The sequence below is a fragment of the Mastigoproctus giganteus genome, chromosome 11, assembly GCF_048544385.1.
Source record: "Mastigoproctus giganteus isolate SK-2022 chromosome 11, ASM4854438v1, whole genome shotgun sequence".
Lineage (NCBI taxonomy): Eukaryota > Metazoa > Arthropoda > Arachnida > Uropygi > Thelyphonidae > Mastigoproctus > Mastigoproctus giganteus.
In genome coordinates, this window is record NC_143585.1 from 79,423,504 (window position 1) to 79,976,477 (window position 552,974).

General features: G+C 37.3%; 2 protein-coding genes across 7 annotated transcripts in view; both read right to left on the bottom strand.

Annotated features, from left to right (window-relative positions):
* The window catches only part of LOC150078177 (mitochondrial inner membrane protease ATP23 homolog), a 23,133-nt gene extending 8,209 nt beyond the window's left edge, over positions 1–14,924 (bottom strand). Inside the window, exons 1-3 of the mRNA XM_090384837.1 lie at positions 14,662–14,924; positions 6,239–6,284; positions 199–415 (exon numbers count right to left, since the gene is read on the bottom strand). Of these exons, the coding sequence (XP_090240963.1) occupies positions 199–415; positions 6,239–6,284; positions 14,662–14,878 (480 nt within the window). The 5' untranslated portion in view covers positions 14,879–14,924. The remainder of the gene's footprint in view (positions 1–198; positions 416–6,238; positions 6,285–14,661) is intronic.
* A 26,260-nt stretch (positions 14,925–41,184) lies between these two features.
* LOC150078178 (FERM domain-containing protein 4A-like) lies at positions 41,185–459,781 on the bottom strand. 6 transcript variants are annotated; one of them, XM_090384903.1, is made up of 23 exons: positions 459,226–459,781; positions 285,695–285,760; positions 268,534–268,628; positions 237,194–237,292; positions 229,313–229,397; positions 169,156–169,235; positions 148,754–148,837; positions 146,406–146,471; positions 145,147–145,204; positions 134,875–134,961; positions 127,889–127,965; positions 116,756–116,897; positions 106,905–107,043; positions 105,252–105,382; positions 102,374–102,496; positions 97,390–97,533; positions 90,118–90,205; positions 89,918–89,959; positions 83,809–83,918; positions 79,562–79,926; positions 64,260–65,633; positions 57,115–57,281; positions 41,185–43,700 (listed from the first exon to the last, which is right to left on the bottom strand). In XM_090384903.1, the coding sequence occupies exons 1-22, from the start codon at positions 459,298–459,300 to the stop codon at positions 57,137–57,139; spliced, it is 3,675 nt and encodes a 1,224-aa protein (XP_090241029.1). In that variant the 5' UTR covers positions 459,301–459,781; the 3' UTR covers positions 41,185–43,700; positions 57,115–57,136. The 6 variants fall into 6 exon arrangements, with proteins under 6 accessions (XP_090241029.1, XP_090241028.1, XP_090241030.1 ...); XM_090384902.1 differs by having other exon boundaries at positions 57,115–57,284; XM_090384904.1 differs by lacking the exon at positions 459,226–459,781 and adding an exon at positions 328,247–328,344 and having other exon boundaries at positions 57,115–57,284.
* Positions 459,782–552,974: the final 93,193 nt, after the last annotated feature.

Here is a 552,974-nt window from a genome sequence, read left to right on the forward strand (position 1 = left end):
AGAATTAATTCCATGTTATTGTACTTAATTTAAAATTAGTTTCTGAATTAAAATTTCTCAATGTTTAATTCAGAAACTAAAGAAGAAAACACTTTGTCAATGGTTCAGCAAGTTAAGATATTTATGTTGTAAATACTCTCCTATGCATTAATCTTCTGTCATATGAATTACATCTAAATTAAATGGATATATACTCACCTCAGTGCAGGCAAGATGATCAAGATTTTTCAAATCCAATTTTGCACGACAGAAATCAAACATGTGAAGCATTTCATGAGCCAATACACCCTGAGTTATTCCACGGGATCTTACTCGGTTTTGACAGACAATAACCTGGTTTAGTTCTGGATCATAACCACCGGTAACGTGTTCTCCACACATCTCACAAGATATGTGACGTCGATAGTCTAGTTCACTGATGGAATTAAAAAAAAAATACAAATAATTTGCAACATACCATAATACAAACACACAATCATCAATTCCAATAAAGATCACATAAAGATTATAGAACAACTTCTAAGTAATACACTAAACTGTAATGAAAAATTAATTATCTGTCAACTTATTATTAATGCTAACTTCATTTTTCTGTAAATTTATTGTGTAACTTTCTAGATTTTATCAATACTAAATGAAAATGCCACATCTGATAACCAAATATCTTTCTTGAAAAACTATACTGTGCAACTTTACTATAAAGTGTAAAGTGTTTTCGAGTCAAACAGCACCAAGGGTTTTCCCCATCTCCACATAGTATACATTGTCGTGTGATACAGTACACTATAAGGCCAGAGATTTAAAAGTGTATGGATATTGTGATGTGTAATGTTTTGTACCATTGTTCATCTGGCCTTTTAGCCGTTGGGGCCCTAATGGGATCCACCGTTGCCCACACTTGGCCCTGTGGAGACAGACCAGATACACTCAGTATAGTTATATTTACTTTGGCAGGTTCTGCCACCTAATTTCCTGAGATTTCAGTGGCTAGGACCTAAAAAAAAAAAAAGTTACTATAATTTATGCTGAAAGAGGGTATGCATAATGGTAATAGGGTTGTTGCATGGTTGACTTAAGTTTTTGAGTGTGGGTCTGGAATAATTTTGGTTTCATTAGATGTGGTCGCAAAGTTAGAGAGAGAGGGTGGGGAAATTGAAGACTGGGGGGTAAGACAGAGGTTGGTTCAATAGAGAAGGTGACCCCCAGATGGTCAGTGAGGCATGCCCATGCCCAAACTTTACTATACTGTACAACTTTTACAAAGAGCTGTGAATGATCGCAAGAGAAATTATAATGTCGTGCCATTGCATCTCTTAGCAGGAATACACCAGCCAAGATATAGCAAGAATTCAAAGTATCATGTTAAGGTCAGAAGGGTGATTCATGGAGCTCATGCTGTACACTTGTAAACTTTTAAAGGACTTTTATTTTTTTCCAGAGGTTTTTTTTTTTATGCTACAAAAAAATTTTATAGCATATTTTGTATTGTGGGATTACAAGTATCATGTATATTTTCGTTTCCAAAAATTTTTACATGTATATCATTTGTTTAACCCTGTATAATTAGTGCTAGAAAACATATTCAATGCTTTCCAGCCATAAACAAAGTTGTGGGAGTCTTCACAGAAAAGGGTTGTTGTTGTTGTTGTTATTTGGTTTCTAGAAGCATTAGCAACTAGGGCCATATTACTCTGGGGATATGCGGTGGTCATTCCCTGACCTTTCCACATCCTCCGTATTTGGTGGTCACGGGCTCGAACCTCACAGAAAAGGAAAAGAAAAATTAATTATACAGGGTGTCTCAAAAATATTGGTATAAACATTCAGGGGAGGTAGGTAACATCTAAAGGAATGTGAATCGCATAGGAATCCAGAAACATCACGGGAAAGTAGTAGCAGAGGCACAAGAAGCAGAAATGACACGTAATTAGTGGCAAACATTTATTTGACATAATATTAACAATGGAGTACGAGATGGGTGCATTTCATGATGTTACAACAGATGCCCGAAGGTTCCACCATGAGACACGATGCATGTGTGACACCGACGCAGCATAGATTGGCGGACACGGTTGAACACACCTGGAGTTTCTTTGACAGTAGCAGCAGCGCAGATGAGTCTCGCCACGAGATCCATTTCCGTCTCCACAGGTGATTCATGCACGATAGATTTGAGGGCCCCACAGAAAAAAATCAAGGCTCGATAAATCAGGTGGGGGCCAGGCAACGGGTCCACCACAGCCAATCCATCAACGTCCAAAATGCCTGTTCAAATGGTCACGAACACACTTTCCATAATGGGCAGGCACCCCGTCATGTTGGAACCAAATATTGCATCTCACATTTGCTAGAACATCGTCAAATAACCCTGGTAAAACTTGTTCAAGAAAGATCCGATATTTAGCGAAGTTTATGCGGGATGGTAACAGGTATGGGCTGACTAAGCAGTCACCGACCATACTTGTTGTTGTTGTTGTTTTGGTTTTCAAGAGCATTAGCAACTAAGGCCATATTGCTCCGGATATGCGGTGGTCATTCCTTGACCTTTCCGCATCCTCCGTATTTGGTGGTGACGGGCTCGAACCCCGGTCTAATCAAGAAGCGTGTGCTACGCACTGCTGCTCCTTCCCACCTGGCTACGGAGGCGTCTCCGACCATACTTGCCCACACATTTATTGCGAAGCGATGTTGTGCCACATGGGGATGCACACCATGTGGGCCCTCTGCTAATCCATACACTAGGTGCATGTCTGCCAGCTCACAGTTCATATATCAATGCATGCTCTTCGTGCGGCGACTACTGCTTGAACGAGTAAACCAGAAATTTTCCCTCTCGTGAACTGATGAACAGCACCATGTACCGACTTACGGTGACGTTTCCGGTTATGGGTTCCTATGCGATTCACATTCCTTTAGATGTTACCTATCTCCCCTAAACGTTTGTACCAATATTTTTGAGACACCCTGTATTTTTTGAAAAAGTATTATAAAATGAACTGTTGGTAAGAAAAACAATAAAATTTCATGGTGTCCTGTGAAAGAAAACTTAAAAATAAGTAATTTAAAAGTCAGATGAAAAATTATCTGTTTGGATTATCTGTTTTATGTGCAATGAAATCAGAAATGAGAACTACAAAGAAATGAATTTTTCACTTCACATAAATCCTTTATTTGTAGAAACAGTAGCAGATGAATCAATCCTTTCAAATACTTTTGTTTTGAAATTCAAATGAATCTTAGGCACATTTTGTTCTCTTCTTTTCTGGTCCTTGAAACCTTAATAGGAGTTCACATCTGTCAGAAATTATGAAGTAGGGCTAATTATGATTATTATCTTTTGATTCCAAGGTTCAGAAGGGTAGTTAGTGGCAATTTTTGTTATCAATCGAAAAACAGGAAAAACAGCATTCCTTTCCTATTCTTGAATAAAATTACCATTCTTTGGTCTTTTGTGGTCTTGAAGTTCTAATGCTAATTAATCAAAACAATTTCATTAGGATCCACTTAGTCTACTTACCTGCTGTTACATAAAACAAAAATCCAGAAGAAAAAAGGTTTTTCGAGAATCTACTTTCCTCTTTATCGAGCATTTTTGAATACCGCTCAGTAACAAATAAGCGTGATCACAGACCACTTTCTTAGCAATTACCTAACTGATTCTTTTAGTATCTGCCAACATTCATCCATGGTATACAACAGGAGTGGCCAACTTAATTTGTGATGCGATCTGATTTTTTTCTTCAAAATGTGTGGCAATCTACCATCTCAAGAATTTCATTGCACTTGGTTAAAAAAGTTAATCAACACATATTGAAAAATGTTGCTTATAAATTTTAAAATTAAATACAATTCAGCATTCTTATTTTAAATTCATATGTATTTAAAATTTTAATTTATGCAAAGTTTGTGTCTTCATGTTATCTGCCAAGCTTTCAAAATAGGGAATATACTGTGATAAGGACAACCTTAAAGAATCTTTTGTATGCAAGTCCATAAGAGTAGAGCGATTCTTCGACCATTCACTTCAACAGAATGACCTACCAACCACGGGATAACTGGTATCAACTCATGATATTACCACCACTACCATATCAACCGTATGCAGTCAATTTTTATGCGTAGATTTTAAAAATAATTCTTAAAATTTCACATTATATCATAATTTCTACACATACAAGTGTAGAAATTGTATGTTTTTACACATATGTGTTTACCCATAATACATATATCTTACTACAATTTAGGGAAGTAAATTATAACACTGATCTGTTGTATTACCTGCAAATAATAATGTTTGCATGTGCTATAGACTTAGGCAGTAATATTGGGAAGGATTAACACATTCATCCTTATCTGCCTGACTCCCACCTCTCTCCTTCAGTAACAGAAACAGTTGTAGTGTGAATACAGTATCTTTATCTACATATACACTCAGTGATCACTGAATTATGATCACCCATTTAATACTATGCTGGGCCACCATAAGTGATGGGTCAGACATTTCTAGTCCTGTTACAGAGTTCAGCCAGACTTGTTTCTCCTGTTGCCAGTTCTGTCTCTTACTGACTAGAGGAATTCTTATAAGTCTCTTCAAACAAGACTGTAGTTAGATGATCTTAAGCCAAGTAGGGTGACTCCCCATAAAACTTTTAAGTTATTTGGTCTTTTCAGCTCACACAACATGCAAATCAACTCATGAACACACTTGTGCAGTTATCATAAATGATAAAATCATATACACAAGAATACCATAAGAACTGAAAAAAATCATACGCACCAGAATCCCATAAGAACTGAAAAAAATCACATACCAGTATGCAAACATTCCCAAGGACACAAGACAAAACAAGAATAAAGCTAGATACTGTTTGCACTCATACATGAGTGAAATCTTCAACTACCCGGAGGTCCATTTGGTCCCTGAAGGTTATCCTCTCAAGTATAACAGGTTAAGGCTTGCTGGGTGTCTAAAACACTGAAAAACTGATATTCAGTCACACTTGTGAATCAAGTAAACTAAATCTGTGTGAAGTCCAGTCATTTCACAACAAACAAATCCTCTATTCGTACCATTAAAATGGTGGAAATGTTAGTAACACTGGGTATACTCCCTCATGGGCAAGTCCCAAAAAACTTCACCTAGCATACTGAAGGTGACCACACAGGTGAGAACCAACATAACCAGGAGTCAAGGTGTCCACATCACACAGAAGAATGCTGCTATCCCCCTCTGTGTCACTAGGCAATACTAGGTGCCAGATGACACTCATAATCTGGTGCAATACCACCAATTTGCTTACTAGAAGCTTGAGGTGGTGAAACTCATGTTTAGTCTCTAGAGTAAAGATCCAACAACACCCATCTCTTACAACATGCAGAATAATGATGCATAATGATGCATTTTAATAGTACAGCTCTAAAACGGTATTTGCAGGCTAGCCACTAGATAATCCACCAGAGCAAACATATTGGTGTTCCTCTATAGGAGGCATCTGGGTCAGCTAGCATATAATCTTGCTGCTTCCACTCTGCCAACTAATGACTAGACGGAGTCTGAGTAGTGTGTTTGTATGCAGGGAACATTGTTGAGGCATTATGTCAAGGAGCTGGGTATATTCATATTGTGTGTATACCATATCCAAAAATTTTATAACTTCATTTCACAAAAATTTCATCACATACATGTCACCTCCTCTCCCCTCTATTTTTATTTTATTTACTGAATAATCATGAATAATCACATAAATGGAAAAAACTTATCTGCAAAAAGATTTAAACCTCCCATAAACTTCCTCATTCATTTCATAACATACATGGGTCTCAGTTACAATCTCATTGATGTCTATTTCCACATACAGTCTGCCACAGCCCAGTTACTTTTTTTCTGACAGAATCTCAATTATCAGCTCTCACCACCATTGCTCATCTCAGTTTCTCTAATTATTTGATGTAATTCCTTTCACTTCAAAGGTGGTATTTGTGCATATGTCCATTCTGATATTCTGTCAGAAATATTTGTGCATTCTCCAGTATCATAATAAAATTTCAGAATGTATACAAACAGTATCAGCAAATAAACTAAAAGTTGGTGGGTTTGATAATATATGTACATAAGGTATATCTCTTCTAAGAGTCAAAAGAAACACCTATAATGACATGAATTATTAACTGCAAAAATGTAGACAAAGGAAATGTTAATTTCAGTTCTATACAACACAGATAACTTTATATCACTTACCATCCTGCAGATTTTAGTGCACTTAGCATCAGTTTCACAAGGGGACCTAGAAGAAGAGAGAGAGAAAAAAGAAAAGAAAAAAAAAAGATTAATACTCATATATACACTATCATTTTATAATAACGCAGGAAAATCTCATTATATACCATTTTTAAAATAATTTAACTATAGCAAAAATATTTCTAGGTCCTCGCTACCTTCCCTTGATATTAATGCTTTGCAAGTCTTGCAGTTAAATGAAAGTTTAAAAATTTAGTAGGATGAATTATTTTCAAAGTCTGACCTATGCCAAAAATGTACTACTGTAGTTTACAATGAAAGAAAAACTACTGGAAAATTATGAATGGCACTGTGTAGCTCATATTGTAAATACAGCTGCAGAAGCATTCAGCTGAAAAAAAAAAATGGAATTTTTTTTTTTAGATGCAATAAAATAATTCATTATGGCAGCCTTTTTAAAATTCAGATTTTCACACTTTTTTTCAGTGTTTTTTTTTTTTCCCCCCCTGCAGTACTCATGCTTTCAATTGCAATGAATTTTCAAATTAATGCAGGGAGAAAAAAAGTAAGCATTAAAAACAAAATTGAGGTATTAATATGTGAAAAGTAACAAGAAATTGTATCCACTGTACCATATTTCTGAACATGTGGTATTTTTCATAAATAAAATGTTTCTAAAACAACACACTAGAAAAGTATTTTTACTTTTGTAGTACATGTGCTTTATCAATTTATTTATTATTTATTTTAACTGAAGGCCAGATAAGCAGGGCCTTCTAGACCACATGTGACCTTCAGCAATGCTGTAATCTTCATTTACTCAGTCCACATAGCTGAGACTCTCAATATCTTTTAACAAAGGTGTTTTCATTGCTTCTGCCACTGAAAATTCCAGAAATCTTTATTAGTAGTTATCAATGCAAAAATTAAAAATGCAGGACCAAGATGTGGATTCTTGATAATTATATGCAGATGCAGAAAAACATGAATTCAAAATTGGTGTATGCATCTCATGTACAATTATTGAAGTGCACACTCTTTACACTTTATGATAGTGCATCCAATCATTACATTATTACACTCTTCTGCTTTGCATCATGAAATAGTCTGGCTAGTGTACAATTGTTGAAGCATGCGGGTTTTTTTTATTAACATTTTGGCTCTCAGTCAAAGATAATATGGAAGAAAAAGCATTCAAATAAGAAAATAAAAACATGCCTAAGTGCAGCAGGTGTTTTATTTCCCAAAAATAATTAAAGATATGTTTTTAACATAACAAAATGGATTTTTCACATTGGTTATGATCACAGTTGTGTTCATAACCAATTGAAATAAAGATGGCATTAAAAAGTGAACAATTTTGAATTATTTCTTTCCAATTTTTAATTGTTACAAATAGAGTAACTTTTAATTCAATTAAGTTAGTGTGTGTGTGAGGAAAAGATAATCACTGGAGTGTTTTTGTTGGTTTATTGTTTAATGGCAACAAGGGCTGCTACGACCATATTGTGCCTTCACTGGAGTGTCTGGTTACGGGTTAAAGTAAACCAAAGCAGAAGTTACTACTTACCTAAATATTGAAAAAAATGTAGCAGAATTTATTTATACAAATAATGATTCTTTTAAATAAATGATTTAAATGATTCTAAATAATTTTCAGTGATATTATTCATTTATTCCAAAGACAATTGTTATGATGAAATTTTTCTGTATTACATTTTTATTATTAAACAAACTATTTTACAAGGAAATAAACTTCTTTTATTTAGAACTCTTTGCCATTCTGGAATCTACTTTTCATTCTACTTCTAAGTTACATAGAGAGAATGAAATCCTCAGTAGGTTATCCTGCAATTTTCCTGTTTAGGGAAGGGGAACAAAACAATTTGACTATTTTTATTTACTAGAAGATTACTAATTCATCAGAACATTAGACTGATTTGATGAATCTAATCATTGGAATAATAATTAAAATCTAAGTTTTATGTTTACTTACAAAAGTCCATAATTACTACATATAAAATTTATAATAAAAAAAGAATAAATGCACGAGGCATAATAGGCTACAGATTGGTAATTCACTAGTCTTCTCCATTGGTTTTGATTTGATTTGGTAGTTGTTGGCGCATCGGCTTCTGTGGCCATATTGCACCTCCCAAGGTTTTTGCAGTACTTTGATCCAAGCCCGAGGCGGGAATCGAACCCGCGACCTTTGGGTTGCCGGGCAGGTACTTTACCCACTCGGCTAGCCCGGTCGGCGTTCTCCATTGGTGTAGCATTACTTATTCAAGGTAGTGCAATACATGGTAACTCGTGAAGGAAGTCACAATATGTAAAAAAAAAAAGTAAAGTGCAGCCATTATCAACCCACTGCAGGATGGAAGCCTCCTCAACAATTCATGCTGAGGGAAATGGACCATAATCTGCCACGCTGGTCCAGTGCGGGTTGGCAGATCGACCGTATTCAGCAGTCAGGGGCTTGAACCCCGGTCTACTCAAAGAGCGTGTGCTACTGCACTCCCGCTCCTGCCCACTCGGCTACGGAGGCCTTCTCAATATGAGATACAATTAAATCAATGCCATTTACGCTACTTCTGTCGTTTTTTACTACAATGAAAAAATATGGTGATATATCACTTATATTCTTATATAAAATTTATGTAAAATTTAAATGAAAAAAAAATTGAATACTGTACTTGGGCAAGCTAGGAGCATAATGTCCCAACCTCTTAGAGAGGGCCATGGCTAAGTAAGTATTAGTAGAAAAAGAAAATTCTTTTTTTTTCTACTTGCTTAGCCAGGGGCCCTAAGAGGTTGGGACATTATGTTCCCAGCTTGCCCGAATATTCTTAAATTCTTTTCTTTATATCTGTTTTGCTTTCTAGACTGTTTTTTCTATCCACTCAGCTATTAGTGTAACAAAATTTCTTTACTTTCTTTACCATGATTTATTTTCCTTTCCTAATACCATTTGCCTTTACCTATTTCTGTTTCTCCTTATATCTAATTTTTTACATGCAATATTAATTCTAATTCTACAACCTCCCCTTTCTTCAGATTCAACTTTTTCTGTGCACATTGATTCATTTCAGTTTTATTTAATTACCTTAATTTTGTCACAAACTGGGACTACCCTCCCTATTTTTATGGGAGATTTTACTGCTCTTACCCTCCTTATTAAATTTTTTTTTAATAGCATTATTTTCACTCCATTGGAGTTTCCTTTTTAATATTTTTTCTTGTCATTATATGCAGGCATAGAAATGCAGTTTATTGATACATAATCAGGTTTAGTCCCCTAAAGTATGATCATTATGTATCAATCTTTCATAGCATGCATCAAATAATTTAATATTTTAATTTAGTCATTTCCCATATTTTTACATTACATAAATTTTTTTTTCACCTCTTTATTTGATGATTGCTATTTATTTGAAATCATTTATTTTTCTTTTATAGCTTCATTCTTACTAACTGGCTTTCTACTTCAGCTTTTAATTTCTTATAATTCAATATATCATTTAAGTTTTTTCACATTCTTTACCTGTCATCTACCTTTAATACTCCTCTTTCTCTCTATCCTTTCCCTACTAGTTTTGGCACCTTGTGCTTTTTACACTTCCATCTGTCAGCTCTTTCTCTCACTTAATTATTATAATCTTGCATATATACTTTTGTATCCTTTGTTGCTGCTTTGCACACTTAGGTACATCTGCCATATAGCTTTAATAATATAACTGAACACTTATTTCACTCTCTCCATATCTTATGCTTTACTTTAACTTAAAATCTATACTATATATATATATATATAAAAGAGGTATAAAAAGTGCAGCCATTATCAACCCACTGCAGGATGGAAGCCTCCTCAACAATTCATGCTGAGGGAAATGGACCATAATCTGCCACGCTGGTCCAGTGCGGGTTGGCAGATCGACCGTATTCAGCAGTCAGGGGCTTGAACACCGGTCTACTCAAGGAGCGTGTGCTACTGCACTCTCGCTCCTGCCCACTCGGCTATGGAGGCCGGTATAAAAGAGGTATACAGTTGATGAAATGGTTTCAGTAAATGCAAGGTTAATAAATCAGGTATGACAGATGCACCTAAAAGCACAAAGCAGAATTAAAGGATGCATGAGTATATATAAGTTGTATTAATATTAAATTAAGTATGCATAAATGGATGTGAAAGTTACACCAGGTGCCAGTAACTATAAGGGTGAGGAAAGTAGAAAAAGAAGAGTAGTAGATTTGTAAAAGGTGAAAGAATGTTAATATCCCAGAGGTGATGAATTAAGTAAATTATGGGCTGAATTATCAAGCCAATATAAAGTGGGGGAACTGTAAAGTAAAATTAGTACAATAAAATACTAATAAAATTGCTGCTATAGATAAAGGGATGGTTGAGTGGGAGAAGACAGAGAGTGGTAATCAATGGACACTGCTCATCGTGGACTAATGTTATTAGTGGAGTCCCTCATGGTTCAAGTATTGGGTCCAATGTTGTTTTCTGTATTTATAAATGATATTGATGGTGGTATATCAAGCTTAATGTCCAAGTCTGCAGATGATACAAAGGTTGACAGGGTTGTTAAGGACACTAATGACAGTACGCTGCTGCAACAGGATCTAGAAAAGTTGAGCAGATGGGCTGAGAGATGGCAAATGAAGTTTAACATTGACAAACGTAAAGTACTACATATGGGAAGCAGCAACCCCAGAGTGATGTATCAACTCTGTGGTACTACACTGACAGTGGTAGAGAACGAAAAGGACCTGGGGTAATTGTGCAGGCAGATATGAAGTTCTCTGAGCAGTGCAGACGGTCTGCAAGAGTGGCTCATAGTGTCTCGTCAATGATATACAGGAATTTTTCTAGCAAGGATAAGGAGGTGATTGTCCCCTTATATAAGGCAATGGTCAGGCCACACCTTGAGTACTGTATTCAGGTCTGGAGACCTCATTTTAAGAAGGATGTAGAGCTGTTGGAACGAGTACAGAGAAGGGCAACAAGATTAGTAAATGGAACAAAGGCTTAAATTGTGAATACGAAGAAAGGCTTAAATTTTGCAAATTATAGTGTCTGGAGACTAGGCACCTGCGAAGTGATCTGATTGAGGTGTATAAAGCCTTGAATGGTTTGAGTATGCTCAATGCTGATGGGATTCTTCCTCTTGCTCAGAATAATCATTTGAGAGGGCATAAATTCAAATTGAGGAAAGACAGATGTAGGATAGATGTGCAGAAGTTTGCCTTTAGCCAGCGGGTGGTTGGTTGGTGGAACAGACTTCCATCCTTTATTGTGGAAGTTGATAGCCTAAATAAATTTAATGCTGAGCTGGACAGGTACTTGGAACGAACGGAGGGGTGAAATGGGAGCATTTTTTTTTTTTTTGGCTGATGCTGCATAAGCTTGCTTTCTTGCATCATATGCTTCTACTACTAATGCTAAAAAAAAAAAAAAAAGCAAATAAAAATGAAAATAAAAATAAAAATGAAATAGCTGTCATCAGATATGGGGGGGGGAGGAACATTTTTAGTAAATGGTCTAATATAGGTAATGCAAAAATGCTTGATCTGATGTCACCTGAAATAAAGATTGATACATGATCAGGTATTTCATCAGGGGACTACATCTGACCATGTATCAGGAATTGCATTTCTATACTTGTCCATAGTAGTAGCAGAAAAGTGAAAGGTCAAAAAGGAATGTAAATGAAATTAGCACTTTCTAATACAATATGGACAAGATAGTCCCAAAACAGTGTAATTTATTTAGTAAAAATAAGTATCAAGTTGGGATAAAAGTGATTAATATCAATATGTTTAATATAAATATGTAGAATTTAGTGTAGGATTTAATTTTGTATAGATGGGAAATCAATGTATTTTAAAAATAGATCTGGAACAAGCAAATGATATAAGGGTGAGGTATTAAATTGAGAATCAGGAAGGAAAAAAGGTGCATTTTAAGTAAATAAAGATGAAAAATAGCAAAAGAAGTAAGATAGTAGGAATGTTCATTTCACCCTTGTATTACACTAATAGTTTAACGAACAGGAAGAACTTTAGAATTAGGCAGCAGAAAGATAAAAAAGCATAGAAAAACTTATTAAATAACACTAAGCTTGCTGGGGTTGTGAAGCCCAACCTTGTAGTAAGGGCTCTGGTATTTGTACAAGTTAGTATAAAAGGGAGCTAATACCAAATGCTTGTATTGAAAGGAAATATGTCAAAACATGCTGAGAAACAAATCTAAAATGAAACCAAAAGGATGATAAGACAGTGAAAGTGCACGATACCTGGAGTATTTCAAGAAATGCATAGCGAAAATGAGCTGGCGGGAAAAATAATAGACCATTTACTAAAAATGTTCTCCCCCCCCCCAATATCTGATGAGAGCTATACCATTTTCATTTTATTTTTATTTGCATTTTATTAGTATTTTATTGTACTAATTTTACTTTACAGTTCCCCCACTTTATATTGGCTTGGCAATTCAGCCCATAATTTACTTAATTTATCATAACCTCTAGGATATCTTTTTCAACTTTCCTCACCCTTCGCATCCATTTAATACTTAATTTAATTTAATATTAATACAACTTATATATATAATCCCAGGGGCTCACATCTTGTGAGTATGGGCTTGGCAAACCCAGGGTCCTGAGCTGGATATCATTATTCTTCTCTTTCTTGCTTTTTTGGTGATTCTCTGACTTTATCTGACTCTCTCTCTCTCTCTCTGGGTAATGCAGGATTTTTTTTTTTTTTTGGCTGGTGCAGCATAAGCCTCAGACTTCCTTGCACCATTAGCATTAATCAAGAACATTAGCATATATGCATAATTAGCATTAGCATTAGTAGAGGCATTTGATGCAAGAAAGCAAGTTTATGCAGCATCAGCCCAAAAAAAAAAATAAATAAATAAATAAATAAATAAAAAATAACCACTTCCACTTCACCCCTCTGTTCGTTCGAAATACCTGTCCAGCTGAGCCTTAAACTTATTTAGGCTATCAACTTCCACGACAAGGGATGGAAGTCTATTCCACCAACCAACCACCCGCTGGCTAAAGGCAAATTTCCTCACGTCTATCCTACATCTGTCTTTTCTCAATTTGAATTTATGCCCTCTCAGGTGATTATTCTGAGCAAGAGGAAGAATCCTATCAGCACTGAGCATGCTCAAACCATTCAAGGCTTTATACACCTCTATCAGATCACCTTGCCGGTGCCTATATGGCTAATAATAATAATATGTGGCGTGGCTGAAGTTGCTCACTACCCATATTCGAAAGGAATGGAGCTTCACAGATAAATTAAAATATTTTACAATTTAACCTCAGGAGCTCACATCTAGTGAGTATGGGCTTGGCATACCCAGGGTCCTGAGGTGGATATCATCATTCTTCTCTTTCTTGGTGATTCCCTTCTGCTCTCTCTCTCTCTCAGAATAATTCAGAATTTTTTTTGGCTGGTGCAGCATAAGCCTCAGGCTTCCTTGCACCATATGGCTAATAATAATAATAACAACAGGAAATATCAAAAAGCAAATTTCATGTGCAATCAAAAAGTCAGGACTACAGCAAATGTAGCATAAGCCATGGAAACCTATAAATAAGTCAACTACTATTTAAAATGTATACAAATATCATGGAATGCAATATATCAATATTTCATTCCATGTGATTCCCAAACCAGGAAGTGCAAAACTACAAATTTCACCCCCCCCTTCCAAATAGATTCCTTAAAAAGCAAAACTATTTTGTTTGTAATTTTGGCCATATAGAATATTTCTTTCAAAACTATCACTGCGAAGAAATATTGCAATTCGAGTATTTTTAGTTCCAGCAATATACAGCTCATAACCAGGCAGTGGCAAAACTAGAAATTCTGGGTGCCTGCAAGGGTCTTGAATACGCTTTCTTTGTAAATTATCTAGAAATTATTTCGTTACTTTGGAAGTTCTCCAGAATTTTCTCGGGGCTCACTATCTTATGGAAATACAAATTAACCATAGTTGTTATTATTATTATTAGCCATATGGTGCAAGGAAACCTGAGGCTTTTGCTGCACCAGCAAAAAAAAAAAAAAATAAAAATTCTGGGTTACCCCTGAGAGAGAGAGAGAGAGGGGGGGGGTCAGAAATAGAAGGGAATCACCAAGAAAGAGAAGAATGATGATATCCAGCTCAGGACGCTGGGTGTGCCAAGCCCATACTCACCAGATGTGAGCCCCTGTAGTTAATGCAGAGTTGAACAATTATTACACAAAAGTAATGTTTGAAAACTGGCGAGGGCCCAAGAGGGGTTAAGTGATAAACCTGTAATGTAACAGTTAATGTAACAAGTAAACGTCCCCTCTGAATTTCAGAAAAAATACGGAAGTCTCAAAATGTAACAAAAAAAAAAAAAACATACTATTTTTAATACAATAGTAAACATTTCTTTCGCATTTCTGTTTCTGGGCTTCATCGCGTCCTTCTCCCAAGGCTTTATCAAACCAGCCAGTACGATATCGATCCCCTCTTCGTTCAGGGAAAAATTCACGTGTTTCTTCGTCGATAGGTGTATATTCGACATTGCTTGTCGTACTTTCTTCTTTCCCACGACCACGTGAATCACCGTCTTCACTCATTGCTAGCTGCAACCAAATTTCCTTCGCAAGCACTGATGAAACTCACTTCGATAAGTACCGCCAGTCGACTACTCATATAAATCTATAAATATATTTTAATTATCAAAAGAAGTTGATATTAATCTTTTGACGCTAATTACATTAAAATTAAAAATTTTGATATTAATCTGCCAAAATATTTTTGACGAGTCGTGCATTAAGCACGTGCACCATTTGAGGTTGAGATTATGAAAATCAAAAAAAAAAAAAAAAAAAAAAAAGAGTTGAGTAATGTTTACTAAAATATGTAATATATGAATTCTGTCATAGATTCTCCCATTTATTTTATTGATTTCAGTAATGTCAAAAATTTAAAATTTTTGGAAACATGGATGAATTTTGCATTCGTCAATAATATTTATTAACATTGGAGGTAAGCGTAATTAATTCAGTATGTCACCAAGGCCAGTGACGTCTTTTGGTGTTCGTAAACGCTAAGTACCCTTCATTACTAGGCCTGACTATACATACTTGCGTTAAATCTAATTTTGTATTTTTAGAGAAATTCGAAACGTTTCTATAATGGTTTTAAAGTTATTTCCAACACGCAATACGAATCTTGATTATTATTATTATTATTATTATTAGCCATATGGTGCAAGGAAGCCTGAGGCTTATGCTGCACCAGCCAAAAAAAAAAAAGAAAAAAATTCCCGAGTAACCCTGAGAGAAAGTAGAAAGGAATCACCAAGAAAGAAGAATGGTGATATCCAGCTCAGGACCCTGGGTGCGCCAATCCCATACTCACCAGATGTGAGCCCCTGGGGATGACGTCGTTAATGTTTTTTCTAGCAGAAAAAGCCGAAGAATGAATTTATCTTGTAGATTTTATGTTTAAAAATTTGTAGAATTTTATTGTTGGTGGAATAAAGTCGTTGAATTTTATTTTTTCGGGCAGTTGTTTTTTCGTAGGCCCTAGGCACCGTGGGCCCCTGACAAATGCTAGATTTATTTGGATACAGTGTTGCAATTTAATTTTACTGTAATTATTGCTCCTTTCGTTTATTGCGCTTAAATCTATTTCTATTTATTATTATTATTATTATTATTATTAGCCTTATGGTGCAAGGAAGCCTGAAGCTTAGGCTGTACCAGCCAAAAAAAAAAAAAAAATTCCCGAGTTGTCCTGAGAGAGAGAGAGAGAGTCAGAAGTAAAGGAGTCACCAAAAAAGAGAAGAATTATGATATCCAGCTCAGGATCCTGGGTGTGCCAAGCCCATACTCACCAGATGTGAGCCCCTGGGGCTGAATTAATTTTTTATCCCTGTTCTTTCATGTCCCATTCATCATGTCCCATCCCAGTAATCCGAGAGACCATGCACATAGCAAACATTATAAAATGGCCGCTAAAGATGTGCGCGTTAGGCAAGATAGATTTACTGAGGTGCAGTATGGTTGTTCCAAGGAAACCCCCAGTCATGGTGATCACAGAACAATTCAGTCATTGTAATAAGTGAACTTTTTTTCTTTTTTTATTAATTTATGGTAATTATTCTTTTGGTTTGTTGTCTAAATCTGGTTATTTCTGTCCTCATTCTTTCATTTCCCATTCGTGTTAAAATGCATTATGTGCTGCAAGTTTGTTAGCAAGGAGCTTGAACTAGAAGAATCATTTCTGGTTTTCTTAATAGTCTGAATTTCCTCACTTTTATTTTCTTTTAAATAAGGGTTGCGCATAATTCCCAAAAATTTAACAAAGGGCCATGCGATCCCCCTCCAGACAGTAAGTTTATGCAAAGGAAAATATTAGAAAAATTCCAAAATAATTGACACCAGGGGAACCAGCTACCTAAATCTGGTTTTCTATGCCACACGAGTGGTCAAACTATTTTAAAAAGGTGGTTTAGGCACTGCAAAAATCAAGAGTTGAAATTAGTGATGAAGACTGCAAAAAAATAATAAAATAAAATAATAATAATAAAATTGTAGCTATAATTAAACAGCCCAGAAGAGGCTAACAAACAGGCAGTAATGGGGCGCTTGCAATAACTGTAACGTGACAGAAATATAACATATACATTACTTAATTGCTATAGCCCAGAAATTACATATCTTTTATACCTTGTACCCCTTAAAATATCATAAAATATAATTATGAGTACTTTTAAAAATTAATATATAGCTGAATACAAAGTCAAAGATTGAAATGAAATACATTTGTCACCTCAGTATGGCAGTTTTTTTTCATATTTCCTTAAAAAAAAAAAAAAAAAAAAAAAAAAACGCTTCAGGAAAGTAACAACACTTGCCCTCTCCAGGGTGCACGCTTCCTACTTTGAGATTCTCTGCTATAGCCTAATTAAAATGATTGACGTAACCTTAACGTAATAATTTAAAATTATTCATACACATTGTTTTATTAGCCACCAATCAAGATAATAATGATAAACTTCAATGCTGATTGGTAAATATCCGCACAGTTATTATACTTAGAAAAACTATAAATATTATACAATATACGCTCAGTAATCACTAAATTATCCCATCCCTAATGGACTATGCCCAATAGCTAGCAGTATTAAAAAGCTGAACGCCAGAGCAGTGGTAATTTTCGTCTGGTCGCGCAAATTAGAGTGATGAAGTAGCAGTTATGAGACGTAGTGAAGATATCTCGGATTTCAAAAGGGCATGATTGTGGGAGCTTGTGCGTCGGGTCCTTCCATATCGGAAACGACACGTCTTGTTTGCTTACGACCCACTGTGATTGTGTAAAAAGAATGGGGTTAAACCAGCTACCGCCAACAGAACTGAAAAGGATTACGCTAGGTGGATGTGCATGGTGAGCGAATGGCCACATTGTTTGGACTGAATGGCAGTTCACTGTGCGAAAGTTGACCCAAATGACGATGCCCTGCACACTCAGGAGTATGCGGTTCCACAGCAGACGACCAAAGAGACACCTCCTCACGGCTGATCATCGTCAACGGCGAATGCTGTGGTATGAGCCACACGCTCACTGGACACTGAAAGACTAGAAACGAGTACACTGGTCACTTGAGTCCAAATACCTGGTGCAACACGTGGACAAACGCCTTCATGTGTGGCCCAAGCAACTTAACTTCATGGATCCATCGTACATGGTGCCCAATATCCAGGCAGGTGGTGGCTTAACATGGGGAATGTTTTGCTGGCAAGAACTAGGATCCCTGGTGCGTACGGACCAACGTTTCACTGGTGAGTTCTACCGGCAGCTCTTAGGAGAACACGTTGAGCCTGCCATGTTGCATGTTTTCTGTGATAGAAATGGGATCTTCCAGATTCGCCGTGCCATCGGGTCCGCACTGTGCACGAGTGGTTCGGTGAACACAGTCAAGATATCACCCACCTTGATTGGTCTCTAAATTCTCCTGATCTCCATCCAATTAAACATCTGTGCTATGTATCAGGACTGGGAAAAAAAATTATATTAGGGTTTCCGTAAATGATTACATATACCCGTTTATGTATTATGTCTGTAAATTATGTGTATTCTCTGGTCGATTTGCCTATTTTGCTGGACGAAAAAAATCACAGTTCCTGGTGGGGAAAACTTTGCTATCTACGCCTGAGACCGACTAACTCAGCCACGGAGTGAAAAAAGCCCATTAAAGTTCCTCGCGTCGTCGACGGGATTCGAAAAAGGGCCTTTTCCACCCGGTGTGGAGAGGACGGTGACGACACCACTGTGCTATCCGCACAGACGTCAGAACGGGAAGTGAACGTATGGACATCAACCGTCATCTACAGTGGCGGAACTAGGATCCCTAATCCTAAAAAAAAAAAATGCGTCACTTGTGAATTTTGCAAATACAGTAATATGTTTTGCGCTACATTGTAGATTGCAGAAATGTATTTGCTAAATGGGATATATATCTCTGTGAATGAAATTCAATAAAAAAACTCCACCTGATATACCTAATTACCATAAATATCTTCCCAAAGGGTAAAACGTGTAATTAATGGAAATTTGAGAAATTATGCAAATGGCAATCATCACAACCAAATATACATATTTTTATTGCATTTACGTGTACAAACTGAAATGACAAGTTAGCGTAATCATGTTATGTACTGTAAATCAGCAAAATAAGTCCTCAATATTTTGTTGTTGTTCTTCGAGCTGCCTTGCATAGAGTTACCAACAATCTGGCATAGAGTTAACAACTTCTGAATAAACGGTTGCCCAATTTCGTGGTACCACACGAAATTACAATGCACTCCTGCGGCTGAATCTTACTAGTTGGCTTCTTCTGAGCAATTTAAGACATTATATACCAGTAATTTTCAATAGGGTTCGAATCTGCTCTGTTTCCGCGTCAGTTCATGACTGTAATGCCAGAATTTCTGAAGTATGACTGCACTGTAAGGGACAAAATGAGGGAAAACATTGGTGTAACTATGATTTAAGTCTTGTGAGACAAGAAGCCAAACTAATCATTAAATCTAAATAGCATAAACCTTACCAATTTTGCTGTGTGGCAAGGTGCTGAATCCTGTTGAAAAATGCAGTTTTGGACGCCTGCGTGGTGATCCCTAATAACGAGTTTCAGACACTCCTCCAAGATAGCAGTGTAGGTTTCTGCATTCACCGTTCCGTTAATACACTTTGATTTGCCCAGCCCTTTGCTTGTTATGCATCCCCAGACCATCTGACTGGATTTTCGTCTTCTGATATATCGCTTCCCATCCCAGCCATGCATGTTGAATTTCGATTCGTCAGAAAAGATGACGGTATCCCATTGTCCATGAAACATGCGTTTTAGCCCAAGCAACTCGCTTCTTCCTCATTTGTTGGGTGAACAAAGGCTTCTTCTTGAAGCCGATAGGCATGCAGACCACATTCCGAAAGCCGTCTTTGGATAGTTCGTGCACTTGTTTCAACACCAGAGCCCATCTAAAAGTCCAGTTTTAGATCGGGAGCATTAGCATGGCGATTACGAAGGCCTAGCCGTTTAAAATATCGATCTTGGGAAGGCGTAGTCATTCTCTTACGGCCTGATCCAGGTCTTCTTTTCACATCACTGGTTTCACGCTTTAATTTCAACACCCGGGATACTGTTGACTGGTGGAAGCCTATTTTATCAGCGATAGCACACGTAGAGAGCTCTTCCAGGGACAGAGCAACAGCTACATTTTTCTTCTTGGTGTTAACTGAACATATGGAGCCGTGCTTACACCTCCCCAAAACAGGATACTAATGAGCGTGTATACACTTCCAACGCCGTATTTATAGAGACCGCTAATGCAATAAATTTAAAATTAATGTCTGATGCAATTGAGGATTATCTGACGCAATACCTTTGCTTTGCGACAAAAAAAAAAAAAACCAAACTATTATATTAGGCCACCCGAATAATTAAATTCATCTGCCGTGCATTATGTCTGTCTGTGAATTGCGTGTGTTCTATGGTGGATTTGCCTGTTTTGCTGGACGAACCCTCCCCCCAGTTTCTGAGGAGAAAACTTTGCTATCTACGCCTGAGACCGACTAACTCAGCCACGGAATAAAAAATCCCATTAAAATTCCTCGCGTCATCGACGGGATTCGAACCCGGGCCTTTTCCACCCGGTGTGGTGACGATACCACTGTGCTACACACGCAGATTTTGCGACAAAAAAATGACACTAAATCAAACAATCTTATACGTTTCACTACAAATGTTACCTTTTTTAAGGTGATGCATTGTTTTTTTTTTTTTTTTTTGTCCACCACTGTATTCCGACGTTGCGGAAAGCCTTGCCAGCAGCATTGCTGCAGATCCCTACGGACTGCTCCAGACATTTTGTGGAGTCAATGCCTGGGCTAATACCGGCTGTAATCCGTGCGAAAGGTGGCCCAACAAGGTAATAGGTAGGCGGTCATCATTCAGTGATCACCGAGTCAGCGGCACGTTATTCTGTAGGCAAAAAAAAGTCATTTGCCTAAGGGGCCCAAAAATCACTGTTTCAAAACTCATTGCTGTTTTTAACTAATATTTTTAAATGATTTTTATCGGAAACTGAACTTTCTACCTGCCAAGGTCAATGAACTTTACTTGAAGATTAATTTAAAAATTAGGTGTTTTTTTGTTTTGTTTTTTTTTAAATATGGTTTTTACCGATTTTGAAGAAATTTATATTTAGTTCTTACGTCATATAATTTGTTTGTTTTGTTGTCACAATAAAATGAAAGTGAAAGTGTTCATGTTTTTTCTTTAGATGGGGCTCCAAATTCCATTTTGCCTCGGGCCCTAGGAAGGTATAACGCGCCACTGCGCCGAATGTATGTTTAAAATCGCTGACCCGTACAATTGCGCATATCTCCAGTTATACTTAGGGAACAAAATATTTTATTTGAGTTGAGTGTAGATGAGAAGCTTGACGAAATATAACAGAAAGCATCAGGCGCATGCGAAATTACTTTGCTCAAAAACGTCATTCACTTTCTGAATAAGCTACAGCATTAACAATATAAAAGAGATGCATTACTGTGATAGAACGATATTTCCCACTCAATTCCTCTTCAGAAGTTAAACAGGAACATAGAGAATATTTCAATACACAAGAGTTGCTAAGTACACTGGTGTGCAAAACTTAAGGACCAGTCAGGTTTTCACCTGTAGCTTCTCATAGGAGTGATCTGGATATGGAAAAAGCATACCAACGGAACCTCGTGAGGTACAGGAATGATGAAGGAAACAACACCGACACAGCAACGGAAATAAAATAGTACAGAGAGACTTTATTAAAAAATGGCAACATAGCACTGGATGCATCACTACCAAAGGTAGAACAAAGGGAAGAGGTGGTCCTCGGTATGAAATATGGCCACCCTTAATGTCGATACAGGCTTTGCACCGCCTGTTTATACTTAAAACAATGTTGTTGATAAGTTCTTGTGGTAACATCGTCCATTCCTCTGTCAGCACCATCTTCAGCTGGTGAACATTTTCTGATGGGTGTGGACGTGCCACTAGGCATCTGCCCAGAGCGCTCCATATGTGTTCGAGACGGGATTTAGATCGATGGAATGGGCGGGCCAATCCATACGAGCAATGTCCTCACTTTCCAAAAGCATATCAACAAGTTCAGTGCGATGGGGTGTGACGTTATCATCCATAAACACGAACTCGGGGCCAATGGCACCTCGGAACAGATGCATATGGGGAAGGATTACCTCAGTACAATTGCGTGCACCGGTTACAGTAACGCCTTCCAGTATCTGGAGTTTTGTAATCCATCCAAGATGACGCCTCCCCAGACGAGAACACCTCGACCGCAATATCGATCCTTTCAGTGATGTTTGCGGGGTGATGCCGTGTGCCAACCTTTCGCCAGATTAGGTGACGTACAGAATCGCTGCCGAGACTAAATCTACTCTCATTAGTAAAGAGCACCTTACCCCATTGCACTGCTGTCCAGTCCTTGAGTTCGATGCACCACTGTAAACGGTGTCTCGGATGGACAGATGTTAAAGGGACACAAAGGGACTGGCCGTCGGGCAAACAATCCCCCTTTTTGGAGTCGCCTGGCCACAGTAAACCGCTATATCCTGAGTCCTGTGCAGCTGTTTTGCAATGAATCCCGTTGTCTGGTGTCGGTTCCTCTTGGCCTATAGGAGTATATTGCAGTCATCATTGGGCGTTGTTTTTCGTGGACGACCACCACTGGTCCTTCGAACAGCTGTGCCTGTCGTTCTGAAGGCCGACCACGCACGTGAGACGATGCTATGGGCGTTACCGAACTCTGCAGCCCCACTCCTCGCACTTCGACCTTCTCAATTATTTAACCCCGAGTAAAGTCATCCAGATGTCTATTGGCCATTTTGTTGTCTATAGCGCTGTATGAAACTAATCGAACGTCTATAACAATCGTGCTCACCATTCGGTAATTTACACCCAACTGCTGCTTTTCTGTTTATGTGAGCCCTCTCATCATGATTCAAATTTTTGCATGTGCACCAGCTTTCTACTGAACGGCTACATTTATGCAAATCGCGACAGGCTGTTTCGTTTGATTTTGTGGTTGTAACCGTTATAAATAGTGTTGGTCCTTAAGTTTTGCACACCAGTGTAATATCACCCTATCGGAGTTGATTAAAAAACGTTGTGTGGTAGTTGTGTAACTGATAAACTGTAATTACGAGCCTGAAATGTTGGATCTCGTGATGCTAGACATCCGAGAGCAAATCACAGCTTTAATATTTGTGTTATTAAAGAATTGAGAGAACTAAAGCTGTGGAGCGTTTTTACTCAGTGTCGTAGCTAGAATTTTTGGGCCCCGTGTGCTTTAGTGATTATGCGCTTCTATTTCTACTTTTGATTTCGTTAAACACTTTCACTTCATTCAACATGTCCAACGATATCAGAGACCACCATGGCCCCTACTTCTCTTTATTTTTATTAATACGAAATTATTATTATTATTAGCCATATTGTGCAAGGAAGCCTGAGGCTTATGCTGCACCAGCCAAAAAAAAAAAAAAAAAAAATTCCCCGAGTTACTCTGAGAGTGAGAGAAAGGAATCACCAAGAAAGAGAAAGAGAAGAATAATGATATCCAGCTCATGACCCTGGGTTTGCTAAGCCCATACTCACCAGATGTGAACCCCTGGGGTTAATTACCTACCTTTCTCGTAAAAGTGTCATTTATATTGTATATTTTAATTACTGTCCAAGAAATATAAACTATTAAACTGTAAAAAAATTTAGTACATCAAAATAAGCAATTTAATTATCCGGTTCTTATTGAAAAATTAATGTTTCTTCGCCCTTGTTTGCAAAGTTACTAAGTAGTTCTTTAAAGTATAGAAATCATTTAATGTGTTTTGCCCCATAGAATTTCTTTTAGTCTTTTCTTATTAAATTACCTTCCAGCACTAGCTACCGTTATGGAAAACGCCAAAAATAACGTATGGCAGCTCTCTACTATTATATAGCATTTTCTACTTTGTTATATATTAATTAAACTACTATTATATAATATTATTATAATTTGATATAGTTTTATTTCTTTAATATTTATATTAAAAAAATTATCGGGACTAGGTCCGTGGTCTTCCCCATCTTGCAGGTCCCTTATGCTTTGCTAATTCTTGAATCGTGGTAGTTATTCTTCTGTGTTCTTTAAAGTACATAATGTGCATGAACAAAATGCCCTTGATGGCCACACTGCACTGCAGACAGCAAGAAAGGAAACTACTGCATCATTTCTCCCTAGAATATTCACCATGGTGAAACATGGAGTGGCGCCCAGTTCTCATCACCTCTTAAATGGGACAGGGATAATAAGAATCACTGAAAAACCAACAAAAATAGGATAGAAGGAAAATTGAGACATGTTATAAATAAGAGGGTGACGAAGAGACTTAGAATCTTGGCTATTTGAAAAAAAAAATAATAATAATAAGTCTTATTAAGGGCACCCAAGAATTACCTCATCTAGCTATGTGTATTATGTCTATAAATTGCGTTCTCTGGTTAGTTTTCAGTTTTGCTGTACTAAAAACCCCAAGTTTCCTCTGGGAAACTCGGGGTTTTCAGTACAGGTTAGGTCAGATCTTGGATAAATGATTACATCTGGTGAGTATGGGCTTGATTGATTTGATTTGGTAGTTGTTGGCGCATCGGCTTCTGTGGCCATATTGCACCTCCCAAGGTTTTTGCAGTACTTTGATCCAAGCCCGAGGCGGGAATCGAACCCGCGACCTTTGGGTTGCCGGGCAGGTACTTTACCCACTCGGCTAGCCCGGTCGGCGTGAGTATGGGCTTGGCACACTCAGGGTCCTGAGCTGGATTTCATCATTCTTCTCTTTCTTGGTGATTCCCTTCTACTTTTGACTCTCTCACTCTCTCAGGGTAACTCAGATTTTTTTTTTTTTTTTTTGGCTGGTACAGCACAAGCCTCAGACTTCCTTGCACCATATGCTAATAATAATAATAATAATAATAAGATGGCCAGAATCCCGCAAATGTCAGTTGTTGCTGCTGCTGCTGAATTTTAGGCTCATCAACAACTTAGGCCGTATTGCTCTATGTCTATAAATTGTGACGTGTTCTGCGGTTGATTTGCTGTTTTACGGATGAAAAACCCGAATTTCTGGGAGAAAAAACGCTACCCCTCGCCTCAGACCAACTAACTGAGCCAGTTGTGAAAAAATGCCCATGAAAATATCTGGCTAACTGATGGGATGCGAACTCCCATTTTTTTCACCTGTTGTGCGGGGGGCGGTGATTTTAGACCCGATTTCGGATCCCGTCAATGACACGCGGAATATTTATGGATATTTTCACAAAGTGGCTGACTTAGCCACCTTGTGAAGACCTCGCTGAATAAGGTGGCTAACTCCGCAAAGTCTCAGGCAGCACAGTTTTTCTCCCGGAAACTTGGGTTTTTCATCCAGTAAGTTACAAATCAATAGCAGAACGCATGCAATCGCAATTTACAGACATATATGGCACGATATGGCAAAGTCGCTGATGGGCCTAAATCCCTACAACAAACAATCACCTTGTACTCATAATTGCCAACACATAATTTAAACTCTAAAATAGAAAATTATAAATGAATATCATTTAAAGCTATTATTATAGTTTATCACGCAATAATTTTAACTTCCCTGAATAAAAGAAACATCAGGCATGTAAAAGAAAAGCATCCTACTTCACTTAAAAATGCTAACAGTGAAATGAGATGGAATATTCAGAAAGAGTTGAAGTATAGACTAAATAGCAGGATGTTTCAGAACTACCTGGAAAAAAAAATGTAGGAGCATATTCTATAAGTAATAATAAGAAAAACAATATAAACATTACATAAAATGCCTTTAATTTCCAAGATGTTAATAAATAAAACATTAACAATGAATTACAAATCACAAAAAGGAACAAAAATAAACTTCTAGAAGAAAAACATCTAATGCAACTGTTTAAAATGACCTCCATATTGTTCAATGCAGTATTCAGTGTGAAGAATCCATGATTCCCAGGCTTATCTTGTAATTTCCTGCTATTCCTAAAAGGTTTCAGCAGCTCCCAAAATGTGATTTTTCAGTTCGTTTTGAGTGTAAAGTGCATAGAGAAACCATGGCTTTCATAGGACCCCACACAAAGTAATCTGAGTACATGAGGTTGGGTGATCATGTAGCATTATATGAAGCTGTTCCAAACAATCAATTTGCATTGTTGTACACCATATTTAAAAAGTCAAAACATCACAGAAACGGCAGCTGGTGCACCATAATGCAAAAACCACATTCTCTGCTGATTTTAAAGAGGTATACTTCCTTTGTTTCCCACAAACTTGGAAGACATTACTGGTATGAAATATGGAACAATAAGATTAACTCCAAGAACACCAAACATCAAAGGAAAGGAACTAAAAACACTCAGCCAGGTAAGAGTGTTTCGAGAGCTGGGAATTCCATTTCTTGTAAAACATGATTCATCTGTGACCAGAATATGTCTGAAAAATTTAAGGCCATGTGTATATTGCAAAGTGGGCCATTGATGACAGTTTCTATGTTTATTCATGTTTTGTGGCAACAATTCAGATATAAACATACTGCAAAATGTTTGCAATTCCTGTTCATATAATTGTCTTCTATATGCTTGAAGATGAAGCATTTACACCAACTGACAGTTTCTGATATTTGTGATAGAAGTACAATATATCTGCTCTCCAACATTTGAAGTCTGTCAAAACTGTCTAGCAGCACATACTTGTAATGGTTTTAGCAACAGCTATTTCTCTAAGTCATCAAAATTTCCTTTCTTGATTGATCAGATTTGAGCTGCCTTTTCCACTTAATGTGGGAGGGATAGAGATTATAACCAATGCTACCCATGAGGACCACAATAATGGCTACTGTCAAAAGAATCTATTCACAGTCCTGTTTACTGACCTCGTTTCACATGAACATTCAAAATGGGGGCATTGCCTTTTGAAGAGAGAGTACTACTACTACTATTGAACTGATGGATTCAAAATTTGGTGAGATATGGTTGATTTTTTTTTTTTTTTTTTTGTGGACTTTCCCTAAAATCTTGTTTTAGGATTTACACATTTATATTGAGAACATCTGCAGAGCTCAGGAACAAAGAACTATTACAGGCACTGTACAGTAACAGTTTTCAAAACCCAGCACAAATAGTCCCTTTGAAGGCTGATCACAATTGCTTTAGCCTGCAGTTGTGTGGAAGAAGACTGCATTCAAACCTTATCAAGGCAGGGGAATATATTTTATGAAATTTTTTCACATCAGTCAAGTTAGTCAGCTTAGCATTTGACAAGCACAACAGGCAAATCACACTCAATTTACAGACACAATACATATCTTATAACTTCAGTTGTTTTGGTGGCACAAACACCTAAATGTTTTATTTTTATTATTTTTACTATCAAATATCTACCCCTATGAAATAGGTTCTTGGAATGAACTACCCATAGATGGCAGCAAAAATTGGTGCAAGTAGTTCAGATTCAGCCATGAACTCATAAATTAAGTCAATATCTCACTCATATCATCATAGCAAGACAGTTCATGATGCCATTAACTTACATCTCCAAAGGAAAGCATGAACATATTCATTTGGCACTTATTTGGGTGCATCTTCAAGAAATGGAGCCCTATGGCAACAACATCAAGTATCAATACTACACAATAAGCAGCAAGTGGGCAGATACTTAGGGATATTGGTGCATAATTCAGTGAGGGAATGAACAATAAAGAAGATATGCGACTTAGATCATGGTATGGTAGTCTGTGCCACTCTGAGTATCTCAAAAACTGCAACCCTGGTGGGGTGCTCACAGCTGTGTCTCTAGATTACCAGAGAGACAGCTGACAAATAACTAACAAAAAGAGATCCTTAGTTCAGAAATAGATTCTTGATGTGAGAGACCAATGGAAGCTAAGGCCTATGCAAGGTACTAGTTAGTCATAACCAAGTACAACAGATGTGGTAACCAGTCATTTCAGAATGCAGAGCTTGTCATACTTTAACAAATAGGGCATTGCAGACAAACTGAAAATTCCAAAATCTGGCAAGAATCAAATGCTGAGGTTGCCGGATTTGGAGGTTCAACTACTAATTTTATTTTCTGTTTTGTGGTACCATTCATGGTTTCAGCATAATGTAAACACATTTCTTGCCAGGCACATATTGCTACTGCTACAGAAATTATAGTAATAGTAGTCACCATATAGTGCAAAGAAGCCACCACCTTTTGTTACACTGGCAAAAAAATAAATCCAGGTAGATGAGAAAATACAAATTGTATGCTTCCCGCTTCATATAGGTAACTACCCAGTTGACCTATGAATTTATTCAAACTGTCAGCCTCAACTACCTGCGAGGGAAACTTGTAGTGGCATTCAATGACTTGCAGGCTCAAAAAAACTTCCTACAATCTAATCTATACCTCAACCACTGTAATCTGAATTTATGGCCCCTAGTTCAAGAATTCTTTATAACAGTGAAAATTCCACCTTCATTCATTTTGAAAACCTCTCAGAGCCTTATAAACCTCAATCAGGTCTCCTCTGAAGTGCCTGATTGCCAAGCTCTCTAGCCTACACAATCAGAGGCTTTCCTCGTAGTCATCCTTTTGCCAATCTCACCATTTAAGATGCCCATCTCTGGACCCTTTTGAGAAGACCAATGTCTTTTTTTTTTAGATGAGGTCTCCATGCTTGAACATTGTATTCCAAATGTCTTTAATTGCCTTATACAATGGGATTACAACCTCCCTCTCTCTCTACATGATAGTGTTCAATGAATCATCAATAGAACACCATGGGCTTTTCCAGCTGCCTGTTTACACTGTTCATAAAATTTCATATCTTCTTGCATCCCAACTTCTATATCCCTTTCTTCCTTCACTGTCTTTAATTCAACCCCACCAAGTGTAAAATTTTTTTGGGGGTTACTATTCCCCAAGTGTAATACCATGCATTTAGCTGCATAAAAACATAGCTGCCACTTCCTTGACCATCTTTGATGTTTGCTGAAGCCATTATGAAGGAGCGCTGCTCGGCACTGATCATTAACAACTCTACCAATATTTATGTCATCTGCAAATTGTGACATCACACCTTCTATCTCTTCATCAATGTCATTTATGAAAATGAGAAACAACAGTGGTCCAAGAACCAATCCTCCTTGGGGTTCCCCACTGCTGATGTTACATCAATCTGAAGAATATTCATTAATCACAACCCTCTGCCTTCTGTTCTGCAGCCACTCAGCAATTTATCTTAGAATCTTTCCAGTAATCTCAACATGTTCCAGCTTATACAGTAACCTCTCATGAGGGACTGAGTCAAATGCTTTGCTAAAATCCAAATAAACTATATCAAAATTGTTCCCTCATGAGTCCAGCCCATGAGTAACTGTGTAAGAATAGCCTACTAAGTTAGTTAAACACGATTTCCCTTAACAAAACTTTGTTGTGTGTTATTAAAAATGCCATATCTATTTAAATGTCCTTGGACACTCTTAGTCATTGCCGCTAAGATTTTCCCAACTACTGAAGTCTGTAGTTACCAGCTTCGCTCTTAGAACCACCTTTAGCTATCGGCGATACATTGGCACTTCTCCAATCAAAAGTAATCTCCCCGAGTCCAAAGATGATCTCATAATTAACCTCAATGGTTTAATACACTCCCTGGTTGTTTCCCTCAAAACTAATTTCATATGGCTCAGCCTTACTCACACAGCCTCTTCTCAGTATGAAAGGTCTTTCATCGGTAAAGACAAATGCAAAGTACCTGTTCAATTCATCAGGTAAATTGTCTGCGACTTTCCCACAACTTTGGTTTGCTTTTTTCTTCCTTGTATTCACATACATGAAAAATTCCTTGTCCCCATTCTTTGCTCCCTTGGCCAATGCTTTCCCATATGCAGCTTTGGCTTCTCTAACTTGATTTCTGGTACTATTACATATAAACTTGTACCTGTCGCAGGCTTCAGTACTTTTCATCGCTCTGTATCTATCCCATGCTATCTTTTTCTGTTCTATTTGACCAGCCAACTCTGCAATCATCTATTTCAGTATCCTCCTCCTACAATATTTTCTTAATAGTATGTATCCTTTTATGGCTTCTGTGATTTTTGCTTTAAAGTATTCCATAATTCAAATGTATTGGCCCTCACTTGGCAATCAGCCCAATTAATAGATGCCATATAGTGCCTTAAACTGACAAAGTCCCCTCTGCTGAAATTAAAACCTGTGCCTTTATCTTTAACTACTGCAACACCTTTCTTCCTCTTCCAACTGATGATTGAGTGATCACTTCCTGACAATGGTTCCTGTACTTTAAACCCTGTGATGTCACCTGATTCGTTAATAATTATGAGGTCAAGAATATTCTCACTCCTAGCACTTTCTCTGACATGCTGATAGACATAATAATCATCTAGTTTATTTAAAAAAAAAAATTCCCCATGGTGAGTTTCCCTCCCACTTATTCCAATCAGTCTGGGGCCGATTAAAGTCACCATAATAAGACATTCACACTTCCATCCGCATGTAGAGACTCTCATCATTCTCTTCACAATCTTCTGTTCTGAAGATTACTCCCACTTTCATTATACCTTTGTTTCCAACAAACTTACACAACACAGATTCTATACTGGCAGATGTAACTTTAGACTCAGCAAGAGCTCTTTTCACACTCTGGCTGCTTTTGATAAAAACATGATCCCTCAACCTCTTCTATCTTCCCTAAACACATTATACATACCATAGCAGAACTTGTGTTCCCTAATTTAGGTGGCACCATGTTTCTGTTAATCCTATTATGTTGGCATTAGTTGTCCTAACTAGGAGTTCAAATTCAGCCTTTTTATTGACAACATCCTTGACATTACTGTAGATACAGTTAAGACTAAGCAATTTTCTGTAGTTTACTACCCTGACACACCTCTTGAAGCTATTTAGGTTGGTTTCCCCTTGCTTTATCTTCCCCCTCATTTGAAATGTTACTAATCACAGAACACCTTACAAACATCAGCTGTTGCAATAACCCAGTTTAACAACCTTTCAAAATCAGGTCATGAAACCCCTGACTGGGTCAACCTGGCAAACATTTAAACATTTCATTAATTGAAAACAAATACTGTTTATTTTCAAATAATGAAATCTGAAAATAAACTTTGTTTATTTTCAAATAATTTCAAATTGTGCTTAACCATGGCCAGGTTAAGGTGAGGGGTACATGGGTTTTTCCTCCCAGAAACTCAAGTTTTTCAACCAGCAAAAACAACTAGGAATAAAATAACACTAATTTACAGACATGATATACTAATGCTGTTAATTACACATTATATTGAAAAGAATACCAGCTATAAATGTTATTGAAATCTTACAGAAAGTCAAGTTATAACTCTGACAAACTTTGCTGCCTATATCATCCAGAACTTGTCTAAAAAAGCTCAATGGATGAAACATGGTGCCAGTCATTAGCCTTTCACTTTGGGAGGGACTAAGCATCAGAACAGCACCTTTGACCTAGAGAAATATTACTTTTTTTTTTTTTTTTGATCAAGTTACTGAGGGCACTAAAGCTTGGCAGCCACCCTGTCTGGGTGCATGGCATGCAATCCTGTTGCAGATGAACTGAAGGGAAACTGACACACAGACTATAATAAGAATACTGTACTCATCACAGCCAATATAATTGAAATTTTGACAGACTTACAATGATCATACTTTATGCTGCTCTTTCTTTGGCCAGTCCCATTCCCACATATAAGTCTAGGGTATCAGCCAAAAAAAAAAAAAAAAAAAAAAAAAAAAATTCCACAGAACTTGTCCATTCCAATAGTTTGCCTTGTCCTCTGAATTTATTCAAATTATCCACTTCCACAGAAACACATGCAAATTTGTTCAAACAAAACAACTGCCTGCTGGCTAAAGGCAAACTTTCATACAGGAAATATAAAAAATCATCTTTCCTCAGCTTCAATTTATGCTCCTTCATGTGCATAGTCTGAGCAAGAGGAAGAATTCTATCAGCATTCAGCTTGTTCAATCGATTTGAAGCCTTAAACACTTCAACCAGATCACCTTGTAGGTGCCTAGTCTCTAGCTGCAGTTTTCAGAACTGAAGCCTTTCTTGGTAAGAGCACCTTTGTTCCCCTCACAAATCTCAATGCCCTTCTTTGCACCTGTTCTCCAGCAGCTCTACATCCTAAATAAGGCCTCCAAACATATGCAATAATCAAGATGTGGCCTAACCACTGCCTTGTACAATGAAATAATCATCTCCTTATCTCTGTTAGCAAAATTCCTGTATATCATTAACAAAACCCCATAAGCTGCTTGTCTGCACTGCTCAGAGAAATTCATATCTGATGGCACAGTTACCCTAGGTCTTTTTCATTTTCCACTACCCTGACTGTAGTACCACACAGTATGTTAATCTGGGATCTGCTATCTATATGGAATAGCTTGCATTTTTAAATGTTAAACTTCAATTACCATTTCTCACCCTATCTGCCTAATTTTTCTATATTTTGTTGCAGTGGTATAACTTGATTGATATCATTAACCACTCTGTCAACTTTGTATCATTTGCAAACTTAGGCATTAAGCCCCTGTTTTAACCCCATTTAGCCATACATATCTTCTTCAATCTCATTAATAAATACAGAAAACAACAAAATGGGCCAAGCATCAAACTCTGGAGAACTCTACTAATAGCATTAATAGCACTATTCCATAAGAGCAGTGTCCACTGATAATCACTCTCTGCCTTCTTCCACTGAACTCAACCATCCCTTTACCCATAGCAGTAACTTCTTAATGGTGCATTGCTCCAATTTGTACAGCAGTCTTTTATGTGCAACAGAATCAAAATCTTTCCTGAAATCCAAATATATGATATTAAAATTATTTTTTGCATACAGTTCCTTTGTTACTGCATCATAGTATCCATTCAAATTGGTCAGACAGAATCCATACTGTGGTGGAAGTATAACTGCACTCTTGTCTTGATGGTCCATCACTTTTGTAACCAGTACTTCATTATTTTCCCTGGAACAGAATTAAGCTAATTGGTCGGTAATCACTCATATCACCCTTTGACTCCCTTTTGTGAATTGGGGATACATTTATATATCGAGTCCACAGGGACTCAATATGTAAATGTATCCACCTCCTCAGAATCCAAAGGTGCTTTCATAATTATGACTAAGGTTTACTTACCTCCTTTATTGCCTCCCTTAATATAACTCCATGGATCTCATCCACCCAAGTGTCTTTTTATTTTTAGCTTCAACAATTTCTCTTCCACTTTCCTCTCAGTAATCAAAAAAATTATTTAGCTCCCTGTTAAATTGGAGCTAAATGATTTTTATAAACTTAGAGTTTAATAAACTTCTTGCATCCACAAGCCTCTACAGAATTCCTCATGTTTGAATGTAGATGCAAAATACCTATTCAGTTTGTCAGCAACCTGAGCAGGATCATCAACAGTTAAGTCATGAATGTCAAGTGGATCAATGCGATTCATCCAATTCCTTCTAGTGGTTACATAAGTAAAGAAGTCTTTGCTATTTTTTTCTTGCATCCTTTGCCAAAGACTTCTCACAATCTGCCTTAGTCTTCTGTACACTTGATAATTTGACATCCATTTAGGTCTGTCTTGAAGTATTTCTTAGTTGGTATGAAAACCCTAGAAGTTTCTACGATTACTTCCCTGAATGCTTCCCATTTAGAATTTGCTGTTGGTAACATCATCAGTTGGTACACTGTATAGAATTTAAAAACTGTCTGAGATCACTGTTGTCACCTTTATGAAAGCAAAAGACCTTCCTATCGCCAACAAGGGCAAAAAGTGGTTTAAATTTTATTCCTCTTGGAATAAAGACTTGTTTAATTATTTTCGATTTTCATAGTTAATGCACCTGCTACTCGATGGTCACTTCCATCTTATGGGTGATTTGTGAAACATCTACCAATATCTAGCAACTGACTGATGATCTGTAATTTTGTAAGAAATTTCCAAAATTTTCAATCACAAAAAAAAAGCTAAAGAGCATAACAGTTCTGTTCACCATTATGTATAACTGACAATAATACATTATAGTGAGCAAAGCATATATAATTTGTAAATAAGGCATATGCTAAAGCTATTTTAGTACACTACGTGCATATTGTGAAAGCAGCCTAAATACTGAATCTCCATTTGCATTTTAATGATATTTATTTATTAAAATGTCTGGACGATGTAAGTATTGTAAAAAAAAAATGAAGCCATCTTGTATGAAGCCTGTTTCTGTAGTTTTATATTAATATTCATGACATTAAGATTTGCAGTACAAGATGTGCAGAAAATTGATATTCAATTTTTTCAAAAGTTTCAGAAACAACTGCAAATACTGAATTAGTAGCATAGCACATTAAACTGTAGCCATGAGTGTGATCAAGAAACATGTATATAATGAAAATATTTAAGAATTTTGAAAGTACTACGAAGGCCACATTCATGATGGGTTCTCCCCCCTCAGGTTCTGTGGACTGGAGGGGGGAGATGAATTATAGTACTTACATGGGACTTAAAATCGGTAACAATTGCTCTTTTGTTTCATTTTTTAATGATAAAAAAAAAATGGAAAGCAGAACTGAGTGAAAGATGACAAAAAAAAAAAAAATTTCAATCAATGGTTGGTTGCTTATCTTTTCTTAGGCAGTGTACGATATAAATGTGCTATATTGATATTGTCAGCGAGAGAGCTCTATAGTGTGTAACTTCTGTTAGAGGCAATAAATGTTACCACCCTGTTTAAGGTACTTGAGCATCACATTTTTTAAAAACAACGCTTAAAGAACAAATTAAGAGGTGTAGGTCCTTTGCCACAACATCTACACACTTTTCTATCCCAGGTGGGGAGTGCAGTTGAACTACTTTTGTTTTTTTCTGGTTCCAGTGCAGTTCTTTTTTCTAACAAAACAGTATTTCCTTTGTAAAGTTGTAAACTAGTTCCAGCTTAAAGTTCACCAGAAGGAACCGGTTCACATGAACTTCTTTCTTCCAAGCTCTGATTTCATTAGGTTATCCACTGGCATCCATAAACTCAATTTCTCTTCAGTGTCCCAGCATTTGTTTTCCTTTTGCATGAAAAACAAAGCTCTTATAAATGTTTGCAGCTGTGAAGCTATTTTTTAAATTACCCTGTATACAGGTAACCCCTGTATAACACGGTAGTTAGGTTCCTATAAAATTTTGTGTAGTGCGAAACAGTGTTATACAGGAATAAGAACCAGTACAAAAAGGAGGGTTATGTTCCAAAAGCTAGCAAAAATACATCATTTGTTATAAAATGATTGTTATATCAGAAAATTAATTTTCTGATAATTACAATTTTTAATTTTTATTAAAAATAGCAATAACTGAACAAACATCTTACAAACTGTGATACATTCAGATAATGTACATTCGTTTAATTTTCAGCCTCTTCACCGCTGCTAAGCACAATCAAACGAGAATGTTTTCTCTGTTGCAGAATATCTTCACTTATGAACTTTCTTCTGCAGCATCTAGATTTCTTGTATCTTCTGCTCTCTTCGAAAAGTCAGTAATCTGGGTTTGTTTGCTTTTGTTGATAGAGCTTTGTAAATTGCATGGTATGGAACTAAGCATTTTTGAAGCTCCCTTTTGAAATTTGTGTTCCTCTCAGTCAAAGGATCTCCATTCAGAAAATAAAATTGTAATTGCTGGGCTACGTTTATGCCTTGCCATATGCTTTTTAGTGTAAAATTTTGAACTTCAGAATTGTAATCTGCACCATAGTACTTATGAATTGATTTGGTTTACCTCTGATGCCATTTCTACCAAATCCGCTTCTCCAGCCTCTTTTCTACCAGTAATTCTTAAACATCTTCAGTAGTCATATCATCAAAACCCTCCACTCTTACTGACTTAGCAATATCTACTATTGCACCAATTCCATTTTCTGCCAGTTATTTATTTGTTATTTTATTATTATTTTTTTTTTCAGGAGCATTAGCAACTAAGGCTATATTGCTCCGGGGATATGCGGTGGTCATTCCCTGACCTTTCCTCATCCTCTGTATTTGGTGGTCACGGGCTCGAATCCCAGTCTAATCAAGAAGCATGTGATACACACTGCTGCTCCTGCCCATCTGGCTACAGAGGCACCTTTCTCTGCCGGTTCAACCATATTTCCTGAATGAACTGACTCTGGCCATACATTTTTCCAACACAGTTTTAATGTTGACAGTTTTATTTCTTTGAGTGATAAAGTTATGATTCCAACACAGTCCACAATTGAGAAATGTTTCCATGCCTCCATCACTTCAATAGATTTGGAATCAATTTTTTCCAAAACCCATTGTAAATTTTCTGATGTAATGAATTTTAACAGTATATATAATGCTTTGATCTAATGGCTGAATTAAAAGAAGTCGTATAGGTGGTAGGAACAGTGCTTCAACATTTTCGATGACAAATCTTTTGGATGGCCTGGAGCGTTATCCAATAGTAATAAAACTTTTACTAGATTTTTCCACTTTAAATAGTTTTCCACAGGTGACAAAAACAATTTAGAAACCATTCTTTAATAAATTGGCAGTTACCCAAATTATGCCTTAGTTCCTTAGGCATAATTTAGGGCTGGAATTTGATTCACAACAAAGAAATTATACCAATACAGTTCTTAAGAACAAAGTTTAGTAATGCTTCAAAGTCACAATTTTTTTTTTTTTTTTTTTAAGTCCCAAACAAAGTTCAATAGCACATAAAAAAATAAAATATGAATAATTTTTTTTTTTTTCATAATGATTAGCAAGTCAACAGCGGGGATTCACAAAAAAAAAAAAGAACGAAAATGTTGAAAAATTTCATCCAACATAATAATAGTAGGGTTTCCTCTGCACAAGTGCTCAAAAATACCGTGTTATCAGAGGTTTGCTGAAATTCTCTAACCATATTAGAGTGAAACCGTGTTATGTAAGGGTTGCCGCAATTTATCAATCGTGTTAGAGCGAAACCAACTGTGTTGTAGAAGTACTGTGTTATAGTACAGGGGTTGCCTGTATTATAATTTTTAAATATTATATTTGCATTTTAATATACTGAAAAAAATACTAAAAATATCTCCAGTAGTAATGACAAATGAAAAAAAATAATTTTTTTTCATCTACCATTGCTCAAGTCATTAATTATCTAATGATTCATCAGGAACATTTATCCTGATGAATCATTAGATTTATACAGTCATTTATCAGGAACATAGCCACCTAGCTGTCACTGTAATGATACTGACAACCAATATACATTGCTACAGTTATAGCAAAATGACCAGATCCAACTACACACATCAGCTGAAGTTTCAAAATATACACACACATCCAACCAGTGTATCAAACCATCTGATTTTCAGCGAGAAAGTCTTGTTTTCAACCACAATTTCTGCGACAAGCAGGCCTTCGTACACACTCAAGCAACTATACATCCTTCCTAAAATGAGGCTTCCAGACCTGTATGCAGTACTCAAGGTGTGGCCTGACCATTGCCTTATACAGAAGGACAATCACCTCCTTTTCCCCGCTAGCAAAATTCATGTATGTCATTGACAAAACCCCATGACCTGCTCTTGCAACCTGTCTGCATTGCTCAGAAAACTTTATATCTGACTGCATAATTACTTGCAGGTCTTTTTTCATTTTCTACCACCCTAAGTGTAGTACCACAGAGTTGGTACATTCCTCTGGGTTTACTTCTACACATATGCAGTACTTTGCATTTGTCAATGTTAAACTTCAGTTGCCACTTCTCAGCCCATCTGCCCAACGTTTCTAGATCATGTCGCAGTAGCCTCTTTACTATCATTAACAACCCTGCCAACCTTTGTATCATCTGCAAACTTCAACACTAAGCCTGATATACCTTCATCAATATCATTGATAAATATACAAAACAAGTGGGCCCAACACCAAACCCTGTGAGACTCACTAATAACATTAGTCCATGAAGAGCAGCATCCATTGATTACCATCCCTGTCTTCTCCCACTCAACCACCCTTTTATCCATTGAGCAACTTACCCTTAAAACCATTCTGCTCCAATCTGTACAGTAGTCTCCCATGCGTTTCTTGGATTTCTGGAAAAGCTTTCCAGAAATCCAAGAAATCCAATTCCAGAAACCCACTTTAAAATGTGATAAAATTGCTTTAAACTTTTAGAAATAGGATTGATATCAATTACGTCAAAGATCTGGTTTGAAATAATTGATATGAATATGAGAAACTGATGTTGCAAGTATATGAAACCAATAGCAGTTTGGTTATCATGAGGAGTTTACCCAGAAACAATAAATCCAACTTGATCTGGCAGGAATTTGATTCTATTGTAGACCATTTTAGCACATCTTCAAATGGAAAATTTCACAGCATCCAGCACTGTTGAAGTTGAAATGTATTTCAATGTTATCTCCTTTTTCTTTTTGGAGAAAAGAAAATTGTTTATTCCCAGGCATTTTGAATTAGTCTAAAGTAGATTTTGCAAGGTTGCAAGCTTCAGTTCCAAGTGAGAAAATTTTCTGGAAAGTGTTAAAACCTGCAATCAATACACTAAATGAACAGGGGCTGATCCATGGGAGGAGAGGATATAATGGCAAATTATGTGCTATTCCGATTTATAATAATATTATATTAAAAGTATATGTGAAGATATTTTCAGTGTTTACCCTCTCCACCATAATTGTAAATCAGGTCAATAAGAAACCACTATCAACATTATAACAGCACAACGATATTGTAATTTTCCTGAGTTTTTCAATTTCCACCCATGAAAATATGCCTTCATTCAAGAAATAAATGAGCATAAAATAAGTAATAAGAAACTTATCCTACATTGTAATTAATACATTAATTACATGACAGCTTACTAAAGTATTAATTGACATGCAATTAATTCTTTAGATTCTTCACATGGAATTAATTCTTGAAGCCTTAAGTTATGTTGTGGAGTTTTCTTTCCATATAACAAAGACAAGGACTTCATTAACTGATGTGGTGGCACCTCATGAGAAGCAGAATGTACTAGTGAATCTGCTGTCCCAACATTGGGTGAAAATAGCTTGGGTTCTGTTTGTTTTGCAAACTGGAACTGAGAGATGCTTTCCTTATAGAACAGGAGAAATTTTTATGCTATTTTTATTAGGTGGTAGAGTTAGTTGGTCTTTGCCAAGATGTGGCATGGTTTTTCCTCCCCCAAACTCGGGTTTTTCTTCCAGCATAACAGGCAAACCAACCATAGCGCACACAGATGAGTATGAGCAAAGAAGGCATTGCTATGATTTAGGGTCAAATATAAATAACATAGTTCTTCAATTAATGTTTTTATATGTAGGTTTGAAAAGGACATTAAGCTATTTTGTTTTGTTCACAATACAGTTAGTTTTGTTGTGTAGCTAAATTCTTATTTTATTTTTAATTTCACTACATGCTTATCTCTGATAGGATTTTGCATTAATAAAGGCCAATATAATTTCCAGCTTTCTAACTTTGTTGATACTGTCTATTTGAATATGAAATGCATAAGTCTAACCAGAATTTTCACAGCATCCAGCACTGTTGAAGTTGAAATGTATTTCAATATTATCCCCTTTTTCTTTTTGGAGAAAAGAAAGTTGTTTATTCCCATGCATTTTGAACTAGTCTAAAGTAGATATTGCAAGGTTGCAAGCTTCAGTTCCAAGTGAGAAAATTTTCTGGAAAGTGGTACAACCTGCAATCAATACACTAAATGAACAGGGGGCTGATCCATGGGAGGCTTCACAATACCAGAAAATGTATAATTCTTAACCAAGGCAATTATATGGTTGAGGAGACTTGCAAGTCTCCTCAACTAGAATTGCTAAAAATATGCAACTCTTATCTGCATGTTTTAAAGCTGATTTTGTCTGTTTGTATGAGTGAAAAACAGGGAGGCTTTCCAGCTCTTCTAAGACAACCTCATTTCGAAAGTTGTTCAAATCCTATCAGAGATGATAGGAGCTCAGGTACTTATGAAATGGATGTTGTGAGAATTCCTAACAAAATTGGTAAGACATTTGACAGCTTCCCATGATATGTTATGCAGGGGCACAGTATTATTTTATAGCATATCTCCAGTGTTACCCAAACTTTTGTCACTTGGATCACAGTTGAAGTGTAAGGATACTATATTCGTGGCACACCTAAAGTGATTACCATTGAACTAAATGAAGTTTGTTCTAATCTTGTGGCGTACAGTTTGGGAACCACTAGTATACCCAGTTATCCAGCTCTATAAATCACACAACTGCTCAGTCACATGAATAATATGCCTGCCCTAGTCCTCAGCTGTTCTCATCCCTCATGAGAACACCACATAGTGGTAGATGTTTTAAAAGTAATCCTCACTCACATTGCAATGGAGAGTTTCCTTTGTTATCAAAATATGCAATTGTCCAGTTCTAGATGTTTACATTATCAGCTATTGCTACCATTAACAGTTACTCCTATCAGCTAACACTAATCACAAATATATCCCTTAGATAAAACAAAGATGAAACCCTACCCAGTCAATTCTCAGTTTATATGAACTGGGCAATTTTCTGAGGGTAAACTCTAATGCCAGATTTAAGCAGTCTTGGTGCATTAAAATATTAAAAGATAAAAAATTTTATTTTTATAGTAGCAGCATTATTCTATGTCCCCAGGGCCCTAGTAAATCTGGCCTTGGCAAGGTCAGAACTGTTTTTACTGTTATTGTCATCGGAACTGTTATGAAAGAATAATTTATCAAGCCACCAAGAAATTGAATATTTCTGACAAAAATTATTAAATTTTTGTTGTTGCTGTATCCAACCCATATTTCATCTGTTAAAAAGTGAGCCTATTTGTAAGAAATTTACCAGTTCATAATTGTTTGATCCAAAGACACTGGCCAACCGATCTTCTTTTGTGTGTATCCATTTAGGAATCCATATATCTAGTATATATCCATAGAAAATATAAGAGTAAAATATATAATTAAACTATAATTATTCCTACATGTAAATGGTAGAAAAGAAGACATTTTTACTGATATTAGATTTTGTATTTCTATTCTTTTTTTACATGGGAACTTTATTCCCAACTAGTACAATAAAACACAATACATAAAAAAAAAAAAAAAAAAACAGTAAGTGTACACAGATCAATAAAATCTCAATAAATATAATCTATGATGTGACTATTTACAAATCTACAGTGACTTCAACCCCCCCAGACCATTAATAAAATAATTTCTACATTATCTAACTTATTTAGATAAAGTAACTGCCATTACAGGATTCAAATTATATTAACCAAATTAATATTTAACAAGTCAACATTTTGAATTATTCACAGAATATCTTAAGATTTTTTTTAACAGGAGTATAATGATGAATACAAATAGCAAGATAACAAAAAATTTTCCACAAGGTAAACATTTAAGCTGCTCTGGCATTAGTTGGTCAATCAAGAGTCAAATAATTTTGATACTCGGAAATTTTCTAAAAATAAATTGTGACTATGGTTTAACACTAAATGCATGATCATATCTGAAGGACCTTATCTGATTAATGACATAAATAAAGATTACATGTATGTGTATACCCACATACACTAAATGAATACATACTTGCGTGTGTCAGTTAAAGTAATTTTAACTATATACAATTACAAAATATATCACATTTGCCGTTCATGTTTAATTCTTTCATATACATGTGGGGATTTGACAGAGCCATGTGTATTTTAAGAAAAAGTTGTGTATTTCACAACCATTTCTTGCAAAGAAATAATAATTCTGGCCTGCTGAAATCTTCAGCATCTTGAATTTAAACTATTTTCTTTGTTTTAGAAATAATAATCTGTTTATATGGAGAAGAATACTGTCAAAAATCATTACACTGTTTCTGGCTTCTTTCAGGGATTTCGCTGTCACAACAGCTTCTTTCAAGGATTTCACTGTTTTAGCAGCCATTCAAGAAAGAAACTGTCAGAAACCACGTGTTCAAGTAAGTCAGATCAGCTATTTATACACTGCACAGTGTTCTCCCCAGAAAATTTTGCCAGCTGGGTGGCATTATGAAGTATATGAGGTGGGGAAGTGTAATACTTCGCAATATTATAAAATTTTCTGTTATTTATAAATGTGACTTAAGTGATCCAGAGCAAAAATTAATTGCATAATTTAACATTATATGCTCCCGTCACATTGATCTCAATTTCATAGTATGTTCAAATTAATACTGATTCAGATCAGCGAGCAGTACCATATGGTACTGCAAGAATCGCTTAAATTTTAGCTGAGCAGTCAGTTAAATTCGCCAGGTGGTGCACCCATTAGATAGGTCCTGGAGAGAACACTGCTACAGAAGTTCTATCTTGCACTAAACAGTCTCATGCTGTGTTCATGCTGGTGTAATGTCCTCATGCCAATGTTTATTGGCATGAGGACATTACACCATATTATATTACACTATTATTATATTTTCCAAAAAAGAAAGTAGTGTAAAGTGAAAACCCAGGAAAAGGGTTTTTCTCACTTGTTTGTTATTTTAGATTATTTTTTTTGTAAGGGTTGTTCTTAAGCAGTGATAAAACTACAAATTTTGCCCCCCCATGAGATTCGTAAATGGGATTCCTCCATGCCAAGCCAACCCATGAAAAGTACATGCCCCTTAACCAACCCACATTATTAGGATGGTGATATGGTAGTTTTGCCAATGTTCTTAAGAGATAAACTTAAAAGTTAAAAAAATTTTAATAATGACTGCAGTCATGAACATGACATTTTATCTTCTTAGTGCACATGCTACTGTTCACCAGTCAATAAAAAATTAGTTGCTGTGTAGAACATACCTACACAGTCATTTCGGTTTGCATTTTTTTTTTCCACTTTTTTTTTTTTTATAATGCCCACTAAAACGAAAATGATATTTTATTTTTAAAGTCCATATAGCATGAATGATTAAAAATAAAACATTTAGTAAGATGTATTTAAAAATGGCTGCAATATAAGTGTTTATATCCTTGAGGCTTTGTCAGAATCCCACATGCCTACTTACATAACTTAAAACTTAATAAAATTTACTTTACAGAAAAAAAAAATTAAAAATCTAAATAAATAAGTAATTCAATTGTAATACATAAATATGCTTAAAATAAATGGGTCAATGTACATGGAGTAGTTAGGCATTTGTCTGACTAGTTTGTAAAATTTTAGGAAGTAAGTCTGTCCACTTCTGCAATCATACAAGTTGTACAACTATACAAATATAAAGGCCTATCCAAATCTTACATTTGTCTGAATACACTATTATGTTTAAAATGTGCTCGAGAAACCTACATACTAAAATAAGACTGAATTTAATAGAGATAAATTTTCTTAATTTCTAAGGTGCTCTCTCTATGGAAGAGAAGATTTCATGTATAAGAGCTAAGCATCTCAAATTCTATCCAATAACCAAAAAATTTAACTATATTCACTAAAAATCCATGCTAATTATATAATCAGAGAAATAGTGATATGAAGGGAAACTACTAAACCTTATGCAATAATAAATTTTGTGGCAGTTGCAAGCATTTCTTTCTGATTGTAGTAAGGATCTTTTTCACTCCTGGAGAGAGAGAGAGAGAGAGAGAGAGAGAGAGAGAGAGAGAGAGAGAGAGAGAGAGAGAGAGAGCAAATCTTTTACAAAATCCATTATCTGAAACTCAAATGAAATGGCTGCACCCTTGAGCTCTTCAATTATGTATGCAATTGATCAGTTTACCCACTGTATTTTTATAGAAACACCTCCTGCAAACAAACAAAAAAAAGAAAGAAAAAAGATGTTAAAATATCTATACAAAGATAAAATAAAACTTTGTATGTGTATACATCCACACACAAGGTGTTTCAATCAAAAGGCACCTAGGTCTATTTTGCTTACTTTTAGATTTAGCCATTGTCTGTACTGTTTTTGTCATAATTGGGTGATACCATTTAGATTTTACAAGTTCTGAATTTAAAATTTACCTATCAATGTCTTTTTTCTCAATGGGTGAGTTAGTTATTCCAAATCATTGGTTTAGTCTAAAAATGTCCTGAATGTACTTCTTAAATGAATGTAAACATATTTTATCTGAAGGAAAAAAGAGAAAAAAAAAAAAAAAAATTCAAAGGACCCCAAAGTTTGTATGGGATGTTTGCTCTTCAGTATGTGTTCAGCTGCACCAGCTATATGAAATAGTAGTAGTAGTGGCATGTGATGCAAGAAAGCAAGTGTATGAGCTTATGCAGCATCAGCCAAAAAAAAAACACACCATTCCCTCCAAATGCCTGTCCAGTTTCTCCTTAAATTTATTCAACCTATCAACTTCCACAACAACAGATGGAAGTTTGTTCCAGCAATTACCCACCAGCTGGATAAAGGCAAATTTCCGCACATCTATTCTACATCTGTCTTTTCTTAATTTGAATTTATACCCCCTTAGGTTCGTAATCTGAACAAGTGGAAGGATCCCATCAGAATTCAGCATGCTCAACCCATTCAAGGCCTTATACACCTCAAACAGATCACCGCGCAAGTGCCTAGTTTCCAGCCACTGCAATTTGCAGAACTTAAGCCTCTCTTGGTAAGAGGATCCCTTCATTCCCCTCACCAATCTTGTTGCCCTTCTCTGTACACACTCAAGCAAATCTACATCCTTCCTAAAATGAGGCCTCCAGACCTGTATGCAGTACTCAAGGAGTGGCCTGACCATTGCCTTATACAGAGGGACAATCACCTCCTTCTCCCTGATAGCAAAATTCCCATATATCATTGACAAAACCGCATGACCTGCCCTGGCAGCCTGTCTGCATTGCTCAGAAAACTTCATATCTGACTGCACAATTACTCCCAGGACTTTTTCATTTTCTACCACCTTAAGTGTAGCACCACACAGTTGGTACGTTTCTCTGGGGTTACTTCTACCCATATGCAGTACTTTGCATTTGTCAAGGTTAAACTTCAGTTGCCACTTCTTAGCCCATCTGCCCAAATTATCTAGATCCTGTTGCAGTAGCACACTGCCATTACTGTCATTAACAACCCTGCCAACCTTTGTATCATCTGCAAACTTCGACATTAAGCCTGATATACTTTCATCAATATCATTGATAAATATACAAAACAACATTGGACCCAACACCGAACCCTGTGGGACTCCACTAATAACATCAGTCCACAAAGAGCAGCACCCACTGATTACCACCCTCTGTCTTCTCCCACTTAACCATCCTTTAATCCATTGTAGCAACTTACCCTTAATACCATTCTGCTCCGATTTGTACAATAGGCTTCCATGCGCAACAGCGTCAAAAGCTTTCCTGAAATCCAAATATATGATATCAAAATTATTTTTTGCATCCAGTTCCTTTGTAACCACATCATAATATCCTATCAAATTTGTCAGACAAGACTTTCCCTTAACAAAACCATGCTATGTCTGAATTATTGCTGCAGTCTTGTCTAGATGATCCTGCAATGCATCTTTAACCAGTGACTCCATTATTTTACCCGGAACAGAAGTTCAACTAACTGGTCTGTAATTACTCGTGTCACCACCCTTTGATCCCCTTTGTGAATTGGGGATACATTTGCACATCTCCAGTCCATGAGAACCTCCCCTGAGTCCAATGATGCTCTCATAATTATGGCTAAGGGTTTGCTTAGTTGCTTTGCCGTCTCCTTTAATATAACTGGATAGATCTCATCCACTCCAGGTCTCTTTCTTATGTTTAACTTCAACAATTTCTCCTCCACTTTGCTCTCAGTTATTACAAAGTCATTAAGTATCCTGCTACAATTTGATAACCTTCTGCCATTTTCAAACCTTACTAATTCCTCATGTGTGAATGTAGATGCAAAATACTCATTCAGTTTGTTTGCTATCTGAGCAGGATCATCAACAGTCGAACCATCAATGTCAAGTGGACCAATCAGATTCATCCCCTTCCTTTTAGAGTTTATATAAGTAAAGAAATCCTTGCTGTTTTTCTTAGCATCTTTTGCCAAGGATTTCTCGTAATCTGCCTTCACCTGCCTAACCTCCTTTGTGACCTGATTACAGACTAGCTTATATCTGCCATAGGCTTCTGAGTCGCTGGATAATTCATATGCATCCCATGCATTTTTCTTCTCTGCCACGAGTCTCATTAGTTCATTTGACAAGCATTTACGCCTAAACCTTGAACAATATTTCTTAATAGGTATGAAACTTTTAGTAGCTTCCACGATTAATTCCTTGAATGCTTCCCATTTAGAATTTACTGTTGGTAACATCGTCAGTTGATCCCACTGTACAGAATTTAAAAACTGTCGGAGACCACTGTACTCACCCTTATAGAAGCAAAAACCCTTTCCTTTACTCCTGATGGTAATTAAATCTTTAAGTAAATCCCACATCAGTACACTGTGATCACTGCCACCTAGTGGTTCATTTATCTGCAAATTCTTAATACACGAATGATCACTGCTGATAACCAGATCAAGAGTATTACTCTCTCTGGTTGCCTCTTTAACATGCTGCTGCAGAAAACAATCATCCAATAAATCCACAAAAGTCTGACTAGTGTGTGAGTGACCAACCCACAAGTTCCAGTCAATATCTGAGAAGTTAAAATCCCCCATTATAAGACATTCCGATTTACTAGCCCAATATTTCTCTGTACAATTGTTCATTGTACTCATTCGAGTCATTAGGCCTATAACACATTCCTACTCTTATTTTTGCTTTCACAGTGCTTATGTCACACCAAACTGACTCAACAGTGCACTATTCATCTATATCAACTGGATGCACTTTTGATTTTATGTTTTTCTTAATTAACAGCATAACCCCTCCTCCCTGTCTATCCTTTCTGTACACATTGTACTTCCCAAATTCCAGTTCAGCATTCCTTATATCTGTGTGACACCAAGTCTCTGCTATCCCAACAATATCCGCCTTTGATGTCTTGACCAACACTTCAAATTCATCAAATTTATTTACTATACTTCTAGCATTGGTATAAATGCAAGCATACATGCTTATATTTACATACATACATGTAAATAAATATAACTAAAACTGTGCCATAATAAAGGTTCTGCATCTCTTTGCGCAACAACTATTATTGTATTATTATTTACATTCATTTCAGAAATACACTGATGACATTTTTAGATTAAACTTTAGATGGGATACAATTTTCCCACTGAAAAGAAAAAAAAAAAGCAGTTGATTAGGCAAAATTAAATTAAGCAATCATAAAATCAAAATGGTAACAGAGTCCAATTTTAACATCAAATTCAAAAATCTGATATTAAGATAGATGTAAAATATGACAAAAAAAAAAGTCCATACAACAAATAATAGCCTGAAAACACAGGCCCCAGAGTGCCTTTTAATGATACCCACCCACCCCAGTTAGAAAGCAACTAATGCAAGCTTATGAAATACATGAAATACCATTCTATTAACTGAAGACATAATTTAAAGAATTTATACCAAGTTCCAACCAACAACAGCCAATACATAATTATATAAATAAATATAACTAAAACTGTGCCATAATAAAGGTTCTGCATCTCTTTGCGCAACAACTACTATTGTATTATTATTTACATGCAAGTGAGATTAGGATATAAATTTCTACATTTTAATAGCAATAATAATAATAATGAAAAACCACTGAAGATTCTATTTTTTCAAGAAGCCACAGGATGTCCATAGTGTAAGAAAGCACAAACTATTCTGTCGGCCAAAGAATTCAGTGAAGTATACAAAAATATTACTTTCTAACACATTTGCCTTAGCGATCCAATTATTTTACCTATATGCTCCAAATCTGTTATATATTACCAAATACTATTCTTGAATATAGGTTCATTCAAAGCACTGGTGCATCAGATTTTGCATCTACAGAGATAAACTGAATTGAATTTATAATATTAACCAGAATTCAATGACACTGTAAATTAGAATATGGAATAAGCACTAAAATAACAGTTGAACCAGCAGTATAACGAACAAAAGAGTTGTGTGTTTTTATCACTTCAGGTATATGTGATCAAATCCAGACATAGGGCATTCCCCCTCCAATTATTCCTTGATACGTTTGACAAAAATTTAACAAAGTGATATACTTAAGAAAGGTATAAAAAAAAAAAAAAAGAAGAAGAAAAAGAAGAAAAAAAACAGGGAAAAAAAAGCAGCATTTGATTGGGAAGGGAATTTACTGATTAAATAAACTAATCATTGGATGTTAAACTGGAATTAAAATTTAACTCCACAGCATTCTGTGATCCATCTGGATCAAAAATATCACAGATAAGTCAATCACAGAATTCAGTATACCTCTGGATTAGGCAAAATTAAATTAAGCAATTACACATGTAAAGCAGTCATTTTACGTGTTGAGGTATAAATGTGTAATCGTAGTAATAATTCTTAACGTTTATAACATGTACTCTCAAATATCTTTGAATATAATTGACTTTTCAGAAAGATTATTACCAAATTAAAGATATGAGCAAATATTATCAACCAATTAAAGAATATGAACAGATAATTTACAAATATATATTACAATGCAATACTTTAAATCTTAAGATTGTCAACTTGTATCTCATATTTTCGAAGCAGCAGTAGAATAAACTAACCATTCGATATGCTATTTCAAAAATGAGATATTTGGGGTGTATAAGTAAATTAATGGGTTTCAGGGTTAATGGGTTAGAAATTAAAAAAAAAAAAAACTTTGTGGATACTGCACCAAATTGTTTGGCCATTGGAATACTTTGTGCTTACACAAACCATTACCATTCTGTGGCTTCTTAAAAAGATACGATGTATAGCAGTTTATGCATTATTATTGTCATTACTATTAAAATGCATAAAAATTTACAACCTAATGGTCAAATTATTTATTACATATATACAAGGCACGATATAAAATTTCAGGGACTGACCTTTTATCTTGAAATTGTGGCATAATAGTGAGTCGTGACTTGTCACAACGTGGTAACTCACTTAGACATAGTAGTGCTTGAATCGTCCATTTATCTGAAGTCAGTCTGGTGAGATTTACATTAAGACTGACAAGGTTTAAACTGTTTAAACTAACAGTATGGAGTGCTGATGTCACACTGCTTTAGTTGTCTTACTGCTTGACTTAAAATCCAACCACTAGGAGAATTATATTGGGGAACAAGCTTATTGCCTTGCCATCGTGAAAGTCTTACAATACCATAGGCATTAAAACTTCAAAATAATAAAACAGCTAATGATATTCTGGAATCTTCAAAATTATAGGATGTTTTTCCCTCCCTTGCATTTTTTTGGCTTATAGATGGTACTTTGCTCATACTTTAGTAGCATATGGCTATTGAGGTGGCAAGCAATAAGTATTATTGCTCACTATAATCATTCCCAATTGCTGGATCTTTTAAGTCAAGTATTGAGATGAATAAGGTCATGAAGTATCATCAATAATACTGTTCTCCATAGCCTGTGTCTGTAAAGTGAATGTATGCTAGGTTAATTACATGTATGACAGAAAAAAACCCAGTATTTCCAGTATAAAAATCCTATGCTTTAACTGAAATTAGCTATAATCTCAGGTGAAAGCCCTTTATAAAGTCTTCCTATAATGGAGCAGGTATCAAATTTCAGCTCCTTTGCAAAGAAGCAACAAGTTGTATCATAATTACAGAAATGGGATTCTTTCATATATGAAACTTTTAACAATTATTTCATCTTATCCCCCCCCTGCAAAGTTCTGCCTACAAAAGAATATTACTTCAGTTTTAACTATGCATAACTTTTAACATTTATTTCATTGAAACAAAATTTCCTTGCTGCATTCAAATATTTTTTCTGACCTGCTAAAGTCATTGTTTCAATCATTCAGGTGACTTTTTGATGTTGTATTCCCTTTCACTGAATATTTACTTTACCCTACAAGCCTATATAGCTGGGATTTTCAAATCTTTTGGAATATCGAAAAAAGATTTATGGGATCTGAAATTTGGTCATCATATATTTCAAGCCACAGTGTCTTGAAAAGTTTTGAAGAATGACACGAGTAACATGCTCTGATGATAAAACTATTCATTAAACATAAGAAAGACTGAAAATGTTGACTGAGTCAGAGAACTTTGGGATAAACAGAAGTTCTACCTAAATTATACTCTCCAGGTGAAAATGTTAGTTAATGAGCAGTTGCTGGTTTTAGAGAATAATGGCTCTTAAAGCTGTTGTTGTTTCTTTGGGTTTAATGGTGCAAGAGCAGCTAGGCCATAATGCACCTAACCTCAGGTTAGAAGTGACATACAGTTTACTGAAAGCTTTTATGTAATATTTACAGCATGTTATAATATCGAATGTGTTTGAGATAGGTAAAAATTTTGGCTACATTAGCATAGGCATATGATGCAGGAAAGCAAGCTTATAACAGCATCAGCCAATAAAAAAAAAAAAAAAAACCTTTCCAATTTCACCCATCCAGTCACTCCAAATGTTTGTCTACTTCAGCCTTAAATTTATTTAAGCTATCAACTTCCACAACAACAGATGGAAATCTGTTCCAGCAATCAGCTACCCGCTGGCTAAAGGCAAACTTCCGCACATTATTCTACAACTGTCTTTCCTCAATTTGAATCTATGCCCCCTCGGGTTATTAATCGGAGCAAGTGGAAGTATCCCATCAGCACTGAGCCTGCTCAAATCATTCAGGCCTTATACAGCCAGTCCCCGACTTACATAGGGGTTGCGTTCCATGAAATTCCAAGTAAGTCCAATTTTACGTGTCAGAATTTCCCTAAATGCTTATGCAGCACTGCAACTATGCGTGCTGAATTTGATTGAAGCAAAAAAGAAATGTTCGACGAACATGTAAATAGAATTATTTATTCAGTTTTTTTATCTCATGCACAGGAAAAATTACAAAAAGATAAAGGAGACAGGCACAACGCCAGCAAGTTTTACCTTTCGAGCATCATTGCCGGAATTAACTCTCAGCTGATAAGCGTGGCGCTGCGGAAGTTGAGGGATGTGGAGATTTAGAAGGGGTTTTTTCTAACACATCACAAAATTTCTCTGCAGCTGCAGAATTGGCACTGGCGATTTCACCGCATACTTTAAGTTTTGGAAACCAGCACGATGCTTGAACCTATTAAACCACCCATTGCTTGTCACGCACTTGGCTTGGGGTTTGCCATACTTATCCTTAATATCTTCATAAATACTTCTTGCTTTTGCTTGAATGGCCATTGGACTCAGCGGCACTTGCTTCTGAATCTGATTTTCCACCCATATTATTAATAGCTTTGCCATCTTCGATATAGCACCTGAATGCTGTTTTGTTAAAGGATCAACAGTTTGGACTTTCTGCAAGATCAGTGGCTTTAAGTAGATGCATATGAGCCAAACTGTAATACACAGCTCACAGTTCAACATTACTTATATATTCTCCCTTACACAACAGAGACAGACAAGCTGCCTCTGACCTGTTTTTTTACTATAAGCATACCTCTTACGTTAGCCCAACTATTAGCAGATATACCAGATGCGGACGTGTTCTGTCCATAGTCTAGCAAGTATAACTTCTTGTCTGTTATCTGGATACTGTATTTCCATGCTTTCATGTCTTTCTTTATATGGAATTACTTGTTAGTTTGGTTTTCCCAGATTTGTTGCCATTTTTTTTGCACATTTCTGCTTAATAATTAACTTGTAACCTGAGAATGTCACTTTGAAGGAAGGATCAAAAATGTTACTTGCAGCTCTGGCAGCTAAATCTGCACGCTTGTTTCCCAAGATACCACTATGACCAGGAATCTAGCAGATGATGCTCTGCTTATTTCCATTTAATTTGATTAAAATCTCTCAGATCTCTACAAGTAGTGGATTGTCATGCTTTTTCTTTCACTGAGGAATCACTAGGTGGCAGTGATCACAGTGTACTGCTGTGGGATTTACTTAAAGATATAACTACCATCAGGGGTAAAGAGAAGGATTTTTGTTTTCGTAAAGGTGACTACAGCCATAATTATGAGAGCATCCTTGGACTCTGGGGAGGTCCCCATGGACTGGAGATTAACAGTTTAACTTCTGTTCCGGGTAAAATAATGGAGTCACAGGTTAAAGATGCATTGCAGGATCATCTAGACAAGACTTCAGCAATAATACAGACACAGCATGGGTTTGTTAAGGGAAAGTCTTGTCTGACAAATTTGACAGATGTACCAACCGTATGATGTTACACTCAGTGTAGTATAGAATGAAAAAGACATGGAAGTAATTGTTTTTTTTTTTTAGGAAACCCCAAACACGAGAGGTATAGTACCCAAACCTATAGTACTTATTACCGTGCTTTGGTTGGAGGTTGAGAGGACGAAAGGAGTTATTGGTTGACATTGGACTTGAACTTTTGTAGACTGCAATTTTCAGGAAATACGTATTAAGGAAGGTTGTTCCAGAAAATGGCAGTCGAATGAATAAACGAGGAAGATGAAAAGTTGGTTCTGTAAGTTTGAAGTTGGACAGTAAATGGATGTTGGCTGGTGGCAGCACGTGTTCAGACTGTTTTGAAAGAGAGCAGGAATTATAGAAGCCGATTCAGAAGAACAGTACCCATGGAAGTATCTGTAGAAGAGGCATACAGCAGAAACAGTACGTCTATGAGACAGCTAGTGGAGAGACTCTGTTAGAGATGAATCATTAATTAACCTAACTGTCCTCCTCTGAATGGAATCAAGAAGCCTGAGAGAGGTTTTGGGGGCACCACCCCAGATGTGGAACAATATTCCATGGTAGGGCGGATTTGCGATTTGTAAAGAGTGAACAGCTGTTTGGAAGAAAAGTAACGGCGAGAGCGAAAGAGAAAACCAAGTTTTTTAGATGCAGATGCAGAGGAAGCAATATTTGTAATGTGCTTGTGCCAAGAGAGATTCGAAATCAGGGTAATCCCCAAAAGAGAGATATCATTTTGCCTAGAAATCGGAGTATCACCAAAGATAAGCAAAGGAGCAGAAGAATCCTTTTTGTGAGATATAAGACTAGACTGAGTTTTAGAAGGATTGAAATCAACTAAGTTGTCTTTGCCCAACTGGAAAATTACTTGGAGATCGGCATTTAAGGAACTGGTAGCAGAATTTTGAGAAGTTGAAGCTCATTGAGCAGGACAAGGTTTCTCAAAATGGAAAGTGGAATGCAATGTGCTATCATCGGCAAAATTATGGATAGGATTTCCAGTCAATGGAAGAAGGTCATTAATATACAAGAGGAAAAGAGTGGGGGAAAGAACTGAACCTTGGGGGACACCAGCATTAGTGGAAAAGTTAGAAGACAGAGAGCCATCTACCATCACCCTCAGTGAGTGATCACAGAGAAAACTGGATAACCAATTACAAAAAACAGTTGGCAAACCATAAGATGGAAGCTTGTTTAGAAGACCTTTATGCCAAACATGATCGAAAGCCTTTGAGATGTCAAGAGCAACTGCTTGTGTTTCACCAAACTTTTCCATTGAATTAGTCCATAAATGGATAACATAAGCCAGAATATCACTAGTGGATCAACACTGTCGGAATCCACACCGATGATCGTTGATCAGACGGAAGGTTTCTAGGTAGTTTAAGAGTTGGCGGTTAATTGATTTCTTCATTATTTTAGAAAGAGTAGAAGTAATTGCAATGGGAAGATAATTGGATGGGACGGATCTGCCACCCTTTTTAGGAACTGGCTGGATATGAGCAAATTTCCAAGAAGGGGAAAAACCTTTGGAATAAGAAAGTAAAAAAAGGCGGCAAAGAACAGGAGTAAGTTCAGGAGCACAAGTGGAGAAATACCATCAGGACCTGGAGCTTTCTTAACGTCAAAATTCTTCTGACATCCTTTTGACAGAAGACCACAGGAGGCATTGAATGGAGCATGTTGGGAATGGCGGGAGGTGTTTTACTAAGATCATTAATACATGAGTTGGAAGAAAAATGGGTCAGCTTTATCCTTGGCTGAAGTGATAACAGAACCATCTGGTTTGGACAGAGGTGGGAGCAGAGATGGGCAAAAGTTGCAGCCAATAGCTTTGGCAAGAGACCAGAATGCTTGACTACCATTACGGCAAGAAGCAAGTTTTCTACTCTTAGCCTGTTCAAACTCTAGTTTGGACTGATTAATAACTGCTTTACAATTGTTGCAAGTTTTGGTGTAGGCAGAAAATGAAACTGAAGAATTAGAAACAAGCCAATTACGATATGCAACGTTCTTCTCTTGAACAGCCTTAGCACATTTATTGGAAAACCAAGGTTTAGATAAAATAAAAACAGATTTTAAAGTGGAGTGTGGGATAAAGGATTCCATTCCTGCAAGAATAATTTCACTGAAACGATCTGAGCAAACAGTGACATCAAGTTTTGAAACAGTAATCCGACCATGGAAAAGAAGAAAAGAAATCTCGCAGGTCATCCCATTTTGCAATCTTGTAATTCCAAACAATACGAGGTTGGGAACAGCCATGAGATAAAAGCTCAATTTGGAGAAAAGCCAACCACCAAGTTGTGATCTGAGGTGCCTAAAGAACCTCTCACTTTGACTGTATACTTAGAAGGGTTGTTTGTCAGAAAAAGATCAAGTGCGTTGGCTGTATGGTTAGGATTGTTCGTTATTATTGTAGGTAAATGAACAATCTGTGCAAGGTCATTAATAATTGCAAAAGCCTCAGCATCTCGACCAGCTGGGTCAATGTGACTAGAAAACGGAAGCCAGCTGGAGTTGTGAACATTAAAATCACCAAGGAAGATTACCTCACCGTTAGGAAAGTTGGACTGGAGAAAGTCAAGTTGCATAGAGAGTAAATCAAAGAGCTCGAAGTGATTAGGGGAGTTGGGAGAACGGTAGAGACAACAGATGAATTTGACACAATGAGGTAGAGAGATTTTAGGACAGAGAAGATCGAAAAGAGGAGATTCCAAATTACCAAGTCTCTGACGGGGAATATCGGAATGGACATATGCACAAGTACCATCTTTGAGGCAAAATGAATCATACAGCAAATAATTAGGGCAACTGAGATGAGCAATAGTTGAATCAACCGATAACTGGGATTCTGTCATAAAAAAATACATGGGGTTTGGCACACTGCAAGTGGAAATGCACATCATTGAGACCACGTATATTTATGAAATGAATTAGGAAGTGTTTTGGAGGTTTAGATCTTTTCACAGATAAGCTTACTCTATTAGTTTGACAATTCGTGGTGGATTCAATAGTAAGAAAAAGTCTACCACATGATGTATGAAGTAATGAAATTTTTGGATATGGCGTACACATGGTAAGAATATACTCAGATCCTTGACATAACGTGGCCTCGACAAGCACAAATACAAATTGAGGATGGTCGGTTCCAGAATAAATGTTTGCCTTTAGACAATGGGTGGTTGATTGTTGGAACAAACATCCGTCTGTTGTTGTGGAAGTTGAGAATTTAAATAAATTCAAAGAAGGACTAGACAAATTATTGGAGGGAATGAATAGGTGAAATGGAAGGTGTCAGGTTTTTCTCTTTTTTTTTTTTGTTGATGCTGTATAAGCTTGCTTTCTTGCAGCTTTGCCACTGCTAATGGCAATGAACAAATTTGTACCAAAAGTAAGTAACTAAAATTGCTTTTCATTAGCTGTTGTTTAATTAAAAAACTAATATTACTAAATTATTCACTAATATATCTAAAATGCAACAGAAGTTAATAAAAGTTACTACATTGATTTATTTCAATTTATTATTATTAAACCACCTACTTTTAAACACACACACTGGCAAAAAATATGAATCTTTATTCAGTATTGAATCAAGTTGGTCTTTGTTTCAAATAACAGCTTTTGGTCTAATTGTAACTATTCTTCCAGCAGAATATCACATAGCTGCGACAAAGTTGAAGGAAGAGGACTTTGTTACCAAATAGCTCTCTCTCTCTCTCTCTCTCTCTCTCTCTCTCTCTCTCTCTCTCTCTAGCATATCCCACACACTCTCAATAGCATTGAGATCAGGTGAATGTGGGGGGAAGGGGGGGGGGAAGATGGTGGAAACCCATGTTCTACAAAACATTCTTGCATGATGTGCTATTGAATTGTCATCCATAAAATGGCCATCAACTTTGGGACAAAAGTGTAACATTGCATGGTGCAGTAGATCTGATACAAAATTCAGGTATTCCATGGATGACATTCGATTTTACACGGTATCAATGGACTGAGTCCATGCCAACAAAACATTCCCCATACAACAATACTATCCAGATGCTTGGGTTGTCTTAATAAGGAAAGCAGGGTCCAGTGCTTCGCGAGTTTCTTGCCACTGTGCTCTTTGCCTACCATCAGTGACAAAACAAAAGTGTATCATTATTTGTCTGATCACATGACTTTCTTCCATTGTTCCACTGCCCAATCATGAAGCGGAGTTTGGGGGGACCCCAGGAGCTGCATTACAAATAACACTGTGTCCAATCATGACATTCTAAGTGCACTGCAAGCAGATTTTTCTGGTTTTTCTCTGAAACAGGTGATGTTCAAATAGGCAGGTGACTGCCAATACCCAATTTCTTCAATTCCCTACACATGGTATGGGTTAAAATAGGTCAGTTCTGAGCTTGGCTGAATTCAGATGTTATTGGCTGCACACTGGATGTCTTATTTTTCCATACAGTCCTCCTTGGAGTGCAATGGCTTTGCTCTTGAAGTATTTTTTTTCTGCCACATTTAAGCCCTTGAGGATACTTTTGAGAAACCAGTTATGCCTTTTGTTTCTTGAATCGTGGTTCTGCTAAACATACACCCGTGATAAGATCTTTTTCAAAGTCTGATAGATAGATCGCATGTTTCCCCCCATCAGATTACTGCAGTCAAACAGCCTGTGCATTCTTCGTACTCAACAAGGCAACATGTCATCACCTCACATCAGTTTTCTTTGCATCTATTTTCATTTATTTGCATTTCTTCAGTCTGTGACTGTCTTAATACAAAGGTTTGTATTTTTTTGGCCAGTGTGTGTAATGAGTCATATTGATCCAAAGAGTGCAAGCATATAGTAATTTTGAACAGAATAATGGGTTAATATAAATTTATATTAATCACATAGAAGGGCCAAGAAAAACAAATATATATTTATGAAGCTTATATATATATATATATATATATAAATATATACATACTTGACTTGTTCCTGTATAAATATCACACTAGAGTGGCTTTCTTTGATTTTTCTTGATTGGCATACCACGCAAACATTTCTTCGTGAAAAGCATCAGCAACAGACATACGAGGAGAATTCTCTTCGAAGGAGAAGTTGTTTGATGTGATATGAGTATCTGTTTCTGACCTACTAAATAAACAAAAAATCTCAAATGCAAAAACAAAACTAATTTTTCTAAAATTTATCAGGATTTTAATTCTCTTTTTATAATACTACAAAACAAATACAATCCATATATATATACAGGGTGTCCAGGCTAGAGGTATCCAAAAATACACACATATCTCAGCATCTATAAGGTGTATTAAAATAATTTTTTGTTATTATACAGAGTACTCACCAAGTTTTTATGAAGGTTAGTAAAGTTCAATGTGGCACCTTTTGTAGCACGACAGATGTTAAAGTGATACTCAAGTTCTTGCTAAGTGTTTTCCAGCATCTGAGGCGTTATTAGAGCAACTGCTTCAACGATACGCTGTTTCAAATCATCTAAATCTCAAACTTTTCTCTGGTACACACAGCCTTTAATAAAGGCATCTATGCAAAAAAGTGCAATGGAGTCATACCCGGAGATCTAGGCGGCCAGGCAGTTGGGCCTCCTCTTCCGATCCAAGGTCCAGGAAAAGTGCTGTTCAAAAACGTGGTAACATCTCGATGGAAGTGTGGTGGAGCACCATCTTGCTGAAACTTGGGGGAATTTGTGGAACAGCAAAGATCTGCAGCATGTCAAGGCAAGTGTGTCCCGTCACTGTGGGCTCTATGAAAAAAAAAAAAAAAAAAAAATGGACTGATGATATTTTTGTGCATTCCTAACCTGAGGACTGAGGCAATAGCCATTCTTATGCCGTTTTTGTGCGTGCACAAAAACGGCATAAGAATGGCTATTGCCTCAGTGCATGCACAACAACGGCATAAGTACTGGCAACGCACCTGTGCTTAGTGACCTTGACAGTGTGATAAAACAAATCTTGGAGAGATTTCCTATTAACTGCGCTTTCATTTGAGAAAATATAATGAATGGTTCTTTCATAAGCCGTTATTTTTGGATACCTCTAGCCCAGACACCCTGTATATGTGTGTATGTGTAACACACACACACACCTGGACCAATGCTCTGTAACAATAGGAATTTATTTGGTACTTTCTCATGCTGGTCTTTCACAGCATAAACATGATATTACTATGACATCATGGAAAGAAACATTCAAAGAGTACCCAAGGTAGGTAAGCACTCAATCATGGCATGCAATATTGGTCAGTACAGTGGTTCCAAAATACATTTTATTGTGAGTATAAATCTGACTAATGAGTTTTTTATATAATTATTTCAAAAGATTAACAATAAAATACAAGTTTGAGATGTGGTCCAAAAAAAGTTCGAGAAATGACTTTGTATCTTGAAATTTAAGTATCATAGTAAGTTGCAACATGCTTGGTGACTCATCTAGACATAGTAACACACAAATCACCTACTTATTTGCAGTCAGTCTGAATTAGTAAATAGGTGTTTCATGTTGTTTCATCGCATTTTAAAATGAATTATTTTACCGAGTAGTGAATTTTTTAAAATTTTGTCTTAAATTAAGAAGTGAAACAGAACAAAAATATTAAAAACAATTTTTGGAGAAGATTGTGTTGTTTGAAAATTTTACGGTGGTTTTAAAAGTTTAAATGGACCACTTATCTGTCAAAGATGAGCTTCACTCTGGAAGCCCTTGAACTTCAATGTACAATGCATCACTCCTGATCAGATAATAATAATAAATTTTCTGTTTATACTCCGGGACGACCAAACGGTCAGAGGAGTTAGGTTATTATCTATTATAACTACTTAGATTTTACGAACATAACATTTTAACTTAATACATATAACTTAAACTTGGTAGGAGGTAAAACTCATGTTTGTGATCTGCTCAGGAGTGATAGATGTTTAAATATCTGCAAAGTTGCTCATGAAACTGATTTTTCTTATGAACATATCAACTTTAATGAGAGATTTGAGAATGTGATGTGTTTCATCCAAGTTTGTGCCTCACATTCTTACTGATAAGAAAGCAGCAAGTTCTTGGAAGTAAGGATCTTCCTCAATTTGCTGCTGACAACCAATACTTTTTTTGGTGTTGAATTGTGGGTGTATGGCTGTGAAGTACTGATTAAGTAAGCATGTGAAGATCATGTTTATTGTATTTTTTTTTGACTCACAGGGCATTGTTCATTATGAAGCATAATGAACAATTCTTAATGATTTTGTAATAATTGAGAAAAAAGTGGAGGAGAAATTGTTGTTAAAGTTAAACATAAGAAAGGCACCTGGGATGGATGGGATCTATCCAGTTATATTAAAGGAGGCGGCAAAGCAACTAAGCAAACCCTTAGCCATAATTATGAGAGCATCCTTGGACTCAGGGGAGATCCCCATGGAATAGAGATGTGCAAATGTGTCCCCAATTCACAAAGGGGATCGAAGGGTGACACGAGTAATTACAGACCAGTTAGTTTAACTTCTGTTCCGGGTAAAATAATGGAGTCATTGGTTAAAGATGCATTGCAGGATCATCTAGACAAGACTGCAGCAATAATTCAGACACAGCATGGGTTTGTTAAGGGAAAGTCTTGTCTGACAAATTTGATTGGTTATTATGATGTGGTTACAAAGGAACTGGATGCAAAAAATAATTTTGATGTCATATACTTGGATTTCAGGAAAGCTTTTGACACTGTTGCACATGGAAGACTACTGTACAAATTGGAGCAGAATGGTATTAAGGGCAAGTTGCTACAATGGATAAAAGGATGGTTGAGTGGGAGAAGACAGAGGGTGGTAATTAATGGGTACTACTCTTTGTGGACTAATGTTATTAGTGGAGTCCCACAGGGTTCGATGTTGGGTGCATTGTTGTTTTGTATATTTATCAATGATATTGATGAAGGTATATCAGGCTTAGTATCAAAGTTTGCAGATAACACAAAGGTTGGCAGGGTTGTTAATGACAGTAATGGCAGTGTGTTACTGCAACAGGATCTAGAAAATTTGGGCAGATGGGCTGAGAAGTAGCAACTGAAGTTTCAACATTGAAAAATGCAAAGTACTGCATATGGGTAGAAGTAACCCCAGAAACGTACCAACTGTGTGGTACTACACTTAAGGTGGTAGAAAATGAAAAAGACCTGGGAGTAATTGTGCAGTCAGATATGAAGTTTTCTGAGCAATGCAGACAGGCTGCCAGGGCAGGTCATGGGGTGTTGTCAATGATATACATGAATTTTGCTAGCAGGGAAAAGGAGGTGATTGTCCCTCTGTATAAGGCAATGGTCAGGCCACGCCTTGAGTACTGCGTGCAGGTCTGAAGGCCTCAATATAGGAAGGATGTAGATTTGCTTGAGCGTGTACAGAGAAGGGCAACAAGATTGGTGAAGGGAATGAAGGGATCCTCTTACCAGGAGAGGCTTAAGTTCTGCAAATTGCAGCAGCTGGAGACTAGGCACCTGCAAGGTGATCTGATTGAGGCGTATAAGGCCTTGAATGGGTTGAGCACTGATTTCTGATGGGATTCTTCCACTTGTTCCGATTATGAACCTAAGGGGGCATAAATTCAAATTGAGGAAGGACAGATGTAGAAAAGATGTGCGGAAATTTGCCTTTAGCCAGCGGGTGGTTAATTGCTGGAACAAACTTCCATCTGTCGTTGTGGAAGTTGATAGGTTAAATAAATTTAAGGAGGAACTGGACAAATATTTAGAGGGGATTGTTTTGTAATTTTTTTTTTTTTTTTTGGCTGATGCTTCAAACTCATACACTTGCTTTCTTGCATCACATGCCACTACTATACCACATATGGCTAAATAGTGAATATTTCATAATGAACAACATAATGTTCATTATGAAACATATGGTCGAATACTACAAAATAGGGTTCCTGTTTGGAAAAAATGGCCAGTAAACTGAACTTCAAGCAACTGGAGCTTGCATCATGACAATACCCATGAATATTCTGTGCTTTCCATTCCAGAAATTCGTGCAAAGCACTGCAAAACTGTGAGTCCTCCATCTGCTATACTTATTAGATTTAGCTCCTTGTGATTCCCCCCCCCCCCTTTTTGTTTCATAAACCAGAGATTTGCAATGATGGAGGAGATTATTCATAGCACAGGAACTATTAGCAATTCCAAAAAAAGCATATCAGGAATGCTTTCAATTTCCCAAATTGTTTAATTTATTTTTCTTTTCAGTACAACTGATTTCAAAACATAAGTTGAAATATCAATTACTTAAACAAAACATTTCAATTTCATATTATACCCATTTCCAACTGAACTATGCAACAGGGGTTGAAGAATTCTGGGATTCAGTAGTTGTTCAGCTATACAAAAGTAAATTCTTTCTTTAAAAGAATCAAGATTCGATTGAGGTCACCAACACCAAAACTGGACTGTGGAATAGTGGAAAAAGATCATGTGGCCTGACAATTTTTTACATCAATGGTACGGTAAAAGTGTGGCACGAGCCTCATGAGACAGTATATCCACAGTCTTGTGTCTACCACTCAAGCAGCTGGAGGTGGCATCATGTTCTGTTGGTATGGACTGAGTCTGCTCATATCATAAGGGTGTTACCTCCAATGAATATCTTTCTGTTGTATCGGACTAAGACTTCATCTTGCAATGCTTCATTTTTACCCAGATTGTGATGATTCTTTAAAAAAAAACAATGTAATTACCTACCAAGCAAAAATTATATCTGAATGGTTCAAGGAACATTCCCAAGGTTTTCAAAATCAACCCTGGCCACCTAATTCTCAATATCGGAAATATGTTGGAAAAGGCAGTTTGGCTTCACGGTTCTCTACCGACCACAATACAGCAGCTGACAGCTATCACGATGGAAGAATGACAAAAATCTATAGGGGGATTACACAGACATACATTAACTAGAGAAGCAGATAGAGGTGACATGCAGCAACCTGGAAAGCAAGGTGTCGGGGATTTTGAGCCGTGCTGTGGGTCATCATGGGTAAAATACATGGGCTGTTAAGGTAACTAAGGGTAAGAACATGTGCATGTACATTAACACTAGGAGCACTGTATATAAATTTGATGAATTTGAAGTACTGATTAATCAGTACTTCAAATTCAAACAAATGCAGACTGTGGTGATATCAGAGATGTGGTATCACTCAGACATCAAGAGATGCAGAATTTGAATATGGGAAGCACAGTGTGTACAGAAAAGACACAGTGTATAGTGTTGATTGTCAAGTGGCACTGGAAGTCCCCCGAACTCTGCTCAAAAAAGGACAGAAGGGGGATCATGCTTTTAGTTAGGAAGCATATTCAAAGGCAGTCAGCATCCAGTTGATATGGGTAGCCAGTGCAATGTTAAGTTGGTTTGGTGTGACATAAGCACTGGGAAAACAAAAATGAGAGTAGAAGTGTGTTATAGGACCAATGACATTGATGAATATAACAAAAAGATATACAAAGAAATAGAGCAGGCCAGTAAATCAGAATGTCTTATAATGGGGAATTTTAACTTTCCAGATTTTGACTGGAACTTGTGGGTTGGTCACTAGCAAGACTTTTTGTGGATTTATTGGATGCCTGTTTTCTACAGCAGCATGTTAGGGAAGCAACAAAAGGAAGCAATACTCTTGATCTGATTATCAGCATTGACTGCATGCATGTAAGATCCTGCAAGTGAAGGACCTCTGAGTGGGAGTAATCACAGTGTGCTGATCTGGGACTTACTTAAAGCCATAACTAGGGTAAAGGGAAAGGCTTTTGCTTCCATAAGGGTGACTACATTGGTCTCAGACAGGTTTTAAATTCTATACAGTGAGACCATCTGATGTTGCCAGCAGAAAATGCTAAATGGGAAGTATTCAGAGAAGTAACTGCAGAAGATACTGGGCTTTCCATACCAACTAAGAAATACCATTCCAGGCTTAGACCTAAATGGATGCCATGTGACCTGATGAGAATTGTGGCTGAGAAGGAAAATGTGTGGGATGATGAATATAAATTATCTGGTGACACAGAAGCCTATGGTATACAAAAATTAGTCTGTAATCAAGTCACAAAGGAGGTTAGGCAAGCTAAGGCAGGTTACGAGAAATCTCTGGCAAAGAATGCCAAGAAATGAATCTTTACTTATATTAACAGTAAAAGGAAGGCGTTGAGATGATCCTACCCAGGTTTCTAACAAACTCAATATGTATTTAGCATCTATATTTATGCATGAGTGCTTTATTGAGGGGAATTTCAGAAGTTCATCAGAATCTAACAGGAAGCTAAATGATTTTGTGATAACTGAGAGGAAAGTGGAAGAGGAATTGTTGAAGCTCAACATAAAAAATGCACCTAAGGTGGATGGAATCTATCCAGTTATATTAAGGGATGCAACAAAGGAGTTAAGTAAACCCTCAGCTGTTGTTGTTGTTATATGGTTTTTAGGAGCATTAGCAACTAAGGCCATATTGCTCCGGGAATATGCGGTGGTCATTCCCTGACCTTTCCGCATCCTCCATATTTGGTGGTGACGGGCTCGAACCCCAGTCTAATCAAGAAGCATGTGCTACGAACTACTGCTCCTTCCCACCTGGCTACGGAGGCGCCTAAACCCTCAGCTAATTATGAGAGCATCTTTGGATTCAAGAGAGGTCCCTATGAACTGGAGATGTTCAAATGTATCCCCAATTCACAAAGGAGGACCAAAGGGTGACATGAGTAGTAGTAGTAGTAGAGGCGTGTAATGCATGGTCATCCTAGAGTACTGAGATGAAATGCTATATCGGGTGGAAAGCAGTACTGCCCAATTGAAAACTGCAATGGAGTGAAGATATGTGGACGTAACATGTTTATAGTTTACCAGTCTGTGATGTTAATTTTACTATGATTACAGTATTTTAAGCTACTTAACTATTTTTAAATATTTCAAATAAAAGTGCACAGGTTTATCATCTGAACTCATTTGATTTAATTTTTTTCCATATTTTATGTCAGGCATTTTTAGCTTTTTAGTGAAACTACAATAAATGTGTTAAAAATAATATTTAATAATGCATCACATTTATTTAATAAAAAAGCAACCAAAATATCAATACTTACTCAAGGCCATCGCACTGTTTCTCTGCACTGCTTTCAACCTTTTTTCTTTCACGTTTAGTTTTATAACAAACTGATTTATGATCTGTGGGAAGACAAGAAGAAACACTGTTTGTTTGGTAAGAATTTGTAGTGGTTTCTAATAATGGATAAGATTCTTTTGTTGGTGATGTCAATTTGGAAACATCCACTGTACAAATTTGTGGATTATGATTACCTTCCAGAGAATTTTGTGCTGAAGATACATGCAAAGACTGGCACTGTTTTCGATGTTTTGTGCTATACTTATAAAAGTCTGACAACACATAAGGCTTTGTTTCTTCCCAGTATGGCTGCATATGTCCTACACTTATAACATTTACTCCTATCCTAGTCTGCTGATTGGAATTCCTTCCATCAGGAAGCAATGGGACACTTTCCTGAGTTAAAACCCTAGAGGGGCAAAATGGCATAGATCTGTTCTCATTAAAACCTAACATTCTGCTGTTTTGTAGAAAGTTGGTTTCTAAGTAAGGATTTGAACAACTTTTCTCATCTGACATATCCTTAGGACTATTCTTTCTTTGTAGGCTAGGAGAATCAAGTGATGTTTCAGTCCATTCTTTGGTTCTTCTGAAGGGTGACACTGATGACCTCTTAGTATATGTATTCTCACACTGTTTACTTGGAGGACGTGGTGAAGAAACTAGAGAACTATGAGGAGGTATATGGACATGGCTTGTAGAATGAGTTTGTGAATTCAGGAAAGCATCCCTTGCAGTTTCAAAATGAATAGCCTGAACAGCAGTTCTGACACTGTCATTTCCAAAGGTTTCAGTGGAATTGAAATGATGAATAGGGCTTAAATCTGAAGGATGAGGAATTACTGTTTGATGAATGAAATGTTCACCATGGAAATTACTTGGTCTATCATGAGATGAATATACCTTTGAGCTGTGTTCTACATGATCACTATTAGTAATAACATCCTCCACTGTGTTGGCATAACTAGGAGTATGGTGATGGTGCCTGTGGTGATGGAAATGATGTGGATGGTAAGGAGTATACTGATGAAATCCGGGATTAATATGGTGAGGTAGACTTCCTTCCACAAGAAAACGATAGGAAAGATGCTCATCATATGACACAGACGATGGGAAAGTATGGCTACCAGAAGAATCTAACGGTGGGTGGGTATTGACAAAATGGTGATGATAACGCTGGTAACTATGCCGTCGGTTTCTATCCAAACTATTATGACGAGACAGTAATCCAAGGTCTTGAGGATCAGAAGGCAAGGCAGCAAGAATATCATCTTGACTGTCAAAAGCCTGACTAGTCCTTTGAGTAGGAACACTGTACAAATTAGAGCCTTCAAGATTTAATGTGGATTCAAACCTGAAATAAAGAAAATTTTAAAATACTTTAGTAGCTTGCTTCATATGAATATATTATTTATCTTATAATTATTTTTGCATAACAATTTCTTACTATGCAGCCTGTGATGCAAACAAGGACATAAATGCTTAAGTGATCTCCCTCCCAAAGATTATAAATAATAGCAAAATAATTTTTTGTTATATATTTAATTATTTCTTAAGTGATTACAGTCATCAAACCTCAGCCCAGCATGTCGGAAGTGAATGTCCACCAAAATTACTTTAATTTGTAAATAAAAGTATCAATTAAAAGTGACATCAATGTGAATTTTAGTTTTCGTTCAATACTGATTTGACTTTCTCTCTATCATTAATTGTTTTGTTAAAAAAGATGTTTGGCCATAAAAACATAAAAGAAAATGTTTCTTTAGTCTTTTTTAAGCCTCTCCTTGCATATAACTATCAAGTGCTCTAAAACATGAATTAGGTTGTTTTAATGTCCAATTATTGAGTGCACTGCCTTCACATTTGATCAGTGTCTCATAATGCAACGCTTCACTTGTGTAAGGTCTTGTTTACATTTATCACCCTTATATCCAACCACTGAAGCATGTAGGTTTTTCAATTCTTGTTTATTTCAAGTTTTGTTTGCTGACAGTGAAGGTAACATCCACGTGTGGGTGTTAATAAACAAGTTATGAAAACACGAGTAAAGCATGTCAGATGAGAGTTTTATATTAAAAAAAAACTAATTAAAATTATATTTTCAATATAAAAATTTGATTTTTCAGTTTTGTTCAAATTAGATTGAAAATAAAGTTGTCTTCAAAAAGTGAACAATTTTGAATTATCTCATGCCTTTATTACAAGCATAACAATGGTGGAAAAAACCCACCAATGAGCCTGCTGATATTATATTTTTATCATGCCTGGTAGAGGGTTAACATTGGTGTTAGGCCTAGCCAGTACACATGACATTTTTGAGAAAGAAACATGCACTTTGCTTTTTAATTTTGCACTAGCAAAACTAAAATACAAAGTACATGTGCTATTATTTAAAGTAGATAATTATTTTGTTATTATTTACAGCAGCCCAGCAGATAATGTACAGATAGAGAAAGAATTCCACAAACTGGTTCTATTAGTTCAGCATATGCCACCATTCTTAAAATTCTTTGCCATTGTAAACCAACCCTCTGTTGTTGTAGGGTTTTGGGCACATCAGCAACTTAGGCCATATTGCATCATATGTAATATGTAAATGCACAATTTATATTATGTAAATGCACCATAATAATATGTAATCTTTATAAACTATAAATTTTAGCACTACTTAACGTGTTTAATAATTTAACTTGTCACGTAGACAGTAACGTATAGCAGTAATATTCGTAGAGCTTTTAGAATCTGTGATTTGGCATGGATATAATATCACAAATAACTAGCGCGAGAGTTCGAACCTCAAAGATGGCAATAGATAGTTAAATTTATTATCTATTATAACTACTTAGATTTTACGAACATAACATTTTAACTTAATACATATAACTTAAACTCGGTAGGAGGTAAAACTCAACACTGAAATATATAGTCTTATTACTGCATTGAGATATAAGTTTAGTGTAATATTTTTAATTGTATTGAAATTGAATCAAAATCATGCTTCAGACCAGAGCAGCAAAGCAAAAGGTAGTAGGAGTGCGTGGCTCAGTCAAGAACTAGGAACTTGATGTTTGTAGAACTATCAAGAACGAGACATGATATTGCCAAAGGGAGGTAGTAGTAGTGGCATGCGATGCAAGAAAGCAAGTGTATGAGCTTATGCAGCATCAACCAAAAAAAAAAAAATCACACCATTCCCTCCAAATGCCTGTTGAGTTCCTCCTTAAATTTATTTAACCTATCAACTTCCACAACGACAGATGGAAGTTTGTTCCAGCAATTAACCACCCGCTTGCTAAAGGCAAATTTCCCCACATCTGTTCTACATCTGTCTTTCCTTAATTTGAATTTATGGCCCCTCAGGTTCATAATCTGAACAAGTGGAAGGATCCCATCAGCATTCAGCATGCTCAACCCATTCAAGGCCTTATACACCTCAATCAGATCACCGCGCAGGTGCCTAGTCTCCAGCCACTGCAATTTGCAGAAGTTAAGCCTCTCTTGGTAAGAGGATCCCTTCATTCCCCTCACCATACCCCTTGCCCTTCTCTTTACACACTCAAGCAAATCTACATCCTTTCTAAAATGAGGCCTCCAGACCTGTACGCAGTACTCAAGGCGTGGCCTGACCATTGCCTTATACAGAGGGATAATCACCTCCTTTTCCCTGCTAGCAAAATTTCTGTATATCATTGACAAAACCACATGACCTGCCCTGGCATCCTGTCTACATTGCTCAGAAAACTTCATATCTGACTGTACAATTACTCCCAGGTCTTTTTCATTTTCTACCACCTTAAGTGTAGTACCACAGAGTTGGTACGTTTCTCTGGGGTTACTTCTACCCATATGCAGTACTTTGCATTTGTCAAGGTTAAACTTCAGTTGCCACTTCTTAGCCCATCTACCCAAATTTTCTAGATTCTGTTGCACACTGCCATTACTGTCATTAACAACCCTGCCAACCTTTGTATCATCTGCAAATTTCGACACTAAGCCTGATATACCTTCATCAATATCATTGATAAATATACAAAACAACAGTGGATCCAACACCGAACCCTGTGGGACTCCACTAATAACATTAGTCCACGAAGAGCAGCACCCATTGATTACCACCCTCTGTCTTCTCCCACTCAACCATCCTTTTATCCATTGTAGCAACTTACCCTTAATACCATTCTGCTCCAATTTGACAATAGTCTTCCATGTGCAACAGTGTCAAAAGCTTTCCTGAAATCCAAATATATGATATCAAAATTATTTTTTGCATCCAGTTCCTTTGTAACCACATCATAATATCCTATCAAATTTGTCAGACAAGACTTTCCCTTAACAAACCAATGCTGTGTCTGAATTATTGCTGCAGTCTTGTCTAGATGATCCTGCAATGCATCTTTAACCAGTGACTCCATTATTTTACCCGGAACAGAAGTTAAACTAACTGGTCTGTAATTACTCGTGTCACCACCCTTCGATCTCCCTTTGTGAATTGGGGATACATTTGCACATTCCAGTCCGTGGGGACCTCCCCTGAGTCCAAGGATGCTCTCATAATTATGGCTAAGGGTTTGCTTAGTTGCTTTGACACCTCCTTTAATATAACTGGATAGATCCCATCCACCCCAAGTGTCTTTCTTTTGTTTAACTTCAACAATTTCTCCTCCAATTTGCTCTCAGTTATTACAAAATCATTAAGCACCCTGCTACAATTTGATAACCTTCTGCCATTTTCAAACCTTAACTCCTCATGTGTGAATGCAGATGCAACATACTTGTTTGTTTGTTTGCTATCTGAGTAGGATCATCAACAGTCGAACCATCAATATCAAGTGGACCAATCAGATTCATCCCCTTCCTTTTAGAGTTTATATAAGTAAAGAAATCCTTGCTGTTTTTCTTAGCATCCTATGCCAAAGATTTCTCGTAATCTGCCTTCGCCTGCCTAACCTCCCTTGTGACCTGATTACAGACAAGCTTATATCTGCCATAGGCTTCTGAGTCGCTTGATAATTTATATGCATCCCATGCATTTTTCTTCTCTGTCACGAAGTCTCATTAGTTCATTTGATAACCAAATTAGGCCTAAACCTTGAACAATATTTCTTATGAAACTTTTAGTAGCTTCCACGATTAATTCCTTGAATGCTTCCCACTTAGAATTATATCTTTAAGTAAATTCCACATCAGTACACTGTGATCACTGCCACCTAGTGGTTCCTTTATCTGCAAATTCTTAATACACAAATGATCACTGCTGATAACCAGATCAAGAGTGCTGCAGAAAACAATCATCCAATAAATCCACAAACGTCTTACTAGTGTGTGAGTGACCACCCACAAGTTCCAGTCAATATCTGGGAAGTTAAAATCCCCTATTATAAGACATTCTGATTTACTAGCCCGCTCTATTTCTCTGTACAATTGTTCATTGTACTCATTCGAGTCATTAGGCCTATAACACACTCCTACTCTTATTTTTGCTTTCGCAGTGCTTATGTCACACCAAACTGACTCAACAGTGCACTGTTCATCTATATCAACTGGATGCACTTCTTTTGATTTTATGTTTTTCTTAATTAACAGCATGACATCTCCTCCCTTCCTATCCTATCTATCCTTTCTGTACACATTGTACTTCCCAAATTCCAATTCTGCATTCCTAATATCAGTGTGACACCATGTCCCTGATATCCCAACAATATCCGCCTTTGATGTCTTGACCAACACTTCAAATTCATCAAATTTATTTATTATACTTCTAGCATTGGTATACATGCACCTATTCCTAGTTACCCTGACACATCCCATATACCCACCTGTTTCACGATGACTGCCATCAGTCCCTGAAACCCCCAGCACCCCTCGCTCCAGGTCGCTACTTATTCTAATAGAAGTTGTGCAAGAATCACCTCTGCCTGTGGCTAATTTTAACCTTTTATTCTGTGAATCCCCCCAAGCTAGCAGTTTTCTGACCCACCTAACACTGCCTCGATAGCATCAGCAAATATTCTTGCACCCTTTCTGTTTAAGTGTATCCCATCCCTGTAGAAGCAGTCTCTCCTGTTAACAAGCACAGACCACGCTGAAAAAAATTCTACCCCTTGAGCCTTGCACATTCCCTCCAGGGCCGAATTGATTGACAAGGCTCTCATCATGTACCCCCTCCTATCGTGTCTGGGCAGAATTGCAGACGCTTTCAAATTTAACTCTGACTCACGACTTTTTTTGCAACATTGGCCTGTACTTGTTAAGTAAATCTGCAGATCTCCTACTCTTAATGTCATTGGTGCCAACATGTACAATATCATCTTTTGTGCCCTTAAAAGATGATATATGCTTTACAACGTCATCAACAATATATTCCCCATCTCCCTGACAATAGAGTCACCAACAATAACTAGTTCTTTTGGGACCAGCGCATTCTGCCTTGGAGATTGCCACTGTGTTGCCTGGTGCCCAGGAGTGAGCTCTGGTGTTGAGTTGGGCAGCTGAGAGCTTGACGGGCCCCTCATTAACTTCTTTGAGGGCATCTACCCTACACCTCAAGCTCTCATAGATGCCTAGTAGAACACCGAATTGATGACTAATTTCTAGATACTCTCTCTGCACCTGGCACACACAAAAACATCCTCCTTGGCTAGATCATGTTATGTTCCAGAGAGTTCGGCAAACATTTCACAAGTTGCACATTTTTTTAGGCTGTGATGCATTGGAGAATCGCCCCCCCTCAGTTCTTCCCCGAGTCACAGCACTCCTGCCACTTTGTGCCTGTTGCTTTGCTGCTATAGTCTGGGACATGATATTTTAAATTAATAAGATCAATAAATTTAATTAATTAATTGTCACTACGCTATCTAATAGAATCCTAAATGCAGTGATGCGTATTATGCTATATAATTATACGTTAGAGCTACCTAGTTATCACAATTAAAAATTTGAATTTCCTACTACTCTATACAAAAAACAATGGCTGCAAGATTCGAACGAAATAACGGTTTTACGTATATTAAGTAGTAATCTACAAAAACTCTTTATCTAAATTAAAAATAACCAGCGTAACTATAACTATAAGACTACGTATAAAGTACAATTTAAATAACAATTAGGTAAATAAAAAGGCAAACACTTCTTTTTGTGTGTGCTCGATGTCAGGAGTGTGAAGATGTTAAGTGCAAACTCAGTGCTGTTATGGGCCTTTATGAGAGCTTGAAAAACAGGGTAGATGCCCACGAACAACTTAAATTGAGGGATCCATTAAGCTCTCATCTGCCCACATCAATGCCAAAACTTGCACTTGATCATCAGGCAGCACAGTGTTCACCCCCGAAGCAGAATGTGATGGTCCCACAGGAACTAGTTGTTGTTGGTGACTTTGTCAGGTAAAGGGGGAATATATTTGCAAAAAAGGATAGGTGGAACAGAACCAGGATATGTCTGCCAGGTGCAAAAGTTAATGACGTAGAACAGATACCATCTGTTCTACGTCATTAAGGGCACAAAAAGTGATATTGTTGTACATGTTGGAACTAATGACATTAAGAGTAGGAGAACGGCGGAGTAGCTTAACAAGTACAGATCAATGTTGAAAAAAAAAAAAAAAAAAAAAATGCAGAGAGTTAGGGTTGAATTTGAAAGTGGCTGCAATTCTGCACAAACACGATAGGAGGGATTATCTAATGAGAGCCTTGTCAATCAATTCGGCTCTGGAAATATTGTGCAAGGCTCTGGGGTAGAATTTTTTTCAGAGTGGTCTGTGCTTGTTAACAGGAGAGATTGCTTCTACAGGGATGGGATACATTTAAACAGAAAGGGTGCAAGAATATTTGCTGATGCTATTGAGGGAATGTGTTAAGTGGGTTGGAAAACTGCTAGCTTGGGGGAATACACGGACAGATGAGTTAACAGTAGCTGCTGGCAGAGGTGCAAGTGATTCTTGCACTGCTTTTATTGGAATGAGCAGCAGCCAGGAAAACAAGTTTCTGAGGATTTCTGAGACTGCTGGGAGTCGTCGAGGAATGAGTACATACATGGGCTGTGTTAGGGTAGCTAGGAATAAGAATAGGCACATGTATACTTGGGTGTACACCAATACTAGGAGTTAGGTAAATAAATTTGATGAATTTGAGGTGCTGGTCTAAACATCAAAGACAGATATTGTTGGAATATCAGAGACATGGTGTCACACAGATATAAGGAATACAGAATTGGAATTTGGGGAGTACAACGTGTACAGGAAGGATAGCCAGGATAGGAGGGGAGGAGGGGTTATGCTGTTAATTAAGAAACACAAAATCTAGGGAAGTGCATACAGTTGACATGTGTTGGACAGTGCAACGTTGAGTCAGTTTGGTGTGACATAAGCACTGGAAAAGTGAAATTGAGAGTAGGAGTGTGTTATTGGCCTAATGAATCTGATAAGCACAATGAGCAATTGTGCAGAGAAATAGAGGGGAGTAGGGGTTATGTGTACAGGTTATGATGTAGCCAATATATCAGATTGTCTTATAATGGGGATTTTAACTTCCCAAATATTGACTGGAACTTCTGGGTTGGTCACTCGCACACCAGCAAGGTTTTTTTGATTGTTTTCTACAGCAGCATGTTCGAGAGGCAACCAGAGAGAGATACTCTTGATCTGATTATCAGTAGTAATTGTTCATGCATTAAGAATTTGCAGATAAAGGAACCACTAGGTGGTAGTGATCACAGTGTGCTGATGTGGGATTTACTCAAAGATGTAACTACCGTCAGGGATAAAGGGAAGGATTTTTGCTTTCATAAAGGTGACTACGATGGTCTGAGACAGTTTTTAAAGTCTACACAGTGGGACCAACTGATGATGTTACCAACAGCAAATTCTAAATGGGAAGCATTCAAGAAAGTAATCTTGGAAGCTACTAGGCTTTTTGTCCCAACTAAGAAATACTGTTCAAGGTTTAGGCCTAAATCGATGTCAGATTAACTAATGAGACTTGTGGCAGAGAAGAAATATGCATGGGATGCATATAAATAATCAGATGACACAGAAGCCTATTGTATATATAAGCTGGTGTGTAATCATGTCACAAAGAAGGTTAGGCAGGTGAAGGCAAATTATGAGAATCATTGGCAAAGGATGAAAAGAAAAACAGCAAAGAGTTCTTTACTTATGTAAACTCTAGAAGGAAGGGGATGAATCAGATTGGTCCACTTGATATTGATGACTCTGTTGAGGACCATGCTCAGGTACCTGACCTGACAAACTGAATGAGTATTTTGCATCTTCATTCACATGTTAGGAGTTATTCAGGGAGGGGGATGCTAGAAGTTTATCAAACTCTGGCAGGGAGTTAAGTGATTTTGTAATAGGTAACAGCAAAGTGGAGGAGAAATTGTTGAAGTTAAACGTAAGAAATGCACTTTCTTATGTTTAACTTCAACAATTAAAAAAGCAAGTTCTTTTTCTAACCTGAGGTCGATGCGATCTATCCAGTTATATTGAAGGAGGTGGCAAAGGAGGTAAGCAAACCCTTAACCATAATTATGACAGCTTCCTTGGACTCAGGGGAGGTCCCTTTGGACTGGAGATGTTCAAATGTGACCCCAACTCACAAAGGAGGATCAAAGGGCAACAAGTAATTACAGATCTGTTAGTTTAACTTCTGTTCTGGGGAAATTAATGGAGGCACTGGTTAAAGAAGCACTATAGGATCATCTAGACAAGACTGCAGTTACAGTTTGGACACAGAATGGGTTTGTTATGGGGACGTCTTGTCTGACCAATTTGATTGGATGCTACAATGAGGTCACAAAGAAACTGGATGCAAAAAAATAATTTTGATATATACAGTAAACCCCCACTATTCACGGTATCTGTATTCAGTTTCACAGTCGCTGATTTAATATAAAATGAAACCTAAAAAATGTGAATTTTAAAGTTGCACGAACATTTTCTGCCATAAAAAACATGGGCGTGACTAAAATCATCTTTTCCTGTCAAAACAACGCTCAGTGGGTGGGGTGGAGAGTGGTGGCAAAAATCGCGAGCGTGGATATTTCCCGCTAATCCTTGTTCAGTATGTGTTATGCGCTTGTCATGGAAGGTTTCGTCGTTTGCTTTTAATTTATATGCTTATAAATTTATCAATTTATAAATTGATATGCTTACAAAAGTGAAAAATCTACCATTTTGCAGTGTGGTAACAGTTAAAAGAAAGTGATTTTATTGTGGACAAGTTCTTTTTCTAACCCCTACAAAAATATGGCTACAAAAAGATCAAAGAAGGTGATGACATTAGCGAGTAAAATTGAGTTATTAGACAAAATTTCTAATGGTGAAAGTGTCTCGTCAGTGGCAAAACATAAATCAAGAAATCAGAAGAAAAAATCCGCCATAGTGTCCATGAAAATGCGTTAATTGCTTCAAAAATTTGCTCTGTAACTCGTAATGTTAAATTAGAAAAATGGAAAAAGCTTTAAATCTGTGGATAGAAGACCGAACTAAAAATAAAATTCCGTTAAGTTCATTCATCATTCGTGAAAAGGCAAAACACCTTTATCAACACTTTAGCGAACTGGTGATAGCACTGGCGGGATAAGTTTTTTAGCTAGCAAAGGTGCTGGTTTGAAATTTCTAATAAATATTACATTTAATATTAAATTGTTTCTTATTTTGAAGTATGAAGGTACATATAATACATATATAAACAAAATTTTAGACCAGTTTTTCTTATATATTTCATACTTTGGAACGGAACCCTTTTATTACTATGGGAGCCATAACTCAGTATTTGCGTTTTCGGTATTCGTGGCATTTCTCAGGAACGTAACCCCCGCAAATAGCGGGGGTTTACTGTACTTGGATTTCAGGAAAGCTATTGATACTGTTATACATGGAAAACTACTGTACAAGTTGGAGTAGTACGGCATTAAATTCAAGTTGGAGTAGTATGGCATTAAAGACAAGTTGCTGCTATGAGTAAAGGGATGGTTGAGTGGGAGAAAACAGAGTGGTAGTCAATGGACACTGCTCTTTGCGGACTTATGTTATTAGTGGTGTCCCCCAGGGGTCCATGTTCGGCCCATTGTTGTTTTCTGTGTTTATCAATGATATTGATGAAAGTATATCAGGCGTAATCTCCAAGTTTGCAGACGATGCAAAGGTTGGCAGGGTTGTTAGTGGCAGTAATGGCAGTGCGCTACTGCAACAGGATCTAGAAAAGTTGAGATGGGCTGAGAGGTGGCAACTGAAGTTTAACATTGACATTGAGTTTAACATTAACAAATGCAGAGCAAAGTATCAACTGTATGGTACTACACTGATAGTGGTAGAGAATGAAAAAGAGCTGGGGATAATTATTGTGCAGTCAGATATGAAGTTTTCTGAGCAGTGCAGGCAGTCTGCAAGAATAGCTCATGGTATCTTGTCTTGTCAATGATATACAGGAGTTTTTCTAGTGGGGATAAGGAGGTGATTATCCCCTTGTATAAGCCAATGGTCAGGCAACACCTTGAATACTGTATACAGATCTGGAGACCTCCTTTTAGGAAGGATGTAGAGCTTCTCAAACGTTTTTGAAATATATGGTGGAGAAGGGCAATGAGACTGGTGAACAGAACAAAGGGTTGCTCTTAAAAAAAGGACTTAAGTTCTGCAAATTGCAGTGTTTGGAGACGAGGCACCTGCGAAGTGATCTGATTGAGGTGTATAAGGTCTTGAATGGTTTGAGCAAGCTCGATGCTGATTGGATTCTTCCTCTTGTCCAGATTAGTGACCTGAGGGGACATAAATTCGAATTGACGAAAGACAGTTGTAGAATAGATATGCGGAAATTTGCCTTTAGCCAGCGGGTGCTTGATTGCTGGAACAAACTTCCATCTGTCGTGGAAGTTGACAGCTTAAATAAATTCAAGGCAGAATTAGAGAAATGTTTGGAGTTAATGGATGGGTGAAATGGAAAGTTTTGGTTTTTTTTGGTGGATGCTGTATACGCTTGCTTTGTTGCATCATATGCTTCTACTAATGTTAATTTTGTGTGTTCTATGGTCGACTTGCTGTTTGCTGAATAAAAAAAAACAAGTTTCTGTGAGAAAAAAAACCATGCTACCCTCACATCATTGATGGGACTAACTCAGGTCTTTTCCACCTGGTGTGAAATGCCACCATACAGGTTAGAATGATATACAAAATACAGATATATATAATCCTATGCAAATTCAGCAGCAAACACATTTTTTAATGCACTCCAATTTAATTTTAACAATGGAAATTGATAACATTAGTTATAAATTAGTTACAAAGTTCTAAATATAGTCACCTGAGATATATAAGGCCAGATGTTTTTTAGCCTTTTGGATCTGCTTAGCCTTTTGGATCCCTTATTGAAAGTGCAAAAATAGGAATTAAGTACAGCATAATCAAAGAAAACACATATATGGAGGACTTCCTTAGGTAACAATTCAATTTAAATACCAACTGTGTCTGGAGACAAGAATACAGGCATGTTGCAGCAATTAAGTGCAATAATGTACCTTGACTTTCTAGTATAGGCTGCAATGACACATGTATATGGTTTAAGCTGAGGTATCTGACTTTAAACCACTGAGGGGGTTGCAATGCATCTTTGGTACTAATATAGCTATCTGATCAGCAATGGTTAATTAGACCTATATGGTTTGAAACAATTTATTGTAATGTGACATTTCAAAATTATAAAAAATTAAATTCTGTCAAAAAATTATTTACTAAATATCATGTAAAACCAAATGAAAAAGTATGTTCAATATTTAATAAGCTCTTTTCAATAAAGTGCTTTTAACAAATTTTCAACTTTTTTTTTTAAAGATGAGAAAAGCATTAACACTGTGAAATGGAAGACTACTCTTGTACGCTCCAGTTGGACAGCTCTTCTTCAATTGAAGCCATATGGTAGTTTTGCTGGTAGCAATTACTATGTACCAGGAAACATTGTTATTCTGGAATAATTGCTGAAACAAGCCCCAAAAGCCAGGAGCTCCAGTGAGACGACACTTTATTTCATATAACAAACGGTGTCTCCATGATACGTGAATATTGTTAAAATTATTCATTTAAACCATGTATCTTTAACAGTGAATGTGTAAGGAAGCTAAAAATTGCTGTGCTTGTAAACATCTAGACAAGACTGCAGTAACAATTCAGACACAGCATGGGTTTGTTAAGGGAAAGTTTTGTCTGACAAATTTGATTGGATACTATGATGTGGTTACAAAGGAACTGGATGCCAAAAATAATTTTGATATCATATACATGTACTTGGATTTCAGGAAAGCTTTTGATACTGTTGCACATGGAAGACTTCTGTACAAATTGGTAGTAAGGGTAAGTTGCTACAATGGATAAAAGGGTGGTTGAGTGGGAGAAGACAGAGTCGTAATCAATGGATGCTGCTCTTTGTGAACTAATGTTATTAATAGGGCTGTGTGTTGGGCCCACTGTTCTTTTGTAAATTTATCAATGATATTGATGAAGGTATATCAGGCTTAATGTCTCAGTTTGCAGATGACACAAAGGTTAGCAGGGTTGTTAAGACAGTAATGGCAGTGTGCTACTGCAACAGGATCTAAAAAGTTGGGCAGATGGGCTGAGAAGTGGCAACTGAAGTTTAACATTGACAAATGCAAATTAATGCATATGGGTAGAAGTAACCCCAGAGAAACATACCAACTGTGTGGTACTACATATAGGGCAGTAGGAAATGAAAAAGACCTGGAAGTAATTGTGCAGCAGTTAGGTATGAAGTTTTCTAAGCAGTGCAGACAGGCTGCCACAGCAGGTCATGGGGTATTGTCAATGATCAGGCCATGCCTTGAGTACTGCATACAGGTCTGGAGGCTCCATTTCAGGAAGGATGTAGAGTTGCTTGAGTGAGTACAGAGAAGGGCAACAAGATTGGTGAGGGGAACGAAGGGGTCCTCTTACTGAGAAAGGGTTAAGCTCTGTAAATTGCAGCGGTTGGAGACTAGCCATCTGCGAGTTGATCTGATTGAGATGTATAAGGCCTTGAATGGGTTGAGCAGGCTCAATTCTGATGGGATTCTTCCTCTTGCTCAGATTACGAACCTAAGGGACATAAATTCAAATTGAGGAAAGACAGTTGTAGAATAGAAATGTGGAAATTTTCCTTTAGCCAGAAGGTAGTTGATTGCTGGAACAAACTTCCATCTGTTGTTGTGGAAGTTAATAGTTTAAATAAATTCAAGGAGGATCTGAACAAACTTTTAGAGGGAATGGATGTAAATGGATACAGTATTTATCATGTATCATACCTGCATAAATGTATGTTCAGAGGAGGCCAATCTGCTGAAAAACCACAACAATTCATGGGGGGGGGGGAGGAATTCTCACTGAGATCAACTAACAGCAGTCTTGATTGGGCAGTCCTTATGGAATGCTCCATTCCATTCTCTGCAGGATTTAAATCTGGATCTTTCCAAAAAGGAAAGTAACAAGAACCCACTATATTGTCAGAGAAATCTCTGTATTAATAAGTCTGTCAGTATATGTGAGAATTTTCAATAAGAAACACTCTGCATTCATGTGATGACAATCATCTGATCCCAAACCATGAATATTAGAAATTTAACCCTCTAATTAATTGATATCCAAGGAAGGCTGCTACAAATAGTTAAATATCATGAATGCAAAAGCTATAAACATGGAACTTTTAACCATATAAGAACAAAAACTGCAAATGTCTCCATTTCACAGTCACAATACTGATCTACTTGAATAAGTATAAAGATCTGAATTTTGACAAAAATCTTATGACTACCAAAAGTCACTAAATTTTAAAAATTCCTAAAATGTTAGCAAAAAGTTATCCAAAAAAAAAAAACCATTCACTATATCTAGTGAAAATCACTGAATTGGCATCATTAATTTTGTTTAAAATTGAAAAGAGAAAGCAAACAACATTAAGCTCAAACTTGTATAATTTTGAATCAAAGTGAACTGGAATGCCTATACTCCTAAACTAGCCTTATTTCCTTTTACATGCTGCCATGTGTGAATGCAGTTAACTTCAGATATGTGTGTAATTATGCATGAATGCAGGAAGGATGGGGAGAGGGTGGGAGTGTGGCCTACTAATTTAAATGCACCAAGATGCAAATGCACCTGTATGCAATGTTTTCCACTACTTAGTTTCACAATAGTACCTTAGTCTTCATTCTAACAAAATTTATAGTCTATTGTATTGAAGTTTCACTACATGTGGCTCAAGTATGATGACAGGCATTATATAAGAACTAACACATACTCACTTGTTTTGATAGGGTGACCGCAATGTGACATCAATAATGTCAGCATTGCTACCAGTTTCACAATCTGATGATGTAGAGTAATTAGATGGCAATTTTGTTGAAAGTGTTGGATACTGCTGACTACGATAGGATGTTTTGGTCTGATATACAGAACTTGGCTTATAACCCTGTCCTTCAAAACTCTGGCTTGTCCTACTTGGACATGAACGAGGTGTGGTGGGCTGAGAAGTGGATTTTTGTGGTTGAAGCTGGTGACGAACCTTTGTTGGGCTAGGAGGGGCAGAACTTGAGCCAGGAATCATTGAATTTGTAGAATAGTAACATGATGATGAGGATGAAGAGGCAGGAGCAGGAGAAGATGAACACTAGGAAAAAATATTTAAATATATAAAATGCAATGAAAAAAAAAATAGACATTACATTTCCCATAATCATTTTTGCTGTCACATATAAGTGTCCTTATCAACAGAGCTGGGAGAAGGTATTTCTGTACCCAAGGTGACTATTTGAAAGTGCATCCTCCAACAACCTAACATACAATTTTTAGACTTTTAGACCCTTTAATCTTTGCACCCCTTCTAGCTTTGGGCCTATGACAGATAACTCAGTTGCCATACCCATATCCCAGCTCTGTTTATCATATCCAAAGAGATATAACAATAATCATAACCTGTCATATAAAATTATCCTTGTGAAGGAAACATAACCAAATGCATTCATTACAAACTAGTTCTTAATTCAACATTTCATTTTAAGACTTGTTTCAGAATTCTGATATTACAGATACTACTATTAAAAAATTTAAACTTCTTGCAGGTCACTGACAGCACACAACTTACTTTTCATACTGAATAATGATTAATATTAAATGTAAGTAATATCTGTAACTCTTTTGACTTGTAGCTTGATGGATGTTGAGAAAATCTTGCTGTAATCACTGCTAAATTCCATGGATGTCAAAAAAAACATGCAAACAACTGATTGAAAATCCCTTGAGAAGGCATGTGATATTAAAAGTATATCTCAAGGATTAAAATATCCTTTTGATATACTTAGCATGAAAATTTGTGAAGATTTTATATACTTAGTGTGAAACAAAATTTTTTTATATCGTCAAGTATTACTTACTTTCAACCCGGATTGTTGATTAAAACATTTTAGAATTGGAGATCAAATAAGGCTATAGAAAATCAGAAAATCACACAGCAAGTATTCTTTTATTGTGGCTTACTATAAATACTGTTTAATAAATACTATAAAGCCTGTGTCACAAAGACAGCTAACTTCCAATTTTGTTAAAAAGAAAGTAACAAAATTTGTCTCTAAAGTATGTATATATTGATTATAACTGATGTTAATTTTCCTTTAAAAACAAATACATTAGTGAAGCATATACTTATTGTTAAGAAAAGGTATAATTAGTTAATAACTGTATTTTTTTTGATATATGCATTCATAATAATTTCATAAACATGTTACTATCTTTATAATAATTGCACATCATTATAAAGATATTAACATGTTTACCTCACTCATAAGTTTTGTTAATTTGCTCCATGCTGAAAATTAACATAGCTAAGTTTTGTTTTCCCACTGCTTTTATTGCTAGTGCTGATGTCTGTGAGAGTACTTGCCATTACAACAATATTCAGAGAAGAGAAGCAGAAATTAGGAATACAAAGTATGGATTAGAATACAATGTACTGGTTTAGTTTCTTAGGACATTTACTGAAATTTATCTCAATGGTAATATTTCTTCTCAACTCTGAAAGAACAAGTCCTAATTCCCATGTTAAGTTTTTTTTCTCCAACAGTAAGTATTATAAATTCTTTGATTTTCTCAGAATTAGAGTTGCTTAATCACAGTGTTTATGAAATAATATTAAGCATGAAATAAGAAGGCAACCACAGAGATTGTGTGGCTTCATCTAAAAAACTACTATACAGATAATTATCATATTGGAATTATTTAATATGGTCATAAAGGAATATTTCTTTTTTAATTTGTATCCAAGATAGTCACAAAGTAAGAGCTTTTCATATTGAATTGTCTTAAAGCAACACATTTCTTTCAATGTTGGAAAAATTAATCTTTGCTGGTGACTAACCTAAAAAGCTTGGAACTCTGTTTGAATATGGATGTTATTTAAACCTAAAGAATCATTAGGACTAAATCAAACTTTTAATGCTCAGCAAGCCTTTATTTATTTTCTGGATGAAAGTAAAACTGCTCAAATGATTTTTTACTTTCAATATATTATTTAAGGTTTATTTATATCATCAGACCTACTCTTATTTGCTTTAAACATGTTAAGAAAGGTACTAATTTTAAGATGGTGGCCACCTCAATCTTAGTAGAATGTTACTTGTGAGAAATGTGTTAACTTGTAAAATTATAATTATCAGTACCTGTGCTGTTGAATTTCTTCACAGCACAGGTACTGATAATTATAAATGTCTAGTTTAAAATGCAAATCATGAAAATTCTTCAGTGTTAAGTGTCACTAAAAATTTCTCTTGATTAATTAATACCAACATGTATAATTCAAACATGTTTAAACTGAAACAGACATATTTTGCTCCCTGCAACTTTCAATTAACAAGGTTTTACTGTACTGTGTAATTAAAGTGAGCAGATTTTCTGGAGTCCAGTGCAGGACACCTAGAAATTTCATAAAACGGTCACATTGTGCATGTGGGACATTCATTGTAAAGCGCTGAGGTATGAGAAAAGTGCAAAAGAAAACACCAACAGAGAAAATTTTCTCACCATTGCTCATTCTAGCAGGGAGGCCAGGATTGACTAAAAGTGGTGGAGCTGCTGTTCTGATGTATGTAGCCATTGGTAATAATAAAAAGGCATATCTGAAATTCCATTAGCTTACACATTCTTAAAGATAAAAATGTCATTCTAACTCTATTCATTTGCAATTGTCATTTGGAAACAACTTTCTCATCAAGAGAGAGTTGTTAGCCAAAATTTAAAATTAAACATGTACAATCCTAATAAAAATCTATAGATAAACCTTGATATTATGAGAAGAGTGCCCTTTTATCTTAGGACAATAAAGATTCTTATATATATATATATATATATATATATATAAATCTAATATCTGGTGCAAATAAAACAGATGCATGATATAGCACCCTATACACAGTAGATATACATGCTTATTAACTTCTAGAAATCAAAAAAATGAAAGACTTAATGATTTGGTTTTAGCTGGAACCTCTGGCATGGCCTAAAGACCTGGGAGTAATTGTGCAGTCATATATGAAGTTTTCTGAGCAATGCAGACAGGCTGCCAGAGCAAGTCATGAGGTATTGTCAATGATAGACAGGTATTTTGCTAGCAGGGTAAAGGAGGTTATTATCCCTTTGTATAAGGTAATGGTCAGGCCATGCCTTGAGTACTGCATATAGTTCTGGAGGCCTTATTTTAGGAGGGATGTAGAGTTGCTTGAGCATGTACAGAGAAGGGCAACAAGCTTGGTGGGGGAATGAGGGATCCTCTTATTAAGAAAGGCTTAAATTCTGCAAATTGCAGTGGCTGCAGACTAGGCACCTGTGAGGTGATCTGATTGAGGTGTATAAGGCCTTGAATGGGTTGAGCACGCTGAATTCTAACGGGATTCTTCCGCTTGCTCAGATTACAAACCTGAGGGGGGCATAAATTCAGATTGAGGAAAGACAGCTGCAGAATAGATGTGCGGAAATTTGGTTAATTTCTGGAACAAACTCCATCTGTTGTTGTGGAAGTTCATAGCTTAAATAAATTCAAGGAGGAACTGGACAAACTTTTAGAGGAAATGATTGTTTTTTTTTTTGTTTTTTTTGCTGATGCGACATAAGCTCATACGCTTGCTTTCTTGCATCACATGCATCTATTACTAAACTTAGGCTAAACATGAGCAAGGTCACCTAATATCAACTTTTATATTCATTAAAATCTATATGCCTGTAACTGAAAAATATAATGTATCTGTTTGTTTGAAAAATAATACAAACTTAACTAAATATTGGGAGAAAACTAAACTTACTGGGAAATCAGAAGAGACAAGCCTGATTATCAGAAAGTTTCCAATTAAACCAGAAGAGTTATCTCTTAAATAATAAATAAAAATGTTATTTCCTTAGGCTATTTTCTATTCCAAACTATATTAAACATTCACATATACTTTTTATTTTTTAATTATGATTAAGCTATGCTATTCATTTTTATGTATGACTTCAAAGTACTTACAGAAAGGTGGTGATTAATTGAGTTGTTAGCAGCTTCAGTTTTGGCAATTTGTGGCGATAAAGCAATGTTAAGATCAGACAGATTAACTCCTGGTTCATGAAATAATGGATCTAAAACAACAACAAAAAATGAAGAATACATTTATATATTTGCATCACTACTGCAATAAATTTTGCAAATTATTATATAAAAACAGAACAAAGAACAATTAATTATATGTAAATAAAGTTTCAGTTAATTACAGTTCTAAACCAAATTTCTCCTTGGCTAATTTATCATCAAAATGTTTGTAAACTGGACTGTAACTGTACAGCTAAAATGAATTCTATCAGTGGTAATGATGCATTAGCATTAGTAGAGGCATATGATGCAAGAAAGCAAGCTTATGCAGCATCAGCCAAAAAAAAAAAAAAAAAAAACACTTCCATTTCACCCCTCCATTCGTTTGAAATAAATGTTCAGCTGAGCCTTAAATTTATTTAAGCTATCAACTTCCACAACAAGGGATGGAAGTCTGTTCCACCAACCAACCACCCGCTGGCTAAAGGCAAATTTCGCTCATCTATCCTACATCTGTCTTTCACGTTGGTGTGAAAGTGTTGGCATATGCAGATGACTTGCTAATTCTGGTATATGGCAATGCAAGGTCCCAACTAGAGTTATGTGCCTCTCAGATCATGGAAGAATTAATAGAGTGGTCCACTCTATTTAAATTACAGATTTCAAAAACGAAAACCGTGCAGATGCTGGCTTCCTTTGCTGCCTCCTTTAATATAACTGGATAGATCCCATCTACCACAGGTGCCTTTCTTGTGTTTATCTTCACTAATAACATTAGTGAAGGTTACAATTTCTCTACTTTACTCTCAGTTATTACAAGATTATCTAGCTTACTGCCAGAGTTGAATACATCTCTGGCATTCCCCTCCCTGAATAACTCCTCATGTATGAATGTTGATGCAAAATATTCATTTAGTTTGTTAGCTACCTGAGCAGGATCATCGATATCAAGTGGACCAATCTGATTCATCCTCTTCCTTCTAGAGTTTCCATAAGTAAAGAACTCTTTGCTGTTTTTCTTTGCATCCTTTGCCAAAGATTTCTCGTAATCTGCCTTCGCCTGCCTAACCTCCTTTGTAACTTGGTTACAGATTAGCTTATATCTATCATAGGCTTCTGTGACACAGAAGCCTATGATAGATATAAGCATAAGTCCCATGCATTTTTCTTCTCTGCCATATGTCTCATTGGTTCATCTGACATCCATTTAGACCTAAAGCTTGAACAATATTTCTTAGTTGGTATGTAAAGCCTAGTAGCTACCAAGATAAGTTCTTTGAATGCTTCCCATTTTGAATTTGCTGTTGATAACATCATCAGTTGTTCCCACTGTATAAAATTTAAATACTGTCTCAGACCATCATAGTCGCCTTTATGAAAGCAAAAACCCTTCCCTTTACCCTTGATGGTAGTTACCTCTTTGAGTAAATCCCACTTCAGCACACTGTGATCACTGCCACCTAGTGGTCCCTTTATCTGCAGATTCTTAATGCATGAAGAATCACTACTGATAATCAGATCAAGAGTATTACTCCCTCTAGTTACCTCCCGAACATGCTGATATAGAAAACAATCATCAAATAAATCCACAAAAGCCTTGCTAGTGTGTGAGTGACCAGCCCACAAATTCCAGTCAATATCTGGGAAATTAAAATCCCCCATTATAAGACTCTCTGATTTACTGGCCCACTCTATTTCCCTGTACAGTCTCTAATTATACTCATCAGAGTCATTAGGCCTATAGCCCACTCCTATTCTCAATTTTGATCTCCCAATGCTTACGTCACACCAAACTGACTCCACACTGCACTGTCCAGCAATGTAGACTGGCTTCACTTCCTTGGATTTTATGTGTTTCTTAACTAATAGCATAACCCCTCCTCCCTTCCTATCCTGTCTAACCTTTCTGTACACATTGTACTCAACAAATTCTGCATTCCTTATATCTGTGTGACATCACGTCTCTGAAATCCCCACAATATCTGCCTTTGATGTTTTGAGCAATACCTCAAATTCATCAAATTTATTTACCAAACTCCTAGCATTGGTGCACACAAGTATACATGCACCTGTTCCTATTCTTAGCTACCCTAACACAACCCATGTGTTTACTTGTAACGCAATGACTCCCAGCAGTCTCTGAAATATCCTGCATCTTGTTTTCCAGGCTGCTGCTCATTCCAATAGAAGCAGTGCAAGAATCACTTTCACCTCTGCCAGTGGCTACTGTTAATCTATTAGTCCTTGTATCCCCCCCCCAAGCTTGCAGTTTTCCGACCCACCTAACACTGCTGCGATAGCATCAGCAAATATTCTTGCACCTTTTCTATTTAAGTGTATCCCATCCCTGTAGAAGCAGTCTCTCCTGTTAACAAGTACAGACCAGGCTGAAAAAAAATTCTACCCCTTGAGCCTTGCACAATCTTTCCAGGGCCAAATTGATCAACAAGGCTCTCATCAAATACTCCCTCCTATTGTGTCTGGGCAGAATTGCAGACACTTTCAAATTCAACCCTAATTCACGGCTTTTTTTCAACAGTGACGTGTACTTGTTAAGTAATTCTGCCGGTCTCCTACTCTTAATATCATAAGTGCCAACGTGTACAACTATATCACCTTTTGTGCCCTTAAAAGATGATATCCGCTCTACAACATCATCAACATTTGCCCCTGGCAGACATACCCTGGTCCTGTTCCACCTATCCTTTTTACAAAGCTGTGCACATACGTGTGTTTTGTACACTGTGCACATAAGTGTGTTTTAATTTTCTTAATTTCTTTTTTATGACAGAGAACAGTAATGTGCTACAAGTTAAATGCCCTTCTGAAGTTAATAGAGCATATAGAGAGATCTTTATAGAGAGAATAATACAATATTATGCTCTCTATAAAGGAAATCCTAAATCCTACCAAGTTCTTCATTCAATAAATATAAACCGTTACAGTTAACATCATGCAATAAACTTAAATGCACAAAGATCAATAAACATTTAAAATTTTACAAAACAAAAACCAGTTTATGCAAAGTTATCATTACAGTATTTATCTACTTAAAACAGATGATCAAAAAATTATCAAAACTGAGTCCATAACAACTAAGATACTGCATTTGGGATGGCTGTGGCCAATTTCTTTCCAAGTAAGCTCTTTCAGCATGTATACAATAATTCTGTCATTCATGTTAGTGTTGGAAACACCTCCCAAATACAATATTTGAAAATTTCCAAAGCTTCTTTGTTACATTTTGTTTTAACTGTTTCCATATCTACAAATCTTTTGCCTTCCAAGGTTTTTTTTATAAAGTTTGAAGAACAGAAAAAATCTCACAGGGAATCATACTCGTTAGTATACAAGTTATCTATATATGTAGCATTAAGGGCAAGTTACTGCTATGGATGAAGGGATGGCTAAGTGGAAGAAGATAGTCTTCTGTGCTGGGTCCATTGTTGTTTGCAATATTTATCAATGATATTGATGAAGGTATATCGGGCTTAATGACAAAGTTCACAGATGATGCAAAGATTAGCAGGGTTCTTAATGACAGTCATCAGGGTGAGCTACTGCAACATAATCTAGGAAAATCGGGTCAATGGGCTGAGAAATGACAGTTGAAGTTTAACACAGACAAATGCAAGATATTGCAGTAACCCCAGAGTAACTTATCAACTGTGTAGTACTACATATAGCATAGTGGGAATGAAAAAACTTGGGGGTAATTGTGCAGTACATCAGTAATTGTTTTTTTTGTTTTGTTGTTTGGTTTTTAGGAGCACTAGCAACTAAGGCCATATTGCTCCGGGAACATGTGGTGGTCATTCCCTGACCTTTCTGCATCCTCCGTATTTGGTGGTCACAGGCTCGAACCCCAGTCTAATCAAGAAGCGTGTGCTATGCACTGCTGCTCCTTCCCACCTGGCTATGGAGGCGCCTATCAGTAATTGTGTGCAATAAGCTGTCAGGTGGCCTGCTATTGTCTTTGCAACTATTTGACTTTTTATTTGAAGAATGGCATGGTACCAGACAAGCACCAACACCATTTGTTTATAGTTTAAGGTTACTTGTTTTTCTTTTCCTACTAGTTCACAAAACATCTACAGTCTAACATCAGTTGATTTTGAAAGATTTGTTTTCACATAGTAAAGATGAGGAACACAAAAACCAATATTCTTTCAAGACAGCCACTACACTAGCAAGATATGTAGTTTCAAATTTCATGCACTTTGAAGCATACCAAATTTGAAATTTTTTTTGAAATTTTCAGCTTAAATTTTTTTTTTTTTTTTTTGAAAATATGGCTTTTGCTACTTAAAACACACAGCATGAAATAAAATATACAAAATATTTTAAAATTTTAGACTTTTTATCTCCTTGACAGGTATTGCTGATGGACAACCAAGATATTAAATAATTCCACCTTGGATCACATTTCTGGAATTGATCCATCATTAACAATGTTACCAAATCATTAAAAAGAGAAACTATTTGAAATGTACAACTACAAGTCCCAGGAGTTTATATTACATTTCATCCCATCTTCTTGAAAAATTTTGTTGGTCATAATTTACAGTCCAACCCCTACCAAATTACAAATTATGAGTTATCAAGACTCAAATTAATGAAGTATTTTTTGCATTAAATTGGCATTTTCAGTTTTAAAATATTTTAAAAATTCAAATTATGCTGAATTTTGAAATATTCAGATTTGAATTTGCAAGTTTTTGGTGGAAAATATTGTAATATATTTCAATTATAATAGTAAAAATAATTATAATATATTTATTATTATTTTTTTTTTCCTTTTAATCAGTTTTTAGCCTTATATGACTTTTCCATCAATTTCTCTATCTTCAACTATTTAAAATAGTTTGCTGTCTATTTCTGAGTAAATTCCAGGTTGTAAATTCTTAAGGTGGATTATGATTTTCAGCTTTTTTATGACAAAAATCAATTTATTAGGGTTACAGGATGATTTGCCTTTATTAGGGCAATTTTGGTGTTCTCAATTTGCTATTACAACTCCAACCTTGCAATATTTTGGCAAAAAGTCCTCGAATGACAGGTTATTATTATATTATATTTTATAGTAAAATAAATATATTATAATTATTTTTACTATTATAATTAAAATATAAATTTAATTATAATTATTAGGCCGCCGTAGCCTAGTGGTCAGGCGTGGGGGTGCATAAGTACATGTGCCTCGAGTTACCGTGGTTCAAGCCCATGACTGCTGAATATGGTGCTGTTTTTTGTATTCTGTGTATCTTGTAAACCCCTCTGACCGTTTGGTCGTCCCGGAGTATAAACAGAAAATTTATTTTATTTTAGTCTATGAATACTTTGTTTTAAATATTTGGCATGTCCCCCCGATCCATAAAGTAGAGGTCACAGTTAAGGGCATTCTTTGGTAGGAATTTACTCAGAGAAAAAAAAATAGGCAGGGACGGTTTATTGCCCATTTAGATCTTTCAGCAACTATGAGTTGTTCAGTTTCACCCCACCACATAGTTCTAGTTTATTTTATTTTTAATTTGGCCCAGCAACTTTACCTTGTTTAATCTTATAAGATAGTAGAACACCAAATAGAGAGGATTACCACATGCAGCAACCTTGTTTTCTTCAGAAAAATAGTACTTAGCCATGCAGTGACCTGTTTATAAGTTTTCCTGAATAATTCTCCCACCATCAAATATCATAAAAGGAAATGGCATCAGTATAGTTTACCCACTCCCATTGTTTCATCTGTAGATAAATAGGCAGAAACCAACCCCAAGTAATGGTCTGTTTTTGATGCTTTAACATATTTTATGATGTGTAACATTAAAAATTTCTCTGTCGATATCTTAATCTCAATTTTAAGGCATTAAAAGTGTTTTTATTATACTGCTGTTTCTGTAGCATGACTGACTTATGTGCCCAACTCTCAAAAGTCAAATTCTGACATTTCTATTCAATTAGTATGTGACTGCTACTGCACTCAGCCATAGCTTTAATCACTTTTACTCTCGTAATATATACCTAATGACAATTGTGTTAGAAAGACACTTACCATTTTCATCAGTTGAATAACTGACATTGTCTTCACTTGGTTCTGTAAAAGGGAAAAATACCTTTTAGCAATAATAATAGTTTGAAATTTTGTATTTTCATAACAAGGAACTTCATTATGCTGTATCATAAATTTCAGTTCTACACTCACAAAATTCATGCAATTTATTATAAATTACAGGATCTGAACAAATAATATACCTTCATCAGAATGCTGCCTAAAATGTTTCTGCTTTGAGCTTTCAGTCTGCTTCCTTATAGAAGTTATCTTGAGCTCCAAGTCATTTAGCTAAAAATTAGAAATTATCAATTTACTTTCTCTTTACTTCTAAAGCAAAAAAAAATATTCCACAAATCTACATGCAAGCAAGTATACATTAATGTGTATTCAAAATTTTCAATTTCTAAATTAAAAACAATGTAAAACACTTTTTCTTCTTTTTTTTTTTTCACATAAAAATGAGAGGAACTGATATGGGATGTAATTAAAAATTTGGAGGAGTTCTCAAGACTGCAAAATGGGCTCTCTCCTCTTTATTTCACCAGCAAAGGAAGTGGATGAACAATACTGAATTAAAAAAAAAAAAAGAGACCCGAGGAGAGCATGTGAATTGAATGATAAATGGCTAGATGCTGAGTTGCAAAGAGTAGCATTTCTACCTTTAAAGTTTCAAGTTAAACAAAAAATAAACAAATTTGACCTACATCTGAAACAATTCCTATAAGATTCTTAACAATAATCAAGAGGAAGAAGAGTTATAGCTGGATTTATTCCTTCTTGGGAACTTTAAAAAAAATAAGTGTGTGTGTGTGCGCGCGCGCGCTTTGAAAAAGATAACAAGAAAGTGGAAATAAGAATGCAAAAAAAATGGAAATAAGAAGATAGAAATTTATAGTTTTATTTAAATAATTTTATTTAAATAAAACTATAAGGTGTTATTGTTCAGTTTTGTATCTATATTTCAATTTTTTTTGAAAGCTGTTGCCTTAGTGTTGTTATCTTCAGTCTCTTGCTCTCTTTAAAGGCTACTTCCTTTTGCTATGTTTTGAAACCCTTCAGACATCTAGTGGAGTCAATGCCCAGGTCAATAGTAGCTATTATCCATGCAAATGGGGGCCCAACACAGTATTAGGTGGTTACAATTCAGTGATCACTGAATATATAAGCAGGAAAGCATTTTAAATGAAGCAAAAAAGAAATGTTCGACGAACATGTAAATAGAATTATTTATTCAATTTTTTTTATCCCATGCACAGGAAAAATTACAAAAAGAGAAAGAGGAGACAGGCATAATGTCAGCAAGTTTTACCTTTCAAGCATAGTTGCCAGAATTAACTCTCCAGTTGATAGGCATGCCACTGCAGAAGTTGAGGGCTGTGGAGATTTAGAAGAGGTTTTTCCAACACATCACAAAATTTCTCTGTAGCTGCAGAATTGACACTGGCAACTCCACCGTATACTTTAATGTTTTGGAAACCAGCAATGATGCTTGAACCAATTAAACCACCCACTGTTTGCAATGAACATGGCTTGTGGTTTGCCATACTTATCCTTAATATCTTCATAAATACTTCTTCCTTTTGATTGAATGGCCATTGGACTCAGGAGCACTTGCTTCTGAATCTGATTTTCCATCCATATTATTAATAGCTTTTCCATCTTCAATATAGCACCTGAACACTGTTTTGTGATCACTGTTGATCTTAAATGCATTGATCCTTTAACAAGTTCTTTTATACGTGCACTGTCCCTTAAAATAGAATTCACTGTTGAAGCAGCGAGACCTAATTCCATGCAATAGATGACAAACTTTGTCCTGCTTCTTACTTCTTAAACGTTTTCATCTTCATTTCTAAATCAATTTTGTTTCGTTTCCTAGCACTGCCAGCACTTGCACTTTCCGTTGGTCCCTTTACCATTGTAATAAGTAAATAGGAATGAAGAGAAGATTCTGAAAATTTATGTTTTTTATACGACTGAAGATTTCAGTGAAGGAAAAACACATTGCACCATAATACCATAACATAAAAATCCACAGAATTCCAGTTATTGGTATTATTGCAAATGCAATAAGATAGAGTTTACTACCCTTTTATAATAGATTGTGCTAACAGAAAAGCCCACTAAACTGGAAAGTGCAAATTGTTTTTATTGTTTTGTGGTAGCGACTTCCAGAAATGTGTTTTAGAAAAATATCACAAAGGTGTTCAAAATTGATTCTTATAACAGAATATATGATGACAATGAAAGTGTAGTGCAATTTCCATTATGAAAATGACCTTTTAGAGAGATAAATAGGTTAGTTTTATAGCAAAAATTTCAACTTTCAACGTCTTGGAATGAATTACCAAAAAAACAAACAAACAATGTGTTATTGGCTTCACATTACAATATTTTCATACCTCCATTTATTCCTACAGGATGCAAAATAAGTTTCCATGATTTTTTTAAGTTCGCACAGGCCGGCAAAAACTTACATGACATCCAATTTCTGTAAGTCGAGTATTACGTAAGCTGGGGAGTGCCTGTATATTTGAATGCATAAATTTTATCCAAGATATTAAATTTAAGATTAAAATGTAATCTTCACAATTTCTTCAAATACATATAGTATTATGTAATGGCCACATGGTGCAAGGAAGCGTATGGCTTATGCTGCACCAGCCAAAAAATAAATAAATAAATAAAAAAATAATAATAAAATAAAATAACAAAAAATACATAAAATAAAATAATAAGATGTTGTTTGTTTATGGGCTTTACAGCGTAAGGACAGCAAGGCCATAACGCACTTAACTATGGTGACGTTAAATACACAGTTTATGGACATAAATGTTGTTGAAGTTCACACTGCGTTGTACAGTTGTATCTGTTTAAGGAATGAAAAAATTTTGACCACATGTGGGGTATCTGCCAGGAGGTGAGCAATACTGAAAGGAATGTTCGTCCTGGAAAAAGAGGTAAACATAGCTTGTCGGTCACTATTGTATTTGGAGCAATCAATGAGTACATGTTGGACAGTGAGCTGAGTGTTGCAATTTGTACACAGTGGTGGATCAGTGCCTGCAAGAAGATAAAGATGTGTTAGATGCGTACGGCTTATTAGTAGTCAGGCTAATATGACTTCTTCATGCCTGTTTTGTGTATACTGGATTTCCAAGTTTGAAGATGTTTCTTTATACAGAGTAGTTTGTTTCCAACTTGATTTTGCCAGATGTGTTGCCATTTTTCAAGACACCATTTCTTTATAAATGGATTGTAGTCTGTGATCAGTATACTAAACGGTTCATCTATAGAATCTGTAGCATTTTTTGCAGTTAGATCAGCACATTTCATTTCCAGAAATTCCAACATGACCAGGGATCCAACAAAAGATGACTTCTTGTTTCTTCCTATTTAGCTTAGTCGTGCTATTCCAAATCTGAATGAGTAAGTGGTTATCACGATTTTTATTCTGCTGTATAGCTTCAATAACACTAATGGAGTCTGTATAGATAACACTGTTCAATATATTTGTTGATAAGGTGAAATTTAATGCTATGAAGATAGCACAGAGTTCTGCAGTGTAGCTGCTGCATTAAATGGGGAGTTTCTTGGCTATGGTAAGATTGGGAAAAACTGCTGCTGCACCAACACAGGCATCAGTTTTAGACCCATCCATGTAGATTGGTGTGTACTCTGCATGCTAGGTTCTCAATGTGGCATGAATTTGCAGTATGTTCTGTTGGGGTAAGGTGTGTTTCCCCAACAATGTGAGTGAAAGGTCGCACAACGGTGTGTGTGCGATACATCCAGGGTGGAGCTGTACGAGTAGTAGACTGTATCATGCTAAGGTCAATTTGCCAGTCACTGAGCAGAGAATGCAGGCGTATCCATGTTGATGGGTTTTTAGATGGATAGGCTCTGTAAAAGTTCTCCCATTTGGACAAGAAAAGTCCATTCCGAGTAGGGTTGTCTAGTTGCCCTTTAACTTTTGCTGCATAGTTTAACAGAAGCATTTGTCTGCTTAGATCTTAAGAAGTTCCAGTTGCTTCAGCATATAAGTTCTGAACTGCCGATGTATGGAATGCCCCTAGTGCAAGCCGAAGAGAATTGTAGTGTACGGGATCAAGCCAACGTAAGGCACTTGGTTTAGTACAGCTGTAGACCACAGAGCCGTAGTCTAGTCGCGACTGTATTAATGAATGATACAAATGCAATAGCATGTAACGGTTGGCTCCCCATGTTCAGGGGCAAGTAATCCAGAGTTCTTTTATATGTTTGAGGAAGGTAAGTTTTTGGTCTAGAACCACACCAAGAAAGCGGATGCTACGAACCACTAGAATGATTTGCTTTTCTAGGTGACGTTTTGGGTCTGGTTGTAGGTTACGCTTGCCTACAGAAGTGTATCCTGACAGTCTTTTGTGGCAAGAGGCGGAAACCATTGTTTTGGGACCATTTCACAACTTTCTTAATGGCACCTTGCAACTATCTTTCTATCATTTGCATATTAGGCGAATGGAAGGAGATATTGAAATCATCGGCATTCTAGTCCAAAACCACCTTAATGAAGGTGGTTTTGGACTAGAAACCAGGATAGGCAGGCATTGATCATTTTTTCCAGAACCTTGCTCATACAACTGGTGAGTGCAATAGGTCGGTAGTGTTGCGGATTTGTAGGACCTTTTGGTTTACTGGTACGGTGGCCAGTACTGACCTTGCCCACTGAGATAGCAATTCGCTTGGTGGTATGGTTACCACCAAGCAATTGATATGTCTTTTGGATGCTTGAGCATAGGTTGGTTTATTATTATTCAGGGCTGGTAAAGATTTTTTGGCCTCTTGATAGGTGACATTGTGTTCAGTTTTGTATTTTTGTTTTTTTCACGTTTCCAAAGGGGGACAACTCCTTAGAAAATGATGGATGCTTCTCTGCAGTTGGGACAACTAGGTGTCCCAACTGCAGTGCATTCAGTGTCCTAAACAAGTTTCCAAGATCTGCAGTTGGGATATGTGGGACAGTCAACCCACATATTCGAAGTCTTTCTTCATATCGACACCCTTTTGGCGATCTCACCAGGCAAGTTACCCGTCTTTGGACCCTTTCAAGAACAATGTCTTTCTTTACGTGCGGTCTCCGTACTTGAACACAGTATTCCAAGTGTGGTCTAACAATAGCCTTATATAATGGGATTATGATGTCCTTATCTCTACTTGAGATTGTTCGATAAATCATTGATAGGACACCATGGGCCCTCCTTGCAACCAGTCTACAATGCTTGAAGAACTTCATATCTGACCATATCGTACTACCCAAGTCCCTTTCCTCCATTACCGGCGTTAGTTCAAGTCTGCCAAGCATATAAGTTATTTTGGGGTTACTGTTCCCCAGGTGCAATACCTTACACTTTGCTGGATTAAAGTATAGCTGCCATTTTTCTGACCATCTCTGAAGTCTATCTAGGTCATTCTGAAGAAGCTCTGCTTGGTGGCAATCATTAACTACTTTACTAATCTTTACATCATCTGCAAATTTAGACATCACGCCCTCTATCCCTTCATCGATGTCATTTATGAAAATCAAAAACAACAGTGGTCCTAATACTGATCCTTGGGGAACCCCACTTCTTACATCAACCTAATCTGAGGAATAACTATTTATCACAACCCTCTGCCTCCTGCCCTGAAGCCACCTGGCTATCCATCTAAGGATTTTCCTTGTGATTCCAACCTGTTCCGGCTTATAAAGTAACCGCTCATGTGGGACTGAGTCATATGTTTTGCTGAAATACAAATAAACAACATCGAAATTATTCCCCAAGTCCAGCTCTTGAGTGACCCTGTCAAAATAGCTAACCGGATTAGTTAAACATGATTTTCCCTTTACAAAACCATGCTGAGTATCCTTCAGAATTCCATTTCTATCTAAGTGATCCTAAATTCCACCCTTGATCATAGTCTCCATGATTTTCCCTACTACTGAAGTTAGACTAACTGGCCAGTAATTTCCCACTTCACTCTTGGAACCGCCCTTATGTACTGGAGATACGTTGGCACTTTTCCAATCCAACGGAATCACTCCGGAGTCCAGTGATGCTCTCATAATTAGCCTCAATGGTTCAATGCACTCACTTGCAACCTCCCTTAAGATTAAAGGGTAAATGTTATCAACCCCAGGAGCCTTACTGGCCTGTAGGCTCAAAAGTTTTTTCATTATATCATTAATTACATTTTTTTCAACTTCACTCCCAGAATTTCTCATTGATGTGAAGGGTTTTTCATCTGTAAATATCGATGCAAAGTAACTGTTGAGTTCATCTTCAACTTCAGCTGGGGTATCTAATAATATCCCATGTCCATTATATAAGGGTCCAATCTGATTTGTCCTTCTCTTCTTTACATTTATATATATTAAGAATTCCTTATCTCCCCCCCCCTCTTTGCCAGCGATTTCTCATAATCTGCCTTTGCTAGCCTAACCTTTTCAGTGGCATTATTACAGATCAATTTGTAGCTGTTATAGGCTTCAGTACTTTTTTATTGTTCTGTAATAACTTTTCCATGCCATCTTTTTCTGCTCAAGTAATTTGGCAACTTCATTATTCATCCAATTTGGAATCCTCCTCATGGAGTATTTAAGGACACAGACTTGTTATCTCCAGTTTCATTGAGCTTGTTACATTTTTATTTTATTTCTTTGTCAAAGCTATATATACCTATTTTATATGTTATTATTATCACTTAATTTATGTAAACTTCTCTATCTTGGCTGTATTGAGCTACTCCCCTAACTTCATTGGATGGCAATAAATGACATATATATATATATATATATATATATATATATAATGAATAAGGCAAATAAATTAACAATTATTATAGCAAGATAAACAATTATTATAGCAAATTATACAATAAAAGACTAAAAACTGAAAGGAGGAAAAGAACTGATTAATGCCATCAATGAATACTAGATAGAACATTACATCAGTCTTATTATGTTTGAGCAGTTATTAAACGTGCGGTGTATTAAAGGCGAGTATATATAGGCTGGTGGCAACTAATCGCTATAATAATTATACCTAGTCCATGGTTCTAGCTTGGTAGGGTTACACATGAATAATGGAAATAACAAATATTGAAAGAACAAAATAATTAATAAAGCATAAAAGTAGAGAAAATAGCGTAGAAAATAGTAACTAAATACATATGTCAAGCCAATTATAGGAAGAAGGTGACACACTGAAAGAGACTTTATCGAGGGCTAACCCCTTCAATCCTCCTGCAATTAGCGAGCTATCAGTTTCTGATATCATCTGCCTGTTAATCCATGCCGAATGGTGATAAAAGATATCAAAAAGAAGAATAGCTATAATAATAGTAACTAAGTTAAAGTTAGACGAATTTTGTGGTAGTTAGACGAATTTGAGGTGGTTAACAGGCTGGATGATATATATATATATATTTTTTTTTTTTTTTAATCATTATCTTACCTTAGTCAGTGCTTGCTGATGAGACAACCTCCTCTGCCTGCGAACATTTTTCTTGGCACTGACATCATTAGCAAGTTTTAAGGCAGCATTGGTGATTTTGCTCTGAATTTGATATTCTAGTTCAAGTTTAGAAAGTTCTTCTTCCTGAAATAAACATTAGGATTTGAATTAGTCCATCTTAACGGCTGGAGTGGAAAATGGAAATTAAATTACATTAAACAGCAAAACTCAGTCTATTATTTATCATTTTATTCCACAAAAAAAAAAAAAAAAAAAAAAACCACACACCACTTTTATCATTTAGTGAACATAAGTTAAAAATTGCTTGGCACCCAAGGCCACTTCACATGGGATGCCATTCCTGCAAGAATATCTCTCTGATACAAAGTGATTGTGTTATAATCAAATCATGCACACACAGAAATAAATACCACAAAACTATTGAGAGAGTGTCTATTAAAAGATACTATTAAATAAAAAATATGGCAAGCAAATCTGCAGCAGCAGTCTGGGTAATTCACTGGGATTTGGAAATTTATATATTTTTGTTGCTGTATCATACCACCTGGCCACTTTTTTAGGACAATGAGCTAAAAGCATATTGGGCTGCCTTGGCCAGAAACATTCCTCCAAAATTACACAGCGTTAATACGGAATTGAAAAATGGCATGAGGAATACTGGACTGTTCATGCAACAAAATGATTCTTAGTTTCAAGAGTGAAGTGAGCAGAGGATTGTGCTAACAAATACACCTTTACAGTTCTTCCTACAGATGATAATGACATTAAGATCCAAAGATTGGGCTAACCAGTGCAGATGCTTAAAATCTTCCTTTTGTTCCTCAAATCACATGCTTGTTACAATGGATCTGGTTGCACCATCATCTGAAAAGCACTCCTGTCTGTGAGAGTAAATATGCAACATTGATAGATGTATACCTAGTCTACAACAACATTCAGATATTCTTTAGCATTCACAGTGCCTTCAAGTAAATCAGGGAACCAAGGATATGTCATGAAAACAGGGCCTACACCTACTACAGCAGCCCGAACTATTACTACACAATAGGATGATTCCAATGACCCACATGGATTTATCTATATGTATTCTCTTCCATCACTGCTGAAAAGTGTAAACTGAGACTCATTGGTTTACCTCCAGTTATCCTGCAAATTCAGTTAACTGTTTGTTGTACTAATGCAGCCATATTTTCCTCTCTCATTTAATATGGAAACATCACAAACTGATGCTTGAGATGTTCCCCCCCCCTAAATTCAGAGGTTAATTGCTCTATTGTTTGGTACAGATTATGTTTGATAGCAGTTGAGTCTGTTTGTAGATGTTTTACAGGCATTTCTGCATTTGTTAGACTCAAATGATAATAGTCTTTGTGGGTAACTGTCCTCTCTACTGTAGCATCTACTAAATGCACACTGAGAAAAGAAAAAAAATATATATATAATATTCCTCATGTCACAATAGGGAACAGACAGGATTTTGTGGACTTCTAAAGTGGTACAATACCACTTTAGAAGTCCACAAAATCCTGTCTGTTTCCCATTGTAACATGAGGAATATTGGGCCATTTGTGCAACAAAAATATCGCCAACTGATATGAACATTAGTCAGATTACACAGCTTTACAGAACTTTTCTGTATGTCCCATATCATGTGACCTCTTCAATTTACATAGATTGCTGCAAGTAACCTACACCTCCATGGTCATAATGAAGTAGATAACTTCAGGTAAGTGTATAAGATTCAGCTTATACCCACCTTATAACACAATGTAAAGGTAGCAGTTGAAAATGCACATGCATGCACACATACTCTAAAAATGTTTGTTTGTTTGTTATTTGGTTTTTAGGAGCATTAGCAACTAAGGCCATATTGCACTGCTCTAAAAATGTATACAGATATATATACTTAGATGATAAAATAATTAACCAATTAGTGAAAATGGATAGAACTTAGCGAAATCATTAGTTAGTTAGTGTATATTCTGTCTTTTTATAGTTTTACTATGCATGGTTTTCTGCCATGTTTATTTGTTTTGAATTCTATACAGTGGGTCAACTGATGATGTTAAAAACAGTGAATTCTAAATGGGAGACCTTCAGGGAATTAATCTTGGAAGCCTACAGCAGATATAAGCTAGTCTCTAATCAAGTCAAAGGAGGGCAAGCAAAGGCTGATTAGAAGAAATCCTAGGCAAAGGATGCAAAGAAAAACAACAAAGACTTCTTTACTTATGTAAACTCTAGAACAAAGGGGATGAATCAGATTGATGTTGGTGGTTCAACTGTTGATGATCCTGCTCAGATAGCTGACAAACTGAATTAGTATTTTGCAACTACATTCAACTCTAAACTGGTGCCTCCATAGCCAGGCGGGCAGGAGCAGCAGTGCGTAGCACACGCTTCTTGATTAGACCGGGGTTCGAGCCCGTGACCACCAAATACGGAGGATGCGGAAAGGGCAGGGAATGAGCACCGCATATCTCCAGAGCAATATGGCCTTAGTTGCTAATTATCCTAAAAAAAAACAAAAAAAAAAAAAAAACCAAAATATCAACTCTAAACTAAACTCTAACAAGGAGCTAAATGATTTTGTAATAACAGAGAGCAAAGTGGAGGAGATATTATTGTTGAAGTTAAACATAAAAAGGGCACCTGGGGCAGATGGAATCTATCCAGTTATATTGAAGGAGTCAGCAAGGGAAGTAAGCAAACCCTTAGCCATAATTATGAGAGCATCCTTAGGTTCAGGGGAGGTCCCCATGGATTAGAGATGTGCAAATGTAACCCCAATTCACAAAGGGGGTTCAAAGGGTGATGCAAATAATTATAGACCTGTTAGTTTAACTTCTGTTCCGGGGGAAAATTATGGAGTCATTGGTTAAAGAAGTGATGCAGGATCACCTAGATAAGACTGCAGTAATAGTTCAGACACAGCATGGGTTTGTTAAGGGGAAGTCTTGTCTGACCAATTTGATTGGATACTATGATGTGGTCACAAAGGAACTGGATGCAAAAAATAATTTTGATATCATATACTTGGATTTCAAGAAAGGTTTTGATATTGTTGCGCATGGAAGACTGCTGTACAAATTATAGTGGTATGGAATTAAGGGCAAGCTGCTGCAATGGATAAAGGGATGGTTAAGTGGGAGATGGCAGAGAGTGGTAATAAACGGACAATGCTTTACGTGGACTAATGTTATTAGTGAATTCCCCCAGGGTTCGGTGCTGAGCCCATCATTGTTTTGTGTATTTATTAATGATATCGATGAAGGTATATCAGGCTTAATGTCCAAGTCTGCAGATGATACAAAAGTTGGCAGGATTGTTAATGATAGTAAAGACAGTATGTTACTGCAACAGGATCTAGAAAAAAAGACCTGGGAGTAATTGTGCAGTCAGATATGAAGTTCTCTGAGTGGTGCAGACTGGCTTCCAGAGCAGGTCATGGAGTTTTGTCAATGATATATACGAATTTTGTTATCATAGACAAGGAGGTGATTATACCTTTGTATAAGGCAATGTTCAAGCCAAACCTTGAGTACTGCATGCAGGTCTGGAAGCATCATTTTAGGAAGGATGTAGTGTTGCTAGAATGAGTACAGAGAAAGGCAACAAGATTGGTGAGAGGAACAAAGGGATTCTCTTACCAGGAGAGGCTTAAATTCTGTAAGTTGCAGCATCTGGAGACTAGGCACCTGTGAAGTGATGTGATTGAGATGTACAAGCCTTGTATGGTTTGAGCAGGCTCAATGCTGGTGAGATACTTCAACTTGCTGAGATTAAGAACCTGAGGGAGTACAGATTCAAACTGAGGAAAGACAGTTGTAGAATAGATGTGCAGAAGTTTGCCTTTAGCCAGCAGGTAGTTGATTGCTGGAACAGACTTCCATCTGTTGTTGTGGCAGTTGATAGTTTAAATAAAAAGGCTGAACTAGACAAACATTTGGAGTGACCGGATGGGTGAAATGGGAAGGTTTTTTTTTTTTTTGGCTGATGCTATATAAGCTTGCTTTCTTGAATCATATGACTGAACTAATGCTAATGCTATTCAGGGCTATAGAAATTACAAAAAAAAAAAAGTACAGTGGGCACTGCTTATTTATTCTCACTTTTTATTTTTGTCTAACTTAACAAAATGAGGATTTCTAAAACAAAATTTACTTTATATGTTTTCTGCCATTTACTGTGTTAAAATATTATAACACTACAAATAAATCCAATTAATTCTTGAAAATCATCTAGATTCTGAAACAAATGGACAAGCACTTTGCATTTAGCCAAAGTCAGTAATTGCAATACTTGTGTTGTAAAATCCATACAGAACTGACAATTTTTTAAAAAATTGTATAGTTGATTCATTTAATGAGATATAATTTAATATTTTTAGATAATGAAATTGGAAAAACGGTGGATCTAACAAAAAAAAAAAAAAAAAACTTTTCTACAAAAATGAAGGGCAGCTGGCAACCTTAGTGAAGTCTACTTAGTGTTCATAGTTTTGTATATGCACAACTTCCTGCATTTTGCAGAAAAGATTTTCTATAGTTGGCTCTACTTGCAAAGTTTACTTGTGGAAATTTTCCTCTTTTTTAAATCTACTTTAGTGTTTTAAACAAATAAATCACAGAAATAAAATAAATTTGATTCTACATGATGAGTTTATTCAGAATTAAATTTACACATTTGAATGTGTTTCAACAGTTATGATTTATTTCTGAGCTATATATAGGAACACTAGCAGTAATTTTCAATTTTGTGTGGATCAGCAGAACTAGGTAATTTTCAGGGCTAGAAGGAAAGAAAAATGGGTCAGTTGATCCACTGCAGCTTATGTTAATAATTATGGGAATTTTACTAACACTTGTAGTACATTATTATCAACCACAGAACTCAAAGTAATCATATTAAGAGGAACCTACATACTATATAGGAAAAAAATATCAAATACAAATAATCTCACTTCTTTTGTCTTTGAGCGCCATATCCTATCATTTAAAGAAAGTTTTCCCACTCTTCTCTTCACTTGAGGCACCTGTTCTCCAGGATAAATGGGTGTTTCTGGTGGGAGTACACCAGTAAGTTCCTATACGTAAAAATGTAAATGCAAAAAATATTTGACACTGTTAATTTTATAATGTAGTCATAAATCATGACTTTTAAACATTATTATTATAGAAGTATAAAAATCATGGTGGAACATTAAAAACAACAAATCACTTTGCACTATCTCTAACATTCACTGCAAAAAAAAAAAAAAAAAAAAGGTTACATAAAAATTATCTTCAACTCTTTTACTCTTCTTTTTTTAAGAAATAGATTTTTTTAAAAGTTAAATGATTATTAAAATAATTAGCAAACTTTTATATTAGACTTAAACAAAAAAGTAGTACTTGGTAGTTTAACCAGCTAACTAGATTACATCAAAAGATCAATTAAGCGATGGCCTTATGCAATTAATGCATAAGGCTATAACTCAGTATATAATAAATTTCAAAAAACTTCAAAGAAATACACTCTTAATTCCAAAAATTAGCAACTTAAAAGTGTGCAGACTAATCCAAAGTGTGTGGATAGTAGTATATGATTTATCGAACATTTGCTAGTAAAGATAAAGACATCATAATCCCATTATATAAGGCTATTATTAGACCACGCTTGAAATACTGTGTTCAAGCGTGGAGCTGCACCTAAAGAAAGACATTGAGCTTCTTGATAGGGTCCACAGATGGGTAACTCACCTGGTGAGATCGGCAAAAGGAAGTCCATATGAGAAAAGACTTTGAATATGTGGGTTGCAGAGCTTAGAAACTAGGCACCTTAGAGGAGACTTGATTCAGGCTCTGAGAGGCAAAAGTAAAATGAATGAGGACGAAATTTTTTGGTTATAAATGATTCTAGAACTAGGGGCCATAAATTCAAGTTATGGGGGGGGGATATTTAGATTGGATTACAGAAAGTTTTATTTTATAAATTACTGGAATAAGTGACCTACATAGGTGGTAGAGGCTGACAGTTAAGAGAAATTCAAAGGTCAACTGGATAATTATTTAAGGGAGGAGGGAAACGCATAGGTTGTCCATTTTCTTTATTAATTATTTAAGTTTTCTTCTTATTATTTGATTCTCTTTTTTTTCCTAGCTGGTGTAGCATAAGCCATAGGCTTCATTGCACCATGTGACCATTGCTAATACTAATATAACCCTAGGTATGGAAAAACTTTCTCATTTTGGGGTACCCAATTCATTCAAAATTTAATTTCTACATTTGTCTTTTCATGTAATTTTTTAAGAAAATGTAAAGGCTGTTGGTAGAATCCTGATGCCATTAAATAATTTTCCATGTCTGAACAAACTCTGTCACCCGGCCATAACTTAGTACCTTTCAAGGATATTAGCAAGAGCAGTTAGCTCTGAAGTATCATTACTTCAATTTCTTATCAAGAGGCAGTGCTATATGACTGTTGGTGTTTATATAAAAATTTCTTATGATTTTAAAAACCTACTTTCCTCAAGTAATAATAATAAAAAAAAAATAAACTTTTCTTTTTTCAAATTAAGGCTTCAAGAAGCTATTTTAAAACAGTTCTAGAAGAAAACTGGCCAGAAAAAAAATATACTTGTACAAACCTCAATGAATTGAGTTTAATTATATAAAATGCTTAAATGTTTAGAATATGAATATGGATCCAAAAGAAATGCCTACAATGCTATTGTTAACACAATAAATTTTTATTTGTTATTACAATCCTTCAAAATACAATAAAAACCCAATTATCTGACATCTATTGAGAAGGTAGGGGTGCCATGAAAGCCTGAAAAAAAGAATGAAATGCTGCAATGTGAAGTTATACATTTTTATAAGTAAATTTTTTAATATAAATTGTCATTTTGTTAAACGTTGTTGTTTTTATTTAACACATTTCTGTAAACATTTAATTATTTTATTCTTAGTCTCTTTGCTAATGTGTAGACACGTGGTACAACTGTCCTTTTTTTACTATATGTAGATGCTTTTGAATATTATCTAATAAACTATTTTGGTTATATTGTCAGATCCAGCGGGTCATAGCTTCGTAAATTTAAAATGAAAACTGAATTCCGTGGAGGGATACCTTCAATTTTGGAAGGGGCCAAAGTTTGGGGACTCTTATCAAGACTACATGCAAGGAGTGGTAGAATTTCTCAATTTATATTTGTCCAATAAAGAGGTCACTTGTAGAAATACATCTATCAGAAATCTTTCAGTTCTACAGTATCTAAGAATATTTCACTCCTGCCAGTATCAAATAAATTCTATTATAATTTTTTGGTCTTTGTCCAAAATTGTGGCAACAACAGCAGCTCAAGTGTCATAATCTGCAGTTACTGGTCTTCTCAATATCTTGGAACATACAAAATGTTTCTACAACCTCCTCAAAAACATTGTACTGTTAATTTATTTTACCATACTCCACCTTTAACTGATTATGAATTTAAGTTTGGTTTTGTCACATCATATTTCCATTTTAATATACAGACATTGGCTTCTTGTGTTACTTGACCCAACATCTACGACTCATCCATTGTAAAAAAACTATGGCACAAAAACAGGCTGTAACAGAAACAAGAAACTGGTACCTCCATTTTTGGCAAGAATTGAATTACATCTGATACTAGCCCCACAGAAAGATCAATTATTCCATGGGCTATGTAGGCACAGTGTACAATACTCCTGGAATCACCCTCATAATTTTAAAACTTCATTTTGAAGGAATTTTATATATTAGACTACAATTTCTGGTACTGGATATTAGATTACATTATAAGATGATTAAAAGTTTTAAAAAAAACTGTTCATACCCCTTCCTGCAAGCAGAGTATTTTTAGCTCTTCTGTCTTTTTTCTAAGAAGTTCCTCAAGTGTTTCTTTACGAGCCTTTAATGCTACCAACATTTCTAGTTTTGCTGCCTTACTTTCCTCATTTACATCATCTAAATAAAATTTAAAACAAAAGTTAAAATTTTCACTTTTTTAGAAAACATTTAAAATATAAATATAATTACTGCACAAATTATCAAAGTAAAATATACAATAATGAAATATTACAAAAGAAACAGCATACACAGCTCAGAAAAGAAGTGGCTATATGCTGATTTTAGTTTGGTTAACAATTTGTGGTACTTGTTAATTATCCTCCCATAAGACAACTGGCTGGCACCAACTGTGATAATGATATCACCATTGGAAACCGTCTATTATCCTAACCTAAGTAAGTCTAACCTAATTTAACTTAACCAGTGTATTGTTAGAGTGATGATGTCATACCTACAAGTACCCAATTTGTTTTATTGCAGGCAGAGGAATTCATAATTTCAAAGTAACAAAGTGCATACTGCGAACAAGATTTAGGGATATGCATTGTGAAACAAAATCACACTGTTAAGCTAAATTAAGTTTATATCTTAATTTTAGCTTTCCAGTAGGGTTTTGTTAATTTGTTACTTGGTGTAGGTGATGCACAATGTGGTGTAAACAAGACTGTCTGATCGCCAATTACTAATCATTATAGCACAGCTATTATAATCTTTAATATATTTCAAGTTTTCATCAAATGCTGAAATCTGAAGGGATTATAAACTTTATTGAAGTTTGCTACATTAGCATGTTTTGAAAAGTGCTCTAACACTTCTAACGTAAGCTATTTATGAGTATAAAAGTTTTTTTTTTCAAAATAAAATAAAATTCTTTTTGATTACTTATATTACTTTCACGATCTTATTCTATTAGAATATAAGTAATCAGAAAGAAGCTGATTTTATTTTGTTACAAAAGCTTTTCACTTATGCAATATTATAAAATATTATAATTCTCGTTATAACAATTAGTATGTGTTTATTATGAACTAATTGCTAACTCCAAGAAAATGAATATCAAAAATAATGTCTGGGAAGTGGGGGGAGAGGAAGGAAGGAAATATTTACTCCTTTATTTTCAATTAACATGAAATTAACCTTTGCATTTTACAACCCACAGCAGCCAAATTCAAACATGTTTGAAAACTACCAAATTCAAGAATCCACTGCATTATAATTAATGTTCCAATATGTTGAAAAATTTTTATAGTTTTACCATTACTTTAGAAATGCATTATATATTTTAGCTCAGTTGAGATGGCAGTCATGGAACATTTGTTGGCACCTAATAAAATTAACAATACCTATGATTTTTATGGTATATAGAGATTTATTATTTGATCTATTCAAAAATTTTCTTAATATAAACTTTTACTGATTTATAATTCCCATTTGATAAAGAACCTGCAAAAATAGTTAACTCATGGTTATGCCTCGAAATATTGATGGAAAATAATGGTCTGCAACTTTGGGCAGTGAGAGTGTATTTGAAAATATCAGTTATATTTATAAATTTTAAGCATTATACAGTAAGTGCCATGAAAATAATTAGATTGAGTTTTTAAAGAAAAAATAATTTAAATTTAGTATCTGTACTTACATTCTATTTTGATTGTTGGCAAACTCTGTGAACTATCACTTCTACTTAATGCAGGATTGGAGTCAGTGGAAGAGAGGGAATGTGCACTCTGTGTTAATTCAGCTGCTATCTCCCCTAAGCTGCGTGATATTGATTGACTCTGTGCAGAAAAACTCCTCCATTAACTAGGCTAATCAAATTATGTCATTGAATTTAGAAAATTTTTGATTTCTATATGTTAAAACATCAAAATTCATTAAGCTTAAATAATATTCATAAAAAGTGACAAAAATTCTATAAGCTACAAGTTATAACATAAGAAGCTATAACTTTAACTAGCAACTTTTAATCAATGTACATGGCACACCACATAATACAATTCACTGTACCTGAGCCTATATTAAGATTATCAATCTGCATAATTAAATAATGTTAAGACTTACGAACTTATTACAAATTTTCACCAACACGTCTCAACTCTTCACAACATACTTGTGTTGTCACAACACAGTTGAGAACCATTAGCCCAAACCATTTACTGAAACCTAGAGACCTACCACTTTTACCAATGCTAATTCAATGTTAAACAATCATTTATTATGTCAGTGGGGTATAATTAAGGTAAGCACAAAGTCTGCATTACACAGGAAAAACATGATTTGAAGACTCAAGACTGAAAACATTTTCCTTTTATGCTAGACAACTAATAACACATTTTAATACTATACAATCAAACTTTTTTTTTTCCCTTTATAAGTGGTTCCCAAACATGAATGATATTAGAATATACAATACTTCAGCCATGCATGGATTGAAGGTGGTGAGAAGACAGAAGATACTTGTTGACATACAACTAATTTCTAATTTCAGGAAATACATTTGAAGGAAGGTTGTTCCAAGGAATAGCATGGATAAATGAAGAAGAGGGAAAGTTAGTTATGTGAGTCTGGAGTCAGTTGAATAGTAAATGGATGCTAACTAAGTAGAGGAGTGTGTTTAGAATGGTTTGGAAGGAAGTGAGAGAGAAGTGGAATTACAGATGCAAATTCAGAAGAGGAGTGCCCAAGAAAATATCTATACAAAAAGGTATGCAGCAAAAAGTGAATATCTGTGTGATGGAATGGAGAGAATTTGTAAGAGAAGGAGCATCAATTAACCTTACTATCTTCTTCTGGACAAAGTCTAGGAATTCAACCCTTTCCCAAGCAATTTTCCAGACAATATTGTAAACCACCTGGAGTGAGTTTTTTGGAAGAATTTGGAAGTTTATAAATCTGAAAAAGTGTACATAAATCATTTTAAATATTAATATTTTCCTATTTTGGCTTCATAGATAAATAGCCGAGTGAGATTATTATCAAAAATAAAATTAAAATCAAAATTCAAAATAACACTTTTTTTTCCCCTGATTTTTCTTCAACTTCTGGTTCAAAGAATTTCTTCCATTTCAGCTTTTGCAAGCCCACATTGTCTCCAATCTTGTTGATTATTACAACTATCCTAAACATAAAAATGACTATTACACTTGTAAACACAAGAGATGGCAAGACATATGGATGTAATTTATTGATATTGTATTAAAACAATCTATAAAAAAGTGTGTACAATGGAGCCTTCCAAGTCCAACAACCTCTGGACTTCCTGGCTGGATCTTGGAGTTTTATGGATTTTGAGTAGACACAGTATTGTCATAAAAAAAAAAAAAAAAAAAAATGCAAAGAATATCGTGCTTCTGTACTGCATTTGGAAAAGTACAGTTAAAATAAAATTAACTATTTCCTCTTACAAAATATATCACACCATACAATATATTTTGGAATTAAAAGAGTGAGAAGTTACACATAGTCACTTCAACAAAGTCTCAGTGTCAAGTGTCCTTAACGATACAACTTTTTCCACCATAGTTAAGGACCTATGGATGTTATTTATTTGGTTTTTTTTTTTTTTTTTTTTAGGAGCATTAGCAACTAAGGCCATATTGCTCCGGGGATGTGCGGTGGTCATTCGCTGACCTTTCGCATCCTCCGTATTTGGTGGTCACAGGCTCGAACCCCGGTCTAATCAAGAAGCGCGTGCCACGCACTACTGCTCCTGCCCACATGGCTATGAAGGTGCCACGTATGGATGTGTTTTGAAAGGCCACAATCCTCTGGGCTACTTAATATTCTTGCAGGCAGCATACAGACAGATAAATCATTACTGTGACAATGTTTACAAATTACAATCTAAAAAATTCTAAAGCTTTTACTAAACAGTAAATATATTTAGGAAATCATGGTCTCATCCTTCATGTGTATGTGAAACTCTGAAACTGAGTAATTTATCAATTATTATCAAGTTGCTAATCTTATTCATGAATAGCAATTAGATAATTCCATGGACTAAAAATATTTTTCCATGTAGTTTGAGTACACTAAAAAATTATGGCTCTGAAGTGAAATCTCCACCCTACACTAGCAGCTCTAATACACTGTTTTGGAAAATAGCTAATTCAGGAATTAAATTTGTCACAGCCTTTGATTTTGCTTCTCAGATGGTTTTCCAGATTTGTCCATTTTGTGAAAGGGTTATGCAAGATTGTGATGCACTATCTCAATGTAGGAAGCCTATTCTATTGTAGGACAGATTTAATATTTGTAGAGTTGGAAGCTGTTTAGAAGAAAAATAATAACAAGACTGAAAAAGAAAACTTAGTTTTTTTTTGTTTTTTTTTTAAAGCCTTTCCATAATTTTATTTTCAGTCTCATAGTAAAATATATTTGTAATATGCCTGTGCAAAGAGAGGTTAGAAATCAAGGTTATCCCCCAATAAAATTATGTGATCTTATTATTCAGTGTTGTCAAAGACGAGGATGACAACAGCACAATTTCTTGGGTTAAATAATACGGAAGTGAGTTTCAGAATGACTCAGGTTAACCAAGTTTACTCTGCAGTGCTTGAGAATTGCCTGGAGATCAACATTTAAGCAAATAGTGATGGATATTTAATTTTCTAACACTGCAACCTGAATTTTATGTTATTTTTATTATACAAAATACCGATATTGGTGGCATAAGTTTCAGTTACTCAACATTTTTCTTATAACAACAAACCATATCAATTGACGTCTGAGAAACACAAAGTAGCTGAAGTATGCACTTCTTCTAGTAAGTTAATTTTGATTTCGGCAAAGAGTTATTTGAAAAAAGATAAAAAGATATTAGTGGTTTCTGAATGGTCTTGGGCATATCATCTTATCAAGCACAATTAGTCATTTGACCATCCTTTTCAGCTTGAATCTAGTATTAAAGTGTTTTTAATAACTTTTTCCTGTACTTTGATCAAAGTAAGTTTAATTTCTAATATGTTTCTGCTGGACACTAAAGGTTGGCCATGTTTTTAGTGGATTTATAAAATCATAGTAACATGAAAATAAGTCAAATATTAGTGGGACATTTTTATAACACAAGGTGTCAAGATTAAAATTTTGGAAGTAAAGTTTAACCTGATGAAACTACTGAAGTAATTTCTTAGTTTATTCTTCACAGCAGAAAAGAGAAGAGAAAAAATAGACAAAGGAGCAAAGAAAAAAATTCAGAATCGCAATTCACTGTTAATTTTAACATTATGTACCAATAATAATAAATTGCAATTCTGAAATTCAGGGGAGGCACTAATAATATACAGGGTGTCTAAATTATTCACCTGATTACAAAGCTCAATTAAAATTTTATTGCAATAGTTATTGCAAAATGGTTTTGCTGCACTTAATAAAGCAACTCAAAGAATTTTTTATTGCACAACCATAGTTCAGCAAACCTCCACATGGGCATCTTTGGTAGCATATAGAATGTCAAGACAATGGCTGATTTCATTCTAAGTGTTTTGAAGAATCTCTTGACAAATGGAATTCACTGTCTGTCCAATCTGGTCTTTTAACTCTGATGTTTTTACCTTTTTTGCATGCTTGTTTGTTTGTTTTAGGATTTTATGGCACATTAGCATCTAAGGCGATAATGCACCAAGTCAAAAAGGTGTAAAATATAAAACTATAATATTATAATTGTTTATATATTATTGTGAAAGAGTATAAGATATAAAAAGTTAGTAAAGCATAAAACAATAAAAACATTCTAGATAGAGTTATTTAGATTAATAAGTTGTAAAAACTTAAATATAGCTGACACACTGTCATTGTCCAATAAAATCTGAGCGTATAAGGCTCAGACAGATGGCTAAAACATAAACGACAATCATTATAAAAAGACGGACATTCAATTAAAATATGATGGACTGTTAAAATGGTGTCACAATTTCTACACATAGGACGATTTGTAATTTGGTTTTTAGGAGCATTAGCAACTAAGGCCATATTGCTCCGGGATATGCGGTGGTCATTCCCTGACCTTTCTGCATCCTCCGTATTTGGTACACATAGGACGATCGTCTACCCTCAGCAAAGAGCAATGTGTCAAGTGACAATGTCCTATGCGGAGCCGAGATAGAACAACTTCCACTTTCTGGTTCCTACGCAGACTAGACTGCCAATGTTCAATTACAGGCTTAATCTCATATAACTTGTCCATTCCATGAGTATTGCCATTGGAATACAAGTTTCTTTCGAATTACTTGCCTGTAGTCTTTATAGGGGACTAACAGGCAAGAGTTAAGAGGTTCGCAGATTTGGCTGCAGTGTCTGCCAAATCATTTCCTGAGATCCCAATGTGACCTGGGATCCAACAGAAATGAACAAATTCAGATTGTGCAAGGAAGTGCAGCTTTTTTGCATGCATCCTTTACATAGCCCCATACAAAGAAATCCACAGATGTAATATCCATAGAACAAGGAGGACATGGAATGGGACCACCCTGGCCAATCCATCACTTAGGAAATTTTTTATTTTGGAAATCGTGCATGTGAAAGCTCCAGTGGAAGAAAACACTACGTGAGCATGAAGTGGGACTATTACGCTTGTGTTCACAAACTGAGTACGGATTTTCAGATCCCTATATGCGAAAATTGTGTCAGTTAACTTTACCAGACTGGTGAAATGTTGGTTCATCCCTGAAAACATTCTCCAGAAAGGACTCATCTTTGTCTATACGGTTGAAATGGGAACAGCCAATTCCTCTTATTGTGGTTTGTCATGAGGCTTTCTGGATGATCTGCATTTTGTAAGCATAAAGTTTCAATATCTTGTAAACCACCCTGTGCAGTGTTGTCCATTATATTTGCAGCTGCAGTCTTGCCCAGAGGATAAATTTTGTAGGACTTTGGGAAACACTTCTCGAATTTCCAAAACTTTATCTGCAGACACATTAGATCTACCTGCTCCTTTCCGGTGCAGCACATTGCTGGTTTCTTTAAGCTGTTTCAACCGTCGCCTTATTGATTGTTTCATAGATGGATCTTTCTGGAATTCCTGTTGAAAACGTCTCTTTATCTGTGGAATACCAAATCTCCAATCATTGGAGGTTGGGTATCCCACAGCCACAACATGCACATTACTTTCTCTTGCACTATTGCCATTTTAATGCTGTATTGTTGCTATGCTTTCTGGGATCAAGGTTGCCAACCACAGAAGAAAAAAACTGAGTTGCTTTGATAATTGCAGCAAACCAATTTAAGCACCTATTAAAATAATTTTTTTAACTGAGATTCATAATCAGGTGAATAATTTATAGACAGCCCATATTTTATAAAATACAGCAACTCCCTAACTTACATAAGGGTTGCATTCTGCGGAACAGAACTCTACATAAGTTGGAATTTCCCCAAATGCTAATGCAGCACTCACAAATTTGATTGAATTTGATTGAAGCAAAAAAGAAATGTCCGACGAACATGTAAATAGAATTATTTATTCAATTTTTTTTTTTTAATCTCATGTGCAGAACAATTACAAAAGTGCACCAAATTACAAAAATTTCAAAGTTATAAAATTACAAAAATAGAGAGGAGACAGGCATAATGTCAGCAAGTTTTACCTTTTGAGCATCATTGCCAGAATTAACTCTCCAGCTCATAAGAATGCCACTGCAGAAGTTGGAGATTTAGAAGGGGTTTTTTCCAACACATCACAAAATTTCTCTGCAGCTGCAGAGAAATTTTGTGATGTGTGAAGCCGCCAGTGCAGAATAGGCACTGGCGGCTTCACTGCATACTTGAATGTTTTGGAAACCAGCGTGATGCTTGAACCTATTAAACCACCCGTTGCTTGGCATGAACTTGGCTTGGGGTTTGCCGCACTTACCCTTAATATCTTCATAAATACTTCTTGCTTTTGCTTCAATGGCCATTGGACTCAGGAGCACTTGCTTCTGAATCTGATTTTCCATCCATATTATTAATAGCTTTTCCATCTTCGATATAGCACCTGAACACTGTTTCGTGATCACTGTTGATCTTAAATGCGTTGATTCTTTAACATGTTCTTTTATACGCACACTGTACCTTAAAATAGTATTCACTGTTGAAGCAGCAAGACCTAATTCCATGCAATAGATGACAAACTTTGTCCTGCTTCTTACACATTTTCATCTTCATTTCTAAATCAATTTTGTTTCATTTCCTAGCACTGTCAGCACTTGCACTTTCCGCTGGTCCTTTCCCTTCAATCATTGTAATAAGTAAATAGGAATGAAGAGAAGATTATGAAAATTTATTTATAATTTTTAGGAATATTCCTAAAAAACAAAAATTTTCAGAATATTCACCTTTTTGACAATCTTATGATTAAAGAGGAACTAATTTCACCATAATACCGTAACGTAAAAACCCACAGAATTCCAGTTATCGGTATTATCGCTAATAGATTGCACTAACAGAAAAGCCCAATAAATCGGAAAGTGCAAATTGTTTTATGGTAGTGACCTGCAGAAATGTGTTTTAGAAAAATATTTCAAAGGTGTTCAAAATTGATTCTTATAACGGAACATATGATAACAATGAAAGTGTAGTGCAATTTCCATCATAAAAATGACCTTTTAGAGAGATAAATAGCTTAGTTACATAGAGAAAATTTCAACTTCTGAGGTCTTGGAACGAACTACCAAAAAACAATGTGTTATTAGGTTCACATTATATTTTCACAATACCTCCATTTATTCCTACGGGATGCAAAATACGTATCCACGATTTTTTTTAAGTTTTCACCAGCCAGCATAAACTTATGCAAAGTCAAATTTCTGTGAATCAAGTATTACATTAGCCGGGGAGTGGCTGTACAGTATAAATTTGGGAAGAAAATTAATAGGTTAAATTGTGGCGCATGTATTGCTCCCATTTGCTGTAGACTTGGAATTTTGTTTCAGTCTAAATAATTGCTCAAGACAGTTTTGGTCCTGTTTCCAGGAAAGACTGTCATATGTAGTACTGACTTCTCTAACTAATGTTCATCTCAATGAGCTTAACTTTCTAATAGACTTATTTAGACAGCAGAGTGGTCAGGCATGAGGGTACACAGGTACATGTGCTTTGAGTGACCAAAGTTCAAGCCCGTGACTGCTAAATACAGTGCTGTTTCTTGTATTCTTTCGATCTTGTGAACTCTTCTGACTGTGTGGCCATCCCAGAGAATAAATAGAGAATTTATTTATTTAAGTAAGACTCAACAAATAAGGTCATAGTTTTATGGCTGACATTTTCATGCAGCCATGAAAATTATCAAATGAAAGCAATACTTGCGCTGATGTCAAGTGAACAAATTGTTTGTCCCAGCTTTCATAACAAATGCTTTTAAAAATATTTTGATGCAACTCTGAAAAAAAAAAAATAATTAACAATCTTTCACCTTGACATAAACAAAAATTAACTAATCATCCTATGATTCACATTTATATTTGAAACAAAAAATAAATGTCAAACTTTGTAACATTGCATCACAAAAAACAGCCAATCACAATCAAACAGTATTCTCACTGAATCAATATTACACATATGAAACCTGAAGACATTAAGAAACATTTTGCTCCTTCATCTCCCCCCTCTTTCCAAATGTACCAGAAGTAAATATCATCCTAATGTAATCTTCTACTCCTGGAGCCCTTTTTTTTGTGCAAACCAAAAATTAATGATTGATCAACCCCCACTCAACTTGTCATGGCAAATTTAGTTCATTATGTTTTTAATTTATTGTGGTAGGTCAGGAACTCACCCATGATATTCTTTAAAGCCCTCCCTGGGAGATCAACAATCCACTGACTGAGAACTACTTCCCCAAAATGTTTTACTTTAAAGATGACTTATGTCATCGCAATCAGATACACAATGCTTTACAAGGTAAAGGTCTGCATACAATTTATATATTACACCAAAATAAACTGAATAAGGCTAAAGGGTTTTAATTGCTACTTGCAAACAAGCACCAAAAAAAAAAAAAAAAACTAATTTTTATTATGTAGTTTTAATGTTTTTTTTTTTTTTTTTTTTTTTTTCTTTTATGCTTGTATACAAATTGAACAAGTATACATACCTTAATTAGCAACCTGTGTTGAATGGTAAGCAACATATAGGGTTTTTCTTTCACATGCCACTTAACCAAATAGCATGTGAAAGAAAAACTTCCAATTGAAATACAACAAAGGTTGCATAAATATGAAATCTCTTAGCACTGAGCTGTGCTGGCCTTTGCAGAAATTAAGTAGATGGTTATATTTCAATGAATATGTTGAAATAATTGATAATAAATGCTTCACAGCATTATATTTTTCTGTCTTGGAGACATTTTGTTCCCTCAAGTACAGCAACAGCTTTTACAGGAGGGAACAAAATGGTTTGGATTTATGCACCTTTTAGAAATAATATCATTATCAATGAGTTGATAATAGTGGTTCAATTAGCAACCTTGTGTCGAACAATGTATTAAGATAACCTGTATAAAATACAGGGTGTCTCAATACATTGAAGTTTTTTCTTCCAAACTTCACTTGTCTGATCATTTAGACTGAAAACATTGTTCACCATTCAAAGCAAGGTTACTTAACTATATGGTGGGGAGTCAGTGGGTCTGAAACTAGTCATAGTAGTGCCTTCAAGTTGTTAATTAATAACAGATTCACCCTTTTGACAATGTTATTCAATTAAAAATGATATTACAGTAGAGCGTCAATAATCTGAATAAATTGGGACCGGGGGTAGTTCAGACTTACGATTTGTTCGCATTTTAAAATTTACCAAAATACTGTTCTGGAGACTAAAAAAAAAAAAAATTTGTTTATAAATAAAAACACCACGTTGCACTTACGTATTTTCATTCATAGGTACAAATGGAACTTTTCAGCCACAATAACACATATATAAGGCCGTGTATATCAGCCACAATAACACGTGTATTTTTTGCTGCACCATTTTCGAACTTCATTTCTTTGCTGCCAGATCTCCCACTCTTTTCATCAGGAGTAGTTGGGTTGGATAGCATCCAGTTTATTGATTGTTTGTCGATTCAGCAGTCAGTTGGTTTGGAGATTTTCCTATATCATTTAATTTTATCAATTGGTAAGGTAATAAAAGTGTAAATTTGTGCCATATATCTTCATTTTTATAGCCTATGGATAATATTCCTCTGATTTTCGCTTATTAGAATTGATGTTTAATAGAATCAAAATTCAATTTATGCAAACATGATCACAATAACCGGCACTTACTGTAATTATTTAATGGCACCAGCATAAAAAAAATAAATAAATGCTGGCTTGTTCGGATTTTCGACACTCTACTGCAGTAATTTTAGATCAACTGATGTTGACCTAAAATTTTCCCAGGCCTGTTGCTCTCACTTAAAAAAACAAGGCATTTTTTCCAAAAGAGAAAAATATAATGCAGAGGAGCATTTATTATTAAAAATGCCATATTGACTTAAGATTTAGGTATCCATATCAATAATTAACTCACCTTACTATGCTTACGGTCTAAATAAAACTGGTGTTGAGCAATAGCCATAGACCAAATACATTTTGTCAGAGAAGGAACGGCAGCAAACCAAACATAGACAGTCACATTCCCAGCCCCAAATGTTCTTCGATTTATGCAAGCTCTAAATAAATGAATAATTTGTGTGAATAATGTGTTACACCTTGATTGCTTATTTTATATTTAGTTAAATGAGTTAGGAATATTCCTTTAACTTATATCAATTCATATTTAGCATCTAATGCATTTTTTTCCTTTTATACTCCCAGGGCTACCTTTCCAAACAAAATTTAAAAAATTTACATAACCAAAACTCCATCCTTCAGCCTCTTGAGAGGGAAAAAAAAAACATTTTTGACAGTCCATTGAAGTGTGTCTTCTTTCATTAGGTGGAAACAAAGGGGAGAGAGAGAGAGAGAGAGAGATGGGCTTTTAATAATACTGCTAAAAAGAAACAAGTTAAGTAATGTATGCATTTCAGGTGCATTTGATTATCAAATAATGTACATCTTTGCAGTATCCCAAGCTGTTTTTCCATTCTGGATATGACCCGATGAAAGTGTTCCTCTTGCTCATCACCCAAATTTGAGGAATAAAACTGAGATGGCAATGAAGAAAATTCATTTTCATGGAAGATTTGGCATCCCATATAAAATTGCAGTAAAGTTGACACCAGTGATTTGTAATTATCTTCTTTCTTTCTGTCAAGAAATCCATTGAATCCAAGAAATCCCCTAAAACCAAGTATTAGTTTCAATAGCTGTAGCTTTGTTTCAAAAACATCATCTTTGAGCAGTTTATTTGAAACCCAGTGAAAAATCAACTTTCAGTTTTGCATCACTTAAATTCAGAAAAATTATCCTTAGCTAGCAGAATCCACTTCCTTCTTTATCCAGAGCCTTAACAAAATTCTTCATTAATCCAAGCTTTATATGCAGAGCTGAAAGAATAATAATTTTTGGTTAAACCAGTAGAACATATTTTATATTAATTTTTCCTTGTAAAAATGCCTCTTTTTTTCCCTTACTGATACACAATATGTTTTTTATTGCATAGTTGTCCCACAAACGTAGAAAACAACATTATTTTGTGAAAGCGTCCTCTAAACCAATGAGTAACCCAATTACCTTAAGATCACCGCATATTCCAAGCAGCAATCATGGTATTTTACTGCATTCAGGAACTTGAACATATTTACATATGTTTCTTTCTCATCAACAGCAAGAAGTAGAGGAACTGATGGGAATGCATTTCCACTGTGCAGCAAAACCATTTTTAAACTTCATTTTGAGGCATCAAAATTATAACCATTCAATAAAATTGTGTTCAATGCCCAGTTCATTGAGAATACCACAAATATTTTTACAGAAAATGTGACATTATACAACAGGATAATCACCTCCTTATCCTTTCTGGTAAAATTCCTGTATATCATTGAAAAAACCTTATGAGCTGTCCTGGAAGCTGTCTGCACTGCTCAGGGAACTTCAATTCTGACTGCATAATTACTTCAGCTTTTTTTCACCACTACCACAAGTGTGGTATCATACAGCTGATATATTATTCTGGAATTACTGCTACTATATTGACAAATGCAGTAACTTGCATTTTTCAATGTTCAACTTCAATTGCCACTTCCCAGCCCATCTGCCTTTTCTAGATCTTGTTGCAGTAAAATACTGTGATTACTGCCATTAACCACCATGTCAACCTTTGTCTTGTCCATAAATTGGACATTAAGCGTGATATGCCTTCATTAATATCGATAATAAATACTGAAAACAACAATGAGCCCAGCACAGAACCCTATGGAACTCCACTAATAACAGTCCAAGGAGGACAGTGCCCAATGATAACCTCTATCTGCTACCAATCAACCTTCCCTTTATCCATAGCAATAACTTGCTCTTGGCATTCTTTTATGTAGAACAGTATCAAATTGGTCCTTGAGATTGTCACAGACATTCTCTCAGATATGCCAGACAAGCTGTACTTGCTACCTGGGAGTCTAAAACGCTGATGGAACTGATATTTGGGTGACACTCAAGTCAAGTGGACCCAATTTCGGCGAAGTCCGGACGGTCTGTGACAGCCAAATCCTCTGCTTGCACTTTCACGATGGTGGGACTGTTAGTAATCCTGGGTATAACCTCCATGCACAAGTACATGGTGGGTGACCACCCAGGTGTGAACCAATGTAAGCAGGGGTCGAGGTGTGGCACCCACACCACATGGAGGAACGCCGGCTCTCTATGTTACCAGGCAGTACTAGGTAGTAGATGACTCTCATCAACCAGTGAAATACCACCACTTTGCTTATTGGAGGCTTGAAGTGGTGGAACCAATGTTCATTCTCTAGAGCTCAGTTCCGGTCACCCTTCCCTATCTCTTCCATCATGCAGTATGATTGATGACTTTTGAGGTTATGATGAACATCGTGGCGAGATCCAATATTGCTTACATTTCGAGGGTACAGCTCTAAAACAGTGTTCGCAGGCTGGCTGCTAGTTAGTACACCGGACCGAACCTATTGGTAACTCTCTAGGAGGCTTCCGGATCAGCTAGTGTATAATCTTGCCACCTCTACTCTTCCAGATAGTGACTGGAGGGAGTCCGAGTAGTGTATATGCGGGGAGCATTGTCGAGGCCACGTTATGTCAAGGGTCTGGGTACATTCTTACCACGTGTACGCCACATCCAAAAATTTCATTACTTCATACAGCATGTCCCACCCACTTTTTCTTACTATTGAATACACCATGAATTGTCAAACTAATAGAGCAAGCTTATCTGCGAAAAGATCTAAACCTCCCAAGCACTTCCTAATTCATTTCACAAATATACGTGGTCTCAATTCTAATCTCAACGATGTCCATTTCCACTTGCAGTCTGCCAAACCTCATGTACTTTTTCTGACAGAATCTCAGTTATCGGTTGATTCAACTACTGCTCATCTCAGATGCCCAAATTATTCGTTGTATGATTCCTTACCCCTCAAAGGTGGTACATGTGCATATGTCCGTTCTGATATTCCCTGACAGTGACTTGGCGATTTGGAATCTCCTCTCTTTGATCTTCTCTGGCTTAAAATCTCTCTACCTCATTGTGTCAAATTCATTTGTTGTCTCTACCGTTCTCGAAAATTTCAATAATCACTTGGAGCTCTTTGACTTCCTCTGTTTGCAACTTGACTTTCTCCAGTCCAACTTTCCTAACAGTGAGGTAATTTTCCTTGGTGATTTTAATCTTCACAACTCAAGCTGGCTTCCGTTTTCTAGTCACACCGACCCAGCAGGTCGAGATGCCAAGGCTTTTGCAATTACTAATGATCTAGCACAGATTGTTCATTTACCTACAAGAATACCAGACAATCCTAATCATACAGCCGATACGCTTGATCTTTTTCTCACAAACAACCCTTCTAAGTACACGGTCGAAGTGAGAGGTCCTTTAGGCACTTCAGATCACAACTTGGTGATTGTCTCTTCTCCAATGGAACCTTTATCTCATGGCTATTCCCAACCTCGTGTTGTTTGGCATTACAAGAATGCAAAATGGGACGACCTGCAAGACTTCTTTTCCATGGTCGGATTACTGTTTCAAAATTTCTGATGTCAATGTTTGCTCAGATCGTGTCAGTGAAATTATTCTTGCAGGAATGGAATCCTTTATCCCACACCACTTTAAAATCTCGTCCTTTATCTAAACCTTGGTTTTCCAATAAATGAAAGAGAAGAAAAGAGAAGAAGAAAGAGAAGCTGGTCAAGAGAAGAATGTTGCATATCGTAATTGGCTTGTTTCTAATTCTTCAGTTTCATTTTCTGCCTACACCAAAGCTCGCAACAATTGTAAAGCAGTTATTAATCAGTCCAAACTAGAGTTTGAACAGGCTAAGAGTAGAAAACTTTCTTTTTGCCCTAATGGTAGCCGAGCATTCTGGTCTCTTGCCAAAGCTATTGGCTGCAACTCTTGCCCATCTCTGCTCCCGCCTCTGACCAAACCAGATGGTTCTGTTGTCACTTCAGCCAAGGATAAAGCTGACCTGCTAGCATCCCATTTTTCTTCCAGCTCATATATTAATGATCTTGGTAAAACACCTCCCACCATTCCCAACACGCTCCATTCAATGCCTCCTGTGGTCTTCCATCAAAAGGATATCAGAAGGATTTTGATGAATCTTGATGCTAAGAAAGCTCCAGGTCCCGATGCTATTTCTCCACTTGTTCTAAAAACCTGTGCTCCTGAACTTACTCCTATTCTTTGCCACCTTTTTTCACTTTCTTATTCCAAAGGTGTTTTTCCTTCTGCTTGGAAATTTGCTCATATCCAGCCAGTTCCTAAAAAGGGTGACAAATCTCTCCCATCCAATTATCGTCCCATTGCAATTACTTCTACTCTTTCTAAAGTAATGGAGAAATCAATTAACCGGCAACTCTTAAACTACCTAGAAACCTTCCGTCTGATCAACGATCACCAGTATGGATTCCGTCAGTGTCGATCCACTGGTGATATTCTGGCTTATGTTATGCACTTATGGACTAATTCAATGGAAAGGTTCGGTGAAACACAAGTAGTTGCTCTTGACATCTCAAAGGCTTTCGATCGTGTTTAGCATAACGGTCTTCTAAACAAGCTTCCATCTTATGGTTTGCCAACTGTTTTTAGTAATTGATTATCCAGTTTTCTCTCTGATCGCTCACTGAGGGTGATGGTAGATGGCTCTCTGTCTTCTAACTTCTCCACTAATGTTGGTGTCCCCCAAGGTTCAGTTCTTTCCCCCACTCTTTTCCTCTTGTATATTAATGACCTTCTTCCATTGACTGGAAATTCTATCCATAGTTTTGCCGATGATGGCACATTGCATTCCACTTTCTGTTTTGAGAAACCTTGTACTGCTCAATCAGCTTCAACTTCTCGAAAATCTGCTACCAATTCCTTAAATGCCGATCTTCAGGTAATTCTCCAGTGAGGCAAAGACAACTTAGTTGATTTCAACCCTTCTAAAACTCAGTCTTGTCTTATGTCTCACAAAAAGGATTCTTCTGCTCCTATGCTTATCTTTGGTGACACTCCGATTTCTAGGCAAAATGATATATCTCTTTTGGGGATTACCCTGACTTCTAATCTCTCTTGGCACAAGCACATTACAAATATTGCTTCCTCTTTTAAAAAAAACTTGGTTTTCTCTTTCGCTCTCGCCGTTACTTTTCTTCCAAACAGCTGCTCACTCTGTATAAATCGCAAATCCGCCCTGCCATGGAATATTATTCCCACATCTGGGGTGGTGCCCCCAACCTCTCTCAGGCTTCTTGATTCCATTCAGAAGAGGGCAGTTAGGTTAATTAATGATTCATCTCTAACAGAGTCTCTCCACTCGCTTTCTCATAGACGTATACTTCCATGGGCACTGTTCTTCTGAATTGGTTTCTATAATTCCCGCTCTCTCTTTCAAAACAGTCCAAACACGTGCCGCCACCAGCCAACATCCATTTACTGTCCAACTTCAAACCCACAGAACCAACTTTTCATCTTCCTCATTTATTCATTCAACTGCCGTTTCCTGGAACAGCCTTCCTTCATACGTATTTCCTGAAAATTACAATCTACAGAAGTTCAAGTCCAATGTCAACAAATATCTTCTTTAGTCTTCTCAACCTCCAACCCAAGCACGGTACTAAGTACTATAGGTTCTAATACCTCTCGTGTTTGGGGTTCACATAAAAAAAAAAAAAATGCTTTTCTGAAATCTAAGTATATGATGTAAAAATTATTTTTTGCATCCAGTTCCTTTGTTAATGCATCACAGTATCCAATTAGATTAGTCAGACAAGATCACCTTTTAATACATCCATGCTGTGACTACCATATAATTGCATTGCTATCTAGATGATCTTGCCTTACTTCTTTAACCAGTCACTACATTATTTTTCCTGGAACAGACATCAATTTACACGTCTGTTAAATTACTGTAATGCAGGACCACCTACCTTGAAAGCAATGCAATTATAGTAACCACAGCATGGATTTATTAGAAGAGAATTGAAAAATGGCACATTTTTCAATTCTTTTCTAACAAATCCATGTTGTGGCTACTATAATTGCATTGCTATCGTATATAACAGTAGGTACTAATCCATACAGTTATACAAAGTGTACTTGAAATTGATGTTGATATTTATTGAGGGAATGGTTTATTAAAATTCAAGAAGAAAAGTCTACACTCAGTTTGAAGTAGGAACAACAGATTTTGAGTTAGAGCATTAAACAGACTAGTGATGTCATTTCCACTACTAGCATTTTGCAAACATCATGAAGTGGGTATGCAAATCAGATTTTTGGAAAAAAAATGTTATGTAAATTGTCATACTATATTTTTTATAAAAATATAGAAAAATAGAGAAATATGACAACATGATGAAACAAATGGCCCTCAGTCACCAGCAGCTTTCACTCTTCCTTACGGCAGCAAGAGGATTAGAGTAGAAGCAGATGGTGCAAAGAATCTCTGGGTATGACCAGGCAGTCATGCATGGAAACCGACTTGGCCCATTACAACGTAAGATCGCTCATCGGTGAAGATAGGATATTAGAGCTGGAAAAGGAATTAGAAAATGTGAATCGGAATATCATCTGCAGAGAAACAAGAAGAAGAAAAAAAGAAATGAATCACAAGCTTATCAAGTGGAAATCTGCTGTACACCAATGGAAAAAGTGAAGAGAGTGAAGGTGGAGTTGGCTTTCTGGTCCATAAAGATACTAAAAATAACATTTTGGAATTCAAAAGTACATCACCAAGGATGTCATGACTAGTGCTCAGGATTTCTAAGAGGTACAAACTAAAGGTTATAATGCTATATGCACCAACATCGAACTATGATGAAGAGGTTAAAGAAATGTACACCAAAATTGAGAGACTTCTAGATGAACAGAAAACTCACTACACCATCACTATGGGTGACTTCGATACTAAGGTTGGTAAGAGACAAAAAGCACAGAAATGGAAAACATAAGAAATTTTGGAATCGGTGAAAAAAAAGAAAAAGGAATGTCAGTAACGAACACTCTTTTCAAGAGAAGGGTGAACAGAAAGTTGACATGACATGGAAGAGCCCAAATGGATTAAAGACTAATGAAATTGACTTCATCCTCACTAACAGAAGATATATTGTGAGCATTGTTACCATCCTGAACAAGGTAAACGTTGAAAGTGATCACAGAATGGTAAATGCACGCTTGATACAGACATAAGAAAAGAAAGGAAAAAACTGCCTTGAACAAATAATACGAAGGACTTGGAGATAACAGATAAGAAAAAGCAGTATGTACTAAACTTAGGAACAAGTTTGAGCTTCTGCAGACCTACCTTTCAGGACCAAGATATTGATGAGGAATACAGCAACTTTCTGAAAGTAATAAAGCCCAAGAAACCTATGGTAAAAAGAAATCCAAAGGAGAAAAAAATTAGTCAGGACACAAACACACTTGTCATGATGAACCAAAGATGACAAATGAAGATAAGCAAGACAAACACTGACAAGGACAAAATTGAGTATATTGAGTTATGCAAAGCCATTAAAAAGAGACTCAGAGGACATAAGAAGATTTAACAGAAAAAAAGTAGAACAAGCTTTAAGGAAAAACAAAGGACTTAAATCAGCAGTAACACAGAAAGACGATACTGAATCTGAAGAATAGTGGTGTACTTATAAATAGCAGAGAAGGCATCATAATTCAAATAGCAGAAGACTACTATAAAGTATTAAATAAGGAGCAAGGGAAGGATGCCAGCAGTGAGGAAGATGGATCACAAATTAGCAAAACACACAACATATCCGATATCCTTCCAGATGAGGTAGAACATGAATTGAAGAAAATGAAGATTCAAAAAGCCCCAGGTTGGAAGATGAAGCTACTGTAGAGTTGTTAAAATTAGGAGGAAGAGACATGATACAGAAACTGGCAAGCCTCTTCACAAAATACATTAGGAAAGGTGTTAATGCCTATAATTTTGCTGCATAAGAAAGGAGATAAATCAGAAATTGTCCCACAACTTGTAGATGTGGGACAACAATTAGCTTGTTGTTGTTCCACATCTACAAGTTTTTCCCAAGAGTCATTACTAACAGATTAGAAAGAAAACTTGATGAGTATCAACCAACAGTGCAAGCTGGCTTAAGAACAGGATTCTTAACTATGGATCACCTTCACATAATATCATAGCTAATGGAGAAAGCAAATGAATATAAAACACCATGTTACTGCACAAAGCATAAGGCAATGTTTCGTGTGTAAGCATAAGGCAATGTGTCTTGTCGGTGCTGGAAAGACAAGACATCCCACGTAGTGGGATTTTGAAGAAAATATATGAGAATGCTACCTCCTTTATTAGACTAGACAAAAAGAGTAGCAAATTTAAAATTGAGAAAAGAGTTCGACAAGCAGACACAATATCACTGAAGTTGTTTACTGCTGCCCTTGAAGCTTTCGGAAGATTGGACTGGTCACAGAAAGAAGTCAATGTGAATGGAGAGTACCTAAACCATTTACAATTTGCAGATAATAAGCCATGATCACAAAGAATTAGAGGAAAATCTTAATCAGTTATGCAGGGTTAGTAAGGATTTCAGACCGAAGATGAATATGGTTAAAACAAAAGTGTATGTGAAGTATGGTGTATGTGAAGGAGCAGAAATTGAAAACATGGATTCAAATACTTATCTTGGACAAGTCATTAGCTGTAATAATGATAAATGGCTGGAAGTGAAGAGAAGAATAAATTTCAGATGGATTTCAGGAAATATAGTCACATATTGAGGAGCAATATTCCAATTTGTCTGAAATGTAAAATAACGAACCAATGTATACTCCTCACATGACTTATGGAAGTGAAACTTGAGCACTCACCAAAACAACCAAAGAGAAGCTGAAACTACACAGCAAAGAAATTATATTAGGAATCAGACTGTTGGATAAAAAGGATAACACATGGATTAGCAAACTCAAGTAAAGGACATTCTCATCAAAACTAAAGAACTGAAATGGATGCAGGGCACACAACTTGAAGACATGGCGACAGATGGACTAGGAAAATAACAGAATGATACAGAGCTAAAAGAAAACCACAAAGACAACAACAGAGATGGACAGATGAAATTCAAGAGTTCGTGGGCAGTAAACAGATGGCCATTACAAAAAACAAAAGGAACTGGAAAGTTGCTGGAGAGGCCTTCATCCTGCAGCAGATTGAAAATGGCTGAGGATGATTTTTTATAAACCACGTGATGAAAATGTAAGGCTGCAATGAATGGGTTGTTGCTGTTGTACAATAACTTCATTACTTGTATGGCGAGTAAAAGAGCATTAACATTAGCAGAATATGCAGACATTCACTTTGTATGTGAATGTCTGCATATTCACATATGGTGTATGTGAAGGAAATGCAAACTGCAGCCACTAGTGTCATTTTCCAACAAGGCAACGCCTAATTGGCATTTGTTTGTCAATATCCACCATAATTTGAGGGAATGGGGTACAGTGAAAAGACAGCACAGCCTAGATCATATTCTACACAAGCAGAGGAAGAGGCGCTGGATATCACAACATTTGGTCCCCCATCAGCAACACAAAGAGTTGCTGCAAAAACTGGTCATCCCAAAACCTTTGTTTGGTACACACTGCATGAACATGGGCTGTATGCATACCATATACAGAGAGTTCAGGCACTGTAAGCAGGAGATTCACTCGCGCAGAAGCAGTTTTGTTTATGGAGACTTAATTGTATCAACAACAGCCTTGACTTCCTTTCGATATCTGTGTGGACTGATGAGGCAACATTTACACGAGATAGGATATTCAACATGCAAAACCTTCACACATGGTCAGTGGAAAATAATCACACCATTTGGCACTACTGTTTCCAAGTGGGGGGTAGCATCAATATGTAGGTCAGCATTGTAGGAGATAACTTTATTCATCACAAATTACTTACAGTTTTTGCTGAGGACATTGATGACAACATTTGTGAAAGACGTTCCTTTAAGCGTAAGTGCCACCAATATGCAGTTTCAGCATGATGGAGCACCTCCACATTTTGGGCAACAAATAAGAACATTCTTAAATGATTGTTACCAGAATCACTAGATTGGTCGTGGAGGTCCCATTTCTTGGCTGCCACACTCTCCTGACCTTAACCCATTGAATTTTTATGTGTGGTCACATGAAACAAATTGTTTACACCACAGAGGTTAACAACTGAGATGACTTGTTGAATCACATCCATGAAACAACACACTGCTCCTCCCACGTGTACAGGATTCCTTCTCACACTGTGTTAAAGCCTGAATCCTGTCACACATTTCAAGCATCTTTTGTGATATTCCTTTTGATCACGCTTCAGTCTGATTGCAGTACTACTAAAATTCATTTACTCCTGCTGTACAACATTGAGTTTCTGATTCTGAGTGCTCTTCAATTTGTAGCTAAATTTTATAATCAATGAACATTTATTGTTCTGGATTTATTGATAATGATGTACAGTACAAGTAACATTATTCAGATATTTAGTAATAATTAAAATAAAATGTTTTTACATAAATAAAATGTTTTTAATTAAAGTCCTTTATAAGCAAAATGCTAGAAGCAGAAATGATGTCACTAATCTGTTTAACACTTAACTCAAAGCCCATTGCTCCTAATCTACCTCAAACTAAGTTTGAGGTAGATTAGGAGCAATGGGAGTTCATTTATTTAAATGAACGATTCCCTCGATAAATATCGAGGTTGATTTCAAGGACATCCTGTATGGAGATACATGTACCAAAATACCACTATAACAAAAATTTGTATAAATAGCATGAACCAAAATACCACTAAAAATTTGTATAATAATATAAAATATATAACTATGTTCAACATTCCATTACAAAAATAATATATAAAATGAGAACAGCTGGTAAAGTTATTAGCATTTTGTGCTCAGGACTCAGTTTCTAAAATTTTCTTTAATATAGATAACATTAAAACATCAAACTAGGATGATGGTTCAGTAGTCTCAGAGTATTTATACACCACTCACATGATTACTTAAAAGTATGCTAGCACAATTTTTTCACCTACCGTCTTGGCTCATGAACTTCTATAGAAAACTTCCTATCCCTGAAGTACAGATTTTCCAAATGTTTCCATGGGAAAACCTTATAAAAAAAATTATTTTAAAAAAAATAAATTTTAATTTCATAGAAGTTAATTCTTTAAAAAAAAAGCAGAAAAATATATAATTTTACTATCTTAATTAAACATGTTTTAACAGAAAATAGATATGTAACAAAAATTTAAATCTGAATGTGTGTCAATATATATATACACACACATATATATTAATATGAATGGAAACTTGCACCCCTGGATTACCTGAGCACCAAGCTTTATATTCTTTTCACTTTCCTACCCCTAAAATTCTTCAACACTCTGAGCTATTAGTGCAATACGAGGGATAGGAGTGTCTATTACTATCCTAAGTACCTTCCTAACTTTGTCTCCCATTAGCTAAATAGCCAGACATTGACTGCTATTGTAACAACATACATTTAAATGAATACAAAGAAAAAAAAAATACACACACACAACAAAATTATTTCAGAAAACCAAACTATTGCTGCATGACATTTAAAAAAAATCAAAAAATATTTTACAACACATATCAATATAAAGCCAATTAATTAAAAAATAATTCCAAAGATTTATGAAGGATATTTCAAGTAACAATGCCAGCTATTTTACTATGAAACAAGTAATACATATATATAGAAACTATAACTTAACATTATTAAAGTTTTGGACTAAATTTATACCATTTTCAAAAAAAAGTGATTAATACTTTAACCTATGAATTCACTTACCTCAAAAATGAGTAATTTAACTAATCATCTGAAATTAGAACTCCTCTACAAGAGAGTTAACTGCTTCAGGCTTTAAATACCACCAACTTGCTTATGTAAAAAGCAGTCTTATTGTCGTATTTAATAAAATAAATATTTTTAACTATAACTTCCTTGAAAAATACCTTTTTCTTAGAAAAAATTAAAAAAGCATTACTTTTTGAATGTCTGCATACATTCACTCTACAACAAGGGAGGTTATAGTTCCACTATAAAAGGCAACTGGGAGATTGCACCTAGAATACTATGTTTTTAGTTGTGGTTTCCAGCTATAGAGACCATAACTAAAAAAACAACACTGAGCTTTTTGAAAGAGTTCAGAGACAGATAACAAGCCTGGTGAGCTGGGCAAAAAACTGCGAGATATATGGACTACAAAGTTTGGTAACTAGATACCATAGAGGAGGATTTGATTGAGGTTTATTAAGGTTCTGAAAGAGGTGAAATTTTCATGAAATAAAATGAAGGTGAAATTTTCATGGTATTAAATTTTACCAGAAAAATCAGGAAACATAAATTGAAACTGAGAGGAAAGAGGTTGATTGAATTATAGGAAAGTTACCTTTCACTAGTGAGTTGTTAATCATGGGAAAAGGTTGCCATTATGGGTATTTGAGGATAACAGCTTGGGGAAACAATGGCCAGCTGGATTAGTATTTATAGAAGGGTTGAAATAAGTGGGGTTTTTTTTTTTTTGGCTGATGTAGCAAAAGTTGGGCCTCCTTGCACCATATGACCAATACTAATATTAAATATGAAACATTAAAAAAACGAAATGGTAACTTTACTTAATTACAGTAACGAAAAATTAATAATAAATATTTTGTTAAATTTACCTTGCTATTAAAAATGTAAATTGTGCATTTAAATTTCTATTAAATGAAAGTAATAATTTATAATAAAAGTCTTTAATATTTATATGGCTTTGCACAGAGCCATCTTAAAAGTATGAGGACAAAATTTATTTACTATATATTTTAAATAATGAATATTAGAAAATTAATCAAAAACATTTTGGCCATTGCTACTATTATGGTTCCACAAATCTTTGTTAATAAGAGATCAATGATAATGGTGTATTTGCGATGGGTTGGTTTATATAACATTCGTCCTAATCTATTTAACTGGCCAATGCATATTCTACACATGGAAGATATAAGTTTCTTATGTTGCTGTTATTTTGTTGTTATTTGTTATTTGGTTTTTAGGAGCATTAGCAACTAAGGCCATATTGCTCCGGGATATGCGGTGGTCATTCCCTGACCTTTCCGCATCCTCCGTATTTGGTGGTGATGGGCTCGAACCCCGGTCTAATCAAGAAGCGTGTGCTACGCACTGCTGCTGCTGCTGCTCCTTCCCACCTGGCTACGGAGGCACCTTCTTATGTTGCAAAGTTGCATTAATAGGTTTTCATGGAAGCTTATACTTATCAGTTGATGAATGACCAAAGAGGTTCAAAAATATTTTTCACTGAAGACTCCACTTTTTTGGTAATATTACCTGCTTATCAGGAGTAATTAGTGTGTCTAATAATGGACTTAGCAAACCATTCAAGACTTAAACAATGCCTATGCAGCTCCAACAAGTCTATGGGAAGATATTCCTGGATTGTGGATATAGTTAAATTTCTAGCAATGTGGAAACAATTTTATGTCATATCCTAAAATGTCACATAATTTTCTGGCCGTGTAATTCATTTTTACATGAATCTGGAGTGAAACATCCAGATGCAAATTGTAAAAATCTACTCTCTACAATCCAGATTCTCAACTACTGTATTTCAAAAACAACTAAAAGTAAACTTGAGCAAAGACTTCAGCCATATAAAAAAAATATAAAAAATTAATGTACCCAAGTTGGCAAAAGCCTAATTTGTGTATAATAAATACAAAGTTTGCTACAAAAATGTATTGCTCATATCGTGAAGAAAGTCACCATGAGCCTCATCAGTCCTGCACTTAAAATAAACAGAACTGCTCTTTATTTATTTGTAATATATGCCATTACCCAATCATTTCAGAAATTACTGTCCCTTCATCAGTAGATTTACTTGGTGCCATCAGTGTAGATCCTGGCAACCCAGTGATAAAATATTTCAAAGCTCATGTAAATTTAGAACATAGGCTTCAGGTTAACTCATGTATATTAATGTTTTACTCCTCTTGCATATTTAAAGCATTGGCTTTAAATATGCATGTTTTCCTCTAGCCAAACTACAAATTTTCTCAGTAAAAAAATTAGTGGTTGGCCCTGGTGGCTGCAGCATCATGAAATTTATATTTAAGCTCCTTTTTCTAAGGATTCTCTATTTTATTATATTCTTTACCTGTAACACAGAGAAATTAATGCACTCACTCTCACTCTCTCGCTCTCTCGTAAATGACTATAGGACTATTTCAATGGGCCCTTGATGTTTGCTGCTTTCTCTTTACTGTGCTCTTTAAAATAAATTTAGAGCTAAATGAAGTTATCATACTGTTTTTTGTACGTTATATGATATAATGTGTGAGTTAACTGTGAAATAACATGTGAATCACTTGTATTAATTAAAACTATTATGTGGAGGTGAGTTCATGTATATTAAAATTCATTTATGATAGTTATTATCTGTCTATTCAGTGGGTAGTTTCGTAATCTGTGCATTTATGTGTACTCATACTGTCATATAAAGCAAAATTCAGTTTTATTAATGCCATTAGGCAATTTGAAAGTTAAGTTTACTTATGTGTAGTAACAAACCTACATAGCAAAAGTAAATCCAACAGGAATCTTTCAAATGTGAAATCCTCCATATATATAATGAAATAGCATCCAAACATGGTCGCATCAAACACTTGAAGGTGGTAGGATGAAACCCCACCCACATTTTTCCTCTTTGAGAGAGAGTGACTGTTCTAACTAATCATACCTGAAGCTGAAATATGTTATACAAATTTACAAGTACAACTCAGCTAGATTATTTGATTATAAAAATAACTACAGGTGAATGAAAAAGTTTTATTTATGATTCTTAAAATTTTATGAGATCACAGCATAAAGCTGTCATTAGTATTGGCAGCTAATAACTGTGATTAAGTGAATCAGTAATGCTGAGAAATAGTTTTTAGAATGATATCACTACACATCCTTGGACTCAGGGGAGGTTCCCACGGACTGGAGATGTGCAAATATATCCCCAATTCACAAAGGGGGATCGAAGGGTGACACGAGTAATTACAGACCAGTTAGTTTAACTTCTGTTCTGGGTAAAATAATGAAGTCACTGGTTAAAGATGCATTGCAGGATCATCTAGACAAGACTGCAGCAATAATTCAGACAGCATGGGTTTGTTAAGGGAAAGTCTTGTCTGACAAATTTGATAGGATATTATGATGTGGTTACAAAGGAACTGGATGCAAAAAATAATTTTGATATCATATATTTGGATTTCAGGAAAGCTTTTGACATTGTTGCACATGGAAGACTATTGTACAAATTGGAGTACAATGGTATTAAGGGTAAGTTGCTACAATGGATAAAAGGATGGTTAAGTGGGAGAAGACAGAGGGTGGTAATCAATGGGTGCTGCTCTTTGTGGACTGATGTTATTAGTGGAGTCCCACAGGGTTCGGTGTTGGGTCCACTGTTGTTTTGTATATTTATCAATGATATTGATGAAGATATATTAGGCTTAGTGTCGAAGTTTGCAGATGATACAAAAGTTGGCAGGGTTGTTAATGACAGTAATGGCAGTGTGCTACTGCAACAGGATCTAGATAATTTGGGCAGATGGGCTAAGAAGTGGCAACTGAAGTTTAACCTTGACAAATGCAAAGTACTGCATATGGGTAGAAGTAACCCCAGAGAAACGTACCAACTGTGTGGTACTATACTTAACGTGGTAGAAAATGAAAAAGACCTGGGAGTAATTGTGCAGTCAGATATGAAGTTTTCTGAGCAATGCAGACAGGCTGCCAGGGCAGGTCATGGGGTTTTGTCAATGATATATAGGAATTTTGCTAGCAGGGAAAAGGGAGGTGATTGTCCCTCTGTATAAGGCAATGGTCAGGCTGTGCCTTGAGTACTGCGTACAGGTCTGGAGGCCTCATTTTAGGAAGGATGTAGATTTACTTGAGTGTGTACAGAGAAGGGCAACAAGATTGGTGAGGGGAATGAAGGGATCCTCTTACCAAGAGAGGCTTAAGTTCTGCAAATTTCAGTGGCTGGAGACTAGGCACCTGTACTGTGATCTGATTGAGGTGTATAAGGTCTTGAATGGGTTGAGCATGCTGAATTCTGATGGGATCCTTCCACTTGTTCAGATTACAAACTTAAGGGGTCATAAATTCAAATTAAGAAAGGACAGATGTAGAATAGATGTGCGGAAATTTGCCTTTAGCCAGTGGGTGGTTAATTGCTGGAACAAACTTCCATCTGTCATTGTGGAAGTTGATAGGTTGAATAAATTAAGGAGGAACTGGACAGGCATTTGGAGGGAATGGTATGATTTTTTTTTTTTTTTTTTTTTTGGGCTGATGCTGCATAAGCTCAAACACTTGCTTTCTTGCATCACATGCCACTACTACATCTGTGTAGTGGTATCTACACAGATGTGTAGATTTGGTTTCACTTATTTCACTGAAATAAGTGAAAACAAATCCAATCATTTAGAAACACTGTTATGTGCTACATTGTTACACATTACAATGATCCTAAAATTCAATATCAATTAACATAATAATAACATGAACTACTCATGAAAAATAATAATATACTGATATTTATCCAATATTTTTTTCTTATTTCAATTCAAGGTTTCACTTAGGCAGTTTGCTATTTGCTCAGATTCTTCAATTCCTAGATAATTTTCTCAAACAGGGAATATATCTTTGCTTTATCTTGTGTTTTGTTTCTTCTGCATTATAATGGATTGGTCACCTGTCACTAGTTACATGAAGCAAACAACAATATCAAGGTTCAAATCTCAGTGTTTAAATGCAATGGGAATTTTTTAAAATAATTTTTAAGAGAATTGGTCTCAGATAGAAATTGGATTGTTTTCACCCAGAAACTTAGATTCTCTTGCCAAAGTACCAGAGGTCGTAAATTCAAATCATAGAGAAAGAGATTTTGACTGGATTGTGGCAAGTTTTCTTTTAGCCAGTGAGTTATTGCTTAATAAGTTACCTCTATGGGTAGCTGAGGCTAAAAGCTTGAGGAAAGTCAAAAGTTCAAGTTGGACAGTTACATGAGGAGGTGAGAAGGAAAAAAACTGAGGTTGTTGATTCTTTCTATTTTTTTTATATAATTATTAAAATTTTTTTTAATTATATATTTTATTTTATTTATTTTTTGGTCAGTACAACAAGAGTCTATGGCTTCCTTGCACTATACTACTAATATTTCCTAATAGTAATACCCAAGTTTCTGGGTGAAAACAGATAGGCACACCAACTGCAAAAATCACCAATTCTTATAAACCATAATATGTTCATAAAGTATATCCCTTGAAGTTCACTCATGTAAAGCTCTTATATGCGAGTATCTCAGGAATATAAGATGAAATAAATAAACTTGATGCTGCTGTGTAGTTCACAGGTCATCAAAATAAATGAAATGAGACTACTACACTTTGTTCTATGGTACAAGACAATACAATAATTTATTTTATTAAAAATAAATTATTTTAAATAAAATAATTACTTGAAAACTACAATTTTTTGCATTTAATTTCTGTTATTAAGATTGTTCATAGGGTCACCTGTCATCTGGAGACAGACCAGGCCTTGAGATTTAAATAAATAGTGGATTTGCCTTTGTGGTGATGCTATTTACATTAAAATGATATTAGAAATTTAGGTTGACTAAATTTCGTGACTTCATGACCAGAAGTTGGACTCTCTGTTACTGGAGGGCCTAAATTAAGCCCTGCTCTTCCCAAAGAGATAGAAATTGAATGCCAAAATGCATACAATTTTCAAATTATTTCAATGCCTTTGTTGAAATATAACCTTGCAACTTTTACTATTATTCAGGTAATTTCTTCACAAAATAAAATTTAGTAACCACCTTAAAAAAAAAAAAAAAAATATATATATATATATATAGCAGACAATATATTCAATTCAGGCTGAGAGATGAACTATTTCAAGATATATACATATATTATTCTTTATACAACTTACTTTTCTGGGTATTTTTCTATCTGTATGATCATATTGACTTATTCCTTTAAAGCTAATTCCTAACCACCATGGGATGCCACCTTTATCCTAATAAATAAACAGAAAATACTGAAGAAAAAATGTGCAAAGAAAATATGTTTCAGCAAGGTTATGCCCCCATCCCTTTTTTTTTTTTTTTTTGCCATTTTTGGTAAGATATATATATATTTTTATCACAACTATCTACTTATATCTTAACACTAATTGTTAAGTTTAGGTTTATGGTTTTATTGGTGCATTAGCAACAAAGGCTATTATGTGCCAAGACAAGATTATAAGATGTTAAAAATAACTTATAACCTTTGAAAGGGATTACCTCATCAAAATATTATATAAAGTAAAAAGGCAGTAGATGGATTAAAAATATATGTATATAAATTAATAAGTAATAAGAATTTAAAAACAGCTGGTATGTCATTGTTGAATAAAATCTGACAGACTGTGTAAGGTTCCGTCAGATGGTTAAAACCAATAAAAAGTGTATCATTAAAATCTGTACAGTCAATAAAAATATGTCTCAGGGATAAAACAGGTGCCATGGGACTCACACATAGGAGGGCCACTGGTCCTCAGCAAAAAGAATGTCAGATGGCTGTGTCCTATGCTAAGCTAAGCAAGAGTGACTTCCTCTTTATGAATCTTGTGCAGACTAGACTGCCATGGGTCAATTATAGGCTTTATCTGATGTAATTTATTTCTAGTCTGTCTATTCCATGAATCTTGCTATTGGGAGTTTATCTTGTGTATTATTCACCTGTAGCCTGTATAGGGGAACTGACAAGCCATGATATCAGTAGGAATTGCTAATTTGGCTGCAGTATCAGCCAAATAATTTCCCCTGATCTCAATGTGGCTAGGAATCTAGCAGAAGCAGATAATAAATTTATGCTCATAGAGAGAACGTATCTTCTGCCAAACTCGAGACAGGACTGGGCGAGAATTGTATCTCAATGCTAGTAAAGCATGTAATATTCTCAAAGAAGCTGAATGTATAATAAACCATTGGTATTGGCAAGTTCTGAGGTGATTCAAGGCTAACTCTACAGCATGCAGCTCCATGGTGTATATACTGCATTCAGGGAGAATCTGCTCAAATACAGAAGTGTCTGGAAAGGCAGCAGCAGAATCAACACATGATTCTGACTTCACACCGTCTGTGTAAACTGGAAAGAAGTTATAATGTTCAGCTCGGTGTGCCAAGAGCTGCAGGAAAACAGATGGAGTATCAGACTTCACGCAGCTCTTAAAGGAAAAGTTACAAGCTAGAACATGCAAAGGAAGGTTTGCTTTGGCGTTTGGGCAACCTTGTCTACCATGATATGTAAATCCTGGAGTAGCACTTGGATATGAATACCGAAAGGATGATTGGCAGTATGATGGGCATTGTACAAGCATTCCCATCGTGGCTCAAAAACTGTGTCCACATAGGATGGTCGGGCAGGGATTTCATTTGCTTCCAAGTATAGGCTCTGGACAGGAAATGTTTGAAATGCTCCAGTAGTAATATAGATAGCCTGATGATGAATGGGGTCCAGCCATCAAAGTACACTGTTTCTGGCTAATGCATATAACTGAGAACTGTAATCTAGTTTATACTGCACAAGTGTATGTTAGATATGTAATAAGGTACATCGGCCAGTATCCCAAGAAGTAGAGGAGAGAGCACAGAGAATATTCAAGCCTTTTGTGTACTTCATGCAGAATTGATGTATAGGTCCAAGAAAGGTCAACTTTTTTTATTAAATACAAATTCCAAGGATTTTGCACTTAGCACTACTAGAATAGCATTTTTTCTATGACTCGATTAAGGTTCCAGATGAAGATTACACGTACGACAAAATGTAAACAGTCCTTTTCTGAACAAGAACCTGAATCCATTATCCAATGCCCAAGAGTTAAGGCAACAATCAGTGGCTTGTTGCAGTAAGTATCATGGGAGTAAACGACTCTTTAGGTGGGGCAGTCATTTCAGCTTAGTTATGATGGAACATCCATCTCTCTGCTATCTTCTGAGCATATGAAAGTGTGCTGGTGTTTACTGTTTTCACTGCTTTTCTTGTCTCCTGGTATGACATTTTCAGCTCTGCCTTAAGTCTCTGTATTTCTTTTTCTTCCTTCCACCTCCAGCATATGCTTGTGAGTGTGTAGGGTGCTCCCCTTGCTGAGCATGATGGTTCTTTCCAGCACATTGAGTGCATGAAAGGGCTCCATGACATGCCATTTGAAAGGTGTCCATATTTCTGGTACTTAAAGCACCTTAAAGGATTTGGAACACATGGATATACTTGATAGTTAATATAGCTAGCTTTGATCTCATTAGGAGACATTGGTGAATAAACATAAGGACGATGTTTTTACTGAGAATAAGGTTTTCATCCCTACACACAAATATTCATTTTGTAGCTGTCACTGCTTCAGATTTTAAATTCTGAATTCTTCTTCAGATATTTCAGGTTGAAGTATCTGAAGAAGGTGGAGGGCCCAGCTTCACCTGATCGTTGAAGCTGGGCCCTCCACCTCAAACACCAGGATCCCCCTTTCTGAGTTTTCATGGGTTTCAGCACATAGCAAACACACTAGATTCCTATGGTGGTAGCCTGGAACCTAGGCTGTGGATGTTGGATCCCAGTGATGCTAATCTGTAGGACAAGCAGCATCAGTGGGAGTCCCCCTCACCATGTACAGGTGTCCACATTGAGGGGCAGACTATTTAAGATATAAGTAGGTAGTTCAAATTTCTAATTTATAGAAGTCTAGATTTTTGAAATATTTGTAAAATCTGTCTACAAATATATATATATATATATATATATATAATTATTATGAATAATAAAAATTAAAAATAAATAGATAGATAGAGAAGTCGGATTTGCCAGGATACACGGTATTTTCATTATTAGCACTAGTTAAATTCTATATTTAAATTCTACACATAACAATAAAAATAATTTTATATATATATATACACACATACAAAATATTTTTATAATATTAAATAAGGAAAGAAAAATAACAAATCATAACCAGAGAGAGAGAGCAAAGTATCATACAAAATCAATGCTATTGAGAATTTATTAAATTACATCTGTCTAGAATATACATAAAATAGAAGAGGCCTGTGGCACTGGGTTCCACTGATAAGAAATAATAATTCAGTATGTTATTTCTTAGAATATACATATTTGTAGGTACAAGCCAGGAACAAACTATTATAGCGAAAAAACTGAATGGCTAAATATATGTCAAAGTGAAAAATGTCCTATGGGAGAAAATTACTAAATTATTAAAAATTTTATATACAAATATATACTGCCAATTATATAAACAGAATATATTGACTGGCACATTGTTAGGAGATAGTGCCAATCAATATATCTAAACCATAATTAGCACAGAAGTCTATTGCTGATTGCATATTACCAGTTGTGGCTAGGCCAAAGCATTGGCTACTATCTGTTTTTTTTTTTTTTTTTTAATCAGTAAGCTGTTAAATTACATTACAAATTTACTTGCTACAGTTGTTAAAACACAATTAGAAAACAGACAGCTTTGTTAATTATGATTTACAGATATTGAAATCTGATAAATATTAAGGATGCTATCAGCATTCAGGCATATGCAAGGATTATCATATCAAGTCTCCTTGCAGGTGCTTACTTTCCAGACATTGAAATTTACAGAAAAAGGGTACACTTTTGTCTCTTGACTAATCTTGTTGTTATTCTCTGCATCTGTTCTAACAGATTTGCATCAATCTTAAAATAAGGCTTCCAAACCTGTGTGTGGGACTCAAGATCAGACTCTTAAACAATGGGATTGGGATAATTACCTTTTGTGCCAGAACAGCATCAGCTATTCTAGCAGCCTATCTGCACTATTCAGAGAACTTTATGTCAGTCTGTACAATACAGTGAAGACCCAGGACAGTCAAGTTAGTAATGTTTTATCACCCAACTGTTATGTTATTTTGGGATTGCTGATACCAAAATGTAGTATTTTGCATTTATTAAATTAAACTTCAATTGCAATTGCTGATGGGCTGAAAAGTCCATTTGCTTTGGATAAATTATGCCAATGTGTCTAATTTAACAACTGTAGCAAGCCAACCTTAGCATCATCAGCAAATTCAGACATTAAACTTGACATGTTTCTCCAATACTACTAATAAATAATGATAAATAGTAATGTGCCAAATACCAAACCTTGAGGGAATCCACTAAAAACATTAGTCCGTGAAGAGCAGTGGACATTAATAACCACTCAGTTTTCTGCCACTCAACCATATATTAGCAGTAATTTGTCCTCCAAATGCCAGACTGCACCAATTTGTATGGCAGTCATTCGTGTGGAACAGTATCAAAAGCTTTTTTTTATTTTTCTGGCTTGCATACAGATAACAGTAATTCCTTGCAAACAAAATACTTACTGTAGATTCAGCAGCATGCTCGCATGGTAAAGTGTTTAACCTGAGTTTAATCATTTACTATGAAAACCTTTACTGAAATATAATATGGTTTCAAAATTATTTCTTTTTTATCAGTTCCTTGGTAAATGCTTCATAGGCTAAACAGCTTAGTCAGAAAAGATCCCCCCTTAACAAATCCACACTGTGATTGGAACATTGCTATCAAGATGATTCTGCAGTATTTTAACCCCCTGACTATTATTTTTCCTAGCACAGTGTAAAGCGTACACTTCTGTAATTATTCACACTGCCCTGTGTGAATAATTACTGATTATTATACAGGACAGTGTGAATATTTTGATTTTCTCCCCTCCTTGAATAGCAAACATCTGCACATCTCCAGTCTGTAGGGATACTCCCCGAATCCAACGATGCTCTCATAATAATGACTGAAGGTTTTCTTATCTCTTTTGCTGCTTCTTTTAATATAACTCGAATATAATAATTGTTGTTGGTTTTATATACATCATCATCTTAAGCCATATTGATGTAAAACACATTATATCCTACAACCCTGATGGAAGCTTTTAAGAATTCATCCATCTCTGATGGTATTTGAACCACACCTCTCCATGAGTAATAAGGCAAAACCTCTACACTGGTTGTCATGGAGGATGCTACTATTGAGATGAAATATAAAAATCATACTCTTCTATCTGAATTCTATTTTGATCTAAGGTAAAAATTCATTTGAACAAATATTATTCTTGTAGAATTGAACTTCAACATAGTATGTGATGCAAGTGTTTTACACCAAATATGCACACTCCTGTTTAATTACACAATTATTTTTGTTAGAATCTTCCCTCAGCATCAATAATGTCAACTTTTTCTTTTAATATAGAGCAAAGATTACTGTTTCTACTTTATACAGTGTATCCACAAACCTCCTTCACAAAACTAAAATATCACACTGTGTGAATAGGGTACATGATACAAACCTGAAACTACTTCCAGGTGACACAGAATATCTTTTTATTCATCGACTAGAAAATATGCATGCTGCAGTGTATGCAGCATACACATTTTCTAATAAAATTTACTAATAAATTTACTAATTTATTAGTAATGGAATTTATTAATAAAATTCCATCCTCCTGGTTTTGTTATCAATTAACAGCTTTTGTACTAGTTTCATCCTCAGACGGTGATGTAACATGTTAAACCTCATGATTGGCACATTGTATGGATTTTCTTGGGCTTTTTGTAAAACTTCCTCAAACCAGTTGCACTGCACCCTCACTCACCTTTGCTTGGTCACCACCTCAGACAGTATAATGGTACAATCAGGCATCCTTTATGATTTTTCCATATCATTGTAGAACTGAAGGTCTACTCAGTGGCTTTTTAAACCATATTCAAAATGTATGCATAACAGCAGTGGCAGACTGTAGCTTATTGAAACCACCAATAGCCCACAATGTGCCTTCTCAGAGTAAATCACAAAATGTAATCATGGTAATTCTGCCATGATTACAGTTTTGTAATTATGCTATCATCTACTCCAGTTCACACATTTTCTTGGTGGTGAATAAAAATTTAAAGATATCCTCTATCATCTGGAAGCAGTTTCAGGTTTGTCTCATGTACCCTTTCACACAACAACATTTGTTATGTAGAAAAGGTTTCTGGACACCCTGTATTAAAAGAACAAAGTTGGCACTATTAAGAAAATAATAGTACTGAGATACATATAAAAGAACCAAGCTGGAATTATCAATAAATATTGAAAAATAACACTAAAACTTGAAACTAATATTTGGTATTGCTTACTAAGTATTACTAGAAATTAATGTTGTTGCAATTTCTGGGCCTACAATGACAACAGAATTCATATCACAGTCACTATTAGCAAAAAGTGAAAAGGATATTCATATTAAACAGTGCCTGGCCAGAAGTACACTGCTCTACCAAAAGAACAGAGAATGTACTAAACAGTGCATAGATCCATCTGACAGCAGCAAAGATAACAATGGCAATCTTGCATGGCATGGATTTGAATAAGTATACAGTACACAGATGTTATGGGTGATATTTTCTTTGTATTCAAGAATGAGCTTTACATCTGTAAAATTCATTGGTTGGTGAAGTCAGTCACAAAAGTACCAATTCAGACAAGGCCACAAATTCTCAAAGGGATCCTTGTTTGAATGCATGGGCCATGGCAGATGCTGAATATCATTGAAGTCGTTCGATTATCTTTCTTGAACAATTCACACCCATTACATTCCAGTTACAATCCAGGCACAACGTTAGCATTATAGGACAAACCTGGTCTGCAAGAATGTTCACATATCTCATCTAGGTGAGGGTGCCCACCATAATAACAAGAGAACCCATTCAACACCTCAAAGACAGTCCCTGTATCACCACCAATAGCCCACAAAGAGGGCAAGATTTATTCAGAATCCACAGCTTTATGCAGTTTTCTACACACCCTCATGCATCAGTGCTCTACAGTATGAATCATTATTTGTCTGTCAACATTTCCTGTACTCCACACTGACCACTGTGCTCTTCCTGACACCACTACAAATAGTTTGTCTGTTCTGAGCTCCTTGTGTGTGATATGCTGGTGGAACTAATTCTTGCCATCCAGTGTTGAAAAATTTTGGTAGTTGTATACAATTTTTGAATAAATGGTGTTCACACATAAGCAGTCCCAGATATCCTCCTTTGTCCATATTTATTCTTCTCATTACAAACTTTGCTGCCGGCTACAATTGATCAAAGCCTCTGGATACTGTCTGCATTAATTCATGTGTGAACTACACTAACTGCCTGTAATGAAGTTCCCATGCTGTGCAAGTAGCTAAAGTCATTCCTCCCATGAGGTTATTGATATCACCTGCCTTTCTCATTTCACTTTCATGACTCTACCAAACACTGTAGCTATCTTTATGTCTGGGAAACCAGACATAAACTTGAATTGTTCTTGAACAATTCAAGCCCAGTACATTTCCAGGGCAGGTCAGAGTCTTGTCAGTGATATATAGGAATTTTGCTAGCAGGGACAGGGAGGTGATTATCCTGTTGTAAAAAGCAATGGTCAGGCCACACCTAGAGTACTGTGTACAGGTCTGGAGGCTTCATTTTAGGAAAGATGTAGAGTTGCTAGAACGAGTACAAAGAACGGCAACAAGATTAGTGAGGGGAACAAAGAAGTGCTCTTCCCAAGAAGAGCTTCAGTTCTGCAAATTGCAGTGCCTGGAGATTAGGCACCTGTGAGGTGATCTGATTGAGGTGTATAAGGCCTTGAATGGATTGAGCAAGCTGAATGCTGATGGGATTCTTCCTCTTGCTCAGATTAAGAACCTGAGTGGGGGGGCATAGATTCAAACTGAGGATAAACAGTTGTGGAATGCATGTGTGGAAGTTTGCCTTTAGCCAGCGGGTGGTTGATTGGCAGAACAGACTTCCATCCTTTGTTGAGACCCTAAATAAATTTAAAGTTGAGCTGGACAGGCATTTGGAATGAATGGAGGGGTAAAATGTTTTTTTTTTTGGCTGATGCTGCATAAGCTTGCTTTCTTGCATTGTATGCCTCTACTAATGCTAATGTGAGCTATTTCATATGCCTATAACAGGAGGAATGCAAATATCAGAATGCTAGATTCTATAATAAAATGGTAAGGCAATGTATAGAAATTTAATTTTAAGCTGACTCAAAATCTTGATTTATTCAAAACTACAGCATTCTTGCTTCCACAATTTGCAGTACGCATATTAATACTTGGCTGAATGTTTCTGTGCCTAATACATAGCACGTGCAATTGCCAATTTGATGAACTTTTTGATGCAAATTCTGTGGTACTGCATTCTATAAATATTGCAAAACTTGAATTAAAGTAGCATTAGAGGTACTCAGCAATATATGGTGTACTAGAGCTTCATCTTATATAAAATCACTGTTCTCTGAAATTAGCAGCAATCTTATCTGAAATTGATATTCACCTTTTTCCCAGTTGAATTTATTATTATTTTTTTTTTTTTAAGCTGCTACCTGTGACCATCTTGCCACCAAACATCCTACAAAAGGATAGCAATAATATTGCCATTTGATTGTAATATATAAGTGCCTTTCTTGTAAATTCTGTTTGGGGTTGTTAGACTGATACATAACCAATATTTGTAAATTGAGCAAGTCTGCTTTCTCTCTCAGAGAAAGTGTCCTAAAAGTTCAGGTGTCTTTGTGCGCATCTTGCATGAAGCATTCCTTGATAGAAATAATGGCTTTCCATTCAGAAATTATAAATAAGAAAGATGCACAAAAACAAGAAGCAGCACAAATGAGATTTTTAAGACCATTATTAGGCTTTACAAGACTAGACCACCAAAGAAATTTAGATACCCACTAGACCACCAAAGAAATTTAGATACCCACTAGACCACCAAAGAAATTTAGATACCCACGAGAAATTTAAAAGTAAATAACATAGTAAATGACATAAAACGACATAAATGACATAAAACTGGATCAGCCACATAGAAAGAATGACAAGGTGGAGCGAGCTGATGTGGAACTTAGTACTTCTGAAAACTGCTTGTGATACTAGCAGTTCTGAATTCTCTATAATGACCACCACCACCACCACTCTCTCTCTCTCTCTCTCTCTCTCTCTCTCTCTCTCTCTCTCTCTCTCTCTCTCTCTCTCTCTCTCTCTCTCTCTCTCTCTCTCTCCTGCTGCTATCCAACAATTAAAACTTCTATGAAATATACAATTTTTTTACTAGGTCCCATGACTGCTTATACTATGTAAATATTCAGAGGTAATTTGTTATTTTTTTCATACAAACAGGCCATCAGGAATTTATATGCCATTTAGGAATGGCATATAAATTCCAAACTGGCATATGAATGCCATTTACAATGATAAAAAAATCTGCAGATTATATTTCAAAAACAAAATAAATAAAATTTTAAACAAATGTGGACTTTGTGTGGACAAAACGGACCGCTTGGTAAGTTATCACTCAACAAACAGTCCATGTTGCCACCACTGAAGCAGTCCATCTGAAACTTGGTTGAGCAAAGCCAGAGATTCTGCAATTTCTGCTTTTTAATGAAAATATTAGTTCTCAGAACAAAAAGAAATCATTACAAGCTAGATCTAAAAAACAGACAGAATGAGGAACCACAGCCATTTTGGTTTTGGCCAGAAACTGCCAACCATTCAAAATGACATGAGAAGACCTGCTTGAATCAAGGGAAAATGTTTTTCAATACCATCAACCTTTTGAATAGCATAGTGAACAAAGCCACTGCTTTTTCATTATATGGAAATGACCTGGTTTTGATCCCTATCACTAGTCAAAGTTAAAAATACTTTCCACCATGATCAGAGGCTTTTTTCACTCCACTGTCAAGTCAGTTTCAGAGGAGAATTGATTTTCATCCTGAGACGTAAGCCAAGTGGTCAGGAGCGCGAGTGCAGTAGCACACGCTCTTTGAGTGGACTGGAATTTGAGCCTGTGACTGCTAAATATGATTAACAATTTGTATTGATTGATTGATTTATTGTAAACTCTGACCTGGTGGTCATGCCAGAGTATAAACAAGAACATTTAAAACAAACTGATCATAGAATATATACAACTTGCACACATGATATATACCAATGCCTCGTGGCCAAACCTAACTCAATACATGTATTACACATGACACCTTTACAACTTACATTCAAAAGAAATAGGCAGATCATTTTGAGTAATATGTCATCATTGATCAAGGTGATCAAATCTATTAAATTCAAATAAAAATTTCTTACCTTTACTTCATAATAGTGAACTCCATATGTGGGCAATGACTCTAAAACAGTCATATAACTAGGGAGAAAAGAAGAAACTCCATAAGAACTCAACCTATAAGAACTTCCAATAATACTGATCCAAATTAACTTATTCTAACAATTCCTTGGAGTTTACTTATTAGATATGAATTCTAATATGTTAAAGTAAAAATTTAATTATATGAGGTATAAAAATCAAAAGAATTTTAAAATATTTCCCCAGATAAATATGGTATATAAATAATGTACATAAAGCAAATTAATAACTCATTGTAACGGAAGTTTTTACTCCTGAAAACTGGGATACCACAGACGTTAAGATTTCCATTTCTTATTAATTTTATATTATATAGTTTTAATGAACCACAGATAGCAGCAAATGAACTGAATAAAATAGGTAAAAAGTACGAGATGAAAATCTCCACCTCAAAAACAAAAGCAATGGGATTATGTGGAAAAAACAAAGAGTCAAAATTGTTATTGATGATAAAATAATAGAACAAATATCTGACTTCACCTATTTGGGAAATTTAATATCAAATGAAGGCAAAAACATCCACACTAAACTGCAAAAATATAATAAAATGGATGGAACAATTAAACACCACTTCGGAAAACAAGTGACAACAAACAAAATTACAACTGCACAACATCACTTCAAAATCAGCCCTCTTCTACAGCTGTGAGACTTGGGTCATAAATAAGAAAGATGCACAAAAACTAGAAGCAGCACAAATGAGATTTTTAAGACCATTATTAGGCTTTACAAGACTAGACCACCAAAGAAATTTAGATATCCGCGAGAAATTAAAAGTAAATAACATAGTAAATGACATAAAACGGTATCAGGAAAAATAGATCAGCCACATAGAAAGAATGAGCCCAGACCGGATCCCAAAATTAGCCTTTAACTACAAACATACAGGCAAGAGAGATGTGGGTCGAACAAGACAACAATGGTGAGATCAAGACCACCTCCAAGAGCTATAAAGGAACAGGTCGTAAAAGACCTAAGCCAGACCAAGTTCATGATGATGATGATAGTTTTAATACGCCTATTACTTTTCATAACCTTTTTAAGTTAATTCACAAGATTTGATATTTTTATACACAAGATGCCCTATAACTAAGATCAAAGAATCCAAATAAAAAATAATAAACTAAAAAACTGTTAAACAACCTCACACTGTTTCTAGTTAAAATAACAATTGTATATTAAAGTTTCAGCCATCACTTACTTTACAATGGCTCTTCCTCTTGACTGACCAGTAAGTAACTTATACTGCTCTGTTATCCTCTCCTCACTGCAATTAACAATTGAATTTTTTGTTGTTTTTTTTTTTTTTTTTTTTTTTTACAGAAAAAGAGAAAAATAAAACTAAAATCTCAAACAAATTTATAAAACATTAATGCAGAAATATTTTTTTTCACCTTTTAATGCTAATTAACAATCTTTGAGCACTAAAATTTACAAATTGCAGTTTGATAATCATCAAAAAAATTCAAAATATTAAAATATTAATAAAAAACATGAATATACTTAACAAAATGACATGGAATGATTCAAAATGCTATTCCAATTAATAAGTATACTTTCTTAAATTCAATTTAAGTAATCTAGCTGTTAAGCTTAAAAAAAAAAAAAACAAACTTCCAAAGTTACATTAAATATTTATATTTAATTATGGTGTCAGAAGGTCACAATCAGTGACAATTGGTGCATATTATGTTAGATAAACTTTTGACAAAAAATTTATATCATTTTCATTCCCAATTATTAGCATTCCACTTGTTAATATTTTATAATCTGAGCGGTGCTGAATAGGATAAAAATATTAACATAACGCTTGACTATCTTGTTTATATATAATGATAGCATTATGAATTACAATGAAATTACTTTTATATGAATGATCATTTTACATGCTAATAAGTTATAAGGTCAATTTTAACAATTTCTATCTAAAACAATTAAATACAAAATAAAAACATACTTAGTGTGTTAAGTGGCAGTATCTTTTTCTAGGTGAAATCTCCAGAGGAGATTTAGCATCAGCATTAGTAGAGGCATTTGATGCAAGAAATGCAAGCTTATGCAGCATCAGCCAAAAAAAAAAAAAAAAAAAAAAAACCCACTTCCACTTCACCCCTCTGTTCGTTCAAAATACCTGTCCAGCTGAGCCTTAAACTTATTTAGGCTATCAACCTCCACCACAAGGGATGGAAGTCTGTTCCACCAACCAACCACCCGCTGGCTAAAGGCAAATTTCCGCACGTCTATCCTACATCTGTCTTTCCTCAATTTGAATTTATGCCCTCTCATGTGATTTTTCTGAGCTAGAGGAAGAATCCCATCAGCATTGAGCATGCTTAAACCATTCAAGGCTTTATACACCTCTATCAGATCACCTCGCTGGTGCCTAGTCTCCAGACACTGTAATGTGCAAAACTTAAGCCTTTCTTCGTAAGAGCACCCCTTTGTTCCATTCACTAATCTTGTTGCCCTACTCTGTACTCGTTCCAGCAACTCTACATCCTTCTTGAAATGAGGCCTCCAGACCTGTATACAGTACTCTAGGTGTGGCCTGACCATTGCCTTATACAATGGAATAATCACCTCCCTATCCCTGCTGGAAAAATTCCTGTATTTCACCCCTAGAAAAAGACAGAAAGTATTCTTTAACAGTATTCGAAGTGTGTTTGCAATATTAAAGTAGAAATGCGATATTTAAGTACTTTCCTGAATTTCCTATTGAAAAACCCATATCTGAAAGGTTTCTTTCCATTCCTGTATTTATTGCATTTAGACAAGTATATGTATTCAGATATATTTCTATATGATGACTATTTATTTGGGGTTTTTTTTTAGGAGCATTAGCAACTAAGGTCATATTGCTCTGGGAATATGCAGTGGTCATTCCCTGACCTTTCCGTATCCTCCATATTTGGTGGTCACGGGCTCGGAACCCTGGTCTAATCAAGAAGTGTGTGCTACGCACTGCTGCTCCTGTGCACCTGGCTACGGAGGCGCCTATATGATGACTATGCTGGATTGTAATTGCTCCATTATGGACACTGATTCCTTCTAATATAATGTAAATTTTATTAATGACTAGAACACTTTGATGTCTGTCTTCATCTGTGGAAATTTTTGCTGTATAATCTACTCAGGCCACAGTGTGCCAGTTCTTCTGGTAGTCTAGTTCATATATTATTTTATTATGTATTATGTCTATAAAAATATTTTCAGGCCAATTCACATGCTTAGGGTGAAAGAAACCAGAATACTCGTGGGGGATCATCTCCCCCCCTCCCGATTGAGAAGTTCTGGTTTGAGCACAAGCTTTAAACTTGTTCATTCATACACTGTTAACCTTGAAGATAACTTTTAATTTCTTGCCCCTGGTTAGGATTAACCAGGGGCAAGAAATGCCTACTTCTATCCTAAAATCTTTACTTATTCTTCCTGTTTTTGACTTCATTCAGAAAATTTACTAGATATCCAACTATGGCAACAAATGTTTCTTAATAAATTGAAAATAATGTAGAATAAATAAATATTATTTAAAGAGAGAGAGAGACTCACCAGACTGTAAGAGAAGGATGCTCCTGTAATGTGCTAGTTGGTATTACAGGTAATTTTTTCAGCTGAAGTTTGGTTGTCAGATCACTAAAAAGAGTTAAAATGTTTTGCCTATTTTTAATTTTCACAATTGCAAAATGGTTTTAAATTTCTACAAATAAAAGAAATTTTACTGAAAAGAAATGAGTGTATAGTCATATATGGAGATAGGTCACATTCATATGGAATTTGATGTTTTCTATTATGTCCTGCCCATCTATTAGTATCTATAAATATGCCACCAGCTGTGAACCAGCTGGTGGCATATATGTTGAACTTTTATACCGTTAAAGAAAATAGTTGTGGATAAGTATTATTAAACTTCTACTGAAAGAGGGAGAACTATGCCATACTCTCAACTGAGAGTCATTAGAGCATTCGGTGATAGACAGTCATCAGTCTGTTTTAAACTGCAGTACACAGACAAGATGGTGAGTAATATCAATGACATGAATACAAACACAGAAGGAAAACCTACAAAATGGACTTATAATGAAAGCAAATGGAAAAATAAATGCTGGTTTAAATTAAGTGATAAAGCAAGCTGCTAAAGGAGATAACTGAAGCCTGGTTGTAACTGGATCAACAAAAGTGAAAGGTCAAAGTTAAAATGATGCCATTTTCATGTGTTACATAAAGAAGGAAAATAAAACTAACATTTTTGCAATGTGAGAAAGCAAAAATCCTAAATGGAGAAAAAGATGAAGAGGAGACAAATGAAACTCCAGATGAAGAAGTGAACCTTTCACTGGAAGAGGTTAATCCCTCTGATTATTGGAAAAGTTATCATCACCTTTTGTCATAACTTCTCCCAATGACCAGAAGAGGTATGTAAACAAAAAATTTAAGTATTAAAGCCACTATATGCAATACCCCAGAAAGAATATACATTACCATTATCTACATTTATAAGAAAATGGACAGGGAAAAAAAAAAAAAAACGCTTTCTCATGAAAAAAGCAGAGATATTTTTAATAGGAAAGCCAATATTGGCTTCAAAATACCCACATCCAGCCTACAAATCAGGTGATAGTTGAACTGCAAAAGAAGAAGTCACACCATTAAATATACATATTCATCAAAGAAAAGCCCAGGCAGCTTATGATTTACTGAAAATCTGTAAGAAGAAGTGTCAGTCTGAAGGGAGTGAGTGAGTGATGTGCTGTAAGCTACAGTTTCTAGCAAGCACTGCCTGTGCCACATACACCAAGTGAAAATATATATTATCTATGAAAGCTCTGAATGTACAAGCTCATATTTCACATCAGCAATAATGATAATGTCATTATCCATACATGAGGTTAGAAAATATGGCTTCACATGAATCTTCCAAAATAGGTTCCATCAAATGCAATAACATTTTGAACAAATAGAAATTTTGCTTATTTTCTGACTTTTAACTTGTGTAGGACAAAACAACATATGTTTTTGTGCATGTTCATGTACAGTAATGTACTTATACAATACTGTGGTCAGCACAAGCCACTGCAGTGAAACCCTATAATATTTTCTTGAGTAACAGATCTTGCCAAGTGATAAAGACATTAGGCTTCTTGAAACATAAGGTTTAATTTACACTCCAGAGCAGAAATATCAGCTGATTAGTAAAAATCCTAGCAAAAAAAGTAAAACAAGAGATGGATAGCAATAGAAATAAGAAAGATAACTGCATTGAAAGTGGACAAAAATAAACTAGTACTTCTGGTTTTTGCATACAGTTATTCTGACAATGAGAGCTAGCAGGAGTTAAACATTTTCAGAAAACAGCAAAGTAGATATAGAAAAGAAAAAAATGATCCAACAAATGCTTCCTTTCAGAACTCTCAAAAATTCTGAATCTTCTTATCCACATGGTAGAAAAATTACTCAAAAAAGTTTCAAGTCATTATACTCCTTACTTCCCTATGTGCCAAGCATCCATTACCCAGTTTTACAAACACTTCCAGGTAAACAATCAAGACACTGAAGGTGATGTTGAACTACTTGATGACCCTGCTAAGGTTATGGACAAGTTGAATTGGTATTTTGCATCTACATTCACACATGAGGGATTCTTTAGGGAATGGGATGACAGAAGTTTATCAAACTCTAATGAGGAACTAAATGACTTTGTGATAACTGAAAGGAAAGTGAAGGAGAAATTGTTGAGGATGGACATAAAAAAGGCACCTGGGGCAGATGGAATCTATCCAATTATATTAAGGGAGGCAGCAAAGGAGGTAAGCAAACTCTTAACCATAATTATGAGGGCATCCCTGAATTCAGGGGAGGTCCCTATGGACTCGAGATGTGCGAATATATCCCCTATTCATAAAAGGGGATCAAAAGGCAACATGAGTAATTACAGACCTGTTAGTTAATGCCTGTTCCAAGGAAAATAATGGAATCACTGGTTAAAGAAGTAATGCAGGACCATTTGGACAGGCATGCAATTATACTGCAATCACAGCATGGATATGTCAAAGGGCAGTCTTGTCTAACCAATCTGGTAGGTCACTATGATGCAGTGACCAAGGAACTGGATGCAAAAAATAATTTTGACATCATATACTTGCATTTCAGGAAGGCTTTTGATACTGTTGAACATAAGACTGCTGTAACTGGAGCAATACACCAAACAAGGGTAGCAATAACTCCAGAATAACTTATCAAGGGCAAGTTAAGGGCATTAACGGCAAATTACTGCTGTTGATTAAGGGATGATTAAGTGGAAGAAGACAGAGTGGTTATCAATGGGCATTGCTCTTCGTGGACTAATGTTACACTAGTCAACATCAAAAATGTTTCTGGCTTGAAAATAGTCAAATCTTAATTTCAGCATGAGAAAAACGAATATAACATTTAAAATACTCTTCTCGGTTCCACTTTATAGCCCATCTTATGATTTAGGGCAGCGGTTCCCAATCTTTTCTGACTTGCGAACCCCCTTTCAACGCAATATTTTTATCACGAACCCCTAAGCCTATTATACGATTTCAGAGAAATCGTATAATGGTTCTGAATTTTTATTATAAAATATTTCCAGTGCTACGTTTTTATAAGCGACATTGCACAATAATAAAAATTATTATTAAGTATTATTTATACTTTGTAAAGCAGTTATTAGTCAGTGCAAACTATATTTCGAACACGCTAAGAGTAGAAAACTTGCTTCTTATCCAAATGGTAGCCGAGCATTCTGCTCTTTTACCAAAGCTATTGGCCGCAATTTTTGCCCATCTCTGTTCTCACCTCTGTCAAAACCAAATGGTTCTGTTGTCACATCAGCCAAAGATAAAGCTAACCTGCTAGCATACCATTTTTCTTCCAACTCATGTATTAATGATCTCAAACCGTTTCCAGTACACTCCATTCAATGAATCCTGTGGTTTTCTGTCAAAAGGATGTTGATCGTTTTGATTAATCTGATGCTATGAAAGCTCCAGATTCTGATGGTATTTCTTCACCCTGAACTTGCTTCTGTTTTGTGTTGTTTTGTTTTCTTATTCCAAAGGTATTTTCTTCTGCTTGGAATTTGCTCATATCCAACCAGTTCCTAAAAAAGGTGACAATTCCCTTCCATCCAATTATCGTCCCATTGCGATTACTTCTACTCTTTCCAAAGTAATAGAGAAATCAATTAACTGCCAACTCAATCTCTGGAAATCTTTCATCTGATCAACGATCGTCAGTATGGATTCTGTCAGTGTCATCCCACTGGTGATATATAGGTCATGTTACCCATCTATGGACAAATTAAATGCAAAAGTTTGGTGAAACTCAAGCCATATTGATCTTGACATTTCAAAGGCTTTTGATCGTGTTTGGCATAAAGGTCTTCTAAATAAGCTTCCATCCTATGGTTTGCCAGCTGTTCTTTGTAATTGGGTATCCAGTTTTCTCTCTGACCGCTCACTGCAGGTGATGGTAGATGGCTTGCTGTCTTCTGACTTCTCCACTAATGCTAGAATTCCCCAAGGTTCAGTTCTTTCTCCCACTCTTTTCCTCTGGTATATTAATGGCATACTTCCATTGACCAGAAATCCTATCCATAGTTTTGCTGATGATAGCACTTTGCATTCCACTTTCCATTTTGAGAAACCTCGCCCTGCTCAATCCGCTTCAACTTGTCGAATATCCACTACCAATTCCTTAAATGCTGATGTCCAGGTAATTGTCCACTGGGGCAAAGACAACTTAGTGAATTTCAGTCCTTATAAAACTCAGTCCTATCTTATATCTCACAAAAAGGATTCTTCTGCTGCTATGCTTATCTTCGATGACACTCTGATTTCTAGGCAAGATCTTGGGGATTACTCTGACTTCTAATCTTTATCTCTCTCTCTCTCTTGGCATAAAGCATATCACAAATATTGCTTCCTCTGTATCTAAAAAACTGGGTTTTTTCTTTCGCTCTCAGCGCTACTTTTTTTTCCCAAACAGTGGCTTACTCTGTAGAAATCGCAAATCTGGCCTACCATGGAATATTGTTCCCACATCTGGGGTTGTGTCCCCAAAACCTCTTGCAGGCTTCTAGATTCCATTCAAAAGAGAGCAGTTTGGTTAATTAAAGTCTCATATGTAATGGTCTCTCCACTCTGTCTCATAGACGTTGTTTCTGTTGCATGCCTTTTGTGTAGTTGCTTGGATGGGACTGTTCTTCTGAATTGATTTCTATAATTCCCGCTCTCTTTTTCAAAGCAGTCCGAACAACAAGTGCTGCAACCAGTCAATATCCTTTTACTGCCAAGGTTCAATTCCACAGAACCATCTTTCCTTATTTATTCATTCAACTTCTGCAACAACCTTCCTTCATACGTATTTCCTGAAAATTGCAATCTACATAAGTTCAAGTCTAATGTCAACAAGTATCTTCTTTCATCTTTTCAACCTTCAACCCATGCACACTACTAAGTACTATAGGTTCTAAAAAAAAAAAAAAAAGGACCTATACATAACAATGATCCTTGAGAATGAAAAAAAAAAATTAGTATGGAAAACATTTATTTAAAAAAAGGTTGTTTAGGCATGGGTAATGCGCTTCCATCATTTTTACTACCCAGGTAGTATGAATACATTGTTTGATACATCTCATATTGTGAATACCTTCACAATAAGTTGCCGAGGTATTGAACAGCTTTGAATGAGTAACTTCACCAGTGGAGAATACTAATGTTACTTATTCTCAGCAGATACCACCAACCAGATGGCACCCGTTATGAAGCTTGTTAGCTTACTCATTGGCTTATTTGTTGGCTTACTCATTTTGATCATGTTTGGCATAAAGGTCTTCTAAATAAGCTTCCATCCTATGGTTTGCCAGCTATTCTTTAATAAATAAATATTCATTTATTGCAAATAAAGAAAGCCCATCACAGCACATGGCTAAGTGCAGATAATACGATACAAAGGAAATAAAATAATCGAATACATAGCAGATTTCATATAAACATTAACAATGAATAGGAATTATCCTTATGAATTAATAAAAATTTTGCAGAACAGCAAATTTGGCTTTCAGTTTCAGTTACTGGGTTGAAGGCAGGCTGTTGTTTTTATTACTCTTCATTTATCGGATATCTTGACTCCTGTAGGCTTTAGAGTTAAGTTACCTTTTGAAATCAATGTTGTGATGATTTAGGAGGTAAAGGAACGCATGGGGAACATTCTGTCCATTTGAGGTTAGATATGAATTGTTGGTTTCTTGAATTTTCTCTGTTAGCAGCAGCAGCTATTATATTGGCTAAGTTTGGTGAATTGCTTGCAGAAGTAATTAACTTTTCAAGAAGCATGACTTCAGAGTTGTTGATCATTTGTTGCAGAGGCTTTGTTTTTAAGTTTTCATAAAGCCAGCTATTCTTTAATAGCTGGAAAGTTGAAACTACTATTTCAACAAAAATTATGGGGAAAACGAAGCTTACTATTGAACCATCTAAGAACCCAATATTCTAGGGCAAGGAATTTCCTGACGGATACTTGAGGAGCACCAGACCAGATTTTGGAAGCATAGGACAGAATGGGAAAGAGAATCTCTGAATGTGCTTAATGACTTGACTTTTTTTTTTTTTTTTTTTGTCTTGAATTGCTGCTGTTTCTTGTTTGATTAACCTTTTTGCTTTTAGAATTTTTTGAGCAACATATAAATAGCGGGCATTAAAGGAGAGAGTTTTATCAAAAACAACTCCAAGGTCTTTGTTGGAATAGACATTTGGGATTGGGACATCGGCAATTTTTATTTCTATGCGGTTGGGTTGTTTCTGAGGGAATAAGTAATTTGAGCAGATTTTCTTGCATTTATAGTCAGATTGAGATCTTTTAGATACTTGAAGATTTTACAAATCTGTAAATTTGCATTGTGGTTAACTTTGCGAATGTAACTGAGTATTCAGTTTTCTCTCTGACTGCTCAATGCGAGTGATGGTAGACGGCTCTGTCTTCTAACTTCTCCACTAATTGTGGTGTTCTCCAAGGTTCAGTTCTTTCTCCCACTCTTTTCCTCTTGTATATTAATGACCTTCTTCCAATGACTGGAAATCCTATCCATATTTTTGCTGAGGATGGCACATTGCATTCCACCTTCCAGTTTGAGAAACCTTGTCCTACTCTAACAGCTTCAACTTCGAGTATCCACTGCCAAATTCTTAAATGCCGATCTCCAGTGGGGCAAAGAGAACTTAATTTTATTTCTTCTAAAACTCAGACCTGTCTTATATCTTGCAAAAAAGGATTCCTCTTCTCATTTTCGATATTGCTCTGGTTTCTAGGCAAGATCTTGGGTTTATCCTGACTTCTAATCTCTCTCTCTCTCTCTCTCTCTCTCTCTCTCTCTCTCTCTCTCTCTCTCTCTCTCTCTGCATAAAGCATATTGCAAATATTGCTTCCTCTGCATCTAAAAAACTGGATTTTCCCTTTCACTCTCAGCACTACTTTTTTTTCCAAACAGTTGTTGACTCTGTAGAAATCGCAAATCCGGCCTACCACAGAATATTGTTCCCACATCTGGAGCAGTGCCCCCAAAACCTCTCTCATGCTTCTAGATTCCATTCAAAAGAGGGCACTTAGGTTAATTAACGGCTCATCTCTAACAGAGTCTTTCTACTCAGTCTCACAGACTTTGTGTTTCTGCTGCATGCCTTTTTTGTAGGCACTTGCACAAGCACTGTTCTTCTGAATTGGCTTCTATAATTCCCGCTCTCTCTTTCAAAGCAGTCCGAACACGTGCTGAAATCAGTCAACATCCTTTTACTGTCCAAGTTCAAACTCACAGAACCAACTTTTCTTCTTCCTCATTTATTCACTATCAACTTCTCTTTTCTGGAACAACCTTGCTTCATACGTATTTCCTGAAAATTACAATGTACAGAAGTTCAAGTCTAATGTCAACAAGTATCTTCTTTCATCTTTTCAAACTTCAACCCATGGACAGTACTAAGTACTCTTGGTTCTAAAAAAAAAAAAAAAGGACCTATACATAACAATGGTCATTGAGAATGAAAAAAAATTTAGTATGGAAAACATATTTATTTAACATGATATACTGTAAGATAGTAAACTAATTATAAGGAATTGTGGGAAATGTGGTTTCTTTCTTTGGTAATTCTTTACTTTTTATTTAGTAGTAGTAGTAGTGGCACATGATGCAAGAAAGCAAGTGTAGGAGCTTATGCAGCATCAGCCAAAAAAAAAAAAAAAAAAAAATCACACCATTCCCTCCAAATACCTGTCCAGTTCCTCCTTAAATTTATTTAACCTATCAACTTCCACAATGACAGATGGAAGTTTGTTCCAGCAATTAACCACCCGCTGGCTAAAGGCAAATTTCCGCACATCTATTCTACATCTGTCCTTTCTTAATTTGAATTTATGTCCCCGTAGGTTCGTAATCTGAACAAGTGGAAGGATCCCATCAGAATTCAGTGTGCTCAACCCATTCAAGGCCTTATAGACCTCAATCAGATCACCGCACAGGTGCCTAGTCTCCAGCCACTGCAATTTGCAGAACTTAAGCCTCTCTTGGTAAGAGAATCCCTTCATTCCCCTCACCAATCGTGTTGCTCTTCTCTGTACACGCTCAAGCAAATCTACATCCTTCCTAAAATGAGGCCTCCAGACCTGTACGCAGTACTCAAGGCGTGGCCTGACCATTGCCTTATACAGAGGGACAATAACCTCCTTTTCCCTGCTAGCAAAATTCCTATATATCATTGACAAAACCCCATGACCCGCCCTAGCAGCCTGTCTGCACTGCTCAGAAAACTTCATATCTGACTGCACAATTACTCCCAGATCTTTTTCATTTTCTACCACCTTAAGTGTAGTACCACACAGTTGGTACGTTTCCCTGGGGTTACTTCTCCCCATATGCAGTACTTTGCATTTGTCAAGGTTGAACTTCAGTTGCCACTTCTTAGCCCATCTGCCCAAATTATCTAGATCCTGTTGCAGTAGCACACTGCCATTACTGTCATTAACAACCCTGCCAACCTTTGTGTCATCTGCAAACTTCGACATTAAGCCTGATATACCTTCATCAATATCATTGATAAATACACAAAACAACAGTGGACCCAACACCGAACCCTGTGGGACTCCACTAATAACATTAGTCCACGAAGAGCAGCTCCCATTGATTACCACCCTCTGTCTTCTCCCACTTAACCATCCTTTTATCCATTGTAGCAACTTACCCTTAATACCATTCTGCTCCAATTTGTGCAGTAGTCTTCCATGCGCAACAGTGTCAAAAGCTTTCCTGAAATCCAAGTATATGATATCAAAATTATTTTTTGCATCCAGTTCCTTTGTGACCACATCATAATAACCAATCAAATTTGTCAGACAAGACTTTCCCTTAACAAACCCATGCTGTGTTTGAATTATTGCTGCAGTCTTGTCTAGATGATCCTGCAATGCATCTTTAACCAGTGCCTCCATTATTTTACCCGGAACAGAAGTTAAACTAACTGGTCTGTAATTACTCGTGTCACCCTTCGATCCACCTTTGTGAATTGGGGACACATTTGCACATCTCCAGTCCGTGGGAACCTCCCCTGAGTCCAAGGATGCTCTCATAATTATGGCTAAGGGTTTGCTTAGTTGCTTTGCCGCCTCCTTTAAAATAACTGGATAGATCCCATCCACCCCAGGTGCCTTTCTTATGTTTAACTTCGACAATTTCTCCTCCACTTTGCTCTCAGTTATTACAAAATCATTAAGCACACTGCTAAAATGTGATAAATTTCTTCCATTTTCAAACTGTAATAATTCCTCACGTGTGAATGTAGATGCAAAATACTCATTCAGTTTGTTTGCTATCTGAGCAGGATCATCAACAGTCGAACCATCGATGTCAAGTGGACCAATCATATTAATCCCCTTCCTTTTAGAGTTTATATAAGTAAAGAAATCCTTGCTGTTTTTCTTGATTTTAATTTTAATTTAATTTGATTTTACTTTATTGTTTATTATTAGTTATATTTTATAGTTTACAATAATATACCTATGTAAATCTAAGCAGACGCCATTACAGAATTTTTAGTGCGAACCCCCAGAACACTTTCGCGAATCACTGGTTGGGAATCGCTGATTTAGGGGAATATTGATGAACACTAGAGAATTTGGGAGTCTAAAGAATAGATAGGTTGGTAACACTGAAATAGGAACCGATATGGCATTTTTTTTTTTTTTTTTATTATTTGTTTATTTATTTTTATTTATTTATTATTTTTTTTTTTGTATTTCTGTGTATCATTTACCTTGCAAGTGCCATTCATTTCTTTTCTTTTCTTTTCAGGTTTATGGACAAAAATTCCATAAAAAGCCAGGATGCCACATAAATGTGTTGTGATGTGACATTTTCCACTTGGAAACAGCAACTGACTCCACTTGCGAAGACAGCCTACTACCATTATTCTGGCTGTAAGGTAGGGGATGAAGACAAATCCTGGGCACCTCATATTTGCTGCACAAGTGCTGTAAATCTCCGTGGATGGTTGAATAACAAAGGGCGTTCAATGCCTTTTGCCATCCCAATGATTTGGAGGGAGCATTCAAATCACGTAAATGACTATTTATTTTTGCATGGTGCCTCGTCTTCAGCATGGCATGTCAAAAAAAAGGAAGTGGAATACCCCAACATCCCATCAGCTATCCGCCAGTGGCACATGGGGATGGTCTGCCTGTACCTCACCCTCCAGAAGTGTACACTTTGGAGTCTGATGAAGATGGGGACAATGTGAGGAATGATGGTCAACCTGGGCCTTCAACATCACAAGATCCTGATTTTGTGCCAGAACCTGAGTTGCCGAGTGAGTCACACAGAATCACTCAACTCAAGGTGAACTAAGTGATCTAATTCAAGACCTAGATCTATCAAAAGATAAAGCAGAGCTTCTGGTATCAAGGCTTCAATAGTGAAATCTTCTGCAACCAAATGTCAAAGTGTCCATGTACAGGAGCAGGCAGAATGCTTCGACTCCATATTTTAAAAGCGAAAACGACCTTGTTGCCTGCTGTGATGTCAATGGTTTGATGTCAGCTTTGAATGTGGAGCACAACCCACAGGACTGGAGGCTATTCATAGACTCATCAAAGCTAAGTTTAAAAGCTGTTCTGCTCCACAATGGCAATGCTCTTCCTTCAATTCCTCTAGGCCATGCTGTCCACATTTAGGAGAAAAAGTGCACCTGTCTCTATATACGCTCAGACGTGTTTTTCTTAGTCTCCCAGGATTTATCTTTTTCAGTGTTTTCTAGGCCACCCCACCTTTGTAAAAGTATGTCCCCATAACAAAGAAATTATGGTGAGTGTACTCATAACTTTCTTGGCTCTGTGAGTGAAGGGATAGTGCTCTGCTCCTCATCCTTAGTTTGCATTTTTTATTGAAATTATCGCTATTGATAACATTGAACAATGGCTGACACTTAACGTTGTTGTTTCCCTTCACTTACAGAAATTTTTTCTGCTTTGGCCTTTGACCCTCAAGCTTGGGGTTGTTAAAGGTCTTGACACCATTCTGGAACTCTAGGGTGGCTGATTGTTGCACTGGGGTACTGAAGATTAATTTGTTTTGTGCAAATAGCCAGCCATTACCATGATTTATATTTTTTCAGCTCTTGCCTACCAAATAAATTGGAATAATACTGGCAGCCATACTGTCTTCCCCATTCTCTTTGACCAATAGGCTTAAAGGTCATTGAGTTTTGGCGGACTTTTGTTTGCTGTAAGTCACCATTTTGTGTTTGCATCGCTGCCTCCATATGGGAGTCGCCATTTTGTGGTGTAGCTATAACCTATAGCGTTTTTGTATATTGAGTTATTACAGACTGTTGGTAATACCATTTTAGCTTGTTATACTATCTTTGGTGCAGATTATTGGCTGCACTGTTATATAAACATTATCATTGACTATAATATATTTGTTTTGGTAACCAATAGTTACCTTGAAAATATTGTGTATACTTGAATTGCCATTTTTATCACTATGTCTTTTAAATTTTGTAACTTTTGTTTGGGTTCTCCTAATATTTTGCCCTTTAGTATACTTTCTTCTCATGCCCTATAGACCCCCTCCATAAAGTTTTGGGGGTTTTGGCTTATTAGGGACTGAGATATAAGCATAATTGTCTTGTTTGCTCAAACCTGCCTTCAATATTATTTTTGGGCTGGTTTTGGCTGTTATTTTTTAAACTTAAATCGCCCTTTTCTCGATACCTATTGGGCGGATCCTGCTCATTTTTGGTGTGGTAATTCAGAATAAAAATACTTATTTTTGTGAATTTTTTGAACGCCCCTGGTGAGTAGAAACAGAACTATTCATTATCAAACTTTAGGTACAATTACATTCCAAATGGATAGCTCCACCAGCTCAAGTACTTCTCGTGATGATAATACAGGTAAGTGTCCCCAACTATTGAACATTTCAGTGTTGGACAGTTCTCTTACACAGAAGTTTGGACCCATTGGTTCGATTCTTACCAGTACTCCTTCTAAAGTTGAAGGCCCTCTGGCTTTGAATGAGTCTCAGTCTAAGAGTCTCAAGAACTTGATTGTGGACATTAGTAATCCTTCTGAATTGATTTCAGCCTTTAACTTTTATAAGAATCAGTTTTCTGAAGTTTCACATTCGTATAAGGGCATTCCATCTAAGTTTATTACATCATCTTGGCAACTTTGGAATGGTGTGGAGGAGATAATTCAGAAGTTGGCCTTTGCTTTGGAGGAACAGAAGAAATTTTTCAACGACTTCGCTGCCAAAGACGTTGAGACGACTTCAAAGCTTAAGGAGGAGATTGCTTCTTTGCAGGGTGCAGCTACAGATAATATTTATTTGAAGGAACTATTAACATCAAAGGATTTCCAAATCACAGAACTTCGTACAAAACTTGCAACTGTGGAAGACTTCTTGACTAAATTTGAGGATGTTTCTGCCAGCTTGCTGGCTAAAGATAACCAATTGAAGGATATCCAAATAAAATTGGATACGCTGACGCAGCAATTGGATGAAATCTCCAAACCCTTGTCTGTTTCCTCAGATCCCTCGACAGCATCCACGTTTGCTACAGTAACTACTACTAATTTAAGACCTCAAACTGGTCCAGCTCTAGCCCCTCCACCTTCGGGTGCTCAATCGAAACACGTTCTCTTCGTCAAAGCTGGCGTAAACAGTACGGTAACGTCAAGCGAAGATGTAAAACAACTCCTTTCTTCGGATTTTAAGCAAGAGTTAAAGAAGGTTAAGATTAAATCAGTGCGAAAGCTAAGGGAGAAAGGGATAGTAATAGAGACTGCTACTGAGAATGATCTCCGTACTTTGGAGAATTGTGGTAAATTTGCGGACTGCGATCTTCACATAGAACATCCTAAGAAGTTAAACCCAACCTTGGTAGTTTTTGACATCCTTGGGGATTCCTCAGATGAGGACTTTTTGGATGACTTGTTTGAGAAAAATCTCTGTAATAAAATTGATAAAAAGGATTTTGAAACAAATACTAAAGTAAGATTCAGGTTTGGCTCGAAAAATAAAAATACTTGTCATTTAGTTTTCGAGGTTTCCCCGAAAATGAGACACTGCTTATTGAGTTCGGATTGTAGAGTTTTCTTGGGCTGGACAGCCCACAGTGTAAAGGACTTTACCATTGTTTCGCGCTGTTTTCGTTGTTTAGGATATGGTCATTCCGCAAAAACTTGTCAACAAACTGCTAATGTATGTGGTCACTGCGGTGATCAAGGTCACCAATTTGACAATTGTACTAAGAAAGACTCCCCCCCCTTGCTGCGTTAACTGTAAGGTGAGGAGAAAGGATAGTAAACACTCTTATAGGGATCTTAGCTGCCCGGAATTTATTCGAGCACAGGAGCTGATTCGCTCAAAAACTAATTTTCAATAGAATCCTCCATTCTTCTTTTAGTCCTTCGCTAAAAGTTATACAACTCAATTGTCAGAGGTCAGCTTCAGTTACTAATGACTTAGCAAAAATTGCAATTGATAAAAAGATTTCGTTTATGGGTTTACAAGAATTATATTCAGTAAAGGGTTTGGTTAAAGGCTTTCCTTTTTCGTTTCGAATAGTCTCTTCTCATATACAGCATATTGGTACTGGGGGGAATGCCAGGGCTATGGTTTGGGCAGCCCTGGTGGTGGCTGACCCCTCATTGGTTGTTACTAAAATTAATACCTTGTGTTCTAATTTTGCTGCCTGCGCCTGCATAGAGGGTCCGTTTGAAAAGTTTTATGCTATATCATTGTACATGCGTTGTTCACAAGGTGTACAGCCAATTGAGCCTTTTTTAATCTATCTGGACCACGTATTATCGCATTTAGCTGGTGAAAAACTACTAATTATGACAGATTCTAATTCTTCTTCGTCGCTCTGGTCTTCTTTTCCTCCAAATCTTAAGGGTGAGTTGTTTGAGGAGTTAATTTTTTCTAAAGGTTTAACGGTTTGGAACATTCCGTATTCACCTCCAACTTTTGTTTCTGCTTCCGGACAGTCCAGTGTTGATGTAACTCTTACCAACAGAGCCTTTGGCAGTAACATTTATTCTTGGTCGGTTCAGCCCACGTGGTCCGGTAGTGACCATAATGCCATTGTATTCCACATTAAATTTAACGTTTCCTTGGGCCCTTCCAGACACACAGCTGATTTTCCCAGATATAGAACAGTTAATATAGATTGGTCACTTTTTGATGCAAAATTTTTGGATACTTTTACTCCTACCTGTATTGCTTTTCTGAATTCTCTGGACACTAATTCCCATCTTGAAGAATTTATGAAGTTATTCTCTTTTGTTTGTGACTCTACATTGCAGAAATGTTCTCGTTCCCCTTCTTCCGTCCCTTGGTGGACGTCTGAGCTCTCGAACCTGAGAAAAGCTTTTAGCTCTGCAAGGCGAAAATTTCAAAGGGCTAAGCGTTCACACAGACCCCAGGCGGAAATACAGACTTTTTACGAACAGTATAAAACATCAAGGAGAACTTATTTCAATACTATATATAAATGTAAGAGAAAAGCTTGGGATGATCTAATTTCAAAAAACTTAAATTCTGACCCTTGGGGTTTTGTGTTCAAACTGGTTACTGAGAAGATTCACCCTGGTCTGATCCATTCTTCAATCCTAAAACCAGATCTCACGGAAACTCTTTCTTGGAAGGAATCCATCACTCTCATTTTACAAGAAATAATAAAGGATGATATCACCGTTCCTGAGAGTCCTTTGCAGACTTCCTTAAGATTGAATCATCTTTGTTACTCTGCTTCAAGTGTTGAGGAACCTTTTTCCATTTTTGAAATCGACAACTCCATCAGTTCACTTAATTCGGGCAAATGTCCCGGTCTGGACTTGATGGAGGTGTCCATACTGAAGCGAATCTGGAAGCTTTGCCCGACTTGCATTAGTGACTTATTGAATTCTTGTTTGGCTGGTGGTTGTTTTCCTGATTCTTGGAAGGTAGCAAATTTGAAAATATTATTAAAACATCAAGACAAACCGGCAAATATGGTTACTTCATATAGGCCTATTGCTTTACTTCCTGCTTTAAGCAAAGTACTAGAAAAATTAATCTCACTTCGTTTTCAGATTTATTATAACAATCATTCTCTTTCGGCACGTAATCAATTTGGCTTTCGGAAAGGGTACTCAACGGTGGATGCCATTAATGCCACCCTTGATTTGACAGCTGCCTCTAATAGCAAATATGTCCTTGGTCTCTTTGTAGACTTCAAGGGGGCCTTTGACACCTTATGGTGGCAAAGTGTCCTCGCGAGGTTTCGGGAGGCCGAGGTTTCCATTCCTTTATACAGGTTAATATCAAGTTATTTCTCAAACCGTAACATTGTTGTCTCCTCTGGCTTTGAAGTTGTAAAGAGACAGGTTACTCGTGGCTGCCCCCAGGGCTCTGTTCTGGGACCAATTTGTTGGTCCGTTGTTCTGGATGGGTGGCTCACTCAAAATCTACCATATACACATAAAGTTGCTTATGCCGATGATTTGGTCGTTCTCATCCTTGGTAATTCCAGGTTGGGATTGGAGGAACGTGCCAATGACGCACTCCTTGATCTTGACTGCTGGTGCCAACTGCATAAGCTCGAGGTCTCAGTCTCAAAGACAAAGCAGATGCTGTTGAAGGGGCGGCTAGCTGTTAACAGACCACCAACCGTAAAACTTAATGATAATTCTATTGGCCTTGTAACTTCTTTCAAATATTTAGGAGTCATGCTGGATAATAAGCTAAATTTCGTCCAGCATGCGAAATACTTGCTAAAGAAAATTAAAATCCTCACTGGCAAAATACTTCATATAGCAAGATGTACTTCTGGTTTAAAATCCAGTGTGCTTCGAACATATTACAGATGCATCTTTATCCCGATTATTGTCTATGCTGCTGGTGCTTGGGGCCGTAAATGTACTACAACTATGGTTGCAAAGTATCTTATACAAGCGCAACGTTTTTTCCTTTTAGCAACATCACGTGCTTGCAGAACCATTTCTACCCCAGCCCTGTTAGTTTTAACTGGGAAATTACCAATTCAATATGAGGTTATTCAAAATTTTCTTATGTTCCATAAAAGTCGAGGTATTCTTGTCCAATTGAACCAGTATTCTAACAATTTGGATCTTACCTATAAGGAGGAATGTAAAAGGTTGACAGCACTCTTTAAAGATTCCTGGCAACAGGATTGGAATCTTAATACAAAAGGAAGAGTAACTTATAGTTTTAAACCTACAGTAGAAATTTTTACTAGGGATAACTTTCCCTGGTTTACGCCAGGTCTATATCTCACCTTTCTTCTTTCTGGGCACGGTAGCATTAATTTTAAGCTTTTTCATTTCGGTCTTGCTAACTCTCCAAACTGTTTGTGTGGTGAATTGGAAACAGTTCCACACATAATATTAGACTGTCCTTTATATGTTGATTTACGGCTTCCTTTTCAATTAATAACAAACGTGTTTGATGTTTCTGAGTTTCCTCTTTTGGTTTCCTCTTTGGAATTGTTTGGGGCTTTTTCAACTTTTGCGGATAAGGTTTTCAAACGTCGGAAAATCTTAATGTCAGATAGTTCTTAGATAACATCGACACCATTAGGAATCTAACTCTTGTGTTTTAGGTATAATAATGCACAGTTTTTGTTTTGCCCTGGTTGGGGTGGAGTCTTTCTTCTTGTACTTCTGTTGTAAATGAGATGTCTTAGCTCGTAGTTAAATGTAAATATGTAACAAAGTTTTAACTCTTCTAGAACTTTTGTATTATATTGTAACTTACAGTTATTACCTGGTTTTGTTTTTGGGTTTCTGAGTCTGTTCTGTGTTTGTTTTCTAGTTTTGTATATATGTATATCTCTTCTCAGAAATTGAGATTTTGTAAATTTCAGCCCCATTCGGGCTGGTGCTTGATTCATTAAGTTAAATGGTAAATGTAATTATTTACTTAAGTGTTGTTCCAATAGTTGCTGAATTTTGTTGTAATAAGTTAATTGGTGTTATTGAATCAAATTTAACTTAACTGTAGTTGAATATACTTACTTATTTTTGCTTTCAATTGGAAGATTTTATATAACAAAATATAAATAATATTTTGTAATAGTAAGAGTTTTAAAGCAATATTTGTTGAAATGTTTTTAATTATTTGCCACTAGTGTTGAGGAAATTCTTTTTTCCTCTTCTGTTTCCTTTTCTAACCTATTTCTTCCGTTTCTTTCTTCTAACTATTTTCCTACTAAGTCCTTCCCATTTATTCTTGATGTTTTGCATCAGTATGAAGTATAGTTGTTCCTGGCTGCCTCCACGTGGCTAGGGACGGGAGTCTGGGGGTAGAAGGAAATTGCTTCTGCCCCCAGACTGCGAAATGCCAGGAGCCGGCACACAACATACAACAGAACACACACTTACACACAGTAACGGGTTCAAACATTTTATTAGTTGTTCTTTCCTTGAAAAGTTTTTTTTTTTTTTTTTCTGCCGGCTCAGCGATATGCTTTTAGAGTACACTGCGGTGTATAGGGGAAACCCTGGATCCCACCTAACAAACACAAATACTTGAATACTTGTCCACATTTAGGAGACATATGAGAATATGAAATTAATTCTGGAAGCAATGAAGTACAAAGACCACCAATGGCAAATCTGTGGAGACCTGAAGGTGATTGCAATACTGCTGGGCATGCAGTTGGAATACACAAAGTACTGCTGTTTCATGTGTGAGTGGGACACTCAGGCTAGATCCTCACACTACAAGAGAAAAATCTGGCCTCTAAGGGAAAATCTGTGCTGGGGGGGGGGGATGTCCAGCACAATCCTCTGGTTGATCGAAGCAAAATTCTTCTGCCACCTTTACACATCTAACTGGGACTCGTGAATAACTTTGTTAAGAGGATGAACCAGGATGGAGAAGCTTTCAAGTACCTGAGAGAACAATTTCCACCGCTGAGTGATGCTAAGGTTAAGGAAGGAATCTTTCTTGGTCCGCAAATTCGTGATCTTTTAAGGGATGAAAACTTTAAGCGAGTCCTCCAGGGTAATGAGAACGCAGCTTGGGAAACCTTTAAAAGTGTTATGCATGACTTCCTGGGAAACTGAAGAGCTGGAAACTATGTTGAGACTGAACAACCTTCTAGAAAAGAATCATCAATTAGGCTGCAACATGTCACTGAAAATCCACTTTCTCGACTCTCATCTGGACTTCCCTGACAACTGTGGTGCAGTGAGTGACGAGCACAGTGAGCGATTCCACCAAGACATTTCAGCAATGGAAAGAAGATATCAGGGCAGGTGGAAGGCTTCTATGCTTGCTGACTACTGTTGGACAGTAAAAAAAGATGCCCTGGAAGTGGAATACAAGTGACAAGTGAAAAGAAGGTGCTGTCGTGAATAGGCCACATTTTGAGAAAATACTTTCGGTTCCTGTACAATTTTCTTGTGTTCTTGTTTCTTTATGTTTTAATTAAAAACAACGGTGATTTATGTTGTATCAAGAAAATGTAAATATGAGATTGTTTTAATATTACTTTTCACTCCGAATACTACCGAAATTACTATATTCTTAGACGATATTGAAAGTACTGTATCTCAAAAACTAGAGCTAATTAAAAAATTTCGACCCAAAATTAGTAAAGTTTGCCTATTTTAAGAAAGGAAACAAATTCAAAGAATTTTTTTTTTTGTTGAACAGCATTTATTAGTGGAGTTCCCCAGAATTCAGTGCTCGGTCCATTATTGTTTTCAATATTTGCAGATGATACAAAGGTTGGCAGGGTGGTTAACGACAGTCATCAGGATGAGCTACTGCAACAAGATCTAAGAAAATTGAGTTGATAGGCTGAGAGATGGCAGCTAAAGTTCAACATTGACAAATGTAAGGTACTGCACAAGAGTAACAGTAACCCCAAGTAACTTATCAACTGTGTGGTACTACACTCAGGGTAGTGGTGAATAAAAAAAGATCTGGGGGTAATTGTGCAGTCAGACATGAAATTCTCTGATCAGTGCAGACATGCTGCCAGAACAGCTCACTCATGGGGTTTGTCAATGATATACAGAAACTTTGCTAGTAGGGATAAGGAAATGATTATCCCTTTGTATAAGGCCATGGTTAGGCTGCATCTTGAGTACTGAATACAGGTCTGGAGGCCTCACTTTAAGAAGGATGTAGATCTGCTGAAATGGGTGCAGAGAAGGGCAACTAGATTGGTCTTACCAATCTAGTTGAAAAGAGCGCTCTTACCTTAAAAGGCTTCAGTTCTGAAAACCATAGCATCTCGAGACCAGACACCTGTGGGGCAGGGGAAATGATCTGATTGAGATGTTTAAAGGGTTGAGTGGATTGAGTAAGCTGAATGTTAATGGTATTCTTCCACTTGATGAGACTACACACATGAGGAAACAAAAATTCAAGTTGAGGAAGGACGGTTGCAGGATAAATGTGAGGAAGTTTGCTTTCAGACAGATTGTTGTTGTTGTGGAAGTGGATGGGTTGAATAAATTCAAGGGAGAACTACACAAATTCTTGGAGGGTATGGATGGGTGAACTGGTTTTTTTTTTTTTTTTTTTTTTTTTGGCTGATGCTATACAAGCTTGCTTTCTTGCATCATTTGGCATTACTACTACTTAAGAACAGATAAAGGTCAACTAATTGGGGAAAAAAATCAGATTGTGGTTCAATACACTACTTGCATGCAAAAAAAATATTTCACAATTGTATCAATAAGTAGAACGTTTTGCATTCCTTCAATTTCTATAAAACTGTATATTATGCAAATTGTTTTGTAAATGCCATATTAAGTAAAAGGAAAAAATACATATACTAATAACTTTTATACAGTACACATTTTACAGCTATGCTATATATTGAAGTATTAAAATTATAGGTTATATTAATTAATGCTACTGTGAAATTATTTTAATTTTTCTTTTCTTGTTTTTTTTTTTTTTTCACTTAGACATTAAAACTGGAAGAAAAGAAATATTTTTACAATATCCCTTTTTATTCCTTAAAAAATCTAAACAAAGAACTGGCATGACTGTATGACATTTTCTCACTGAGCCCTTCAGTGAATTTATCCATATCCTGCCTTCATCCGTGGGCTAATCCAATAATACCAACTCTTTTATTGCAATGACAAATTTCTAGGGAAGGGCCAAGATTTTCCCTGTGATAAAAAATAATAATATAGTAACCCTATATTATTATTTTCCTGTATTAGTTTAGTGGTAGAGATGTCAAATAGGGATTACAAGCCACACAGTATTTTTTTTTTTTTTTTTTTTGGAAATTGAAAATAATAATTTCATAAATGGGCTATTTTCATGCTACCTCTCCAATCAGAATCACAAAAAATAATTGACAAACCACCAATAAATGACAAAAAGGCAACATTTAAACAGTACTTACTCTATGTAGTCTCCATGAGTTGCCTGAAGTACTAGAGCTGCCAAGCAGAAAGCTACTTCACTACTCACCTCTACAGTGCCCTAGAAACATGAAAAAAAAAAAAAAAAAAAAAAAAAACTGTTTTACTATAAATTATACTGTGAGATTCAGTATACAAACTACTATTTCAACAAAAATTAACATGCAACCTGGTATTATTTTTCTAATGGCACTAAACAGTATATAATTATACCGTTTAGTGCCATTAGAAAAATAATAATATAACTTTATATAATTTAAAGTGGAGAAAATCCCATTTCAATATTATTAGCACTATGTACGCTATTTATATATATATATATATTTTTTTTTTTTAAATGAAATCGAAACATGAAAGGCATTAAAACCTATAGTACTTAGTACTGTGTATGGGTAGCAGGCTGAGAAGACAGAAGATACTTGGTAATATTAGACCCGAATTTCTTCGGATTCTAATTTTCAGGAAATACTTGCAAAGGAATGCTGTTCCAGAGAACAGAAGTAGAAAAGATAAATGAGGAAGATAAAACGTTGGTTCTGTAAGTTGGATAGTAAATGAATGTTGACTGATTGCAGCATTTGTTTGGACTGGTTTGAAAGAGAGAGAATTACAGATCCAAATTCAGAAGAACAATGCCTATGGAATATCAACAGAACAGGCAAGCAGTAGAAGCTAAACATCCAATGAGACAGAGTGGAGAGACTTTGTAAGAAACAGATCATTAATTAACCTAACTGCCATCTTTTGAATGAGATATAGAAGTTTGAAAGAGGTTTTTGGTGGCACCACCCCATATATTGGAACAACATTCCCTGGTAGGGCAGATTTGAGATTTGTACAAAGTGACATAGTAGTTAGAAAAAAAGTAATTTCAGATAGAAACCAAGTTCTCTTTTTTTTTTTTAGGGAGTAGTTTTTTTTTTTTTTTTTTATGCAAAGAAAGCAATATTTGTAATATGTTTATGCCAAGACAGATTAGAAGTCAAGGCTATGCTTAACAGAGATAGGTGATCTCATCTAGAAATCAGTGTCTTCAAAGATGACCATAGAAGCAGTAGACTGTTTTTTTTAACTGAGTTTTAAAAGTACTGATGTTAACTAACTTTTCTTCGCCACATTGGCATTTAATAGCATATTAGTAATGCCAAATGATGTAAGAAAGTAAGCTAATAACAGCATTGGCCAAAATAAAAATATATACCTACCCCATCTGTCCATCCTATCTAGTAATTTGTCTAATTATTCCTTAAAATTATTCAAACTACTCATTTCCATAACACCTGACAGTAGTTTGTTCCCACAAACATTTATACTCTGGCTGAAAGCAAACTTGCACACATCTATCCTACAGCCATCCTTTTTCCATCCTATATGTCCTTTACAAGCATTGTCCAAGAAAGATTAAGGATGCCACCAGCATTTAGTTTACTCAATCTATTTAAAGCCCTAAACATTTCAATCAGATCTACTCTTAAGTGGCTAGCTACCAAGTACTGCAATTTGCAGAACCAAAGTGTTTCATAGTATGAGTACCCCTTTGTGTCCTAGACAAATCTACTTTCTCTTCTCTGCACCCACTTCAAGAGAACTACATTCTTCTTAAACATGTAGTTCCAGACCTGTATGCAGCACTCAAGATGCAGTCTAACCATTGCCTTATACAATGGGATAATCACTGCCTTACCTTTGCTGGAAAAATTCCTGTATATCATTGACAAAACTGCATGAGTTGCCCTAGCGGATCTTATTATTAATGATAGATGTCATTGTTTCGGGGTTGGTTCCGGTGGAATAAGTAGCTTGATATCATCTGCGTTCAGTATATTTTGTCTGCCCACGATAAATGGTATTAGTGTTGCTGTAAATAATAACGCACCTCCTAGTGGCACCCCAGCAAATACACACAATATATAAACACATGCCTATTCAAAGTTATGTTATTTTTAATAACTTATTCAAAGTAATGGATTGAGCAAGCTTAATGCTGATAGGATTCTTCCTCTTGCTCAGACTACACACACATGAAGGAGTACAAATTCAAATTGCAGAAGGCTGGTTGCAGAATAGATGTGGAGAAGTTTGCCTTTAGCCAGCATGTGGTTGATTACTGAACAAACCTCCATCTGTTGTTGTGGAAGTTGATAGCTTAAATAAATTCAAGGAAGAATATACAAATATTAGAGGGAATGAACAGGTGCAAGGGAAGTGTAGTTTTTTTTTTGACTGATGCCGCATAAGCTTGCTTTCTTGCAACATTGTGTACTACTACTAATCTAATACTAATCAATGCAGAACAATAAAAAAAAAAAGTCTTTGTAACGACAAAAATTGATAGAAAACACTATTCTGAATTCAAAAAATACAAATAAAGGTTAAAAGTTAAAATAAGCCCTTATTATATAAATTTCTGATTACATGACAATTACTTCCTAAAAACAGTTACAAACTTATATTTATTGCAGATATGCATAATGCATTCTGCATCTGAAAGAAATGAAGAATGGAATCTACAAGATATTTTTATTATTATGAGAGTGGGTGCGAGAGTTCATGTGAACAGGTGAAGTTTTTACGGCTCCACCAAATAGAGAAGTTTTTGCTTTTTTATTGACTTAAATTGGCATATTAATTTATTTTTTAGAGTTACTTTATATTCCTAGTAACAATACTTTAGTTTAAATTGAATTTAGTTGGAGATTTCGTAGGTTATTACTTAGTATCGGTAAGGGTATCAAATCCACGTGTGGACAGGTTTTGCAGCTGCCATGAATGAAAAGTTTTTAATTATACTTAGCCACTTTATTGACTTAATTGTTAGATTAAATTATTTTCTATAAGTAGCTTATAGACCTAGTCAAGCTTCATGGTTTATTCTGAATTTAGATAGCACGATTTGGAAAGTAAATAATACCTTGTGTCCGTAGATTAACCGTTCGTAACTTGCCGCCATTGTTATACGATACGTGTGCCAGTGTAAGATTTAACGGAAAACTAGATAGCGAGCATAGTATCAATTAATCAGTAAAATTTATTAATCTTATTAAATTTCATTGTCAATTGAATTGTACTTTTTAACTAAATAAATATAGCGACCTAGTTACTACAAACGTAACATCACAAATTAATAAATATAAGTTGACAGGGGATAAGAAAGTCATATAACGTAACTCGGAGATAATATTCGATACCGAAATATATATATATATATATATATATATGTGTGTGTGTTATAACTGCATTGGGATATAGGTTTAGGGTTATATTTTGTATTGGAATTTTATTGAACTTGAATAGAAATCATGACTCAGACCAGAGCAGCAAAGCAAAAGGCTCACTAGTGGAAGTGCTGTGGCTCGGGGAGAACTGAGGGGGGCAGCTGTCCTCTGAATCACAGTCTATTGAAATGTACTGCTTGTTTGATGTTTGTGGAGCAATCAGAAATGGGAAATGATATTGCCAAGGGGAATGTCTTTGTGTGCACGCGATGTAAGGAGTGCGAGGAAATCGGGCGCCAAATTGGCATTGTTATGGGCTTATATGAGAGCTTGAAGGTCAGGGTGGATAAGCCCTCGAAGGATTTTTAAATTGAGGGGCCCATCAAGATCTCAGCTGCCCACATCAATGCCAGAGCTTGCACTTGGACATCACGCAACACAGCGACAACCCCCAAGGCAGAATGTGCTGGTCCCAAAGGAACTAGTTGTTGTAGCTGACTACTGTCAGGACAATGGGGAACATATTGTGCAAAAATTGTCACACAGACATAAGCAGTGCAGAACTGGAATTTGGGGAGTACAATGTGTACAGAAAGGATAGACAGGACAGGAAGGGAGAAGGGGTTATGCTGTTAGTTAAGAAACACAAAATCTAAGGAAGTGCATCCAACTGATGTTGGTGGACAATGCAATGTTGCGTCTGTTTAGTGTGACATAGCACTGGGAAAGGAAAAATGAGAGTGTATGTTATAGCCCTAATGAATCTGAGGAGTACTGGATATTGATGGTTCAACAGTTAAGGATCCTGCTCAGGTGGCTAACAAACTAAACAAGTATTTTGTATCTACATCCACACATGAGGAGTAATTCAGGAAGGGGAATGCCAGAGGTGAAGTAAACTCTGACAGTGAGCTAGATGATTTTGTAATAACTGAGAAGTGGAGGAGAAATTTTTGAGGATAAACATAAAAAAGGCACCTGGGATGGATGGGATCTATCCGGTTAGATTAAAGGAGGCAACAAAGGAAGTAAGCAAACCCTTAGCCATAATTATGAGAGCTTCTTCAGACTCAGGGGAGGCACCCATAGACTGGAGATGTGTAAATGTGACCCCAATCCACAAAGGAGGATCAAAGGGAGACACAGGTAATTACAGACCTGTTAGTTTAACTTCTGTTCCAGGGAAATCAATAGAGGCACTGGTTAAAGAAGCATTGCAGGATCATCTAGACAAGACTTCAGTTATAGCTCGGTCACAACATGGGTTTGTTAAGGGGAAGTCTTGTCTGACTAATTTGATTGGATACTATGATGTAGTCACAAAGGAACTGGGTGCAAAGAATAACTTTGATATCATATATTTCGATCTTAGAAAAGCCTTTGATATTGTTGCAAATGGAAGACTGTTGCACAAATTGGAGCAGTGTGGCATTGTAGGAAAATTGCTGCTATGGATAAAGGGATGGTTAAGTGGGAGAAGACTGAGTGGTAATCAATGGACACTGCTCTTTGTGGACTAATGTTATTAGTGGAGTCCCTCAGGGTTCAGTGTTAGGTCCATTGTTGTTTTCTGTATTTATAAATGATATTGATGATGATATATCAGGTTTAATGTCCAAGTTTTCAGATGATATGAAGGTTGGCAGGGTTGTTAATGACACTAATGACAGTACACTGCTGCAACAGGATCTAGAAAAGTTGAGCAGATGGGCTGAGAGGTGGCAAATGAAGTTCAACTTTGACAAATGCAAAGTACTACATATGGGAAGCAGTATGCCCAGAGTAATGTATCAACTCTGTTGTACCACACTGACAGTGGTAGAGAATGAAAATTACCTGGGGGTAATTGTGCAGGCAGATATGAAGTTTTCTGAGCAGTGCAGATAGTCTGTAAGAGTAGCTTATGGTGTCTTGTCAATGATATACAGGAATTTTTCTAGCAGGGATAAGAAGGTGATTATCCCTTGTATAAGGCAATGGTCAGACCACATCTTGAGTACTGTATACAGGTCTGGAGGCCTCATTTTAAGAAGGATGTTGAGCTGTTGGAACAAGTACAGAGAAGGACAACAAGATTAGTGAATGGAACAAAGGGTTGCTCTTAAGAATAAAGGCTTAAGTTTTGCAAATTACAGTGTCTAGAGACCAGGCACCTGTGAGGTGATCTGATTGAGGTGTATAAAGCCTTGAATGGTTTGAGCATGCTCAATGCTGATGGGATTCTTCCTCTTGCTCAGAATAATCACCTGAGAGGGCATAAATTCAAATTGAGGAAAGACGGTTGTAGGATAGATGTGCGGAAGTTTGCCTTTAGCCAGCAGGTGGTTGATTGCTGGAACAAACTTCCATCTGTTGTTGTAGAAGTTGATAGCTTAAATAGATTCAAGGGAGAACTTGACAAACATTTGGAGTGAGTGGATGGAGGAAATAAGGGTTTTTTTGTTTTTTGTTTTTTTTGGCTGATGCTGATGAATTTATTTATGAATCAGAATAAGAATTTGATATTTTTAAATGGTCACTGCCACCTACAAATTTCAGAAAAGGTAGTAGGTCAAATGTTATTAATCACACAACTGGATAGATAGGCTTCAGTAACAAGGAATTTCTATTTGAATATATTGTAAATTGCAGGGAGACATGGGCACTGGCAGCATGGTGCAAGGTGGTGCAGTGCACCACCTTTGGATTTCGAAGTAATACACAATTTTTAATATTTTCATAAATTTATTGAAACATTAAACCGATCACGAAACATTGGCTTAGCTGTAAATCAGTTCAACTTTGAATAGTTTAACTGATTTAACTGATTGAATAGTTTAATTTAAACTGATATTGAATAGTTTAATTCAAGTTTAACATAAATCAGTTAAACTTGAATTAAGATATTGCACGTATTTGAAAATTTGGTGAACAAAAACATTATTTGCCCATGCATGGAGATATTACAAATTATGTTCAAAAGACAATCATGGAGGTCCAAATGAGCGATCGGAGACATTCTCAAGTGTGGGGTAATTATAGAAATGCAGACATTTGATCTCTTTAATCAAAGCCTTGCAAAAGGAAGATAAAGTGGTTTCAACGAGCCAAGAACTGTAGAATCGGCAAGGTAACCAAGAAAAAGAAAAACTTTTGTCGTCTTAAACATAGGAAAAAAAAAAAAAAATATATATATATATCTGTACCAAAACACTTATTGAATTTAACATTTTACCTTGGTATCTCTGTATTTTAGGTATATTTAAAGTAGGTTCCTTTTCCTTTTTCACAAAATAAAAACATCATTAACCCCAAAAAACTTGAGTGATGAGAAAATACTATGATGGAAAAATACTATGAGAAGAACTCAGAGGAACTGTTCTGAGTGCTTCTTCTCATACCTTGTTTCAACAATGATGTCCCCAGAATGCAGCAGTTTTAGATTTTGTAGAGCATGGCAGCACTACCAAACCTGAATAAAGAAGGATGATATATTCCACAAGTTCAGTAAATTATCAGGTATCTTGATGTTGGACCCAACAGGGTTTTAGTTCGGGGCCTCTTTGCTGAAGTAACATTATCTGGTTCAATGGCATAATTTTCTGGTAAGGACCTTGTTGGGGTTCCAGAAAAAAGATTTATACTATCAGGATTCACAGAGATTTTTATTTCGTTCAGTGACTGGACTCCATTCACCATGGTGCCCAGTTATGACAGTCACTACCTTGGCAAGCAATAAATGCATTTTAGAGAAAAGGCCTGGAGCATTGGGGTTTAAACACACTAAAACAATATCACCTCAACCGGTAACTAATTAAATAAAAACCAAAAGTTTATTGAAACAAAAAGATATAATTAAAAATTAAACTATGTTAAAAATAAAACCGAAACAAATTAATTACAACATTAAAATACAAAGTTGAATAAAAAACATAAAATGAAGCAAATGGGGCAAGTAGCTTTCGAGGCAAAGAGTCTCTTTGTCGACTTACTGAAGCCTACGCCAGCAAGTTTACTATAATACAGAAAGGTAACCTTGCACATGCATACAGATACCCAGCTACACATTGCACTTGGTAAGGAAAAGAAAAGAAAGGGAGGGAGGGTAGGAATAATGGAAGAGGACATAAACTGCTAGACTCAGTGTTGTTGTTGTAACGTACATTAGCCAAGTTGTTAAGTCACCATCTCTCATCACATTGCAAAACGATACCCTCCATAATAAGATGTTTGTGGGTTCCAGCATTACGATTGATGGTGGAACCTACCACAGCTATATGGAAGGCCTCTAACCATGAGAGATGGTGAAAATTATTAGCCTGACTGATCTATTATTTCAATGCTGGAACGGTGATTATAGTTGAAATGTTACTTCTACTAATAAATGCATTTGAGAACAAAATGCCTGAGCTACCCAAGTACCCTATTAACCTCCTCTAGCCTGAATCCAATCCCTAAGACCATGAAGGTAGGGAATGTCACTGACACAGTTGGCTCTTGCAGGTGAACCCGCTACCCAATTGATCCTGGGCTAGCCATCCCAGGGTCTCCTGTCTTATTGAAGCAGGGGACAAAGTTGTTAAAACTGGGTCCTTCAACCACCAGGATCCCCATTTCCGAGTTTTCATAGGCTGAGCAGTGCACAACCAACATGCTAGATTCCTATGATGTTAGCCTGGAATCTACATTGTGAGCATTGGATCTCAGTGATGCTAATATGGGAAGCAACAGCATCAGTGGGAAGTCCATTCATTGATGGGATTTAAAAAGGGAACAGTACTAGCCGGGAGGAAGTGCTTGAAGCAATCAAGGTCATTGAATTTAGAATGCCATTCAGTATCGAGAGAATAGTGCTTTGTTCTTGGAGGTTTACCAGAATTTTGTCAATATTTGAGATGTCAATTTCATGTATCACAGGTTGAGAAAAAGTGATGAGGTCCTAGCATTAACAACCTCATTGATAGCAGAGTTGGTATAATCACCGTACCATTGGAAAAGACTATAGAGTTCGAATCCCATCAATGACACAAGAAATTTGAATTTTTATTGAGCTTTTTCACAAAGTGCTCGAGATAGCAAGCCTTGGGTGGAGATAGCATGGTTTTTCTCTCAAAACTAGGGTTTTTATCCAGCAAATAGCATATCGACCACAGAACACAATTTACAAACAGATTATATACGGAAAAATATGGCCTAAGTTGCTGATGTGCCTAAAACCCTACAATCAACTAACCTAACAGGAACAAGTTGTTTCCAGCAGGAAAAAACTTGTTGCTGCTGGTGACTGGTAACTTGAATAATTAGTAACTTGAAGATAGTTAGTCAGTTCCAGTTGATTTTATTGAGTTAAAGTTTTATACTTAATGTTGAGAATTTTTGATAGATTAGCTGTTGTTATAAGGGCTTAGGCACATCAATGACTTAGACAATATTCTGTCGTATATATATTATGTCTGTAAATTGTGTATTCTGTGGTCGATTTGTCTGTTTGCTGACAGAAAACCCAGAGTTTTGAGGCGATGAAAAAAAAACACGCTAGCCTCGCCTGAGACTGACTAACTTCAGCCATGTCAAGAAAAAGTCCCATAAAAATTACTTCCATCGTTGACCGTACCCAGTGTTGGAAGGACGGTGCTTATATCAACTGTACTACTGGCGAGGGCAATAGATTAGTGGGCAGAGCAGAAAACCATATTACATTAATTCAAGGTACTTGGTTTGATATATCGTTGTGTATAGAGTAAGTTCCTGATTGAAACTCCATAACGATGCAAGACTGATTTCATTTCTTCATAGTGTCAAAAAAAAAAAAAAAATTTATTTGAACAGAAATACCATTCTTTTTTTTTATTTTCCTTAGTAAAAGGTCATTTGGACTGGAATGCTGTCATTAATTTTAAAACTGATTTTAGGTAGCCTTACAGGTTCAGTTGAGTAACTTTTGGATTCCTGGTGTGGTGAGAAGGGGGGGGGGGGGTGAAGGAATCCAAAAGTTTATTCAAACAGAATAAATAAAACCTTGATGCTGCTCTGAAATAAAACTATATTGGAGGGATTATATTCAAATTTATATTCAAATTATAATACAAAATTATTATAATTATAATTTTGAATTATATTCAAAATTATAATTTCGAATATAATTCAAAATTATATTCAAAATTTATATTAGATTTACCACGTGGTATTTCGCACGTGTACCTTGACATACAGAACAGGTCAGAAACAGAAGTAAGAGTATTGCTGTCTTTTTCATTATTTTGGTGGATGACCTCTGAAGAAGACACTAAAATTATGAATGACACTGCAATGCTATTTCCACCTTGGTCGTCTCTTCAAAATTCCATTTGGTATATTTCTTCTATTGTTACATTTATTTTAATTTCGATTCCTTTCTTTCCCCCCTTTCGGTCAACATGTATAATCGCTCCCAGGGTACACCGTATTTTCATTAGTCTAATTCTAAGCATATATATCTACTTACTATATTTTATACTAATAATAAATATTCTTTATATATATATATATATATATATATATATATATATATATATAAAACCACACAAATAAATTAGAATGAGAGTTAAAATAATGCCAGCAGTATGGCAAGACAAGAACAAAAATAGTCAAAATTAAACCTAAATTAAATCAAACAGGGAGGGAAGAGAGGGGTAACAAGAGTAAAAATATTGCAGCAGAAACTCTCTAAAATAATTTAGGAGTGCTCGTATCTGTTCTATTTTTAAATTTTTGCTGTATCAAGACCACTGCTGTTCAAGTCCCCTGCATTGGCGGTTTGATCTGGGAATCGGGTGGCGGACTGATCTTTCGATCTATTCTCCTTTGCGGCAATTTGTCTAGCGATCGAAATGCAGTGATTCCCTGACCATTATTGGCCTTGTGGTCCTCTGTCGAGATGGGTATAATGGTCATTTTTTGGTTTGTTTTATTGTAGTGGTTTACATCTCTGTTGGTGATATTTCACATAAATTTGTACCTGGTGCCCGCCGTAAAATTTTTATTTAATTGGCTTTCAAAATTCAATGAATTATTATTCTTACATTTAGATTTTCTAAATTATTTTTAGAGTTTCTGCTGCAATATTTTTACTCTTGTTACCCCTCTCTTCCCTCCCTGTTTGGTTTGATTTAATTTAGGTTTAATTTTGACTATTTTTGCTCTTGTCTTGCTATACTGCTGGCATTATTTTATTTTAACTCTCATTCTAATTTATTTGTATGGTTATATTTCAAGCATCATGTAGAGGAATATGCTTTTTGCTGCCTCTGACGTATGCTGTATCTTTTTATTTTATTTTTATTATGAAAGATTCCGTTTCCAACTATTTTAAACTTTTTTTCAAATATATATAAAATATTTAAGAGATTGCATTAAAGAGTAAAATCATAAGACATTTGAAGATTAAATAAACAGGATAGGATATGGCAAATGCACCTATATATATAAAATATCCATGGACTTCTGGAGAATAAATTTTTGATATTTCTGTATATTAAAAATAAAAGCAAGGTTTTATTTTATTTGGTTTTTAGGAGCATTAGCAACTAAGGCCATATTGCTCTGGGGATATGCGGTGGTCATTCCCTGACCGTTCCGCATCCTCCGTATTTGGTGGTCACTGGCTCGAACCCCGGTCTAATCAAGAAGTGAGTGCTACGCACTGCCACTCCTGCCCACAGAGGCGCGTCAGCCCCAAGGAAAACCCAAAGAGTATATTCTGGGAAGACAGAAAATGAACTTGAGGTAGTGCCATCCACAATTCCCTGTAGATCTGTTAGGTACTGAGAGAACCAGGTCAGCATTAGCACACTGATTCCATACTTTCAGCTTGTGAACTAATAGGCCATAGCACAATATCAAAAACCATACACACATCTACATAAAAAGTACCACACTCAGGTAAACAAGAACATCATCATTCTTCTCTTTCTTGGTGATTCCCTTATCTCTCTCTCTCTCTCTCTCTCTCTCTCTCTCTCTCGGTAACTCTGGATTTTTTTTTTTTTTTTTTTTTTTTTTTCCTCGGCTGGTGCAGCAAAAGCCTCAAGTTCCTTGCATCATATAGCTAATAATAATAATACTGACAAAAGGCTGTCTGATATTGTAAACCTATCATAAGGTAGACGTAAGGTGCTTCGGGTAAACAACTGAATATTCGGGTTTCGCTTGTGTGACTATTTATGATGTGTTTCCCCCACCACCATCAGAGCAACGAAAGCTATGAAGTGTCAGTACAGTAGACTTTCAGAATAATGGCACCTTACGTTATTCAAGATGCCGTTATTTCGATTTTTCCATTATCTTAGAAAGTTTTATTTTAAATATATTTAATGCAAAAATAATGAAGCTAAAAAGGATATAGAGAAGAAAGCAATTTTATTAACTGCACATAAAAAACAAACATGTTGACGATCCAATTTTATACTCTGCCATTAATACACTGCTACTTACGCCCGTTCTAATTTCATATCAAGTTTCTCACTAAGCTTTAATGTTCTTAATTATTCTTCTTTTCTTCTCTGTATAACATCAGGAGCCATAGTGAGGGGTTTTTAGTTTAAAATAAATGTAAAGCAGCGTATAATCTGTGATATCAGTACAGAATTCACTTTCAAAATGGCGAGCTTAAACAAATACAGTAATCACGTGACTTGCCGTTTTCTTTTCTTTTTTTTTTTTTTTTTTTTCTTTTCTTTTTTTTCCCCGGCACCGATCTCAATGTGCCGTTATTTCGACAGTCTACTGTATAATCGTCGGTAAACTGCATGTGCGTGCATTCTATGGCCGCTTTGCTGGATGAAAACAAGAATTTCCGGGAGGGAAACGCGCAATCCTCTCCAGAGACTGATTAACTCAGTTAAGGCGCGGGAAAAAAAAAAAAAAAAAAAACTCTTGGCAGGATTCAAAACTCAGGCCTTTTCTGCAGTGGAACGAATGCAGCGATCGTAATGCTGTGCAATCCGCAAGGGTAGTTTATGATGGAGATAGGATATGGCAACAATTAACATACACAGGTTACACTGCACTATCTTTCCATTCCACTATACTGGTCATTAGGTTTCTTACTTATGTCCATCAGCGTAGAACAGGAGAGCCACCAACGAACTGCATGGGACTCTTGTAGTGTGTTTATGATAAAACCTTCTCAGATAAAACAGGCTCCTGAGTCTGACTTTAACCAAAAAACTGTGGATTGCGAAGAAACTATTTAAAATTTTAAGCTTAATTTTACATTGCAGTCTTATCTGTGAAACATACTGAAATGCCCTTTAAGGACACTTTAAAAATACGTGAATAACACGACCATAAAAGGAAGATGTACACTCAATGGTAGATAGAATTCAATACAATTTAAAAATAATTTGCTTCATATATCACTAGGAACAAAGTAAAGTACGCATCACTTTTCTGTTTTCCATAAAAGGAAGCATTTGATTATGATTTTCTTTTCTTTACATTAAAACGCCTTATCTCTGGAAGTAACAGTTAATTCTAGAGGTCAACATATGTCTGTATCAGTTAAAAGTGGGATATAAACGTAATGCACAATAAATAGCAGGTAAACTAAAAAAAATGAATAAAAATAACCATATTAGGGTCAACCTAGAATTACCTCAATCGGTGTATGCATGTAAATCGCGTGTATTTTTGGTGGGCTTCCCTTTCTAGACGAAAAATCGGAGTTTTGGGTGGGGGGGGGGGTAAAGAGTGGAAACTGACCAACCAACTAAAAAGCCCATAAAAGTTCCTCACATCATTGACGAGATTCGAATCCGGGCCATTTCTACCCAGTATGGATGGGTAGATTTCAAAAAATAGGCAAAAAAAAAAAACATTTAGAACCAGTCACAAGAGGTGTGATATTTATTGCATTAAGCGCCGCTCTCAAAGTTTGGAAACACTACTGTCCAATATACAGATAATTTACATAACTCTCTTTCCTGTTTTTGCCCAATTAGTGTGGGAAAGACCTTCTAAGACGACACAAAAATATATACATTAAAGCAACCAAAAAAATAGATACATATAGTAAACAGTCCGAAGTCCAAGTTATTGTGTACAAGTCATCATATAGCAGTCATGTCCATTCGCCAGATAGCAGAAAGAGTGGTAAACCCACACTCAACCGTTGGAAACACTGTACGCGAATGAATACAGAATAAACCCACAGAGCCAGACACGGCCCTACGGTTTTTGGTGCCCCTAGGCAGAAATGTATTTGGCGCCCTTGAGATACTTTTATTAAATAAAAATATTTTATAATAATAAAAATTTTAAATTTCGGCGTCCCCAGATGTTTACGCCTCTATGCCCTGCTTACCAGGCTTACCGTGTTCCACCGGCCCTGCCCAGAGCAAGTCGACAGTTGGAACGAACAGCGAGAGTAAATTACAAAGGCGCCTTTAATGAGTTGACTCGAGAGAGTATGACGAAACTAGCATAAGTGCAGGACCAACAAAGGCAAGCACGGTTAGCACAAGAGTCACAATCATCGCCCTTCCACACCGTATGAAAAGGCCTGGTTCGAATCAAACTGCCATCGGCTTCTTTAAAAAAGCAACAAAGTATTGCACTGTTTTATCTCCCGGAAACTGGTTTTTCGCTCAGCAGATCGACCGAGGAGTACACGATATTACAGATACAATATATTGATGCCTCATAGCCTTAATTGCTTCGTCGCTTAGGCGCTTCCGTAGCCAGGTGGGAAGGAGCAGCAGTGCGTAGCACATGCTTCTTGATTAGACCGGGGTTCAAGCCCGTCACCACCAAATACGGAAAGGTCAAGGGAATGACCACCGCATATTCCCGGAGCAATATGGGCTTAGTTGCTAATGCTCCTATAAAAAAAAAAAAAAAAATATGCTTCGTCGCTTAACACACGTACACCAACCAACCAAACAAGAAATGGGATCAACAACCATCAGAAAAATATCATAAAATGGGTTGCCATGATTCGTGCATAAGCTGAAGATGACTCCTAGAAATGCCGCACCATACAATTCACCAAAAGGAAGCATCAGACATTACAGTAGGTAGCAGAACCTGATGAATCAAGCTACACACCTACATGTACTATTTATTTATTTATTATTTTGATTTATTGTACCATGCAATCCCTACCAAATCATAGCAATACCATACATACAGAATTACAGATACAATCTATAATATCATACAGAGAATGAAGTATATACATTCAAAGGTAGACAACAATGTCCAAAGTCCATCCACACAAGAACCCTCCAAGAAGAAATGTATAATTCAAGTGTCTTGCTCAATACAAGGAACTGCGTGAAATTACTGAAATTGTCCGATGTACTTATAATCGGAGACAGTCTGCCACAGCACAAGGAACTGTACATTACTACTGAGTCATTTGAAGTGTTTATGTTGTAGCAATGGATAACCCACCTAAAGTCATGCTGCAAAAGGAACTGTATTTACTAAAATCGTAATGCATAGAACAAGAAAGTGTAGCAAAATTTCACAAGTTGTGACGTGATTGTCCTGCTAAATGATCAGTGCAACACTGAGCTGTAACAGACGTTCCTTATCTGAGAGTAACAGAGGTGAATTCTCTGTACAGGTTACTGGTTAGTAAAGCGATCGTCTCTATACGAGGATTGATATAATGCATAATAAACGTGTAACTGATGGTTCTTCTTTACGTTACGCGGAGATGGTCTTTCTGAGACGGTGTGGGCGTTATTTCTCGCACAGGGTAAGCTCCCACATATAATTAGAACAGTACCGCACTTCCTGCATCTACCCTGTTGAAATATTGAAATTTGTTCTAATGATAAGCCAACCTGGTTATTCTCCAATCAGCCACAAGACCTCATTACATGATGTAACAATTAATTTCCTTGCTGCTCTATTTGTAACAAGATAAACCAGTACATGTCCAAAATATTTTTTCATCCAGACCGTCTTACAATCAATGCAATCAAGCAGAGAACTAGCCACAACCTTAGAGAAGGAGTATAATATTCAATTTCCAGAACCATAAACTTGTAGAAAGTAAACTTGTGTCATTAATCCCACAGTGATCATACTCGATATTAAATATTTATTTTTTCTAACTAAATAATTTTTCATTTATTGTGGCAACACATTATGCGTCGTTCAAAATCTCAGTGATTTCTGTAAATGTACTAATTTAGATTCATAAATTTAAGAATAGTATTTCTCACATTAAAATTTCTTAATCTGGCGTTAGATTAGCATATTCATATTTCCATTTCGAGGTGCAGCTCTCAAAATAATTTCACCATTCACTATTCCAATAAGGTTGTGGACCACTGACGTAGATCAAAAGTAAACAACTTCTTGACTTATGAATTTTCCAGCTGGCTCAAAGCAGAAGTACACAGAATCACTCTCAAGTTCAACGGTTCTCAATTACACCAGAATCACTCTCAAGTTCAATGGTTTCTCAAGAACACCAGAATCACTCTCAAGTTCAATGGTTTCTCAAGTCCCTGACCAGTAACTGTTATGTCATACCACTTCAGAATGCAGCACAGAAACAGTCTCACGTGAGCGACCACTTTCGATAAATATAGGTTACGATCATTCGAAAAGGCACCACACTCACAGCCACTAACACGAATTCTGACCATTTGCTATATATATTACTTTTAAAGCTTCTTGTAAGAGCCTTAACAGCCTTGACCTCTGAGAGAAGTCAGTTTATTCTCCTAGAAACACTAATAACAAACTGGAGACACTGGAAATGCTTCTTCGTTCCCAAAAACATGATCTCCTCTATATCTTGAAAATACAGATCAGATATTCCTGGAAGAAGATTCCGTGAGTGTTCCGACCTCACCAATGAATTCCATAATATCTACATCACTGTGGCCTCTAGAGCACCAATGTCAGCCATTTCCTTACGTATTCAAAAAAAGATCCAAATGAAATAGCATAACCATCTAATACTACGAAGAGTTAGATTTTTATATACTTAAATGTATACGTGAAAACGCCGTGCACACCGCTGATTGGCATTGGTCTGAGAGTCACCATTTGGACAAAGATTAATTAGTGCTACGTAGCGAAGCCACTAGCCACAGAAGCTTATTTACCCCGTTCCAGAAAAGAATTCCAAAGAGCTCGAGCCACACTACCTCAAATAGAAGTGGACACAGCCAGGGAAGTTTACAGAGCTTGCAGAAATATACTGAGACATATACTCAAAAAGAACCTCCTAGCAACAATCAGTCTCTACAACGGGAAATAAGCCCTCGTGTGTAGCACAGTTAGTAGGATCGCTGTCCTACCCACACCGGGTGGAAAAGACCCGAGTTCGAGTCCCGTCGATGAGAGAAACAATTTTTATGCCCCTTTTTCACAACGTAGCTGAGTTAGTCGGTCTCAGGCGAGGGTAGCATGGTTTTTTCTCCGGAAACTCGGAGTTTTTCATCCAGCAAACAGAAAATCTACCTCAGAACACCCGCAATTTACAGACAATATACACGGAACAATATCGACTGTCACTGATGCTCTTAAAACCTCTTACGACAACAAAAGGTAATTACCCCTGGGGACTCGTGTACCACATAATCACGAATAAGCTCCCCAGAGGGGAAATTTTAAACGACTACAAAACCTGACGGAGCTACTTGGGACGCCTCAGTCAAGAATCTTTTAAACATGCTCTTTCCAATCACGGTAACCCTCGTCTTATGACCAAAATCAAAGTCACCGTGAACAATGACTATACTTCTCAGACAACGATTAAGAACCATTCACAATGGATGAATTTCAAACTGCCCTCCACAAGACTACTATTATTTTATTTTTTATTAAAACCCTCCTCAAGACTAAGGAAGGAAAGACTCCAGGCCATGACCTACTGGAGGTAGATATCATCAAAAAAAAAAATGGAGTACTACCCACTGCAGCTGTTCGCCACCTTCAATAGGTGCCTTGAGTGTGGCGAGTTTCTTGCAACTTGGAAGAATGCTCATCTTAAAATAATCGCGAAAAGCCCAGACAAACCATCGAAAACCCGAAATCGTACAGTCAGATAACGCTAGCTAAACTGATGGAGAGACTGCTACTTTATAGACTCAACAGCTATTACATAGCCGCGAAAAACCCAATTAGGATTCAAGTGAGGAACCAATATAGTAGATTCAAGTCACCACCTGATCTCTACAGCTACAACCACAAATTCCAAGTACTCTATGGCAATAATAGTTGACTTCGAGGGAGCATTTGATAGAATATGGTGGTCCAGCATCCTTAAGAGATCAGGTCAACATCCCAACCAACTTATATAGAAGTATACAATCATACCTCACCTGCAGAAAGGTTACTGTTCCTGCAAAGTTTCAGCGCTTTACAATACAGCAATACCTCGCTTAGCACGGCTTCAAACAGCACGGGTTTCACTATAACACGGTTTTCAATTAAGTTTAAGTCAAAAATTTACTGTACATATTAAAACTCATTCAATAGCCTAGACACGTACTATACAAATCGCTGCGTTGTCGTAGCCGGGTACTATACAGGTACAATACATACGGCAACGCAGCATATGTGCATAGTACCTGTCTAGGCTATTGAATGAATTTTAATATATACAGTAAATTTTCGATTTAAACTTAATTGCAGTACAGACTGCAATTAAAGCCGTCTGTTGCACGTTGCAGTACAGACTGCAACGTGCAACAGTGTTCAGTATTCTTAATTCCATCCTGACGAGACGACATAATAGTTTTTCAAACTTTTCATTTCAAAATTAATTTTTTACCCTTTAAATTTAATCGAAAATATATCTGCATCTTGGCTAGAAATCATGCATGTTGCATTCTGTTTGGCAGCATGTTTTGCCCCATTTGGTAAACGATTTCCCTGGTTTTGAATCGCAAGGTCAGATAATTTCCAAAGACATTGTGAAGGTCGGAAAAGACTTGGGATTCGAAACTTTGGACACTACCAATGTACGTGACTGCATTGACTCACATGCGACTCAGATGATGCAACTCTCCTTGAAATTGATGAGCAAACTGCATATGCAGAAGAAGAAAACAATTTTCAACAGAACTGGAGAAAGTTTTTTGGGTGGTTGACATGGCCTGCGAGGCGATTAAGAATGGAGATCCGGACGTAGCATCAAGATACGGCAAATTTTACAAGATGGGATTTGATGTTACAAAGACTTGTATGCCGAGAAAAAGAAGAGACGGCTTCACCAGACTTCATTATTGAAATACCTAAATAAACAACTGCTTTTTTAAAGCTTTTTTTTACATCTCTCATGATGTTACCTTTTCATTAATAAAATGTTTGCAATATTTTTTTAAATTTCAAATCCTTTTAACTGGCTATCAAGTGCAAATTTTTTATAGATTTATTATAATTTGTTTGTAGACTGTTTCTCTGGTATGCATTCAATTAAAACCCATTATAATTATAACTCAATCAGCACGGTTTCACATAACACGGAATAGATTCAGTACCAATTATCAGTGCTATGTGAGGTATTGCTGTACTTCTGTTCACTGTCTTTTTGCGCAAGAAGAAAAAAAGAAGTCGCCTTGTGAAGGGAATTTGCGTATCACACATTTGACTTGGGACTCTCTCTCAGATTTTCTAACAGAATGAAACTTCAGTCTTTTCTGCTGCAGAACATTACTTGTTTCTTGAAACAGTTTAAACCACCGCTGGAGAGACTGCTTTCAAGGCATTTTCTTTCTATATTCCAACTGGTAACGTCTCTGCACTTTAATGACAGATTTAAACTCGTAATACCACAGGACACATCGTTTTCTGTTGCGGTGACCCCATTTTGAGATTGAGCTTTCTCAGCACCGTTATCTAGGTTTTATGCTACATGAAGTTCCATGAAACTTTGAGTTGTCCTTTCAAATAAAATGAACCATCTCTCTTTATCTAATATACATTTCTTTTTTACAGAGGTTTGTAAGGTGGTAAATAATACATACACACCCCGTGCATTTCTTTTCATCCTTTTGTGAGACCTCTAGTATCTGTTAGCCATTATGAGCACGTTGTAACTACTTTCAAGATAATAAACGTAGAAATATGGATATAAATAAGATGTATGGTAGACATGTGGGATTCATAAAAATGCGGTGGATGAAAAAAAAAAAAAGTACTGTGTTCCATTTTTCCATGCTATATTGCAAAGAAATTAATATGATGAACTTTGATACCTAGATCCTTTAACTGCATAGTTAAACCCTGCTAAATAGTACCCATACAGATACTAAAAATAGGGTGGGGGAAGACTAAACATTTTTTCTTTAAAATGATAAAGGAATAATGAATTAACGGTTATAATAAATACTGCAAAGAGAAGAATACTTGAAAACAGCAAATAGTTTTATATTTTTTATAGGCCTGAAATTTTCAAATTAGGGTAATTTGTACACAGTATAACTTTCAACTTTACTGTGAAATAAAGTTTTAAGATAAGCAAAATTATATTTACTTATTAATATATGCTTATTAATATAATGAAGCAATATATGCTTCAATAGAAATCATGTTGTTCCCTATATTAAAACATATAGTATATCTCTACATTTGGTGAAATATATAAGACCGGTAAAAATTTGAAAAGTGAACACTAATTACACATACAAAAAAATATGAATTTACTTTATTTTGCAATAGGTACAATCAATTAAGTTTTCATTTCAACGTTGTGACCGGCGTCGGCAATAATTTCCCATATGTTACAACCAACGCGCATGTCGACGTCAATGCAGTTCGACATCTGTTGCCTAACATTACCAGTTAACGGGGGAAGGGGGTTGAAAACCTGGGTATAAAAAGTACATAACTGAACATTAGAATATCGCAGAAGTACAACTTTATTAAAAAAATGCAATTCTGTATGCTTCATTAATTTTATATATACCCAAAAAGACAAAATGGCGTCAATTTTAACAGAAAAAGCAGAAGTCGAAAATGACCAGATGCTGCGATTAAAATAAACTAGTCCCTAATCTCAACAGAAAGCATCGGATGGCAAAACATCTGAGAGCAGTTCTTGCGCACACGTCAGGTTACACCATTTTACGTATGACCTGACTGCACGTACAGAGTGCTTGGCTGCAAGCCGAAGATAGTATATCACAAGGACAAGTGCACAGTTTCACCTTTACCACACTGCTTTTTAACTAGGTCATTTGTCGGACTCTGACTCCATCCCCAACTCGGATTACATTCCCGCGTATTTCTGCTATAAGCAGGCGAACTACGAGTTCTACGGTAACTAGAAATACAGGATAATCAAATTTAGCAGAGACCATTGATTATGCGCAGTCTCCGATTCTAGGAGAATCGTTAAATATCACAAAATATGTTTAAAGAATGCATTTGCACTTAATCTAGTAATATAACAGCGAGCTAGTCAAAGTAATTTGCATATTAAGCATTTTATATTAATGATCAAAATGGGTGCATTAAACAAATACTAAGAAAGAGAAAAATACAGACATTTCGAGTAAAACAAGAAATATAAGGGTTAACAAGAGATCCTTGCATTGGAAGGCTGTGAAAGTGGATAGAAAAGTACCGATTTTATAATTTGGAATTTAAAGCCCTTGTCAGGGGGACAAACTTTTGGAATCCTTAGAGTGAAGCTACATACATTTTCTGGTTGGAAGAACTGGAGGTGAGGGGGAGGGAGATGACTGAAGTCACGCAATGCCAACTTCTAAAAAGTTGCACTGCACGGATTTACAGAAACGCACTCAATTAGTAAAGTAAGATGAAAATTAGGCTTAATACTTTTTGGCTACATACCTGAAAAAAAAAATCGTCAATTCCAAATATATGCTTCCCCAAAAAACGAATGAAAGGTCACCTGCAGGATGGAGCGACAGCCATTAACCGAACTCAAAAAGAAAGAAAAAAAAACGCTGTGATCACCGTCGAAAATGAGAGCGAATGTGGCACAAGTGATCGGAAAGAACCGCCCTCGACAAGCAAACCACCGTAGAAGATATCTGCGAGCAGGGAAGTTCGAACGGAGGCACTCACGTGCAGCAGACGATACGGAGACTAGTCCACTGCCTCACTGGGCCGGGTAAGTACAGCTACCGACCATCGCCTGCGCCGCTATCAAGACACGATGTATCGAAACGGTCAGTGATCTCCAAAAGATCGTCATCGTTGTACAGTTCAAGTATCGTATAGATTTGCTGTATCAGTATGGTTTAATGTTAACATGCTATTCTCCATATAATTTAATATCAAACAAACTTAAGAAGGAGGCTATGCGTACTTGTGCCGGTACGAATCTTCAAATCGATTGAACCCTTTAAGAGTTTCGGCCTATCATCAGTTAACATAAAAAACATGAAAATGCTGACTTCCATGAAATAAGAACGAAAGAGCTCAGAGAGAATATTTTTTAAGGAAATCGATTCCAAATACATTATAACCAGCTAGAGGTTAAAATCTTTTGAAAAATACTACTATTAGTCACATTTTTAGACCCATTCTTAGCTTTACAACAGATCTCGTTATTCCACTCAGTCAAGAACGTACTGTATTTAAAAAATGAGTACTGCAAGATGACCAATGGTAACCCAGTGTGGAACCATGAAATGAAACAAGAGATTTACGTTAGCAAATGACAAAAAAAATATGTAATATCGAATTATATACTCTTACAATAAATTGATGTGGATACGGAAAACTATAATTGAGAGGAACTGGATACTTCTTGTTGTTTGTTTTCTCACAGTCCCCCACATTATTGGGGTATAAACTCCTCTCCATATTAACTAGAGTTTTTTTTTTTTTTTTTTTTAGATAATTTTGCATTATATAATTTGATATTCGATAATGGAAAACATTACATATTAATACATTAATATAATTGTAGTTGCCAAATTAATGAATCAGAATAGACAAACAGATGTTAATCGATTTTATGCCAGGATATACATATATTACATATAATAATCATTTCAGTGATGGTACTGGAAAACTAACAACTGATACAAAGCCTTTGCAGTAGTGGCCTGGGGGGAAAAAAAAAAAAAAAAAAAAAGTACATCCCCGTTCTATTTCACTATTATTCTCCCGTTCTATATATACGATATATTATCCCTCTAATGGAGCTCAATGGTGGTCAATGGAGCTGTCCTATTAACATATTTTGTATGTTAATGGGACAGCTCCATTAACCACCAACTCCTAAATTATCTCAAAACCTTCCATCTGATCAATGATCGCTAATAGGATTCCATCAGTGTCGATCCACTAGAGACATTTTGGCTCTGTATTACCCATCTATGCAAAAATTCAATTGAAAAGTTCGGTTAAACTCAAGCAGTTGTTCTTGACATTTCTAAGGCTTTTATGCTCCTATTCTTATCTTCATTGACAGTCAGATTTCTAGACAAGATCACATCTCTATTAGGGATTAACGTGAGTTGTAATCTCTCTTGGCAAAAATACATCTCAAATATTGCTTCCTCCGCATAAAAAAAAAAAAACTGAGTTTTATCTTTCACTCTCTGTGTTACTTTTCTTCCAAACAACTACTCATTCTGTACAAATCTCAAATCCGTCCAACTATGGCATAATGTCCACATCAAGAGTAGTGCTCCAAAACCTCTCGCAGGCTTCTAGACTGCATTCAAAAGAGGCATAAAAGTCGTCTTAACAAGCTTCCATCTTACGGACTGAGGACTGCTTTTTGCAATTGGGTATCCAGTTTTCTTTCTGAAAGCTCTCCGCGAGTGACGGCTGATGGTCTTCTAACTTCTCCACTAATGCTAGAGTTCACCAAGGCCCAGTTCTTTGTTGTTTTGTTTGTTTGTTTGGTTTTTAGGAGCATTAGCAACTAAGGCCATATTGCTCCGGGATATGCGGTGGTCATTCCCTGACCTTTCCGCATCCTCCGTATTTGGTGTTGACGGGCTCGAACCCCGGTCTAATCAAGAAGCGTGTGCTACGCACTGCTGCTCCTTCCCGCCTGGCTACGGAGGCGCCCCCAGTTCTTTCTCCCAACTCATTTCTTCTTGTATATTAATGCCCCACTGATTGGCAATCCTATCCAAAGTTTTACTATGATAGTACATTGCATTCCAGCTTCCAGTTTCAGAAACCTTTTCCTGCACAAACAGCTTCAGCTTCTCGAATATCCACTAACAATTTCTTAAATGCTGATCTCCAGGTTCTCCAATGGGGCAAAGATAACTTAGTTAATTTCAATTTTCTAAAACTCACTCCGGGACTCCGGTCTTATATCTCGCAAAAAGGTATCTACAGTTCCTATACTTATCTTCGATAACACCCAGATTTCTAGACAAGATCACATCTCTATTACGGATTAACGTGACTTCTAATCTCTCTTGGCAAAAATACTTCAACTATCGCTTCCTCCGCATCTAAAAAAAAAAAAAAAACTGGGTTTTATTTTTCGCTCTCTGCGTTACTTTTCTTCCAAACAACTACTCGTTCTGTACAAATGTCAAATCCGCCCAACCATGGCATAATGTGCCCACATATAGGGTAGTGCTCCAAAACCTCTCGCAGGCTTCTAGACTGCATTCAAAAGAGGACAGGCTTAATTAATAACCAGTCTTAGAAAGTCTCTTCCCTCTCTGTCTCACAGAACGTTTTCTGCTCCATGCCTTTTCTGTTGATACTTCCATGGGCACCACTGTTCTCCTGAACTGGCGTCTATAATTTCCTCCCCTCCTTCTCTCTCTCTCTTCCAAACCAGCCCGAACACGCACCGTAACCTTTTCAGTCAGTCAACATCCACTGACTGTAGAACTTCAAACTCACCTAACTTTTCTTCTTCCTCATTTATCCCTTCCGCTTTCATATGATTTCCTGAAAATTACAATCTCCATAAATTCAAGTATGTCAACATCCACGTACAGTACGAAGTACTATAGGTTTTAGTACCTTTCGAGTTTGGAGTTTTCATACATAAAACCACAAACTCCTATATATATATATATAACTATTGCTCCCTTTCCTATTTTATCTAAGTGTTTGTCCAATCCTATTTTAAATTTTTAGAAGTTTCTTTTTTTCACAAAATCAAGTATGAGTTTACATTTTTTGTGAGAAATTTTCTATATCTAATTTGCATTTACCATTTATTCCCCTAGTCTGAGGCCATTTCTTTCATCCCTTTAAAGTTTCATAATACCAATAAGAACACCTTGTGCATGTCAAATTTCAAGATAAAGCATGTTTGACTTTTGAATTACATATACAGGTATTTAAATTTTCAAACCTATAAATAATACAGTATGCCAAATATGAACTAACCCTTGTTTTTCACAAGAAATAATAACAACGAAATTCTTGTTTATCACCGACAGAACCTCCAATTGCTATTCTGATAGCCTCTTTATATAGAATATGAAGTTGAGATAGAGAAGAATTACATCAGCTACCTAAACCTTTTGATATTTATCTAGGTTTTGTTAAAGTAATATAACCTTAGTTATAGTTGTCACACAAACGTTGATTTGTACAGGTTCTTTTTATTGCTGATAATTACCCATCCTCGTATCATTGACAAACTTTGATATCAAATTTGTAACGCTTGCTTCATTACCAGTAACGATAAAGGACCTAGAAATGAATCAATAGGAACTCTACTTATGATAAGTGATACAATTGGAGAAATACCCTTTATAACTATTACTACGTTCAAAAAAATATATTTTAAAATTATTATTCTTTGTACCCATCCGTCTTTTAATAACTGCACAATAAATTATCATGTTAGTTAGACACTTATCTTCCGTTCTGATTCCTTACATTTCCATCTCTCCCTCCTTGGCGATTTTAATGTACACAACTCCAGCTTGCTTCCATTTTCTAGTCACACAGACCCAGCTGGTTGAGATGCTGAGGCTTTTGCAATTACTAATGACCTCGCACAGATAGTCCATTTACCTACCAGAAAACCGAACAATCCTAACCACACAGCCAACACGCTTGATCTTTTTCTCACAAACAACCCTTCTAAGTACACGGTCGAAGTCAGTGGTCCTTTAGGCACCTCAGATCACAACTTGGTGATTGTCTCTTCTCCAATGGTGCCTTTATCTCATGGCTATTCCCAAGCTCGTGTTGGTTGGCATTACAAGAATGCAAAATGGGATGACCTGCGAGATTTCTTTTCCTTGGTTAGATTACTGTTTCAAAGCTTCTGATGTCAAAGTTTGCTCAGATCGTGTCAGTGAAATTATTCTTGTAGGAATGGAATCCTTTATTCCACACTCCACTTTAAAATCTCGTCCTTTATCTAAACCTTGGTTTTTACAATAAATGTGCTAAGGCTGTTCAAGAGAAGAATGTTGCATATCGTAATTGGCTTGTTTCCAATTCTTCAGTTTCATTTTCTAATTACACTAAAGCTCGCAACAATTGTAAAGCAGTTTATTAATCAGTCCAAACTAGATTTTGAACAGGCTAAGAGAAGAAAATTTGCTTCTTGCTCTAATGGTAGCCGAGCATTCTGGTCTCTCGCCAAAGTTATTGGCCGCAACTTATACCTATCTCTGTCAAACCCAGTTGGTTCTGTTGTCACTTCAGCCAAGGATAAAGTCGACCTGCTAGCATCCCATTTTTCTTCCAACTCGTGTATTAATGATCTCGGTAAAACAACTCCCACCATTCCCAACACGCTCCACTCTATTCCTCCAGTGGTCTTCCGTCAAAAGGATGTCAGAAAGATTTTGACGAATCTTTATGCTAAGAAATCTCCAGGTCCTGGTGGTATTTCTCCAATTATTCTCGAAACCTGTGCTCCTGAACTTACGCCTGTTCTTTGCCGCTTTTTCACTTTCTTATTACAAAGGTGTTTTTCCTTCTTGAAAATTTGCTCTTATTCAGCCAGTTCCCACAAAGGGTGACAAATCATTCCATTCCAATTATCATCCCATTACAATTACTTCTACTCTTTCTAAAATAATGGAGAAATCAATTAACCTCCAACTCTTAAACTATCTAGAAACTTTCCGTCTGATCAACGATCGCCAGTATAGATTCCGTCAGTGTCGATCCACTGGTGAAATTCTGGCTTATGTTACCCATTTATGAACAAATTCAATGGAAAAGTTCCGTGAAACACAAGCAGCTGCTCTTGACATCTCAAAGGCTTTCGATCATGTTTGGCATAAAGGTCTTCTAAACAAGCTTCCATCTTATGGGTTGCCAACTGTTTTTTGTAATTGGTTATCCAGTTTTCTTTCTGACCGGTCACTGAGGGTGATGGTAGATGGCTCTCTGTCTTCTAACTTCTCCACTAATGCTGGTATCCCCCAAGGTTCAGCTCTTTCCCCCACTCTTTTCCTCTTGTATATTAATGACCTTCTTCGATTGACCGGAAATCCTATCCATAGTTTTGCTGATGATAGCATAGCACATTGCATTCCACTTTCCAGTTTGAGAAACCTCGCTCTGCTCAATCAGCCTTCAACTTTACGAATATCCACTACCAATTCTTTAAATGCCGATCTCCAGGTAATTCTTCAGTGGGGAAAAAACAACTTAATTGATTTAAATCCTTCTAAAACTCAGTCCTATCTTATATCTCGCAAAAAGGATTCTTCTGCTCCTATGCTTATCTTCGGTGACACTCCGATTTCCAAGCAAGATGATATATCTCTTTTGGGGATTAACCTGACTTCTAATCTCTCTTGGCACAAGCACATTAAAAATATTGCTTCCTCGGCATCTAAAAAACTTGGTTTTCTCTTTCGTTCTCGGCGTTTCGTTTCTTCCAAACAGCTGTTCGCTCTGTACAAATCGCAAATCCGCCCTACCATGGAATATTGTTCACACATTGAATATTGTTCACACCAAAACCTCTGTCAGGCTTCTAGATTCCATTCAGAAGAGGGCAATTAGGTTAATTAGTGACTCATCTCTAACAGAGTCTCTCCACTCTGTCTCATAGACGTTCTGTTTCTGCTGCATGTCTTTTCTACAGATGGTTCCATGGGCGCTGTTCTTCGGAATTGGCGTCTATAATTCCGCTGTCTCTTTCAAAACAGTCCGAACACGTGCCGCCACCAGCCAACATCCATTTGCTGTCCAACTTCAAACTCACAGAACGAACTTTTGATCTTCTTTGTTTATTCATTCAACTGCCGTTTTCTGGAACAACTTTCCTTCATACGTATTGCCTGAAAATTACAGTCTACAGAAGTTCAAATCTAATGTCAACAAATATCTTCTTTCGGCTTCTCAACCTCAAACCCATGCACGGTACCCATGCATGAAATTATATTTCACTTTTAGAATCGCCGTCATCGTTATAATAGATTTATGAGCACCTCCAATTTTTTTTTTTAAATGAAAAGTCCAAAAACGAGAGATATTAGAACTTATTAGTACCGTGCATGGGTGGAAGGTTAATGTGAAGGAAGACTTAAATTTCTGTATGAAGGAAGGTTGTTCCAGAAAATCGAAGTTGAATGAAGCAGAAAAAAAGTTGGTTCTGTGAGTTTGAAGTTGGACAGTAAAAGGATGTTGACTGGTTGCGGCACTTGTTTGGACTGTTTTGGAAGAGAGAGAGTGGGAATTATATAAGCCAATTTAGAAGAACAGTGCCCATGGAAGTATCAATAGAAAAGGTATGCAGCAGAAACAGAACGTCTATGAGACAGAGTAGAGAGAGAGACTGTTAGAGATGAGTCATTAATTAAGTGTGTCCTCCTTTGAATGCAGGCTAGACGCCTGGGAGAGGTGTTGGGGCATCGCCCCAGATGTGGGAACAATATTCCATGGTAGGGCGGATCTGCACAGAGTGAATAGTTGTTTGGAAGAAAAGTAAACGCCGAGAGTGAAAGAGAACACCCTTTTTCTTTAGATGCAGGGGAAGCAATATGTGTAATGTGCATATGCCAAGAGAGATTAGAAGTCATGGTAATCCCTAATAGAGATATCTGTTCTTGCCTAGAAATCAGAGTGTCATCAAAGATAAGCATAGGAGCAGGAGATTTTCATTTTTTTTTTTTTTTCCATTTTTTTGCGAGATATTAGACAGAACTGAGCTTTAGGATTGAAATCAGATAATCTATTTTTGCCCCACTGGGAATTACCTGAAGATCAGCATTTAAGGAATTGATAATAGATATTCGGAAAGTTGAAGCTGTTTGTGCAGGACAAGTTTCTCAAACTGGAAGGCAATGTGCTATCATAAGGAAAACTATGGATAGGATTACCGAATGGAAGAAGGTCATTAATATACAAGAGGAAAAAAGTGAGAGAGAACTGAACCTTGGAAAACGCCAGCATTAGTGGAGATTTTAGAAGACAGAGTCGTCTACCAACACCGGCAGTCAGCGGTCAGAGAGAAAACTGGATACCCAATTACAAAAAAACAGTTGGCAAACCATAAGATAGAAGCTTGTTTAGTAAATATTTATGCTAAACACAATCAAATTTTTGAAATGTCAAAAGCAACTGCTAGATTTTCACCAAACTTTAGCATTGAAGTTGTCCATAGATGGGTAACATAAGCCAGAATATCACCAGTGGATCGACACTGACGGAATCCATACTGGCGATCGTTGATCAGATTTCTAGATAGTTTTAAGAGTTGGCGGGTAATCGATTTCTTTAGAAAGTGTAGCAGTAAGTGCAATGGGATGATAACTGGATAGGAGGGATTTGTCACCCTTTTTAGAAACTGGCTGGATACGAACGAATTTCCAAGCAGAAGGGAAAATACCTTTGGAATAAGAAAGTGAATAAAGGCGACACAGAATAGGAGTAAGTTCAGGTGTACAGATTTCGAGAAAAAAGTGGAGAAATACCATCAGGAGCTGGAGCTTTCTTAGCATCAAGATTGTTCAAAATCCTTTTGACAGAAGACGATAGGAGGCATTGAATGGAGTGTACTGGAAAGAGTAGGAGGTGGTTTACCAAGATCATCAATACACGAGTAGAAGAAAAGTAGGATGCTAGCAGGTTCTTTGCCTGAATACGTCAACTAAGGATTTGGCAACCACGCTAGCTCGTTCCTTTTCATACGAAGTATTCTTATCCGGTATTCTGGAAATTGGCATAAACAAAGTGCAATATTTTCCATTTATGAAGTTAGTAAGGAAAAATTGAGCGCGAAAACAACCAACCTAGCAAAGCAGCTAAGTTGGTGGGACAATGCATGCCGAATATTTCATTCTCAACTAAATCTTTATTTCTTTAGAACTGAAAGTTTATTTTTCTAACGCTTGCAAATAACCCTTTTTACTAGCCATGGAACGAAGCCTAAGTGTTTTGTTAACATCAGCAATTGAAACTAATATTTGCAACGAGCTAACATCGGCTGGTCCAGTTTACAATATCAAAACACATTAAAATTTGATTAAAATTAAGCAGACATCTGTGTTTAAATCGAAAACATTTTTTAGTTGTGTACCTAAGCACATTCGCAATAATGCAGTGCAGTAGTCTCATACAGTAAATATGTACATAAGTGTATTTTAAGCCACCTGCTGTACTTTTTCTTCACAAGAATAATCAATTTTTCAATGCTTATTCCAAATGGTATTATTAAGCTCCAATCACGTTTTACACTCAGTAATTATACCCATAAAAGAACGGAAAATATTAGTATCTTGCAATATATCTCGAAATATCAGAATTTATGTACAGCATAAATTATAACATTTCACCAATATAGTCGGACAATTTTCCCCTCCGATTTTACCTCAAATTCAGCTTGACCAGTTTCATACACGGCATGTCAAAAATAGTACGAATAGGGATTTCTTATCCCATCCCTCCCCGTAAGAGTACATTAATTTTATATACGCAATCTACAGTAAGTAAAAATCGCAAGAGTGTGAATATTTGGAAATAAATTCGGTGAACGTATTCATCGCGGTATGTAAAATTACTTCCTGGAGAAACTACCACTGCATAAATCTTTGCTTTTATCCTATCTTGGTCATTCAGTGCGCTATTCGTCCCCAAATGCTTCTCCTATCTATGAAATTGAAGAGTGGCATTTCGGTCCTACTTAACACTACTTTAGGAGATATCCAATAGATCTGTGAATTTTTGTGATGTATTAAAATGACATGGCACGTTTTTAAACTGTGTTACCTAAGCGTCAATTAAAGAGGTAGAATATAAGAACTCCTAGATTATTTACTCTTTTTATCCTAACTTTTAATTAAAGGGTGAAGCACCATCATATGCTTGAAAATTTTTATTACTGGTACTCAGGCCTAATCGTAAAGATTACTTTATCAGTATTTTATAGCAATTTATTTTCAATTAGAGAATAAGCACGCTCATTACGCCACTATTGCCATTCGCGGTAATGCCGAACTTTCTTATGAGCTCCGATGACAGATAGTGGAAAAAGACATTTGCTGCCCGCTTGGAAACGCTCGGGATTGAATCCCTCGATAGCGCGAGACAAGATTTCCCCCTAGGATTTTCTTTCATCCTGTACATGAATAAACCAAATCTTTAAACACACGCAATTTACAGAACTGCACATTATTAATTTTGATGTATACTAGGTAGAGCTGGTAGCTCTACCTAGTATATCTCAAAATGGTACCATTCCATCTAAATACAAATGATATTAAAATATTTACGCCAAGTTTTACTGGAATCTGATTCAGGATATCAGCTCTCAGGGTTTCATGCTCTAGGACTAATTCATAATCTTTCATTTGAAAGAAACCCGCATATCAGTAACAGTGGGAATTTGGGGTATTGGAGAAACTTTTTCGATAGCATTAATTAAATGAAATAAAAATTGCAGTGTTGCCTCAAAGCTATAGCACAACTATTCTAGCACGCTTAATTCTGCATAGTGAAAAATATAATAATAAATTTGTAAAAAAAAAAACATTCGGTATTCAAGACAAAATTCATATTTTCATTATTATCGACGTGGCAAAGGCAAGATAATTGCATATACAGACAGGTGGGAAGGTATATGATCCATTTTAAATCTGACACTATTTAATCTAGTAATGAATTAAAGTGTTTCTTTAACATAGCGGTATTATTTAATCACTATACTTAAAAGTATAAACACTATACGTGTTGGTTTATGGTATATCAGCATCTTAGGGCATACTGCACCAGAGTAAATTAATTATAATACTGGTGTACCTGGTCTGCCTCCGCGGGGCGAAAGTGGGCCAACGTTGGGCCTCAGTAGGGTCCAGCGGCTAAATGACCAGATGAACAACGGTACACGACACTACATACGAACAATATCGATACACTTTTAAATCTCTGGCATTTCCAGCAAACTGCACACCCATCACAATGTAAACAACGCGGAGATGGGGGAAATCCCTGGTGCCGTATGACCCTAAATACACTTTACAGTACAAATTACAGTACAGTATGCTTGTGAAAAAAGTATGTATTCACGGTCCCAGTAACATGTTATGCAGACTGAAAACTTGGGATAACTCACGGTGAATTATACTCCCTCCATCTATGATCGGTTAATTGCAGCCTCGACTGAGCGGGCATTCAAGAATTTCTTCAGTGTCCGACGGGATTTGAACAGACTTCTCCAAACGGGTGATGGCGAAATCACCATATTATTTTCCGAAGCTATCGACACTATCTAACAGTTTTCTTTGCGAAACACACCAGCTTTCTCAAGCACAATTGCTAAATCATTCTGACATTACGGATAAGTCATATTGAAACGTACTATATTTCTATACCTGCCTAGCAATGGCATATCCTCCTGGATTGGTGCCAAGGTTCATTCACCTCACAACCACTCTCTCCAAAAGTGGATGAATATAGTATCCTCACCCCTATCAATAGTGTGACGAAATAACTTTCCCACTTTCTTCGTAAATAACTCCGTGAGCAATCAGTAATACTGTAGTTGTTTCTGATGACATCCATGATGGTAAACCTAACGTAGCTAGCTCCTTCACACACACACACACACCTTACGGAGAGATGATAAAGCCAAACAGTTTCTTTTTTTTTTGTTTTTTTTTGTTTTTTTTTTTTCTTTTTTCTTTTTTTTTTCTGCTAGCAATCCTAATATATTTTTTTATAAATAAAACAAAGAATTCTACTAAATGTAAACCGTCGTTCATTTTTCTTACTGAAATAGCGACCTGGAAATATAGATTATAAGTTTAGGTCTCGTTTCTGATCACAGTATGTATTCTGAATCCTCCAAATATAAATAAATAAATAAATAAATTTTCTGTTTATACTCCGGCACGACAACCAAGTCAGTAGAGTTTACAATAAATCGTCAATACAAATATTTATCGTATTTAGTAGTCACGGGCTTAAACTCCGGTCCACTCAAGGAACGCGTGCTATGCACTCTCGCTCCTGACCACTGGGCTACGTCAGGCCTTCGATTTCACCACTCGGTTAAAATCCTATCGGTTTTGTTTGTTTGTTTTGGTTTTTAGGAGCATTATCAACTAAGGCCATATTGCTCCAGAATATGCTGTGGTCATTCCTTGACCTTTCCGCATCCTCCGTATTTGGTGGTGACGGGCTCGAACCCCGGTCTAATCAAGAAGCGTGTGCTACGCACTGCTGCTCCTTCCCACCTGGCTACGGAGGCGCCATCCTATCGGTGATTGGAGGAATTCTTAAAATGACTCTTCATTTGGAGTTGTAGTATTTAGATTATTTTTGCTGCAGTTTGTTTTCCAGGTTTATCGGCTGCCCAACTTGCAAGTTTACTCATGAACTCACACATACTGTACATACAGACAAAATATACATATAACCGTTACCGGATTAGGACCAGCCATCCAATATGGGGGTGATGGGGAAGCGCATACGCGGAGTACGGGGCCGCTTAAGACCCAGAATTCATTATATCTGCAGCACTGTAAATAATTTTTTTTGCTTTTTACGTTTTCTTGTTCAAAAAAAAAAATACTTTACTGAAGGCAAATATGGCCGGCGTTCTGCAAATAAAATTTACAGATCAGTTTAACCCGTTGTATTCATTTGTTAATTGCTTCAACCCAGGACTGCTAGTATGAAGAATTGCAGTAATTTTTTATTTTTGTGAATTTTCTTTCACACACATCATACGTGTGTGAAAAAACACATAGGGTCAAAGGAATTTATAAGGTGGAGAGTACAAGAACATTGTAGTAGGTGATATCACGTGGATTCCATCATGCGGAGTGAGTAACTCCGTACAATTACAAAGTAATAATAACGCTTAGTTCTTCGGAACCGTTCTGTCAAAGCATCGTTTTTGCAGAACAGTTCCGAACATGGAACTGTCCGGTTAGGTTTTAGCAATTAAACAAAAAAGCGATACTTACCCCACGAATCAGGAGATCACAAGCCTTCCTACATTAGGGGAGAAAAAAAAAGGGTTTTTTTTTTTTTTTTTTTAAGAATCACTGGGAGAAATTTTTCACATCGTAGAAAGGGAAAGTAAAATAACAAATCAAAAGAAAGAATTTTCTCTGAAGAAGAAAGGAGATAATTATTGAAAGGTTTCCAAGTCTATGATTAGAACTCTTCTTTAAATACTGTAATTCTTCCCTTTACGGTTTCATGATTTCGAACAAATACAGAGGATAGATGCTATGATAAATTAATCAACAGTTTTGCAAAAGTAAAGTTCAGTGGGAAAAAAAAATTCAAATCTAGGTGAGTGATTTTGTTTTTATTGAACCACTTAAATAAAATCTATCAAATCACTTAAACAGGTGAGAATACAAAAGTACTGAACAGACATCACTAGTTTTGTATACTAACCTTGACATTCCCTTGCAATTATTTTAATATTAATTTATTTGTGTGGAAAGGTGGTTAGTCATAAGTACAGATTAAATGACAACTACGTAGTACACTGTTGTATCAGGTGAATGTATTTTAAAATGTGTTTATTGAGGTGTTACCACATCAATCTACACTTAAAATATGATAACCTTTCAAGGTTCTACTGAACCCAGTCTTAAGGCCTCTTTAAGAAAATAAATATATTTATATAAAGCCCATGCCTGGGCTTCCACTAACTGGCAACGAGGTCGTCAGACTTGGAGCGCTCACCGTATATAAAATAATATTAAATACTATAATAAATTAATAATATTAAATAAATTTTAATGCGTACTCCGCTAAATCGAATAATTATAAACATCATGTTGAAGGCCTGTTTTCTAGTTGTTGTTGGTGTAATAGGATTTTAGGCGCATCGGCAATTAAGGCCATATTGCTCCGTATATACACTGTCTATACATTGCATGTGTTCTGTGGTCGGTTTACTGGACGAAAAACCCGAGTTTCCGAGAGGAGAAAACATACTACCCTCGATTGAGACCGACTAACTCAGCCATGTCATCGACGGGACTCGAACGCAGGTCTTTTCAATCCGGTGGGAGGACGGTGCTACCCACTATGACCCTGTTTCTTAAGTTAGTCTCGGAAATCCTTGAGATTATATCCATATATTGTTCCACAGATAGAGGGGAAATTATCCAAGAAATATATGCTAATTTCGTCTACACATCCGAATATAAACCACCAAAAAGGGGCTCACAGCATTTCCACTTCTAGTTCGATTGTTGTTATTGGGGTTTTTTAGGAGCATCGGCGACTAAGCCCATATTCTCCGTGTATGTTGTCTGTAAATTGCATGTGTTCTGACGTCGATTTTCTGCTTGCTGGACGAAAAACTCGAGTTTCTGCGAGAACAAACCATGCTACCCTCGCCTGAGACCGACTAACTTTGAAAAAGACCTGAGTTCGAATCCCGTCGGTGACGGGAGGAAGTTTTACACCCGGTGTGGGGAGGACGACGATCCTATTCTAGTTTGAGTCGCTGAAACTGTTATATTATAAAATATAACAGTTTCACCGGCTCATTCAGAAAGCGGCAAATTTATCAAAGGGACAAGCAGTGAAAAGCTATTCAATGCGTTAATTTTATTCATAGAAATCGCTATTTCAATAAGGAATGACAATGAATGCGCTGTGAGTGTAAGCTGATCGCTTCAAAGCCCTAACACAAAACATTTCGGTATGAGGACACCTCACACGCAAAAAAAAAAAAAAAAAAACTTTCTTCGCAAAGCTTTGTAGAGCTGTGATCCGTCACAAACTCATTATCTCCACGCCAAAATATTATAATTAAGCCCGTTCTACACTGATGCAACGATATGCTCACCTGAATCTGATGCACTGAACATTACATGGGTTCAGGGGAGTTCACAAACTTGAAGTCTCTCTCCAAAACTAATTTGGAAAGAAGAGAAAATTAATTACTTTCGAAGTTTGGTTTCTCAAAACTGTACTGTTTCCCATATTAAAAATGCAAAGCACGAACTATTTTTTTTTGTTTGTTTGCTTTTTAAAGAGGAAGAAAAAAGTTTTCGCTGCTAAGGAAAATGGAAATAAACAAGAAACAACGGCAAAGCTTTCTGCTAAGGGAAAAAGATGAAATTTCTTGACAAAAATATTGTTAGTCTTGTCAAGAGCTGATAAACTTCCAGAAGTAGGACAAGAAGTCATACGATATCAGATCAATATTTGACCGCTTACAACATTTCGTTGGAGTTGCCTTTGAGTGATGTTTGCTTTCCCAAAGCATATTTGCGAAGATTTTCCGCAACTAGAAAGTTCATTCAACTGGGAAAATTAAGCACGACTTCGATCCACACTACAATTCACACAAAGAAAGAAGAGAGAGAAGGAGAATCTTTGTAAGAGTGACTTGGGTACAGAACATTTCACTCCCCAACAATGCTTCTGCGGGGAAATATTGGCACCTCGTGTATAATAAATTGCGCTTTCTCTGATGAAAAACCACTCTTAAATTGCTGACAATTTTTAATTTTCATAATTAAACGTTTGTCATATGATTTCAGAAATTGTAATAAGATCTGTTTATTTGTGGCTATAAACAAGTACACGAAAAGCAGTCTGTTTAGGACACCTAGTTATTTAAAAAAAAAATTAAATATTTTCTTCCTTCCTTTTCTGGAAGAAACTTTTCTTCTATTTTCAGATGATCCCTTGAAAATAAATGACCACATAATTTTACAGATCACTGTTCTAATAAACAGTGGTTAGGCTGTTCATCATCAATACCAAAGAAACTAAGGCAATGAAGGGTCCACAAATCGTGCGTATACTGTTTGTTTGTTTGTTTGTTATTTGATTTTTAGGAGCATTAACAACTAAGGCCATATTGCTCGGGGATATGCGGTGGTCATTCCCTGACCTTTCCGCATCCTCCGGGTCACGGGCTCGAACCCCGGTCTAATCAAGAAGCGTGTGCTATGCACATGGGAAGAAATCCTTCGTGGCAACTTATTCGACATGAATACATCGTTATCTTGAACTTGTCTGCAATTTCAAATAAAGGTCCGTGTTCTATTCCTGACAACAGGAAGAATTTACAAAATCCTCTTCAAGCGAGGCTGTAATTAGCAGATTTTAGGCAGAGGGAGCAGGATTTCCCCAACATTATTCCAAGTTTTTCAGCTCGAACAACACACAAGTCAGTTCTTGCGCGGGCGCGCGTACACACAAACAGACATCTACACACCATGGATGTGAATAACAAGCTCCGGTGCCGTTAAATAATAATTTGGATTTATATGCGAGAGAGAGACCCTTCACCTGAGACCGGCAAACTGCAATTCCAAATAAAGATCCTCTCCCCACCAGGCGAATTATGCCTGTTGCCCTTGCGCCGTAAAGCTACAAACAAACCTCCACCTTTAACCAAGTGAAAATATCCTTTCCAGCTACGTTTCCTGAACATTTCTAATAACATAGCTTAACTGCATGCGGCTCTATCTGTATAATCTTGGAAGAAAATTATCACTTAAACAGTGATAATTTTCTTCCAAGGCCGCGGTATCCGAGTGGTCAGGCACACGGGTACATACGTACACGTGCCTTAAGTGACCGGGGTTCAAGCCCATGACGCTGAATACGGTGCTGTTTCTTGTATTCTGTCTATCTTATGAACTCCTCTGACCGTTTGGTCGTCCCGGAGTATAAACAGAAAATTTATTATAATTATATTTAAAATATAGAATATTTTTAATAAGCAGCAACGTGAATTACTTTTACGTAGAACTTAATGTGCCAAATATTTGGTTACAGAAATTAAAGTAGTTTGCATTCATACCTTTACACCAACACAAAAACTCTACTTAACTAATAATTCGGCGACGTTTCTAGATTCCTTGTGGAAGGCTGTCATTAAGTCTGAAAGAATGGAGGACAACTTCTATATGAATCCGACTAGGATGAACTTTAGCGTTGTATTTTCTTCTTAATGGGATAGGATAAGGGGATTTCAACATTGTCAAAGAATTAACCAGGGTTTTTGTACTGCGGTACGTATACATGGAATGCACTATTTTAATTTCTGTACCAAAGTGCTTAACATAGAAAATTGCACTTAAAGGTAATTCACGTGACTTAGTTTTCTTTCTTTTAACAGTATTTCTTTAAGAAATGTCCTTTGTCCTTCTCCCAATACATTTCATTTGATGATAAAATATTTTACAAGTTTTTTCAGCCTACCTCAAATTCCTTCATGGCCCACTCATTAACAAATACTGTTTCACAGAGAATTATTGCAGTTCGTGATTAGAATTCAATCTTAGATCTTTATAAAACTGATAAGGGGAGGCAAAGACTTCACTGAGGGCATAATGGGCAGGATTCATTATACTGGCACTCTTAATACCACTACACATTTAAAAGTTTATTAGGGATACCGGCATTTTTGTCATATCTTTACCTTATTAATATTGTTCTCTATAGTAATTACAAAACAAATCAACAGTGTCAGAGACCGAGCAGGACCTCGTGCTCAATTCCCCAGATGGTCAAGTTATCAATGTAGTACACCTAACACACGCTGTTGCAGTTGGCTTGAGGCCCTTTATTAAGTCATGCATTAATAGGAGCAGTGAGATTTAGAATTCACCCTGTCTGTGACAATTATACTGTGACAAGACAGGAGTTATCCAGAGAAGGCAGCTTCTGCGATACAAGACAAGAGCACATCTACGAGCACATAATGAAGTTTCTCACCCTCATAATAAAATAAGCCTGACCGGAAACCGCATGATTTCACTAACTAACAGTGTCCAAATTACAATTTTACAAAGTTGCAATTTTCCTGTATCATAAGCAGACATATACTATAAAGTTCATGGTCAACAAGGAAAGTTTGCATCACCGAAAGGTACCGTTTAATTTGTTTCAAAGTATGAGCTAATGAATTCTCTAAGCATGTCTTTATATAGTCACTATGACTATATAAAGTTTAGATTTTTAAGTTTACAATAAAACCATATAATATGGAAAGATTGGGAATATAAGTATTTAGTTATAGTATGAAAGTTATATGGCAATTGTACCTAGGTGCGCAAAGCAGCAACAAAGGATACAAAAGTATATATGCAAGTTATAAAATTTAAGTGAGAGGGGAAAAAAAAATGACAGATGGAAATGTAAAGAGCACAAGGTGCCAAACTAGTAGAGAAAAGATAAAAAGAAAAGTATTTAGAGTGGATGAAAGGAAAAGAAGACGAAAAAACCTAAGTGATACTTTGAATTATATTTCTAGGTGCTAGATGACTCATCAACCGGTGCAATACCACCACTTTGCTTATTGGAAGCTTGAAGTAGTGGAACCCATGCTTAGTCTCCAGAGCAAAGTTCGGGTCAACCCTTCCCCATCTCTTCCATCATGCAGTATGACTGATGATTTTTGACGTTATGATGGACATCATGGCGAGATCCAATCTTCCTTACATTTCTAGGGTACAGCTCTAAAACGTATTCGCAGGCCGGTCGCTAGTTAGTACACCGGACCGAACCTACGGGTAACTCTTTAGGAGGGTTCCGGATCAGCTAGTGTATAATCTTGCTACCTCTACTCTGCCAGATAGTGACTGCAGGGAGTTCGAGTAGTGTGTATGCGGGGAGCATTGTCGAGGCCACGTTATGTCAAGGATCTGGGTACATTCTTACCATGTGTATGTCACATTCAAAAATTTCATTACTTCATACAGCATGTGGTAGACTTTTTCTTACTATTGAATACACCTCAAAATAATAGAGTAAGCTTATCTGCGAGAAGATCTGAACCTCCCAAACACTTCCTAGTTCATTTCACAAATATACGTGGTGTCAATTCTAATCTCAACTATGTCTTTCCAATCTCAACTATGTCTTGCAGTCTCCCAAACCCCATGTACTTTTTCTCACAGAATCTCAGTTATCGGTTGATTCAACTACTGCTCATCTCAGTTGCCCAAATTATTCGCTGTATGATTATTCGCCTCAAAGGTTGTACTTGTGCATATGTCCGTACCGATATTCCTTCTCAGAAACTTGGTAATTTGGAATCTCCTCTTTTCCATCTTTTCTGCCTTAAAATCTCTACCTCATTCTGTCAAATTCATCAGTTGTCTATACCGTTCTCCAAACTCCACTAATCACTTGGAGCTCTTTGACTTCCTCTCTTTGCAACTTGAATTTCTCCAGTCCAATTTTCCTAATAGTGAGGTAATTTTCCTTGGTGTTTTAATGTTCACAAATCCAGCTGGCTTCCGTTTTCTAGTCACACCGACCTAGCTGGTCGAGATGCTGAGGATTTTTGCAATTACTAATGATGTTGCACAGATTGTTCATTTACCTACAAGAATACAGGGGCTCACATCTGTTGAGCATGGGCTTGGCACACCCAGGGTCCTGAGCTGGATATCATCATTCTTCTCTTTCCTGGTGATTCCCTTCTACTTTTGTCTCTCTCTTTCTCTCAAGGTAACTAGGGAATTATTATTTATTTATTTTATTATTATTTTTTTTTTTTTTGGCTGGTGCAGCATAAGCCTCAGGCTTCCTTGTACCACATAGCTAATAATAATAATACCGAACAATCCTAACCATACAGCCAACACGCTTGATTTTTTTTTCTCACAAACAACCCTTCTAAGTACACGGTCGAAGTGAGAGGTCCTTAGGCACCTCAGATCACAACTTGGTGATTGTCTCTTCTCCAATGGAGCCTTTATCTCATGACTATTCCGAACCTTGTGTTGTTTGGAATTACAAGAATGCAAAATGGGATGACCTGCGAGATTTCTTTTCTTTTCTTTTCTTTTCTTTGGTCGGACTACAGTTTCAAAACTTCTGATGTCAACGTTTGCTCGGATCGTGTCAGTGAAATTATTCTTGTAGGAATAGAATCCTTTATCCCACACTCCACTTTAAAATCTCGTCCTTTATCTAACTCTTGGTTTTGTTCAAGAGATGAATGTTGCATATCGTAATTGGCTTGTTTCCAATTCTTCAGTTTCATTTTCTGCCTACAGCAAAGCTCGCAACAATTGTAAAACAGTTATTAATCAGTCCAAAATAGATTTTGAATAGGCTAAGAGTAGAAAACTTGCTTCTTGCCTAATGGTAGCCGAGCATTTTGGTCTCTTGCCAAAGCTATTGGCCGCAAATATGCCCATTTCTGCTCCCACCTCTGTCAAAACCAGATGCTTCTGTTGTCACTTCGACCAAGGATAAAGCTGACCTGCTAGCATCCCATTTTTCTTCCAACTCATGTATTAATGATCTTGGGAAAACACCTCCCACCATTCCCAACAAGCTCCATTCAATGCCTCCTGTGGTCTTCCGTCAAAAGGATGTCAGAAGGATTTTGACGAATCTTGATGCTAAGAAAGCTCCAGGTCCTGATGATATTTCTCCACTTGTTCTCAAAACCTATGCTCCTGAACGCCTTTTACGTATTTTTTCAGTTTCTTATTCCAAAGGTGCTTTTGCTTCTGCTTGGAAATTCTCATATCCAGCCAGTTCCTAAAAAGGATGACAAATCACTCCCATCCAATTATCGCCCCTTTGCAATTACTTCTACTCTTTCTACTCTCTGATCGCTCACTGAGGGTGATGGTAGACGGCTCTCTGTCTTCTAACGTCTCCCCTAATGCTGGTGTCCCCCAAGGTTCAGTTCTTACCCCCACTCTTTTCCTCTTGTATATTAATGACCTTCTTCCATTGACTGGAAATCCTATCCATAGTTTTGCCGATGATAGCACATTGCATTCCACTTTCCGTTTTGAGAAACCTTGTCCTGCTCAATCAGCTTCAATTTCTCGAATATCCACTACCAATTCCTTAAATGCCGATCTCCAGGTAATTCTCCAGTATGGCAAAGACAACTTAGTAGGTTTCAATCCTTCTAAAACTCAGCCTTGTCTTATATCTCGCAAAAAGGATTCTTCTGCTCATATGCTTATCTTTGGTGACACTCCGATTTCCAGGCAAGTTGATATATCTCTTTTGGGAATTACCCTGACTTTAATTTCTCTTGGCACAAGCACATTACAAATATTGCTTCCTCTGCATCTAAAAAACTTTGTTATCTCTTTCGCTCTTATGTTACTTTTCTTCCAAACAGATGTTCGCTATGTACAAATCGCGAATCCGCTCTACCATGGAATATTGTTCCCACATCTGGGGCGGTGCCCCGAAAACCTTTCTCGGGCTTCTAGATTCCATTCAGAAGAGGGCAGTTAGGTTAATTAATGATTAATTTGTAACAGTCTCTCCACTCGCTAGACGTAGCATTCCTGCGCATTGCCTTTTCTACAGATACTTCCATGGGCACTGTTCGTCTGAATTGGCTTCTATAATTCCCGCTCTCTCTTTAAAACAGTTCGAACACGTGCCGCCACCAGCCAACATCCATTTACTGTCCAACTTAAAACTCACAGAACCAACTTTATTTTCTTCGTTTATGCATTCAACTGCCTTTTGCCGTAAGGGCAAAAGGTTTGTTTTCAGAGAGTTGCATAGTCTGAGATTGTTAGAGGAAAGGGTTGTGTGTACAAAAAGGTTTGAAAGAAAATTTTAGATTAATTGAAAAAAAAAAGTATGATGGATATGTATAAAGGAGGAGAAGGAAAGTTTTTATTGCTCGTGTGTGTGTGTGTGTGTGTGTGTGTGTAATGGGCCATAAGCTACACTGGCTATAGTGCGCCTTTAATTAAAAGTCGAGTTGTACAGATTTCAAAAGGAAGGTGGAGGTTCTATTTCTGAACATTAAATGAGGTAATACTGTAAATTTTGATATGGAAATAAACCTTTGTTATGTTTAGAAATTTAAATAAGTGCTTCATTTTTCTAAGAGAAATATACACTGCCCTAAAAAAAAATTGCACAAGGTTTGGACTTAGTGCAATATCCTCAGTGCCCAGAATCTTCTGTGACAAAAAAAAAAAAAAAAAAAAAAAACAATAAATATAGCAGTCAGGTAGCTTGTGAGCTTTGGAAGGGTGTGTGTGAGGACCCCAGTTGCGAATTTAACTTACAGCAACAGCCTATTGAGGTTCCAAGGTAAGCTGGGGGGTATTATAAAGCCGTAGAACACAGAGATAAAATTAAGAAAACCCCAGTTCCCGCACAACCTTCCTTCATATGTCTTTCCTGAAAATTAGTCTACAGTAGTTCAAGTGTAATGTCAACAAATATCTTCTCTCGTCTTCTCAACTTCCAACCGAAGCACGCTATTGAGTACAATAGGTTCTAATACCTCTCGTGTTTGGGGTTTTCATAAATAAAAAAAAAAAAAAAAAGCTGAATTAGAATGCCAATTAGATGGAATGAAGCTAAAAAAGAAAGAGTTTAAAAAATCATTAATATTAATGATTACTAGGAGGACTCCGCCCTCTGCTCGTTTTGTTCGCCAACCTCCGCGCACACTTTTCTATATGCACGGGGGTTGGCGAGGAAAACGTAAAATGTAGAGTTATGATTGAGTAAGTCAAATCTAGTAAGCCAAATCTTTTCTACGTAAAAGACACCTGTCGAAACGCACTGATCGATATCTAATATAATATATAAAAGAAAATAAAGTGTAAGAAAAAACTATTTAAAAAATTGTGTAAACGTTAAGTGAATGAACGTTATTAATAATTGCATGTTCTACCTTAGCCTCTTCACCGGACAGCCTGATGGCTATTCAGGCCCTCAGGAGCCTCATGGTTATCCAAGCTGACACACCATGCTGTAGCTTTTCCTAGCTGGCATGGTGTGGGAAGCTGACACTGGCCATTTGGGTAATCCCCAGTATGGGACAGAGCTGCAAAAAGCAAGCTCCAACATAGTGATCTCTTTCCCTATGTTCTTTTATTCTTACCGACTGGGGTGGTTGTCTACTCCCCCCCCCACCCTGGGTGGCCCCTAACCCCCTTTCGCCTGGTGGCTCACCACATCACCCACTTTCAACTTCCACCCTCTGGAACAGGATGGGCATCCGTACCAGGGGTCCCCTTACTGTCTCACCTTTCAAATTAGGCGGGTGCCTCAACTACTGCCCCCCCCCCATGTTCTCTACCATTTTATCCCACCCTCTTCCCATCTCCCTATTATCTCTTTTCCAATAAAATTTTTTTATATATATTTTTTTTTAACCAGGGTTCGCCTCGCCAGAGCTTTCTTCTCTCCTAATGTGTCCTGGGCCGGTGACGGAAACTTAGGGTGTTAGTGGCCCTCCACAGTTCCCCCAGGCTAAGTGGCCAGAAGAACAACACAGCTCACACTAATACTTCTCAAAACACGCACCCTGTCTTAGTATTGTATTCTACGCAGAGTGAAAAACCGGAGTTGAGAGCCCGGTGCAGCCAGGCAAAAATCACTATGTCACTACGATCGATATCTAATCAGGAAATGACCTATGTAATTATTTACCTGTGCATTTGTAGTGCAAGGCATTCTCAAGATCGAATAAATATCACTACAAAATTTGTATGTAATTATTTACCTGCTTTTACATAGGTCACTTTTTGGGGGGATACAAAGACTAATAGTTTAACAGTAACCGCAGGCAGAGGTGAAGGTGATTCTTGCACAACTTCTATTAGAATAAGAAGCGACCTGGAGCGAGGGGTGTTGGGGGTTTCAGGGACGGATGGCAGTCATCATGGAATAGTTGGGTATATGGGATGTGTTAGGGTAACAAGGAATAGGCATAGGAGCGTGTATGCTTGCATGTATACCAATGCTAGAAGTATAGTAAATAAATTTGATGAATTTGAAGTGTTGGTCAAGACATCAAAGGCGGATATTGTTGGGATAGCAGAGACGTGGTGTCACAAAGATATAAGGAATGCAGAACTGGAATTTGGGGTGTACAATGTGTACAGAAAGGATAGACAGGACAGAAAGGGAGGGGGTGTTATGCTGTTAATTAAGAAAAACATAAAATCAAAGGAAGTGCACCCAGTTAATATAGATGAACAGTGCTCTGTTGAGTCAGTTTGGTGTGAGATAAGCACTGCGAAAGCAAAAATAAGAGTAGGAGTGTGTTATAGGCCTAATGACTTGAATGAGTACAATGAACAATTGTACAGAGAAATAGAGTGGGCCAGTAAATCAGAATGTCTTATAATGGGGGATTTTAACTTCCCAGATATTGACTGGAACTTGTGGATTGGGCACTCACACACTAGTCAGACTTTTGTGGATTTATTGGATGATTGTTTTCTGCAGCAGCATGTTCGAGAGGCAACCAGAGAAAGTAACACTCTTGATCTGGTTATCAGCAGTGATCATTCGTGTATTAAGAATTTGCAGATAAAGGAACCACTAGGTGGCAGTGATCACAGTGTGCTGAAGTGGGATTTACTCAAAGAGGTAACTACCGTCAGGGGTAAAGGAAAGGATTTTTGCTTCCGTAAAGGGAAGTACAGTGGTCTCAGACAGTTTTTAAATTCTGTACAGTGGGATCAACTGACGATGTTACAAACAGTAAATTCTAAGTGGGAAGCATTCAAGGAATTAATCGTGGAAGTTACTAGACTTTTCATACCGATTAAGAAATATTGTTCAAGGTTTAGGCCTAAATGGTTATCAAATGAACTAATGAGACTCGTGACAGAGAAGAAAGATGCATATAAATTATCAGGCGACGCAGAAGCCTGTGGCAGATATAAGCTAGTCTGTAATCAGGTCACAAAGGAGGTTCGGCAGGCGAAGGCGGATTACGAGAAATCTTTGGCAAAAGATGCTAAGAAAAACAGCAAGGATTTCTTTACTTATATAAACTCTAAAAGGAAGGGGATTAATATGATTGGTCCACTTGACATCGATGGTTCGACTGTTGATAATCCTGCTCAGATAGCAAACAAACTGAATGAGTATTTTGCATCTACATTCACACATGAGGAGTTATTAAGGTTTGAAAATGGCAGACGGTTATCAAATTGCAGCAGGATGCTTAATGATCTTGTAATAACTGAGAGCAAAGTGGAAGAGAAATTGTTGAAGTTAAACGTAAGAAAAGCACCTGGGGTGGATGGGATATATCCAGTTATATTAAAGGAGGCGGCAAAGCAACTAAGCAAACCCTTAGCCATAATTATGAGGGCATCCTTGGACTCAGGGGAGGTTCCCACGGACTGGAGATGTGCAAATGTATCCCCAATTCACAAAGGTGGATCGAAGGGTGACACGAGTAATTACAGACCAGTTAGTTTAACTTCTGTTCCGGGTAAAATAATGGAGTCACTGGTTAAAGATGCATTGCAGGATCATCTAGACAAGACTGCAGCAATAATTCAGACACAGCATGGGTTTGTTAAGGGAAAGTCTTGTCTGACAAATTTGATTGGTTATTATGATGTGGTCACAAAGGAACTGGATGCAAAAAATAATTTTGATATCATATACTTGGATTTCAGGAAAGCTTTTGACACTGTTGCGCATGGAAGACTACTGTACAAATTGGAGCAGAATGGTATTAAGGGTAAGTTGCTACAATGGATAAAATGATGGTTAAGTGGGAGAAGACAGAGGGTGGTATTCAATGGGTGCTGCTCTTCGTGGACTAATGTTATTAGTGGAGTCCTACAGGGTTCGGTGTTGGGTCCACTGTTGTTTTGTGTATTTATCAATGATATTGATGAAGGTATATCAGGCTTAATGTCGAAGTTTGCAGATGACACAAAGGTTGGCAGGGTTGTTAATGACAGTAATGGCAGTGTGCTACTGCAACAGGATCTAGATAATTTGGGCAGATGGGCTAAGAAGTGGCAATTGAAGTTTAACCTTGACAAATGCAAAGTACTGCATATGGGTAGAAGTAACCCCAGAGATACGTACCAACTGTGTGGTACTACACTTAAGGTGGTAGAAAATGAAAAAGATCTGGGAGTAATTGTGCAGTCAGATATGAAGTTTTCTGAGCAATGCAGACAGGCTGCTAGGGCAGGTCATGGGGTTTTGTCAATGATATATAGGAATTTTGCTAGCAGGGAAAAGGAGGTGATTGTCCCTTTGTATAAGGGAATGGTCAGGCCACGCCTTGAGTACTGCGTACAGGTCTGGAGGCCTCATTTTTGGAAGGATGTAGATTTGCTTGAGCGTGTACAGAGAAGGGCAACAAGATTGGTGAGGGGAATGAAGGGATCCTCTTACCAAGAGAGGCTTAAGTTCTGCAAATTGCAGTGGCTGGAGACTAGGCACCTGCGCGGTGATCTGATTGAGGTCTATAAGGCCTTGAATGGGTTGAGCACGCTGAATTCTGATGGGATCCTTCCACTTGTTCAGATTACGAACCTACGGGGACATAAGTTCAAATTAAGAAAGGACAGATGTAGAATAGATGTGCGGAAATTTGCCTTTAGCCAGCGGGTGGTTAATTGCTGGAACAAACTTCCATCTGTCGTTGTGGAAGTTGATAGGTTAAATAAATTTAAGGAGGAACTGGACCGGCATTTGGAGGGAATGGTGTGATTTTTTTTTTTTTTTTTTTGGCTGATGCTGCATAAGCTCATAACACTTGCTTTCTTGCATCACGTGCCACTACTACTAAGGACAAGGCTTTTTTGATTCGGTTCCATATTGCATGAGGAATATTGTTTCATCCGAAAGAGAAGGATTAAAATATTTAACTGAAATATATACAAATATTTAAAATATTTATAAAATAATAAACTATTTTACAAATATACAATATTCATTAATGTACAAAAAACGTTACAACAGAACATCAAATGATGCACGTGCACGAGATAGTGAACGTTATGGAGGCAGTTGTCAATAATTAATTGCATTTGTGGTGACGTAATTGCTTCGCCCTCTTCTTCCACTGGCTCGTATAAATATCACTAGGAAGAAAGCTTTTTTTAATGTCTAGAGAGATAATACACTAGCTCACCCAAGTATTCCAAAATTCTTTTCTTTATGTTTTTACTTTCTATTCTTCGTGTTTTTTTTTTTTTTTTTTTTTTTGTCCACTGAACTATTACTGTAACACGAGCGCAATGTGGAGACTATTGCTATCTTTTCTCTATGCATTATTTACGCCTCCTTTACCCCACTTTATTTTCCTTTTCCAATACCTTTACTTCTTTTACTTCTTTTCTTCTTTTCTGTTACCTTTACTTCTTTTCTTCCATACATATCCATTTTTCAAACCGTTTTCTTAGGTATACTTCATCTTCACTTCAACTTATTAGTCATATAGCATACAAAGCCTGTTCTAATTTACCAACCTACCTTTCCTTCAGACTCTCCTTATTTATCTTTAATCTCCCTCAAAATTCACTTATTACTGCATACATTGACTTATTTTAATTTTGTTATACTGTTTATTTAATTCTACCTTAATTTTTCATGTACACTGCATTGGGGCTACTCTCCCCATTTTTTTTTTTTTTTTTTTTTGGAAGTATTTCCTAATTATATATTTTTTTATATTATTTTCATTCTAACAGAGTATCCGATTTTAATATTTTTTCCTCTATAGCTATACGTAGGCACAGAAACGCAGTTTATTGATACATAAACAGGTGTAGTCCCCCGATGAATTACCTGCTTTATGTATCAATTATTTACAGCATGCATCAATTTTCTTTCTTTCTTTCTTTCTTTTTTTTTTTTTTTTTTTACTAGTCTTTACCTTCTCACATCTTTAGATTTCTCATGAATCAAAAAATAAAATATTTTTTCCACTCTCCTATTTGATGCATGCATTATAATCATTAATATTAATAACTTATTTTTACTTTTTTTTTTTTTTTTGCTTCATTCCATCTAACTGGCATTCTAATTCAGCTTTTAATTTCGTATACGTATATCATTTATCGTATCAACGAGAATCAGTTAGGGGAGAGTGACGAGAGGAAAGGGCTGTATACGAAGAAACAAAAAAAAAAAAAAAAAAAGCTACAAACGAATCGATTTTCTGTTCATCGACACCTGTACACACATTCCAGTTCATTCCCGCAAACCCTAAAGCTATAAGAAGTTATTTTACTGTCAGTAAACTGGATTTCAAAATTCGATCAGTAAATCAAGGCAATGCCAAGAATCTAACACACAATTACAGAAAACGTCATACTCAAACTTCTCGAATGACAAACTACCACACAACTTCTCCCCCACCCTTCCCCTCGGGGCGTAAAGAGAATCGATAAGCGAGTAGATATTATCCCATAACAGCTGATAAAACAGCAATAGCGTAGAAAGAACCGCAAAGAGGGAGAAGGCAGTAGAATATATAAAGCTGATTTTAAAATAGCTGACGAAAAACATCTTAAGTTTTATTTTTATAAAGGCAAAATATGAAAATGAAAATGTGGAAAGTGAATGATAAGTTATATTAGGTAAACATAGCCAACAGAAAGACGGTTTGGAAATACAATACTCTTAATTTTGGGCATACCCCAATATTTTTTTTTTTTTTTTGCCTTATCTATTACTATTGGTAGCTAGCTCCAATAATAAATAGATGAACGCTTAAAAAATATATTTGTTAACAACTAGAAAAAGTAGTTTGGAGTCTTCAGCCCAGGATCTCTGCAGGAGATTTTGGAAGATCCAAATCTAAAAATATATATATATATATTTATTTGCCAAAATGAATATATAAAAATAAAATTACACAAAAATACAAGACATGAATAACGTTCCCAAAACTGTTGTGGTTCACATATATTTTCATGCTGAGAATGGACACTATCGCCTTATACATTATATTCAGAATCTGATAAAACTGTATTGAGGGTTTCTGATGGAGAAGGTAGAAGCCAATCAGGTCCGTACAATTGGACACCAAATGTCCTTTTGATTTTTAGTGTTACAAGTCTTTCAATTAGATAATCAAAAAATATCTATCTTTTGGCGCCTCCGTAGCCAGGTGGGCAGGAGCAGTAGTGCGTAGCACACCCTTCTTGATTAGACCGGGATTCGAGCCCGTGCCCACCAAATACGGAGGATGCGGAAAGGTCAGGGAATGACCACCGCTTTTCCCCGGAGCAATATGGCATTAATTGCTAATGATCCTAAAAACCAAATAACACACAACAATCTATCTTTTCTATGGCTTCAATGTTAACATCACACCATGGAACGGCAAAAAGGAACATTAAAACTATATAAGAAATGGTGCTTCCTAGCAGTCTAATCAATTTATACACCAAAGTAATTTTAAGCTGTGTGTATTCTCAACACTTTTGAGAGGTCCTCTATTTGCGATTTTACTACAAAAACTGATAACCGGCGTTCACTAACCTTAACAAAAAATGTAATATTTTTTTTCACGCATTTTATTCAAAAAATAAAAAGAATATTAAAGTTTTGCGAAAATTCTGTGATTAAGAAAAATTGATGTCATTTTGAACTCTGCATACATGAAATACCAATGGACATAATTAACTCGACGCCAAAATCATTGTAGGCTTATGTTATCTCCTCGGTCTGAGATCGTTTTTTATTGTGATTTAATCTTCACCACTATGAGGAAGGGATAATATTTCAATCGTCATGAGGACAGAAGTGAAAGTAGTGTCACAGTTTTATAATATCTTAAGGTGCACGAATGAAAAAAGTAACGTTTGTTACGTTTTCTACAAACAGTGTTGCAGCAGGAAATCTAATATTTCAAAAGACTGTGTAATGAGTACCTCTACTCTTAGTAATAGAAGAAATTAATGCAGAGCGGAAGTTGAGCGTTTCTATTATGTCTCATGAGTGGTGTAAGGGTAATAAACATCACAGAGGCTTAGGTCATTACTTCCGATGCGATAAGTTGGTTAGCGATGCCGTTTGCAACTATCCTGCATCCAAACTAAACTGAAAGCGCTTGCGGAAGTGGAGAAACAGTAACGAAAAAAAAACCTAAAGAAACGGAAGCCAAACATAGAAAATTGGAAATAATGAAATGGAAACAATCTTCAGAATCGAAGTCACCTTGCTACGGCAGTTCCAGTTCTAGTGAACAGAACTTAGCCAATGAAGTGCGTTAAGGCCCACTTGTTCAGTTCGATTATGACACTGTAAACAGCCGCACTTGTAAAAGAGCTGATCTACACTGATGGCCATGTTCATTGTCTCTAACATGTTTTCAAGGTGGACCAGTAATTCTTTTGGGAATGGATTTGGCGTGGCTCTCAAATTAATTGGTTGTTGTTTGGTTTTTAGGAGCATTAGCAACTAAGGCCATATTGCTCCGGGAATATGCGGTGGTCATTCCCTGACCTTTCCGCATCCTCCGTATTTGGTGGTGACGGCTCGAACCAGGGTATAATAAAGAAGCGTGTGCTACGCACTGCTGTTCCTTCCCACCTGGCTACGGAGGCGCTGCACAAACTAATTGGTGTATTTCCCGAAAATTACTCGCATGAATAATACTTTTTTGTGAGGACAGTATTCTGCTACTTTTCAAATGCATTCGAGGGAATTCCAATTTGGTGATTGAGTCAGGCATTCCAGATTCAAGTTTCTCTCATCTTCTAGCAGAATCCAAATCACCAGACTTAAATTCCATCGAAGAAACTTGAAACACCATAAATTTGTCTCACGAGCCAATTACTGCTGACCGATAAGAGCAGCACCTCCGTAGCCAGGTGGGAAGGAGCAGCAGTGCGTAGCACACGCTTCTTGATTAGACCGGGGTTCGAGCCCGTCACCACCAAATACGGAGGATGCGGAAAGGTCAGGGAATGACCACCGCATATCCCGGAGCAATATGGCCTTAGTTGCTAATGCTCCTAAAAACCAAATAAACAAACAAACAACAACCGAAAAGAGCAACGGTTTGCCTGTTAACATGCAAAGAACCTAATCACCCCTGTGCCAGGAACTGACAGACTTACTGGACAGCATGCTGATAAGGGCACGCAGAGCACAAGTACTAATATGCATTTATTTATTTTATTTTTTATTATTATTATTTTTTTTTTTTTTTTGTCTCGTACAAAACACGTTTCATCGTCACAACTCTACTCCATATAGTAGGGCGACTCCGTAGCCAGGTGGGCAGGAGCAGCAGTGCGTAGCACACGCTTCTTGATTAGACCGGGGTTCGAGCCCGTGAGCCACCAAATACGGAGGATGCGGAAAGGTCAGGGAATGACCACCGCATATTCCCGGAGCAATATGGCCTTAGTTGCTAATACTCCTAAAACCCAAATAACAACAACAACAACTCCATATAGTAAGAGCTTCAGCAAATGGACCATATCCTAGGTTCGGAAAGGACCTAAATATTTCAATTCCGCCTCAGCTCTGTAGTACTGTACAATCCGTTCTGTTCATCAACGTGAAAAATAGCAATCAAATCCCTCCTGCCCATCTAAAAGCGGAATAAAAAAATGACCAAAGTGGTCTAGGAAATCTTTCACAGCGACATTTTTGCACAGGCAAAAAAAAAAAAAAAAATAAATAAATAAATAAAAATAGAGGGAAAAAAAAGAAGTCAATTCAACATTATTAGGTGGAATAACTGTGCAATGTTCATTAAGTCCATTCAAACTACCAAAGCACATATACGTTTGCCCGTTACAGGAAGCACGTCTGTCAGACTTCCGTAAACATGGCTTGAAGTTAGACCAAATTTCATAACCTTTCTTTGAACCTGTCAAGTACTCAAAAAAAAAAAAAAAAAATGCAAGTCAACGAAGTTAAACAAACACAAGCTCAGATAACATTATGAACAGAAGACAACTGACGACGTGTTCGTTTCGCACACTCTTGACTCTTGTTTTTTTCTTTTTATTTTATTTTATTTATTTATTTATTTATTTATTTTATTTATTTTTTTTTTTTTTGCCACAACCCTTATTGTTTAGTAAAAGCATATGTGCAAACATATGCTTTTACTAAACAATGCTGTTAAATCTAGAAATGCTGTTAAATCTAGAAAGTATATTCCTTCCTGAGCCTCCCTTCCTTAAAAGACAACTCTGGTTTCACTGGAATACTGGTTCTAAAACAGTAATACAACAATTATACTTAGCAAGTTTTACAAATCTCTTATATTTTTGAAATGGATAAGAATACAGTGTGTTACTAATAATACTGAACTGAACTAATAATTATGAACGTTATTTTTAAAGTAGTCAAAATATTTAAGAGGAGGAGGTAGAGTGGGTGGGACGATTATAAAATACTCATATGCGGCAACTTCTGAAAGTTGGATGTGAAAACCGGCTTGCGCGACCACCTAGATTTAAAAAAATAATAATAAATGAGAACTTTTCTAAACTACTCACGCTATTAATATTTTAAATGGCATGAAGGGCACACATTAACGTATACGTTTAAAAATTCGGAAACTTGTCTTTCAGCACACGATGGCGGTTACACAATTATAAACAGTTGTCTTAGAGAAAGAGAGAAGGGGTATTCGAGCTTTCACCAACCCCTTTCATTAAAAAATATTTTGCGAACCCTCAGGACCTATAAGCTTAACTTCTTTTATATTTGGAGGGAGGAAACTTCCGAAATTAATAAGTTAAAAATAATAACTTTTCAAATTAATTTTATGCTGCAAGTGAGGTAAACCTACCACTTTCACGAAATTGGAGCGTTTCTTCAATAGCAGCGTCACTTACCATGCAATATAAAGCAGGCGGAACAGATGAGTAGGGATGCTTTATGCTCGCAATTCGGCGCGAGAATGAGCAGGAAGAAAGATTTAAGTGATTTTGAACTAGTGATGGGCATAATTGAATGAAAGGATCGAAATAATCGATTATGCCTATCACTACTTTGAATGATACATGGTAATCGGCGTGACTAGTTGAATGGTCAAGCTACATTATTAGCGTTATGGAGCATATAGAAATGGTTACTAACAAAACACCAAGGTGAAGATATCAACAGTGGATCTGGTCTCAGTATCAGTGAACTTTTTCCAAAATGCCGTACACATACAGACAGCCCAATAGGATGTTGGGTCTGAACATCCTAATTTGGAAAGTTTACTTAGTTCTCCAAAAAAAAAAAAAAAAAAAAAACAGTAAACCTTCGCTTTAACGGACTATATGGGGGTAAGGTCTGTGCTCTAAATCTGAAAGAAATATAATTCACCGAAGTTGTTAGAATGTTATGAAAAGGTACTAAACTATTTAATTAAATAAAAATCCAGAAATGTTGCAATATTGTAATTTGCCGCACTTGTTGTGTGGAGGAGGAGAGCTTGAAACTTTTCTGAGTCGTATAACAGCATTGGAAACTGACTAAAGCTTATTGGGGGTCTGAAGAGCTGGTCCTATATAAGCTACTATTCCCCGCCTGGCATCACCAAATGCTAACTACGTAAAGAAATTTTATGCTAAGTGCTTACAACAAAAATATTAAAATAATACCGTAAAAACGAAACGGCTGGTTCAGTGAACACTGTCCGTTATTTCTGAAGTTAGTTAAATTTAGATCTGTTAAATCAGGGGTTTAATGTAAGTACTCTTGGCGTTGTCTGGAAGAATATTAGAAATTTCCGAAAACTCATAAGTGTTGAATTCGTTAATAAATTAGTCTATCTTGATTACCACTATTAACTAAAAAAACGTGCAGTTATTCACATCCTGGGTGCTTACTGGCTGTCTAAACCAGGAGCAGCCAACCTTTTTCCTGGCTCGTACCACTCAGGGGTGGATAACAGAAACTAACAGAATCAATAACTCCCCTTTTTAGGGCGTTCAGATGCCGTCCTACATAAGCTACTATTCCCCTCTTACTGATCCGCGCCTGGCGTGACCAAATGTGTTTCCTAACTACGTAAAGGAATTTTATGCTAAGTGCTTATAACAAAAATATCAAAATAAATTTAATATAGGTTGCGAATAAATGTTTGTCCTTACAGAATTAATGTTATGAGAAAACTCACTGGCATGCCCCTATCATAATTTCTGTTGATAAAATTGGAATTTAAACTGCATGACAGTGCTTTCCAAGTTCTCACTAATGCACAATGGCACGTTCCATGAATAATTCATTACGTTTAGGTAAATTATAAAAAATGTGTAAAAACACCATAGTGAATTCATAATGAAAAACTACGTAAGTAGTGTAAAGGCATCGATTTAATTGTATCTCATATTGTGCCTACCTTCACAACGAGTTACCATGTATTGCACTACATCAAATAAGTAACGCTTCACTAACAGAGAAGACTATTCTTACTTATTCTCAGTGGGCACAACGACCCAGACCTCTTCTTCTCTATTAGTGAAGAAGATAACTCTAATACGATGGGGATATCAAAAAGTTCGTACTCCGACCTAAATAAAACATCAGTAGGAAGACGCCGTATTTAATATAAGTTGTCTACATATTCAATAACTAACGTGTGAAATTTCGTTCCCGTAGGTGATCGTACACCAGAGGCGGAGTCCGGAATATGTGGAAGGATGCTAGGGTTGACAAAATGAAGTATCGAACAGTGATCAAGTTCATGCATTTGCAGGGCAAGAAAGTGCAAGAAATTGACGAAGAAATGAAAGCTGTGTGTGGGTAGAATTGTTCATCCTATGACACTGTAAAAAAGTGGAAACAGGAGTTCCAGTGCAGTCGTACAAGTGTCTTTGACGAGCCAAAAGAAGGAAGGCCATCAACATCCACAGACAGTGAGACTGTTGCAAAGGTTGAGCAGCTGGTGCTGAGTGACAGACGTGTGACAATTCATTTAATCACAAATACAGTGTGAATTAATTATGGGTCTGCCCACAGAATTTTACATGACCTATTCTATCTTATCTATCTATGTTCTTTTCTGGTGGCCCCAAGACTCTCGTCCAAATCCACTCCCAATCCTGTCTACAACAAACTCTGAGTAGATGCCCGAATACATGCCATGCATGCTGAACCCAGGCCACCCCCGCCACCATGAAGCAGCCAACACCCAGGCAGCTGTCTCCCGGTGACCGCCCCCAACAAGTAGAGCCAGACCTGTGTCCACTATAGGCCTCTCACTGTGCAAATCAGCAGCAACTCCACACCCACCTGTGGCAGTGCTAAACAGGTGGGTGCCAACATCCCGCACTCAGGCTGCCCATATCCGAGTGCTAGCAAAAAAAAAAAAAAAAAAACCTGCTACCACTTGGGAATAAATACAGGGCAATCCCGCACCAGACAATAAATCAAAATGCCTGGCGCCAGCATCCCGCGCTCTGGCGACCCACCAGAACGCCTGCAAAAAAAAAAAAAAATAATAATAATAAATAAATAAATAAAATAATAATAAAATAAAATAATACTAAATAGATAAAAATAAAAAATAATAATAAAATTAAATAAAAATAAAAATAATAATATATAAAAATTAAATAAAATAAAAATAATATAAAAAATTAAATAAAATAATATAAAAAATTAAATAAAATAATATAAAAAATTAAATAAAAAATAAAAATAATATAAAAAATTAAATAAAAAATAAAAATAATAATAATATAAAAAATTAAATAAATTAATAAATAAATAAAAATATAATATAAAAATAAATAAATAAATTAAATTAATAAAAAGATAATATAAAAATAAATAAATCAATTAAATTAATAAAAAGATAAATATTAATAAATAAATAAATAAAAAGATGATAATAATAACAAATAAAAATAAATAAATAAATTAATTAATACATAAATAAAAATATAATAATAACAAATAAAAATAAAACATGTGCAGATGGTCATTTTACATGACCATCTGCACATGTCTAAGGTCTCCGTACGATGGGTTCCAAGATTCTGACGCCTTTGCAGAAGAAATGTCGAATGCAATGGTCTCGCCAACTGTTGGATTTGTGCTACTCCAGCATCCACCCCATTCTCTTGACCTAGCATCGTCAGACTTCTTGTTTCGAGAAATGAAGAAACCATTGCGTGGACGCCGCTATGATTCGTCTCAGAAGTCATCAATGAAGTGGAATCGTGGTTTCAGGCAAAAAGTGCGGACTTCTATGATCAAGGCATTAAACAACTGATCCATAGATGGGAGAAATGTGTTTCTATGCATTATTATTAGGCATTTGGAGCAAGGAAGCCCGAGGCTTGCACTGCACCAGCCCAAAAAAAAAAAAATTTGTGTTACCCTGAGAGAGAGAGAGAGAGAGAGAGAGAGAGAAGTATCATCAAGAAAGAGAAGAATGATTATATTCAGCTCAGGACCCTGGGTGTGCCAAGCCCATACTCACCAGATATGAGCCCCTGGGAGAGTACATAGAAAAGGATTAAAGTTCCTGTGAAGTTTCACCTTTCTTGGGTTATTATTTCTAGGTAAGGGTACGAAATTTTTGATATCCCCTCGTAATCTTCTCTATTAGTGAGGCGTTACTTATTCGAGGTAGTGCAATACATGGTAACTCGTTGTGAAGGTAGTCAAACAATATGACATACAATTAAATCGATGCCTTTACACTACTTACGTAGTTTTTCATTAGGAGTTCACTATGGTGTTTTTACACCGATATTTTATACTGTATTTTAAACTCATAACATATTATGCCTTGAGCATTTAAATTTTATTTAAGTTGAGGCAAATGCAACAGACACCTTCCACTGTATCGGCCCAAAAACAAGTAAACAAAAGTACACCCACAGCCCACCGACCTTCAAGCATGAAGCACACGAATAAATAAATATCGTAATTATTTTATGTAGTAATCAATAGCTGTATTTTAATCAACCGATTATATCAATACGCTCAGTGGGAGGAAATCAGAGTGAAGACAGCGATGTCAAAATTAAGAGCTTCCAAAGTATATGGCACTCACTTCGGAAAGCTCCGCATTTATGAATTGTGAAATCAGTTGTATAATTTTTTACGTTATGTTTTTCACATCGGAAGGCGTGGACTGACAAGCGATGCAAGGGCCACCAATGGCACGCGTGCTGCGGATTGGTCATCCTCCGGTGCAAAATAAGAATAAAAAAATACATAAACCGTCCGTTTATTTATTATTAGTGTTTCTCTCTCTCTCCATTGAATTAAGCAACTCAGTGGCTCAGTAGTAATTGGGCTGTAGCCAATTTCTCGATCGGCTGCAGATGTCAACAACTTACCCATACACTTGTAAAGGATAAATTATTATGTTCATCTGCTCTTAAATCTATAGAGCCTATATAGATCCGAACACCAGAAGCGCAACTAAGAATTTTAGCGTCTACGGCCAAATATCTGAAAGTACCTCTTTTATTTTCGATAAATTATTATTTAATAATTAATTTAATTATATGAGTAAATAAAATAATTAAGATAATAAAATTATAATTTTTATAGTTTTAATAAATTAATTAATCTAATATTAATTATATTATTAATATTCGGTTGCGATGAAAAGAAGCTAGGCGTTTGTTGCATCAGCAAAAAAAAAAAAAAATAAAATAAAATAAAACTACAATCCGTGTTTCACTCCTCCCGTAAATACTGATTGAAGTTGCCCTTTGAAAATCTCTAAGCTATCAGCCTCGTTGACTAAAACAAAACTTTCTACAATTCACGTTATATCTCTTTCCCGTTTGTTTGAGTTAATGTCTCCTGGTTAAAGTGCCAATTAACACATGAAAATTTCACCTTCCATTTATTTCACTACCCCCACTCAGAACTTCACAAACAGGTATGTGCCCCTGTAACATAACTCATTACCAGTTCTGTAGCCCACGTTTTGTTGTTGTTGCAGTCGAAGTACCACCAGATAAGGACGCCCTTTTTGCCAATCCAACTAGACATATTGCTATCTTTGGATTTTTTCACGAAACTCGCGAACGTGTCTTCATATCTGGACGTAGTGTTCTAAGTGAGATCTCATAAGTTTTTTTTTTTTTTTTATATAGTGGATTATAACTCCCTTCTATACAAACAATTGTTACATAAATCATGGACAAGGGTATCAAAGGCCCTCCATGCTGCTGCTGTTGTTTTATGGCGCACTGGCATCTAACCTTCATGAGGTAAATCACCACTTTCGCGAAATTGGAGCGCTCCATTCAATAGCGGAAACATCACTTACTATGCAACATAAATCAGGCGGAGCAGATGCGTAGGGATGCTCTATGCTTACAATTCGGTGAGAGAAATGGCAGGAAGAAAGATTTAAGTGATGGGCATAATCGAATGATTAGTAATCGATAAATTTCAATAATCAAAATAATCTCTCTCTCCATTATGCCTATCACTACTTTGAACGATGAATGGTAGTAGGCGTGGCCATTTGAGTGGTCAAGCTACATTATTAGCGTGATGGAGCATATACAGATGGTTACTAAAAAGAAGATATTAACAGAGGATCTAGTCTCAGTGAACTTTTTCGAAAATGCTGTACACACGCGCACACAATGCGCCAAGTCGACCTTCCATGCTATCTAACTGCACTGCGCAGAGAACTTAATATCTGCATGTATTAAAATCCCTTTCTTCCTCTGCCATTTTTAATTCAAGCGCTTCAAGTTATATTTTGGGATCGTTGTTGACTTATTATTTACAAAGCCTAAACGTTTTACACCTTTAAAATAGAATTGCAACTTACCTATTCAGACGAATCACGATACACTGTTTTGCACTGACGGTAGGCAACGAGTATGGCGAGAACATGATGCTATGGACCTTGCTTGCCTTGTTACGACAACTCAAGAATTTGAAAGTGGTATCATGGTATGGGGAATGTTTTGTTGGCACGGACCGGGTCCGTTGATACCAGTGAAAGGTCGAATGTTATACAGGGAGTACCTGAATTTTGTATCAGATCTACTGCATCCTGCAATGTTACGCTTTTATCATAAAGGAGACGGCCACTTTATGGATTACAATGCAACAGCACGTCATGCCAGAATCGTGAAAGAATATTTTGGAGAACATGACACGGATTTCTATTATTTTCCCTGGCCCCAACATTCACCTAATATCTGATCTGAATCCTAATAAAAATGTGTGGGAGATGCTGGAGAGAGCTATTCGGCAATGAAGTCCTCTTTTTTCAACTTTGTCGCAGCTATAGGATATTTTTTTTGAAAGAATAGATACAATTAGACCAAAAAGCACTAAAACACCTTACAGAATCCGTGCTGCACGCTTGCTGTTATTTTCGTTTTATTCGAAACAAAGTTACCCGATTCGATACTGAATAAAGGGTTTTTTTTTTTTTTTTTTTTGGCCAGTGTGCGTAAATAACAATCATCTAGTTTATTTTATTTAAAACTCTGTTCCCATGGCGAGTTTCCCCTCTCAGTTGCTCCAATTAGTAAGGGACAGACTGACCTCTCCGTAACACGCACTGACTGCTCACTTTTATAACTGAATTATGAAATAAAATAAGTTATTAAATTACTACAGGAAAGCCTCTAGTTTTTATAATAATTTGTTTAGCTAATAAGCAATGGTAGTAATATATTTTTTAAAATGAATCCTTAATTCAGTTATTCTTGGACTGTTCTTTAACTCCTTTTGGAACCCATGGGGCTTAATAGAATTAAAGTTATAACTAAGTTGCCATACACTAGTTACGCCTCTGCCGAACATCGTTGTTTACCGATCTATGTAAAAAATATTATAAATTCTATTTTATTGAAGGTTTCAACCAATCTTAATGGGAAGCATGTAGTGTAATTAATTAAATATAAATTCCAACAATCAATATAAGAATGAAAAACTCTTCCAGTTGTAGAGATTAAAATTAACTTACCCTGTAGACGACTGACTGCGCTTGTAGGTAGAAAGCTTCTACTGTTGTACACGACCGAAGCTGAGTGATATGCTCGACGAAGTACCTGTAGCATAAAATAATAATAATTCTATTTTTATTACCTGATATAATGAGAGCAGCGAGCGTGAATTGCCAGATGCTTTGGCATAAAATTCAATCAACAAATAGCAACGTTAATGAACTTGAAAGAAAATATGTGTAGTTTTACACGAAAATGGGGAGGGGGGGCTTACAAGTACAAAAATCGGCGACTCGTTTATTCCTTTTTTTGTTTTTTTCAAAAATTTACAATTAGGGAAGAAGAGTCCATCGCCCCTTAAATATTATTCGCATAACAGACAGCACGCATGATCGTGATGATTCGGCCAAGTTCATGTGCAAATCATGGAAACAAAAGAAAAATTGACAAAGGATATGAAGCTGCTTTAACATAACCAATTACAGAAACGATGAAAAGGACGGTTGAAAGGAGAAATCTGAATCTTTAGTGCGTAATTACGGAAACGCATTAAGTAGGTCACAGCTGGGTCACGTTTGATTCAGTAAGGGAGCAAAAGTACATTAGTAGTTTGCAGCGGCAGCGTACGAGACATAGAAGATGCCGTGAAGGCACACTTACCGCCACTTGAGACTACAGAGAGGAACAAAACACCTTTCTACTCCATTAGTTCTCTCGCGTCTAGTATTTTTCACAAGCCATGCGCATCTCAAGAAGCTATAGTTAGTATCGCTGACATTATGGATGCCTTCATTGCAGTAAATGATGCTGCTGGTGCTCCTGCTGCGAATCACTGCATATGGCTGATTGAAGTCATTAAGTTTCACGTGGGCATGAACGAGTAGGAGTGATATTTACACACGCCTACGTCTTAAGTTCGGCCAAAGAAAATCTCTTATTTCTTTATTCTGTTTTACTGGCAATAAAAGATAAAGATAATTGTTGATATCGATATACGAAATGTAAAATAAATTTTTCCTTACTAAAACATACATGGCTAAACAATACCGATCCGTATTTTCATGTTGCCATTACTAAAACCAATTTTATATATCCTTCTCATGACATTTAATCAAAAGAAAAGCAAAGGAAATCAAAGCACGTAATAAAATTCAACTTCTCGCTATTTAAGATGGCCTTTTCAAAATTTACCTTCTAAAACTTCTCAGTAATTCGAAATGCCAGAATAAAATATGGGCAAGGAGAATAAGAAAAGTTTTTTTTTTCCCCGTTTATTTATTTATTTTTTTAAACAAATTATAAATGAAGCAACACATCTCACAGTGGCATCCTCGGAAATAAATGTAAAGGAAATTACTTCGTAAAGATACTCAATTTAGCAAAGATAATCAATATACAGTACGTCAATTTAGTAATAACGCAGAGATCAAAACAGAGATAAAAAAAATAAAAAAATCAAATGGACCCATCCATTTGTAACCGAGGCAAAAATTTCTACAAACTAACAGAAGGCCAGATATTATGATTGACTAAAATTATATCAGCATTCATTCGATTGCTAATTACATCTCGTAGTAGATGAATGCACGGACCCAAGCTTAGCCTGAGGGCCTCAGATTAGGCGTAGCCAGGTCCAGCAAAACTGATATCATTTGGGTTTAAAATTTTAATATTATCTATTAAAAAGAATAGTTTTTACTGAAGATTTGCTAATTAAAATATGCATAAACGTAATCCAAGACCAGATCTGTGAATAAATTGCAAGTTCTATTTATTATTAAATTTTACATTGTAACCAACCGACCCGATTTCAAGAATTTTGTCCCAAAATTCCACTATCTGCGGAAATAGTGGAATTAAAATATATTAAACAAGAGCTTCCCTAGCCAAATGAAACAAGAAGACGTATTTTCAAATCAGAGATGGTTAAATGTACAGAACTGTTCATTGTGAGAACATTAATATTCAAAACATACAGAATATGAGCGAATTCATCCTTTCTTTGTCGGAAACGCTAATGCAGGGATTTTCATTTATTAGCAATTTTTAAGGATCAGAAAAATCATCAATGACCATTGAAACTGCAAAATCTCCACTAATTATTATCCAACTCAGACTTTCCAAGAGATGTTAGAGAAAATAAAGATGGAGAAAGAATTATTACATAAGCCAAGTTCTTCCAACAAATACGAATGGAAAACTTTCCATCAATTTCGACGGTAGAATGAACGATGAAAATAAAGATATAAATGCTGTATTAACTTATAATAAATAAGTATTTTTGGTGAATTTTTTATGCTATTCTTTTCAATAAAAATGATTCGTTATATATGATTTGTCAAGATTTTTAGGACTTTTCATGCAAAAAAAAAAAAAAAAATCAAATAGGAATAATCCTCTGTTGTACCACGTGTGCATAATTTAGGTTGAGAAAATCACAGTAATTACTAATGAGGCCACTGTGGGTAAAACATGAGTGCTAACCTCTGGATCCATAATGGATGCTGCATTTTCTATGCATCACATGAAGATTTATTTATGGATGGGAGAAACTCTTATGGGTTTGTCATGTCGTATTGGTCGCAACCTTCCTGCAAGAGCTGCATTTCCACCCTCCCCAACAGATGGGGACCATAAACAGACCATAAGCAAAACAGGTGATACAGGTGATTTATACACAAATATAAATTGGGGATTTTGATTTAAACTTGGCAGCTAAGGCCCCGAGGCATCAGGACCTTAGCTGCCAAAGATTAAATCCAAATCCCCTAACAACAAAAAAAAGTGCATGGTCAGTACGGATACTGTATCTCCTAGAATGGATCTTAGACCCCGACAAACCATCTGAGAACTCGGCAAGCTAAAACGGAAACATTGTCAGAGTCCAGACAACACTTAAAGAAAATAAATTTCGAAACAGAACTTATATTTTAGTTGTTCTGAATTATGACATACCATCCTATTTTATTCGATTAAAATCCATAATGCGTTCCTCTAAATCACGGTGCTCCAATTCAGAAAAACATAAGACTACTCTCAATATAATTCGGGTTACACACATGTGAATTAAAAACCATCAGAGTACCATTTTAGCGAACTGCTTGATTATGCGTTTGCCTTTGTTTATCAGGGTATCCTTTTCTTTTAATATGAGTTTTTTTTTTTTTTGTTTTTTTTACTGATGAAAAGTAGGCGGTCGAGATCAGTAACGGGGCTGATATATGTGCCAGAGAGACACATGACATTTTGGATCACACACAGACAAATACTAACAACCAATTACTGGTTGTTATTATTAAAATTATACTTACAAAAATTTAAAGGTTTTATATTTAAACATATTGTTTTATTTCATTATCTTTATATGATAGAATTTCTAAATTTATTTCACCTACTATTTGTGGAAGTCAGTTATGTAATTTTGACAAGAATGTAATTCTTGAATGTATTTTGTCCTATGATCATCCACCGTTTAAACTGTTTTCAAAACTGATGTTATTTGTTTGTTATTTTGTTTTTAGGAGCATTAGCAACTAAGGCCATATTGCTCCGAGATATGCGGTGGTCATTCCCTGACCTTTCCGCATCCTCCGTATTTGGTGGTGATGGGCTCGAACCCCGGTCTAATCAAGAAGCGTGTGCTACGCACTGCTGCTCCTTCCCACCTGGCTACGGAGGCGCCATTTCAAAACTGATGCTAACAGTTTTGAAAATGGACCAAAATGATATGCACAGTTATTTTAGATAGCCAAAAGATAAAAAAAAAAATTTAAAAAGTGATGCAATCATAAAAATTTTCGCCATCATTTGCCTAGATTAGACGAAGCAATTGAAACATTTTTAATATCCTACCATACCTTTTACTTGTTTTATTCTAGTATATATATGGGCCTCGTGAGCACAATTCCATAACAGTTAAGTTGTTAATATTCCTCTTATAGTATGGCTGTGAACAAGAGTATAAGCAGAAACTTGCTATATACAGTGTCCCGCGACTTTATATCATAACTTGAAAAATCTCGGGAAATGATTCCTGCGGTCATTCAGAGTGAAAAATATTACATCAACATGAATCCGATTCTCAAAGATTCAAATACCCATATTGCAGAACTATGGCTAATTGAAACATAACAGGGGTGCAAATGCGCACAGCAAATTTAACCTGTAGATATAAGCAACCGGTTGGAGTTCTCCCGTTGGTTAGCTGCACACCCCATTTGCATTGGTACATTTTATTCACTGATTATTAAATTTCCTTACAATATCTTAAAGTTAAATTTAAACAAGGTGAAAATCAGAATATTTCTGAGTAAAATAATTAATAGGTTAATTTACATAGGGATTTTTTTTTTTTTTTTTTTTGCTGGCTTCCATGTTTGGGCAACCTGGGAGCGGGATTGCTGGCGCCCACTGGTATTGCACTGTCTCCGGTGGGTGCGGGAATTTGTGCGTTTCATCACTACAGGTGATAGTGGACCCAAACCAGCACATTAGGCTGACACTTTTTCGGGCCCGCTCTGCAGAGGTTCTGCACCAACACAGATGAACAACGTGGAGATGGGCAAATGCCTAGGAGCCACCAGCGATACCACACACACTGATTAGGCACATTTTACTCGCGACGGAGTCAACAACACATCAGAGACTTCCATTTATGGGCTCGTAAGAAGCCACATGAAACAATGGATAATTTCAAAACTTTCGAATTCGTTTTTCTGTAAACGTGTGATGTCCTTAGCGACCAGCTGCTTAAACCGTACATCTCCCTCTACAGTCTGACAGATGGCAATTATGCAGGTCTTTGCAAAACGAACTGCCGGACCTCTTCCTCTGCAAACACGACTGCAGATGTACTACAAGCACGACAGAAAACCACTCAGTATCCGAATGAACGGTTCCCCGACCGAAGGATCAACAGCAGCGGTATGCTGTATTGGCCACCACGTTCAGCGGTTCTCAACCTCTAATTACTACTATGTATGGGATCACATGAAAACATGGTTTATGAACGCAAGATGAACACAAGCGAGTAAATGCCTCTGGTAACTTGATGCCACAAGACATAATAACGTTACATTTATTCATAAGGTTACAGGTTCGTTAGTCAAAAGAGCCAGGTTCGTTTGACTAGTGTAATACGACATTTTCAACAATTACACTGTACACTACGTAAATCATTTTACAATTTGTTCTGTGCAATTTACAATAGCGTAATTTTTTTATATTGTACAATATTTTTCCTAATAAAAATGTGTTGTCCAATATCAAACTCCAAGTCAAGCTACATTTCAAAATATCTATAGTTCAGTAATTGTTGAGAACTGGACTCGAGTTGACATATTTTTTAAAGTCAGAATTACCTCAGGAAACACGTGACAAATTCAGGAGTCACTTCACTTTATGGTGAAGTCAGGAGAGATGCCCTGTATATTATATAGGATTATCCGTCCATGACGCAACACTGGCGAATAAATGTGCACCGAAGACACATGAAATATGTAGTGAGTTTTCACAGGTAGTCGAGAGCAGTTTCATTGTGACTGCAGTTGTAAGCGTAATCGAGGATGCAGTACAACATTTATTATTGAAGTAGACAACCATTGATTTCCTATTGAATAACTAGTTTATTTTAGAACATTATCTTCCATCCAAATCATTTTTAAAATAATTTTCTGTCATACCAAGAAACATTCAGGAACGATGAAATCTGCATTCATGCCACCGATGAACATATTCTTCCTACACCTGCATCAAGCACATTAAAACGAATGCATGCATGTCTACAAGAGTAATATGGGCATTTCCAGAACATTTCGTATTCGTTTTTCATTAAAATTTTGATGACAGGTGATACTGAACATGTACAGAAGCATCAACTAATTTCCATATTAAAATGTGTAGTATTAACATAATGCATTGTCCAATATACCAGGGATGGCCAACTAGTCGATCGCGGATTTAATTTCGGTCGATCACGACGAATTTTAAATATACAGTCATCCCTCGATTTGTGCAATGAAATTTTTGAGATGGTAGATCGCGGCACATTTTGAAGGAAAAAAGTGGATCGCATCACAAATTAAGTCGGCCACTCCTGCTATATACATTTGTGACTGCAGAAGAAATAACGTCTTAATAATAAAGTCGACTATAATTATGAACTTGCCCATCCTGATATATACATATATATATATATATATATATACATACACACACACACTGGTGTTCAAAGAAAGTGCATCACCTCTTAAAACGGTAATTGTCGTCCGAATAACGTAAGTATATGGCAATATTTCTTATAGATTGTATCAGATAAGATTGACACGCGTAGGTGATGACGTAATATTGCATCTGCTATTACTTTCAGCTATATAAGCACGCTCTGCAAGAGTTTCAGTTGTTTCTTGCTTGTGTCAAAATGGCGAGTTACATGCAGTTGATGCCACGAAGAAAGAGTGCTATTGTTGCTTTACGTGAGGAAGGATGTTCTTCCCGTCATCTTGCTTATAGAGAGTCTTGTAATCAGTCGACAGTGAGTAGATTTCTTTCCAAACTCAAGGATACTGGTTCTGCTGATAGGAAAAGAGGAACCAGAGCAAACGAGTCTCTACGCCAAAACAAGACCGCGTTTTGAAGCGCTTATGCCTTAAAAACCGTAAAGCTTCTTCGTCTCAGCTGAAAAGAGAATGGGAAGAACATACAGGAGTGGTAGCAAGTGCAGTAACAGTTAGACGACGCCTCTTCAAAAATGGATTGTAGCCCGTCGTCCTAAGAAGAAGCCCCTCCTCACACAAAAAAATGAAAAAAGCCAGATTAATTTGGTTTAAGCAGCATGTCAAATGAACCCCCCGAGCAGTGGAAGTCAGTTTTTTTCTCGGATGAGAAGAAATTCAACCCGCACGGCTCTGATGGGAGACAAACGATTTGCCGTAGACGTGGTGAAGAATACCATCCAGACTGTATGGTGTACAGTGAAATTCCCTACCAGCCAAATGATATGGGAGTGCATTTCGTATCACAGAGTAGATCACCTGCATTTTATAAAAGGTTCCGTAACTGCCAATGGATACCTGACTATATTGGAAGGCAAATTGCTGCCAACCATTATAGACCATTTCAACCTGCCAAGTAACTGCATCTTTCAGGACGACTCTGCTCCTTGCCATCGGGCGAAAAGTGTAAGTAGGCACTTATGTAGTTAATTTATCTTCATTTCTGCATTAGAGGTTCGACAGTAATGTGTTTACATTTGTTATAGGTGAAAAATTGGTTGGAAAAACGGTCCATTACAACTCTTAGCTGGCCATGAAACAGCTCGGACCTGAATCCTATAGAGAACTGTTGGTATCGTGTGGAATCTGCAGTTACCAGAAAGAAACCAAAGACCCTTCGTGATCTTCAGGAAGCCATAATTCGTGTTTGGAACCACGAACTATCAGTTGATTATCTTCAGAAATTGATCTTTTCAGTGCCTCGACGGTGTGCTGCTGTCATCAGTGCCAGAGGCGATTCAACTAAATATTAGTTTGCACCTGGTGAAATTTTCATTTTGTTTTCCATTTAAAATGGTAAACTGAAGCAAATTGAGGGCTTCTGATAACATTTCAGCCATGATTGTCGTGTTTACCAAAACCGTTGTATAAAGGTTGCAAATGGTCATTTTGGAATATTTTGAGAGCGCCCGTCAAATATTACTTAGCTTTGCCTTAACTATTAATAAATATATCTTTTATTTATATTTCTATTTGTGATGCTAGTCATTAATGAAACATACCATCGTGAAAATGGGTTAGAAATGTGAAATTCCTAGGTGATGCACTTTCTTTGAATACCAGTATATGTGTGTGTGTGTGTGTATATATATATGCATATCACGATCCTATTTATAAAATGATACATACTTCACTAGAAAATAGAGAATTAGAGTTCCCTGGGGGTTTTTCTTGGGGAAGTCGTGTTCCAAAACCCTTCTGTCCAGCTGAAGCCAAATATAATGTCCTCTGAAATAAATAATAAAAAATCAAACTAAGGATTTTTATTGGGAAAATATAACTTTTGAGTTAAATTCGTTTACCTGAAGTATTAACAAAATAATTTAAGTTAATATGATTAACTCCATAATATCCTGTGAGTTATTACAAATTAGGATAAGCAAGTAACTTATCTTGATTATCTAGCTTATCTTTATTTGTAAAATAAGATTACTTCTAATGATCAAAAAACTAATGAAAAGGTAGAAGTTAATTTACCGTGACTGTCAAGTTCCCTTAAATTTATCAACATCCTCAAGGACATTTCAAAACAAAAGAAAAATACTCGAGATCGGTTCTTAACTTAATGTTTTTTTTTTTTTTTTCCCCATCACTATATACACCTCGCACCAGATTACTTTCACGATACGACGATCTCTTGAACTTTAACAGGCGACATATTTGACTTACGTAATTAAGAAAATTTCTGCGGAATCTTCCAGTTCATTGCGACACATCGTTTGAAAAATGCTGCTTCGATTAAATTTTATTGTCATTTTCCAACAACTTTCCATCAAACTGGAAGCCCCTGTCACAACAGCTGACTGATCATAGGACAATACCGGGAAGCGGTATCGCTACAGAAAGTGTACACCTTGCATAAAGTTCAGTTTAGAGTAGGGAAAATATGAATTTCGGTAAATCTTCAGAAGAGGATTTGTTCATAAAATGTATCAGTGCAAAAGAACACTTTCTAGCTGCTTGGCTGGCCAATCATTTTTTCGGTAGCTAAGACAGTAGAACCGTTTATTTTACGAGATGGTAAATCATCTGATGAAATATTGAGGAGAGAGCTATATCGAGGTGTGACTATAATGCATGAGAGAATTTTTTAACAACCATACTTAAACTTATATAACCAAAAGAATGTTGATTTCTACGAAGTACTTAACACTGGAAGGCTAAAAGCTGCCGTAGCCGCGTGGTCAAGCGCGAGGGTACAGACATGCATTTGAATGATCGCGTTTCGAGTCACGTGATAACTAAATACAGTGATATTCTTGTATTCTCTCTCTCTTTGAACTCCTCAGAGTATAAACAGAATTTATTTTTTTTTTTTTTTAACACTTACTTCAATGATTTTGACATTACTCAAACCATTTTCGAAATAACTCCCCTTCTGGAAATGACTTCAGAATATGCGCCATTCTTTTGAATACCCTCAGTGGATATTTAAAAGTGGAATGGCAGTTTTGCTAGTAGCAAAACTTCGCACCACTAGGTCTACCAACGCGGGGAGGGGAACACTACTCCCATCTCAGATTGGGTAACTGTACCCTCGATTGAAGAGAACTTCAGCAATCCTTTCAGTTCTTTACTTCATCCACGAAGTGTCTTCACTTGACAAGTTGATTAAATTCGCAAAAGGTTTTATTATTTCTCGAGTTTGATTTAAAGTTTTTCAACCTGTTTTTATAACGAGGCCCATTTTAAACTGTAGGGGGAAAAAATCCGATCTGCGATCCATCAGTTTAGAAACTGTATTTACAGACAGAAGAATTCATCGTTTTCGCTCCTCGATCACAAAGTGTAAATATAATTTACAGAAAAGTACTTATATCTATTAATACATTATAATAACACAGTATTTAATTTTCCATATCCAAATCATAATTTACAAAGAGTAAATATCTATCATTGCATAATATACAGTATCTTATTTTATTTTAATGCTTTCTTATACTTCATCAAAAATTTCGCAGTATGCCCAGGAATTTTTGGGGTTGAGAAACGTTGCTCTAAATAACAGTCAGTTTTTTACGCTGTCAAGACTGCACAGCTTAATTTAGTCTCACTACTCTATGGTCACCTCGTATTTCTACAATTACTGAAATACGTATTCTCTACATCACTTTTAATCAAATATGTATACAGCTGCAACATGCAAATCTTACAATTACAACCTTAATTATTAATAGCTTGCTTCGCAATATTAGTAACTTATTAGAAAGTAAAAATCGGCAATGGCACAAGAGGCTAAAAGCAAAATCATATTGTAGTCAATGGACCTTCATGTCTAGAGGCCACAACTGAAGTAGGGTTAGCTAGACATCTCCAGGGAACCTCTGAAGTATATACATAAGGCTTTGAATGGGGGGGGGTCAGTAAAACGAACGAAGAAGGCATATTTTCACTGGTAGGAGAAACAAGAGCTAGGAGTTACAAATATAAACTTTTAAGTAGTAACATAAGACTGGATTCACTTTCGAGCAGAGTGCTGTTAATCACTGGAATACCACAAATTTGTGTGGCCCCAGTGGTCAAGGCGTAGAATTTGCTCACGTTCAAAGTAGACCTTTTTGATGGAGGGGAGGGAATGTGAGAGACGCGTGTTTTTTTTTTTTTTTTTTTTGCAAAGGCAGAAAATGTCCACTTCCTTGCATCATTTAGCCATTATAATACTAATAATAGTCGATCACTATAAGAAAATAGTTTTTATTCTGCATTTCTCAAGGAGCATTTTCATGCAAGTACACGTACATTAAATAATGTTGCTAAACATGTTTGCTGAATTCGGATCAATGATATGTGGTTGATGACGCAAAACTGTTTAATATTAGTTGTATCTATGTGTGTATGTGGTAATGTATGTCCACTATAATGAGAGCAAAAAAAAAAAAAAAAAAATCGGAAACACTTACAACAATTAATAAGAGTATTATACACATATGTAATCCTTCATAAACTATCACTGTGTGCACATATTCTGTTGGAACCATAACTAGTTTAAGTCAGGAATGCTGAAGAGAAACGAGTAAACATTTGCTAGCAAACAAACAAAAAAAAAAAAAAAAAATATATATATATATATATATATATACACACACACACACATATATATTTGTAAAATAATAAGAGAAGTTTACCTCAATATAATACGTAGAACACTTCGATATGATACTCTCCAGCAATTAAAAAGAAAAAATCGAAAATCTTACATTAGAGAAAAAAATAATTAAAAATCAATTGAAGGTAAACTTTTCTTATTACTTTACAAATATTGATATCAACGTAGAACGTGTTGGGCATTACAGCTCTAGTTCATACTATCATATATATATAATAAATAAAATATATAAGAAAAGAAGCAGTCACTAACAACAGAGGAGGCAAATCGATTTTCCCACCGAACGATGCAAAGATGAGATAACCACCAATATCAGACAGATATGCGCAATCTAAACTAAGACTGTGCAATCGGATGACACCATCTTCTCAGATCCGGCTTCTCGGTGTACGCACGCTTCTAGTGCTGATAACGCCAATAACAGCGACTCGAAAGGAGAACAAATGAATGCATCTTTTGTAACGATTTCCATGGCCGTGCCCTCTATCGTTAGAGACATCCGACCCGGAAGTTTAAGAATAAAAAGCCATGTGAAAACACTGATTAGTGTTTTCGCCGGCACTAGAGTGTTGTCTCAAAAGATCCCTAGGGAGCGAAATCAGTCACATGAAACCGTACACCCTAAAGGTTCTTTCATAATAATAATAAAAAAAAAAAAAAAAAACACGGGACAGAGAAAGAAAGCAAGTATTGAATGTCGTTTTATCACTGACCGCTATCACTCTCCCATATTAGATGGAAGGAAAGTAGGACAAAACAAACACAAGCAAACTTCGGCATGGATAGTAATAATGCATTCTGGTGCAACGGCACGAATGAGAAAGTAGAAACCCAGGAATGTGAGTAATTCGAACACTGTGCAGTAGGTTTTGAGAAATAATGCTGTAAATACTAATACTTAGAAACAGTTAAAGTTTCCTTTTGAAAAATAAAAATACGGATTCAGATTAAGTGCGTATATAAATAGAATGCGGGCACGCTGGCACCATTGTGCCAAAGCAGCACTTCCTGCTTTTGTGGAAGCAGCAGCTTCAGTGAAAACAATTTTATAGCAAGAAAAAACAAAATGACGACAGCACTAGGTTGAATCATCACAAGAGTACCGAACTGAGGGTGAAGGGAATACGATCAGAGGCGCGTAGGTCATAATCCCCCCAAAATATTACTAGCTGATAAACGTTAAAAATCTGTGTAAGTGTCTGGAAGAATTTAATAAATGATGAGGGACGGAATCATTTTGAATTCCTTTCCCAATTTCGTATAAAAATAAATTAATGAAGATTTCTTAACCTTTGTAAAATTTTTTTCTTTTAATTTAGCATAAATTTAATAAAACAATAATCTCTGTTATTGGTTTAATCAATACTTCGAAAAATGCAGTTTATGTTTTTCTCTTCAAAAATGTTAGTTATAATAATACAGTTTGTACAGATAAGTCTTAAATCACTGTTTTATTATATGTGTCCACTGCAGAGTTCTTCATACCGGCCACTTAAATATATATACAGGGTGTCTCAAAAATATTGGTACAAACGTTTAGGGGAGGCAGGTAACATCTAAAGGAATGTGAATCGCATAGGAACCCATAACCGGAAACGTCACAGTAAGTCGGTAGACGGCGCTGTTCATCAGTTCGCGAGAGGGAAAATTTCTGGTTTACTCATTCAAGCAGTAGTCACCGCACGAAGAGCATGCCTCCATATACGAACTGTGAGCTGGCACACATGCACCTAGTGTTTGTTATTTGGTTTTTAGGAGCATTAGCAACTAAGGCCATATTGCGCCGGGATATGCGGTGGTCATTCCCTGACCTTTCCGCATCTTCCGTATTTGGTGGTGACGGGCTCGAACCCCGGTCTAATCAAGAAGCGTGTGCAACGCACTGCTGCTCCTTCCCACCTGGCTACGGAGGCGCGCACCTAGTGTGTGGATTAGCAGAGGGCAATGGACGAGCCGCTCAACGAATTTATGGAGAAAGCTTCCCAGACAGACATATACCAGACCACCGTTTGTTTGAGCGGGTGCATCAAAATTGTGCAATTATGGGTCATTTAAAGGTAACAGGAGTAGTGCGGGCAGACCACGTTCGACGCGAACTCCCGCCAGGGAAGAAAGTGTGTTGAATGCCGTCCAGAATAATCCTACTACCAGCACACGTGCCGTTGTCTCTGCCTTAGGAGTGTCTCGTTGCAGTGTACAGCGTGTCTGGCACGACAATTCCTTACACCCCTTTCATCTCCAAAGGGTTCAGTTACTGCTCCCCCAAGATCATCCTGTACGTGTGGCTTTTGTGCAGTGGTTTCTCCAAGAAAGTGTTCAAGACTTGAATTTTCCAGCCTATGTTTTGTTCACGGATGAGGCTTATTTCACTCGGGAAGACTTATTCAATCAGCACAATGCTCATGTGTGGGCTCACGACAACCCACACGGTGTGCGTCCCTATGCGGCACAACATCGCTTCGCAATAAATGTGTGGGCAGGTATGGTCGGTGACTGCTTAGTCGGCACATACCTGTTACCATCCCGCATGAACTCCGCTAAATATCGGATCTTTCTTGAACAAGTTCGACCAGGGTTACTTGATGTTCCAGCAAATGTGAGACGCAACATTTGGTTTCAACATGACGGGGCGCCTGCCCATTATGGAAGGTGTGTTCGTGACGATTTGAACAGGCGTTTTGGGCGTCGATGGATTGGCCGTGGTGGACCCGTTGCCTAGCCCCCATGCTCATCTGATTTATCGAGCCTTGATTTCTTTCTGTGGGGGGGGCCTCAAATATATCGTGTATGAATCGCCCGTGGAGACGGAAATGGATCTCGTAGCGAGACTCGTCTGCGCTGCTGCTACTGTCAAAGAAACTCTAGGTGTGTTCGACCGTGTCCGCCAATCCATGCTGCTTCGGTGTCACGCATCATCGCGTCTCATGGTGGAACCTTCAAGCATCTGTTGTAACACCATGAAATGCATCCATCTCGTACTCCATTGTTAATATTATGTCAAATAAATGTTTGCCACTAATTACTGTCTTGTGTCATTTCTGCTTCTTGTGCCTCTGCTACTACTTTCCCGTGACGTTTCCGGTTATGGGTTCCTATGCGATTCGCATTCCTTTAGATGTTACCTACCTCCCCTAAACGTTTGTACCAATATTTTTGAGACACCATATATATATAAATTTATTAAGGATAATATAAAGAACCATTAGAATAAGTAACTCAATCCAATAATAATACCATCAGGGATCTAAGAAAACGCAAAAAAAAAAAAAAAAAAAAAATATATATATATATATATATATATATATATATATATTATCGCTTTTTACCGACAATCTAGATGACTTCAACTGGGGGCCAACCACCCAGAATGAAGGCAAAAAACGACAAGAAGTTCTCTGTTTCTGTGATGATCAATATATGCTAAGTAATTTAAATCTAACCAAATATAAACCAGAATAGGCCGGATGTAAATCGAATATAAATAAATCGAAAGAAGATAATAAAAGTTAAAAAAATTTAGAAATATTAGAATCAAAGGTAAGAAATATAAGTAAAATATAAATGTAAGCATATATTAATCATCGTTGACCCGACAGAGAACGTAATTTAAGGATTACAATAAGATTAAATATATAATACATACTACATATTGACCGTATCTAGGACATAATGTAATAGTCGTCAAAATAATATGTGGTGCCCCCTATGTGATGGATACGGTAAAAATAAATAATTAAATTAACGCATAGAGATAGTAAACATGCAGATTACTTTTGGTAATATGACATTTCCAAAAACATACTTTTGGTAATATTTTCATTTCAATACTTAACGTAATTAATAACGCAAATGAACGATTATTGCAAGAAGATATTAGCATGTTACAATATAAAACACTATATCCATACGGTCTAAATAATAAATTTAATCAAAAATATATGACGAATAATTTAAAAGATATTTGCGTTTATAATATGTTTCAAATTGCCAAACTTCGTAAATATAATCGCAATAGGAAATATAGTAAATCCAACACATATAAAATCAACCGAGAACATATAGGAGACTTCATAGATTTATTCAAAATGTGGGACACGGATCCTATAAATATTAGTAAAATACATAACACACTTTTCAGTATTAAACTTAGTGTACTCAAAGCACTAAATAGAAAACCAATGATTACGTCTTTGTATCTTCTCATCTTATGCACATCATATCAGACATTGTCAAATTCAGATTTCATATTTTGAATGTTAGCAAGCAGCCGGAAAACTCTGTCCTCATCTTATACTTTCAAAATAAATTAATGGATGATTTAGATATACATAAAACTATTAATTTACGTAATGACTTACTGCCTATTAATAACTTACATATTAATATCAGATTTAGATATTCTAGACCATTTGGTCTTAAAGCTTTTACTATAAATCAATAGCTACAAACCTTCACAATATTAACATCGGACAGGATACATGTGTTTGCCACAAACCTTCTTTTCATAGGTACGTGGATCCTAACCATAATCACATTATAACCGGCAATTTAGATATAATCCCATATCCTGAACTTAGAGTTTTTTATCACTGGGTTTTAAATTTCGACCTAATTTACCTGTTAATAAATCTAACTTTAAAAAATTGTTATATCTAGATTTACTTAAATACTGCATAAGATCAGCATACAACCATAACATACCGGTGGAAGCATACCACATGTGGCTATTTACAATGCTTAATATCATATCTAGCAAATATAATCAATTGAAATTCATACAGGATAATCTATATAATACCAAATTAATAAATAGGCAGCTCAAAGATATACATGAACATTTTGTAATTACTCCCGTTGACAAAGCTGCTTGCAATTATGCAATCATATGTAAATCATATTATATAGAAATTTTAAAAAATGAACTACAGTCTAGCCATACATATAAACAGATAACATCTTCTTCTAATATAATAATTAAAAAATTAATTGCATTACATAAAAAATTAAAGTTAAAGTATAATAACCTAAAATATCCATTTATATATGGCATACCCAAATTTCATAAAACGCCGATTGCTTTTAGATTCATAACATCATGTAGAGATAGTTATGCTAAATTTCCCGGAAAAATGTTAGAAAAGTTACTTAAAATTATATTAAATAACTTAAATAAAACTATTATAATAAATAATAACTTACCTATTATAAATGCTCTAAAAAATAACAATATTCATCAAATACAAACATTTGACTTTAACAGTCTATTTACGAGCATTAATCTTGATAACTTAAAAGTCGTCCTCCAGAAACTATATTTAGAAAATAAAAATGCTATAAAGGTTGATTTAACCTATTGGGATTCTCTAATAAAATTATGCATCTTTAATAATTATGTATATGACGGAACATCGTTATACCTACAAGTGACTGGCACCCCTATGGGAAGTCCAGCATCAAGCATAATCGCAAACCTTTATCTACATTATACAGAAAGAGAATTCCAAGATAACCTACTTATATATAGATACGTAGATGATATATGTGTTTTTAATTGTCCACATTTTGTCCACGATTACAGTAAATTATATCCAGTAGAACTAGTATTGGAAAAAACTAATAATTCCGATACTATAGCAAATTATCTGGATCTTCATATAGAAATATTCCATAATAATAATATAGACGTAAACATATATAATAAAAGAGATGCATTTAATTTTAACGTAGTCAGCCTTACAAACTGGAAATCTAATATATCAAAATCAGTGCATGCTAATATAATTTTATCGCAATGTCTAAGGATTGCTTATATCTGCAATAGTAATAAAAATTGTTCAGCGGGCTTAACAGCATTGTACAGCAGGTTGAGCAATAATAATTTCCCTATCGCTTACCTGAAATATCATTTCAGGAAAGCGATAAACATAATTAATTTCAAAAATTTGTTTTCTGAACCTATTGTTTTAATATAATTTTCAATATAATCGTTATATTTAGTGCCATGTATATATGTAAATAGGATACACTTTGCATTCTTGGTGTCTTACGGCGTAGAAAACTTGTACCCACCGGCTTGCAAATTACAGTGTATTAATTTTTTTTTTTTTTTTTTTTTAATATATATAGTTAAATTCATTTAAATTTACTTAAGTTCACGCTGAGATAACATGCAAATTCAGCTCAGGGTCCTACTATAGGAACGGGTTTGCGATCCCGGGCATACCCGAGCCACAACTTATATCTTGTAATGTTTTTAAACTGTCCTACACTCTTTACTTTTATTTCTCCGAAATTATTAGGGCAATCCGAGGACGTAGGAGAAACTATTTCTTATCTATACCACTATTTTTCGCCTTTATGGAGTTCAGGTTCTATTATTCCTACTCCTTTAGTTTTTCTTCTTACTATCTGCATGTTTCTCTATGCGTTAATTTAATTATTTATTTTTACCGTATCCATCACATAGGGGGCACCACATATTATTTTGACGACTATTACATTATGTCCTAGATACGGTCAATATGTAGTATGTATTATATATTTAATCTTATTGTAATCCATAAATTACGTTCTCTGTCGGGTCAACGATGATTAATATATGCTTACATTTATATTTTACTTATATTTCTTACCTTTGATTCTAATATTTCTAAATTTTTTTAACTTTTATTATCTTCTTTCGATTTATTTATATTCGATTTACATCCGGTCTATTCTGGTTTATATTTGGTTAGATTTAAATTACTTAGCATATATTGATCATCACAGAAACAGAGAACTTCTTGTCGTTTTTGGCCTTCATTCTGGGTGGTTGGCCCCAGTTGAAGTCATCTAGATTGTCGGTAAAAAGCGATAATATATATATATATATATATATATATATATATTTTTTTTTTTTTTTTTTTTGCGTTTTCTTAGATCCCTGATGGTATTATTATTGGATTGATTTACTTATTCTAATGGTTCTTTATATTATCCTTATAGACATTATGGGTGTATTGCATGATTGCTTGCAACTGCATTGACTCATAAATATTATTTACATATTACTTACAGTTATTGTCGTTTTAACTTTCTTTCTTTATTTTTTATCAATAATTATATATATAAAAAACTCTCAATGCTATATAACATCGCATTTTTGGTATAAATGCGATGTTATATAGCATTTATAATAAGCCAATAAGCCAAAAAAATTCTGGGATATTTCTAGGATTCAAAATAAGAAAAAAAAAAAAGTCCTAAACATATGTCTAATTCTATTTTGAATTTTAAAAATTAGTTATGGAGTTTTAAGGTACCTAGCATCAATAAACATTTTACTAGGTATATATATATCTGCTTATTATTATTATTTTATCATTCAAAACTCCATAGCTTTTTTTTTTTATTTATTTATTTTAACAGTCATACCTTCGTAATCATTCAAAATCGGAGACAATATACGAGTATCTTACGACTTCCCCCGGCCCCCTTTTTTCATTTTGGACCTTAGAATACGTTTAAAAATATTTCCCACTCTTTTTGAAACACGCTCACAAATTTTACACTGTATGCCATTGTCTTTTTACATATAATACATCTTATATAATCCTATGAAAAATTAAGTTTTTGTAGGTTGTCTCAAAAAAAAAAAAGTATCAAAACAATTGAAAAACCGAAAAGACTAATATAAAGTTGCAGATTTTTGCGTTGTGTTCAATCAATATAACATTTTTAAGCCAACAATAAATATTTGTATTAAACTTTGCCATCAAGGAAGATCTAATATCACGCGCGCAACGTGTTACCAATAAGCCAAAACCAATCTAAATAAACTTTTCATTATTATCATCATCAAAATGATAGCAACGCAACTGAAGCATTACGATTTCTTGTGGCACAATATAAGAAAAAGTGTATTCTCCACGCTTTCTTTTATAAAATTAAAGCACTGCACCTACAACTGACTGCTGATTATCAAGCTCGTTCAATCTCATCAGCGTGGTTTTATCACGATAAATTATATTCAAATTGGTCAATTTTAACATAATGTGGCCAGAATAAAACTAATTCTGACCTTAAATGATATTCCAACTTGTAGAAATTGTAGTATTGAGGCTTATGAAAATCTTCATTCCTAAAAGTTACAGTATGGTATGCCTCCATGACTAATTTTAGTATCGAGTCACACTTTTTATGGAACTTACCTCCTAATACTCTCACAGAGCTACAATTTACTGGTGTATGGAAGTGTGCTTGACTGTATGTTCACACAAGCTAAGCCGCCGCCACCAACACCTCGCAATGTATGTCCTGTAGAATCAGGACATACATTGCGAGGACATACATTGCAGGACATACATTTAAGAACTTAAGTGAGGAGAGGATAAATAAGCCTGAATTCACTCTAAATATGGTCACCTTGTTCCATAAACCAGAAGATTTTCGAAGTCTGTCAAAATTTGTTGGGAATCCTACCAGGGCTGGCAGAACACGGTAGGCCTGGTAAGCAGGGCATAGGGGATCCAACGCCTGGGAGCGCCGAAATTCAAATTTTTTATTATAATAATATTTAATAAAAGTATCTCAAGAGCGGCAAATACATTTCTGCTTAGGGGCGCCAAAAAACACTAGCGCCGCGCCTGTATCCTACCAAATCTGGCAGACCTAAAAACGCCATAAGGCTCGAAGATGCCGAATGCAAAACGAATGCCGAATTCTTCGGCGCAATTTCATGAACGCGTATTACTAAAGGTTTACAGAAGCTGTTTCAACGTTGCGCATTTTTATAACTATTTTGGGAATAAAAACTTTTCCCTGGTGGCCAAAATTTTGAACTAAATATTTTCGTTGATTAAAAAAAAAAAAAAAAAAATTGAATGATTTATTAAATACAACTCAAAAAACTGCATCTGCATAACATTTTTAGTTTTCAATCCTTAATTTCTTTTTTTAAAGAGTCAACTTTATAATCCTGTAGATTCCTGTTTCCATATAATGCCGATAGATGGCACTTATGCTATGTTACAATCTGAATCATATCAGTCCGTAATGAGAGAAAGAGAGAGAAGAGGTTTGTCAATGATAAAAGTTCTCCCACCCTCCAACTTTGTGCTTTTCTTTGACAGTGTTATCACTAACGGCAGATACCTGCATTTTCCTGACAAAAATTCTTCCTGCCATTAAGGGAAATATGGTAAGTTATTTACCTAAAGAGGGAGCTCCGGGCATTACAGAAAACTGCTTGTACGCTGGATATGGCGCCACAGAAGCTGGTGAAATATGATAACACCTCAAAGAGGTACTTACGTTACCACTTTAGATTTACTTATGCGAATATGGTAGTGATCAGTGACACTGCATGAAAAAAGTGTGCTTACACATCATGTTTTGAGTGTATAGAAAGGTTTTGTTTCTGCATTCAAATACGATCATTACCTATTTGAAGCTACACACTTGAACGTTAGGATCTAATTTTAAATGACCATGCTTGATCTCGGAATTAAAACATTTGAACCTACTTTGTAAAAACAAACGTGGAAAAGAGGGGAAGACAAAAAAATTCTTATACACGCCTTACAACTAAAGACGTTATCACTAAAATTCTTGAAGTTTATGCAATAAATAAAGTCTTTATTCCCTAACTACTTGATCCGTCATATGACTTTGCATAACAGAATAAAGATAAGAACATCAGATATTCTCGATCTATTTATTTTCCTGAAAAATTTCGCAAATGCCTAAATGAATGAACCGAATAATGAATTAATGAAAAACTGTATGTAGTCTGTTATTTTCAACCTGCCTCTCTCTCAAACCGTATAAAACTTAAACGGGTCGATAACGCATCAGTAGTGACCGATTTATTTACCCGCGTCAAATTTAAGACAAAGTATGAAAATATCAAATCATGATTTCCTCAAATTGATCTACAATATCAGAGGACTTGGTTTGAACACAGTACTGTCAGCTTTGCAGTAATTCTACGTAGTTTAAATGAAGAAGAATCGGGAATAAAAGATTCTGGCATGGGTATTGCAAGATCGAATACAGTCCCAATGCACACTTCATTTTGTTGGGAATTAGAGTAAATAAGTCAAATTTTCTGTTTTATACTCCGGGACGACCACACAGAGGAGTTCACAAGGTAGAGAGAATACAAGAAACAGCATAGTATTTAGCAGTCACTGGCTTGAACCCCCGGTAATTCAAAGCACGTGCACTTATGAAGCCTCGAACTGACCACTTGGCTACGGTAGTCTGCTTCTTACGAACGTGTTTCCAAAGCTTATACCCCCACCCAACCAAACAAACAGCTTCCGCGTAATGTTAAGCATAGATTGTAACGAAGAGAAATATGTATGCTAAAAATTAGTCTGCAAAAAAATAATGATAAAAAATAAAAAAAAAATCTTCAGCTTTCAAACCGTTACTTCGACTAGCATCCGAAACAAATCGAGCTGCTTTCTTCCCCCATTTTCTCCCCAGAATCACAGTGGAAAATTCCAAGTATCATCACCTGTGCTTATTCTTCGATCAGAATTTCGCCCGCGACAACCATGGTTTTCAACTCTGCGAAAACATCCACTCTCTACACTTCATGTGTGAGAGTCGAAAGATCCATCATCCCAGCCAATTTTTCTCCCTATGCAAAAAAAAAAAAAAAAAAGCAGCAGCAGCATGCTTTCCCTCTCATCCCAACTCATAAATTTCAACGGGAACAGATAATACAGAACTGAAAAGTCTATTTGCATATTCTGTGCCTCAGCATCGGTCGAACCGCTTTGCTGTATACAGCTGTGCCTCGCGGGCACACACGTGGATTAACCCTACATGCTTCTACAAATCCAGACGCTTTAACCTTTTTTGAATCTGGTATTGGTGTATGTACTCTCCTTCAACTGTTTCATTGCATTTTTATGAGTGCAAACATAATCGGCAAGTTGCAGCTGGAATAGTGGATCTTCGCTTCTCAACCCAACAACTATAGCATGACAGCAACAATTACACTGACAAGTCGGATCTAGCTTCAACAATGCACAGGGCGACCTTTCAATCTTCCAATTCAGAGGGAAGGGGGAGGGAAGTTACAATCGGACGCCAGCAAAATTCGCGACGCAGCTAATTTGGCCCTGGGTGATGCTTACATTAAAGTCCAAGTTTCAATCAAATCCTAAGCTGATTACTATCTCTCATCATAGAAGAGGAAACTAAAAACTATGACACTACATATGAAAAGGGGAAAACAAATGTAAAAAGGCGTTAAAAAAATGGAGCCAATAATTTGGCTCCATTAAAAAAACTCCACTTAAAGAAATCGTTAGAGCATGAACTCCAAAGCTTTAACGTAATTGCAAAAAAAAAAAAAAAAAAAAAGCAAGATAATAAAAAGCTGGTCGATTAAAATCCTTATATCAGTACTCATCTTTATAAAATTTCTTAAGTTTTTGTTTATTTTTTAGAATCATATAACTGCCATCACTCCTGCTTCAATGAGAGGTACTAAACACAGCCAATGCATTCGATCAAATTTAGATTAAGGTGGGAGGAGGATTACAACAACCAAGGACCCTATGGAGACAGATGAGGAATACAGTAATCATCTTTTTATGTAATTTATAATCGCGTTTTGTCCTGGACCTCGATCAGGTATTGTATGTGGTACAGTAAAACAGAGAGATATTTGTTAGGTACACATTGAATGAATTTCTGGGCCATTTCTATCGGAATCCAAACATGAATTCAGAATCCATTTAAGCTGGAAGAACATAACCTACTGACACAAAAAGACTGTGTTATTAAAATAAAATAAAAAAATAAAAAACTCGTGACTCACAAAATAAGAAAAGGGAAGGCGGAACCCACACAGCCTTGATTTAAACTGGGAACGGAGGGGGGGACACTGTTTTTTTCAAGGCCGTAGCAGACAGCACGGGATGCTTGTCAACAGCAATGTTTTCGTAGCTTCCGCTATGACATCACCAGCGTGAAATACTAACCACAGAGTTGCAACGTGGGCGACTCGTGAATTGAAGGACGTCATCAGCTGCACCATTCAGCGGATAACTAACCACACTATCCGAAGACTCGCTGAAACCGTTCTTAGAAAAACTAGCTTGCTACACACTCATTAACCGGAACGAAAATCACGATAAGTCCAATCATAACCGCAGACTGTAAGTGATTCGCGAGATTTTCTGGTTTGCTCGGATAACAAAACCCCAATTTTGTGCAATTATGGCAGCCCAGTTTATAAAACAACTAAAATTATTCTTTTGGGAACGTACATTTGGATCAAGAAGCAAGTCTGACTGAGATATTTCAGAAAATGAGGAAATGAAGAAGCAGCGGACCACGTGTTAAAGTGTTATTGGTGCCTTAGATTTTCCGTACACTCCACATTTGTGCCTAGCGTTAGTATATTAAATATTAGCGTGCCCATTCAACCATTCTTACGTGGGATGGTTAATCGACTTACACTAGGAACCATTAAAAGAATGTCCAACTAAGCTAGGATTAAGAAATTTCATGACAGTTGATAGCACCGATGAATCACGTCATTCTCTAAACCTGTGTTCGAATTGAAAAATACCAAAAATGGAACGCTAATATTTGGCGAAAAAAAAAAAATAATAAAATAATATATATATATATATATATATATATATATATATATATTTAAATACATTTGCCAGAAGTTTGTCCAACACATGTAAATATTATACACTAACTCTTGTTGGAATCGGAATTCGAATGCTGCGATTAATTCAGAATGTGTTGAAACCTGTAATGGCCACGTGCGTCTTAACGTTTTGAAAATTTTTTTTTTTTTTTTTTTTGCGTCTTAACGTTTTGAAAATTTTTGGATCTGGCAATCCAAATTTTACAAGTTAACAAATGGAATGCTTTGAGCTCATTAAAATAATAACTGCTGTTTTTTTTTTTCTTTCCCCCCCCCTTCTTTACGTGGTATTTCGCTTATAGTTCTATCACATTTTACGTGACATAAAAAAAAAAATTCAGCATTTCTTTGGGGAGGGGGGAAGGCTGCTCAGTAACCATCGTTCTACGAAGTAATCATTAGAGTTGAAGGAGATCAGCATCTTCCATTACTTAAATCTGTCCATTATTCAATTTCTTCGATTGGAATCTACGCAAACCCAGATTTAGGATTAGTGCAGAATTTCCACTGTCTTCACAGTGGAAACTCTGCACTAATCCTAAATCCTCATTTCACCAAATGCAGTGGTTGAGATGAAAGTTTAAAAAAGAAATCGTTGCTAAGAGATAAACTTAACTTTAGAGCCTTATTAACTAAAAAAGTCTGGTAGGACTATAGCCTCAACCTACGTAAATATTTCACTCAACGAAAAAGTTAGTGCATTGCATCATGTCTTTTCGTAAGTGAAGTACCAAACTGGTAAAATGGTATCGTTTTTATATATTCCGATGTACGAAAATAGCGTTGAAACGGACGTCTGGAGGGTGGTGGTATCCACCCAGAATAAGTAACAATAGTCTTCTCCATTGGTGCTGTTGTTGTTTTGGTGTTTATTGGAGCATTGACAACGGAGATCATAGTGCGCCAGTTCATTTGTTATTGTATGTTCTCTGTATATAAATCTTGTTCGAATGTAAGAAGGTTAAATATTTCTGTGGTATTATATTATTATTTACAGCAGATGGTATACGTTGATTGTTTGTATGAATCTAAAAATATCTGATACGTGTTCCTTGTCGTCTAAAAGATCTTTAAGGGTGATGTTTTAGTTTCCTTTATATAATCATGAAAGGATTCGTTGTCGATCATTTTCATGTGTTGGGCATTCTATAAGTATACGTTTAACTATTTGGATAGTATTGCATACTTGGCATCTTAGGGATTCTTCTGCACGTAATAGATAACCATTTGTGAAATGCGTATGTCCTATCCACAATCTGGTCAGAACAACTTCTTCTCTCCTTGATTTCCTTATGTTCGTTTTCCAGTGCCCAACTTTGGTTTTATTTCATATAATTTATTCCATGTTTGTTTTTGCCAGAGTTCTTGCCATTGGGTAAGACAGCGATTTTTAATGATTGGCTTGTAGTCCTTATGTGGAACTGTGAAATGTTGTTCTTGAAGGGTTTTTTTTTTTCCCCTGTTTATACTCCGGGACGACCAAACGGTCAGAGGAGTTCACAAGATAGACAGATTACAAGAAACAGCACCGTATTCAGTAGTCACGGGTTTGAACCCCGGTCACTCAAGGCACGTGTACTTATGCACCCGCGCGCCTGACCACTAGGCTACGGCTTTAGTGGTTGATTTTGCAATTCTGTCCGCTTCTTCATTTCCTTTTATCTCTTTGTGTCCTGGTATCCAGCAGAACAGTATCTCTTGTTTTTTTATTTGTGAAGTCTGTTAGTATCTGTTTAATTTGCCAGAGTACTGGATGGGTTATATTGCTTGTGTTTTGTATGGCTTGGATTACACTTAATGAATCACAGTATATTACTGTTTTCAAGTGGTAAGTTGTTCTGAAATGCTCCAGGGCTGTCTGAACTGCTACTAATACTAACACTGCATTCTTTTGGGAGTTCGCGTGACAATGTAACGCCTGGGAATACTGCTGATGCTCCTACATGGTTCTCTGATTTTGATCCGTCTGTATATATTGGTATGTGATTGGGATATTGCATTCTATGTGCTGCATGCAGTTGTTGAAAGTTGCTGTCTGATAAAGTATTTTTATTCCAATTTTGTGTGAGGAGTTCATAAGCTGTGGGATGGTTTATCCATGGTGGAACTATATGTCCTTCTAGGTTTTCAACGTTATCTATTTTGAGATCATGTGTTATCAGTAGCTGCTAGTCTGATGCCTAGAGGCTCGTTTGCTCTTTTGCGGTTCCTATATATGTTTTCCCATTTTGGTGAGAATAAAGTTGTCCAAGTCGGATGTTCTCTTATGGGTCTTATCCGGTAAGCATACAGCAGTGCCAACTGTTGTCTCCTCAGGAACAGTGGTGATTCATTAGCCTCTGTATAGAGACTGTATGTAGGGGATGTGCGGAAAGCTCCTGCCGCTATTCGTATTGCACTATGGTGAATCGGATCTAACCATTTGAGGGCGCTCTTTCTTGCCGATGCATAAACCGGTGGTCCATAATCTATTTTTGACTTTACTAGTGTTTTGTACAGGTTGAGCAGTGTATAACGGTCTGCCCCCCAAGATGTTGTTGTTAAGACTTTAAGAATATTAAGTTGTGTCATACATTTTATTCGTAGTTCTCTTATACGTTCAACTTGTTGTCTAGAATGAGTCCAAGAAATTTTACACTTTGTTTAACTGGTATTATGTTACCTTGCAATATTAGTTCACGTTCAGGGTGTAAATTTCGTTTTCTACAGAAATGTACGCAGACTGTTTTTTTGTTTTGATATTCTAAACCCGTTTTTCTGGGCCCAATGACTGATGTTGTTAATTGCGCATTGTAGTTGTCTTTCTATTGTTCCCATGTTCTCTGCTTGATATGAAATACTGAAGTCATCTACATATAGTGCACTGTGGGTGGTAGTTGTTTTGTGATGCTATTTATTTTATGGAGAATAGTATGGCACTCAGGACAGACCCTTGGGGAACTCCTTGTTTATATGATTTTGACATTGTGTTTTGTACTCTCTCTCGAAATGTTCCAATTTTATGAAATTTTGGATGAATAGTGGTAAATGTCCTCTGAGTCCTGCATCGTGAATGTCTTGTAACATACCGTGTCTCCATGCTGTGTCATAGGCCTTTTCTATATCAAAAAATACAGCAACTATATGCTTTGAGGTTATAAATGCATCTCTTATATCTGCTTCTATTCGTACAAGGTGATCTAATGTGGATCGATTATGTCTAAACCCACACTGCATACTTGTGAACCAGTTAGTTGTCTTAAAATACCAGAAAAGTAAGTAAGTATGTTTGCCGTTATTGAGTAGAGAAAGGTTATGATGGTCTATTATTCGTCCTCGTCTGTTGACATCAGTGTTTCTCCACAGATGACTATGCCCATTCGGGTCTCCCATTATACAGAAAGGTGATGGGAGTTGGGAGATTAGTTGGTCTATTTCTTCAAATGGTATATCTGGTCTTGGTGGAAGGTACACTGAACAGATGGTTACTCTAAATCTCAGTGTTATTTTTACCGCTATCGCTTCTATATTGTTGTTTAAAGGAATGTGTTCGGTTGGGATGTGGTTATGGACCCAGATGGCTACTCTTCCATGTGTTGACCTTTCTCTTATTCTGTCTTTCCTATACATTCTATAATTTTTTACTGAAAGGGTGTCTTGTTGTCTAAGGTATGTCTCTTGTAGCCAAAAGCATATTGGCGTATGGTGTGTTACCAGACACTGGATATCATCGTCATTGGCTCGTAGTCCTCTACAGTTCCACTGAATGAACTGATCCATTATTATTAGGTTTTCCTAGGGCTTTCAGGTTGTTTCCAAAATGGAGCATTCTTATGCTTTGTCTTATCTTTTTTAGGATAGTTTGGCCGGTCCATGTCTATATCTTCTTCTGTGAAAATTTTTGGTACTGGTTCTTCAGATGTGTTTATTTTTTCTATTTCCATCTGTTCGGTTGCTTTGGTGTTTATAAGTTTAGGTCGGTTTTCGTTGTGATGCTGATTTTTGGTTGATTTATTGATGCTGATCTGTTCTGTGTGAATAGAAATTGGGGTATTCACTGTTTTCTCCTGTTTTTGTGCCTTAAATCCAGTAAGTGATTCTTTTGGCAGCATGGAAATTTCAGTTTGAACTTCTACTGATTTATATTGGATTATTGCTTGTGCATATGTTGGCTTGTTTGTAGGCCATGGCTGTATTTTTCTCCTTGCTTCTTGGTATGTTGTGTTATGTTATGTTCTGTATTTCTGAATTAGTTTCTCTCGTTTCCATTTTTCGCACGTTTTTGAGTAGGCTGGGTGTTTCCCTTTACAGTTTGTACATTTCAAGATGTTGGCTGAGCAAACTGTAGTCTCGTGTTCTTTAGAATCACATTTTGCACAGGTTGCTGAGTTTCTGCATGCCACTTGCGAATGTCCAAATTTCTGACATTTGTAACAACGCAGTGGATTTGGTATGTATTGTTGTACTTAGTTCAGATATCCTGCTTTGACTGTTGTTGGAGGTTTTGGAGTATTAAATGTTATGATAAGGGTTCTTGGAATTATATTTCCATCCCTTCGGATATTAATTCTCTTCACTCCTGTTACTCCTTGGCTTCTTAATTCTTCTGTGAGCTCTTCCTCTGACATTTAAGAGGTCCCACTCTGAGATCACCCCTCTGGAAGAATTCAGCGTGTTGTGTGGTGTTACAACTACTGGCATTCTTCCAAAATTGTTGTTGATAGCAACTTCTGGGAGTGTGGGATTTTCTGTTTCCACTAGTATGTCTCCGGATCTCATACGTCGAACTGACCTGGGAGATCCTACTAGACCCTCTAATGTTTTCTGAATAACGAACGGAGACATACGTCCTAATGTCTGATCTCCTGTCGCATGTATGACAATGTATGTCGGTATTTTTGGTGGGTCCATATCTGTCTTCTGTCTCTGATTTTGTGTATCACTACTTGGTAGGGCTTTCTCTTGAAGCCCTGTAGTACTAGTAGTTATTTTACTACTCATGTTTGCTCTTTTGGCCCTGCGAGTGTTACTTTCCTCTCCCAGGTTACCAGCTCCGCCAAGTGGAGGCAAGAGCAGTGCCACTTAGTGACCAAGCGGTTGTGTAAGTTAGATTAGTAAAAGGGAGAATAAGAGAAAAAATAAGAAAGGTGAGTTTCCTTTCTGTGTCTTCACTTACTGATTGTAGGACAAAGAGCTTTTCACACAAATAAAGGGAATTTAACGATGAAAATTAAAGAAACTGGTATATTTTTCAGAACACTAAGTCGCTTGAAATCGCTTAGTCACTAATAAAATCGCTTGGCACCTGGGGCCTCCCCATTGGTGAAGCGTTACTTATTCAAGGTATTGCAATACCAGGAAACTCGTTGTGAAGGTATTCACAATATGAGATATGATAAAAACGATGCCATTTTACCAATTTCGTACTTCACTTACGAAAAGACATGATGTGATGCACTGAATTTTTCGTTAAGCCTTATTAACTATAACTTGGAAATCCGTGATTGCAGTTGAGAGTTCACTTTTCAAAAGATTGAAAAGTAAGTAATTTCCTTGTTTTTCTTTTACTTTTTGGGGAAGGGCCCTGGGACCATCACATTTAAATTCATCTCACAAAAACTGCTCTCTAAAGGTATTTATATTTAGAAGTAGTGGCGAATCTATCGTACCGTCAGATCTACCATGAGCGAAGGGATTGTTAGAGAGAACAAGGATGCACAAAATCTGTAGTTTCGCCTGCTTATACGTGCTTCATTTCGTTTTTTCCTTAAGCAGTTTTAAAGTTGTGACAACGATGAACCACTTATCAGTACACGCCAATTATGAATAGTTGTAATTCAAAATATGCATTTCACAAAACATTCGATTCCAAATTTTTCAAATTCTATTAGAAACTCAAACCAGTATTTAAGTAACACTTCTTAATCCTAGTGATTACTCTTTCCGATGCACTAGTTTACAAATATTTTTAATAATTTTTAATTTTCTCCAACTCGCAGTATCGGCACCTTCGCCAGAATCACTCATTTTAAAATAAATAAATAATTCTCTACTTGTACTGCAATTCACTGTTATGATGCAGAATACTCTTTCAGCGCACTACTAGACTTTAAGAATTCCAGCAACATAGTTCTTCATACTGTTGACATAGTTAATGCTTTGTGGAACACACTGCTCCAATTTTCCAGCTCAAGGCTTAATCCAAAGCTTAACTGAAAACAGAAGTTTCTTTGAGAAAGAAATAATAATAAAAAAAAAAGTTGCCCTACATCATCCAACGTAACCACACATCTGGATATCTCATTCAAATTACAGGGACATACAGTATATTTGATCATACAGCTACACGTACAATTAGATACAACAGCTCGCATACAAATATTTCGAACTTCAGTTAACGTCAGATAGTTTTCTAGTGTATCACAAAATAAAAAAAGTTTGCCTCATTGCTCGGGCCACAAGAATTCAAACTAACCATTTCAGATTAAATTTCTTTTTTGTAGAGCTAAATGTGTTATGATGATGAATTTGAAACTGTTTCATTAACTGTGTCAAAATTTTCAAACAATGCTGGCATCACACTTAAATGCCTCCAGCCTCCCAATTCCTCCTGTTTGTGCTGCTTACAAACTCCATAGATATACAAGTCATTCAATCGTACTTATTAGCCCATTCAAACTGCTTAAAGAGATTTTTTTTGTCATACTTCTCATAGCGATTTGGCCTGTAACATACTCCTACTACTTCCTAGCTCTAATTCTTACTTTATTGCAAGTCAACTCGCACCACAAGGACGCTGCGTTACCTTGATCTGACTCGGGGAACATTCTTGCCACCTTCAGGTAGGTTTTGATCAGAAACATCATCCACCCTGCACATGGCTCACAAGAGCATACAATATTCATTTAAATGAAATTCACGTCGTTGTAATCGGAGATTTTAAGGCGCAATGACAACTAAAGGCCATTAAGCACCAAATGAAATTCATCTTTTATCTCTGAGTGATGGCTCAGTAAGCTTAACTACATCAGTATTAGTGGATTTGATCAAATCTCTAATTTAATTTGTTCGCAACATAGTATTTAGTAATCACGCGGGCTTAAACCACAGTCACTCAAAGGGTGTGGTACTTCTGTACCTTCACTCTTTACCACTAAGCTACAAGCTCACACAAACGCTTTCAGAGAGTGTCCAAGTGTAATTCTGTAACATGCCATTGACCTAAGTCGACAGGGTTTCGACTTCCCTTACGCCCGAACAAGCAGTTTTCCCTGAACGTTTAATTTCTCCACAGTGACTTTAGCAAAAACCCTTACACCTCCTCTGTTTAAGTAAATACTGTCTTAACAAAATAAATTCCGTCTACCATCTAAAGCCAGCTAAGCTGAAAAAAAAATTCCATCCCATAAGCTTTACAGAATCCACCAAGTTAATCCAAAATGTTTTCATCATGAAATCCCTCCTATCCTATTCTAGGAAATTATTATAATTTAGGATAATTCATTATCATTATTATCATCATTAGCCATATGGTGCAAGGAAGCCCGAGGCTTTTGTTGCACCAGCCCAAAAAAAAAAAAAAAATTAAGTAACCCTGAGAGAGAGAGAGAGAGAGAGAGAGAGAGAGAGAGAGAATGGAATCACCAAGAAAGAGAAGAATGATGATATCCAGATCAGGCCCTCGGTGTGCCAAGCCCATACTCACCAGATGCAAGTCCTCACTTTAAAGTTTGAAATTAAATGACACTATAGTAGAAAGAATTCACACCAATAAGCCAAAACAGCTTGTACCCAGCGAGGCATGGACGCTACAAGATTTTTAAATGTGTCTTGTGGTATCTGGTACCAACACATAACAAGCAGATCCTTTAAATCCTGTAAGGTGCGTGGTTGAGACGCAGCAGATCTGAGTTGCTATTCCAACACAAAGCACAGATGCTCGATGGGATTGATGTCAGGGCAATACATGGAAGTCTTCCTCATGTTCCGCGAACCAGTCTCGAACAATCCGGGCGGTGTGGAATAGCGCATTATCCTGCTGCAAGATGACACCGTCAGAGGGGAAGACCGTTGCCATGAAAGGGTGTGCCTAGTCAGCAATGATGTTTACGTAAAGTGTATTGATGTCTAACGGCACCAGAGGATTCCCCCATCTCCGCGTGCTTTCATTGTAGGTGTACCAGTTCGCTGGGAAGGCCAGAGATTTAAAAGTGTGTGGATATTGTTTTTTCTTCTTTTTTCTTGTTTAGTTGTTGGCGCATCAGCTTCTATGGCCATAATGCACCTCCCAAAGTTTTTGCATTTTACTGTGATCCAAGCCCGAGGCGGGATTCGAACCTGCGACCTTTGGGTTGCCAGGCAGGCACTTTACCCACCAGGCTAGCCCAGTCGGCGTGGAAATTGTTAATGTGTTGTTAATGTGCCGTTGTTCCTCTGGCCATTCAGCCGGAAGCCTCTTGCTGGCTGGAGCCCGACGTTGCCCACACTTCGCCCCGTGGAGGTAGACTAGGTACCCAGTAGTTTCTATTTTACTCTGGCAGGTCCTGCCACTTACTTTCCTGAGATTTCAGTGGCTAGGACCTAAAAAAAAAAAAAAAAAAAAATTTTAATTATATGCGCGCACACACACAAAAGTGTATGCATACACATGTTGGCATTTGAGTTCATTTGCGTGAGGGAGTTTTCGCTTGACTGATAGGGCAGAAAATATGGGAGATGGTATTTTAAACAATTAGATTTAGGTGCGTGGGGAATTCGCTTCGCTTGCATAAATATAGAGGAGGGAGAGACTGAAGTATGAGGACGATATGATAGGCGACTCCAGGTCAGTGAGACAGGCCCATGCCTCACCAGGTGAAGGAAAGGGGGTGGCGGGGGAGGAGGAAACATTTACAGAGCAATGTTTCATGCGCACGACTATAACGTCAGCCATATTGGCGATGATGAAGCATGACACCGCCATCACTTCCCCAGGTAAATGACGCACACGTACCCGGCCGTCCACATGGTACAACAGGAAACGTGATTCATCGGACCAGATGACCTTCTTCCAATCACTCAAGGCCCAGTTTCGATGCTCGCGCGCCCATTGTAGGCGCTGTCGCCGGTGAACCGTGGTTAGCATGGGCACTCAGAGCGCCCTGCATCTACACAGCCCCATTTTGAGTAGAGTTCGATGTACTATGTGTTGAAACATTACTCCCGTCACCAGCATTCTGATTACCGGCGAGTTGCGCCACAGTCACCTTTCTGTTGCTACGTATCATCTGGGAGAGCCGTCAGTCACCTCGAGCATCGATGAGCCGTGGTCGTCCAACATCTCGTCGGCGGTTCGTGGGTTCCCCTCTCGGACCACTTTCGGTAGGTACTAACCACGGCTGACGTGGTTAGTACCTACCGAAAGTGGTCCTTACCTAATGTGGTCCTTACCGTGGTTATTACCTAATGCTAATAACCACGGATATTAGCATTAGCAAGGGCACATGATGCAAGAAAGCAAGATTATATAGCATCAGCCAAAAAAAAAAAAAAAAAAAAAAACACACACCCTTCTCATTTCACCCATCCACTTGCTCCAAACGTCTGTAGTTCTGCCTTGAATCTGTTTAAGCTATCAACTTCTACAACGACAGATGGAAGTTTGTTCCAGCAATCAACCACCTGCTGGCTAAAGGCAAACTTCTGCACATCTGGAGTCCTCATTTTAAGAAGGATGCAGAGCTGTTGGAACGAGCACAGAGAAGGGCAACAAGATCAGCAAATGGAACGAAGGGCCGCTCCCACGAAGAAAGGCCCAAGCCCGGCAGATTAGTGTCCGGAGACCAGGCACCTGCGAGGCGATTCGACTGAGGTGCACAAAGCCCTGAATGGCCTGAGCCGGCTCAATGCCGACGGGACTCCTCCTCCCAACCAGAACAATCAACTATGTCAGACATGCTCTGACCTAGTCGTCTGGACATTACAATTTGGCCTTTGTCAAACTCGCTTAAGTCCGCTGCCTTTCCCATCTGAAGAACAAGAGTAACACTGATTAACGGAGCTCAGTATCATGTGTTTTTTTATACGATGTCCCGACCCGCGTACCCGCCGTAGTTCACCTGCAGTTGCTTCGATTTGCATAACGACTCGCTGGTCAATGTTTTGGCTCATCGGTGTATATAGGCGGGCCAACGTCAGTCACTGCCTATTCCGCGACGCATTTAGTTTACAATTCCACCTTTTCATCAACTGTTGCTCTAAGAAAAAACACTGTAATTGTCACATGTAAGCAGTCGTTACCATGACTTGTGGGTCAAAGGTATACGAAATGAAAGAAGAGGGCAGCTAACGAATAACCTTTAACTGCCTGTAGAATTTCTCTCCACTAAAAGAATTTGGCATGTTCTAAGAAAACATACCATACAACGCACTTTCTTCTATAACATTACAGCAATCTCGCTGGTCACTCCGCGCTTTGTCTGAATCTCACAGAAATGCGACCAAGGATAACTAGAGAATTTAGAATTTTAAATCTCCATACAACTGAAATATATATATCACCAAATATACCACGAAACCAATGAGGAAAAATATTATAATTAGGGTTATATTTCGCAAGGTGCGATTATGCTACCTGAATACCATGGTATCTTAACAATCAAAATAAAATCATAGAAACTAATGCAACCTCCATAGTGCGAATACATAACTTCCCCGCCTAAGGAGATAAATCCTTACATCCACCAAAGAAAGGGTGCATTTCTACAATAGATGAAATTAAATGTATCCATGAAACCATAAGAAATACCCCTTCAGGAGAAGGTCAGCAGCTGTCAACTCCAAAAGGGATCCTCCTCTTTCGTCGTTCACCACTGTACAATCAAAGGCTCATGCGCGCGCGCGAGCGAGCGAGAGAGAGATATAAAAGTAACGAACAAATTAAAATAAAAAATGTAACATGGGTCATGGCCACCGCCTTCTATAATTTAAATAAACAAACGAAATACAAATTGAAATGTCGAACCAGCCAATCGACAGATCTAAGCCAAACGTAAATATGCAAATTAATCTTGAAAGTCATATCATAATAAACAGAATTAATACAAATAAATAATAACAAAGGCATTATGGAAAATAAAATTATATAATAAGTCAAAACTTAAGGGAGAAAACGAGGGGTGGTCATGAGCATTCAAACTAAAGAAACTTAAATCAAAGGGGGGGAAGAAACAAAAGAAAATGCAACGGACCGTAATACGTCAAAATAACTCTACTATAAAGAAAAATGTGGTTATGTATCCAGACTATCCACTTAGATGGTACCGGAGACTTAACCATGTTTGTCTTTACAGTGAAGTTACTCCATGCAATCTCACAATAGTTGGGACCATTAAGGTCATTAATTAAGGACCATTAGGATTCCTTCTGCGGACTACATTTTTTTTTTCTTTAAGAAAGCAATAATAATAATTACTATCCGTATATCTGTAGATTTAGCAAATCATAAATTTGTTAAATCTATCGAAAATTAATTGAGAGAAGGGGGCACGTGCAGCAGACTCACTCGTGAAAGAGTTAAACATGCTATGCTATTACAACACAGTTGACTCAGTGTTTTGAAAGTATGAATTATATGAATATTTAAAGCACTACATGAATTTAAAAACATCATTATTTTTGTAAGCTTCTCAACAATTGCTATCCACAAAAGACTGGATATTGAAAGCAAACGTTTCTTCATTTACAAAATTATAAACTTCTGACGGGGGATGATTCTCGCCGAGTCAGGAGAACATGAAGTCAACGCTGTGAAGGATACGTGGAAAAGACAAAGCAAGGGAAAAGTAATAATTGTAACAAAATTCGAGATTACAATAGTAGAATGATGCCTAATTTAAAAAACATTAAGCGCGAGATTTGTGCGAGCTTAATTCAAGCAATGATGATTAATAATGGCAGATACAGTATACTTACGAATTTCTAGAATTTGGTAATGCGCTTCGTCGCAGATTCCACCATATTATGAAAAGAAAAGCATCAGCCTCCGATGATAATAAACCTTCATGCAAAGTTGAGAAAATCCACCGTGAGTAAGCGAGACAGGCAATTCCAAACGGATCACGATAAAGCCTAATCGACGCAAGCCGACACTAATTCACGTAAGAGCGGAAATACGACTTCAAGCAACGTCAATGCACGTGGCTGACTAACAGGAAATTCTAATCACTAGCTGAACCGATTTTTTTTTTTTTTTTTTTTACCGCTACCTAATCAGCCTCCCCCTAAGTGTAAAATTACACACAAAACAATCATAAGGGTATATTTAACCTAATGACCTCCTGGGGGACGCCTTCATCGATGTAACAAATGGCCGCATCAGTTGAAGCACCCAAACAAGTCTTAAAAAGTATAAAATAGTCAACATAAATATAAAGAAAGCTAATTTTTTTTTTAAAGTGCACAGTCCTAAATACTGTACTTTTGTTATATGGTAACGTGGGGCAATTTAGAAACAGAAAAAAGTACAATTATAATCACGCACAATGCTTGCTAATGCTTTATACTCGGGACTAATTCAACAAACGTTGTTGAGTGGCCACCGATAATTACAGTAAGTAAAGGTAAAGTGCAGCCATTATCAACAGACTGCAGGATGGAAGCCTCCTCAACAATTCATGGTGAGGGAAATGGACCATAATCTGCCACGCTGGTCCAGTGCGGGTTGGCAGATCGACCGTATTCAGCAGTAAGGGGCTTGAACACCGGTCAACTCAAAGAGCGTGTGCTACGGTTAATGATAAAATTCTTATCAATTAGGATTCAGTCTTATTAATTCATACTGGACATGAATCTATTTAAAAATTCGCCATCTAAGGAGAAATCCGATATACATGTCATGGCAAGATGACTATTTCGTTAAGGTAGGAAATTTCCGTTACTTCTCAGGGATCAGTTTCGGAACTAATTGGGGCCTCATCGTTGGGAAATATGACATTTGAAAAACAGAAAAATAATCCAAATAATAACATCCGCACTCGAATTTATATCCTACTGGACAGCCATACAAAATGTAGAAATGAACTTTAAAATACCAATGAATAAGTAAGGTAAGCCGGTGGGGGTGGGAAACAAACCATAAACTAATTTTAAGTAGGCGAAGGAAAAAGTAACGAAGGAAATAGGAGGGATGCTTCCTCGCAAACCATAATAGCGAAGGAAGCGGAAACTAATAATTAGAAATCAAAAAGTAACGAAACAAGAATGAAAGTGCACAACACAAGACTCTGAGGTCGTGGGGAAATTTAGAAATTTCACCCTCCCTACCTACTGCAGGTCATGTAGAAATTATTACACCCTCGTGGATAGCACAGTTGGTATAATCGCCGTCCTCCTCACACAGGGCGCAGCAGTGCGTAGCACACGCTTCTTGATTAGACCGGGGTTCGAGCCCGTGACCACCAAATACGGAGGATGCGGCAAGGTCAGGGAATGACCACCGCATATTCCCGGAGCAATATGGCCTTAGTTGCTAATGCTCCTAAAAACCAAATAACAACAACCTCCTCGCACCGGCTGGAAAACACCAGAGTTCGAATCCCGTCAATACGCGAGGAATTTTTATGGGTATTTTTCCCAACGTGGCTGAGTTAGTCGGTCTAAGACGAGGGTAGCATTTTTTTATTCCCGGAAACTCAGGTTTTTCGTCCAACGAACCGATCATAAAACACACGCAATTTACAGATATAATGTATACGATGAAATATGGCCTAAGATGCTGATGCGCCTAAATCCTACATCAACAAAGGCAAATTAATGTTAAAAAAATTTAAAAAAATTTAAAAAAAAAAACACTTAACTTCGTCTATGTAAATTTAAATTTAAAAAATCTAAAAGGTCATGTAAAAGGTTTCATGTCTAGCGGCACCGGGGTTTCCCCTACAAACCGCGAAGTGTGCTTTGTGACGCAATACAAACTCTGTAAATGCCAAAAAGAGATAGTGTATTTGTGTTAGTTTTAAAATGTACGTATGTCATAGGTTTGGCGGCACCAGGAACGTTTGTTCAAGTCCGCTATTTAAATCTGTAGCTTTCATACAGGACACTGTAAATTTATAATTTAGAAGAGGCAAAACAAAACGCCTCCATAACATCATCATCCTGTCCGCGCGGAAGGAGACATCAACAACAAGGCCTGTAGGTTCCCAGAAGAAGACATGTCCCGTACTCAGGAGAAAAGAGAGAGAAAAAAAAAAAAAAAAAGCGGAAGACCAAAAAACCTCTTAAGTTTGTGTGGCCCAAACAGAGCAAGGAGATGTGGTCAAACAAACTGAGTCATAAAACATTAAATCTAAATCTAAAACTAAACTAATATGGTTACATCAGTAAACAGAACATATTTACACTCAGCATAAAACATAATAGTAGAACTGAAACTAAGCTGATATGGTTACATCAGTACATAATTACACTCGGCATATAACACAAACAGTGGCCAGGTATTAAAAAAAAAAAAAAAAAAAAAAAAAAAATCAGATGGAAGCAGTTGGTGTTTGTCCAATAGATCGGCGTCTTTCAAAAACAAGAGAAGCAGAGTTGTGGAAGGTGCTGTAAACTTCTTTGTTTTCCACAAGGTGATGTTCCAGTCCGGGACGAAAATCTCAAACACAATTTTTTAAAGGAATTCTCAAGTCTTCATAAATGTCACAGTCAAATAACACGTGGTGCCAGTCTTCACGTTGTCCGCAAGAGCAGAGGTTAGTATGATGAAGTCCGAATGTGTACAGTTTTATCGTTTAGCGATCCATGTCCAGTAATGAGATATGACGTCTGTATGGATATGGAAAACCATTTTCTTCTTCCTTTATCCATTAGGTAGGTAACCTCTGGGAAAACTTTCTAGTAACCTGCTCGGTCAGCGACGTGTCCCATCATGTCTACCATATGTTAACAAGTTCGCTCCAGATGTTTTTCTTCTCACCCTTCATATTATGATTATTCAAGTTGATTCTAATATCAAAGAAGTCGGTTGGAATTGCGTTTTTCAGTCTATAACACAACAGTCTACAAGCTACGTGAAGTTCTAGTGGAATAGATCCTGCAAGAACTTGAAGAGAAGCTGATGAGACTTTGAATACGGTAGTGTTGGGTTATGTTGGTCTGCTGTTCCTCTGGCATTTAGAAACCAGGGCCCCTAGTGGGACCTCGCGTTTCCGTCCTCCGCCTCGGGGAGGCAGCCGGGTCAAGTAAGAAAAAGTCTCTGGCGAGTCGAACCCTGGCTGCGTTTTTTTCATTAACTTCGGCGTTTTCACTAACAGTTCTTTATTTTCAGTATTACTATGACTTTGAGGTGGAAAACGAATTCACATTACTTTTATTTTATCATTTTTCTTTCATATCTTAAAAAGATGGATGCACAGCTTATTCAAGGGCGCAGGGTACTTGAGAAAATACGGTATTCCAGTTTCCACATCATATATCAGTTCCTATGGAAAGAAATAGACACCTCTGTCCATTCCGCCGTTTTAATTCATATTATATTTATTCCTTCAGAAGGCATAATTAAAGTAGCCAGTGCACACCTTTTAAATGTAGTTTAAAATTCTAACGTTTTCAAAATGACATCATTTTCTAAAATTCCAGATGACATATTAAATACATAAAACCCTTTTTATAGATTGTGTGGCTTTATCCTCCTGTAATAAATTCTGAAGATGGTTATTTAAAAGTGAATAAAGTGCTTACGTGTCGTCCAAGAAAGCGAGGCCAAAATACTCTTTTTCCTTCAGACTGAAATGGGAGGCCACCATATCCAGCAATTCTCCAGCGTACAGCTTCGGCTAAAACGGGAGAGAAAATCTTTAATTCATAAAAATTCACAAAGCTTTCATTAAAAATTGCAATAACTGATTTAATTTTATAGTAGTCTGTCAAGATAGCTGAATCCACGGATCCATTTAAAAGTTCATATCTTCACGAGCGGTAGCCATTTCAGATCATGTATTGCTAATAAAATCACACGGTGTTCCTATACGGTGTTCCATTTTATTATAATATCTTCGGATCTCAAATTCTTCAAATGAGAAACATCAAATAACATGTTCAACTACATTAAAAAGGTATTGCCAATTTCTCAAAAGGGAAACATGCACATAAACTGAGAAAATATACTACCCGGAAGTCCCAGCAATAATTTTATTTAATCCACTGCACTTGGCATCGGTGTCCCTTAGAGGCTTGTGAAAAGGATAGTTGAGCAAAAAGGATATTTTTGAGAGAAAGAGGGTGAAATCATTCCATATATACAAGATGTCAGTAGAATGCTTAGAAGCAGTTATTTTTTAAAGAAATAATCGAGTTAGGTTTTTTTTCTACGCTTGTCAAATAAAACTGAACTTTTATTTCATCCCAGATCTTTACAATCTTTCAGATAACAATATACTAGGGTTATTCCAAAAATAATGCACACTACTCACACTTATATACGGTGTAAGTGTGCGCGAATGACATTTATCAGGATAATAACTTTAAGTTTAACCTCAACGTTAGTGTGCTTGAAACAGTTCCTGCATTGAATGTTTGTGCAAAGCAAAGCAAAGTGTGTTAGTTGTCTGACGGTACGGGGGTTCCCCCATCTCCGCGTTGTATTCTTTGTAAGTGATACAGAACTCTGTGGAGGCCAGAGATTTAAAAAGTGTGTGAGTGGTTTGTTGTGTAGTGTTATGTTCTGTTGTTTCTCTGACCATTTAGCCGTTGGGCCCCCTATTGGGACCCAACGTTGGCCACACTTTGCCACGACAGGCTGCCAGGGCAGGTCATGGGGTTTTGTCAATGATATATAGGAATTTTGCTAGCAGGGAAAAGGAGGTGATTATCCCTCTGTATAAGGCAATGGTCAGGCCACGCTTGAGTACCGCGTACAGGTCTGGAGGCCTCATTTTAGGAAGGATGTAGATTTACTTGAGCGTGTACAGAGAAGGGCAACAAGATTGGTGAGGGGAATGAAGGGATCCTCTTACCAAGAGAGGCTTAAGTTCTGCAAATTGCAGTGGCTGGAGACTAGGCATCTGCGCGGTGATGTGATTGAGGTATATAAGGCCTTGAATGGGTTGAGCACGCTGAATTCTGATGGGATCCTTCCACTTGTTCAGATTACGAACCTAAGGCCTCAGGTGCCGATTAATAATAATAATAATAAACCTGCTTTTGAGGTCTCTAGTCCTCTTGAAGAAATGCTGAGGAATTCTGACTATTTAGAATTTATCAAAAAATCACACAAAGAAAAACTCCAGATTCCTTATTAAGAGGAGACAGATCCTCTCAGCTAAACAGACCGAATCAGACTACACACCAGTTACTAGCTGCACAAGGAGAAATAACGCATCAGAACACCAAAAGACCAACTAAAGCGGCCGTCAGAGGTTCAAAACTGAACTACAAAAATTCCAAACAGCCCAAATCGAGCTATCTGCAGCAAAACATACAACAGCATTACTTCCGACCAACAATGGACAGTAATGCAACAAATACAACTGATGGTCACAACATGCCGTTTGAAAATAGTTCTAAGAAGACAGTTGAACCAAGAGCATGGAGAATGAAATCAACACCTATCAACAGTAACGTTACTTCCAAGCAAGACAAGACCTTCTTCACCCAAGCAGCTCATAATCGTGATGCAGTTATTGGCTCTAATCCGAACACATTGGGTATCAAAACAGTGCAGCGTAGAGGAAGGAGGGCAAGGCCTACCAGCATTTTTATAAGTCGACTATGCCCGGAAACAACAGTAGAACAAATCGAAAACCTTCTGAAGCAGCTCAACATACCCGGTACCCCCATAAAGGTCCATACCAGGCATCCATCCTATTCCTCTTTCCGGATTAAGATCAAAAGTCCCAATATAGAAAGATATCTAAACACAGATATGTGGCCCGCAGGTCTCTTGGTAATGCCATCGTTTGGCAATCATAATGAACAGCCAGCGGTACAAGCGATCCCGAGACCAAGGACAGACAGTGTGCCTCTCTCTGCATAGCTAGGCAGCGAACCAGACTGCCCCTTCCAACTTACAATCATGCAGATCAATGCACAACACTCTAGATGCGTTGCTGATGAGATCAGGCTCATTGCAACAGAAAATTTATTTGATATAATATGCATTCAGGAACCTTATGTCTCCAAGCACATTTATGGGCAATCTTCCAAAGTTATGGGATATCCCATGACTACAAGAATCATCCAGTCCTCTGCAACAAATCCTAAATCTGCCATCGTCATATTCAACAACAAGCTGGATATCACTGTTATCTCTGGCTTATGTAATCAAAATTCCACCTGTATTTTAGTCTCTACATCAACTTTCTCGTTCTACTTACTGTCACTATATTGTCCACCATCAGCAGATATTAATTTATCACAAAGATATCTAGAACAGGTGTTTGCTATTTTAAATCCCACATATTTAATAATTACAACTGATTCAAACGCAAAATCTTTCTTATGGTTCAGCAGTGTCTTGGACAACAGAGGTAGGATTTTGGAGGAATTTTTATTCACCTACAATTTAAATCTGCACAACTTACCCAACCAACCGCATACCTTCTCAAACGTCCACGGAGAATCAAACATTGATTTAACCATTTCAACGTCCGCCATATCGTCGAGGATCTCTGATTGGACCATACATACTGACTACACAAACAGTGACCACCGAGCAATCACTTTTAAGGTATCTCTCCTTCCAAATTCTACAGGTCCCCCTCCTTCTCCTCCTCCAAAAGATCTCAAAAGATTTTCTATCAAAACCATCAAATGGCCTTTATTTATGTCTTCAATTCACCAGGATTTTAACGTTGACACTCGCCGGTCTTTGAACCAGTTAAATTCCTCAGAATATGCATTCTATGTACAGGCTGCCTTACTTGGTGCTACAGAACGCTCCGCTAAGAAGAAAATTAGCAAGCATACTACAGTTCCATGGTGGACAGCTGAACTTTCCACTCTGCGCAAAAAAGTACACAAAGCACGCAGAGACTTTCAACGGAGAAGGTACTGGCCTGAACCAGAAGTCACCAGACTAAAAAATATCTATAAAGGCCAGCGGAATGAATACGTAAATACAATTGCAAAACAAAAACTTGTCTCCTGGCAACACTTAGTTCACTCCACAGGAAATTCTGATCCCTGGGGTCTATTATATAAAATTAGCAAAAACAAGTATCACTCTCATGAAGTGTACAACACTGTAGTGAACAACAACACAGAAACCACTAACTGGAATGATTCAGTTAACGCCATCCTGGATCGCTTGCTTCCCCTGGACGATCTCACCACAGAAACTCCAGAATAAATATCTATCAGGAATAGTAACTCAACCTACCACTCCTCATATGCAACAGATCTCTTCACTCTTCCCGAGCTAAAGCTGGCCCTAAGCAAAATAAATATCCATAAATGTCCGGGTTTAGATCTTGTGGAAAATGCTGTAATTATCAAATTTGCTGAAATCTTTCCAGAAATACTTAACTATGTACAACAAATGTCTTACTGAGGGGATATTTCCAAATCTCTGGAAGGTAGCTCTGATCAAAATTATCCACAAGCCGGACAAAAATAAATCTGATCCCAAAGCATACAGACCCATCTCTCTTTTGGCAAACCTTGGCAAACTATTTGAAAGACTGTTAGCACCCACAGTAGCAGATTTAATTGAAGGCCAAAACAATGTCTCCATCCCAATTTGGCTTCAAGAAGGGAAAATCCTGTGAAGACGCCTTGGTCTCTTTAGTTAACCACATATCAGCTTCGAGGGCAAAATATGAAATGGCCATATTCATTGACTTCGAGGGAGCTTTCGATTCCCTCTGGTGGGAGAGCACTCTCAATCGTCTTACCAAAGCCAAGTGCTCTCAGCAACTATTCCAAGTTATTAGAAGCTACTTCCAAAATAGACTCATCCAAGTAATCTCAAAACAGCAATCTCTCTCTCAAGGACCATCTCAAGAGGATGCCCCCAGGGATCAGTTCTGGGGCCCCTCTTCTGGAACATAGTTCTGGACAGCTGGCTCACGCAAAAACCTGACAATATCTCTGCCTTCGCCTACGCCGATGATTTGGTTCTTCTAATTCCAGGTCGATCACGTCTGCAACTAGAACAATCAGCCAATATAACTCTTTCTCAGCTAATCAAGTGGTCAAGTATACATAAACTGCGAATATCTGCCACAAAAACAAAACTGATGATTTTTAAAGGCAAGTTAGATTATAGAAGACCTCCAAATGTAAAGATAGACGGAAAGCAAATCCCTTTTGTTCCTGAATTAAAACATCTTGGCGTAATTTTAGACGACAGGTTAACCTTCTCCTCTCATATTAATCACCTCGCCTCGAAGATTAAGAAGTTCACTGCAGCAGTTATCCGAATTTCCAAATCGGACTGGGGACTAAACAGGAAGACTCTCTTACTATATTATACAGCAGTATTCGTACCAATAACAACAGGCGCGCGGGTGCATAAGTACACGTGCCTTGAGTGACCGGGGTTCAAGCCCGTGACTACTGAATACGGTGCTGTTTCTTGTATTCTGTCTATTTGTGAACTCCTCTGACCGTTTGGTCGTCCCGGAGTATAAACAGAAAATTTATTTATTTTTTATTTATATGCTTCGGGAGTCTGGTTCCATAGAGCCGTTAATGTTAAACTCCGTTCCAAGCTCATCTCCATTCAACGGATTATGCTGCTTGCCATGCTCCGGGCCTGCAGGACAGTGTCCTCTGCTGCTCTGCAGGTCCTTGCTGGAGTCTTACCACTAGACCTGCATGTAATTTTCAAAGGACTATGCTATCGTCTAAAGCACGGAGTTCCCGGCGAGATTCTCGGCATCTCATGCAACTTAACTGCTAACATCAAAGACGAGAAACGGAGAATCTGGAATGAACTTATCAGTGTGTGGCAATCACGATGGGATTCCAGTACTACTGGTCAAGTCACCCACTCTTTTGTTCCTGCAGTTACCTTCCCTCTCAACAAGAGCGTCCGCCAATGGTTTTCTCCTAGCCTAACAACATCGTATATACTTACTGGGCACGGCTCCATCAACTCCAAACTATTTAAATTTGCCTTGTCTGACACCAATCTCTGCTTGTGTGGTGCTGAGGAAACCTGGACGCACATTCTGTATCGCTGCAACCTGTACCACGATGACAGAAATACATTACAAGCTGCTGTCAGCAACTTCTCTGAAGGAAATGAAGTGGCGCTGACTGAAAATTCTCAATCGTTCTCAGCTCTACAACAGTTCTGCTCTGCTGTTTTCACTAAAAGAAAGCAATTCTTCTCAAGTTTATCAACATATCAACAACAAGGAACCAACCCAACACCTGCAATGTCTATAGCCTCTTGAAACTGATATCGCCTGCCATCTATTCTCTTTTTTTTTTTTTTTTTTTTATTAGCTGGTACCCCAGTTTGGGCAGCTGTGGATACAGGATTAGCTAACACCCATTGGTATATAGCACTACCTTCAGTGGGTGCGGTTTTCGTTCTTCCTAGGATAGGAAAAGACTGCTGTCTTGTGGTTCCTGGGACACAAGTAATACTTCTGATTAATTACGTGATGTGATTTGCTCTGTGAACATGATACATGTTCATCACACCTATAACATTGTAATTAACACGATTATATGTATATATCATTGTATGTATCATTATATATTGTATCATATATATATATCATTGTATATATATCTATGCATGTACATAGCGGATTTGTCAGTTTCTGGCTAGGGGCCGCTTGCTGTTCTTTGTTAATAAAGAAAGAAAGAAAGAACCTAAGGGGGCATAAATTCAAATTAAGAAAAGAGAGATGTAGAATAGATGTGCGGAAATTTGCCTTTAGCCAGTGGGTGGTTAATTGCTGGAACAAACTTCCATCTGTCGTTGTGGAAGTTGATAGGTTGAATAAATTTAAGGAGGAACTGGACAGGCATTTGGAGGGAATGGTTTGATTTTTTTTTTTTTTTGGCTGATGCTGCATAAGCTCATACATTTGCTTTCTTGCATCACATGCCACTACTACTACGAGGAGGCAAGTCAGGCACCCAGTAGATTATTTAAGTATTCTGGCAGGTCCTGCCATCTATTTTCCGAGGATTTCAGTGGCAATTCCTAAAAAAAAAAAGGGGAGGGGTGAACACTAGAATTTGGAAAGGCCGAAAGAGGTTTACGAGAAAGCGGTTGAATTTTTTGACGCTGATTAGAATTTGGTGGCATTATTAGGGGTGTACTGAGTCTGTTTAGTTAGAATGGGGGGGAGACTGGGAGAAACAGGTAGAAGGATGGGGATGATAGAGTAGGCATCCCCAAAGAGGTCAGTGGGGACGAGCCCCCCCCCCAGGCGAAGTATGGGGGGAAGGGATGGGGAAGAGGAGGAGACAGAGACCTGTCTCCTCCCTCCCCTGCCTGGGGATGGGGTTTTAAAGGGAATTGGGTTAGAGTAACCAGTTCAGTTCGCCAAACGGCGTGTTGGCAGCAAAGCCGCAGTATGTCTTCATCGGTGATGGTTGTCAGGTCCATATCTTGTCGAATCCGGTAGGAAGGTCAAACTGCCCATCTCGCTCTGGTTGTGGGATATGTTAGCTGGCAGTGCGGAATGTTTGTGCAGAACGTTTCTGCAACAGCCAACGAATCTAGAATGCCGAAATCTGTTCACCGAATTTTAACTGAGGTGTTAAAAAAACGAAAGATTTTTTTTAACTTTTTTAAGATTTTCCGCTTTTTGTTCATCTGACCCGATAGGTCCCACATTTGCTGTCATATGGACAACAAGCGGAATATAAAGAAATTGCAATGCAGTTATTCGCACGTTACTAACAAGGTGAAGAGTTTTTAAAATGCACTGTTGCCATTGATGAGACAGACATGCAACTTTGAGTCGGACTTGGAGTCACAATCAGCTCAGTGGAAGCATCCATCTTCACCTTGCCTCTCTGAATGTCTCCGGCAATCAAAAATGAAGTGAAACAAATGGTCATAGTGACCGACGATTATGAGGGCACTGTTGTCACCGATCATGTGCCACTTGGAAGATCGGTAACTGGAGACTACTTTGCGACATTTCTTCGTCAGAAATTATTCCTCCCGAAATATTTATTTATTATTTTTTTTTAAATGAACCGAAGTTCACTTAAAATTAAAAAGAACTCAGTTCGATTATGAACATTCAGATCGTTTACCTCTTGTGCAACAACGTTCCTCCACATTAGCCACTGAAGGATGCTTCCTCTAGTAACTTTAAAATTTAAGTACAGTATCTTGTTTTGTAAAATAAATCATTGTTTTTCGCGATAATATAGCGGGTTCGTCACTTTTCACTCCTCTGGAGAGGCTTAGACTCAAATCCTGTGGGAGGACATCTTAAAAGATGTCTCCAAGTGAGACTGTAGATCGTCTATCTGAGATGGAAGGATAACAAAATAAAAATAAAATTTTCTGTTTATACTCCGGGATGACCAAATAGTCAGAGGAGTTAACAAAATAGACAGAATACAAGAAACAGCACCGTATTCAGCAGTCACGGGGTTGAACCCCGGTCACTCAAGGCACGTGTACTTATGTACCCGCGCAACTGACCACTAGGCTACGGCGGCCTACTTCGTTTACTATACTAACGCTAAGTAACCCATAGACCTTAACAACGTTACACAGCAACTTCCATTTCCATTAACAGAACAGTTACTATGCAGCTCTGCTGTTATTGTGTAACTCTGCATGCATTGCGAAAGCTACGAGAAAACTTGTCAATCAGATACGAGTATACACTTCGTATTAATGTTTTCTTGAAGTCAATGTAAGTATTTTATCATATTTAGATTCTTCTTCCAATAACACTGCATTTAACTGTTGCTGTTTTAGACAATTTTTTATGACGAGACAATTAACAGAAATTGTGCTTGTTATATCATCAGAATTACAGCTTCTAGTTCATGTAATGAAGACCCGCAAAGGAAAGAATTCGTTCCCATCAGTCTGCTTCGTGTTGATATTCTATTTACAGGGTTTCGCAAAAACGAACGACGCAGAGCAGTAACGTTGTGGATCAGTATGATGTTGCAAATGTTGAATCGTGTAGCTGTATATTAGAAACTCTTAACAGAAAAGTCATTAAGTAACTGGAGCTTTTCCGATAAGCACAAGATTCTTAAAACAGATCTCAATTTGACTCAAGGTTAAATACACAAAAAAAAAAAAAAAACAACATCTCAAATTACAATATTACAAAAGAATGAAGTGGCTGACCGGATGTTTGAATAGAGAAAGTTGTTCTGTCACCCTTATACTTAATTTTACACATATAAACTGAATATTTGGATTAAATAATATGGATTCGATAACTTAAAACAATTTTCACAAAGTATCTCGGAGATATGAACGTTAACTTTTGTCATAAAGATTTCAAGGTTTGGCAGAACTCGAACTGAAACATTTTTGATCATATTATCCAATATAGAATTAAAATTTAAGAATAAAATACGTCCCCACTTATAATTATTTCGTTTTATTCCCAAAAAGCTGATTGGCGTACTTTGTCAACGATGCACCTGCTGCTGTGATTTTTGCGACACCCGGAGTTAAAATGATTTTTTTAAATTTCTTGAAAATGGGAAAAAAAAAGAAAAAAAAAGAAATAGTTCATGTTTATAATGCTTTTTAACAGAATTAATGAAAGTTTTGTATCGCAGAAAACAACAAGTGCAAAAAAAACATTTTTCAGAAATTTTTTTGTAACTACTATATTGATTTAATAATTACCACTTCACCTGTTCAAGATAACTGCACGCTACTGCTCTTGTGCTATTTAATTTTTTTTTTTTTTTTTTTTTTTTACGTACTAGTATTACCACAGGGATTCTCGATCAGCTGTCCCGAAGAATTGGGAAATGTGTTGGCGAAAATTTATGATAAGTTTATAAGAATTAATTTAAATATTCCAGACTGCGGATAGGAGTCTTAGAACACTTGCATACTGGACAGGATTTTTACTGGTGGCTCACCAAAGGATGGTAGTTTTTCATAACGTAACCGCAACAAAAGATGGTCTTGTATAATTCGTGAACTCTGTGCAAATGTTACAGATAATGATTTAGGACTTGACGTTGCATACCCTGAAATACTGCAGACGTGTTAGGCAAAACTGAAAGCTGGGAAATAGCATATCCACTAACACAAATCATACACCTCTCTCAAAAATAGATATCGAGAAATATCTATGGTATGTTGGATCTCAACAACAGTTTCATCCATTTTTCTTGATTTGACGCCTGTCCACTACAAGCAACCGTTCCGAATATTTCTCTTTTTTTAAGCTGTAGCCAGTAATTCAGTATAGTATTGTTATAGGCATATCAGTGACTTAGACCCTACTGCATGTATTCTATGATCAGTTTGCCTGTTTTGAGTTTCCGGAGAAAAAAATACTGTCCTCTCCTTAGTCCGACTAACTCAGCCACTTTGTGAAAAAGACACAAAAATTTTTTGTCATTAATATAATTCGAACTCGGGTATTTTTCACACGCGGGGGCGTAGCCAGTAGTGATCGCGCGTATCTCTTCAGTTCCCTAAAGCAGCGCATATATTTTTCTTATTCTGGTTAAATAGTTCAACCAAATAATTTTCGCCTTCTTCAATCAATGGATATGTGGATCAACGCTGCCTTTGGTTGGAACTCGGCATTATAAAGGAATTTAAGTGACATGATGCTCCTGGTGGTTTCATGTAGATCGATATCAGATTTAAAAGATAAGAATATGACCTGGTATTCTTAAAATAAACTTCTTGGAATGATTCCATGTTCGATTCAGAAACCTTGTCTAGAGGTCTGAGTTTCATTGAATATAAGCATAGGAGCAGTAGATTTTTTTTGTATGAGAAATAAGACAGGATTGAGTTTTAGAAGGCTTGAGGCTAACTAAGCAAAATATACCATCGATGGATGGACAATGACAATAGCCAATATACCATCGATGGATCGACAATGACAGAATCCATACTGGCGATCACTAATCAGATGGTAGATTTTAAGATAGAGTAAGAAATGGCTGCTGATGATTTTTCCATCACTTCGGAAAGAATGGCAGTAAATGAAGCGGAAAGATAATTGGAAGGGAGGGATTTTTCACCCACCCTTTTTAGGAACTGAATGAGAAAATTCCATGCATAGGATCAATATGAGGCTAAGTCATATACGTAGGAACTATATCATTCGTGGAGGTATATGCTTTTACACGGATTCTCCAAGCTCGGATTAGGTTTGCCGTAAGATAACATAATATTCCTTCGAAGTGGGGAGAAAAACGCATTATTCCTTTATATAATTTTCCATGTCATATCAAGTTGGGTATTTCTATTCGCACAAATTTGTAAAAGACGGGATAGCTATTTCTCAGTGCGTCAAGTTGTAGCAAAGTAATCTGAGTTCTACTTAACTAAAGAAAAACCTTAGTTTTCTTCTATTTTTAGCATGACTGACAGGAATAATTAGCCCAACATGTTACTTTGCAACTTGTTAATAAACATGGATCCCTTAATGCAAATTGTGTATGGAGTTTTCTCCAGATGAGTTATCAGGAAAACACAAATTGACCAATAAATACACACCTGTACAGATGTTGTTTTCGATATTTTTAAAGATAATGATGAAAGTATATCAAACTTAATATCTAATTTTGCAGATGATACAAAGGTTGGCAGGGTGGTTAGCGACAGTAATGATGGTATCTACTGCAATAAGATATAGAAAACTTAGGTCGGTAGGCTGAGAAATAGCAGTTGAAGTTTAACATTGACAAATGCAAGATACTGCTTATGATTACTGTTACCTATTTGTCATAACGACCATCTGTGTGGCATTACACTCAGGGTAGTCGAAAATGAAAAAGATCTGGGGATTGTGCAGTCAGAAATGAAGTTCTCTTAGAAGTAAAGACAGTCGGTCAGAACAGCTCATGGGGTTTTGTCAATGATATCCAGGAATTTTGCTAGCATGGATAAGGAGGCGACTATCCCATTGTATAAGGCAGTGGTCAGGCCACATCTTAAGTACTGTAAACAGGTCTGGAAACCTCACTTTAGAAAGGATGTACATCTGTGGAACCGGTGCAGAGAAGGATAACTAGATTGGTGCTCTAAACTAGAAAGGCTTTGGTTCTGCAAATCAACGTCTGGAGACTAGTCATCTGCGGGGAGATCTGATTGAGGTGTTTAAGGCCTTGAAAGGATTGAGTAAGCTAAATGTTAATGGCATCCTTCCTCTTGCTGCGACTACATACATGAGGGGACATAAATTCAAGTTGAGGAAGGATGGTTCCAGGATAGATGTGCGGAAGTTTGCCTTAAACCAGCGGGTGGTTGATTGTTGGAACAGGCTTCCATCTGTTGTTGTGGAAGTGAATGGTTTGAATAAATTCAAGGAAGAACTAGACAAATTCTTGGAGGGTATGGATGAGTGAAGTGCATGGTTTTTTTTTTTTTTTTTTGCTGATGCTATAAAAGCTTGCTTTCTTGCGTCATTTGCCACTACTGTAGTATATAACACACGATAAACCTTATGAAATGGCAACTGAAAGTGATTGATACGCCGAGTAATACTCAAAACAATCAACCGAAGGCAAATATAATATAATTGTCTGAGTATAATATTATACTCTGTGGTTGCCTCAGAGTATAATATTTATACTCTGAGGCGACAACACAGAATCAGGAGCGTTTACAAAAGAGAAACTACGAGAATGAATTTTTCGGATAAAATTCTTGTAGTTTCGTGGATTGAAACACAGAGTGAGTAACTCTGTACTGACGACTGACTACAATCATGCCGTCAAATGTTTTTCTGCAGAGCTGAAATGCTAAAACGTTATCATGACTATAATACATGACTGCACACATATAAAAATAATATGAGCATAAATAAATATATTAATTTTAAAGATGCTCTCATTTCCTTCTTCTTCTTCGACTAAGAAGGGATACTGGAGGGAGGGTGGGTAGAGGGTAGCCACTTTTCAGATGATTTTCCATATCAATTTTAAATTTAATTTGGGAAGAAGGCGCAATCAATTATTTGGTAAAAGGGAAGGGCGTGGCCTGAAAAGTTTGCATGTCCCCTTATACACAGTACTGCATTGGCTATAGAATGAAATGTCATTTCATTTCATTTATAATACTGTATTGACAAGATCGCGTGTAAGGTCACAGCGTTCTCAATTCTTCAGAAGTTATGTTCTCAGGCTTATCAATTTCTTATTATGGATGAGGGAGCTGTCATATCCATGTGTCAGAGCAACTATACTAATAGACGGAAAGGAATTTAAATATACTACATATCGAATGCTGGGTTTAGGTATTCAGTACTTCCCTACAATGGAAAGAAGAAAAGTTATGTGCCCAGTTCCTTGCAGAAGGAACTGGGCACAAAACGCTTCCATAATTAAGGTCTGTGACTTATTTTTAATTAAGTCAGAAATAAGTTGTAGCGATTCTCCAAGTAAAAACTTACTGGAATAAAAAATAAAACACTTTTTTTAAAAACACTTATCAAATTCCTTTAACCGAAGTAACTGGATTCATTTCAATGAATGAAATTTCCTTTACAGTCTAGGGTAGTGAAGGACGGCAGTTAAAAACTCAAGTTAATTCAAAGTAATTTGAATGAGAAATTGACTTATATGAGATAGTAGTCTTTCGCAAAACGTTTTTATCCTCTCATTGCTACAACTGAAATATTAATCCCATTGGTTCGTGTGCTGTTCCGTGTAAACACATTGCCATTATAAAATAACATTAACTTTTTTTACCTGTTCGGATTTATTATGAAGCCTTATTACGTGATATTTTTTTCTAAAAGAGTAGGACGTGAATGGAATAACACTGCAGTTCAGTACTAGCGGTATATAAATAATACAGTATGTGGTTTAGCAAAAAGCTGTTTTATTAGCAGCTTTTCGTATACAGATCTTCTGGAAGATTATTTCTAAATAGCTTATTGGCATTGTCGGGTTCTTCTCTTGACACAAATCTCGGAATGTGCAAGTCTAAATGCGTAGTGATGCGTCAAATGTTGGCATGAGTTGTTAAGCTGAAAAACAAGGAGTCAGCGCTCTGGAAACAATATCAACAATGCAGCAATCACGATTGTAATGCCAAAGGTCCTTTTTCTTACCATATAGCACTGAGAGATGTTTCACCATATCAGAGTTTCTGGCAAAAAAAAGCTTTTCGTTTTAACTCAACACAATATTCCATTTATAATGGAATATTGTGTTGATATGGAATACTGGATAATAATGATGGCCTTTATAAAGAAAGAAGCTTTTATATAGGTCTACAATATAAGTATATGCCAACTTTATTGATACAGAAGGTGTATTTTCGTGTTAGTTGCCGTTTAAAAGAAAGGCCAAAATAAATTTAATAAAAGAAATGGATTCTCCATTTCTCATGTAAAAACACAAAAAAAACCCTTCCCATGTCACTTATCCATCCCCTCCAATAGTTTGTCTAGTTCTTCCTTGCAGCCATCCTTTCTCAATTTGAATTTATGCTCCCTCATGTGCATAGTCTGAACAAGAGGAAGAATCCCATCAGCACTGAGTTTGCTAAAGTCTTTCAAAGCCTTAAACACCTCAATCAGATCACATCGCAGGTGCCTAGTGTCCAGACGCTGCAATTTACAAAACTGAAGCCTTTGTTGGTAGGAGCACCGCTTTGTTTCCTCACGAATCTCATTGCTCTTCTTTGTACCAGTTCCAGCAGCTCTACATCCTTCCTAAAACGAAGTCTCCAGACCTGTATAGAATACTTAAGATGTAGCCTGACCACTTTCTTATACAATGGGATAATCACCTCCTTATCCATGCCAGCAAAATTCTTGTATATTATTGACAAAATCCTACAAGCTGTTCTGACAACCTGTCTGCATTGCTCAGAGAACTTCACATCTGATTGCACAATTGTCCCAGGTGGTCTTGTTCATTTTCTTCTATCTTGAATCCACAGTTGGTACGTTACTCTGGGATTACTTTACCCATATGCAGTATCTTGCATTTCTCAATGTTAAATTTCAATTGCCATTTCTCAGCCCAACCTGCCTAATTTTTCTAGCTCTTCTTGCAGCAGCATACCTTCATTACTGTCATTAACCGCCCTACCATTTAGTGGATGTTACCATAAAGCGTACTTCAGCAGTTTAATAACATTTAATAGGCACTGGAGAACATTAGATCCTAAGAAGAATAAGTAAAAATATATGCGCAATGCTGAATTTAATCATTTTATAAACTTTAAAATAAATAAAAAAAAAACTAACAGTTTCATGTTTAACATGCTTTCTTTTCAGCATAATTAAAAGTGTTGTTTCCTTGAAAACAACACGTGCGAAAACACATTTTTAAATTTTCATTAAAAACATTACATTTGCAATGCTATTAATATAGTGCAAAGTATTGCAATGCATTAATGAAATGTCGAATATTTGTATACTCTAAACAGAATTTAAAAAATATATATTTCAGGAATAAAAAAAGAAGATTTTGGATCTGTGGGACGAAGCGCTACCGTTTTTTTATGATTGCGGAAGCCATTGAAGACCGATTAGTTAAGTAATCCCCCCCCCTCCTCCAAGCAAAGGCTTCAAACCTAAAATTATAACAACCAAGCCTACAGAAATCTCCCTCTGCCCAAGATCGGCTAACAAAATCCTCTACTGAAGATGCCTTTACGAATACCTTCAATCTCTCTCAATTTCTTCAGAGACTCAACGAATTCAATCTGTGAAGGAATTCGAAAGTGACCTCTCTCTCAAAAAAAAGTGACAAATGGCGAAACCACTATATATTTTGCTGAAATAGGTGAAATTAAATCTGCAAGAGGTAAATTCTGACAAGAGGAGCCGTTTCCCTAAATGTTAATTCAGAACAATTGGCATGCTGAGAGTGACCATTGGAAATTATTTAATACCACAAAAATACATAAGAAATTTGGAAATATCGGATAAATGCAGAAATTTATTATTAGCACACAGATTAAAGGGTAATTAACTCAGCCATTTAGTAACGAATATAAACTTAAGTTTACTATCATTTTTGGAAACATTCAACAAGTTCAAAATTAGAAATTTAAATGCCTCCTCATTTAACTATTTTTTTAATAATAAAAGTATTGAGATATAAATAAATGTATTTAAGGCAGGCTGATACTATATATATATATGAATTGTAGAAATTTTAAAATCGCATTATCTTAGAATCTGTGGGCGACTTTAGTTTTAAAAAAGTTCTATTCCCATCGTTCCAATAATAAAGAACACATTAGAAGTAAAGTATATAATATCAATATAATAAATAATAAGAAATAACAAAGAACATACTACAAAACATATTAGTGTGCGGTTGTTCAAATAAGTTCAATTACATTTCGTCCCAGAGATGTGAGGAAGAAACTGGTATCATATGCCAACTCATATACAGTGGCAGACAAAAAAACTGCATCACTTGTGAATTTTGCAAATAATGTGTTTTGCGCTGCATTGTGCGTTGCAGAAATTTTCGAAATGCATTTGTTAGATGGGATATATATCTGTGAATGAAATCCAATAAAAAGACTCCACCTAATATACCTAATTGCCATAAATATCTTCCCCAAAGGGTAAAATGCGTAATTAATGGAAATATGAGAAATCATACAAATGGCAATCATGACAACCAAACATACATTTTACTGCATTTACATGTATAAGCTGAAATGACAAGTTAACGTAATAGTATTATGTACTGTAAATCAGCAAATTAAGTCCTCAATATTTTGTTTTTCCTCCTCGGGCTGCATTTACAGCCATGCAACGATCTGGCATAGAGTTAATCAACTTCTCGATATACGGTTTCCCAATTTCGTGGTACCACACCTTACAATGCTCTCCTGCAGCTGAATCTTACTTGTTGGCTTCTTCTGAGCAATTTTAGACGACATTATGCACCAGCAAGTTTCAATGTTGCCGGGCCAGTCCAACACTGTAATGCCAGCATTTCTCAGGTATGACTGCACCTTAAGGGAGAAAAACATTGGTGTAAATGTTTTAAAACTTGAGAAACAAGAAGACAAACTCATCATTAAATCTAAATAGCACAAAACTTACCAATTTTGCTGTGTGGCAAGGTGTTGAGTCCTGTTGAAAAATGAAGTTTTGGACATCTGTGTGGCGATTCCTAATAACGGGTTTCAGGTACTCCTCCAAGATAGCAGTGTAGGTTTCTGCAGTAACCGTTCCGATAATAAACTTAAAATTCGCCCGACCCCTTTGCTTGTTAGGCATCCCCAGACCATCTGACAGGAGGGAGGGATACTTTACAGTCAGGATGGTATGCCTCCGATTTTCGTCTTCTGACATATCGCTTTCCATCCGAGCCATGCAGGTTGAATTTCGATTCGTCAGAAAAGATGGTGTCCCATTGCTCTTTTGTCCATGAAACATGCGTTTTAGCCCAAGCAAGTTACACTTCCTCAAAACAGGATACTAATGAGCGTGTATACCCTTCCAACGCCGTATTTATAGAAATGGCTGATACAATACCATTGCTTTGCGACAAACAAAATGATTGTAATCAAACAATATCTTATACGTTTCACTACAAATGTTACCTTTTTTAAGGTGATGCAGTTTTTTTTGTCCGCCACTGTAATTGAGAGATTTTTCTAACTTCATTTATTTTTATTATTTTATAAAAGGTAAGCAAAGAAAAGGAAGATGAATCTGCAGTACTCAATATCACAATACTTGCTACTCTAACTCAATACATAATAAAGAAAACACGCAATCTAAAATTAAGAAAACAATCTTCGAAATGAATGACTTACTTTGATAAGTATATCCAAACGTCGGTCATCCAACAATACCACCTGGCTTAGGCGGCCATCAGTCATCTACAAACATAGAGAAAATTAATACATGTTGCTGCCAATAAATGCAAACAAATGTATCTTTTCAACTGCTAAAATTTTTTCAAGTATTATCACACGGTAATTCATTAAAATTTTACGAAACACTTCAAAAGACTATTGGGATATCAGCTAATTAAAAAGATTGCTATGAAAACAACTAATGCATGCATACTGTATTTAAAAACAACTGAAATATCTTAGAAATGCTTTTGAAATTTTAAATTCTTAACACATTCTGTTAGGTCCGACACAAAATCCAAAAAGTATTTTGTGGCAAAAAAAAGGCCAATCTTAAGTTATTTTTGAGCTAATTCTTAACTCAATTTAAAAGCAATTTCTTTTTGCAATGTCAGCAACACAAAAATTCATCCCCCCCCAAAATAAAAATTCAACCTCGATTTATTTTATTTTATTATTATTTTTTTTTTTTACCGACCGATGGTCAACGCAAAAGAAGCAATCGTTGCAGATACAGACTACACTATATGTTAATAAAAACGGATATTTGTCTGGTCACAAGAAAAAGACTTCTCATATACTGAACCCATCCTAAACTACCTCATGCGGGAGAGAAGATGGGGTTAATGTCAACATTACATACTGAACAGATACAACTGCAGTGACCTGAAAAGGCATCCCAAGGAAAATAAAACTGGATATTTCAGAAAAGTTTAATGAATTAAAGGCGTAAAAAATGATAGAAAAACTACTGGCGCAAGATATTTTTAAAGACTAGTCATGTGACCAGGCGAGCTTCTGCAATGTCGGGGAGACTTGGTACAGACACGGGAGAAATTTTTCATTTATTTTCCAACTATTTTTATAATTTCTTGGTACGCTGCCAAATGTTTGCAGACCATTGCGTTCACTAATTATACGAAATTGAATAAATTCTCTTTAATTTATAAAAGAACAGTAATGTTTACCACTATTAACTCATTTAAACTCTCTCTCTTAATGAGTTGTGTGTTGTACTAAAGATGCATGTCCACTAAAAAAGAAAACCAACTTTCTCGATATGAAAACAGATTTTCAGGACGACTACAGAAAATTAACAAAAGAGTGAATAATTCCTTTAAAGAAGTAGTCTCTTTCAAAATAAAGGAGACAGTACTTTATTTGTAATTTGGCTGCCTCAGTTTTTCAAAGGAAGGACACTGGTGTACATGCAGTTTGCCAACTCTCGTTCGTGTACCGTAACGTTTGTTACAGTTCTAAAAAAAAGTTGTTAATAAGAATGAACTCAATCCCAAATCAATACTGAAAACGTAAATCTGTTTACGACGATATTTTACAACACCGGATGGAAATAATGAAATTGCCAGGGTCAATAATAAAGTGTTCAAATAATTTGTAATTTTTTCCATCATTGAATCACTTGAATTTAACACTGAATTTGTAATAAAATCATGTAGTTTACTAGTATCTAATACCGTTGCCAGAAGCTGTGTATCATGAGTTCAGATTGTGGTGCAAGTTTCATTACGGAGCCTTCATCAACAATCTCAAACCAACTTACCTTGACTTATTTACTTTAACAAGTTTCTGCTTTTATTTCATTCGATGTATTTTCACTTCTTTGTCTACTGTCTATTTAAATATTAGCTACTTCGTTTCCTCTTTCAGGGTCTTTAAAAATCGGAAAATTGTTACTAAGTGGGAATGTAATAGTCTATATGAAAAACAGTGTGTATGGTACTCTGCAAGGCGCGCGCGCACACAAGCTTGATAGTTGGAGAGAGCTGCAAAGAGTTGTTTTTCGAAACTCTCCCTTAAAAAATGCTTAATATTAAAATCTATTTAATGATATTAAGCAGTCTTTAAAAATTTTAATTCAAGGAATAAAAGAAAGTTTAACTTATTTATAAGCAAGTTTATAAAACTGCCAGATCAGACAATTTTGTATTTTTTACAAAAATTACTAGAAATATTTGAACTTTTTTTTTTGGCTGATACATTCAAAGCATACTTCTATAACCTCGCGCTTGACCAACCTGCTACGGTGGCTGTTTGTAACACACATAAATGTTACGAAAACACAAAACCTTCAATGCAGTCAAAATATTGACACAAGAGAAAAAACCCAATGGCACCACTGGATTCAACACAGAAAATACGCAAGGAACAATTAAATATAAACAAACATTATTCTGTTACATAGTGTAATAAGAACAAAAAAAAAAAAAAAAAAAAAAAAAAAATACTGTTTGCCTCACGTATTCTTAGGAAGGAGCACTAGTTTAAAATCACTGACCTGGCCGTTAAACTGAAATGATAGAACACTAAATAAAGACTGTTTTAAATGTAAAAACAACACAATCGAAATCAAATAGCAAACAAGCTTGTTGGTATAGGCACAGCAGTGAGCTTGGTACTAACTGAGCCCTCACTCGCGCTTATGAATAAATAAAAAATAAATATTCTGCTTATACTTCGGGACGGCTACATAGTGACAAAGGAGTTTACTACAAGATAAAGAATACAAGAACACTAACTCATTTAGCAGTCACATGAGCTCGAACAGGTTCAACCGAAACACGTGTAGCCGAGTGGTTAACCTAGCATTAACCAATCGGCGTTGTTATAGCGAAACGATGTACTGTACGTATATATGGATAGTAATTACGCATACGAGGATGGATGATATAAAATGTGGTGATTGTATCAGATGTACGTTAACCACATGCTGCCTGTAGTGCATTATCAGGTGGACTTCATTGCTGTTGGTAGCTCAAGATGAAGTTCATTCAATTGACTCCATAACAAGTCACTCCATTGACTCAATGTCGAATCAGCAAAGCCAGGTCCGCTACGTTGATCACGAAACCGATTAAACGACTCGCGTTCCCATTTCTTACCTCCCAAGATTTCAGGAAGCAGAGTGGGTGCAGTTCTCAGAAGTCGATATATTATCTTCCGTGTGACACGAAACGATGAGATGTAATGATAGCTAATGATGCTGCGAACACTAATTAGTTCAATAAGCTGCTCACCATTATATCTCCAAGGTCTTTGGTTCCTTAACAGTACACTACACGTTGTAATATTTTTTAGCGTAATCTACATAGGCTTGCAACATTATCTAAGACAACAGTACTGAAGATTACGCTGCAGTTATATCAGATTAATTCCCTGCTAAAAAAATAACCAAGATTCACCAAATAATCATTGATGAAGTATCGAATATTCTGACATACGGACAAATGTGTTTATTACAGTTGCATTAAAAAAAAAAAAAAAAAAAAAAAAAAGTTGCCTATCAAATTCAGTCACACAGCTCAACAGCTGGAAAGTCTCTGGAACAATATATATATATATATTTTTTTTTTTTTAATGTAATACAATTCGAAATTACATATCTTAATAAATAAATCAAATTTCTGTTCATGCTACGGGATGGCTACATAATCAGAGGAGCAAGCAAACATTTAAAACATAAAACGCCATTTTTTTTCTTTATCTTTCTTTCATAAAAATAAAATAAAAATTCACATATTTGGCTTCAATTTAACATCGACAAATCATATTATCCCCATTAAAAGGGCAAATGTGTATTGTCAGTCACATCAAAAATCAAACTTTCCAAACTCCGGTACACTCCCTTCTCTGTCGTTGCTTTATAACACTTCTTTTATTATCATCCTCACCCAAATGCGTTTCTTTCCACTTACATAGTTTTCTGTTTCCGTTATGAACACTAAGTATGTGATTGACTGACTCAAGCGTGACTGTCAAAGCCAACCGCAGTGTAGCGATAACGGCGAATAAACATGTTGAAGAATATCACAAACATCTGGGACCTCCGTATGACCATGTGTATCTTATAATGACACCAACTATCATCTGGAAAAATTCCAATCAACGTGGAAAATTTTCTGCGTGATCACAACAGGGATTAGAGCGAACGACATGTTGATGTTCTCTTCTTTCTTTTTTCTTTTTTTTCTTTTTTCTTTTAATCAATGAGTAAAAGGACAGATTACATTAGCTGAGCTCTACCTACATGCCTTCAAAGAGTACAGAAAGCTTTGCAATCCTCTCTGAAATTTTCTAAATTTTATTATTAAGGATGTACAGAAAATTAAATTATGTACAAATTTTGTATTATTGCGATTAAGCGAAGGGCAAAGATTCGTTCTGAAACTTTTCTAAGTTCAGTTTGTGTTTTAAGTGGAGGAACGCTATGTTTGTATAGGATCCATTGAAGTAGCCAGTACTTATCAGATGTGATGGTTTTCTGTTTTTGCAGCAGATGCATAGATTTCAGCTCCTTAGGTAATCACAGACTGAACAAACTAGTAAGCATACTGTAGTCTGATATCACAGTCGGTGATATGTAAAGCTGTCGCTTGAAGTATCACCTGGATTTACAGACCTTGCTGTGGATGTCTGTTACATGACTTTCATCACAGCTGAGTTTTGAGTCAAAAATTACCCCAAGATCTCTCTGCTTGGTGACTAGTAGAATGAGGATTCCATGAATTTCCAGGTTCAACTGGGTTGGATGTTCTTTTAGGGAGAATATCATTAATGCATTAATTTTGTTGAAATTTTTATGGAAAACTGCAACAGGTATGTTGTCAGATTCTGCACGCTGTTGATGATGGAAGCAAATCGGTATTTGGGCTCTCAATCTCATGGATCCGATACAGGAGCTTCAGACCGTCAGTACAGCTGCTGAAATCTGCTTACCGGCATAAGAATGGATGCATTGCGGCATCCATTCTTATGCCGATGGAATCCCACCCTGGGGTACACCCACCTTAACTATCCCGTTTAAAAGATTTTTGTTTTTTTGTATTCATGGTACAGTGCAGAACACTTGTCGTTAGGAGCAACTTTAAGAATGCATGAACACTCTTTAATCTGATATGTTTCCTCACACACTTGCAGAGGCCACGGACATCAATGCAGTGAATGCAGATTGGACATCCAGGTACTGCTCATCCAGGTACTGCTAACTCGGCCCTATCTTGAAATGCCTCCAGAATTGTAGTGGTGGTTACTAACAGATTTGTTATGATGGACCTCCGTTTCTGTGCTTAATGGTTATAAAGAGAATCACATGGCTGAATCTGGCTGGTTAAGATGAGAAGTAGGCACTTACTTTGAGAATACATGAGCTTTCATTATTGGTCAGAATTGTGTCATGGGCCGCACTTTTTATTGGTTTCAAATTGTTGGGAAGAGTTGAGTGGTGAGGATGTCATTTAGGATCACTTTTAGCGATCCTAAATGGCATCCTCGCTGACAGTTTAAAATAAGCTGTGGAATTTCATCATATCCAGCCCATGATGTTCGTGGAAGGTTCGTGTTGAGGTCGAAACCAAAAGAGATTTCAAAGAACACCCCCCCCCCCCCCACGGAGCGATGGACTTGATAATATGGTAGTTTCGCCACTTTTTTTTTTTTTTTTTTTTTGTAGTTGTTGGCGCATCAGCTTCTGTGGCCATAATACACCTCCCAAGGTTTTTGCAGTACTTTTATCCAAGCCCAAGGGGGGATTCGAACCCGCGACCTTTGGGTTGCTAGGCAGGCACTTTACCCACCCGGCTAGCCCGGTCGGCCAGTTTCGCCACTGAATGTACCATTACAGTATTCATTATCAATAACGTATTATTATAGTATTTAATTTAATTATTATTATCATAAGTATATAGTGGAACGTGTTTATAACAAAATGTTCTTGTTTATACTCCGGTACGACCAGCAGGTCAGAGAAGTTTACAATAAAACATGAATACAATCGTTAATCGTAATTAGCAGTCACGGTCTTGAACCATGGTCCACTCAAAAGAGCATGTACTACTGCACTCGCGCTCCTGATCACTAGGCTACCTCATCGTTCCATATTATTTACCAAAGAGCAACTCAACAAACATATTATATCATGGGAACTAATTTCAATTCATGCGTAGTCATCAGGGTTTATGGTTTGCAATTCGACTACCAAAACAACTTCTTTTTTGGTGTTTAGATCAAGCAACAGCATTAGCCACTCCATTCTTTGAATATCTTCAGTTTCAGGCATTCTGCCATCTTAGACTTGGGGGAGGGGAGAGTAGTTTTCCATAAACAGAAAATTAAAGATAGAGTCATAGTTAAAAAGTTAAATACAAGGCTCAAAGATCTCGTATATGTTCGTCTGCGTAATAAAGACCCACCATCAAATCCATCATCCAACTGTCGATGACGATACCACCCCATCCTCCTTTTCCTTCACAGTGGAGGTACTGCATTGTCTCAAGATTAAAATGACATCCTGAAACGGGCTGTGGACCGAATCAAAATCCATCGGTGAGGATGTGCTGGATCAATGTTTCCCCAAACATTTTTCAGATACGGACCACATATATTTAAGGTTACGGGCCAGAAAAATAGTAAATTATAGATGTAAATATATAATAACTGCTTTTGAAAAATACAATGATATGTATGCGTACTTAAAACATCTCCAATATATATATATATATATTTTTTTTTTTTTTTTTTTTTATCATTATAATTCATATTCATTGTTAATGTATATATAGAATATGCTATATTTGTTTTTATATTTGTCGCCTTTGTACTGAATTTATGCTCCTAGCCTAGTGCTGTGATGGGCTTGCTGTATTTGCAATAAATGAATATTTATTTATAATATAAATTAGATTGTTAATAGGTATACCTGTAACAACAATTTTAATAGCTGATGAGTCTTGAGTGAATGAATATGACCTGGAAACCAAAGTTCCCAAGGGGAAAAAGCCTCGTCACCAAGACCAAAAAAAAAAAGAAGAGGCGCGGTACTCGGCGCCTCCGTAACCAGGTGGGAAGGAGCAGCAGTGCGTAGCACACGCTTCTTGATTAGACCGGGGTTCGAGCCCATCACCACCAAATACGAAGGATGCGGTAAGGTCAGGGAATTACCACCGCATATCCCGGAGCAATATGGCCTTAGTTGCTAAATGCTCCTAAAAACCAAATAAACAAACAACAACAACAGCGCGGTAGTCAAAATTTGCATGCGATGGTAGTGCGATTGCATTTTTACTAAAAACACATAAGTATAAATTAGATTGTTAATAGATACAGGTATGTATTGTTAATACATATCTGTAACAACAGTTTTAATACTGATGATCTTGAGTGAATGAATATGACCTGGAAACTAAACTTCCCAAGAGGGAACAACCTCGTCACCAAGACTAAAAAAAAGGAAAGGCGCGACAGTCAAATTTACATGTGAAGGTCGTGCGATTGCATTTTTCTGCTAATCCCATCACTGTTAATGGTGTTGTTGCCTACCGTAAAGAAATCTGTTTTATTGTAAACTCGCGTGGACCACAGGTTGAGAAATATTTGATCACTACTTCTGTACTTTTTAGTCAATAGACAGATCATTGGTTTCTAGCACGGAGTCAACTCGCATTAAGTCTTCGCACTACTGTTCTCTTCCTTGAAGTCATCCTTTCCAAGGCTGCAAGCAACTCGTCAGAGATAACTAATCATCTTTTTATCTGCCTTGCCAACAGAATACGATAATGATCGTTTTGGTCAAGTTAGTTAAATGGGGGGGGGCTTAGATACAGAATTTATTCTCCTGGCAACTGAGATTTTTATTCTGCAAAACAAGCAAACTGACCATAAAATAGCGAAATTTACAGACAGGCTATATTGATGTCTTATATCTAAATGACCTCTACACTAATTGTAAACACCCCAAGTCTTGGATTAAGATAACTTTATGATGGCCTTGTTCTGCTCTCTTGGCTCAGTTCCTGGCATGTTATCCAAAGTGTAGACCCCATTCTTCTAGACACATTTAGCAATTTTGCATATCAGCCAGAGAATACAAGGTTTTATCAAAAAAATTCGGTGGATGATTTCATAATTGTTGAACGCATAGTAGTAGCCTGACGTAGCCCAATGGTCAGGAGCGAGAGTGCATAGCACGTGTTCCTTGAGTGGACCGGGGTTCAAGCCCGTGACTACTAAATACGATAAATATTTGTATTGACGATTTATTGTAAACTCTACTGACTTGGTTGTCGTGCCGGAGTATAAACAGAAAGTTTATTTATTTATTAGTTAAGATTGTGAGCGGAGTTTAAAACATCTTTGGAGAATGTGCACACCAAGTTTTAACTTGCTGTTACGGGCCAGTCTAGCGAAAAGCTGCTTTGATTAAAACATTTTCTCTCTTGTCGCGTAGGCTGAAAACGAAGAAATCTGAACAACATACGAGCATTAAATCTTGTTGAGAAGACGTTCCATTTGATTCGATTCAGGCTATTTTGACTGAAGAACTGGGCATGATTTGAGTGAGCGCCAAGTTCTACCACTGATTCAGTGGATATTAAAGACGATACGAATCCTCATTTTTCATTTCAGTTGTTTGAGCAAGCTGTGTCGGATCCTTTATTTTTAAGAACAATTTTAATAGCTGATGAGTCTTGAGTGAGTGAATGAATATGACGCGGGCACCAAAGTTTCCAAGGGGAAAACAACGTCGTCACCAAGACCAAAGGAAAAAAAAAAAAGGAAAGGCACAGTAGTCAAATTTACATGTGAAGGTCGTGCAAGCGCATTTTTCTGACAACTTGGGGATGATGCTAGCAGAATTCGTTTTACGAGGTGACACTGTTAATGCAGCCTACTACCAAGCAGTTTTAAATCTTGGGAAACACAGTTCACAGTAAACGATCCAGAAAAAAAAAAAATAAAAAAAAATAAAAAATAAAATAAATAAATAAATAAATATATATATAAATATATATAGGGACAAATGGTAAGCTCCTTCACAACGACAACGAGCCGCGTGACTCGCCGTCAGGCAATTTTTGACCGACAAAGACATCCCGTCGTACCATACCCAATTCGTCTCATTTGGCAACGTGCAACTTATGGAAAGATAAAACAAGGACATGAAAAGAAAATGATTCGAGTCGATTCAAGAAATTCAATCAACCCCGATGAACTGCCTAAAAAGATTCACAAAATATTTCCAAAAATGTTTTGTTAAGTGCCAGGCACGATGGAACCAGTGCATGGTTTGCAGGAGATTATATTGAAGAATATTAACAATGTAAATATTTTTAAATGAATAAAATGAATTTTTTGCAACATTCACCAAACTTTTGGATATTAAAGTGCTTTCTGATTTGCAAGAGTCAAAAATACTAATATAAATCATAATCAAAAATTCAGATTAGGCATTGCAAATTGGTTTTTATATTTTAATGATAAAGTAATAATTCAATCAGTTAGCAGCCCTGCCAGAAAATTTCGAAAACAATTTTCAAAACTAATAAATTGGGAGTCTGTCATATCTACGGATATTTTTTCCCCTAGGACGAGAATATTTTTTTACTTCGTTTCTTTTACGGCTTTCAAATAATTATTATAATTATCATCTGTTTATTAATCTGAAAAACGAAACCACAGCGGGATGGCCATGTACTAGAAAGGCGAAATCGTTACATTCCAAAGAACTGCAACATAATTTTTCGATGATGTGGTAGCATTTTTAACTAGAATACATTTGCCATACAGTTCTCGAAAAACTTCCAATCCAGCATATAAACGTTGTTCATACTCGTCCCGAAAATGACTTGCACTCACCGAAAATTTCTCCATCTGTTACTTCAGCGTTCGTGCCGCACAGCCTTGAACTCAGCTAAGACAAACCTACATGCAGAATGACCTCCGTGGATCCTACACTAACACCTCTGTAATTCGGTAACAACTTATGTTATTATCACTCAACGATTTATCATCCTGACCGTCTCAGCTTTTTGGCACATTTCCTCACTAACCGACATCAAAGCGCCAGTCTGACTGGGATTTATCTTGAAACTTCTTTTACCCACTCATAAAATTAGCGAACCACCTTTCAACTGTGGCAAATAGAGGCTCACTTGTTAATACATTATCTCTCTATACATTAAAAAAGTTTCCTCCTAGTGATATTTATTCGAGCCAATGGGAGAAGAGGGGCGGGGCAATTATGTCACTACAAATGCGCAGGTAAATAATTAGATTGTTATCTTCCATTGAAAGACAAGCCTCCATAACGTTCACCAACCTCGTGCACGTGCTTCAACTCTGTAATACATGACCATGCAAGGCCTCATTTGATGTTCCATTGTAATGTCAGCTGATGAAGGAACCTGATATAGTTTGTAAATTTTTTTATAAACAATTTAATATTTTGTAAATATTTTAAATATTTGTGTAGTTTATAAACATTTTAGTTAAATGTTTCAGTCCTGCTCTTTCGGAAGCAACAATATTCCTCATGCGTTATGGAACCCGAAGGCCTTTTCCTAAATGACCTAGGTAAACGCAGGTAAATAATTACATACCGTAGTGATATTTATTAGCCAATGGGAGATGGATGCAGGTCCCGTGGTAGAAATGGGAGGGGCAATTGCGTCACTACAAGTGCACAGGTAAATAATTATATAGGTCATTTCCTGATTAGATATAGATCATAGTGTTTGCGCAAGGCACCGCCTGTGGTTTCCCACATCCGTGCCATCAGTACTCTTGTGATGAATACAGAACCTCTGTAAAAGCCAGAAAAGTGCATGTGTAATTTAGTGTTGGGTTCTGTTGTTTGTGCTGGCTTCTTTGGCCGCAGGCGTGGTCTCACTCCTAGTGAGACTCCACGTTGCCCGCCACCACCACTGGGAGGTGAGCCAGGCTGTTCACAGTACTCTGGCTGCTGTGAACGCCTAAGGGGTCGCCTAAGCTTCCTGACGGAGAACAAAAGAAAAAAAAAAAGCATGAGTGAGAGAGATAGCTGGAAGGATGGGAGTAAAAAGGGGGAGGAAGAACATCAGTGCGTTTCGACAGGTGTGTCGCTTACATAGAAAAGATTTGACTTACTCCGTCATACCTCTACATTTTACGTAGAAAAGCGTGCGCGGGGGATTGGCGAGCAGGGAACGAAGCCCCCAGTTATTATTACTATTATTATACAGTATTTGGAACGTCCAAATTCAATAACTCATGTCAATTTTTTAATCCCATAATGCCTCCCAAACAATGACCACTATAAAAAAAAAATATATATATATATATATATTGTACTGCATATAATGGGATCGAAAAAAAAAAAGTTTAAAATCGGGTTTAACTAATTTAAAAACGGAAACAATAGAATCCAGAGAAAAGGTAATCAAGATCTCTCTCGCGCGCCGATTTATTTTATGGATTGCAGCCTTAATGGCAATGACCCCATGAATGTTGCAACACATAAAGCAAGCTGTCTGGAGCTCCGTGCGTGATTACACATAAACTGATCCGATTGCAGCAAGCACTACTTCCAACTCATTTAGGAGAAATTCCTTCAAAAGGGTTTTGACTCAACGTAAAACAATACGAATACACAGTAAGTACAATAATCGATGAGATGGAAAAAATACTTTTAAATACGATACATTTGCAAAACACATTGGGAAAGCCGTATTGTAAACTACATACAATTCACCAAAACATAAAACACATTCAGTTCCTCGCATTTGTGTACTTATTAAAGAATAATGCCAGATCATTTTCACGCATTTCATCATTCATAAACCAAAATAAACTGGATGACTGCACATAGCAGCTTATTATCTGAAAAACAATTATCGTTAGCAAAGAAAGATGCCTTTTCCAAAATAAACCAAGTGCACATCAGTAAGAGAAAAGAAAAGAAATGCAAAGGAAACATCTAAGCAGAATAAACAAATATAGTTCCATGTTAAATAACATTTCAGGTTCTAAATATGACACCAGAGAATTAAAATAATAATACCAGACATAACTACCTTGTGTATTTGGTAGCAATACCCGCCACGGGGTGGAACCTCCCAAATCAGGGAAAAATAATATAAGAGCAACAACAATAATAAACTGATTAATATTGCAGTTGAAATGCGAAGGGTATTTATTTATTTATTTTTTTTTTTTGTGTGAATACTGCCACACTGCACTACCCTTTCCAATTAAAGCAAGTTCATCACAGTTAACTTTTTTTAAGCTATTCCCGAAGAAAGCAGTTCTGCATTACGATGGGAATTGTGGGCAACTAACACGAAAAAGACAGCAATAAAGTCTGAATTTCGTATATATGAATACACGAAACTGTTTCAAATAAAATTTGGTCGATTAACTCACCTAAATTTTAGTTTAAAATGAAGATGTTACAAGAAAAGATCCTGATTGGACGACTGAGATAATCTCGCCCTTCTTCCTCAAACAAAAGTTAAAAGTAAAAGTTACGATGGCAAAGCTAAGTGTTTTGATGAAAGGGAAAAAGCTTTTAGTCAACTGCTCAAATTACGTACAGCATTAAGAAATAAGCAATGAAAAATCAGCGAAGTGATTAAGAATTTTTCGAGGTATTGCAAAGTATGTAGCCATCGCCACCAAGGAAAATAAGGCCCAAAAGATGTGCAAGAGTTACCGGGACGGGCAATTTCAGCAAGAGTTGTTTAAGACGTTTGACTGTTAACGAATACGCTAATAATTATAATGTATCATTAGATGATTTACTTCAATTGATTAAAGACAGAGAGAACGAATTCGTTGTTAGCCGAGCGTAGTTACGCCTGTCATGAAAGATATTGAATTTGACTGGTGGAAGCACGATAACCGTAAAATTTTAACTGAACATGCAAATATGGCAGATGGCAAGAGAAGATATTTGCAAAATGAAACAATCTTTGGCAGCAAAATCCTCGTCCAGTTATTTACTTAGATGAAACGTGGATACTTATGCATCCAAAACCAAGGAGGGATTGGCAAGATGAATCGGGAGCAGTCGCTTCTAAATGGAAGTAGCAGTGACCACGCACCGTTTATTATTCTGCACGTTGGTAATAAAAATCGTTGAATTCCAGGTGCAAGTCTGCTATTTAATAATTAAGAAGCGTTAAATCTTAAAAATCGTTTAATAATAAAGACGCGCTGAATAAGATGCACTTAACAGATGGGTTCTGTGTACAGCATGTTAGAGATCTGGAAAATAATTATTGGGTCAAAAGTGATATGATTGAAGAGAGAATGGTTGAACCACTTATATTTTCTATAAATGTCAGTAAAGATGAAACTGACAAGGAATCAACTAGCAGCGAAAATTAGAATATAAATTTTAACAGAATTATTTAAAAATGAAAATATTTTTTTTTTTCTCTCTCTCTCTCTCTCTCTCTCTCATGAGTAGCACAGCTAGTATAATAACCGTCCTCCCCACACCGGGTGGAAAAGATCTGAGGTCCAATCAAGTAAATGACGTGTTGAATTTTTATGGGTCTTTTTCACAACGTGGCTGAATCAGTCGGTCTCAGGTAGGAGTGGCATGGCATTCTCCTCTAGAAATCGCGAATTTTTTGTCCAGCAAACAGCAAATCGACCACAGAACACGCGCCATTTACAGACATTAATACAGCACAATATAGCCTAAGTTGCAGATGCGCCTAAAACCCAACAACACCATCTCTCTCTCTCTCTCTCTCTCTCTCTCTCTCTCTCTCTCTCTCTCTCTCTCTCTCTCGAAATAGGCACCTAATTCTTCTGTAAAACAGCTTTGTTAAAGTTCAACAAATTTTGATAAAGAAAACCAGTCGTTTCTAACTTTTCATAATTTATAGTGTTTATAAACCACACGTTTATAACAAGCATTACTTATAGTTTGCCATCCTCCAGAATTTAATTAACACCTATATTTGGTACGACTTCAATCAAAATAGTTAAAAATAATACACCTGAAAAACTGTTTCTATAGGCAGTATATAGCTTAAAAGTGAAAATTCGCAAATTGAGTTTTTTGTTTTTCTTTTATTACATGCATTACTACACAAGGTGTGCAGACGTTTTAACCATATAAAAATATGTCATTTTTAATTAAACTAGAGTATTTAAATTTTAAATACAGAGAAAGGTACCACAAAAATTTTAAAATGTTATTAAATTAAGTTATGTGCATTTTTCAGGTAGGTACCACTAGGGTTTTTAGTTTCAAGTAATTAATAAAATACTCGACGAGTCTTTTATTAATTACTCGAACTCGATACTCGGCGAGTTCGAATCTTGCTTTTCCATTGTTTTAAGTACTGTTATCTTCACTTACCTGTTAAATGTTCTAAATATAATTATGATCTAATCATATTGCTATTTTTTCTATCTCATATGTGAGATGGCGCTGCGTTGCAATAACTCGCTTTGTTCATTTATATAACGCGTTATATCAAAAAAATATGATTGTGATGCAAATATTTTAAGATTTATACAAGAGTTTCTTTACTGTTTCTGCACATTTTTATGTATGTATTTTTGCAAGCTGAGGTTAGATAGTAAGTGATTTATTTTGTAATTATTTTTCATGGATGTACACATTTGCTGTATTATATCAAGTTTCACAGAAACTGAGATTCTCCGAACAGTTCGAATTTATAACTTGGAATAACCTTTACTTTTAACAAATTAAATTTGTTACTCTCATGATTATCTTGTCTTATATAATATTTTAAACACATTTTTGCCTGTTAACATTAACTATGCTGTTCTTTATTTAAATATATTAATAATTTTTGTACAATTTCAGATAATTTGAAAAATGCTTTAATTATGCCAAAGGAAAAGAGCTCAAAGGTTTGGGAACACTTTGCAGCAAGACCGAACTCCGAAGTCCAATGTAAGAAATGTTCAATAAAGTTATCGAACAAAGATGGAAACACTAACTATGATAAAACATTTAAAAACTAAACACCGAATAATTTTGCAAACAGAAGATGAAAACAAGAATGTAGTTCTTCCAAAAATGTAAAAATTTTAGATAATTATTTTGTTAAAAAATCTTTGGATGGGATTGTTTTGGAATTAGTTGCTGTTGATAACATATCTGTAAGAGCAATTACAAAATCTAGTTTTATTCGAGAAAGTCTTTGTAATTCAGGTTATAAGCTTCCTAAAGCAGAAAAAGACGTGACGAAATTGATTCAAAATTTTTATCAAATTAAAAAAATCAGAAATGACAATTTTAATACCGGAAAAATTGAGTAGGAGTAAAATATTTAGTCTCTCTCTTGATGAGTGGACAAGTACAAAAATGAGACGATTTTTAAATATTAATCTTCATGGAAATGATGGTGTAACATATAATCTAGGTTTAGTTCGAATTCAAAATTCATATTCAGCTCCGCAATTAGCAGAACTTGTAAGAAATCAATTGAAAAATTTCAATATCAATTTTGAAAAACATTGTTGGATCAACGGGTGACGGTGCTAGTACTGTATTATGTCAAAATATCGTTGTGAGTCTCCTGTATTATATCATTTGTGTCTTAACCATACAATACGTTTAGCTGTATGCGATGTTTTGTACGAGAAAAGCATGAGTTAAGAGGATAATGAAGTTGAAACAGTTGATGATGACTTAGCTGATTCAGATTATTCAGAAGATGATTTCTCCTTTGATGAAGAGAAAGAAGAACTCTGTGTTGATGTTGACTAATTAGAATTATCAAAGTCTTGATAATTCTTGATGACTTAAAGAAAAATATTCAAATTGTTCGTCAAACAGTAAAATCTTTTAAGAAGTCTACTGTGCGCAACGGTTTTCTACAACAGAAAATAAAATGTGAATTAGGATATGAAATAGAATTAATCACAGATGTTAAGACGCACTGGAATTCATTACTTGATATGATTTTAACTTTTTTAAGACTGTTTCAATTCATTAAAGCAGCTCTTTGAAGATCTTAGTAATATGGATTTAATAAAAAATCACAAATTTAATTGCTTCAGGATTTGAGAAACTCCTTAAAGCCGATTAAATTACCTATAGAAGCACTTAGTAGACAAGATGCAAATCTGTCTTCAACACATTTGGCAGTTAACTTTATGCTAAAAAAAAAAAAAAAAAAATTGGAAAAAATTCCAGGGAATTTAGGTCAAGAACTATTAAATAAAATGAAAACTCGTATAAATGAACGTCGAAATGAAAATCTTGACGACATTTTGGATTTTCTTGTAAGTGCTAATAGATTACCAAAAAACGGCTTATAGATTTTGCAACAAACTTAATGATTAGGCTGTTTCCAAATGAAATTATTCAATTTAATGAGAATCAAACTGATTATAATGAGAATGTCGCGAATACTTTACATCATATAACAATGTAAGAAGAATTAAAGACAATTTTAGATAACGAAAAAAAAAAAAAAAAAAAAAAAAAATCCTGCAGAAAACGCCCTTTCCGATTCTATTCTGGTACAAAGATAATCGTAGACGATCTCAGTCCGTATTTTCTAGGCTTTGAACTTTTTTAGCAAAAATAGTTAAGTATTTCATTAATTTCCGACTAAAATTCATCTTTTAAAATCTCATTGGAGTCGGGAAATTTCTTATTTTGGAAAGAATTTGCGGAACACGGATGTTCTGTTGCATGTTGGTCTTCCATGGTTGAATTATGTTCATCATTTTCTGAAGGAGAAAGACGTTTTATTAAGCGAAGTATAATTTTCACTATAGTATCTTTAGTGAGTCTGGGAGAGAGCAAAGAGTGGGGATAAGGAATAAAGAAGAGAGAAAATAGTGCAGTTAAGGAATTCTTCACATATATAAATGCAAAGAACAGAAGGACAAATCATATTGGATTCTTAATAATAATAAAGAATTTTATTATTATTATGCAATGGACGTGGGATAGTATTAGATAACATAGCTGAAGTTACAGATGAACTCAACAGTTACTTTGCATCGATATTTACATTAAAAAATCCTTTGTGTCAATGACATATTATGGAAGTGAAGTTGAAAAAAATGTAATTAATGTTGAAATTTCAAATGATTATTTAATGAGAACTTTCACGTCTACAGGCGAGTAAAGCTCCTGTGGTTGATGGCATATACCCTATAATCTTAAAGGAGGCAGCAAGTGAGTGCATTGAACCATTAAGACTAGTTATGAGCGCATCACTGGACTCAGGAGAGATTTCGTTGGATTGGTGTAAATTGCAACATAAAGGCGGTTCTAGATGAGTGTAATGGGAAATTACCGATCTACTAGTCTAACTTCAGTAGTAGGGAAAATCATGGAGGCAATGATCAAGGGTGGAATTCGGGATCATTTAGATGGAAATGGAATTCTGTAGGATACACAACATGGCTTTGTAAAGGGAAAATCATGTTAAACAAATCTGGTTAGCCATTTTGACAGGATCACTCGTGAGCTGGATTTAGGGAATAATTTCCACATTGTTTATTTGGATTTCAGCAAAGCATTTGACTCAGTCCCACACGAGTGGTTACTTTATAAGCTGGAGCAGGCTGAAATCATAGGGAAAATCCTTAGATGGATGGCACCATCTAAGTGGGGTTCCCCAAGGATCAGTATTGGGACCACTGTTGTTTTTGATTATCTTAAATGATATCTATGAAGGGACGAAGGGCGTGAGGTCTAAACTTGCAGATGATGTAAAGATCAGTAGAGTAGTTAATGATCGCCGCCAAGCAGAGCTTCTTCAGAGTGACCTAGATAGACTTCCGGGATGGTCAGAAAAGTGGCAGCTATGCTTTAATTCAGCAAAATGCAAGGTCTTACACCTGGGGAACAGCAACCACCCCAAAATAACTTATACACTTGAAGTTGAACTAAAGTCAAGTAGTGGAGGAACGGGACTTGGGAGTTACAATACGGTCAGGCATGAAGTTGTCCGAGAATTGTGGACAGGTTGCATGGTGTCCTATCGATATTTTATCGAACATTTGCTAGTAGAGATAACGACGTCATAATCACATAAAGATGATTATGACGTCGTTATCTCTACTAGTAAAGGTTTTATAACCTTTATATGATTAAATTATAAACAATTATTTTTTTAAAATTAGTACCGGAAAACCGGTATTTTTTTGTATCAATACTGGTATTTCAATACCGGAAAGAAATGACCGGGATCCCAGTATTGTAAGCCCTAACTTTAGGTACAATGTTCTAGGAGCTTCAGAATGGTGAGAAGTTTCCATATCCATCGTAACCCTAAGTCATTTATGGCATTCGGGCATCTGTTCACGAGTTCGTTTACTCATAGCATGTAACTCATTCCTATGAAGGAGTTTCAATAGCTTCAATTATACCTCTGCTGCAGCACAGGTACTCTTAAAATATTTGCATGGTTAACGGTCTACATAAAAATGTGCTTATCGTTAGTACCCCAACATTTTAGGTAAAGTAGCGTAGGTAAAACCTAGGGATTATGAATTTACGGTACACAAAACACCATATCCATCTTACATGCCCTTAGTGGGATACAAGATAAATTTTCTTAAGATAAATTTTTTTTTATGACAATAGGGTTCGCCAGCCTTATTTATTTAGCACATCAGAAATTATTCCTCAGTCTATAAAGATCTCTATTAGGATTAATCAATTTTTCTCTATACGATCGGGAGAGAGTGTAGTATTCAATTGAATATCATTCTCCCCAAGCCATTATCAGCTACAGATATACAAAACTTTTGTTGAATTAGTATTCCGATAAGCATACTGCAGAAACGAACGGAGAACACCTACAGACATTATTCTATAAGTAGCAGAATGGCACGCTAGTTGCATAATAAAATAGGCAAGACCTTGCTTGACAATTATAGCCAAGACAGACTGATAAACACAGGTCTTGAAAAGTAATATTAGTAGGCGTCTCCGATATCGCGGCAAGTTTCTCTCAAAGTATACTTTGCAAATTATCTTTGATAAACTAAAATAATGTAATATAATGTAAATCTCGCCATGATAACATCATTCCAATTAGTTAACCAGTTTTGTTTTACAACCGTCGTAATAATAACTAAAAGAGTAGATAAGTTTCAAAAACAAAACAAAGAAAATCCCAGAGGGCGAAGCCATGTGGAAAAAAGGAGTTGTCGAATATGCCACTGTTATCCGCCCATGACCCGAAAACATCAGAAGGCATTGGCATCAAACATAACATTAGTATACAAATACTTCCCTAAAACGGCAAAACAAAACATATACGCCCGTATATGTTTTGTTTTGTAAGAATGTAAGCTAAAAAAAAACAAAAAAACTTACAGTGCAAGTCACTGTACTTTGATTATTGATATAAAATGAGACACTACAATTACTGAATAATAATAATAATGGCGTATTAAGATAAAAATATATAAATATATATACACATGTATTATTATTATTATCCGTTTATTAACCACAAGAAACTGTAGGTCACCACAGGAAGGCAGTGTGCCAGGAGGGTGTGTACACACACACACACAAATATACAAATAGATAGATGGGAGGAGGGGGGGGGGGAGAGAGAGAGAGAGAGAGAAAACGCAATTTGCATTAACCTACCACTGTTTCTGATATTTTCAGTTACTAGTCAAGGGCCAACTGATGAATCAACTCCGAAGTCTTCAAGGGTTCAGTTATAGTAGACATAGCAGTATTTTCTGTATGTGCGAAAGTGTAGAAGTTGAAACAGAACCCGAATGCGTCAATAAATATCACAGTAATGTGTTCTGCGCATTAAGTTCTCTGGTTACACAGAAAGTCTTATATACAGCCGAATATAAATGATGATTTTTTGAGAAGTGAAGTACATTTAAAAAATAAATTTTCTGTTTATACTCCGGGACGACCAAATTATCAGGAGTTCACAAGATAGACAGAATACAAGAAACAGCACCGTATTCAGCAGTCACGGGCTTGAACCCCGGTCACTCAAGGCACGTGTACTTATGTGCTTTCTGCCTAGCATAGTAGTTTCCAGTCCCTTCTCATGCAGTCCACTTTAGTCGTCAGACAAGAAAGTCCCTATTCCACATTCAGCACACATGTTTTAAAAGCGGGACACGTGACGTCACGCAAGCAAATTGTGGGAAACCCGGTTGGTTGCTAGATGCACGACAACTTCAGGACAGGAACCTACTATCACTGACTTTCTTTCATGTTTCGGTATTTTATTTACAGCTTTCAACAGAGTGGGTTAGTCTTCGGAATTGCTTTACCTGGCCGATTTCACCTTGACTAATGTTGCCAGACTAATCGGTCATTTAGTACGTTATTCATAATCACATTCCTAAAAGAATTTCGCCTGTGATAGACGGCTAAGTAAATAACCATTAGCAAGATTATCCTGTCTAACTATTCTTCATATACCGTAATAGGTAAAAGCATAGATAGCAATCGCCATTACCCCATTGGGGTAATTACCGGTAGGGTTGCGAACTATTGAAACTAGCAAAACTTTGAAACTGAGCGCCTTCCCGAAAATTGCGACTACGAAAGGGTATGGGAACAATGAGACTTATTGCGCTGAAATTACAAACCCATCAAACACGGTGCTTGATGCCTGTAATCTATGGGAAACAACACGTCTCTTCGCGGGAGACTAATACCAAACAAACAGAGGTCAAAAACAATATGGTAACATTCTTTGCAAAGTGTACATACAAGACACACAGCACCCTCTTGACAAATCCTGACTACAGACTAATCCGTAGATCTCGAAGAGATATCCCCTTGGAATGCAAGCGGCATGTCTGCTTTGATTAAAGGCAGTAAGCCGCTCTGGCGACACACTTGGACAGGTGACAATCAAAGCGCTCCAAGACTTACTCCAACTTACAAAAGGGTAGCTGGGAAAAGAGGGACGGAGATATTTGAGTGTCACTTCGAAAGACGAGATCGGAAAGTATGGAAACGTGGGAATTTTTGTTATGGGGAAGAGATAACGAAAGTTCGGCGTCCACCGGTGTCTTGGTCACAAGACGTCAGAAATATGCTCGTTACCAAGATCTCCTATGGACTGTGCACTATAACGAGATATATAACGCTCAGCGACTGATCTGTTGGGACTACTGTACTATTAACAGGTAGAATAATGAGATATAGAGGAAACTTAACGACAGAACGCTTTTCGCAAGTTGCTCTCAAATACAAAGGGTACCAGGAAAGTTTTGCAATATGACGCAACAATGAATCACAGGAAGCTGCTTGTTATTGCATGTTGAGACATGTTCATACATGCATAGTAGCCGCCACGCCAAGTCGATGGGCTTAGTTATTCATTAGTAGTGAGAGTGTAAAGTGCTTGCGATGGCATCGTGGTCACGAAATGAGATAAGGACAGTTTTGCGGTATAATTTCGTGCGTGGTTTAACCATAGACCAGTGCTTAGAAGAAATGACTCTTGCACTAGATGATGATTGTCCACATCGTACAACGATATTCAGGTGGTATAGAGAATTCCAAAGGGGAAATTTCACTCTGGAGGATTCCGAGAGGCCGGGAAGGCCACGAACGTCAGTTACGGAGGAAAATGTTACTGCTGTGAGGAAAATGCTTGACGAAAACAGGCGAGTGACCTACCAACAGATAGAGGATACTTTGGGCCTAAATGCACCAGCAATTCGTTCGATTCTGCAAGATCATTTGCACGTGAAGAAACTTTGTTCTCTCTGGGTGCCGCATCAACTGACTGAAGAGCAGATGACACGACGTGTGACTTTGTGCCGGGAGATGTTAAAAAAGTTTGATAAGGGACAATCTCGGTATGTGAACAACATCGTGACAGGTGACGAGACTTGGCTGTACTATTACGATCTGCCGACCAAGGCTCAAAACAAAGTTTGGGTCTTTGATGATGACGACAACCCCCGTAATTGTCAGAAAATCCCGATCTGTAAAGAAGAAAATGATAGCTGTATTTTTCAAATCGAGTGGAATTGTGGAACGTGTCGTTTTGGACACGGAGAAGACAGTCACAGCTAAGTGGTATACTGAACAATGCCTGCCCAAAGTCATTGGATCTATGAAGAACCTGCGGCCAAAGTCAAGAATGGACACCTGGTACCTCCATCACGAAAATGCTCCAGCTCACCGTGCCAAAGCCTGCACCGAATATTTGACCACGACAGGACTGAAACTTTTCGAGCACCCACCGTACAGGCCAGACCTTGCTCCCTGCGACTTTGCACTGTTCCCGCATGTGAAAATGAAGCTACAAGGGAGGCGGTTTTCCAGTGATGAGGACCTTCTACGGGCTTGGGACAACGAGTGTGCTTTACTCCCTAGTGAAACTTGGCAGAACTGGTTTAAAGATTGGTTTCGGAGGATGGAGAGGTGTATTGAATGTAGAGGAAATTACTTTGAAAAAATTAAATAAACAAAGCTGTATTGCAAAACTTTCCTAGTACCCTTTGTATGTAAGCGGATTTCTGAAAAACTATTGAGGGTTGCAAAGATGGCGAAATCGTGCACTTCTGTTTACATATTCAACATTATAAACGTCATAGGCTGAGCAGAAACTGCCCAGCCTACCTTCACTGATTCCAATATTATTAATTCAAACATTATTTATACTTGCATCGTATTTAGAGAGAGAACGTTCAACATATCACATACAAATCACCTTTATTTACTGCATCCGATACTACGTTGAACACTCATGCAGGATTTACTGTAAAATATTTCACTACTCATCAAGATTATTCAACATTTGAATCTTCATTTGCGCAACTATACATTTGTAACATGCTTCCAATTACGAACTTTTTTTTTTTTAACCGTGTATATAAAGGCCTTAAAGCCTACCATATATTATAGTTTTTATAAACTTTCTACCATTTCATTACTAATTCAACTGTGCATTGGTTAATAAGGTTTTACTACTGTATAAATTTAATGTATACTTCCCCGAAGTTTTATAATTTAAGTCTTATCATGGTTATCATACTCGTACACCTAGATCACATTCGTTTATAGTACTAACTATTCTATGAATGTCTGTATGGATTTTTTTTTTTTTTTTTTTCTTCCAAAAATATAAATAACATCGGATTCCCCCTCCCACCTTTTGGGATCATCTTTTCTCAAATAAATTAACTTTAATTTCTGGCTTAAACCTGTTTGTTTTTACGTTTGTATCATTGCCTTAAAAAACATAATGACCATTTTAAGGCAATTATTTTTCACAACCATTATAATAACTAAAACAAGTGTGATGCACAGATCCAGATTTTCTGTATTTATTTATTTTAATTGGAGTCATTTTTGACCGATTTAAGGCAGGGAAAACTTTTTTTTGCTACAGCCAAAAACAAATATATAAATAAAATAACAATAATTATTAAAATAATATAGAATATTCGTACCATTCCCACAAGGCAATAATCCAATTCTGCTTAAAACTTAGCCACACTCATTGCCTCAACCACGGTGGGTCACAATTTATTCCAACGTTCGACAATCCACTCTATAGGTGAATTTCAAGAAATCTACTCTGTTATTCTCTGAGATATTCCCTGGTTCGTGTTTGATTTGTTTCTGTTCGGGAAAGTTTGTTCTCACTTACAAATGAGAAAAAACCTTCCTTAATTCATCTAACTCAATATCTTCAGTGCTTTATACACCTCAATTAGATCTCCCCCTAGATGTACAAAGGGTACTAGGAAAGTTTTGCAATACAGCTTTGTTTATTTAATTTTTTCAAAGTAATTTCCTCTACATTAAATACACCTCTCCATCCTCCGAAACCAATCTTTAAACCAGTTCTTCCAAGTTTCACTAGGGAGTAAAGCACACTCGTTGTCCCAAGCCCGTAGAAGGTCCTCATCACTGGAAAACCGCCTCCCTTTTAGCTTCATTTTCACATGCGGGAACAGTGCAAAGTCGCATGGAGCAAGGTCTGGACTGTAGGGAGGGTGCTCGAGAAGTTTCAGTCCTGTCGTGGTCAAATATTCGGTACAGGCTTTGGCGCGGTGAGCTGGAGCATTTTCGTGATGGAGGTACCAGGTGTCCATTCTTGACTTTGGCCGCAGGTTCTTCATAGATCCAATGACTTTAGGCAGGCATTGTTCAGTATACCACTTAGCTGTGACTGTCTTCTGCGTGTCCAAAACGACACGTTCCACAATTCCACTCGATTTGAAAAATACAGCTATCATTTTCTTCTTTACAGATCGGGATTTTCTGACAATTACGGGTGTGTCGTCATCATCACAGACCCAAACTTTGTTTTGAGCCTTGGTCGGTAGATCGTAATAGTACAGCCAAGTCTCGTCACCTGTCACGATGTTGTTCACATACCGAGATTGTCCCTTATCAAACTTTTTTAACATCTCCCGGCACAAAGTCACACGTCGTGTCATCTGCTCTTCAGTCAGTTGATGCGGCACCCAGAGAGAACAAAGTTTCTTCACGTGCAAATGATCTTGCAGAATCGAACGAATTGCTGGTGCATTTAGGCCCAAAGTATCCTCTATCTGTTGGTAGGTCACTCGCCTGTTTTCGTCAAGCATTTTCCTCACAGCAGTAACGTTTTCCTCCGTAACTGACGTTCGTGGCCTTCCCGGCCTCTCAGAATCCTCCAGAGTGAAATTTCCCCTTTGGAATTCTCTATACCACCTGAATATCGTTGTACGATGTGGACAATCATCATCTAGTGCAAGAGTCATTTCTTCTAAGCACTGGTCTATGGTTAAACCACGCACGAAATTATACCGCAAAACTGTCCTTATCTCATTTCGTGACCACGATGCCATCGCAAGCACTTGACACTCTCACTACTAATGAATAACTGAGCCCATCGACTTGGCGCGGCGGCTACTATGCACGTATGAACATGTCTCAACATGCAGCAACAAGCAGCTTCCTGTGATTCATTGTTGCGTCATATTGCAAAACGTTCCTAGTACCCTTTGTATAATAATCAAATTTTGCAGTCCGCATCTTCTAAGCCGTTCTTTATGTGCCTCGCTTCGGACTCACTATCAATGTGATTGCCCTTCTCTCAGCCTTCTCCAGAAGTTGTTTTTATTTTTAATTTTTTTTAGTGCAATCTCCGTACTTGAATACAATATTCCAAAATGCTCGACAAATTATAGACAGGATTCCAAGGGCCTCTAGCCGCTTGTTTACAGTGCATGGATAATTTCGTGTCATGTTGCATAACAACCGTCTTTTTTTTTTTTTTTTAATCTTGGACCACTTTCAGCTCCCCCCCCCCCTACACCTTATATACAGACTCCAGGATTTCTGGTTCCAAAATATAACCTTATATTTAAAAGCATTAAAGTTTAGTTGTCATTTTTAGGACCATATATGCAACCGATCCAAGTCTTTTTGTGAAGTAACATGATCTGGTTCGAATTGTTAACCCACCTTCAAATTTATCGGTAAACTGACAGCTTACCTTAGTACTGTAGTTACATTTTATAAAATAAGAAAATAATTCTAGGGGTTAATAAGTTTCAAGTCATCATCAGTTGCTAAAAGACTACTACCCATTAATAATAACTTGATATCAGAATGAATCACTGATACATAAATAAGAACTAGAATCAACAGAAAACATCATCATAAGACAAATGGCAAGTAAAATAAAATACTGTATGTGCAAATTTTTAAAATGTTTTGAAGATATTCATTAGAAAATTTACTGAATCTGGAAAATCTATATGCCCGGAGTATAAACAGAAAATTTATTTAATTTATAAAGAGGTAGATACTGTAGATATTTTCTCTTCTATTCACAGTAACAGGCAGAAAAGGAGATAATCATGAGGAAGTGGAGGAAATGACGAACACCTAAACACATGGCTTTACAGAGGTATTTCTGCCAAAGGATGAGCAACAGAGCATACTTCACAGGTGAAGGGAAAGTGCACCTGCAAAAATAGCGAATGGGATCAGTGTATACAAAGAAAGCAGGTGCTGGCCCGATGTTTGGCAATATCCCTTGCAAAACTGCTTAGTAAAAGCTATAAATATCGCAGGCAGTTTGACAACTTAAGCAGAAGCCAAAGTTCGTTTACTGATAAAACTGTAGTAGCTTAGAGGGAGGAATTTGCTTTGATAAATACACCACCCTACTGGACAATAACTTGTTCTTCAATTCTTTCACAACTATCTCTCACATACTCAGAAACCACTCCCAATATGCACCCTTCTAAGAACAAGGAATACAGTATTTACTCAGTAAAGGTGCAATAAACATAAGAGGTCAGACGTGTGGAAACTTCATCCTTCAACTAGGATTACACATTTAGACACAGCGAATAACAAGTTTGTATTTTCAAAAAAATTCTGAGGAAATATAAGTCAGTCTTTCTCTCAGGCGAAAAAAGAAAAAATCTTTTGGATAATAGACGGCTAGTAAATTAAAAAGAAATGGAATGAGCTAATGTAAAAGAATTACTATTTTATGAGAACTATCACGCAGCTCGTCCATGAATGGCAGGCAAAAAAAAAAAAAAAAAGTATATATTATTTACATAATCCTTACTATACAAGACTGGTTTAGTTTCGATGCACTAGACAGTCTGTGCACGCTTCCGTATATTGTTATATCAATAAGACTTGTGAAGAGATACACAGAGAAAAAATATATCTGACAGAAGAGCAATAAATATTATAAAGTTTAATTGAACTGTACGAATAAGTTCAGAGTAAAACTATAGTTTTGTTAAGTGTTCTATTAAGATCTTAGTAATTAATTAAATAAGGAGATAGCTACATTTACTTTTCACTTATTTCAATTATTAATGACAAAAAATTATAATTAAAATACTGAATTTGATTACCTGTACCCGAAGTAATAAAAACACACATGAAACTTATCTATTACACTACGGGTTCAAATGTTATCGTTCTGCTTATAATATCCTGATTTATGATGTCAGTGATCATTTGTGAAACAAGCCAATTACTTAATTTCGTATTTAAAAATTAACTCAAATTCTGGTTAATATTATACTCTCGATTCTTTTCTAAATGCTATATCTTCATATATTCAAAACTCAAGGCCAATATCGCGAACAAACATATTCAGAGAATGTAAACACTATGGTGGAACCGATTGCAGTCTCGCTAAGGCTATACCACCCAGAATAAGAAACATCAGATCGACACAACTCTGAAACTTCTTGCTGACACTACTGATATGCCCCAGGGATAGAGCCTCTACCACTGGAGAACCCTCCTAGCTCTATACATTACAATAAACATCGAATGCATCTCACAGATAGTTTAATCCAGATTCAAATTCCATGTCTGTTACAATAACAGGATACTGATCCTGTGCTATTCTCGAAAGCATCCTTGATCAACACAATCTTGCAGTCTACAGCCCATACCTTCCCGCAAACTTAGCTATAGTGCAGATTTACTGCGCTAACTATGACTTGCAATCTTAATGGATTTTAAAATGCCCATGGGTGAAGAAAATAGCAGCTTCCGCAATATTTCAATGAATGCTGTATGGCGTGCAAATAACACTTTTACAGTATAAAACTCCGTATGCTATTATTGCTTGTTAAAATAATTCTCGTACGATTTCAGTTCATATGTGTAAATATGTAATGTTTAAACAGTTACTCTTGTAAACAGAAAGCTCATCACACCACTTCTTTCCCTAGGGCGGTTCAAACACAATGCCCTGACATCATAAGATAGCCTCCAATGCTCTAGATATGGACCGACATAGGCGAGCGATCAAGTGTGATAAACAGTAGCATACAAGTTTGAGTGGACTGTTCAAGCACACGTCACTGCTGAATACGATTACTGATTGTAATCATTGACGAAATTATTACGAAATGAAAGAAAGGTCTCCGCTCTTTCTTTCATTTATTGTTTCATTCGAGAATTAATGTTCAGTCTTATTATTTATTTTTTTTTTACCTTATATTATTTATGCCTTTTCTTAAACTATTATACCGATTAGTTTTTCTTTTGCTTTTTCTTAATTTATCAATCTGTTGGATTTGTATACCACTCTTTTTTATATCTACTTTTTATGCTAATGTTTAGTTATACACTGTCCTATCAAAACCATCATGTGCTTTAGTAATGGCCCGTTCCTCAAAGCTTGGTGGCACACATGTCGTGGTGAGAAGCGGTAATGTGATTCTGCTGGTTCGTGGCGTACCGTCCATACGAAGCAAGGAATGTGATTTGACGACTTCGAAAACGGTATGACTGTCGGGTACCGCTTGAAGGGTAGAGAGTCACGGACATGTAGAATATATAGTATCTTATGTAGGGGGGGCTGCATAACGTTAGTTAGCTCCGCCGTTCTACCCTGTGTTGATACAAACTCTGTTAAAAACCAGAAATGTGTGTAAAGTTTGTGCGTTGTTTAGTTGTTTCTGGCCACTTTACCACCAGGAATGCGATCACATAGAAAGCTTGCCCAGTGCGCGTCTTGCACACACTGTTCCATATATTTCTTCCAAGCACACAAACATCTCTGGAAGTCATCTGTAAGCTCTTTTACTACTTCGGTCGTTTTTTCTGAATGTTTTCAATGGACTGAAAATAGGTTCCCTTAAGGACACTTTTCAGTTTAGTCAAGAGAAAAATGCCACATGGGACTAGATCTAGCGAGTAGGGTGCATGTTCACACACAGAGATTTGTTTTTTTTTGTCGAGAAAGTGGCGAACAGAGAGCACGCTGTGTGATGGAGCATCCAACCATCCTCCCACAATTCAGGTATTTTCCTTAGAATTTTTTTCATGCAGCCTTATCAGAACGTTAGTGTAGTATAATATCGAAGAAAACAAGAAGCATGCTTTTTTTTTTTTTTTTTGACATTCTTGTTTTTTTGGGGCGATTGTTTTGTCTTCCATTGCATTGACTGTCTTTTAGTTTCTGGATCATACTGAAACAGCCAGCTTTCATCACAAATAATTAAAGTACTCAAGAAGTTTCGATCTTCATTTTTTTTCAAAACATCTTCACAAACTTGGAGATTCTTTTATCTTCGTTCAAAATCTTTGGCACTATCTTGGCACACACTTTTCTCTTGACTAAATTTTCAGTTAAAATTTGTCTAACTGTTTCTTTGTCTATATTGAGTTCTGATGCAATCATTATAATGCTTAAACGACGATCACTTCTAATTAAAGTCCTTACTCGGTCCACATTTTCATCAGCCTTCACGGATACCGGACGGCCAGGTCATTCATCCTCTTCCATATTCTTTCTTCCTTCTAAAAATCTTTATGCCATTCAAACATGCGAACTCTTGACATATCTTCTCCATACACTTCAATTAACAATTCAACTTTCAGTCGGTGTTTTCTTTAGTTTAGTTAAGAATTTGAGGTCCATTCATTGTTCGATTCTAAAGTAACGAGGTAATGAAAATGTGTCACTGCTCATTGCAGTGACATTTAATGGGGTCCCTATTCCCTTTGTTACTTTTTTAAAACACCTTGGCATTCTTATTAACAACAGACTAACCTTCTTACCTCATCTATCACACCTAGTAGGGAAAAAAAGTTAAATTCCCTTTCCAAATCATTCGGAAGGAATGGAGTTAAAAACATCAATCCATACGAATCGCACATTGCGTATTCTCTACAAAGCAGTTGTAACTGCTATAACCTAATGCTGTAGGAGTATGGTTCTCTTGTGCCAGTTTCTTTACAGTCCAATATAAATTAAACTCCAATTCAATGCAATTTCCTTTTAGTTCTCTTGAAGGCATGTCGAACTGTCTCGACCTCTGCCTCCAGGTATTATCTGACTTTTTCTGCAACTTTACTCTGGTTTGTCTTATTATATCAGAAAAAGGTACAATTAATTTTGACGGAATAAATATTAATGCCTCTCCCAAAGAGGAAAAACTAAGATATCTTGAGATCTTAAAGGCTAGATGACAGAAAAGGCGGCACGCCTCTATTAAATGCGCAGTTACCAAGAATCTGTACCTTCAATTACGTTTGTAAATAAGAATACAGTACTGTATTAGATTACAGAATAATATACTTAATGATGCCAATTTAATTTATAACTACTTAAGTAGTTGGCTACGTACAGAAATGATGCAATTGCACTAACTTGTACGCCAGAATACAGTATTATTAAATGGTTCACGCGCAGTTTTTATACACGAATTATATTTTAACAGGATATGATGCTTTAAGTTAGCTTATTTTAATTTGTCACCTTATTGATTTGTGTTCATGTGGCCAATTAAGAGGACTCGCAACACGTATTATATTCTTGTAAGTTTTATGATAAATTTAAAATTCAACTTTAACAAATAATTAGAACCATCCAAAATTGGTCAGTAAACCAAATTCTGGAAAATGCCATCAACTTTCAGGTGCTTCAAAATTATGTGAATAATTTATAGCAATTACAAAGATATTGTTAAATGAACAATATCAGTGCCTCCTAGGGATGTATTTTTATGGCTAATTATTCACTTTAATGACTTTTTGAAATCTAAAGCTCATTTTCTAGTAAAGAATTACTTATGTTTTGATTAACGTAATAAATAACGTAACAATAACTCTCTTGAATAATACCGTACTGATCCTGTTTAAATTGCATACGTCAAAAATTCATGTAGGTTTTGGACTTAATGAACATTTTGTTGTTGCTGTAACTCTTAGTTTGAGCAACTATAATTACGGGAATTTTGATGGCACCCACTGGTAGGGTACTACTTCCATTGGGCGAGGGATTTCCCACTTTATAGCAAACAATGACTGTAGTACCTGAGGTTCACCACAATTCACGCTTAATTGTGGCCCACCACCTTGCAGAGGGACACTGGGCAGGCCTTTCCAGGTAATTGCCTTCCTGGTGGCAAAGTGGCCAGAAATAATTAAACAACACATAGCCAAACATTACACACATTTCTGGCATTTTACAGAGTTCAGTATTCATCACAGTGTACCAAGGCGAAGATGAACTAATGCTCTGGAACAGCTGCGCATAAGATACTATATTTTTCTACATGACCATGAACTTTAACCAGGGGAAGACCCCCAGCGGTATTTCCAAGACCACGATCCAACAAACCCTCATCCATATGGGCCTCTGGAGTAATCACCTGGTCAAAGTACCGCCAACGACGTCATTAGAACACTGACGACTAGAAAAAATTTTGCCTTTTCCGATGAATTACATTCCTTGCTATGTCGTGTGGACGGCAGAAGGAGGGTAAGTGATTCAACCTGGTCCAACAGAAGTAGGCAGGTAGCGGCAGTATTTTGGTATGGGGGTATATTTTCCTGGGAATTTCTTGGAATCCTCATACGTATAGATTGCACTATGAACGATAAAAATTGCCAATCTTTCGTGGCTGATCAGTTACACCCCTTTATAGTGACTGTCTTCTCAGCCAGCACATATGTGTTCCAGAAGGATAATGCACCCTGCCACGTTGCCCGTATTGTTCGAGAATGGGAAGAGAAATAAAGTAAGAGAGATAAACAGATAATAATAATAATAATAATAATAATAATAATAATAATAATAATAATGGTTCGCTGAACACGAAAGTGACTTCTAGGTGCTATCTTGGCCGCTGGATACGAATCTGGGATTACGTGGATCGACAGATCCGGTATTTGGATCCTCCACGACGGATTATCTATGCAGATCTACGGGACGCAATCCTGGAGACATGGTACAACATTCCTCCTGCAACGTTCAGAGGCCTAGAGTTCATGCCTCGCCGTGTGCAGGCTGTACTGGCGTCAAGAGGTGTGCATTCCCACTATTGAGGTAGCTGATTAATGGTTTTACTGAACATACATCTTTCTACTATTTATGTGAACTCCTGGCTATGATTATACGAATTCGGTGCTGTTTATTGTATTCTCGCACTATTGGGAACTCCCAAGAGTGGGAGAATTACACTCCTGGAGTAAAAACAGAAAATTTATTATTTTTATTTTTTTTTTCTGGCAGTGATGGGTAATATTGCTATTTTTGTTTCTTCTGCATAATCATTACTCATGTAAGTAAAAAGTATGCAATAACTATAATGCGATAATAATGATAATAATATACCAGATGTCGATAACTCTGTATCTCCAGAAACTAGCTGCATACTCATTCGATGAACTACATCAGATTACAAGCGATTTTTCTTCCGGAGCAGCTGCATTTAAAACTCGTAAACCGGGAAATAGCTGAAAAGTCTACTTTTACATTTAAGTATAGTAACATCATCAGTATATGTGGAATCAGTTATCTATCTGCGAATGTGGTTCTTATGATTAAAGTATAACTGGTGTCCTAAAGTTAAATTGCAGCCATAAAATTTGAGATAGAAATAAAAATGCTCATATTTTGATATAATGAGGAAAAGGTAAGATCATTTCCAAAAGCCAAAAACTCACACAACGAGATAGCATGCTGCTTAAATGGTTTATGGCCACTCTTCTATAAAAGGAAAATCTTGGTGCTTGGAGATACCCGGGAGGAGGTCGACGTCGCTCAATTCGTCTACCTAAAGCATGCCCCGGACATGCTCAATCGGATTTAGTTCTGGCTGGCCGCTCTACCCGAAAAATCGTCTCACTTTGAAGGAAGCAATCCTCTACCAACTGAACTCTATGGGAACTACTGCCACGACAGAGTTATCATTGTCCATGAAAATGAACTAAAGGCTTATATCAACTGCGAAAAGCGTCACACAGGGCTCAGGGATTATGTCCAAGTAAGTAGAAAAGATGTCTCCATACAAGATGTACAGCCATTTACCATGATACTAAATACTTGAAATAAAAAAAATGACTATTCTCAATGAGTCCAATCTTAATGATATTTGGAATGAAATTAAGAATGAATAGATTCGTAAAAACCTACACAAGTAGGAAATTGTTTACATTCGAAGTCTGAACTTCTCTGACCTTCTGTGGTCGTCCCGGAGTATAAACAGAACATTTATTTTTATTCATTTTATTTAGATCGAAGATAACCTGTGCACCGTGTTCAAATATTATATCATCATGATACTCTGAAGACTAAAATTACTGCTACGATAGCAGTCTCTTTCCTAGCGTTAGAGGGATGTGAGCGTGTTTCACTTTTTCTCATAACGCGAACACGTCGAGAATAACTTTCAGGACTGGATCTCGACTCGCCTCTAAAGAGCACTGGTCCACTGATCTTGGCTCCAGGGACAATTTTGTCGCACAGTCAGACGAGTTCTGCTGTAGGGCGCGAGAGGTGGGGGAGAGGAGACAAACAATGGGCCGTTTCGTGTTTTGTTTTTATTTTTTTTTTTATCTCAATGTCCCAAGGTTGCATAGGGGCGCGATTGTGGCTGAATAAATGATAATAATAATAAACCTGATGTCCTCCTTTCCTAAAGCCTTATACATTTTGACTTGAAACGGAAAGAGCTGCCTAGCTGTCATCTTACGATGCTGTAAGTCAGAGGTTCCCAAACTTTCTCGGTTCACGGCGCCCTTAGTGTCCCAGTAATTTTTTTCACGGAATCCCTAGGCCAAAAAGAAATACCTAACAGTGGTTTTCGACCTTTTAATATATACCTGTATAATAATTTTATTCTTTATATAGAGGTACTAAATAAAGATCAATTATAGATCACCACAAAATTAAAAAGATACGGTACAATGGATACTGTAACACCTTTTTATAATGAAATAAATATACAAATTTTAAAAAAATAATAATAATAATAAATTTAAGTAACTTAAACCCAAATTACACGATACCCCAAGAATGTTGTTGCTGCACCCTGGTTGAAAACCACTGCTGTAAGTGTTGGCCGGCCTTGAACTTACCTTCGAGACATCTCCTGTCTCTTGACGTCGTTGCCATGACCCTGACGTTACCATTCTTGACACGTTCAAAGATCTGGCCATCTCATGTGTGTTCTGCCATCAATCTGCTTACAATAGCACCACTAATTACTAAACTAACTCAGTACAGAACAGAACATCAGATTAGGGTTTCTAATTCTGTAGAATGCAACATTTGGAAGATTCGGAGTGGAGTGATGGATGGCGAATCATGTTCCGAGGATTAAAATCATTAACTTCACATTCGTATAAATGGATATTAATAATAATAAAGTGTTCATTATGTTAAATCATGCCAGGACATCAAATTCCATGCACACATTTACGCAAATACATTTTTTAAAAAAATCTTGTTAACTGAGGTAATTTTTTAAGAAATATTCTATGGTCAATGGGACCTATGTATAAATAAACTGATTTTCAGTATCAGGTGCAATTTTGCTTCTTTGTAGAGATGGCGGATTGCCTGGATGATGTAGGTCGATATCTGACCATCAAACCGGTGATCATGTACCACTCTGTCAAAACCGCCTTCTTGAGAGAGGCCGAGGCCAGATTGCCCTATTGATTATTCGCGTTTTAAGTAAAGTCTCAGATTAGGTATATGCTGTCATATATCGATCTTTCTAAAATATACAGAGTACGTTTGGTAGTGATATATTACAATAAAACTTCACTAATTCGGACTGCTTTTTTTATGGAGATAGGTGCTGAGCATTTATAAAAATATAATGAAAACATAAAGTAGAAATCTATTACTGATGTTTACACCATTTTTTAAAAATGCGTCTTTCATCATTTTAAATTTGAACATCATTTTAAATTTGAAAAATGTGTCTTTCTGCCATCTCTCACATCTGGGTGAGCGAGATGTTGCAATGCTGGTGGGAGAGATGACTTATGCATTCAGTTCACGTTTTTCGATATTAGCCTCTTACAAAGTGTTCTTTCTGGAATACTACAGTTTCTTCCTACTTTTCTAATTTTCATTTTTTTTTCCCCTTCAATTATAGTTCGCATTACACACGTAACCTTGCATCCATTGATTTTCTTCTTTTGTAAAATACAGGCATTTCACTAATACAAAATGTGAAGAATATAAAATTTGCAGTCCTGTAGTGGCTACTGCTGTTATATCATGCAGAATAATAATGAAAGTGGCATCTATCTATACCCTGAAGTATAGACGCCGCACCCATCCAGAATAGGTACAAAATAGCAATCTTGAACAGCACAGAGCAAGAAGACAATGCCCACTATCTTAAGAAATCAAGCACACTAACCCTTTTGTTTTCGCTACAACACACAAAAGAATTTAAAAACACAACCTTCTCTTCCAACACTATTCACCAGACTGGTTGTGCGCGATTTTCTGTATTATCTTCATAATTCATATGGTGCATTATCTCTAGCCCCGCGACATTAAATCCCCACCTTATGTATTTTATTTCTGTAGAAAGGGGATTTTTCCTATACTAGTATTAATGATATATTTCCGAATTTTTTTCAGGATGGTTTCACAATCACTTTGTAAAAGAAATAAAATTATTCAAAAGGAAAATTAAATGCAAATAAAAAGAAATCCGGCATTGTTATCTTTAGATAATGCACTTGCACATCCTTCCGCTGAAATTTTATCAAACAAAGCTGGCAATATGAAGTGCTTTATATATATATATATATATATATATAAAACAAATCTTCCAATACTAGAGCCCTCATACAATCTATGGATCATAGAGTCATGCTCAACTGTTAACATCTGTATTTAAAGGGAAAAAAAAAAAAAAAAAACTTTCCAATATTAAAAAGATGGCAATAAAGTTAGAATGAAGTAAAGATAGCAATAAGGACATTGAAAAAGCTATTCAATAATGTTCTTATTGATTTAGATAGAAACAATGATGAAGGGCGTCATGTATTCCACAATAGTAGAAAAAAGTATATTAATTTCGGGTAGGTAGGTATGGAAGAACGTAGCTAGAAAAAGATGAAGATGGATATCATATGATGACAGAGGAAATAGCGACATCATTTCAAGGGGACGGAACCTTGGTGAAAGCTGCCTCGTTAATTTTATTAAATTTGAAAAATATTTTTACACTCTAAGAGACACGAAAACGTTATGAAATGACAATACAATTAGACCTTTACTCAACAAAAGATATCCGCAAAGAATACAATATGAGTGGTCAGAATTATAGTTCTTAAATATTTTTTTAGGGGCACGGTGCGCAGGTATGTAAATAACTGGAAATTGGTGGAATAATAAGCACTTAAACCTGCGTGGAGTGTAAGCTGTCTTTAATTCCTTAAAAAATTACAGATTATTTTCAGCCGTTTCGTGGAATTTCCTGTATTACTTGTTCCTTTACAAGAGTTCACTGAAGTGGTTCAGGGAGTACCATGAAACATCTGAGAATAATCTGTAATTCTTTAAGAATTAAAGGTAAATTACACTTCACACAGGTTTAAGTACTCATTATTTTACAAATTTGAAGAGTTATAAACTTAACATTTAACACATTAAAGTTTGTTTAAAAATTGTATCATTTGCATTCTGTTTGGTTTGAACTCTTTGTATACAATTTTGCTTTGAATAATATAAACATTTTTATAAAAATTTATTTTCTTCATATGTCTTGATACCATCTAACTTATACGTTGCCAGACTGCGGATAAATTTATGTTTTTATGAATTACGACATGAAATTATTTACATATAATTATATTCTATAATTCGGTCCTACCGCTTTTCCTTATTGGTCCGAATTACTGAGATCTTATTGTATATCAAACGCAGATATAATAATGGTGCAATATGGCCTAAGTTGCTGATATTCCTTAACAAGTCGGAGTACCAGTTTTGAGGATTCATTAATGACAACCCACAGTATTATGCTTCTTTCCGAATTTGATAAAGTTGAAGAAGGGGGGAAAAAAAGCAAAGTTCATCCCAAAAAAATGTGGAGAAAACTCGGATGCAAGTCCAATCGAAATCAAAGATTTTTATTTCGTTAATGCTATTGTCATTTCTTCTAGAGATTCCGTATGCTGCCGAGCAGTATTTATCTCTGATATAAGTTTACTGTATTCTGTGATATTATTTTATTTTACATTAGATTCATGTAAATATATTTCTTTTTCTGGAGAGAGAGAGAGAGAGCCTTTGGTAAAATCTTCTAAGCGACTTAATGTAATGTACGGATTGAAAGGTTGAATTACGTACAGGGCTTTCAGTTGGAAAGCGCTGTGGCATGTATTCAAGTTAAAGCCGGCACGCTTCTGTTGGCTTATATAAAGGATGATTTGCGATTTTTTTTATTATTATTTATTTATTTTTTTTTTAATTCAGGTGGTATCTGGGAATTGCACGAGGGTACACTGTAGAAGATTCAATATACATACCACTGTTAAGCAACCTTTTTAAGTCCGTAGTACACTTTACCAACACGCCAGGATTTTTCTGATTTTTGTCTTCCTGGGGAGGAGGGGGTTTGAATTCTGGTGCGCCCCTGCTTGGAGGAAGAGGCGGTGGGGCACAGCAAGGGACTCTGGAGGATTTTATGGTTTATCCAGAGCCCGCTAAGATTGGTGGAAGAACACCGAAGGAAGAACGTAAAGAATAATTTCGACATAGTTTATTTGGATTTCTAACATAACTAAATTATATGCTAGAATTAATGATTAAGTATTACATATTTCTTGTTTTCTAATATAGTAAGGCGAAGTATAAATAAAAATAAATTTTTCTGTTTATACTCCGGGACGACCAAACAGTCAGGAGTTAACAAGATAGACAGAATACAAGAAACAGCACCGTATTCAGCAGTCACGGGCTTGAACCCCGGTCACTCAAGGCACGTGTACTTATGCACCAGCGCGCCTGACCACTAGGCTAGGGCGGCCAAAGTGCATTTGTGTCCTGCATAAAATGCAAAAAAAAAAAAAAAAATAAATAATAAATTAAAAAATAAAATAATAATAAATAAAAATATATAGAATATAATTTATACTGTAATAAATAATACATTTATTTATTTACCTAATAAATGTTAGAAAACAATCAAGATGAGGATTTAAAAAATAACAATAAAAAAAAAACTACGTATGATATGCACCGCAAATTTTAGGCCGGCGACTATATTTTTTTATCTCATCAAAATTATGACAAAATTATTTTTGTTTCATATAATATATCGAGTAATATTTATATAATTTAATATTTATTGTGTTTATTTTGTAATGAAAAATATTATGCTTTCAAAGAACACTAACCCCGAGAAGGGTGTTAATATGAAGCTATATTTTATCAGAGTTCAGCATTTTTTTTTTTTTTTTTTTCGCATTAGTTTTTCAGTAATATTCGAATACTGTGCAACTAAGACTATAACAACACTATTAGAGTTTGAGAGCCTCAGTTAAGAAATGTTCATCCGTAATACATTGATATTATGCAACTGCAATTGCTCAATATATGTCATAAGAACTTCTCATCAAATCCTATTGCTTTAATGGAAATCATTTCAAGACTAAGAGGAAATGAGCAGCCCTGTAGTAGTTAAAACATCCTACACAAGTGTTCTAAGTCGGTATAAGTAACCCAATATAATAAGGCTAGTGCACTGTGTCTTCGCCTTTTCTTTTCTTTTTTTCCTTCATTAGGCTGAGAAATTCTGCTGACTGTAAATGAAATAGCAAAATTCAATGATACTCTCGGCCCCCCTCCCGAAAGAAACAGAGGAGTTCAGAAAGTGGTTGAGTAAAAAAGGCTACTCATTAACGCATTGCGAGAAAGGCTGCTTACCTCTCGTGATAGTAAACAGTTCATAAGACAAGAAAAATTATTTAGAAACATGACAACAAATAAATACTTTCACCGTGAACACTGGATTATCAGAAGTTGAATAGAACTGCCATGGTCTCGCATGACACTTCAACGGAAATACATTCGAGTCTATTCGAAATATTGACAGGTCTCTTTCCCGCAAAAGGAAAATGGATGAAAGAGGTACATTATTGTCAGCGTGCTATTGAAAGAATCAGCTGTCAGGAACGAAGAAAAGAGCAAATAGCGTCTAGAAGACAGAACTGTCTTCTAGACAGTTCACAAATGTTCTTGATGACAAATCCCTCTTGTCATCAAGATTCGGACGGGATGAGTGTCCGATATACTATAAATACTGTATTTTGTTTGCACTGCGAGACGACCAGAGAGACAGGAGTTAAAGAAAGGGTTTATGTACCTGGTTAGAAAATTAGAAAATTTAACTTGAAAAATGACTAAGCAGGCTGGTATTTTTTTAATAAAAAAAAATTCGTCTTTATCTCCATGGGTTTAACTCCAACATAGAGTTTACCAAATAATTACCCAGCAAAATATAACAAAATTATTCAGCAAAACACAGAGTACACTGTTATTAAATATGTAAGCAAAAGCACTAAAAATAAACAAACAGCTTATTATGCATTGTGAAAATCTGTATACAAAGTACATGACTCGTTCAGTTCTACACCTCAAAATGATCTATACCAGGGGTGGCCAACGAGTCGATCGCGGCTTTAATTTCGGTCGATCACAACGAATTTTAAATATACTGCATATAAAAAATAGTTAGTCAAAATCTAAATGTTGTTATTATTATTATGCGCCCCACTGCATACGCTTATTACAAATCCGCTGCACGTGACTACTATAAGTAAGCTTGTCGACTGAAAATTCACGCAGTTGTTGTGGAGAGCATAGTGTATGTGTGAAATTTTACATAATATTAATAACTGGACAGTACTTAAAAACGTTAATTTAATACCGTTGCATGTAAAAAATGAATACTACGAAAAAGAGTAAAACGTATCATTTTCATCAAGAGTGGGAACTAGAATACTTTTTGCAATGATAAAAGAAAATTGTTGCTGTTTGATCTGCAATGCCCAAAAAAAGGAAATTTAGAAAGGCACTTCAACGCACTCCATGGTAAATACCAATCGGATATTCCGCTTAATAGTGAACTTAGAAAAAATAAATTAAAAGAACTTAAATCCAGATTATTCGCGCAACAAAATTTCTTCATGACACCTAATTTGCAATCTAAAGCAGTAACTGTAATATCATTTAAAGTGAGTCATTATCTTCAAAAAAAATGCAAATCATTTTCTGATGGTCAATTCATCAAAGACTCATTTTTAGAAATAACAGATTCTCTTTTTGAAAATTTTAAGAACAAAAATGAAATTAAAAGTGCTCTTTAAGATCTTCAATTATCTCGAAATACTGTGATGCCACGCATCGAAAAAATGAGTAAAAATGTGAGCGAACAATTGCATGCTCATATTGCTAATTGTGTGTCCTTTTCTTTACAAGTGGACGAATCTACAGACGTCAGGGATACGGCTCAATTGCTCGTTTTTATTCGTATGGTTTTCGATGATTCTGACACTAGAGAAGAACTGCTGGGTATGGTTTCGTTAAAAGAACGAACTAGAGGTCTTGATATATTTAACGCATCCAAAAATTTTATCGAAAAAAATAAATTACCACTATTTAAGGCTCGTATCAATTACAACAGATGGAACTAAAGCAATGACGGGACATCTTAACGGATTCATCGCATTGTACCAAAAGGATGATGAATTCCCAGATTTTTTTGAGTTACCACTGTATCATCCACCAACAAGTGTTAGACAGCAAAAGGGTAAATACTAAAAGTGTTATAGACATAGCTTTCAAAATAGTGAATTCCATCAGAGGACAATCTCTTCAGAGAAGACTTTTCAAAATGCTACTCGATGAAAAAGAACCAGATCTGATATTACACAGATGTGAGGTGGCTGAGTGCTACAGAGATTTCTAAATTTGCTGATCAAAGGGGAGATGATTATCAGCAGCTACAAGATACGGAGTGGTTGTGTGATCTGGCATTTTTGGCAGATTTTACCAAGAAATCAAGTGATCTGAATTTGGAATTACAAGGAAAAAATAGAAATGTGGGTGACATGATTAGTAGTATTTCTGCATATAAATATCAATTTTTGGCAATGGCTAAGGATCTCAAAGGAAAAAAATTCGATCATTTTGCAAATATGCGAGATCATTTGCAAAAATATCCTGTTTTTGAATTTAATAGTGAGAAATATGTTTCTGAAATTGAGAAAGTTGTGGACGATTTTGAAACCAGATTCGGTGATTTTAAAACAATTGAAGACATTGTTCAATATATTTCTTATCCACTTAATGTCGACTTGGATACGAAACAAATTACAGAAAAAAATCGCTGAGATTTTTCACATGGAGAAAATATTACTAGAAAATGAAAATTATTACATTGCGAAACGATATCTTCCTAAAAGCTAGATCATAAGAAAAAGACTTTTGGAAATATGTTTGCCGAGAAAAGTAACCAAATGTAAAAAAATTCAGTGAACTTTTAAATTCCTGTTTTGGTTCCACATATCTATGTGAATCGGCCTTTTCGTATTTGAAACAAACAAAGACGAAGAACTCTTACGGACTTGCCGTAAGAGTTGGCCTTCTCACAGTATATCCCCGTTTTGAACGCTTGGAAGATGACATGAAAACACATACATCACATAAATTAAAAATTTAAACACGTATGAATTTAAAATAAAAATTCTGAATTGTATTGAATTTTAAAATTTATAAGCAACGTTTTTCAATATATTGATTAATTTTTAACCATGTGCAATTAAATTCTTGAGATGGTAGATGGCGGCACATTTTGAAGGAAAAAAGTAGATCGCATCACAAATTAAGTTGGCTACCCCTGATCTATACCTTCCTAGCAGTTTGTAGAGAGTAATGATGCCAAAAGATGTCCCACAACACGTCGATGTTGCAGATATTACAAATGGGACAGGTGGAATTTTTAATACCAACTAAAAAGAACAAATAACAACAAAGAAATATTAAGCATACAAAAAACAGGCAATTACTTAAGCATTAATAATATACTCCCAGTTACTAAAAAACACCAACTCTACAAGTTATTAATAGATAACTGTATGATTAATAATGGATAATTCTTGAGAATAATCTTTCGGGAAAATATTCTTGAGAATTTCTAGAGAAATTCACAATACTTTTTATTACTCTACAGAAAATCTGTAGGATAATTACAGGCAGTGATGCGAATAGAGAATTCTAATTACATCAAGATGAGATACCCTACAGTTTTTTTTTGTTTTTTTTTTTTTTTTGAAGAGTTCCAACAAACATCAAACATGTAAATGGAACAAAGACATCCACATAAAGTTAACACTTGCCAATATTAAAAACCGTGTTTGTTGTGAAAATTATGTACGTAAAGTAATTTTAAAAAAATAATAATAAAAATGGTTTATAATGCATACTGTTATTAAAAAAAAAGTACTTTTCACTATCTCTGATTCCAAGGAAAGAAGAAAACTTTCCTCCCTTGCCCTACTTGTGGGCACTCATGCTTCTTTTTAAATGTCGCGCGCACACTTTTTAAGGCTTCTCTTTTGTTTATAGCTTAGGAAACATACCTTTGAGAGAGAGAGAGATTAAAAAAAAAAAAAAAAAAAAGGTGAGTTTACATTTGTTTACAAAATTGTTTTTCACACTATGAAATACAAAATGAGGCACTGGAAATAAACATTCCCCATAAAAAAAATAAAAAAATAAAACGGAGAGAAAGCGAGAACAAAAAATAGGGTGGTTGGGGTCATTGATACCTATCAACGACCCAGACAGGATATAATCTCGCAACAAAAGGCCGCACAGGAAGCGGCCGGAATTTCAGGTAATACATCATTACAGGTTACATTATTAAATGTTCTCATTAATATTCCAAATACTAAATCATATATCGCTCTCAGATCTTGTCTTCATAATGAGAAGAAGAAACATGACTCACCCAAAACTTGTAGATGATCTCCCTATATAATCGGTCGGAACCCATTGTAACAGAGCTATTCAAGTAATAGGCCTCGCGTGATCATGCCCATGCAGCGGAGCATGACCGTGAAATATCTGCACGCATCCCGAAGAAAATGCCACCGAAACCTCTCCGAAATCCACACTTTCAAAAAACTAAGTTACGCAGTTTAACATTGTGCACCACAAGTTCCAAACTGGAGTCACTCACTGGCTAACTAAATTTCTTTTAAAAAGGTGATTAATGTGCACACGACAAATAAATCCCACGGCACAAGAAAGCGCTACGAGAGAATGTCTTGTGCGAACACACATACACACGTGAGACGAAGTGAAACTCCACTATAACACTATCTGCAGTAACAGGAAACGACGGAGATACTGACAATCCATCTAGAATGCCCTGCACTTGTTATCTGAACACCGAGAGGCCCTGGAGTCGAGCCTTAGAAAGCGCGTTAACTTTCTAACGTTTCGTTGCGTAAACCCGTAAACTTGTCTTTAAGCAATCGAAGCAAAAATACATCTCTGTGGAGAAATAAAGTGGTCTAGAACGAAAACGACCGATACGTTTCAAGATACTCACAGTACTATGGCTCGTACAACTTTACACCGTAAAAGTACCTTGGAAGTTTAATGTGAAAATATCAACTAAAATTGTAAATAAAATCACTTTCGATCACTCCCCATTTCCCGAAAAGCAACACTTTAAAATCCTTGAACGATGACCTTCTCCATTTACCACGTGGTTGTCAGTTGGCCCACACATAAAACGATCATATGAAACCTGTTACCGACAGCAGCAAGCTCAGCGTGATCCGGTGTTGCTACAAGCACATGCCACACATACTGTGTCCTGAGAACGCCTAACTGCCGATGACTCAAGAGACTCTAGAACCCTTGTCCCGCCGCGGGAACAGCCAGGAGCCATTGTATCCGACGGGCCTTGCCCCTTTCCCGTTGCTGGCACGCTAGTGGTCGAATTACGTAGCGAGATCGGCACGTACACGCGAACCCTTAACGGCTGGTCAGAAGAAACGCAATAGTGAGCTCATCGCTTGATACAGCCTTGAGAAGAAGGTCATCAGCTCCCACCCAGTTTTACCGTGCGGTCCATTAAACTTTGTACACAAACAGTTTCATACAAATTTCGAGGGAAGATGCAAACAGTATAGCACGTGTTAATCTTCCAGCAGATACAGATGAGATAAACTGCCCTTGGTGAAATAAAATGCGCAGGTTCAAGTACTGGAGCATGGGCAAATGATGGAAGACGGAATATTAACAATTTTTTTTTAAGAGATTAACAATTTTTTTTTAAGAGGTTAACAGTAAGCAGGACTAAAAGGCAGGAAAGTATTGTAAAAACAGAGCATAACCTAATAATGAAAAATAAACGATACAATAAAAGAATGAACTACCAGGGAGAGGATAAATTAAAAACCCCTTCCTGTCATACAAGGCACAGCTAGAATGCGGAGGACTGAAAACGCTTGCTAATATTTCGGTTAACATATTTAAAAACTGCAAAACTGGGGGGGGGGGTTGTGTTGTACCTCATCCCACCTCTTGCTGCAACCACTGTTTTCATATCTCTTTTCAAATACGTGTTGTTGCAGTTATTCGCACCCTGCATTTCTTCGTAATGCATATTAAATAAAAAAAGAAAGAAATTTAAATGAAAGTATTAAATACTATCACGTACATTAGTTTTACCCATACAAATAAAAGCGAATTTGTGTAATTAATTGAACCTTATGTCGGGTAAGATGTTTTTCATTAGATGACAAGGCCAGGATCCCGTTATGGATCAAACTATTGGACTCTTTACTTTCATGGATGCACTTCATAATTAATGTGTTATATGTATTTTTAATTACAATACCATTATAACTTTTTTTTTAAAAAAGCACTTAATATGCGTTACAAATACATCCTATATTGGAAAAAAAAAAAAAAAAAACACGTAACCGGAAACCTGGATGTTTTAAACGCCTTTTATTGATACAATGGTTCAGGTATCGCCCCAACTTTGACCTAAATTACACAGTATTCTCGTCAGTAGATTCCGAACCAATTTTTGATAGGAGGAAAGCACTATTTTAGTCCATTCCTGTCTTAACAGTGCTCAAATCAGCAACTGGTTTAGAGCGTGTTGAACTGTTTCGCAGCCGATGTTCCGGTTCATTCCAGAGGTACTCGATGGAGTTAAGGTCAGACCTCTGGGCAGGCCAATGAAGCATTCATACGCCCATGTCTTGAAACCAATTCATTACAGGCTGTGCAGTATGGAATGGAGCACTGTCATGCTGAAAGAGAAAACGATCCTCTCCATGCTGCTGCCACAGCGTTGAAATTGTGGAATTTTCCAGAATATCAATGCACCGCATGACATTTACTGTTCCCGGAATGATGACCAACTGTCCAAGACCAAACTACCAGAAACAAACAGACAATTACTTGGGACAACACAGTGGTAAATAATGTTGACCCGATATCTGCCACACTTCAACAACAGCTATAAGATCGGGAAACAATGTACAGGACCTTGATTAACTATTCCATAACAGAGCTTTCCAATATTTCGGAAAGGGGTGGGGCTAATTACGATGGGTTGGACACCAACGCAAGTCGACGCTTTGAATTGCACGTTCTGTTTGGTTTTGTAGTGCTGCGGCTCACTACATATAGCTTGTGCTAATATCAGTTTCTGTAGCTTCTCTGAACTCCTGGTGTTGACAGTATTCGATGAGAATGACAGGATTTAAGTACCAATCTTCTGCACGCCCTCCGGTCTCTTTCCGTCGTCATTCTGTTCTTGGTCGTACACACAAACATGTGAAAACAAGAAACGTAAGAATAAAAACAGACACAAACTGTAGTGTATTTGAAGTACAGTAGTATAATACCTAAGCAACTTGTTGTGAAGGGGTCAAATAATGGTTAACAGCTGTTTGCCATTTAGAGGGGTGGATATTTTCTAATACAAACCTTGGTTTGCAAGTTTAAAATAGAAAAACACACGTGTTCACTATTATTTATAGTATACTTTAAAATTAAAAACGCTTTTAAGTCTTACGTTGCTACTGTCAGATTTATCCTAGCTACAGTATCTCTCGTATTTATTTAGGTTAAGCAAGCAATCTTTAAAAATTTTAAACTATCTTTTGAGTTTTGGGAACAGGCACGGCAATGAAGAATTACACAAATTCTGCTTTTTTCCAGGAAATTCCAGTTTTTCATCCAGGAGAACAAGCGAGTAACATATGGACGCCTTATCGCTATGCACAAACGAGGTACACTGGATACTCGGGTCCCTATTCAGTATTCGGGTCCCTATTCATAAAGCCGCTACAAAAAGTTTAAATGATTATAATAAAACATATGGGAGAACTCCTAAAACCAAATATGAACCGTACCATATAATCATTCTGTTTTTAAAAGCAGTAAATTTCCAAATTATCAAAAACAAAACAAAACAAAAGTACCACAACATACCATGCACTATACTACTTCACAGGGTCTACTCCGAATAAAACCTATATTCCCTCCCATAATTTTAATGTAAATATCTAACAACCTGTACTTTACTAGTCATTTATTTTACACCCCTTCTAGATATTTTAACCTATTTTAAATAACAAATCATGATAACTTAAAAGTCAGTGTAATCAAAATCCACTAATTTCCTGACTATATGTTGATGCACCCTTAACTCGTCAACTACCTAGCTCCGAACTGAAATGGTTATTTATTGACCGTTGTATCTATCTGATTGTACGCAATAAAAGATTATTTATTTAAAAAATTGAACACAAAACTATTAACAGTATATTCTGCAGTTAGTTTCCAGGCATATGCATTACAATACATAAGAATAATACAGTAAAATAGTAATATTTTACGTGATTGAACTTGCCTTGCTTCACAGATAGATGAAGTGCACGACACAAACATTTGGAAGATATCTTTTATACTATTCAGGGGAAGTTCCCTCTCTTATCATTTGACTTTATGTAGTGCAGAAAAGAAAAATTAAACGGACTGTTGGAAATATCAGAATCAGTAAGTTTTTAGTTTTACTTTGATTTCAATAATGCAATTGCTATGAAAAAGAGCAAACCATTTTTCTCCAAAACGAATCGTTTTTTCTCTCTGAATATATATACATGTAATTCATACGAAAAATATGACTTACAATCCTGAATATCTCTATATTGAGGGCTATTGCAAGACTTGTATTTTTATACCAAAATGAAGACTAAACCAAATAACATTTTAGTTCGCAATTTGCACACCGCTAGAGAAAGCTGGAGAGCTAATTACGTTAGCCAAAAGAAAGATTTCGAGGTGAGTGTTAGTTAAACAGAACATAACCTTTATGCTGTTAATACGAAGACCGACGCGGTTCTTTATCTTGTGTGCTTCCACAATATCAGCCGATGAGTACTTGGCAATCAACAGAGACACTTCCCAACAAATGGTAGAGTTGTTGCCTAGTTGACGTACATACCTCTCCCCCTCGCACAATTAGATCTAGTAAGCGATTGCAATTTCCGCTACAATCTGTTCGAGTCAACTGTGTTATAAATTACCGGTCATGGCAAGTGTTTGGGATTGATAGCTGCTGTCTGGGGGTGTCACATGGTATACACTCCATTATTTTTACATCAGTAGGCTACAATGTAACGTGCTGTCCTCTTAAGATTCATCAAAGTCGTATGGAATAGTGGTAAATAATTTACTTCAAGACATATTCTGCGAAGAAATCGATAACCTTCAAGACTATATATGAGCTGCTTTGCAACAATTCGCATTTCTTTGGTCTGGCATGAGGATGGACAATTAGCAACTTGTGGCACTTTATTTTCAAAGCGAAATATACTTATCAGGTAGAAGAATTTAACGAAGGAGAAATTGAATATCAACATGTGAATGGGGAACTTTATCAATGTGTAAATAGAATGAACGATTTTTTTTTTCTTATTATTATTAATTTATACTTGAGATTATTATCCATGACCAGCGAAAGGGTAGTAAATATCTTGGACAAACCGTCATCCTTGTACTCAATACCAAGACAACGCGTGGCACTTCGCCACGAGTTGCCTTGGTATTGCACTTCTCCAGTGGAGGAGCATTCTGATATTTATTTACATAAGAATTATGCTATTAATTTAAAGAAATAGGTGAATACTTCTTAACTGGAGAAGCTTTTTATTTATGGTAGACAACTCGTGCCTCCACAATGAGATCGATCAGCTTATCAGGTAGAAGAATTTAACGAAGGACAAATTGAATATCAACATGTGAATGGGGAACTTTATCAATGAGTAAATAGAATGAACGATTTTTTTTTCTTTTATTATTAATTTATACTTGATATTGCACTTTGGTATTGCACTTCTCCAGTGGAGGAGCATTCTGATATTTATTTACATAAGAATTATGCTATTAATTTAATGCATCTATCCAACAGCCACCGAATTCACTGTTATTCGGGGGCTGTTGGATAGATGCACTAAGTAACAATAGTTTTCTCAAAGCTATATACAGAAAGAAGCTATGCCCGACGTATACTGTAAGATACATATTTTACATGATGTTGTTGATTAATTTTGATGAAATTTAAATAATTTTGTTTGTTGCGAATAAATTCCGAAAAAAAAAAACTAACTTTGGGAAAAAGAGTGATCACGTCGAAAGGCGCTTGGCGGATTTTGTTTGATTTTCTCGGGGGGGTGGGGGCTGTACGGCTTACCCGAAGTAGAGCAGGGGCTGCACTTGAGGGTTATGAATAGAGTAAGAGTGGAGGCAGAAATCAAAGTAACCGATATGAGAGTGACCATTTTAGAAATGTAAAGCGGTTATGGCAGTTAGAGAGGCAATTGTTAAGTAATGGCCTCTTAGGGACACTTCCCCCCCCCCCAAGAAAATGCTAGAGCTCTAGTGCAGACAAGGAATAGAGTTTTATAGTGAAGAATAAAGAGGCTGATGTTAAAGTGCGCCCTTATAAATTTAAGGGCGGTCACTTCTATAAAGTGACGAAAGGGGTAAGTGGACATAGATTGCGAGCAGGAATGTTCTAGAAGTCTCTGAACATAAAACTGTCCTCGGCAATGAACGTAGGTCCCGACCAATCAGAACGGGGTCTAGACAACGTAGAGGGTCAGGATCGAATTAGAATGTGGATGCTGTAGAAAAAAATGGAAGGTGATTGGCCAGAGAGGGGGGAGAGAAGGCGGCTTTTTCTTTTTGGTGTGGGGAAAAAAGGTCGGTCGAGCTGAGAGGTCAAGTATGAAAATCGGGAGAAGATATTAGTAATGAAAAAGTGCTGTGTTTTTTGGAAAGGAGTGTGGGGTAGTGAAGCGTATTTAGTGGGAAGAGTCCGCAGGTAAAGGACTGTTTAAAGAAACGGAGTGCCGAAATGAGTAGCATCAGAAATATTTCCTATGCAAGTAGCAGAAGCGTCCATTAGTAAAGAGAACCTTTGTGACAGCCACATCAAAGAGAAGAATGTCAAGCAAGGGCCATGCAGAAGCCATTCAAGGAAAACGGAAGATTGTAGAAATCCTGAAAGAAGGAGCTCTATCGAGAAAAAGATATAAAAGAAAAGAGGAGAGAAGGCAAGAAGAATTGGTACAAGCCCTATGGAATTTTGATAGTTAGTCACAGACATTATGCAGGACAGAGGTTTGTCTGAGTAATTTAATAAAGGATGCTAATAGATTTACTTGAGTAGTGAGAAAGAGTGGGTGAGAGAGAGTACAGTATTACCTTTCTGTAACAAAGAGGCATGTGTAGAACTATAAATCTGAAGGTACTGTCAGGTATAAGGAAGTAAGAGTTTAAAGTGGCGAAATCACTCTGTATATGAACTACAGGGATCTGTGGGCCACAGAAGGTAATGTACCCGAATGTAATGCCCTAGGGTATCAAGGGAAAGTGAGATTATAATGAAATTGTATGTACACATTTATATAGGCAGATATACACTGAGTGATCACTGAATTATGACCACCTACCTAATCCTTCGTAGGTGCTCCTTTTGCCCTCAGTACAGCAGCTATCCGACGTGGCATTGGCTCAACAAGATGTCGGAAGCGTTCGGGAGGTATGCCAACAAAGTGTGTGTAATGCGGTCAGCAATTCAAATATGGAGGTGATTGGTGAATCCAGACGCCTGATATGCCTTTCCATAGTGACCCAAAACTGCTCTATGGGACTGATATCGGGAAGAGTTTGGAGGACAATCGAGATGCTGGGAGTCAGAACTGTGTTGCACAACAAGTGCCCGACGGCTCGGCGCATTGTCATCTTGAAAGACACCACTGCCATTCGGAAAAAAGTGTAACATAGCGGGGTGTACACAGTCAGCAAGCAGTCGACGATAGCCGAGACGAGTGATACGTTGTTCCACATGCATCAGGGGTCCAAGTTCCTGCCAGTGAAACATGCCCCACACCATACAACAGCCTGCACCTTTGATACCATGCATGATGGATCATGAGCCTCATGTTGTTGACGCCAAATCCGTATACACGGTGTGGAGTAAATAATGTGACTCATACGACCAGCACACCTCCTTCCAGTCTTTTAATGTCCAATTTGCATGCTCTTTGCACTAGGCGAGTCTTTTACGGAGATGAACCTTGGTTAGGAGAGGATGCCGTAGGGGTCATCTGCTGATATAGCCCATACGTAAAGTGTAAAGTGTGTTTGGGGTCAAACGGCACCAGGGGTTTCCCCCATCTCCGCGTAGTTTACATTGTCGTGTGATACAGTACACTGTAAAGGCCAGAGATTTAAAAGTGTATGGATATTGTAGATGAGTAGTGTTGTGTACCGTTGTTCTTCTGGCCATTTAGCCGCCAGGCCTCTGCTGAGGCCAGACGTTGCCCACACTTTGCCCCGTGGAGGCAGACCAGGTACACCAATATTTTAAATAAGTACTCTGGCAGGTCCTGCCACCTAGTTTCCTGAGATTTCAGTGGCTAGGACCTAAAAAAAAAAAAAATAAATAAAATAAAATAAATAAAAAAAAATAAATAAAATAAAATAAATAAAAAAAAATAATAAAAATAAAATAATAAATAAATAAATAAATAAATAAATAAAAAAAATTTGAGAGGTTATCGCGTGGTGGTTGTGCTAGAATTGTGAGGCCGAAAATTGTGGGCGAATCAAATTTGGCTGTAATTAAGTTTGGATGTGTGGGGCTTTCGCTTGCGTGCAGGTAGAGTGGGAGGGAGACTGAAGGCTGGGGGGCGACAGACAGAAGAATGGAGTCGATAGGGAGGGGTGACTCCAAGATTTGGGGGGGCATGCCCATGCCCCACCAGAAGGGAAAGTGTGGGTGGCAAGGAGGGAAGGAGATAGAGGGACCATCACTTCCCCCCCGGCCAGGGAAAGGGAAGAAAAGTGGACCAGGTAAGGGCGCCAGGTCAGATCGCCAATAAGGCTAGTGTGCAGAGAGGCTCTGCAGCCCATACGTGTGAGCGTGCGACGTATGGTCATGCCAGATATTGTTTCGGGTTGGCCCATGTTGTATTGGGTTTTCAACTCTTGAACAATGCTCCGCCTGTTCGCCTGTACGAGTCGTCGGACCTGTCGCTCACCTTTGCAGTTTTGCCGTCGAGTCGTTGTTTGACCATTTTGACGCCAGTCCTGGTATACTTTAACTACGGCGGCTCTCGAACACCCCATCAGTTCAGCCGTTTGGGAAATAGAGGCACCAGCTCGTCGAGCATCCACAATCTGTCCTTTATCAAAGTCCGATAAATCCTTCCTTTTACCCATCACGCTCGGAATTTTTACTGAACCATTGACACCTTATCTAAGCTACGTAGGTCGTTTATCTCTGCACTCTCGTACCTCACGTGGTCAACGGGTCGCATTCAATGATCACTCAGTGCATACCGGGTGGTGATAAAATATGTTTCCCTATTCAGGAGACCCTAGTGTCAAAACGGTTAGAGATAGCGCTGTGAAAATCGATGGTTATGTCATTTAGTGTATGGGGAAGCAATATGTAGAAGAAAAAAATAACTTCAAATTTCTGCAACCAGGAGAGAAATTGGCACTGTACACATGAGATGGAATATTTAACTTAGGATTAGATTTTAATAACAGAACATAGAAATCTACAGATATTGTTCTATGTGCTTTCCTTCACTTGAGATGACATTCTGAAAATGGAGGACTGCGTGCAACACAGTTTCGCATACCATCTCATTGGGGATGTTGGCTACATGCTGTTTAATGCTTGCTTTCAAATCGACAAACGTCTGTATGCTGCCATGGTAAACTCTGTCTTTCAGGTATCCCCATAGTGAGAAATCACAGGGATGGAGATCTGTGGAAAGTGTCTAGAAATGATTTCCGAATGTTGAATGGAGCGGTTCCTTCACCTGTCGACCAACTTGGGGAGGGGCACCACCTTGCTTGAACACTACGGTCTCCAAGCATTGCTTTTCTTGGAGATCGGGAATAATGTGATCTCTTAGAAGAGTGCACTAGTTACCGTACACCTTAGGCCATGAGGTGTAGACTCTTCAAAGAAAAAAATGGTACGATTATAATCTCTGCTGTGAATCCACACCATACTGTAACGTATGGACTTTGTAGTGGTCTTTCATGCACAGCAGATAGATGAGAAGTCCCCCATACTTGGCAGTTTTGTGAATTTACAGCCCAACGAAGAGTGAAATGTGCCTCATCACACCACAAGATCATTCGAGCACATGTATCGTCAAGTTTTTTCCGGGCCAGAAATCGTAGAGCGAAGTCTATTCGTTGTTGCTGATCACAAGACTTTAGTTCTTGCACTGTGTGAATCTTGTACGGGAACCAGCATAAAATTATTCGAAGCACTTTACATACAGTAGACGAAGGAAGGTTCAAGTCTCTTGACACACTTTTAGCAGGCACTACTGACTGGTAGTGCTTCGCATTCTGACCATTACAACTGCCATTTCATCCACTACCTCCATTCCGATACGTGGTCGTCCCCTGCCTGGAATTACACCTAACTCTCTGTTCACTTCAAATTTCTTTATTAGTTTTCGAAGCCCCACTGACGTCAAAGGTCCTTTATGCAAACCTTTAAGTTTCCAATATTCATGTAGTGCTGCATTAGCGTTACTATTCTGGTAGAACAGTTTTAATAAAAGAGCACATTCCTTTTTTGTAAGAGCCATAATGATTATTTACGGTGGCATTGGCCTTTCTGCTTTTATCTAACAGGATGTCATTTGCGTAAGCAGCGTGCTTGAAGTGAATGACAACTTTTATATACACCAATGAGTGAAAACATTATGACCAGTGAGTCGTTATGCAAATCTAAGCAACTGCATGTGAACTATGGCGCGGGTCAGGACACGGTATAAAAAACACCTGATACTGAGCTCCGTTAATCAGTGTTACTCTTGTTCTTCATCAGATGGGAAAGGCAGCAGATTAAAGCAAGTTTGACAAAGGCCAAATTGTAATGGCCAGACGACTGGGTCAGAGCACATCCGAAACGGCACGGCTGCTGGAATGGTCATGGTCAGCCATGGTTAGTACCTACCGAAAGTGGTCTGAGGAGGGAAACCCACGAACTGCCTGCGAGGTGTTGGACGACCACGACTTATCGATGCTAGCGAAGACTCTCCTGGATGGTATGTGGCAACAGAAGGGCAACTGTGGTGCAACTCGCCGATAATTGGAATGCTGGTGATGGGAGTAATGTGTCACAACACACAGTACATCGAACCCTGCTGAAAATGGGGCTGCGTAGCTGCAGGCCACTCCAAGTGCCCATGCTAACCACGGTTCACCGGCGACAGTGCCTACGATGGACAAGCGAGCATCGAAACTGGACCTTGAGTGATTGGAAGAAGGTTGTCTGGTGCGATGAATCACGTTTCCTGCTGCACCATGTGGACGGCTGGGTACGTGTGCGTCGTTTACGTGGGAAAGTGATGGCACCTGGATGCACTGTGGAACGAAAACAAGTCGGTGGTGGCGGTGTCATGTTTTGGGCAATGTTCTGCTGGGATACCCTGGGTCCAGTCACCCATGTGCCAGGCCCTCTGACGTCTACCACCTACCTAAACATCATTGCTGACCAGGTACATCCTTTCATGCCAATGTTCTTTCCCTCTGGCACCGCCAGAGGTAAAGACCATTTCCATCTTTCAGCAGGATAGTACACTATACCACACTGCCCGGATTGTTCGAGGATCATTAGGAAGACTTCCAGGTATTGCCCTGGGCTCCAAATTCCCCAGACATCAATCCCATCGAGCATCCGTGGTTTGTGTTGGAACAGCAACTCCGATCTGCGGTGTCTCAACCAACGACCTTACAGGAGTTAAAGGATCTGCTGATTACGTGTTGGTACTAGATACCACAAGACACATTTAGAAATCTTGTAGCATCCATGCCTCGCCAGGTATGAGCTGTTTTGGCTGTACGTGGAGGACCAACGTCATATTAGGTAGGTGGTCATAATGTTTTGGCTCATCGGTGTGTGCAGCGCCGTTTTTTCCCTGGCGGTGGAAATTTGAACTTTTTTTTTTCCCCTTCTACAAATCGCTTCCTCATACCCTAAATGACATACTCACTGATTTTCACAGCGCTAACTCTAACCATTTTGACACTGGGATCTCCTAAATAAGGAAACCAATTTTATAACCAACCGATATATATATATATACACACACACACACACACACACACACACACACACACACACACACAGGGTGTCTCAAAGAGATTGGTACAAACGTTTAGGGGAGGTAGGTAACATCTAAAGGAATGTGAATCGCATAGGAACCCATAACCGGAAACGTCACGAGAAAATAGTAGCAGAGGCACAAGAAGCAGAAATGACACAAGATAGTAATTAGTGGCAAACATTTATTTGACCTAATATTAACAATGGAGTACGAGATGGATGCATTTCATGATGTTACAACAGATGCTCGAAGGTTCCACCATGAGACGCGATGCATGCATGACACCGACACAGCATGGATTGGCGGACACGGTCGAACACACCTGGAGTTTCTTTGACAGTAGCAGCAGCGCAGACGAGTCTCGCCACGAGATCCATTTCCGTCTCCACAAGCGATTCATACACGATAGATTTGAGGGTCCCCCACAGAAAGAAATCAAGGTTTGATAAATCAGGTGAGCATGGCGGCCAGGCAACGGGTCCACCACGGCCAATCCATCGACGCCCAAAACGCCTGTTCAAATGGTCACGAACACACCTTCCATAATGGACAGGCACCCCGTCACGTTGAAACCAAATGTTGCGTCTCATTTGCTGGAACATCGTCAAGTAACCCAGGTAGAACTTGTTCAAGAAAGATCCGATATTTAGCGGAATTCATGCGGGATGGTAACAGGTATGTGCCGACTAAGCAGTCACCGACCATACCTGCCCACACATTTATTGCGAAGCGATGTTGTGCCGCACAGGGGCGCACACCGTGTGGGTTTTTGTGAGCCCACACATGAGCATTGTGCTGATTGAATAAGCCTTCCCGAGTGAAATAAGCCTCATCCGTGAACAAAACATACGCTGGAAAATTCAAGTCTTGAACACTTTCTTGGAGAAACCACTGCGCAAAAGCCACACGTGCAGGATGATCTTGGGGGAGCAGTAACTGAATCCTTTGGAGATAAAAGGGGTGTAAGGAATTGTGCCAGACACGCTGTACACTGCAACGAGACACTCCCAAGGCAGAGGCAACGGCACGTGTGCTGGTAGTAGGATTATTCTGGACGGCATTCAACACGCTTTCTTCCATGGCGGGAGTTAGCGTCGAGCGTGGTCTGCCCGCACTACTCCTGTTACCTCTAAATGACCCATAATCGCAAAATTTTTGATGCACACGCACAAACAAACGGTGGTCCGGTACATGTCTGTCTGGGAAGCGTTCTCGATAAATTCGTTGAGCGGCTCGTCCATTGCCCTTTGCTAATCCATACACTAGGTACATGTCTGCCAGCTCACAGTTCGTATATCGATGCATGCTCTTCGTGCGGCGACTACTGCTTGAATGAGAAAACCAGAAATTTTCCCTCTCGCGATCTGATGAACAGCGCCGTCTACCGACTTACGGTGACGTTTCCGGTTATGGGTTCCTATGTGATTCACATTCCTTTAGATGTTACCTACCTTCCCTAAACGTTTGTACCGATATTTTTGAGACACCCTGTATATTGGTATATTTATAAGATTAGACTATGAAACACTTTCATGAAATTGGCTAAAAGAGTAACAAACTATCTGTAGTATTATGTATAACTGTAGAGGAGAGTATATACCAGCAATACAACCTTGTATTTGTATTGCCCTTATAGTTGGCAGGAAGAAGTGTCATTATATGATTATGATAATTATGTGTTTGTAAATTACATATGATTAATACTGAATAATAAACTTTAATAATATGAAAATGTCTGATCAATACAGAGAAATACATACAGCTCTAAGTAAACCACTTTAGTATCGTGAACAAGAGGAAGAAAAAGGGAATAAGAAATCCTCAAGAACCGGAGTTTTCTGTTAAAGGATAGTAATGCATTCAAGTAGCTTGTGGGCCTTGGAGAAAGTTAAAAAAAAAAAATTCTGTTTATACTCCGGAGCGACCAAACGGTCAGAAGAAGTGATTATCCCAGTTGTTGAATCCAAGCTTAACAACAACTAGCCAATTGTGGTTCCAAGGTAAGCTGGGGGTAATAGAAAGCAATAAAATTATACAGTTAAATAATTAAAATAAGTAGAAAGAGAAAGACGCAGATCCCACAATACAATGGCTTACGAAATATATTAATATAGTACACACTAGGATGGATAAAAATATATAATTACATTTATTTTCATGATAAAGTAAATAAATATACTTGGTTCTACATTCGCATTGCTAAATCTGTTCCTATACATTTTACTAGATACGAAATAGAAAGAATTTTTAAAAAATTCCCAGTGAAGATTATTCCGCTAGGGTTTTTTTTAAATTTTCGTTACTTGAAATTTATTTCAGACATGAAACAGCAAGTTTTCTATATAAATTAACTGTTTTCATTTTTTTTTTTTTTTTTTTTCCTCACAGTCTCCCAACTAATACATTTCCAATAGTGTTTTTAGGTATGGTTTTTCAAGTAACAGAAGCTAAGGTTAATAGTGAACCATTTCTCGTTTATTTATTTATTATTATTTTAAATTTGATAATTAAAAATAAATTTAAATTATCCATACGAAGGTTTCCCTATTGTTGGGTTGCCATACTTTAAATGTCAGAGGGATTTCTTGTAACGATCCATTACTGACAGCATCTGTCGTTCATGTACGATCTAAATTGATAGCGATGCAATGTGCATTTAAGGGCTCGCTCAAGACTGCGATTCTGAACGAACTGCTGCATCTGCTAAGACTAGCTATGCTTGAGAAGTAGGCTAGACATGGTTAAACGAGCTCAACCAAGCCTTGTTGCTTTGCTGCTTTACAAAGTGTGATCAAAAAAAGTTCGAGGTATGAGTTTGTACTTTGAAATCGAGCTGTCATAGAGTTGCGACTTGTCACAGCATGTTAGTGACTCATTTAAACATAGCAGGCAGCCGATGAATCATCGGTTAATAGACAATCAGTTTGAATCAGCACGGTTGAATAGGTGTTTCATGCGTTTCAATGCATTTTAAAATGAGTAATTTTACTGAACAGCGAATTAATACCAAATTTTGTTCCAAATTAGGGAAAAGTGCAACAGAAACCCACGAAATATTAAAACCTGCTTTCAGAGAACATATGTCATTTGAAGACTTCAGTGGATTGAAAAGAGAGCCGCTGTCAGACGAAAATCATTTTCGCACTAGTCACCCTTCAACGTCAAAAACCAATGATTCAATCGCTCGTGTTCATGATCTGATCAGTAGTGATCGACGTTAACCTATCGAAGTTCCTAGTGAAATTGGTATTGCTTATGAGATATGTCAGTCAATTTAATTTTATGTTAATACCATCGAAGCCCGAGGCTTATGTTGCACCAGGCAAAAAAAAAAAAAAAAAAAATTTCTGAATTACTCAGAGAGAGAAGTAGAAGGGAATCAACAAGAAAGAGATGTATGCATTCTCAATGTATGCATTGTGAAGACAATAATGTGCCAAGCGCATGTTGTCTTCACAATGTCCTATATGCGGCAACTCAATTCTCAGCGGATGGATTCTCGTGAAATTTCATATTTGGGCCTCTTAAAAATAATTGCCGAGCCTTTCTAAATTTCATTAAAATCTGCAGAATAGAAATCTGGCAAATTATTATTTCTTTTTTTCAATAAAATTTGTATGGAAAAAATAAATTCATAGATTAAATGTAATTTTAATGCATGCAGTATTGCTAGCACAGTCCATGCGTGCCTAGTGTGTATTTTTATGTAAGTGGTGTCGTTTGTGAAGAAGTACGGAGAACGATAAAAGATGCTTAAAAACTAAACAGTATACGGGAGAAGGAAGAGTAATAAATATGTAGTGTAATTAAACTGAACGGCTAAGCTTAGAGTAGGTAAAACTATAGGGTATTATTATTATTATTATTAGCCATATGGGGCAAGGAAGCCCGAGGCTTATGTTGCACCAGGCAAAAAAAAAAAAAAAAAAAAAAATTCTGAATTACTCAGAGAGAGAAGTAGAAGGGAATCACCAAGAAAGAGAAGGATGATATCCAGCTCAGGATCCTGGGTGTGCCAAGCCCATACTCACCAGATGTAAGCACCTGGGGGTACTAAGTATTCTATATATCACTGTTCTATATATTCACAAAATAAAATCGTTAATGAAGGCTGAAAGCTGTTTTAGAAAATTGTGACCATCTAACGATCCCACTGGACCAATATTATCTAAGTTGAATAAAGGGAAGTGCGTCTGTAGGTGTATAATCAGGATATAGTTTGATGTGTTGTCGATATATCCCACGATAAAAATTACAGCACAACTAATTATTACAAAGTTGCAACCCAATAGGGCTTCGCTGTACTTTAAATACTATAGTAATCATGTTATCTGCAGGCTTAATTTAATTGATGATAAAGTACTACCATGATGTTTGTCTTCCATCCCCCATTCGGCGCCTCCGTAGCCAGGTGGGCAGGAGCAGCAGTGCGTAACACACGCTAATTGATTAGACCGGGGTTCGAGCCCGTGACCACCAAATACGGAGGATGCGGAAAGGTCAGGGAATGACCACCGCATATCCCCGGAGCAATATGGCCTTAGTTGCTAATGCTCCTAAAAACCAAATAACAAACAAACATTCCCCATTGGCCCAAACACACATTCTATTTATATAAATGGAAATATATTTGACATAATTTTTAAAAATTATAAGTAGAATATATCAAAAAAGATTACACATTTTTCTCGCTCTTCAGTATTAACATAGTTCGTTCGAAGATACACTTCCTCCCAAAATATAAAATAACATCAAATAGTGCTGCACAAGTGTTCCCGCTAGTGATATTATTCCATTTCTGTTCGAGAATGACCTTTGGATCTTTTGGTTGCTGAGCCTAGCTCATTCTAGCCTGTTCCTGATATTCTCGATGGCATTCATATCCGGCAAATATGCAAGATAGGGCAAAGCTATATATCTCTGGAATGCTCTGTACACCAATCCTAATAGTGGTATTATCAACTTGGAATACAAGAACGTTATGGGATGAACGGTTCATCCCATAACGAGTCTATCTGCTGAGCGTTCTTGTTCAGCAAGTACTCTCCAGAATAAGAAAAGGACCTGTTTGGTAGTATGGGATCGTGCCATACAACCAAAAACACCAACATTGCTGTTGTTACTAGTGTCTTGAAAGAGGACAGGAAGTATTCGAGATCCACTACTTCTGGAGTTTCTTTCACATATGCCAATTTCATTAAACTACCTGTGTGCCTTACTTTGTAGGTAGAAAATTGCGGCTCATTTCCCTCCCGCTTCCATTGAGAGGAGAACACACCGCTTCCCGCGGCTCATTTCCCTCCTGCTTCCATATTTTCTTATTATATAATATCGGTGTAAATATACCATAGTTAACCCATAGATTTGAGCTACGATTGTAGCGTAGAAGGCATCGTTTTATTTGTATCTCATAATGTGGTTGCCTTCACAACAAGATAGCTACTATTGAATTACTTCAAATAAATAACGCTTCTCTAGTAGAGAAGGCTACTGTTATTTACTGTTATCTCTACTAGAGAAACGTTATTTATTTGAAGTAATTCAATAGTAGCTATCTTGTTGTGAAGGCAACCACATTATGAGATACAAATAAAACGATGCCTTCTACGCTACAATCGTAGCTCAAATCTATGGGTTAACTATGGTGTATTTACACCGATATTATATAGTTAATTATCAAAACCCATAAGGATTATGCCTAGTGCATTTAATTTTCCATAAATATTTTCTTATATACATGTATATAAGAAACCAAATAACGCGGTTCCAGGTTTGAATACTGATGCCTCCTAGACTGTCTTTATTGAGACTGGGCAACTCTGCTACTACTGCAGGAATACCTATGACCATTCCCTCCTTTGAGGTCGCCTACCTTTCCCATGGTATCCTTTTAAAAACTTCAAGGTACTTAAGCTCTTATTATAAATCTGTCGTATCGCGCAACACAGCATGTCATGTGTTATTTTATTTGTCTACGATGGGAAGCGTGAGAATATTGGAATGCTGGTTCTTTAATAAACTGGCAGAGCAGTCTATATGAACTGCCCTAACCTTAAAACTGATTAACCGTTCAATAATCACAACCAGCTATAAACCTTTAAGTGATGTATCATACATATAGGATTTAGGGCTAAAAAGCCTGACTACGAGATGAGTTACTTATTCCTCGAATAAGTAACGCTACCCCCAACAGAGAAGACTATTGTTACTTATTCGAAGTATAAGGAGGTAGGCAAACTGGCTGTGAAGGGATTCACAATATGAGATATTATGTAATGATGCTGCTGCACAACTTCGGCTGGTTTACTATGCATAGAAATGACGATAATGCACCAACTTATACGACAGTGATCTATTATTTTATTCTTTCCACCAGTTCCTCTTTCATTCGTGATTTGCTCTATCTTCCTTGTATTCGGTAATCATTAGAATAGACGCCAGCAGCGCTTTAGAGCGCAGTTGCTGGGTGTGTTCTTTGTAGATCCGTTGTGCGACCATTGCTATCCCTAAGAATTTGAGTGAAGGAGCTGGGGTAAGAACCTCGCCCTTCTTTCTAATTCTTTCGCTCATAGGAGTACTCAAAAACCAGAGATCATAAAAGTTGAAAATTAAAAAAGTATTGCCAAACACGGTTAAGTCTAAGCCAGTTTCAGCAACTTATAATAAACCTTCAGATCAATGGATGAACCACCAATTAAATGCTAAAAAAAGTAAACTTAATTTTTAATTATATTACGACATCGGAAAAAAATTAAAAAATAATAACCAACACATCATATTATTTTTAAAGAGCCTACAATGAATTGTTATAAGGAAAAGATTTGATTACTTTAAACTCTCCATAAGCTTATTGAAAGTGCTACGGATATGGATCATATTTACGATACATCAATTTGCCCTCTTAAACAGATGTCTCGTTAATAGTCTATGCAGATATATAAACATGTACTTCAAGTACATAAAACACTCGCTAGACAGTGGTGACTAGAAGGTTCCCTGTTCATTTTCATTTAAAATTGAACCATGTTACAGAGACGACCATACACTGCCTCGTGAACCAAGCTCTGCTATGCTCTAATATGATTTTAGCAGAACCAACAGGTTCTGCTAAAATCATATTGTTCGAATTCTTTCTCTAAAAGGATATCCACATTTAGCCACTTAATTTCACTAAAATCCCATTCTCCTATGCTTAACATACCTACAATATGCAGCGCGAGCCTGAAAAGCAAGAAGACGTCAGCTTTAAGTATCGAGTAACAAAATTCAGCACCGAAAACGCAGAATCATGCAACCTGGACACCTGGTTTCCCTATTCATGTGTCAACTCACTTTCTTTCCCCCTCCCACCATACTGAAACTTTCTGGGAACGCCACTGGTGTAGAGAAGCATGAAGGAAACAAATCTAATTATCATCATTCTTCTTTTTTTTGGTGATTCCCTTCTACTTCTGACTCTCTCTCTCATGGTAACTTGGAATTTTTTTTTGGCTGGTGCAGCATAAACCTCAGGCTTCCTTGCACTATGTGGCTAGTATTAATAATAATAATTAAATATCGGCTAGATTTAAGTCAAAGTTTTAAAAATAAAATTTAAGTATACAACAGTAGATGGCACTGTTTTACGAAATGAAAACATGTTCTGTGAAGATGCTTATCTATGTGAGTCATTCGATTTCTAAAATTGCAACACTGCATGTTTATTTAGCTACTAACACAGGTGGACCACACCTGTTTCCTAATAGGAAACCTCCCACATCTTTGGCACAAATCCAACTGGAACTTGAACGCTTCCAATTTCTAAGCTTGCTTCAATACTGCTACTCTTTCGATTTAAAAGCATTTTTTTTTAATTGTACAATTAAAAGAACGAATGTAGAGAGGGGAGACTGCCCTAAATAATCCTCTGTCTCATATACTACATGGCCTAAAAGTATTTTAAATACGTTAGGTTTTGTAAGTGATTTATTTGACAGTTGCAATTAATGAATACAAATACGTAAGCGGTGTCTCGTAACATCGGCAGTGACCTCGAGGGGGGGAGGGGAATAGGCGAGTAACAAAAACGTAGGCGATCGTAGCTGGGTCTCTGTTATTTAAAAGGGCACCCATCGGTATTGCATTACCTCCGGTGAGTGCGGGATCTGTGCAAAAAAAGCACATACAGATGATAGCAACAGAACTCACTACTAACACCAACAGTTTTTCAGGCTCACTATATAGAGTTTCTGTGCGATCACAGAAGACAAGGTGGAGATGGGCATCTGCTTAGGAGCCACCCCGATACCGAAATAAACACACACACACACACACACACCTTAGGATGGATATATTGAGAATGTATATAAAATTGTATATAAATCTTGTATAAATCATGTATATAAATTAATTGTATAGCTTGGAATTGTACATACACTTTGTGTGTGTGTAAATAAATGAAATGAAATTAATGTTATTTAAAAGGCTACTAAAGAGAGAACCGGCGAGCCTGCTTTTACATGGGAAAAGTACCAGAGAGAGTACAAGAACTTCACTATTTAGTAGTTAAGTGATTTTGAATTAGTCGCTAAAACGTAGGTAAATCTTTATTTGTCCTACCAAATTTAAAATATAGGTGTACAGTACATTGGTAAGTGACAAATTCCCTTCACGGCAGAAAATGCCAGGGGATTACCATCCAGTTTCCTCGCGCTTGGCCACTGAATAAATGTTCTATTTATAGTGATATGGCCACATAGGTCAAAAGAGTTTACAATAGAGAGAATACAAGAACAGAACAATCACGTGAAATTAATCACATTACTGAAATGCGAGTACTACTGCACCCGCCATTTAACCATTCGGCTACGGAGCTATCTGTACCTTAATTTTGCTGCTACTAATTTTCCTGGACCAACCAAGTGATTTCTGATCACTAGAGCGTACAATGCAAATTGCCATTAATTTTTCAGCAACCCTGGTATAAAGACAAGACGCCAAAATTCATATCCTGTGAGCACTAACAATCTCCCAAATTCAACATCCTCAGGACCTAATCCTTGTCGGATTTTGGAATTTTCAGATTTTCGGCTGGACATATTTTAGCTCCTTCAGGCTCTGAAGTGAAATCTGCATTCTGCACAATCGGATCTGAGGAGCTCCTATGGTGAATAGGAAATCTGAAAACTACAATTTTCAGATTCTCCCGTGATTTTTTGGATTCGCTTATTTTTCCCTAAACAAAGCAGGAAAACAGATAGCGCCGGATAATGGATTGCCGAGCTTGGGAGGTTTGACTTGGTATTATTATACCGCGACGAAAGCTACTATATATAGCAGTAGCTATACACTGTGTGATCACTGAATTATGACCACCTACCTAATACTTCGTAGATCCTCCTTTTGCTTCCAGTTTTTTGCTGGCTCTCAGGTGTGGGCGGCCTGGGAGCGGGATTGCTGGCACCCACCGGTATAGCACTACTTCCGGTGGGTGTGGGATTTTTGTGCATGAGGCACTTAAAATAGAAGACCAGGCCCAGCACCCAGTGAATATGGGCGGCCATTAGGGTCTATTCGCCAACGGGGAGCGGCTGTGCAGGTGACAGCTTCTCCCTGATGGCGAAGAGACCTTCCATACAGGTCTATTTTGCAGAGGTTCTGCACAAAGTCAACTTTATCAGGTGGAGATAGACGGAAGTCTAGGTGCCACCTTAGACATAATAATAATAAAAAAAAAAACTTTTGCTTTCAGTACAGCAGCTATCCGACGTGGCACTGATTCAACAAGATGTCGGAAGCGTTTGAGAGGTATAGCCAAACAAGCTGTGTGTGATGCGGTCAGCAATGCAGGTATGGAGGTGATTGGTGTATCCAGACGCCTGATATGCCTTTCCATAGTGTCCCACAAGTGGTGCTCTATGGGATTGATATCGGGCGGAGTTCGGAGGCCAATCGATATGCTGGAAGTCAGAACTGTGTTCCTCAAACCAATCTTGCACAACAAGTGCCCGATGGTTCGGCACATTGTCACCTTGGAAGACACCATCGCCATTCGGGAAAAAGTGTAACATAGAGGAGTGTACACAGGCAGCAAGCAGTTGAAGATAGCGGAGACACTGATACGTTGTTCCACATGCACCAGGGGTCCAAGTTCCTGCCAGTGAAACATGCCCCACACCATACAATCACCTCCACCAGCCTGCACTTTTGATACCATGCACGATGGATCAAGAGCCTCATGTTGTTGACGCCAAATCCGTACACGACCATCCACGGTGTGGAGTAAATAACGTGACTCATACAACCAGTACACCTTCTTCCAGTTTTTTAATGTCCAACTTGCATGCTCTTTGCACTATGCGAGTCTTTTACGCCGATGAACCTTGGTTAGGAGAGGATGCCGTAGGGGTCGTCTGCTGGTATAGTCCATACGTGCGACGCATGGTCATGCCAGATATTGTTCCGGGTTGGCCCATATTGTTTCGGGTAGTCAACTCTTGAACAGTGCTGCGCCTGTTCGAATCGTCGGACCTGGCGCTCACCTCTAACAATAACCTTTCGCTGACCTTTTCAATTTTGCCGTCGGGTCGTTGTTTGACCATTTTGACGCCAGTCCTGGTACATTTTAACTACAGCGGCTCTCGAACACCCCACCAGGTCAGCCGTTTGGGAAATCGAGGCACCAGCTCGTCGAGCACACACAATCTGTCCTTTATCAAAGTCCGATAAATCCTTCCTTTTACCCATCAGGCTCGGAATTTTACTACCTACTGAACCACTGACACCTTATCTATGCTACATAGGTCGACTAACTCCGCACTCTCGTATCTCACATGGTCAACGAGTTGCATTCAGTTTTCGTAGAGGCGGTCATATTTCAGTGATCACTCACGGTGTATATAATAGGAGCGTTTGCTTTGAATTCTTACACGAATTTCCCATTCTCAATAATAGCAATTATATACAGTACTGTGGGATGCCGATTATTCGTACCAATCAAGGAACTGACTATGTATATCAGCTTATTTTACATTAATTAAATAATAAAATGTTTGCTGATGTACATGATAAAAAATATCCTGTACATCAGCAAACCTACGCAATATTTTAAATGAAGCAACGTTAAGAGTGGTCTCTTACTGTCGACTTTTATTCATATTAGTGTCCGAGTGAAAACGGATGAAATGCATATGTCGTGTTGTCCACTACTTTAAGAAATGTCTACGAAACAAAAGTACTGTATACTACTATCCATCGATGACAAATTTGATAACCCTTGGGGGAAAAAAAAATGAAGAAAGATTAATGGTAGCAATTTGGCATTTGACAAATAAATACAGAGTATGGAAAAATCAACAATTTTAGGTATATATATACACACGCATATTAAAAACTGGAAGTCGATTTAAAACGGACCCCTCATTTTTATCCAAAAACTTTTATTATCCTGAACTGTTCAATTCCCAAACAGCCTGGATAATCAAAGTTCAACACTAAAGTCTAAGTCTGAAATGTAACTTTTCACTTTGTTTACTGGTCTTGTTAATATTAAAACAAAAGCACCTCTACTACAGCCTACAGCAAGTTTTGCGGGCCTGCACACTGGAGGTGGAGAAAGAAGGAAGCAAATCAAATTCACTGCATCGGGGCCTACAAAATTCTGAAATTGCTACAATCTTATCACAGAATTATTGTACCTAGGAATATAATAATTTTATTCTTCACCGAACTTCAACTTTCTTTCTCTTTATCAACACTTTGGTCTCCCAACAAAGGCTATTCGAGATAAGAATGAGGTCACCAATAACTGGCTTTCATCAACAGTCTTTGGCTTCTTTTCTGCTTAGAATAAAGATAATAAGTATCAAACAAGTTAATAAATCCATGATTCGTTTTAAAAAGCCCAAGCGTAAAAAACTTGGCTCTTGTCCAAATGAATTGTACTTTCTAGTTGCTCATTGAGCTACTAGCCGCGACTTCTGTTCATCTTTACTATTATTTCTTGTGTTCGAAAGCCGACGTCTTAGCATTCCTTTCCCCTGTTCCCCGTATCGAAAACTCGATATATCTCCTTCTATCATACGATTCTTAAAAAATGAAGACAAAGTTTTGTCATCCAACTCTAAATATCCCGTAATTTAATCTTTGCTATGTAATAGAGAAATTCATAAACAGTAGTCTTTTACATCACCACAAAACCCATCGACAGGACGAATTCTGTCGATGCTGACCAAGTAGTGTGGTTCCTTAAGAGTATATATTTCCCCCATAACTATGGAAAAATGTCATGAAAAAGTTCACAAACTTGTGTTTTTTCCAAGTTACACAAGTTCCTTGGTTTTTTCCAAGCAATTGCTCTAGACCAGGGGTGACGAACCCATGGCACGCGTGCTCAAAGTGGCACGCATACAATTTTTTTGGGCACTCTGAATTCAGAGCGTTCCGAAAGTTAAGAAAAATTTTTTTATTTTTTTTAATTTCGTTAAAGAATTCGTTCGGGAAAAAAAACATATTTCAAACATTTATTTAGAACATAAGTTATTGGCAAAGTTATGAGATATATTATCCACATTCAGTATTTAGTGTAGCCTCTATCATTATCATCAATTACGATTTGTATGTGGATCGGAGACTATTCTTCATTAATTCCCATAAATTCTCATAAATATTTTAATTGCTATTTGCTCTTTACAGATTGCTTAGAATGTCAGCTCAACCTGAAAAGAAACAAAAACGTTCAAATGAAGAGGGCAGTAGCAGAAATTAAGAATCTTAAGAATTTACAAAATGGCGACGAAACCCCTATGATTCTGCATCACGCATCATTTCCTCACAAATTTGAGCAATGCCTGTTTCTGAAGAGGTATGAGCATTCTTGGAACCCAGATAGAACTGGCGTTTGATAGCTAGATGTTCATAGAGGATAGTCAGTAAGAATTTACAAAATGGCGACGAAATCCCTTATGATTCTGCATCACGCATCATTTCCTCACAAATTTGAGCAATGCCCTGCCCTGTTTCTGAAGAGGTATGAGCATTCTTGGAACCCAGATAGAACTGGCGTTTGATGGCTATAGAGGATAGTCAGTACCGACGCCTTATAAATATTTCATTTTCTGGCAATCACTGACACTAAATACGTCTATCCTGAATAACCAGGTCTTCAATTTTTTTGGCACATTCTGGAGTTTTCACTCCCGTTAATCGTCCCGAGTGTTAGCTATCCTCTATGGATTCTCGACCCAATTAAAACAACTTAAGACAAATTTTAGCTGATATTCAGAAGGAACTGCATCATCATATACAGCTTTTACGAATAACTTTTTGTCCATTCCCTTTTCTAGTCAAAAATTTGATGCCGGCCATGCACCAATTTCATGATATCCATGTTTTCCTTTAGGTTAGCTACTTCAAAATCTCATCTATTCTTCTGTACTCCGTATATCGAGCTGGACCGGCGCAAATAAGATGTATCAAGCATATTTATAGACAAGGTACATAACTCATTGAACGTCCCTCGTATCAAGTTTAACGTCTAAATTCGCTGACGATACACAGGCGAGCAGAGTAGTTAATGACAGTAATCACAGTATGCTACTTTAAGAATAGTTAAACAAACAAGGCATATGAGTCGAAATACTGCAATTGAGATTTAACATCGATAAATGCAAGATTCTCAATTTCGTTAGCGCAAATCCAAAAATAACATACCATTTGGGTGGTACCAAAATTAAAGTAATTGAAAATGAGAAGTACCCTTTTCATGTTGGGTGGTTCAATTACCCGAGAATAACTGAACAGACCAACATGAAATACTCTGGGCAGTGTCATGAGCTGTCCTAGGGTGCTAGGACAGCTCATGAGGCTTTGTCAATGATACACAAAATTTTTTCAAGTAAATACAAGGATGTTATTTTATCCCGTTGTATAAGGCAACAGTTAGGCCTCATCTTGAGTAGTGCATACAAGTTTGGAGACCTATTTTAGGAAGGATGTAGAAAAGATTAGTCGGGTGTAAAGAGTACGCTTACTCAGAAAAGTGATGGGTTAGGTAAATTGCAGTACAGAGAAATTAGGCATCTGCAAGGAGACCTTATTGAAGTTTTTAAATCGGTTGAGTAAACCAAATGCTAATAGCATCCTCACTTTTTCTCGAACGACACATACAAGGGAACATAAATTTAAATTGAAAAAGGATGGGTGCAGGATAGATGTACAGAAATTTGCCTTCAGATAGAGATTAAGTGATTGGAGGAAATATCTTCCACCCTTGCAGTTATAGAAATGGGCCGTTTGAATGAATTTAAAGGCCTGGACAAATTATTAGTATTAGTAATGGCCGCATGGTGCAAGAAAGCCTATGGCTTTCTTGCACCATGCGGCCAAAAATTAGAAGGAATGGGCAAATGATGTAGGTATTTTATTATTATGTATGACGGATACTACACAAACTTTGCTTCCTGGCATCTTTTTGCCGCTACTAATGCTAAAAACAAACTTTTCAGAGATCCGTATAAATCTATACTAGGGAAAAGTGGTGGCGCGTTTACGCGTAAGCTTACTAGGTGCACGTCTTCTGGGATGGGGGGGGGAGGAAGAACTGTATTAACACAGTGTATTGGTACATTTAGATCACTACTAGCTCTCAAAATCCCTCAGCTCCTAGGGCCTCGAGTGATCTTGATGCGGCACTGAGAGAAGGATAACCATTAAACCCTACTCCCTGCCGTTAAGTGTAATCTTGCAATTTACGGCAACATTTGTATACAGTATTAAAACTGCAATAAAGACTCCCTCTCTCTCAAATTATCTTCAACCATAAAGAATGATTGTGTCTTATTTCTCGGAAGAAAAAAAAAAATCTGATTGGCCTTAAGCAACACCAGTATTTGAACGCAATATCAACTTTCTCTAACCGCAATAATCTGACTTTCTTTGGCATAAAACCACCACATCAATCAATAGACAATTCTTTCAAGGCTGGGAGGGCGAACTCGAGCTCCAGGTATAGCAGTGGCATCGCCGTCTGCCACTCATTTGGAGAGGTTTGGGTTCGATTCTTGTCGATGATTACAGGAATTTCTAAAATCCTATTCATTCGAGGCTGTAGTTAGCCGATCTCAGGCGGAGAGCAATGGTTTCATTCCCGTAAGTTATTCCGGGTTTTACAGCCCGTAGAGCATGCAAATACCCGCGAACTTCTACAAACTTTTATGAGCACACGCTTGGGGGGCCAGTAATACCAATATAATAATAGATAAATTACCACAGCATACTCTTCCAATATTTGAAGTGGGTGCGTTCCCCTAAAAACCTCTAAAATTCCTGACTTTGTTCAAAAGAAAGTAACCAGTGTTCCTCTCTCTTTAGCTTCTACTCCCCATCACATTAATTCAGTTGTGTGCCTGCTCTACATTACTGTTTTTACGAACCAACAACTTTTTTTTCTAAATCAGAATCTCTTCACGGTTCAGTTACAAATATAGAGAATTATAATTTATTCTTTTTCATCAACTACGTCTAAATCCATTGTTAGTAACCTTTTTCCTTATATTTTCCAGAAAATATATGGAAACAACAATCCAATGTTAACAAGTTTCTTCAGTTTTCTCAAATGTCAACCCAGCCATAGTAATAAACTACTATAGCCTTTACCAAACTCATGTTTGAGATTATGATTATCGTAAAAGAAATAATAAATAAAATAATAATTTTATATTTTAAATAAATTACACCATGGAAATCTGTATTTCTTTAAATTTACTATCGTGATCTGGTTAGAACGACTACTGTGAGTTTTATGATTAGCGGCGTGCCAAATCCAGTTGAATATTTCGACGGGAAATAAAAAAAAAGAGGGGGGGGGGCCTTCTGGAAAAGCTTCTCATAACAGCAATTGAATATATCGGTATAAACAAAACTTTAAATGCTGACCAGTTCTGAAAGACAAAGCTAGAAAACGACAGTTAAGTTTGTGTCACTAATGATGTTGCTTTAGTACGTTCTAGTACACTGCTAGAGTATAAAAAAGAGGAGATTCGAAAGACTGAGAATGAAGACAGTGAATTCTTGTGTGCATCCGTTCAGCAACGGAAGTTTAACATTCCACTGGACTGAGAAGTAACTACACCATACCAAGGATATGTGTATTTTTTGTGCCCAAGCCGGAACCAACATCCGGCCATTCTGATGTAGCTTTGTCTTCAAGGTGTAAGCAGGTTGGCCTAATTATATATCACGTTTGGTCCTTACTACAGCCTCATCTTCGAGATTAAAGTTGGTTTAAGATATAATTCCCGTTCGGAGCAAATGGTAAAATAGCAGTCATACTGAGCCAGCGAATATTTTATGACTCGAGAAAAAGCAAACTATAGATTTTTGGAAAATGCTACTACACGTGAACGCATAATCTGCATCAAAGCTTACAGTCATTACTTTGCTTCCTGCTAAATATATTATAGAGAACTATGTAAACACAATGCATTATCTTTGACAGAAGTCAAATATTAATAGAAGATACGAGTCACCATTATGGCACCATCTTTTCCATTTTTTTTTTTTTTTTGTCCGGCTTGTATATTTCATGCCTCTCCATAGCTTGTTATTTATTGTTTGTTATTTGGTTTTTAGGAGCATTAGCAACTAAGGCCATATTGCTCCGGGATATGCCGTGGTCATTCCTTGACCTTTCCGCATCCTCCGTATTTGGTGGTGACGGGCTCGAACCCCGGTCTAACGTCTCCATAGCAAAAACATAAGTGCAGGGTAAGGTCAAACGACTTGTTCCTCCATATTAATTACTGAACTTGTAAAAAAAAAAAAAAAAAGAAACATTGTAACTAATCTGCATCTCTAACAGAAATATTTCGATTTAACTAAGCAAAACATGGGAAACTCGAGTATGGGGATGCATGAATGCATAAAAAAATATATATATATATATATTAGCTGATATTCTAGCTTATTAAGAATCTCGTTTCAGAAATCCATCTTCACCGAAAAGAACACTTGGAAAACCATTATTAACACCGACGTCGACATGATACAAAAAGAGTTGAAGCGATAAAATCAATTTTTGTTTTCAATTTTGTTACATTAATCCCAAGCATGAATACGCTGTTAATGAGGGGAAAATCTAGAAATGTTTATTTCTTATTACTATTTATTATTAAGAAAAAGTCGTCCTTGCGGCAGATCTGGACAGAACTGACCAGCAAGTACCAGATTCAAATCAAATTTGTAAGCTTTACCAGGGTTCGAATGCGATCACGGAGATACTCTTTGCTCTCACTGAAGATAAAGTGCTGAGTACCCACAGCTAAGGCTTGGGTTTATATTCAACACAAGTAGAATCTTGGATAACAGTATTTGTCTCCAAGTTGCTAATATCTTTTTAAATTATATAGCATCACCAGAATATGTGAATTCAATTAAAAATCTGAAATATCGTCAGGACAGTTGTTTCAAAGCGTACTGGTTTCTCATTAGCTGGCAAGTGGTCTCTACGAGCGAAAGTATGCCAAACTGTGAATAATATATTTTATTTAATAAATTCAGTGAGAGCAGAAAGTTTCTTCATGATCTAAATCGAACCCAAGTAAAACGTACGAATTTGATTTGACTTGAACTACTACGTTGGAATACCACTGTAATCCAATAATACTGTACTGTATTGTGTAGGGTAAGGGCAACGTAATTCTAGGAAATAAAATGCGTGTAGTTATATTTTTAAATAGAAATGTTAATTTTATATACCGCTTGGCCGTTCACTTCACTGAGACACTATCTGGACCTCAAACGAAATGTATCAATTCTATTTGGGGGTGATCAAAGGGTACATACATTTCAAACTTTTTTTTTTTTTTTTGATACGGAATCCTTTTGCTAATTTATATCTTTCGAGGAATACTAACATCTAAAAAAATACAGTAATAATAAACAATAACGCATCTGTATAAATAAAGTAAAAAATATTAATGGAACAGTAACAGAATCTCAGAGTTCCACGGATCATACAGTTCTGTGGAACATACAGAACTGTAATATACAGTTCTGAACCTTGGATATTTCTTTCTTCGTATTGAAATATTGTCAATATATCAAACTTTTATCCCAGACTTTATTCTACATTAAAAGCACCTCCTTGGTAAAAAAAAAAAAAAAAAAAGAGTAAAATGAAATAAAATGATGAGCAACATCACAAGTATCGTAAAATTACCTCACCCTCATTAAAAATTTATACATTAAGGAATACGTGCTCCGCAATGATAATTGATATTTTTAATGAATTGAAACAACGTCACTAAACGCTTTGCCAGAGTAATGCCATCACTGCTTAGGAAAATAGCTGACAGAAAATACCTTAACCCATTGAAATAAAGGACCACAGTCATATTTTTAATAATTATCTTCTTCATATATTAGCACTGACTGGTTGACAATTTAATATACAGTCCATGTTAAATTGTTAATTGTTATAACAGTAAGTTATCTTTTTTTCATTTTATGCGATTAATAGAAATGGAAAGTAAATATGATTATCTACTTATCAGTTAATTACTTGGATTATAACTTTATAAAACTCTATAGGTTTACGTTTCTAAACTTAGCCATTTAGTTTAATTACGACTGTATATTACTTTTTCTAAGTGTTCTATAATACATGCGAAGCATGCGGAGACTGTCTAAAGCTAAAAATACTGCATTACAACTACATTTAATCTATGAATGTCTTTTTTTTTTTTTCTTTCCGCCATACAAATTGTATGGAAAAATAATAATTGCCGGATTTCCATTTGTCCGATTTTAATAAAATTTGGTTTGGTTAGATAAATTTTTTTTAACAAGTTCAGATACAAAATCGCATGAAAATCCGTCCACTGGAAGTCCCTCCGTTACATGCGACGGACATGGTGACGACAATCGACGCCTAGAATAAATATATGTGAATGCGCCTAAATACGGAAATTTATTTATCACCCGTTCCGAAAACTGTCTTTAGAGCGGAGGTGACAAGACATTTGGCCTACCTGACAGAAAATAATGTCGAAGCTACCCAGTTCGAAGAATGGATTCGATACCATAAACAAGCAATTTGCTGTATACTAACTAATATGAACTTCTGTTGCAGTAACATGTCATTTGAAACCGCTTCCTTCCACAAAAGGAGATGTTATCCGTAATGGTTTGAAAACACAAAGTAAACCATGGACACCTGTGATCTGTTCCATGGACTTCCTGTATTTGCATTCCACCTACGGTTTGTTGCGTCAGCGTTTGCTCGGTTTTGCTGCGTTTGCTGTTCCGAATGATTTCATAATTTTAAATATTAATCAAGTTTTCTAAATTCATATAATTTAACTTATAAGTATAAATATTTAAAAGTGAAATTTGTACAAAGAATCAAGCTATAAGAAAATTGAGTTAATAAGCTATAACGCACTAATAATTTCTCACAAAGAGCGGTTATTAGCTGAGGAGACAGCAGTCAAAACAGCTGTATAGTATCATCGCATTAAAAATAAATAGTAGTAATTATACTTCCCAATTACGCATGTCATCTGCATTGCAACCTGACAAATCAATGAACTTTGTTCCTTTCCTAACCAAGCAATACAAATTCAAAGTAAAGTCTCTTAATTATAATGGATAATAACATATTTGGCATCATATATAATATTAACATGGTTACAATATTGGTTTCAGAAAACAACCCATCAGTATAAGAGAAAAAATAAGGGAATGAGGAGTCAATGTGCGGTCAACATTAACTATCTTGACCGCAGCACTTTACATATTTTATGGTGGGTTTGCCTGTTTGGTTAATAATTTCTTCCTCCAAGTTTCTGGAGGAAGAAACTATTAACCTCACCCAAGAGCGATTAATTTCACCAAAGTATGAAAAATGCCCATAAAAAAAAAAAAAAAAAAAAAAAAATTTCCTCTTCTCAACACAGGCATTTCTAAAAAATGTGTCAACATAACCGCCATGACGTTAGCCTATTCCATATACTTCAAAATTTCACATTTGTTGAGAGTTTCTGTTGCTTTCTGATCCCTCTTTCGAAATAATCCTACAGATTGACTGGATTCGATCCAGTGTGAGAGTAGAAAGATTACGTAGATATTTGAAGTGTTTTTCAAATTATATCATTATCCTCCTCATCCTGGAGCATTTCGTTTCTGTGTCAGCGATGCAGGAAGAGACCAGTCCTAATTATTTTGTCATTTTAGTCCGCAACATTACAAAACTATTTAACAGTTGACAGAGCTGGGGAAAAAAGTGACTGGTACTTGACTGATAATTTGACCCATATTAGATGAATTCTTAAGACAATAGCAACAATACTTGTGGAAAAGCAACTTGTACTCGTTTTGCTAGAAACCCCAGAATAAAATTTATAAAATAATGTTACTGTTTGTTGGTGGTAAAGTTTTTCCAGTCGTGAAATGCCGTCCAAGATAATAGAATAGCGCAAGCGGTAAGAAATCCGACTCTCTCTTGCTAGAAAATGTAAACTATCTCACAAAGAATTTCAAAAGAAGGGCGCATGTCTCCCATCAGAATATGTAGACATATTCGATATTCTCTATCCTCTCTAAGCATTTCAACGTCAGTTTCAAGAACTTTAATTCTTACAGCCAATATTCATTTACACAACGCATTTACTAAATATGCTTCATCTATAGAGGCAGAAACATTGAAGAGACTGGATACATATCAACTACAGCAGAGGCTGACAGCATTATTGAACCTTGACAATTGTGTCGTAAGAGAAACTCCTGCAAACAAGAGGCTTCGCCTAATATAATTTCGTCAACTGCAATCTTAACAAAACATAGGTTTTGTAGGTAGCCGAGTCTTGTCTGTGATGTTTAATTGCTCGGAATTCAAATCGGACCCTTTTCCACACGGTTCGGAAGGACAGCAATCGCAACTGCTGTGCCATCCGAGAGAAGGTTATAACAGGATTTAAAATGTTTGATAAATGCAATGTTTTTCTCAAAAGAACCAAATTCTCCTGTACCATGAGTTGCCTTAGCACAACTTTTAAACGAAATGGCATCTCCAAAGGTTAATCGGCCATTTATTTAAAAAGTACTGACACTGTTATGACATCCTGTTTTCAGAACGCCAAAAAACATTGGTTATTCACATCGACTTCATTTTCGCCGCTTAATCTAGTAATGGACATAATCGATTATATGCATATTATATGATTATAAAAAAAATAAATAAATAAAAAATAAATAAATATATATATATATATATATATATACACAGGATGTCTCAAAAATACACGGCATAACTTCAGGAATGAGTTCCTCATATGTAGACAATAAAAATATTTTATATCAACATAGTTCCGGAAATGCTTGGTTCCCAAGTTATTAACCGGAATGTCTTATTTCCCGCAGGTGATTTCTTTCATCACAAGGTACCGACAGAATCTGGTGGTTTTCCATTCAGACCATGTACTCAAATCAAGGAGCAAGCGGACATGCACTTTTTGGCGGACGGCAATGCTCTAGAAATTCGTTGTTTGTACCACGAAAGGTTCCCAGAACGAAGATGTCCAGACAGGAAAACGTTTGAAGGTATCCATCGCCGCCTTTGTGAACATGGGACCTTTACACCTCGTGCTGCCGACAGAGGACGACCAAGATCTATGACTCCTGAAGTAGAGGAGGGGATGTTGTGCATGCCACTCCTGGAACAGCATACGCAGAATAGCAATACAACTGGCTGTTCAACGTTCGACTATTTGGAGAGTGTTACGAGAACACCAACTGTATCCTTACCATCTGCAACGGGTACAGGCCTTGTCACCAGCAGATTACCCTGCGCGAGTAATGTTCTGCCAGTGGTTCTTGCAGCAGTGTGGTACAACTCCTCACTTTCCTGCCTTAGTGATATTCACAGATGAAGCACAGTTCACACGAGACGGAATTCAAAACTTTCACAATCAGCATGTATGGGCTGAGGAAAACCCACATGCAATTCTTCCATCACATCACCAACAGCGGTTCAGCCTCAACATCTGGGCGGGTGTTTTTGGTGATAAGTTATTTGGGATCTATGTACTTCCAAACAAACTCACAGGGCAGGCGTACAGAAACTTTCTGGAAAACAACATGCCTGATTTCTTGGACGACATGTCACTGATCATTCGTCAACAAGCACACTTCATGCACGATGGCGCTCCCGCACATTTCAGTCACCTAGCCCGCAATTACCTGAATCGAAGGTTTCCTGGTCGGTGGATAGGTAGAGGTGGACCAACTGCCTGGCCTCCACGCTCACTGATTTAAACCCACTAGATTTCTTCTTGTGGGCCATTCAAAGTCATTGGTGTATTCGACTCCGGCAGCTGATGTGGAAACTCCGCAATCGAATTGTGGCAGGTTGTGAGACAATACCAAACATGCCAGGAATTTGGCATAGTCTTCGCGAGTCCATGAGACGTCGATGTGAGGCCTGTATTCGGGCAGAAGGTGGACATTTTGAACAATTACTATAAGGTGATGTGAACAGTTAAGTGTCATAGACAGACCTTCAAAACTCGGAAACCAAGCATTTCCGGAACTATGTTGATATAAAATATATTTTTTATATATTTTTGTATATATAATCCTTAGTTTTCGTAACATTAGAACGAATCCCTCCACTGTCGTGTTTTTTCCCCCGTCTTAAGTTTTCTTGTTTTCGATTTCATATTCGACTAATTTGCATATAATCAATTATTTCGAATATTGAAATAAATCGATTAAGGAAATTATTATATTTTGTCCATCAGTAATTTAATCAAGGAACTGTCAATAGAGGACACTATCTCATAAGGAGCCAGTCGGTCTCTAAACAGGCTATCACAGCAGTGTCTCATCTTTTAATATATGGCTGATTACTTAGGCAATACTGTTTGTTCGAAACTACTGCAGTTTCAAACATAATGGAACTCGTAGTGAAGATGATTCTTTCTGCAGTGGGCATTAAAACCATTGCATTTAGTATTATTATATAAATAAAGGCAAATTGATGCTGCAAAGAAGTTTAGCTTATTCAAGGTCATTTCTAAAAAAGTAACTTGGTTTCCGCCAGTATATCTGTCGAACCCTCCCCCTTCTTAAATTTAATTTTCTGTTTATACTCCGGCACGTCAACCAAGTCAGTAGAGTTTACAATAAATCGACAATACAATACAATATGGCAATATAAATAAAACTTTAATCCCTCATCTGTTTAGTTGGACTGTCGATTTCTTCAGTATTGCGGATAGAAAAATACCAAATTACATAGCTTTTACTGTAAACTGATTAAGGAAAACTAGTTACTTAAAAAAAAAAAATGCCAGGACAGATATTGCTTTTGATTACAGCAACGGAGGGCATAGGGCACATACCCTCTACTATAGCCCTATCTACTGCGATAAAAAAAACAAAAAACAAAAAAAACTAGCGGTCTGATAGGACACCAAGAACAGAAAAATAATTTGTTCTAATGCTATGATAAAAAAGGAATAAACATTAAAATAATTGTTGTACAGATATTTCTGCAATTTTTATAAGTAGTCGTCAGATTTAACAGATTTTTCCGGGCGCTTCTACAGATATTTAAAGTGGCAAACACTGCCCCCGCATGCTACAAAAACAGGCTTAAACTTTCAAAAAAAAAAAAAAAAAAAGTTTAGAGCATTATTAAAATCATAAATAAAAATTTACTAATATTTGTATTAATATTAAAATGATATATATACATATATATATATATATACATATATATATATATATATATATATATATATATATATACTGTGTATATATATATACACACACACACACACACACTATCATTAAATTATATTAAAATAAGTTAAATTATAATAAAGTGAAAATAAATAATTAAATAATTAAGCATTCATTAGAGGCAGCGGCATGCAATTCCTTCATATGAAGCTGAAATACATCCAATATTTTAAATTAAATAAAAAAAAACATAAGCCAGTAGTATGGCAAAAACTGTAGAGCGAAAATTAACTTAAAAATAATCCAAATAAACAAACAAACGAAAAACAAGAATAGACATAAATAGTAGCCCAGAAACCCTTGTATAATTTCAAACTTTAAATCCAATTAACAAAAACTATACAAAATTTAGGATAATGCCAATTACATATTAATTGTGACCGAGAGGTACCAGTTCCGAAAGACGTGAAATATCACCAAAAGAGGGTTAAAGGAACTGCCAAACGATAACAAAATCAAAATAAATTAAAATAAAATAGACTGACCATCATGCCCCATATCGACAGAGGACCACGAGGCCAATAATGGTCATGGAATCGCTGCATTTCAATCGCTATACAAATCGTCGCAATGGTGAAAAGATCGAAGTACCAATTCACCCTCCCTCCTCCGATCGATCCACCAATGCAGAGGATTTGCACGGCGGTGGTCCTTATGCAGCGAAAAAATTGGCATTATCCTAAATTTTGTATAGTTTTTGTTAATTGGATTTAAAGTTTGAAATTATACAAGGGTTTCTGGGCTACTATTTATGTCTATTCTTGTTTTTCGTTCGTTTGTTTATTTGGATTATTTTTAAGTTAATTTTCGCTCTACAGTTTTTGCCATACTACTGGCTTATGTTTTTTTTTTATTTAAAATATTGGAGATTATATATATATATATATACTCATTATTTTCTGTTCAATATGTCTCGGTTTACATTCCAGTACTTACTCGTATATTCGGTACCATTTATAACTACAGTACTTATATTACAGTTAAAGGCCTCCGTAGCCGAGTGGTCAAGAGCACACGCTCTTTGAGTAGACCGGGGTTCAAGCCCCTGACTGCTAAATACGGTCGATCTGCCAACCCGCACTGGACCAGCGTGGTAGATTATGGTCCATGTCCCTCAGCATGAATTGTTGAGGAGGCTTCCATCCTGCAGTGGGTTGATAATGGCTGCAGTTTTTTTTTTTTTTTTTTATATTACAGTTTATAATTGGAATTTAACCAGTACTGCTCAATTATTTCTAGCAACAGCAAGCTAGTTGCACATTACAAGAAGAAAAATAGCAATGAGTGTTTGGAAAGTATGGGTACTTTGCTCGTAATCTAAATGAAGAGCCCTTTACGTCGAATACCATAACGACAGGGGTCGGCAACCTGCGGCTCTTTAACTTTTAGCCCACATAAAGCAAAGTTTGAAATGGAGTTAGAGGACTTAAAAATCAAGGACATGTGGAGTGCAAGACTAAAATGCCTTAAAACTGAAATTGAGGATTTGGAGAGGCAAATGGCTGCCTTTGCAATTCTACATAAATAGATGCCGATAGATGAGTTGAAAAAGCAAGACCAAATTGTGTTCTATGCGTGGTGTAGCTTACCCCGGACACCTATATAAATTTGAAAATATTTGCGTTTGAACTTCTGTTTTTGGTTTGACGAATTTCTGGGGGCAAATATTTTCGAACATGACCTACATTAAAAATAAATCAAGAAACCGTCTGAATAACGCGAATCTCTCAGCATGCTTAAAGATGAAAATTACGACCTACTTCCCTGATGTTGAGAGACTCGAACAAGAAGTTCAGCAGCAAAAGTCACATTAATTAAAAATATTATTAATAAATAATATTTCGAAATGCATGGATATATATTTTTTAATAAAATACCTTCCCACTCTATTCCATTTCTTAAAAAACTCCCTCACCCAGCTTGAGCTGAAGTGCAGCTCTTCGGATTCTCCCTTTTTTTTTTTTTTTTTTTTTAATTAGATCAAAACTGGCTCTTCGCTCAAAAAGTTGCCGACCCCTGCCATACGACATTTATTTAAGAGTCTACATGCAGAAAACATGCCATGCATCTCGCTTACGAAATTAAACATTCTACTGCTCGCAATGGTTACAAGCTGTCTCGACGTCGGGAAGCTAAACCATTAACATTTTAAAGGGAGGTCAAGGACTAAATAAAAACAGCGTTCAAAGACTCATTTTAGTTCATAGTCATGAAGCATCTCAAAATACGACAGATGGACACAAATTGCATGAATGACCCTTTACACGAATTACTACATGAGGACATTTTTATTTCAGAACCAACTGAATGCAAGCTAAGATACAATTAACAAATTAATTAGTAGCATTTTAAAATTGCTGGTTTTTATGAAAGCAGGGAGGTCAAGAAACTGTGAACGTGTACAAAATATACAAAGTTTAATAAGTTCAGTCAGTTGTGTATTCACAATATATTTTATATATAAATACCCCTACGGAATCATTAAGAACCACCATAGGATGCTTGCTGGTTTGATAGTGTGGCTAATTCCTCTCTCTCCCGCTATGGCCATATCCATTAAAGCATGTAAGACGAACGTCCTGTACCAAACAACAGAATATTACGCTTCAAAAAAAATCGAGATCATTATTTCGTGAGAGTATTCCACGCGAAAATGCAAATAAAAACATTTAGAAGCATCGGTTTTTTTCCCCCTTTTGATTTAAAGCACCGTTATAGAGTTCTACAATCTCGAACTTCCGTACTGTAATTTCCGCTCAGGTATACAAGGACCGATAAACGTAACGCAAAGTTAATGTTCTTAGGTTTTAGCCGATCAGCAAATCAGACCATATGTATTTTGTCTGTAAAAGTGTGTGTGTGTTCATGGGCCGATTTGCATGTTGTGCAGACTGGAAAAATAAATAAAAAAAAGAAACAGGAATAACTCATTGAGGAAAACCTTACTTGCTCTGCCTGAGATTGACTAACTATCCCTAATTAAAAGAGGCCTTTAGAAATTCCTCCGGTCTATGGCAAAACCCAAACCCAAATCACTCACAACGAGTGACAAGTATGTTGGTGGCTCCCAGACAGTAGTCATCTCCATCCACCCAATACTTCTGTAAAGTACAGAAATCTGTAAAACGGGTCTGACATGTGAATAAGTGTGTTTGTGTTAGTGAAAGTGCATGGTCTTATGTAGTTTTATGTTGTTTATGTCTGGCCTCCTTGCCACCAGGGAGCAGCCAACACTTGGACAGCTGCTGCCTGGTGACCGCCCCTGGCACGATGAGCCGGGCTTGTGTCCAGCATTGACTTAGCATCCACCGGCGGTTTACCATACCAGAGGATGCTCACCGCTGTACTCAGGTTGCCCGAGCACGAAAAAAAAAAAAAAAAAAAAACTTCTTCCTACCACTTCCTGTGCTTATGTACATTTCCCCATCTACAAGTGGATGTGCTATAGAGGGTAAAAAAAAAAAAAAAAATTTAAGGAGTACGTTGGGAAAAAAAAAAAAAAAAAATTCTTTTTGTGAAGATATCAAAAGCAAAACTGTTGTAATGTATTAAAAGTTGTACTACTGGATAATTTGTAAAATAATAAGAGGAGTTAACCTCAATATAGTACGTAGAACACTTCCGTAAGATACTCTCCAGAAATTAAAACGAAAAAAATTTTACAAATATTAATATCAACATAAAACGTATTGAGTATTACAGCTCTGATTCATACTATCTAATTGCCATAATATGAAAAGTAGGCGGACTGCAAGAATATTCTGTTTATACTCCGGCTCTACCACATAGGTCAGACGGCTTACAATTAGGCATTTTGGCGCGAATATAATCATTGACGGGGTTATACAGCCCTTGTTACCAGAGTCGCAAAAAGGGACTGGGGATTGAAAAAGAAGACCCTCAAGCTGTTTTACAAAGCCGCCTTCCTGCCGATAGCTACCTATGCTTCCGGAGCATGGTACCCCAAAGTCACCATGGCTGTAAATCGCAGAATCCTCGACTCTATCCATAGAGCCATGCTGCTCGCTATAACCCGGGCCTGCAGAACAGTTAGCACCCACGCGCTGCAGGTGCTGGTGGGAATCCTACCTTTAGACCTCAAAGTAGCTAAATGTGGAGTATTATATGAACTCTCCAAGGGAAGAGCCTGCACCTTCGCCGGCTTTGACGCAGATCCTACCACAAACCGTTTGACTGAGAAAAAGAGACTTACAAATCATCTCATGCAAGCCTGGCAAACCAGATGGGAGAATTCCCCAAAGGGAGAAGTCACCAAACGATTCTTCCCCAACGTTGACAAACTCTATCCAATGGCTCCAGCATGGTTCACGCCGGGACTCCACGCGACCTTCCTGCTAACAGGACATGGTGCCTTTAAGGCTAAATTTACAGCCCTGGGCATTACAGATGACCCTACTTGCTGCTGTGGAGAGCTGGCACCACCTCATGCATGAATGCCAGCTTTATGATGACCTCTGCTGCCAGCTCATCACCCGGATCACCTTTTTGCCCAGAGATAGAGAACAACACCTCCTGGACGGGAGGCAGGAATATATTGCCTTCTCAAAGTTCGCTGAAGCCTTGTACAGAAGAAGACGGGACTTGAATGCACATTAGCCACATAATGGCTAGAAGCCAAAATGTGCATAACACCAAAGATGACCTACTAAGCAACCATGAAGATAGACAAAAAATCTGAATGAAGGACGAATAGCAGCTGTTCTGGCGGCCTGAGCCAAGCACTAGCCTGGCTCTCCTTTAATACCCCTTCCTGGCAGGAGGACGAGACGATCAGTCGCCTCGCTCCCCTTCTACCCCACATTTCCTTCTGGTGAGGCATGGGCATGCCTCACTGACCACCTGGGGGAATCTCTTCTGTGTCCCCCATACTTCTGCCTTTTCCCCCCAACCTTCTTCCTCCCCTCCCCTACTCTATCTATACACGACGCGAGCGCCCTACACACTAAATTTAATCCAGCCCAAAAATAATCTTCGCCCAGTCTCGGCCTAATTATCCTACGCACTACCCTACACCTGTCATATGAATGCATGCACACGTGCTGTATGCAAACATCCAAAGTAATTACGATTGCATGGATGCGTATATATTATGTATCACTATTGTGTATATATGTGTATGTGTACATAAGTTTTTTTTTTTTTTTTTTAGGTCTTAGCTGCCGAAATCTCAGGAAATTAAGCGGCAGGACCTGCCAGAGTAAATTTTAGTCTACTGGTGTTTCCTGGTCTGCCTCCACGGGGCAACGCTGGGCTCAGGGGTCCAGCGGCTAAATGACCAGATGAACAACGGTACACGACATTACACAGGTACAATACCCACACACTTTTAAACCTCTGGCATTCCCAGGAAACTGGTACACCCACAAAGAAAGCAACGCGGAGATGGGGGAAACCCCTGGTGCCGCATGACAACAATAGACCTTACATTGACTGTACAGTATTTATCAATCACCCGAGCTCATATTCAAATGCATGTGGTGGTACACTGCAGCATTCACCTACATTTGACTTTCTTGCATCTCTCGTATTTTTCTGACCGGTCAGATTTAAACTGCCTGACACATGGACGTGGATCCATTGGGAAAATGTGCAGCGAAGAGCAAAGGACCGATAAACATTGGGTTGCGAAATCTGAAGGCCAGATGGCTGAGATTTGAAATATTTAAGGCTTTAAAAGGCATAAATAAATTAAATACTGGGGATAACTCTTCCACTCAGTCTCAAGTAGTACAAACTAGACAAAAATGCAATTAAATTAAGGGAAGATACTGGGCAAATTATGTAAATGTAGCCGAGTGGTCAGGAGCGAGAGTACATAGCACGCGTTCCTTGAGTGGACCGGGGTTCAAGCTCGTGACTACTAAATACGCTAAATATTTGTATTGACGATTTATTGTCAATATGACAATAAATCGTCGTCAATGTGACTACTCTAATGTAAGTTTTCGATTTTTTCGTTTTAATTTCTGGAGAGTATCATATGGAAGTGTTCTACGTACTATATTGAGGTAAACTTCTCTTATTATTTTACAAATATTAATATCAATGCAGAACGTATTGAGTATTACAGCTCTGATTCATACTATCTAACTACTGGATAATACAAGATCACACTACATTTCGGTACTCACAAAGACAATATTATTCAGTTGCATTCTTATATTGTTATAATGATGACATTCTATTAAGACATGATACAAGTTTTCCTCCAAACCACATTACGCCTACTATTACTTTGTAAAACTTAAGCGCAATTTGGCATTCGAAGAACCATGACTATTTATAATAAACGATGTATTAGGGAACGATCATAGGGAAAAACCATCTATACCTATTTTCCATTAATGAAACCTGACACTAGGAATAAAATACCTTGTTACAATCCCTGTATCACTACTTTCCCAACGATTTTGCCAGATATATACAGTAATTCAAAACGGGTGACAATGTGCAGTGGTTGCATATGCAAAGGCAAAAAAAAGCGATAACATAAATCAAAACGCACGTTGATTACAATAAACGTTGTTCTTTCTTTGTATTCGTCTGATTGGGATCTCATAAAATATCTCATTATACGAATGATAACATATCTGCGATCACAATAAGCAGAACGAGAATTGTATTATTATTAATACAATTCCCGAGAATTGTATTATTATTAAAGCTGGCGTGTAGGACAGATTTGATCTGTATGTATGACTTGATAAGGAGCCCAGAGGGTTTCTGAAACGTCCGGGATTTAGGATAAAATTGTCTACTTTGAACTTATAGTTATTATAGTAAATTTAGGAACCAATAAAATAGTAACGGTGCCCGTTTATCGCATGGAATTGTGCTTTAAAGTTAATTTCCACAACCACATTTCGTATAAACTAATATTATTTATATATTTGCGCTATATAAATTATATATTACTGCTTTCTGAGGGCGCAATAAAAGAAAAAAAAAAAAAAAAAAATTTCAAATGAAACCTATACCCATTGAAAAATACGAAAGCAGGAATTACAATAATAAACAGTTTTCTTAATTATTAAAAATAATTATATACGACAAGTGTTTTTAAAGTATCATCGAAGGCAAGTGTTTAAAGCTAAATACGGCCAATTGTACGTTGTGAAATTCCTACTGTTCAATATTGAAAAATATCAACATCGATTAGTGGAACTCAACATTAGTATAAAAGAAGTTTCGACTAACTGGGAAGATGGTTTTTTTACTGTTTGGGTTCGTCAACGCCCCCCCCCCCCAAAAAAAGAGTAGATCGCAAAGCGTGTAAATATCACTGCTGAGATTCAGTAGTACAATTCTGAACAAAACGTTTGTGTTTACTATTACAAAGGGTACTAGGAAAGTTTTGCAATATGACGCAACAATGAATCACAGGAAGCTGCTTGTTGCTGCATGTTGAGACATGTTCATACGTGCATAGTAGCCGCCGCGCCAAGTCGATGGGCTCAGTTATTCATTAGTAGTGAGAGTGTAAAGTGCTTGCGATGGCATCGTGGTCACGAAATGAGATAAGGACAGTTTTGCGGTATAATTTCGTGCGTGGTTTAACCATAGACCAGTGCTTAGAAGAAATGACTCTTGCACTAGATGATGATTGTCCACATCGTACAATGATATTCAGGTGGTATAGAGAATTCCAAAGGAGAAATTTCACTCTGGAGGATTCTGAGAGGCCGGGAAGGCCACGAACGTCAGTTACGGAGGAAAACGTTACTGCTGTGAGGAAAATGCTTGACGAAACAGGCGAGTGACCTACCAACAGATAGAGGATACTTTGGGCCTAAATGCACCAGCAATTCGTTCGATTCTGCAAGATCATTTGCACGTGAAGAAACTTTGTTCTCTCTGGGTGCCGCATCAACTGACTGAAGAGCAGATGACACGACGTGTGACTTGGTGCCGGGAGATGTTAAAAAAGTTTGATAAGGGACAATCTCGGTATGTGAACAACATCGTGACAGGTGACGAGACTTGGCTGTACTATTACGATCTACCGACCAAGGCTCAAAACAAAGTTTGGGTCTTTGATGATGACGACACACCCGTAATTGTCAGAAAATCCCGATCTGTAAAGAAGAAAATGATAGCTGTATTTTTCAAATCGAGTGGAATTGTGGAACGTGTCGTTTTGGACACGCAGAAGACAGTCACAGCTAAGTGGTATACTGAACAATGCCTGCCTAAAGTCATTGGATCTATGAAGAACCTGCGGCCAAAGTCAAGAATGGACACCTGGTACCTCCATCACGAAAATGCTCCAGCTCACCGCGCCAAAGCCTGCACCGAATATTTGACCACGACAGGACTGAAACTTCTCGAGCACCCTCCCTACAGTCCAGACCTTGCTCCCTGCGACTTTGCACTGTTCCCGCATGTGAAAATGAAGCTAAAAGGGAGGCGGTTTTCCAGTGATGAGGACCTTCTACGGGCTTGGGACAACGATTGTGCTTTACTCCCTAGTGAAACTTGGCAGAACTGGTTTAAAGATTGGTTTCGGAGGATGGAGAGGTGTATTGAATGTAGAGGAAATTACTTTGAAAAAATTAAATAAACAAAGCTGTATTGCAAAACTTTCCTAGTACCCCTTGTACAAGGTAGCTGCTGACGAATATAAATAATTTATGAACATAAGAAAATTAAATTACGTTATTTCAACACAGCATCTTGTCTTTATCCCACTGTGATATCTATTTCGCATCGTGCTCTTCAAGGGCATCATAACATTCTTTAGCTTCTTTTTATTTCTTATGTGTGGTTTTTGTTTATGCGCCCTGACAAAGTGCATAGATGACAGTGAGTAGAAGTGAAGTTCAGATAACGTGATTATATTGCAGAGGAAAGCTGCAACTTTTTTTTTTTCTTTGAAGTAATTTCATAACTTTCGCCCTGACATCTTTCCTTGTTTCTCTTGCGAGACCTTGTACACAGTTCCGAGAAGAGAAGAAGAAATCAGAGCAAATTTATCTTATTAAGATTCCAAGTTCTACTGCTTCACTTCATAACGGTGGGTGGCAAAGAAACATCTGATACATAAACTTGGTTTTTGCTGATGGCCAGTTCATTTATGACTGCAGCTGGTTTCAGTGCCATAAGGCAGAACACAATGTGAATATGCTGCAGAATTAAATTAAAGAATGCATTAGTGCCTGGCTCCTAAACTTAGGGATGGTTGAGTATTTGGAGGGCAGCGAATGTAATACGTAATTTCACGATCTGATTTTGTTTTTACACTTTTGATATATTTCAAAAGTTTTCCAGCTGCCAAAACGTACATCTGCTGATGTAACTCAGCTAAACAAGTTAAAACTGAACAAAATAAATATGACAGTTTCAAATATGAGCTACAATCATTAAAAAAAAAAAAAAAAAAAAAATCCTTAATTGGTATCACATAAAAGCTCCTCAAACCATTTATTTTTATGGCGGGGGGGGGGGGGGAAGAGTGCAAGTTTTTTCCTTTCTGGTAAAGATTGAATGTGGTCTTCGTAAAAATACTTAATACGTCAAAATAGTAATCAATCACCTTAGATTAGCAGTAGAACAACTTTTTTGGATGGGGGATGAGGGAATCCCGAGGACCACGGTTAGCGGTGCAGTACAGCCGTTATTAACCCAAACTCCGTGAAAAGAAAGGCTGGCCACTGATAGAAAGCGCAAATTCGAAAAACTCAGGTGAAGGTTCACTAAAGACCACTAAACCTAAGAAAATGGTCCACAAAAGAAAAGCCTAGGAACTACTGAACGGGATTATTGGAGAACTAGGAATGGTAGTGGAAAGACAGTAATCATATCCACGTGTCGCGAAAAAACACTTGATGATCCGTATAAAGCTAATGGACTGCTCATATCTGCTTTAAATGTCATAAAAAAGGTACTATTCTCACATTACAACTATTAAACAGCGCACCAGAGAAGGAGAACAGTAGAACAAATTACAGAGCCAGGAACTCTAAGCACGATGATCTAATGACTTCCAAAAAAGAGATAAACGTAAGGACCGATAAATCCTATCGGCTGCACAGTCAGCATTTATCGGTTGGATATGTATCCTCATCGCTTATTTTTACGATACGTATCCAACTGATAGATAAGTTCTACGAAGCGTCGTTATGTCTGTCAATTACATTACAATGGTTGACTTATATATTAAAATGGTCGTTGATTTACATACACTGAATGGACAGAAATCAAGAGATACCTACCTAGTAACGGATAGGCCCACCTTTCGTCCGGATAAGCGTTCCACAGGTATTTCTATCCATGCTTGCTGCACCGCTGTTCATAATTCCGTCGCATTCCTGGGTGGAGGATCCAAAGCTCGAACGGACCTTCCTGCAGCATCCCAAAGATACTCCACATGTCCTATGAACGGGGAAGCCATTCCATGGAGGTAAAATCTACGGAATGCTCTTCAAACCTATACTCCTAGTCACCACAGCTCTGTGGGGAGGCGTATTGTCCTGCTGAAAGAGTCCATTGCCTGTGGGTATACGATGGCTATGAAGGGATGCAAATGGTCTGCAAGGATGGACACGTAACCTGGACCGTTCAGAGATGCGTCTAGACGTACCAGAGGTCCCAAAGTGTGCCAGTTGAAAACATCCCACCGACCTACCTGAACAGTTCCTTGTTGACATGACGGGTGCATAGCTTCGTCCAATCATCCAAGGTCCATACCGATGTTCTTTCGCTCAGTTGAGGCGCGGAGTCCTGTGTCGTGGTGTTAGCAATAGGTGGGTCGGCGGCTTCCATAACCTATTGCAGCTAATGATCGCCTGATGGTCTTGGTGGAGACGTTTCTGACAACTCCCTCGTTGAAGTCGGCGGTGATCTGTCCCACTGTCGTTCTCTGGTTGGCTGAAACAATGCGAGACAGACGTCGATGGACACGTTCATCCACCACCTTTCTCCGTCCACGATGAGATACTTCCGCTAGGTGGCGGTGAACAGTGAGTTATTGAATTCAGTGCTCCGTTAAAATATTCAAATATCAAAGTAAACCTAAAAGGATTATACACGAATTACATATTGACAGAGAGCTTATGATGACCGGAATCTGGATATAGAGTCGGCTAAAGGAATCCTGGACAGGTAATATGTTAATATTTAATTTTTAGGCATGTGTGCTTTGGTGTTTTGTTGAAATGAACAGTCAGTCTATTGTTGACTCAGCAGCGGAATGCAGCAATAGTCGCTTGTAAGACGATACGGTGCTTACAAAGTCAAGGACTACGTCACGTGGCGACAAAGTTAGGGATTAAACCCTCCCCACCCCGACTGAACTTTGCTTCTTTTATTCTCAAAGGCAATAAGTTGCTTTGCTGTGAGATATTTTAGGAATCTGTGGCCTTTTGTGTGCCTTAAGGGACAGACTTTAGCTGGAAGACATCTGAAGCGGATATAATTAAACTGCATTTAGTTCGTGTGTTTTCTTTAACCCACTTAAACCTACACATGGATGAACAACTTCCTAATACTGAGGAGTTTCTTCCGCCAGTATCTACGGCTGAAAGTTCTGGGTTATTAAATCCACAAGTTGCCCTCGAGGGATCGGATGATTCTGAGTCTTCGCAAGATGAAACTTTTCGTCGGAAATCTCTTTCCACTGAGCAGATGGAATTGGATGGCTCATTGCAGGACTCTGCAACAAATAAAACACTGGCTAAAAATATACAGTCAGAGTTGGATAGTGATATCGCAAAGGGGGAGCCAACGAATTACAAATTGGATACAGGCTCCGAAGATGAATTGAACTTACAAACAAAGCTAAATGAAATGGACGCACCTGTCATTCTGGGTACCATATCGAAACTGCATAATGATTTTTCTGGGTTTCTCTCCCAAGAGGGAAACAAGATTACTAAAACAGCTGGTAACATCCTAAGAGAAAAGTGGCATAATTTGGAAACCGTGACAATGTCACTTCTCATTGAAAACGAAAAACTAAAGGCGCTTAATCAGGAGGTACAAAACAGAACAGATCTCCTTGATAGAATTATAAATACCTGCCCGGCATTCGTGATGAATTCAGATACGGCCAGACAAGAGAAATCAAAGGATCTGATGGGATCCGAGGTTATCGATTCTCAGCTGATAAGGGAGCCACACCTGTCATGTTCAGAACCTAATCATTCTGAGTTACTACCTGCTTCTCCTGTTCCTAGATCATATGCAGACACTGTTCGAATATCGGTACAAAAGACTGGACAACCGAAAGTTAAAACTGATAATGTTATTATTCTTCGAGCTTCAGACACCAGTGGGTGCAAAACAAGTGGCGATGTTAAAAATCTCGTTACTAAGACCCTCAAGTCTGATCTTAAGACTGTTAAAATTAAGTCCCTACGCATGATAAAGGAGTTATTGTAGAAACTGCTACCAAGACAGACTTAGAAAATTTATCTGCTTCTGAGTCTCTTACTTCGGCTGGCGTCCCTCTCGGTCGCCCTCGCATGGGAAACCCCTCTTTGCTTCTTTACGACATTCCAAAAGATTTAACTAAAGAAGAAATAATCGAAAATCTTCATGTGAAAAACTTGGCTGACTATGGATTTTCCTTAGAGGAATGTAAACAGGAAATTGCTCTCAGATTTACTACACGTGCAAGATCGTCGTCACTTGTGAATTGGGTAATAAGCTTCCCGCCAAGAATGTACAAACACCTTCTGTCCCAAGAAAGGATTTTCTTATCTTGGAGTTCTCACAAATTCCGTCGGTTTACAATTGTAACCAAGTGTTACCTCTGCTTAGGATATGGGCACACTACACAGTTTTGTTCCCACGAATCCCCTTCGTGCGGTCACTGTGCCCGCAGTGGTCACGTTTTCTCTGAGTGCCCTCATAAGGAAGAGGCGGCTTGCTGCGTAAACTGCAAGCGACGTAAACGGGAGTACAGCCATTCTGTAAAGGACAGTGAATGTCCTGAATATAAAAGAGCATTAGAAACCGCAAGAATAAGGACCGCTTATGAGTAATTTGACTCATTACTCTGTACATAATGTAAACAACACCACCTCTCTAAACGGTTCTACGCCAGTTTCGTCTGTGAGGGAGAAAGACCGTCTGAGGATTATGCAGATAAATGGGCAGCGATCTCGGGCAGTAGCTGACGAGATTAGGCTTTCTGCCGAGACAAATTGTATCGACATTGTCGCTATACAAGAGCCTTATTTTGCACGCGTCCAGTCTGGACCACAGTCTAAAATCCTGGGTTACTCGTTAAAAATGAGAATAATACAACCCGTTGACCAGAATCCCAAATCTTGTATATTAATTCTTAATGACTCTTTAGACATCACGGTTCTTCATGGATTTTGCACTCAGTTCTCTACCTGCATTCTTGTCACACACTCCGTAATGAATTTTTACTTAATTTCTCTCTACTGCCCTCCATCGGAGGACTTTAATCACTCTCTTGCTTACCTAGAGACTGTCATAAATACTTTGGGACCGAACAGCAATATATTGATCTCATCGGACGTCAACGCAAAATCAAACTTTTGGCACAGCTCTTCTACAGATGCACGTGGCCTTCTCTTGGAGGAGTTCATAATTAATCATTGTGTTTCAATTCACAACAAGCCTAATCACCCTCATACTTTCTCAAGTTATGCAGGAGAATCTAATATAGATATAACGATGACAAACTCTCACTTCGATTTGCGGCTTACTGACTGGACCGTGTATACGGACTGGTGCACCAGTGACCATAGAGTCATCTATTATATGCTTTCCCCTGATTCTACCGTTCCATCTTCACACACTTTCTCACAGCCAGAATTAATAAGATTTTCCATCAGAAACATTGACTGGAATGCTTTTGACTCTTCCATTCTTCTGGACCTTGACGAACAGAAACTTGCTTCTTTTGAAACCTCACCTATTTCTCATCAAGTGAACTATATTCAAAATGCTATAATAAAAGCGTCATACAAGTCTTCTAGGAAAAAGAGGGTTAACCAGAAGACGTGCTCATGGTGGACGCAGAAGTTATCGCAGTTAAGAAGGGAAGTTCATCGAGCCCGTAGGTACTACCAAAGGCATAGAGACTGGCCCCAAGCCGACGTTAATCGTTTTTACCAGCAGTATTCTTCTTTGCGGAAAAGCTACGTGAAGGCCATTGCCTCTCGAAAGCGTGAAACGTGGATGAATTTCGTTCACACCTCTGGAAATGCTAACCCTTGGGGTCTTCTATACAAGATTGTAAGAGGAAAAACCTCTAGTTCTAACATATTTGGCTCAATTGTGGCAGACTCCGTGGAAACACTGAACTGGCATGATTCTACAAATGCAATCTTAGATGCTCTTTTTCCGTTGGATGATCCAACCTCAGACTTACCTATTCACTCTAAAATCCGATTAGACAATGAATTTTATGTGTCCTCAACAACCACCGAACCTTTTACGTTGGATGAACTGCAGGCTGTCTCCCATAAAGTTAATGTTCAGAAGTGCCCAGGACTAGATCTTATAGAAAACATTTTTATCATCAGAGTCTTGAAATTAAAACCTTACGTTCTTCTAAACTTATTCAACAGATGCCTTCAGGAAGAAACTTTTCCGGAAATTTGGAAGGTCGCTCTAGTTAAGTTGATCAGAAAGCCGGATAAGCCTCCTGGAGCGGCTAGATCGTACAGGCCGATCGCTCTGCTGGCTAACTTGGGTAAATTGCTAGAGCGACTAATGGCCATTAGATTGAATACCCTACTGGTAGAACAGGATCTGCTTTCAAGAAGTCAATATGGGTTCTGTCCCGGACGTTCCTGCGAGGATGCTCTTGTGGACTTTGTCTCTTCAGTTCAAAACTCGGTACATAAATATACCCTGGCCGTTTTCATCGACTTCGAGGGTGCCTTCGACTCAGTTTGGTGGGAGAGCGTCCTGGAGCGTCTGCGATCGGCTAGGTGCTCCAACCACCTTTACCTTTTAATCCGCAATTATTTTGCCAATAGAACCATAATAGTCAAGGCTAAACATAGCCAAGTATCAAGATCAGTATCTAGAGGGTGCCCACAAGGTTCTATATTGGGTCCTTTTACATGGAACATGGTGCTGCAGCAGTGGCTCTCCCGATCTTTCTGTAACGTAAAAATAATAGCGTATGCTGTTGTTTGTTTGTTATTTGGTTTTTAGGAGCATTAGCAACTAAGGCCATATTGCTCCGGGAACATGCGGTGGTCATTCCCTGACCTTTCCGCATCCTCCGTATTTGGTGGTTACGGGCTCGAACCCCGGTCTAATCAAGAAGCATGTGCTACGCACTGCTGCTCCTCCCCACCTGGCTACGGAGGCGCCAATAGCGTATGCAGACGATCTCACCATCTTGGTAAATGGTAACCCCAGGGCCGATCTGGAAAATACCGCAAATTTTGTTCTCCGGGATCTCTACGATTGGACCGTGGCCAATAAGCTTAAAATCAGCTTGTCAAAAACAAAGATGATGATTCTTGGATCAAAGTTGGATATCACTCGTCCTCCGTTGGTCAAGATCAACAACATTCGTCTCCCCATAGTTAAAGAGTACAAGGTTCTAGGAGTGGTAATTGATTCCAGTCTCAATTTTATTCCTCATTTGACAAACTTATCATCTAAAATACGTAGATTTACTGGTGCAATTGTTAGGGTGTCCCGTGTAGAATGGGGGCTCTCCAGAAAAACTTTAAGGATTTATTACAATGCAGTTTTCCTCCCTCTAATCACGTATGCTGCCGGTGCATGGTTTCACAGGGCACGGCTCAAACACTTCATTACAAAACTCGCCTCATTGCAGAGAACCATTTTGCGGTGTTTAGTTAAGGCATGCAGGACAGTCTCGACGCAAGCTCTGCAAGTACTGGCCGGAACATTACCTTTAGACTTGCAAGTTACTTATAGAGGCTTTTTATACAGACTGAAAAGGCAGATTGAGACCGAATTTCTTGGAATAACCATCAACCTTCAAGAAGATGCTAAAAGAGAAAGAAGGAGACTGTGGAACGAGTTAGTAAACATTTGGCAGTCTCGATGGGACACAGCTCCCGTTGGTGCAACAACGAGAAAATTTATACCACAAGTTTCATTTCTCCTCGATAAACGTGTTCGATTGTGGTTCTGTATGGACATATTCACGTCGTACCTGTTGACAGGACATGGATCGATGAACCAGAGTCTTCTTAGGTTCAATTTATCACAAACAGACCTCTGTTCGTGTGGATCGCCAGAGAGTTGGGATCACATCTTGTTTCATTGCTCCCTGTATGACGATCTCAGACTTCCTCTTCAAGCACTTACTAATTTTCAATCAGGACAGGAGTCGTCTCTGCTTCAAAGCTCGGAGTCATTTCAGATTCTTCAAGCTTTCGCTCAAGGCGTATTTCTTCGAAGGCGTTCAGTGTCGACAGATCTCAACAGAATGCAGTACAACGGTCCTGCTGATGCATAGCTGGTTAGATCTCGTTTAATAATACATAAACTCAAATCCTCAAGAAATGAAATTTTCCTCGGCCTGCAGACAAAATTAAGTGCTTTCTTCCTTTTTTTTTTTTTTAATTTTATTTATTTATTTATTTTTATTTTTATTTTTTTTTTTTATTTATTTTTTTTTTTAGTTACATAAATGTTTTATTTTAATAATTTTGGTTCCAAATCCAGCACCACGGGTGATCCTTTTTTTTTTTTTTTTCTTCCCCTCTGGAATGGGCCCCCAGAGGATCCTGGCCTACCTTCTGACAACATTAGGTGGGTCAGAGTCTCTCTTGAGACAGTACGTGCTTTACATGGACTGGCCCACCTTCCCGTGGTGTGGACGAGTACCCAGAATCATCTGTCCAGGTGACTGATGCTTCTGGGTAGCCAAGCGGCCAGAACAGAACAACAAAACACACACATAATACACACAAACAGACGTCACACACATATCTGGCCCATTTGTAGTGCTACTGTTCTTCACAGAGATACGAGGCGGAGTTGAACAAACGTTCTAGGAGCCGCCCTTTACATATACACATGTCCACACATGTCCACGTCCACGATGAGATGTTATTCCGGAAATGGCGTATTCCCGATACACTCTTGATACTGTCGAACGGGGATAGTGCAATTTCTGTACCACCTCCGCGATAGAGTGACCCATGCATGGGCACCCACTATCATCCGTCTTTCAAAGTCGGCTATCTCACTACATTTATCCATGCCGACATCGAATTACCGTCTACGTGAATGCAGTGTACCTATATACCTACAGTGGGTTCGTCGACTAGCGACGTCGTCAGCGTCGCGTTGCCCAGGAACCAGATATCCCATGAATTATGTCCTTTCAGTGTATTTACCCTTTATCTCCTACCAAAATTGACCACCCAGAACGGTGGGCGATATTGCCTATCGTTGAAAGCCTATCACAAGGGATGAAAGTTTATGATAATAGTAGGATTATATAAATTAATTTTTAATTACAATATTCGTAACTGAATCAGAGGTATGACCGATACGAAAGTATCACAATTAGGCCTTCTCTGTTTTAGAGGTTTCAGTGCACCAGTTCTTATGCCATACTACATTGTAATCTTTGTTGTACATTGTTTTTAAAAATTATATTCACTGCCGCTTTGCATACTGTGTAGACTGAAAAATCCAGAGTAATTCGAAGGGTAAATCTTTACTCTCTGCCTGAGATCGGCCTCAGACAAAGTGTGGGATGCCTCCAGTTTTCTCTTCAAATGAGCGATAAGTGGCGAACCATTATACACGCAGAATACAGCAGTTGTGCCTACTGCGAGTATCCAAGTGTGTCATAATATGAAAATGGAGAAATAAAAATAAAGAATTTCTTGCTAAAGTAGACGAAAGGGACAATAAGCAGTTCTTAAGAATATTTATATAAATAAGAAATAAATTATGGAAATAATTTCTATAAATACATGTATTCTAAACACAGAGAAACGTTATTCAGTTTACAGGCCGTTTTTGTCTGAAATGTTGCTTGCCATCTAATAAGAAACCTACCCGAAGAATGCCAGTTATTGTAATATACTTATAACCATCACTACTGGAGATCATTTTCTGCTACTCTGGTAATGATTATAGGTTCTATTTTCGTTGTAGGTACTTTTTCATTCGCACTATCGTCAGTTTTAAATTACGTGGATAGTCTTTAAAATTTATGTAGTAAGTGCTCTCGTGTGGATGTTTACGAGCATTAAAAATAAATTTCAGTTTGTCATTTTACTTTAAACGTTGATACGTTAATGTTTGATCGTTTTGATTTAAACGATGTGGCAAATGATGAGATCATGGTTTCCAATGGGAGATGGTAATCAGAACTGAAGTAATTTAAAAGAAGTTAGTCTTCTATTAGTGCCTCATTTGTGATAAGCGATGATAAAAGTAAGATTTTTAACGGGTGTGAATGACGGGGAGAGAGAATTGCGCTTGAATTGCTTCCGATTCTAATATACAGTTCATTATAGAACTGCTCCTTCAATTCTAATAATATTAAAAAAAAAACTTTTTAGTTAATTTCGGAGATGTTAAAGAATCCAAGAAATGTTCGACTAACTACGACTCTTAGCGACTTATATTATCTGGTTTAGAGGTCGAAAGAATCAGGATACTAATGCTCAAAAGCATTCAAGCAATTACAGTTCTTCAATGTCTCAAGATTGAAACATTTTTTCAATTTCCTCACATTTTATGGTTGTAATTTAACTTTTGGATTCAGTATTACTATTTAAGGTCTAACATACCCTAAAAATTCTCAGTTGGCTTCCTGCCGATTTTCTATGTTAAATGGGTAATCTGTAATTTCCTTTAATATTTATTGAAGAAGGGGAAAAAAAGAAAGAAAAACCTTTGCACGTGCACGCATAACTGGATACTTAGCTACAGAATACCGATACTTAGGGCATGGCTTTCAAGGATGAGGCCTGAATAATATTTTACGAGTGTCTTGGGAACACAGAGGGTGCTCAAGCACTACTCAGTGTGTGACCTTAGGAACCACTCAGACCGTCCTTAGCAACGATCGAAAATAAGGAGGTCAATAGCCGCTCATAGCGGGGACGTGGACAAAAAATATGCCTCCGTGAAGAAGCCCAAACAGCCAATCTAGATCCGTCAGCTCCCGCGCCGTCGGCAAACAAAATTTAACCTCTGCAGTGTCCTATGACGCAACAAGATCATAATTCTTTTTAAAAGTCACGACGGATTGAAGCAGTGTGTTCTGACGCCACTCGCTCGTTCTTAACAGCTTCACAATACAGTTCCCAGCCATTATTGTTAGGTCATGGTAAGACCGCACGAGTTAATGAGTACGACTCCAGTCTTGCTGATACTTCCTGTACAAAGGCCAACAGGGTTCCATAATCCCTCATTATAAGAAGTCGTCAATGGTGGAGAAGGCTGTCGAGTAATTACTATTGCCTAGACGGCCAGGGCACTAGGCCTTTTCGGACTACTACTGTCGATAATGAGTGCTGCCATCATTCAAAGTTGTCCGTCACGACAGGATAATATAACACACGTGACTACGAGCGATGTCCGAGAAATACGATACGTGACGTTATTCATTCACCTGAGATCACAGCCCAGCATTTTGCTAGCTATTATTTTTTGTCGGTGGCGAGAAGATGGCAACACAGCTGGGTATAATGACCAGCTGATAGTAAAATAGCATTACTGCTAAATACTTTACTACAACACTAGCACATTTACATGTGTATATCTGCGGCTAAATGACAGGAACAGTTATCGAGAACTTGAGTCTATTTACACGTTTTAAAACGTTCAACGGTTCTTTCAGTTTCAGTGATTAAGTCTCCTAGAACTGAATATCTCCAGCAATCCACTCAGATATTCACTCCAATTGGTAATGCCTTATCTTAATGACAAATCTTCGTAAAATCTTAAAGCAACAATTTTAACAATTTATTCCCACTTTATTTTGTATATTGTTTATGAAAACCACTATTCCTTGTCAATGCGAGGTAGCTTGAAGTTCAAAGCACCCATGTGCTGGTCAACGACAAGTACTCCGCCGTAGCCTAGTGGTCAGGCGCGCGGGTGCATAAGTACACGTGCCTTGAGTGGCCGGGGTTCAAGCCCGTGACTACTGAATACGGTGCTGTTTCTTGTATTCTGTCTATCTTGTGAACTCCTCTGACCGTTTGGTCGTCCCGGAGTATAAACAGAAAATTTATTTATTTATTTACTTGAAAGGTGTGGCTGAATTATTAGCTATACATTACTAGCTTAAGATTCTCTACATCGTTTTCATTTAGTTTTTCTTATTTGTTGATCAAAGCAAGTAACGGGAAAATACGCCAGGAGGATAAATTATTGGCCAAACTTTAGTCTACCCTGATATATCTGCTATATTTAGTGCATCTGATTATGCTCTGTTATCTCATGAATTGTATACGGAAGTGACTTTTTTTATATTGGTTCTCAACCTTTCTCATCCGGGTACCGTTAGTCAAATGGTAAATCAGTCATTACCCCAACCTCAGCACATACGGTATGTTCAGTGACCGGGACACACGACGCAGGGAGACCATAGGAAACCCAGTAGGTTGCCAGATACAAGTGAAGAGTTTCCAGAACGATCGCTTTAGGATAAGTATTTTACCGTTAACAAGCTTTTATATTTTTGTAATTTTAAATAGACTGGGATTTTAGCGTCGTTTACTTATCCGATTTCATCATAACAAAATGTGATTAGACCGGTAATTTATTGTACTATTGAAAGCTGAATTTCAAAAATAATTTCAGTAGTGCAGGGCTAGCTAGGGTAACAGTCACTCACTCGACATGAAAATTTTTCTTCACATAACAGAAAAATTATGGGTGGTCGACGTTCATTAATCGTGTGAAATGCAAAATTACCAAGGGATAAATGCTAATAGATAGCCAACTAATGCTTCATGAAAATTGTTTTCTTTAAATAATAGTATCATATAATCAGTTTTAAAACTACTTGCGTTATTGGTTTGCAGGTTTCTCCAGAGAAAACAATAGCACGTTTAACATTTTCAACACCCTAATAAACTTCCGTACGGAAGTTTCCTTTATTGCTGACGGAGTAACTAGACGATACTCAAATTCACGGAAATGGCACATTTATGGAATAACTCTTTCTCTTAACCCATCTAGGAATGCATCAGTGAAGCGTACGCCTTTTCCTTCACCTAACTAAAAACGATGTCCGAAGACCGGGTGAAGGCGGTAGCCATGAAGACAATCTAACTTGTGCCAAGAAAAGATTCATTCAAAAATAAGTGAAATGATAAACAAAACCAGTAAAACAATACAAAAGAAAAAGAGGGGACGGGAGTAGTAAAGAATAGGATACTGTGGAAGGAATATTCCTAATCTTCTAATGCGACAGGAGGCTCCACACTGATGATTCGTAGCAGTGATTCCTTCCCCATCAGTTGCAGAATTGTCAGTATTACTGCAGTCAGCTTTAACATAATAAATATAGCTATATCTATTAAAGGAAACAATATATATATATATATATATATATATATATATATATAAAATGTGATGTAAAAGTTAGGCAAAAGTAATAAAAATAAATAAATATGGATATGAAGCTATCATTAGAGGCAGCAAATGCACATCCTCCACGTGAAGCCTAATTATATCTGATAATTAAAATAAATATGATATTTAAAATAAAAAACATCAGCCAGTAGTACGGCAAAAATGCAGAGCGAAACGAAATGCAAAATAATATAAAATAAACAAACAGGGAAGGGAAAGTAGAGATAATAAAACAAAAAGGTAATCGATAATCGAAAGGTAGTCTGATCTAGAGTGCTGTCTGTTCTATAGATTATTTCTCGCTGCATAAGGACCACCGCCATGCAAATCCTCTGCATTGGTTGATCTATCGGAGAATGGAAGGGTGGTTTGGTTCTTCGATATTTCCGCCTTTGCGATGATTTGTATGACGATTGAAATGCAGCGATTCCATGACCATTATTGGCCTCGTGGTCCTCTGTCGATATGGGGCATAATGGTCAGTCTATTATTTTGATATTTTAGTTTTTGTAGTTTCTTTAACCCCTTTTTGGGTGATATTTCACGTCTTTTGGAACTGGTACCTTCGAGGGGGGGTACCGCTAAATTATATATAATTGGTATTATTCTAAATTTACATCGTTGTTATTAATTGGGTTTAATGACTAAATTATACAGGGGATTATCGACTACCTTTTTTGTTTTATTATCTCTGCTTTCCCTTCCCTGTTTGTTTATTTTATATTATTTTGCATTTCGTTTCGCTCTGCATTTTTGCCGCACTACTGGCTGATGTTTTTTATTTTAAATATCATATTTATTTTAATTATCAGATATATATATATATATATATATATATATATATATATATATATATATATATATATATATATATATATATAAACTAAACCAGTGAAACAATACAAAAGAAAAAGAGGAAGTAGCCGAGAAGAGGGAACTGTGGAACGCTCCTAATATAATTAAGAATTTGAAAGCCAATTAATTAGAATTTAAAGATCCGAATAGTGTGAAATATCACAAAAGATGGAGACGAAAACAATACGGGTTCAAATGAACTAAAAATAATAAATAATGTACTGACCATTATGCCCCATCTCGACAGAGGACCACAAGGCCAATAATGGTGAGGGAATCACTGCATTTCGAACGTTAAAAAAATCCATTCAACGACGAAACGATCCGAAGATCGAGCCGCCAAAGCAATGGATTTGAACGGTGGTCTTTATGCAGGGGAAAAATAAGACAAAAAACCAAGCACTCGCATGGCAAAACCACACTACAGTACTGACAAAACAACTGTTGAACTAAAATATATAGAAATAAATTGGGTTATTAGAGCGCAGTACAGACGCAGCGTTAGTAATTCGTCTAATTTGCATGTCATGCGAGCTGAAAAATCCGGAATAACTCATTCAAGGAGACCATAGGAAAACCTTATGCCTGAGATTGGTTAACTACAGCTTCGACTGAAGATTTCAGAAATTCTTCTAGTCGTAGACAGGAATCGAACCCAAACTTTTCCAAACGAGGGTTATAGACTGACGTCTATAACACCAGACTGTTACGTGTAACGTGCCGACAAACTTGCCATAGAGAACCAAAGTAGAGAGAGAGAAATAATAATAAAAAAAGGAAGAGGCACTGAGTTAGCTTCCCGATTTGTACTAATATTATGGAAAAGGTCTAAAGTTGCCTGTTGTTTTTTCTCCTTTCTTTATTATTGGTTATAATTGGTTCAGTAAAGCAAGCCCCGCGCGGTGTATTATGGCACCTATTTCAGGCATTTTTTTTTTTTTTTTTTTCATGTTTCCAAACGATATGCGAGTTCTCAGATCACCACACTAACCATGTCTATTAGCATGGATAACGGTCACCAGCTTTTTGTAAGTTCGGGGGAGGGATATTGAAGCAGCCGTTGGCAGTGTGATCGGATGTGGCAACTGCGAAATCTTGTCAAGCTTTATAACCAGGTCTGTTTCTGTACAACTTTGTTTCGCACACAGAACTTTCAGTATTGCTCTGACGAAAAAAAGGAGAAAAAATATACGATTGTTCTCTTTCGAACATTCTAAATGTTCGAAAGATAACCATCATATGAGCCAAATGTCACCCCGAAACAGTGACAAGACCCGAAGAGGGCGATGCCTATGTCTCTGCCTGAGTAAATTGTATTAGAGCAAATACTTCAAACGTAAATTTTCAATTATTGTCAATTACATACACTGGTGTTCAAAGAAAGTGCATCACCCCTTAAAATTGTAATTGTCGTCCGAATACCATAAGTATATGGCAATGTTTCTTACAGATTGCATCATATAACATTTACACGCGTAGGTGATGACGTAATATTGCATCAGCTGTTACTTTCAGCTATATAAGCACGTTCTGCAAGGGTTGCAGTCATTCCTTGCTTGTATCAGGATGGCGAGCTACGTGCAGTTGACGCCACGAAGAAAGAGTGGTATTGTTGCTTTACGTGAGGAAGGATGTTCTTCCCGTCATATTGCATCATAATACAGTGAGTAGATTTCTTTCCAAACTCAAGAATACTGGCTCTGCTGGTAGGAAAAAAGGAACAGCACGCAAACGAGTCTCTACGCCAAAACAGGACCGCGTTTTGAAGCGCTTATGCCTTAAAAAACCGTAAAGCTTCTTCGTCTCAGCTGAAAAGAGAATGGGAAGAACATACAGGAGTGGTAGCAAGCGCAGTAACATTTGGACAACGCCTCTTCAAAAATGGACTTGTATCCCCTCTTCACACAAAAAATGAAAATGGTCCGATTAATTTGATGTAAGGAGCATGTCAAATGGACCCCCGAGCAGTGGAAGTCAGTTATTTTCTAGAATGAGAAGAAATTCAACCTGCATGGCTCTGATGGGAGACAAACGATTCGCCGTAGACGTGGTGAAGAATACCATCCAGACTGTATGGCGTCTACAGTGAAATTCCCTACCAGCCAAATGATATGGGGGGTGCATTTCGTATCGCGGAGTAGGTCACCTGCAGTTTATAAAAGGTTCCGTAAATGCCAATGGATACCTGACTATATTGGAAGGCAAATTGTTGCCAACCATTAGAGACCATTTCAACCTGCCAAGTAAATGCATCTTTCAGGACGACTCTGCTCCTTGTCATCGGGCGAAAAGTGTAAGTAGGCACTTCTATAGTTACTTTAGCTTCATTTCTGCATTAGAGGTTCAACAGTAATGTGTTTACATTTGTTACAGGGGAAAAAATGGTTGGAAGAACGGTCCATTACAACTGTTAGCTGGCCAGGAAACAGCCCGGACCTGAATCCTATAGGGAACTGTTGGCATCGTGTGGAATCTATAGTTGCCAGAAAGAAACCAAAGACCCTTCGTGAACTTCATAATTCGTGTTTGGAACCACGAAATATCAGTTGATTATCTTCAGAAATTGATCTTGTCAATGCCTCGATGATGTGCTGCTGTCAATCAGGGCCAGAGGCAGTTCAACTAAATATTAGTTTTCACCTGGTAAACGTTTTTCATTTTGTTTTCCATTTAAAACGATAAACTGAAGCAAATTGAGAGCTTCTGATAATATTTCAGCCATAATTGTCGTCTTTACCAAAACTGTTGTATAAAGGTTGCAAATGCTCATTTTTGAATATTTTGATTTCTATTTGTGATGCTAGTCATTAAACAAAACATACCATCGCGAAAAAGGGTTGGAAATATGAAATTCCTAGGTGATGCACTTTCTTTGAACACCAGAGTATATCAGCACTGTTACGTCGCGTCACCACACCTATAAAAGTTAACTGGATCCGCCAGTACCCTGATGGAGCACTGAAGAAAAAAAAAAAAAAAAACACGAGACCCGAAGAACACATCACCGAAGTAATTAAACAGACACAGACTATAACCTACGACGAACGTTAACAAATCAAAATAAAACTCGGAAATTAAAATCATTTTGTTATTACTTGGTAAATAGTAACGAGTATTTTATTATCATGTATCGCTACACCGCTCTGTGTATTTAAAGGGAATACCATATTCCTATTATTTATTTCACATGTAAATGCAATTAACTGGCTTGGTGAAATAACTCCACGTACTGTATAAAACTTTCTTCACTGCTGAAATTGTGTCTTCAGTACTTGAACGTATCTGCCAAATTTAGGAATGCAAACGTTTGAAATTAATATTTAAAAAAAAAAATCTTTATCAGCATAATCTTGGTACGATAGTACCGACAATGAAAAAAATATTGCACAAATAAAATCAAGATTCTACTTTGTTGCCTTTAAGGTCAGCGGAATTTAGATTCTACTTTGTTGCCTTTAAGGTCAGCGCAATTTAATCTAGAAAGTTCTGGGGGAAAGACGAGAACATTTTGATATTTACATGAAGAATAGATAGTTCATCATAATAACTGTCTATCAAACGAAGTTTGACGTGATGCAATGGAGGTGCAGTAGTGGTGCCACCTAGGGAACTATTATAACACTATAGGCTCATAAATTATTCAGATACAACTGAATTTCATACTGCTCGAATGTTACCATTCCGTTTTTGTTTCTAATGTAATTTATACAGGATGATCTAACGGTTGCGGCTAAAGGCGGCCGGGGAATAAGGGACAACAATTTACTCGCGTTGAACTTAACGATGAATAAATCCATCTTATCATTCGAGCCATAAGACACGCGGTCAACTTCAGCTCTACGCCATGATGCTATTTAAAGAGCAAACTTGATATACAGGATGCGCCATATGTCTTCTTATTCTAATAAACTGCGACACGCGTATATATTAACATAATTAACAGAAATTAAATTAAAAGTTAAAAGATGAGTAGCAAACAGACAGGTTGTATTATTTTACTTACTGATATGTCGATCGGTCGACTTAAATTTTCTGTTCAATCTCCAAGCGACCATATGGGGGGGGGGGGGGTCGGAGGAGTTTTCCCGATACATATGATAAAGATATTCAAGGACAAAGGTAGAATAATGGCCAATTATGCCATTCTGCTGGAACTAAACCTCGCAAGGACGATTTTTATTTTGAAGTTGTGGGATAATCAGCTGGTAGGCATTATGCTTTCAGTTAAATGCTTGCTTGAATGCTTTCAGTTAAAAATCAACTTGTATGTGACTTGTCATCGTCATTGTGACTTTATCAGAGATCTTTCAACCGAAACAGCAACTTTTGCATATTGTTCTCGCTTTGAAGGTCGCTGAAGCCTCAACTAGTCTAAGGTAATGTCTGTGGAAAAGAGCTCACGTTTTAGTAGTAGTTAAACACAGAATCTCCACCATAATACTGGTGGTGATTCTTCAAGTGTTTCGCCGAAATACGTTGACATGGTTTCGCGAAAAGCTTATACTTAATGATATCTTCATAACGTATCGAAGAAACTGCATCTCGATCTCCGGAATAGAACATGTGGATAAAATGATGAAACGATATCACTTACCTTCAACAAATTAATACTGCCACCATGATGAAGAAAAACAAATGCACAAAAAAAATATTTTCCTGTCTTAAAGTCAACAAAATGAACTCCATAAAATTCTGATTAAAAAGAGGAATCTCACATCTACATGAATAACAGTTCTTTGTAATGGCGTAAAAAAATAAATATATGATAGTAAATCTTGTATGAAAGACGTTACACGGGATTTGACTAAACTTCAGTAATGGGGAAGCAGAGAACTCTCCTGGCGATTTGGTGATGAGTATGAATTCGTTCATACTCATCACCAAATCTTGAAAACGAATTTCACAGTGAATTTGAAACGATGTCTATTTCGAGTAAGATTCTCTAGCTAATTAGAAATTCCATTTATAATTTCAGTTACTCAAAGTTCCACTAATATAACTTTTCCTTATAAACATGAAATTAAGTATCTTTGATTAGTAAAATTTAACTTATGGTAAAACGTAACTTATAGTCCATTAAAAAAATAAATAAAAATAAAAGTATGAGATAGCAAGGCGTCTACTGCACCCTGAACAATGCAATACAGTTCAAATATTGCAACCCTCCAGTCACTTTTATTAAGATGGGTGAAACAGCTGAAATAATGAATTTAAAATGGAAGGGGAATTGGATGCAGAAGTGTTTATACATTAGAAATTAAATTTGTACGAAATAAATTTTCTGCCCGAAAAAACAATGATAAACAATATTCTGGGTACCAAAGTACCCAGCAGATGAACTCACCAGACCTTCACAAAGGAGTGGTTCCCAGATAGGGACTAAAGTGGCTATAGCCCCCATGATCAAATTATGTGCATTTTTTACTTCTACATGACAATTAAAGCTTAGTAATTCCACCCCCCCCCCCGAACACTTAATTAGCTCCCTCCCTTTAACTGTATTAGTCTCCCTGCCCCTTTGAAAAATCCTAGACCGCCCTTGCCTACATGACATCAAGACTGCAATCTGTTCCAACATTGGGTACACGCTCCCAATATAAAGACCCCTGCTCAGCATCCTTTCCCTGTGCTCAAAGTTCCAGAGGTTACATAGCTTCAACAGATATTTCCCAAATGTGACTCTTGATACGTTCATCTTGCTTAATATAGATTAAGATCTATGATCGACTTGACAAGTCCTATCGTGATGAGATCTTGGATTCTCTAAATACAAGGAGCGGCAGTATTAATGCCAGTAATAAATAGCCTGATGATTATTTGCTTAAATTTGATTTTATTTGTTATTTTTTTTTTATTTTATTATTTTGTTAAATTAATATAACTGGTCGCCACTGACTACAATGTTGGACAGTAGTGCATGTAGTTACCTCTTTTTTTTTTTTTTTTTAATAATTGTATATACATTCCATTGCAAGAACAGATAGTATTTATTATTCTTAATAAAATTATTTATTTTAATCGATTTCCGTTTCATTTTCTCTTCTTATTATTCATATTATGCATGGACGAATACATCACTGAAACATTCCCACGCTGTTTACGCAAGTGAACATCGTAAAAGGAAAAGTAAAATCAAACTTTATGCACTGACTCTTTCGACTCTTAATTTATTAAATAATGAATTTCCTAAATTTATTAATATATTTTATTACATAAACATGTCACAAATATGCTTTAATAACAAATACTCGTATTTACTGTTTAAAAACCAAAGTATTTTCAAAAAGTAGCCCAATGGTACATTAAGCAGAAGTTTAAATTTACCGAAGACACATGACGACTGGTTTCAAGACTTATGAAACCAGGTAATTAAAATTGCTAGAACTGACTTATGTTAATTATGAAACTGTACGCTTAATAATTAGCATAATTTATATTAATAAATTATAAAATTCTACTTATTACACAAAAAAATGGGGGGGGGGAATTCTTAAAATAGCCGCCTACCTTCGTCACTTAGGAAGTAATTCTTAATCTTACCTCACTTTTACTCATAAAACACAACTGTCTCGTCATATCCCGACAGGTACGCACGTGTAGCGTTGTATATAATCAGTAGTGTGCCATATTTTTTCGAGATTCCGGTAGCCTGTATACAATTTCCAGCAGTGAAGAAGAAATAAATTTACTAACTTCAGCCAAAGCTAGATTTTCTACTTCGAGTTGCCACATACCAAGCGAGTAGAAGGTAAGGTTAGTGAATGCGGCGCGCACACACTTTACACAAAACTGTGTCAAGGGTAACACAGCTAAATACTATCTCCTGTGACCCAAAATACGTGGATCTTAGCATCTTATCAGAGCTAAGTGTGGCTTAAAATTAATCAAGGCTATTATATTTAATAAATCCGCACTCCCGGTTGTAATAGCTTTAAAGCGTAGTCGGACACACAAACAAGAGCACAAATTGTCAACATCAGCGACTACCCTAGTAAAGGACAGTTTCAAAAAACTGAACGTTTGCAATGTGAATCGAAAAAGTAATGAAAAGAATCGTTACATTACCCTTTAGTACTGTAGAAAGGAAATAAGGTTTTGGTTTGGTTTGGTTTTTTTTTTTTTTTTTTAGAAGCATTAGCAAATAAGGCCATATTGCTCCGGGGATATACGGTGGTCATTCCCTGACCTTTCCGCATCCTCCATATTTGGTGGCTCACGGGCTCGAACCCCGGTCTAATCAAGACTAATCAAGAAGCGTGTGCTGCGCACTGCTGCTCCTGCCAACCTGGCTACGGAGATGCCCCAAGGAAATAAGGATGAAGTCTGTTTCTTTGGTTTTTATTTGTTTAACAAAACAAGACGTAACGAATTCAGCATAGTGAAATTTTCTGCTCATATCAAAACCAGTCCGCTAAATAGGGCGATGTGTATTTGCTTTATAGGGAGGGGAAATACTATTGGTTCTAATTCATAATCCATATGTTGGAATAAAATAAAAATTCAGTAAAGAATAAATTATTATAGGAATAATTTCAACTGGTAATGCTTTGATAGAATTAATAAAAATGGAATATATCACTGAGCTCCCACAAAAAAAAAAAAAAAAAAAAAAAAAAAATTATCTGAAATCAAATTTACCATGCTAACACTTTCCGTTGCGGTTCATCATTTTAGATTTGATATTCTATGAAAATCCCTTGGCCAATCGCAGTGTTAATAAAATTGAACAAATCTCATTGAAATATCACAGATTTCTTTTACTGTTGTGTAGGAAATCCAAAATATTTTAACAATGTAAATATTTTTTTTGTTTAATATATTATTAAATAAATAAACAAAAAAGATTCGGAAGTTTTACAGAAAGGATAAGAAGTTCCCTTATCATCAAGCTGTACCAGTCTAATTTAACTTAATCAGATCCCTTCCAAATTTAAAATTTGTTCTCTAAGCTGAAAATATCTTAGTAAGAAAATATAGGTAAAAAAAAAAAAAAAAAAGGTAACTGCAGCCATTATCAACCCACTGCAGGATGGAAGCCTCAACAATTCATGCTGAGGGAAATGGACCATAATCTCCCACACTGGTCCAGTGCGGGTTGGCAGATCGACCGTATTTCGCAGGCAGGGGCTTGAACCCCGGTCTACTCAAAGAACGTGTGCTACTGCACTCCCGCTCCTGACCGCTCCGAAGAAAATATAGTATGAAGAATTAAATGTTGTTTTTAGGACTGACGATTTATAAAGCGCACCGAGGTAACCACTAGCTTAGCAACATAAAACAAACGGTACGTTATTTATTATTATTTTTTTTCCCCTTCAAGACTTCAAAATCTGAAACATGTCAGTGGTTAAATACAGAGCCTATTTTATTTACTCATCAGTCACCAAATGTGAAAAAAATCGCTCAGTATCCAATAAATCTCACAATTTAAACTCCAACCTAACGTGGAGTTGTCAATTACTTTATAATTCTAATTTAGCTATCTAATATGAAACCCATTTTAAGATCATTTTATTTAAAATCGTATTGTGATTGTTTTTTTTTTCAAAAAAATGCTTTAATTTTAAAATGAAAAGCAAGGTCTTCCGAGAAGTCAACCTTTTCTGCAAGAACTACAACTGATTTGATGGTAATGAAGCATTTATTTATTTATTACAGGCTGCCCATAACAAAAAAGTGAAAACAGAATGAGTGTGAGATACAGAGGACACATGCTGTCTAGGAAGAAAATGGTGATGAACAAATGCAGCACTGGAAATAGAGATGATTCATAAGATAATTCATTACAGGTGGCTATTACAAGGTCATCTCAGCAACACTCATTATAGTTTTGATTCATAAATCCTTACCGGTAAACATGCATCCTGTTTGATCTAAACTAGTGATTTCGCAGGAACTACGCATTTCATGTACACCTAGAGACGTCATTAAAAGGACTGTTCCTATTGTGCTATCAGATATAAAGAATATCATTAGTTAAAATATTATTAAAATCAATCCGTGATCAGTGAATGAATGTACTACAATACTCGTCATTGGTTTAAACCAGTAAAAAACACACGATGGCAAAATTCCGAGTCATGTTAAATTCAAATGAATTTCTACACGTTTATCAACAGTACAAAACATGTGTCCTACGTGACAGAACAGCTGTTTTGCCACTCGTCTGAAGCGGTCTTAGTTCGAATCCAGTTGAGATCTTAGTTCGAGGGATAAGGTTTTTTAATGAGTTATTCCGGATTTTTCAGCCCGCACACAACATGCCAATCAACTCGTGAAAGCATACTTATACAGACAAAACAAGCAGCACGAAATGTCCATACATGTTAATGCACTATATAAATAATAATAGCAAAATATTAGTAAGATTTTATTCATAATTACATAAACTAAAAGGGCCACAAAATCATATACATGTATAATAATAATTATACAGTAATTATACAATTTTATAAATAAAAGATGGTTTGGTTGCCGTGAGATTTTGAGCTAAATCACTCCATGAAAAAAGTGGAGGAAAACCTTGTATAAACATAGATTAATATATCTATATATTGAACATGCTTCAATTAGTCACTAGTCACTTAGTAACTTGCAGAACATAGGTTGAAAACCTATGTTCTGCAAGTTACTAAGTGACCCACTGATTAAAAAAAATGATTTCACGTACAAATTATATTAATAAAACGTGATTACTTGAAACTCTGCAAGGGTGCTAAATTTATGGCCTGTGTTGAAAGTAATTAGATATACTCGTAGTATAGCCATGTGTATGTCTAGTAGACTATGAAATGTGTAAACATGGGCCACAAAGGATATGAAACAGTCGCTAGATGGAGCTACCATCGTAAATTCAATTTTTAATTCAATATTTTGATTGGATCATACAGCTTGCAGACGTCATATTTTGATTCACAAAGAAAGCTTACGGACCATTTAACCTAAGCGAGTGCTTTTCGTCCTTTTGCAAATACAAGTTTTCCCACAAATCCAAATCTTCAAAAGCAGTAAGATATGTGTACAAATTAAATTAACAATAAAAAAATAATAAAATGAAAAATTTAGGGATTACTGGCAAACCCCAAGAACCCGCAGAAAGATCATGGAAAATACTTGTCTAAACAATCCTCTTGGAATCGAGGCATTTGTTTTAAAGCAGTGTTCTCAAAACTAGACAGAATAAGTTAGTTAGTTATTTGGTTTTTTAGGAGCATTAGCAACTAAGGCCATATTGCTCCGGGATATATGCGGTGGTCATTCCCTGACCTTTCCGCATCCTCCATATTTGGTGGTGACGGGCTCGAACCCCGGTCTAATCAAGAAGCGTGTGCTACGCACTGCTGCTCCTTCCCACCTGGCTACGGAGGTGCCGCACAGAATAAGTACGTAATTATCGTAAATACGACACTTCATTTTTGATCTTATCTTCCCATACGCGATATCCTCAATCGCCAAATGCTTCATCAAAAGCTCGAGAATGGAAAGTCAAATACTGAAGCCACATGTACACCAAAAGGGCAGAATTCATGGGATACCTGGTTCTTCGGCAAGGCGACACTGTCACCCGTCTCGCTAGTGGGCGGACCCACCGCTTGGCAGGTATATAGGTACACTGCATTCACGTAGACGGTAATTCGATGTCGGTATGGATAAATGTCGTGAGATAGCTGACTTTGAAAGACAGATGATAGTGGGTGCCCTACGCATGGGTCACTCTATCGCAGAGGTGGTACAGAAATTGCACTGTCCCCGTTCGACACTATCAAGAGTGTATCCGAAACACGCGATTTCCGGAATAATATCTCATTGTGGACAGCGCTGTGGGCATAGTATATAGTGTGTTTAGGGTCTAACGGCACCAGCGGTTCCCCCATCTCCGCGTAATATACATTGTGGTGTGATACAGAACACTGTAGAGGCCAGAGGTTTAAAAGTGTGTGGATTGTGGTGTGTAATGTTTTGTACCGTTGTTCATCTGGTCTTTTAGCCGTTGGGTTTTAAATGAGACCCACCGTTGCCCATACTATACCTCGTGGAGGCAGACCAGGTACACCAGTATTTCATAAATTTACTATTTACTCTGGCAGGTCCTGCCACCTAATTTCCTGAGATTTCAGTGGCTAGGACCTTAAAAAAAAAAAAAAAGTGGGGGGGGGGGGAGAAACGCTAGAAATTGGGTCAAGCCGAAAGAGATAAGTTATGTGGGTTAGAGTTCATTTTTTCTTTTTTTTTTAATTTTAGTGTGGGGCTTGTGTAGTTTTGGCAAGGGTCAAACGCTAGTCGCAAGATAGCTAGAGAGGGAAGGGAGACTGAAGACTGGGGGGTGAAAGACAGAAATATGGGGGTCAATAGTGAAGATAACCCCAAAAGTCGGCGGGGCAGGCTCATGCCTTACCAGGTGAAGATAGGGTATGGCAGGGGGGAGGGTACAGAGTAACCATCCCTGCAAAGGGAAGGGAAAGAAAGTGAACCGAGTGAGGGTATCCGGTTCAGATCGCCTAATGATGTTTCGGCAGCAAACTGCATAATGTCTTTGTCAGGTCTTCGTATGCCATTCCTGGGACATGTCCCGTCCGTGTGAGTGGTCAAGTCCAGATAATGACTCCAGTTTAAGCCAGTGGTCAGATCCAGGTTAAGTTAATGATTAGTTTTTCAGATTGTAGCTGTTAGGTTTTTTGTTTGGTTGACACATCTAAGGATCTTTATTATGGATGACGAGTGGTTAGTTTGTGGGAAAATTCCTGCTAAGGAGCGCTGTGGGCAGAGAAAGGTGGTTGATGAACGTGGCCGTCGACGTCTGTGTCGCATTGTTTCAGCCAAGCGGAGAGCGACAATGGCATAAATCACCGCTGACTTCAACGAGTGAAGTGCCAGAAACGTCTCCACCAAGACCATCAGGCGAACATTAGCCACAATAGGTTACGGGGAGCCGCCGACCCACCAGAGTCCCATTGCTAATAGCACTACACAGGTTCTCTACGTCTCAACTGGGTGAAAGAACATCGGCACTGGACCTTGAATGATTGGAGATGGGTCTCCTGGTCCGATGAGTCCAGTTTCCAGTTATTTCGAGCGGACGAGAGGGTGCGTATCTGGCGGAAACCGCATGAAGCTATGCATACATCATTTAAATATCTTTATTGCAGGCAGTGATTGGTTACATGATTGCCTGATGCAATAATACCCACAACAGCGACAATGCTAGGGGTTCATGTCAACAAGGAACTGTTCAGGCAGGTGGACGGTCAGGAATTGTCTGGGGAGTGTTCAACTGGCATACGTTGGGATCACTGGTAACGTCTACACGCATCTCTGAATGGTTCAGTTTACGTGTCCGTCCTTGCAGACCATCTGCATCCCTTCATGGTCATCGTGCACCCACAAAGCAATGGACTCTTCCAGCAGGACAAATTACCTCCCCACAGAGACGTGGTGAATAAAACATGGTTCGAAGAGCATTCCGCAGATTTTACCATAATGGAATGGCCTCGCCGTTCAACGGACATGAACCTGTGGAGCATCTTTGGGATGATGTGGAAAGGTCCATTCGAACTTTGGAACCTCCCAAACACTTCCCAGTCCATTTCACAAATATACGTGGTCTCAGTTCTAATGTCAACGATGTCCATTTCCACTTTCAGTCTGCCAAAACTCGTACTTTTTCTGGCAGAATCTCAGTTGTCCAAATTATTCGCTGTATGATTCCTTTCGTAATTTGGTAATTTGGAATCTTCTCTGGCTTAAAATCTGGCTACCTCACTGTGTCAAATTCATCTGTTTTCTCTACTTCTCCAAACTCCACTAATCACGTGGAGCTCTTTGACTTTCCTCTCTTTGCAACTTAACTTTCTCCAGTCCAACTTTCCCAACAGTGAGGTAATTTTCCTTGGTGATTTTAATGTTCACAACTCCAGTTGGCTTCCATTTTCTAGTCACACAGACCCAGCTGGTCGAGATGCTGAGGCTTTCGCAATTACTATTGACCTCACACAAATTGTTCATTTACCTATCAGAATACCAGACAATCCTAACCATACAGCCTTTTCTTAACCTTTTTCTCACAGACAACCCTTCTAAGTACACTGTCGAAGTGAGTGGTCCTTTAGGCACCTCAGATCACAACTTGGTGATTGACTTCTCCAATGGAGCCTTTATCTCATGGCTCTTCCCAACCTCGTGTTGTTTGGCATTACAAGGCAAAATGGAATGACCTGCTAGATTTCTTTTCTCCTTTTCCTTGTTGGATTACTGTTTCAAAACTTCTGATGTGAACGTTTGCTCAGATTGTGTCAGTGAAATTATTCTTGTGGGAATGGAATACTTTATTCCACACTCCACTTCGAAATCTCGTCCTTTATCTAAACCTTGGTTTTGTTCATGAGAAGAATGGTGCATATCGTAATTGGCTTGTTTCCAATTCTTTAGTTTCATTTTCTGCCTACACCAAAGCTCGCAACAATTGTAAAGCAGTTATTAATCAGTCCAAACTAGATTTTGAACAGGCTAAGAGTAGAAAACTTGCTTCTTTCCCTAATGGTAGCCGAGCATTCTGGTCTCTTGCCAAAGTTATTGACCGCAACTTTTGCTCATCTTTGCTCCCACCTCTGTCAAAACCAGATGGCTCTATTGTCACTTCAGCCAAGGATAATAGCTGACTTGCTACAATCCCATTTTTCTTTCCAACTCGTGTATTAATGATCTTGGTAAAACACCTCCACCATTCGCAACACGCTATATTCAATGCCTCCTGTGGTCTTCCGTCAAAAGGATGTCAGAAGGATTTTGACCAATCTTGATGCTAAGAAAAATCTTGATGCTCCAGGTCCTGATGGTATTTTTCCATCTGTTCTCAAAACCTGTGCTCCTGAACTTACTCCTGTTCTTTGTTGCCTTTTTTTTTTCACTTTTTACTCTGCTTGGAAATTTGCTCATATCCAGCCAGTTCATAAAAAGGGTGACAAATCCTTCCCATCCAATTATCGTCAACTGTTAAACAACCTAGAAACCTTCCGCCTGATCGACGATCGCCAGTATGGATTCTGTCAGTGTCGATCCACTGGTGATATTCTGGCTTATGTTACTCATTTATGGACAAATTCAATGGAAAAGTTTGGTGAAACACAAGCAGTTGCTCTTGACATCTCAAAGGCTTTCGATCGTGTTTGGCATAAAGGTCTTCTAAGCAAGCTTCCATCTTATGGTTTTCCAACTGTTTTTTGTAATTGGTTATCCAGTTTTATCTCTGACTGCTCACTGAGGGTAATGGTAGATGGCTCTCTGTCTTCTCTAATGCTGGTGTCACCCAAGGTTCAGTTCTGTCACCCACTCTTTTCCTCTTGTATATTAATGACCTTCTTCCATTGACCGAAAATCCTATCCATAGTTTTGTCGACAATAGCACATTGCATTCCACTTTCCAGTTTGAATAACCTTGCCTTGCTTAATCAGCTTCAACTTCTCTAATATCCACTACCAATTCCTTAAATGCCGATCTCCAGGTAATTCTCCAGTGGGGCAAAGACAACTTAGTTGATTTAAATCAGAGTTTCCCAACCGGGGTCCATAGAAGCTTTGAGGGGGTCCACAAGAAAAAAAAAATTGTATTTCGAGGCTCCATAATATGAGCTAAGGGGTTTATGATAAAATATTATAAATAAAATAATTTGTTAAATAAAAATAAATAATAATAATAAAATAAACTAATGTCATAGAAAAGTCCGGAAATTCGCAGTTAGAAGATACTCGTATTTTCTGGAACCTTCTTTAGTTGACGCAAAAAAAAAATTTCTTTCCATAGAAAATTCTCGAAGAAGAAAACATTTAAGCACCGACTAATCTAGAAAGAGTCAATCTGTGAGTAATCGGCATCATCGTGGTGAAATCTATTTGTTTGTGTTATTGAACGTTATTGTTCTAGTGAACTATATTTCCATTAGTACCTACGAGCATTTCCAAAATTAAATATTATAGGTTAATAATATTATTATTGTTTTCAGATTACCCATGGCTCATGCAAAGAAGAAAACAAGACAATATTTGACTGCATATCTGTCGTATGGTTTTGTGATATTCTCTGGTGATTCAATAAAACCAATGTGTCTTATATGTATGACTGTGCTGTCTAATGATAGCATGAAGCCAAGTAAGCTTCGTCACCATTTGGAGACAAGGCACAGCGAAAATAAAAATAAATCAGTGGAGTATTTCCGAAAACTACGAGACAATTTTCAAGGAAGAAAAAAATTGGATCAGATTTTTAGTAAACAAGCAAGCAATAAAGATAGCGGTTTATTAGCATCATATGAAATCAGCAAAATCTGGAAAGCCACATAGCATTGGTGAAACTGTCATTTTGCCTTCGATATCAGTTGTAATTTCAACAATGTTAAACAAAAATGCACATGAAATTACCGATAACCTTCCTTTGAGTAATAACACAATATCCAGATGCATTGATGAAATGTCTGAAGATGTAGAAAATTAACTTATTGCTCAATTATGAGTGAAACAGTTTGCAATGCAACTCGATGAATCAACTTTGATGGGCAATGAAGCATTTTTATTGGCATATGTAAGATGTATGGATGATAATCAACTCAGAGAGGAAATGCTTTTGGAAGATTCCTCAAAACAGATACTAAAGGTGAAACAATATTTAAGGAAGTCCAGTCTTATTTTAGAGAAAAAAAATATTCCACTCAAAAATTTAATGGCTTGTGCTACTGATGGCTCTCCTTCCATGCTCGGTAGGTACAGAGGGTTTATCACTCATTTAAAAAATGCATTGCCAAAAGTATTTTGCATACATTGCGTGATTCACCGCCAACATCTGGTGGCGAAGAGATTGAGTGGACGTCTTCATGAAGCCTTAACTCTTGTAACAAAAGCTGTCAACCTCATTAAGGCTAATGATCTTCAAGATCGTCTCTTTTGCAAATTTTGTGATGAAAATGAAGGATTTGACCGTCTTGTACTGCATACAGAGGTACGATGGTTGTCTAAAGGCAATTGTCTTCGTCGTCCTTTGGGACAGTATTGTATCATTTCTAAACGAAAAGGAGATTGGAAAACAGTTTGTTGCCATGAAAACAGACATATTTTATCTCTCAGATGTGTTTGAAAAACTGAATTCTCTTAAGCTGCAGTAAGGACAATTGTGATTTAATATCTAGCAAAGAAGCCATTAATGCATTCCTAGGAAAACTCAAATTGTGCAGTCTTAATATCTCACGCCGTGCGTTTGACCAGTTTCCAACCCTTGCTTCAGTTAGCAGTGATATAAAAGATGATGATTGTGTTGTGCATGTTGATAATTTAAAAAAAATTTATGAATACATGCAAGTTCGGTTCAAGGACCTACTAGAACTGAACATCCTAGATTGGGTGCTGATTCCATTTGAGGTAAATGTTGCTGATGTTGAAATTGATTTACAAGAGGAACTTGTTGAATTGTGGTCTGATGAGACAGTCAGAAGCAAATAATCTAACTTGGAACAACGGTGTTGCGATTTGTACTGATGGCTGCATTAACAGGAGAAAATAAAGGTGTAAAAGGCAAAAAGTAAAAAAGGAAAGCATGATGTATGGAAGAATAGTGACTTTGCATGTAAATATCCGCTTTTATGGGAGAAAGTTAAAATGTATGTCATTGTTTTCCTATCATCTTATCTTGTGGCTTTAGTCGTGTAACACAGTTGTTAACAAAAAATCGTAATCGACTTGATATAGTAAAAAGAGGATCTTCGTCTGACTATCACAAAATTGGAGCCAGATATTAAAATGCTAATTTCAAAACATCAGCCACAAGGATTTCATTAGTAGGGCCTATTTAATGGGATCCTATTTAATAGATTTAGGAATAAATTTATATATGTTGTTTGAAATAGTATTTTTTTTATTTATTTATTTTTTTACTAATTCTGTCATTACAAGTAAAAATATGTTTCAGTTTTATCAATTAAAATTTTCAAAATTTGTAATTTACATTTTTTATATTATATTGGAATTGTTTAATTATTAGCTTTGACTAACCTACAAATAAATATTTCATTTAGGAATATTACATATGCGTATATGGGGGTCCACATACGTAAAGTTAGGACTCTGGGTCCACAAACAAAAAAGGTTGGGAACCCTTGATTTAAATGCTTCTAAAACTCAGTCCAGTCTTACATCTCGCAAAAAGAATTCTTCGGTTGCTATGCTTATATTTGGTGATATTTCTAGGCAAAATGATATACACTGTGCTGCCACTTTATTAGGTACACCTCTGTTGTGTACACAAATAAATTTTTGTGTACACAACAAAAAAAAAAAAAAAATGGTTTGTCCCACAACGTTACAAGTAACATGACCACAGTTGTCGATATAAATGCATCAGAACAGTCTTTCTAGTATCAGTTAAGCGTACTGACCGTAGCAAGAATGGGGAAAAGGAGTTATCTAACGGACTTCCAACGTGCCATGGTAATATGTGCAAGATGTGCTGAACAAAGCATCTCTGAAACGGCAGTTCTCCTGAACGTTTCACGCACCGCAGTTTCAAGGGTGTATCGAGAATGGTGCAACGAACAGAAAACATCCTATGAATGGCACTCCTATGGAAGAAAATCGCTTGTTGATGAAAGAGGTCAGAGGAGGATGGCTAGACAGACGGGCCACAATGTCGCAACGAACCACTAGTCGCACTTTGTCGCGAATGGGCTTCAACAGCCGACGGCCACATCGCGTACCTTTGTTATCAATGAAGAACAAGAGAGCACACATCCTGTGGGCACAGCAACAGCAGCACTGGACTATCGAGGATTGGAAAACAGTTGCTTGGTCTGACGAGTCGCAGTTCCTAGTGCATCATGTTGATGGAAGGCTCAGAATTTGGAGAAAACCTGAATCCACGGACCCGTCATGTCTGACGACTACCAAGAGTAGTCGTCATGTCTGACGACTACTCTTGGCACACGTTGGGTCCATTTATACCCATAGATTCACGTCTGAATGCCACATCGTACCTAAACATCGTTGCTGACCAAGTGCATCCGTTCATGTTGACAGTTTATCCTCAGTCATATGGTTACTTCCAGAAGGATAATGCGCCGGTGCACAAAGCCCGAATCACTATGGAATGGTTCCAGGAACATTTAAATTAATTTTATTTGCTGCAGTGGCCCGCTCAGCCCCTGGATCTCAATCCTATTGAACATCTTTGGGATGAGCTGGAAAGGGCTATTCGCTGCAGGCCTACACCTCCGTCGAATCTCAAGGAACTGAGTGACGCACTCATGTCTGCATGGTACTCCATTCCTGCACAACGTTTTCAGCATCTTGTTCAATCCATGCCTAGACGAATTCAGGCTGTTTTGAAGGCTAAAGGAGGCACAACCGCTACTAGTTAGGTGTACCTAATAAAGTGGCAGCACAGTGTATCTGTTTTAGGTGTATCTGTGTATCTGTTACCCTGACTTCTAATCTCTCTTGGCACAAGCACATTACAAATATTGCTTCCTCTGCTTCTAAAAAAATTGGTTTTCTCTTTAGCTCTCGCTCGGCGTTACTTTTCTTCCAAACAGCGATTCACTCTGTACAAATCGCAAATCCGCCCTACCATGGAATATTGTTCCCACATCTGGGGTGGTACCCCCAAAACCTCTCTCAGCTTCTAGATTCCATTGAGAAGGGGGCGGTTAGGTTAATTAATGACTTCTTTTTAACAGAGTCTCTCCACTCACTGTCTCATAGACGTACTGTTTCTGCTGCATGCCTTTTCTACAGATACTTCCATGGGCATCTGAATTGGCTTCTATAATTCCCGCTCTCTTTCAAAACAGTCCCAACACGTGCCAACGTCCATTTACTGTCCAATTTCAAACTCACAGAACCAACTTTTCATCTTCCTCAATTATTCATTCAACTGCCGTTTTCTGGAACAACCTTCCATCACACGTCTTTCCTGAAAATTACAGTTTACAGAAATTCAAGTCTAATGTCATCAAGTATCTTCTTTCCTCTTCTCAACCTCCAACCCAAACACGGTACTAAATACTATAGGTTCTAATACCTCTCGTGTTTGGGGTTTTCATAAAAAAAAAATAATAATAAATAAATAAGCAGTGAAAGATTTTCATCCATCATGGATCCCACCCCAAATTAGTTTCAGCATGCGCTTTCAGGAAGTTGATAAGATGAAACATTCATTATTAAGTTTTATGATTTGATACTAGAGAGCTATTACGTGCTCGATAATTCCTATATTCTATTATATTATGAATCAACAGGGCTTACCTTTATTTTTTGATATAGGAAGCTTCTTTTCCAACTCTCCTTGTCCAACTCGCTAATACTTCATGGGGAAGGCGATGTCAATTTTGCAAAACATTGTCATAAAGTTAGATTTTGGAGGTCTAAACGGGCTAATAATTAAGGATCGATTTTACATTTTGGTCCTGTGGCTGGAATTTTGAGTTAAATTTAGGGGTCTAATAATTGGGTAAGGGGCGGGGGTGGGGGTAGGGGTTATTCTCTACATTCCTTAAGTTGGACTAGAACTTTTCGGGGCATCATGTTCACAGGAAGAGAGTTACTCACAATTAATCCGAAACTTTTTTTCTTTCCTTATGTTGTAGTATTTGTTCTTCACGCATGCGTATAAGTGACCAATCGTCGGACAATAGGAATGGCCTACGGATATTGATTGAAGTTTCATGTAGTTTCATCTCTAAGGTTTCTGCAATGAGTAGTTTGTAGTAGTTGTGTTGAATATTTATAATTTTTGTTTCCGTAAAGCCGAAAGTATGTCTTTCATTTATTGCGTGGAACGAAAGTTCCGATGCATTTGAACGACCCGCCCGCACCGAAGCTTCGTGTTGTTTTGCTCGAAGCTGTGCCACTCCCATGGTGGATCCTACGTAGACAGCGTCACAATTTTTGCATGGTATACTGTATACGAGGTCATGCTGTGATTGAATGTGGTGTTTGAAGGCCGATTTCTGAAGAATGTGTATAGTTTGTTCATGGGTTTTGCTATGATTTTCATGTCGGTTCCCTTGCATATTTGGTTAAGTTTATTGTACCAGTGCTCGATATATGGGATGGTGATGAAATATATTTTTTTGGTCTTGTCGGATTTTTTTGCTATGTTTGTTGCGAGGTTGTTGTTATTTATTTTATCACGGGCTATTTTTTTGACTTTGTTTATATAGGTTAGAGGGTAACCCCTATTTGAGAATCTTCTTGTTAGTTCATTTATTTCAGTGGTTAGAGAAATCTGGGTGGAAGAATATTTATAGGCATTTTGAAATTGGTTCAGCATGACCGATTTTTTGTATGGTTGGGGGTGGTAACTGTGGAAATGTAGAAGCATCCCTTTATTAGTGGGTTTTCTGTATATGCTGAAATTTAGTTTTTGGTCTAATCTGTGTATGGTAAAATTAAGGAAATTTATGGAGTGGGATTCTGCTTCAGTTTCTAATTCAAATTTTAGTCTCTGATGGATGTTATTAAAAACCTGTAGAATATTAGTAGAATATAATTATAAACCTGTAGAATGTAGTTCTAGTCCAACTTAAGGAATGTAGAGAATAACCCCAACCCCTACCCCCACCCCTTACCCAATTATTAGACCCCTAAATTTAACTCAAAATTCCAGCCACAGGACCAAAATGTAAAATCGATCCTTAATTATTAGCCCGTTTAGACCTCCAAAATCTAACTTTATGACAATGTTTTGCAAAATTGACATCGCCTTCCCCATGAAGTATTAGCGAGTTGGACAAGGAGAGTTGGAAAAGAAGCTTCCTATATCAAAAAATAAAGGTAAGCCCTGTTGATTCATAATATAATAGAATATAGGAATTATCGAGCACGTAATAGCTCTCTAGTATCAAATCTATTAAATACCATAGATTGTCGACTTTACACTTCGCTTCTCCCTCTCCGCTCAAAATTCAAAATCTAATTGCGCCATTTAAAACTATACTTCACGCATACGTGTATACTGACCTAATTGACCACTCAAGTTATACATTAATATACAACACTATGGCTGAATGGTTAACAGGGTTAAAACAAGATTATACTAGAATTACATTAAAATATGCAGCCCAAAAATATCATATCCAGTTTCTAAAACAATGCCTTTCTGAAAATTTAACACCGAAATTTGCTAAATTTCAGCTAGGTTTGAAAATCCAAGGTATACAAAAATTAGTTCATACCACGTCAAGCAATATAGTAAAATTAGCTTTAAAATCTCGATTTAATCTAAAAAAGATATATTTTAAACAGATTCAACGACATCGCAATATTTTTAGAAAACACCTAACCAGTAGGGACTGGAATACTCTAAAGCAAACCATTCAATTAAAAATCGACGCCCAATCCACCACATTAGAGCACAGACATAACCTAAAATTACAAGCCCTTAGGGGTTTTCGACACAACAGAGGTCACCACGCGTCACACAATCGTTTTGAGAATCAGAGTGCATACCAAAACCCCAAAAACACAGAAAAAAAATTCCCACTCCTTCCTCAATAATAATCTACCACATATTAATGACTTCCGGGCCAATTTAAACACTGAATCCCATAACGACTATAATCCATCAGATAATGTAAAGAACTTATCATCCGTTACGCTAACATCTCAGCAAATAGCCCTATTAAACAAAGGTTTAAATTATAATCTACCGCCGAGATTCCCCCCCCAAGAAACAAATTATTATTGATCTTGAGTTCGCTCTAAGAGATTTGCCACAAAAAAACGTATTAATCCAACAAACCAATCGAATCATAAACCAAGCTATCCCCTCAATATCAAAACGACATAGAGAAGAAGCAAAAGCTTTACACACACTTAGACAAAACCGAGATATCATTATTCAAAAGGCCGACAAAGGCGATACAGTAGTTATTCTAAATAAAGGAGACTATATAAATAAATTATACACCATAATTTCAGACACAACGACATACGAAGAAGTAGCACCATCAGAGTTCAACAGCTTAGTTAACAAATATAACAAATTGCTCACCACCTATAGGAAAGATGACCACATCACTATGGCCCAGCTCAAACAAATTAAAGCCCGCACATACAATATCCCAACCTTATTCGGCCAAGTAAAATTGCACAAAACAGGATACCCAATACGACCCATAGTGTCATATAAGAATTCAGCTTTTGCCTCCCTAGCCACGTTCATCTACCCTATTCTAAAACCACTCCGAGAACTCCTAACATATAATATAAAAAACTACGATGCTTTATTCATGAACCTCAAAGACCTCCATATCAAGGAGGATATGAAGTTATATTCACTCGATGTGACTTCACTATACACCAACGTAAATGTACCCTACGCATTGGACATAGTCTGGGCCTACTTAAACGATGATAAAACAAAAATTAATAACACCAGACTCCCCAAAGACAGAATATTCGAACTAACAAAACTATTAGTAAATGCAAATTACATTCTATTCCAAGAAAAAATATACAGACAGATTTTTGGCCTCCCAATGGGCTTAAACATTAGCGGACTCATTGCCGAACTATACTTAGACAAATTAGAAAAGATCCATCTTGATCCATTTATACCACAGATTACATATTACGGAAGATATCTGGACGACATCCTAATCATCACAGACCATTCGACCATAAACAATATTCTACAGGTTTTAATAACATCCATCAGAGACTAAAATTTGAATTAGAAACTGAAGCAGAATCCCACTCCATAAATTTCCTTAATTTTACCATACACAGATTAGACCAAAAACTAAATTTCAGCATATACAGAAAACCCACTAATAAAGGGATGCTTCTACATTTCCACAGTTACCACCCCCAACCATACAAAAAATCGGTCATGCTGAACCAATTTCAAAATGCCTATAAATATTCTTCCACCCAGATTTCTCTAACCACTGAAATAAATGAACTAACAAGAAGATTCTCAAATAGGGGTTACCCTCTAACCTATATAAACAAAGTCAAAAAAATAGCCCGTGATAAAATAAATAACAACAACCTCGCAACAAACATAGCAAAAAAATCCGACAAGACCAAAAAAATATATTTCATCACCATCCCATATATCGAGCACTGGTACAATAAACTTAACCAAATATGCAAGGGAACCGACATGAAAATCATAGCAAAACCCATGAACAAACTATCCACATTCTTCAGAAATCGGCCTTCAAACACCACATTCCAATCACAGCATGACCTCGTATACAGTATACCATGCAAAAATTGTGACGCTGTCTACGTAGGATCCACCATGGGAGTGGCACAGCTTCGAGCAAAACAACACGAAGCTTCGGTGCGGGCGGGTCGTTCAAATGCATCGGAACTTTCGTTCCACGCAATAAATGAAAGACATACTTTCGGCTTTACGGAAACAAAAATTATAAATATTCAACACAACTACTACAAACTACTCATTGCAGAAACCTTAGAGATGAAACTACATGAAACTTCAATCAATATCCGTAGGCCATTCCTATTGTCCGACGATTGGTCACTTATACGCATGCGTGAAGAACAAATACTACAACATAAGGAAAGAAAAAAAAGTTTCGGATTAATTGTGAGTAACTCTCTTCCTGTGAACATGATGCCCCGAAAAGTTCTAGTCCAACTTAAGGAATGTAGAGAATAACCCCAACCCCTACCCCCACCCCCGCCCCTTACCCAATTATTAGACCCCTAAATTTAACTCAAAATTCAGCCACAGGACCAAAATGTAAAATCGATCCTTAATTATTAGCCCGTTTAGACCTCCAAAATCTAACTTTATGACAATGTTTTGCAAAATTGACATCGCCTTCCCCATGAAGTATTAGCGAGTTGGACAAGGAGAGTTGGAAAAGAAGCTTCCTATATCAAAAAATAAAGGTAAGCCCTGTTGATTCATAATAAGTTTTATGATATACAAAACACTAGACTTCGACTGATGAGAAACACTATTAAGCGTATAAAATCAATACTTTAACTACAGCAATTCCTCGTTTAACGCATTTTTATTATTATGCTTTAAACGCGGAATTTTCTAGTTAAGGATAAAAAGGGTTTTTTCTATTTATTATGGAACATTTTTCGCTTAATGCAGTTCGCGCCCATTGCTATATTTTGGCAATGTTTGACGACGACTTATTGGGAGTTTTTATTATTATGCTAAACATTGAGTACACGTATCCAGTAAGACAAGCGTACCTTCATCGATTTTCTCTCAGAATATTTTCCTGTGCGTGTTATTGTGAGCAAAATGGTAACGGAGATACATCTTGGACAGAGAGGTTGGATATTTATTTAAAATAAATTGATTAATAGCACTGTTATAAGTGTCGGCAGAATACTATTTATTGGCATATCTTCAATGACCTCAGCGTTCATCTATGGAATCTATTGTTCAGTCATGGAAAGTAAAGCTTACATAAGAAACATACTATTCAAATGAACTCTAAGTGCCATATAGGAGAAGCGAGGTAATGGTGTATGTAGATGCAAATTTAGGACCTTCCATTAGATCGAGTACGTGAAATATGTGTGCTACCTTGATCCTATTGTTTGTGCGTCCGCGGTTCTGTAATAGTAAACTTTCTTGGCTCAAGATAGGAAAAAAAAAAAAAAAACTGAAGTTCAACTGGGTCAGTTTGACGTAGCCGAGAGGTCAGGAACAAGAGTGCAGTAGCACACGCTCTCTAAGTGCACCGTGGTTCAAACTCGCACTAGTACATACTAATAATGATTGTATTCTTGACGTATTTTAGAAAGTTCCTCTGACCTGGTGGTTGTGCCGGAATATAAACATGATTTTTTTTTTTTAACTGGCTGGCATTAACTAAGCTCTGATCTGGAAGAGAATTATAACCCTATGGACAAAAAATAGGATGCACAGAGGCCGATAGTTTCTTATTGTGTGGGAGTGGACAGGATGAGGCACTGTTCCTTAATTTGGGCTGTGTCCACTCTCACTACCACAGCACTTTCAACTATTGGACGTGGTTAGCAGTTCATGGTATACAGCCTTACATATGCAGCTTAAAATGCTGATCTGCTCACCTTTTCAGGTTCATTATGTTGCGTCACACAGCTTTGATTAATCTCATGATGTTGTTCGTCCTTGGAAATTAAACTGCTTCCTCGGGCTTTACTAGCTGCTTATTGTGTTGGTGTTACTTGCAGCTCATGGTGTTTCACAATGGATCGTCTGGAAATTATTATTATTAGCCATATAGTGCAAGGAAGCTTGAGGCTTATGCTGCACCAACTAAAAAAAAAAAAAAATTTCCAGGTTACCCTGAGAGAGAGAGAGAGAGAGAGGAATCACCAAAAAAGAGAACAATGATGATATCCGGCGGCTCAGAACCCTAGGTTTGCCAAGCCCATACTCACCAGATGAAAGCCCCTGGGGTTAAATTCATTGCGATGCCTTGGGTTTTGAGTAGTGGATGTCATTGTGTTAAGGGTACGAATATCTACAGACGCTGTTCGTGACGAAGGTCGTGTTCTTTATAGAATACCACAGTATAACGACAACGCTGTTCAGATTTTATTGTGTGACAGTGAGTAAACCTAATGCTAGCTCCTTGAGCTACAATAATGGCTACAGTATATCCAAGGAGCTTGAGAAGCTGCTCGGACCTTATTTTGATGCTATGATCTCAGTAACACATTCCTGAGCAGAAACTACCTTCTTTTTTAAATAAACAGCGGGGTTGTCAAAAGTTGGCGGGGACCACATAATACATTTTAAAAAGTAGTATGCCCAACCAGCTCATGCTATGAAGCAGTCACTATTCAGTAAGTTAGGAGACATTTATTACGTAATTTACTTCATTTGTAATTCATTTCACGTGTTCATGAAATGCCAACATCTTGAGATGGGGAGAAAACACAGAAGGTGAAACCTCCACCTCTGGGGAAGGGAATATTTTGTGGTCCGATTCTCGCATACATCAACACATCACAAAATATTTCTGTGACATAAAAGAAGTCTAAATCAGTGATCCTATTATTAATCTTAATTATTTTATTAATCAATCCTTATATTTTAATAATAAATATTTAATGAGATGGGAAAATGAAAGTTTACCATCATATTTCAATCTCCTAATAAAAAATAACTAGCACTACAAACATTAATATTTATGTGTACATGATGCTTTTGGATGGAGACAAAAAAATTCAAAACATTTAAAATGAATAGAGAAGTCAGAGATAAGACACGTTCCGAAGGCAAAACCCATACTGTTAAAAATGTGGCACATTTCCAACTTGCCTTATCGCACAGTGCTGTCGTCTAAAACTTTTTTACCCCACCCCTCAAAGGAAATGGGACGTGAGTAAGTATTGTAATTGTAACACGTTTGAACTTTTTTTCTGGAAAACACATTCTAATTCAGCAGACGGCTAAATCAGTCACAGTAGTCACATCAGAATCGTCCTTTGCAATGATCACCATAAAATAAAATAAAAAATTTAAGATTAGCTTAATTTTCTTACAAGTAAAAATGGCCTAATAATTTAATTTAAATATAAAAGAAATTATATTATTTTACCAAATCTAAGATGGAATAATTAAGTTAATTAGTATAAGCTCTTCTTTCTACAGCAGAGCTAAACCAAATTTCAAGATAACGAAATTACAAGAACGAAGAGCAGGAGAAAAAAACGCGTATAATGAAAAAACAACAAATGACACAGAGCTAATTTCTCATTAAACAGCCCCTATGGAGAAAATTTCTTGTTCGATTTATCATTTGACGAAGAAATATCACTGAATGTCAAAATCATGGAAACGTTTAAACGTGTTATCATTCAAATACTGGAACATGTCTCTTACTTCAAATAAAGGCACTTTAATTTTAGATTTAATATCTTCTCAATTGGCAAATTCTACTGTTATGATTATTTAAGAATGCTAGGCACGTATCAGAAGAAGAAAAAACATAACAAAAAATATTTATACAAAGTGAAATGTATTCACATTGTAATACATGTTGTGAATAGCAATTCTTGACGTTTCCCACAATTAATACTATGTGTAATCGGCACAGCACCTTGCAGACATTGCTGAATGAGATATGACAGACAATTCCTTGATTTTTTGCAGACTGAACCTTGAAAGCATTCTTATCTACTAATATCATACTACAATGTGTGGGATTCTAGTTTCATTTTTATTAACCCTAAACCAATATCCTATGCTAATCTTATTATGGAAGTAACCAAGTCACTTCCTTCAAATACATAGTATCACTTAGAAGGGAAGGGAATCTACTAATATTACTAGTAAGTACTCATCCCGTACAAAATATAACAACAAGAATATATCCCCCACTCTTCTCCTGTTAACTACTCTCTCCAGCTTGTCCTCAAGTAATGATATAACGCCACTTTTCACTCATTTGGTGAGGTCTGGGTTCGAGTTCCATCGATAACTTGAGGAATTTAAGTTTCTTCAATCGGCATTATAGTTAACCAATTCCCGTGAGTTATTCCACGTTTTTCAGTCCATACAACATGCAAACCGGCCGGTGAATATACACTTTTGTACAGACATAATTCACAAAGGAGCAATACAATCGAAGTTACTGATGCTCTTAAACCAATAGCACTCCCGCTATTGGTTTAAGCTCACGTTCCTGAAGATGGTACGGCCCCAATGGCGCATACGAGCTTCACCTGGCGATCCGAGTACTACACTGCTTATACCTGCATGTCAGTGAAGGCTAAACAGGTAGTGTAACGCTGTCAAACATGGGCGGAGTGTGGTATCACTCTAACGCTTGCCTTGGGATCCTTCCCCGACAGGAGATGATTTCTCTATCATACCACTTACACTGCAAACACCCCCCCCCCCCACGATAGCATTAACTGCAATTTATATCCACTGAAATATCTTTCCTATTCAAGTCTTTTCTTTCATATTGAATCTTAAGCAATTTTTATGTTTCATTTATTAATCTTATTCTATTATTTAGTGTTCCTGTCTACCTTCCCTTCCTTTTCTTTTCTAGACACTGTCACTGCAACCCCAGAGTTGTGGCAAGAGGCCCAAAAACCGTGATTTAATGTTATAGAGAAAATGGCCCCACTTCGTGGTAAATACGGAGCTAGCGAGCAGAACATGAGATGCCTTTTGCTGACTAGTTGTTAAGAGGCCAATCATATAACACATCAATAAGCACACAATATACATGACTGGCTTTGCAGGGATACGAGGCCGGTTTGGGGAATCCTTTGAAACCGCCGTAACTCTTTAACACCAACTCCTCACTTTACTTGCGTGTAAGTTCGAAGTAAATTGCCCCCGCCCCGTATTTTTATATGGTTTAAATATTTTGAAATTTAATTTTTCTTTTTCGAGTGAGGGAAGACAGAGTGGTAATCAATGGACACTGCTCTTCGTGGGCAAATGTTATTAGTGGAGTCGCCCAGGGTTCGGTGTTTGGCCCACGAAGTGGCTAGCCAGACAGGGCTAGTCACATGTGCGGAATATCCTACCTCCTCGTGGTGACGGCTGGGCAGACTTGTCTAGCGAAAGGATATAAGCTTTGACTTCCCAAAGGGGCTAGCACCCCTTTAGGAAGAATAATAAGAGAAAAAAGGTTGACTCTGCTCCGCCTGGGCAGAGTTGTCCCGAACCGCCGTGTCCTGAGAGGATAACCTCTGTTGGAGTTGATGAATTCAGAACGACCGTGATCCCCGGCCAGGCCTGGTCATGCTGCCACTCTAATAGAAATTTTACCACCAAATCTGGCTTAGGTGTGCACACCCGGCGTGCTCACCCTGCCAAACAGCAAAATCAATACATCAAGAGTCAAAGCAAGGTGGAATGAGAAGGAAGTTCTAATATTGGCTAACGCAGAACTTCAATTACGAGTTATGAACCCTATGGCCAAGAACATAAATCAGCGGTTACATGTTACAATCAGCTCTGCCCCACCGCTCAGTGGAGGCAATTAAAGGTCGTAGGAAGATGCGCTCCTATGCTGACATAATTAGCCAACTGTCTAGAGAGCTTAGCAGTGATAACTATGCATAACAGTCCCTTACCTTCTACATCGACAGCAGCTAGTTTTCACACCACAGTTGCTCCCTATGTGTTAAATATTCCGGCAACTTTACCAGAGGAGGAAGTACGGGAAAGCGGACCTAATGAGGAGTCCAAACCTTCTCTCAAAGAGCGTATGATATGCTCTCTAATAGAACCACCAGACACTGGTTATAACTATACAATCTTGAAAAGCCTAAAGGCTAAAGCATTGGATGGCCGTCTTGATGTTCAAGAACTTGATAGATATCGTTGAATTAACTTTATGTCTTTTGATATAAGACCTCGTAGAAGACCAATAACCAACGATGATGGAAACTCTAAGTTGTCCTGAAGGCGACTAAGGAACCTGGAGTATGCTAAAACCCACAGATTATATGACAAAAACAGGAAGCGGTGTGCTCGTGCCATTTTGGATGATGCGGCAGCAAGTCCCTCAGCCGTGAATTTTTACGAATTCAAGGAGTACTGGACGGGAGTTTTCAGTGCTCCAGACGAATCGTCGGAATGAAGGGCGCCCCGGCTCACTTGAACTGAGGACGAACAACTAGTCACTCAAATCTATAAGCTCATCAATCCATCAGAACTTCAGGAGTCCTACCCTGCTGTCACCTAGTCCTGGTCCCGACGGGATAACTCCTAAACAACTTAAGAGTATTCCTGTTCAAGTCTTGATCGACTTGATGCATATATTTCTATTATTGGATACAGTACCTGAAACTCTTCTTAAGGCATATGGGATCATAATCCCTAAGAAGGGTGACCCCACCTTGCCCGGTTACTACCGCCCGCCCTATAACCGTGGCCTCCTTGGTGGTGAGACTATACCATAAAATCCTGAACAAGAGGGTATTGAAGATGATTCGCTCTGACGATCGTCAGCGAGCCTTCATTCCCGCCGATGGCTGTGCCGAGAATGTTTATCTTCTCTCTACCATCATAGACAATGCCAGACAGGACTTACGACCATTATACTTGGCATCAATTGATATCCAAAAGGCGTTTGACCAAGTATCCTACCGAGCGGTGATCGAGGCATTGCAAAGGAAAGGCTTTCCTATTTCCTTCATAGATTACATTATCTCCCTGCAGGAGAACTGCACAAGAAGCCTAAGAGTCGCAGAGCAGGAAAACCTCATTAGACCTACTAGAGGTGTGCGACAGGGGGACCCACTGTCCCCCTTACTATTTAACTTGGTAATGGACTTGCTCTTAAAAGAGCTCCCTACACATATAGGCTTTACCCTGCAGGAGCAGAAAATTAATGCGATGGCTTTGGCCGATGAGCTGATTCTAATAGGGTCCACCAAAAGTGGCCTACAGAGGTACTTGAACAGGCCTTTAACTTCAAGAAGTGAGGCCTGGCAATTAACCTCTATAAATCCTGGACGATGTCCCTCGTCCCATCTGGTCGAGAAAAGAAAATCAAGGTTCAAGACGTTAAATTTCTATTAAGCAGAACTGAACTTCCATCTGTTTCAGTGGAGACCTTGTGGAGATATCTAGGGATGGATTTCTCACCCGGAGGTAGAACCAGCATGGGATGCAACCTGAGTTCCACACTAACTAAACTCAGGAAAGTCCCCTTGAAGCGACAGCAGCGGCTTTTCGTTCTCAGAGTCTTCGTGTTACTGAGACTCTACCACAAACTAATGCTGGGGCGGATTACTGCTGGGCAACTAAACAAGCTTGATGTTCAAGTCAGAACGGCCATCCAGACTTGGATGAACCCGCCCAAAGATGTGCTGAACGGAGGACTTGGTGTCCCCTCCATGAGATGGTTGATTCCAATTTTCAAACGAAACCGGCTACTGGGACTTGAAACATCTTTGTCCCTTACCATACGAAGAGTAGCCGAGACAAGACTTGTCAAGAAAGAGCTGAGGTCTTGCAGCAATTTCATAAAAGACCAGCACCATACACTGGACACAGTCTCTAAAGTCAAGAACCGGTGGTAAGAGGCACGATGCCATAGTCAATATATTAGAGAACCGACTGTCGCAAAAGGAATGGATCGCACTATCAAACTGACCAAGGAATGAGGAAACCGACATTGTGTGCTTTAATGCATAGAGCGTTCATATCATTGATGCGCAGGTTGTAGGACATGGCCATGACCTTGATGTATCACGTAGACTAAAGCCAAGATACTACGATACAAACAATGGTCTCAAAGAACAAATCAGAGGACTTACAGGGTTTAACCTGGTTGTATCAACAGCTACCATATCATATAGAGGAGTTTGGAATCCGGCCTCCGGCTCACTACAGACCTTAGGCATAACCGCCTCCGACCTAAAAATGGCGATACGGGTCTTGCAGGGAACCCACACCTGCTTCCAGATTCATCAAAGGATGATCTCCATCACGTTGTTCGTCTAGGGCAGTGTTTCTCAAAGGGTGTGCCGCAAAATTTAGAAATTTCTTCTTCTTCTATGACTACGTAGGTGTGCCGCGAAATTTTTCTTCTTTGGAAAATGTGCCACGAGAGTAAAAAGATTGAGAAACACTGGTCTAGAGCACACCATACAGGCTAATTCTCGCCGGCTGATGAGAAGGAAACGTCTAATAATAATGACTTTTGCTGACTAGTTGTTAAGAGGCGAATCATATAACACATCAATAAGCACACAATATACATGACTGGCTTTGCAGGGATACGAGGCCGGTTTGGGGAATCCTTTGAAACCGCCGTAACTCTTTAACACCAACCCCTCACTTTACTTGCGTGTAAGTTCGAAGCAAATTGCCCCCGCCCCGTATTTTTATATGATTTAAATATTTTTAAATTTAATTTTTCTTTTTCGAGTGGGGGCAGACAAAGTGGTAATCAATGGACACTACTTTTCGTGGGCAAATGTTATTAGTGGAGTCTCCCACGGTTCGATGTTGGGCCCATCGTTGTTTTGTATTTTATTCAATGATATTGATAAAGGTATATCAGACTTAATGTCGAAGTTTGCAGATGGCACAAAGGTTGGTAGGGTTGTTAATGACAGTATGCTACTGCAAAAGGATCTAGAAAAGTTGGGCAGATGAGCTGGGAAGTGGCAACTGAAGTTTAACATTGACATATGCAAAGTACTGCCTATGGATAGCAGTAACCCCAGAGAAACGTACCAACTGTGTGGTACTACACTCAGGGTTGTAGAAAATGAAAAAGCCTTGGGGTAATTGTGCAGTCAGATATGAAGTTTTCTGAGCTGTGCAGACAGGCTGCCATGGCAGGTAATGGAATTTGTCAATGATATACAGGAATTTTGCTAGCAGGGAAAAGGCGGTGATTATCCCCTTGTATAAGACAACGGCACTGTTCAAGAAGAATTTGAGATATAGGCTATTACAGAAACTTGGTTATTTTCTGACATCAATAATCATGTCAGTTGGACAGACAACTTGAGTAGTCTAGACCCACTAACTTTCGTAAAATTGGACAAATGCTAATAATTTATTGTAATTTTTCCTTGTAGAGGATCTGCGATCTCATTATGGATTTAAAATAAACTTTGTGAATTTTTTTGAAAATGGTAGTATAGGCTATTTTTGGAAATTGTAAAGGAATATTAAATTTTAGGAATACTATATATTTTATTTTAAGGCAGAAGAATATTCTTACCTGGGGTTTTCTTCAGGAACGGCTGCATCCGGTTGAGATGTAATTCAGAAGGTGTTGAAATTGCAATTATATGGAAGGGGCAAAAGGGGGACGAAGGAAAAAGCCAGCTTTTGTCCTAAATCCTTGCATGGGGAGTAATTGTAGGCATAAAGAGAAATGATGTCCTGAAGCCGATGGGGGCTTTTAGTTAATACCATCTTCAAAAGAGGGTGAATACGCGTCGAGGCAATCTTTTATAGCCGGAGCACGTTCCATTGCCGTATTTCAAAAGCGTGGTTGGGAGGGGGGGGGGGATGTTGAGTAGTCGAAAAAGGGTGAAGTAGGGTGGAGCAATTATCTGCCTCACCGTATTAACTTACAGTTTGAGAATTTGGAAATTGTAGATGTTTTTTTTGGCGAGAAGGAAAAAAAAAAAAGGTAGGAAAAGGGAAAGAAAGGGGTTTCACTCGGAAATCCGTGTTCGTGACTACCCCTCCCCGTGGGAGATGGGGGAACCCCTGGCGCCATTTGACCCTAAACACACTTTACCCGTCCCCGTTAGTAGAGGTCCTGGATTTGGTGGAGGGGGGGTGTTATGTTATGAATGTTGTCCTGACAATTTTCAACTTATCAGAAGAGATAGAAATATAAAGAAAGGTGGGGGAGTAGCATTAATTAGCAAAAACTTCATTATACTGGCACAATCGAATTTGGAGGATTTTGAGGGAATTAGGTAAAATTGAATGCAGGAAAAAGCACTTTACTATTGATTTTATTATATTTACCTCCACCTGTATTAGTTTCTACATTAATTAAACTAGAGGCATACATGGAGTCAATTATTAATTCTGTTAATATGGATATTAAAACAATAGTGATGGGATATTTTAATGTACCTTTTCAGTGGGACCCTAATAAAGGTAAATTGGTTATGGAAAAATGTTATCAATCTAATCGCCTATTCAATATGTTTTTAAGACGATCTAATTCAAAGAAATACTCTAGTAACTAGAGGGAAAAACATACTACATCTAGTATTTTAAAAATTTTGATATTAATGTGAATTATACAGAACATGATTATTTTAATTCTGATCATTTTGCACTACATTTGGACTTAACATTGGAAATGGAGTCAATTAAATCTAAAGATATAAAAGAGAATTTTAACTTTAAAAATATTAACTGGAATATGGCTAGAGAAGGGCTATCTCTCATTTAGATTGGGACGAATTTTATGATATAAAAATACGTACTGATAAATCTTAACACGTAATTTAAGAAATATCATAGAACAAACGGTTCTTATTAAGATAAATAATGTTAAGAAACTCAAATACCCTATCTGGTTTACTGTTTGTTGTTGTTTGTTTGTTATTTGGTTTTTAGGAGCATTAACAACTAAGGCCATATTGCTCCAGGAATATGCGGTGATCATTCCCTGACATTCCCGCATCCTCCGTATTTGGTGGTCACGGGCTCGAACCCCGGTCTAATCAAGAAGCGTGTGCTAAACACTGCCGCTTCTGCCAACGGAGGCCAGGTTTACTCAAGATATAATCAAACTTTTGAGAATAAAGAAAAATTGGTTTTAATAAATTCAAAGTAAGTAACAGCCTAACAGATTACAGTCGATTTTCTTTTTTTAGGAAAGAAGTGAAATATAGAATAAAAACAGCTTATAAAAATATTCATCTTGAATAGAATCTTCAGCCATTAAAAAAAATAATCTCAGCCCATTTTGAAATCATTGAAACAGATAAAAAAAAAAAAAGCAAACAAATATAGAAAAAAAATACATTGTTACCAACAATGAAAGAATTCATGGATTTCTTTGAGAAACTATATTCATCAAATAACGATTAGGTAACAAAAAAGACTACTTTTCAGAATAATATGGGAAATGATCATATTACAGTAGTAATTTTGAAATTAGACCAGATTTATTAGCTGCAACTATTAGTAAATTTTCTTTTGGATAGTATACCAATGGGCTTTTGGAAAAATTGTTATATTGTGTTAAGTAAACAATTGTTACACTTTATAAACACTATTTTCAAAGCTGGGCATTACCCATTTAATCTCAAGGTCACTACTATTAGTCCCTTTTATAAGAAAGGGCGATAAGAATAAACCTGTGGAACATATAGTTTATAGACAAATAACTGCCTTTTTCCATAATAAATTAGATCACTCTCATCACGGTTTTATTGAAGGAAAGTCGACGGTTACAAATTTACTGACAATGGAACACGACATTAGGAAAGCACCTGACTACAGCAGACAGCTGGACATCATTTATATAGATCTTCAAAAAGCTTTTGATTCAGTTTCCCATAAAATATTATGTAATAAATTTGCTGAGCCCCAGCTCAGCAAATTTATCATAGCAAATAGAGCAAGTCCTACTACATCCCAGCTGGGTGTAATAGGACTAGCTCTAACATGGTTTCAGGACTATTTTCATAATAGAAAAAGTATAATTTGTTATAATGATGTTCATTCGGAATACATTAACATACAGAGGGGTGTTCCACAAGTTCTTCTCTTGACTCTTTACTATTTAGTAAATTTCTTAATGATATGTATTCATGTCTACAGAAAGCTAAGTTTAGTATTCTTACTTATGCTGATGACATGAAATTGTACAAAGAAATTAACCAGTCTTTGGATTGTGAGGTGCTACAAAATGGTATTCAATTGATTTACAACTGGATTAAAAGACATGGACTAAATGTGAATATTGATAAATGACATGCCATTACCAAAACTGATCCCCATTAACAATTAGTCATTTGTTATAAGGCCGACCGGGCTAGCCGGGTGGGTAAAGTGCCTGCCTGGCAACCCAAATGTCGAGGGTTCGTATCCCGCCTCGGGCTTGGATCAAAGTACTGCAAAAAAAAAAAAACCTTGGGAGGTGCATTATGGCCACAGAAGCCGATGCGCCAACAACTACAAAAAAAAAAAAAAAAAATCTGTTATAATTACACTTTACAATCAATGCATATTAAAAGAATAGATGAAATGCAGGATTTAGGGATTTTAAGAAAAAGTAATGGCTCTTATACATCTCATATTATTAAAACTGCCAGAGCATCTAAAATACTTGGTTTAATCAAAAGAGCTTGTTTTGATTTTGTTGGCTCTGATATCCCAAAACTGGCTTATACATAGAGTTTGTTCGCCGAATTCTGGAATACGCAACGCAGGTGTGGTTCCCTTTTGGAAAAAAACAATATTAATATGTTAGAAAGGGTACAAAAATCTCTCATCAGGTTTTTTGTTTACAAATCAGATTTAGACTTTTTTATACATAAATATAAAGACTGGTGTAAAATTTTTAACTTTCCCACATTAAAAGATAGAAGGAATATGTTTGATTGCATCCTACTACATTCGATACTTCAAGGCAAAATAAGATGCTCCATTGCTTTTGTCATGTATTAACTTCAGTTGTCCACCTAGGTCTTTCAGGGAACAAATTATATCATATTACCAAATTTGTGACAAAACATCTTAAATTTGAATTTTTCAATAGAACAGCAGCATTTTTAAATGAAATTAAAACTGATATTTTTATTAGCAAAAAAACAGTGTTAAAAATGAATATTATAAACTGATTTCATAGTTCATCATTAAGCTTTATTCGTCTATTGGGATTTATGTATTATTTCACCGATTAAAAACATTTGTCATATAGATAAAGATATAAAATTATCTGTTTTAAAGTTTTTCTTATTATTCAATGTTTCATATCATTCTTTTAAAATTATTAATACTACCTCTGTTTAATATTTTCCGTATCAACAAAAAATTTATATTAAGTTTTGCTTTTATTTTATATGTTTTTATTGAAGTTTATACATGTTTTGTATTTATTCTATAAATATTTTATTTTACTGAAGTTTATGTTTTACTTTTATATGTATATGTAATAATTGTATAGCAAACTGTATATGACAAATGTAAGGCTTATTGCTGTTACTGTGATTTTAAAAAAATCTGTCGCTGTGGAAGTTGACAGCTTAAATAAATTCAAGGAAGAACTGGACAAACTTTTAGAGCGAATGGATGGGTGAAAAGAGCGCTGCTTCCTAAGTGAAAACGAACATTACATTCCATTTAAAATAATGGCCTTAACCCGAATAATAATAATATAAAAAAAATCCGAAATATCAACATCACACATGTAGCATACTGTATTTCCTATCTTATTTTCATAGCATTACGAAGATGCGAAATCGTTGAGAATTGCAACCTTCAGAACTCGGAAAATGCTAGTTCCCGTAATCTCTTTCTGCAATAGTCACGCCACATAACACAACCTACGCTAACAACGCAACGTCAATCAAAAATTTTTAATCATAGTATCAGCTCTCCTACTGTATGCAGCTTGACAAACTTCTTGCCCTATGACCCAAGTAGGTTAAATTTCCGAGACAGCTTCAAAGAGAAGGTGAAAGTGTGCATACTGAAAGTGTTCCACGATTCTACTGCTCATTTTTTTTCCCCCTTCATTCAGCTTACGAAAGTGGGTAAAGCCTTGTGCTCATTCAGATCGGTATTTTCCTTACTTCTGCTAAAGTGGCCATTCGACATCTGACAATGTGGGTGTCAACGCTAACCATTTCTCTGTTCCACTTTTAGAAGTGGTGACGACAACTGAACTTCCGACCATTCGTAAGTTGATTGAAAACATCAGTGAAAATCATTTTTATTTGTAATTCTCTAAAAGAAAAGCCTTCTTGAAAAATTCATCTCCTTTCGAAAATCTCTGCTCCTTTACACGATGATTGCAGAAGCAGCTTCAATCGAAAACGTGACTTGTTTTGCAATGCTCTTGAAAAGTAACATAACACATTCCAAGTATGGATTAATACGTGAACAGCATTGTTACATTACAAAACATTCAAAAAGAGTTTCAGCATTCAATGCATTTCATTTCTAAGGACCTTGGGTGAGTCAATTTCAATGATTAAAATTTTATTATTAATCATTTCTTAAATCATGTTAAATTTCTACAATTTCATATGTTGGCCTTTCCTTGTGAGAAGTTGAGCACTATTTCAACAGATTTTTCAGTACATAGCGTGCTGATTCATATATGGGAGGATTGTCTTTTCAATCACAATAAAGACTAATTTTTCGTTCAATTCTTATTAATCAGAAAAGGTAAAGTTCATACAAGACATGAGCTGGTCTGATTTACAGTTCTGAATTCGCCATAAAAGACGAACTCAGATTTGTAAAGCAGTCGACAATGATTGCTAAAACCCAACATGAAACTGCACGTTGGTACCTAAAATTTCTTAATATACTTCAAGAATATCAGACATGCCTGAAATAGAATGCACGCACACACACACACACGGTAAATCAAGTGAAATACTTTTGGCATAGACACAAATTTCAAAAATCATCAGCAAAGAACAGCTTAAAAATAAACGATCATGCAACTGCAGGCCTGAAATATCACCCTCTCGCTTCTAATTCCATCGAGCGTGAAAGTCAAGGCCAATATACATTATATATACAGTAAGATATATGCGACGCGCTCTGACTTAGGGTCCAAAATAAAAATTCGCTATATCTCAAAAACAAGGAAATTTTAAACAACGCAACGTCATCTTCATACATACAATCCATGCTAGATAACAATATTTTTCAAACTATAAGACACCCAGTTTTAAAACGGAATTTTGGAAAAAAATATTCTATTGCATGTATCAGAAACAAATTCACACATGCTTACTAAACTTAAATATCAGTGTAAAATATTATATAAAAAAAACAAAAAAAAAAAAAAAAACAGTACAATCACATTGTTCATGAACGATTATAGTTCGCCGTCTTTCAGTGCCATCAAGAGCATATTTAATCCCAGTGGCAAAACAACCACACAGCCAGATTCGCCATCGGGGGAAGTGAATTCGTAGTTTTAATTGGTTATTAAAGAGTACAAGGGAGACCCTTTGGTAAATCTCGCTGGGTGGGCCACAATTTGTAATTCTGCTATTGGCCGATTCCATATTTGTTGAAAAACTTAAGATTTCCAAAGATAAGTACGGTTTGTTGTTGATAGTTTCCTTGGCAAAAACAGTTCTAGTGAAATATACATAAATCTTCACTCGGTTATGCTAAGCAACATCACAGTATAGTATAATTATTAGAATAGTATAAAAATTTGCCATATAGTGCAAGGAAGTCATACGCTTTTGCTGCACCGAACAAACAAAAAAAGTACATAAGAAAATACAAATTATGCTCTTCTCTCAACACGCAAGTAACTATCCAGTTGACCTTTGAATTTCTTCAAACTGTCAGCATCATCGACTTGCTGGGTAAATGAAAACTCACAATCTAGTCTTTTTTTTTTTTTTTTTTTTTTTTTTTTGATTTGGTAGTTGTTGGCGCATCGGCTTCTGTGGCCATATTGCACCTCCCAAGGTTTTTGCAGTACTTTGATCTAAGCCCGAGGCGGGAATCGAACCCGCGACCTTTGGGTTGCCGGGCAGGTACTTTACCCACTCGGCTAGCCCGGTCGGCCAATCTAGTCTAAACCTCTTTCTCTGTAATTTGAAATTATTGCCACTAGTTTTGGAATTCTTTATAACAGTGATAATTCGGCCTTCCTTCATTTTACTAACCTCTCTCAGAGCCATACAAACCTCAGTTAGGTCCCTTCTAAGGTGCCTGGTTGCCAAGCTCTGTAGCCCACATAATCCAAGTCATCCTCGTACAGTAGTCCTTTTGCTCATCTCACCATGCGAGTTGCCCGTCTTTTAACCCTTTCAAGAAGTTCAATGTCATATCAGACGAGGTCTCAGTGCATGGACACAGTGTTCCAAATGCTATCTTACAATTGCCTTATACAATGGGATTATGACCTCCCTATCTCTACAAGATATTGTTCGAAAAATTATCCATGACACCATGTGCTTTCCTAGCCGCCTGTTTACATTGCTTAAAGAACTCCATATCTGCCTGTATCGTAACTTCCAGATCTCTTTCTTCCTCTACTACAAGGGGTTACTGTCCCTCGCATTTAGTTATACAGAAACATAGCTGCCACTTTTCTAACCATTCTTGAAGCCTGTTCAAGTCATCCTGAAGGAGTACTGCCTTGGCACTGATCATTATCGACTCACCCAATCTTTATATCGTCCGCAAAATTTAACATCATGTCCTCTGTCCCTTCATCAATGTCGTTTATGAAAATAAGAAACAGTGGTCCAAGAACCAATCCTTGGGGAACGACACTTCAGACGTTACACCAAACTGAAGAATATATCCATTAATCGCAACTCTCTGCCTTCTGCCCTGCAACCATCCTGAGATTCATTTTAGAATATTTTCAGTGATCTCAACATGTTCCAGCTTATACAGTAACTTCTCAACTGAGTCAAATGTCTTGCTGAAATCCAAATACACTAGTCGAAATTGTTTCCTATATCCAGCTCATGAGTAAATGTGTCAATATAGCTTACCAGGTTAATTAAACATGATTTTCCCGTAATTAAACCATGTTGTTAGTCATTCAGAATGCCATTTCTATCTAAATGTCTGTGAATTGCACTCCAATCGTTGCCTCAAAGATTTTCCCTACCACTGAAGTCAGACTAATCGGTCTGTAGGTACCGAGTTCTCTCTTAGAGTCGCCTTTATGTATTGACGATACGCTGGCATTTCTCCAATCCATAGGAATCGCTCCCGAGTCTAATGATGCCCTCATAATCAACTTCAATGGTTCAATATACTCTCCAGCCGCCTCCCTCAAAATTACTGGGTAAGTTCCATCAACTCCAGGAGCCTTACTCGCCTTTAGGTTTGAGAGTTTTTCTAATAAGCAGTCATCTAATTTCGTAATCACTAATTTCGTATGTTTCAACCTCATTCGCACAGTCTCTCCTCGACATGGTCTTTCCTCAGAAAAAAAAAATGTAAAAAAACAAAAAACTATATCAATTGCATGCACTTAATATACTTTCTGACTATAAGACAGGCAAATTTTAGGCAGCATTCTCCAGGTAAAAAGTTTTTTTATTATACAACGTTGTCGGACACACAGACGGCTTTAATTAATAGCGTGAGTCGATTGTTGTTGGCATTTGACAAACCTAACTATTGATTTACATGCACATGCTATTTGGTTATTTTAATTACTTTAAAAAAATTAAATTTATAATAGTTCTTTCGCTAACAGTCCATAAGTAGATTAATACATTTACCCCATGTCCTATATCTGTTAGGCAGTTTCGACATGTCCTTTGTTTAATATGAATGCGCCACGTCTCTAATTGGGTGTCACTAGAGGTTCTTTGTTTGCTTGGTCGGCCTACATAATTTGTCTGCTAGTTCGTCATCCTACTCATCTGACATCATCATGGTCACTTTGAAATGTTTATGCTATCGATTTATTTAATGTTGTACAGCTACTGTGTGTGTGTGCGCGAGCGTGCGCAAGTGTTAAAAGGCGCGTGCTGACCTTGCAAGCTTTAACTCACTATCTATTATTAAACCATATTCCTTGTATACTGAGAGATATTATGCTGAAACTTGATGTGCCCATTATGCATGCTAGAGGAAGCAACCCATTGTGTCTAAACACTGACTCGCTTACGTCAAGAACTATCAGCTCTTCAAAAGCACAGTTTCTGTACTTTTAACAAAATCCTAGTTTTCTAATAATAGTATATGAATTTGATGCACTCGCAATTTGACAGCAACAGCTAAAGGAAGAACACGGTTGCCGTGGTAACGTCACAAGAGAAAATGTTACAATCGATACGATGTCATACTTCGCTCTGTTCTAATTCACTTTTGATTGAATCATGGGCAGGATCTTCCATGTGTCGTACATCTATGTTTACCAAATACATCCGTACAAATGTTGGCATTAGGGGCTACACTATATATCAGGTGATTAGCAACATCATGGCAGACACTATTTAAGAAAAAACTAGAGGCTTCTTACATGTCAATTGAATAAAGCTATAAATAGGTCTCCCTGACAATGTCAAAAATAACGATTTCCTGATTACATTTTTAAAGTATTTTCTAAAGCTTACCACTACGTGACACATTTTTCATCTTCAGATCGTCTCTTCTTGATTGTTCCCCTTCTTTCATTAGGTGTTTTTTTTTTTTTTTTTATAATAATGCACCACGCTCTTCCTGCATTTGTTAACTGCTGCTGTACGAGTTTACCAACCTCTCCGTTAACCTCATTTTTTAGTTCTAATAAATGACAAGTGCACAAGGCCTGTAAAATTTTCAATTTGTTCCAACTGTTTCATAATACAAATGCATTTGTAGATAGCCCAACAAAAGAGCCGACTGTTGTCAATGTTCACTCCGTATGCAAAAATATGGCACCTACCGTGAATAGTCAAGTGAACATAAGTTTTTTGGCCTTACGCTGAAGATAACTACATTATATGTGTACCACTATGGGAGATGACAAAGGCACGTGACCAATAAGCTACCGAGGAAGAACTTTCATATCCATCACGGATAGTGGGAAATAGCTTCTTTCTTTCTTTTTTTTTTTTTTTATCATTAATGTAAAATGGTGTAAAATGCTAATCATTTAATGATGCCTTAGATTCACAAATAAAATTATGTTGACTTGCGTGCTCAGTGAAATACAGTGTATTTATTAGGAACTTCTGTAATACTGTGCTGAACCTCTACTTGCTTTTTAGAATAGTAGCGATTCGCCTTATGGCCTACAGCAACGTTTCTGAAACTGTGGTCCACGGACCCCTGGGAGTAAGTAGAGACTCTTCAGGGTCTCCCAAATTTCTTATCAATATTTAAAAACTGGAAAATTTTGGGTATAAGAATAGTGTTTCTAATAATTTGTATATTTCTTTTGAACTCTGCATTTGTATATTTCTTATAAACTTATTAATTTCATATATTATCTTAAGCGTGGGAGTCCGCAAAAAGTTTTTTAACCTTAAGGGAAGGGACAAGGGACAAGGTATTCTTGTACTGATTGCGGCCTCCAGGGTTACCCCTATATACCGCTGTAGCATCTGTAGGTTATTTATAGCCGGCAAGTGTGTGTAAGTGTGTGTGTGTGTGTGTAAGTATATATGTGTGTTGTGATGGTTGTTGTTTGCCGGCCCTGGAGTCTTAGCAGCCGGGAGGCAGGGAGCAAGCTACCTGCGTCCCGACTCCCGTCCCTAGCCAAGTGGAGGCGCTCCAGGAACTATCTAAATTACACTTAGTGGGATTCCAACAAGTGGAATCCCAACCTTAAGGGAAGACGGTCTTTGTATCACAAAAGTTTGAGAACCACTGATCTATAATGCTCCTCCAGCATGTTCAACCATGCAGGTCAGATAAAGTCGCTTAATTGCTTGGTAGGATCAGAAGCAGGTCCATATGTCTACACCTTCGCGGCTGGCACAATGCCTTTTATTATTGTCCTTCCATACTATGTGTAAAGGGGATTCGAATCCTGACTCTCCCTAGCTTCAATAATCTGAATCTCAATCCAAGATTCAGATTATTGAGGCTAGTGAGATGGAGAAACTGCCATACTCCGGATATCCTCCAGCATAATGCAAGTCCTAAAACATTACAAAATCCTGCTTAATAGCAGGATAATACATGACCAGTGGGGTGAATTCAATATGAACGAATTCCCCCTCCTCCACACGATTTTCAAACTGACCTGCTGTTCAGGCCTATAATGTCTCCACCAAGCACAATGGAACCGTGGCGGCTTCATGTCTTGATTTCTGTCACTCAACATTGTAGAACTAAAATTCATTGAAATGCACAACACTTAGTCCTAGATACGCAATTCTTATGATTTTGGCTGAGTGCAAATAACATACACAGGCAGCAGTAATAAGCAGCTGCGAATATTCTGCTATTATATGTAGTCGGGACATCATCCGAAGAATTATACACCGGAACAACCGTTGCCACAATTCATAATATCTCAGTGGCACAGAGATATTATTTAGAGAAGCTCGTCTGTAGATCGATCCCTAAAATTCTGATCAGCTCATAGTACCCTCTATCGTCAACCATACCAATGTTTTTATCATTGTTTTGTTCGGATTTATTTTTTTTTTTTTTTTTTGGCTGGTGCAGCATAAGCCATAGGCTTTCTTGCACCATGCGGCCGTTACTAATACTAATACGTTTTAGTCCACACATTTACTGTCCATTGGTTACTGAATTATTAGCCATTCCTGGTAAACCCTTGAAACTACTGCAGAACCATGCTGTTTATGCTTCAGCAATAGCAGTATCCACCTTGCTGGTTGCTGCAAATACTTCATGTTCAAAATAGGGTATTCATTCAGTTACCTATTCTACAGTCGCAAATTGTTTGTTTGTTTGTTTGTTATTTGGTTTTTAGGAGCATTAGCAACTAAGGCTATATTGCTCCGGGAATATGCAGTGGCCATTCCCTGACCTTTTCGCATCCTCTGTATTTGGTGGTGATGGGCTCGAACCCCGGTCTAATCAAGAAGCGTGTGCTATGCACTGCTGCTCCTTCCCACCTGGCTAGGGAGGCACCTTACAGTCGCAAATGACTGAATACATTCACACTGATCATATACACAGCAGTCGACAAGTTATGCTTGGATGTGGTAGTAATATTTGATTTCTTTGAAGAATAGTGTTCCTTGTAAATTATCGCATTTGTATATTTCTTATAAATTATAAGGTATAAATGAGTTCTTTTTTTTTTTTTTTCTGTAAGTTAAAAAATAAAGCTTCCAAAATTTGACAGTGCAACTTATCCTTTTAGCGCAAACACTGTAAGCAGCGTTTCTCAAACTGTACTCCAAGGATCCCTGGGAATCCGTAAAGATATATATAACAGGAAGTCTGCGAGCTACGTCCGAAATTTCTTATAAATACTTAAAAAATTGGAAGAATTTACAGAATAGAAACAATTTTGTTATGTCTGGGGGTCCGTGGAAAAGTTTTTTAAATTCACTAAACTTTGAGAACCGCTGTCGTAAAGTGTTAAAACTGAATAAATAAATGCCGGTTAGTGATCACAATGTCATAAAATGTGTAGTGTTCAAAGAGATAGGTGTGATCAAAGGAAAAGGCAGCGCTTCAATTTCACGAGAGAGGGACTATAATGACTCGAAGGAATTATTACCTTTTGGACACGAGTTGAAGGAAGTGACAAAAATGTTTTTCCCTTCTTTTTCTACAGATGTAGACAATGACGGAATGCTATCTAACATCACATACAATGAGCGATGAGAGAAAACTAAACTACATAATTGTATATATCTGAAGGAAGACCATAACATGGAAGTTTGCTTATAAGGCCTTTATGCTAAACACCATCAAAAGCCCGTACTTCCTAAAGTTATTTTTTTGTTTTAGAGTTTCATTAAGATCGGGTATATCAGCCACCACTCCCAGAAAATTTAAACGGACTGAAGAACAGAACCACTGTTACTACTGACCATGTAATATCTGATAATGTTAGCGCGCGTAATCACATTGAGATTTTATAGTCACTAGCATAAACATTTCAAGATCACAATTTCCATTTGGTGCTGGGCATGTTTTACTGGGTTCAAAATACATGACCTGATAGGCATAAAATATTATAAACTAGTTTGGAATTACTGTATTATTATAGGCCGCACTAAGCTTTCGAAATGGCATCTTACCCACTGAAGCAAAAAAAAAAAAAAAAAAATGAATAAAGTGATATCTGAGGCGATTAGATCTTGTGAAAATGTCAAGCACAAGATAAGTAAAACCAGATCTTAAATTTGAAAATTAGGCTTCTTTTAAATTTATTGCGTAGTCTTTTCTTTCTTGTAAGCTTCTAAAGTTTGGTTAAATAAATGGCCATCTGTATGTTTTAAGTATGAAAAAAAATTAGAACTAGCAAAGACCGTGACTAATTTTAAACTGAAAGAATTAAAGTTAATATACGCAATGCGCTACATTTCAGATGTGTTCGATTTTTTAATGAAATGGGGTTTTTTTTGTCATTTTCTATGATTGATAGAAGCGAAATGCATAATTAATTGATAAGTTATCTCCTTATCAATTAATTACTAAGATTATAACTTATAGAACACTTAATACAACCCTATAGTTTTGTTTTCTCTAAATTAGCTGTTCCGTTTCATTACAATAGTCAAATTAAAATTTAATTTTGACTATCTTCGCTTTATTGTTTTGCCATAAATTTTAGTTTTTTTTTGTTTCATTTTAGTTCTATACTTCACGCATCATATAGAGGAATATGCAAATTTTCTGCCTCTGATGTTTGCTGTACCATTTTATTTTCTTTCATTGATGATTCCGTTATTAACTATTATTCATTATATCTATCTATCTATATATATATATCCGCAATACCACGTTCAGGAGTCTTACTAAGAATACATGCGAAACATACACGGACTCTCAATACTGCAAAAACTACATTTCGTCTATGAATTTATTTTTTTCCATACAAATTGTATGGAAGAAAGAAATGATACTTGACAAATATAAAATTTCAAGAGAATCCATCCACTGGGAGTCGAGGATGGATTAAACGTGGTAAAGATAACAGAGGAGAGAGAGCACCTAAAATTTTATACATAAATAAAATTAATCGGGACCATCACACTTAAGTCTCAAGTGCGTATGCACTTTTCTTTGATTCCAATTAGACTATTTTCATAGGAAAGATATTGCCTGTGGATCTCAATCTGAACTTATAATTATTGAAACCTAAAAAAAAAATATATATATATATATATATATATTTACACACACTTTTTCAAAAGTGATGGTCAATAATTTAAAGGTGAACTGTACACACTACAATATACAAAAAAGACTAGTAAACATGGGTCCTGAAGTGAATCGTTTTCAAGATATTGCACATTGCTAGTTGGGATCCACTACTGACGAGGTGAACTGTACTGTACAGAGTTGGAATCCACCACTGACTTGTTTGTTTAGATTATGTTATGCTCATTCTCTCCCATTCCCCACTCTCGATGCTCTGAGACGTAGCAGGCATACTAGTACTTGTCAAAGGATAGTCAACATGGAAAGCGGTTACAGCAGTGGTTTTCAACCGGGGTGCCGTAACATTTCAGGGGTACCACGTGATTTGGGTTAAGTTACTTAAACTTGTTATTATTTTTTTAATTTATGTTTATTTCATTATAAAAAGGTGTACCGTATTTTTTTAATTTTGTGGTAATCTATATAATTGATGTTTACTTAGTACCTCTATATAAAGAATAAAATTATATACTGTATATATATATAATTTGTTTTATGAAATGTAAATTTTTATAATTATATTATTGTAATAAATATCACATAACATTTTTTTAATTACACACACACACAGAATCAGATCTAACAGGCAGAAAATGAGTAGGGGTGCCGCAAAATAAAATAAATTACTTAGGGGTGCCGTTATTAAAAAAAAAAAAGGGTTGAAAACCACTGGGTTACAGCAACGAAGAGCATGTGGACATGCACTTCATGTATGGTAAAGCCAACGGCAGTGCACTCGAGGCTGCACGTTTGTACCAAGAAGCATTTCCCCGCCGAAGGCAGCCCAACTGGCGTACATTCATCAAGGTACATCAACGCCTTAGAGAACATGGGCGCTTAGCACATGGAGTACGAGCAGGTAGGCCCAGAAGCATAGCACCTGACGTTGAGGAAAAGGTGTTAGAAAGAATAAATTATTATTTTAGAGTTGCCCGTAATTGAATACATCAACCCGTATTTGTGTCTGTAAATGGCGTGTATTCTATGGTCGATTTGCCTGTTTTGCTGGACGAAAAAAAAAACCCAGTTTCTGGGGAGAAAAACCTTGCTATCTACACCTAAGACCGACTAACTCAGCCACGGAGTGAAAAAAGCCCATTAAAGTTCCTCGCGTCATCGATGGGATTCGAACCCAGGCCTTTTCCACCCGGTGTAGGGAGGACGGTGCCGATACCACTGTGCTACCCGCGCAGACTGTTAGAAAGAATAGAACAAAATCCAGGAATTTCGACAAGGAGAATTGCTCTGCAAGAGTGTGTACTAAGTCATAGCAGTGCGTGGCGAATTTTACATCGCCAATTACTGTACTCTTACCATATCCAGCATGTACAAGCTGTCAGTAATACAGACTACCCTCCCAGAGTAAACTTCTGTCAGTGGATGCAACAGTGTGTCCTGAACCCCCAATTTTTAAACATTTTGTTCACTGACGAAGCTGGGTTTACTCGTGATGGTATTTTTAATTTTCATAACTGTCACGTTTGGTCCGACGAAAATCCTAATGCAATTCACGACATCAGCAACGTTTCTCGTTGAATGTCTGGGCAGGACTACTAGGAGACCGTCTAATTGGACCATGCTTTCTGAAAAACAGGCTAACAGGAGAGCTATACCTTCAGTTCCTGCAGAATGTTCTTCCAGACCTCCTTGATGATGATAATAATGTTCCACTTCAGCAACGCCAGAACATGTGGTTTATGCATGATGGTGCACCGGCACATTTTGCTCGAGTTGACTCGGTATCTAACGAGAAGGTATAGTCAATGGTGGATAGGTGGAGGTGTGCCTGTGATGTGGCCTCCCAGATCACCAGACTTAAATCCTATGGATTTTTTATCTGGGGTCATGTAAAGAGCTTGGTGTACACTTCTGACATTAACCCAGTTGAAGAATTGCAGTGTCGGGTTGAAGGAGCCTTTCAGCAAATCAGAAATGACCCAGGAATGCTCGAGAGGATTCGCAACTCAATGCAGATTAGACTACAAAGCTACGTACGCGTGCAAGGACAGCATTTTGAACACCTTTTGTAACATCATGTAACATCTGTAAAATCCTGTGGTGTTGAAACCAAAAATGTATTATCTTATGTTTAATAAAACTACTCTTAGCAAAGGATTCACAGCTTTTTGCTAAACTAGTGCTCCCATAGTCAATGGCGGATCTTAACAGAAAATGGGCATTATCTCGAAAACGGTTCATTTGGGGTCCGATGTTCACACTGGGACTTTTTTTTGATTATTTTAGTTTGTACTTTTCACCTTTAAATTATTGACCATTTTTGGAATCCATTCCAGGAGATGAAAAGATAGGTCATTTTAAGCAAAAAAAGTTCATATAAACATGTGCCCTATCCCGAATGGTTACCGAGATAGAAGGATTTGAATATTTATTTTTCAAGTGACAAATTTGGAACAGTTTATAATAAATTTTCAAAAATGCCACCATCAACTTCAATGCACTTTTCTACTCTAATGAGAACATGGCGTGTTGCTTGTCTAAGTGTATCTTCACGTTCCTTTATATGGGCAACAGCGTCCACTATGCGAGCTAGCAGATCATCTCTTGTATCCATCTTTTTTCTGTACACTGCACTTTTCATCCAACCCCATAAACAAAAATCTAATGGGGTTAGGTCTGGAGATCTTGGTGGCCAGTTAATGGCACCACCACGACCAATCCACCGATTAGGGAAAATTCAGTCCAGATGTTGCTTCACACGTCTGGTAGAATGGGAAGGGGCCCCGTCATGCTGAAAGTACATAGCACACCGTGTGGCCAAAGGAACGTCCTGTAGTTGTTTACCTAATGTATTTTGCAAAAATTGAAGGTAATTGTGTCCTGTCATTCGATGTTCTAAAATAACAAGATCTATCAACAGGTTATCAATCATACCGCACCACACATTGATTGAGAAACGAACTTGGAAATTTGTTTCCACTGTACCATGTGGATTCTCGTGCGACCATCGATGAGTGTGTTGTTGATTCCATTCCGGGTAAACGTAGCTTCATCAGTAAAGAGTATTGATGGAAGCACTTCACGATTGGCATTTAACCAATGACAAAATTCAAGACGCGTGGCACTGTCCCCTATGTGAAGATTTTGCGCATACTGTGGGTGAAATGGGTACAAGCTCTCTTCATGTAGTGTTCGCCATACACGTGTTCGTGAAACACTGAGACGTGCAGAAAGTCTTCGAGTGCTAATTGTAGGACTACACTGAACCATGTTCAGAATGTGTTCCTGTACATTTTTTGACGTCCTCGTTCAGATGAAACATGAGCACTGGGAAGCATACCACTCTCAGGTGGTTTTTATACCTAAAAGTGGTATGCTTCCATGTTTTCCAATGTGTTGAAAACTTTGGAAAACACTCTACGATCCGGAATTCGACGTGTAGGAAAGCGCCGACGGTGTTCTTCAACAGCATCAGGGGCACTACCATCGCAAAAGCCGTAAACATACAGCATATCTGCATATTCGGCATTAGTAAAAATGTGCGGCATTTTTAGCAAACACTTCTGTAATTAGAACTGACGCTACTCACTGATTCACTCACAGTCTAATTCACTTCTACAGTCACAACAATCAACTGATAACTGGCAATCAAATGGCGCCGTCTGATGGAAGGGAAGGAAAATATTGCGCGCCAATTTCAAAACAAATGTACATTAAAATAGTTCTATCTCGGAAACCATTCGGGTTAGGGCACATGTTTATATGAACTTTTTTGCTTAAAATGACCTATCCTTTCACCTCCTGGAATATTGACCTTTCCTCCTGGGACACCCTGTATACACACACGAGTTAAATTATGACGTTGTATTCAGGCTCGAATCCGCAACGTGTGCTTTATCCATAGCTATATTCAAAGATAACTATGAGGTGCATTAATAATATCCGTTCCATCGACCATTAGATTTGTCATAAATGTGCTAGAGTAGTGCTGAAAGGGTAACATGATTACACATGTATTGATAAGCAAATTATCAATAACGGTAACAAACAAATACTATTGTTATTTTTTATAAATTTTTTCCCAAGTTTCACTCCCACGACTAGTAGGAACTATTCCTGCAATGTTTTGGCGCAGATAAACGTAAAAAAAAAAAAAAAAAGAAAGGAAAAAAAAGAAAAAAGTTACAAGGGTTTTCCTAAGAGCTTTCTAAAGTAATCACATTTGAATGAGGTGGAAATGTAGTAGTTTAAGAAAAGCCAAAACAGGCGTCAGTAAGGATTAACATGCAAATATCAGAAATATTAATACAGGGTGTTTCAGTTAAACGTTTCAGAACTTCTAAGAGGGGTAGGGTACATCCTGACAACTCGAAATCATATACCAATGGGCAGAATCGAAAATTCCGAGCTTTAGTGCAGGGAATCTTAATTTCACACAAGAAGTTAGTAGGATGGACGATTACACGAACGCAGAGTTAGCCGATATGCATTTGGCGTAAAGGGCTGCAAATTGTAGTGGGCCAGCCGCACAGCGTTTGTACGCGGAACGATATCCGACGAGGCGTATTCCCAGTCATAATTTCTTTGCAAGACTGCACCAGAGGTTAGCTGAGAGAGGTTCATTTGAAAGAGCTGACAGGGACAGGGTAAGAACAGCACGGACTCCAGCCGTCGAACAGAATGTGCTGCAGCATGTACAGGGGAATCCAAGAACGAGTACACGAAGTCTAGCAAACGCAGTCGGGGTTTCCCATTGCAGCGTCTGGAGGATTCTCCGAGAACAAGACATGCATCCGTTTCACGTGCAGCGTGCCAGACACAGCAACCGGAGGATTATGCACCTCGTATTGCTTTCGCACAGTGGTACCTTGGAAAATGTGCTACAAATCCCCTTTTTCCTGCTGAAGTGTTGTTTTCCGATGAGGCATCCTTCACAAGGGAAGGAATTTTCAACACGCATAACGACCATATCTGGGCGGTCGAGAACCCGCATGCAATACGACGTCGTACAGCACAGATTCGATTTTCGGTCATGTATGGGCCGGTATTATGGGAGATCACCTCATTGGACCTTACCTGTTACCGTGTCGTCTAACCGGACCTATCTACTTGATCTTTCTGCAGCAAGTATTGCCACAACTTTTGAGAGATGAACAGATTTCTGCATCGACGCAACAGACAATGTGGTTCCAACACGATGGAGCCCCTGCCCATTATAGCGGAGATGTTCGTAACTATCTGGATGTCACATTTGGTCAACAGTGGATCGGACGTGGTGGTGCCGTGCGTTGGCCTGCTCGGTCACCCGACCTATCATGTCTTGATTTTTATTTCTGGGGTCATATGAAATCGCTAGTTTATGACACCCCTGTTGACAATGCTGAGGAGCTGGTTGCAAGAATCGCAGTAGCTGCCGAAGAAATTCGAAATTCGCCTGGAGTATTCCAGAATGTTCGGATGTCCATGCGTCGGAGATGTGAGGCGTGCATTGTAGCCCGTGGAAGAAACTTGGAACACTTACTTCAATCCATGTACCTTTTGCTTCTTTTCATGTATTATTAAAACGATTTCTCACTTACGGTCTCTTTTCTTTATCGTGCTTCTGTGTACAACACCGCTTCAGGAAAGCATTTCCGACCCCACATTGCTATATGATTTCGAGTTGTCAGGATGTACCCTACCCCTCTTAGAAGTTCTGAAACGTTTAACTGAAACACCCTGTATAAACAACTTTTAATCTTTTTGGCAGTTTGGGATCAACAGGCCGTACGTAATATGTCAGTGAAATGCAAAAGAAATGAAATTAATTATTCTACTAAAAAGATGATTTTTCCGGAAATAAATGAACCTCGCTTGGACCAACTATAACTGAATATGGTCAAATAAAATAATAGTTTGTATCCGTATAACTACGAATTCTAAAAGAATATTAAAGCTTAAATTCCTATCAAGAGACTTAAAACATTTATCACTCGATTTCTTGTCATGTGTGCTTCCTGCTTCGGTGGAAATCGCAGTGTTACGGAATCTCGTCATCCATTACGAAACGTCGGCTTGTGCGCACTTGGCGCTATTGGTCTGCGGCTTCCTTAATCGCTTCCTCCTCGCACCGCTACCATCTAAATGAAATGTGGCATTTATGTCCCTAAGGTACCAAAGTAAAAAGGCAAATGACAGTGGGGACGGGGGGGGGTTAAACCCCGAAAGTTCAAGTTTATCTCCTTAATGTGGAACACTGAGAGGAAGGTAACTAGCTAGCAAATGACACTTTTGGCACTTATCAAACAGCCGCCTGTTCTTTATAGTTGAAGTGGAGGTGACCAATTGACAACATATGGCGTTATATTCAGGATCGAATCTGCAAAGTGTGGGTTATCCATACCTGATATTCAAAGATAATCACAAGGCGCGTTAATATTATCCGTTCCATCGACCATTAAATTTATCACAAATGTGCTAGTAGTGCTGAAAGAGTAAGACGATCACACCACCGCCCAACAGTTTGGAATAACAGCGTATTTCTTTTTTTTTTTTTTTCCTTTTTTTTTTTTTTTTTTGAAATTAGCTATGACAATGTCAAGTTCAATTTATTAAAAAAAAAAAAAAAAAAAAAAACACTTCAAAGTATTTTTAAGATTTTTTTTTTTTTATTAATCATTGAAAAATTGCGATCTGCAAGATTTCCCATATATTTTGTAAAGAAGGGCACTCTTCATAGACTTGGTCTCATGATCCCATAAAAGGCATTTAGATGTTATTGGGTTTGAGTCAGGCGATTGGGGTGGCCACACCATAATTTGCAATACCCCTTCCTTTGTTTACTTGCTAGAAAGTGCCTACACAGCTCAGAGCAGTGCGTTAGGCCGTCTTGTAATAATATAAAATTTCTTCCACAAAGTTCAGAGATATTGCATAATGTTCAAGCAGTGAACGTAATGCAAGCATTTAAACAGTATGTTCACTATTTTATATCTTTCGTTTCTTAAAATTCTTTCAATGTCACCCACTCCAGAAAAACAGAAACAATCCCACATCATGAGGGAACCACCATGCTTGACAGTAGGCACTAAACAGTGTGGTACCATTTTTAATTCAGTTGATCCCCTTACAAACTCTATGCTTGGGTCCAAAAATTTCAAATTTGGATTCATCCGTCCACAGTCTGTTTTTCCACTCTTCAATTGTTCAATGTTGATGGCTCTTAGCCCAAGAAAACCGTTTCTTTCGATTTTCCGGTTTTAATAAGGGTTTTACGACCAGGAAGTCCTGTTTGTTTAAGAAGTTTTACAGTGGATGTAGACACGGGAGTTTCTCTGTTCCTATTGAACTTGGCTCGGATTTCAGGTGCAATATAAGTCGTCAATTCCGTTTAGAATTCAGTGGTACGGTCTAATCTTGTGCTTTCATTGTTACACGAAGTCGTCCTGCTTGTATTTTGTTTTTTAAACTGCCAGTCAACTTAAATTGTCGAATGGTAGTTTGTACTCCTTAAAATGAAACACCTAGGTTTTTTTCCAACACTTTTCAGGGAATAACTTTCTTTATACAGAGCTATAACAACACGTTCGCACTAATGATATCAAGAGTAGGAGACCGGCAGAATTACTTAACAAGTACAGGTCACTGTTGAAAAAAAGCCGTGAATAAGGGTTGAATTTGAAAGTATCTGCAATTCTGCCCAGACATTATAGGAGGGAGTATATGATGAGAGCCTTATCGATCAATTCGGCCCTGGAAAGATTGTGCAAAGCTCAAGGGGTAGAATTTTTTTCAGCCTGGACTGTACTTGTTAACATGAGAGACTGCTTCTACAGGGATGGGATACACTTAAATAAAAAAAAAGGTGCAAGAATATTTGCTGATGCTATCGAGGCAGTGTTGGGTGGGTCGGAAAACTGCTAGCTTGGGGGGGATACTAATAGATTAACAGTAGCCACTGGCAGAGGTGAAAGTGATTCTTGCACTGCTTCTATTGGAATGAGCAGAAGCCTGAAAAACAAGATGCATGACATTTCAGAGACTGCTGGGAGTCATTGCGGGACAAGTAAACACATGGGTTGTGTTAGGGTAGCTAAGAATAGAAGCAGGTGCATGTATACTTGCGTGTACACCAATGCTAGGAGTTTGGTAAATAAATTTGATGAATTTGAGGTATTGCTCAAAGCATCAAATGCAGATATTGTTAGGATATCAGAGACGTGGTGTCACACAGATATAAGGAATGCAGAACTAGAATTTGGGGAGTACAACGTCTACAGAAAGGATAGACAGGATAGGAAGGGAGGAGGGGTTATGCTATTAGTTAAGAAACACAAAATCCAAGGAAGTGAAGCCAATCGACATCGCGGGACAGTGCAGGGTCGAGTCAGTTTGATGTGACATAAGCATTGGGAGATCAAAATTGAGAGTAGGAGTGTACTATAGGCCTAATGACTCTGATGAGTATAATAAGAAACTGTACAGGGAAATAGAGTTGGCCAGTACATCAGAGAGTCTTATAATGGGAGATTTTAATTTCCCAGATATTGACTGGAATTTGTGGGTTGGTCACTCACACACTAGCAAGGCTTTTGTGGATTTATTGGATGATTGTTTTCTACATCAGCATGTTCGGGAGGCAACTAGAGGGAGTAATACTCTTGATTTGATTATCAGTAGTGATTCTTCATGCATTAAGAATCTGCAGATAAAGGAACCACTAGATGGCAGTGATCAGTGTGCTGAAGTGGGATTTACTCAAAGAGGTAACTACCATCAGGGGTAAAGGGAAGGGTTATTGCTCTCGTAAAGGCGACTACGATGGTCTGAGACAGTATATAAATTCTATACAGTGGGACCAACTGAAGATGTTGCCAACAGCAAATTCAAAATGAGAAGCATTCAAAGAACTTATCTTGGAAGCAACTAGGCTTTACATAGGCCTAAATGGATGTCAGATGAACCAATGAGACATATGACAGAGAAGAAAAATACATGGGATACATATAAATTAACACGTAACACAGAAGACTATGATAGATACAAGTTGATCTGTAACCAAGTTACAAAGGAGCTTAGGCAGGCAAAGGCAGATTACGAGAAATCTTTGGCAAGGGATGCAAAGAAAAACAGCAAAGAATTCTTTACTTCTGTAAACTCTAGAAGGAAGGGGATGAATCAGATTGGTCCACTTGATATTGATGGGTCAACTGTTGATGATCCTGCTCAGGTAGCTAACAAACTAAATGAATATTTTGCATCGACATTCACACATGAGGAGTTATTCAGCGAGGGGAATGCCAGAGGTGTATTCAACTCTGGCAGTAAGCTAGAGAATCTTGTAATAACTGAGAGTAAAGTGGAGGAGAAATTGCTGAAGATAAACACAAGAAAGGCACCTAGGGTGGATGGGATCTATCCAGTTATATTAAAGGAGGCAGCAAAGGAAGTAAGCAAACCCTTAGCCATAATTATGAGAGCTTCCTTGGACTCAGGGGAGGTACCCACAGACTGGAGATGTGCAAATGTGACCCCCAATTCACAAAAGGAGGATCAAAGGCCGACACAATTAATTATAGACCTGTGAGTTTAACTTCTGTTCCAGGAAATGGAGGCACTGGTTAAAGAAGCACTGCAGGATTATCTAGACAAGACTTCAGTTATAGCTCGGACACAGCATGGTTTTGTTAAGGGGAAGTCTTGCCTGACCAATTTTATTGGATACTATGATGCAGTCACAAAAGAACTGGATGCAGGGAATAACTTTGATATTATATACTTGGATCTTAGAAAGGCTTTTGATACTGTTGCACATGGAAGACTGCTGCACAAATTGGAGCAGTGTGGCATTAGAGGAAAATTGCGCCTGGATAAGGGGGTGGTTAAGGGGGAGAAAACAGAGAGTGGTAATCAATGGACACTGCTCATCGTGGACTAATGTTATTAGTGGTGTCCCTCAGGGTTCAGTGTTGGGTCCATTATTGTTTTCTGTATTTATAAATGATATTGATGATGATATATCAAGCTTAATGTCTAAGTTTGCAGACGATACAAAGGTTGGCAGGGTTGTCAAGGACACTACTAACACTATGCTGCTGCAACAGGATCTGGAAAGGTTGAGCAGATGGGCTGAGAGGTGGCAAATGAAGTTTAACATTGACAAATGTAAAGTACTACGTATGGGAAACAGCAACCCCAGAGCAACGTATCAACTCTGTGGTACTACCCTGAGAGTGGTAGAGAATGAAAAGGACCTGGGGGTAATTGTGCAGGCAGATATGAAGTTCTCTGAGCAGTGTAGACGGGCTGCAAGAGTAGCTCATGGTGTCTTGTCAAAGATATTCCCTCGTCAGTTATCCTGGCTTTTTCATCCGGGAAAAACTCACGTGGGAACTCTGCTTCAATGGCACATGCAAATCGGTCCAGGAACACGTATACTGACACAATAAAAATTGACAGATACAGTATAAACAATAGCTCCGGTACCTTTAAAACAATAATTTGAATTTTGAACGTCTTGGGCCTGCGTTTGTTGTTACTATTACCCAAATAATAATGCAAAGACGCTACATGCTTTTGCTGCACTGGCCAAAAATTTAAAACATAATAAAAATAAAAAAGCAAAAAAATAAAAAATAAATAAATATATTTATTACGAGCAACCTATTACGAACAATTATTCAGTGACTTCTGAATTATGACCATTACCTAATACCCTGCTGGGCCAACCGTTCGCACGGTTAACAGCCGCTACTCGCCTAGGCATCAACTCCGCTAGATGTCTGTAGGTATCTGCAGCCATGCTGTTTGCAAGGCTTCTCATAGTGTCAGAAGATACGACGGTTGTGTATCTATTCGCCTCACTTTGAAGGCTAATCAAGATGGATGATATGGGGGATTTGAAAGCTAATCAAGATGGGTAATATCTTCATTATGTTCCTCGAACTACTCTTGCACAGTCGACCCGACGAGACGGCTCATTATCGTCTTCTGGGATCTGGTTTTTGTCCGGAAGAACATGCAACATAGCAGGGTGCACATGGGCTCCTAAAAGCTGCCGGTAGACCTTACCAGTGAAACATTGATCCATACGCACCAGAGGTTCTAGTTCTTGCCAGCAAAACATGCCCCATATTAACAACCACTGCTTTTTTACTTTGGCATACATTAATTGAAACTGTTCAAATCTGACTCTCCTTTTAGCACTTCTTTCTACATTCCAGTAAATATCCACCAAATATTCAACCAGTTTCGTAGCAAGGCATGCAGCGCCCCCCTCCGCTTTGCAACAAAAATTAATGAGATGGCAAGAACAACCTATTACGAACAAGTGCTTAATCTCCTCTTTAAACATCCTTTGTACTCCAGTTTTAGGCATACATTAACAGAGGCGTTATCAACAGTAAGTGCCAGACATTTTAGGCGCGTTCACATATACACTGTGCTGCCAGTTTATTAGGTACACCTACCTAGTAGAAGGATGAGCCTCCTTTAGCCTTCAAAACAGCCTGAATTCGTCTAGGCATGGATTGAACAAGATGCTGAAAACGTTGTGCAGGAATGGAGATAACATGAGTGTGTCACGCAGTTCCTTGAGATTCGACGGAGGTGTAGGCCTGCAGCGAACAGCCCTTTCCAGCTCATCCCAAAGATGTTCAATAGGATTGAGATCCAGGGGCTGAGTGGGCCACTGCAGCAAAGAAAAGTCATTGGCAGGTTCCTGGAACTATTCCATAGTGATTCGGACTTTGTGCACCGGCGCATTATCCTGCTGGAAGTAACCATATGACTGAGGATAAACTGTCAACATGAACGGATGCACTTGGTCAGCTACATTGTTTAGGTACGATGTAGCATTCAGACATGAATCTATGGGTATCTATGGACCCAGCGTGTGCCAAAAAAAACATTCCCCACACCATAACACTGCCCCAGACATGACGGGCCCATGGATTCATGTTGTTTCTGCCAAATTCTGAGCCTTCCATCAACATGATGTACCAGGAACTTCGACTCGTCAGACCAAGCAACTGTTTTCCAATCCTCGATAGTCCAGTGCTGGTGTTGCTGTGCCCACAGGAGGCGTGCTCTCTTGTTCTTCATTGATAACAAAGATGCATTGTTCTTCATTGATAACAAAGTTATAAGGTCTCCAAAGTTATTTCTCACAAAGTAATCGACGTACATACGCGGGACTTCTTTTAGTCTAACTGCCAATTAGTTCTGAATGTTTTCAGAATTTGGCAGCACAAAGCAGTATATCACATTGAGTGCAGCCCCCTAAACAGTATACTATGTTTATAATACTAAAGATGGTGTCCTTCACTCATCAAGAAGAAGACACACAAAAAGACAATCGTGTCAACTTGTGTGAAACAAATCTCACTCGAGATGTTGCAGCGAAGGGATCTTTTTTTTTTCTTCGATTGTCATGATGGATGAGACATGGGTTCCACTCTTCAATCCACAAACGAAACGTCAGTCTGCCAATGGAAGCACATTGATTCACCACCGGCCAAACAGTTCCGTGTTGCAGAGAAAATGATGGTTACTGTTTTTATAGAATATTGATGGAATAATCCTTATACATTGTGTACCCAAGAGCACTACAGTGACAGGATACTCATATGAAGAAGTTCTGCAGAAAAAGTTCCTCCAGCACTTTAGAAAAAATTCCCCACAAACTGAATCACATTAGTTTCCATCAGGAAAATGCTTCACCCCATCATACTGGAAATGTGCAATTTTTTTTTTAAAGAAAACAGCTTTGAGATTATCCCACATCCTCCATACTAGCCTGACTTTGCACCTAGTGACTTTAGTAACTTTCGGTTGTTCTCGACAAAGGATGCTCTTCGTGGCAGATTTCCTAGCCAACAAGCAGCTGCTTCTGCCATTTTCCAGTGCCGAACATACTTTCAAAGAAAGTTTTCCGCGACCTTGACAACTTGGAAGAACGGGTGTGAAAAATGTGAATAGCTTCTAGGTTACTATGTGAAAAAATGAAGGCAAGTGGCACCTATCTTGAGTACTTTATGAGAAATAAATCTGGAGACCTTAAACTTGAACAACCTTCGTATACACATTATAAATTACCATTTGCTGAGGCAGCAGCACCCGAGATGCCACAAGGCTACAGCTAGAACACATCACGGTCTTCTGAAAGATGGCCGCTCTATAGGTCCTATTGTCACAAAGTTGCTTGATATTATTTCCGAGGTGGTTCACGAAATTTATAGTATTGGACTGGAACAGCCGTTTGTAGGCACCTGGGGTGGTCATAATTAGAGGGTGGCGGCCTTCCTCGATTCTGTGTGCTCTCCCCCTTTCACTGCGAGGAAGAGAGTTTTGGAAAGGTTCAGCGAATCTTCTTCATCTGAGTGATTTTTCCAGGGTGATGACATTAGTCCTGATTATGATTAGTTCCCAGGAGATCCACTTAAAAGTTGGTATTTTATGGGCCTTTTCCACAACGTGGATGAGTTAGTCACGTTTTGAAAAAGGCCCATAAAAATTCATTGCATCATTGACCGAATTCGAACTTAAGTGTTTGGCACCAGGTGTGAGTAGGACGGTGATTCTACCAATTGTGCTATTCACCAAGGCTCTGTATTCCTTATTGGATTATTGTTCTTTGTTCTTTAGTATTGGCTAAGCGATGTACTGTTTCCAGACTGAAGGTACAGTTGCAGAGGCGAGAATTATGTTGAAGGTAAGCAAGAAGTGATGAATGGACTCCAATTTTTTACCATGAATAAAGGAAATCCATCGGTTCCGACAGTGCATTTTCTCGGAAGGTTGTATATTGTGTCGACAAGATATTCTTGGTCAGGCTGATGAAAGAAAGCAGTTTTATTAGTTACCAGGATACTCATCATCACTGCGGGGGTATCTGAGGCCAACTCTAGGAAGAGGTGATCTTCCCAAATCGAGAAATTCAAACTACACAACAGCACCATCTCGCAGCCATCATTGTACGCTGTTGTTATTGTTATTTGGTTTTTAGGAGCATTAGCAACTAAGGCCATATTGCTCCGGGGATATGCGGTGGTCATTCCCTGACCTTTCCGCATCCTCCGTATTTGGTGGTCACGGGCTTGAACCCCGGTCTAATCAAGAAGCGTGTGCTACGCACTGCTGCTCCTTCCCACCTGGCTACGGACGCGCCTCATTGTACGCAATCCGGATCTAGTCATCACTATAATTGATTCCCTATGCTGCCCACATCTGGCTGGGGCAACTGTTGAGGGAAACTTTGGCCGCATCACATTTCTCACTGCGTATTTCCAATTTGGCATCGATATACAGCCACACATTGCTTGTCTTGAGCAAACCCTTGACCTCCTTGGAAATGCAGATGTTATCATAGCTACTGATTCAAATGCTCGATCAAACCAATGGCATAACGCCACCACCGATGACAAAGACCTACTAGAACTCCCTCTCTTGTCAACAGACACTGGCAAGTACACGACACTGCCACCACCAGTGATCATCGACTAATAACATATAGCATTAAAAACAGTACCTCTACTCGTTTGATGTATGTTCACGATACCATCAGATTCTCCACTAGAACTGCCAAGATGCTCTTCACGACCATTCGGCTGAGCGCTTTCGAGCCATGAATAGCCACCAAAAAACTAATTTCCTGCAAGACTTACTCCATAAAGCATCACGTGCCTCGTTGGAAAAAAAAATGTACCCGACATCCGAAATCAGTTCCCTGCTCCTCTCTCCAGCGTGCAAGGAAAGAGTTTCAAAGAAAACGAAGAACACCCCCACCGCAAACAATAGCACAGTACAAGGATAGATGCAATGCAATCCAGAGAGAATACACGAACAAAATTTATCATGCCAAACAAAGTTCCTGACGTGCCCTGGTGGAGACGGAAGGCAATAAAAACCTTTGGGGTTTGGTTCACAAGTCATAAGGAACAAAGTAGGGTCCACGAACATCAAATTTTATCCGTTCTGAGGGGTCCTCGGAGACGCTTTCCTGGGAAAAAAACAATGAACAAGATTCTAGAAGGAATAATCTACCAAGACAATCCTGATCGTGACACCGAAGTACACAGAAACGTCATCACTGAGAATCAGGGCTAATCGCCCTCGGCCGCAGAAAAACCCTTCACGGAAGAGGAGGTTGCATTAGCCATAAATAAAATCAAAAATGGAAAAGCTTCCGGACTGGACCTGATCGAGAGGGAGTCTGTCAAACACCTTTGGTCTGTTGCACCCGATGTCTAGTAAACTATTCAACACGTGTCTTAATGAAGGCTCCTTTTGTACACGATGGAAACACACCAACCCCAGGCTTTTACCCAAAGATACAAATCGTCCCACTGGTACAGCAAAAGCATACCGTTCAATTGCTCTATTACCAATATTAGGAAAAGTATTTGAGAGGTTACTTCTCACCCGTCTTCAGTCTATCTATGAAACCAAAGGACTCTCCTCCACACTCCACTTTGGCTTCAAGCCGGGATGCTCAACTATTGATGCACTACCGAAAACCACTCAGCTAGCAGATAATTCTGATGCCCGTTACGTACTGGCGCTTTTTATAGATTTCAGTGGTTTCAGTGGAGACGTCAGACGAAACCCGTTTCAAAAGGTCCACACACGACCTTTTCAACTAAATTGTGATCCAAGAAAGCAACGGGAAACTACTTGGATTATCCTTCCCTTGAAAACTTCAATGATAGCAAGCAAAATAAACCACGGCCCCGAGTCTCGGCGTCCCTTGAATGGGGCAGGGGTGCTAAGAATCTCCGAGCTTGCGTCGAAGAATTTTCTGAAACTAGCTACATGGAACGTTAGAAGCCTACTACAACCAGGAAAACTAGCCAATGCTTTACAAGAAATGGAACGCATTAACATCAACATACTTGGGTTAAGTGAAACCAAATGGCCTGGAACAAAGAAGTTTATATCAAACGACCACCACGTCTTCTGTTCCGGAGGAGAAGAGAACACCAAGCAGACGTACGGCGTCGCTTTCGTTGTCCACAAACAACTGGCCAACAAAGTCACCAGTTTCACCCCAATATCGGAACGAATCGCACTACTACAGCTAGCAGGCAACAAGATCAACCTGAATGTGCTCCAGGTCTACGCACCAACAGCGGACAAAGACGATCAAGAAATTGAATTGTTCTACGACAAGCTAAGCAACACTTTAAAGTCGCTGAAGAAGCACGACATGACGGTCATCCTCGGTGACTTTAATGCCAAAATCGGTCAAGGAAAGCTACAAAACATAGTCGGAGAACATGGCTTGGGGACACGGAATGAACGAGGCGACAGACTCGTCCAGTTCTGCCAAGAAGAAAAATTTAGCATTGCCAACACTTGGTTCAAACTACCACCTCGACGACTATACACCTGGACCTCACCACAAGACTCTGACAACAATATCGTCAGGAATCAAATTGACTACATCTTAATCAACATCAGATATAAGTCAAGTGTCCTCAATGCAAAAACTTACCCCGGAGCTGACATATCATCAGACCATAACCCAGTAACAGCAACACTACGTCTCAAATTACGAGCAGTCAAACGCACAAGCACAACAAAAAGAATCGACCTGGAGAAACTGAAGAACACCGCCAACAGACGACAAGTACAGCTTCATCTCAACACTACAATCCGATCGATCGAAGCAGTAACAACAGACGTGCAAGCATTCGGGCGTTCACTCAAACAGTGCATCAATGAAACAGCAGAAACCCTGCTAGGACATCAGGCGTCGAAAAAGAAACAACGGTGGATGACCCAGCACATACTAGACCTAATGGATGAACGGAGAATATTCAAAAACAACAACAACCGGGAAAAATACAAAGAAATACAACAAAAGATCAAACAGGAAATCCGGAAGGCGAAGGAAAAATGGATGGAAGATCAGTGTGCAGAAATCGAAGACCTAATCAAGAAAAATGACAACTATAACCTGCACAAGAAGCTTAAAGAAGCTGGAAACATCTACAAACCGGCTCCTATCCCAAGTTTATATACGGACAACAATCAACCTATACTAAGCAAACAAGCCAAACTCGACACCTGGAAGAGCTATATATACAATCTGTTCGGCACCAACAGAAAACCGGCAGAAACGCAACAACAAACACAGGAAGACAATCTCCACATATTAACATCTGAAGTGGAACATGCCATCCGAATAACAAAGCCAGGCAAGGCCTGTGGACCTGATCAGATTCATGTGGAACTGCTGAAACAACTAGACTACAGCAACATCCAACAACTAACGAAATGGTTCAATCAAATCTACAACAACAACGACATTCCATCCGAATGGCTCCAATCCATCTTTGTGGCCCTACCAAAAAAGGCTACCAGCCGGAAATGCGAAGACTTCAGGCTGATCAGTCTAATGAGCCAGGTGCTAAAAGTCTTCCTCAAGGTGATTCAGCAAAGGATAAGATGTAAGTGCGAAAGTGCACTAGGAAACACACAGTTCGGATTCTGCAGGGGACTAGGCACCAGAGAAGCAATTTTCTGTTTACAAATATTGCTACAAAGGTGCTATGAACATCAAAAAGACGTGTATATATGTTTTATTGACTACGAGAAAGCCTTCGATTCAGTAGACCACGACCGCCTAATTGACCGACTGAGAAAACTTGGGCTTGAAAACAATGATATCAACTTTATTACAACTCTCTACTGGAATCAAACAGCCCGGCTTCGCTATGACAACGATCTGACAGACCCAATTCCAATAAAAAAAGGCGTCCGGCAAGGCTGTCCATTATCTCCCATTCTTTTTAACATCTATTCGGAAATGATCTTCGACCAAACACTGGCTGACAAGAACATCGGCATAAAAGTTAACGGACACTACATCAATAACTTAAGATATGCCGATGACACAGCACTAATAGCGGATTCAGAACAAGATTTACAGACCATCTTGAACGAAGTGGACATAGAAAGCCAAGCATGGGGGCTACGAATCAACAAAAAGAAAACAAAGGTGATGAAGGTCAGCAGGACTGCAAGCAAAATCACGATCAAACTAAACAACGAAAAATTAGAGCAAATACACCGCTTCAAGTATCTCGGAGTGCTCATTGATGACCAGCTGAACCATGAGGCCGAAATCAAAAGCAGAATTGAACAAGCCAGGCAGGCATTCACCAAATGGAGAACCCTCCTCACCGACAGAAGCTTGAACATCGTGCTCAAATTACGCACATTGAAATGCTACATCTGGCCAATACTGCTCTACGGTGTAGAAACCTGGACTCTAACATCAGCTACTAGAAAAAAGCTCCAGGCCTTCGAAATGTGGCTCTACCGAAGAATGCTGAAAATTCCGTGGACAGCCAAGATAACCAACGCACAGGTCCTGCAGGACATGCACACGGAACGGGACCTGCTCAAAACCATCATCAGCAGGAAATGCAAATACCTAGGTCACATCGCTAGGAACCAACAAAAATATCACCTACTACCACTCATCCTGGAGGGAAAGATCGAAGGCAAGAAACGCCCAGGCAGACCGAAAATGGCATGGCTAGATAACATCAACACCTGGCTTCACATGACAACAGCACAAATTCTACACGCAGCGCTAGACAGAGAACAATATCAAAACGAAGTCGCAAACGCCATTCGGCAGCATTAAAGAAGAAGAAGAAGAGAGCTTTCGACACCGTCTGGTGGCCAGTGATCCTGGCCACTAAACAGATGTTGAAGGAGCAGCCAGAATATTCTGGCTGCTCCTTCAACATCTTCAAATGTCTTACAGATTACTTCTCTAACAGAAAAGTTGCCATGAAAACAAAATTTCATAGTACCACCCCGCCAACTCACAAGAGGGCTATCTTCTGGGGCCAGCTGTTTGGAATATGATTCTGGATGAATGGCTCCTGCAGGACTTCCCCCATACCACACAGCTCTCATATACAGATGACCTGGTTATCGTTGTTGAGGGCCTTACTCGTGCAGCTAGTGAGACCAGAGCTAACAGCCTTGAGTGCCCTGTCGGTTTGGGCTAAAGAGAATAACCTGGAAATCTCTACAGATAAAAGTAGAACCCTACTTCTCAAAGGGCGTCTTGACATTAACAGACCACCAACCATTCGTTATAAAGAACATGCACTCAAGAATCAACGGTCATTCAAATAATTAGGTGCTACCCTAGATGATCGCAGAACTTTCATGCCGCATTTAAGTCCATGAAAGAGAAGGCCAAAAATTATATCAATATGCTTGCTCACTTCACCCGCAAAGACTGGGGTCTTAAGGGACCTGCACTCCTTTATTCAGCTGTTTTTGTACCGTTCGTAACATACGGCAGCGCCGTATGGTTCCATCGTTTGTCCATCATCAGCACTAGGAAAGTTATCCTGCAGATACAACGGTTCATGTTATTAAAAATGACTCGGACTTGTAGAACAACATCAACAGCAGCACTACAAGTATTAATAGGCTGTATTCCCCTTGACCTCCAAGCGGCCTTCACAGGGCTTTCACATGCTATCAGAAAGAACAAAAAACTGAATTTCTGGGGATAAAAACTATTATAGATGCAGATCCGAAACAAGAACTCCGGCGTACTGGGCAGGAACTTGTTTCCCTCTAGCAAATCCGTTTGGATGATTCCACCAAAAAAGGCAGTACTACCAGGCGATTTCTAGCTAGTGTCTTCTATCTCAACAAATAAAGACTTGGTTGTTTGGTTCTTCCCTAATTTACATACTACCTTTTTTCTGACAGCACAAGGGACTTCAGGACTTTGGGCTTGTAAATGATGCCCATTGTGTATGTGGAGAACTGGAGGACTGGCACCACGTAATGCACTCTTGTAACATCTACCTGGACTTCCGTAATCAACTGTTACTGGATCTAAATTTAATCACACTCAGTCCGAAAAGCAATTTGTTAAAATCAAAAGAAGGTTTTTAGATTTTAGCAGATATGCCTCGGCAGTCTTCAAAAGACATTGATAGCATCTCTCCACATCTGACCCCACAACGTAGACATCCAGACTAGACGTTCCTGAAACCGCTATGATCTCTGCTCTTCCCTCATCACCGGCCACTACAGAACTGAATGAACACCCAACTGGACATCTTCCTGATAAAAATGATGGCACTGAACTGATAGCAATCAACTCAGACCACTTCCCATTGCACCTACCCAACTTTGCGGGCCTCCCTTGTTCTGCAAGCTCTCTTCCTTTCCCTGGCCTTCGGTGGGCTCCCAAGACAAGGGGTGATTCCTACTTTTCCCTTCCTACCTCTTCTTTCCGCTGGCGGATGCCTTCTTTCCACATCCTCCTCCTTTTGCCTACTTTGACTCCACCACTTGTACTAGTACTATCCCCCCCTCATTTTTTTTTTTTTTTATTTGGTCTCCGTCCAGAAAGCTCAGGCGACCCTGGCGGAGATCAGCCAGAATATGACAGCAGCCTGGCTCACCTGCCAGTGGTGGCGGGTAACGTAAGGCCCCACTAGGGGACCTGCGGCCAAGTAGCCAGAGACAATAACAAAACAACACAATACTGCATAAACTAGACACTACACTTTTTTCTGGTTTATGCAGTAGATCTGCATTCTATCACAGAGTACATACAGCGCAGCTGTGGGAAAAAACACGTGGCCCCTAACCCTAAACACTATGCCACTGCCCAATCCAGTAGTGTATTCCGGTTCAGAGAGCAGTTGTTACCAGAGTTGGAAAAAATTCTCTTTGAGCTGGCAAGCCTCCTCATAAGATCGTGTCGATGAGCTTGTCTCTCAGCACACGCATGAAGACTGACTGATCCTTCTTTTTTGTACTTGACAGAGTTCCCGGGAGTCGGAGACTTCTGAAAGAGCCTGAAGGCCCGTTGCTTGGCTGTGAAAAAAAAGTTTAAGGTTTTATGTGAACCAAAGTTTGGTCAATTGAAAGGTCCTCACCTTTTTTACGAAGCCCCGCCAATGCAATTGTTCTGAGATGCTACATCTATTCCTTCATTTCTTTCTACGCAGTGCACGTTGCTCTTACGCTTATTTGTTTGCAAATAAATGATTACATCGTTTCTCTGCCACTTGAAAAATGACATATAGGACAAAAGGCGACGCGTTACCTTTTCCATGTTTTAAAATACATGGAAAATCTTGGGTATTTTAGTCTGAATATTTTTTTGCTTGACAAAGTTTTCGAAGACGTATGCGTCTTCGAAAAATTTGTCGTATTTCTTTGGCATCCTACTGGAAGACATTAACTTCGCACCGCATACATGCATAAAAAAGTACAATGAAACGCTACAATTACAAGTAACAGACTAGTGATATAGCAGAGAAAAACAACAGGTGGCTCAAGGTCTTTCACTAGGACTTGTCTTTCCTAACGTTAGTATGGAGTAGGAAGCCAAATAAATTACATTCAGCCACCTGTCATTTTTCTCCCTACTTGAAATGTATTCTGCGTTCCAACTTCCACATGCTTCATGCAATATACGAGGATCGGTACGAAAGTAATGCCTCCTAATTTTCTGCTTTCAAATGTGGCGCCGTAGATCACTTCGCGTGTCACTACTATGATTGGTCTCGTGAATGCAGCACACGGATAGTTAAAAATGGTGGATATTACAGATATACGTATCAAGCAAAGAGTGGTGATTGAATTTCTTACCAAGGAAAAAGTGACGCCTATATCGAAATCCATACGCGTCTCAAAAATGTTTATGGTGACAATACTGTAGATGCGAGTACAGTTAGACGATGGGTAAGACATTTTAAGGGTTGGGAAAATGGCATTGTTGACAGGCTCCGAAGCGGCCGGCCAGTAAAGTCACTGATAACAGACAACAAGAGCCGGATCAACTCACATCGATATGTAGAAACGTTGAAAACCCACATTCCTAGAATTCACCCGGACAAACACCTTAATGAGGTTCTTCTCCATGACAATGCACGACCCCACACCAGTCTGTGCACGATGGAGGTCATTGTAAAACTGGGTGCACTGTTCTTCCTCACTCCTCTCAATAGTGCAGATCTTGCACCTTCACGACTATCACCTCCTCGGTCCGCTGAAGGATACACTCCGTGGAACCCATTTTGTGGACGACGACCAGCTGAAGCTCAGTGTTCACGAAGACCTCCGGAGCAAGAGTAAAGACTTGTACAGGATTGGAATACAGCGTCTGACTCAGATGGCGGAAGTGCATAAAAAATTATGGTGGTGTTTATTAATGACTGAGGATTAACTGATGCAAAAGGCATAGTTGTAGGAATTAAAATTTTCTGAGAAAAAAATAGGAGGCATTACTTTCGTGCTGCTCCTCGTAGAGCAATACACCTGAAAGCCAATTCATTAGAAAAATAAGTAGAAATTTAAAAAAAAAAATTCCGAATTTAAAGTGAAGTCGTAATTTTTTACTTTTTTTTTTCCTTTTTACGAAAAAGACAGAAAAACTGTCTTTTAAAACGTTCAAGAAGACGGATTTTTCACCGTAAATGGAAAATCCACCTTCTTGAATGTGGAGAGTTGGCAGATATGCAACTGTATTTACATTCCGAGGATTGTGATAACATGCTCATAAAATAATTGAAGAGAAACTTTTGATTGGCCAAAATTTTCAGAAATAATTTTTAATTCTTTACATGCATTTCTATACAGTATTTATATTTTAACCTGAACTAAGCTTTTATCCTAATCTATTCTGTTACGCCGCCCTTGTACTTTTATTGTTTTTCAAGTACAGTAATATGAATCAGATGCTATATTTTATAGCATTCCAAAAATCAGGGACAGCCCTTGATTTGAGTGCTATAAGATACAGCACTCCATATTTCGGAACAGAGGGTCGTCACGGGGTCTGAAAGCTCACTGGAAAAACTGCAGCATTTAAATATTACATACAACAACAATCAAAACGGTATTAATCATACATTTTTATACACCTACTACCCAACGTGGCATCCCGTGGCCAATAAAGTAATCCAACTTCTCAAAACATTAAATTGACTGTTACCAGTTTGCATTTCCCGCCCTCCAAAACTTACACTCCTAGGCAAATATCAATAATAATAAAGCTAATCTAATTCTGATCCGATATTCTGATGGCTGAGGCGAGCAGCATTAAACTTAATCTAAAAGGTATACATAGAGTGGGAGAATTAACTTCTCTCACTAAGTGAATAAAAATCGCAAAAGTGTCCCCTGTAGGGTTTTAAGTTGTACGTCCCTGGATGTTACTACGAAGGCGTGTAACGCGTTTCAAATTTTTTTTAGTAGTCGAATAACGTTAAGAGCATTCACTATGATTACATTTCTGCTCTTGAAAAATTAATCTCGTCTTTTGAAATTTCATTTTCTATATATAGTAAACTGAGTACTGTAAACAAAAAATAATTAATGTTCATTATGAATAGAATATGAAGGCCAGGTTTAAATAGTAAAATGTACACGATTTTCAACACCAATAAAAATTTAACGAACCGTTAAATTAGCGAGTAACAAGGAGTCTCAAAAATTTATCTGTCGTCAAATATGGGCTTTTAAAATATGTATTTTAAATCACTCCGTAACCACATGAAAATGTGGTAGAACTACTGATTAGAATCGATAGGAAACCCCCACACCCAAGAGATATAAAAAAAAAAAAAAAATTCCTCTTACGCACATTCTCCAAAATAACCATGTTACCAGTACCATTTCTTCGTTCGCTTTCAAAGAAATTAAACTCATGAATCTTATGAAGATGAAGCACATAGCAGATAAATTGTGATCCAAAAGTTATCGAAATCCAAGTTTTATTTACTGCACTTGTCACGTGTAAGATAGAGGAATATTTTGTGAAAATTAGAAATTATCTTAAAATAAAGATAGCGCACTATATTAGATAGTTACGGCAATCTTGAAGTACTATACTTCAAATGTACTTAAGTACTGTTTATTGATGAATATCAACAAATAGTACTCTAAAATGGCAGTAACCTTTCAGCAGTGTTTTCTCACTGAAAGATCACTTTTCGAGTAGATTTTATCAAGTAAAAACAGAATATGAACAAAAATCCAAAACAAAATGTGCTTTTTTCCCTGTAAAATTATGAAATTACTTTGTAAAGCATTCTGCGCTAAATCTTAAGCTGCCTTTCACTCCAGAATGTATAAAAGATGTCATTAGTCGGCTGTCGCAAAGTCCTCCTGACGCTTTGTCAAAGCTAATTGAAAATCCCATTATTACTATTTTTGTCCCTTTATTGCAGTTCTTTCGTAATTTTTTTCCCTTAAAATGCAGTTTAGATTTTATTTTTGAGGCAGTCATGTTACACCTCTATTACAGTTTTTAGTTTTAAAATTGCTCTCTTAAAATAATCTGAGTCGTTAATAAATACCCAATCATCCATAAATAAAATATTCTGATTGTTAGACTGCTTCCTATCTTCCTTATAATGGTTTTACATATTCAATTTTTCAACTAGGCTATTTATATATACACCAGTATTTACAAAAAATTAAGGAAAAAAAAAAAGCGCATTCAAGAAACACTTAAAGTGATACCGATTATCTCTCTCTCTCTCCCTCTCTCTCTCTCTCTCTCCCTCTCCACCCCCGCCCCATTACATTCACAAAAATTAACTTATACTACTTAACCAACCCTCAAATAGGCAGTTGCAACTCCCAAATAAACCGATTCCACTTAATGCACACTTTTCATTAGGCATTAAAAATTATATTCTTCAAATAAATTCAGTGCATCACAACATAAAACTTAATCAAATAAAAAAAAAAAAAACATTTTCTAAATAGAACTAATACAACTAATTTTCGACTTTTTTCAGCTTGATAAGTTACGAACATTACTTCAATATTCGCACACGATAGCATATTGAAATTTCTTCTATATACAATATTCGGTCCTGATTCCAATTGGTATTCATCACATATACTGTAAATTATGTTTATAAGCAACTATAAACACAAAAAATCAAATTGAATGATTTTCATAAATTGCGTGGTGGCCATTTTGCTTCACGATGTCGGATCAAAATAAAAATATCCCCAACAAAATATCCTATGATTCTGTCACATGTGCTGCGAATTTGGCTTGGATCTTTTATAAGTGTAAAAATATCCTATAATTAACAGGCCTATCCGCTATGGTTGTTCAGATCATTGCAGTTTCCCTTTATATATATATCAGAACGGTAACTGATTTTTCTGAAGTCATCTGGTTTTTTTTGTTTTACTTTCCATACATAATCACTAAAATTGAGTACCTATTTCAGAATGATTCACCTTCATATTTAAATAACTTCGTATTGATAATATCTTCTTTAGACACTTTATTATTATTATTATTGATTGTTTTAATAAGTCCGACATTTAATTTTTATCACCTGAAATCTTTTTGTTCCAAATTAAATAATTCTTCATATTCTGTGTAATATTTGTTTCACAGTAGTACTGTATTATAATCTACAGATTACCGTGGTATTTAATCCAATCTTCTTTCAAATATTATTTTTGGTCAACTTTTTCAATTTCTACGTTGCATAAATTTTAATATTTTACGAAGTCTTCTGTTAGTGATTTGTATCACTAACTAATCTAATCTACAAATTTTTTACAGTTTATACAATTTTGATATTTTCAAAAAAAAATTTCGGCGATATTTTCTACTTTCCCTTTTCATTGTTGCTCTCTTTCTATTATACTCCATTTTACCATCTAAAATGTCATTTTTGAATGAAGCAGTTTTTTAAACACTGCTAAAAATGTATATCCCATTTCCTAGTGAATCTTTCCCTTTATAAATAAATAAAATTAATGAAATAAACTTTTGAATGATAAACTTGGAATGTGCTTGATATAACGAGTGCTACAATCACACACACGTTCCAAAAAGATCTCGAAAACCTCAAGAAATTAATTATTCTGTGAAAGATAACAGCGGACTGCGCTTGATCGATTTTGATGTTAACCGACTAAAGCAAGATGGGGAAATGGTATTTTATTCTCTTTTCGAGTAGCTTCCGTTAATTGAATCATCCATAAGTGCACTTCATCAATGAACACGAAGGGAATATATAATGACAATGAAAATTTCTGTTACTGAATGGATCCGAAATCATTACAATCAATTCTAAGATAAAATCGCAAGAAGCATTCCATCCGCGTGATGTGTGTGTGTGTGTAAATTCGATAGCTTGAATTTTGCAGAAATAAAATGTTAACTTTTATTTATTTATGGATTAATAAGCACATAGGAAGCTAAAATAAAAATGAATTCTAGAATGCCAATCCAGTATTGCAGTATGAATATTAGGATTAGCTGGACGAAAGCTAAGACTCATAGCAGAAATGTCTTAGATCAAGGTCATCCATAAATTACAATAGTGACATCATTTTTAGAAAGGGTAATACACCATAGCGTCAGTTTAAGATAAATGCTTCATTTTTTACACCATTAAAATTAAGTTAAATGTCGAAAAATTTTAACTAATGGAAAATCTTACTCAACCAAACAAGATAGTACACGATATATTATTTATTGAGTTAAAACGTGTCTATAAATAAAGACTCACAATAATACGAAAATTAGAAGCGCATAATGCTCAGTGATACAATTTTTTTCTTTTTTTTAAACCTTAAATTAAAGTCGACAGAACACAACAAACTATAACATACCCGACTAGTATTACAGAAATCGGCACAGCCAACCATGCTGAAAGAGTTCTTTACATCGCAGACACTTGGCGCCATCTTGCGATCATCTTCGTCACCAGTTTCTCAATACTGCAAACTCGCATCAAAATTAAACAAACAGCACTTCCTTAATGGGCACAAGTAAGCACACAGAGCACGAACACCATCACCACACAACAACTCCGGCAGTAGGGTTAAGGTCGGCAACGATAGCGTGGTATGCTCCTGAAGGAGTTGTCTTTCATCTTTCATTTTACTCACACCTTCGGCGAAACGGAACATCACATCGCAAGTCGGGAGGCGAAAAGTAAAATCGTTGCAAGGGTGCGAAATTGCCGTTCAATCGGAGAACGCGATGTCGATTCCATAGGATTACTGCCACCGCTCGCACGAAACGTGACAGTTTCTGCAGCATCCAAGAAGAGAGCAATAACGAGAGCAGCTACGACGCAGATAGCTCGTGTGTTTGGGAGTCACGCGCCACCTCCGGCTCACGGCCATTTCGCCGGCTGCCAGCTGTGTTACACACCTAAGCGTATCGTCTGTCAAAATCTTCCCGCATCCGACTTTCCTTGCTTGGCAAATTTCGATTATCTAGAACGCAGCAACGCCCTCTACGGATATTCATCGTATTAAGAGGTAAACAAGCAATAATGAATACGTGAAAACGCAAGAAATAATAGGAAACTGCTGAACAATATCAAGCAAGAATGGTAAGAAGAGCAATACAAGGCAGCTCAGGTACATTTTATGTCGCATTTCTGGATTGTACATAGCGGAAAGGTCAAACATCACGTACACCCAGTCTGTTTGTTAGGACACAAACCAACAGAATTACAGCAGATAACGACCAACTGACGTTATACGCGTATTGAAAGAAAGAAATAACTGAAAATGTGTAAAACCTGAATTATAACAAAGGCGATTGGAAAAAAGTAACCTTGTATTTATTATTTAAAATTACTGGTTTTTAAAAAGCATTAATTTAATCTCATTTCAACAATTAAACATCCGATAATTTCACTGATATACTTGAGTTTAAAAAAAAAAAAAAAAAAAAATCAAGTGTCTTATTTAAAATCTTTCTCTTTTGTAAAATTTTCCGTTTTGGGCCCTTAAATTGCAGACGATTTCAAAATTGTCCAGACGATTATAAAAGATGACGTCTGTCAAACTCGACTGGAACCAACCGAACAGAGTTCAGTAATTCGGTTTTTTATTTTATTTTATTATTTTTTTAAATATCGAAACAGTATTTAAAAATACTGTCTTTCCATAACGGATGAGACAAGTATAATCGAAAGAAAGGTTTAAACGCTTAGCATCAGAACAAAAAGACATGGAATGCTGATTAAAGAATTTTTACTGCACCGTGACAATATAAGGTCTTACATGTTTCGTAAAACAGTAAAAAGGGATTTGAAATCTTACACCACTCTTCTGATAACTCTGATCGGACCGACGGGCCCCTCGGATTTTTGGACACTTAAAATCACATTTCGAATGATTCATAATGATACCCAAGCGATGCAAATGTGACATGACAAAATAAAGTGATTGTAGGACCGAAAAAGCTATATATTGAAATAGAGAAGCAAAGCGCTATTTAATGTTATAATAACTTATAAAGTACACAAAATCAACACTTACAGTCTTGAATTATCCACAGACAGTTAAACGTTGCAGAATATATTTTAGTGCCTTCCTCAGTTCTATAAAAGGATAAATTAAAAGAGAATAACAGCTACATTAGACAATGTAACGTGAGCTGAAAAAGTTTCATAAAAAAAGTAGGTTAGATATGCAAATTAAAAGTTCTTGCAGCAAAATTACATACATGTATAGTATTGGAATTCTTATATTGAAAAGAATAGGGATTATGTTGAAAATTAATTTAAAAACTTTTACTATTTAATGTAACTTTTAATAGTAAAATTGCCCTTCGAACTTTAGAATTATAAAAAAAAAAAAAAAAAACACCGCGAACACACACACACACTCTCTCTCTCTCGCATGCGAAGGCAGAACTTATTCGTCTCACAACCTAAAAAGTTTTGCATTACTCACGAATCACTGAATTATTTTTTAAAAAATATTTAAACTGGTGCTGGATTTTTTTTTTTTTTTTTTTAAATGACATCGCCAAAAGAGTATTCTGCCATTCATTTTATTAGCGAGTAAAGATCACTGCATACATTAGGCAGTTCAAATTCTACTATTTTTCCCTCAGCATGAATTGTTGAGGAGGCTTCCATCCTGCAGTGGGTTGATAATGGCTGCACTTTACCTTTTTTTTTTTTTTTTACCACTTTTCCTAAAATCAAGTTCAACAGCTTAAAATCAAGACTGTTGAACTTAAAACTATTAAGGGTCCTCATTGTACCTCTGATACTCAGGGCCACATTATAAAATAAATATTTTTTTCCACCATATCAATAACAAACATCTGTCCTACAACGGTTAGATCTACGAAGTATAAGCACGCGAATAAGACCAATTAGTTCAAAACCATTTATTTAAATTTAATATATTGTGACATATAAAATATAATTTTATAAATATGGCAAAGCCTCAGCATTGTACGTAGCAGCTAAGCAAACTTTGTTACTAAGTGCATCCATCTCATATTGTGGAGGAACTTCGCCAATAATTTCATTGCTATTGCACTACGCACTTTAAATAAAAAGCACTGCTCGAATAAAGAAGTATATTGCTATTTATTTCAATGTATGCCATTCTCCACACCGCGGTTTTATAGCTTTCGTACGGAAAGCTATAAAATTCATTGAGCTTTTAATTCACTGCCCTAAACTCACTGAGCTTTTAACAATTCTACACAATCAAACAACTCACATATATTGTGCATATTTCTCCTCAAGTTATTTATTAGATGTCATGTGAAACCAAACAAAACTTACACGCAATAAGCACTTTTTTTTTAGTAAGCACTTCCCATGAACTACTTTCGACATGATTAAATACTTTTTCTTGAAGAGGAGGAAAGTGTTAAAACATATTTTAGGAAATGGAAGACGGCTCTCGAGAGCCACACAGTACCAACTGATGGACAATCAGTTGGACAATCCGGACTAAGGAATTGAGCTATTTTAATATAACATTGCAAAAGATCATTAAATCTGTATTATAAGAGATGCCAACTGTAGTTAAATTACAACTAGCATCCCTCATACTGCAGAGTTGGACGTCTTTCACCCTTCAAACAGACGGCAATACCACTGAAATACCTGAGCTGGATATCATCATTGTTCTTTCTTGGTGATTTCCTTCTACTCCTCTCTCTCGGTAATTCAGAATTTTTTTTTTTTTTTTTTTTTGGCTGGTGCAGCATGAGCTTCTTTGCACATCATACATCTAATAATAATAAGAATAATTGCCGTCTCCTCTCGCAGCTGAATATTAGTGTGCGCTGTGTGATTTTGTAACAAAGATGCCTTGGTTTAATACGTTATACTAAACCAAGGCGGAATTCAATTTAGGACAAGGATCAGCAACCTAAGGGCTGGTGCCAAAGGTGATATCCGAGAATTTTCCGAGTTCCAAGAGATGATTTCATGTAATCATTTCAACAAGGAACAGACAGGAAAGTAACCACAGAGGCAAGCAGGCAGACAGGCGTGCCTGTGTCCCAATTTAATTTCAAAGTGAAGGCCGTCGCCTCAGTACATTTCAAAAAACCCCTACTCACACTGTGCGATCCAATTACTGCAAAATAGCAGGTAATTTCCTTACACAGACTCAGTGATTTCAAAGTTTTGCCGCTGGCATCAGAAACTCATTACAATGAACTCGATAACCGCAATCCCTACACAGAGCGAACACCACCCCTGAAAGGTTACTGATCCCCTACATTTAGGACAAATCACAGAACTCGAGTTTCTTATTTCAATCGAAAAAGACACTGATGCTTTATCGAGTTCAATATGATTACTGTATAAGTTTAAATCTAGTCATTACTCTTAAGAAAGCGCTTGATATTTGTTCAGTCAGCTTTTCTACATTAAAATTTTTGATAAGCGACCCCAGTACCAATTGAATAAGACTGGAACAAGACAGCCCAAATCAACGGTAGTCGGAATCCACATTACATCAGCTTGATCCACTTGCACCCTTAATGCAGAGCGGTCGGTGCGTAACCAACTCCATTGGATATGGACAATGTTGATGATACAACAAGCTAGTTGTGAGGTGAAGAATTGGTTTGCCAGCTGGAGGAGAAGTGTTCTGGGAAACTGAAATCACCTACAACAATGTTTAGGCTGTTCCAACAGTTTGAAGGTTGACTTTCTAACTACCAAAATGGCCTATCGAAATTCATTGATGATAACTAACCGGGTATACGGATAAAAGTGTTGGTGTTAACACTGTTCGTCAGTGGATTTTAAGAATCAAAGAGAATGAAGTTGATAAAGCAATCGCCAATGAGGAGTTGAAGCGGACAACCAGCAACATCGACCGAACAAGCACATAAACAAAAAGCATATGGACACGTTCGTGGCGATCGTAGGATCAACAAAATAAAATAAAACACCGCTGCAACTTTAGGGAATTCTAAAGAACATGTTCAACACTTTCAGTTTGGCACGTATCCTTCTGTCCGGTACAGAAAGATATGCCAAATGAGTCCCCTAGGACACTTGAAAAAGAACTGAAAGACAGACGATTAGAACTTTTGTCCCGTTTCAACGTGAAAAGGATGTATATTTAAACGATATTCTAACTGGAGGTCAATCCTGGATTCGCTACATGGAACAAATAATGAAATATTGCCATAAAACATCTTATGTCAGAGGAAAAAAAAAAAAAAACACTCCAAGCATCAGGCAGCAAAGTCGTGCTGACTGTTTTTTTTTTTTTTTTGTTTTTTTTTTGGGTATTCTGTCATGCCCACTGAATTTTTGAAAACAGTATCAATTAATTTCAGTCCGGTACACCAAACAGGATTAAAAAAAGAACGAACCAACCAAGGAATGCCAAGCAATACAGCAATGTTGGCAATATACGACATCATTAAAGAAAGCACTGCAATGGTAGCAAGAATCTGTCTCTGGAATTTTAAATTGTTCCGCCATCCTCCCTATAGGTCAAATTTGGCCCCGAGCAACGTTTTATTTATTTATTTATTTATTTATTTTTTTTTTTTTGTTACCAAAGCTTAAAGAACATCTGATACGATATATCTGTTGCCTCAGATGAAGTTAAAGCAGCCGTGAAGAGACGGCTGTCCTCAATCGAAAGAATTTTACTTGAACGGCCTACAAAAACTTGTTAAGTGCTAGACGAAACGTATCGAGATATGTAGTGCACAGCAGAAAAAGGATACATCAAATTAAAGACAACTTTTATTCCTTCTAATCTGCAAGTACGTTTTACGTTTTGATTTTCTTATTCTGGCAAAAGTTTTCGAAGAGAAGTTACTTTTTAGGTCATCCTCGTACTTGGTGATTCTAAAACATATCTGATATTCAAATCTACTCGTAATATCATTGGATACCAGATCAATGCCTTCCCTTGATATCACTTCATATCAGCCACATTTCCCTTGCTACTGTTATGCCATAAGTTTGGTCAATAAGCAGAAGTACGAGTTCAAGACCTTGGCAACACTCCAATTCTAATACAAAGTATATTAAAGCTAAAGTAGTCAACACTGTAACGCCGGAACGTATTGGTGTCATGACCTTCCAATGAACTGTGCTATGTCCCAAATATAATGAGAACTACGTTCGCAAAAATTAGCTGTTTGCATAAGTATACGAAGATAAGTGGGTAAACAACAAATAACAGATCAGTAAACAGTGAAAGGGAATGCATTATATTTCTATCCGCCATCTTGAATAAAAATGGTGGGCGGAAACAATACCCGTAAAAGATCGGCTGCCTATAGAGTATATAATAATCTGTAATTTTTTGTGCACATTATCAAAAGCACCCTCCCCCCAGAAAAACGTTTTAATCGCTCAAGTAAACCCTTGATGCAGTTTCTGTCAGAAATTTTGGAAAAAGAAATTAATGCGTTTTGCCAATTTTTAGATTAATACATTAGATCTCTGAAAGAGGGGAACGTTCATTTATATACAGACAACAAAAATTCACAAACCAGCCCTGGTTTTATTACTAGCGAAGTATGGCTATCTCTGATTTCACTGTGAAAAGTGAAAAAATATAAAATGAAATGTTCTTAAGTCTTCGTTTCTAAGATAAAATAACAGAAAGATGTTATTTTTATTCCCTGGCTTTCTGCCGTGATGGACGTAAGATACTTTTTCCTTTGTTATTTATTGGCCATAGTACATCCAATATAGATTTATTTATTTATTCATTCATGCTATTTTACTCCGCAGCGTGCGATTCTAGAAACAAAAATTAAATTGCTAAGGGACCATTTGATCAAAATGGGTGGCTTCTTTTCTTTTAGCAATTAATTCTGTTAAATAAGCTTGCTCTCTCTCTCTCTCTGCGCAGCTAAAACACAAGTACAGTATTGGGTTTAACAGTATCTGTTCAATATCACTGGACACACTAATGACGACGTTGCTTGTAACTGTTTCCCCACAAGGTTCAAACTCCTCTCCCCAACATGAGTTTTGGAGTTTAGTTTTATTTCATTTTCATAACAAATATCATACTGAAAACGGCAATTAATTTTTTTAATTTAAAAAAGTTATTAATTGCATATCAATTAATGTTAATTAATCAATCAACATCAATTTTATCCATAGATAAAATTCGCTGACTAGACAAAAAAAAATACTCCAATGAAGCAGAAAAGGAGAATATATTTACGCATAGAAAAGAAGAAGCCAAGATGTTCCGTGGAAAAACCTAATGGGCATGGGAGAGGAGAGGACAAGAGTTTGTTTGTTTTTCCAAAAATCTTCTAAGCCGTCATATAAACACACTCTGTGCCCACGATAATCGAAATTAACAGAAATATGCATCAGGGAGCTGCAACACCAAAGAGAGAAATATAATTAGTAAGGTTGTATGCACAACTAATATTTTAACTATTTTGTCTAGGCAGGCGCCATTTTGTCAAAAAATGGTAGTTCGCAATACAGTAATTTTATGTATGTTCATATATACAGGGTGATTCACTACCAGTGTGACAAACTTGCAGGAGGTGTAGGGGGCACAAAGACGAATCGGAATCACATAGCATTGCAGGGTCCGAAATGCCTTCGTCATGCGGGAGGTCGCGTGAACAAAGAAGCAAAGAAAAAGAACAGAAACAGCAACTCGTTAGTGTAACAGAAATCATTTTAATGACAAGTTTTACATTGGCAAAAAACCATGCTACAGAAGGTGTTCGAAAGTTCAACCAGAAGCAGTCACACAGGCTTCAACAGCGCCACCGCATGGAATCCCTAACGTTCTGAAAGATTCCTGGCGTGCCTCGAATCTTCCCGACAGCTACAGAGATGCGAGCGACGAGGTCTTCAACTGAATCAACGGGGGTCTCGTACACCAATGTCTTCATTTTACCCCAGCAGAAGAAGTCTAGGCATGATAGGTCCGGCGATCTAGCAGGCCAATGAACCGGACCACCACGACCTATCCAATGCTGTCCAAATGTAACGTTTAGGTGTTGGCGGACGTCATTGGTGTAATGTGGGGGAGCCCCATCATGCTGGAACCACATTGAGCGGCGCAACGACTGAGGAACATGTGCTTCTTCAATAAGTTCGGGCAGGACTTGCTGTAGAAAGATCAAGTATGCCCTACCGTCCAGACGAGGGGGAAGAAGGTACGGTCCAATGACTGGTCTCCAACAATGCCGGCCCAAACATTGACAGAGAAACGGCGTTGAGTTGCACGTGTTCGCGTACCATGGGGATTCTCCAAAGCCCAAAAATGGGCGTTATGTTGATTGAAGGTTCCCTCTCTTGTGAAACTTGCCTCATCCGTGAACAATACAGACGCAGCAAATGCGCTGACTGCCGCACTCTTGAAGAAACCAAGTAGCAAAAGTCCTCTGGAGTGGATAATCCGCAGGCTCCAATGATTGGACGCGTTGCAGATGGTATGAACTCATTTGGTTTGTTGACAGTATCCTCCATACAGTGGATTGGGAAATACCCAATCGTTGGCCTATCGCTCGAGTACTCTTACTCGGATTGCCTTCTGCAAGACGTAGGACATTATCCTCATTGTCTGGCGTCCTCGTCGTTCGCTCTCGATTCATGGTACCTCTCGTGAAACAACCAGTCTCACGTAACCTTCTGTGAACACGTGCGAAAATCGCATGATGAGGAGCACGCCTGTGCGGGAAACGTTCCTGGTACAAGCGCAGAGCGGCGCGCCCGTTACAGTCAGCAGCTCCATACGCGAGGTGCATGTCGGCCAGTTCAACGTTTGAATACTCGTCCATCCTACTGCCTCGGGAACCGGTTCGCAAATGCTGACTTCCAGCGGGATCGCTGTTCACGCGACCTCTCGTTCAACATCCTCCACCGCATGACGAAGGCATTTCGGACCCTGCAATGCTATGTGATTCCGATTCGTCTTTGTGCCCCCTACGCCTCCTGCAAGTTTGTCGCACTGGTAGTGAATCACCCTGTATATATTCATATATATAATGAGCAGTCTATTCAATGATTTGAATGTATGTTTGGTCAAACAAAAAAAAAAAAAAAAAAAAAAAGTTAAATATGAAATACCTATGAAGTCTGGGATTAAAGGGGGGTCCCATATTATATACTCTGCAGTACTATACTCTTCTGTCATGTACTCAAAACAACCTCTAAAAGGGTACTAGGTAAGAGGACCTTCCGAAGTCCCAAGGATCGATTCGATTTCTAGAAGACCAATTCGTACTAATCAAATCTTGTTTTATCACAAGATTCATATCTTGTGATAAAACAAGCCACATTCATATTCCAGTACGCAGATAACACTACACATTTGGGCTTTGTCACTCGACGACACCCAAATGTTGGTCAACGAAAGCGTTTCAAGCCTTCTCAATTAGCTGAACCAACTTTTGTTGAACCAGGGTAAAATGCATGTGCACTCTCGCTTGCCCACTCAGTTACGTCGGCATGAAATACAGGATCATCAAGAAAACACAATTCTGAATGCCTATATTTCTGATGTATGGCGCTGCACCAGTGAGTTTGATGTCATTAAACTCAAGTACATGCGAGTTATTCAAGATAAAACATTGAATATGGATTACTGTGCATCGAATACCAGATTCCTTTGGGCTACGAATAATCGCTTTCTACGCACGTGCAATATTCAAACATCCTCTCCGACTTATTTCTGCCAACAACACACTTCTTATCGTCTATCACAGGTCCACAATGTTCACTCTTCTTTACTAGCTTCAAAATTGTTGATCTTTGTATATCTTTTCTGCAATCAAATCTCACTTTAAAATAAACTGCACAGTAACAAAACTCTCAGTTTGAAAGAAGAAAAAAAGGCACCAAACTTGTCGGTGCCAGCCCAATATATCAAAAAATATGGGCATTGAAAACTGTTGCGTCTTTTCTTGATGATTCTGTATTTACCCTTTTTGCTTAAAACAAATAAAATAAGATATTAAAGCTCTCTGAAGGAGACGTTAACAAATGAAGTGAAAAAAATTAGTGTCAGTTGGATGCTACCTAGCGTAGTGTGAAATTATGCATCCTTACAAATTATACGTTAATATACACACTTTTTTTCCGAACCGCACCACAACCCCCCCCCCCACAAACTGCGATGGAGAACGGAGAAGTTCGCTTTAAAAATTAAAACTGCCATTTGCAGCTACATTAAGGTGGCTGTACAGAGCCACCTTAATGTCGCTGTTATTATTGCTCAGATCGCAATTCGAAAGATGAAGGATCGGGTTTCTAGCTAACGGCCTTGGTGTTATAATCCATCAAAAAGTATTCGTTTTCTGTTTCAGTGGGATAATATATAATTACAACTCGGATGAAAGTTTACAGGTCTGTACAGCTTTACCGATTAAGTTGTGTCATCTGCATTATGTCAAACACTCTGATAAATAATAATTATACAGCCGCATAATTATGCACACTGTACAAAAAAAAAAAAAAAAGTAGAGTACCTGTGAATTCAGATGGGAAAAGTAATTAGTTTTACAAAAATGAAATTAACTACTTAAAAAACCAAACAAATTAACAGATAATAAACGTAGATCAATATGAAATAATTACGAATGATACAGATAAACATACAGAAAATTTTTAAATTTATAAAACACTTTTCTCATACTTAACGTAGGATAAAACTTACTAATATTTTATTTTCGACATTAATTTTATCTCTACTGAAATTTATTACATTAGTACGATCATGTAATGACTGTTTTATGTTTATAAAATTTCAGCGTATAGAAGCAAAATTGTCAAAATCCTTTTAAAGAACAGGATATACTACCAAGCTCGCATTTAATTATGTTTTAAATTTATCAAAATATAATTTAACATCCCTCAATAAAAAAAATAAAGACAATTAGCTGGTTTAAACTTTAAGCATAAAATTATTAATGTGATTGCTTAGAGAATTATTTAGATTTTAATCAATGTCTCGCCATTTATCATTATAAATCTAAAATTCATGCTCAAGAAATAAACTGATCACCGAAAATACAGCCGGCCCTCACACAATCTATATTGTAAAAATTGTAACGCTGCATGAAGTTCTTGATCCATTCATTTCATTAAATTTCCGAAGTTTAATATAGCTTTAAATTTGTCACCTTTAATTAAATTTGTTGTTTATTTCAATTTAATATTTTTGTTTATTTATTATATAATTATTATAATCTTTATTGTAATTGTTTATGTTTAATTTAATTATTTTATTTCTGTGACTACCCTCAAACTTTTAAGTGGGTTATACTTGTTATGTATGGATAAAATAAAGTGGATTAATTAAAACAAAGGGGCAATATCAAGAAAAAGCGCTATAAGAGTACGAAGTGCTCTTCGTATTGCATTTGATTTCATATTGCAATTAAATATTAAGACAGCTTTTAATATTTCAATCAAATTGTAAAATAACAACGTATTCACTGCGCTGCGATCTGTTTTAATAGATAAGCGGAAATGGAGTGATACGCCGTCCAATACCTGTTTGAGATTGGATTCGCAGACCTCACATCAACGAAACATTTAAATTAAGAAAGTGGTTCCACAATGATAAGATTTTTCATAAATATAATGTCGCCGTTTGTTTTATTCAGACAAACAAGAAAACTAAATTTATTCTAGTGTATTTTATGTGAAAAAAATTATGTACTGAATCGCTGATTCTCATCAAACTCTAGAAGATATTTAAAAGACTTCCCACCTTCCCGAAAATTCATTATTTTCAGTCTAATTTCATCACATGCAACACTCATAAAACGCATAGAAAATAATAATGAATCGCGTGAGAATATATGATAAAAAGCACTATTAATGAAAGAATTACCATTGTTAATTTATAAACGAAATGCCAAAAGAACGGTTTAGGCACAATTAGGCAAATCTTGAATCCATGCCTTTCAAAAGAAGTTCATCGTTTCTGAGGAAACCTGTCCGTAAACCTGCTTTATGTTTCTCCAACTTAAAATAAATAATAACCGTGGGGCGTACAAGCAAACGTCAGCTGATTTAGAAACAGAGAGCAAATGGGGAAAAGCCATGGAAGAGGATGAGAGTAATAGTTTTTAAATGGCCTATAATACGACATCGTGAATAAAAGGGTAAGGAAGGTGCAGTCTGAAGAAATATTTCGGATATATTAACTGGTACTTATCCTAAAAGTACACAGTGTACGGAGAATGTAAATATTCATCCTTCATAGACGAGAGTTAGAAGAGAAGGTGGGGATAAATTCAGTGGGACAGGACAAGCTGAAGTTTTAAAGACTCATTTTAAACACCTGATTTCCATTATGCGATAGCCAAATTATACGTTATAGTGACATGATTGATTCTTTTGAGATTATAGCAGCTGTTTTAATTTGTAAAGATCCAAAAGAGTTTTAACTTCACGATATTTTTTATTTATTTGTTTATACTACTAAGCCGTCTGATTCGTGTAGGACGTGTTCTTCCCTATTTCCGGGAGGGAGGGAGAGCAAGAGTGTACGGAATCAGTAACGTTCAAAACGTTACAGGGCTCTCAAACTTTACGATACGGCAATCCCTAAAACAATAAATTAATTTGTGCGACCTCCATAAAAAAAAACTAATAATTTCATTTAGGTTAAATTCAGCAAGAAATAAATATTACACTAAAATAGCTGCGAACTTCCTAGAGGTCTGCAAACCTCAGGTTGGGTATCACTGGTATAGTGAATTCGCCATTTGGAAAAGTCTGGGTTCAAACCCGTAGAGGACTTGAAAAATTCTTAACGGGCTCTTAAAATTGGGACTGTAGTTATGCGATTTCAGGCAGAGGGAGGATGTTCCCGAGAGTAGTCCGGATTGAAACATCCTAACACTACGAACTCCATTATTTTAGGACTTTCCGCTGAAATAACTCACGTGAGAATCAACGCATGAAATCAACTCGCACAGCATGCAAATCAGTCGCTGAAAACAGACTTGATATACATAATACAAGAAAAAAAACAATAAAACTAGCGCACAATGAACTGCATTAAAAATAACTACGTGCATAAAATCGCAAACGAAAGTTGAAAAATGAGACTTACTAAACTATGTGCATTGTCTAAGGATGCAATATCTATTTATATATAAAATAAAAAAAGACTGCAAATAAAGCAAAAACTTCTCGGTAATTTTCCCCCTCATTACACATGGTTACAGCAGTAATGACAGTCTCGAGAACGTCCGATATTATTGTTATTGCACAGCTAGTTTCAAATTGCTAATACTGTACTAGAAAATTGAAGTCTAAAATCCGTCCAAAGATTTGTATATACCAAACTTTCATCGTTAATAGTTCCGTGTGATGTGCAATAACAGCAGCTAAAACGACCCTACCAACCGGAGAAATTGCATGCACTACACGACAAATAACATTGAAAACAACAGTTGACCGACCAACAACTTCCCTCTAAGATTAGTAGAGTAGTTGTGTTTACGGAAGTAAGCACGCATTCCAAAAAACTCACTTGAAATTTTCAATAATGATTCTTTACCCTGTCATGAATATCGCTTTAAGTAGCCAGAATTTCAGTGGTAACAGTCCCTAGATTTTAAATGACAGAAATGAGCCAGCATTAGACACTGCACTGCACTGTGATAAAATGGAGTGAAGCACACACTGTTCTTTCACAATAACAGGATTATATGTAATTGTCATATGTACAAGTTCAGAGTGTTTGTAAAATAATAACAGGAGTTTACCTCAATATATATTGAGTATTACAGCTCTGATTCATATTATCTAGTACAAGTTCAGAGTAGAACTAATACAGATCAATATCCGCTCTTCTTTTAGAGTATCCAATAATTGCGACAACAGCATCTTAACGTTGTTGCAAGTTTGCGGACTGGAATAAAATTACCCCACTCCATGTTAATCCTCCGGCCATAAATATGATCTGGATCGGAGTGTAATCTCATCAATTATAAAAGGATGGTGCTTTATAACTTAAACTGTTACTGCCACCTTACATAGTTATGTCAGAAACCCCGCTTCCTTTCGGAAAGTAGACTAAGAAACGAGCATGACTCAAAATAGAGCTGTGTAGCTCTAGCCTAAACAAGCTACCAATTTTACCATATCACACAAAAATAAACTGGTTTATAATAAATAAAAATGGGCCTGTTGTACTGGATTCCATTGTTTAAGGAGATTAATATCGCATATATCCAGTAATATATTTAATAACAAAATGTAGCTTTCAAGGTAAAATGGATCCCTTCATCAGCAATATACAGATTCTAACGGAATTTTAACGTCATTATTCCGTTAGAATCTGTATATTGCTGATGAAGGGATCCATTTTACCTTGAAAGCTACATTTTGTTATTAAATATATTACTGGATATATGCAATATTAATCTCCTTGGTTTATAATAATTTTTGGATTAAAGGAATGCTATACTAAACAAGTGTTTCACTGTTACTGCTGTCTCCTTCCTTACCCTCACGAAAAAGTTTTGCTTTTTTTGCTTCTAGACTAGAAATATGAATACTTTAACAAAGAAGTAACAATAACAAATTTTTCAAAAACGTACATTAAAAACTAATATAACCACAAGCTACTATAATTGTGCTGTAGTGTAAAAGCGCGACTGTTCGACCAAGGTGTTGATCCCTTTCAATTATTCCGCATTTTTGCTGCAGGTGTTCACAGCACAGCATGCATACTGCAGGGAATTTAAAACAGTTTAATCACCATGTCAGCTGACCTGTAATTTTTCTCTCTTATTCCTGTTTAACAACCGGATGGAAATCCTGAAATCGATCTAAGCTTTTCTATCATCAAGTAACCTCCATTTTCTGCTTGTATGTAATATACCAATAACGAATCTGTTTGGGCACTTCCTCCAGAGTTCTCACGGCGCTTTTAGAAAATACAGAGATAACTGTTTACTTGGATTTGAAATCAACATTTGACGCAGTCAGCACTGATGGCCTCCTATCTCTGCCAGGAATATTTACCGCGTAAAAGGAGACTTGCTTGCCTTTCTCCAATCTGTTCATCCCAAGAATTACAGGAGCTGTTCATGCAGACGTTCCTCAGGAGGAGTGTTTTCTGGCCTCCTTTTTACCACTATGCTCTTCCCTACTGTCACCTCTGTTCCTGATATTGTCTGTATGAAGATGACAAAGCTCTGCACAGCTATTAAAGCTAGAGACTATCCACAAGCCCTAACATATCACTTGAATCCACTCTCTACGAATCGAATTATCTCAACATTTGTCTCGCTTTGGTGTTAGCTTAAATCCTAATAAATCAACAGTGATGACCTTCTCTTTAAGAAAAGTCCTACCAGCCTTCAACCAGCCATACTAGGAGTTTTTTGTCACACTGACTCGGGGGTAACCTTCGATCCCAAACTGACTCTTTCTGATAAATAAAAATAAATAAATGTTCTGTTTATACTCTAGGACAACCACAGGGATGAGAGGATTTCACAAGACGGAAAGAATACAAAAAAAAAAAAAAAAAGCGCCGTGTGTACCCTGTACGAAAGATGTTTCATTTTATGTGAAAACATCCTTGGCTTGGACAGGTTTATGATAGTTAAAATATGATACGTACACTTGAGATTGTAGAGTGGATTTGGAGTTTGATATTACCAGAGGCTTTTCATTAGAAATGGACACGAACAGATTTATCATAGCTATCATTGCGTTCATACCATTTCCCTTAGGACCTTTAGGAGCATTATTAAGCCACAAAAGAATGTGGGCATGTGGACTGCCACAATGTTGAAATTCGAACCGTTTAAAATAGTTGGCGACGTAATATTGTCGAAATGGACTGAACCGCTTAGACTGAAGTAAAGTTAAAATACAATCCACAAGTTTATTAAAATGAATCGCACACGCTACGGCATCTTCATTAACTAATGTCGCCTTTTCCATAAAATGAAGCGCTTCTGCTTGTTCGTCAGGGATATCCAAACTGTCGTGTTTTAATTCGTATAAAATTTTTAGCAATTTAGGACAACCGATTTCGTTTGCACTCAAAGTTAAGAAGATGGTAGGTTTACCCAATTGTCTGATCATCGCAAACAGGTCTCTTTTACGTTGTGTCCAGTAATAAGTTGAATTAGGAATCGATTTCAAAAACGCTAAATTGTTTTCAGTGCAGTTATTGACGTATTCTTGAGATTGGATTTGTTCTTTGGTGAGTTTAGTGTCCTTTCCGACGTATTTAAAAGCAAATGTTAACGAATCCCGAGGTCTTAGTCTCATTATTTTCATGGCCTTATAAAGAAGATAAGGCGTCACTCACACGCTGATCGCCCATGTGCCATAAAAACCAAACCACGCTGATCTGAACGACGAAGTTCGGTTAAACGGTGTAACTTTTAAATTATCTGTAAGCTCTTGATACTGACCGAGGTAAATGCTAGGAAAGGACAATTCTTCGGCATGTTCGTCAAAAAGTATGTAAACTTTATGGAACATTTCATTCAGCAGGAGTTATTCGTATATATTTGTCAATCGCTCCATAAAAGGGTGTTGTTGAGCGACTAAACTTTCTTCAATGGCTTCACTCACTTCATCACGAGTAGGAGCATCATCGTGTTCCATATCTTCATCGAAAAATGCTCCATCAATCTCGATATCATACAGACGATACAAAGTATGTCGTAAGTAGATACATAACAAAATCCTTACATCTCATTTACGAACCAAGCCCATTAAATAACTCGATTTGTGAATTTTCTTGTTTGATACGAACGTTAACACAGTAATCGTCATCTATACTCCAAAGCAAATGATTGACCATCGAATTAACATTTACAGGAACATTTATAATTTCGCTCAAATTTCCGTAGTGGCCGAAACCATGTCTTACTTAATTTGCATGAAGTGTATACAAGGAGAAATGAGCCGCTCGGTTACTAACCGTATTTTTTTTTCGTTCTCTTTATTTTTTAAATCATTCTTTTGTCGACATGGTAGGCTTTGAAGCTTTTATTCTTGCATAATTCTCCGATTTCGCTAAGCTGGAGTTTTAGTCATCATCGAAATACTCTTATAAGTTGTTAACTGAAATTACAGTAGCGGACAAAAAAAAAAAAAACTGCATCACCTTAAAAAAAAAGGACATTTGCAGTGAAACGTATAAGATATTTTTTTATTACAGTCATTTCGTTAGTCGCAAAGCTAAAGTATTGCGTCAGATAACGCTTCTATTGCATCAGACAGTAATTGCAAGGTATTGCATCAGCCGTTTCTATAAATACTGCGTTGGAAGGGTATATACACGCTCATTAGCATCCTGTTTTGCGGAGGTGTAAGCATGGCTCCATATGTTCAGTTGACACCAAGGAAAAAAAAAAGTGTAGCTGTTGCTCTGTCCCGGGAAGGGCTTTCTACGGGTGCTATCGCTGATAAAATAGGCTGCCACCAGTCAACAGTATCCCGGGTGACAAAATTAAAGCTCGAAACCGGTGATGTGAAGAAAAAACCTGGATCAGGCCGTAAGAGAGTAACTACACCTTCCCAAGATCGATATTTGAAACGGCTATGCCTTCGTAATCGCCATGTTAGTGCTCCTGATCTAAAACTGGAATTTGAGATGGCCTCTGGTGTTGAAACAAATGCGCGAACTATCCAAGGACGGCTTTCGGAATGTGGCCTGCGTGCCTATCGGCTTCAAGAAGAAGCCTTTGTTGACCCAACAAATGAGGAAGAAGAGACTTGCTTGGGCTAAAACGCATGTTTCTTGGACAAAAGAATATGTTGTTGTTGTTGTTATTTTGGTTTTTAGGAGCATTAGCAACTAAGGCCATATTGCTCCGGGAATATGCGGTGGTCATTCCCTGACCTTTCCGCATCCTCCGTATTTGGTGGTGACGGGCTCGAACCCCAGTCTAATCAAGAAGCGTGTGCTACGCACTGCTGCTCCTTCCCACCTGGCTACGGAGGCGCCTGACAAAAGAATAATAGGACACCGTCATCTTTCTGACGAATCGAAATTCAACCTGCATGGCTCGGATGGGAAGCGATATGTCAGAAGAGGAAAATCGGAGGCATACCATCGTGCCTGCATAACACAGACTGTAAAGTTCCCCGCCCGCCGGTTAGATGGTCTGGAAATGCATAACAAGCAAAGGGGTGTGGCGAATTAAGTTTATTAACGGAACGGTCAATGCAGAAACCTACACTGCTATCATGGAGGAGTGCCTGAAACCCGTTATTAGCAATCACCACACAGATGTCCAAAACTGTATTTTTCAACAGGACTCAGCACCTTGCCACACAACAAAATTGGTAAGTTTTATGCTATTTAGATTTAATAATGAGTTTGTCTTCTTGTGTCACAAGGCTTAAAACATACTTATACCAATGTTTTCCCTCGTTCGTTTTTCTCCCTTAAGGTGCAGTCATACTTGAGAAATGCTGGCATTACAGTGTTTGACTGGCCCGGCAACAGTTCACATTTGAAACCTATTGAAAATTGCTGGTACATAATGTCGTCAAAAATTGCTCAGAAGAAGCCAAGTAAGATTCAGCTGCAGGCGAGCATTGTATGGGTGTGGTACCACGAAATTAGGCAACCGTATATCCATTAACTCTATACCAAATCGTTGCAAGGCTGTAATTGCAGCTCGAGGAGGAATAACAAAATATTGAGGACTTATTTTCTTGATTTACAGTACTAATACTATTACGTTAACTTGTAATTTCAGTTTGTACACGTAAATGCAATAAAATGTGTTTGGTTGTCATGATTGCCATTACTTGCATGATTTCTCTTATTTCCATTAATTAAGCATTTTACCGTTTGGGAAGATATTTATGGCAATTAGGTATATCAACTGGAGTCTTTTTATTGGATTTCATTCACAGAGATATATATCCCATCTAACAAATGCATTTCGAACATTTCTGCAACCTACAACGCAGCGCAAAACATTATTTGCAAAATTCACAAGTGATGCAGTTTTTTTTGTCTGCCATTGTAGATTTGGTATAGTCTGACGTCTTAACCAAAAACTACTGCAAGAAGAGTGATTGTTTTATTGTTCCGTTCTTAAATCAAAACCGTTTAAATTTTTAAACGGTTTAATTGAACAGCTATTAAAATCTAACAGCTAGAACCCAAGTTATGAACGATATAATGGTTTATGCTCCCGACCGCTATTTTTTTATGTGAACCCCAAACACGAGAGGTATTAGAACCTATAGTACTTAGTACCGTGCTTGGGTTGAAGGTTGAGAAGACGAAGAAGATATTTGTTGACATTGGACTTGAACTTCTGTAGATTGTAATTTTCAGGAAATACGTATGAAGGAAGGTTGTTCCAGAAAAGGGCAGTTGAATGAATAAATGAAGAAGATGAAAAGTTGGTTCTGTGGGTTTGAAGTTGGACAGTAAATGGATGTTGGCGGCACGTGTTCGGACTGTTTTGAAAGAGAGAGCGGCAATTATAGAAGCCAATTCAGAAGAACAGTGCCCATGGAAGTATCTGTAGAAGAGGCATGCAGCAGAAATAGTACGTCTATGAGAAAGCGAGTGGAGAGACTCTGTTAGAGATGAATCATTAATTAACCTAACTGCCCTCTTCTGAATGGAATCAAGAAGCCTGAGAGAGGTTTTGAGGGCACCACCCCAGATGTGGGAACAATATTCCATGGCAGGGCGGGTTTGCGATTTATACAGAGTGAGCAGCTGTTTGGAAGAAAAGTAACGTCGAGAGCGAAAGAGAAAACCAAGTTTTTTAGATGCAGAGGAAGCAATATTTGTAATGTGCTTGTGCCAAGAGAGAATAGAAGTCAGAGTAATCCCCAAAAGAGATATATCGTTTTGCCTAGAAATCGGAGTGTCACTAAAGATAAGCATAGGAGCAGAAGAATCCTTTTTGCGAGATATAAGACAAGACTGAGTTTTAGAAGGGTTGAAATCAACTAAGTTGTCTTTGCCCCACTGGAGAATTACCTGAAGATCGGCATTTAAGGAATTGGTAGCAGATTTTCGAGAAGTTGAAGCTGATTGAGCAGGACAAGGTTTCTCACAATGGAAAGTGGAATGAAATGTGCTATGATCGGCAAAACTATGGATAGTATTTCCAGTCAATGGAAGAAGGTCATTAATATACAAGAGGAAAAGAGTGGGGGAAAGAACTGAACCTTGGGGGACACCGGCATTAGTGGAGAAGTTAGAAGACAGAGAGCCATCTACCATCACCCTCAGTGAGCGATCAGAGAGAAAACTGGATAACCAATTACTAAAAATAGTTGGAAAACCATAAGATGGAAGCTTGTTTAGAGAACACCTTTATGCCAAACACAATCAAAAGCCTTTGAGATGTCAAGAGCAACTACTTGTGTTTCACCGAACCTTTCTATTGAATTAGTCCATAAATGGGTAACAATAGCCAGAATATCACCAGTGGATCGACACTGACGGAATCCATACTGGCGATCGTTGATCAGACGGAAGGTTTCTAGGCAGTTTAAGAGTTGGCGGTTAACTGATTTCTCCATTACTTTAGAAAGAGTAGAAGTAATTGCAATGGGACGATAATTGGATGGGAGGGATTTGTCACACTTTTTAGGAACTGGCTGGATATGAACAAATTTCCAAGCAGAGGGAAAAACACCTTTGGAATAAGAAAGTGAAAAAAGGCGGCAAAGAATAGGAGTAAGTTCAGGAGCACAGGTTTTGAGAACAAGTGGGGAAATACCATCAGGACCTGGAGCTTTCTTAGCATCAAGATTCATCAAAATTCTTCTGATATCCTTTTGACGGAAGACCACAGGAGGCACTGAATGGAGTGTGTTAGGAATGGTGGGAGGTGTTTTACCAAGATCATTAATACATGAGTTGGAAGAAAAATGGGATGCAAGTAGGTTAGCTTTATCCTTGGCTGAAGTAACAACAGAACCATCTGGTTTGACAGAGGTGGGAGCAGAGATGGGCAAAAGTTGTGGCCAATAGCTTTGGCAAGAGACCAGAATGCTCGGCTACCATTAGGGCAAGAAGCAAGTTTTCTACTCTTAGCCTGTTCAAACTCTTGTTTGGACTGATTAATAACTGCTTTACAATTGTTGCGAGTTTTGGTGTAGGCAGAAAATGAAACTGAAGAATAAGAAACAAGCCAATTACGATATGCAACATTCTTCTCTTGAACAACCTTAGCACATTTATTAGAAAACCAAGGTTTAGATAAAGGACGGGATTTTAAAGTGGAATGTGGGATAAAGGATTCCATTCCTGCAAGAATAATTTCACTGACACGATCTAAGCAAACGTTGACATCAGAACTTTTGAAACAGTAATCCGACCAAGGAAAAGAAGAAAAAGTCTCGCAGGTCATCCCATTTTGCATTCTTGTAATGCCAAACAACACGAGGTTGGGAATAGCCATGAGATAAAGGTTCCATTGGAGAAGAGACAATCTTTAGGTAATTTTCCTTGGTGATTTTAATGTTCACAACTCCAGCTGGCTTGTGAAGTGAAGTGCCTAAAGGACCTCTCACTTCGACAGTGTACTTAGAAGGGTTGTTTGTGAGAAAAAGATCAAGCGTATTGGCTGTATGATTAGGATTGTCCGGTATTCTTGTAGGTAAATGAACAATCTGTGCTAGGTCATTAGTAATTGCAAAAGCCTCAAGCATCTCGACCTGCTGGATCTGTGTGACTAGAAAACGGAAGCCAGCTGGAGTTGTGAACGTTAAAATCACCAAGGAAAATTACCTCACTGTTAGGAAATTTGGACTGGAGAAAGTCAAGTTGCAAAGAGAGGAAGTCAAAGAGCTCCAAGTGATTAGTGGAGTTGGGAGAACGGTAGAGACAACAGATGAATTTTACACAATGAGGTAGAGAGATTTTAAGCCAGAGAAGATCAAAGAGAGGAGATTCCAAATTGCCAAGTCTCTGACAGGGAATATCAGAACGGACATATGCACAAGTGCCACCTTTGAGGCGAAAGGAATCATACAGCGAATAATTTGGGCATCTGAGATCAGTAGTTGAATCAACCGATAACTGAGATTCTGTCAGAAAAAGTACATGGGGTTTGGCAGACTGTAAGTGGAAATGGACATCGTTGAGATTATAATTGAGACCACGTATATTTGTGAAATGAATTAGGAAGTCCTTGGGAGGTTCAGATCTTTTCGCAGATAAGCTTGCTCTACCTCGTTCTTAAATCAAAACCGTTTAAATTTTTAAACGGTTTAATTGAACAGCTATTAAAATCTAACAGCTAGAACCCAAGTTATGAACGATATAATGGTTTATGCTCACGCCCGCTACTTACTTACGCTACTTGGGAGAAGGTTGATGTTGATCAAAATCTTGAGAAGCAGATTTCATTGAACTCTGCATTTTTGTTCGTTCTCTATGTTTTTGAACTCTTTCTTTTGTCGACACCAGAGGCTTCTTCGGTGGCTTTGAAGCTTTCACTCTGCATAATATTACTACCCGCTACTTACTCTATGGAATTAACGTTAATGACTGAGAAAAAAAAATATGATATTAGGGTCACCCGTAAATGATTACACCTACCCATATATTTATTTGTTCTGTACATTGCGTGTGTTCTCTGGTCGAAAAAAAAAAAAAAAAAAAAAGTTTCTGGGGAGGAAAACCTTGCTATCTACGCCTGAGACCGACTAACTCTGGCACGGAGTGAAAAAAGCCCATTAAAGTTCCTCGCTTCATCGACGGGATTCGAACTCTGGACTTTTCCACCTGGTGTGGGGAGGACGGTGGCAATACCACTGTGCTACCGCTCAGACTTAGTGACTGAGAAGGAAGTGACGTCATTTGCGCCATTTCCGTAAGAAAATTTCTTTACCAATTTGTTTTACTTCCATCATAAATGTTTTCACATCAAAAACAGCACCGTATCTAGTAATCATGATCATGTGGCTCATGTACATACAAAGAGGTCTACAATGTGATGGTGAACCAAACAGCACTTACTTCATGACTAATCCTAAGACCACTATTAAATATGTCAACAGAATTATCTACCCAGCATTCCTGTATACAGTGGAAATTTAGGCATCCGCTGCCCCCACAAACTATTGACAATGTTCACGGATGAGTACTGGTTGTTGAAGTGGATTGCTTACAAACATCGTATCCAATTCAGCACGTCGCACATCACAACTTGCAAAGCTCTCGACTATCAGAGATTAAATGTCAAAATTGATAATTCATGGCTGGTGATCTGAATCCGCCCGATAGTTGTGGAACCATTGAGTGGAGGATACCTCAACCAGCTCTTTGGTCGAAACCTGTCCTCTGAGGTAGCAAACAACACCTTCAGCTCTTGAGAATATTTTTCTCAACACAAATGCCGCCTGCAGTCCAAGATCTCGACTGCCACTTTTATAGATTAGCTAGGAAGAAAGTCTACGGGAGAGATGCTCATAACCCACAACCACATAACTTAAAATGATCCATGACACAGTAATACCCCTGTAAATCAGGCTTGATCAGTCTACATCAGGCCCAATGCCGCTAGTAAACCTGCCTGGCATCTGCTAAGTAGATTACTACATCCACCAAAGCCACTTATCTCGATGTCGGCCTTCACTTTTAATTTTCCACGTTTAATTTTATTCCATTTATTTTACCTTCTTTTACTTTTAATATTTCCTTTTATTTATGTTATTAATTCAACAATGTCCTCTGTAAAACTCAGTCTATGTCTGTGATGGATTATTGCAGTGCCTTTTTTTTTTCTTTTGTTTTGAGAAAGATCTTATACACTGCTATTCAAGCCAAGGGAGGTTCTAGGCAATTAGCGACCTCAGGAAAGCTTATTGTTGATGGCCCTATATAAACGTAATAAACATTTTGCTTCAAAGTATATTTTTATAAATCATTACGAGTTGTCTTTGTCTTACGCTACAAACAAACAGCACGTCACAAAAATAAAATAAAATACAATACGTGTATTTTATGTACCGCTTCAGTAACTGTTGTCCCTTCATCACTGAGTTAAGCTCAGTCAATGCAGGATCTGAAAAACTATGATGGTAAGGTTTAAAAATATGAGATGCAGCTTCGACAGTTTGAAGCTTATCATATCACCAAAAGTAAAGAGATAAATTCATCATCTACTGTAAAGATGATAAATTCATCAAATAATAATGTCTGAAACAACACAAAATAAACTTGAATATGATTTTTTTATGAATTTTTATTATTTTTTTAAAATATTGTGTATCTGTATCGTACTTTTCATTAGGTATGTTTTAATTGCGTTACTTGCAATTGTTAACCCCTCTCGTTTCCCACGATTACTACAGAAAACTCGTAGCTCTGATTTCTGGTATAATAAAGCTTGTAGGCACATTGCGAAATCTCTTCTGAAATTCTTCAACGAAAGAAAGTCAAGGCCACTATGAGTCATAAAGTGACATCCACCGGCAAGATTAAATGACTAAGCTGCTACGAGGAAGAGTCCATACAGCTGTTTCAACAACAGATCCCAAAACAAAACAACGAAAAAAAAAAAAAAAATATATATATATATATATATATATATATATATATATATATATATATACACCTACGACAGCTATCGTTTCTTCATAACACTTAAAGTTTAATTTTCAAGGGATGTTTCCTCCATTTTACTTATACCATCACAATACAGAAGAAATAAAATGCACATTCGAAGTGTTAATCATCGTAGATGAAGGACAATATATATGATACACATTTTTATATCACATATTGCTGGGTTTTGGCGTATTAAATCATTGTTTTGTGTGTGTGTTCATGGGCCGAAAAACCCGAAATAACTCACAGAGAAGAAGCCTACTCCCTTCACCCAACATCGGCTAACTGCAGCCTCGACTGAAGAGTACTTCAGAAATTCCTCCAGTCATAGACAGGAATCGAACCCAAACCTCTCCAAATGAGTGACAAATGGCGAAATCATTATACTGTGGGAAGATATTTTTGAAGTCCCGCACTTATATAATCAAATGTAGGCAGCGGCTGTTGTCCATTAAGTTCAACAACAAGCTCCCTAGGACTGTCTCTAGGCGTTTATACTAAGCTTATAGTAACCTTCATATGTCATGAGATTGCATATTTTTTTTTTGGCCAAGGAGAAATACATGAAAATATTTAATATTTTCTGGGTAATGACAGTGGTTTGCTATGTGCATACCACCACAGCGGCCCGTGAACACTTTCGAGTTTGACAACCTGCTTTCGAGAGATTTCACACGTAACAGTAACAAAACAGTTTAAATGCACCAGGAATAACTATTAGGCCGGAATTTGGCCAGAAGGTGTTTTTTTATTTTAACTGACATGTGTACAGGTGAAAAATAACGTAACCCCGTTATGTCTCAAAATTGATTTAAAGGATATTCCCTGGAAGATGGATCGGTCGCTAGGGTGATATCGAATGTCCACATCATTCACCTGATTTAGCGTTTGCGTGTTTTTTTTTTTTTTTTTTATGACTGTATATCAAACTTAGAATCTGCCATGGTGAACGGCACCAATGTCACTGAATAAGAACCATCAGAATAACACTACAATTTTGTGAAGCCAAAAATGTAGTTCATTTGCATTGGAGAAAATTCTACCTATGTTCAAGTTGATAGCTAATTCAACTTACTACGATTTTAAACTATATTATGATATGTATAAACTATTTTATGTACAATTTCCAAATAAACGTGCTCCCTAACTTTTGATCCATCATATATATAAGCGAGATAGCACCACAGTTCAGTGAATATTCATTAATCATATAGTTAAAAAAAAAAAAAAAAAAAAAAAGAGAGTGAATGTTGGTTTTAAGCCAGTGCTAATTCTTACCCTCAGTGTGATTTGGCCAGAAAGATGAGACGACTAATCGGCAAGTCTGTCTCCAGGAAATGCAACTTCTTCATTAATTCTTAACATGGGTAACTTTCGCAAACTAACGATTCATCAGAAATGTATAAAAATTATGCAATAAAGGTACGTACACTAATGATCATGTCCTTTCCACATCTGCAATCCAAAAAAGGCAACTCTGTGCAATCACTTTGCCGTCTGTTGAACTTACTTATCTCTATAGATGCTTCTTTGGGAAAATAATATAATAAAGGTGAATTCTTTCAAGCCTAATTTAACATGTATATATTTCATAACTACTAGTTTTATGAAGTATTTACACATTTGTGAACATTTACGAGGTCCCCCTATGGACCTCATAAATGCTCACAGATCACCTCTGGCTGAGACCGATCCCTAGACTAAACAGCGAAACGGAGATAAGCTATATTATTTATCACCCACGTTAAGTTGTTTGAGAAGGAATTAATTTGTACAGCTTCAATATTTTGCTTTCCATAAAAGGTAAACTACATACACTATGTTATCAAAAGTAGAGACGTTAATGAATAAGAAAATTTCAGACAAATTGTCGGCTATATAAGTTTTCCAGAGAATGATACGGCAGCACATGAGTATAAATTAAATTTTAGAAGGCAGACACCATTCACAACCAACATGCCATGCAAAAACACTCAACAAATTTGGGGATGCATGCATTGTGGAATACCATTGGGGAGGACTTGGCGTATGACGTATTTCGGAACTTGTCAGCATTCCGAAGCTCTCCATCCGGAACCTCAAATGCGAAAGTGGATGGTAACTGACCACGACAAAGTTGAACGTTGACTAAGGAAACAGCTTATTCTGAAAATAGATCTTTAGACAATATTGTCAAAAACAGCGCCTAAAATTACAACAGAATCTCCCCCGAAAGCTCCGAAAACATACAGAAATAGTCGTGAGTATGCATACTTCTAGCAAAGCATTGCACCAGTAACTGGCCGCCGTAGGCTAGTGGTCAAGCGCGCGGGTGCATAATACACGTGCCTTGAGTGACCGGGGTTCAAGCCCGTGACTGCCAAATACGGTGCTATTTCTTGTATTCTGTCTCTCTTGTGAACTTGATCGTTTGGTCGTTCCGGAGTATAAACAGAAAATTTATTTATTTAATATAGAAGTCCCACTGGAAAAAAAAAAAAAAAAAAAAAAAAATTCCAAAAGTGCACAGCAACAGCAAATGAAATGCTAGCATGCTCAAAGGAACCAAACTTCTGGAATGGTAAAGTATTATTTGGAGCGACAAACCTCGATATATGCTGTGTTCATCAAATGGAAGAACTGAAGAGCGATACTAAGTCAATTTGATGGTTTGAGCCTGCTTTTAGTGTGTTAGTATTATAACGGCTTAATGTTGAAAGAAAGTGAACTTTCTGCATCTGCCAAAAAAAAAAAAAAAAAAAAAGGAAATGATTCTCAAACACTCATACCTTCCTCGTCGCCAAAAATTAGCTTTGAACTTTACAAAACTCTCCGCCTCAATCAACGTGGCAGAAAATTTATTCCAATGATCTATGCCGCGCTGTCCGAAGGCAAACTTCATGAGATCCAGCCTTTTGTTACTTCCCAAAATTTTATATTTGTGTCCCGTTGGTTCATCGCTCTTCTACCAGTGAAAATATACCTCCCTACCCTAGTTCAATTTACTGATCCCTTCAGGGACTTAGGTACCACAAATAGATTCCCCCTCCCCGCGAGATGCCTGGCTGCTCGTCTTTGCAATTCGAGCCTTCTAAGCTGTTCTTCATACGGACGTCGATCAGTAGCACTCACCAATCTGATTTCCTTTCTTTGAGCCCTTTCTAGAAGCTCTATATTTCTTCAAGTATGGCCTCCAGTTCTGAACACAATATTCTAAATGTGACCTTACCATTGTCTTATATAAAGTGACAATGACATTCTTTTTTTTCTAGTTGTGAAAGCCCTACATATATATATATATATACATATATCACAGGACACTATGTGCCTTCCCAGCTGCTTGTTTACACTGCATGAAAAATTTCATGTCTGAATGAATCGGAACTCCAAGTCTTTTTCATCCTGAAACACTTAACTCTACTCCTCCCCTCCCCACAACCAACTTCTAAGTAACTCTTGAATTTCTGTTCCCCAGATGCAAAGCCTTACATTCAGGAGTTGACATTTTTTAGACCATTTGAACAACCGATCTAAGTCATTTCGAAGAGAAATGGCCTGGTTCTGGTGGTTAACTCGCCCTTCCAACCTTTAAAATCATCAGAAAACTTTAACGACTTCCACTGCACTCCCTCAACATTAAGGAAGACGAAAAACAGATGTGGCCCCAATACTGATCCCTGAGGACTCCACTTACAATTACAAAGTAAAGGGAAGTCGGACATGACCTAGAAATATTTTATAGTTAAATTTTTTTGTAATGGGATTTTACTGCATCAAGTTTTGTCGAAACGGGAGATTTTGCTGTATAACTTGAAACGAAGACGATATTTTAAAATTATGACAGGTTCACAGTCAAGTGTATGATTGATAAAACAATTGCAGAAATAGGCCTGACATAGCCGAGTGGTCAGAAGCGTGAGTGCAGTAGCATGCGCTGTTTGAGTGGACCAGGGTTCAAGCCCGTGACTGCTAAATACGATTAACATTTGTATTGATGATTTATTATGAACTCCACTGACCTGGTGGTCGTGCCGGAGTATAAACAAGAACATTTTAAATTTGATCTGAATATAGTCCAAACTCTGAGAGACATTTAATGACGACCAAATCAGTAATAATCAGCATGATGCCTTAGTAGGTATAGCGATAACATAACTACTGTAATAAAAATGATAATAAAGAGCAATGCATGAGTGATGGAGATGACAATCCTGAACTAAACTGATAAATATATTTTTTTTTTTAACAAAGATGTCAAAAATTATATCAATATGGTGTTCATTTAAAGATTGTAAAAGGCAGAACAAGTAACCACTGCAAGAATCAAAACCAGGAAGTAATGTTTGTTTTTAGAGGTTGATAATCACTTCCATCATTTTTGAAGATAGATGGTGAAAGCTTGAATTCCCAGAAGCGTTACTATGAGGAGAAGGATAGAGTTCGGATTGAGAGATAATCCAGTCTTTAATAACATTTGTAGTCTCCATGTAAAAACTATCTATTAAATGAACACTTAAAGATGTCCATTATATACGTCTAATTATACGAAAATCGTTCAGATATAGTATGGATAAAAGAAAGCTTAAATGAGAACCTTGCGGAATGCTGTTTTTGTATAGGGAAAAAAATTAAAGCCTCACTCTAGATGGCAACTGAAAAATGGCGATATTTCTAAGCAGTTGATCGGAAAGGTTCGGTAAAGGGAGTGAGAGGGGACCATACACATATGGGGAAAAGTTTAAAGAGATGAATATCGAGTAACGTGATTTTTTTTTTTTTTTTTGGTAGTTGTTGGCGCATCTGCTTCTGTGGCCATAATGCACCTCCCAAAGTTTTTGCAGTACTTTGATCCAAGCCCGAGGCGGGATTCGAACCCGCGACCTTTGGGTTGCCAGGTTTGGCAACCACAGGTCGCGGGTTCGAATTAGCTTGTGTGTGCGCGCACACATACAAGCAGCTAATGGCCTCCTCCTCAAAGAAATTTTGCGCAAATTCTGAATAATTCGCCTCCTCTCCAAGAGTTCATCTATATACAGTCACGCAAGTACAATTTCATCGCGTCAACAGGACGGTATAACGAAGTAATTTCAGCATCTCATCTGAAAACGTTAGTTAGCAAATTGCAAATCTCAATTTCCGCCTCATACAGTTCCATGCTACAAATTGCTAAGGCTGCTAAAAGAGGTCGCAAACAGTTAATTACTGCCACAAACACTATTTTCAGAGTTAACAGCGCAATGCTCACTGACAAAATTTTCATAAGTGCTCAAATTTACTATTTTAACGCAATTTTAATTAATCATGTTGACAAGGATACAATCATTAATTGTACTCGTATTTAATAGTGATTCAGTGTCTATTACAAGTGAACAATACAAAAATAATTACTTACTAATTTGAAATTCTCAACCGGTGTGAAAAAAAAAAAAAATAATTAAAAAAAATCTGTTTTACATGGCCCCACACATTTTTTTAGAGACTCAGAAAAGCTTAAAACTAATCACTTTAACAATGAATGCAATCGTTAACCGAATCACTTATTATTAGTAGTAGTAATTATTGCTTATTTCATTAGCCACCCCCGGATAGCGACGAGCTATTTACATATCAAGGTGTAAAGCAGAGACATGTATCCTACGTTACAAGGAGCAGCATGTATACTTGACAGGTAAAATAAATAAATTTTCTGTTTATACGCCGGGACGACCGCACGATCGGGGGCAAGATAGAAAGAATACAAGAAACAGCACCGCATTTAGCAGTCACGGGCTTGAATTCCAGTTACTCACGGGTCGTGCACTTATGCACCCTCTTGCATGACCACTCGGCTACGGCATATGGTTTTATATTTACATCGTTCAATTAACAAAAGGGGAACCGTTTCAAACACAGGTTATTGCAATACCTGAAGCAGCTAAAATATAACTTCTATGAGTTAACTTTTGCAGGCAACCGTCAGGGGATGCTGTGGTCTCTCCAGTGATAAATTTTAGATTGACTACGTGGAAATTAATTATACTATAATACTGGCCTCACGCAGCCTTTCTATAGGGGTTTAACATACAAATAACTTAAGTTACATTTCCATTCGGAAGTTTTCTTCCAATCTATTGCTTGGCCGCTCGTTGGGACTCGATAAATCCGTTCATGGCTCGACACACGACAGCTAATAGGACCATGCTGTCTGATAATGGAACCAATGAATTCCGAAAACGGTCACAGCAGTGCCTTCGGTTTTCAATGGATAACGGATTAAAAGCGATATTAATTACTTTAGGTTTGACTACGTGGACATTTGTAGTCTTTTCTAAAGAAACATAACTCCGAGCACTGTCACCGTCACTGGAGAGATAACAGCGTTCCCCGACAGGTTGCCTGAAAAAATTAAAACAGAGAAGCCTTATATTTAAGCCGTTTCAAATATTTACATAGTTCCAATTTGCAGAGGGTAAAAAACTCAAACATGCAGTTTATATTTTTTGTAGTCAAGTCATTTTGTATTCACACGAGCTTTAGGTAAGCGTGTGATATTGCAATAATAATACGCTTAAGCACTTGGCTAGTCCTATTTTTCAGTCCAGTACATCTCTGCTGAAACAAAATAGGCAGAGCTGTAACCAAGTACTCAGGATAAATTAGAAAAGCTGCGTAAATTCAACTTTCAGATTTCTACTTTCCTCCAAAACTGCAACACCCTAGATCAGCGATGGAGAACCTTTTCCGCCCTACATTCCACATATAAACAAACAAATATACCGCATAATAATTTCCGCATGCCATAGGGAGGGAAAAAAAAAGAGCCACTGATTGAAATTAATAAATAGTTATTACTCACACATAAGAAAAAGATAAGTGCCTAACACCAAAAAAAATTTGATAAAATTTCAACAAATACTTAATTTTCACTAGCGGAAGTGGGATATGTGATTCCGTTTCAAGACCCACTAGTCAATCGTTTACAAATCTATTCGAAATATTCCACATTTATAAACACTCCTTTTCTTTTTATTTATATATATAAAAAAAATAAAATAAATATATATATATATATATATATATATATATATATATATTCGGATTTAACGGTTGTAATTTTTCAACATCGTTAATCTCTGTATCATATAATACGACAAACCACGTTCCTGCCAAGGCATGCAAAAAGCTCTGATATCAATGCAGTTTTCACTTTTCTGAAAAATATTCAATGCTATAACCGAATTTGATGCATATAACGCACATATCTGACTTTTAATGGCATTTGTTATATTCTACCATTGTTTTGCGCATAATGGCCTTTAGCTGTTGTGCCGTAAAAATCTCCAATAACAACAATGTAGAACTTAAGTTCTACATCATGTTCTTCAATTTGCGTTCCTGTGATGCATCTCTAAGTAGCCCAAACGTGGAAAAAAAAAAAAAAAAAAAAAAAACAATAAATAAATAATAATATATATAATCAGAAGTTAAGGTTAGAATTGCACGCAGTAGGACCTCAAAGTTTAACCCAGGGATGCATTTTAATACGTCTTCCAACATGGTGGGCATTGTATTGCTGCAGGGTAAATTTAGACCGAATTTTTGGCTGTCATTTAATTCATCACAAAATTACACAAACTGATGGATCGGTCCTTCTGAAGAAATTCATCAGCATGGTGAAATGTATCCAGGGCTGGGACACCCGCTGTCCCCTTCTGGAACGAGGGAAATGGTGGGTGTGGAAGCCGCTCTTTCGTTCAGTGCTGTTGCAACGGCGTATACTGTTGTTACTAGGCGTTGGGTCAATCTTTACAAGTACACAGTACGTAAACAAGGCGCCCACCTAAGGTTGCACAGCACTAGTTCGGAAAGGCCATTTCCATCCCTGACTGTACCAGTTGTTGTTGCCGTTCAAAGTCATATAATTGATGAATATCGGCCGAGATAGCCATCGGTCTATCGGCCGATGTTCATCGACTACATACTAACGACCATTTTTCAAAGATAAACTACATGATAGGACATGTAGTTTATCTGTCATGCTCATCTCTCCCCAAATGAAATGTAATTCATTATTGACGCATTCTTTAATACTACAACAGCATAATGCAAAAACAAAGCTAGCAGCTTTTCATTTGTTCGTAGACGCAACTATTTTTTGTCTCTTTACAGTATCTAGTAGTGTACGAAATTTCAAGGGAAAGGATTTTCTGACATGATATTGCTAAACGTTTCCTCATATGCGAAGCTATCAATGAAGTTGTAAAATGCGGCTACCCTGCAAGATTTTCATCATTATTGAAAAGTTGTTTGATGTTAAAAAAAAAAAATTAATTAAAAAAATAAAGTGCGAATATTCCGATATCTGTGAAATCGGCCTTGTGTCGATTAGCCACAAACAGTCATGAAAAGAAACAAACTTAGCCATGGCGTTACTGGGGGATATTTATCCAGGAAAAGCCAACAGTCCTGAGATTTTTGCGTTGCTATTAATGATGCTTTAGATCAGTGCTATGCCAATTTAGGGTGTATTAACAAGATACTTTCTGTATATTTTTAAGAAAGTTGGAAGGTGCCAAAACCAAAAAAGGAAAAAAAAAATAATAATAATAAAAATACACTAAAAACCCACACATCCATTACATACATATAGAGCCCATCTAAGTTAGCCCTACCATCAAAGTCGTCTAAGAGTGTCCTGCCATTTGTATCTTTATATTATTTAAGAATCACCAGAATGTATCTATTATCCGCAATTTTAAAGGGGAGCTAGAACGTGTCAATGTAGAGAAACAAATTTCTTTCAGCGGGCCCTAAATTCCATAAATATCGTTAGCCACAGGATTTATCTACATGTTAAAAAAAAAAGTGTGTGGGTGCCGAGCACGCATAGCGGAAGTTAAATGAAACTTCTTTAGGCGAACATTTATCACTTGACCGAGGATACCCGTATTGACAGTATGAATGCTGCAGGCGACGAATCTGCATGAATAGGAGCCTCGGATATATGAGACATTCCGTTACCAAATCTAGTTTCGGAAAGTGCTATAGCATCGGATGATATTTAAAACCATTTCGTGAGAGAGCCACGACAGCTGTTACAGGCTGACATTTGACTTACATCCTCATTTGAAATGCTGTTTGAAGAAGAGTGTGATCTAAAGCTGCTACAATCTTCATATCGTTCTTGAACCAAAGCCGATCGCACACGGAAACGAAATCATTATCCAGAAATGTACGTTTAAACTGAGCGTGGATGCCTCGGTGTTTCTTAAAATCCTGTTGCTGCTACGGCTGTGTATTACGTGTTGAACGATTTGATGGAGTACTTCTGGCAGTCTGTTTTGGCTTCTTCGCTTTTCCTTTTCCTTTCGAGTTCTCGAAGCTTTGGCTTCGAGGACTCGTCATCGTTTTCATTTGCAGTATCAACTTCCATGATTCCTTCCAAATTCACTTCTAACATTTCTGCGGAGATTGTAAGGCTCTGAAGATGTGGATGGGCCCTTCTCTGGCTTCTTTGTTCAACTCCATCGCACGCTGTAATATCTTTCGCTGTCGAAAGATATTACAGCGTGCTCAAAGTACTCAATGGAGGTGATTTCGGTGGTCGCAATGACGTATACTGCTCTATACGCCTTACAGCGCTCATCATTAGTCTTCGACCTGTTGAATTATAAATTTTTTTCCAGTTTTTTTTATTAAATACGGTGAAGAATGACGAAAGAAATAGCATGACGCAGCCAGTAGGGGTATTGATTGGGTCATGCGTCGCTTGTGCCTGGTACGGAATGGTCCAGTGGGGGGGGGGATGAATCATTTCGTGTTGCATTTTCTTGGCGACTTTTGTCAATCAACGGACGCATTGCACGTGTTACGTGCGCTATACGCCTTACAACGCTCATTATAGCGGACCCCCACTTTACGACTGGTTCACTGTACGATCAAAATTACTTTACGATGGACACTATCACAAAATACCGTTCACTATATACGATATGTAGTAAGCACCGATCATTGTGATCACGTTTACAAATCGAATTTTAATTCTATTAACGGCGATTCTAATAAGCGAAAATAGGAGGTATATTATCCGCAGGCTATAAAAGTAAAGATATAAAGCACACATTTACACTTTATTACCTTACTAATTAGCAAAATTAAATGATACATGAAAATCAGAAGATTTTCCACAGGTTAACAAAAGGGAAAAAAAAAGAAAGGAAAACAAAGTCAATTACACTGGGTATTCGCAGGCGGTTGTCCTCCCAATTATTAACCGTGTCTAACGCTGCTTAACTTCAATGATCGCTCGATACCCGGGGAATTTTCCTAGTACGATAGTTGGCTGTTCAGAGTGCCTGTAATGCGTGGCCTCGGTAGCCAGGTGGGAAGGAGCAGCAGTGTATAGCACACGCTTCTTGATTAGACCGGGGTTCGAGCCCGTCACCACCGGATGCGGAAAGGTCAGGGAATGACCACCGCATATTCCCGGAGCAATATGGCCTTAGTTGCTAATGCTCCTAAAAACCAAATAACAACAACTGTAATGCGTTTACATATGGCAACGGTCGCATTTTCGTTGCGTTTTTTGTCGATCCACGAACGCAAGTTACTCCCATCTGAAAACTACCTGGAGCGCGCCTAAAGAAGTTTCATTTCAAAAAATCTAGAAAAACTCCCAAGAGCCACTCGTGGCCTACCAGTTGGATATCCTTTCTTTAGAAGATGCAGAACCTGGGTCGATCTTTAAGTTTGGATGCGACTAACCTCTCGAATGTTCCAAAATCAAAAAAGTGCATTAGCACAGGGAACAGAAAAGCAGAGAATATTCTAAATTATTAAAAAGTTGCCATTTTCTCTCTCTGTGTGTGTTTGTTCTGTTGCATCGCTTGTGTGAACAGGCCAAACACTACTATAAAGCCTTGTGTGATAGCTGTCATCAGACCAGTAATATCTATGTTGAATGCGGTATTTGAAATTTATTACTACAACATAAAAACTGCCAGCTCCCCAATATCCATGACAAATAGCCAGAAGGCATTACATGTCAAAGGTAGCTTATTTTCGGGGAAACTTTTACGTACTTTTAATATGACTGTAGTTTCTGTGCGAGTTAGAAAAGGCTCATTTTCCATGTTTCCTATTAATCATCAGTGTCCTGCTACCTTTAGCAGGAGCTACAAATAAAAACTGCATGCTACTGCATGTATGATACTCCCGGATAACGAGACAAACTTTCTCAAAATGAAAACTCAAAGCGTCTATTGAAAAGCTAAATATTTACTTTGTTGATAAGACCTCGTACAAATAGTAACTTTCAATAGAATCTAATATAGTTTTGACAGCTCGATAGCGAATACAATCTCACATAGAATAAATATTGCCATTTCGCTCACACAGTTTATATTATGTGTGAGCGAAAATAATAATAATAATAATAACAACCGATCTTTACCTTTAATACCCTCTTTCCATGACCCATACCACCCCTGGTAGCAATCCTGAAAGCAACTTTTCAAGGCCTGAAGTGCCTTTGTCGAAATGTGTTTTACTCCTTGCATACAAAAGATTATCTTAGCGAAACTAGTTCAGTTTTGTAATCTTATTTTCATTCTCACAGCAGATCACGTTCGAGTACCACCCTCCTTTAACCTGAAAGCCTTGAAAAGTGGCTTTCACGATTGCTCCCAGGGGTGGTATGGTTCATGGAAAGAGGGTATTAAAAAGGTAAAGATCGGTTGTTATTATTATTATCACCTTCAGAGCTTCCTGAGATAGTCAAATTTAAAATTCCTGTATCGGATTTGAAGTGTAAAATCAAATTGGAGTACCATTTCGGTAATTACTATAATACGCTTTAGCTTGAACAAAATCTCATTCTCGCCAAAGGGCTCCACAGTGACCGCTGAAGTGCAATTTCCATGGATAATAAGATTCAATATGGTCAAAAACTTCCCCCAAGTCTAAAAGTTATCTGGATGGCTGCGCAAATAAAGATAATAAAAACTGTTTGAAGTCGGTAACATTTTATTTACTTGCCAATAGCAGATTCTGAGTTTTCTTTTTGGAATCGAAAGACAATGGGAGATAAACGCAATGTGCCAGTGTGTGTAAGAAAGGCAAGATTAGGTGAGATAGAAAAAGGTAACTGACTGAAAATCGATATAAAATCCTAGACACTGATCAATAAAATTGCCCTTCAGTAGTGGAAAACGATAAGACAGCAGAGAAGTGCTAGATTTTGAAGCAGCAAAAAGAGTCGTGCACATACAGTAGCGCGTTCACCGAAGAATAGCATGGAAGAAACTGGGTCGCTACTAATGATAACTTAGCACAATTTACAATTCATACATACAATGTTATATTAATAATGATAACACTCTGCAGGAATTTATGTATTTCTACCAAATTTTTTTTTAAAAAGGGACTGATAAGGAAAAAAAAAAAAAAAACTCTCGATACATTTGTGGACTATAATGTTTTGCTGCATGACTTATAAACACCGTTTATAACTGCTAATATATATATATAAAGGAACGAACCGTGCATTTTTAAAGTTCAAATAAAATAACAGAACAGTATTTTGCAATCAAACGCAAGGAAAAAAAAAAAAAAAAAGTAAATGAAATGCATATTTTTAAGCATTTTTGTATTTTCTATGCATTTACATTCAGCTTTACTGCTTTCACTCTAAGTACTATCGCCATGTATTTTGTCTTTCCATGAGACTTTTCTCGAATAAGAAATATTTTAACCGCTAGTCTCTACAAGGGCTATTTAAGCAGCTGCATAGACGTAAAACCAAAATAGCTCCTTATCCCCTATCCTGGATGGAAAACTGGCGCTTTCCATTTGTGTACTACCTGTCAATCGCCCAATAAACAATCAATCGTAAAAATAACGTTTTTTAAAGAGGGAGGATTGCAGTCTACACGTCATAGTTTGCATGTAAACTATATAAATCGATTTACTTGATTCAACTTTAAAAAAGAACGGCGCTCTATTCTGAAACAGCGTTACTACCAAGTAGCTTCCTCAAAGCGCAAACATCTGCTTTAAGAGAGCAATAGATACGCACTCCTGCACGAACCTTTTTACAGAATTCCGAGAAGGGATCTGCGTGCCTTTTCGAGGAGTACTATTACATGCGTCATCCTAAAGCTAATGTGAAATAAAGGCCGAGCTTGAACTTCTAGAGGCTAATGCAATACTGTACAATATTATATTGAAATACGGCTGCATGGTTGGTTTAGGGAGTTCTTACTTTGGGAACCCCAACTACAATGACAATTTAACAAAACATTTAAGGGCTGGGAGGAGCGTGTTGAGGTCTAGGTGATTCGCATCCATTCCCTTTATACGGGCTGAATAATATCAGACAAAATAGTCCTTTAAGAACCACTCAGCTATTTTGTCAGATATATTTAATTTCTCAGCCATATTTAATCAGAATAAAACCAGAATTTAACCAGAATAAACGTAACAGTCAAACCATAAAAGTTATTCGACAGGCATACTTAATTGAATTAATTATACAAAAGGGGAATTTTTTCCATCTTAGATTGTAAGGGAAGGAAAGGTGTTCTTAAGGTCAAAGTAGCCTTTAAAAAGGATTTCGTGGTATCGCAAAAACCCTTAATTTTTACATTTTCCTGAAAATTAAAACTACCTATACTTTATTGAATAACTTATGATTCAGTTCTGCTTGGATGTCAGTAATATTTTTTGATGTTAGCTAGTCTTCTCATACCACCTCTTTGTACTGCATTATATCGCAGTACTAAATTTCTGTAGTGGCATTCATTTAAATATTATTACGTCTAATAGATTCAGTATTACAATTATAATAAAAATATTAATATACAATTTTAAATATATATATATATATATAATATTAAGGATAATAGAAAATAATATAAAAAGTAAATCAATCAAATAATAATACTTTCAGGGACTTAAGAAAACGCAAAAAAAAAAAAAAAAAAAAAAAAACACGCTTTTTACCCACAATCTAGATGACTTCAACTGGGGCCAACCACCCAGACTAAAGGCAAAAAGCGATAAGAGGTTCTCTGTTTCTGTAATGATCAATATATGCCAAGTAATTTAAATCTAAACCAAATATAAACCAATATAGGCCAAAAATAAATCAAATGTAGTAAATAGAAAGTTAAGAAATTTTAGAAATATTAGAATCAAAAGTAAGAAAATATAAAATATAAATGTAAGCATATATTAATCATCGTTGACCCGACAGAGAACGTAATTGAATGATTATAATAAGATTAAATATATAATACACACTACATATTTACCGTATCTAGGACATAATGTAATAGTCATCAAAATAATGTGGTGCCCCCCTATGTGATGGATACGGTAAAAATAAATATAAATAAATAATTAATCAATTAGCTAATCAAATTTAAGTTAACGCAAAGAGAAACATGCAGATAGTAAGAAGAAAAACTAAAGGAGTAGGAATAATAGAACCTGAACTCCACAAAGGCGAAAAATAGTGGTATAGATAAGAAATAGTTTCTCCTACATCCTCGGATTGCCCTAATAATTTCGGAGAAATAAAAATAGTGTAGGGCAGCTTAAAGACATTACAAGGTATAAGGTTATGTCCGGGATCGCAAACTCGTTCCTTATATATAAATAATTAAATATTACTATATTTTTAAAATATTAACGTTAAAAGATTAATTTTGGATAATGCGTATTATGTTTTGCATAGCATACTATTAAAATAAAACGTCAAAGTAAAAGCTTCGAAGATGTGAATGAGTATAACAGAAACTGCGAGAACTGATACCAATAATACGACAACAGCGAGAGAGACGAATGTTTGTGGAGCTTCCACTACACGTCACAATTGACTGAAGTTATAAAAACAAAACTTTTTGTTCTTCGGAAGATGAGTACACAAGTTACTAGAAGACATCTAAGGCAAAGGTTCCCAAACTTTTAATACCTTCAGTCCCCTAAATTTTTCATAAATTTCACGCGCCTCTAAATTCCAGAAGCGCAAACAAATAAATTTGACCTAAAAGTTAAGTATCAAAACACATACTTTTATAAATTAATAAAGTATATATATTTCAAAAAAAATAAAATACAAATAATAGATGTGGACATGTGTACAAAGGGTACTAGGAAAGTTTTGCAATATGACGCAACAATGAATCACAGGAAGCTGCTTGTTGCTGCATGTTGAGACATGTTCATACGTGCATAGTAGCCGCCGTGCCAAGTCGATGGGCTCAGTTATTCATTAGTAGTGAGAGTGTAAAGTGCTTGCGATGGCATCGTGGTCACGAAATGAGATAAGGACAGTTTTGCGGTATAATTTCGTGCGTGGTTTAACCATAGACCAGTGCTTAGAAGAAATAACTCTTGCACTAGATGATGATTGTCCACATCGTACAACGATATTCAGGTGGTATAGAGAATTTCAAAGGGGAAATTTCACTCTGGAGGATTCTGAGAGGCCGGGAAGGCCACGAACGTCAGTTACGGAGGAAAACGTTACTGCTGTGAGGAAAATGCTTGACGAAAACAGGCGAGTGACCTACCAACAGATAGAGGATACTTTGGGCCTAAATGCACCAGCAATTCGTTCGATTCTGCAAGATCATTTGCACGTGAAGAAACTTTGTTCTCTCTGGGTGCCGCATCAACTGACTGAAGAGCAGATGACACGACGTGTGACTTGGTGCCGGGAGATGTTAAAAAAGTTTGATAAGGGACAATCTCAGTATGTGAACAACATCGTGACAGGTGACGAGACTTGGCTGTACTATTACGATCTGCCGACCAAGGCTCAAAACAAAGTTTGGGTCTTTGATGATGACAACACACCCGTAATTGTCAGAAAATCCCGATCTGTAAAGAAGAAAATGATAGCTGTATTTTTCAAATTGAGTGGAATTGTGGAACGTGTCGTTTTGGACACGCAGAAGACAGTCACAGCTAAGTGGTATACTGAACAATGCCTGCCTAAAGTCATTGGATCTATGAAGAACCTGCGGCCAAAGTCAAGAATGGACACCTGGTACCTCCATCACGATAATACTCCAGCTAACCGCGCCAAAGCCTGCACCGAATATTTGACCACAACAGGACTGAAACTTCTCGAGCACCCTCCCTACAGTTCAGACCTTGCTCCCTGCGACTTTGCACTGTTCCCGCATGTGAAAATGAAGCTAAAAGGGAGGCAGTTTTCCAGTGATGAGGACCTTCTACGGGCTTGGGACAACGAGTGTGCTTTACTCCCTAGTGAAACTTGGCAGAACTGGTTTAAAGATTGGTTTCGGAGGATGGAGAGGTGTATTGAATGTAGAGGAAATTACTTTGAAAAAATTAAATAAACAAAGCTGTATTCCAAATCTTTCCTAGTACCCTTTGTATATGTAAAAGGTAGCACCTGGAATGTCTGTTCAATCGGCCTCGTGCCCCTGTGAAGAGTAGAATCAGCTGTAAAAGTACCGGAAATGTGATTCGTGTAGGGTTTTTTTTTTTTTTTTTTTTTCCCTTTGTCTGGCGACACAGGGGTTCCCTCCCCCCAACTCCGCGTTTTTACTATGTGTAGGATACAATATTCTGTATAAAGCCAGGGTCTGTTTAGTGTTTGTTTTTGTAAAGTATTAGTGTGGGTTGTGTTGTTGTTCTGGCCATTTAAGCCTGGGGACTTGTAGAGAGCCATCAACACTCCATATTTCCGTCACTGACCCGGGAAGGCGGACCAGGATACATCAGGAGATGTATCCTGGTCGTGGCAACGTTGCCGGCTTGCTGAATAGCTGGTAGAGGTTCGATTCCAGCTGCTACCCTTATGGAAATTTTTACAGGAGCATTCAGCATTGAGTTTGCCAGTCTCAAAACCGCAGTCGTGGGATTTTTCGCCGGGATTGATTCTGTTTTCCCCTCACAACAGACAAACCGCCCTTCGCGATGAGGGATACACGAAAATGAAAATTTCATAGGGCTAGGGGCGCGTGTAGACTAAACTTCACAGCGTTTTTGCTGCGGACTTTTACTCTTGAGGGAAAGCGGTTAGTGGGGCAGCTGCGCCACCATCATAAGGTGGGTTGCGGGCAGTCTATTTAATAGACCTGTTCTGCTACTTAATGCATTGCATGCACTAAGCCATGTCATCAAGCATAATATCTAGTGCTTCAGCTACAGTATATGGATAGCCCAAGTGAAGTACAGTACAGGGTGTCCCAAAAAGGTGTAACCAATTTTAAATGTTTGTAACAAATGTAATTTTAATGATAGAAATTAGCATTAGCATTAGTAGAGGCATACGATGCAAGAAAGCAAGCTTATTCAGCATCAGCCAAAAAAAAAAAAAAAAAAAAACCCACTCCCATTTCACCCCTCCGTTCGTTCGAAATACCTGTCCAGTTGAGCTTTAAATTTGTTTAGGCTATCAACTTCAACAACAAGTGATGGAAGTCGGTTCCACCAACCAACCACCCGCTGGCCAAAGGCAAATTTCCGCACATCTATCCGACATCCGTCCTTCCTCAATTTGAATTTATGCCCTCTGAGGTGATTATTCTGAGAAAGATGAAGAATCCCATTGGCATTGAGCATGCTCAAACCATTCAAGGCCTTATACACCTCTATCAGATCACCTCGCCGGTGCCTAGTCTCCAGACTCTGTAATTTGCAAAACTTAAGCCTTTCTTCGTAAGAGCAACCCTTTGTTCCATTTACTAATCTTGTTGCCCTTCTCTGTACCCGTTCCAGCAGCTCTACATCCTTCTTGAAATGAGGCCTCCAGACCTGTATACAGTACTCAAGATGTGGCCTAACCATTGCCTTATACAAGGGAATAATCACCTCCTTATCCCTGCTAGAAAAATTCCTGTATATCATTGACAAGACACCATGAGCTACTCTTGCAGCTCGTCTGCACTGCTCAGAGAACTTCATATCTCCCTGCACAATTACCCCCAGGTCCTTTTCATTCTCCACCACTGTCAGTGCAGTACCGCAGAGTTGATACGTTGCTCTGGGGTTACTGTTTCCCATATGTAGTACTTTACATTTGTCAATGTTAAACTTCATTTGCCACCTCTCAGCCCATCTGTTCAACCTTTCCAGATCCTGTTGCAGCAGCATAGCGTCAGTAGTGTCCTTAACGACCCTGCCAACCTTTGTATCATCTGCAAACTTGGACATTAAGCTTGATATCCCATCATCAATATCATTCATAAACACCGAAAACAACAACGGACCCAACACTGAACCTTGAGGAACTCCACTAATAACATTAGTCCACGTTGAGCAGTGTCCATTGATTACCACTCTCTGTCTTCTGCCACTCAACCATCCCCTTATCCATAGTAGCAATTTGCCTCCAATGCCACACTGCTCCAATTTGTGCAGCAGTCTTCCATGTGCAACAGTATCAAAAGCCTTTCTAAGATCCAAATATATAATATCAAAGTTATTCCCTGCATCCAGTTCTTTTGTGACTACATCATAGTATCCAATCAAATTGGTCAGGCAAGACCTGCCCTTAACAAAACCATGCTGCGTCTGAGCTATAACTGAATTCTTGTCTAGATGATCCTGCAGTGCTTCTTTAACCAGTGCCTCCATTAATTTACCTGGAACAGAAGTTAAACTAACAGGTCTATAATTACTTGTGTCAGCCTTTGATCCTCCTTTGTGAATTGGGGTTACATTTGCACATCTCCAGTCTATGGGTACCTCCCCTGAGTCCAAAGAAGCTCTCATAATTATGGCTAGGGGTTTGCATACTTCCTTTGCTGCCTCCTTTAATATAACTGGATAGATCCCATCCACCCCAGGTGCCTTTTTTATGTTTATCCTCAACAATCTCTCCTCCACTTTCCTCTCAGTTATTACAAAATCATCCAGCTCACTGCCAATGTTTACTTTACCTACATCATTCTCCTTCCTGAATAACTCCTCATGCGTGAATGTAGATGCAAAATACTCGTTTAGATTGTTAGCCACCTGAGCAGGATCCTCAACTGTTGAACCATCAATATCCAGTGGACCAATCTGATTCATCCCTTTCCTTCTCGAGTTCAAGTATGTAAAGAACTCTTTTCTGTTTTTCTTTGCATCCTTTGCCAAGGATTTTTCGTAGTCTGCCTTTGCCTGCCTAATCTCCTTTGTGACTTGGTTACAGACCAACTTATATCTATCATAGGCTTCCATGTCACCCATTAATTTATATGTATCCCATGCATTTTTCTTCTCTGCCACATGTCTCATTAGTTCATCTGACAACCATTTAGGCCTAAACCTTGAACAATATTTCTTAGTTGGTATGTAAAGCCTGGTAGCCTCCAAGATTAGTTCCTTGAATGCTTCCCATTTAGAGTTTGCTGTTGGTAACATCATCAGTTGGTCCCACTGTACAGAATTTAAATACTGTCTCAGACCATCATAGTCGCCTTTACGAAAACAAAAACCCTTCCCTTTACCTCTGATGGTAGTTACCTCCTTGAGTAAATCCCACTTCAACACACTGTGATCACTGCCACCTAGTGGTTCATTTATCTGCAGGTTCTTAATGCACGAAGAGTCACTACTGATAATCAGATCAAGAGTATTGCTCCCTCTTGTTGCCTCACGAACATGCTGATGTAGAAAACAATCATCCAATAAATCCACAAAAGCCTTGCTAGTGTGCGAGTGACCAACCCACAAATTCCAGTCAATATCTGGGAAATTAAAATCCCCCATTATAAGACTCTCTGATTTACTGGCCCACTCTATTTCCCTGTACAATATCTTATTATACTCATCAGAGTCATTAGGCCTATAGCACACTCCTACTCTCAATTTTGATTTCCCTATGCTTATGTCACACCAAACTGATTCGGCACTGCCCTGTCCATCGATGTCAACTGGCTTCACTTCCTTGGACTTTATGTGTTTCTTAATTAATAGCATAACCCCTCCTCCCCTCCTGTCCTGTCTATCCTTTCTATACACATTGTATTCCCCAAATTCCAGTTCCGCATTACTTATATCTGTGTGACACCACGTCTCTGATATCCCAACAATATCTGCCTTTGATGTTTTGAGCAATACCTCAAATTCATCAAATTTATTTACCAAACTCCTAGCATTGGTGTACACGCAGGTATACATGCACCTGTTTCTATTCTTTGCTACCCTAACGCAACCCATGTGTTTACTTGTACCGCAATGACTACCAGCAGTCTCTGAAATATCCTGCATCTTGTTTTTCAGACTTCTGCTCATATCAATAGAAGCAGTGCAAGAATCACTTCCACCTCTGCCAGTGGCTACTGTTAATCTATTAGTCCTTGTATCCCCCCCAACTAGCAGTTTTCCGACCCACCTAACACTGCCTCGACAGCATCAGCAAAAATTCTTGCACCCTTTCTATTTAAGTGTATCCCATCCCTGTAGAAGCAATCTCTCCTGTTAACAAGTACAGTCCAGGCTGAAAAAAATTCTACCCCTTGAGCCTTGCACAATCCCTCCAGGGCCGAATTGATCGACAAGGCTCTCATCATATACTCCCTCCTATCGTGTCTGGGCAGAATTGCAGACACTTTCAAGTTCAACCCTAATTCACGGCTTTTTTTCAGCAGTGACCTGTACTTGCTAAGTAATTCCGCCGGTCTCCTACTCTTAATATCATTCGTGCCAACGTGTACAACTATATCACCTTTTGTGCCCTTAAAAGATGATATCCGCTCTACAACGTCATCAACCTTTGCCCCTGGCAGACATACCCTGGTCCTATTCCACCTATCCTTTTTACAAAGCATGTTCCCCGTTTCCCTGACAATAGAGTCACCAACAACTACTAGTTCCTGTGGGACCAGCGCATTCTGCCTAGGGGGCTGCTTCTGTGTTGCCTGATGACCAAGTGCAAGCTCTGGCGTTGATGTGGGCAGCTGAGAGCTTGATGGGCCCCTCAATTTATTTCCTTCGAGGGCATCCACCCTGTCCTTCAAGCTCTCATAAAGGCCCATAACAACGCTGAGTTGTCGCCTGATTTCCTTGCACTCCTTACATCGTGCACACACAAAGACATCCCCCTTGGCAGTATCATGTCCCGTACCCAACTGCTCCGCAAACATCAAGCAAACAGTGCATTTTAATAGACTGTGATTCAGAGGGCAACTGGCCCCCTCAGTTCTCCCCTGAACCACAGCACTCCCATTAGCTTGAGCCTTTTGCTTTGCTGCTCTGGTTAGAGTCATGATTCCAATTTAATTCAATAAAATTAAAACAAAAATTAAATCCTTAAGTTATATTATATATATATATATATTGTTTTTTTTTTTTTTTTTGTCGGTATCTAGTGTTCCCTTTATACAACTTCCGTATCACGTGTAGCACTCTAGTTATGTATTAATTATTTGTTACGATTAAGTCGTTATATATATTTATAGAGTTAAAAATACAATTTAATTGACAATGAAGTTTATCAAGATTAATAGATTTACTGAATAATTGACAATATTATATTATGCACTATACTATACAAAGCTAATGCTATCGAATTCCGGATATGCTGTGTCGCGTTTCAGTAACGAGTGTTATCTACGAAGTCCCTTTATATAACTTCCGTATCAAGTTATGTATTAATTATTTATTTTTACTAATTATTTATGTTCCGTAACCTATGTGGTTATATGTATAGTTAAAAGTACAATTTAATTGCCAATGAAGTTCGACAAGATTAATAGATTTACTGATTAATGTTCACGTAACAATGGCGGCTGTCTATGAACGGTAAACACGTGTATTTGATACCCTTTCCGATACTAAGTAATACCTACAAATCTCTATCTAAGTTACTTTAACTTTAAGTACCGTAAATAGGAATATAAAGCTACTCTAGAAATAAGTTAATATGTCAATTTAAACTAATAAAGCAGAAAATAAATCAGAAAAAACTTCTCTGTTCCAGTAGCGGCAGAAAGGCACGTCCGTACAGGAAACTCTCGCCCTCTCGCCCGAAATACAAAACCGACGCTAAATGTGAAAAAAAAAAACAGTTTTTACTGACATTCAACATATGCGCCACTTGTCACACGAACAAAAAGCTGTAACCAATTTTTAATGAGCAATACAAACAATAGGAAACTAATAATCCTTTCAAGAAGCGACTGAGAGCGGATAATTACCAGGGCATGTTTGAGCTTTGTGTATCCTCAATTGGATGAACTGCCAAATGGGGTTATTTTCCAACAGGGTGGAGCGCCACCACATTGGGCTTTGAGTGTGAGGAGGTCTCTTGATAACAAGTTTCCTGGCCGTTGGATTGGGCGTGATGGTCCCATTGCGTAGCCACCACGTTCACCAGATTTATCCCTTGTGATTTCTTCTTATGGGGATTCATCAAAGTCAGTCTACAAGACCCCTGTTGCAGACATCGCAGACTTAAAGCGCAGGATTACAAATGCAATTACCATGATTAAGCGTGACATCCTTGAAAAAACATGGGATGAACTTTATTACCGATTAGATATTGTTCGTGTGACAAGTCGTGCACATGTTGAATGTAAGTAAAAACTTCAACTGTTTTTCTCACATTTAGCGCAGGATTTGTGTTTCTATCATTAAAATTACATTTGTTACAAACATTTAAAATTGGTTACATCTTTTTGGGACACCCTGTATATTCCAAAAAATAATAATAATTGCTAGAATTCTAGAAAATTGGTGTGATTTTAATGAAATGCAGGAAGGGTCGACAGACTCTCTTAGTGAGAGAAATATAAAATTTCTCTCGCTATTACATGCAGACGGACGGACAAAGAAATAATTGTAGTATTTCTATTAGTCCGATTTTAATGATATTTGGAATGCTCAACAAATCTTTCTAAAAAGGTCCAAATATAAATTTCATGTAAACCCGTCCTGAGAGTTGAGCTGTTACATGCTAGCAGGCGGCAGGTATGGTGATGGGCATAGGCGCATTATGCTAAGGTTCTTAAAAACGGGACCATATTTTACAAATCGGGTAGTTAATTGCATTGTTAAGGTACATATGCTTACTTTTATTTGATTTTGAAGTGAAAATATCTATAGCGGCACCTAACAATGGAATGTAACGGAAATGCAAATGTTGTGATCCTGCAATAGTAACTGCAGGAAGTATAAATTGTGCCGCTGTAAGTCTCGATGTCACAATTATACTATTTTACAAATGGATTTTGCTAACCTCTTCAGAAGCCAAGGATGTTTTCACATAAAACATCTTATGTGAAAGGTGTACACACGCTTTAATTTTTTTCCTAACTTTTAGGTTTTGTAACTTTTAATTACATTTTATACACAACACATTTTTTTCCTTGCGTTCTGTTTGAAGTCAGCCACTCCAGACTCATATTTATTTAATTTTTTTTATTAAATTATTTTTATTTATATATTTATTTTTCTATTTTATTATTATTATATATTTTAAATCATTATTATTATTTATTATTATTATTATTTTTATCATTTTTTATTTTTTTTATCATTATTTGTATTTTTTTTTTTTTTCCATAACCTGCACCACGGGTGAGGTTTTTTCCCCTCTATTTTGTCTGTGTTTTTTTTTGTTTTTTTTAGGAGCATTAGCAACTAAGGCCATATTGCTCCAGGAATATGCGGTGGTCATTCCCTGACCTTTCCGCGTCCTCCATATTTGGTGGTCACGAGCTCGAACCCCGGTCTAATCAAGAAGGTGTGCACTGCTTCTGCCCACATGGCTACGGAGGCGCCATTTTGTCTGTCCCTCTGGAATGGGCTCCAAGAGGATCCTGGCCCACCTGCTGGCAACATCAGGCGGGTCAGAGTCTCTTTTGAGACAGTACGTGCATTACTGAGACTGGCTCACCTTCCCGTGGTGTTGTCGAGTACCCAGAATCATCTCTCCAGATGATTGATGCTTCTGGGTAGCCAAACGGCCAGACAACAACAGAACACACACAAATTCACACAAACCTACGTCACACACACACATATCTGGCCCACTTGTAGTGATACTGTTCTTCAGAGATGCGAGGCGGAGTTGAACAGACGTTCTAGGTGTCGCCCTTTACAACATACAGTCCCAGTTTCATTGTTCAGAATTTTTTCAAAATAAACAGATATTTTAAAAGCAATGTATTACTATGTTTGGAGAAAAAAGACGCAAAAAAGCCGTACTTCGAAAGTCGGGGCCTAATTTCATCATACAAAAAACGCTCTCTCTCTAATGTTATTTGTTAGTTTGTTATTTGGTTTTTAGGAGCATTAGCAACTAAGGCCATATTGCTCCGGGAATATGCGGTGATCATTCCCTGATCTTTCCGCATCCCCGTATTTGGTGGTGACGGGATCGAACCCCGGTCTAATCAAGAAGCGTGCGTTACACACTGCTGCTTCTTCCCACCTGGCTACGGAGGCGCCTCTCTCTAATGACTCAAGCGGGAAGTACTAAACGTTTAACACATATGGGACACAACTAGTTAGTCGGGGCCAACCCTGGGATAAACATATACGCCGAGCACGCTAACTTTTTTCCCAAAGGAGGACAGGACTCCAAATCCGGGTTCCTTTGGCAGGAATATGGCCGATACAATACAGCCTTGAGTTACTCCCCAAAATTTATTTGCTACCAGCCCCCACCCGTTCTCTATTTCTCATTTTACTGATTCCCTTCAGGGGCTTTGCAGTCCACATTTCTTTAGCCATCCACCTAAACATCGATTAACACACCTCACCAATCCTGCTACCTTTTCTAGAAATTCATTGTCTTTCTTCAAGTGTGACTTCCAGACCTGAACACAATTGTAACAATATTGTAAATGCGATTTAACCATCGTCTTATATAAAGTAACAAACACATCCTTTTCCCTCCATGCAAAAGTCCTAAATATATCCCCATACAATCCTACGTCCCTGGACACTTGCTTACCTACCTATAGTCTTCATTTACAAGAAAACTGATAACGTGCGCTGAAACGTTTAGCCTTTATGGCAACCTCTAGTCTTCTTGGAATACTCTACACCGCTGTTTTTTGTAAATGTTCGATATTTTTCTGCAATCCGCCTTCAAGGCAGCGACCAACTCGGTTCTGATTTTTGAGTAGCCTCTCCTCACACACATCCAATGATCCAATTCAGCCCAGAGATTCTCTATAGAATTGAAGTCAGGGCTATCTGCTAACCAGCCACCTTTTCGATGCTCAAGTCCGCAAATCGGTTCGTCATAATGCGAGTAGTATGACATGGAGCGTTATCCTGCTGATACAGGCATGGACCTTCTCTGACGTGCCATAACGTAGGTAACGCATTATTGTCCAGAACAGACCTCAGCATTCATGGTTTATCCAAAAAACTAGTGGTCCTAGGCTAAACCATAAAAACCAGCTCCAGACCATAACGCTGCTTCCGCCAAACTTCATTGTTGGTAAGACAGATTCCAGTAAGTGGTTTTCTCCGGGTATTCGCCACACGCGCAGGCATGAGCATCAGACTGGTAGACCATGTACCGTGATTCGTCACTCCAAAGCATACCTTTCCGCTGGTCTACGGTTCAAGAATGGTGGGACTTATATCAGATTAGACGGCATATGGCATTAGTCGGCCTGATTGATGGCTGCACGACTATGGTAACTTATATCATGCAGCGCCCTGCACACTGTACTGTATTGGTGCTGACATTTGTCCCAATCGTCTCACTGAGGGCGTGTGTTCCGAGCGGACGATTCTTTTCAAGGCTATCCTGTCACGTTCCGTCAGTTTCGAGGTCATTTCGTGATGGTTTCGTCACCAGTCCTCTTCCATTTGCTGATCACATCACCAATCGTCGACCTAGGGATCTTAAGTGCAGATGAAATTCATACAGCCCATTTCCTTTGTATCACCCTATTATCATTCCGCGCTGGAAGTCTGCTGAACTCCTTCGATAGCGGCAACTTGAAATCAACTACTACTATCTCCTCGAAGACCTACGACCATATTTATAGTTTTGTCTGACACTTCGTGCTTGAATAGGCCGTGTCATGACTATCAACAGAAGGATGTCCAGATATTAATGGTAGGGCTGTGTATGTGTGTGCCACAGACAGACCACTATGTACCTTTCTAGCTGTTTGTTTAAGTTGTATAGAAAATTTTCTGTCTGGCTAAATCGTAGTCTCTACGTTATTTTCGTCTTGGCTCTCCCCCCCTTCCCCAAAGCTTGTAAGTAATTTCTAGATTTCTGTTTCCTAGGTGTAAAATCTTACATTTAGACGCATTAAACTCCAGTTACCATTTGTGCAACTGATCTAAGTCATTCTGAAGCAAAATGGCCTGGTTCTAGTCATTAACTACTCTTCTAATCTTTGAATAACCAGCAAACATTGACAACTTTCCCTGCACTACCCAATCAATGCCATTAAGGAGGATAAGAAACAGAAGTGGATGACAACAGCTTTTAATGATAGATTTTTTTTTTTTTTTTGGCTACCATTATAATACTGCTATAAAATTTATGGTTCTTTGATTATGCTCTCTTTTCCATTCACTAAAGGAAAAGAAAAAAAAATTAACTTTTGCTCTGCACAAGACGATGGTTAGACCGAATTTGGAATACTGATTCAGGTCTGCAAGACCGCATCTAAAAAAAAAAAGGCAGAACTTCTGGAGAAGGGTCAAAGTTGTGCGACCAGATTAGTGATGAGAGAAAATCGATGCAGAGTTTGAAACCAGATATCTAAGGAAGAGATCTGACAAGGAATTGCATAAAGCAGCGATCCTGAAGAAAAAAAAAAAAAACATAAGGAGAAGAAAGAGATAATAATAATAATCCCAATAACTAAGACACCGTGCCATAACAACGGAAAAGAAGATTCCACACAACAGCCCAGATATAACCCTCATCGACAAGAAGGAAATGGTTACCTACTTCATCGATATAGCTGCGCCCAACACCAAAAACTACGAAGGACAGATTGGGAAATACACGGACTAAGACAGGAAGTAAAAGAAATGTGGCATATGAAACAAGTAATGATCATCCCGATCATCGAGTCAGGGCACTCCATAAGAAACTAGCAGCAATAGGCTTTTCAGAGAACATGTACATGAAACTCCAGAAAGCCGCAACCCTGAACATCTATAGGATAGTCAGCGTGTTCCTCGACCAATAATAGTAACCGGAAATAATCACCCCAAGCATCTGGCACCAGTATCCGTCGCAGGATGAGGAAAAATCCATTAGGAGAAGAAAGAATTAATAATAGCTTGAGTATCCCATATTATCAACAATTTCCCAATTATCCGTGGATATGATGAAAAGAACGAACAGTCAACTAATACCTGGTTATTTGCAAGGTATTAGTTGTCCAGATGAAAGAATTTGAGGTCTGACTCCCTAATCAATAGCTAAAAATAAAGGTTTGGTTCCTGGTAATGTCATTTTCAGAAAGTGAATAGACAGTAATTACAGGGTATTAAAAGTATGCATACACATCTTAACAATCCCTAATTCTTGAATTATACGATCGATTTTTATTATTTCTTTTTTCAGATTGGCTGAAATATATATCAATTATGGGGAATACGCAATTAAGTTTTAATGAAAAAGGTAGTCCTTAAATGGTACAGGAAATTTGAAAATATCGTCGAGAATGACAAAGACGATATGGAACAAGGTTGCCTACTCGTCTAACCCATCTGCGTGATAAATTTGAGGAACTCGGAACTGTGCACAATCTCTTCCCGTTATCTTCTATCCAACCTCTCCATCCCTTCCAATCCCCATACTTCTCAATTCTTATCCTCACTTCCTTTCCCTAAACACATTGGGGCTCCCAGGCTTGCCTGATATCCCCAATAAGAATCTCAGCTAGAAAGTGGACCCTGGCGCGTCTCCTAGTGGCCAAGGTTGGGAGTCAGGGAACCAGGTAGGCCCTGCCTGCACTCAACATAACAAGACACATACTTACACACCTACATTTGCCGGCCTTCACCTTTTCAGACGCTACAGCGGCATATAGGGGAAACCCTGGAGACCGCAATTGAAACAAACACACCTTGACCTTGTGCACAATATCAACAAGACAAGTAGTGGGAAGAAAAGGACATCAAGAAGCATCGAAACAATTGAAGCTATCATGAATGCATCTGACCGCTCTCTACAAAAGTCAACAAGACTGCGTTTACGAGAACTGCAAATGAGCCAACTGAGTGTTAGAAATCTCTTAAGGACAAAAAATTGAAGCCTTTTAGACCTCAATTACTGCATGCAATACAAGAAGATGATTCAAATCGAAGAATTTGAATGACAATACCACTCACAATTTTGTGAGTGGTATTGTCATAAAAACCTTACAGATTCAATGGCACTGGGGAGAGTTATTTTGATATATTAAGATTCATGCGGTACCCAATATCAGAAACACGTTTTCAGACACGATGATGTTTTTTCAACAGGATGGCACACTTCCACATTTTCATAATGCTGTCCGTGACTATCATGACACGGAATTTCATGAATAACAATGGATAGGCTGCAGGGGGAGTACTTTTGAATACCCTCTAAGGTCTCCAAGACCTCAGCCCCTAAGATTTTTTTTTTTTTTTTTGTATGGGGGATATCCGAAAGATAGTGTAGGCTCAAAAACACTGGAGGATCCGTGAATGGCGATACAGCAGGAGCACGCAGAATTTCAACTGACTTGTGCACTGTTGTATGTAGGAGTGTAGAAAAAAGATGCCGTTTATGGATACGTTCTGGAGGAGAGCATTTTGAAAGTATACAATGAGTTTTCTTTTAAATATTAGCCAACCACGTAATTCAGCTGTTAAAAAACAAAGTATTATCAGATTCACAAATTATGGATTGTTAACGTGTGTACAGATAATTCTGACTCGCCCTGTATTTTTTTAAAACAAATCTCTTTAACGTAGAGAGATTTCTTTACGATAGGTCGAGAGGATAATACGTTGTATTATCCTCTCGACCTTTTGATAACAATGATTATGCAGTCAAAGACTTGGTCCGTAAGGTGATAAGATAAAAGGAATAAAGGTTTTTCAATTTGAAGTGTCTCCTTTCATTACATATCATAAGATATAAACACTCTGACAGGAAATGACTATGGGGAAAGAGGCAGCAGCAAATACTGTAATATGTCATTAGGAACTTGGGTTTGTCACTCTCCAGCCCATGCTGACTAACAAAAGAGGAAGCCAAGTACAAGTGAAGGGAGGCACCAGGTGATAACAGTTCTTATATCTTTCCGGTGCTAGTGTGTTTTTATATGCTCTGGTTCTTATTCTGAAAAAATAACGGTTCGGTTTCCTGCATTTATGTCGACATAACGCGAAAGAAGGCAGATTTGATGATATCAGGAGTACAGCAATTCCTTACATCATAAAATTATCGCCACATCAATCCTGACTTTGATACGTAAAGTAGCTGCAGAAATTCTCAGCGATAAGTTATAAAATGTATTAACAAGAAACTAAATGCAATTATTAGATTGACAAAACTGTTTGTCTTCCTAAATTAAGCTTGTAAAAATCAGTAAACATGCACCGTTTTTATGGTGCATCTTTATTGGATTTGTAGGAATAAAATTTTGAATAATCCTGTGTAGGGCAGGTAATACTTGCAGTCAAAAACATAAATGACTATTACAGAAAAGATAGGCAAGGTAAAAGTTGTCTCACTGTAGAAGTAGTCCGTTAATCTCTGCATTGTGATCGGTGCCCAACTGCGACAACCATGAAGTAACAGCTCGATTCAGTGGCATCACTTGAGAGATGCAATAAAATCCCGTTATAACGAACTTCTCTGTAGTGCACGAATCATTTCGTTATACTGAAATTTCGTTAAAATGAATATAATCCAGAAATGTACATTTCAAAAGAAATCATTATTTAATTATAATCAATAAACCGATTTTAAAATCAATAATAAATAAAACGACTAAATACGTATGCCACAAGACTAAATAAATATTATATAACTAAATGTGTATTAGCTCACTACTATAAAGATATTTTGTTCACAGAGTATCGTTCTGAAAACATTTTATTTATAGGAAATATTACGTGCAAAAATATGGTCAGTAGATATCTCATTGTTATTTTAATATATTAATATTAAATTCTGTTATTAATATTCAACTTTTTTTTCTTTTGAAAAACGAAATTGGAATATCTCTAAAATAAAGTAGAAATTACGAAAAGAAGATCAATACCATCTTTTAAAACTTCCTTTCCTTTTTTTCTAAAAAAAAAAACTGCTACCGTAGACGTATTTACAATATGGACTAAGAAACATTGATAAATTTATAAAAAAAGGTTTTTTTTTTTATATTCCAGGCTTGATTTTTGTCGAAAATAGTTCGTCCAAACAGGACTGACAAAGTATCAATAAATAAAGGAAGTCTACTGGGACATAAATATTTTCGTTATAGCGAAATTTTCTTTAAAAAACGTTATTCATTGTAACGGTATTTTACTGTTCTAACAGAGCGTTCAAGTGCGAGGGTACAGACGTGCACGCGCTTGAGTGACCGTGGTTTAAGCTGGCATGACTACTAAATTCTGTCTATGGTGTGAACTTCGCTAACATTGATTGGTCGTCCCAGAGTACAAATTTATTTTACTGTATTTACTGCTCAGACATGCCGCATTGAGCGCTAGGTGAGGACTACGGGAAGGGACGGGAATGGGTTTCAGGATTTCTATGTTATGAGACTGTCCTGCACTCCCAATGCATGAAAATCAGCATAATCTTTGAAGTGTAATCAATTTAGCTTTAAATTTAACGTTGGTTTCCTTATTAAACCACGCACCCAAGGCGTATGTTGCCATAGGGACAAAAACAGCCTTGTAATAAACGGAAAGAGGTTTCCTATTTAATACCCAATCTTTCTTGGTGATTGTGAATAGAGCGTTCGTACACTTTTGATCTTTGAAGTTACATGTTTGACGAGGATCACAAAATTTAACCAGTGATCCACAATAACTCTGAGATTTCTAAGATGTGGAACCATTAGGATGAAACTGCCATTAATTTTAATGAGCGGAGGTCTTTTATAGTCAAATTTCCTCATGAAAGTCATCATCTTGATCTTTGAAGGAGATATACTCAGCTTATTAGTAACTGCCCGAGCCAACGGGCAGTTACTAATAAGGCAAGAAAGGACCATGTCGGCACGGGACTCGAGCGATTACTGTTGGGTTTTTGGGAGCATCGGCCATGTTGCTCCGTGTATATTGTCTGTAAATTGCTTGTGTTCTGAGGCTGATTTTCTGTGGACGAAAAACCCGAGTTCCCGGAAGAAAAAACCATGCTACCCTCGCCTGAGACAGACTAACTCAGCCACGTTGCGAAAAAGACCCATTAAAATTCCTCCCGTCATCGACGGGATTCGAACTCAGGTCTTTTCACCCGGTGTGGAGAGGACGGTGATCCTACCAACCGTGCTACCCACGAGGGCGATCCTAGCGAGATTTTCCTGCAAAGATGAGTCGAAGTGTCATCATATATGACTGACTGTGTTTTATCAAACCACGAAGTAATTAACTGTCCAGTACTATGTTCCAAATGAGGAGTCCCCAAGACAGAACCTTGGGGACATCCTCTAGAAACTTTTGTTAGAGATTGCTGCTTTGAGATGACTGCAATACATCTTGAAAGTAGCTCTAATTAAATGGAACAATTGGCCTTCAGGAGTCTATCAAGGAAGCTTTTCTACCAAAGGGAGTCCGGAAGCGCACTCGAAGTCAATAAAAATGTCTAATTCATATTTCATAGCCAGAGAGGTCTCAATGTGATTGATAGACGAGATCCAAAATGGCATCTTCACAAGACTTTCCCTTCTTAACCCGAACTGTCGAGAATTTAGGTTACTATTTTCAAAGAGGTTAATAATTCTTAGAGCAAGTAGTCTTTCAAATAATTTTCCTAAATTAGCTAACAACGAAATTAGTCAATAGGCTTTCGGATCTGAAGATGGTTTTCCTCGTTTTTGTATAATTTTGATGAGCGCGCGGTTTTCCATAGAACTGTAAAATTTCCTTCCATAAAACATTTTTTATATAAATTGAAAGGTATTTCTGGCATTATTTCAAAAAGTTTTTATTATAAGTTGTCAACTAAATCGGGGAACCAGACATTCGCTGGTTCTGATATTGGAGATGTCTGATTTCAGTTCACTCATAATAAACGGTTCCGTGTCTTCGAGTGGTTTGTATAAACAGTTGGTAGGATCGCCGTCCTCCCCACACCGGTGGAAAAGATTCGCATTCGAATCCAGTCAATGACATTGTATTTTTATGGGCCTTTTTCACAACTTGCTGAGTTAGTGGGTTTCAGATGATGGTAGCAGAAAAGGACAAATCGAACACAGAGCACACGCAATATATAGAGATTATATACGGCGTAATATGACGAAAGTTGCTGATGAGCCTAAAAAAAAAAATCCTACAACTACTTGGGAACATGTAGCTTGGAATCTCTCTCTGTGGTAGACAGCATGATATCTAGGCTCGCTCACTCCAAGTTATTGTTGATATTACAATCTGAAATGTTGGAAGAGTCCATTTATTCAGGTACAGACATAGGAAAACTATAAAATTTTTCATTAGAAGTACTTGTCGTAGAAGCAAAATGCTCTTAATCCTTACTTTGTGGAGTCAATTCGACTCTTGGAGTCATCTTTCGTCGATGTTGATTTCCTGTCTTTACCCGAAGCGGAGAGCCAATTTATTAGGGAGAGGGTAGTACCACTCTTATCCTTCATCAGTAGGTGCGAGGTCGCAGTTTCAAGAAAACTGTCAAAAGTACGCTAGTCAGGTGAGCACAGAACATGTGTCCACTTCAAACTTAAAACACAAATCTCAGTACTGAACAGCTGGCAACTTGTGAAACAGCTCAGTCAGGTGACTTACATATACTCGCGAGATATGTATGTATGTATGTATGTATGTATTTAACTGTCGAAGGGTGGCACCCGGACATACATCCATCTCCACCAATTTATCATATAACATATTCTCATAATGGCCTGTTAGTGTAAGTGTGTGTACACGTGTGTGTAATGTGTTACAAGTGAAACAGGTTACTCTGCCACCAGGTGATAGTCCATTGGGCAATCACCACCTGGTGCCCATCCCTGGCACGAGGAGCTATGCCTGGATCTATTAGCTCTGGCTGTGCATATTGCACCTAAATCCCGCACCCACCAGTAAGGGTGCAAGACTGGTGGGTGCCAGCAGTCCCGCTCCTGGGGCGCCCACACCCAAGAGCCAGCAAAAAAAAAAAAAAAAAAAAATGCACCAACTAGGAGAATACATCTTACTAGTGAGTGCAACAATCCCGCCTCATGGTCATTCCACAAGGCCAACCAAAAAAAAAAAAAAAATTTTTTTCTCCCCGCCTCCAAGACAGAATGCCTATCCATCCAGAGGAGGGGAAAAAAAAAAAAAAAAAAAAAAAGGTCTTTAGTCAGTATTAGTAACAACATGTATACTCCTCCTTTTATTAAATGTCAACCTGCAAAACCGTTGAAATTCTACAAAATTCCTTTCATTAGACAGCCAAATTAATTCAGAACCCCTAATAAAATTAGGTACCAAATTAAATAAGTCTAATCTAAATTCATCATACAAATTGCATTCATATAAGATATGATCCCATGTTTCCAACCTTCCACAAACACAGTAAGGATCTTCCACTAAACTAAACTGATGCAACTTACTTTTTAAGGAACCATGCCCCGTAATCAAATATGAGCATTCCATACTTGGATAAAACCAGCGATGCAATTTGTTATTAAAATTAAATTCAACACTAGGTATAAATAAATAAGTTACTCTACCAGTACTACTGGAATCCCAACGGTCCTGCCATAATTTAATTAATTTCACCAAAATTTCTTTCTTCTGTTTGCTGACTGCAGAAGAAACTTCATTAGTAATCCCCAGAAATGTAATTTGTATTCCTTTTCTTATAAAATAACAAAAAGCTTTATACACGACTGTTAAATCCAAAGGCAATACCCCCGCAATCACCTGTAGAGCATTAGTCGAAACAGTCTTACAAACACGCAAAATAGTTAACAACATTATTCTTTGTATTGATAATAGTTTTTGTTTAAATTTTACATTGACAGTACGAACATACCAAATTGATGCAGCATACGACACAATCGGAATAAAAATAGCTTTATAATATAGATACAAAATGCGTTTACCATTTTGTATCTATATTATAAAGCTATTCCCTTGAACTGCTATCTCGCGAGCTAAAATACTCGCGAGATAGCAGTTCAAGGGATCAAAGGATTAAAAATCGCAGCAAGGGAAGGAGAGTGGCCTGAGAAACTTGAATGGAGAAGGATATGCGGCGCTAGAAAAGCTTGGCCAACATTTCAGCAACTGCAGGCTGTTCGAGGGCCGCCATAGTAAAATTGTACCAAATATGATCCGAAGAGGGACACACAACTACCCAACGTGCCAGAACGCAGAGATCACCACTGGTTGACAGGTAAGTGGTGGTTGGCACGTGCTGTCCAGGACATAGACGGCTCACGATCCCTCAATTAATGGCAGACTACAACTAGGGCTCACAGAGAAACGTTTCCGAGTGCACCATCCAGCGGATGCTCTTGCAGATAAGCCTACAGAGTAGGAGATCTGTTCATGTGCCCATGTTGACAAACCGTCATCGACACACCTCCGCCTGCGGTGGGCACGGGATCACTGTATTTGGACATTGAATGACTGGAAAAGTTCCTGGTCTGATGAATCAAGGTTCCAGCTTCATCGTACCGTTGGACGGGTGCTTATTGGATTGTGAACAGCTAAACCAGGCTGGTGGCAGTTCTTTCATGGTTTGGGGGATGTTTTCATGGACATCACTGAATTCCCTCATCCCCATTGAACACACCCTCACCGCCAGATCCTATCTCGGCATTATTTCGTAACAGGTTTTGCTCTATGGTGTAGGAATGGTTCGAGGATCGTGTCCAAGCATTTCGTGTGGCCGTCAAATTCTCCCGACATGAAACAAGTTTGCGCCTAAGTTGAAAAACAGTCATATTAATAATATGTATTTTCTCATATCTTTATTGCAATAAACAGATTTATTTTCATAACTGTGATTGTTTCTTTATTTATTAAAACGCCCTCTACATTCCATTTCGTTCTTTTTCCGTATCATTTAGGTGTAGGTTGCGTTTTTTTATTGTGTCAACAAGATAAATACATTCTTTAGAACACTTTAAATTTAAAAAAAAAAGGTACATTAGTAATTAATGTAAATATGCAGAGCACAACCGGTCTTACCAGCATTTACTGATCTCACTCTGTATGACACTAAGCAGAAACATGCATTTCGTGAAACTCCATCTGTACTTATCTTCGGGTTATTGCACCTGCATCCTAGATTTCATATAAAAATGACCGTGCATTTTTCCCCCCTCCTTCACTCTTCACAAAAGATTCCGGATTTCTTATTTAAACAAGTAACACGAAATCAGAAATAGCACAGGGGGAGGACAAGTACATCGTGTTAGATTTGTGCCAGGACAACATAACACAAACTGAAAACAAAAACTAAAAAACACGTGATGAGGCACTCTTAATTTCTTTGTTTACCCATTCCGCATGCAGGAGGCAATTTGATACACGGATGTTATCGGATTGCCAAAGGCGGAACTGCCTGCCAAAATCAGGGAATCAGATTTATTGCATTGTGCATACGCCCGGTTTGCTACTTGCATGAATGGGTGTGGTCACAAGTTTTTTTTTTTTGTGGGGGGGGTATACTAAAAATTTCAAATGACAGCATTTGTATGAGGGGGGAACTATGTTTGAATACACGTGTCTCTTCCATCGACAGCCCTGTAAAAGTATGATGTCAAAATTCCAGTGGAGGGCTACTGCACTTCGCCCCCTGTACTTGTATGAAACTTTTCCAAGAGGTTTTGAATAAATCTTATATATTATCAAAAAAAATCATGAACATTATCAATTTGTCCACGATCTTGCCTTTGAGATTTGCATCCACAAAGATACAAAAAAAAATTTTAAAAATAAAAAAAAAAATATATATATATATACACATACACGTTTAATTGTAGATTGTTACCGATTATTGGTGTTTTTTATATAAGTATTAGTGTTCATACAAATTTGTAATCAAGTTAACCTAGTTTGGTTATCTTCATTCCATATGGCCTATACATCTAATCGTAAAACCACATATATATATATATATATATATATATATATATATATATATACACACACACGCTCGAAAGAATTAATGAGAAACTGATTTTATGATATTAAACAGATTAATCACAAAATTAAGTAAATCAATAATCGCTTTTGTCGCCAAATTTCACAGCTTAGCTGCTCACTATATTGGCACAGCAAAAAAAGCTCAATGATGATATTATAAAGCAGTTCATCCACAAGTAGTCTAATGTTCCAATGGTTGGCGAATAACTTTCGCTTAACAGTTGTTTTATAGTACTGGATATGAACACTGGTACCAGTTAACGATGCATTATTTTAAGATTGTTGGTAAATTAAGGAATATTATCGCGTGGTCAGTTTAATGTTGTACAAAAATTTCAACTACACTCCACAAGGATCATCACTTCTTTCATGATTACTGGATATATAGTTAATAATATTCTGGTGTAATACATCCATTCATGTTTATGAATAAATAAATCAAATGAGCTACACACTATTTATTCTACTAGTGAATATTTGACGTCATAATATTGTTGTTGTCGTTTTTTTTTTTTTTTTTTGGTAGTTGTTGGCGCATCGGCTTCTGTGGCCATTATGCACCTCCCAAAATTTTTGCGGTACTTTGATCCAAGCCCGAGGCGGGATTCGAACCCGCGACCTTTGCTAGGCAGACACTTTACCGACCCGGCTAGCCAGGTCGGCGTTGTTGTCGTGTTTTAAGTTATTCGATTAGGAAGTTTCAATTTCTTCTCTGCTCAAACTCATGGACTAAATTATTAATGGCTCCAGAGCTTGTTGCTCATATCCGTATACAGTATAGCGTAGTTTTCTGAAGAAGTTCGGGTTCACGGACAATTTGCATGCTGTGCAGGCTGAAAATCCCTTAACTCCCACGGGAAAAATCCTACTTCCTCCAGCCTAAGATTGAAAAGGCTTTTAGAAATTCCTCTAGTCATCGACGAAATCGAACGCAGACCTCTCCAAACGAGTGACAAAAGGCGATGCCGAATAAGCTGCCACAGAGGACACCAAGTAAAGGACCGGGGGAAGGAGGTGGGCAATCATTATAGTCAAGAGTAATTATCCGTGTTAAACTATTTTTCAATTGATCAAGGAAAAGGAGAGGCCAGTTCAGCCCCGTTAAGCAGTTCAAGAAGACAGTCCACTTTCAATGCCACTGACATCACTACGAAATTGTGAAGGTAAAGTAAAGTGTAAAGTGTGTTTATGGTCTAACGGCACCAGGGGTTTCCCCCATCTCCGCGTAGTATACATTGTCGTGTGTTACAGTACACTGTAAAGGCCAGAGATTTAAAAGTGTATGGATATGTGGGGTGTAGTGTCGTGTACTGTTGTTCATTTGGCCATTTAGCCGCTGGACCTCTGCTGAGGCCCAACGCTGCATAATTGTGAGGGTGACCACATATTACTTTTTGCTACATATTATAAGGAGAAATTTCTGACGACGTGACTGCAGTCATCCAACAGATTACCAGCGGTAGCCAAAGAGGTTTAACTAGAAGGTGCTGAAAATATAGATATGCTGTTTGAATCTCATAGGAAGAATTAGACAATTCGGTGGATTGGGACGCAATTAGTACAAGGACGACGAGAGGCAAGAACATCACAGAATGTGCTGAAAGCAAAGATTTTGTTTAAATTTCTCCAGTTAACGAGAGCTCGGAAGTGAACATTATCCGCAAAACAGACCCTAACAGAGAACGGAGCTCTCCAAGTTGCTAGAGTAGTATGCGGTCATATCTAGAGAAATTCTAGTGTCAATGACCAATGAAACGGTGAGGAAGACAAGAAGAACTGAGAGAGAGAGAGCGCCACTACGAACGTCGCAACACAGAAGAAACAGCTTAATTCAGTTGATCCCAAGGAAACTACAAATCTACCGCCTTTTTCCTTCAGCGAAAGCGCTGGTTCGTACCAAAGTTCACCTCATTTGGCCTACTTAGGCTACATCGCATCTACCATTATAAGTGAAGAAATTTTAAAATTTGCCTTTTGTTACATATTATTTTATTGTAAATATCTGTATTCCTCACGAATTATATCTAGATTGGATTTCATTAATTACTTACTATTATTTTATTATAATAAAAGAATATCAAACTTATTATCATAGAATAACATTTACTAATACTCATTGTAAAATATCTTTGAATAGAGTGGAAAATATTTTATCAAATAAAATATTGGAAAATATTTTATTATCAAATAGTATGAATCAGAGCTGTAATGCTCAATACGTTCTACGTTGATATTAATATTTGTAAAATAATACGAGAAGTTTACCTCAATATAGTATGGAATACTTCCGTATGATACTCTCCAGAAATTAAAACGAAAAAATCGAACTTACATTAGAGTAAAAAATAATTAAACACCAATTTAACACAATTAAATATCAATTTAACGCAATTAAAAATATTAAAAAGAATTAACGAAAATATTCAAAACGATTTTCCTTCCTTTTGCATCAAGCCGTTCAAAAAATCCCCCATAATTGTGTGTATCGATAGGTTAAGGAAGGAAAATCGTTTTGAATATTTTCGTTAGATTCTTTTTAATAGCGTTAAATTGATTTTTAATTGTGTTAAATTGATTTTAATTATTTTTTACTCTAATGTAAGTTTTTCGATTTAATTTCTGGAGAGTATCATACGGAAGTGTTCTACGTACTATATTGAGGTAAACTCCTCGTATTATTTTACAAATGTTTATTATCAAATAAAATATTTTCTGCTTATAATTTCGAAAAATGATTTATTACAAAATCTGAGGTACAAGTAATTATGGTATTAAATTTTTTATTTATTCAACTTGAATGCCTTCATTTCCGAAAGCATACATCTAATAAATTTGAAACCTATATTTTTTACGTACTCTGCTGGCATTGGTGAGTTTGGTGTCGTTGAACACTTATGACTTTTTTTTTTAGCGGTTAGTGATGCAATGTAGCAAAAAAATTCTATAAGCAAGGTAGAGTACACTAAGCAGCGTGTACTTGCAGAATTTTTTTTTGTTATAGCACGAGCTTCACGTAGGGAAAAAAAAAAAAAAAAAATCCAGAACAGGGACGAACATTTTTTACAACGAGATAAGGCAAGACCACAAACACCCAATGTAGTTCTTCATTTTCTGAAGGGTCATGTGACAGGATTATCTCTAATCGACATCCTGAACAATGCGGGACTGGATCGTCTTTGTCATCGTACTCGCCTGATCCAACCCCCTCCTAGTTTCCTGTGAAAATTCCTGAAGGGCAATATCTACAGGAATAATCCAAATACTACTGAAGGATCGAAAGGTGAAACGATATGGGGATTATTTCTGCAGCGGAGGGCATCTCTGAGAAAACACAGTTATGGTAAACTGTCTGCGAAAGGTGGTGGTGGATGCACAGATATCACATACTGAATACGTTTTACCTTGAATGATAAATCCCCGCATTCTACATGTTTAATCACACCAAATTCACCAATGGCAGCACAGTACATAAAAAAATAAAAATAATATAAAAAAAACACTAGAATTCAGAACTATCACGCATTTTTTCGATGACCCTGTGTACAAAGAATGGAGAGGGAGAAACAAATACAAATGCTCAGGTACATCGTTAGTCAGCACGGGTCGTGTGGAAAACATCTCACAAAGGCCTGCCCGTCCCCGTAGGGAGTACGGATTCAAATCCCCCCTACAATATCCGTGCCTGGGGAGTCTGATTCGCCTCCCAAAGCTCCTGCAAATGTTACGATGCTTCACGGGAACCCTCCCGTGTACACGGTGGTTGCGATCGCTGTCCTTCCACACTGTACATAACGGGGTTCAAATCCAGCCGAAACGGAAGGAATTTTTATAATCTCCCATCTTCTCATACCCTAGCAAGCTAGTCGGTCTGGGGCAAGAATTGTACGGCATCTCCGGCAAATCAGGTTTGTCAACACGTAGCACAACCTTAACACAATTACACGTGGAGAAATCGCACGATTGTTACCGTAAGTAACATTGTCATTAAAAACAATGACAATAGTGATAATTAGGAGGGAATTTAAAACTGTTTCCACAAAGTATTGGGGAGAGGGTGTTCAATTTTTTTTTTTTTTTTAATAATCCGATGTGATCTGGGAATGGTCCCTGAAATTAATTTTAAAGTTCGTTGATTTTAATTTAAGTGGAGCAGCTAAAGCCATCAGGCACAGCATACAATATATTAAACTATATACTGTCTGAAAATTGCGTGCATTCACAGTGTTTATCTGTTTTCCTGAATGATAAATCCGAGTTTCCAGGTTAAAAAAAAATAAATAATAATAATCGGTTAACATCCTAATAATAATAAAAAAAAAAGCATGCGATTCTTGCTCGGGAGCAACTAACTCGAACATTGCATGAAAAAAGCTCATGACTCCACCCTATCCAAAAAAAAAAAGCTATTACACATCTTATTAAAAACGAAACTTGATTTACTGCGTGTAGATCCGCAGTAAGCTGCATTTTCATCATGCCAGGTGTATAAATCCACAAGCATTTTCTTTAATTGGAGAAAGAAATTATTTATCATAACCACTTTCAGAGATAACGGGCACAAGTCGATATCTGCATGAATTGAGGACTCCAGACCTGTCTGTATACAGGATTCAAGATGTGATATTATCGCTGATTTGCAAAGTGGAAGAATTACCTCCCTCTCCACTGGTAAGGATTTGTTTGACACTTCTCAAATTACGGTGACCGACTCAGAGTCGGACACTGGAATTTGAGATTTAATAGAAAGGGCTTCAGACTATATAACCCCTTGGCATTATACAGCAATATACTTGCCTGTATTGCAATATTTATTAAATTTTGAATCAAAATAAATAAAACGATATCAATAATCAACTTAACTGCAAAATTTTTCAATTTTCCAAAATTAAGTTTTTCTCAAACCCACAGAAACAATTGAAAAGTCGTTTCTGATAACACTTGTGAAAATTCTAAGAATCGTTAGAAAACCCGTGTAACAGAAGTCCAGAAATAATCAATACGCATGTTGGAAAGAAATATGCGTATCCTTGCGTACAATTAAAATGTATCACATCAGAATATAGTTTAACTTTAGTGGCTTCTTTGAACCCCCCCCCTCTAATAGTTATACCATACCAGTGGTATACGCACGTCTTTCTGATTCATTCAATGCAGTCCCCTGATATTTGCTTTACCTAGGCAGCAGAAGTACTGGGTAGCACATCTAAAAGAGATCTGCATTCCATACAGGGTTCCATAGCATTCCATTCAAGTAGACAAAAAAAAAAAAAAAAAAGCGAGCGCTAACCCTTGACACGAACAACTAATCTTCATAAGCATGACAGGAAAGCATGACTAGCAACAGGTGTGCAGCAGTCACGTGCATTTAAAAATCACCTGATGTATATTTTCGCTAGTTAAGTGGTTGGAGGAGCAATTCTTATCGTGATCTATTGTGTAAATGTTGCATCATTATTTCTCTGCGAATAACCAGTCGTATTTCTGGATAGATCAGAGTCAAGTTTCAGGTTTATCATAGCAACAAAGATGCAGCTTTAATATTTCCAATTTTTGTCAGTTCATTTGTTATTGACTTAGTTATTGACTTAAAATGAAAATATGCAATATTTTGTAGAGGCTCTACTCAAATGGCAATAAGTTTCTGAGTTAAGCAGACTGATTTAAGACACTATTAACTGACACAAACTAACACATCAGACCAGAAAAAGTGCTGGCAGAAATATACCATTTATGAAATTTGAATATACAGTATTAGAATTGCTAAAAAATGAAATATATCTAAAAGATATTCATGATGGGACCAATGTATTCATGCTGCAGTTGTGCCAATTACATAATGCAAACAGAACCAAATTTCATCAGATAACCTTTTCAACTGTCCACTGGTCTACTCCAGACTGTCCAATATAACAGAATTTTCTGTTAGATACAAAGATTAACAGTGTGGCAGCAGGATTTTCTTCTACTGTAGACTAGACTATGTCTGAAACATGCATTAAGATAGTTGTCACAGTCTATCACTGTACTGTAATGTTAAATTGGACCAGAATGCCTGAAGTGCATAAAAAAAATTCAGGTTAGGCTCTTAATGAAATCAGACAATGTTCACTATGGTTCCTCAATCTAAAACATGTGTTTGTCGCCTAAGAGCCAGTTCTGATACATCACTGATACCTTGCATGAATCCATTATCATAATCACTGCTATGGTAATACTAGCAACTATCCTCTTTCCTACTATCATTACACATTGCAAACCACTAGATAAAGTCACTTGCCTATTTTACCATCACAAGTATACTGCAAACAATTGCGGGACATATTTGTTATTAACTTATAAACAGTACACAACCACTTCTACCAAATAGCAATATATAATTTTCTTTGGGGGGGGGGGGACAAAATTGCTAGTAAGCTGTTTGCTGAGTACAGTATTAGTAAGGTCAAAGGAAGCAGACTTTTTCCTACATCAGCCAAAAGAAAAATATAATGCATTATAATGCAATAGCATTATTATAATGTGAAACCATGAAATTTAACATGAGTAAATTTAAGAACAAAACTAAAACACATTTGTACAGAATTTTAAAAAAAAAAAAATTTTAATTATAATAGTTTCCCAATTAAATTCTGTACATCCTTGTGTATCAAAGAGAAAAGTCTGCTAAAGAATTTTATTAGTCATTTATTAGACAATCAAAAGTTATGCAGAAACCTACAATCACCATAATTGCTTATAATGCAGCTGCATCATATGTAATGATGTGATATCATTCGAACCTGCTCTTACACCTTGCTCAGCTGATGTTAACTTCTCACATGTGCTCATCAGCCAAAACATTGACCACCTACCTAATAGTGCATTTGACCACCTTTTACCACAATAATCACTTGCACCTGGCATGGCATCAACTCCATTAGACTGCAGGTGTTCTCAGGTTTCCAGGATCACCTGGAGTTCGGCACTTGCATGGCCTGGCAAATGCTGCATTCCACAAATATTCAATGGGACTGACATTAGGGGAATTTGGCAGCCAAGGAAGTACACAGCTTGGACATGATCCTCAAACTACCCTTGCACAGTGCAGGTCTTGTGACGCAGGGTGTTGCCTTGTTGAGAGTCCAGTGGCATCTGGACAGATGGTCAGCAAAACAATGCTAAGGTAGGATCTCGTAGTGAGGATGTGTTCAGTGGGGATGAGGGTACCAAATGATATCCATGAAAACATCCCTGAAATCATGATACCACAGTTGCCAGTCTGTTTTCATCCAACCATGCAGTCCAGTTGCAGCTGTTCACCTGTTCATCATCAAATACACACCATCCATTGGCATGTAGGAACTGGAACCTTAATTCATCAGACCAGGTAACTTTTTCAGTTATAAAATGTCTAGCAATGGAGCTCCTGTGTCCACTGTAGGCAGAGGTGTCAATGACACTGTCAACATGGACACACAAACAGGTTGCCTACTCTGTAAGCCTAACTGCAAGAGAGTCCATTGTATAGTGTGCTCAGAAACATTTCTCTATGAACAACAGTTGTAGTCTGCTGTAAATTGAAAGATCGTGAGCAGTCTGTTGCCCCAGACAGCACATTCACCTCGACTGTCAACCAGTGGTGATCTCCTGTCCTGGCAGCCCTCAAACAGTTAACAATGTCTGCAGTTGCCGAGATGCTGGCCTCTACCTTTCTAGTACAAATCATTTCCCATTCTAATTCCATCAGGTCCTTTCCTTACCCCATTGCAATGGCTTCATACTGACAGTCATTATGCATGCCATCACTATATATGCTGTGCCAGTCAGTGACATTACTTCTAGGCGCTGTAGGATATACTCGTGGATAAAGAGGTGATTGTAATATTTTGGCCTCATGAGTTTATGTGGGACTTTATTAGCTGTAACAAGTTCATTTTGGATGTAGTATTTTAACATACCATAAATTATTTAAAATGAATTAGCTATATTTAAAATGCATATAATTCTTTATGTAGTGTTATTTACAGAACTGCCTACCTACCCACTCATCACACAGGATTTGATTTTGCCCATGTTCATGCACACATGCAAATGAATGAACAGGGCTGGTATGAAATAAAAAAAAAAAAAAAAAAAAAAAAAAACATGTGCACAATTAACAGGTATCATTAAAACACATCTTATTTCAATAATTATAAAGAGAATTAAATGAATTTTTAATATTTTAGCTTATAGTTATTCTCTAACAAAAATTAGATTTCAACTGCCAACACAATTCAATCATTAAAATATAGGTTGGTTTATATTTCTGGATTCTGCTTTGGAAACCTGTCATCAGGCCAATAAGCAGGCCTAAAAGCAGAATGACAAACACTATCAATACCACAAAAAAATAAAGAAATATTAATGTCTTGAATGTACAATTCCTTGCTAATTACATTACACCTTAAATTTGTTCATTCATTGTTAACATTCTATAAAAATTTTATCACATATTTAATGAGTATAGCTACTGAATTAACATATTTATGATTCTCTTCTTATATGAAATTTCATTCCGTCAACAATAAATTTAAATTTTCTTTTTACATTCTGATACAGTCCCAAGAGGAGTGTATCAGATGAGTGGATAGAGGAGTTTGTATCTTCTGGGTAGCTGTGTTTTGGCAACCAATATACCATAAGGGTGGGCTAGAAAGTAATGCCTCTTCCACATAACTTTTGAAGGGAGAGAGAAAAATAAAATCAAAAAGGGGGGGGGGGACTGAATAAAGAAGTAGTTGCATTTCATTTGTTGTATCATTTTTCTACACATGTCCCACCTAACTTGATACATTTGGTCCAGTGATTCACCAGGATGAGAGGCTAAACACCTCTTCAAAGTTGCTTTAACTTTTTCAATGGATAATAATCCTTGCCTCCATGATGTTCTATAGTTTTGGAGCCAAATATGAAAATAAGAAAGGAAGTGGAACGTCACATCCCAGTAACAAAATTCCAGCCAATGTTGCCAGCTACAATGAGGTTGTACAATGTGTTTAAGCAATACTCATTACTGTTTTTCAGTTTGTTTAATGTCTTGGATGTACCAGGGTGATAACTGTGAATTTGAAGGGTTACTTTTTCCAAAAATTTGGAATGGATAACACCTATAGATTTCCAAAAAACAGTCAATGTCACTATACACATTGCTTGAGCTTCATGTTCAAAGATACTCCCATTTATAAGGGTGTAACTTATACACAAACAACCATGCTGAAATGCAACCATGAGCATACTAACTAAAAAATGATGGCTATAAGGAGAACCTAATTGAAAGTTGCTGCACCACTGACATTACAAGCTAAGAAGTATTACTCTTCAGTCTGGCCTATAAGGAACACTTAACAATAAACAGGGTCTACTTTTTTTTTTATAGCATTCTGCTGGCTCATCTTACAACACAGATACTGGTGGCCACATACATTATCCCAAAATCACAACCAGTCCTAGAGAAAAAGAGGACTGATATTTGATTATGAATTTGATGTCAATTATTCTGCAAGATATTTCAAATAGTGGTGAAAAAAAAAAAAAATTAAACGAATCCCAGATAAAAAAAAAAAAAAACTTGAACACACAAAAAAAAAAGTTCACATAGGCTAGCCAGCATCTCACGCCCTGGCAAATCCAGGGGTCAGTAAAGGTAGACTAGATTGAGGTTTACATACACGAATTTGACAAATGCCTACCGCCACAATCATGTCAAGTCTTCTCTTGAAAACAACATCCAGAAATTGAAATTTCTGTTTGTTTTTTTTTTATGAATTTAGGCTCCCTACCTATGGGCAGTACATTAAGTGTCCATTCAGAGGTAGACACATCCAACCATCCATAACAGCTGTAAAGGATAAGTTCCCAATCCTAAAGGAAACCACCCACAATTACGTGCAAACATGCTTGAGATACCTAGTTTTGTGCAGTTTGAAACTTAAGAGACCACCATACCCCACAATTACTAATGTTCCAATAAGACTATAGTGAAGGCATTTCTTTGTTGAGAAATACTGTCAATTGCCAGTCCTTTGCTTTTTCCTGCTTAGAATCAGTATCAACCTGAACTACCAGCCTCAAGAAATTCACAGGTAGATCTTCTGACAAAATAGTTGAGTCCACAAATTATTCAAAGAAACAACGACATATATTGCATTATCACTGGAAGGCATGGGTAGACTGAAGGAAGACTTGCCTCGTAATTTGTTCTAGGAGTTTCACAATGCCACCTTGTCCAGCCTATGAAACCATATTGTTCCCCACAGACAATGGGAATTAAGAATGCTTTGTAAAAGAGGTTCAAGCAATGTTCCCGGAGATATCAGCCTTTTCTAGACTAGACATTACAGGGTGTTACAACCATGGTCACAAATTTCTTCTGTTTGCCCTTTAACATTTTTAGAAGTATGTACATAGCTCTGTTTATTCAAGGCCATTTCAAATAACATGTCCATTTACATTAAAATCTACCAGTATTTCTGCCATATCTTATCTGTGTTTCCCAAATAATAGTAGACAATTTTAATAGATAGCCACACAAAAACAGTATTAAATATTGGAGGACATAGTAATAGTATTCGCTATCTAGTGCAAGGAAGCCACAGGCTTTTTCTGCCCTGACAAAAAAAAAAAAAGTAGAAAGACAATACAAATTATGCACTTCCCTCCTCACACATAACTATCTAGTTGACCTTTGAATTTATTCAAACTGTCAGCCTCAACTACCTGCAAGGGCAACTTGTTCCAGCAATTAACAACTTACTGGCTAAAAGAAAACTTCCTACAATCTAATCTAAACCTCAAGCCCTGTAGTTTGAATTTATGACCCCTAGTTGTGGAATTCTTTATAATAATGAGAATTCCACCTTCCTTCAATTACTAATCTCTCTCAGAGCCTTGTAAACCTCAATCAGGTCACCTATTAGGTGACTGGTTGCCAAGCTCTGTAGCCCACATAATTGGAGTCCTTTCTTATATGTCATCCTTCTGCCAATCTCAACCATTCAAATTGTCCATCTTTGGATATTTTCAAGAAGTTGAATGTCTTTTTTCAGAGGAGGTCTCCATACTTGAATGCAGTATTCCAAATGTGGTCTTACAACTGCCTTATACAGTGGAATTATCTCTACAGGATAACATTCAATAAATCATAGATAGGTCACTGTGGGCTTCCTTGTTTACACTGTCAAATTCATATCTGCCCATATTGTAAGTCCTAAATCCCTTTCCTCCTCCACTGTTTTTAATTCAACCCCATCAAGTGTATAATTTATTTGTGGGTTGCTATTCCCCAAGTGTAAGACCTTGCATTTAGCATCATTACAACATAGCTGCCACTTCTCTAATCATCTCTGAAGTCTGTTCAAGTCATCCTGAAGGAGCACTGTTTGGCACTGATTATTAACAACTTTGCCAATCTGTACATCATCTGCAAATTTTGACATCACGCCTTCTATCCCTTTATCAAAGTCATTTATGAAAATGAGAAACAACAGTGGTCCAAGAACCGATCCTTGAAGGACCCCACTTCTGACATTACACCAATCTGAAGAAAATCCATTAATCACAACCCTCTGCCTTCTGCCCTATAGCCACCTAGCAATTCATCTTAGAATCTTACCAGTAATCCCAACCTGTTCAAGCTTATACAGTAACCTCTTATGAGGGACCGAGTCACATGCTTTGCTAAAATCCAAATAAACTATGTTGAAATTATTTCCTAAATCCAGCTCATGAGTAACTGTGTTAAAAATAGCCTACTAAGTTAGGCAAGCATGATTTACCCTTAACAAAGCCACATTGTGTCCTTCAGAATGCCATACCTATCTAAATGACACTGCACTTAGCCATTGTTATCTAATTTTTGCTTACAAAAGCTGAAATTTTCTGGATTATTTTGTTATTTTTTGGTTTTTAGGAGCATTAGCAACTAAGGCCATATTGCTCCGGGATATGCGGTGGTCATTCCCTGAATGACCTTTCCGCATCCTCCGTATTTGGTGGTGACGGGCTCGAACCCCGGTCTAATCAAGAAGCGTGTGCTACGCACTGCTGCTCCTTCCCACCTGGCTACGGAGGCGCCTAATTTTTTTTTTTTTTTTTTTTTTTCTGGAATTCAGACCCAAAAGTCAATAAAATCAAATTAAGCGATATCTATAAACAGATATAGAGGATACTATTGTTTAAAAAAAAATAATAAATAAAAGTAAGTTTATCTTCTGCGTATTTTTAAATTATTTTTTTCATTCTAGTCTGATTTTTGACAATAGTAATTTAATCTAATCCTGGGCAATCAAGTCAAAATAGAGATTAATATATAAAGCATTTATGCACAATGTTTTTCACAAAACATCAAAATTTCATAAATTCACTTTAAAAAGTCCATCACTACAGAAACTGACTACTCAACGTAACTAATTTGTGAAAAGAATAATATACCCATGTTCCATAAGCAGGAAGTTGTTATCCAATATGATGCCTAGGGTGTTTGGATATCTGTCCTTGGATTTTAGGTGCATCAGTGACTTAGACCATACTATGCCATTTGTGTATTATATGTATACATATGTGTTTGTGGGCTAATTTGCAAGTTGTGAATGCTGATAAATCCAGAATGGGGGGGCTACTTATCCCTGCTGCCTGAGATCAGCTAAATACAGCTATGACTGAAGAGTACTTTAAAAATTCTTTCGGTTTATAATGGGACTCTACAAACTAGTGATAAAACCATTATACTGTCACAGAGAACATTTTGAATCAATTGCTGTTTAAATCTAATGGTGGACAGCCAGGTGCAACTAAGACAACCCTTGAGGAGCATGGTGCAACTCTTGTGACTTGTCAAAAATATCTTGAAAGACCACATTTGATTTCAGTTTCATATCCACTGTTGCAGACCGCTCCATCAGAATAAGGAGACTATCAGTGAAGGGCCCTTTGTGCATATCTACTGAGACTAGAAAACCATTTGTCATAAACAATGGTTCAGTGCCGTATTCCAAAGACCATGCCCTATGGACATCTATCTAGGTACAACAAATTCAAATTATTTTACTGATTCTAGAGATTGTTACTCATATCTCCACCACTTATTTTGACTATACAACTGTGTTCACAGATTGATTTGTATGCTGTGTAGGTCAAAAAACCTGGAATAACTTTCAGGAACCCTACAAACCCTAAAGCACCAATTGAAGAGAACTTGAAAAAATTCCTCCAGTTGTCAACGGTAACTGAACCTAGACATTTCCAAATGAGCAGCAGATGACAATGTATTATGCCGACCAAACTGCAATATTCCACCATCAAGTTATTTCAGTATTGCACTACTCAAATTAAACAGCACTTTCCTACTGAAATAGAGAAGCAGTGGCAAACTACATATTCTCTCCCCCCAGCTTTAGGACACAAATCAACACAGAAGAGACAGACAATCAGTGCAAACCAAACTTGGCACAGAAAGCTCTTCATCCAAGGGAAGACAGAGGCCATATTTGAAAACAAATTTTATCTCCAAGGTGTTACAGTCCTAGGAAGCAACTTTTCACCAGCCCCAGGGTGCAGCATGCATGTGTAAATAAAATGAAATGATAGAACAAAGGGAAGAAATAGAAAAATAATAATAACTCATAAATGAAAAAAAAAAAAGTTTTATTTGAAGACAGTTGTTTTACAGTGTTATTATATAGGATTAAGGGAAATATTAATGCAGAAATTAAATACAGACAGATTTTAAAACAGAAATAATAATATTGCATGGGGTTAACACAACCCAGCTATTTGAGCTATTTAGATTAGGGAAATTTAAACACAACAGTCATGTATTTAGACTATAAAGGAAGGGTTACTCATTAGCAAATCAATGCGAGGTCATCTGGTTGGAGAAATTAAAAAAGGTACAGCTCAATGTGCAGGCCACTATATTGATGCTTTCGCACTATACTTATACACAGTTATGTATTTAAATGGAAATTTCTTTTTTACACCACTTGGCTGTTCATTTAGCTTGAAAACAATTGGTCAGCACAGGTTTGCTAGCAGAAGCCAGCAAAGCTTCAAACTGGCAGTTTCCAATTTTTAAATGCATAGCAGATACTATTGGCTGATGCTATGTGATTTAAAAAGATATTAGCAACTTAGTTCAACCATGGATAATGGTTTTTGGTCTCTTAGTGAATATAAGACCAAACTTAATTGACCTTTGGAGAGAACAGAACTTTGGAGAGATTGGCCTAATGTAGTAATGCTACATTAGGCCAATCACAGGGACTTAACTCTTTTTGCACTTAAAATCTGTCTGTTTTATGGTGTATAGGCCAAATCTGGCAGCGAAAACAATGTGTAATTGTGGGCAAAATTATAGAGAAACAAAACTCATCACAAATAGAGTTATAATAAAGGGTTAAATAATTTTCAGGATATAATTTTTATGCAATTTTATGAAGAATAATATTATTAAAAAAAAATAAACAGCACATCCTATATTTTCAAATCTATATGTCCTCAAATCTACATATGCTATATATTCAAATATACAGGAAGTGCAATAATTTATGCTTTTACGTGTTACTATTATTATCCTTCTTTAACCGTATTTTTATCTTGCGTAAAAATATTATAATCTACCTTTTTATTACAGCTGTTTACTACATGCGTGCATTATAACGAACGTCAAAATAATAATGAAAATGATTTTTCATAAATTAGCTCTATATATACCCAATTTACCATATCATAATTAAGAACGACTAAACCACTACTGTATGGACTAACCCTCCCTACATGACGCGTAGGAAGGGTTACTCATTAACAAATCAACGCGAGGTCGTCTGGTTGGAGAAATTAAAAGGTACAGCTCGACGTGCAGGCCACTATATATACATAACAGTTACATATTAGCCAACAGCTTGTTGCCCAACGTGTAAAAGCACTCCGCCAACTTAAATTTTGTGAAAATACCACGTTTAATAATCAAACTTTTAGTTTAATAATAAGCAGCAGACCCACTTTGCATATGGTGTTACAAACATCAAAATTTCCTATAAAGTTAACTTGAAGTTTCACAACAGAAATCTAAAAAATATAATTCGGAACTAAATCCAAAAAAAATAAAATTAAAAAAAAAGACTACGTTTCAACCATGTTATTTTTTAATATCATCAAATAAATGCTTAAAAAAAAAAAAATACCTTGATACTGGTGTAAAACGACCATGCCTCTACTAAACCTTGACAGAATAACACGTCGATACAACTTGCAACAAACTTTCAAATCTTTCGTCCAGCCGCCATTTCACTTTTACTGTGCGCCTGCGCAGAATTACCGAATCACCAGGTGTGTGTTAGGTCCAGCAATGTGGGAAGGTGACTGTTGCTCTCGTTATCTCTTGACAGTTCGGTTCAAAGGTGAACTACTGATGAATCATGACAGAACACGAAGCTTTTCGGGTTTTCTATTCAGTACTATACTGTATTGTTCTCTATGTAACCGCAAGTGATGTGAGCTATCACATGGCATACAAGTATATACAGTATATTTCTACCGGGTTAGTTTTTATTTCGACTTTCACACGAAAATAACAAAAATTACACAATGGTGTAACTATCATACTCCAATGTTGAGTACCTTCTTTTCAATGGGAGAGGAGGGGAATACCAGCTGCTCAACCGGACCAAAATATGCAATTCGAAAACTCTTTCGGAAGGGAAGCGACAAAAATTAAAGTTGCAACTCTAAATGCAGAACAAATTTTAATTTTAATTAGAACTGTTCAAATAAAATAAAAGCAATTTTTTAGCGTTTGCATTTCGGTTTCTCCCCTCGTAACAACTCTTAGCTACAGCTTTTATCTCACCCAATATCATAAAACGAAATCTTTACTCCCTCAAGTACGTAACATTTTATTTTTTAAACTTTAATATAATTATACGCTCCCTCTTTTTCCCACTCTTAAAAAAAGTTTGATGAATAGATCTCAGCGACAATTATACGCATCGTGTATATTAAAACTCAAGATTTTGAACAGTAAAGTTTAAAATTTCCCATGAATCGTAACTATGACTACAAACGTACGAAATCAAAACACAGTACAGTTACAATATATTCGTTATTATTTGGGGTGGTTGGAAAATCACCCCGAATAATAATTTTATTATTCTTCGGATTATCTGGGATAATCCGAAAAATAATAAAAAACTTAAATGTGACCAAAAAAAAAAAAAACTTCCTTTACATATATGTTCATATTTTTAAAAGTATAAAAATGCATATACTAATGGAAACCCTGAAAAGCGCGATTAATTTACATGTTTTTCAAGTGACTAATTTACAAAAAACACAAAAAAAAAAATCTGCATTTCTTTTTAACATATGCGGTATAATCAAAAAGTTTGAGGATGACTCTCGAAATTGCGACGTCACAGAGAGTTGCACCATGTTCGATGACAAACCAAGATATAATGGTATCAGGAGATCTGGCGCATGATTGGTTTTATGGACCCCCTAATTTTATTATAGCATTTTATATCATTTAATAAACGCTTTGGGTCCCCTTTCTGTGCCGGGGCCCAATGTGTGGCAACCAACACTTAATTAATTAGCAAATGATGCTGAATTCAATTAAACTTATAATGCCGTTCAGTACAATCAAACTAATAACATTAATACCTATTATTCAAGCTGAAACTTTCATGACACTTCCATTTAACATTACCTATTAAATCTCAAGTAACGCCATTATCTTTCAAAACCATATACGTGCGCGCCGTTTATTGTAATCACTATAGCCTACTAGTTTTTTAGTTAGTTGTTGGCGCATCGACTTCTATGGCCATAATGCACCTCCCAAGATTTTTGCAGTACTCTGATCCAAGCCCGAGGTGGGATTCGAATCCGCGACCTTTGGGTTGCCAGACAGACACTTTACCCACCCGGCTAGCCTACTAGTTACATTATCCATGGTAATCATGGATAATGTTATCATTCCTGTAATATTATCACTTCTATGAAGTCCGACCAGATGTATACTAATCCATAGAAGAAACTCCTCTTCGGTTTGTGTTATGGCTGTTATCACGATTTACACATGTGCAGTGGAAGTGATTACGTTACATCCCAATTTGTTCTTAAATTCCATCATTTTATGTGGCTAGTTACTGTTTTTACTTCGTATTTCGTATGGTTGTCGATGTCGTTACTCCGTGAAAGAAAGTACTGCACCTGTACTCCTACCAATCTGACTGTTTTACAGTAGAGCTTTAACTCTTTCTGACATTAAAAACGTTTTTACTGGGGTTATTCCAAACATTTTGTAACGAAAAACCGTCATGCGAAAAGCGTTACGAAAATTTATTCCAGTTTAATTTATCTTCTACTGGACCAAATTTAATGAAATTGTGCACGGAGCTTCATCTTAGCTCTATACTAGAGGAAAAACTTTCAAACCTCTGAAAATTGACGTATAGCATATCGTTGGAAAGCTAAGGAATTTAGAAATAGAAGCATTAAGGTTTTAAGATACAAAAAAAAAAAAAAAAAAAAAAACTTTTGGAAATTGGAAAATGCGTTAATTCGAAAACGCATCTGGTTTCAAGTCACCTGGTGTTTTCAGATTGAATGTAATTTTTTTCTTTACAATTAAACTCTGAGGCTGGAAAAGAGTTCTGGACACTTCTGAAAACATTCTTCAACTTGGACATGTCATCAGATCTTTCGATAAATACTACACATAATGGAACAACTATAGATGGTGTATTTGTTAACTAAAATCTCTTCAATGTAAAAATTATATATCCTACTTTAGTTATCACAGACCAATACTTTCAGTAACCTATATATAATTATTATTAATAAAATAAAAACATTGTTATATTATTATCCATGAATTTTATTAATATCTGAAATTAAAACGTTTTTAACGCCTGCCGATGACTCTTAAATGTAAAACACGTTAAATGTGCTAGCTGTAGGACACATTATGTACCTGGTACAGAATTTTAATTCTTGATTTTAATATTTTCTTTATTTGTTTTTAATGGTTTTTATTGATTTCCAGAAATATTGTGACAATTTCATTCTTATTGATGGCTTTCTCGAAGAAATAGCAGACAGTCGAATTAAAGACTTTTATATATCTTGATTTTCATGTTTTCTTTTTGTTCACTTCCACTTTTTTATGTACATATTTCTGCTCTGCATCAATAAACAGCGCTGAATAGCTGCGTTCTTGTTTCCTCAGTTATGGTTATCACTTTCGCTAAGTCCAGGAGTGATCATGGTAAGTGGCGTTCACTGCGTTACCAACTTACAATTCAGCAGTGGTGTATTCGGGCCAGAACGCACTGGAACAACGTTCCGGTACTTTTTTCTAAATGTCATAATAGAAAATCATTAAATTTATAAATCTAATATTATGAAACAATGGCATAATCAAAGGGGAGGGAGAAATATCTATTTTACCCATCGCTTCTAAAAATATATATTAATAGTAATCTTTAAAATTAACAGATTTCTTTAAAAATTTATTTAAAAACAAAAATATAAATTTCAATTTGAAACTTGAACGTTTCTTACTAAAGTACAATGTGCTAGATAAAGAGATCCGACGAATGAGATATACTGTGATGAGTGCGAACGCTGCATTTTGATTCCCCTTGGGCTGAACGCTAGAACTGGTTGTTCTATGAACCTTGAGTCTGAAGTTACTGTACAATTCAGTTACTGTACAATCGATGTGGCGTTATCATAGTTTTCTGGAGAACGAGCGTTCCAGTACTATTTTTTTTAGCAATACACCTCTGCAATTCAGTACCTATACCTGAATAACACTGAAATCTTGCCAATATAAAATGCTCTATAATCGTACACTATAAGAGTCAAACCAATAGACTGCCTTCTAAATAAAGTATACTTGCACAATTAATTATTCTTTCCTTTAAATTCTTATGAGACGACATTACACCATATCTATTATTCACAAATCTGTCATTCACAGTTCCTACCTTACATAATAACTGCAATTCATCGAGGGATCATGAGGGATGCATTTATCATTTAATTTCTTCTCTTTTACTCAATATTCAACCTTTTATCTATTTTATTATTAAGGTTGAATCTTTTATTCAACCTTAATAATAAAATGATTTTCGACAATCTTACTTCAACATTTATTTTCAATTTATCTGATGACAGCTTTTATTTATCATTACCTTCAATCTTTATTTTTACCATTCCCTCTCAAACACTAATTATTCATTAGTCTATTCCCTTCTAAATATATGTTTTTTCAGTTCTTTCACAATGCTGCTCTTAAATCACAATTCTGAGGACTTGTTTTTTAATATACTGCAGTCAAAAAGGACATAACATGGTGGTTTTGCACAGAAACTAGATTTCTATAATGACCACTCTTATACCATACCAATATTAAGATAGTTTACCTAACTTAATATATAGTGATTTAGTTAATAGCTAAATAAGCTATCTTAATATTCACGAGGTATAAAAGTGGTCATTATGCAGGGTGATTCACTACCAGTGCGACAAATTGCAGGAGGTATAGGGGGCACAAAGACGAATCGGAATCACAACATTGCAGGGTCCGAAATGCCTTCGTCATGCGGTAGAGGTAGTTGAATGGGAGGTCGCGTGAACAGCGATCCCGCTGGGAGTCAGCATTTGCGAACCGTTTCTGTTGAAGAAACCAAGTAGCAAAAGTCCTCCGGAGTGGACAATCCACAGGCTCCAATGATTGGACGCGTTGCAGATGGTATGAACTCATTTGGTTTGTTGACAGTATTCTCCATACAGTGGATTGAGAAATACTCAATCGTTGGCCTATCGCTCGAGTACTCGTACTCGGATTGCCTTCTGCAAGATGTAGGACATTCTCCTCATTGTCTGGCATCCTCGTCGTTCGCTATCGATTCATGGTACCTCTCGTGAAACAACCAGTCTCACGTAACCTTCTGCGCACACGTGCGAAAATCGTATGATGAGGAGCACGCCTGTGCGGGAAACGTTCCTGGTACAAGCGCAGAGCGGCGCGCCCGTTACAGTCCGCAACTCCATACGAGAGGTGCATGTCGCCCAGTTCAACGTTTGAATACTCGTCCATCCTACTGCCTCGGGAACCGCTTCGCAAATGCTGACTTCCAGCGGAATCGCTGTTCACGCGACCTCCCGTTCAACGTCCTGTACTGCATGACGAAGGCATTTCGGACCCTGCAATGCTATGTGATTCCGATTCGTCTTTGTGCCCCCTACACCTCCTACAAGTTTTTCGCACTGGTAGTGAATCACCCTGTAGAAATCGATATTATTGGTGGGTTTTTGGGGGGGGAGGTTCTCCCTCTTCCACAGCTGTTCTCTCTGCAGATCTGTTCTTCTATCTAATGTAGAAAATCTTTTTTATCTACTGTAGGTGCTCCTGAAATCTAATTCAATTTCAGAAACAGCTTTCTACACAATCTTGAGTGGAATTACCATAGCTGTTATGGAGATCAATTATCATTGGTCTGATCTGCTTCCCAGCACCCGGACCATCTCTTGTAAATCTATCCGTAGACTTTTAACGTTTCAATTCTCCATTTTTAAATATTTCGGATACTATAGTGGAATCTGGAGTTTTAATACACTTATGCCAGGTCCATAACATGCAATAGGTTGCAGTCCGCCAATGAAATATTACATTGCAATTCCAGCCAGCAACTACTTATTGCTATTTTTTCTTTTTTTTATATTATCCTCAGCTGCATTTTTACTCTATCTTTCTCACTGCATAAAAATTCAATGAGAAAGATGGTGGGGAAAAGAAAGTTTAACAATTAAAAAAAAAAAAATTAATTTTAACTATTATTTTTACTAAAAACTTTATTTTAAGAAGTAAAACATGGTAACATTTTACGAACGACAGCCGAGTGATCAAGCACGACAGTGCAGTACAGCTAGGCCTCGCATAACGCGATATTCAGTTAACGCCATTTGAAAAATGATACCACTTTTCACTTTACACGATGCAAATTTCCAGTTACTGCGATCTTTTTTTTTTTTTATACGATAGTTGAAAAAGATTTGAATCGCGCGTTAAGCTTGCCGCGAGTCGTACGGTCAATAAACAAACGTTTGCCTGCTGCCCGCCTCGGTGTGTTCCATCAACCATCGGAAGAAGACGTGTTTGTCTCCTGCTAATAAAGTCAATGCAGACTTGCATTTAAAAATTCAAATTTTTAAATGAGCCAGATGAAAATGTTACCGCGAAGGAGATAACGGTAAAAGAATTAGATGAAATCTTTCGTATCGCATAGAACCTCAAACAAAAGGTTTGATGTTCTCTGCAATATTTATTTCGCCAGGGCCCAGAGAAGATTGTTGTCGGCTATCGGAAATTCATTGATGAAAGAGAAAGTCAACACTGTTCAAATATTTCCGCAACAGTCATTTCTAAATTGTGTATTTTATGTCAGAGGTTCCCAAAGTTTCTCGGTTCACGCCGCCTTTAATGTCTCAGTATTTTTTTCAAGACGCACCCAACCAAAAGAAATACCTAACAGTTTCGTTTAGTAGTTAGGTTCAAACAACTTAATAAGAAATGCTGAAACTGTGAACTACCTCGAGCTACTAGTTCGTGCGGTGTCCGACAGATGTCGAGTATCGCTGTGTTTCCCTCGAAAATTTAAAATATTCCGAGGGGCACAGTTTAAGAACCGCTGTTTTATGCAATAAACATTTAATTCCATAATTATTTTCATTATCTTTTATATTATATACTGTTAAAAAGTTATTTAAAAGGTATTTTTAAAATTCTTTATGGACATTCCAGAAGGTCAAGGACCAATTATAATTTTTCCTATTGGTTATGATATTCGATTAACGCGTTTCTGTTTTGCGCGATGGGCTCGCGGGACGAATTAATCGCGTTAATCGAGGCCCGCCTGTAATGCATAAGTGTTTGAGTGGAACAAGGTTTAGTCCCCTTGGCTGCTAAATGTGGGATAATGATTATATTCATTTTCGAAATGATTAATGGTAAACTACTCTAACCTAGTTATAATGCTGCTGTATAGACGAGAACTGTTTTTTTTTTTTTTTTCCTGTATACCTTAAAACTTCATATTTCAATCTCTTTTCGCCTGAGGCAAGGTCGAATGGACCAGCTCAGACACGATCTACATACAGTACTTTGAAAATCTTCACTATTTGAAAGCTGAAACTCCGAGTGCTGTGCAAATAGAGGATGCACTTGATGCGATACACCAGGCCCCAGCCTACCACATAATCAACGTGGCCCCAGATACCACTGTATGTTCCCGAACCTTCTGCCTTTCACATATGCCTTCGCGGTAGCACGGCTGGTAGAATTGTCGTCCTCCCCACACCGGGTGGAAAAGACCTGAGCTCCAGTCCTGTCGATGACGTAAGGAATTTTTATGGACCTTTTTCACAAAGTGACTGATTTAATCAATCTCTGGAGAGGGTAGAAGGGTTTTTTTCTCCTGAAACTCGGGTATTTTGTCTAGCAAACAGAAAACAGACCAGAGAACACACGCAATTTACGGACAATATACACTGAGTGGACAGAAATCATGGGATACATACCAAGTAACAGGTAGGTCCACCTTTTGCCAAGACAAAGCCAGTCATATGGCAAGGCATTGAGTCTATTAGTTGAAGAAAGCGTTGCACAGGTATTTCCATCCATGTTTGCTGCACTGCTGTCCATAATTCCTGAGTAGAGGATCCGAAGCTCGAACAGACCTTTCCACAGCATCCCAAAATGGCTTCCCCGTTCACCAGACATGGTGAACGGGGAAGCCATTCGATGGTGGTAAAATCTGCAGAATGCTGTTACAACCATGTTCTAGTCACTATGGCAGTGTGCAGATGCACGTTGTCTTGCGCCTCTGAAAGACAATGGCGCATTGTTTTTCAGATGTGCAAGACCATGACGATGTTCTGCTAGGATGGACATGTAACCTGAACCATTCAGGGATGTCTGGACATACCAGAGGACAGAACATGGGCCAGCTGAACACGACCTAGACCATTACCGACCTGAACAGTTCCTTGTTGACGTGACATGATGGGTGGATAACTTCGTTCAGTTTCCACCAGATATGAACCTTTCTGTTCGCTCGACATAACTGGAAACGGGACTCATCGGACCAGGAGACCCATCTCCAATCATTTAAGGTCCAGTGCTAATGTTCGTTCGCCCAGTTGAGGCATAGATTTCTGTCATGGTGTTAGCAATGGGACCCTGGTTGGTCGGCGGCTGCCATAACCTATTGCAGATGATGATCACATGATGGTCTTGTTGGAGACGTTTCTGGCACCTCCCTTGCAGGGGTGGCTTGTTGGTAGGCACTGCAGCACCTCCAACTTTTTTAAATCTAAATATACAGTCAATCGAGTTATATGAAATTTTGTGAAGAGCAATGCAACACAATGAATATTTTTATTAACAGGTACTGCATATAGTATACTCATCCTCTATTTCTAATAATCATTTCAATAAACGAATAAAAACACGAAAACGTTTTCAAATTTGAAGTTTAACCATAGGTGGAACTGTGTGCCAAAGTTACACCTTTTGTCCTCAGTGGTTGAGTCAATGGCTAGTTGGCAGGTTGCCAATACGCATTTTTCAGAGGTGATAAAACAAGTCAGAGGAACTGTGGAGCGAACAGTGCCGATTTGAACAGTGCACCAAACATAATGAAAACGTTATTAATCTATTTTCAACAAATAAAAACAGAATGGATTTTATTTTAAAATTAAATTTCAAGATTACTCAAGTCTGTTAATGGTAAGTGTCCAGTTGTTTTGTATATTTTTAACTTGCTTACTATTATTACCATCTATGTCTACATGTCTTATAACCAAGGCAATTTAACACGTTAAGAAGCAGCACCCCCGTACATCAGTCACGAGCCATCCCTTGTTGAAGTCAGTAGACATTTGTTCCACTGTCGCTCTCCAGTTGGCTGAAACAATGCGAAACAAGACAGCCACGTTCATCCACCACATAGCTCTGCACACAGAGCGCTGTCCACCATGGGATGTTATTCTGGAAATGGCGTTTTCCCGATACTCTTGATACTGCCGAATGGAGATAGTTCCATTTCCGTACCATCTCCACTAGAGAATGACATGCAATGGAACACCCACTATTGTCCCTCTTTCAAAGTCGGTTAACTCACGACGTTTATCCATAATGACATCAAATTACCATCTACGTGAATGCAGTGTACCTGTATACCTGCCAAATGGTGGGTTCGTCCACTAGCGTGAAGGATGACAGCGTCACATCGCCCAGAAACCAGATAAACCACAAATTCAGTCCTTTCAGTACATACAGAGCAATACGGCCTTAGTCACAAATGCTCCTAAAACCTATTGCAGCAACAACCTTCCACATATCACTAAGGGGTAGGAAGATATATTACTTCTCGCACTGCTTTTCACTTAGTTCCCTTGAATATTCGCATATACACTGTGCTGTCATTTTATTAGGTAAACCCCTGCTGTGCACACAAACGATGTCCCACAATGTTGTGTCACATGACCACAGTTGTGGATATAAATGCAGAAGAACAACCTTTCTAGTATCAGTTAAGCATACAATCTGTAGAAAGAATGGGGAAAAGTAGTGATCTAACGGACTTCGAACATGACATGGTAGCTGGTACAAGACGTGCTGGACAAGGCATCTCTGAAACGGCAGTTCTGAACTTTTCATGCACCACAGTTCCAAGGGTGTATCAAGAATGGTGCAAGGAACAGAAAAAGTCCTCTCAACGGCACTCCTGTGGAAGAAAATCGCTTGTTGATGAGAGAGAGAGGTCAGAGGAGGATGGCTAAAATTGTGCAAGCAAACAGAGGGGCCACAATGTTGCACATCACGTTAGAATGCCTTCGATGCACAGAACAAAATATCGCAACGGACCACTAGTCGCACTTTGTCGCGAATGGGCTACAACAGCCGATGGCCACATTGCATACCATTGTTATCAATGAAAAACAAAAGAGCACATCTCCTGTGGGCACAGAAACACCAGCACTGGACTGTTAAGGATTGGAAAAGTTGCTTGGTCTGACGAGTCGAAGTTCCTAGTGCATCATGTTGATGGAAGTCTCAGAATTTGGCGAAAACATGAATTCATGGACCTGTCATGTCTGACAAGTACTGTGCAAGGTGTTGGGGGTATGTTTTCTTGGCACACGAGTTCATTGATACACATAGATTCACGTCTGAATGACACATCGTATCTAAACATCGTTGCTGACCAAGTGCATCCGTTCATGTTGACGTTTACTTGTCAGATGGTTACTTCCAGCAAGATAATGCGCCAGTGCACGAAGACCGAATCACTATGGAATGGTTCCAGGAACATGACAATGACTTTTCTTTGCTGCAGTGGCCTGCTCAGTCTGTGGATTACAATCCTATTAAACATCTTTGGGATGAGCTGGAAAGGGCTGTTCGTTGCAGACCTACACCATTGTCGAACCTCGAGGAGCTGCATGACACACTTATTTCTGCATGGTACTCCATTCCTGCATGTTTTCAGCTTCTTGTTCAATCCATGCCTAGACGAATTCAGGCTGTTTTGAAGGAAGGAGGCTCAACAAGCTACTAGATAGGTGTATCTAATAACAGCCAGCACAGTGTATATTCGTCATACGAATTTAATGACCTCTTACTCGTTATAATTTCTCCATTTAAATGGTTACTCCTAAATTAGTTCCACTCCTATTTGTCAAAACTTAAAATATTTTGAATGTTCAAATTTATTAGTTTTGTTTTTAGCCTTTGCTTCTATCTCCTGTTTGACTATCTCACCTAAGCTACTTCCCGCTGTGTACCTACACCGATGAGCCAAAACATCACCAGCAAGTCATTATGCAAATCGAAGCAACTGCAGGTGAACTACAGTGTGTGTGTGGGCCAGGACACGGTATAAAAAATACCTGATGCCGAGCTCTGTTAATCAGTGTTACTCTTGTTCTTCAGATGGGAAAGGCAGCAGACTTAAGAGAGTTTGACAAAGGCCAAATTGTAACAGCCAGCGACTGTGTCAGAGCAAATCCGAAACGGCATGGCTGGTGGGATGCTCATGGTCAGCCGTGGTTAGTACCTACTGAAAGTGGTCAGAGGAGGGAAACTCACGAACCACTGGCGAGGTGTTGGATGACGGCTCGTCAATGCTCGAGGTGTGCAAAGGTTCTCCCGGATGGTATGTGGCAACAGTAACACAACTCACTGGTAATGTGTTAGAACACACAGTACATCGAACTCTGCTGAAAATGGGGCGTGGCCACAGGCCACTCCGAATGCCCATGCTAACCACTGTTCACCAGCAACAGTGCCTACAATGGGTATGCGACCATCGAAACTGGACCTTGAATGATTGGAAGGTCATCTGGTCTGATGAATCACATTTCCTGTTTCACCATGTGGACGGCCGGTTGTGTGCGTCGTTTACCTGGGGAAGTGATGGCACTTTGATGCACTGTGGCACAAAAACAAGCTAGTGTGATGCTTTGGGCAATGTTCTGCTAGGATACGAGTCCAGCCATCCATGTGCCAGGCACTCTGTCTACCACATACCTAAACATCATTGCTGATCAGGTGCACCCTTTCATGGCAACGGTCTTCCGTCTGGCAGAGCAGTCTATCAACAGGATAATGCGCAATGCCCCACTGCCTTGTTCATCGAACACGAGGAAGACTCAGATATTGTCCTGGAATCCAAATTCCCCAGACATCAATCACATCAAGCATCTGTGGTTTGCGTTGGAACAGCAACTCCAATCTGTGGTGTCAAAAACGGACCTGCTGGTTATGTGTTGGTACCAGATACCACAAGACACATTTAGAAATCATATAGCGTCCATGTCTCGCTGGATATGAGCTGTTTTGGCTGCACATGGAGGACCAACATTAGGTAGGTGATGTTTGGCTCATCGGTGTTTATCTCTATATGTCTAGCCAAGCCTTGTACACTAGAGCAATGGTAATTTGTATTTGGTGGTGCAAGTCGAAGTTATGAAGTAACAGTTAAGATGTAAATATATTTGTTTCAATAGTGCACGATCATGTGTCTGGTGCCTCCATATCAGAAACGTCACGTTTTGTAGGTTGCTCACAGCCCACTGTGATTAAGGTGTACAAAGAAAGGTGTCCAACAGATGAAACCACCTCCTGCAAATTGATCTGTAAAGGGTTACATAAGACAGATGTTCGCGATGAGCGAAAAGTGCAGTGCATTTCACAGGCTTGTCAGGTCACTGTGCGACAGTTGACATCCCACCACAATATGGGGATTAGGTATTATTAGGTATGTTCGGGGTCTGACGGCACCTGGGATTTCTCCCATCTCCGCGTATATTCTCTGTATCGGACAAGCCAGAGATTTAAAAGTGTGTGGGATATGTACTGTGTAGTTTGTTGTGCCCATTGTTCGTCCGGCCTGCTAGCCGCCGGGCCCCTAGCGAGACCCGACGTTACCAATACCCGCCACGGGGAGACCGGCCGGATGTTACCAATATTTGTACTCTGGCTGGTCTTGCCACTTACTTTCCTGGGATTTCAGTGGCTAGGACCAAAAAAAAAATAAAAAAAATAATAATAATAAATAAATCGAGGTTGATATTAGTGATACTTAACAAGTTAGTATTAATAGTATGCGACGTGGGGCTGTGCGGTCAAAGTGAGTTTTAAAAACGAAATAGGTTCGGGCAAGAATTATGATGTTCTTTTGGAATGGAAGAACAATGTCTCAAATGATGATGTGCTGCACTCACATGTAGGTTCCACAGTAGATGACCCAAGACATTCTCATTTTACCGCTGATCGACAGGGAATGCTCTGGTGTCAAAAACAGGACTGAAATCGAGTGCTGGTCGGATGAGTCCGCATCCTCCGCATTTGGTGGTCACGGGCTCGAACCCCAGTCTAATCAAGAAGCGTGTGCTATGCACTACTGCTCCTGCCCATGGAGGCGCCATATAGATATGCAATCGTCACCTATTTTGCCACCATGACAAAAAGCAGAGGCGGATTTAATGGCGGGCGCACCGGGCCCGACTTCTGAAGGGCCCACGCAAAACCCCAACAAATTATTTGAACATATTAGTTCAAAACTTTGTGATTATTATTATGCTATTATTAATTATATTATACATATATTATATTCAAATTTTATTGGAAATAAAACATTAATAGTACATAATATTTTTCATTTATTTAAAAAATGGTTAACATGTATTTTTATTTTCTCTGTCTCTCTCTCTCTCTTTTTTTTTAATTTTTAAGGGGCCCAATATTTTCTTCTGCGCCCGGGGCCTCAACCGACCTTAAACCGCTCCTGACAAAAAGCACACGTCTCCAGACATCTAGTGGAGTCAATGCCTATGCAAATAGCAGCAGCCCAACAAGGTTTTAGGTAGGTGGTCATAATTCAATGATCACTCAGCGTATGAGTTCTCCACGTCTTTTTCACTCCTATATATAAAATTAAAACCGTATGGCTAGAAGCCTTATAGTTGGTAAAGCCCCTTATGCATTGAAAATGACCCTCGTAGGTAGCAGAACTGGTAGATCACTGTCCTTCCATGGGTCTTATTCCTGTGGCCGAGTTTGTTGCTCTCAGGTGAATGGATTTCTTCCCCGGAAACTCAGATTTTTCATCCAGAACAAATACAATTTTCAGTATACACACGCTGATGCTCCAACCTCGCTGCTATTACAACCGCGGAAAACGATCAGCATTCTCACCATCCTTGAAACTTCGAAAACCAATACTCCAATCACGTGTTCATGATCCAATTAGGAGTGATCGACAGTTTTTAATTCGTTTTACTTATTTTTTGTTCTATTTAGTCAGGCTCCTGAACTTTAGTTCAACTAGACATTATACATAATTCTGTGTAATGGCTAGAAACAAGTAAAGTAGTGTGTTTATGCTATTTGTTTTTCTGGTTAATTTGCTGCCAGGAATTAGCAATAACCAGGCAGGCTGCTTCCCAGTACCTGTTCAAAGAGGGATTAGATGGAATGTTAGACTGTGCGAGATCAGTTGATACCAGAATCATGCTGTACCACCAGCCCAGGTCTCTCAGTTGCATATTAATAACTTGCATTAGTACCAGTTCTTTAACATTTTCACGACAGAGAATGGGTAGACAGTTTATTTCAGTAATGTTAGATTCACACACACCATGAACATCAACAATCAAAATTAAACTTTTGAGAAGCAAGACAGTATTTCAGATAGAAGAGGCACTGCCACGTCGCCACAGCCTGTCGATTGTTACAATAAAAGGCTGTCCAGAATCTTCTGCCTATTTTTTGTCAGACAAAAAGTTTTATTTGCAGTCAAGAACATGGAGTTGGAAGAAACCTGTCAGTTAGTACCTGCAACCATCTGATTACTATGGTCTCTCTCTGAGGCAAGACTTTGGAATTCTCCGTCAGCATAGGTTCCAGTTCTCTATTCCAGTGAACATCTTTACCAGGAATGCAAACTGGCACGGTATTCCATTTATACATCTGGACAAGGACCTCATTTGTATTAGTCCCATAAAGAGAAATGCAACCGTCAACAAGCAAAAACAGTGATACTAGTTCTATGGCAATGGTGTTCAGAGATAATGGTTGGAAAAGTGGATTTCGAGGAATTGAGTTGGCATCATAACAACCCTCACCATCTGCATTGCATTTAAGAAATTCTTTTGAAGAATCCCATCATTGTGCTCCCCAATACTTCTCCAGATTTAGTTCCCCGATTTCTTTTCCCCCAAGCTGAAAGCCTCCTTGAAAGGGTACAAATTTGCAACAACTTGGTAAGCAGCACTGCCATTGTGGAAAAAGTAAAACCCACAAATTTAACTCGTTTTAAGCATACCAGCAACTTAACCCATATTGCACCCTATGCATTGTCTGTAAATAGCATGTGTCCTGTGGTTGCCTTGCCTGTTTGATGAGGATTTCTAACATATTTGACAGTATTGATCAGCACGGATTGTAGACCTATGTTCCATGAGGTTCATGAAAAGAATGCTTCCCTACATTTTTTTGGGTGGCATTGAGTTTTTTGGCTACAGGGGACCCAAGAGGCATCTCTATCACAATCTTCAATGTTCAAAAACTCATCTCCATTACTTGAATCAATTGACTTGTGATGTAATGAAGATGATTCATTATTTCAAGTAATGAGTCAATAAAGGTGGTTTTTATTGTCACCCAAGCAATCTGGATTCCATAGAGGGCGCCTCCGTAGCCAGGTGGGAAGGAGCAGCAGTGCGTAGCACATGCTTCTTGATTAGACTGGGGTTCGAGCCTGTCACCACCAATTAAGGAGGATGCGGAAAGGTCAGGGAATGACCACTGCATATCCCGGAGCAATATGGCCTTAGTTGCTAATGCTCCTAAACACCAAAATAACAAACAAACAAACCATAGAACGAGTCAACAGGCTCACTATGGAATTTAGACTGCTGGGTAACAATAAAAACCATCTATACAAGTTCAAATTTCCACACGCAACTGATAAAACATCCTACTCTACGTTCATGAGTTTGGCTTGTTAAGGATTTTCCACTCCTTCGTTCAGAAATGATCACAAGGTCTTCTTGAATTCATTACACAAAAAATGCCCATTCTCTCAATTAACAGATGCATATTCCTGACCCAGATTAACTTGATTTTTGCAAACAAAAATCAAATTAATGAACATACTAGTCTTTTGTGTAACCTTTGGGGAGTAGGTAAGTGTTGTTTTTGAAAGTCATTTCAACTACCCATAACTGCACAAATGTCCTTTTATATATGGATTGTCTCAATTTTTCCAGAACACGTTGCCATCACTTATCTGTTTCCAATTGACAGTACACTTTTAATATTAAAAAATAGCTTTGAAAAATCAGATTACACCACACCTCTTGCTTGTTCAATTTTGGCTTAAAAAAGTTGAATTTCCCTGTAATTTGGATTCCAGAAGTTGATTGTATCAAATTAATGCAGAGGATATTATTGTGTCAAAAAAGTAGACAAGTTTTTTACATTTTTTTTTTGATATCTTACAAAATTGTTTCATTTTTGACAATGCAAATTTAATAAGAAAGTCTACATTTTTACAAAACTTCATAAATTCACTCCACAAGTTCACACTTCTATAAAAAAACTCACTCACGAAAGGGTTGACTGTCATCAGTCAAATACATTATAACCACAATACAGGTCACTGATAGTAAGTATCCATCCTTTCTGGATTATCAACATACACTATTCACTAGTTTCCTCTATTCTTTGCAAAGTAAGCCCCCTTCTAATTCTTGCTTAGCAACACAATACCCTTCCTCTTGGTCTATTGCCATGAATTTTTGCTTCAAATATTTGTTTAGCTAATCTCCCCTTTCAAAATCCTTTCTACATGCTTGTACAGTTTTATGGTCCTTGAGGTTGTCACAGACATTCTCAGATATGCCAGACAAGCTGTACTTGCTACCTGGGAGTCTAAAACAATGATGGAACTGATATTCGGGTGGCACTCAAGTCAAGTGGACCCAATTTCGGCAAAGTCCGGACAGTCTGTGACAGCCAAATCATCTGCTGCACCTTCACGATGGTGGGACTGTTAGTAATCCTGGGTATAATCTCCATGCACAAGTACATGGTGGGTGACCACCCAGGTGTGAACCAACGTAAGCAGGGGTCGAGGTGTGGTGCCCACACCACATGGAGGAACGCCGCCCCTCTATGTTACCAGGCAGTACTAGGTGGTAGATGACTCTCATCAACCGGTGAAATACCACCATTTTGCTTATTGGAGGCTTGAAGTGGTGGAACCCATCTTTAGTCTCTTGAGCTAAGTTCCGGTCAACTCTTCCATAATGCAGTATGATCGATGACTTTTGAGGTTATGATGAACGTCGTGGCGAGATCCAATATTCCTTACATTTCGAGGGTACAGCTCTAAAACGGTGTTCGCAGGCCGGCCGCTAGTTAGTACACTGGCCCAAACCTATTGGTAACTCTCTAGGAGGCTTCCGGATCAGCTACTGTATAATCTTGCTACCTCTACTCTGCCAGATAGTGACTGGAGGGAGTCCGAGTAGTGTGTATGCGGGGAGCACTGTTCAGGCCACGTTATGTCAAGGATCTGGGTATATTCTTACGTGTACGGCCTATCCAAAAATTTCATTACTTCATACAGCATGTCCCTCCCATTTTTTCTTACTTTTGAATACACCATGAATTGTCAAAATAATAGAGCAAGCTTATCTGCGAAAAGATCTAAACCTCCCAAGGACTTCCTAATTCATTTCACAAATATACGTGGTCTCAATTCTAATCTCAACGATGTCCATTTCCACTTGCAGTCTGCCAAACCACGTACTTTTTCTGACAGAATCTGTTATCAGTTGATTCAACTACTGCTCATCTCAGATGCCCAAATTATTCGCTGTGATTCTTTTCGCCTCAAAGGTGGTACTTGTGCATATGTTCGTTCTGATATTCCCTGTTAGAGACTTGGAAATTTGGAATCTCTTCTCTGGCTTAAAATCTCTCTACCTCATTGTGTCAAATTCATCTGTCTCTACTGTTCTCCCAACTCCACTAATCACTTGGAGCTCTTTGACTTCCGCTCCTTGCAACTTGACTTTCTCCAGTCCAACTTTCCTAACAGTGAGATAATTTTCCTTGGTGATTTTAATGTTCACAACTCCAGCTGGCTTTCGTTTTCTAGTCACACCGACCCAGCAGGTCGAGATGCTGAGGCTTTTGCAATTACTAATTACCTAGCACACATTGTTCATTTACCTACAAGAATTCCGGACAATCCTAATCATACAGCCAATACGCTTGATCCTTTTCACACAAAGAATCCTAAGTACACGGTTGAAGTGAGAGGTCCTGTAGGCACTTCAGATCACAACTTGGTGATTGTCTCTTCTCCAATGGAATCTTTATCTCATGGCTATTCCCAACCTCGTGTTGTTTGGCATTACAAGAATGCAAATTGGGATGACCTGCGAGACTTTTTCTTTGGTCAGATTACTGTTTCACAACTGATGTCAATTTTTGTGCAGATCGTGTCAGTGAAATTATTCTTGCAGGAATGGAATCCTTTATCCCACATTCCACTTTAAAATCCCGTCCTTTATCTAAACCTTGGTTTTCCAATAAATGTGCTAAGGTTGTTCAAGAGAAGAATGTTGCATATCGTAATTGACTTGTTTCTAATTCTTCAGTTTCATTTTCTGCCTACACCAAAGCTCGCAACAATTGTAAAGCAGTTATTAATCAGTCAAAACTAGAGTTTGAACAGGCTAAGAGTAGAAAA

Coding starts and splice junctions, on each gene's coding strand:
- LOC150078178 (XM_090384902.1), bottom strand. CDS start 459,300: ATGGCGCCAAGTGTCTGCGATGTAAAGAACTCTTTCAGCATGGTTGGC. Junction 145,205..146,405: donor AGAGGAAGAGCCATTGTAAA/GTAAGTGATGGC, acceptor TTTTCTCCCTAG/TTATATGACTGTTTTAGAGT. Junction 83,919..89,917: donor TTATTCAACTGATGAAAATG/GTAAGTGTCTTT, acceptor TTGTTGTTTTAG/ATCCATTATTTCATGAACCA.